The sequence below is a fragment of the Mustela putorius genome, unplaced genomic scaffold (genome assembly GCF_011764305.1).
Source record: "Mustela putorius furo isolate JIRA1106 unplaced genomic scaffold, ASM1176430v1.1 tig00003834_pilon_pilon_pilon, whole genome shotgun sequence".
NCBI lineage: Eukaryota > Metazoa > Chordata > Mammalia > Carnivora > Mustelidae > Mustela > Mustela putorius.
The window spans coordinates 12,837,278-13,413,993 of NW_025421987.1; the positions used below are offsets into that span (position 1 = coordinate 12,837,278).

The window sequence follows — 576,716 nt, forward strand, 5'->3', positions numbered from 1 at the left end:
TGATTCCTCACTGTAAACAACCTTTTAAGTTAATTGACCTACTTAATATCTATTACTCCTTTCTTCTAATGGAAGGCTTTTTGCTATGCTAGCCACAGACAATCCCAAAGATGCATGATATGACATAAAGATGTTACGTACTAACTGCTTTTATAGGTGGATATCACTTTGCTCCTTTAAAACAGAGAAAGATGGTTTTGCTTCTCATTGTGAAAAAAGAAATGGGAAGTGATCATTCAAATTACAGAAAGACAACTCACAAGGACCAAAACTACTTTATACATGCCAATTTGCCAACTACTTTATAGAAATGAATACATTTAACTTGTCACATAATACCATCCAACTTCTAGGAAATAACCAAATGTGTTATTTAAACTCAGTCTGTGCTTAGGGGAATACTTTATTTTATAAAAGCAGTTTTTATTGGGAAAAATAAGAAGTTGGAACTCCATGGCCCTGAGGTCCTACTGTATGCTTACTTCTTAGAGGCACACCACTTCTCTCAGTCGATGGAGAAAAAGTTCACATAGGGGAGCCATGAGTAGACTAGCATGTCTCTGGTAAGAAATGAGATATGATAGCTTGAAAATTGAGTTTTCTATTGAAAAGGTTGAGTTATTTAATTCTCAGTGATTCAGAGTACTGGTAAATGTTTTTACTTAGAATGCACATCCATGAAGGTTATGTTGTAAAAATGTCTGGAAAATGGGATCTGAACAATGCCATTTTTCTTCCATTACATACTAATAGAGCAAAGAAAAACAAATGTGTTTATATACTCTATGCTTTATTAAACTATCATGACTTCTGTTGTTGCCTATGGCATTTTTATGTGAAACTTTTCTTAACTCACACATAGGTAAGACCAGTAATGGTCTTATTTAGTCTTATTTAGTCTCCACTTATTTAGCTAACTTACTGAGTTAGTTAATTACAACACAAAAACTAAAATAACAATTTAAACTATAAAAAATGATGAAGAAAAATCTTCAGAGTATTTTCTTTTGTGAAATCTCTTTAGAAAAGAGAGAAACCCTGTGTACTTAGTCATTTGGTCTAGAAAAGATATATAATTCAAATTATGACTTCTCTTTCCCATTCTTATCTTTTTTTTTTTTTTAAGATTTTGTTTTTATTTATTTGACAGAGAGAGAGCGTAAGTAGGCAGAGTGGCAGGCAGAGGGAGAGAGAGAAACAGGCTCTCCGCCGAGCAGGAAGTCCAACGTGGGGCTCGATCCCAGGATCCTGCAATCATGACCTGAGCCAAAGGCAGCCGCTTAACTGACTGAGCCACCCAGGCACCCCTCATTTTTACTTTCTTGTTTTGTCCCAGTTCCTGACTTTAATAATGTCACCACTTTGTTTTGCTATCACCTCCGTTTATTTTTAAATCCAATTGTTTGTCAAGTTCTGTTGATTGTTCCTTTTCCAACCCCTTCATGATTCTCAAAGCCACCAGCCAAGCCAAAGCCCTCTTTAGCTGACACCTGGATTAGCTGACGCAAAAGGGTTTTGGGAATTCACTCCCGCTCGTTTCCTTTCCCTGTCCACACCGCACAGCATTTCCAGATGAATCTCCCTCAAAAGTTGTTTTTATCACTTAATTCTGCTTTAAAATAAATAAAGCCATCTATTGACAACATCATTTTATCTAAATGCTTCTTCTTGTTATTCAAAGTCTTCCGTAATCTGTTCCCACTCGATCTGATATCATAGTCTCTTCTAATCTATTTTTAATTAGTGTGGGTTTTCAATATATCATTCCTTAACATCAGCATAAAGCCCATAGTTTAAAGCAGTGGTCTGCCAACTATGGCCCATGGATCAAATCTGGCCTGTTGCCTGTTTTAATATGGCCTGTGGTTTAAGTATGATTTTTACATTTTTTTAAGTTTTTACTTAAATTCCTGTTAGTTAACATACAGTGTAGCATGAGTCTCAGGTGTACGGTAGCGTGATTCAGCACTTCCATACAACCAACACCTGGTACTCATCCCAACACTCCTTCATCTCCCCCACACCCTGGCCAATAACCATCATTTTGTTCTCTAGAGTTATGAGTCTGTTTCTTTGTTGCCTCTCTTTCCCCAACCTTTGCTTGTTTTGTTTCTTCGATTCCACATATGAATGAATTCATATGGTATTTGTCTTTCTCTGGCTGACTTATTTTGCTTAGTGCAATACTCTCTAGCTCCATCCATGTTGTTGCAAATGGCTGGTTTTTACACTTTGAAACAGTTGGGGGAAAAAAAATCAAAAGAAAAACGATCTTTTATCATATGTGAAACTATGTAAAATTCAAATTTCCATGTCCATAAATAAAGTTTTATTGGAACATAGCCATGCTCATTTGTTTATGTATTGTCTATGGCTGATTTCACACAACAACAGCAGAATTGAATAATTGCAACAGAGACCATATGGCCTACAAAGTCTAATATATTTGCTGTCTGGTCCTTTACAAAAATATTGTCAACCCCTGGCCTAAAGAATATCATGTCAGTTGATGGTAGACAATTACATGCTTATACATATTTCCCCCTATTCAAAACACTGTGTGCTAGTCATTCTTATATTCTACTTCATGAGTAATTTTATTTTATTTATTTTTTTTAAAGATTTTATTTATTTATTTGACAGAGATCACAGGTAGGTAGAGAGGCTGGCAGAGAGAGAGAGAAAAGCAGGCTCCCCGCCGAGCAGAGAGCCCGATGCGGGACTCGATCCCAGGATCCTGAGATCATGACCTGAGCCGAAGGCAGCGGCTTAACCCACTGAGCCACCCAGGCGCCCCTCATGAGTAATTTTAAACATGAATCTCTTTTCAGCAAACGTAGAAAAATGCTTTCCTCAAAATGCTACTTTGGGCTTAGTGGCAAATAAGCAAGACAAAAGGGAAAAGAGGAAACACACACATGGAACAAGAGGAAAATTCAGTGAAAGAAAGAGGTAAGTAAGTGGGGTAAGAGGGAATAATTTGTATAGACATAGAGGAAAATAGGATCAGAATTGTTAAGGGAAAGTCAGAGTAATATGCCTACACCTCGCCAACCCCTGCCATGGTGCCTTTTCTCCCTATTACAAAGAAAAAGCTCTACTCATTAGCTCTTATTTATTTTAATTATATTATCTCAATTAAGCCTCAAAACAACCCTAATTAAGGAAATGACATTACCCTAAGTTACAGATGAGATGTGTAAGTCCTAGAGATGTTGACCAAATTGTAGACCAGTAATTGTAACTCAGGTATGGTACTAACACCCATTGTTCTAACACCGCACTGACTTTCATTATTTTTCAGTTTTGTGCTCCTTATTCAAGAGTGTATATTTAGTTCTTTAGAAAAATCATGCATTTTTAAAATTACTGTGGAATACTGTCAAATTGAAACTCAGCTTGCCTCTTACACTTAATAACCTCAAAACCTTCTTGTAAAATCCAGGTGTTGATTTTTACCTAAGAGTCTCTTGTCAGAAAGAGTAATCGAGATTTTGTTGACACAGAGAAATAAACTAGACTGGTAGGTTTCCAGGCTATTGACTAGTGATTAAATATCTTTCTAATAGTGAAGATTTATTGACCTCTTAATATGTTTCAGTCATTCATTTCTCACAATAATCCTAAAGGGAAGGTAGTATTATTATCCCTATTTGAATCAGATAACTGTGTGACAGAAAGGTTTTAAGTAAGTTACCCAAAGTTACACAGCTCGGCAGAAGCCAAGATATGAATTTAAGTCATCTGATTCCAGAGCCATAAGACTTACCATTATGCCAGCCTGAGAAAAAATCTTTAGAGGAGTTAAATACGTAGGACTCATGAGGACCTAAATGTGTGAGACTTATATTAGTGGATTCCTTTTTCAAAAGAAAATGAATCATCTTTCCTTGATAAGGCAAGAATTTGAATATAAAATAAGCTCATTGAAATATACACAACACTGTTTTTGAAGACAAAGCAACACAGCATCCTGACTAAAAAACACACACGCACACACACATACACACCTTATTAGCAGTCACAGTTGTAAGATGTTGTCCCGTGGTCAGGAAGATCCCATTCGGCATTCCGCTGACCATTATGCTTACCAACTTAGCAGTAAATAGAAACTCCTACTATGAGAAACTGCATGCTTGGACTGTAATAAGAGGAGTCGCTTTGGGTTCAAGAAGTGTCTCTCCTTCAGGTAACTCTCCAAACCAGTTTTCCTCATCATCAGATCTTGATACTGTTAACATAAAATGTTTGCTATCATTAGTGGGCTGTGAATGGTGCATAATGAAGGATCTGCCGCGGGAAGCCACAGTTCATGTAGTCCCCAAACACTGATGAGCACAGAGATTGAGCTATCTGTTCAACCTTATTACTGTTTTTAAGTTGATTTCAAGATATAAGAGGTCTCTAGAATGAAGTGGAGGAATCTCACTGCTGCTGACATATACCCTTTTGTCGGTAAATTACCTTGGATATTTTATCAACACAATGCACTGCATTTCATGGGAACTGTATTATTTAAAAAGATGAATGTTAAAACTATAATGTAATATTTAGACACTCTTTTCCTGGAGGTCAGTGTGAGGACATGGAGTAATTACACCATAACATGAGGCACTTAATTACAGAGGTGCATATTACCTCCACTACATAAAATAATTTTTATCACAGCAATTTCTCATTCCTAGGAAACACCTCCCCACCGTCCCCCCCCCACCACAGGATGTCTGACACCGGAATGCATCTCAATGTCCTGAAATCAGATGTAAGTGTGTGCATTCAGTGAGGTGACACCTGTCCCCAAATGCTGATTTTTAATTCTAAGGTCCATTTTACCTGGAAGGTCTCTTAGAATTGGGGGTGGAGAGTTGGGGGAGGGAGAGAAATGAAATAATCCAATATTGGTACGGTATAGAAATAATTTCTAAAATTTTAAAGAAGCCCCTCTGAGTGTTTTCCACAGTTGCTAAACATTGAGCATGTTTGTCTGGATCACGTGGAATGCTCACCACCTCCTCCTGACAACAGAAAGCATCAATGTTGGCAGCAACTGTAACGTCCTGTCGCTCTCGTGGCGGGAGCCAGCACCATGTGATGTAGTGAGAATTAAAAGTTCCCAACCTTCAACTCAGTTGATTGGAAAGTTTTCATTAGAAGTAGGTTCTACTGTGGCCCCATAACCTACATTTTAAAGCTCATTATCCTCTGTTTTAGCACTGATAAGCTGACAACTGTAAAACATTCATGAAAACACAATTGCAATCTTGATAAATGCCTCCACTGTGTGATCTGTTGCAACAATGATCTATGCATTACAATTATTTCTTAAAGTGCCAGAGATTCACAGATCCATATTGTTTACACACATGCATGCGCACACACACACATAAAGATATAGCTCTAGGCTTTAAAACTGAGTTTCAGATGATGCCTTTGTCTTTTGTTACCAGAGAATTTTGCTTTCCTTACTCCTGCAGATGTTTAACATGAACAACTTTCTCTTTCCATCCATCAGGCAGCCGTACTGGCTTGCAATGCAAATAACCCTAAGACAGTCCACCTTGAGAGTCAAGAAAATGTTAATCAGTATATGCACCACGGTACATTTACCAATCTGTAATGTATTATTTCCTCTTTTCACATATAAGGTGAAGAAATTAGTAATTGGTCTCGACTAAAAGGTTTCTTGTAATGTAACCACCAAAATGGTTGTATAAGTAAAAAATAGAAACAAATGAACCTTTATTTAAGATTCAAAGTTCAAAATTTAAAATGTCCTGTGTAGATTCGATAATAAAGTAAATGCTCTCCCTTTACCTTAATTTTTACTGTATTACGACATTACACATTTAAATATCAGGACTTCAGATTACAGAAAAAGCATCTGGAAATACTTTCCAAAATATACCCTTGAAGGCCTCTAGATGGCAAACTTTAGTAAATTTTTATGACTGGCCTGAATTCAGAGTGTCTTACCAATTCTGTCTAAACCACCTATTGAAATGATTTTCTGTTTAATAATCTACTCAGATGTATTTGTGCTCTTATGGAACAATGCATGAGAAACTGAATTATATATACTTTTTCTAAAATGTAAGCCTTTATTTTTGGAAAACCTAATTGTTACAAGATGGCATCCTAGTCTTTTTGGTGCACTGGATAGTCTGGGAAAGTTTTACCTGCTAAACTATTTCAGCTGGCTTCGAAAATCAACTATTCCTTTATAATTATAAAGATGAGTTACAGTTTTTATTATGGAAATTTCAGAGCTCTCAAAGAATAGTGACAAAGTCCTCTGAGAAATATAAAGTAGAAGATATGTGTAGGAGTCTTATTAGAACCCTTTCCAACCCAAGCACGTCCTTTACAAAACAAATATATAACACAATCAATTTCCAAAGCATGCATCTTTTTGTGATAAATCATTCATGCCTGTTTAATTCTATAATCATTGTCATTCCTTTAGTTAAGTTAAAAAATATATTTATTTTAATGCCAAATATATTCAAGAGTTGTGGGACGAATAGAAATAAAATTAGTAAGAGAGTTGATAATTAAACGGTATGCAAGCGGCATTGGAAAGGACAAGTCCACCTTACATATAATATTATCAGCAATAATGTTGACATCTAAAATCCAGTTATAGCTAGGATACATATGTTAAATCTTCACTGGGGCTTGAACTAATATCCTAAAGCTACCACTAGCTATGAGAAAATACATTACTTAGTGTGTTGAATATTGGAGAAACTCCTTTCTGAGAGATAGTTCCTCCTCCATACACATAGCAACTATGGAAAAAATATTTTAGCATGATGCAATATTGGCTGACAAAAACTGGGCATCTGACCTAACTGGCATAAACATTTGGCAAAAGCTGGGACAAAGTTCTTTTCAAATTTCAGTTTCTGGTTACCAGGATGGATCCCTGATCCAAGATGAACCAGTAAGAGTCTTTCTCCAAAAACTAAAAACTTTCTAGGAGAATAAGCCTCTCTCTAGTGTCTGAAGCTACACATTTAAAGATACAAGATTTATAAATTAGAGACAATCACTTTGGGTTTGGACTGGAGAGGTAGAAGAGGTTCAGTTGGGGAAAGACAGGGAGAGAGACAGGTAGATACAGTTTTGAGGGCATTAGGCCCCTGATTGCAGTTTTTTGTGAGGCTGAGATATCTTCTAATATTTCCAATCCATAAGACAGCCTGGAAGCCATCCATTAAGTTTGCATTTTACTTAAGCTTGCCCCAGTTGTATTTTGAACACTTGAAACTAACAGAAGCTTAAGTAATACTCTTTGTTCTTTTGTAGTTACAGTTTGAAGGTAAATTATCTCAGAGCTATATTAAATAGCTAAGTTTTAACTTCTTACTTATGCAACTATTACCTGAGAATGAACACACCTTGTAAAATATGACAAAAGCAAGATACACGGTCTTACGAAATCCAAGTGTATTAGTTGTTACTTACAGACAATAAATGAAATAATCCACTTAACTTAGGAGACAAAGAGAAGTTTGTCACCATAGAAATGTACAGAAAACCCAAGTAATTAAAGATGGTAAGATTTGGGGGTGCTTGGGTGGCTTAGTCAGTTAAGCATCAGCTGTTGATTTCAGCTCAGGTCAGGATCTCAGGGTCATGGGATTAAGCCCCACATCAGACTCCACGCTCAGCAGGGAGTCTGCTTAGGATTCTCTCTCTCCCTTTCCCTCCACACCCCCCAAGCAAGAAACAAATCTTTTTTTTAAAAAAAGATGGTAAGATTTCTTTCATTTACATTATAAGTATAAATGAGTTTTCCAGGGGGATACATACATGTACCATCCAAGAAAAACAAAGATTGAGAATTTTTATAGCTCTTATAGGATATTTTGAGCTAGATTGTGCATGTTTAACAGAGGTTGACCTCTGGCTTGAGTGCAGCTCTAGTATTCACAAGCTGGATGTCCTTTCAAAAAATCCTTAAACTCTGTCATACTTTTTTCAAGCAATAGGATGCCTCTTTCCAACACAAAATCTTAATATTTGCTCTGTAAATGCTTCTTTAGATGCTCATGGATTTTCTTAATTTTGGATGGTGAAAAATGCAGATGATTTCCACTAGGGGCTCCTAAAAGCCTGCAACATGGAGAACACCTACCTGAGAATTGGGTCAATTCACAGAAAGCAGTAGAGTGGGTGAATAGAGAGACAGTGCCCTAAAGATATCCCTCAAGTACATGGATCAAGTTGTACCTGAGTCAGTCCTGTTCTCTGACTTTACATTGATATGAGCTAATATGTTCTCATTTTCATCAAAACACCTTGTGTATGGTTTCCTTAGGAACCAATGGAGTCTTGAAAAAGAGAGTTAAATACCACTTTTCTGACTCACGTTTTTCAATGGAATCTTTTATTCTTCATAACTCTAAAGAGCAGAATCAGAGCTAGATGATAAGAGAGAAATGAATTGTCTTTTTAAAAAATCATTCTAATTATGTTGATGGCTAGATAGAATAATGCATGTAGAAGCATCGTAAAGATCCCTCAGAGTATATATGCAGACATTTGTATTTAGAAAAACCTTATTGACATAACAATGATTAATACAATAAGGTCTTCAAAATTTTCAAGAAACTAAAAGTAAAAAAGTGGTTAATACTTAAAACATGAACTCTCAAAGACAATTATGTCTTAACATAAGATTATTGGGTCCAATCTAAGAGATATTTCAAGTGAAAAATATAGAAAGAGTTTTTTTTAGGGAGCTGAAAGAGCTGTACTCTGAAAACTATGAAACACTGATGAAAAAAATTGAAGACAAAACACACAAAAAATGGAAAGATATTCCACGCTTATGGATTGGGAGAAGAAATATTGTTAAAATGTCTACATAACCCGAAACAATCTACACATTTAATGAAATCCTTATCAAAACACCACCAGCATTTTTCACAGAACTATAACAAATAATCCTGAAATCTGTATGGACCCACAAAAGACCCCAAAAAGCCAAGACAATCTTGAAAAGGAAAAACAAACCTGGAAGTATCACAAGTCCAGATTTCAAGTTACATTACAAAATTGCAGGAATCAAAAGAGTATGGTACTGACACAAAAATAGACAGATCAATGGAACAGAATAGAAAGCCAGAAACAAACCCACAATTATATGGTCAATTAATTTTCAACAAATGAAGCAAGAATATGCAATGGGAAAAAGTCCCTTCAACAAATGGCATTAGGAAAACTGGACAGCTACATGCAAAAGAATGAAACTGGACCACTTTCTTCTACTATACATACAAAAAGATAAACTGGAAAAGGATTGAGGACCTAAATGTGAGACCTGAAACAATAAAAATCCTAGAGGATAACATAGGCAGTAATTTCTCTTACAGCGGCTGTAGCAACATTTTTCTAGAGGTGTTTCCTGACGCAAGGGAAATAAAAGCAAAAATAAACTATGGAGACTTCGTGGGGCGCCTGGGTGGCTCAGTGGGTTAAGCCACTGCCTTCGGCTCAGGTCATGATCTCAGGGTCCTGGGATCAAGCCCCGCATCAGGCTCTCTGCTCAGCAGGGAGCCTGCTTCCTCCTCTCTCTCTGCCTGCCTCTCTGCCTACTTGTGATCTCTGTCTGTCAAATAAATAAATAAAAAAAATCTTAAAAAAAAAAAAAAACTATGGAGACTTCGTCAAGATAAAAACTTCTGCACAGCAAAGGAAACAATCAACAAAACTAAAAGACAACCTATTGAATAGGACAAGATATTTGTAAAGAACATTTCCAATAAAGGGTTAGTATCTCAGATACATAAAGAACTTACAAAACTCAACACCCAAAAAACACATAATCCAATTTAAAAATGGGCAGGAGAAAATGAACAGACATTTCTCCAAAGAAGACAAACAAAAGGCCAATAGACACATGAAAAGATGCTCAATATCACTCATCATCGGGGAAATGCAAATCAAAACTACAACAAGATATCACTACATTTGGCAGAATGGCTAAACTCAGAAACACAAGGAACAACAACTGTTGTTGAGGACTTGGTGGAAAAGAAACACTTGTACATTGTTGGTAGGAATACAAACCAGTGGAGACATTGTGGAAAACACTATGGTGGTTCCTCAAAAAGTTAAAAATAGAACTACCCTATGACTGAGTAATCACACTACTGGGTATTTACCCAAAACATACAAAAACACTAATTCTAAAGGATACATGTATTCCTATGTTTATTGCAGCATTATTTACAATAGCCAAATTGTAGAAGCAGCCCAAGTGTTCATTGATTGGTGAATAAATCATTTAACTATAAAAAGAATGAAAAAGAAATCTGGCCATTTGCAGTGACATGGATGGAGCAGAGAGTATAATGCTAAGTGAAATAAGTCAGTCAGAGAAAGACAAATATCACATGATTTCATTCATATGTAAAATTTAAGAAACAAATGAACAAACCTAAAAAGAGAGATGAGACAAACCAAGCAACAGACTCAACCATAGAGAACAAACTGATGGTTACCAGAGGGGACATGGGTGGGAGGTTGAGTGACTGAAATAAGGGAAGAGGATTAAAGAGTGGACTAATTGTGATGAGCACTGACTAAGATATAGAATTGTTGGATCACTATGTTGTATACCTGAAAGTAATATAACCCTGTCATATTAGGTATAGATATTCCAGTTAGGTATTCCAGTTAACGACACTAGATTTAAACTTTTTAAAAAATTAATTAAAAAATAAAACCAATGACCACAAACCTCAAGAAGAAAAAGAGAGGGGGAGTTTAATTATCGTAGGTGTCCAAAATGATGAATGGGATGAATGTGACAAATGAAAATAACAATGTAATAATGACATTAAGGGGAATATTTTTACTATTTTCCTTGGTTTCCCTTTCTCTGTAATATAATTTTGCTAAATTCTGAGTGCCAAGATACTGATAAATGGAACACTTGCAGAAAAGTGTAATTGAAAGATTACATAAGGACACTTAATTAAAAACTGGAGTAATGCAGATTTGAAAAGAGAAAACATGGGGAAAGACCAAAAAAAAAAAGACATGATGTCAAAAGACCTGAAGTTTTTGACCTGTCAGTTGCAAGATAATTGTCTTGGATTGGGGTGCCTGGGTGGCTCAGTGGGTTAAGCCGCTGCCTTCGGCTCAGGTCATGATCTCAGGGTCCTGGGATCGAGTCCCGCATCGGGCTCTCTGCTCAGCAGGGGGCCTGCTTCCTCCTCTCTCTCTGCCTGCCTCTCTGCCTACTTGTGATCTCTCTCTGTCAAATAAATAAATAAAATCTTTAAAAAAAAATAAATAAAAAAAAATAAAAGATAATTGTCTTGGATAAATTGCCTGGTATCTTTACGGCTTAGTTTCCTCATCCCTAAAATAAGACTAATGTAATAGATCATAGATCATAGTATGACTGTTTTCCCAGCAGCCTGTCCTAGACACTAGCCACTGTCCATATGGCAGCTATGACGCAACCTTGTGTCAGTGACCTTGGAAATTTCCAGCCTCCATACACAGAGCAAGGAGAAACCTAAGAAAGAGGCATATCACTCCAGGTTGGTAAGTGACAGTTTTAGTAAGCAAAGGAATTTACATTTAAGGCTTTTTTGGGGTGGCTGCAAGATGAGTAGATCTTCATACTCAACCCTCAGCATCCTAAAAGCTTACAGGGAGACCTTAACTAGGTTTAGTCACATGTAATCTCAACATCTTACTTCCTCAAGGCTGTATCTCTGAAACAACTCCTAGTGTAGATTGGGGGTCTACTTTTTCAGGTGGGGTCCTAGCAGCAATGAGATTGAACCACACTTACTTCTGAGTTACCTTTACCAGATCCATTACAGCTGATTGGGAAAGCCTTTGGCTTTTTGAGTTCCCTCTCTGTCTTGAGTCTTTCCCACAGTTCATACCTCTTCTAGGATTTGTCAGTTTCCTCCAGATCGGCAATGGATTACTCAACTTCATAAATGTCTTCTCCCACAACTGGTCTCAGCATGAATATCAGCATCTCATACCAAATGCTCAGAGATGGACTTCAAGAATCTTAGCTTTTATTCCCTGGTAAATATGACATGATCAGGACTTTCAAAGGCAGGCGCATGGATGGCCTGTCTCATTCCCAAATACCTAAAATTTGTCTTACCTACTCTATAGATTTACAAAGATCCATGTGCTCTGGGAGCTATACCAATGAGCCCTGTGAGAGTATATTCTCTAATTATAAACATTTTCTGAATTGGGGTTGCTCTGCTGGCTGGGGTTGCTGTTATTATGTTTTTGCTTTCCTTTGTATTTGGGGTCGGGGCATTTTGGCATATCTATCACCACAATATCTTCCTCTTCACTGTCCTATGGATTCCATCTCTTACTACGCCAATCAGGCTTTGCCACAGGTGTTTGAGCCAAACTGCCCACAGTAGAGGTCAGCCCACTGTAGCAACCATTCATTTCCCTTATTTGCCAGGGTGTGCTATGTGTATTTCTTCCAACAAGAGTATTAGACCAGCTGATGTTTGGGGGGGTGTCCCCATATTCACATAGTGGTCCACAAGCATCTGGCATACAGACCACTCCTCCACACACAGAGACTGAATGTCACTAGAATGTTCCCCTTCAGATCCCTTTCTCCCAAGAACCATTTATTCAGTCTCCTGGCTGGCTTACCAGTTGTTGATTTGCACTCTCAGAAATCTCCTGGTTGAAATTTGAACCTGGCCCCCATATAGGAGAGCAAGGAGAGACCCATGAAAGAGGCAGGCCATTTCAGATAGGTAGGTGACAGGTTTAATAAGCAAAGAAACTTACTTATGAGGATTTTCTCCAGCAGCTGAAAGATAAGCAAATCTCTACACCCACCAACCAGAATCTTCAAAGTTTATATAGAAATGTTAAGTGGGTGCAGTCACTTATACCATCCAGATGGTCTCAATAACATTGCTCTGTCAAGGCTGTGTCCTTGCAACAGCTCCCAGTGTGGGATGGTGGGTGTAACATATATTCCAAGGAAAGCGGAGGAGGTGGGGAGTCTCCTGTTACCCTGGTCCAGCTCGACCATCAACCTGTAGTTACATCCTCTTGACATCCCCTAACAAACTTCTAACTATATTTCGTTGTAAGAGGCACATGAACCTGATTCTGGTTTGTTCATGAGGCACTGCAAGGGATTTGTGAACCAGAGATCAGGTGGTCTTTAGTAGCCAGAGCTGGGATATGACAGCTAAGAAGCTACCACTGACCACAGATACTACCAAAGAAAGTTAGCCTGCTATAGAAAGAAGCCGGTAAACAGAGAGACAGTTGAGAAATAGGGTCATGTTAATTTGCTGCCTGAGTCCTTCCAAGTTCAGCTGTGTCCTATGGTACTAGCTGCTTGATCATTCAGCTTTTCCTTGGAATCATCTGCCAGTGCATTTCCCCTTTCTTACCTCATCTTCGAAATTGGCATCTATCCCTTGGTACCAAAGAATTCCTAATCTGATCAACTTTTCTAATTTCATAAGTGTTTCTTTTAGAGATAAAATAAGATATTAAACATAACAGGATTTGAAAACTTTAAGGTACTACCCAATGTAAGACAGTGTTACATTGGCCATTATCTATAACCAACCCCACATGTTTGAAGTGCTGTTGCATAAGAGAAGAATTTCTTTTTATAAGTAGTTTCAAATGAGAGTACCAGGGGAAATGGTTTGATAACATTTAAAGGAAGTTCAGCTCAATACAAGAAAAGTTTTAAAAACTAGAGTTTCTTCTAGTTTTCTTGTGTTCAACCCTAAAATTCTACGACACTAAATCTCCATGATTTTATTCCAAAGGCTGCACTCATTCTAGTCTATGGCCATATTTCTTTAACTCTATTTTTCTTTAGATAAAAAGCTGTCTTTTCATGTTTTCCATCACCTTTGTTTAATACACACACAAATATTAAATGTATTTTTAATTTTCTCTCTATATATGTATATAGTTTTTATTTTTTTTTCAAGATTTTATTTATTTGAGAGAAAGTGAGAGAGAGCATGAGAGGGGAGAAGGTCAGAGGGAGAAGTAGACTCCCCATGGAGCGAGGAGCCCCCTGAGGGACTCAATCCTGGTACTCGGGGATCATGACCTGAGCCAAAGGCAGTCACTTAACCAACTGAGCTACCCAGGCACCCTGTATACAGTTTTTAAACCAGTGATTCTCACTAAATAGTATAGTCAGTGATTATTGTTTTCTTCCCAGTGACCACTCCCCTTTCTTGAGGCAAGAATAAAGGATGATGATATAAGGGAACCATCCATCCCTGTTATATCCGAGTTTTCGCGTCCGAGAGACCACCAAGGAGCCAACACCGATGCAATCACCTGAGGGTTTATTCGACAAGCTTAAGCTTGGGCCCAAATATACCCGACACAGCGGAGTAGAGACTTGGACCCAGAGCTTAGTTAAGGCAGGGGTATTTATGGGTTCCTGTTACTAAAGCAGGGCGGGGGTTTCTGGAACCAAAGCAGGGTGGGGGGGTCTCTGGACCTAAAGCAGGGTGGGGCTTACTAAAGCAGGGTGCAGGTTCTTAGAACTAAAGTAAAGTAGGGGAAAGTTCAGCCCTTGGGCACAGGGGTCTGAGATGGCTGCCGGAGCTAAGATGGCTGTACTTATGCTAAGGCTAAACCTGAGGTGGGATGACCTTAATTTTTCTCAGCCTCCACAATCCCAATTCTTTGTCCATGTTTTTCAGAAGAATCTGAATCTTGGCCGGCCTGGGATTGTTCAGGACTAGAGAATGTGGCCGTAATTAAACTCATAATACCTTGAACTTCCTGCCCATAAAAATTACTTAAAGGAACAAGCACATAACCTAAGCTGGGTCAATTAGTGTGAAATCAGAAAGTTGTTCTGGACCAATTGAATGGGCCATCAGGAATTTTGCTGGGAATTCTAAGACTACTTTTCTCTTCCCTCTGTTGGAGGTATTTAGCTCTAGAATCTGCTGGCAGTTTTCACATACCACGACCTTGGAAACTATCATAGCCTAGGAGCTAAAAACAGAGAGGAGGAATAAATTAAAACTGTCCTTAATAACCAAATTGAGTCTATGGATTGAACCTAGTATTGAACCTATCATAGAGTTCAAATTTTATATTTCTTTGGGCATATAGATTGTGTTTTTTTTTTTTTTAAGATTTTATTTATTTGTCAGAGAGAGCGAGCGAGAGCGAGCACAGGCAGACAGAGTGTAAGGCAGAGTCAGAGGGAGAAGCAGGCTCCCTGCGGAGCAAGGAGCCCGATGTGGGACTGGATCCCAGGACGCTGGGATCATGACCTGAGCCGAAGGCAGCCGCTTAACCAACTGAGCCACCCAGGCGTCCCTAGATTGTTTTGACCTAAAGGACTTTGAGAAGAAGTAGGTGTCTGAAAAGAAGTAGGTGTCTGAAAAGGTCCAAAGCAGGGCACAGAGTTTTCCTTTTGTAAAAGATATTTACACTTATAAAGGAAATCTCCATTTGTAAAGGTTTCACCTTCTCTTCTACCAAGAAGAGGACTCCTAACAGCTCATATCATTAGAGAAGGTAAGACAAATCTGTCTAACAAACCTTACTAACAACCCGTATTTACCATACTTTTCCTGATCACCTTCCCAGAACTTGCCTCCCTGGCCCCAGGATCCCTAAACCTTTTTTCCTGTGTTTAGCCTAAGATGTGAAATGAACCCAAGTTCTAACCATATCCCTGGGCTACTCATCACTAGATGCCCCCATGTGTACATATGATAAATATCTGAGTAAACTTCTCTTAGTTTTTATCTTGTTTATCTGTCTTTTACCAGTGTGTGGGTTAAGGACAAGCCAGCCCAAGATGGACCACTTTGGCAGGAAGATTATTTTAAGTTAAAAAGCTCAAAGGGGTGCCTGGGTGGTTAGTTGGTTAAGAGTCTGGCTTGGGTTCAGGTCAAGATCTCAGGGTCCTGAGATAAACCCCTGAGATAGCACTGGGCTCCCTGCTCACTGGGGAGGCTGCTTCTCCCTCTGCCCAACAACCATCTCGTGTTTTCTCTCTCTGTCTCTCTCTCTCTCAGATACATAAATATAATCTTAAAAAAGAAAAAAAAAAAAAGGACTACAAACCCAGCAGATTCAGGAAAAGCTCTTTACCTCCCCCTATAACTGCCTAAAAAGAATTTAAATAGAGGACCTTCTCCAGAAAGAGAGCGATCACTAAAGATAACATTATGATATATACTAGGTATGGTTGTCAGGGAGGACCCTAGCAAGGCCCAAGTTCTCTGTGTTCCATTGTTTCTCAGTGGCCCAGCAAACATTTGCTTGCCAAATATTTACTATTTTTCATCTTCCTATGAACTGCATTTCTTCCCTTTGACATCCCAGACCACTATCCCCTTCTTCTTAGTTTGAAGTGACATATAAACCTCATTTTGCCCATTTTTGGAATTTCCATGTCTGCGTGGAGTCCCCATATGTACAAATTTAAATTTGGTTCTCTCCTGTGTATCTCATGTCAATTTGATTCTTAATTCAGCTAGAAGGAACTTAAAGGGGACAGAAATTCTTGCTCCACAACTTCTGTCTGATTCAAGTGCAGTTGGAGAACCTAAGATGGTAGAGCAAAAAGATTTTTTATTTCTCCCTTACATGGACAACACAGTCCCACTATCTCGGTACAAACTCTATACACCTGCACATTCTGACATTTTACTCAACTGACAACATTTACAAAATTCACCGAAGTAGAGTTTAAAGTTTTAAAATAAAATTTAAAAGTTTTGCATAAAATATTCATTCACATGTGCATGGACTACAAATTGCTTGGTAAACGTGACCAAGAAAACTAAAACCTCTAGAGCTCTAAATGAAATTATGTAATACTTCAGTGTTGTCAGGACCATATTTCTCCCCTCTTGCTCTGAACTTACGTGTTCTTCTCTGGAGAAACTGAAAATTAGTAATGGGAAATCTCACTAAAATAGGGTCCGTTGGTTAGGGAGGGGTAGCTCCCCAGCTCTACCACTCCTAGTCAGTTACAGACCTACCAGGAAGAGACACATTTGACCTCACAGGGGAGGAAGGGAAAGGCAGGGCTAGGTAGGAAGAGATAAATATGTGACTTTGTGATCAGGCTCACAGAAATCCCAAAAAGGTGGAGGTGTGAGGAAACCGGAGATTAGGGAACAAACTGGACCACCTGGCCCTTGGGATGTGGGTTGGGTGTCTTCTTATGAAAATCATCTCTGACCAACAAAGACTAACCAGACCCTAACAACGAATTTAGCCACTGAAGGTGTTATCACTAGTCCTTGCTCCATGATGATATCAATAGAGATGTTAAAAGGATTTAAGTTCCCTGGTTAGTTTTTATAGAAGACCAACCTTGCAAGTCCTCAGTGGCAACCATGTCTGGACCCCTCTCACTCTTGAGAAGTTTTTCTGTACCTTCACTAAATAAACATCCCTTTACTCACTCTCTGTTGTCCAGGAGATTCATTCTTCGACTCCGTGAGACAAGAACCTTACTTGCCTGCTTCACATGAACCTGACCTTGCACAAGGATCCTACTCTACTCCTCCCGCGGCAGAAAAAGATGCTTTCCTTCCTCCAACCCCAAAACAGCTCAGCCAAGGAGAGGGCACCACTTCAAACTCCCACTTTACACCAAGGGACTTTTAGTTTATAACAGCCTTCCCAGTGTATTCTTTCCTCCTCATAAAGCACACCTCTCTCCTTGCTCCCTGGACTTGCCTACAGTCTTGCCGCAGCTTGTTTGTCCTAGATTGCAATTCTCATTCAGTCCCGAGTAAACCCGTCTTTTGCTGATAAAACAACCGGCGGTTTTTATTTCTATTTTTTATTTTGTTTTTGGCAATTTTTATTTTTAAGGCTAACAAAACATATAGACAGAATCTACAGAGAATCTTTGCCCATCTGTAACTACACACATATACTGAATCCTTCCTGGATTGTGCTATCTTTTGTTTTCCCTGCAGGAACTACATGTGGATGGGTATTGGGGTGGAAAGGACTTTCTATTTTCCAATTTCCAGAGTTAGCCACATTCTAACAATATGCCTGTGTGAGCCAACAAAAGTGGAACTCCTCAAGGGGAGATGGAGAGGAGAAGGGAGTTGAGGGAAATTGGAAGGGGAGGTCAACCATGAGAGACGATGGACTCTGAAAAACAATCTGAGGGTTTTGAAGGGGCGGGGTGTGTGTGTGGGAGATTGGGGTACCAGCTGGTGGGTATTATAGAGGGCATGGATTGCATGGAGCACTGGGTGTGGTGCCAAAACAATAAATACTGTTACGCTGAAAAGAAATAAAAAAGTTGGGGCTCCTGGGTGGCTCAGTGGGTTAAAGCCTCTGCCTTCGGCTCAGGTCATGATCCCAGGGTCCTGGGATCGAGCCCCACATCGGGCTCTCTGCTCAGCAGAGACCCTGCTTCCTCCTCTCTCTCTGCCTGCCTCTCTGCCTACTTGTGATCTCTGTCTGTCAAATAAATAAATAAAATCTTTAAAAAAAAAAAAAAGAAATAAAAAGTTAAAAAAAGAAGTGGAACTCCTATAAGAAATGTTTATAAGAACAATTACAACAACATACAGAAGCTACAGTAATAGAAATGGATCTCATAGTCCACAGATGCAGGTGAAAAAAAAACAAAACAAAAACACAGAAACCTTTATTTTTCCATCACTTAATTTCTACCTGCACTCCTCATCCTCTCCCAAGACAGAAAACACCTTCGCTTGCTCTCTGCCTTCTATTACTGTCTCCCTTCTGCAGAGGGAGAAGGAGGTTATAGATGCTGAGTATAATTTGGAAATGGAAAAAATAAAATGCTGTTTCAAAATGTTTTCTACCACTCTGTTTTTATCTTAGTAAAGCCCTGAGAATTAATTGACTTCTGAATGAATCTGATTGCTATATGTAATGGAACTTTATCTTAACCTAATCTTAAAGCCTCACTTTACCAAAATAATACCCATTTATGGGTATACTTGAAAAAACAGGAGTTAAGAAAGCAGAATGTGTGGCCAGTGATGAAATCTCCAACATCAGTGATAAGAAGACGAGAAGCTGGCTCTTCACCCTGTGCTAACAGAAGGATTCAGAAGGGGAGAGAGAGAAAGAAAGGAATGGTTTTTTTTTGTTGTTTGTTTGTTTTTTAAAAGACAGTGTCTGATAACCAGAATTTGCATACAGTTTCCAGAAAACAGATCTGATAAAGCAAGAAGAGAAGATAATGAGCTAGGACATTTCTTCCTCTCCTGCAAGTCTGTGCAACATCATCAAAATTAAACATAACCTGGCCTGGCTACAAGTCAATTGGTAAAATAAATTATCAAAAATATAATTAAGCAAGCAGAGAGGCCTGGGCAAGCTTCTTAGGCTTTTTTTTTTTTTTTTTTTTTTTTTTTTTTTTTTTTTTTTTAAATCGCAAAGCTGTAGAAATTGAGCTTCCTGGGGTCATTCCATCAAAATCACTAACAAAGCCTACATCTGGCTTGACTCTGACCAAAGATCTCTCCTCAGAATCAATTAGGACAATTACAAACTAGTCGTGCACAAGGGCACATCTGTGGTTAATTGAGTAAAACACACTTAATCAACCTTTCTGAGTAATAAGCATGTAGGAAATCAAAATCCCTGGTGTCCGTTGGCTCTAAGTTCTGCTACTTAAAATCTGGCTCTTTAATGGATATAAAGAGGAAAATATTCGAAGGAGGAGAGTGAATGCCTCACGGTGGCTTTTCGGGCATACAGGAGGAGTCCTCTTCTTATCACCCCTAAATGCTTCCCAGTATCTCAGAAGACTATGTTGTCTTTGCCCCAGTGAGAGCACAAGCATGTAAACACCAAAACAACCAATTGAAAGCAGCGAGTCTGGAGGTTGCATTGGAGAATAAGCTAAACACGAACCATGTTCCAAAATTCTAGCTCTTAAAAATTTTTGTAAGGACCTTAATTTATTATCACTTCGCTGCTGGTGACATATTCTGAAATTTAAGTTCAAAAAAATACTAGAAGTTTATTAACTTAGCTCAGCACTCCCATTTTCAAGCTCTTCCAACAGCCAAGGCCCAGAGAGTGCCTGCTTTGGCAAGATAGCAGAAAACATAACTTGTGCCCGAATCCAGCATTCTCCAAATACAGCATTTTAGAGTCAATCTCCAATATCTTTTTTTTTTTTTTTTTTTTTTTTTTTTGCAGAGAGCTCTGCTATGGAAAGAATAGCTAGAAACCATTTCTACTGGGCATGGATGGAGGAGCCTTAAGAGCGAAGTATGAGAGAATGGGGGTAAACCATCAAAGTTCGTAGGTAACACGTTGCTAACCTTACCTGTTTGAAGACGGAGCCCCTTGCGTCTATGGAGAGACTATCCTCTAATTGTTACCTAACGCACTGGGCAAATAAGCAAGAACTATTTTAAAGAATCCAAACAGCTCACATTCTCCTCCTGCTGGGTACACTTCTAACAAGTTGGCATTAGCACACACCTTCCTCTGAATGGAAGAGAACAAAGGGAAAGAACAAAAGAGATATAAAACAGAAAACAAAAATGCCCTTGGGTTGTTCTGAACTCCAGGGGCTCAGACTAGGTGAACGGTGCTTCATCCGCACAGTGGGAAGTTCCCGAGCAGGCGGGTCCCATGCCCCAGAAAACGCCTCTGATGTGGATCTCCAATCAAACTCAGCAAAGACTTACAAAGAGAAGATCGAAAAAAAAAAAAAGTAGCGGGTTTTTGTGGGAAGAATATTACATTGCTTCGCCTTCTCCGGAATGGGTACTCCACTGGGTGGAGCGTTCTTTACCAGCAAAACAAGGCTCGAATTCTTTATGTTTTCATTGTGTCACCTTACAGGAGGCTACGATGCAAAATAATCAACAAAAAGGAGCCTCAGGTGACACAGATGCTAGCACCAATTGTTTAAGAGGGGAAAAAAACCTGATCACAAGCTTTGCATTAAAACGACTCTGACAAATGAAATCATCATAAGAAGAAAATAGAACTTTGATTGAATAATAATTCTGAGTAAATGTCAACCTCCTCCATATCCGCATTCATCTTTGGCATTCAAGATGGCTTTGGAATAAAATGAGAAGGACGTTGTTTCTTGTTTCACATGAATAGAGATTAAGTACTAACGATCCTTAGAGCAGCCAGGAGAATTCCGACAAGGTACGGATGGGCTCAGACTTTAGCAGGCGAACATACAGGCATGTGTGGCCCATAAACACACCATCATCTCCTTCACACATGTACTGGTTCTTCGGGTTTAATAACTCCGATAAGTGGACAGAGAGGCCAACAATTTAACAGAGTAAGAGAAGGGAAGATACTCACCTGAGTTGAAATGGAGTTACCCATTTTTTTTTTTCATGGCCTACATGGAGATGTCAGTGTCCTTAAAAATAGCAGATGCATAGAGCCGTTAGACAACCTTTTCAGAAATGTTCATGGCTGTGATCTCATGTTGAGAGGGTCATTTGTATAGCCTTCATATTTAAGATGTCTCTACAACTCTTTAGTTTCCTGACCTTTATATTCAACAGTGACACAGATGACAGTGACAGTATCAAATACAGCTGTCAAGTTTGATAGATAACCCACGGGTCCTTGTCAACCCTGGGTTCACATGGCCACGACCCTGCATTTACGGCTGCAGACACTCCGGGCAGGTCTTATCTCTGAGTTTGGACCCTGCCCTTGCAGGCTCAGTGTGGTTTCTCTGTTCTTCTTTCTGTCTGCCTGCTTCTAGAGAGCTCAGCCAAATCCTTCTCTTCTCTGAGCCTTTTTAGGTTTTGTTCCCTGCCGCTCTTAGTCTGCCCCCCTTTCTCATGCGATCCATAAGCTATTTCGGCATCGTGCTGTCTTCTCTCCCTTGCGCGTGACTTGCCTTTTGAAGCTCACTTCCAGCTGCACACTTTCCATGCTGGTTGGCAGGCTAAGCCCAGGGATTTCATTTTTAGTGATTGTTGTGGTAGATGTCCCTTCTGATGTAAATAGAGCTCCACTGTTCAGGAAAAAAAAAAAAAAAAAATGGTGCATTCCACTTACAGCCTCGGGAGGAAAGTTAGAAAGCTTCAAGGAGATTCATGAATTTGTCCCACTCTGGACGACTTCCCCAAGTACACCCAGAGTGAAAAGTTGGCATCCATGACCTGCTCCGTTGCCTCGTTTCTCACCGTGTCAAAGGGTGGCCCTAGCAAGGGGATACTGTTTAATAACTGCCTCATGAATTCACAAGCATTTTAGCACCCCCAAGCAAAGGTTAGCTCTCTGTCCTCTCCTAGTGCTATTAACAGTCATTCCTCACAAGGCTTACAGGGCAGCACGCACCTCCAAGGATTGTCCTTGGCATTGAGAGTGGCCATCGTGGTACAAGGCGATGATGTTACCTCAGTCTTCCAAAAGAAGACACCCTTCTATGTGTCTCTGCTGTGTGGGGATGGCTCTGAATTTCCGGCGAGTTATAGTGTATGCAGAATAGTTCTGAGTGTTGTAAAGATGTCCATAATTTTTTGAGCTGGAAGGGCTTTCCCAGAGGCCAAATTTATATTCTAATAACATAATGCTCATTTCTCAGCTCTCTAAGCAGGCCTTCAAGAAAAGATGATCCCGAAGCCAAATCTAGGGCTATTTATACAGGCAATGGCTCGAACACAGACCTCAACTGTCACCTGCAAGGCCATCCCCTCATGTACTGGCTCTGGTCATAATTAATTCTATTCGCATCCGTATCTATTTAGAAGTAACACAGTTTGGGCCTGCTAATAATTGAAAACACATCCATACAAAGTTCTGGGACATGTATCCAACTCTTCAAATTATTTCTTGTATTTCTCTCCTAACAAGAGAATACTGTTCCTCATGCAGGCAAAAACTTTCCATGCCTCACACCCAGTTCTTTAGCCCTGCACAGTAACTGATTGAAAGCAGCTCGTTCGGGGATTGCACGAGTGCTGGAGAGAGATGACGAGTCCTGCCAATTGCTACAGTCAGCATTTTGACTCTCCTCTTTACAGATGGTGATGGCAGACCTGCTGCGTGCCGAGACACATTACCAGTGCTTTATGGGAAGAGTCCTTGGCGATGTCCAAGGAGCCTCTTCTTGTTTAGAAATCCTTGGCAAGCATGTGGCAAAGTCCAATGGCTTTACTGTTTTCATCCAACTTCCCTGTCAGCTTCTAGTAAAGTTTAAAATGATCCTCAGCAACTTCTTGAGTTTTCCTTGGAGTAGAGAGCCTTGTGTCTAATGGTAGAAGGCTTTAAGAGGCTTGATCAATTATTACTACTAAGCATTCCTTCTCCAAAGGCCCTCACGGTGAAGGGGTAAAACACATCCCATTTCTGTCACTTGACCTCATAAGATTCTGCAGGGTACCAACTCCCGAGGAGCCCAGTAGAGGTGTATCAACATAGAGAAAAGCCAGAAATGGCTTTTCACATGCAGTAGGGGTGGAAGCTAGCTCCTTTAACCTGTAAGGATCTGTCAGAGCTGGTCTTTCCATGAAGAATGGAACTCTCTGAAAGGAAGGGAACTTGGGCAAGAAGTTTCAAGCTTAAGATTTTGGAGTTTGGAGATGAGCTTTGTCATGAATACATTTTACCTTCTTAGCTTCTAATTTTCTGCAATTTATTAAGATACGTTGTGTGACTTTCCCAGGAAATCTGTCACTGCCGCTCCTCTAGTCGACCAGTGTGGCTTACAATTTAGGATTTGCCTCCTTCTGAGTTCAAAAGAGCCATGTTGTTGAACAGATAAAACATTATATTTCATCACTTTTTACAGATGTACAGAACCATACGTCGTAGCTAAGAGGAACATAGCTTATCCAGGGAAAAACGAAGGAGATTCATTAAACAAGGGTGTTTGCTATTGTTGTTCTACACAGAAGAACAACAGCATTTCTTGAATACTTATGCTAGGCACAGGCCTAAGTGTTTTATATGTATTCACAACTCAACACTCATAACAAAATTTATGAGGTGCTGCTATTATTTTCCACTTTTATAGATGAAAAAACAAGTGTGGCATGAATCAGTAATTTGATTGATGTCAGATTATTAGTAAGTACAAAAACAAGATTAAGGCCAAGCAGTCTGGCTTTAGGGCATGCTACTTCAACCATTACTTCACACTGTCTATGGTCAACACTAATTATGGCTTTGTTTTTGCTATGGGTATTGCTTCATTAATATCGCCGGTCATCATAGGTGTGTCATTTATGTATTGTGGCAACAATGTGTAATAAACCACCCAAAACTTCAGTGGCCTATAAAAATGAGCATTTATTTGTCATGCATCGCTGGGGTTCAGCTGATGTAGGATGGGCTTGACAGGGCTTGGCTGGGCTCATTCATTCTTCTGCCGAGTGGTTCTAATTCCTATATCTCTCCACCAGGCTCTGCTTGCATCTTGGGTACCCACATTTCATTGGCCTAAGGCAAGTCACAGGGCAGGTTTAAGAGTCAGAGTATGAAGGCCATGTCAAAGGTATATGATCATAGGTATGGACACAGGGAGATGCAGAGTATTTGGTCGTTACGTCAGTCTACTATAATTCATAACAAGGAATGTGAATTTAAGATTCAATTCATTTTCCATTCATCTGTCCATTCAGTAAACTCCCTTGAGTTGCATACATAAGCACATCCTTCTGTCTTAGGCATGCCAAGGTAAAATCCAGAATTGTTTTTAGAAAGGCTTGTAATCTTATAGCCAAGTCAAATAATTACAATACACCGTAGTATTGCCATGGGTATTATGACAGCAAGGGCCAAAGCTCCAAAGAAGGGCTGTATTTAAACAAAGAAAAGGAAAGAGGGGAGGAGTGACTGTCCTATGATAGTGTTTGGGCTGAACCTTGAACACAGGTAGTTTATAAGAGACCAAGAATAAAACTTCCATTACATGCAGCAAGATGTCAAGAGATGAATATATAGAAATCAGATCATGAAGGGATTTACATGTCACCTGAAACAGCTCAAACTTTATCCTAAAGGCAACAGGAGACTATGAAAGATATTTAAATGATTATTAAGCTTTGCATAAACAGTAAAAGCGGTATCTGACAATTTTTGATGGATACTTCAGAAATTAATATACAAATAAGTAAGTGGTATCATACAGAGGAAACCTTTTATAATGTTTGTTCATTCTGAAGTCCACAAAGATGCTATCTTATTGATGTTCCAGAATGGGATCAGGTCCTGAATGGACTGGTTCACTGTTACTAATAAACAATATGTAAGATAAATAACCACCTTATTTATATGCACTGAGAAATACAACTTTCACACAAGCCATACCTATTTGAGTTAGTGCTGGCACGTTGACTCCCAGTAGCCAAACTATATGGCCATGCAATAAACATAATCAAGTTTATTTGTGAAATTGCAGCAACAGGACTGAAACGCAGAAAAGGAGGAAGATATGAAAATCAGATTTCTTGGTGAGCACAGGATCAAAACTGGTTGTTAGATGAATTTGTTTAACGGCAACAGGTGAGAATACCTGTTGTTCCATCTCACAATAGAGTTGAACTGTCCATTCAGATCACAAAGACCCGAGTGCCCCTGGCTCCAAATCTAAGGGTCAGCCTTGCTAGGGGACAAAAATAACTTGATGTCCAATGACCAGGGTCCTCTCTTCATTTCATGATGGTTACCATTTGCCCAAAGACATAGCTTTCCCTGCATTTCCATGGTTCACTGATACCTCTCTGTGTGGCACCTCTTTTCCTCTAAACATGTTAATACTTTAATCAGAAGCCATCTGGTCTGTCATAAGCCTGCTGATCTGTAATCTGATATTGATGTTCTCATTTATCTCCCAGAAAGCCAATTACTTCCTTCATTGTCAACATCCCTAGTGGGGTCCTTATTGTAGATTCTTAATACTAAAACAAAAACAAAAACCCCCCAAAACCCACAAAAAATACAAGGACACTAAAATGTGTACTCAACAACTATTACAAAAACATACTTATGCAGTCAAATTGAAAAAAAAAAAAAAACACAGGCGTTTTTGGTTATTTAATGACGGAGCTTCACTGGTGAGTTTTGACCTGCAATAAAAGCATATGAGTTTTCTCTAAGTTATTTAGATCAATATATTCATGAAAACATGCTTTTTATTCACTGGAAATTTTAACTTCAAGTAATGCATCTTTATAATTATATAGTAAAGGGCAAAAGATACCTCCAGGTAATCTTTGAAATAGGAGAAGAAACAATTTGTTTGTTCTGTGATTTCTCATTCTCTTTCCTATGCTCTTTATTACCATGAGCAAAATATTTGAATGAAACAGGATTTTTGTGAATGTTGAGAAACTCTCCTGACTTCTAAATAATACTTTGATTATTTTACATTTGTTTCCCTGGCAGTGAATGAAGATAAAGAAAATAAAATAGGCCATCTCCAAATTGCTCATTGATATTGGCTATTTATGACTTCAGCCATGTTGCTATGAGATAATTAAAGTAAGGTATTGCATGCACCTATGACTTCTTTACAAGATAGTCAGAAAATAGTTTACACTCCTTACAAATACTGCTACTTATGTGCGTCTTTTTCTATTTCTCTTTCTTCTTCTTCTTTTTATAAAGATTTATTTATTTGTTAGGGAGAGAGAGCACGAGAGGGAAGAGCAGGGGGAGAGGGAGAGAGAATCAAGCAGACTCAGCACTGAGCACAGAGCCTGATGTGGGCTCAATCTTATCACCCTAAGATCAGGACCTGAGCTCAAACCAAGAGTCATATGCTTAACTGACTGCACCACCTAGGTGCCCCTTTCTTCTTCTTCCCCGTATTATTGTTGTTCTTCTTCTTCTTTTTAAATATATGATTTAGGGATTGGAGAATTACTACACCTATCAGAGTGCTTTGTTTGAAAATGGCAGAAAACACAATTCACACAGGCTTAATTAGCCAACATAACTTACTGCTTTTGTGGCTGAGAAGTCTTCCAAGTAGTACTTGTTTGAACTACAGCTTAAAAGGTATTACTAGGACTTGTTTTATCCATTATCTATGTCTCAGTTCCTCTTTCTGGGAGTGTCTTTCACTCAGTGGCAGCTTCTCTCATATTCCAATTTGGATGACAGTGGATTCTAAGAAATCGTACTTCTGCTTTCCTATCCAGCAAAGAGAACATTTCTGCTACAACTTCCAAATATATGTCCAGAGACTCATTCTGATCAGAGCAGTTAAATCACAGATTCATCTCTAAATAAATCATGATGGCCAGGGCAACTATGTGCCACATCTATACCTAACAATAGAGTCAATTTCTTTTTTTTTTTTTAATTAATTCATTTATTTGAGAGAGGGAGCATTCATAAGAGCAGGGAGGGGGCAGAGAATCTTGAGCAGACTCAGCACTGAGGTCAGAGCCCACCAGGGTTCAATCTCACAACCTGGAGATAAAGACCTGACCTGAAACCAAGAGCAAGAGTTGGATGCTCAACTGACTGAGGCACCTAGGCACCCCTAGAGTCAGCTTCTTGAACCCCATGGTCTTCATGGGAGTAGGAGGAGATCGTCATTAAGATCAAAAAGAAAGGAAATAAATTTAGGAGTCAAGTAAATGACTTCACACTCTGGCTTTAACATCAATACACATGCTAAAATATCATTACTATCTGTAGTCATGTATTTGGGCAACAGGAATAGGGCACACAAAGAAAATAATTTCAATGAAAAAATAAAAGAAAAAATTCACTCATAAAAAGGATTAATGGGAATAATGAAAGAACGTCACTGAACTAGATTGAGGTTATTGGTATTTACCTACAACAGAACTCCGTAACCATTTCCAGGTGCCTTTGGGAGATCCCAAATTACCACTGCTAATCAATGCCTGTTCAAGCTCAGTTTAACTTTCCTTTTTATCTTCTAAGTAGCCACAAACCCGCTGTCCAGTTTTTCTTATTAATTTCTGTCATCCTCCTCTACAGCAGTAAAATGATGAATAATGAAAAGCCAGGAGGAACATCACCTAATCACTGGCAAGGAACAAATGGCTCATCGAACTTCCGGGTGTTGGGTTTGCGTCTACTTAGGAGATTTGGTCCAATAAAAACCAGAAAGCAGAGATACCTGGGTCGCTCAGTCCTTTAAGCTTCTGCCTTTGGCTCACTCAGGTCATGATCCCGGGGTCCTGGGATTGAGCCCCAGAGGAGGGCTCCCTGCTCGGCAGGGAGCCTGCTTCTCCCGCTGTCTGCCACTCCCCCTGCTTGTGCACTGGCTCTCTCCCTCCCCCACTGACTCTGACAAATAAATAAATAAAGTCTTTAAGGAAAAAAAAAAGAAACAAAAAGCAACTATCGCATGAAAACCAACATATTTCTCTGTTGTAATACTCTAGCTGTTTGTTGCTTGCTCCATATTTTACCTTGTTTTAAATTGCTTCTACTGGGAGATTTACACCTTAAATTTTTCCTAAAGAGCTACTGATTATCTTTAGGTAGTGACTAAATTAAAGTCTGAATCTCTGTCTTCAGGGCTATTTAAACCGATTATATCTTTATTTGTTTCTATTTGCCAGGCAGCATTTTTCCTACTTCAAGTGGCGCAGAAACCTTACTGGTTTCTACAAAAATAAGTGTTTCTGCATGTAATCTAAAAACAAGGTAAAGGGACTTGACAGATCTCCTCTTTATCCCCTTCCAAGATGGATTGCCATTTTCTAGGTACTACTAGCCCCGAGTGGTGGGAAAATTTCAAGATACTCACTTCATAGCATCTAGACGTTGCTGAACTAAACCATCAAGCTGTTCTGCGCATTAAATAAATTGTGTGTCGGCAATGAATATTTCTCTAGTCAAGGTTGCTGTTACAAGGATTTAAGATGCAGAAGGTCAGCAATAAAAGTAGAGCATACAGCCAATAGCCTTGGAGAAGAATTGATTCCATGTGGGTTTAGAAGCAGGTTTTACACAATCTTGTGAGTGCTTAATGAAGTATTAGGTGTTTTATTCTAATGAAAATCTGACTTCTATGTTAATCAACAAAGAAAAGATGTATTTGCATTAGAATCATACTTCTATACAATATAACTTGATTTACTTTCAAAAGCTTCTCTTCTAACTTTTGCCAGCTTATACATAATAAAGGAAAAATGTTGAGTTACTGTTAACTTTTTGAACTAGTAAGATGTTCTATTGATTAATCACAACATAAAACTCCTCAACCATAAATATTTGTTATAACTGTGGTTGACTTCAGAAGAGTTGTTGATATTAAAGAATGCCTAATTAACGGTGTATATTGGATGTATACTTGAGATAAAGAAAAAGGCAACTATGTACCTTTTCATAATTCATTGTCAAATTCTTGAATTTGGCCCCTCTGTGAGTCCTACTTAAATTGTCCCCAGTATTGCTAACTCGGAATAGAAGCCGCTCCCTGCTTCCGGACTGGTCTTTCCAACGTCAACACTTGTTGATGATTCAGGGTGTGCACAGTTCTCCCTTCGGGAGCAATGTACTTAGTCCCCAGTTTCTGAGAGTCTGGGTTGCTGACACTTTCCAGCTGAGTCTCTGCCCAAAATTTCCTGAAGCCAGTGGTTCTCAAACTTAAATTTGTACTAGAATCATAGAGAGACTTTAATGCACCAACAGCTATGCCCCCAGATTTCTGATTTAGTAGGTCTGTGGTGGGGGTTGATATTCTAACTTTTACTAAGCACCAAGGTGATGCCGATGCCGGTGTTCTGGGAACCATACTTTGAGAACCACAGCCTCAGCGGAAAAGAGCTGCCTCACCCAAAGTCACACCTTCCTCCATGCAAACAGCCCAGATCCCCGACTGGGAGTATAACAGTCACGCCTCCTTGCAAATGCAAATTGCTTTGCTTTTCGGTATTCTCCTCTGTCCAATCCTATGTCCATCCCCCCCAGCCCCCGTCTACTGTGAGACCCAAACTGACATACTTAAAATACCTATCTAACATTTTAGTGGCCCTTCCATGTTTCTAGAATGTCACCCAAGCTTATGTGTATCTTTTGCATTCTCACCATTTCTGGATTAATAAATATCTAGCCTCTGCTGGTTGTTGAACATTGGACTGCATGATAGTACTAGGATATGTGTGGGTAGCTTTCTCTCCCACTTTCCACATGAACAGTTTTGTCTGATTTCTCCCTACCTCCTGTTTCACTCTTTTCTAATGTTCTCAGAAGATGGACTTTTCATCACCTTCCCAATTGCACAAAGCAGATGCCAACATCATCCTCCACATCCCTCTCCCTTAATCCCCAAAGATCATCCAATATCAGGTTCTGATGAATCTGTCTAGAATATATCTCTCTAATTTTCCCACATCTCTGCTTCTCCACTCTCTATGCCCTAGTGCAGGGAAATACTATTTCTCACTTTGCTATCATTAAAGCCTTCCTGACTAGACCCAGGATTTTGTTACCTTCAACCTGCCCTCTCCCTTGGCAGTGTTTCTAAAACAAAACCTTTCATCTCTCCCTTTTAATGAACTCTGTCTGTTGTCTGCTACCATAAACACCCTCACGACCCACCCCCCCCCACACACATATACATACTGATCTTAGGATAAAGTTCAAAATCCTCAACTTGGCTTACAAGGCTGTTTCTGTATATATTCTGCTTCTACTCCCTGCCTGATTCTGTACGCTTTTGTACAGTACAAGGTACTCCCATTTATGCTAAACAACGTGAAGATCCTGAGCCCTTGCATAAGCCACTCATCCAGAAAAGTGTGTCTGAGTTCCCAAGGCTGTGAAAACAAGCAAACAAAAAACTGTATGGCAACAAATTTTAAAGCTTCCCAATCCTTGAGAATATATCCTCAGACCCTGAGAGGCTGGTCATGAATCCCAGGTTGAGAAATACTGTCACAGATTGCAGTACTCTACTATAAAAGCAAAAAAAAAAAAAAAAAAAAAAAGAGAGAGATAGAGTTTTACAGATAGAATAGACATTAAATAAAAGCAAATCCAACTCTCTTAGTTTCCAAATAAAGAAAATGACACTCAGAGATTTTAAACCACGTACAGTGGAAATTCAAGGGGTCAGAACTAGGTTGGGAGAAGGGTGGGAAAAATTGAAGGACATCAATAAAAGAAAATACCAAAGGACTTAAAAAAAAAAAAGTTGTGGGGTTTCACCACCAATTTTTAAAACCCGATAGAGATAAATTCAACGTGTATATTGTTATACCCGAGTTTTCGCATCCGAGAGATCACCAAGGAGCCAACACCGATGCAATCACATGAGGGTTTATTCAACAAGCTACACTTGTTATTCAACAGTATACCCGACACAGCGGAGTAGGGACTTGGACCCAGAGCTTAGTTAAGGCAGGGTATTTATGGGTTCCTGTTACTAAAGCAGGGTGGGGGTTTCTGGAACCAAAGCAGGGTGGGGGTTTCTGGAACTAAAGCAGGGTGGGGCTTCCTGTTACTAAAGCAGGGTAGGGGTCCTTAGAACTAAAGTAAAATAGGGGAAAGTTCAGCCCTTGGGCAAAGGGGTCTGTGATGGCTGCTGGAGCTAAGATGGCTGTACTTATGCTAAGGCTAAACCTGAGGTGGGTGGCCTTAATTTTTCTCGGCCTCCACATATATGAGGTACAGGGAACAGACAGGGAGGACAGAATCCCAAAAGGGTCTCCAAGACTGATTGTTCCTTTCAGAAGGCATAGTTGCCAATGCCTCCTGGTTAAAGGCCATGGAGACTTAGAATGAGAGGATTTGCTGACATCAGCATCTCTCTGAGCCTGTTAGGTATGGATGGCTGTAATAGTTCATGTCTCAGGAAGAAATGCATGTTCTATTATTAACTGGTATACATACATGATGCAAACAGGCCCGTGCATACAACTAAAAAATAAAAATTTCCACACAGCAACGTTCTCATGTTTTCTATATTATTTTGTTCTGTTCTAAATCATTAACAGAAGGGTTAATTGTGACCTCCTTTATTGTTTTCACAGTCTATTAACGGGTTGTAACCGGGAGTTTGAAAAATAATGTATACTTAATTTTTCATTATTTAGTCTGAATTTGAGGTCTTCTTTGTGCTCTTTCATCCATAAGAGCAATAGTATGTTATACTACCCCAGTGTTATGTTCCCTTCTTGGTAAATTGCATTTGGTCCCACAACAATCCTTATTTTTAAGATTAAGCCATGCAGTAGGAAGAAGAAGAGATAATGTCTCTTAGCTTTGGCTACCATAATAAAATACCACAGACTGGGTGGCTTAAATAACAAAAATGTATTTATTTAATTTTTTTTTGTAATTCTAGAGGCTGGAAGAGATCAGGGTGGTAGCAGGATCAGGTTCTGGTGGTGAGTGATTTCTTCCTGCATTCCACCAGCACCTTCTTGCTGTGTCCTCCCATGGCGGAGAGAGACAGAAAAGAAGCTCTCATCTGATGCTTCTTTTTATGAAGACACTAATCCCATCCTGAGGCCTCTTTCATGACCCCATCTGAACCTAATTACCTTTCTTTTTTGTTTGTTTCGTTTTGATTTTTTAAAGATTTTATTTATTTATTTGACAGAGAGAGAGACTACAAGTAGGCAGAGAGGCAGGCAGAGGGTGGGGGTGGGGAGCAGGCTTCCTGCTGAGCAGAGAGCCCGATGAGGGACTCCATCCCAGAACCCTGAGACCATGACCCAAGTTGAAGGCAGAGGCCCAATCCACTGAGCCACCCAGGCGCCCGTGAACCTAATTACCTTTCAAAGTCCTCATCTCCAAATACCATCCACATTGGGAGAGGGCTTCAACAGATGAGTTTTGGGTGGACACAATTCAATGGATTGCATAATGTGAAGTGACACTCTTCCAAAAAGTGTCTGTCTGGTTTAGGTGGAAAGGAGACATGGGGAAAGTGAAAGGTAGTCCTTTGATACAAAAATCCCATCAGCCTTGGGATCACAATTCTAAGATAGATTGTTAGAAATATCCATATTAAAGGTGAGTATTTATTCCTTATTTTTACAATTTTACAAAATTTCAAAGCTCTTTGAAGAAGCAGCCTGACAACACAACATAGTATGGTGGTATATCATAGTTAGGTAATGATTAGGTCATAAAATGGGGACATCTTCATTCTCCACAGTCTGGGAAAAGCGGGAAAGAAATCTAGAGGTTTAGGTGTGATATCTCAGTCGTTGTGTGATGGATAGCCCAAAGTCAGAGACTTCCATATCATACTACCAGAAATCTTTGCTAGGATTTCTGTCAGGATTAACTGAGGTGTTTGTTCCGGATAACAGAAGGAGATGACCAGGGGCTCCTGGGAGGCTTGGTTGGTTAAGCATCTGCCTGCAGCTCCGTCTTGACCTCAGGGTCCTGGGATCGACCCCCACACGGAGCCCTGCAACAAGGCCTGCGTCAGGCTCCCTGCTCCTGCTAGGTAGGGATCTGCTCCTCCCTGTTTTCTCTCCACTTGTGCGTGCCCACATGCACTCTCTTTCTGTCTCAACTAAATAAGTAAAATCTTTAAAAAAAAAAAAAAAAAGAAGAAGAAGGAGGAGGTGGTCATCATTCCAAGAATTTTCTTGTGCAGAGAAAGATGACATTAAGACACTTCACAGAAGATACAACAAAGACAGAAACCAAATCTGGAAACCAGGCAAGACAATCCACATCTCAACTGGAGTGACCCAGAAGCCAACAGATAAGGATAACATAACCGTATGTCTGTTCTCGAGGTGCTTAAATGTCATTCAGAGAAAAGAGTAAAATAGGGGAGATGGAGACAAAGCCTGCAAATCTGGATAGGTACCACAAAGATACTGAAAAAGGCAGAAAGAATTTGGTAAGCTGAAATAGACTGTGATATATTTAATTGCTAAGTTTGTGATTTAAAAAATGTGACACTATTCTACTTCACTTTTCTCTTTATGCTCACTCTCCATTAAAGTATTCTGACTTGTCATTATAACTTAAGAAAATTATAAGGTGATTCCTAAAAATATAACATAGGTTATCATAAGAAGCTTGGGTCAAAAACAATGTGATTTTATGCTAATACTTTTGGAACCACGTAGTTAACCCCTCATTTCCCTTTAATCCAAAGATAAAAACAGATTGATCTATGTGCCATGTGAATATCACAGGTGTCACACAAATTTTCACACAATTCTAATTTATAAAACTGGTGTTCTGGGGCACCTGGGTGTCTCAGTCGGTTAAGCATCTGCCTTCAGCTCAGGTCATGATCCCAGAGTCCCAGGAAAGAAACCCACATCAGATTCCCTATTCAGTGGGGGCCTGTTTCTCCCTCTTCCTCTGTCCCTCCCTCTGCTTGTGCTCTCTTTTTCTCTTTCCATGTCAAATAAATAAATAAAATCTTTAAAAAACAAAAATAAAAAAAAAAAAACCCTGGTATTCTTTGTACTGTTCTCTATAAAAAAATTACTCTATTGTTAAAAGTCTTTCAAAACATGTGAAAAGATAACTAAATAACAAAGGTTAAGTCCTAGGTCAATAGTGAGCCATTTCTGGATACATTTGGAACTCAGAATACAACAAACTCCATTTGATCATGAAGCACCATAACACTTTATCCGTCTTTGCAACCCTTAGCTATTTCTACATCATCATTGACTTACTTACACCTGCTATGCACTTACCTCTGCGATAAGTAGGTACTGAGGACACAAACTGACCAAGACAGAATTCCTGTCCCTCTAAGCCAATTGCCTAAATTGAAAAATAGAGGAAAATTAAACAGTTACAAACATGAATATTGCAATCTCTGGCATGTTTCATGTGTGAGGGGAGCGGGGAGCAGGATTTTGGGTGTGCAATCGGGCTGGGTAGGGAACATTATAAGGGGCATCTTCACGAAGTGGTGATAACTGGACTAAATTTTATGTTATGAAGAGGAATGTTGTGTTAAGGTTTTTTGTTTAGTTTTTGTTTTCTCTCTGTGTGTATGTGTGTGTGTGTGTGAGTGTGTTTAATGCGTGTGAGTGTGTTTAATGTTCCTTTTCAACACTGAAGAGACTTGATGGAAACAAGTGAAAATATTAAAATGGAGTAAATGGGTACCCCCCCCCCCAAATATGGAGATTTAACTTTGTGGGTTGAGTGCTATGACAAACAAGCTTGTAGAGATAACTTTCAAAATTCATGCGGTAGTTATTTATTTTGAGGAGACAGCAATAAACACCAATAAATAGGAACAAATACCAATGGCCCTAGGATGATCAGAATGACGACTTGAAGCTTGGGATAGAATAACAAGGAGTGACACCATGTACCAATTCAAATATTTTTTGTACTTTAAAATATTTAGACAGATGAAGATGGGTACCCAGGAAACTTTTTGATGATTCAAAAATGGTTCAAGTAATGTTGATGAAATATAATTATAAATGCATCAGACCTTGACCCAGGTTCAACCAATCAAATTCACTTTCTCAAGAATGTGAAGTCGGAACAGATTCTACTTGGCTTGGGGTGCTGGCCTCTGTAAATCACATAAAATTAGGACTGCGACGATCATATTTGCCAGGCAGCTTTGTTGGGCAATTACAGAAGAGTAACATCCAGAAAAAAGCAAAATAAAGGAGCCACATAGACCCAAAGAGAGGGAGTGAGGGGCCAGGATTTCTGGGTTGTCTTGATTGCCTTGGTTTCAGTACTGAGTTTTAGTCCCTTACAGGGTCTGGCTGCATTCCTCATGCTTGGATTTCCTGAGATATGTCAAGATTGCTCCTTGATCTGCCAGGTAATTATGATTGGATTTTGTTACATCTAAGCAAATAATACACTTGTGTCTTTAAAAATATAGAGAGAAGGTAGCCCAAGAAAAGGCAACAAATTGTTCAAAGCACAATATATGCAACCTCCCTATCATTTTTTGTTATTGACTCTGCTGAATGAAAAGCAATAGAATATAAATAAATTCAAATGCTGCCTTTATAGTCCCCTGGGGTATACAGTAGAACTAAAATCATATGTAATCTTAGTTGAATGAAATGGCTCCATAATTTTATCCATAATACTCAGTTCAGAGAAAAATTATTCATTTTCTCATTTCCATGTTTATTCTTTTGTTAAGTAGATTAAACTAAAATGCTCAAGTGATCCTGGAATTTCATTTAGGATTATGATTCTCTCCATCTGGAAAGAGGGTTGAAAGAAGAGTGGTTGATTAGTCATTTATTTCCAGTTACTTAAATATATTGAGTGTCTAACTGAATTTTCAATTATCCAGATATCGGATATATGTAAACCTTAAAAATAGAATAAGCAACTACCACTTGATAAGTCATAAATTAAGGTAGCAGTGGGCATAGAAAAATGTTGCAGAGACAAATGTGGCCTTCGTGACATCAACTAATTTTCTTTTGGAGTGGATATCCTCACAATCCTGTTATATTATTCAGGAACTTCATAGATGCTCTCCTTGCCACTGGTCCCCCTAAATTCCTTTACTTATTAACTCTTCAGAAATTTATTCACACAAAAGGTATTGATAGTTTCTCAGTGTAAGCCCTCCCAGGAGAACTGTCACTTTAAGGCTTTAATTAAACAGAACAATCTCTTAGTGCAGGATTTTTCAGAATGTAGTCAATGGAAAAGGGAATATTTGAGGAACGTGGAAGTTCCCTTGCTGCCCCTCACCATGCCACAGAGGTGACTGTCCACTCTATTTCTCTCCTTAGCAAATCAGGCTTTGTTTGGCAGGAAAAGTGTGAAGCAGAGATAGTTCTTACACTAATTCTGTCTTATCATTGTACTGTTATCTTTGCTATTCTCATTCATGAATCATTTTTTCCCCCCTTGAACGTTTATATACTCTCCCCAAAGGAGAGGAAAAAAAGTTGGCTTGGACTCAATGAAGGATTACACAGAGGCTATCAAGGAACTATGGCACTAGTGGCAATTTTTGTGCACACATATAAAATAAAATTATACAAACAATAACTGTCACATACATAAAAGGGAAGAGGCAACTTAGTCAACTCTTATTTCCTGCATGTTGGTCTCTTGCAAAGTTCCATGAAACCGTGCAGTACAGGCAGGTGCTTAAGGCAAATAATGCTGAAAGAGTGCTAAAGGAGTCACGGGTCACCTGTCCAGCAGATTGTATTAACTGTAGCAGCCCAGATACACTCCAGTCCATGACTGGGTCAGGCAAGAGCGGGCATTCCCCAAACAGAGACAGCTGAAGGGGCAGGCTAGGCCTTATTTATTTATGCATTTTTTACTTTATTTATTTTTTAAGGTTTTATTCCTTTGAGAGAATCAGCAAGTGAGAGAGAAAGAGAGAGAACACAAGCAGCAAGTGAGAGAGAACACAAGCAGACTCCTCACTAAGCAGAGAGCCCGTTGCGGGGCTTGAGGCCAGGACCCTGCAATCATGACCTGAGCTGAAGGCAGACGCTCAACTGACTGAGCCACCCAGGTGCCCCACAGGCCAGGCCTTAGACCAATACGTCACAGAGCTGCAAGTACAAGGGTTAGACCTGTGATCACAGCCGTTAAAAAACCCCACTGCGTCAGAGCTGAGGTGTCTCTTCCAAGCCTGATCTCTGTTTCAGCCAGAGTGTTAAGGGACAACAGAAAAATATCATATTGGCAACTCCTCTTGTTTTGTGACTATTCTCAATAAATACTTTCTCAGGACCTGTCTGTGAGAGGTATGACCACTCGCATTTGTTTTTATAAAACTATAACAAAAAACGTAATATCACGATTTAATACACGTACATCTGTATTGCTTTATCAAGCAATCTCTCAACAAATAACTTGTGTGCCAGAAACTGTGTTGCATACAACACATATATGCTATACGCTGGGACATATAAGGGCAAAGAGCAAGGTCGGGCTTTGGAATTAGGGTGACAGGGTGAGAATCCCAGTGTTGCTGGTGACTGACTGTATGACTGGAGCAAGTTATACTCTCCAAGCCATATTTCTTGTTCCATAAGGTAGAAGATATGCTTGCAAGGTTGTTATGGGGATTAATAAAAACATATGAATAGCCTCTAACATTATGATAGCCATGGTGTTCCGTCTTGGTCACTTTGCTTATATTATTACACTTTCCTCTGAAAAAGAATTCTGGTAATCAGGATGTGTAAATAAAGTCTGACTTTCAAAAGCATAAATAATCAGGCAACAAATTAAAATAGAAATATTGGATCAGATTAAAAAGTAATTCTTTAGAAAAACATGGGGGTGCTTTTATGGAAGTAGTCTGTTAAAGTGTGGATGCATAAAACTAAAACAGCATTTGCAAATAGTTTCTTCCAAAATTCACACTGCTAAGTGGTAATTATTAGGCCATTAATCAGTGGGAAATATATCTGTTCTTGGTAACAGAAAAAAGGGGGGTGCTTCTCACCAAAGCTCCTCACACACAATTCCATAGAACACATCTAAATAAGTCAGTAGTGTGGGTGGGTTGCTAGGGAATGCTGTAGCTTAAAGTACTCATGTTATAGCTTAGAAAACATGGGTCCATGTGGCAATTGAATTATAAAAATTAAGTGGTCAAAGCCATCCACAAGCACGTATTTTGGAGATATTGCATATTGTCACCGATTGAATAAAATATCCTACTTGTAAGTTGTAATAACCATGTGATTTCTGCTTGAAAGAGATGTTCATGGTAGAACCAAGCTTTCCATGTAACAGGAATAGTCTTGGTCATACTTTGCTAGGGTTGCAGTTTAAAGATCCTTAAATTTAAGCAAATAAGCCCAAAGCCTCCAGTCCAGGGCTCTGAAGGCATAGATCCCTCAGGGATGTTAAGTAGCAAATTAACTAAGCTGATTTATTCCTAAGGAATTTACTGTCTAGTATTCTCTTTCCTACCTTTTCCTGAAGAATATATTTTCTCAAATTATTGTCATAGAATGAAGTTAATTTGGAGGTTATTTATAGGAAGGCATAAAGAAAAAAAAATGTTTCTTAGAGAAAAAAAAAAAAAAAAAAGGCACCGCTTGCCTATTTTTATGAGCCCAACTTACTCCAAAACAGGACCAGACATTTTTAGCATCCTATGGGTACACTGTCAGTTACGTTAGATGTTTCTAACACAACTCAGACTAATAGCAAAAGTGCAATATTTACAGGTGCTTTGTGGAAAAAAGAAATAATTTAAGTAAGTGGAACACATCACCTTCAATTAAGCAAAGTATTTAGAAACATAAATAAATAATAATCAAACAGGCAAATAGATAAATCCCTAGCTTTTGATGCTTTAAATATATCATCCTTTCCATCTTCACAAGAATTCCACTTTACAGAAGAGGAAAGCGACACATCATGAGGCTTTCTTACCCTAGGAGCCGGTGCTGGAATGCCCGTCTCCTAGCTAGGGTCACACCCTCAAATCAATCAACATTGCAAAGGGTATAGTGGAAATCAAAGGACTATTGAAGAGATACATAAAATACACTCATGCAGTCTGATCATGGAAGAGAAAAGATGACTGAAATGTATTTCCTGTGACTGAGACAGAATAAAGAAAAATGCTACAGTAAGTGGCATCTACCTTGACTCGTGAAACACAGAACAGGACTGATGTAGAGGAGCATCTCTATGAAGGTGCATAGACCATACCCTGTAAAGGGATTGGGAATTATTGTCAAAGACAGTGGGTTTCACCTTGAGCCATTATCATCTATTCTGCTTTCTTCCTTACCTGAAGATAGTTAACTAACTTATTACTTTTCCCCAAATTAAAATTAAGTCCAGAGTGGGAATATATCTTTGAAATTAAGACCTGTAATAAAGAATGGATTTTATAGACCTTCTATAGTTTTGCCATCGTTTTTAGAGTACACAATTGAATCCGCTGAAGCCGTGGAAAAAATACACTCCGGGGAGCCATTCAGTGTTGGCTAAAAAAATACACTCTGTTTTAATGGGGGGTTTTTTTGTTGTTGATATTATCACTTGCTTCTAAAATGCTGTGATCAAGCCCTTGGAAATCCTGACTTCTCAGTTTCTTGCATGGATTCTATGGGAGTGCAGAATAATTTAAGCTTTTCATCGGAGTTAGAATCTTCTGTAGTTCATCAACCTTATCTGTCACGTATATGTCACTGAAATGAGAAAAACCTTAGAAGGCAGGAAAAAAATTAAAAACAAATTAATGTGGGAAGATGATATAAATCAAGTGGTGAAGCCAAGAGTGAATTATCAAAAGATCTTTCATCAGGAGTGAATACATTTTTCTTTCTCAAGAGGAACCCATTATGTGTTTTTGTTTGCACTATTATACATCAAGTGGCATATTAAAGAAATAGATTTATTAGGATTTAGAATGTGTTTTACTCTGATAGGAAAGAATAGTGGTCCTTCAAATTTAATTTGAAAAGGCTTAAACCATGAAAGTCTACATAGACCCTGTCTAGTAATGAATGCTAAGAAAAACAAATACTATTTTTATCTCAAAAGACATGAATGGATCCACTCCCAAAAGAAAAAAAAAATACCCTAACAATACCATTTTAGAATAAGCACTATTTATTCTATTTAAAATCTTCAGAGTTTATTTAGTCAGATATGGTAGTCTGGCATTTTTGTGGGAAATCATGAAAGGGGAAAGAAACAATAACAAGGGTTTTCTAAGCTTGTTTTTCCTCTGGGCGAGCTGATTGGCTTTACCAGTGGGTTCTGAAGGACACAGCTATGCAAAATAGAGATCTCAATAAGGGATGGAGATTGCCAGGCAATTTGGGAAAACATCAAAGGTAAGGAGAAATTCAGAGATAAAGAAAAATGTGCTTTTCCGGGGTAATCTTGTAACTTGCTCTATCATCATACCTATTCTTTTATTAGAGAAATGTAAATTTTAGCCATATTGGAGTCTTTCTGAAAAAGAATATGTATGAAGTGTGTGTGTGTGTGTGTGTGTTTGAGAGAGAGAGAGAAGGTTGTTGGGGAAGAAGTATGTAGATACTTGATTAGGCCTAAAATACTGGAAGCATCCAGAGAATGCTCTAATCAGACATTTGCAAATGTCTCACAAGTTAAGCAGAAAGGGTTTTTCCTTTGCAAGGAGGAGTAAACAGGCTAGAAAGAACGAGGTGCAGTGATGTAGGATTGGGGTGTCCGGATGGGATAGCAGATCAGAGACTGTTTTACTGTGAGGTCAGACCATTCTTGACCAGGGACCCTTCGGTCTGGTTGTACGCTGGCTCACGCTGAAAGTGAGTCAAAGCTCAGCTCAGGTCCCTGGGGGACGGAAAAATACTGAAGATCCTGAAGTTTCGCTAACCATCATTTTGTGTCGCGTGCTCAGCAGGGACAAGCAGTTCAACTAAACGTGTGTGAGGAAAAGAAGGAAAATTTGGGGGCCTCTGGGTCTGACCTCATTCCAGCTAAACAAGGGGGCATCTGTGAGGTGTACCGAAGTCATGTTCCATAGCATGGTTCTCCGCAGGACACTTTCCTGGAACAAAAAAGGGAGGGGGATTTTTTTTTTAACTTCCCCTGTGTTCCCAGATTACAGGGCTGGGGCAAAATTTCCACACTGTCAGTCTTGATGTCCCTCTCGGCTCAGTCTTTTTTCCTTGAACTTGCCCGTAAATAAGAAGGCTCTCCTGTATCCTCTCCTGCCAGAAAGATCCTGGAAGAATTGGTTTCCTCTACCAAAGTGCTAGGGCAAACATCAGGAAAGAAGAATGACCTTGCAAAGTCTTTAGGGAGGAAACCGTAATATCTGAACTGAGAAAGGCCTCCTAAAATGACCTCTAACAAGGTCAAAAGCTCCTGGAAGGGGCGTATCCCATCATAAAGTCTCCACAGCTGGTCAGAGGGTTACTGCTGGGATGTGCGGCTTGTTTCCAGAGCTCCAAGCATGGGAGACGTTAGAGGCAGCCTTAGAGCAGGTGGCAGAAGAAAAAGCAGCATACAAGGAGTTAAGCGGAGGTTTGAAGACTCTTCCAGGCACATGCTGGTGACTGGGTTTGGTCTGAACAGAAAGAACAAAAGGTCACATCTGACAGCCAATTCCATCAGGGTGAGAAAGTATATACCAGTGATTTTATTATGTCCCAGAGGCTCGGAGAGAGGAGGCATCTGAAATTAAGCGGGTGACGATTTTTTTTTCCCTCCTGGGAAATAAATGCTGCATAAACTTGAATAAAGTTCATAAACCTTGAACTCCTTGTGTTTCATTTTCTTAATCAAGAACGCTACTTACCACTTGATGACTAGTAAGTTTGTCCTATGAATTTATAGGCACCTAAGCTTGATATAAAATTTCTTCAAAGTAGGACGCCAGGGATTGTCATTGTCATATACACTGCCACCATCAAAAGCAGCAAAATGCATCATAAATTATATAATTAACTCTATAATGGGTGAAAAGAAAGCAGTTGTGGTCATAAGTAACAAAATGCTGATAACTCTCATTCAATTTCACTGTTTTGGAGCATTTAGACCTTTTATCACTATTGTGATAAATTACAAGTGGGAATGGAGTCTGTGTTTTCTGTAATTTTGCAATAATAATGCCATTTCTGACATACTTTGTCTCTGTCATTAGGTAATATGATTTGCTTCTTAATTACATTTCTGGGTGAAAGTAAAATAACAAAGAACCACACCAATGAATTCATCTCCTTATAATACATGTTACAGTGAGCCTCGGTTAATGCTAAAGAGATGGAGAGGAGAGAGACTCGGGAAACCAGATTAGATTTTCCCTTTCTCTTACGTGTCCTAGTTTACAGAATGTTATTATTCTGCATTCGATAAATTAAACGTAATTACATTATACTGTCATCTCCATTTCTCACAACGTTGAAGTGTTCACGGTAGCTTACCCAGAAGCCTTCAATGTGGGCGTACTGGGAGAGGGAATGAAAACCATTGTTCCAGTGCTGCTTTCTGTCTCCCATTATCAAAGTTTCATTGAACCGCTCTCCTCCAGGAGGGGAAGTCCGACCAAAACTAGACCACCAACTAATGGAGATCATCTAAAGAGGCTCCAGAAGTCTTCTGCACGGTAAAATTTGTAAAGATTTTGCATTATCCTTTATTCAGCAATATTGACGATATCATCTTAGCGGTCAGTGTCTTAACGCTTCCGCGACTTTGGACTGCTTACCGTGTAGACGCGGAGACAGGAGCAGCGCAGTGGTGAACGCCGGCGTCTGGGAAAAGACCCCCTTCCTCCTCCTCACTCCCCACGTGGAAGAGTCAGCTGAGAGCAATACTGCAGAGCAGGCTGACCTCAACTGACACTCCAAAAACATTTATTTAGCGCGGCACTCGATGTGAATAGAAATAAAGATAAATAAATACAGGGCCCAAGCCCTCCAGAGCTGACAATGTATTAATCCATTGGGAAGATTTGATAAGTTTATTCACACTAAACTGTTATTAGCTGACAAGTGTTAGTTCCATCAGGTGCGATTGCAACAGGTTTCTTAGCAACACGATTTCTCTTCCCTCCGTTGGTATGTAGCAGGGGGAGAGGCTGGGTGACTGGGTATTGCGTGGGAACAGCTTCAGAGAAAATCTGTCAGAGCATTATAAAGTTGCCCAACAGAGGCCCCAGAGAACCGGCTGTCATTTTATTTCATCCTGGACCTTTTATAGAATTGGCTCCCCGAAATTTCCCTTAGCAGATGCTCTGCCAACTAAAAGGGCAAGTGTGCAGAACTGACCTCGGAGCCAGAAGTCTCAGGAGACTCATTTTCTCATTAAGGATTTTATTCCCTTTAAAAGCACCATAATGTAGCTTGAAAAACTACTTTCCTTTAAGAGCTTGGTCCACAGCCCGCTGTACTTTTCTGGGTAATGGCCACAGACTTTCGGTTCAAGAGGCAGTAAGCCTAAAGGCCACCATATCAAGTGCTGGAAACATTGGGAATTTCAGGCTGGCAATAAAGTGACCTTCTGAGTGAATTTCACATTTCAGTGAATGGATTCTGATGTGTCCTAAAAAAAGCATTTTGGGGAAAAAGTCTAGGTGGCCTTTTTATGAGGGATATCTGGATTTCTGTCTGCCTATCTGTCTATAGATATTTTTATATCTATATACCCAAAATACTATATGTGTGTATATATACATATATAATTTCTTACATTCATTTGTACTTATTTAACAATAAAACAAAAAATGAAAGCCAAGAGCCAACCTGCTTACATAAAAAAGACACAAGATATTTGTTTTATTTGGTTTATAATTATAAAACAGAAAAAATACATAATCATAATAATTAAAACGAAAACTAAGGACCATAAGGCTTATAGATGTTTTCCTGAAAAAAATTATAATGACCTCTCCTATAATTTAGGTAGCCGTTGAATACATACGGGTTTAAAATATGTAAGATCTGTCCTGCAGGTTGAAGCTTTGGCCAGTTATCTCAGAATAAGACATTTCTTTGGGGGGCGCCTGGGTGGCTCAGTCAGTTCCCAGGGTCCCTAGCCCCCCCCCCCCCCCCCCCCCCGGCACCAGGCTTCTTGCTTAGCGTGGAGCCTGCTTTTTCCTCTGCCTCCTGCTCCACCTGCTTGTGTTCTCTCTCTCTGACAAATAAATAAAATCTTAAAAAAAAAAAAAAGAAAGAAAGACTTCTTTCCTCTTAACTTATAGATTCAATAAACTGGTGTTAGTAGTAGCCTGTCTTTCTACGCTCTAATACCAAAGTATAATTCATATAAATTAAGTAGGGAAGAAGAGTGGGGGGGGTCTTAGAATCTGTGTATTTTGAAACTTGTCATGAAATTTTTCACATAATTGCTACCATGTGATGTCCAGTAGAAGATACGAGGTGGCCCACTACTTAGGGTCTCCAAAGGAACAAAGGGTTGTAACTGAATATTTACCGTGCCCACCGTCTCAAGTTCAGAGAAATGAGATGAATCATCTCAGGAGCAGAACCCAGATGTTTGGAGGAACTTGAGGCTCTATAAACACTGTTGTGAATGGGGCTGGGCTGTGTGAGGGGTTGGGATGAGATTAGCAACTACTTCCAGGTCTTCTTGGAGCCCCACCACCATGGGATTAGAATCTAATGTGCAACATGGTGACTATAGTTGGTAACACTGCATTGTGTAAATTGAAATTTATTAAGAGAGTGCAACTTAAATGATCTCACCAAAAAAAAAAAAAAAAAGAAAGAAAGAAAGAAAACAGATAAATATATAAGGTGATGGATGTGTTATTTGATGAAGGGAATGCTTTCACATTATATACATGCATCACTTCATCACATCATATACTTTAAATGCCTTACAATTTTGCCTGCCAATTATCCACTTTATAGTGGATAATTATCCACTTATAGATAATAATTTTTTTTTAAAAGAAGATATTGTGGATTGTATCTGAATAGTAAAGTTATTCAGGGGAGAAAATGAAAGGATTTTGTTAGAAAAATTCTTCTGATACCTACCTCCTCAAGTTCTGAAGGTTTCACTCCATCTTAAAACTAACAGGTATTGGCGCCTAGGTGGTGCAGTGAGTTGTGTCTGTCTCTCTCATTGAGATCAGTTGAGAGTCTGAGTTTCTCTCTTCCTTTCCCTCTGATCCTCCCCCCCACACCCACTTGCTCTAAAACAAATAAGTCTTAAAATAATTAAGTGTTAATTAATCAGAACCAAACAAGGAAGGAGAGGTTTTGACCTTAATCAAGAGGTTCTATAAAACAATAACATATATCAAAATAAATAGTGTATGGTAGGCATTCAATATTTTTTTTTTTTTTTTAATAATAAGGGGCACCTGGGTGGGCTTGGTAGGTTAAGCCTCTGCCTTCGGCTCAGGTCATGTCCTGGGATCGAGTCCCACATCGGCTTCTCTGCTCAACAGGGAGCCTGCTTCCCACTTCTCTCTGACTGCCTCTCTGCCTACTTGTGATCTCTCTCTCTCTACCAAATAAATAAATAAAATCTATAAAATAAATAAATAAATTAATTAATTAATAATGATGATAATAAATAAAGTCTTTGAGGAACTTACCATGTGTTCAGCACTTGGCTAAACACTTACAATCTTGTGGTTCCAATTCTGAAACATGTATTTGACAACTCATTTGATGGCAACCTGACCTGGACGTTTATGTGGCTATTTCGAGTCTTTACTTAATGTGTATATCCATATGCTTTCCTACAGAATTGTCAATATTTTTGACTCTGCTATCTAAACTCATGGGGCATTGTGTAATATATTGTATATTGTCCATATAAACTTTCTGTGAAAAATAAAATCTTTTAAATTCTAAGCTACATCTAGTCACAAGGTTTCTAGACAAGGGTTGTAGACAATAAGTCCTTCCAATCATCTTTGACTCAGTATTACTGTTATATTTATTTTGTTGTTGAGAAACTGAAGCATAGAGAGGTTAACAGAGATTAACAGGTCACCTCTCTGTTAACTCTCTGTTAAGAAGTTAACAGAGAGATTAGTTTTTTTTTCTTTTTAGATTTTTATTTACTTATTTGACAGAGAGCGATCACAAGCAGGCAGAGAGGTAAGCAGAGAGAGAAGGAAGTAGGCTCTCTGCTGAGCAGAGAGCCAATGCGGGGCTTGATCCCAGGACCCTGGGATCATGACCTGAGCTGAAGGCAGAGGCTTTAACCCACTAAGCCACCAGGAGCCCCGAGAGATTAGTTTTTTTAAGGTCACACAGCAAGTTGGAGTTCTGACTTCAATATAGGCAGTTTGCCACCAAGACCCATGATTTCTACCCGCTATTTTATACGACTTTGTATTAGAAGCTTAGAGAAACCTCAAGACAACCGCTGAAAAGCAGGGACCCCAGAAATCAGGAGAACCACAGTCCCACCAAGGTCCAAGAGGCAACTGAGAGTCCCTGCTTCCTCTTTCCCTTCACCTCAACACTCCGTTGGGATTGCAAGGGTCTGAGCCCACTGACTACTGGAGGCCCGTCCTCTTACTTTTCCCTGACAGGAAAATACATTTTGGGTCATGGAGTGTTGTCAGTGTGGAATGTTCCTCATTCCCTACACATAAATGTCACAGTCTGAGGAGGCTGGTCTAGAGGTTTCCAGGGAAAAGGGAAACAGAAACAGCTTGCATGAGGCTATTCATCTTGGTAACATCTCACTGGAAAACTGTCTTCCACTTGTTTTTCATATTTAGGAAAATATTTAAAATAATAAAAAGGAAGGGGAGGTAGAGAGATGGAAAGCAAAGCTTTCAGCAACAAAGGAAAAGGAAGTCGCCCTTTGCAAGGCTACCCGGGAGAGGAGTCAGGAGTGCAAAGAGCCACGGAGGGCCCACAGGGGGGAAACTGGGGTGGGACGGGGGAGAAGACTTTAATGGCCAACAGATGAACGAGTTTTCCAGAGAGTTTTGTGATATCATGGTGTGGTATGTTCTGGAGCTAGAAGAGACTAAGGTGAGTATCAGGACAAGTAAGGAAAGGTTAATTGAGTCTGCTCGTCTCTGCGCTAAATGCTGGCCAAGTAGAATGGATTTCTTAATGCACTCTCTGGGGGGTGGTGGCCAATTTATTCTGGGACACCCGGGCCCTGACTATGGAATTCGGAAGGCAAGTTCTTAAAACCAAACAAAGATGGTATTGAAGTACATAACATTTCATTTTCCAGCGTGTTTTTTATTAAGGCATGGTGTTTGAAGGTAACCCTCAGAGAATGCTGAGGACAGTGACCGGTTGTGGTAGCCACATTGAGCCACAGAATTGTAACTCCACTTTGTCAAAATGAGATTCAAAGGTGATGTTAAAACAAGCTTGCTAACCTTGAGGTAATGTTGGAGTTAATTTATATGTGGACTTGGGGTGATTTGAGTCAGAGACTGAAAAATAACTTCAAAAAGATTTAAACTCTCCTCCTCGTTGCCCATATAAAATGCCCTTCTCCAAAGAACTCTGATGAGTTTCTAATAGCAAGTTCTTACAAGGCTGACAAATCAGCTAAATGGACTTTTTTAGTCACTGTAAAAATGAAGCATACTTGCAGAGATCAGAATGCCAGTTATTTTATCTAAAGTTTCTTTCAGAGAAATTACATTATAAAGTATCAAAACCCAGCCTAGAACGGACTATAGCAGATCAATGTTTCCATACCAGTGTTGCTACTGGCCAGAAATGCTTTTGAAAAGTCAAAAAGTATCCATTGTTTGATATCCAACCACATGTGTCACAAGTTTGAATAAGACAAATGTGATATGGTTTCAACATTTTCAGATAAACTCTGAGTCTTCATTTTACATTAGAGATACCTTGAAATACGTCGCAAGAAGAAGCTGGATGTTTCCTTGGTCCGGAATAGAAGGTAGGTGAAAAGTACAGGAAAAAAGTAGAGGAAAAAAAATTACAGAATAAGACTTCTTTTAAAAATAAATATTTCAGCATGTTTATCTCATTTGACTCTTTGATATCCTCAAATTATAGTAATAATAGTCTCTTCTTTTGTCTGCTTAGCATGTATTTTCCCTTTTTCTGGAAATTAACAACTATTTTTCTTTTCTTTTTCTTTTTCTTTTTTTTTTTGGTAAGATTTTATTTATTTATTTGACAGAGAGAGAGACACAGTGAGAGAGGGAACACAAGCAGGGGGAGTGGGAGAGGGAGAGGCAGGCTTCTTGCTGACCAGGAAGCCCGATGCAGGGCTCAATATGGGGTTTGATCCCAGGACCCCAGGGATCATGACCTGAGCTGAAGGCGGATGCTAAATGACCGAGCCATGCAGGCACCCCAGCAACTCTATTTTTCTTTACAAATTAATTCAGATAAACCCAGCCCCAGTCCATCCTGCTCTGAGGGATGGAAAGTAGCTTATACCCAGTCTAACAAATTTACTTTGAGTAGCTCAAGGACAGGCATGTGACTGTGGCTAAGTCTGGGAGTTAAGACCAAGACTTTTTTAGAAATAATTGGAAAGAGAAGCCGAGGGCTGCTGTATGGGGAGAGCCTGCCTGAGAATGAAATTAACACAGAGGACAAAAAAGCTAAGAGATGGATGGAAGTGGTGATTGCAAGAAGGGTGGGTATTGGGAGGAGACTGACGAAGGGCTGAGGGTACTCCAGGTATATAAAGCTCTTCCTAAAGCTGACTCTCTTCTTTTGGATTTTTTCTGTTATATAAACTAATAATAATCCTTCTTGTATTTATTGTTATTTTAAGCAAATTTATAATTGGCATCCTGATGCTCATTATTTAAAGATTCAAATGTACAGGAATTGAAATTGATATTTACAGGGAGAGAAAGTATAAACTTTTGAGTTAGTTGAGTCAAAGTGGAGTAAGAGAAAGCTAGAATTTGTCTACCCCAGGGAGATCATTGACATTTCCTATTATGCAGTAACAAAGTATGGTCAAATTATCTCTTGCTGTCTTTCAGGAGTCTGGTGATAAACTGTAGCTGGAATTTTAGGCTACTGGGTATAAAAATGTCAGGAAGGCCACTAAATCTTTTACTCCACGTTCTTAAAGAATATGACCAAATGTGGCATACCTGAAAGCAGGTTCGAGGAAAAAAAAATACTGTTCTTATTTGTTTGTTTGTTTTAAGTTGAAACATTCATAGAACTAAAACATTAAGCCCCAATTGTAATGTTTTTAGAAGTAAACAGAGACAAATATTTCTAGGGACATCATGCAGGAAAAGATTTCTAATGAGAGATTTTTTTTTTTTTAAAAGCACTAACAAAAAAAGAAAAAAAATACAATGGACTTTATCTGAATTAAAAGCTTCTGCTTATTGGGGTGCCTGGGAGATTCAGTAGGTTAAGCCTCTGCCTTTGGCTCAGGTCATGATCTCAGGGTCCTGGGATCAGGCCCTGCATTGAGCTCCCTGCTCAGTGGTGAGTCGGCTTCTCCCTTTCCCTCCGCCTGCCACTTCCCCTTCTTGTGCTGTTCTTCTCTCTTTCTTCCTGTCAAATAAATAAGTAAATTCATTAAAAAATGGTTTTGCTCATTAAAATATGCCATAAGAAATCGAAAAGGCTAGAACAATATTTGTAATTCCTATGTCTAACACAGTATTTAAATGCAAAATATTTAGTCTTACAATTCAAAAGAAAAACAATTAAATTTAAAAATGAGTAAAATATTGAAAGATACTTTACAAAAGAAAAAAGTCTAAGTGGATAATAAGAACATGGAAAGATACGCTGTATCATTAGTCATCAGGAAGGTGTGAATTAAAACCACAACAAGCTACCACATCACCTCAATTAGAAATAAATTGAAGGGAATGATACCAAATGGTAGCAAGAATGTATGGCCACTGGAATCTTCTCGAATTGCTAGGGAGATGGTAAAAAGTAGAACCACTTTGGAAATATGTTTGGCATTTCTTATAAAGCTAAACATTAACTTAGCTATGTCAAAACAATTCCTTTTCTAGATATTTACCAAGGAGAAATGAAAAAAAAAATCATACATCAAAACTTGAGTGTGAGGGTTTATAGCAGCTTTATTCAATTGTATCTCAAAACTAAAAACAGTTCGAGTATTCCTCAACAGGAATTTAGAAAAACAATTTGTGTTGTAGTCATATGCTGGAATGCTATTCAACAATAACAACAATAATCATAATAAATTCTAACAACTACTGACACATAAAACACAAGGAACGATTCTCAAAATATGCGGAGCAAGAAGAGTGACACAAAGGATTACCTACTTTATGTTTTCATCTCTACGCAGTTCAGGAACAGCGGGCGGCGATGAAGCCCCCGCTTAGCCGAGCCCTCACCCTGCCCCTTCCCTAACATTAGGCTCGACTATATCCGAGGGTTTTCTTCTGCCTTCCAAATTCAAATGCTCCTGCTGCACCCGTTCCACTCACTCTCCCAGCTTTCTTACCCTGGATAGGGTAAAGGAGAAGAGGAAACCAAGTTTTGGTTGATACATTCTACTTGACGGAAAGATTTTCAGATGTGTGGCAAGGAAGAGCCTTCGCTCTGTGCTGAGTTGACATGGTTTTTGAAGGGGGCAGCAGTGAACGCTGATACTCTTCCTATTTCTTTTCTTTTCTTTCCTTTTTTTTTTTTTTTTTTAAGATTTTATTTATTTATTTGTTAGAGAGATAGAGCAGAGGCAGGCAGAGTGGCAGGCAGAGGCAGAGGGAAAAGCAGGCTCCCTGTGGAACAGGGAGCCAGATGTGGAACTCGATCCCAGGATGCTGGGATCATGGCCTGAGCCCAAGGCAGCCGCTTAACCGACTGAGCCACCCAGGCGCCCCACTCTTACTATTTCTGACCTAGATACATTGGCAAGAGGGGAAGACTATGAGAATACTAACCTATGGTGGTAAAATCAGAGCAGTGGTTTCCTATGTTGGGCAGAAATTAACTCAAAGAGAGCTGAAGATAACTTTTTAGGGAGACGGGAGTGTTCCTCACCTTGACTGGAGTGTCAGATACATGGATGTACACATTTTAAAAGCTCATTAAATTATATACCTAAGATCTTTGCATTGCCTTATATCTGTTTTCCTTCAGGGAAAAAATGAAAATTTACATGCTTAACAATGTTTTTTGTTTGTTTGTTTTTAACTGTGAAAAAAATAAAAAGATCTTAAGGCCACAGGTTGCTTTGGCGGCTCGTAATCAGTAATGACAGCAAATCAAGTATTATAGGATTGAAAAAGCGGAATTCTGTGTGAATAATATAGGGTAAAGGAGAAGAGGAACAGGAAACAGGGTGTCAGACTGAAGCCAAGGAAACCAGAACTTGAATTCTCACTCCCATTCCTGTTTTCTTCTTGCTAGAGGAAATGGTAGAGGCCCATATTCACCTTTGTAATGGAAAAGGGCTTTCAACCTAAAATTTATACTCAGCAAACTTGTTAATGAAGTGGGTAGATGGTGCCTGGCTGGCTTAGTTGTTAAGCGTCTGCCTTCAGCTCAGGTCATGGTCCCAGGGTCCTGGGATTGAGTTTCCTGGGACTCCCTGCTCAGTGGGAAGCCAGCTTCTCTCTCTCCCTCTCCCACTCCCCCTGCTGTGTTACTTCTTTCGCCATCTCTCTTTCTGTCAAATAAATAAATAAATAAAATCTTTAAAAAAAGAATAAGGGATGCCTGGGTGGCTCAGTGGGTTAAGCATCCTGGGATCGAGTCCCACATTGGGCTCCTTGCTCAGTGGGTAGCCTGCTTCTCTCTCTGCCTCTGCCTGCCACTCTGCCTGCTTGTGCTCTCTCTCTGTCTCTGACAAATAAATAAATAAATAAAGTCTTTTAAAAAAATAAATTGGTAGAAGAAGACCATTTTCAAATGTAAAGGAACTCAAAGAATTTTACTATGCAGCGTTCTTAGGAAGCTCTTGGTGGATGTGCTTCAAGCAAACAAGGAAGTAAATGAAGAGATGAGAAGGCATCTCTCTTAAGATCAGGAAATCCCACATAGGATCAAGGAAGAGAACTAGGAGGTCTCAGAATAGCCACTGTGTACCACCCGTGGAAGGTGCCCAGTCCTGACTGAGCAGGATGGAGGAGTGTCGAAGAGGATTCTTCAAAAGTAAAAGGGGTGGGGCACCTGGGTGGCTCAGTGGATTAAAGCCTCTGCCTTGGGCTCAGGTCATGATCCCAGGGTCCTGGGATCGAGCCCCACATCGGGTTCTCTGCTCGGTAGGGAGCCTGCTTCCTTCTCTCTCTCTCTGCTTGCCTCTCTGCCTACTTATGATCTCTGTCAAAGAAATAAATAAAATTTAAAAAAAAAGAGTTGCTGACTTAAAAAAAAATGTAAAAGGGGCGTGAAAGGTGTGTGTGTGTGTTGAGGGTTGGGGTGGGTTGGGTCACAAGACACCACTAGATAGTACTTTACTCAATATAGGCAACCAAACAGTTTGGAAATCACCACAGACTCCCTAAGGAGATCTCTAATATGATCCCCCAGAGAACTAGCCCATTTATACTTTCCACACAAAAGATTGAATTGCAGTGGCTACCTTACAGAAGTGCCAGTGACATAAGACCTTTACCTTTGCCACTTCTGTCTTAAGCACTTGACCTTTTTCATCTCCTTCCCCTCCCCAAGTATGGGGGCTGGGGAGACAGCTCCAAGAGTGAAAGAGCAAAGCTATGACCCCTACCCCCTGCAAGTGTCTCAGCTTGCGGCAGGGGGAGAACTGAATCAGAGACGAGGCTGAAGATTTACGTTGGAATGGTCTGGACATATATCCAAGAGTGGCCACGATTAACTTTCTCATCCAAATGAACATGACTGGAGGATGATGGGGGAAGGAGCTCTGACGGCGCAGGTTTAAATTAAACTCAGCCATGGAGAAAAATGATCTCTTCCCCTGATTTTACGCTCTTGAGTTCAGACTGTACAATAATCTACTTAAAGCATCTCGTTCCTGCCTGTTACAATGATGAAAGATTTAGCTTTCTATTTGTCTGTGATCACCGCCTACATTTCATCCCTTGTGGCCAAATGGACTTCTACCACAGTACTGGATTCAGTGTATTTTCTGTTGCCATGATCATGACTATGTAAGGATTGTTTATTGTGAGTCTAAATAGACTACTATGATCACCTTTGCTACAAAAGTTTGCATTTTCCCTGAGTTATACCGTGCCTTAATTTTTCAAAACTCAATCAGAAAATCAGCAACTATGCGGCCTACCAACTGAGCCATCCAGGTGCCCAAGCTACAGAACTTTGTCTGTATAGCTCTCACATCTTCAACTCAGACAGTTAAAGGACCTAAATGCTAAATTCTAGATTGCATTTTTCTCTTTTGTGACATTTGGATGCAAGTCCATCTGTCATTGTCTGACTCTGCCGAGGCTGAAAAACCACTTTGGGAGCACCGCCAGCTCCTGCTCCTGGGCTGATTTCTAACAGATGTCCTCCCCCTGTGAATTCCCCCTCTTTACTTGAGCTTCCCTCCTTTGCACTAACAGAAGGAATCTTTTGGCCACTGAATGTGTCTGTGGAAAGCTATGTAACTCAGTAGATGGGACAATCTAGGTTACGGTTGTTTCTCTCCCCTGACATTCGGGCACAAAGTATCTCATTGAAGTTTACACATTCTGCTTCAAAGTTGCTTGCAAAAGGCCTGGCAATTTGATAGATTTAATGCAATGACATTCTAATCACAGGACCTTAGGACTGACATTAAGGCATTAGGATGTATAAAAGCTGTCACCATTGAACTCTTCACAAGTGGCAGTGCCAAAAAATTTTTACTTGGGATGAATAGTGTTCTAGTAAAGGGGCTGAAACATTCAGGAGTAACCACATTTTCTCCCTTTGGAATTATACTGTACCTGCAATCAGGATTCTGATCAGGACTGACATCAAATACCCATTTTTAGGAAGTTCTCATTAATATCCCCAGTGGTGGGCAAAAAGTTAAAATAACACATGTTTATTTCATAGGGCAAATAATTTTATCTGATAAATGCTGTGTTCTCACACAGCTTTTGTACAATAAGTACAAAGCTAAATAAAAAATGGAAACTATTTTGCAAGCTTTCCTCCAACTTAAAAAAATGAAAGAAAGATACCTTGGGACTTACTTTCGAGATACAGATTCTTGAAATTCTTTATTCTTTTATCAGCTCTGTTGCCCAACGGGAAATCTGTACAACAGGCATCATATGTCTTTAATAATGAAGCAAACTACTGTAGCTCAAGTCTTCGGAGCATCTAAAAAATCCAATTGTGTGTAGGAAATGCCAGAAGAGTTTGTTTTACTAGAGCTATAAATTCAGCAACATTCAAGGGGTAGGCTCATTTCAATCAAAGGCAGAGAGGCAAAACTGATGAAAACATTTTAAAAGATAATCCATATGGACTGAGTCTGAGGGAAATTTCCCATGAAGCAAATGCCTTCCATATAAGCCAGAGAGTTCTAGAATCCTCCCCTTACTTTTTTTGCTTAGAGTCTCAAACTCCACAGGACTTCACAAAACAATCAGTTTCATCCTTCTTGAAAAAGGAAAAGAAAAAGATGTGTATTTTAAAAGCTTCTGGGAAAATTTCTCCAAGTGAAATGTTTTCTCTTTGATCCAATTTACATCTGCATTTCAGATCAAAAACTGTAAAATTGAAGTTAGCAAATTAGATATTAAAGATTTTGCTTCTAATAACACTTTGTTACACCAGACAGCACATTATATGTCTTAGCTGGATCAAGAACAGTGACTAAAGGCTGCTATTAAACAAAGTAGAAACATTAAAGATAACCATAAAAATAATTGTGTTTAAGGCTTCGAGTAAACACTTTAGTCATCATTTCCATATGGTCTTCTTGGAGTTTCAAATTGATGTCATATTAAATATTATCCATTGAGAGCTAAATTCAATCCAAAGATGTTAATTCAAAGTATTGTAGATTTCAACAGTATTTAGGCCAATAGTTCATTTTTTTCTTTCTAAAATATTTACTCAGCTGAAAAAAGTGCAATTTTAGTGGAAGAAAAGGAACACTTTTACTAGATATTTTTGTGTGGGAAGATCAGGACACTATGAAAAAAATGGCGCTGATAACAGACCAGTTCTGTCATTAGCTGGGAACAGCTAACAAACCCCATTAAAACAGTGTGCATTCAGTAATCTGATAGATCATATGACATCTTGACTAATGTGGCTTCTAGCTCAAGATTCATTGCAGATCTAAAATTTACATGTCAGTTGGCAGCAAGCCTACTTCAGGGCAAAATCCAAATTAACTCAGTGTAAATATTACTCAAAACAATCCCTTCAATTTTAAGAGATTTAACAGAAAAATCCCTTTCACACACAAGTGAGCTCTTTATTTTGTAATTAGCAAATGGTAAGATTGTTTCTCCTGACTCCCATCTGTCCAAAAGTCTTTAAATAGCCCAAATGAAATAACTCAATGTCTTTGTTCCAGAACTTGGTATATTAGACAAATCCTTTACTAAAAACTCTTGTGTTCTTTCTTGGACATGGTTCTAAAAGGCATGCCTATTTGACTTTCTAATCTAGAACAGGTTCAAAGCAGAAAATTAGGAGGGGGCATGACTGTATTGGCGGGATGTCAAAGAACAGCAAGAAATGATACCTAACAGCCTGACAGAAAGGGGCAAGTCAGAATTGTAAAAGACACAAAATAATTATAAAAAGTAAATACCAAAAAGCAAACAAACAACAACAACAACAAAACCCCCAAGAATTTAAAAGGCATAGCATCTGGAGGCAAATGTCTCCTCAAATAGTTACTTCACCAGGTGCCATACAATTGATATGCACAACGATGACCCTGAGTCATCAAGAAAACATGAAATTATGCATCCCTCCCTGATAAGGCAGGAAGTATTTAACACATCATATGAATATTCCCATAAAAATACTTAGCTTATTAAAAAAATAACAAAAAGAAGAACGCATGAGTATTCTGGGTAGACTCTCATGAAATAGCTCATTCCCAGTCATGTCAGACCTCTGAGACCTAAGTATGTTACCACCAGAATGTAAGATTTTTAATATGACTGCCGCACGCTGACTGATAGCTCAGGTAATAAAACGTGAAACAGACCGTTTGTTTTTAACTTGAAAAGTATCCTACATAGATGTGGGCTATATCTACATAGTCTATAGTCTTTGTGACTATAATATTTAATGTCTCCAAATATTTCTTAAGGTGAATATTGAAAAAGTTTTTTCTACTTCTCTTTGGTTGGTCATTTAATGTTGTTTGAAATGATATTGTAATTAAAGCTCCATGTCTCAAGATGTTTTGTAATATAAGTAACACAAGAAAAGACAAAAAAACAACTTAATTCTGAAGACAGGCCTTTGTTTAGATCGCTGTATCTCCAACAATAGGACAAATGTTCATTCTGTTAATACAATGGTGCTGATTTCATTTCTCTGTGACTCCTCAGCTGTGCCCTTCCAGGGCCACTGACCACAAAACCAGCTTTTTTGGTGTTTACAAAACACCTCCAGTAGTACCAGCCTTCACAGGTCCAGAAATCAAGATGGGTGGCAGAACAGAGAATGTTTTCCAACCCACGACTTCTCTCACATAAAGACTCAGTAGACCTCTTTTCTGTCACTCCCAGGAGAACTTCCTCTAATGTCATGGTCATGAGTTAATCCTGGTACCTGAGCCCTGTGGCCAGCAGAAGGCTATTCGCAGATTGACTTCAGTCTGGGTGGTTGAACTAATCACTGGGAAATTTCCCTGAGAAAATCACCTTGCCTTCAGAGGAGTTAACCCTATCTGAAAATTGGGTTATGGAAAGGGTGGGGGAGAGACGGAATGTTAGGTGCAAACAAACACCGAGTGTTACATTAAAATGGACATTGTATGTGAAGAACTTTCTCTTTTCTTTGGATTTCTTCTTTAGTAGATTTTGTTATATGCAATAAAAAACAGTTTAATAATTTAAGTCTTTTTGGTCACAATGACTGGAAACCATTTGAATTTGTTTAAGCAAATGAGGAAATATTTTGGGTTATGGAAATGAATCTTTTGTTTTGTTTTGTTTTTCCAAAACAGTACCCTAGCACCATCCTCAGGAAAATGTTTTGAGGGGAGCAGACTTATTTGCTGGTTGCATGCTTGTCCTTTCCTGGCCATAGTGAGTGGTTGAAGAATGAGCACCGGACTCAGGCTCAGCCTACCATCATTCCCTCTATCCCTGGCTAGACTGTGATTCATCCAGGTGACACACACATGGTTCAGATTAGGACGTTTTCCTAAGAGCTTTGTGACTAGGGATTGTGGGAGTCGGGGAAGGGTGACTGAAACTGATTTCATTTCATCTTTAAAACTGTATGCCCAGGGGTGCTTGGTGGCTCAGTGGTTAAGCATCTGCCTTCAGCTCAGGTCATAATCTCAGGGTCCTGGGATCCCATGCCGGGGTTCCACGCTCAAGACAGGGTCTGTTAAGATTCTCTCTCCCTCTCTCTCTGCCGCTCCCACTTGTGTGTTCTCTCTCTCTCTCTCTCAATAAATAAGTCAGTACGTTATTAAAGATTTATTTTTAGAGAGATTTATTTTAGATTTATTTTAGAGAGGAGGAGGGGCAGAGGCAGGGAAAGAGAGAGACAATCCCAAGCAGACTCCCTGACGAGTGTGAAGCCTGACTCAGGGCTTGATCCCAGGACCCTGAGATCATGACCTGAGCCGAAACACAGAGTTACATACTTAGATGACTGAGCCGTTCAGGTGCCCCAGTGCTCCCTATTTCTATCATAATGACATGATAAAGTCTTCCTTATCATCTTTAACAAGCATCATTGAACAATTTTTGTTTCTTTAGCAAATTTTAGAACCTAATTCTAATTGTATCCAGCAACATTCCTTCCCATTTATTGTTGTAGGCGGTTTCCAGAAATTTTGTCTTCAGTAGATATCTGCTACATACTGCCAATTTGTTTCCTCAAATGTTGTGACTTATAATGTATTTGTCATAAATTGTAATGTGTCTATTATTAAAAAGATCACATAATGAATACTTCTGAAATACATATAGAATCACAGAAAAGTAGTAAAAGAAATCTGTTAAAGTGAAATGAGCATAGGGCGCCTGGGTGGCTCAGTGGGTTAAGCCGCTGCCTTCGGCTCAGGTCATGATCTCAGAGTCCTGGGATCGAGTCCCGCATCGGGCTCTCTGCTCGGCAGGGAGCCTGCTTCCCTCTCTCTCTCTCTCTGCCTGCCTCTCCATCTACTTGTGATTTCTCTCTATCAAATAAATAAATAAAATCTTTAAAAAAAAAAAAAAAGTGAAATGAGCATAGTCTTCGGAATCTAGCAAACCTGAATTCAAAAATCTGCTCTTCTTGCTTTCTAACTATATAATTTTTGGGCAATTGCCTGAGCTTCAGTCACTTCAATTACAAAAAATAGCATATTAATGCCTAGCCAGTGTCTTGTTAAAAACCCCAACATTTAATAAATATCTTTTTCTTTTTCTCAGGAAAATAAAGATCTAGTCTGTTCTTACGTTAACCACAATTGTTAGATCTAGGGAACTCACATTACCTGCATCTCTGTACATCATTACCTTAATTTAACTATGAAACTTCAAAATTTCTTTAAAATGTAATTTTTGATAATTTTTTGATAATTTTTGATAATCTTGAGACTTATAAGCATTGTTATATCTTAACCAAATTAATTGTGAGTAATTTATATCTCCAGAGAAAGATGAGTGTTTTCAAAATTATCACTTAGAGAATAAATACATAATATTTGTCACCATGGAATTTCTAACTTCTTGATATTATTCTATTATTCTTTGAACCATTCATAAGGCTGACTTTATTGGCCTGGTATCATCAAGCCAAGTCTAAGGTGAGAAACTGCATGAGGTTTTGGTATTTCTGAGAAAGCCATCTCCAATCTTTATATTCTCTGCTTCTTTTAGTAATACTTTGTTGCAATAAATTTATATCTTTGGGGATTTAAGGGTACGTTTAGAAAAATGGAAAAATCTACCTGTGTGGATCACTGGCTTTGTGAAGTTCCCAATTATATACTCGAAATGTATACAATCATATAAATTTCATCTGTTAATGAATTTTTGTAATAAAATCATGAATCTGTATGATTTATCAGCGTTCTTCTATCGATAGCTATATTTTGTAGATTTTTTTTCAAGTTAATTTGCAAGCTAGATAAGAAATATTCATTAGTATATATTCTTGAAGTTTGAATTATTTTTAAGTATTTAATGAATCATTTCAGTGAGTTCACTTTAATTCAAAGAGAATACTTTATTGCTTGGCCTTAAATTTTAAATTTATATGTATGCTCACTTCGGGAAAGCACCTTAATTATTTAAAGCTTTCCTTAACATATGCAGATATAAAACAATAGTTTTTTTGAAAGCCGAAATATTTTTACATCAGAAGAGACCAGAAAAAAAAAATGGTTAAGAGTAGAAACACTGCTGTTTTTCATTTCCTTACATGCTTTGTCAGCTAAAGGTTACTTTTCAGGTCAAGAAAACTTGTATGTTAATCCCTTCAGATGAGAGAATCAAGGAACCATGTTGGGACCTTGGTTTTCTTAAGTAAAAGAATATTGTAATACTCAGAATGGTAGAGAAGGACAAATATAATGTTCCATTTAATTTGAAGTTTCTTATCTATATATTTTGGTTGGGTATAAGCATCAGTACTCCACAAATACACACACATCCACACAACCTGACACACATCCTTATTTTTTTCTTATTTTCCCTGAAATTTTTGCTAAACAGGGGAGCAAAGCTTTCAAGTCCTAAATCCCTTTGTAATGCTTATACTGCCACACATACTCTGGAAAACTTCTAGGCACATTTATTCTAGGGGAAAACAGATCAGATATTGCACAAAAGTAGAGATGCAAGGGGAAGAAACTTGAGAAGTAAAAGGTGTTAGAGGAAATTGAACGAGATCAGAGTGTGAGGGTTGATTTGAGGTGAAATGAGCAATTTGATTCCATTTTCACTTGATCTATATTATTCCCTAGGAAGGATACACAGACATACCCATGCACGTGCAGACACACAGAGCTCACTCAAATTAGAGAAACTGTCACTGGCAGTTAGCTGTTTTTTTTCAGACAGTGGGCAGAAGTATTAAAGCTATAAAATATTTGTGGTTTTTTTTCTCTAGATGTATTCTTGAATATGAGGAACTCCCTGAGGTTAAGCATTGTGGCTATTCTCTTACTGTATCTCAAATAGATAAGGGGAGGTGGTAGTTTTTGGCATAAATTCAGGATTGGAGTTTGGCTGTGTTAGTATCGTGGGAGATCTGCGAGGGAGTGGAGAGTCTAAGGACTAAGAGTATAATGACTAAGTGTTTCTGGTAAAGGCAAAAACAGCTAGCAGTCGTTGAGAAATTATTGGTACCAGGAATGTAGGTATGAGAGATATGGAAGGAAGACAGACTGTGGTCATACCAAGGCATGCTGGATTGCAAAATTTCAGGGGAGAAACAGCAGCTCCTCATGTCAGATCTTAGAGAAAGGAAGCAATGACAAAGGAATCAATATTTCAAAAATTTCTGAGGGTGATAGATAATTGAAGAATGGCCGCTATCAAGAGGGGTAGAGGGTGGCATGAAATTCAGGAAGAAGGGACTCTGCACAAGGGTAAAAGAATAAATGTTGGCAAATTTTAAGGCTTTGTATCATAATGAAAAAAGATTTGACCCCTGTTTGGCAGTCAGGAAGGGCCTTCTGTACAACATAATGGGTATGCATTCCTTTGGCTGAGAACAGTATCTGGTGAGGCCATTTCCCTGTTATTTGCTAGCCTCCTACATACGGGGTTGACATTGATACATTACCTTTTAATGAATAAATTCATTGAACAGTCAAGGTGGCAGAGCTAGGTAAACACACCAAACATTTTATTACTCATTAGAGATATTTGGTCATTTGTAAGGTTGGCATATTGCTGTGTTTTCACTTCCATTTTCTTCAACTAAGTCATAATGCTCAATTGTTTTTTCCTTAAAACGTCTCTTCTATTTATACATTCCTCTCCATACCCTTTTTCCGGCAGTCATTCAGAGTTGGAAACCTGTAACTATTTTCTCCACCTGTCACCTCTCTCCCCTTTCAATCATTTTAACGCATTAGTCTGATTACTCTTTGCAGGGGAGTGATGTCATTAACTAATTCCACTGCTCCAAAACATACACAATATTGATTCTCCACTGCATACCGTATTCAGTTCTTTTAAGTCCTTTATAGGTCTGTACCTTCAGCCTTGTCCCCACCGTACCCCACCATGCATAGTCTGTTCCACTTGGGCTAATACTCTCTGTCCTCTGATGCACAATAATTCAGGATCACATCTGTCTTTGCGAGTGTTGCTTCACCTGACCTTGCTTTTCTCATCGATGGGTCCAAATTCTGCCCTGCTTTGTGGCCAAATTAGAATGCAGCTTCAAGAAAAAAAAAATTTTTTTTTAAATATCCAGCCTATCATAATTTTCCCCTTCTCTCAGTTTTAGACATACAGCCATTCTCTTATTTTGTAACTCTAACTAGATTTTGAGCTATTTGAAGGAAAGTGTCATAGACTTCTTGTCCCTGCCAGAGCACCCAGGAACATGACATTGGTGGTCTAGGGTGAATCACACCCACCTGTCATGCTCTCGGCATGCCATTAGAAGCACAATACATTTCTCGGATGATTGCCTTGACAGTTTTTAAAGAATTTCATCAAATGTAGACTGCATAGTATAATACTTTTTATGTCACTCGGTTCTTCTTCATATCAGAATTTGTCCAAAGTACGCTAAAGTCAGCTCGTAATCAAGTCACCACTAAAACTATCAAGGCCAAAGCACAAAAGGACTTTGATTATAGGTGGACATTAATTCTCAAAGAGCAAGCTTTGACTATTCGATTCCCAAGTTTCCATTAAAAGATACCCTGTGACCTCAGCCTCAAGTCCTAGAAGTCAATTGGATTTGTACTTCATAACCTAGGAAGGCCAGATGCTAGTCTACTCAGTTCTGTGGCAGAGAGATATTCATAAGCGTCTGAAGGTCAATCACGAGGAAAAACTCAAGCTCAATAAAAGAAATAAAAAAATGAATAATTTAAAGTGAGGCATAACACACCATTTCATTGCAGTTAATTCTATTTTCCACCTCTTTACTGTAAGACAGTCCAAACATAAGAAGTTCTAATTCTTTTCATACCCTGGAAAAGGTTTTTATGAAGAATTAAGTGTGAAAGTGACTCAGGTTCAAAAATAATGAAATTATTCCTATGCCTCAAATTTGTATTGTAGAAAATCCAGACAAACTAAATTTCTCCATTCAGGTCAGAAAATAGTATCTTTCAGGATAGACAACAACCCTGCAAAAATGTTATGTGGCTTTTGTCCTGGTTATTGCTGCCCATTTCCCGCCATTGTCTTCAGAAAGTTAAAGTCATCCGAGTAAACATTCTTGTTTCCTCACCTGCAAAACGAGAGAGCTAAATCCAATTAGCCCTCCTAGTTTGCGCCACTGTGAAATGAACATGACTGTCATCTCAGTATATCAGAGTCAGTGACCTGCATTACACGAGCCTTTTGTAGGCAAAATATTGAAGGGAATAAATAATACAGTTAGGTGAGAATTCTCTCTTCTATTGGAAAGATTATTTGTTCACACAAAAGTTAATTGGGCATATTCTCTTGTCATTGTGCAATACATTGCGTTGTGGATTGAGGAAGGAAGGAAGGCAGGCAGCCAGCCATAGCCTTTTAGGAATTGAGCTTCAAGTTTTCATAATACAGAGGTTCCCGACTTACAATGGTTCAACTTACAAGTTTGCAACCTTACGGTAGTGTGAAAGCAATACACATTCAGTAGAAATCTTAATTTTGATTTTCCAGGCTAGCAATATGTGGTCCAATCCTCTCTTGTGACTCCGGGCAATGGCAGTGAGCTGCAGCAACCCACCAGCCCTGGGATCATGAGGGTAAACCCAACTGTGGGTTAATGGAAGTGTTCTGAGCACACTAAAAGGTAGGCTAGGCTAAGCTATGATGTGGGGAGGTTAGATGTATTAAATGCATTTTTGACTTCCGAGGTTTTCACCTTACAATGTGTTTATCAGGACATAACCCCGTCATAAGTTGGGGGAAGATCTGTAATATTTAACCATAAACAAGACAAAAATACATGAAATGCTCATAGCAATCAACTACAACAATTAAAAAGTGGTATCACTAGGAAATGTTAAATGCTATGGGTTCAGGGAAATCTGTGGGTCAAGAAATCATATTCATTTCAGCTGTCGTGCTGAAAACCCCTACATCCCATATGCTAGATGCTTTTCCTACATTATTTTCTTTAAGGAAATTCAAGGTGGGTTTTGAGCAAGAAAACATTGGTACAAGAGGAGGATGAACTCAGAAGTCGGATGGGACAGCAGAAGCATGCACAGGTCAGCAGGTGCAAACTGAAGGCTAAAAGTAGGGGATATGGAAAACGATCTATCGGTGTAGACAGAAGTCTGAATATCCACATCCCTTCGTAGCTGCCAAATTATTGTTTTCCCGAGTCCCCTTCCCCAGTTCGTCAAAACTTTAAAGATACTCTTTTGGGCGTTTCAAAAGCAGTGTATAGTGAGTATTCTTTCCTTGTAACTTAACACATCACTAGCAAGTACCACATTAAAAGCATTTTTAAACCAGATTTTGATAGCTGTGAACCGCTGGGCATCCCAGTTGTGAACTTGGAAAAGGTCTGGTGCATATGCTTGCACGTCTTCAGGCATAATTTGTTTCTCAGCCTTTTCTTATTGATGCCCACTCTCTTGGTCAGCTGCCTCAGCATGCCTATCTTTTCTTCTTCCGTGTGCTATGTCAAATTTCTTCATCCATAGGCGAAAGAGCTTTTGGGGACAGAGTAGTTAAATTAAAAAAAAAATACCATCATAACTTTGGCGATTATGCAGAGTTCTGAGGTTGATTGTGACTCTACTTACACCTTTCTTGAATATATCAGTGTTCCAGTTTTTCATTCTTGATACATGTACTTCGAATGTAAGATAAGTTCTTGATTAACCACCATATAGGACATGCGTCTGTATGTAAAAGAATTAATTTATTTCTTCTCATTTGCTCAAAGCTTCACCCCAGTTAGGTTTTCTCTTATAATCAAATGTTTTCTTTTTTCCAGGTGGTTCCAAAGCAAGAATGGCAAATTCATGGCTAGCACTGAAGTGTGCACATCTCCACCGTACTCACAACATAGCTATGGCTCATCCCCAGTTCCTACTTCATCAAACACCATATTCAAATGAAAAGAATTAGGTGGAAGGAAAGATACTTGCAATTTGTTTCTTCCAGCTCATGGACAAAAAGACACAAAGCTAACAGGTATTCTTAAAAACAAACAAAAAAGGGTAAAATCTCCCTTATCACACAACAATAAGTTTTTTTAAAAATATCTGGGAAAATCTATTTGATAGAAAAGAAACAAAAAATGAAGTTACATTGAATAATGTCAGAAACGAATCCCATAGGAAAAAGCTTTCCGAGAAAAAAGCAGAAGATCCAACAGTCTGACATAATTCTCTGAAAAAAAGATAAACACATGCAGGGCTTGAACAGGTACCCTAGAGTTGTATGAATATAATTATGTATTTGAACTTGAAGATGAAGTATTTGACATTGGCGAACACTCACTGAGTACGTGTAAAGACAAATCCTTTTTTTTCAAGAAAGAATTGCTTGCCACTCCTTAATACACTGATGTTCCCTATCACCCCGTCCTATAGTCAACATATGTTCTCAGTTCTTTCGCACTGGTTTCACATGTCTCATTCAGACTTCCTTTTTTCCTAACGCTAGAAGATCGTTTTCTTGCTTACCCTCCTGCTGTATCACTATCCCTCTAGAAATACTCCTGTTCCCTTTTCCCAATCCAAATCACAGGTAGCTAAGAACTGAAATAGAAACAAAATTCATAAAAATTCAGCCTATCCATGGGTCACAATCATGTGATCTGACCCACTGGGTGAGGGTAAACCAATACCGAACAATTGCTTTAGGTATGTTTTACCAGCTCCTATGATGAGTATTATAAACCATTCTAGCTCATCTTAAGTTCTCAGCTTGACACTGATGAAGAGAAGCGCTAATGAAGCCTCCACCTGTTTCAATCTTTTTCACCTAAAAGTCTTACTTGATACCTCCTTCTTTTTTGTCTCTCAAGACACATTACCCTCACTCATGTCCAAGTCACATCAATCTGATCTCAACTCTGGCCTTGGCCGCTTCTTCTGAACCTACATCTTCAGTTTTTATCTCTCCACTAGCTCCTTCTCTGCAGTAAAATATATACTCTCTTCTTGTAAGAAAAGAGATTATGCTTTTCTTCTCCAGGTGCATTACCAAGCTCTCCTTTCTCTGACCAACATCTGTATGACTTACATTTGCTAGTCATCCACATCTACTTCCCACTTCTCAAATTTTTCTAATCTCTTTCTCCTGCTACCTCCCAGCACATTATTAACAGTTTTAAAGAATCACCATGGAGTTTCTAAATGGGAGAGCTAATAATGGCTTCTTACTTAGGACTTGTCTTGTTTCTCTGCAACATCTTTCTTCTTACCATTGCCTTTTTGTCATTGTCGCTGTTAGTTCTGTTCTAACAACTCACTTTCCTTGGCTACATGATTTTGCCTTTCCTGGATTCATTATGTCTCTTGGGATGCTACCATCTACCATTTTCTTGGTTTGTTATTTTCTACATCTCAGATATGTGTGAGGTCTTGGAAAGATCTGCATTTAGCAATTTTTTTTTTCTCCTAACTTCATTTGTCACCTCTCTGTGGATGGCATTCAAATTTATAGCTCTGTTTCCTAAATGTCCTGAAATGGGGATTGAAATTTTAATAGCTTGCTGGATACTTCCACAGGGGTTAGCTTCAGGATCTAAAACTTAAGAGGTTCAAAATCGATATCCTAATTTTTCCTCAACTTCTCCACCACTTGTTTCTATGTCACTTATTTGTGTTATCATTCTTCCTCTTTGAATTTTTAAAGTCATCACTGATGTTTTCTTTTCTTCTCAGCTGTTACTCGCGAGGCTATTTCAGGACTTCAACTGAATACCAAGCCAGATAGTCCTTCCTTTGTAAGGTTCCAATATATCAGAATTTTGGTCATCATGTTTCAGTTAAATAATACCTGTTCTAAATGAAGTTCAATTTTCAGTCACCACAGTATATTAATTATGTAATTGCATTAAGTCTGAAGTTTCTGATAGCTCTTCAGCCTAGAAACCATCATGTAAATCACATCTCTGCATCAGGGATTAGTGGCCTGTAACATCACTTCTTTCAAAGGATGCTGATCGTCGGTCCTTGTGCGTCTGATTTTCTGTTCGTGCACAAATTACATGTAATTGTGTTTACTTCTGTTTCCCATGATAAACCCCTAGTCTATTTTACAAAAATGGACAGTTAGAAAAGGGACTTAGCTAGAAAAGAAGAAAGTACAGTAAAGAAATGGTAAGTGATAATGATGGAAAGAAAATGAGAATCAAGTGTAGATGATGTTTTAGAAAAACATCGCTGGTGGCTTATTGACTTAAATGAGGCAAGTGGTTGTGATGAAAAGGATAAAGGTGTCCCAGAGGAAGTGATGCTGGCAACAAACAAACAAACAAAACAAACAAAATAAAACAACAAAAAAGCCACAACCCTACACTCAAGGAATTCTCAGAGATATTTCATGGCACTGCAAGTTCAAAGCATAAAATGTTGGCAGCTGATCTAAACCTAGAAAGGAGTACAATTCAGCCAGGCATAGAAAAGATGTTCTCTCCATGCAGTTAAGTTATATGACAAAAAGGCAAGCACTGTTCAAACTACTCTTGATATGTTTTGTACAGAAAAATCAAACACACTTATTGTCAGTGTTTCAAATGTTTAAAATTACTGTGGACCACGTAAATATTAGTTTTGCTATTTTTTTCACTTCCCTTTACATTTATAACCTCGAGTAAAAGACGTTTCAATGCTTTGACAAATATGGCAAAAGGCTGTAAAACAATTACTTTTTTTTTCTTCTTGATTATGGGTGCCTTTGCATAGTTCCAGCTTGTACAGTCATCTTTATGATTCCTCATTAGTGTGCAAACCAAGGGCTGGGGATACTATCAATTCAGTTCCAACAGTTTTCACATGTGTCCTGTGCTGTATTTTGGTATTTTTGCTAAGGAACTTCCTTACTCTTCTCAGAGAAGCGTAGCAGCAGATGGTGCCGAGGGAGTTTTGCCAGAGCTTCTAGGCATTCTCCAGAGAATGACCTACTTCAGGGCTGTAGGCAGCTGCAGTAATCAGCAACAGCTTCCAACGGTATCTGGGCATCCTCCTGGGAGTCACTGGCTTTGGTGTTGCAGAGAGCCAAGTTTATTAGCAGTGCCTTTTCTGTAAGTCTGATGTTTCTGGAATTTCTGAAAGCCAGAAGTACGCTTTCTTACCATGGCTTTACCAGCCCTTTCATATTCTTAGATCACTTTGTATTTGTAATACCTGTGGTGATGTGTGTTTTCCTGACTGCCCCTGACTGATGCAATATTTCGGATCAGAAGAATATTCTAGGTAAAGAGCCACCTGAAGATGAGTCTTCGTATTGGTTGTCTAGCATAGGGACAATTGAAGGTAGTAGTGACTCCATCATTACTGGAAAATGAGATGGCGGTCCAGAAGACACAATGAAAAACTATTATTGAAATTATCACTGGGAGTTACCAAGAATGTAAAGCCTAGTGAAAGCAGGTATAGGGACTCCAAGTGACTTTTGGAAAATGATGACATGACACGGATGAGTAGAAGGACTGTGGGGAAGGTGCCTACTTCTGGGCACATTAAGAAAACAAATTCTCAGCATTTTAGATTCACAGGTCAAAACATGATCAGGAAACTACCCTAAAATTATCTTTCATCTCTGATAATCTCAGGACTGATGAGTCCAAACATCAGATGGAAAGTTCGAGGCTGCAGGTTGCAGAGTTACGGTGCAAGTTCAACTTCCTTCTTCACCAGCTCTCTTCAGCAAAAAGTAGAGCATTGATCTGGATGCACCCAGGATGCACCCAGAAAAAAAAAAAAAAGAGAGAAACCATCTGAGTATTTAAGATGGAGGGAATTAAAAGTAAGAATTTGGTCACAGTGCTGATGAAGGAGGACTCGAATGTATGTGGGGTGACCAATTCATGTTCCTACCTGTGCAGTTCGTATCAAAACTACTCTGGCTTCAGGCCATCCCCGTGTCTGGAGCAGCAACTGCAATTGACTTTACAACCAGCCTTCCAGCTTTTACAACCAGCCACCAGCATTTATTCCCAACAAAGGGTACTTCAGAGCATCTTTCCAAAGAACAGCTCTATGTGCCCCATAACATAATGGGGGGTTCGGCTAGTGTTCTGTCACTAGCCAAATTCACATGAGTGATCAAGTCCTACCTTGCAGTGAGATCACGGGCAAAAGCCCCTTCTGAGTCAAAATTTTCCAATAAATAGAAAGAAGAGATTGATGCCAGTTGGTAGATTTCACATTCTTTTAGTCTTGTAATATTCTTTTCAAAAAAGCTCTGTGTGGCATTACAAACAAATAAAAATGGAGTTGTTCTGAATGAGAGATTATGGTTTATGTGGACTTAATCAGCAGCCCCAAACTCTGCCCCAGCCCTCTGACCACCAAGTGGTTCTTGTGGGGATCCCCCATAGCACATTTTGAAAACCCCTAGAGTAGTAGATTTTAAGGTCCATTCAGCTCTAAAGATTATTATTTTCTCTTACTTTTTAAATAATCCTAATGACCATATCATAAGAAAAATAGAAACTAATCTTCTTTGCTTAGACACTGAAGACCTTTATAAGCTGGTTCTAGATTATCATTCCTTCATTATTCTTTATCTTTTTCTTCATAGACTCTGAATTAGTAACTCACATTGAATGAATTAATGTATTTAGAGGACACTCAATGTACCTTCCTACTTCTAATATACTAATATGCCTTCTCTCTGTGTACCGACAGCCTCATTCAGGTGCTTTCTTAAATCTTATATATACAAGGCCTAGCTCTTGATTTTTTTTCATCAAGTGGATGATTTACTTTCATTGATAAGTGAATCATTTATGTTTTTAGCTGCATGTAACAGAAAATCTTAAATATATTAGTAAATACATAAAGGCTTATTTTTCTTTTACAAATAAGTGAATCTAGAGTAAAGACAGTCCACGGCTATATGGTTGTCTATAATCATCAAGAATCTAGCATCTTCTAACATTCTCTTCTGCCATCTAGCATGTAAAGGTGTCTTATAATAAGCTAAGAGGGATGTAGACCTCCAGCCATTTTATCCAAACACCAAGCAGCCAAGGAGAAGGTAATGGTTGTTATTAGTAAACACCCTAATTTTCTATTTTCCATTTTAAGGAGTTTTCCTGGAAGTTCTACACAACTTCTTTCTTTGCTTGGAATTTAGTCACATGGTTGAAAAAATGATGTCTTTTGGCACCTGAATAATGATTCTATTATTATGGAAGACAGAAGAATGGACATTGGATAGAAAACTTGTAGACTCTGCCACAACAAATCTATTTGCTCCTTTGAGACTACAGTCAGCATACTAAATTGTGAAATTCTATTACTTATTTATCTTTACATTCCTGGCACCTGGCACAGTATCTCAATACATGGATGAATAATAATGAATGAATAACGACCTTATCTTTTTTTGAACTGACATTTGGCTAGCCAGCCAGAATGTCAAGAAGGGGCCCACATCATACTTGTGCTAGGACTCTGAGCAGTACCAGAAATAACGGGCCAAGAGGGACAAGAATGATTTGTATTTGGGAATGCTTCTGCAAAAGAAAGAAACTAAAGCTGAATATTACTAACTTCATTTCCCTAATTGCCTGTCAATAAATACATATTATTTTACCCAAGTTTAATTTTTAGTTTTGTCCAATATTGAGTTTATCTTTTTATATTACCTTCAGGTTTCTAACATAGTACATTTTAATATATATATGAATGGAAGTTTGATAAAGTACATATAAGAATTTATTGTTTTTGTCACATAAGAATAGTCATCATTTTTCATATATATTTTAATATGCTTCACATATTATAATTAGATTTGACATCCTGCTGCCATAATATTGGGTAGAAATCTTCATGAATCTAGAAAATCCAGGTTTTAGACTAATGAAATATCAAGGGAAACTCCTATACTTCTCATTAACTCTAAGTGGTTCCTCAGCAACTAGTCACAAAACACAGAAACACATAGCTACAGACTATGCAATCAGAACAACAAAAGACATATTTAAAAAATGTATTCATCTACCTATCTATCAATCATCTATCCCCTATCTAATCTATGATTTTCTGTACATCTTCTATTTTCTGCCTTACTCCAAAAATGATTTAGGTGTCTTACAAATGTATACTACGATAAGTGCTATAAAAATGAAATTTATATATACGGGTAACAATGATCGGAGCAAAGGAAAATTAGGGGTAAATCATTTCAGGAATTAGTAATTTAATGACATGCATACCATGAAATTTTACTGACTTTCCAGAAAAAGTCAGCCATCAATCTGGTTCTAGTATTTCTCAAAACCTGGAGAAACTGGTTCCAGAGAACTGGGAGATCAGGAGAGGCATACCTCCGAGATATCACAGGCGTAGTTCCAGACCACTGCAATACAGCTTATATCTCAACAACGTGAATCAAATGAATTTTCTGGTTTCCCAGTCTATGTAAATGTGACATTCACATGATACTGTAGTCCATGAAGTGTGTAATATCACTGTTTCAAAAAAATGTACATACCTTAATTAAAAAATACTTTATTTCTAAAAAATGCTAACCACTGAAAGGCTTTCAGTGAGTTGTAATCTCTTTGCTATTGGAGGGTCTTGCCTCCAAGATGAGAGCTGCTGACTGATCAGGGTGGTGGCTTCTGAAGGCTGGGGTGGCTGTGGCAATTTCTTGAAATAAGAGAACAATGAAGATTGTCACATCAATTGACTCTTCCTTTCACAAATGATTTCTCTGTAGCATGCAATGGTGCTTGACAGCATTTTACCTACAGACCTTCTTTCAAAATTGGAGTCAGTCCTCTTACACCCTGCTGCTGCTCTTATCAACAAAGTTTATGTACTATTCTAAATCTTTTGTTGTCATTTCAACAATCTTCACAGTATCTTTCCTGGGCATAGATTCCATCTGAAAAAACCACTTTGCTCATCCGTAAGAGGCAACTCGTCATCTGTTTAAGTTTTATCGTAAGATTTCAGCAATGTTGTTCCATTCTCAGGCTCCACTTCTAATTCCAGTTCTCCTGCTATTTCCACTACTTCTGCAGTTACATCCTCCACTGAAGACCTGAACCCCTCAAAGTCATCCACGAGGGTTGGAATCAACTTTTTCCAAACTCCTGTTCATGTGGATATTTTGACCCCTTCCCATAAGTCATGAATGTTCTTAATGACATCTAGAATAGTGAATCTTTTCCAGAAGGTTTTCAACCGACTTTGCCCAGATCCTTTAGAAGAATCGCTTTCTATGCCAGCGATAGCCTTACAAAAATGTTCTTCTTCAAAAGTAACACCTGTAAGTTGAAATTACTCCTTGATCCATGGGCTGCAGAGTGAACGTTGTACCTAGCAGCCATGACAACAACATTAATCTCGCACATCTCCATCAGAGCTCTTGGGTAAGGAGGAGCATTGTCAACGAGCAGTCATAATTTGAATGGTATCATTTCTTCTTAGCAGTAGGCCTCAACAGTAGAAGAAAAACACTCAGTAAATCATGTTGTAAAGAGATGTGCTGTCATCCAGGCTTTGTGTTCCATTTATAGAGCCCAGGCAGAGTAGATACAGCATAATTCTTGAGGGTGCTAGGATTTTGGGGATGGTAAATGAGCACCAACTTCAACTTCAAATCACCAGCTTCATTTAGCTGTGAACTAGAGAATCAACCTGTCATTTGAAGCTTTGAAGCCAGATGTGGATGTCTCTCAAGGTATGTGAATCCTGGATAACATCGTCTTCCATTGTAAGACTGTTTCATCTATGTGGAAAATCTGTTGTTTAGTGTAGCCACCCACACTAATTATCTTCGCTAGATCTTCTAGATAACTTCCTGCAGTTTTTACATCAGCAGTCACTGCTTCACCTTGTACTTTTATGTAATAAAGATGGCTTCTTTCCTTAAATCTCATGAACCTGTCTCTGCTAGATTCAGACTTTTCTTCTGCCACTTCCTCATCTCTTTCAGCCTTCACAGAACTGAAGAGAGTTAGGTCTTTGCCCTGAATTAGGCTTTGATTTAAGGGAATGTTGTGCCTGGTTTGATTTTCCACCCAGACCACTAAAACTCTCCATCTCAGCAATATTAGTCTTTCTCTGTCTTATCATTCATGTATTTCTTGGAGTAGCACATTTAATTTCTTTTGAGAACTTTTGCTCTTCATTCACGGCTTAGCTAACTGGTACAAGAGGCTTAGGTTTCAGCCTATCTCAGCTTTCAATATACTTTCCGTACCAAACTTAATCATTTCTAGCTTTTGACTTAAAGAGAGCGACATGTGACTCTTTCTTTCACTTGAACACTTAGAGGCCATTGTAGGGTTATTATTTGACCTAATCTTAATATTACTGTGTCTCAGGGAATAGGGAGACCCAAGGAAACCGAGAGAAATGGAGAAACAGCAGGTCAGTGGAACAGTCAGAACACACACACAATGGTTATTAAGTTAGCTATCCTACAAGGGTGCAGTTCATGGCACCCCAAAACAATTTATTAGTAACATCAAAGATCACTGATCACAAATCACCATAATAAATATAATGATAATGAAAGAGTTTGAAATATCATAAAAATTACCAAAATGTGACACAGAGACATGAATTAAACAAAGGTGATTGGAAAAATTGCACCAATAGACTTGCTCAACTCAGGGCTGTCACAAACCTTCAATCTGTGAAAACAACAACAACAACAAGGAAAAAAAAAAAAAAAACCCACTATACCCAGGAAGTGCAACAAAAGGATGTATGTCTGTATTGGAGGATTCCGTTAAATATCTATCAGGAGAATTCTGAATCTAGGGAAATAGGATTGTTCACCCATGGTTAAATTATGAGATCAAGAAATGATTTCAATAGGAACATTGGCTCCTAGATAAGGTGACTTTGAAGTGAAATGAATACACACACACACACACACACACACTCACAGACGATTTTGAAACGGGAGCTTTTGGTCATAGAAGCACAGAAAAAGAAGAGACAGGTATCTTCAAGTTAGTGTATCCAAATGGTGCTTAAACAAATACAGTGGCATTTTTTCCCCAAGATACTTATTGATGTTCCTTGAGGATAAGAACTGAGTTAAACAAGGTTAAGTAACTTTGGGAAACAGTTAATCAAACAAAGTTAGTCTAGTTTCCTTGTTATAGGAATTCACAGGGTATTTAATATTTAATTTGCATATGAGCTTATAAGGGGGAATTAAGTCTATAAGATTTTTTAGACTTAGTTGACAATTACAGCAGGTGCTATGCTGTTTTCATTGCACTGTTTCCCCTTCCTGGACATAGAAAGATCCAGCCTCCTTTGTAGTTAGGTCAGGATAACATGACTGAATTCTAACCAGATGGGACAAAGGGGTATAAACTACTTCCAAACCTGGACTTATTCTTATAATTCTTTAGTTTTCTCTCCTTTTATTGTGACTTTGGAGGCCACATATTCCAGATAGTGTAGCTACAAGATGGAAGGCTACCTGTCCTACCCTGAAATGGGATGGAAACCAAAAAATGCACTTTCCTTTCGTCTAGTCATTAAGATTATAGGGTTAATGTGGAATTTCGGCCTAACTTTGCCTAGCATGAGGATTATAGTCAAGCTCTTAATTTTGGAAGAACACTTAAAGCATTTTATTTATTAACATGAAATGGTTGTTGTCAGATAGATGGTTGAAAGCCATATGCCCAAGTAGTTGAATGAGTGATTTTGCCTATAGGATTGCTAATAACTTATTTGTGGAAGAGGTTGTGCCACAGATCCCGAGTACTGGTTTTACAATGTTGTATTTGCTCAGTCGGAGGCCACAACCCAAATACTAAGTATAATGTCTCAGAGGAAATAATCCCATACAGACCAACAAGACACAAGTTTTAGACATTTAACGCCATGTAGTCATGATTTTAGACTTTTGCTTTGTCTGTGGGTCAGGAAAGAAGATGGTGAGAGGACAATTGGTCATCACCGTTTCTGTCACTTTAGAGAACTGCAGTCAGGCTCTGAAGCTCCTACGCTTCCTCTCTTTTCAGTCTTGGTCTGTTTCCCTGGGACACTGGATGTGATCTGTTGTAGCACTATCTTCCTCTCTAAAGGAGAATTGTCTTTTTAGGCATCTGTCTTCTTTGATGCAATTTTTTTGTAGATTCTTAACTAAGCTACATCTCATTTGAATCTCACTCTTTCCCCCAGTGTTTCTTTTGTTTCAGACTCCCACTTTGGGTATCACAGTGTATTCAGATGTCATGCTTCTTCTCCAACTCTGGGCTGTGACAGTCCTTAGACGTCCCTACCGGATCAGGTATCTCTAGGTGATTATTCTTAAATATCAACTTGGCTAGATTAAAATACTAGGTTATTTTGTTAACATAGTAGTCAACATCTGCAAGGAGTTGACTTTAAGTGAAGATTACCCTTGGTAATACGGTGGGCCTTCATCCAATCAGTTGAAGATCTTAAGAGCAAAATCTGAGGTTTTCCATAAAAGAAGGAATTCTGATTCAAGACCACAGGGTCAATTCTTGTCCAAGTTTTAAATTCACCAGCCTGCCAGTACCCCTAACCAGAGGCACCAATTCCTTAAAACGAAATTCTTTTTAATATGTCGTATATATTATATGCAGAGATATACACACACATGAAATCTAATATATACATATACATTTGTACAAAATCTTCTATGTATAATCTCCTGATATCTAATCAATATACACACAAGCCCTCAAATTTTTTATGATTTTTTTCATGGTAAGACTAGTGTTACAGGTTTGGAAGACTTATTTTTGTCTTTCTCCTCAGTGTTCCAAATTATGTTAAGACCACATGCTACCAGTGTGACTCACTGATGATGCTAAGCACAGTTCCCTGGCTGAGGTCATTTTCCAAGTTTTCCCACTACCATTTATTTTTCCCCTTGCCTCACTCTACTCTTTAGAAGGTGATCACTGAGTGATCACGTGATCACTCAGCGCAGTCTATGCGCAAGGGAGAGAGTTAGGGTGGGGAGTGTCAAGCCCTACCTATCTTCCAGAGGGGTAAAAACTATTTAGCATTCTTCTGTGTAGGAGATTTGTCTCTTCTCCCCCATTGATTTATTTATTCAAGCATTTATTTATATCAGTATGAACTCACGGGTATTTATTTTATACTTTATGCAGTAATACATTATTTATTTTGTTGTTCAGATTGTTTTAGGTGTAGCTGTTGGGTACCTTTCAGTTGGCTCCTGTGTCCCTTGGATATGCTCCCATTCTTTTGAGGGGGCACTTCTTACTTTCTGGCAGTACAAGAAGCCCCCGGCTCATCTCGTAGACTCCCTGCTCTGGCTGTAGAATCAGCCATCTCTCCAAGGAGTCCGAGTTCCTTTTATTGGAGAATAGCATTAGAAAGCAGGATCTGGGAGCTGGAGTCAATTCATGACAAAAATAATTCCTGAAACTTGAATATGATCAGATATAAAGTGTGGGGCATTACACACCCCAGTGTGATTTCACGGGCCATCCCCTTCCCTCAGCAAAGATGCTCAGATCCAGTTGAAGACAAACTAACAAATGGGAGGGCCAGATTTTGGCCTCTGATTTTGAAATGGCCAAGGATCTGCTGTGGAAGACAGCAGAGTGTGGTAGGATGAGGAGGAACGTTACCTCAAACAGAGGTAATTATAATCATTTGGCAGAGTTTAAGAGACTCAGTGATAATGTATAAAGTCCCACCATAGGGCACAGAGTAAGAGGAAAGCACTCAGAACATGGTAGCCAATATGGTATATGTTAGGGGGAAAAATAAATAAATAAATAAATAAATATCTTGTGCAGAATTAGGCATTCTACAGCAGCTTTGATATAACTGAGTGATAAAGGGGATAGAAGTTGACTTTCCATGTTGGGGGGAGTTCCATATCACATGACTGGCTTTAATCAATAGTTGACAACAAGGCTAGAGGCATTTGTGAAATGAAATCACATGTAGTGTTTTTCATTATTTACATTACTGGAGTGAATGGAAAGTGATACTATAAACTCAGGTAAAAAGAATCCCTAGTGGACATACATAAAGAAGTAATAAAGGTATTTCATTTCCCTCCTCTTCTTTTTCTAAAGGAAAAATAAAAGACTCACAGCCAAGTAGTTTGAGGTGAGAAATTCTCTAAAGGGACTGAAACATATTCTGCCTTTCATTCTGAGATTTGAAAGCTCTTTAAATCCAAATAAAATCACGTGTTCAGATTTGATGCTCATTATATGGCGAGAAAAGTGCCTAAATTGAGTAGTATCACATATAGAGATCAAACAATTCATTAGTTCAAGATAAATATTGGAATCAGTGGACTTTGTGGGTTTTCAGTTTACTTACAAATTCTATATACAGGATGGCTTTTTTCGTGCATTTACAGCTTTATGTTTCCTGTATGACCTTAGACAAGCACACACAATTGGAACAGATCCCACTTAATTTATATCCTTGTGTGGTAGAGTAATTCAGGGTGATAGCCTTTTTGCTAGTTTTTTTGCTATGCACTAATTGTAAGTAACAACAACTGTGGGAATTGCAGACCAATGGTTGATACTGCTCCCCCTTCTTGAAAAAATTACTATTTAGTTGTGCAAACATTTATTTAATGAATATGTGTATGCCTGACAAGAGTACAGACTTTCAATCCAAAAAATGATGGGCCAAATTGTTTCTAACCTTGACCTCTCTTTTGTAATTCTTAAGTTGCCTCTGTAATTCATGCCTTCTGTCAGTAGTGTGGGCAGAACGGGAAGAGGAGAGAAACACAGACCCTTAGCACCTGGTTGCCACATCTCACTGGAGGGTACCTGTGGCTATGTCACCGTATATATGGTTTACCTTGCCCTGTTGGTTGCCATAAAGGGGTTGTTAAGTTTCATTCACGAGGCTGAGTTATGTAAGTGTCAAGTTTGAGAATAGCTGACCCACTAAGGAGGCAGAACATGACTGCAGGGGAATGGAATTTACTGGAATGTCCTCGTGTACTCAGAGAAAAAGCTAAAATAAGCAAAGGAAAGCAACAGTGGAGGAGGACTGACATTTTGGTCACCTGCATTAGTGGAGGAAATGCAAAATCCCTTTCTCTATAAGGCAGCCCCCACATCCGTGCCTAGGTGGGGGAGGGGGCGGATAACTTAGCACAGAAGCTGTGAAAGACAGACAGGTGATGGTGACTGTGTGTCCCTGACAATGAATTTGGAAGATGTCTCCTCTGACTCACCATCCATTTGGCATTGATCAAACAACAGCATTTACCAAACTAATGCTCCGCTCACCCCGCCCCCTTTGCCTTATTGACCTAAGTGAGAAGTAAGAGTCAGTGGGTGCTTTCTAAAATGAGGCACGGGAAGGGCGAGCTAGAAGTGGAACTCGGGCCTTCTGACCCATGCTATCACAGTGCTCTGTTCAAGTTCAGTGCAGGCTTCTAGGTGAAGGGGTCTGCACTGAGTATGTGAGGGCCGGATACCTCTCTCCGGTCCAGCTCAAATCACAAGAAACACTGTTAGTCATAAGGAAACTTCTGAATGACATACCCTGCAGTGTCAGCGTGTCTATCACAAAATACATTTTTTCATGTAAATAAACATTACATTCTCTGCACAGTTTTTGCCCAGAGTTAAAATCCAGATGTAATGTTTTAAATTACAGAAAGACAGAAACACTTAGAGCTACTGTATCTTAATTTCTCACACTACCAATTAAGAAATTCTGCCCTAAAGTATGAATGTTTCTCTGCAATTCTCTACAAATCACCATTAATAAGATAATAGAGCAGAAAAATTAGTAGGGAGTTCATTTGATTTTTTTTTTCCCCCTGAAGGTTGGCTTTAGTGGGAAAATTTATCTACATTTTAATTCTAACGCATCGTGCATGATAAATGAACTCGGCTGCATAAAGGACATGACATCGCTAGGTTTAGATTTCTATTTTCTTTCAACAAAATATTCCACCTAGCAAAGTTCCTAGCTCAGTGCCTGTCTCCCTAAAAGGAAATATATAGATTAATGAAACCCAAGACTCAAAGACCCCCAGTTCAGGACACGAGTCAAAAGAGGCAAAAAGAAATCGTCTCAGAGGTTTGAGGCCAGCCAGAAAGCTGCTTTCCTGCTTTGGTTTTTATCAGGTATGTCTGCCCTGGCTTGTTTTAGACAGGAAGAGCAACAGGAAACCTATTTTATGTTGCTTTCATCATGGGATTCAATGGCTGCGGGACCAGAGACAGTGAAAAGATATTTGCCCCGAAGCCGCAGCTGAACACGAGAGGAAAACATATTACCCTTCATCGCTTCCCCGAGATCTGTCTGCACTCTCTTCTGTATTATTTGAAGAATAGGCTCCTTATTCAGACAACCTCCCGTATGATCCCACATAGCCATGGCTATAACCCTGATGGTTGACAAATGTTGAATTGATATTGCTAAGGGGAGTGCTCGAGTCAGAGGAAAAAATACATGCATTCTTTCACAGTTGCCACAAGAATAGTCAATTTATTGTCACTGGTTCTTTTTTGAACTTGAGGAACATGGTGGCTAAATCCCTCATTTCATGTTAGAGATGAATGCATCAGCTAAGAGCAGGGAAACGTCAGAAACATTCAATGTACAGAAAAAGAATTATAGGAAAGGAGTTGACCCTCAGAGTTCAAGTGTTAAAAAGTGGGAAACGTTCTTGGAAAAATGTTTACAGTTCAGTTTTTGATTATTAAAGATAGGCACTTTCCACGTAAGCTGATATTAAACTAAAACATGAAGCATCATTAACATTAGGGGTAAATTCTGTTTTGGAAAATAATTACTAGCATTCACTGATATTTAAAAAAAAAAACCAACAGGGGAAAGAAATCTGTAATCGTCTATGTTTTCTAGAACACAGAAGATCAGAATGGTAAAAATACTTATTCTAAATCAGTCAACAAAGATAGAGATATAGGACTCTCATTTTTGATATGAGTGATAACCACATCAGAGAAAAAAACATTATAAGGCACATGGAGTAAAATTGTGCATCTCTCTGTTGTGATTGTTGAAAATGTTTAACCAGTTCAAAGAAAGAACTTCTCACTAGAGCACATGATGAGGAGAATGTTATTGATACAAAAATGAAGACCTATAGAGAAATACAGTACAATACTAGAATGTTCTAGAAAGGCTGTTTGCTCTGATAGGAAAAAAACAAAAAACAAAAAAACAAAAAACCAACAACAAAAAACTACATTCTACTTTGGACTCTTAATATTTTGGTTGCATGTATTTTTATAATTTCTACCTAGCAATATCCTTTTATTATTCCCTTTGGGGGGGGCATTTGGCAAAGGCAACTTACATTACATTGTTAAATTTGAACTTTAGATCGTAAAAATCTAAACATTATATTAGTAATACTGATCAATACAACAGAAGTCACAAGGGAAAGAAGATGGGTTCTAGATCTGAAGTAATTTCTTGTTATTTTCAAAGAGCTATTATAGAAAATTCCCACATCTCTTCATACAAATGAAATGCCAAAGTAAGAAATGATGAACAAGAACATAAAACATCATGGCTGTATGCTGTAATGTTGTTGTTGTTTTTAAAAAAGATTTTATTTATTTTTTTGCCAAAGAGTGAGAGACCACAAGCAGGGAGCGTGGCAGGCAGAGGGAGAAGCAGACTCCCCGCAGAGCAGGGAGCCTGATGTAGGACTCGATCCCAGGACCCTGAGGCCAACACAAATCCCAGACTCAGGATCTGAGCCAAAGGCAGATGCTTAACCAGCTGAGCCACCCAGGTGCCCCTGTATGTTGAATGGTTATCAGTAAAGAGTACAGTACACAGATCATGGCAGTGCTAAGATACTCAGAACATTTGGTAACAAGCAACACAGAGGCTTCCAGTAACATTTCCTAGTAGGTATCATCATCAGCTAGCAATCCTGATTCTGTCAGGAAATCGAACTATTACTCTACTTTGAAGTTAAAGTAAACACCATGTTTCAGGCCTAAGTTATAAGAAGAATGGTAAATATATAATAGATTTAGCTATAAAAGTCTCTTTTGCTAACCCTTTCCAGTACTGAATAAGTTTTTAATGTTAAGACTTCCAAGTACTGCTTATTAGTCATGAATAATCAGGCTAAAAACAAACAAAAAAGAAGCCATCACTATTTATGTATTAATGTAAAGGAGAAAATAAGATCTTAAAAAAGTGAGAGATACTTTGTTTTATAAATGCATCACAATTTCTCAGTTATGAATGAATTATGTGTCACTGATTTTAGACCCGTGGCCTACTATTTAATGAATTGACTGGCAATTTCATGACTGAGTATCCCACTGAGGTGAGATAGTTAATTCAACGTCTGAAAGTGTTCAGGTTTACAGCTGCAGAGTAGCTTGGATACCTGAGTTAGTCAATATAATCTTACATTACAAAATAGTACCTAAAGAAAAACTATTATTAACCCCTGTGTTTGGCCCATTGTGCATGCGTGCATATATGTGGGGAGGGTATGAGAGGTAAGAGAAGCATTTTAACATTCATTCTAAATCAATCCCAATGGTAGTCCAGCAAAGTAAATATTAGCAAAGGCAATTTTGCAGTTTTTAAATTTTTTTTTTATTTTTTACTGATTAACAATAAAAGACATTTTCTGAAATGTTACAATTCCCAATTCAGGTCTTCAGAAAGACGGAGATATCAGCATCCACCAAGATACTAAATGAAGCAGAGGTCACAAGATAAAACTTACAGGCAAAATGAAGCATGGACAAGTGTATAATGGTCTTATGTTATCTCTGATCCAACTCTTGATTTTATATCATTACTACGTTACTACATACTTATTACAGTATTTCTAAACACAATGTGGAAAAAAAAACATAGTAACAACCTTGGTGCTTTATATATTAAACCAAGATATACTTAGAACAAATAAAGTCCCCCGATAGTCTTCTTAAAAAAATACTGTCTACATTCAACAGAAATAATCACCCACGACACACGATTCATAGGTGAACGTTAAGGATCAAATATTGGCCTAGAAAGAAAAGTCGTTTAAAGGCATCACACAGAACACTTCATCTGAGACTCCTCGCTGCTCGGATGCCTAGAAAAATAGAATCTAGGATCCTTGATTTTTCAAACACAGGCGCCCCCTCTAGCCAAAGTCTGACGTCCATTTGCATAAGCCAATATTCCATTTCCGACGTCTGATGGGTGTGTCGTCTGGACACCGACAGCCGTGCTCGGCCGGCGGACACAGGACCAGCGCTGCGACAGGGCGGACAGGGAAGCAGGGCGCACGCGGCTTCTGGGGAAGCTGCGACTCCGTCTCTTCAGTGGGGCATATCCGCATTCTGAAGGACGAGGCCCACTCGGCTGGGAATGTACACCTGCGCCAACACAATCATGTCAGTGCCACTGAAGGAAATACCGAACACGGTGACATTAGGTCAAAGGGACACGCTGCCCTCTCGGGTCTCTTTCCACGGGGGCGGACTCCCCGAGACGCTTCCGCGGTTCAGCAGTCCCGGCACCTGAGCGAGACGCCTTCGAAGCAGCCCCCACTAGAGGGCGCCACACGCTTTACAAAACCCGACGTCCCGCCGACGCGCGGGCTCCGAAGGACACGCGCTGCTGACGAGGCACTCTCCGGTGGTACAGGAAGGCTGCCCTGAGGTTACCATGTTATTCCACTCAGGTGAATAAAAGTAATTTACAGAACACCGCTCGACACCAAGACTCTTATTTGTCATCCCGTTTTGTCTCCTGTCATTTTTAAGAAATAAACTTGAAAGGTAATATAAGGGATCCTAAGGGTATTTAGGCCCCTCCCCAACTTAAACCAGCCCCAAAGCTCGCCCCTGCATTGAAAACGCAGTACGCATCCTCTCCAAGCCCTGCAGGGTCCTGACTCGGCTCCTGCCTGCGAGACAGTCCATCTCCCGTCTCAGCTCCCGGTGGCACGAGTCTCCCCTCCCCCCACACCAGGCTCCTCCCACGGGGGGGCGGGGTTTCCTCCCTTCGCTGGGTCCCTGCTCAGAATACTCTTGATCTTGCTAGTTCCTTATCTCTTGCATTTTAGAAAGTTCCAGCTCCACAGCGGGGTGTCTTTTGACAACGTTAGATAGCATAGCTTTTCCACTTCCGTTTTCTATGACTGATGCATTTTTGTTTGTTTCCTTTGTCTTCTTTTTTCTTTGTGTTTTTTTTTTGTTTGTTTGTTTTTGTTTTTGTTTTAAATCTGGGCAACCTAGGCTGTGTTGCTTTGCCTCTCTGGGTCCCTGATCTCCCTTCTGTATGGTGAGGACGCCACACGATAATCGCAGCTAATAGCTACTAAGCGCTCAGTCTGTGCCCTCCATCAGGGAGGATCTCCACGTCTTTCTGGTCCTAGTTCATTCAATCCTCAGGACAACCCTGTGAGGCAGCACTGCGATTACCTCCATCTTTCCGATGAGGGAATGGAGGCAAGGGGCAGCTAAATAATTTTCCCAAGGTCACACACTTAGTAAATGGCAGAGATGAGAGGTGAACCCAAGTTCTTAGGTCAAAGGGATTTTTATTTCCTTCTGAACATCTAACACAATTTGCGATTTTTTTTTCAAGTTTATGATATGTCCTCCCCAGCAGACTATGAATTTTATAAGGGTAGAAGCCCAAAGTCTTCACATTTCTAACTCTTCATAGGTGCCAGTGGACAAAGTAGGTGCCATTGATGACAAAATAAAATAATGAACAATGAATAAAAGAATAAATAAAAGTGGGCCCAATGTGTGCATATATCACAAGATATTCTTTGGTAGACATATCTGAAATACTTTTTACCAAATTGAGAAGTGAACTGAACTGCTTGATATTTATCTATGTGCTATTTTACATATATTTACTGTTAAGAAACAGTAAAAATAATATTAGACTGTGGGCATCATTGTGACAATATCTCTCCATTTTTGACACTTTGAATATTTTATTATTTCAGACATTTTATCTTTAAGTAAAAGTCTGGCTGATAGGTAAAAGAAAGAAAGAAAAAAAGCTTTTTTGAATGTAAAAAAAAAAGCTTTTTTGAATGTAAGATGCAAAGCAGGCACGGCTTAAGAAAAAAAAAAATAAAGGAACAGAACAGCTGGTTTTCACTGAATGAAACTATTGGATGTCCAATACATCTCGACTCTTCAAATGAACACAATGTTTTCCCTTAAGGTTTTTGTCATAAAGAACTCTTATAATTCTAAAAAAAAAAAAAAATCAGATATACTAATCTAGTTGGTTAGTTTTGAACAATAAAGATTAAAGTGGTTGTAAAGTGATGGCATTTTAAAAAGAAAGTTATATTATGAATGTAGTAACTAGAGAAGAGTTTTTCTAATCTTCAATTAATAGTGATTTTCAAAAATGATCATCATCATAATTTCACAAATGCTAACAGTCACTGGGTAGCTCAATGTCTCACAGTTCGATTTGCGTCTAGTACTTCCAAAAGATAAATAGTATGCCCTTGCCATCATTACGTGTGGGGAAACCCTTTATGTCAATGCCATAACCTGTTTCCCTCTATTTTTCCTATTATTTACAGGTTCAACCAATTCTCTCTCCATTCTCATCAAAACAGGCAGGAGTCAGGAGACAGTGTTCTGCCCTTTCAAAGGAGTTTGCCATATACTTACTCTGTTCTGTGTGTATAGTTTGGGGAATCACAAAAACTAGGTTTAACTAATCACTGGGGCAGCAGGTTATAATAGAATGATTCTGAATTCTTGTGAGCACTTTAGAACTGAAGATCAATCTAAATTTTTCAGTAGTACCAATGACTAGATAAAAGAATTTCAGTTCCCTTTACATTAAAAACATTTCTCTAATTTTAGGTATGGTCTTATATGCATATAAAAGGATTCTGGTAAGTTCAAGGCTCTGCAGACAGATCTAATAAAACAAACAAGTTGGACCTAAACAAATACTGACAGATCTCTGCTCAGTGTGGCACAGTGATCTGGCAGGACAGGTCACATCAATCTTCTGTTTGAATCCTACAGAGTTCTGGCACCTACTCTGTTTGATTCATAACCTCATAACTATTTCATTAATGAAATACAAATGAAAACTATAAACCTATAATTTAGAAAGACTCTTCCTTTCTGTGATCTCTTGGTATTTTAGCCAACCCAAATGTAAGAGTATAACAAAAGGAAGGACGAGAAGTTCAAGGCTTGCAATATATGCGTTGAGTTTCCTCTTTTGGCATTCAATGGTTCAAAAATGCTCCAAGAACTCTTACTAAATGATGCTGGTCACTTTATGTAAGGAGTTTTATGAGGCCAATTCCAGTCACACTTAGAGACCTCTTAATACTATCTGCTCAAAAAACCTTCAGTTTATAATTGTAGAGTATCATTAGAGTAGAATATTGTGTAATTATATTTTTCACTGCAGTGTTAATTACTAGAATGTGTTTATGTTGCTCTTGAGCCCTTGCAGTATAGGCAACATGAAAGAATTTCCCCAAGCAAGTGATTTTTCTTAACTCTGGCTATTTATGGAATTTTGAGTTTTTTTCTTTATTAGGGTTCTGAGTCTGTAAATCAATTTTCTTAGTGGTTAGGAAATGACTACCAATTATACTAAAGGATTTAAGATAATCAGAACTAATCCTTGTGATGAGACAATCACAGACACGAACAGGTTGGGGGCTCTATAATTTAGGGCTAAGTATTGGCTCTGTAACACTCATTTTATAATTTGAATTCTAAAAATAGTTTTGATTCATACAGCAAGTGAAAAGAAATATGAACATAATTTGAGTAGGTTTAAACATGAAAATGTTTAAGCATATTTAAATATAAACAATTTATATTTAAGTGTATGTACAGAAAAAGTGTTTAGTACGTTACAGGTAATATATGCTGATCGACATATATGCCATGCCCATGTGTTAGCCATTGAGCCCTAAAGACTTTGGGGTTAGGAGCACATTAAGAACATATAAGACAATGTAATGTATGGTCATGAATTTAGTATTTTCTAGCTAAATTTATAGTCAGCACTTCAGAAGGAATCAGAATGCCACAGTATAATCCAATTCACTTTTTAAGAGAGGCAAAATGCATGCTAATATACCTAGTTATTTTGACTACCCTAATGACTTAATCACTATGTTGAACTAACATGACTAAAAAAACCCAGAAACAAAAAAACCCACAGCACACAATAATCTATTATATTATGGCATCCAGGCAAAGTTTTATGTTCTTCGAGGATAACTGAGTTGCAAAAATTAATTATACAATTTTTGAAGACAGGGTGTCAAAAATTTGAAAACAGAAAATTTTAAAATAACTTTTAAGTAGAAAATCCCTTAATTTTTAAATTTCCTTAGAAATTGCTAAATTTAGCAATAGCACATAATTGAAGGGTGATAACATCATTTGATGAACAGGGCATTAGACTTTTCATAGTCTTCATACACACATTTGTCATAAAAGAATTACAAATTATTTTGAAAAATAAGTTTGATATATAAAATAATTCTAATTTTCACATATGTGTTTTAGTTCATAAAGTATTTTCTGAGAAAAAATAAATCTTATTCTAATTCATTATTTCATGTTAGGCTAAGAGAAAAGTGATACTAATATTTCTTTTTTTTTTTTTTTAAAGATTTTATTTATTTATTTGACAGAGAGAGATCACAAGTAGGCAGAGAGGCAGGCAGAGAGAGAGAGGGGAGAAAGCAGGCTCCCTGCTGAGCAGAGAGCCCGATGCGGGACTCGATCCCAGGACCCTGAGATCATGACCTGAGCCGAAGGCAGCGGCTTAACCCACTGAGCCACCCAGGCACCCGATACTAATATTTCTATATAGAAATCTATATTATCTGATTTAGAAATATTAAAAAAGAATAAGCTTTAAGAATTGTTTGACTTTTTTTCTTATCTGAAAAACCTAAACATGTTCATGATTTGGGATAGAGCAAAACACATTATCCCAACTGCTAAATTGTATTTCCACTACAATAAAGATACACCTATGCCAAATTCCGTATTTAAACCGAAAGTCTGCTTCTGAATTCCCAAATTTAGAATAAGAATAAACAGATCTACTTCTTCTTCTTCTTCTTTTTTTTTTTTTTTAAATCGCATCAACAGATCTACTTCTTAGTGATGAGGAGCCCAACTGGGAAAGTAATAAATGCTGAAATTATTGCCTTATTCATATTTCACTCTTGAGACTACTTGAGTTACCATAAAGGAAACTAATTCTCATTACAGGTGCTATAATCTGTTCTTCCATTTGTGCCAGGGAATTTGAGTTTATGAACTAGAGAAGGGAAAGTAAGCCTCCCTGCTTCCAGTGCACTGACCAACATGTAAGTAACATATAGGTTCATATAAGTTCCTCTATCAGAGACACAAATAGAGGATTGTCTGGATGGCTCACACGTTAAGCGGCTGCCTTTGTCTCAGGTCATGATCCGAGGATTCTGGGATCGAGCCCCGCATCAGGCTCCCTGCTCAGCTGGAAGGCTGGTTCTCCCTCTCCCATTCCCCCTGCTTGTGTTCCCTCTCTCACTGTGTCTCTCTTTGTCAAATAAACAAAATCTTTAAAAAACAAAACAAAACCAAGATGTAGGGAAATGAGTGTGCTAAAGGGTAGTTTCTGATAATTGCCAGTAAAAGGAGAATGGAGAAATTCTTTCCCATCGCTTCTTGGCATTTGCGGGCGACTCTGACCTTAGCAAAGGTGTGTCAACGGTAGCGCACACCCGGTTCTCGCCGGGCTTCCCAGCGTCAACTGGTGGAGTTCATAATAGGGAAGGTGCTGGAATGCTACCTGCATCAGCAGCTTGCGTGGCTATTTTAAGATTCCTTCAAGCACTATTTGTTACTATCTTTGAAAGCAGATTTGACACTTATTCAGCAAATCCTTTGGATTATTGAGCTTGCAAATTAAGCTTTGGTAAATACTGTGTCCTTATTAAGATGGGCATAAATTTTATGGAGAAGGAAAGAAGCCTTTCTTCTCCCCTTTATTCCAGCCATGTGGGAGGCAAGAGTGATCTCTCGCTGGTGGCGGAATGAGACCTAGAGCGCCTGCAGTCATTTCAAGAACCCTGATCAGATCCCAGCACATATGACCTAGTTTAATAGAGTCCCATTATAATGAGGCATTCTTAGAACAGGTTTGTTTTTTAATGTGGTTTTTTTTTTCCCCTCTGGCTCTTCAAAGGATAACTCTGGCAAGAAGGAACATGTTTTATCGGCCTTTCCGGTCTATTTGGGCTCTCTTATTCCTATATTAAAACCAGTGATCATTTCACCTGGAGCCTGAAGACATTTAAATGAGTGTTTCCTGAAGCACCTTAAGTTACTGAAACAAGATGCTGCCGTTGGGAAGACAGAGCTAATCATCACCTTTTTGACCCAGTTGGATCAGAAGTCTAATACAGGCAGGGGCTAAGCTATGTTCTGTCTCTCATGTGCTTGCAGCGTGGTATTCCTCTACCTGTTACCAACGCTCATGTGCTGCTCTCCACTGCCCCTGCTAATTTCTATCTGTGCATTCCTTATTTGCAAGATAAATTCAATTAGTACTTGCAAAATAATCTCCTGACTGTTGCTGCCACTGTGAGTTGGCTTGTTCTAATTATGATAGAATCTTCTTTTTTTTTTTTTTTTAAAGATTTTATTTATTTATTTGACAGAGAGAAATCACAAGTAGATGGAGAAGCAGGCAGAGAGAGAGAGAGAGAGAGGGAAGCAGGCTCCCCGCTGAGCAGAAAGCCCGATGCGGGACTCGATCCCAGGACCCTGAGATCATGACCTGAGCCGAAGGCAGCGGCTTAACCCACTGAGCCACCCAGGCGCCCAGAATCTTCTTATTTTTACAAGAACTGAAAGCATAGCAAGATATTTTCTGCCCATCCCCATAGAGGGTGAGCCCTTGGCGTAAGATTATTAACTTCCCCCAAATTAGAAGAAGTTTTTCTTAACTATGTGTCCTCAAAGCACCTAGTATCCTGATGTGCTTAACATACCTAAAAAAGAACTGAATAGCCATAACAATACCTTTAAAGTACATGTGAAATAGCTTTTTGCGGTTTCCAAAAAAACCTGGCCAAGTTAATGAGTTCATGCGTCATAAGAATCTGTTGCTGTGGAGAGTATCCTATACTAATCCTCATTATAGACGATGGAAAATGCAGTGCAGAAAAGGTGAGAACTCAGTTTCCTAGAGCTAGTCAATGGCAGACGGGGGCTCGATCCCAGGTTCGCTGCCACAACATTCTGTGGTCTTTTCAATGCTCTACCAGGCCTCTCTACCTAACAGAGAATCCTCACTGGACACATGAAGCTTTAGGAAGTTTGCTACATAAAAATGTTGCCTGACTCTTCCAAATTCCTTTCCATTCCTTGCAAGCTGAATGGTCTCCTTAATCTCTCAGGGGTTATTGCAGAACTTTAAGATAATTTTTTTAAAAAGATTTTATGTTTTCATTTAGAGAAACAGAGCACACAAGCAGGGAGAGGGAGAGATAGAGAGTGGGAGCTGGACTGAGCATGGAACTGGACACAGGGTTCAATTTCAGGACCCGAGATCATGACCTGAGCCAGAATCAAGAGTCAATGCTTAACTGACTGAGATACCCAGGTGTCTCCTAAGATAATTTTTAAAATTCATTTCAGGGGGCGCCTGGGTGGCTCAGTTCGGAGAGTGTCTGACTCTTGATTTCAGCTCAGGTCATGATCTCAGAGTTGCGAGACTTAGCCCGGTTCGGGCTCCCCACTCAGTGCAGAGTTAGCTTGAGATTCTCTCTACCCTGTCTCTGCCCCTCACCCCTACTTGTGTGTTCTCTTTCTCTCTCAAACAATATTAAAAAAATAAGATTCATTTTAGAAACTATTCTTATCAACTTTACATGGCAAACCTGAATGTTCCGACAAACTACAACAATTATTCTTTGTGGATAAAATCTGATAGCCCTCTTAATCATTTTATTTTTTTAAAAGATTTTATTTATTTATTTGACAGAGATTAACAAGTAGGCAGAGAGGCAGGCAGGGAGAGAGAGAGGAGTGGGGGAAGCAGGCTCCCTGCTGAACAGAGAGCCTGATGTGGGGCTTGATCCCAGGACCCTGGGATCATGACCTGAGCCAAAGGCAGAAGGTTTAACCCACTGAGCCACCCAGGCCACCCTCTTAATAATGCATATGTATTTACATCTGTATCTAAAGCTACATAAACATATGTCATTATTATCACCACGTATATACACACACATACTGTTAGAATAACCCTCACGTCTCCTGTGGCCATGACACTTTCCTCAGAGCCTATAATCCACAACTCAATCCTGCTTATCTCTGCTCTTCTCACTTATTTTATGCCACTGTCTTGGGAAAGCTGATTCCATAGGCAATAGGGTGATTTACAAAGTGATACACTTGCACCACTTTAAAGGTGGGAATATGGTAGAAAAATGGGGGAACCAGGTGTCCCTTACAGATTCTCCCCTTTGACTTACACTTACATTTTTGGAAAAGAGAGAATTTAACAGCTGTGATAAAACTATCTATACATTTATTAGATACATTCTGACCTCATAAAAGTGAACCAAATCTTCATCTAAGACCTCCCATGATGAAAAAAATGTGCATGGGAAGCGGAGTGATGGAAGAGGAAGAGGATGAGAAAATGAGAGTGTGAATGAGAGGGAGGGAGGGCCAGCGGGGGCGGGTATAGGACTAGTCAGGAAAAGGAAAAAAAAATAACGTAGATAAATGGATCTGAGCTTACTATCTGGACATAAAGTAAACAAGACTTCCTCTAAATCTGGAGAGTTTCTAGATCCTACAGTTTTAAAAGAATTGAAGCCTTGGGTGCCTGGGTGGCTCAGTTGGTTAAGGCCTTTGCCTTCGGCTCAGGTCATGATCTCAGGGTCCTGGGATGGAGCCCTGCATCGGGCTGTCTGCTCAGCAGGGAGCCTGCTTCCTCCTCTCTCTCTGCCTGCCTCTCTGCCTACCTGTGATCTCTGTCAGATAAATAAATAAAAAAACCTTAAAAAAAAAAGAAGAATTTTAAAAAAAGAATTGAAGCCTTGTAGTTTAAAGCAATATCCTTTTGTACGTATTAACACAGAGTAAAAATTAGTTATATGATTTAATGTTTTTCTCAGTGATATGAGGAAATCAGAAAATTCTGTAAGTAGAATGAATTCAGTCTTTGACTGCAGGAAAGAATAGCAATAGATTTTTATAGACCCTCTTAAGGTGTTTTAAATTAAACTTCATTAGACAGTCAATAATGTAGAAATCTGCTGGATGTAAAAGATTATACAGAAAGCAAGAACAGAAGGGAAGTAAAGTGTTGCATAAAAATAGAAAAATATGCCTTCTCCTTATTTTTTAAGGAATATTTTTTATTCCTAGTGATAGACAAACTTTCCCAATTGTCCACCAAATACCTGTTACTATCAGTTTTCCAAAAGCAAATTCAGCCCAGCACCACACACACCGCCTCTGAATATTTCAGCTCACTTCTTTTCTATCAACCCCACCCCGTTTGTTTTTTTGTTTCGTTTCGTTTTTTTACATGCCACTTACACAAAGTTGTTTCTTTGGACAAAAACGCCGCTTTAAAAATAAAGGATTAAATTAATATGCAATGAATAGATCTTAAAGACCTTACTTACCAAAAGAGAACAGGGACGCTCATTATGTTTAAAATCTTCAGAAAAAAAATCAGTATTGTGGTCCAATCTCTGATGTCCTCCATATTCAGCTGCATCTGTATCCAGCACAATTTTGAATGTATAGCTCTTAAGGAATCAAAACGGTTCAGGAGTGAAATGAGACATTATAAAATATCTTCTGAGATAGTAACTTAAAAGGGAGTATTCTGAACACTGTTAAATCCTGATTTGTGTTATACACCCATTTCTTTTCGAATATTTCAGAGATACTCATGTTTGAAAGGGGGTATTAGAGACTCTGGTCCACATACTCATGGGTCCTTGTTATCCTATCACAGATTATCACATGATCATCCAACCTAGGACCGACTATACCTATTAACAGAGAATTTACTTTTCTCTTACTACAACCCATTCTGTTCATTAGAAATTCACCTCTGTAGTGAGCAGAAATTTGACTTCTTGGGACTTTTCAACCTGGAAAAGCTATAAAGGAAAATTCAAAATATAGTAACCTTTCATATATTTAATAATAGTTATGCTATCTCCCAGTGTCCTCTACATCTATTACTAAATATATGCTAAAAGTAATCCCGAGACCTTTAAGAATTTCTCATTTGAAATGGCTTTTTACTCCTTCCCCAACTCCAACTTCATTCGAGTTTTCTAGATCCTGGTTATCAAAGTGAGGAACACAGAAGTGAACCAAGTGTCCATGTATGTCTGAAGTGTGCAGACCTAAGCAGGTCTCCTTCTGCTACTAACAAACAAGATCATGAAAACATACTGTCTATTCATGTTACACACAGATTCATGTTGCATTCATAAGGTCTGCTATAATTTACCATCCAGTTTTTTGGGTGAATTATGAGATATATTTTATTACTGTATTTACAATAAAATAAAAGCTATGGCTATTATGTTCAAGTTTATTATGGTCTAAATGTCTAGACATGACAATACAAAATTCCTTAAGTAAACATACATCAGTAGAAATGGAAATCTTAACTTTCTTCTAGCCTAAGGAGGGATACAAAGAGATTAAGTGCTTTGTGTTTTCTTTCTCTGGTATACAAACCCTTAATTCAGAAGTGCTTGTATATTTTCATTAAAAAGTATCACGTTAAAAGTAGATGTGGTGACCAACAATAACCATCATTTTCATGCCCAGGTAACCTCTCTCTGGGTAACAGATACAGTCAAACTTGCTAAAGGAACTTTTGGTGTGTGGGGGGGATGGCTCCATTTCATTCAATCTAGGTCCGTCTGCTTTGACTCAAATTCAAACTGATAATCAGAATGTTAGTGTTTAACAAGAAAGAGACAGAGAGAAAGATTGATTGAGATTCAAAAGATGACTACTGGACACAGGCAGATTCTAAAGTCACTCAGTATAGCTGAAAATGACTTGAGCATTTGAAATCATTTAATGGCAAAACACAGGTAGTGAAAATAAATAACTGGGGACACCGTAAAGAAACGAAGCCTTGTGGAATGAAGGGAACTAGTACAACTAAAGTTTAGCTTTTGTTCTTCATCCTAGTTCATTAAGTGCTTGTACAAATCTTCAAAAAGCAAAAACAAGAACAAAAATGAGGACAATTTAGAGACTGATGTCCTTGAATACTTTAAAAACTTCTGAAATAGAGTATCAATTATTAAATTAATAGTTAAGATCACAGATAATTGGTAGTAGTGTCTGAAGAAAGCAAATATCTCATCAAAATTTCCCAACCTTTGGGTTGATATTCACTGGCAGCTGTGTTATTAAAAAGATTTCACTGAATGAGTAATTGTGTTATTACAAAGGACTGGGAATCTATATTTGCATTAGGCATTGTCTGAAGACTAAGTTATGTTATTATACACATCTGATCCTGTATTTTAAATTATGTTCATCTGTTTTGATTAATAAAATGCAGATTCATTTCAAAAATCACAAGATTTAGAGTAAGGTTTTGTCTATATATTTTTTCAATCAAGAATACTGAAAGAACAATTGTTATAAAAGAATCCATTTGTTTTTGACACTGAAAGGGATCCTCACACTTAAAATGGTTGGAATCTACTCACTTAATACATATAATTTGTAGTCATAAAGCAAAAGCTTAAAGAGCCATAACGAAAATTTTTAAAACATCAGTTTGGACCTATTTCTCTGATCTATAATTTAAAGAATAAATTCAGCTGTGGACACTTTTGGAATTACTTAGCCCTGTGTCTACATTACCTAGGAAATACAATATAAAAGCAACTCTTGAGTTCCAGAAATTATAATAACTTAAAGCACTAGATTAAAAGTAATGATTATGGTGCATCACCACTTCTTCATATCAGGGAGATCATATGATAGTTGTCTTTCTCTGCTTGACTTATTTCACTAAGCATGATACGCTCTAGTTCCATCCATGTTGTCGCAAATGGCAACATGGGGGCTTAAGTGGGTAGGAGAAGAATAAATGAAACAAGATGGGATTGGGAGGGAGACAAACTGTAAGTGACTCTTAATCTCACAAAACAAACTGAGGGTTGCTGGGGGGAGGAGGTTTGGGAGAAGGGGATGGGATTATGGACACTGGGGAGGGTATGTGCTTTGGTGAGTGCTGTGAAGTGTGTAAACCTGGTGATTCACAGACCTGTACCCCTGGGGATAAAAATATATGTTTATAAAAAATAAAAAATTTAAAAAAAAAGTAATGATTATGGAAGAGCGTTATAATTGTGAATTACTGCCATATATTATTTGAGCATTAGAAAACCCATCTTTTAGGGACACTGCTTAGAACAAACAATTTTAAAATGGTTATTTGAGCACCTGGACTGATTTACTGATTTCCGATCTCTCATTCAAGCATTCCCTTATTCCTTCTTTTTCATGTGCACACACACACACACACACACAGGGCACCCAAACAGCACCAAAATCCCTGTAAACCCCCATCTTTCACTAAAGAATATCTCTCTGAAAATACAACTCTGAACCAATTTACACTTATTTCAAATTATTCTTTTAAATATGGTTTCCAATTCTGTAGCAGGTAGAATAAATCTAGCAAGATACCTTAAAAGGCTTTCTTTCATTCATAGCTACCTCCCCACACTTAACAGAATGTCTTTTCATAAAAGGTTCTCAATACATCTTTGAAACATTTAGGACAATTCTGATTCACCAAGGAAGGTCTAATTCCATATCTTATATTTTTGTATTAGAGGAAAGTAAAGTAAGTTATCTTTACTCCCCCACTCACTTACTAAGTACACAAAATGTATAAGGCACTGTGGAAGATAAAAAAAATGACTAAGATATGGTCTTAGTTTACTTACAACTTACAGCTGTAAGGAGAGATAACACATGCACCTGAATGTCTATAAATAAAGCAGAAAGGAATATGCAGTGGGAGAGAGAGTCAAGGAGGAAAGGTAGGATTGACTGTCTATAAAGAGTTTTGAAGGCTGGGCTAGGCTGTTAAGATTTTTTGGTAATTAAGTACAGAATGTTGAAGATTGGTGAGAAAGAGTAGGACAACCAAGAAAATTAACCTGGAGATTAGGGGTAGAATGAGATGGACAAAGAAAAGACCAGGTCAGAGAGAACAGCCGGGAGTCTTAGAAGTCCACAGACAGTAGTATGGCTAACCTCGGACATTATGAATGGAGAGGCACAGATACATCCATGAGATTTTTGGATGGAAAAGTAAGGACACCAATGCACAATGTGGGGAGACAGAAGAAGGGGAGAGTATGTCTGCCTAAAGACACGTAACTGGTTTAGGGGTGGAGCTGGGATGTACACACCAGTCCAATGTAATCTAATGATCCTACTCTCTATACCTGGGTACCTAGTTTACACGGAATCAGGCAAAATCTTCTCATAAACAGTTTCTCGTTTAATTCTGAAGTTGAGATTCTTACGATAAAGAGGCCAGAATGAATACAACATGAGAGAAATAAAAATTTAAAAAGCAGATAAAGTGATATTCATCTAAATGACTGATCTCGTTAAATTTAAAAAATTGATGTTAAAAGGCTGAATTCTTAACATTCCTTATGGAGTCTGAATATCTGACATTTATTGTATTTGTTCAAGACCGACTCTTGTTCATTAGGTTCATTTGGTCATTTTATTGGTGAATACAAAATATTGGACCAAAAAGTTTACCTCACTCAATTTGGGAAAATACAGTAGGAAAAAAAATGATAGAATGATGGAATTATTTTATGAAGATTTTTCTATAAAAGAGATCAAATAGGTCCTTATCCATTCGAATGTCATTTAAAAATATTATGATTTCTTCTCATTTTAAATTCAAGAGCTTCCTAAGTATTTGATATATCAACAGGTTGAAATAGATAAGAAGTTTTAAGCATTATTGCATAATCTATGTCCTTAAATTTGAACCAAGAAAGAGCCATGTTCTGAAGACCTGCACTAATAAGATTAGAGAAGAGTGAGGGCATGAAGACTCTTAAATTCAATGGCTCTTCAAATACTTCAAAAGCTGCTGTGTTTGCTCAGCCACTTGATAAAGTGTCTGTTCAAAGTATAAGGATTTTGATGTAAGAAGTACTATCATTTATATCATTCTGCACTAAACTCACTTCACTCCCGCTGATCAAGCTAAGGAAATTTATTGTAAGGTACAACCCCTGAGGTTTCAAACTGAGTGACAATGAAAGGGGTTCTCTAGGCACAGGGTGACCATAAAGATGGCAAAGACGGTAAGTTACCATCTATCTTTACATCTAAGCCACCATCAATTTTAAGATGAATTATTTTATATATCCTCTTTAAATAAATAGAAAAAAAAATCACTACCATGCCATTCATTGTACGACACATCCCAATTGAAGGTAAGCTTAAATGTGAAAAAAATGTACATCTTAGAATATATGCATTTATTATGTTATTTTCAGATCTGATTCTTTAATCAACCCACTCATATTACCATGATTGAAGACTTCTGGGAGCTCAATGACCCCAGAAGAAAGAATCTATATCAAAGGCAGGAAATATTCCATATGAAACTTTAAGGAATTGTGGACAAACTTCTGGTAGAGTAAGAACAAGTTCTGGAAAGCAAAGGAAATTTTCTATTTTTAACAATGTTAAAAACAACTTCCAGCAATGTTCTAACAAAGTCCTTCTCTTTTTATGTTTCATGAGTTGAATTTTACTTATTGCCAGATACTATCCACAAAATCTTCAGTTATAACTATATACCATAAATATAAATATAGGGAGATTATGCCTAGGCAATACACCAGGCCATACATTAAGCCTTTTAGTTGCTCTCTCTGGCCTTTTTCCAAATGCAAAAGTAGCAAATTCTTGTGATGTGTTGCTGTATATTGTATGAATCGGCATGTGTGTTGGTATGTGTGCATGCATGTCTGATTTAGGCATTCCTACATTTACTTCTCTTATCTACAATACACATTAACTCGGGGTGCCTGGGTGGCTCAGTGGGTTAAAGCCTCTGCCTTCAGCTCAGGTCATGATCCCAGGGTCCTGGGATGGAGCCCTGCGCTGGGCTCTCTGCTCAGTAGGGAGCCTGCTTCCTCCTCTCTCTCTGCCTGCCTCTCCGCCTACTTGTGATCTCTGTCTGTCCAATAAATAAATAAAATCCTTAAAAAAAATAAAAAAATACACATTAACTTAAAAATTCATCATTGAAAAGCAATTCTGATAACTATTTTTTCAAAACCATTTTAGGGCAATGTGGCATTTATGACTATGCTACTTTCAGTAGAAAATATCCATTAAAATAAAAAAGAAAATATCCATTTAAATTTTTTTTCTTCTTAACGTTAGCTTTAAAACATCCCTAAATGTTATATTTCTAAAGCAAAATTAAAACAGAGAGTAATATGAAAATAAATAAGGGAATTTATTATTGAATATAACCAAAGAGCATTTTAAGATATAATAAACGCCAAACACCACAACTTCTCCATAAGGGAGTAATTTTTTTCTTTTTTTACTCTTATTAGTTCACATTAATATTTTGGTGTTTTTGTAAAAAGCTACATTCGCATTCAAGTTTGTGAGTACTGTCTTAATTAAAAGTTTAAATGACAACCACATGTTTTAATTAAGTACAAAACAGAAGTATATTTCTATATTCTAGGATGTGCTTGGTTCACCAACAATAGGTTTCTTCAATTAACTACAATTCCTTCAAGTTTATTTCCTTGGCTGTAAATTTTTTGAAACTGTATAATGCAGAACAGCAATAAAACAAACTCAAAGGATGAGGGGCTCAAGTATTATCTACCATGTTAATTAATGAATTGCTATGCTTTTTGAAATAAATTTTCATGCAAATTATTAGTTTATGCTTAGGCATGCTTAATGATATATAACAGTAAATAGCAAACTAAATGATAATACCAAGTCCTGAGTACCACATACTTCTCTATGCAAACAGGAAAATTATTCTAAATACTTTACAGAATACTTTGACTAACCCAACTAGGTTCTTTTCTTTGTCCTAGAAGATTATATAACTTGAAATAAAAAAAAAACATTGTTTCTCAATAATTCAAGAAAGAATAATAATGAAAAATATGCTCACAGTTAAAGTATAATAATGAAAAAATATGCCCACACTTCTAGCCTAACCATCCTCTAAAACTGTTGCTTTTTGTCTGTGCCATTAATGATTACATAAAGAACTTGTAAATTCAATTATTTGATGAAGCATTAGCAATTATTTAGAATTGAAAAAGAAAAAAATAAGGTTTTTATTCACCTTATAACCATATACTTTGTCATCTAAATGAGTTTTGACCATGCAGATTCAACATTTTTTATGGACACATTGTGCTTTTGAGCTCAAAATAATTTTGACTTAGACTATAAAGAAATAGCTTTTCCCTAACTTACTCTAATACAGTCTTCAGTGGAATCCAATGAAACATACATAAATGGGTAAGATAATTGGAAACTTCAAAGTCCTTGAAAAATAATGACGATTATAAGCAGTAAGTAGGTATCATCTGAGCTATGTCTTACAGACAGACTAGGGTAGGAGAAATAGCCTACAACAGGAAAATATGGTGGGGACATCCATGCGCTTTGGAGTCCAACAAATGCATTCTAATACCGATTTTGGCAATTGCTGTGTGTCTCGGAAAGTTACTGAACTTCCTGGCAGCTCAGTTTCTCATTGTTAAAACAGAGGTGCCCATATCAGACGGTTGCTGTAAAGATTAACTAAAGCAATGTATTTTGAGTGCTTAGCACTGTGTCTAGTATGGAGAAATTACAATAGTAAAACAAATGCTTGTCAGTTTTCAGTAGTTAAAGTGAATAACTGATTGGTATGAGCCCTGGAGATAGACATTTTATGTATTTGTTAGTTGAAGTGGATGACTGATTACTTAGTTACTAAAGTCAGCAGAAAAAAAAAAACCCTGCATTATCAACCTCATCAGTTAGGGTTGTTTTTTTTTTTTTTTTTTTTTTTTTTTTTTTTTGTATTTTATTTATTTATTTGACAGAGATCACAAGTAGGCAGAGAGGCAGGCAGAGAGAAAAAGAGGAGGAGGAAGCAGGCTCTCTCCTGAGCAGAGAGCACGATGTTGGGCTCCATCTCAGAACCCTGAGATCGTGACCTGAGCCAAAGGCAGAAGCTTAACCTACTGAGCCACCGAGGTGTCCCATCAGTTAGCTTTTTTATACAGATGATTGAACTTAAGCAAAGAACATCAAAACCCATACATATACGTGTGTGTGTGTATATAAAAATATATAAAAAATAGTTCGGCAGGGCCAGGATATAGGTCTAGGAGTAATATGTTCTACCCCTCTCTCCCCATCTGCTATAGAAAGACTGCAAATTTTGAGAACACTGAAATCTTAAACATTTGAAAGCTGATTATCTTAGTGTTGTTAGTAAACATTTATCTGAAGTCATAACTTGTATGTATAGTTAATGTATATTCCTTTTTTATTTTTTATAAGTTTCACGGCAAATAGAAAATCATAATACTCTAGGACCCACTCAGTGTTTCAGAAAACTGAGAATGGGCTGAGCTAGCTTCCCATGAAAAATTATACAGAAAAGCCTGCAATCGGGTGTGCGCATGCGCAGGCACACATACCCGCCCATGCGTGCTGCGTCGCTCCCGGTTATTCCCGAGCTGTTCTGGGAACCCGGCCCATAACTATCGTAACTCTACCTAGATTAATTATTGTAAAGGAAAAGATTCAAAATAAACATTTCCCTGTAGGGTCTAAAAAAAAAAAAAAAAATGAGTGCGAGAGCTTTAACCACATATGTGACTGCTAATAAATATATTTTCCAGGGGTATAATAAATCTAACATAGTAGTTGGCAATCATCTTTAAAACAATCATATTGGTTTAATCTTACTGAGTTGGTGGAAGAAATAATACAAGCAAGAAGTAAAGTGGCTAAGTTATTTCTGCAAAGTGCATGCCTGTCCTATTCAAAATGAAATCCACAAAAGTTCTGGCCATGATACCCAGACGTGGAAATGACTTATATAATCCAAGCTTTCTGGAAGGTTTTGAACCAAATTATATGCAGATTTAATTATTTATTTTATAGTTATTTCACAAATGTTTTATTTAGACCGTCGAATTATTACTAAAATTCCAAGGGACGAGACTATTATGGTCATGAGAGAGTTAACTGAATACCGTGACAGGATTCTATGTATTCTTTAGGTAAATTGTCCAAGGCAGCCAGCAGACAAAATGTCACCAGAGATGAATTCTCTATATTCTAAATTAAGGTAAGAAAAGGAAATATACAGTTATACACTTCTAATATATATCTACATGGAGGTTCATCTTCCTAAACCTGTCCAAGACAGATCTATTGTGTGTAGCTAAAACAAATTAGAACTCCTGTGCTGTAAGGCTATCCCCATAATATGGATCCAGCATATAGGTCCTAACTTCCACTGCTAAAGGAAGAACATGAGCAACAGCTTATCAAGAAAGCTGATGAAAGCAGAACTCTTATCTTTCACTTCTTTGTAAAGTGTTCTTTCCTCTGTTTTATGGGATGTTTCATCCCTAAACCCTTTTATCCTCTGATGTCCTTCAGATCTACACTTTCCCAGTCAGCACTTGAAGCTGAAATATACTTAGGTTTAATCTTGGTTTAATAAAAATTTTGAGTAGTCCTCTTTTTCCTTAAAAAGTTACTTTACCCTTAAAAAGTCTGCTTGTTCTTTATTTGTGTATGAGGAGGAGACAGAGAGAGAGAGGGGAGGGGCAGAGAGAGGAGAGAGGGAATCTTAAGCAGGTGCCACACCCAGTGTGGATCCCAACCCTCCATCTCCTGAGCCTGAGATCATGACCTGAGCCCAAATCGAGTCAGATGTTTAACTGACTGAGCCACCCACACACCCCTAAAAAATTTATTTTTAAAATGAATATATTTGTTCAAAAAATATTCCATTTAAACTGATGTGTTTATAAGTGTGTTGGAAACTAGGACAGTATAACACTGCAGAGAAATGACATTTAGTCAGAGGCACCATTAACTCTTACAAAGAAACACAAAGGAAATATAAAATTACAAATAATTAGCGAGGCATGCTTTACCTACTTTAATGGCATCTCAACAGGGCAACAAAAAAGTGAATTATCTGGTGCTCACGTGGAAAAACTACACTGAAATTAGAGGCAGCAGATTTAAATCACATTTATTCACTTACCAGAAATATGATCCTGTGAAAGTTATAAATCTTTCTAGTGCTCATATTAAGTTGAGGATAAGAATACATGCCTGACTCTTAATCTCACAAAACAAACTGAGGGTTGCTGGGGGGAGGGGGTTTGGGAGAAGGGGGTGGGATTATGGACATTGGGGAGGGTATGTGCTTTGGTGAGTGCTGTGAAGTGTGTAAACCTGGTGATTCACAGACCTGTACCCCTGGGGATAAAAATATATGTTTATAAAAAATTAAAAAAAAAAAGAATACTTGCCTGATCCCCATCACTGAGATGATGTGATGATAAGAAGAGTCAGTGTAAATAAAACACTCACACAATGTAAAGTGTTAGGCAGGTTTGATTTTTGATACTAATTTGGAAACCATGTCCTAAAATATATCTTCTAAACCAAGCGATTTTATCTAATTTCAATGGGCTGAACCAGGTCATGCTAGAGTTCTGCTGCCTCTCAAAAATCCATGATTCCATGCTGCTGGGTATTACCTAATGGTCATTATCCCAAAGTTACAGTCGGTGACTAGCACACACATCGACGTAGGAGGGATGATTAGGGACCATCCACGAAAGGTTGACGTTATGAGCATATGTGAGTTCTTCAGGGGAAGAGTAGAAGGAAGGAAAGAGAATAAATAACTAGATTTGGACCTGAGGGAAAAAGATAGGTCGAAGCAGGTGCAGAGGAGAGGGAACTCAAGTGCTGCAGCAGATGGAGCAAGGGAGTAAAAGCAGAGAGGTGAGCCAGTAACACAAGGGCGTGGGAAGGATTTAGCCAGGAGCAGAAGAAATTCCAAGACTGTGACAGGACAGTGATCACCTTGTGGTGGTGACCTGGGGAATAAGAACCAAACAAGGTAGGGCAGGAGTACATACTTAATAGGTGATAGGATCAGTACCTACTCCTCCCATCTTTCCCTTCCTTTCTTTTATTACCAAATTTCCAAGGCATTTTTAGAGCTGATAATGATGAGCACAGCAGGTAACAGTGCTGAGTTTAAGGTCTGAGTGGGACACTGATGCTAATTAAGCCTTTCATATGCATTAACTCCCTTAATTCTGACAATAATTCTACAAGTAGGTGTTTTAAAGATGAGCAAACTAAGAAAGAGTGAGGTTACTTTTATAACACAAGTGCGAGAGAGGGAACTTGAACGCTTAAACCGTCCTGTTCTATCTGAAGAGCCCATGCATTAAACCACTATCCTAATAATAAGAACAAATTTCTCAACATTTACACATATAAGAACTGGAAATACTTAGAACTAGTGAGCCTCTGGGAAACAAAAATGTTAGTAAGAAAACAAACTGAAGAAAACAATGTTTCATAATCTGAAAAGAATGCTATCATCAGAAAAACTTATTTTTCTTGTGTTCCTTAGCTGGAAAGAAAGGAAGAGTGTTGAAAGGGAAGGCACTCAAGTGAAAATAATGGACTATCTCCAAATAGAAATGGATGGAGGAAAAAAATTACAGTAATTTTTGTAATTTTACAGACAAAATAATTTTCTGTTTTAATGTTCCTGTAATGAAACACTTACTGTGTGCCAGTAGAAGCTAATATGATTGTATTTCATTAAGTTATACATTAATTAAATAATTTTTCTCAATCACATCTAAAGAATACTTTCCTAATTCACAATTAATACCATATAGCAACCAAAAAGAATCAATTAATTCCACAAATAAACTTCACAGACATAATAGGAATTAATTAGGTAGTTTTCCACCATTAGGCCAAGAAATACTACATTAGTAGGATTAGAAATGAGTCTTACACATGGTGATAACTGAAAACACTGTTTCCAAGAACACAGTTGTTCATAGCTCTACTTTTTCCACTTTACTCTGGAGAAACAAACTCTCCCTTTGGTTGCAGCATCCATATATTTTTCCTGGGAGTCCTTCAATAATTACAGTGAACCAGTAATTATATCATGGCTTCATTTTAAGAATCTTCTGGAGTATCCACGTACTATTTTCACATATAAGTAAAACACTACTACTCAGTTTGACCTTGTGAGATTCTGAATTAGAACAGCTTAACAGAAACTAATGAAAATGAAAATACCTCACTTACAGGAGATCTAAACAGCTTTAAGGATGGCAGAAGATATTTACTAAAATAAATAAATAAATAAATAAATAAATAAATAAATAAATGGCTAATTTCTACTGAGATCCAGAAGGAAAAAGCAATTTAACATTCACTACTAGAAATTTATTTTAGACACAGAATGCTCTGTTTAAAGACCACTGGCATCAGATATAAAGAAAGGTGATGACTACAATTACAGTTTGTTTTTTTTTTTAATAGTTGAGAGTGATGTGTTTTGGACTGATTAAATAAAGAACTATTTTAAAAGAAAGGTTAGATATGGAATTTTTCAGGCCAATATTTTCTTCTTCCATATAAGCAATACTGTTTGCTAGGAAAGGAAAAAGTTTACTAAATGAGATAATAAGTGTAAAGTGCTTGTAGACTGCAAGGCATATGACAAGTTTCTAATGGATGATAGAGCTTCTTATTAAAGTATGTTCATCAAGTATTCTGACAATATATTTTATTGTATTAATTTTGAGTTGTACAAAATCATGATGCATCCTATTATTTTATCAATTTCTCCTTTCTACCATTTAATTAAATATCTACTTGAAGGGAAAGACAATAAATTCTAGTAATCTTTGTACTTCAATTATTTAATTTTAAACAACTCCAGGTGTTCTGTTCCCATTAGGTAGCTGTATCCTCTATCTATGCACCTCATCCATCCATCCGTGTGTTCAACCATTCATCTATCCAACACTCAGCCATCCATCCACTTCTGACCGCCCTTCCTTCTATTCATCACCATCCATCCAATAGAAACTTAGCTTTATGTGTGGTACCTAATACATTTTAACTAAACATATAACTGCTAATGTGCAGGTAGACTCTAAGTCTTACGCATACCTCAGAGTCAATTTCCACATACCAGTACCTCTTTTTACAGATTGGTAAAAATAATCAACCCGGGCACAAATATTTTCCCCCTTATTAGCAAAGCCACTGTTACGTAAGTGTATATTGTTTTTAACGGTTACAGTAATGTTTCTGATTTCTCTTTTCTCAAAGAAGGTCAAGATCTGGAGGACAGAAATCTTGAATGAGCTATTGTTAGTTGAATTTCTGGAGCCTAGGAGACCATTACCACACAACTGAGCTATGAAGCAAAAAAACCCCAGAAATGCTGTTGAATATCTCAGAATACTGAGACCCTGAAATAGTACTCCTATATTTAAGAAAAAAAAAAAAAAAGAAAGAAAGAAAGAAAAAAAAAGAAAAAGAAAAAAAGTAAAGAAAAAAGAACCCACCTAAAACCATTTGTGTTTTAAGGGCCTGCTCATTATTCATTACCACCTATAGTCTTATGAATATATATTAAGCCAATCTAAAACTGTTATAGGAGTTGCAATATTTTAATCATGCAAAATGTTTTTCTTACTTTATGATTCATCTTAAATTCCTGGGTAGAAGAATGATGCTAAATCATAGGCTCTTTATTGCCAGTGGAGGGGGGGGATACGCATCTGTTATTATCATTAAATCATAGGGATTGTTGGACAATGTTTAACAATAAAAAATGATAAAAAAAAAGACCTCTAGATAATGTTTAAACGTATTACTGTCATCATGAAACTAAAGAAGGCGAACCTAGCAATTAATGCACATCTATTTTGAAGCTATAAAAACAAAGTAGGACCTATATTAAATATGAAATTGTTAGTAGGGTCATCTCTTTGACATAAAGAATAGCATCATTAAATCGTAGCATAGAGTAAAAGCCCACATATACACACAAGAAAAAGAAACATGCTTGCATCTGCTCAAAGTGATTGTTGTAGATGTTCTATGAGAAAACCTTGTATTTTTTTAAGCTTTTTTTTTTTTTTTTTAAGCCAAAACATATATAACCTGGAAAACTAGAAAGTTGAGATGCTCTATTTTTCTTGGTCTAGAAATCAACCTTTATATATAAATTCTTGATGGAACATGGCATTTAGCTAAACTTAAGCCCTCTGTTTTTATTTGTTGCATAAAGCATAGATTCTAATAAACACAGAGTGTTACATAACCATGCTTCAAAGGCTTCTGGAAACTAAGCAACTCATAGCAACCTCTCTGCCTTCAGCAATCATACTCCAGTGAATCATCCAAGTGACCTTATTTGCTCATTAGAAACTCTGTGTACACGTTGCAAATGTCAGAGTCTGAATTTACATTTTAAAAAGTACATCTTGCGGCAGTTTAATGAAAATATTTCAAAGATCTCAGGTCAAATTCAACTATTTACTCATCTGTTCCCTTAGCTTTAAATATTTTCTGGCTGGGATTCACGTAGTTTTCACAAGCCATCCTTTATGATCACTCTCCTCTTAACATTTCAGTATTGTAACAGTTTGAAACACCATTTGGAAAGGGGGCTGCTGTTACACTATTATTTCCGCCCCCATCTCAGCATGATGACAAATAATTTAAGAAACATTTGATTTTAGTGTTGTTTACGCTCTCAGAACAGTATGAATCTGCACATACCAAGACACACACCTTACGAATGAGGCGTGAAGGCAGTTAGTTGAAGAGAGAGAAGCTCGCCTGTGCCATGAATTTGTGTATTTGCTATACAGGATTTACAATTCCTTTTCCCATACTACCTACTGCCCTGGAACTACACATTAAGTTTTTCTGTGTGTAACAGAAATGTCATCATCAGCAATATCACTACCAACCACACAGAGGCAGCCATGAGCAGAGGCGGCACAAAGCGCAGGAGCTTTGCAGTACCTTGCTCAACCTCTGCAGCTGTGAGCTGGAGGAAGATAGGTAGTGACATAAAGGCCTTGGTTTACTGATCTGTCCCATGAAGCTAACACAAACTACCTTACAGGGCCGCTGGGAATATGAAACTAGATACTTATTTAAAATGGCCCGAAAACAGAAGGTCCTCAAAAAGAGGTGCCCTAACACCCACTTTCCTTGGCACTACTCAAAATGTGGTATCATCATTTATGTTCTTCAAAATGGATTAGAAGGAATGGTTTGTCCTTGGGGGCTTAGCAGTTTTCCTTTTGATTCAAGGCTGATTTGGTAATCGTTCTAAGTGAAGAAATACAATGGAAGAAAGAAAGTAATGATTCGGATAATATAAAGGGCATTATGTTTTTTTCTTTCTTTTTCTATGGCCAAACAATATGAAATTTTAGGCAAATATAACATATTAAGAGAGTGTGTTTTTCTTCCTAGGTATGAAATGTATGACCTGTCTACTTGTCTGTAGGTTTAGATCTGAGTTCTGCATCCACATTGCTATTTACTAATTAGAGAATGTTGGTGTTTATGTTGAAGATCAGCAACTAAAAAGACCAACATGAGACAGTATATAAGCAAAGGGTTTTTGCTGTGTGTGTGTGTGTGTGTGTGTGTGTTTAATTTTCTAGAATACAGCTGCAGATTCTTATGGCAGAAACAATACTATGTCTTTCAGCAGTCACCATTAAGACCACATTCCAAAACCTTAGTGATACGAATCGGACTTCTCTTTTAGCTTTCCAAAATCTATCATCTTATTTTGAAGTGATAGTTAAAAGCATCCTTAAAGTGTTTCTTCTACTTAGCCTGGCATTATCCCCCAAATAGTTCACCTTACAACAGTTTCTTAGGGAAGATAGTCACCACGTATTCTCCACAGATTTGAGTGAAAGTTGATGTCTTGCTATTTGATATACAGGATATATGGGTTCAAAAAATGGAACAGCTCAAGAATGCAGACATGTTACCTGTTCACAGGTTTATATTTCATAGTGACAGAAGAAGTTCAAATGACTTCTTCAGAAACTTTAAATTTGTTCTGTCACCAAATCCTGCTTTCCAGGGAATTAAAAATTTGATGAATTTCTTGACTTGATTAATATATCCAATCTTGCCACTGTGGATTCTTCACAGTGAAAATCTGTATTCAATTCACTGGCTTAGTAGTTGGAAATACCAATGGCACAGAACACTTCAGCAAAGTCAGAAAATACAGCACAGAAATCCTAATTTTTTGTACTTTCCCTATCTGAAATGGTTCTATAATACCAAGCTACAATGTCGTGTAAAGGTATAAGAATAAAGTCGGAAAGATGAAAGACCAAAAAGAAATGAGACTTGTAAAACGCTAAGGATAATAAAAAGAACTCTTAAAGCTAAGCTTGGAACACTAAGAGCCAAAAGCTATCATAGGTGTATCTGCTGCTTATGGAAGATGGTACAATCGTAATAATAACAGAGAGCTGTTGTCTTCCTCATTAACAGGTGAGAGGCAAAAAGCAATATATATATATTTTTTTTCATGCAGGAGTCTGCTTCTCCTTCTCACTCTGCCTGCCGCTCCCCTTGCTTGTGCTTGCTCTCTCTCTAAAATAAATAAATAAATAAAATCTTAAAAAAAAAAAAGGCTAAGGGAGCTATGACATCATACTATTACACATCCCCAAAAAACTAAAGATTTTTATTTGGTTGCAAATGTAATATGAATAGAAAATGTGATGACTGTCAGGAAAGCTAGTTTCCCTTAGATTAAATTAACAAGAGACAAGTATCAAGATAAAGGGAGGTAATGGGGTACTCTACGTCATACTTGCCAGGCTCTATCTGGAATACTGTGCTGTTAGTTCTGGAGACATGCCACAAGAGGGATGTACACCATGCCATGTGTATTTTGATGAGGGACAAGAGGGAAGTCTTGGGAGCAGTAGGTATTGTGAGGAGCATGTTAAAGGCCCTCTGACTTGAGTGGCAGCTTGTAGAACAGCTCTTGGGGACAGAGTACAGAATTAATGTATTTATTTTCATATGTTTAAGGCAATATTAAAAAAAAAAAAAAAAGAAAAACCCTGAATTGCTTACCTTGTGACATAGTGAGATTCCTAGGACTGGAATGTGCTCTATTGATGGTTAGTTATGATGTGTGGCGGAACTGATAAATGGTATTTCTGCACTGAACTGCGTCACTAGAGTATAGAACATCACAAAATCCAGAAGGTTTTAAGATCAATATTGGAGTAAAAGCTGGCGTTATGAACCTGTAGCTAATTAGGTGTGGTTTAAGGTATGTTGGGGATCCTCTCCTGCTACTTTCCCCTCCAAAACAACAACAAAAAAGTCTTCGTTATAAAAATATTATTACATTAGATAACCAGTCCATGAGGTCTTGCATATTTCTTCAGTTTCAAGAAGATCACTATTAAAATGTAAATGTCCTTAAAGAAAGCAGTAACATATGGGAATTGGTTAAAGCTTGTTGACAGACAAGAACGAGAGAGGTGGCAAGAGTAAATAAGATCTAAGTGAGCACAAGCCTGTAGAAAACAAATCTGTAGGGAAAGAACCAAGAATATTTTCTTTGAGGTTTCCCTAGAGATCCAGGAGATGATCAAGGCTCAAGTTCCACTTATATGAAGATACGACCCAATTTTCCCAGGTGTCTACATCATTAGAGCTTTCAATGAGTACAGTTTCTGAAAGGGTCACTAACGTAAAGCATTCAGTGTTTACTATAGAGAATTTCTGTATAAATTTCAGATTTCTAGAGAATTTCAGATACCGATAAATACCTAGATAAACCACCAAATTTCAGGAAACTCAATTTGTGTCAAGGTTTTTATCAAAACCCAACTAGCCGGGTACCTGGCTGGCTCAACTGTTAGAGCATCTGACTCTTGATAGCAGAATCATGGGTTCAAGCCCTGTGTTTAGTGTAGAGATCACTTTAGGAAAACAAAACAAAACACACAAAATACCAAACTAGACTTCCATGTACAGTGTAATATTATGTCACTAAATAAAATTAACTTTTGGGTAGATTCTACTTCATTAAATATGCTATTATTTATGTTATCACTTAATAATATTTGTTAAAGTTACAGAGATCACATCGTTACACAGGAGATCAATGTAGCTTGAGTCAAGATTTTTATTCTAAACATCACATTTGAAATTCTATGTATTTACATTTATCAAAATCCTAAATAAAACAATATTTTCATGTGTGTGTGTGTGTATGTGTGTGTATATATGTTTATTAATTTATTTTTTTAAAGTAAACTCTACACCCAACATGGGGCTGGAACTCACAACTCTGAGATTAAGAGTCACATGCTCTAAGAAGTGAGCCACCCAGCTGCCCCTAAACTTGTATTTTCTATTTCCCCAACTGGTTACTACTCTACTCCTCCTTGCTTTCTTGGTTTGGTATCCTAAGTAATAACATCACTAACATTCTTCCCCTTGCTCAGAATGAAAACTTATATTTTCTCTTCTCTATCCCAAGTTCAAACAATTGCTGAGTTCTTTCACTCTAAGAAAATGTTCTTTCTAGCCTATTGTCATCCCTTTAGCTCAAGCCCTAATTAGCTTTTACATATACTGTAATTTTTCATAATTAATATCTGTACTTCCAATCTCCTTCTTCAAGAAAGCTCTCCATGGGTCCATGAGAACTCTTCCTAAAGTACACATTCTTATCAGGTAGCTCCTTAACTTAGAAACCTTCAGTGACTCAATATAAGAACTATGGAAAAAAGTCTAAACTAATTAATATAGCACTGAAATCTTCTATTATGTGATCTTGATCTGTCTTTTCAGCTTTATCTCTTATTCCTTTTTAGGGTCATCATTCTCCAATTAATACATTGTGCTATTCATTATGTAAGAATGTTCTATACTCTCCAATAGCTGAGATGGCCTTCCTCAATTTGTCTACTATAATTTTATCCACTTGCCAAGGTCCAGGCTTAGAGTCTTTTCCTTAAGTCAGTCACTCTATCCATCAATTTCTCTTTCTTTATTTCTTGCTTTTACTGATCTCCTTTCTTCCATGGAACATTCCTGTCCCCTTCTCATTTACTGCATTATGACTTGCATCCTAGTTTGGTTTTATATATCTCTTCTCTCCTACCGACTTAGCATCAAGGATAGTGCTTAACAAAGAACTACAGTAGTCCCCAAGTACTAAAAATGTATTTTGGTTTGATTATAAAAAAAGTATATATTGATTGCATGTTGATTACATTTTCAGGTATGTGAGGAGGGAGTCTAAGGGCATTACTTCAGCAGTTTGGAGCTGGGAGGGGTCATGTATGAGTTGCTACACATCTAGCATTTATTTCTATTTCTTTATAAAAATGGTGCGTACATTTGCTTCCCCAAACAGTGCAGCTCTTTGGTGCAGGCAATCCCATCACACTAAAGGAACATTCTTCCTGTCAACAACAGGGGGACACTGGGACCATTAGTCACAGCTGCAGCCATCTCTCCTAAATGCCCCGATGGCATGTGGAACTGTGATCTTCTGGGCAGGAAGAGAGGAGGGAACCATCTCTCACCACACTCACTGGTAGCACAGGGGACTGGTGGGTGCCTCAGGCTACTTCACTGGACAGCACTGGCCCTTTCTTCTTTACTCTTAGAGAGACTGTCCGGGTAACCACTTCCCCAGGAGTCCACCTCCCGAGTCCACTTTCCACTTCCTAGAAACTCCAGGGTAATTCCCTTGATTCAACCAGTCATGGCAATACACTCCTCCTTCCTAGAAATTTCTTTGGGGATGTGTGACTGAATTCTGGTCAACAGAAGATGAAAGAAAATTTGCTAAAGTGACCTCATTCTTAAAAAGAGAAAAAAGGTCTATTTGGCTTTTCTTGTGTTACATTTGGAACCATGGCTGTTGTCTTGTGACTACAGCAGTGCCATCCTTTGGGCGTGGGTGCACCTGGAGGGTTGAAAGCAGAAAGACAGAACGAACCAGGAAACTTGATGATACTATCACGGGTCCTGGGGTCACCCTACCTCAGGACTTTTGATTGTGTGGCAAAATACATCTTCTTTACCATCTGATTGAACTGAACAGGAGGTTTCCTTTACTATAGCTAGAGATACCCTGATGCCTCAGCCTTCCCCTTGGCATCTGGCAATGTTCAGGGTGGCAGATACTGATCACTGTGAGGGCTTCGGGGGAGAAGAACATTATTTCGGTGGTCTGTTTAAAAATTTGTGTTAGGTTGTTGCTAGGTCCTGAATCTGTCATTTTTTTTTTTTCATGGATCTGGTAAGTCATAATCTACCTAAAATACCTTGTACTTTTCCTTTTTCAACAATGATGAAACTTACAATTAGTAATGTTTTTCTTTTTCACTAGTTTAAAAGCTCCATAAAGGCAGTGACTACATCTGCCAGGAGAATTCCTGTATTTACAGCACCAAGCAGAGGGCTGGCACACTGGTGTTCAGTGAGTAGGTGCTCAGCAAATATCTGAGAAACAAATAAATGAATGAGTAAATGAATAAACAGAATATCGAAAACATTCTCCCTATCATTTCTTTTGCTCACACTCCCAAAGTCCTGATTCCTTACCAGTTTAAGCTTTCTGAAGTGAGCTATGTCCTGCATTTGCGGAGGCAGGACAGAGAAAAGGGAAGGAAGCTATCTTTATAGCTATTGTCTGCTTTCTCAGTGGATAAAGGAAAAAGAGACAATTTTTAAAGATAACTTACAAAATATTTCATAAAGAAAAACTATAATCATTTCCTGAATTGCATATTGGATCAAAATATCATGTAAAAATGTTCAGAATTATTTTATAACCAGAACGAGCTGAGGATAACCAAGCAGAGCAAAGATTTGCCAATCACTCTTTCAAGTCCCTCATTTTTCAAAAGAGTAACTGAGAGCTACTGTCACCAAGATCTGCATTAGTCTTTCTTATTCTCTATGATGTAATAAATAATTGAATGCAGACAGATACATTCACCAGCAACAAAAAGGATATTTTCCTGGCAGTGTTGTTCCAACTCGGTAATCAGTGTAGCTCTTGCTTGGATGAAAGTTGAAAATAAAAAGAAGACCTGCTCTCTCAAAAGCAATGATCTTATTGGCTTCATGCTTTTCACTCACATAGGCCTGCAAGAATTAACACATATATTCCATTATTACGTTGTGGGTGCTGATAGAAGCAAATTATTTATTAAAAAGTTGGTTTTGTCTTTATTAATAGACTTCTTAGTCATTAAGCCAACAAACGAAAATGTATTGTATTTTTTGAATGTCTTGCAATTTTGCCACGCATCAAACTCTGCACTAACAAAAGTCACAAAAACTGCTTAAAGAGTATAAAAATCTCAGTAGTTATTGACAACTTCAAATAAAGCACAGAGGATCAGCACTGTGGCTTAGGTTTTAAGTACTTATATCACCTATAAAGTGTGCGTGTGTGTGTGTGTGTGTGTGTGGGCGCATACTGGATATTTACAAGTGAATTTTCTTTAAGACTTTTAGTCCCCAGATTAATGAGGTAAGGTATATAAAATTACATTTTAAAATAAAATGTAACATTGTTATTGTACTGGGATTTCTGAAGTTGTATTTACCTTAAAAACTTTACATTATTGCACACCTTTGTCAGATTCAATGGCAACCTAATGTTCTTTACAATTTATCTTTTTTTCTAATAAAAGAGAAAGTCTAAAAAGAAATTATATTTACCAAGTCTCCCATTTTATACACCATGTTTTATTGTAGGCAGCGAGAAGCCTTCGCTTTTTCAACACCACCCTCTGGCAGCTCCCATTTTGAAAGGACTGATTTCCCTGCGTATCAGCAGCACTACTCTTAGTAACTTAGCCATGTGAACAAGGCTCTAGAGTAAACAGCATGCCTTTTGGTATTCAACATTGTTCCTGCTGAAAAGGAGCATCATTTTGCTCTCTCTTCTGGAAACTGCATTACTAATAAACGTGATTAGGGCATTCATGTCATGTAGCCAATCTTGGTGAATACATAAGTACCTTTGTTCAATCTTTACAAAAAAAAAAAAAAAAGTCATAGACACCAAAGTCAAAAAACATCAACAGTAATTTCAAATAGTACCAGTAAAAAGTAAATGGATTATAAGTAACACATACTATATGCTAATTTTAGCAAGGGGAAAAAGCCTGTATAAAATTTGCACCTGTTAATTACATTTTCTAAAACTTATTGAAAACTGAGACTTTAATTCCAGAGGAGAGTCAGACTCATGAAAAATACAAAACAGCATGCAGGTATAATGGCATCTATTGAGATGACAAGTTAGAGACCAGTAAAGGAAGGGAGAAAAAAAAAGGAATAAAGAGATCTACATGTTGTCAAAATAGTCTCTTTATGACAGCAAAATTATTTATATAAAGAAAACAGTCAAAACAATTAAGATGTTTCCACAGCAATTTCCAAAATGGACTCCATGCGGAGCTTTTGTCATTTATTTTAACCAATTGAAATAAAAATTACTGAATTTAACCAACAACAAACTAAACAGGAAAGTAAGCAGGGCATTGTGTTTAAGATTTTCATTATCTATTGGAGAGACTTCAGTGACATGTTTTGACAACCCGAAGTATGTTCCAGGGCACTACACACTGAATAATAAAGTGGTTTTTAAAAGATCCGCATATGGATTTAAATCGATTGCCATTCCAAGCATGTACAACATTGGAGACTAAAACATAACATTTAGAATAAAGAGCTTACCTGTGGAGCTGAAAGCCAACCACATCTTTCTTCCAATTTATTCATATCCCTGTCAAAGTTATTTAGGAACTTATAGCGAAGGAGGTCATCGTCAGTTAAATGAAACTGCCTTCTGGCATAATGATAACTCTCATTATTTCCTTTCCTTGGGAAGTCCAACCATTCAGGATGCCCAAATTCATTACCTGTTTTTTAAAAAAAACACAAAAAACAAATATAAACCTCACCCAGTAATATCAGCATTTCTTGCTAAGGTGACTCAATAATTATATGTCTTAAAGTCCTTAAAATCAGTTTAGGTTATAATTTACCACAGCTGTGTCCTGTGAACGATTTACAGCCATGGTTCAAAAACGGCACAGTGTAGCACAGAGAGGGCTGACCACATCTGGACTCAGGATTCCAGCCATACAGCCCTTGATATATGCCTCTTTTTCCACAAACTGAGAACACTTACCTCTACCATACTTATGTCATCTCTGAAACAATCTCTAATATCTCTGATTAATTTCCAAAATCTCTCTTTCCATCATTTCTGTAATCTGTACAATGCTTTACAATTACCCAAGGCTTTGAATGTACATTGTGTTTTGATCCTCTGTGGGCCTCTTCATTATATCCATCTTGCAGAGGAGAAATCCAAAGCTGTGGACAGTTTTGCCCAAGCTCACACAGATAATAAGTGCAAAAGTAACCATTAAAATTGAGTTCTTTTGATTAAAATCCAAAGATTTTAATGAGGTTCCTTCTACCTCATCCACACATTAGGCAGGTATGTTTTAAACTTCAGGTGCCATAGAAACCCAAGTCATCACTCTTATTCATATTCCTTATTTCTTTCTCAGATCTTCATGTTTCTATTAGAATCGTCATCTTTAATTTCAAATGTGTCTGCATGCATGTGCACATATATGGGTTCAGCTAGGACATCTGATTTGGAACCATATTGTTTATCATTGTAATGATGAGAACCAGAAACTCCATATACTGGAATATTGTTTATCATTGTACTGATGTTTATCAATTAAATATTGTTTAGCGTTGTAATGATGAGAACCAGAAACTCCATACACTGGAAAAACAAAATAAAATAGTAACACATAAATATTTTTCATTCTCAAAATTAAATTTAGATATTGGTTGTCTACTAGATTGGCTCCTATTGTTTTCCCCAAGGTGGATTTCTACTTTACAGTTTCTTGTTTTCCTCTTAAAAATTAAATACAGCTTTCTAAAATTTACTTTCATTTGCCACTTTGATGTTATAATTTTCTAAGTCATGAACTTCTCCTTTGTGTCAGAAAGTATTATAGCCAAAACAGGAATGTCCTACATTCAAAAAACTAATATATTAATATTTTAATAAATAAAAACTAGTACACTAGCATGTAATTCAAAATGATTTATTGTAGCACTGCTTTAAACAGTAAACTTTGCTAAGAAACATTGGAATTTGCATTTAACTTTTTGGGACCACAGCCATCAAAGTAAAAATAGCATCCAAACAAATACGTCTGCAGCAGCTTCCTAAGAATCAAGCATCTACAAACATTTTGCTAAATTCTGGTATTTGTCAACAGAATATCCCTTACAATTTTACCTGTGATGTGACAGAAGAGGGAACCAGATTTCTGACTCTCTGGGCCTCCAGTTACTTTAGGATGCTTCAAGGGACACTGGCAATTTCCCACTGCCATACTTCGGAGCTCTGCTTAGGTCTGGAGCCTGTCATGGCGTAGCCAAGGCACAGCCCACTCTAACATCCGTTCAACTGGCAAACCCAGGCACCTTTGGAATTGCAGGAGAACAGAGAAAGGGACTGCCTACCTGAGGAAAACCATATGTCTAAGCACCAGTGAAATTTCAACTAGTAGAGAACTTTAGAAAGACTAGAAATGACTTAAGTTGGCTAAAGTATAGTAGCCTACAGCTAAATCCAGGCTTTCTATAAGCATGATACTGTTGTTCTGGGATGGCCATCAACTCTGGATTGACTACGGTATTACCAAGCAACCCCTTCAGCTTTCTGGGGGAGATTGTTCGATCACTGTCATCCTGATTACCATAGCAGAGGCGACAGCATATGCTTCATGTCTGTTTATTACAGGCTGGGCACATGCACTGCACATGAATTAACATCTTCAACAACACTAGAGAAGGCACTATTATTATCCCAAGTTTATAAGAAAGGAAGCTGAGCCACAGACATTTATTAAGTACTGGGATCTTTGAATGCAGAGAGTCTGGTTTTAGTATGCTGATGGTTAGGACTCCATCATATTGTCAGAAATAAATACCATGGAAATACAGTGCCAAGAATGACCAACCTCTCCTATGTGGACAGAGACTCCAAGCTGATGGAATGACATGTACGGATGGATTGGAGTGAGGATGTGAGATGTAGTTAGGACTTTGGTTTAGCCACAAAACAGAGTTAGTGGTGAGGGGAAGAGGAGGGACAGACAAGATGAGGTTAGATTAGGATAGGCCTCATAAAATGAGGAGCGTAATTACATTGCAGGCAGTAGGGAGCTAAAGGTTATTTTCTAAGTAGGGGGATGAGAAGTTCAAATGCATTTATTATTAAACTACCTCTACAGTGTGAAAAAAAGACACAGAGTATTGGGGATAGCTACACAGTAGAACAGCTATCACAGAATCCAAAGTATATAAGGTAAGATGCAGTGAGAATGAGGAAAAGAATGATTCAAATGGCATTTCTTCTATACTGCTGGTGGGAATATAAATTGATACAGCCACTGTGAAGAACACTATGGAGGTTCCTCAAAAAATTAAAAGCAGAATTACTATATAATCCAATAATTCCACTACCGGGTATTTATTCAAAGAAAACAAAAACACTAATTCCAAAAGATATGTGCACCCCAATGTTTACTGCAGCATTATTTGTAATAGCCAAGATAAGGAAGCAACCTAAGTGTCTACTGATGGATGAATAGATAATGAAGATGTGGTGTATGTATGTATGTGTGTACGCGTGTATGTCTGTATATATATATTACACAGCCATTAAAAAGGACGAGGTTGTACCATTTGCAAAAACATGGATGGACCCAAGGGGTATTATGCTAAGTGAAACAGGGCCAAATGAGAAAGACACATACAAGAGGATTTCACTCATATGTGGAATGTAAAAAAAGATAAGCAACAAAAAGCAGAATCAGAAATACAGAGAACAAGCTGATGGTTGCTGTGGCAGGATGAGCAAGATAGGTGAAGGGAATGGGAGATACAGGCTTCCAGTTATAAAACGAATAAATCACAGGAATAAAAGGCACAGCATAAGGAACAAAGTCAATGATACTGTAATAGTGTTGCACAGTACCAGACGGTAGCCAAGCTTGTGGTGAGTGGGGCATAATGTATACGTTTGTCAATCACCATGTTGAACACCTGAAACTACTGTAACACAGCATGTCAACTATACTCAAACAAAATGAAGCAAACAAACAAACAAACAACAAATGACATTTCTGAGGAGGATAATAACGGATAATAACAGAATTTGATGCTGCCTGATGAATGTAGGTTGTAAAAGCGGAAACTCTGAGTGCAGTTTTAAAGTTTCAAGCTCAGGTGACTGAGTAGTGCCACACGAACCACACTAGTGAACAATGGTGACAGAGGAAGTGTGTGGGAGGGAGATAATGAGTTTTCTGGCATACTAAATTTAAGACCTGAAGAATACACAGGCACTCATGGATATATAGTAACACTGATAAACATAAGGGACTGAAATTTAGGAGAGAACTGGGGGTGAGGACCAAGAGTAATTTGTTAAGGCCTCAGTAAGAGACAGTAGTTACATCCACAAAAGGACAAAGGCTTATGGACAGCATCCTGAGGAACTGCAGGCAGAAGATTAATTAGAAAAGACCATGGAACAATGGTTAGCAAAGTAAGAGGGACATCAAGAAAAAATGTATCAAAGACTAAGAAGAGTTTCAAAAAGGATGGTCAGTGACAAATGCTACAAACACACACACACACAAACACACAAACTAAAAACTCAGACCTTGCTACCTTACCACCAATTTGGTATAGGAATGAAATGCTTTAGAGGAGTGCTTTGCAATCTATGGAATGCTCCAGAGAAAACATATAGATTCCAAGGAAGCTTGTTAAAAATGTTCATCACCTTTGGGGGAAGTCCCAGGCACTGATATACATTTTTTTCAACCTCCCTATACTGAATGAAAGCAGGATAACCAAAGGCCACTCTCTGAAGGAGAACAGAGTAGAGATTTGAACGTTCTTTCTATGTCTAATACGTCTAAGGAAAAGACAGTTATGTTACATGATGCCCATGGACACAGTGAGACTCGGGTTTTATCTGAGTGAGCCAGTTATGAGTGAATTTAGGCAATTTAATTTCTCCAGTGCTCAGTTTACTTGTCTGTAAAATAGGATAATATGTTTCATAAAAGTTCTTTTAAGATTCAAACATGCGGGCGCCTGGGTGGCTCAGTGGGTTAGGCCGCTGCCTTCGGCTCAGGTCATGATCTCAGGGTCCTGGGATCGAGTCCCGCATGGGGCTCTCTGCTCAGCGGGGAGCCTGCTTCCTTCTCTCTCTCTCTGCCCGCCTCTCTGCCTACTTGTGATCTCTGTCTGTCAAATAAATAAATAAAATCTTAAAAAAAAAAAAAAAGATTCAAACATGCTGGGCGCCTGAGTGGCTCAGTTGGTTGAGCGACTGCCTTCGGCTCAGGTCATGATCCCGGACTTCCAGGATTGAGTCCCGCATCGGGCTCCCAGCTCCTTAGGAAGTCTGCTTCTCCCTCTGACCTTCTCCTCTCTTATGCTCTCTCTCACTCATTCTCTCTCAAATTAATAAATAAAATCTTAAAAAAAAAATTCAAACATGCTAAGTGAGGCACTGGGCACAGGGTCTGTCAGCTATTGGCTTTCAATGTACAGAAGCTTTTATGTTACACATGTCCACTTATTACAGATGTTGTTCAGGAAAGAATTACATAAAGGGCGACAGATGAGAGCTATAATAAAGCTAAAATCAGAGTGGGGACCTGACCAGCCCTACTCTGTAGTAGGCATACAAGCAAGCAGGACGAATTCAATAGGCAACTAGTCAGTTGGCTCCTTTTGATTCAGTTTTCATGGTCCAACCTTATTCCTTTAAGTATGAAGTTGTAAAAGGATGCATTTATTCATATATTTAATAATACAAACCAATTTCCCTAAGCCCAGTGTGAATGACTTTTGAGTTATCTTCTATTTTAGATTTTTAAAAGGCAGAATTGGATGTGAAAATAATTTTGCCACAAGGATGGGGCAAATCAAATTGCCATGTTAGGAATCCCCTCTCCAGTTTCTTTCTTCCTTATTCCTACATGTTCACCTTGCAAAACCTCTGAACAAGTTCTCATGGGTTATTTATGGTGTATATATATTAATAGTATATATATTTACATATATTATATGTAGCATATATATTTATATGGTATATTTATTATCACATATACTATATATGCTTAGAGTATATATAGTATACAGCTGATTATATTCTACCTAAAACGAACATTTTAGGAACCTTCTAAAATCAGAGTTCTTCTTTGGCTGAAACACTAATGACAGGTGAGGTTCTCCATCTCCTGATTTCTTCTCCCCACCCTTTTTGATAACTATGCATAGTTATATGCTGTTTTGAATTTTAATGTAAGCATTTTCCACATCAATAAGTATATATATCTCTCCATGATGGTACTTCCTTATGTGCATACAACACAATTATATTTAACCATTTTCCTCATGTTAGTCATTTTTGCTTCTTCTATTATTTTAGTGCAATAAAACATGAGCAATCTTACAAATCCACCTCTGGATTTTTTTTTGTTTAATATTTCCCTAAGAAAAGAATATGCAGCTGCTGAGAAGGTAAGGAGATATGATTCTCAGAGAAAGCATTTTCCAAGTTTTGAACATTACTAATCATTTGAAGACATAGGCACAAGTTAACAAATTCTCACTGGAAGTAATGCTCAACACTCACACAAAATTATATTCCTTAATGCATATGTTTAATATGCTACTTTAAGAGCATTTTTCATCATTTAAAGGTTTCATTTTATTGCATTCTAAGACTAGTCCATTTTAAACATTTATCTTTTTGATAGCATATCTAAAAATTAGCAACAATTAATAAAAATAATTATTACATGAGATCAAATTAAATACTTGGAAAAATAAAAGACAAAGATGAAAGCAGGACAAATGTTTGGTGTCATAATACAATTTAGGATTTTTTAATGTATTTTAACTTTCACCTCATTTATCGTTGATAAGTATAAAGTCACTACTTTAAAAAACATTCCAATAAGCACATTTATATATTATGGAATATGCAATTGAATTTCTAAGTTATAAAAAAGAGCTATTTAAAAAAAATTCAAGATATGATGAAGACCCTATTCTATTAGAGAATCATTTATTAATCTCTATTAGAGACTAATTTAGATGTTCTGAAAATCTTTTCCTGGAGAGGCTTTGTTTAAACTGAAAGAAACAGAAGTTGCATACAACAAAGAAATAGATAGAAAAATTACATTAGTGATCGCAGAGAAAACATTGTACAGGGTGGCTTTTGAATGTTATCTCTGTTGTAAATGAGCTGACAAGGGGCAAATTAAGTTTAATGTAGACAAACGCAACATTAAATTTCATATTTGGTTCAAAACTGTAAACACAAGCATAAAATAAATGGAAGCAAATCACAGAAAGACTTTCAAAGTGACCTTGGAATAATAGTGAACCGTTCTCAGACTGAACAGAGAAAACTGGAAAATGCCTGTTAGTATCTTACATCAGCTCACAGCTCACAAACCTAATGAAGAAAAATACTATCATTAAAACAAGTTAAGAATGTTCTTCTCAGCTATGGTCCACAAATTACTTAGGAATGTGGCAGCACTTGAGACAGTACAGTGAAATATGGCCACCCAAATAAGCTTATAACTAAAGGCTGTTCTATAAAGATGGATACGAAATCTAAATTTATTCAGGTGATGGCCAAAAAGGTAATTGATTTGTTTTAGTACAGATAACTTGCCGGAATAAGAAACACATAATACAAATGAGTATTTTAATTTAACAAAATAAATATATGTATATGTATTTCTAAATTATAGGTATATGTGAGTATACATCCATGCATAATATATGTATGTCTTCCTCAAAGAATGCAACAGGCATTTCTAACTTGGAGCTCATGCATTGCTGGTGATTTCCTGATATTTCATGCAAAACATTGTATGCACGTTCACCTGTGTGTTTTTCTGAGGCATGAGAGAGTTTTCCTTCACATTCTCTGGGAGCCTGAGTCTTAAAAAGGGTAAGAATCACTCACTGTATTAGAATGTTGGTAACTAAAGGAATGGGTCACAGGTAAGAGTTTCTAAGCTACATAAAAAAGGGGAAAAAAATGTGAAAACCTAAATGGAGGGAAGCATTTTTCAAACCGTGGGCTAGTTTATTCAACAGATAAGAAGCTTAGAAAAGTCACATTTAAACTAACTCTAGCACAGGGAGGCAAAGACTATGACATCTGGGAACAATATTTCCAAGTTAAAAATATGCATTACAAGTAACCTGGCACTAACCATCAAAGGATGATATTTCTGCTTGTTAAAATATGATTATGATCACTGATGTAATACATAGAATGTTACTTATTTCAAAATGATGGGAAGACAGTAATTTTTTTGAGCTGTCACCTGGGATATTTTGTAAGAAAATTCATAGTTCATGCCATGATTCACTGCATTCACTGTAATAACAGAACTGGGTGCTTCCAGAAATAAGACAGAAAGCTCTGGCTAATAAGTAATTTTTAAAAAATTTTTATAATTTAAAAAAAATTTATAAACATATAATGTATTATTATAATAAGTAACTTTAAAACCCAAACAGGGAAGCAAGTAACTAACATTGCTATAGTTAATTAATGATTCCAGAAAATTCTACCAAGTTCCTTCTCTCCTTTCCATTTCCTCTGTAAACAGCACCATTCATGTCTGGTTAATTGGGTAAAACCTCTCGGCACAAAATTCCTATTGGGATTGCTTTTCCTGTAATTAATTTTTTGCTGTTTGATGTAAAGGTCCAAACTATAAATTGACAAGAAGCCAGCTGGTCCAGTGATGGAATTCGAGACAATACAACTAATGAAAAAAGCCCCAGCTCTATTAGCTGAGCATTCTGATTAGCAGGTTTGTGTGTTTTGTTTCTCTAAACTGTAATGCATACTAATTTTACCTAGGAATTAATTAAAGCCTATCACAACCTCCATGCTGTGAATGTTATGTAACTCTTTGTTGATACTGAGTTTATGCATATATGAGAATAAGGTATAGTCCTCTTAAGAATGTAAAACACTTTAATTCTCCTCTTCAACTGTACTAAAAAGTAACTCTTAAGAGGAAGAATCTATTTTCAGTTTTCTTCTAGCTCTTTAGTGGATATTCAACTCTCCAAAGGGTGGGGCACAACATAAAATATTTTTCCAAATCAGGGACTGTGATATTCCCTTTTAGAAAAATAAACCTGCTATCTCCTGGCCCATTTTTGATAGTGATCAATGTGGTTCTGGGCAGTGATCACACCTAATATTTTTTTTCTTCCATAGTATGCTCCACTGTACTATATCTAGAACAGATATCCCTTAATATTTGTTAAAGTTGTATTATTACAATTATTAAATTGTAATAATTATTAAATTATTAAAGATCTTTTTTTTTTAAGATTTTATTTATTTATTTGACAGAGAGAGATCACAAGCAGGCAGAGAGGCAGGCAGAGAGAGAAGAAGGGAAGCAGGCCCCCTGCTGAGCAGAGAGCCCCATGCGGGACTTGATCCCAGGACCCCGAGATCATGACCTGAGCCGAAGGCAGTGGCTTAACCCACTGAGCCACCCAGGCGCCCCAAATTATTAAAGATCTAATCATCTCTTTCCAGGTACAGAAACAAAATAAAAGAATCAGATCCAGAAGATGACATAAAGGTGGCACACAAACCAACCCTGGGGACTTTTGGCAACTCATTGTTGATATCAAGTTTATCTATATATACACTTGAAATACACACATGTGGTGTATATGGTACAGTCCTAAAGAGAACATTAAAAACAAACAAATGTCAATGCCTGTTCCTCTTAATATCCTCAAGACTTCCGAAATCAAACGGTTTGGTCTGGAGGTCTCTGGGTTTTCCTGTGGAGCCCCTCTTATGAGCATTCTTCCTTTAAAAGGTACAGGTCAGTGATTATATCCTGAGTCCCAGGACTTGCTATATTGGTCATATGCTCAACTATAACACAAGATTATAGTTTCAAAAGTATTAAAGTATATCCTGTGTATCAGATAACATGCTTAATGTAGGTCAGCACGATCCCTGTCCTCATAGATCTCATAATCTAATTAAGAGATTTAGAGGAGACATTAAACAAGTATAAAAATACATATTTTCTTTGGAAAGGGTCTGGATGAGAGGGCTCAAAAAAAGATTCAAAGGATAAGAGTAAAAACAACAAAGGGTAGTAGGAGAGGAAAGGAGAGAATAGTGGCAAATCTCTCCGCATTCCTGCCTTCCTCCCACAAAAGAATACGGGGGGTGCCTGGGTGGCTCAGTCAGTTCAATGTGTGTCTTTGACTCAGGTCATGATCTTAGGGCTCTAGGATCCAGCCCCCTATCAGGCTCTGTGCTCAGTGGGGAGCCTGCTGCTTCCCCTTCCTCTGCTCCTTCTCCCAGCTCATGCTCTCCCCTCAACCCCCCCAGATGAATAAATAAAATCTTAAAAAACAAACAAATAAAGAAGAAGAAGAAAATGTGAAGTGCAGAGATGGTGGCCGAGGTAGAGAGGGCAGGCCTGGAACTCCATCACTGTACAGGGTTGGGGAGAGAGGGTGTTGGTCTTAGAAACTCAATCTTGGAATTCTATAAATTACTGTGCTGTGAAGTGTGTAAACCTGGTGATTCACAGACCTGTACCCCTGGGGATAAAAATATATGTTTATAAAAAATAAAAAATTATTAAAAAAAAAAAAGAAACGAAAAGTAACTTGCATACTAAGCATGTGCGTGGCTTTTAGAAACATCCAGGGTAACTGATGCCAAGGGACTGGATGAAATTGCCTGGGAAGAGCATGCAGAAAAGAGAGTATAATGGGTAAAGCCCGAGGAACACTCACGTGGCGAGGTGGGGCAGAGGAGGCCTGGAAAAAAGCCTGAGGTGGAAGGGTCCGAGAGAGAGATGAGGAAAGCCATGGTGGGCGGGAAACCGAAGACAGACCCCAGGGAAAGACGGGTTCCGAGAAGAAACAATGGTCAACAGTAATAGGAGCTAGTAGTTGAACTTAAACCTGAAGTCCTATAATAACTACACTGAGTAATAAGAACATTCGTGAATGGAAAGGGAGCAACAACAGTCACGTCTGGGGTAAAACCAAAGAACTGAAAACTGTTGTGAGGACGGAGTGCTTTACTTTTTCTCTTTGTTTATTTTAGGATATTCTGACAGGTAGTATTTAACTAAATACCTGGGAGTGAATGGTCTGTCTTAACTATATAAGGCTTTGTATTCATAAATTTTGAACTCTGAGGCGTTTTATGGTATATAATATGTACCGTATCTTAAGACATTAAGGAAAAAAAAAAACTAATATACTATTAGGTTTCCTTAAAATTTTTACAGCAAATCTACAAACTAATATTTTGAATAAAATACATGATAAATTCCAGTCCTTCATCGCCAGATAAAGAGGATGGTGGCTTGAGTCAAATACTGTACACCTGCTCTCCTATCCCACCTGGTATCACCGTCCATGTCCCTGATCCCTGAGAGCTGAAAGGGGCCAGCAACGGCACTGAAGGTTAGAGCCACTGCAGCAAGGCTGGCTGAGCCCCTCCATCTGTTCTGCTCTCCCCAGTCTTCCCCTGGATAAATTATGCATAAAAAGTCTTGAAGCAAAGGCCAAATGAGCTCTGGGCACTTTGGAAAGAAAACATTTCCAACTTGAACGACGCTTGGACCATGGCCAAACCCATCAATCCCTTCACTTATCTACATGATTAGAATTGCTTTAAGTGGTGAGTTCCTGTCATCAAGAACAGGGTAGTAGACGAAGTAAATATGTAGGTCAAGTGTTTTGATAAGAAGTTTGTCAAAATAAAACAACTGTAAAACATTCTTAACCATCAATGTCCATAAGTACAAAGTAAGAATAACTTCATATTGCATATGTGTGGTAGAATAAATGAGAACACACTTATAAACCAGTCTTACTTGAAATGCTAAAGAATTAGCATTATTATATTGAAGGGTAATGATATATAATGATCTTCTCATAATGTTTTATTTAAATCAAGACTATGGGAGAACATTTTAAATAAATGAGATCATAAAACTATATTAAAATAATAGAAGCAACAGTAATTTCTTTTTTTTTTTTTTTGAAGAGTTTATTTATTTGTCAGAGAGAGAGCACAAGCAGGCAGAGGCAGAGAGAGAAGCAGGCTCCCTGCTGAGCAAGGAGCCCAATTCAGGACTCGATCCCAGGACTCCAGGGTCATGACCTGAGCGGAAGGCAGCGGCTTAACTGACTAAGCCACCCAGGCGTCCCAAGCAACAGTAATTTCTTGAGAGCCCTCTATGTACATGGACTCAGAGCTAGAATTTTATAAGTTATTTCAAATGATAATCACAATAACCTTTCAATTTGGGAGGGGACATTATTCCTGTTTTCAGACAACAGATCGGGAAGCTAATGTGACTTTCCAAGGTGATGCAGGTGTAAGACATCAAAGTCAGTATTCAAACTTAAGGTTTGTCTGTATTCTTTCTACGGTATCCAGAACTCAGCATTTGATTTGAGCAACATTAGCTGGAAACCTGTTACGAATGTACCGACATTAGGGAAGATAATAAAAAAGCTATAAAAAGGTGTGTAAAGATATATTTCCAATTTCACTACCGAGTATACAAATAAAGTATATTTATCACGGGCCTGTGCTCCCTTTGTGCCTTGCATGTTCTGCTATTTTGATGTTATTATCCCATGTTACAGCTGTTTGGTCTCCATGAGGCCTTTTTAAAATCCTACTGGAAAGCTTTGGTGCTTGTGTTTCCACTTATATTCAGGTGTAATCCCCCCCCCCCTTATTAAAGTAATCCTTACATAGTGTGATTTTTGTGTTTGCTGTTTTTGCATCTTTATTAGATTAAGGATAGACACACTATGTTTTTATCTCCTATCCTTATTACCTAATTTATGCGCAGGCATAGAGCACACATTTGAGGACCAATGAAACATGTGTTGAAAGAAGAAAATGAAGGAAATCATGTCTCCTTCCTATAGGAGGCCATATACTACTTAGGGAAAGTTCTAGCTTACTTTCCCCAGTTCAAAGGGGGAGGACTCAAAGAAAGTGTTTAACAAATGCTTCCTTACTAACCGCAAAATGAGGGCCATAAAAAACACAGAGGAGGGGCGCCAGGGTGGCTCAGTCAATTAAGCGTCTGCCTTTGGCTCAGGTCATGATCGCAGGGTCCAGAGATTGAGCCCAGTGTCAGTCTCCCTCTCGCTCTCTCTCTCTCTCCCCTCTCAAATAAATAAACACAAATTTAAAAAACAAAACACTACAGACAGAAGTGCTAAGGGGTGGAAAGGGGTACATACAGAGAAGCCCATCCCTCGTGGGGGGAAGGAGGGGTGTAAATCAGAAGAGAGAAGACACATCACTTAGGTTCTCTCTCCCTGAGGCTCCCTACAGTGTTTTCCTACTCTGAAAGCCACAGCAATGAGGCTGAATTTCAAATGGCTCATGTTGCTAATTATACTTTGACCTACATGGGATTTTTGTGGCACTGTTCTGGTTTAAAACAAATAATAAAGTATAATCAAACCAAGTAAAAATGAACAAAACACACAGAACTAAATGAAGAAAACCTGACATTTTGGGACAAAAATAATTTCTTATAAACAATATATTATTTCCTTAAGAAAATTCACAGCAACCGTCGTGGACTCTGCCATTTGGTCTGAAACCATCTTGATACTGCATGAAGCAGAAGATGTTCCCGACATTAGGGAAGATAATAAAAAAGCTATAAAAAGGTGTGTGAAGATGTATTTCCAATTTCAAAATGTTCTTTAAGGGGGAGAAGAAGGGGAGAAGAAGAAGGAAGAGATGGTGAAGGTAAAAATGAGGTTATTTAATATAATCCTAACTGAATTCATATTTATCTCAAGCAAATTACAAATGCCTTAGAAAGTGATTTGTTAATGCACATTGTTGTAAAAAGAGTGAAAGTTTTGCAAGTGAACAGGGCCCTAGCTGAAAGACCCAACACCTTTTTAGGCAGTAGAAAACAAGTTAAGAAAACAGGAATTGTGAAAAGTAATATACTGGATGACTACAAAATTGATTATACACATGTGATTTTGTGGCTCTTCTAACTTTTGGTTTAGGCCCCCAAATTTAGTAATTGAGTCAAATTATGCCATTTTCCCCTAAAATTTGTCTATAACTAGGATATGCAACCACTAAGTCAGGGTTAGTTCCTTTTGGCTACATCAAACATACATAGTAATAGAGATGAGCAAATCTCCCTAATGAATTATTGAGAGCTAAGCAGAGACACTGAAAGGGGAAGCATATAACCACAGGAAATAAGACTGGAAAGAAACTGTTCACTTAAGTCCTCTGTATGGAATAAGTGACATCAGTTTAATTCAATCCTGATATCATTCCAGGCTAGATGAGCCTAAGAACCTCAGGCTCTTTCAAGGCACAGTCTGCTACAGCCTTCCAAGGTTTCAATCTCCCACAGCCTTTCTTCTGTAGTCAGCAATTCCAACCCCCTTGTAGAGAGACTTAACTACCTGCTTATAACTTAATCAAAGGACCAGTATCAGTTTGCCTTTGGAAGATGTTTCCATTGCTCCAAGTTCCTGCCAACAGCTAGTTAGCCTCCTCTGCTTCCCTGCTGTCAGCTCTTGCTTCCTCTCAGGCCACTGGTGCCAAATAAATGAGAAAAAAGTTCCCAAGCAGCATGACCGCTTGCAGGAAACACTGTGAACTTCTTCCCTCAATAAAAAGAAAAGTTCTTAGTATTTGCACTACTTGCTTCAGGTGTCCCCATTTGCTCTGGGTAACACTGATTTTGAATTGTAAAAAATATAATGACAAGGTTATGAATCAGCCTGTCAACTGTCTTTGAAGGCTATTAAAAGAGAGGGTTCAAAATCATGTAAACAATTTCAATGTCTTAAAAGTAATGATGTTTAAATTATCATACACAAATGTCCCAGAGAGGTTTGATACAATGTAAACTACCACCACCACTCCTTCCATATACACCAGAACGTTTTCCATTGGTCTAAATCATTCTCTGCGCTTGCAGACAAGCTAAAATTCTAAACGAGGGAAACAAGTTTGGTAAAGAAAAGAACACAGAAACAAAACAATACCATTAGTAATGTTATCAGTTTTGTGTTTAACTTTTGTCATATCCAATAACTTCATTAAGCTATTCCATGTAGAAATACTTATCACTATTATTTGTCCCTGGATAAGGAAAGTTTTCTTTGCTCTCCTTTGAGCTTTATCTCCCAATATACAGATCTTGCTTCAATCAAAAAGATGACCCAAGTAATATGAACATGGCTGATGTTTCCTGCCTATACATCTTTCTAGTTAGTCCTCGGCTTGTAATACTTGTTCTTGCCTCCAGAAATCATGTCTATTCTTCAACAACCAGCTTAAATATCACCTCCTATGTCAGAAATACATCCCTCCTTCAGTCCAAGAAACCCTTTTCTTTTTGTTTTGTTTTGTTCAAGCTAGATAAACTGCTTTCAAGAAAAGGCACATTTTCTAGCTTCCATTTATGGCTCTGTGTCTAAGTTTTGTCCAGTGATACACCAGCAGAATTGTTATGAGAAGATGGTTTTAAAAGAGCTGATTCAAGGGGAGAGATATTCACTTTTTGTTCCTTTCCTTCTTCCTTGTGTGGGAAGGATGTTTTGGTACTACATAGGAAGGGCAGTATTTCAGTTTTGTGAGATGTTTGTAGATACAGACATACAATTAGGTGAATTTCACATAACTGTACCAAAAAGCCTAACAGTGTGACAGATATCTAAGTTAACCTCCATTTTTAAGTTAGAAGGTATTTGTATAGCATGGAGAGAAACAATATAAAATATGCTATTTTCAAAGAATGTATTAAACTCAATTTGAAACAAATATATTGTATTAAATTTTATATAGCATAAAGAAAGCTATTCAGAAATAAGTGCTGTAGTTTGCCTAAAGGGGAGAGAAATATCCAAGAGACTCTAATTATACTAAACAGAAGATTAAAATAAACATTCAGAATTATGGCACAATAATTATCTGGGTCCTCCACAAACTGTCAAAGTTTTCTCCAAACTTCTTGAAGCTTTACAAAGTATCATTTAATGGGGAAAAAAAAAGAATCATTAAATGTGTCAGATATTTGGGGGGAAAAAAGAAACTTTTAACATTCCAAGTGACAGATGTCAAGACTCATGAATATTTAAATATTCATAAGTTAGCAGACATTCTAAACAACCATCTAGGAATATATACATATTTGCTTTAATGCTATTCCTGGGATCCATTACAAAAAGTTTACAGGAATAGTGGGAGCACAGAGTGGTAACATAACTAAGAAGGTAAACTCTACTAACTGGCTTACAGAACTATACATTCTATTGCTCAGTTTTATCCTTTCAAATAAGTTTCTTTCTATAAATTAGGCCATCCAATAAATAAAGAAATTCTCTTTAGGAAATAGAAAAAAATATGTGTCATTGAGAAGGGGAAGCATGAGATATGGATATAAAAGATATGAATTTTAGGAGGCAGTTTCTACTTACAATATAAAACCTCAAGCCTTGTAACTTTCCCTTACTTGTAATATAGTTAGAACTTGGGTTTATTACACACTTGTCATATGTGAGACAGCACTGCAAGCTCTTAACATCATTAAATATTTTAATTCTTACAAGTGCCCGGTAAAATAGGTCTCATTATAATCCCTATTTTTGAGATGATGAATGAGATACAGAAACGTTAAGTAATGGGCCAAAGATGGCACAACCAGGAAGTAGAGTAGCTAAGATCAGAATCTCGTCAGACTGTCTCCAAACCTGAACTCTTTTTTCTTTTTTTTAAAAAAAGACTTTATTTATTTCAGAGAGAGAGAGCATGAGCGAGAAGGAGGGATAGAAGAGGAGGGAGAAGAAGACTCCTCACTGAGCAGGGAGCCCCACACGGGGCTTGATAACAGGACTGTGGGATCATGATCTGAGCGGAGGGCAGATACTAAACTGACTGAGCCACCTAGATGCTCCCCAAACCTGAACTCTTAACCATTATGTTATATGGCCTCAAAATGAACATTATATAAAGGATACTGACTTTGCAGGTTTCACTATTTGAGATCATGTATGTGAAAATGATTTAAAATTTTACAAGTCTAAACAAATGCAATATACATAGCAAATCATGGGGGAATGCATAAAGGGAAAAGGACATGAATAATAAAGATACGGTCATTGGCTACTGGTTGAATGTTAAGCACAAGGAAAAGGAAGGAACAACTGAAATGGGTCTTAGAGCTCAACCACCAGCTACTGGAAAAAAACGGTATACTAATAGTAATAATAATTTTAGAAAGGCTTCATAATTTGTAGGGAGGATGGTTTCAGTTTTGGATTTTGTGACTTTGAAGAGCCGCAAAACACCACACAGAGATCTCAGGGAGGTAGCTTCAAAATGTATGTTTGTAGTTTAGAGCAAAACGTTGGATCTTGAAATGCTTTAAGTAGATAATTTTAGAATTATCTACTTAAAGAGATGTCCAAAGCCTCAAAGTAGATGAGCTTTCTGAGAAATAAAGAATAGGGCCAATGTAGCAAGAGAAACAAGATGAGAAGGGGTGTGTGGCAAGAGACAGGGGAGGCACATTGTTAGAGGCAGGGAAAGAAAATAAGGGAAGTCAACCGAAGCAGGTGAAGGAGAGAGTACAGGGAGTGGGTGCAGAGACCTGCAAGCCAATGACAACCTTGGAAACCAGAGTTTCCCTGTCATTGAAAAGGCAGCAGGATACCTGCAAGGGTCTGACTGTTGAATATGAGAAAGCAGTTAGCACACCTAACTACATAATGAAGTAGAGGGAAAACAGGTGAGATATTAGCTTCTCATGTTAGTGACCTATTTCTCCATTTGTAAAATGTGCATTTTAAAGCTGTGTTTTAAAATTTTCTGATATTTTCTCAGATTCATTTCTTAGTTATTGTAATTATTAAAAAAATTAAAATACCCTCCATTTGCATCGACATGGAAGGAGCTGGAGGGGATTATGCTAAGTGAAGTTAAGTCCAGCAGAGAAAGACCATTATCATATGGTTTCACTCATATGTGGAACATAAGCACTAGCATGGAGGACTGCAGGGGAAGGGAGGGAAATCCAAAGGGGGAGAAATCAGAGAGGGAGATGAACCATGAGAGACTATGGATCCTGAGAAACAATCTGGGGGTTTTGGAGAGGAGGGAGGGGAGGGGAGGCAATAACAGGGTGATGGGTATTGAGGAGGGCACGTGCTATGATGAGCACTGGGTGTTATAGGCAACTAATGAATCATTGAACACTACATCAAAAACTAATGATGTACTACTATACAGTGGCTAACTGAACATAATAAAAAATAATTAAAACAAATGTGTATCAAAGTCACGGTAAAAAGAACAATGTCCAGTCCAATGCTTACTGTTGTTACTGCGTGTTTAGCCACACTGTAAATGGAAACATTCACTGTTTAACTGCAATTTAAAAACAAAAGCAACTCAGGTGTCACTAATGTATATCCCAATTTGTGGAGGAAATGCTGCTTGGTATAAAATATCTTGTGCTAAGGGTCAGAAAAGAGCAAATTTGCTGCTAATTTTTAAAATGCAAAAAGATTTTTTTCTACGAGTAAGTCATAATAATTACACTTGCCTTTTATAGTTAAACCTTTCCAAGACAAAATGAGGTATCACTTATGAAAATATCGCTGACTCACAGGAAAACAAGTATTTTGTATATCCAAGCTTACGTAGGTAGAAAATGATAGTAGGAAACAAAACTTTTTATACAAATGGATTTCAATGTTAAATGCTAATGTGTATAATGATGAGAGTATTTTCTTCTCTAAGAAAGTAAATCATTTTCACAATATACACATAACAATATAGAGATACTAGAACTGTTGCCAATTTAAACACGTGACCTTGAAGTCAACTGATTAAATAGGAATGCCTATCTTTGTCTTTTACTTAAAAAAGGATGGGTGTCTCCAAGAAGGAAAATTAGAATTTAAGAATTTCCTCTTTATCTTAAACTGTCTTGGCCTTTGATATTATATTTGCTCAGGCAACTCCTGGCCTCGTTCAGTCAGGGGCAGCATATACTGGCAAGGGAAGGAGAAAAAAGCCAAGAAGAATAAAAGATTTAAGTTGGAAGTAAGCTGGCAGTCACAAAAGTCACTACCCCCCAACTTTCAAAAACATTGAAAACTGATTTTTAAACTGAAACCTGTTCATTTTTAGCTACTTGAGAAATATTTTCCAAGGGAATAAGAACTCATCAATACCTATTGGGAAAAACAAGAGGTCAAAGTCTTTGTTTTATTTTACACAGTAGAACATTTAGGTCCATGGGAATGGCTGAGCCAGGATTAAAAGCTTACCTGTCTATTCCAAAACTAGAATCTACACATCAAGCCAGAAAACAGAAATGATTTTCTTTGAGATGCTATTTTAAGAAACAGAACCTAAAGGGCAGTGCTTGAGTAGGAGGCCCAGAAGGGACAATGAAAAAAACACAGTGTTTCCTGCTTTTCAACCTTCGTGTCATTGTGGCCCCATCACCTCCCCACCAACCCTCACCCCACCTACACCACACTCAGGAGCCTTTTTAGACATTTTTTTCCTAATTGCTTCCACCTCATGAAATTTAAATACTCCAGACCTACTGCATATGTGTTTATATGCTGCAATGCTCTGGAGGACAAAAACAATCATAATACCTAAGATAATTATTACTTTTTGTTCTTCCTTTTCCACCCCCTTCAGTGATATCAACCCCACAAGAATGCATGAAAAAGGTCTGTTTATGAAACCAGGAAGCTAGGTAAGCTGCTGGAAAAGGGTACACATATTCTCCTTGTATAGAAGGCACACGCTGTCTGCGTCGGGTAGTCAAAGAATTGTTTGATTACACATCTTCAAAGAACATATAAAGGGATCCTACCTCGTCCATTTGATTCCCATCAAGACCTCTTTAAGAGCTGTCGGAAAGAGCTGTTGTCTGGCTCCAAAATACTGAAATTGACTAACAAATAGAGTAGTAGCTTTCCAACTTCGTAAGCAAAAGAATTGGTTTGACTATTATTTATTCTGCTAATATTTATTTGGTCTCATTTATAGGAGAACCCATATATACACAAAATTTAAGTCTCCTACTTAAAAGATGGAGAGATATTACTATAGTTCACACAGCTTTCAGAAGACTCTTGCTTTAATTAATAAAATGTCTTTCAAAAAGCCAATAAATGGATTTTTAAAACTGTACCAGGGTTATAAATGTTTCTTTGCTCAACATACAATAATTAAGTTCTCATGCCACACTATTACTTTAAAGTCTAAAGCTAGGGATAAAATAAGCTGATCCCTAAAAAATATTTTTAGGGGTGCCTGCGTAGCTCAGTGGGTTAAGCTTCTGCCTTTGGCTCAGGTCATGATCTCAGGGTCCTGGGATCGAGCCCTGCTCAGCAGGGAGCCTGCTTCCCCACCCCCTCTGCCTGCCTCTCTGCCTACTTGTGATCTCTCTCTCTGTCAAATACATAAATTAAATATTTTAAAAAGATATTTTTAAGTGCACAGCACTTTCACATTATAATAAAGAAGAGGGAAAGAAAAGAAAATATAAGATATGGGGTGAAATTTTAACCATGTAATTTAATATTTTTCATTAAACTGTAGATAATTTATTGGAATGATAATCCAAGATAGCTGGATGTTTTGTTTGTGGAAAGGTGTTATTAAGGCTGACTAGTGTGGTGGGAAGGTGAGACCACAAAAATAACTCAGTATGACAACATCAAAATAAATTTACTTACCCACATTATTAGTTTGTTACTAGGTATAACAAGAAACTTTAACTCATGACCTATACATAACCAAGTACGATGTATATATGACTGAAGTATTGAAAAGGAGTGGATTATCTAGATTTTCAAACTTTTATTTTTCTCATCTCATCTCTTCATCACAAAATGGTCATGTCAGCATATTTCAAAATAGGACTTTTCAATGACAGTGGTTTTGTGTGTGCTGGTGAGGCTCAAACACCTATCATTTGTTTTTATTAAAAGTAATTCAAGAGTCTGTTCGACAATAGGATGCAAACAAAGTTGCAAAGGTGTTTCTGGCTTTTTTTCTCCCAAGCTATAAAATTCTTCTCTAAAAAGTGAATGTTGACCTACATTTTTAAGAATAATCATATAAGGACGACTGGGTGGCTCAGTTGGTTAAGCAAATGCCTTCGGCTCAGGTCACGGTCCTGGAGTCCTGGGATTGAGTCCCGCATCAGGCTCCCAGCTCTATGGGGAGTCTGCTTCTCTCTCTGACCTTCTCGCCTCTCATGCTCTCTCTCACTGTCTCTCTCTCAAATAAATAAACAAAATCTTTTAAAAAAAAGAATAATCATATAAGCTTTTTAGTCAATTATCAACAGATTTATTAAATGTATTTATAAAGGGATGATGACTATTGTAGGCATTTCTACAACATAGCCAAAAACTGTATTTATGCTTTAAAGTTATATTATTATTCTCTTCCATTTTTAATTTATTCTTCTAAAGGTACAACCTCTTTAAAACAACTCAAATATATGAAAATGTTCTTATGAAAGATGAATCAGGTGATAATTCTTGACTATACACAGAATTCTTTAAAATAGCATATTTCACTTATACCTGAAATTATACATTTTAAAAACTCAAAATTAAAGAAAATTTTTCCAAATGTTAGTTACTGTATCATGTGAGTTGTACCTGTACTACCTTATATTTTTAAAACTACTTAAATCTAGTACCTTGATCATTTTTGAGTTATGAAATAAAATGCACAGTTGATTCAAACTTGCTCATTCAAAGAAACACATCTTTTTTATGATCCATATAGGACCAAAAAAAACAAAAAACCAAAAAAAACCCAAATGAACCAGTATTCAGTATTCAAGTGTTTGATTACATGGGATATAAATATGGAGTAAAAATAACTTACCTAAATAAGATAATGTTATTCTTATCCTGTATTACATAACTTAGGCAGAGTTAACCATTAAATATCTCTTTCACTTCAGTTAATAATCAGAAGGATCTGGCATCTATGTAGCCCTGAAAAATGGCAACTTTATTTTCCTTATAATCTTCAGAAAAATCTTACTTAAAAAAATGAAGAAAATGATTTTGAAGCCATGTGCAAGGGATAGATCCAATTTATAAAGTGAGGTGAACAGTATGGAAAGAATTTAGACCTACAATTTTAAACCAATTTTAAAGAATTCTGTTAGCAGAATATCTTGCAGTGCTATATTTAGTTTGAGGTGACTGCCCCCTCAAATCTATTGTTCACATTTTTAGTTGAGTAACATATCTAAACTGTGGATCTGACTCTGTCAATCTCCTATAAAACCCTCAATAGCTCTCTATGACCTGGCCTCTGCTTCCATCTATAGCCTTCTCTCTCATCATTCATGCTCTAAATTGATGGGTCCCTCATTCTGTTTCACCTTCTTAGCTTTGTCTAGGTACCCCTCCAGTAAGGGATCAGGATAGAGAGGAAAGGGATACTTCAAACCCAACTTGCTACAGTAAGCCTCCCTCGACAGTCCCAATCTATTCCTTTCCTGAGTATCGGTTCCGTGTTCTTCTAGAATGTGCTCTGTGTGGTCTGTGAAGGAGACATGTGTCACCTAACACACTTGCATCTGTCTGCTTTGTCTGTCTCTTTTCTGAGTATGGACTCCGTGAGCCAATGGCTAGGTCTTCTCTTGTTTATTCAGGTCCTTGGCCGATGCCTGACCCAGCAGTAATCCAGCAGTAGAAAGAAGCAAGCAAAGAGGACTAACGAGTGATTTGTAAGACTGGCTCAAACTCGGGAAACAAGTCACTTGATTTGTGTCACAGATGACCTCATATATAAAATTCACTTTGCTGTTTTCCTCTTTGATTCATCTCTTTTTGGTGGATGTCTCTAGTTGGAGATTTGTTAATATCACTGCTAATCTTAGCATTCATTTCAGGTGAAATAATAATATTGGCTTCTATGGGATGAAGTGTTTTGGAGGCAGACAGAGCTAGATTCAAGTTATGACTTCTGTATTAAGATTTAACCTTTCATCCTCCGCATGTGTAAAATGAAGGTAATTGTTCCTACTTCTCACGGTTGGAACTCAGTTTAAATGAGATATGATAGGTAAAACATTTAGCATACTGCCTCACTCAGTGTAAATATTCAGTATGGAGCTATTTTAAGAACAGCATACTCAAAGACACTCAAAGATGCTGATTTGACAACAGCCTGCCAGATTAAGGCAAGTCACCCATATGATCTACATTCCCCAAGCCCTCAAGGAAAATATATTCCCAAAGAGAAACTTACGTTTCTCTAGTGAAAAAGTTAAAAGAAAAATGACTATGCTTTCCAAGGAACTTAGAAAATATAAATTACTCTCCTCTACTATTAAATGAGATTATTGTGTATAGTTCATCTTCTTGCTTTGTTTTGGGAGTGAGCTGGGGCAAGGTAAGACTCAGATAATGATTTAAAGTTTTAGAGGCAGAGGAATTCATCTTCTAAATTCTTGTCTCCTGTTGGCAAGGAGATCAGGAGAAAGGTTGCCAGAACAGATTATTTGTGTTTCAAGCCTTCACAACCACATTTTAAAAGATGACAACCATATAGCTCACCACCTCTGGCAGTGTGGAATCAGTCATATTTTGCTTCCTATGGTCATAAGGATCTTTACAATCTTGAATAATACCAGAAGAATCAGCATGTACTCTTTGAGCCCAGAAGAATCAGCATGTATTCTTTGAGCTAAAACAAAAACAAAAACAAAAACAAAAACCTCTCTGATCAATTCTTTTTGGAAGGAAGATCTATCTGTGGGTTTCTTGATAACCTCTAGAAGACTTGGAAAGTTCTAGGAGACTGTGAGCCAAATAAGGAAACTTGCTATATAGTAAAACTGGAAGAGAATTAGTGAAAGTAGGAAATAATTCAAGAGCCTAACCTCACAGAAGAAACACTATGAAGCATGAAGTAAATACACACCAAGTGATGGGTTGGGGTGAGTGGGATACTCTTCCTTCACTGGCATCTCATTTAGGAAAATTCCACTAATAAGATGAGGTTAATGCTCAAATTAGGATTGGATTGGGATTAGACTGGGAGGAGGCTTAGCTGAAGATAAGACTAAATCAGGACTTCAGGGGCTAGGTATAATGCTCATTATATATTAATTTATCCTCACTCACATCTCCTAGCATAAAATCCTATTTTTCCCTCCTTGCGAATACAAACAGTTTGAAAGAGGATCCTGGACCTAGCTGACTTTCTGCATTTAGGAGAAGCTTATGTGAGACACAGAAGCTCGTGATGTGATGCTTTGGCATTCTTCCAAAATGCTAGGTAATAAAGTAATAAAAAGGTTTGATGAAATTTCTGTATTCCTAAACATTTCCAAGAATTGTTAAAGTAAAGAGTACTCCAAACTCAACCATCTACAACTCAACAATGGAGCTGCTGAGCTTTCTGCGGGTCTCCTAATCCAGGGCTATGAAAAGAGTGAGTCTGTTCAGTGGTGTGCATATGTTTATGCATGTGTGTATGTGAGCACATATATCTGCATATATTCAGTGTGTGTGTATGTATGCATGTGTGTTGGCCTAAGAGCGCAGAATTCAGATGTTAATTTTATTTTATTATTTTTAAAATATCTTACTCATTTATTTGACACAGAGAGAGAGATCACAAGCAGGCAGAGACAGGCGGGGAGGCGGGGAAGCAGGCTCCCTGCTGAGCAGAGAGCCCGATGCGGGGCTCGATCCCAGGACCCTGAAATCATGACCTGAGCTGAAGGCAGAAGCTTAACCTACTGAGCCACTCAGATGCCCCTAATTTTATTTTTTTTAAAAGATTTTATTTATTTATTTGTGAGAGAGTGAGCACACTCACAAGCAGGGGGAGCGGCAGGCAGAGGGAGAAGCAGGCTCCCTGCTGAGCAAGGAGCCCCACACAGGACTGGATCCCAGGAACCTGGGATCGTGACCTGAGCTGAAGGCAGCCGCTTAACCCACTGAGCCACCCAGGCATCCCCAGATGTTAATTTTAGAAAAAAAAAAAACAAAAAAAACCATGCTCTCTTCACTGGGGCTTCCTCTAAGATCCAGTCCCACTTTACCATTTTGTTAGATTAGGAGACATGCTCTGTGGCCTCCAAGCTGAAATCCCTACCTGTGATGACCTCAGCCTGAAGAGAGAGCTGAAGAGAAAAACCAGTGCCTTCCTGTACACAGGACTTTTCTTTCTTTCTGATGACATGATGATGTACTTGCACTAGGAGAAAGATCAACGTCCCCAATGGAAGGTTTGGGTTTAAAAATTTGAAACACATGAGGGATCATATGGCACAGGTTAGCATATCCTGCACTGAAAAAGTTTCACTTTACCAACAAGTCTTTATAATGAAAATAAACGAGTGAACTAACATTAATAATTATTATCTCCACTTTTCTGGGAGGGTTTATATGAATAAACCCAAGAGAAAAGTTCTTGCTTCCGGTGTAAGAGGCTTAGCGGCAGCGGACCAGACAGCAGCGCACCTGGCTTAGGTGAGGAGCTGCGGTGGTGGGTCCCGGGCCACTGCTCTCGTTCATCGGAACTGCAGCAGGAGGTCAGCCCCGCTGGACAGGAGTTCAGGACGAGCCGTTAACACCACACACACTGGCCGCCATAGACAACCAGCCATAGACAACCACACACATCCCGCAAGAAGAAATTCAGGAACCACACAAGCATCCTACCCTGAGACCAAGCCTGAAAGAATGAAGGACAGAGAGTTAGCGTCCGTGGCTTCTTTCTTCCTCTCAATATTCAGATCTTTAGGAGACCCTTCGCCTGCTGTAAAGGTGTGGTGCGTTCGATGTGGTCAATGTGAGCGGGCTGGAGAAAAATGTGGATGGAGTCGCATCAGAAACCCTCCCCACTAGGTTCACACGTGGTTTCTCAAAAGTGACTCTGCTCCCAGGTTCTGATCCTCAGCAAGGACTAGAGAGTTCTTTGGTGAAGAGTAACCTGGCAGAAAGAACACACCCAGTACTGAGGAGGGCATTTAAGTCGCCTGGGGGAGAAGGAGAGGCGATTCCATCTCCTAACTTCCAGTGACTGTCTGTTCCACAGTATGGATCTGTCTCTGGCTTTTCTTTCTTTCTTCCTTCCTCCCTTCCTTCCTTCCTTCCCTCCTCTTTCTCTTTCTTTCCTCCCTCCCTCCCCCCCTGCCTTCCTTCTTTCTTTCTTTCTTTTTTTTTTTTTTTTTTTGCATTTCCTTCTTTTTTTCCCTCCGTCAGTGGAGTGGATCTTTACATTGTATCTCCACGTATTAAAATTGCTTGCTGAGATTTTTAAAGACTACCATTGCTAGAACCTTTAGAACCTTGCACTCTGGGACTCTGACTCAAATGGTTGGTGTGGGGCTTAGGCTTCAGTATTTAAGGCTCCCCAGCTAACTGTGGCAGCACTTCCTTAACTCCTAGCATAATAATGTCAAATGCATGGTAAGTTCTTATTCTGTACCATCTAAAATTGGTTATCAGTATGCTGTGAATCAAACCAGAGCCATTACTTTTAAGTCCATGCCATTTAAAATAGATGCTATTTGTGTCTCTGAGCATTTTAACAGGCTTCATGCCATTCACAACTGCTCATATTGAGAAGTTTGCAGTTTTTCACAGCTCAGCTTTATAGACATCTACCAGTCCTGTTACATTCGGTAAACTTGCCTCAACAAGCTAAGAGAAAATGCCAAAAATTAGCACTCCTACTGTTCAGGAGAGTGTATTTTGTCTTCCTATAACTGCTTCAATTCTAGCACTTAGCAGGAAGGCATTTAAATTTTTATTGTATTCCTATCCACTAGAAAAAAGAAGGATTTACAAGTTTGACACTAAACAATCCTACATGGAAGATTTGAAGTAAGATCACACATTTTACACTGAAGCATAATGTAGCTATCACTCTATGCAGACTGACACTCAGGACACAATCCATTCAACTTTCTCTGTGACTTTAGGGAGGACGTAACATATTCACTAAAGAATGTCCCACAGAATTCCAAATGTCAAAATACAATATAATCATATTGAGAAAATCCTTCAAATTTAGTAATAGAAATTTCATTACACTGCTGAGAGAGAAAATTGCCAGTTTGTAATTATGCCTCTTTCTCCACAGGTATCACTCATTACAGAAACGAGAATAACATCATGGTAATGAGATTCCTAAACAAGAAAGTAGTAAAAGCACATCTGCACAGATCAGATGACCCACATTATGGACACAATGTAGTCTGCTCTCTATTGTCATGGTTTTGGTTTGTTCATAAGTAGAGCAAACGATATAAGACAAGTAGAAAAGACTGCTGGTTTAAATTTTATGTATTGATAAAAATACATCTGAAAAAGCTTCTCGATACCAACCAACTTGGAAAACTCCAAGAGCATCCCCAATCCTGCTTGCTCTGTTTGCTTCTAGGAAGTCCAAGTCTAGCCTTCTGGTCATTCATTCACAGTTTGCACCCATGATACACAAGAATGTGTCCCATCTGTCTTTCTCTTCCCCCTACCTCTTCCTCTTGTGCCTTCTATGATTTCTGTTCCATGACCAGAGAACTTTCCTGTATCTTTTACATTGTCTTGGAATTCTCTTTCCTTCCTAGCCTTAAGAACCCCCTGAGAATCTTTAAAAAATTCCAAAGCCCAAGCTATCACCAACACTAATGCAATCACAATTTCTAATATTTTTTTTTAAAACTCCACAGGTTATTACAATGTGCAATTTTAAGAACCAGTGATTTATTGGTTCTTTATTATAGGAGGTTTTTTCCTAATACTTTTCAAAACTTGTCCCTCTTTTTGACAGATGCCTGATAAAATTCTTACTTTTGATAAGCCATGCCTCCTAGAAAAAAAGTCACACAACCACAGGCTTATTTAATTTACAGTCTTGATTACAATTCTGAGAAGATCATTCAATATTACCTAGATATCTTACTATGGCTCCCTAGTATTTTCATACCTGGAGTGATCTATTTCATGCTTCTACTTTTTTCTCAAACATTAGTTATTGCCTCTGCTTGCAGATGATGACCTCACTTGAGAGTATGAAACTATCAAACCTGAGCTTCTTTGCCTTCAAATAACTCCACTTACAACCAACCTATACCTGTATCCAGAAATTGACATGGAAACAATGAGTTTAATTTGAATGAATGAATGAATGAGCAAATGAATCAGTGAGTCCCACTGATTCCAGATTATTTCTGACATTTCAGTTTATGTATTAACATCTGATGTCATGGGGAATATGTGTTTTATGATTATGACATGAGTTTTCAGTTTTCTAGACTATTGTGCTACAATATATTAGTGAAACGTTACCAGTTTTGTTGATTTAACTCTGCTAGTTCAGTATTTTTTAAATGAGAAACTTGAATCATTTATGTTTTGAGATACACCCAGAGAGTTATATGCAGCATTAATATTTCAAATTGAATGAAGGTGTACTCATTTAGAAAGTGTTCTTCTATAACACTATCCCCAAGACGAAGAAGAAAATGACAACCGAGGAAGCAAGGCTTCTGTTGCAAGAATAATTCTTACTTTAGTTCAAAGGCTTTCTGAACAAGTGGAGTATGAACATGACAGTACTGAAAGTGATGCATTCACTCTGTATTTGAATCTCTATCTATATATGATAAAACTCAAGTAGATGAAGTCAAATCAGAGGGGAAAACAAAACAACTTCCTTTGAAACAAAACTGGCAGCAAGCTTTTAATAAAAAGAACTCCTCCCCACCAAAACCCAAAAAGTTATTGAAAAACATTTTCTTAATGTTATGAGGTAAGAAACCCGAGTACCTGAAAGTGAAGAAAATTATTTGGGGTTAATTGTTTGGTGTAACTTTCTCCATACCATTGCCTAGTCTGGAACAGGGTTACAAAGAGCCCTCTGAAAAGCCACATTTTGCACAAAATTCAACCTGAAACTCAGGGATGGCAACATTTTAGTGCAGTTTATTTTATTTATTTATTTTTAAAGATTTTATGTATTTATTTGACAGAGAGAAATCACAAGTAGATGGAGAGGCAGGCAGAGAGAGAGAGGGAAGCAGGCTCCCCGCTGAGCAGAGAGCCCGATGCGGGACTCGATCCCAGGACCCCAAGATCATGACCTGAGCCGAAGGCAGCGGCTTAACCCACTGAGCCACCCAGGCGCCCCTAGTGCAGTTTATTTTTGAAACTTATATTTAAAGAACGATTAAATGATATTTCATTTTCAAAATTATGATTAAATTTTCTTCATTTTGTTTGGATACCTGATTCTTAAAACCCATTCCGCTTTGTCTGCCAGTATTTTAAATCTGCAAGATATGTGCTTAGCTTAATGGTGATTTTAATTTATACTCTACTTGATACTGCAAAACGTTTATATACATTTATATTTAAAATTAGTGAAATATATTGTTTCTTCTCTCTTTGTAGAATTCTAAACAGTCTTTAATAAAAATACTGTAGTAGTCTTCTCTTATCTGTGGGGATATTCTCCAAGAACCCCAGTGGATGCCTGAAAGCACAGATAGTCCCAAACCCTACGTATACTATATTTTTTCTATACATACACACACACACATATATACATACACACAAACTAATGATAAATTTTAAATCACAAATTAGGTATGGTAAGAGATTAACAACAATAATGATAAAATAGAACAGTTCTAACAATATACCTAATAAAAGTTAATGTAAAAGTGTTTCTCTCCCTCTCTTTCTCTCTCTTTCTCTCCATAAGTCTTATTGTATTGTATTGCATTGTATTGTTATTGTATTTTATTATTATTATAATTATTATTATTATTGTATTGTGCTCACCCTTTTTCCTCCTATGATGGTGTGAGATGATAAAATGCCTACAAGAGGTGAGGTGACTCATTTAGCCAATGTGACAAAGCCTTAGGCTACTCCTGATTCTGAGGATAGGTCAGAAAGAGGATCATTGGTGTCCAGATGGAAGTTGACTGGGCGGTAAACTGAAACCGCAGAAAGCAGAACCTACAGGGGGGAACCCTGTATCACTATTGACTTCGTTCCTAGTACTGTGATCACTGGGCATAGTAGCCCACCTGCTTGCCTGACCACACCCCTTTATAGCAGTTCCTGATGAGTCACATGATGAGGTCATGTGACTACTCCCTCCACTTCAGATGAACTGGATTAGGAAACAGTAGTACTTCCAATATAAGCAAATAGCTACTGGAAACCTGGACAAAATATATCCCTATCCTCATTTTCTTCTCCTCTGAATGGCTTTAGGATTTTATTTACATGTTATTAACATATATTTAGTGAGGATATCCTATGTGTATGGCAGATATTTTTTATTTTATATTTATTTTTAGCCATCTATTAAATATTCTTAAATAGCCAGTGGTTACAAAGGGTAGCAAGACATATCCCCATAGATTATCAATGATCCTATGTCTTCTTTTTCTAATATGTATTCATTTAATTACATTATAAATACAGAAAAAAAGTAAACCACAAAGCCATTCAGTCATCAACACTGGGTCTTTCTTACTGAAGAATTCATGATACTTTAAAGTGATGCTAACCACTTTTTTTTTTTTTTTTAAGATTTTACCTATGTATTTGACAGAGAGAGAGAGAGAGAGAGCGAGAGCACTAGCAGGGGCTAGGCAGGCAGAGGGAGAGGGTGGAGCAGGGAGCCTGATTCAGGATTTGATCCCAGGACCCTTACATCATGACCTGAGCTGAAAGCAGATTCTTAACTGACAGAGCCAACCAGGAACCCCAACAACCACATTTTTTCATTTAACTTTCTAATCAAGGAATGATCACTAAATTCATTACCATAGACCCAATTTTTTAATTTATTTGAAGTCTAATATTTCCAAATGACTTCAATCTCACTCCAGTACATCAGTCTTATTCCTACTTGACTTTGATTTCATAGCAAGGCCTCCTTGTGCCTTTCTATTCTACATCTGTCTAACTGAAGTTGCTTAAAAGTTCCACCAACAATGTCCTAACCCAGTTTCCTACATATTTATATGACATTTTCTGCTTATCTCTATCACTGTATCTAGTGCATGCACTAGTATAAAGATAATTGTCTGCTTACTTGTCTGTAATCCCTTTTGGGTTCTGAGACCTTGAGGGCAAGAACTATTTTTCACCTAAGAATATCTGCCACTTAGCAATGCTTGGTACACAGTGGATTCATATAAATGTCTGGAGCATGAAGGAATTTTACAAATTGTGTTAAAACACATTCTAGAATGTGTTATGCATGTTAAATTAGTAGTTTAAATTGATATGTATCTCAAATTTACTAACTTTTAGAATTGAACTTACTTTAAATCAATCTGCCTTCTTTATCTCTGTTTCTGTGTATATAGGAATTCTCTGTACAGGTATGCCGGAAAAACATTAAGTTTTATCTACTGCCCGCAAAGACCAATACACAGATACCATATAGTAGATACATAATAAATGTTAACCGATCAATATATATCCTAGAAGTCATTCTAGAAATGAAAACTAGCTGAGGTAACCCTCAGACTCCTTCATACATGAAAGCTAAGTAAGCTGTTTTGGCAGTAACATTCAGTAAATGTCACTATGAATTAAAAACAAAAGAATTAATATTTACTCTTAGACTTACTACAGATACGGTTTAATTTACCCCATATATCAACTTGGAAAATGTTCCTTGATTTCTAACAAAGAATTATTGCATTTACTCATGTTTTAAAGAGGAAATGAATGAAACATTTTAAGACATTTTTAGTTTAAGCATTGTACCATTAGGCAAGATTCTGAAGAAATACTCTTAGATGGAACAGGAACAACAGTATCCAGGACCTATTTATTTAATGGAATAATTAACAATATTAAAAAGTTAACCATAATTTTAATTTTAATTCAACTAACTTAATTTAAATAAAAGTTAATAACGAGCTATGTGCCTAGCAATATTCTGAGTCTTGCATCCATATTAAATCACTTCACCCTCAAAACGGTCCCCTGTGGCAGGTGGTACTTCATTTTATCCCTGAGCAAACGAAGGCCCAGAAGGAATGCATCCCAGCCAAGTCACGCAGCTAGAACTCTTGGATTTCCCCTCAGAGTGTATTTTTAATCGCTTTGCTCTACCTTTTCCTAAAAGATATTCATTAATTATACTGTGGTGGCTAATCTACATATTGATATAAAAAAATTTTTTTTTAATTTTCTCAAATTGGAAATCAGAAGGAAAAGACCACCAACCAGCTGCAGTATTTTCTAGCTGTACAACATTACCCATGCCCCTTTACCTTCGCGAGTTGCAGTTTTGGCAAAATGTGACTTGGGACATTGACCTACCATACCTTAGTACACCTCTAACTTTTTCCCAAGGTTTCTTTTAAACGAAGACATGATATTAAAAAAAAAAAAAGTGAAGATTAAGTTAGATGATGCATATGAAAGTGCTTTAGAAAATACAGAATGCCATGTTAATATAAATTTACTTTCGTTCATATTTATTATTTTAACTCTCTTATGATCAATGATAAAAATATAAACATAATTTAGCCATCCCTGCTCCCCTCTACTGTATTTGATTCTTTCAGATGATTACATGATAGAAGAATAAGAAATATAAATGTATTTATTCATAGCCAGTTAAAATAGTCTAGCAAATAAAAAATTCACAGCAAATATTCCTCTCCTTTAATCAGAGAGAAAAAAAATTCTTGAAATTCAAAATTAGGACAATATAAGACAAAAAATAAGCAAAACAAAACAAAACAGCCAAACTGGCATCATTCTGAGGAAATTAGTGTTGATCCTAATAATTTGTTATGAATAGAACACATATCTAAGTGCCTAATGAATGTATGTAAACATGTTTTAATAAACTATACGAATGTGTTTTCTTCTCTTAACTTCTTCTTCTACTAAATAAAAATAAAAATAAAATTCCAAAATAAAATAAAATTCCAAAAAGTGAACAAGTTTAAAAATGCCTAAAACGTGAACAAACAACCATGTTGCTCTTCAGTCAATCTCAAAAAATTTCCTAAATTGATCTTTTTAAATATTAATTTCTTACATACCACTTGAAAAAAAATTACTCTGCTTATAACTATACCTGGTGATTACAGCTAATGAACTACTGCTAAAAATATTACAAGGTTGTATTTTTTATAAATATAAGTATATATTTATTTATTTAACTATTTATTACATACATATACATCTACCTGATATCCTTTTTTTAGAAAAAGTGAAAGCCTTGTGATGTGCTAGATATTGTGCCAGTTGCTACTAGTTCCTGGATATATAATAGTGACTAAGATACAGATGGCCCCTATTTTCACTGAGTCTTAAATTTACCAAAAGAGTAATATATTTAATAGTTTTTTAAATGTAATTTTGTTAAGTGCCCTGAAAGGTAAGTATAGGGTAATATAAAAATGTATAACAGGGAAAACTAGCATAGCATGAGGATTTAGGAAAAGCTTCCCCAAGGAAATGAGATTTGCAGATGAAGGATTTGCTCAGGTATGGGAGGGTGTGTTTGAGTGGAATGATTCAGAGAAAAGAGAACTGTAAATGTATAGAGCTCAGAATGGAAGGAGGTTAGTACATTCAATGAACTGAAAGAAGGCTTGCTTGGCTGGAGCAGAGCGATCAACACGGAGACCCACAGGAGACCATTAATGTGAGACTTACAGGTCAGCTGGAGGACACTAGTCATTGAAGCCATTAGGCAGGACAGTGACATGATCAGGAAATAGAAAAAAATATATATAAAGTCATGATAGCTCACAGGGAAATATTAAACTTCATAAAACAACACCAATAATCAGAAATTTTAGAGCTATTTGGAGATTACTGATTTTAATACCTGTAGAGAAATGCTAAGACTTAGATAATAAGACAGAGGAAATTAAAAAAAAAAAGGTGTTAATACTGGTGTTAAGCATTAGGAGCCATTTGTTTTAAGGACAGAATAGAACTTCAAAGCTCTCTTAGTCCTATAGCAAAAAATAATCTCAAGGTTATATTTGATACCACAAATATATTCACTTTATAGACCTTATAGATAAGTTAGAAATAATTATGTTTATTTATTGTTACTATTTGTTGTTACTATGGGAAGAGTTTCCAAAACAGAAGAGATGCTCAGCTTGCCCTAGGTAGAATATATGCAGTTGACTATTAATATAAATACTTCAAAAAGTTTATGAAGCTACTGAGATTTGTTAATATCCTAGCTGTCCATGACCCATTTTTACCCTCATGGAATATATACCAAGACTCAGGAAATAATTCTTAGCATGAATTTGCATCAGACTTTTCTTATTTAAAAATTATCAATATTTAACTAGAGCTGTTAAATCTCTGTCATGTATTGATAGTCTGATGCTTGCCTGCAGGTTCTGTTACGTGCTATAGGCTAGAACTGTCTTCAACAAAGGATGACAGTCCCAGGGAAAGGACTTTATTACGTAGTTCGAACTACCCATCCTCTCCATTCATTAGTTATAGGCTTCTAAATTGACGTTGCCTACACAACGTCCAGACTAAAGCAGTAAATTGAGTCAAGATTACTAGAATTCTTTTTTTTAAGGATTTTTTTTTTCTTTTTAGTAATTTTTTTTTTTTTTTTTTTTTAAGTAGGCTCCATGCCCAGGGTGGGGCTTAAACTCACGACCCTGAGAAACAAGAGTTGCATGCTCTACTCACTGGGCCAGCCAGGTGCTCCAAGATCACTAGAATTTTGAATGCAGTGTGTTTTAATTAATGACATAGGACTGACTGCAGGAACTCGGAGGTTTTATTTTGGTTCTCTGTTTGGAAAACTGTTATAGTTTCCACACATAAACAGAAGTGCAATCTGTTGTTTGTTTGTTTGTTTTTTTAAGTGATCTTCAACTGTAATAACTTCATGAACTGCATTTGTAAATGAAATAAAAGATTTAAAAAAAAATCTCTCACTAAACCCCCACTTCTTCTTACTTTACATGGTGACATATTTATATAGGTTCATAGACCCTATCTTTTTATTAGGATATAATCGAATAAACTGATTGTACAAATAAGGCCTTACTGGAAAAGCTATATTTGTGAACAATATTTATTGGGTCAGGGAGGACCAGTTGCTTTTAAAGAACTGAGGCCAACTTTTATTTATGAATTTAACAACTACAAAGTCCACTCAGGGAACCTGGCCTGTGACCTGACTGGCTGAGTACAGTCTCCCTCCTTGGGAAGGTCACTTCTGGACAACTCAGGAATATTAACAGATTTTGTTGATCAAAATTTGTTTTGAGAGGAACACACCCAAAGGTACAGGCCATACAGGTGAAATATGGTGTATAGTTTATATGGCTGGGCTTCCTAACCTTGTTAGCAAGTAACAGAGATACTTACTTACTTACTTACTTATTTATCTACAGAGACTTTTAAAAGTCCAATCTGAGGTTCCTTAAAAAAACTTCCAGATAGAAATGAATTAATTTGAAACTCTAAGGTTTTTACTATAGAAAAATAAGTCAGCCTTTCATATATACTTCCCAGCCTTTCTATCTCTCTCTAGTGTGAAAACTGGTGAAATCTAAAACTCAAATGCTCAAATAACAGTTTTAGACCAAATAGAACAGAAAATATTATTAGTTGACTTCTGTATTTCATTATTCAAGATCCTTCGGATAATAAAGACCTTTGACTATTCATAGTTTTCCTATTTTTTTAAAAAGATTTTATTTATTTATTTCACAAAGAGAGAGAGAGAGAGCACAAGTTGGTAGAGAGGCAGGCAGAGAGAGAGGGAGAAGTAGGCTTCCCGCTGAGGAGAGAGCCCAGCAGGACTCTGAGATGATGACCTGAGCAGAAAGCAGAGCCTTAACCCACTGAGCCATCCAGGCACCCCCATAGTTTTCCTCTTAAAAAAAAAAAAAAATATATATATATATATATATATATATATATAGTCTATTACAATATCCTTTGCCTTGGTTTTTCACATTTATAATATAAACATACTGATATACAATTACCTCAAAAACCAATAAACTTAGCTTGATATGTTATGGCATGACAATTTTATCTTTCTTATGTTTAATGTGCAAGCACTAAAATAATAAAGTAAACTCCAATGTTTAAATTCAGAATAATTATAAGTTTTAAAAATAGCTCATCCCACTTGTTGACAAAAAAATTAACTAAGATGACAGCTATTAGACTACTCTTGCACCATACATTAGTATAACAATGATATCATAGTAATTTAATTTGTGCAGTTTATAGATGACAGTGTATGAAAGAAACAAAGTTGTAATCTTCTGTTTTAAATCTGAGCAGTAATTCAAACTATTCTAGATGATTTATGTCATATGTAATATTAGTTAACATTCTGAACATAGATGGGGTATGTGTTCAATTCATACTTACCCATAAAGTTGAGATAGCCTTCCCCACCGAGGGCATGAGTAATGAGTCGAATCATTTTATGAAGCTGTATTCCACGATCGATAACTGGAGTAAACGGGGTCAGAACACTCATGTTGGTATACATTTCAGCATCCATCAGCCAAAATGCCAGTGTCTTATCTCCAACGAGTGCCTATGGAAATAAAAGTCACTGAGATAAATGCAAAGTATAAGTACTAAGCACTTGTGATGTATACCAGAATAACACATGATTACACGGGATGGGAAACAATGTAGGAGAGGTGTTTGAATTAGTATTAATTTCATGTGTTTTCTAATAGTTGCTTTCTATGCAGAAGGTGAATGGGTAAAATGAGGTGAGCTGGTCAGAGATCAACACCATCTATTTCAGGACGGATTTTTATTTTTAAAGAGCTTGGTGAAAACTCAGCATAAGCCACCTGCATATTTCTTATACCTGAGCTGATGCTTCATGTTCTCTGAAAACTGGAATAAATATTTATTATAATGTTGAGAATACGAAATAAATTTTTAAAATAGTTTGCATTACCATGACTTTGTTTGTTTTGAAAGAATAGAAGACTATCTTAAAAATCATTTATATGTATATGTATTTATATTTATGTATATGTATTTATATATATAAAATATGTACATAAATATAGTAAAATGGACCCTTGTCCCCATCAGCAGAGGGTTGACAGCTTTTCCTTAAAATCTAAAATTTGCTTTCTCCTTCAATTTGACATCTAATCTAAAATTAGTTTGTTTTTATATGAAAACATAACAGTTGATAAATAGGTCAGGTAATTCCGAAACATCCTGAGTAGCAGAAGGGAGGCTTCTTAACAATCTGAACTATTTATGGTTAACAAATGGCTAACTAATGCAAAATATTTTTCATTGACAAAAAATAATAGATAGTGAAGCATATATGAGATAAAACCATAACCTCCTTACCGTATTATAATAATTTTCATTTTTAGAAAAAAATATTTTTCCTTACAAATGTGTTATAATCTCTAAGCGATTTTGATTAAAATGACTTTTTAAAATGCTGTTAGAAGAATATCTACTCATTCTGTGGGTTTTGTCCTTATTTTTAAGGACCAAGAAAGAATTAGCTCAGAATATGGTTCCTGGCATAAGAATTTTCAGAGTTTGATTAGATGGTAATTGTCATCTATATTACTTGCAGTCAAACTATTTCTCTTTATCAAAGTTGACTCTTTGTTCTCCGACTTATAGATAAATATTTTAAATCTAAACTTATAAAGTGAATGTGTGCAGTTATGAACTGAACTGTGCCCTCCCCAAATTCATGTTGAAGTTTTAACCTCCAGTGTGGTTATATTTAAAGAGAGGGCAGATGTAATTGAGACTGACTGAGAGTGAGGCTATAACCTAGTAGGAGTGGAGTCCTTATATGAAGAAGAGGAGAGAGATTAGGAATGACTGTGCACAAAAAAAGACAATGTGAGAACAGGAAGAGGATGGCCTTTTACAAGCCTAAGGAAGGGGCTTCAGGAGAAAATGAACCTGCTGACACCTTAATCTTGGACTACCAACCTCCAGAATTATGAGAAATAAATTCCTGTTGTGTAGACCACCCTGTCTGTGGAATTCTGTTATGGCAGCCCTAATGGACTAATAACTTGCACCAATACAATGCAGCTTCAATCCGACATGTAACTTTGGTGCTATATAACGAGATTCAATAATAAGCTACATTGTTAAAAAAGTTTGAAGACAATGTATATATACTTGTTAAATAGCTACTAGGCAGTACTGGTTCTTTTCCTTTTTCCTTTTCTAAATTTTTTTTTTTATTTGACAGAGAGAGAGTGAGAGAACACAAGCAGGGGGAGAGGCAGGCAGAGGCAGAAGCACACTCTCCACTCAGCAGGGAGCCCGTTGCGGGGCTTGATCCCAGGAGTCTAGGATCATGACCTGAGCCGAAGGCAGATGCTTCACAGACTCAGCCACCCAGGTGACTCAGCAATAATGTTCTTAAACTATCTGTCCTTTTCCCTTGTTTGGAATTGTTTAATTATACACTTACCTATAACTGTGTTTATTTCTTCAATCTATGATTCTATTAAAATTATTTTTGTAACTTCTGCTTAGATTTCTACCCTGATGCATATTTTTCTGTATTATTCATTATAAACATACATCTTTATAATTTCATCAGATTTAAGAGTCAATGTATTTTTGCTTTTTTTACAAGATTTTATTTATTTATTTGAGAGAAAGAGATGGAGAGAGAGAGACAGCACGAGTTGGGAAAGAGGGAGGAGCAGGTTCCCCGCTGAGCAGGGAGCCTGACGTGGGGCTCCATCCCAGGACCTGGGATCATGACCTGAGCCGAAGGCAGATGCTTAACCACTAAGCCAACCAGGCACTGTGTTTTTGCTTTTAGAAAGAACTAGGAAACCTGAATCTTTATATACACTCTGACAATTGGTAATAAAAGGCAAAATTACCTAAATCTTAAAATATGAAATAATTCTTGATAAGTCTATAATTTTCTATACATTTTGGGATAAAAATATGAAAATAATCTGTTTCATTTTCAATTTGTTTAATCAATTCATTTATTCTTTTATTCATTTATATAGAAGTAAACATATCTAGAGAGCTCAAAATCTATTATAATTGCTAGAAATGTGCAATGTAAAGAAATTATACAAGTATTTTAGTTTTCATATTTTTATGTATTTGGTAAGAGTTCCTCCATACTTAAATTCAAATTATCCATTTTTGATTTTTTTAGCTTTTGGGTCTCATTTTTTGTAGGTATTTAGTTGATCTGCTTTATGGCCAATTTAAGTTGAAAAGAAAGCTGCGCCCTGATTTGGAAGATAAGAAATTTAATATAGGTTTATATCTGAGTTAGAAAACTTTCTGTAAAGGCTACCCAGTATATATTTTAGGCATTGTGGGCCACTTTCTCAGTTTCCACTACTTAAATCTGCCATTTTGGCTCAAAGGCAGCCACAGATAATACATACGCAGTTAAATATGGCTGTGTCCAATTACCTTTACAAAAACAGGCAGCAGGCAGAACTTGGTCCATGGGCCTTAGTAGCTAACCTCTGGTCTACTTACACTTTCTTACTAACTAAAGAGGACACCTGAAAATGTACTTCTCTACCTTAAATGGTCAATTTCTGCAAAAATAACAGACTTATTGTTTGAGCTTCAATTTTCTTCATAAACATACTACAAATAATTTCTTTTTTTTAAAGATTTTATTTATTTATTCATTTTAGGGAGAGAGGAGAGAAACAATGTGAGTCAGGGATGGAGCAGAGAGAGGGAGAGAGAGACTCTCAAGCAGACTCCATGCTGAGCACAGAGCCAGATGTGGGGCTTGATCTCAGGACCCTGATCATGACCTGAGCTGAAATCAAGAGTCAGACGCTTAACTGAGTGAGTCACCCAGGAGCCCCATGCAAACAATTTTAAAAATTTCTATTCTCTCCTTTTTAATGTATGAAGAGCATATTTTTTGTTGCTTATGCTTATGAGGATTAATAGGGATTTAAAAAACTAAATGGCCTTTGTTCCTGCATTTACTTAGGCTTATTGAACAACCACTAGGAGCAGTCACAGTGCTAAGGCTGGAAATCTAAAGGTAATAGAAACAAATGTTCTGCCCAAATGTGAGGAAAGGAAGGAGGATGAGGGAACTATTTCCCCCTATACAGCTAGATGAGGTCTTGAGGGAGAATATGATATCTGAGGCAGGGTCGTAGGACTTTATAGAAGCTTCCCAGGTGCTCTAGACATTTGCTGGTGTGTGGGGGAAACTGCAAGATTGGAACAAGATTGACCTATTCAGGAATGGGTAGGAATGTAATCATACTGAAGAGTAAAATGCTTGGAGAGTTGAGCAGAGAATGAAAGTGGAAACTGTGCCTTAGGCCAGAATATGAGTGGCCTTGAATGAGAAGATTCAATCAAAAGATCTGTGTTGATGAAATGAACTCTGCTCTTTGGAAAATACCTCAGGTTACATTAGAAAGGAAGGGCCAAACCTAACCAAACAGGGGTCAGGGTGATTACTTAGCAAGAGATTTGAGTGATTAGGGGGTGGGGGTCAGGGGTATGGGAATGATGAAAGCTTGTCAGAAGGCATAAAAGAAACCCTCTAGAAGGATATCTAAAATGGAAATTAAAATTAACCTGGATCAGCACCAACATTTCTCTTGTTACAACAAAGGAAAACATGTAAGAGAACACTTGCAAGTGTCATTTTCAATTTTTAATTACAGTTTGGCAGAGTAAAAATAGTACTGCATTTTGAAGCTGGAATTTACAGATTTGCAAAATAATTTTAAAAATGTTTTTCAAGTATGAGTTTTGACGTAAAGATAGATACAAGTTATATGAACTGTATTAAACTATAGAAATTTGTATTAAGATGTTTGTATTAGATATGTTAATAAATACAGAGAGAGACACAATTAATTTATACACATTAATTTCATTTACCTGATCATGGCTCTCTGCATAAGCAATGCACTTTTCCAGGTAGCGTCTGTTTGTGAGTGTGTACACAATATTGCCCATATTCCAATCTTCATCTTTAAACTCTTTAAGTAGCTAAATGCAAGAGAGAAAATAATTTGAATAAACCATTACTGTTCTTACCTTAAGTCACTATCTGAGGACATCCATCATATCAATCCTTGACATATAGATACAAGGGTAACCGTGCCGCAAAGTATCTTTGGTTAAACTTTTACTAAAATCACAGCTTTTATACAGACTGACCAAATGACGCTGATGTGGTATGTGGGGGTGTGTGCATTGGCCTTTGTGCAGATGATGTGATATTACATTTTAGGATTTTTTTTCAACCTTTTTTTTCCTCTGCTACCTCTTGATTAAGACCACAGTGAAGTGTTATTGTGCACATATCTTTCTGTCACTTTCACAAGAAGAGATATACTTGCTACATTTTTAGGTTGAATAAAGAAAATTTTAGGAGGAATAATGCTTTGTTCCATTCTTTAAAAAAATGATAACTAAAAAAAAAAAACAAACCTGTTACTTCAAAGTTTAAAGGTTAATTATAATGAAATAATTACCATCTTTACAGACCACATATTTCTTTCTCCACTTTAGTTATCACTCAGTCTACGTCTGGCTTCTTCTCCCTTTTGATGCAAATGACCTTGCCAAGATTGTGGATGACTGTCTCTTAGGTAATAATTTCTCTTTCTCAGGCAAGTATTTCTTGTACATGTTGAGAGTGCTGACTCTATCCCTTCCCGTGAAGCACTTTCCTTCTCAGCCTACCAGTGTGAAACTCTTGATTGTTTTGTTTTCCAGCATCCTGCAGTGTCTGTTCCTCTGTCTAGCCTATAAAGCTGGTGCTCTTGGAAGTTATTCCTAAAAATAGCCTCTTTCTTCTACTCAGTAGATTCTTTGAGCATGCATTCATTCTTCTGTCCAAAGTGTCAATTGCACTCTGATAGGCAGCATTCTAAGATGGTCCCCATGATTCCTGTTCCTCCATATTCAGATCTCTGTGCAATCCTTTACCTCAAGTGGGGGTGGGACCTTGGAATAGGATGGATGTCCTCTGAAGAAACCATAAATAGCAACTGAGAAATTAGATTTGTGGTCATTTTTTACACAGCAACTAATGCAAAACTAGGGCAAATTCTGGTACAAGACATGGGGTTCAGGCCTCCTTGAATCTTCCTTTGTTGATTTTTGGCCTATGGAATTCAGATGTGCTTAGCCGTCTCTCATAATTTCAGTGTGAATCGTTAAGACACCAGACAGCAGATTGTGTTAGGCAGAATAGTGACGACCCAAAGATGTTCACATCCTAATGCCCAGAGCCTGTGAACATGGTGTCTTACATGCAAAAGGACTTTAGAGATATGATAAAGTTAAATACATTGAAATGGAAAGATTATCCTGAATAACTTGGATGGGTCCAATGTAATTATAGGGATCTTTCTCAAAAAGGGGAGTTGTCAGTTCTCCTGAGTTGTCAGAGTAAGAGAGAAATCTGAAGATGCTACCTTGTTGGGTTTGGAGATGGAAGAAGGGGCCACAAGCCAAGGAGTATAGGTGGCTTTCCAAAACCTAGAAGCCTTCAGAAAAGGCAAGGGAACTAGAGCCTCCAGAATAAAGGAGGCCTTGTCAAGGCCTTAATTTTAGTCTAGTAAGACCCATTTTAGATTTGTGACCTACAGAACTATGAGAACTACATAACAATAAAGTTGTGTTGTTTTAAGACACTTTTGTGGTAATTAGATACAGCAACAATCTGGCACTAAAGTACAGACCCACACAAATATGCCCACTTGATTTTTGAATAATGTGCAAAGAAAATTCTATGGAAGAATAGACTTTTCAACAAATAATGCTGGAAAAGTCGAAAATCAGCAGAAAGAAAGAAAGAAGGAAGGAAAAGAAACTTGAACTAAGAAACTAAGTTTTAAATATTAATTGCACAAAAATTAATTAAAAATGGACCATGGACTTAAATATAAAAGTATAAAATGTTTGACAGAAAATATTAGACTCGACACCAGAAAGGTCTCTGTCAGAAAACAATGATAAATTGGATTTTATCAAATTTAATATAGACAAAGAACTTTTGCTCTGTCAAAGTTCACATGAATAGGATAAAATGAGAAGCAGCAGACTGGGAGAAAACCAACCATATATATAATAGAAGAGTTTAATTTAAATTATATAAAGAACTCTCAAAATTCCACAGCAAACAAATGATCCAATTAGAAAATGGCCAAAAGATATGAATAGACATTTCATCAAGGAGGATACAGAGAAGGCAAATAAAAACATGAAAAGATGTTCATCATCATAAGCCACTAAGGAAATGCAAATTTTAAAACCATAGTTAGATATCACTACATACCTATTACAGAATGACTAAAATAGGTGCAAGAATATGCAGAAACTGGATCTTTGCAACATTGCTGGTGGGAATGTAAATGGTACAGTTGCTCTGGACAAGTCTGGCAGTTTCTTTAAAAAATTAAATATCCAATTCCTCAAATAAATATCCAACTACTATATGATCCAATAACTGCACTTTTGTGCATTTATATTAGATAAATTAAAATTTATGGCCACACAAAATCTGCACACACATGTTTAAAGCAGCTTTATTTATAATAGCCCCAAACTAGAAACAATATTGACATCTATAATGGGTATATGACTAAGCAAACCATGGTATATCCATACCCTGAAATACCATTCAGGAAAAAAAAGAAAAAAAAAGGAATAAACTACTGATACATGCAACCAGAGAATCTATATGAAATGAATCTATATGAATCTCCAGGGAATTCCGCTGAGTGAAAAATGGCAATCTCAAGAGATGACATAGTATATGATTTCAGTTATATCACATTCTTGAAATGAAAAGAAAATTACAGAAATGGAGATCAGATTAGTGGGTGCCACAGGTTAAAAAGTGATTGGGACAACATGAAAGAACTTTATGTGATGGAATATTCTGTACCTTAACTACATCGAATGTCAGTATCCTAGCTGTGAGAATGTACTCTAACTTTGCAAGACGTTACCACTGGGGAACACTGGTTTAGACTGCACCAGATCTCACTGCATTACAACTGTTCTTAAAACTGCATGGGAATCTGCAATTATCTTCATACAAAAAGTTTAATTGAGGAACTTTATATAATAAAAAAATATAAGGTACTTAAAATATTTGGTGCAATTAATGTATAAATGAATGAATTCAACTAAATACTTACATCAATTTAATATAAAAAGGTGATAAAAGGGGGGCGCCTGGGTGGCTCAGTGAGTTAAAGCCTCTGCTTTCGGCTCAGGTGATGATCCTAGGGTCCTGGGATTGAGCCCCGAATTGGGTTCTCTGCTCAGCAGGGAGCCTGCTCCCTCCTCTCTCTGCCTGTCTCTCTGCCTACGTGTGATCTCCGTTAAATAAATAAATAAATACTTTAAAAAAAAGTGATAAAAGGTAGGTAGGTAACAAAAACGACCAAATAAAATGAAAAGAGATGCTGCAAATCTGCCATATTTTACATTGGAAAATGTTTGTTCAGTAAGTGATTAAATATGATATTCCAAACTACTAACTTTGAACTAACAGAAGTAGAAAGTGGTAAATAATTTGCTTTTGAACAACAAAAATATGAATGAAATCTAGCATTCTAATATAACTTAGACCCTCTGGGTAGATCATGACGAATACCACATACATTCTGAGTAAAGCTACCATTTGGATTAATACTCTTGTATGCTTTACTGACAATTGGGGAAACAGTAGTCATTAATGGAATTATCTTTTTAAATGCACAAATTACATAAGTAGGGTAAATCACTGAGTTTTATAAAATATTATTTTAACTGTCTCTTGTCTTACTAACCACTTTGGTGATGCAAAGATTTTTAAATAATTACATAAAACAGAAGATGACATTTGCCTTTAGAGAATTCATGATCTAAGAAGACACAGTGGTCATATTCTAAACACAGGACAATATATTTTTCCATTCTTATGAGGTACTGACTAGGATAGTACCTTGAGCATTACCTTATTTTTCATAAGGTAAATTAATTCTTTCTTTTAAAGCAGTCATCATTGTTCAGAAAAGGAAATATCCCACTGTGGGCTATAATTCTAGGTTTCTATACACCTTGAAATATTCTTGAATCCGCACAAAAACTGGTGAAGGCTTTCCAGTAGGAGGTGAAAAAAGGAAGATTTGCACTCGTGAGGGAAGTTTGTGTGGAAGATTAGAAATCCTTAAAAATGGTGGTAAAGACCCTTAAACCAAATGTTAAAGACCCTTACACCAAAGTGAGAAAACTGAAGGTAACAGTATTTTTATAAAATGACAGATATAAAGCAACTTTCCCAGGTGCTGAAGCTAGAATACATACTTGTTTCTTTGATTTCTGAGTCATCTCTAGAAAACATTTGCTTTTTTAACTTGACAATGTCTAAGGAATCATTATAAATGGAGAAGCAGAAATTATGTTGGTAAAGATTTAATGTCACAGCTGTGCACTGCACAAATTGCCTAGGGGCACAGGAACGAAAGTTAAGGATTACAGGATTACAATACCCACTTCCTTCAGAGTGGGCTCCATGGTTTTTCCATCCAAAGTTCAGTGGGTCTATCACTGTGATGTAAAGGCACCAGTTCACCTCTGTACCAAAGGGTTTATCAGAAGGCTATGATTTTTCGAGACAGAGCTGACTTCTTACACTTATTAAGCCTATGCTTTTGGACATAGACACTCAGAAATGCTATAGGTCAAATCTAAGTCTACATAAAAGAACATTGGTCTTTTAGACAAATGTTAAATAAAACAAAATATAATCCAAGGTACTAAAATGTCATTAAATTTAATAAAATTATATTAATTATGTGCAAGGTGTCATGTACAGTTATTCATCCCCAGTGCTTGACACATGGTAAGGATTTCTAAATGTTAAATAAAGGAATGGATAAATCCAAATCTGTTGAGGAAAAAACATGCTATGAAGCAAGTCTCGGGAATTAAGGAGTTACTTCTACGCTGATGATCTGGAAGCAGAAATGGATGCCTTGATGACATTTAATGTGTTTTAAATATAGAGCTCTGAAGTTTCATAAAACTGGATAATGTAAAATTCCAAATACACAGCTAACATTATATTAATATCTTCCTCTTGTCTGAATAACTCAAGTATGAATAAACTAGAATTTTTAGAAGTCTGTGAAGTATCTTATTAAAAAGCACAAGAATCAACATGCTAATGAGAAAAGTTAATACTTCAATTATAATAATTATAATATTTTAACTAATGACCACAAATTAAGAAATAAATGAAAGAAATAATAAATAAATCAACATAATACATAGGATTTACACGGGAAAAAATTGCATGAAATCTTACCTGGATCCATTTATCTGGAATTGCCATGGCTAATCGATAGTCAAAGCCAACCCCTCCCTGGGAAATCGGAGAACAGAGAGCAGGCATGCCTGATACGTCCTGAAATAAAATATATCAGCATTATCAATTCACATTGTCAGATTCTGAGTATTTTTTTTATACAGTAAATTCTGGGCTAATAAATAAAAACAGTAAATGGGAGCACATATTTTTGGAGTGTTCTGGCACTCCAAGTAAAAGTAGTTACAACTCTGACAGTATATCTCATTTCCCACTAACCTTTTGTGTAATGCTTTTCAAAGCAAGACAACTTCAATCTCAAGAGGCGAATTTTTTTTCTTCTCCTTAGTATCACAAAGTGAACACACAAAAAAATAAGACGATTACTGCTAAAACATAGTTTCTTAGACTTACTTTTGAGCTAATATATGAACACTTTGCTATTGCTTTCATCAAACACAAAAATCCATGTGGCATGTATCTGTTATACTTATTCTGTTTGCATACAGTCCTGTCATGGAGGGCATTCTGGGAGCACCTAGCTTCTGATGAGATAGAAAGACGACTTAGTACATTAAGAATGAAGCAATATGATGGCTTTCACTATAGTCAGCAACACTTGAAATGGGTCTTAAGGTTATCTGATGGATTCTCTTCATCTAGAAGATACAGAAACTGAAGCTCACTCAGGTGAAGGAATCTCTAAAGATACAGTTCTCAACAGTAGAGTCAGGACTCAAATGTCAGGCCCTTCCACAGAGTATCTTCCTTCTCTGTCATGCCACTCCTAGATTACTGATAATTGAATAAACAAGGAAAAAAAAAAAGATGGTACGAGGACCCAGACGTAGCGAAATATATTATAACAGCAACTGTGAACCACATATTAGCAATATGAGCCACATATTAGCAATTCTAACTCTACAATATCTTTCAAAGAAATCCTTTTCTCTTGCTCCATTTCTACAGCCACCGTCTTATTTAATCTTCATAACTCCTTGCTTAGACCATTATGCTTCCAAATGGAATTCCCCATCTCCAGTTTCCCTTCACTCTAATTGCTGCCAAATTAACCTCTTTTTCTTTAAAGATCGGTTTATTTATTTTAGAGAGAGGAAGAGCAAGAACACAAGTTGGGGGACAGAGAGAAAGAAGCAAACTCCCCTGAGCATGCAGCTCAACACAGGGCTGGATCTCACGACCCCGAGATCATGACCTGAGCCGAAATCAAGAGTTGGGTGCTTAACCAACTGAGCCACCCAGGCTCCCTCTAAAGTAACATCTTTTGAGACAGTGCCCTAACACTGCCCATCCATAGCTTCCAATAGCCAATTACCAAAACCTCAAATTTTGTAGCGAAAGATTCAATTCAACAATCGTACTTTAAGTATGGACAGTATAATTTCCTATTTGATTATTTGCCTCCTTCCTCTCTGTTAGAATGTACAATCCATGGGACAAGGGTCTTGTGGTTGTTGCTGTTGTTGTGGTTCACTGATAGACACCACAAATTCAGAGTAGGACAAGAGCATCTGGCATAAAGCAGGAGCTCAATACAATTTTATGAGTGAATGAATAAAGGTGATGTCAGGAATTCAAAGGTAAATAAGACATAATATTTGGCCTTCAGGATTTATAAACTGAAACCTAAATAAACATATACACACTTATCAGTAAATGATAATGTGAAGCAGTTCTTATAATTGTTAACTAAACCACACAGAAAGCCCAATGGAAAGACCTATAGCTTTCCACCACGATTTCTACTATTATATTTCAAGTACTAAATACATCATTCACTTTGAAATATTTACTCTTCCCTGTGCTTGTTACAAACTCTTCTATGTTCTATCACATACTCTGAGCTCTCTGAAACTTAACTCAAATGCTTCTTCATTTATACCACCATCCTGAAACTCTTCACACAGAAAGACTGGTAAAAAAGAAACATATGATCTCTTCAGAATTCTAAAACAATTTTTTTAATTGTTTTCTAATGAAAGAGAGATACAGTTAACTATATTGCATAGTGGAATGTATCTGTAAGAAAATGAGATATTTGTCAATATCCTATTTCTACATCATACTTCATAGTTTATAACAAACTCAGACAAAAAAGTAAAAAGTATGAATGTGTAACAGAAAAAAAATGAAAACAAGTTATATCTTGTAATAGGTCATATTTTCACTATCAGGGTGGGTATTTAGTTCTGTTCCTTATAAACATCAGCTGAATATGCATTAAATTCTAGGCACTTGTATTAGGCACTGGACTTGTAGACAAAATGCCTTCCCCAGAAGAGTTTCCATGAGACTGAGTTTTCCTGGGCTGGTGATAGGCTGGTATTAATGATCAAGGTAATTTTTCTCAAGAAACACTAAGGTGCATTCTATATTTGTTCTAAAGGTAGTTTTAGGAAATACTTTGTTAGGAAATAGAATATGCTAAGAAAAATATTTGGACACTGATTGGCCTTGACTCCTAAATCTGAATAAGCTACTCCATTAAGGCATATAAGATATTTGTAGCTCTTTTTTTGAAAGAAAGGAGTTAATGATTATCCTCTTAAAATCTGAAGAAGGATAGTCATAGGTAAACATAAAGGCTGCTAAAATAAATATACTTCAAGTATAAAAAAGTCAATACCTACCAACATAGCACATAAAAATGACCACGTATTCCAAATAAAGTTGAAGCAGTTTTATTTTTTAATATCTAAGGATATCTTATGACTATTCCAAAAGGAGGAGAAAACCTCAACAGAAAAATACTTTTAATTAATATAGCAAAGAGAACCATGGGAAATGGTAGACACATTCTAGGGAAAAAAAAGTCTTCAATTTTAGTAACTGTCATTGTAAATAAATTTAAATTTCTACAATAGGACTTTATATAAATTATATTATTTATTTGTTATACCACATTCCTTTCGTAAAAAAAAAAAGTTCATGAGGATCAATTTCACATTTTGAAGAGACTCCCACTAGACAGAAAAGTGATGTACTGAAATTGAAGTAGTTTTCAATTTAAGTAGAATAAATTGAAGACACATCTTGTTAAAAAAAATCTAAAACCAAGTAATATAAAGTAGCCTAAAGTCTCCAAGTTTCATTGGTAGAAACACTGATAATCAGACAAGGGCTCCCTAGATGATGAAAGTATTTTACCTGAAATGAATGGAAAGATCAATGGAACAATTTTAAGTTTCATGTATTAAATAATTGCTTCTTTTTTTCCAGTACCCACTTCTGATTTATACTGTCATTAATTGTTTGTAGTAACTTTTCATTTATACTGCCTCTGCTTTGAATTGTCATAAATATAACTGACAACATTTTTTGATGTTTGACAGATAAACTCATATGAAAGACAAAATAAAAGTTTAAAATACACTCTGACATTAAAAGATACTCAGTACATAAACTGATTAGCACAGGTATTAGCAAGATTTGTAAAATAGGACCAAATGTAGTCAGGTAGATAGTAAAAAATAATACAGGTTTATCAAAATGTTATTATAATTGTTTTTAAAAAAATCTGCATAAGAATTTATTCCAGAAATTTAGGGTCCATTGCTCTGTTCCTAGACTATTTAGAAGACAAAATGTCTAAAGAAAGGAACTGTTTTCTATTCAAAGATAAACAAGGCAATCATTCCATCTAGTTGAAGATTCAGTTTTGAGAAAAGATGGATACAAAAAGTCTATACAAATAATAAATACCACAGAAAGGGGACTGTCACTACTGCATCTCATTCCCATGAACTAAATGCCAACGGTGTGCAAATACACCTGAACTCTGACTCTTTTAACGATATTCTTGCTATTTTCATATGCCAACTACTACGCTTTGTACAGAACAGTTCTAACATAGTAAATTCAATTTTAATAATAATTTCTTGTAAGAGGACTCAGAAAACCAGTGGGATTTTAGAACTAAATCTAAATTAGCATAAACATTTAACAAACTTCTTAATTTATCACATTTATCACCAAGAGGGGAATTCTCAATTATGCATATACCGAATTATATCATTACAGCGCAGCTTTGGGACAGTTAATCATGAACCTTCAGTAATCATGAATAACTAGTGAACATTTGGCAATCCAAGAGCAATAACGTAAACAAGGAAGGTAATCGCATCAGAACAAGAGAGACTTCAGAGAAGCTTGCAGGCAGTGATCCATGCCATCTCTAATGATTAAACCAGAAAAGGAAAAAAATAAATAAATAAACAGACACGCATTAATATTCATTTCTTTTCTCTGTTGAAGGTCTCAGGGCGGAAGGACCTGTCCACTGATTAGGATATTTTACTTTCTAACCACTGGCATTTTCTTTTGTAACAATGGAAGGATGACAAGTAATTAGTGCATACTATCTCCTAATAAGAAAACACTGTATTCCAAATAATGTTCCACCCACACCAGATAGCTGCACTATAGTCAGGGTATCATTTCAGTTATACAATTACTGACAACATGAGATTAATCATTCAAATATTGTATGCTGACAAAATGTTCTATATTAAAGGGGGTCAGAGGGTAGAGATCATTATGGCTTTACCTCAGCTACTGTTATAGAATCTGGATACAATGTGTGAATCAAATGATTTGCCAACATGAGATAAATCAAGGCATCTTCATCTACTTGAAGTCCAAAATATTCATGGTAATCACCTGAAAAACCTTGACCTAGAGAACAGAAAATCAATATAGATACATTATGTTAATGTGCAAGGCTTCTTAGCACAAATGCCCCCACCAATTAGTTTATTGAGATCAGTTTTGTTTCCATAGCAAAGTGTAATGGGCTTCAATGCCATGTAATATTATCATTAGCAAATATATGTTCTATTTTAGTAAGGTACTCCATGGTAAATATTTGGAATTCAGATAATCCTGAAATTTAATTTTCATTTTTCAAAAGCAAACAAAGAAAGCACTTTAATTGAAAAAACTAATTTTAACATAACTTTAAATCAAAAAAAAAAAAAAAGAGAGAGAGAGAGAGAAATGACACCAAATTCTAGATTTCAATTTTCAGATACATTTTTTTCTCATGTCAAGAGATGTTCATATTAGGAGTGCCTGCGTGGCTCAGTGGGTTAAACCTCTGCCTTTGGTTCAGGTCATGATCCCAGGATCCTGGAATAGAGCCTTGGGTAGGGCTCTCTGCTCAGCAGGGAGCCTGCTTCCCCCTCTCTGCCTGCCTCTCTGCCTACTTGTGATCTCTGTCAAATAAATACATAAAGTCTTTAAAAAAGAGAGAGAGAGATGTTAATGTTAGCTAGTTCCTATTAGATCCTTTTGAGGTAAAGAAAAGCAAATATGAAAACCATCATAACATTGAGACATAGTGTTTATATTACTTAATGTATGTGATTCAATTTATGCAATACAGATTTCCCATGATGACAAAAAGATTTTAACATCCTCCATCTTTCTTCTACCTTCTCTTCTCCCACATCCTAACCTTGGTTGCTTATAGTACATAGCACTTATGGAGGTTGTACTACTTACTTTCAATTCCTTGAATTGTTTAATCATTTTTAATAAAACCAAGTTAGTGTCCAACATATGCCTTTTCCCTCTGCTTCCCTATATCAAGTTTTTCATTTTGATTCAATTTTTTTTCAGTTTCCCATCACTAAATGATATTTTCAAATATAATAAAGGAAGTTTTATTCCTTAACCTCTTTCAGTTTAATACCTGAATGACAATTCAATTAAATTCTTGAGACAAATTTCGTTTTCCCAAGAATTTTTTAAACATTGCTGTTTGGCAGTCAAAAAGTATGAGTTCAGCCACTGTTTTCATTCACATAGGTAAATTTCTTTTTCTTTCTGTCACCTGCTGAACTTCCCTTTGTCATTCAATTTCATAAATTGAACACTTTGTGTCTTGATGTTAATTGCTTTATCTCATTTTTTTTCCAATTAATTTCCCTAAGTCCACAATTCCTTGGAAAATATCAAGCCCTCAGCAGAGAGAAGTTCTACACGAGTATGCAGGTGCTGTAATCTAGGAGAGGCTCTTTCTTGACCTTTGCCATGCTTTCCTTCTTCATTCCCTAAATTAGCTTCTCTCCAAACTGGAGGATATCAGCGACACCTGTCATGTTTTATAGATACAACGTCTTTCCTTGGAAAATACATAAATTCATGGGGGTAGCACCATGACTAAGAGCAGATAGCAGGATGCTCTGAATATAGCTTCTTTCCTTGGTAGCCACTTTTCAAGATTTACAGTTTAAAGTCTCCTTTTCGAATTGGTTGTTGCTGGTAAATATTTGGCCATTAAAAAATAGTAATTATTCACCATATGATCTACTAAGAAATTAGGATTCCATGATCCCACTTCTTTGAACAATTTTTAAACTGAAGATCTTTGATCAGTATTTTAAATTACAAATTAATTTATACTTTTAATTGTGAACATCGGTATTTAAAATATACATAATTTTCATCAGTGTTTAATACGCAAAGGGACTAACACATTCACAAAGGTTCTCTCTCTCTCTTTTTTTTTGGTTATTTATTTCTCATTGCAATTGCTGTCATGTTCATATTGTATGGGAGCTGTGATAAATGGTTGGCTTAAAAACATTTTATTTCTTTGGCTAGGACTTCCAGTATTGTGTTGAATAAAAGTGGTGAGAGCAGACATCCTTGTCCACTTCCTGATCTTAGAGGAAAAGCTCTCAGTTTTTCATCATTTTCACTATTTGCAGATGACATGATGTTTACTATATATAGAAAATCCTAATGAATCTTCCAAAAACTATAGAACCTATACATGGATTTAGTAAACTCACAAGATACAAAATTAATATACAGGAATCTAATGAGCTTCTATATACTAATATGAAGTAATAAAGGAGAAATTAAAAAAAAATCCATTTACTGATGCACCAACAAGAATAAAATACCTAGGAATGAACTTGACCACGGAGGTGAAATACCTGTACTCTTAAAACTATAAAACACTGATGGAAAAAATTAAAGATGATACAAGCAAATGGAAAGCTTTCCCATACTGATGGAGTGGGAGAATGAGTATTGTGAAAATGCCTACACTACCCAAAGCAATCTACAGATTCAATGAAATTCCTATCAAAATATCAACAGCAGTTTTCACAGAACTAGAACCTATAACCCTAAATCTGCACAAAACCATGAAATAGCCCATATTTACCCAAAGAATACAAAACACTAATTCAAAAAAATATATATACCCTTTATGTTTATTGCAGCATTATTTATTATAATAACCACGATATGGAAGCAACCTAAGTGTCCACCCAGAGATGAATGAATAAAAAGTTGTGATTATATATATGCATGTGTGTGTTACACATATATATAATGGAATATTATTCAGCCATAAAAAGAATGAAATCTTGCCTGTGCAACAACATGGATGGATCTAAAGAGTATAATGCTAAGTGAAATAAGCTAGTCGGAGAAAGACAAATACCATATGACTTCATTCATATGTGGAAGTTAAGAAATAAATAAAATGAACAAAGGAAAAAGAGACAAAAAATCGGGCTCTTAAATATACAGAAAAAACTGATGGTTGCGGGGGGCGGGGGTGGGTGGGTTTGGGGAGGGGTGAAACAGGTGAAGGGGATTAAGTGTACACTTATTCTGATGAGACTGAGTAATGTGCAGAATTGTGGAATCTTTAGTTTGTATATTTGCAACTAATTTAACATTGCATGTTATATTTGAATAGAACAGAATGAAAAAAATAAAACATTTTGAAAGGAAAGCTACATATTAAGGATAGCATATTATTAAGTAGATACATTTCAAAGAAAAGCATTATTGTTCATTTACTTATAAGATATATTTTCCAACCTCTTACCAAAAGGGATCAGAAATCACTAGAGAAAGGACATACACAATGAAACCAATAAAAATCAAGCCAACAATAATAGTCATTGCAATTCTGTTAACTGAACCCTAAATCTGGTTTTAAATTCCAGTAAAAAAAAATGAAATCATTAGTTCCATCTGTAATATATGAGGCTACCTACCCATTCCATGGTGATGATAGAGCATGGATGTAACACCATCAAAACGAAATCCATCAAAGCCATATTCTTCTAACCACCATCTTATGTTTGACAGAAGGAATCTTAAAACTTCCCAGCTAAAACATTAGAAAAAAATATATTTAAATGCATTATTTATAGTGGTTTCTTTGATTGTTATATGTTGTTTGCTTAGAGTATTAATTATAAATATCTTAGGAATTATGATGTTCAAAGAAATATACAAAAAGCAGAAAACTATTATCACATTTGTTTGATGAAATTCGTTCTAAGAGATTACTAAGTTTTTTGGTTGCAAAATCACTTAATATCTAAGAAAAATGGAGAAAAAGTGTGTAAGTTGGGTCCAGAATACAGGGACCCTCCAGGTCAATGCTGTATCCTTAGCAATCACACAGTGATTATGACATAGTATTGTTTATAGCAACAGCAATAAAAAAAATCTGTTAATGATCTCTAAATTTTCATCAAGATTTTTCATGTAACATAACCATAGTTACAAAGCTTCTCCTCCTGGAAAATATAATTTCATTATGATTAGAAAAACTGTCTCCAATGTTTGCTTAAAATATTTCCTCATTCTACAATTTCAAACATACACTTAGAATAAAAAATTAAAAACAAAAGGACTTAAAGTCAATCACACAACGGATATTACATTTACCAGATTATTGTGCTTTGGTGAGGGTAAAGAAAAAGAATCCTAATTACTAAAACACACATGAGTAATATAGTAACAAGTTTTACAAGTTAGAGTCATACATCCATAAAAAACAGAGGGAAAACAAAGAACTGTTATAACTCAATTAAAGACGCCACACGAAACAAGACTATTTCGGACAATTGAAAAGAAGGCATCATCAATTAGTATTTTCTTTAGTCATACAGTTTTGGTTGAGTTCTCTCTCTTATTATAACTCCGGTTTTAAGACTTTAATACCTCATTTAGTTTAATGGCAAAGCAGTTATAGTGAACATAAATCTTTAACCCAGTTAAAATTTATGTTTTTTTTTTTTTTTAAAACCTTCCATATATTAAAGAGCAATCTGACATAAGTGGATATTAAGTCATCACAATCAACTTCAGAAGAGTAAATCCAAACTTTGGGGAAAGATGAGTTGTTAGTAATTAACTGCTTTAAATAAGTTATTTTGCGTTTTGCAAACTTACTGAAATTAAAAAAAAAAAAAAAAAAGGACATGAAACAAATAGAAATACAAGCAATCCAGAACATCTGAAAGGTAGTAAGGAACTCTTACATTGCTAGGTCCAAGCCATGAGGAAGGCAGAATTTGCTAATGTTTCCATGAATGCATATTCATTTAGGGGTTAAGAAAAACAAACTAACAAACAGAAACCAACTCTGCTTAACAAAAAGAAATTAATTAAAACAAAGAGGCATTCTACAACCAAATCTAATCAAAATTACTCTATTTTGTGTAGTACTTTCTAGTATTGATACATTTTTTGAAGTTTTATTTAGAGCCATTTTGGTTCACAGCAAAATAGAAAGGAAGCACGTCCACACTTTTTTCTAACAAAGTTGGCTATAGGAGTACTCCAGAAAGAAGATATGAAGAAAATTCCATATTAATAATCCTTTGTAAACAATGTTTTTGAGAAGGACATACTTTTGTAATTTGGCTATTCAACTGGTAATACATATTTTATTTCTGAAAGGAACTGGAAAGATATTTTTAGTCAAAAATACCCCAGATAGGAACAAAACCTATTTAAGTACTATATATGTTGGGAAGATGTATGAAGATATGAATATGTAAGAGATTACAAACTGTCCCTGGGCCTAATGTGGCATGTACTACTGCTTTGTTTAACTTGCAGAGGACTTCAAATTCTCACTTTGAATGCCTGCAGATAGTACATGGACCTCCTAAACTCTTCCCAGTCCCTGCCACTCTCCATTTTCCAATACCAGCCCTATATTTGTTTATACCACCAGCTTGGGCTTGTAGACAGTTGCTATCAATTTCTAATACAAATATTATGGACTGCATGTTTCCTAGGCAGACTAGACACAGGTTGCACTATAAAACTGTGTCCTGATATCTACAAAGATTTTTTAAAAAGAGCCAGTGATACTGCAATCCAATAAAAACCAAAAAAGGGGATGCTGTGAATTTAATAACAAAAGAAAGCATTGCACAATATCATTTAGTTGACTATGGGCAGCATTATTAATGGCCTGTTCATTCATATTACTGCAACCTTTAATCTATTCTCTTCTTGAGCAAAAGAAGTATAATGTATTTAAAAAAAAAGACAGTTAGCTGTGACCATATGACTAGACAGATTCTTAGTATGGATAAACAGAAAAGGAATTCCCTGTGATAATCTGAAAAGAAACAATGATAATGGCGCATCTAAATTAAAAAAAAAAATCTAATGGGTTAAAAAATACTAAATTCTACATATTAGAGCTTAAAATGCTCTTAACCTGAAACAATGTCTGAACAACATCAACAATCCTGGGGTGCAGAAATCACCACAAGGTTAAACTGAGAGGAATCAATCAAATTTGTAGCGCTTTCAAAATAATTTATTTTATAATGTTTTATAAATCATGGATGAAGCATAAACTAGATGTGTTATCTGTAAAGACAGAAAGGAGATATACAAAATTTCATAGGAGACCAAACTATCTAGAACAAAAACAGTAAAGAAATAAAATCTAGAAAGTTTTATTTTTTATAACAAAATCTCAGGAAATACATTATAGAAAAAAAATCAGACCTAAAATTTTAAGTTGGTAGTAGCAAATGAAAAGCAAAAGTTAAAAAATATTAAATCTTTGGTTATATACATTTTCTAAAACTAGACTATTAAGAGGAGTTAAATAATAACAACAATTAGTCTTATAAGAGTAATGTTTTATAAATAATTAGTTTTTGTTGGTTAAGAAAAAATTCATGCAGGAAATAGAGGAAAGACAGTCTCGTAAATATGTTTTCAAAATCTCTGTGATCCCAATTTTGTGTCTCTTATCATCTTACATGACAAATCTAGACAGACTAATTCACTCTTGGTAAATTCAGTTTCCTGATTAAACTGACTCTAGAACACAGATTGTACAAAATCAAAACTTTAGAGATCTGACAAGACAGAGAACAAGGAAGACTGAGATCTGAGTCTGTGAAATAACCAGACCTTTCATGGACAGGATCCAGAACTCAAAGATGAAAAATAGTAGGTCATAAGAGTATTTATATTACCATTGAAATGAAGATGTAGCATTCCCCTCCCTTTCTTCTTCTTCTTTTTTTTTTTTTTTTAAGATTTTATTTATTTGACAGAGAGAGGGATCACAAGTAGGCAGAGAGGCAGGTAGAGAGAGAGAGGAGGAAGCAGGCTCTCGGCCGAGCAGAGAGCCTGATGTGGGGCTCGATCTGAGAACCCTGAGATCATGACCTGAGCTGAAGGCAGAGGCTTTAACCCACTGAGTCACCTAGGCACCCCCCTTTCCTTTCTTTTAACACTAGGAAAACATCCAACTGAACACAGACAGTGTATTTAAATGTATAGTGTATTCAACTGTATTTATATAATTAAAAATGTAATTATCACAGATCACTGAACTTACATTACAAGAGGAAAGCTATGCCAGGGTTCCTCTAGAACCTCCCCCGTCAGTGATTCAAGTTCACAGTGATTCAGTGATTCACATTCAGTGACTCGGAGGACAGATGGGATTCAGCATATAGTTGTGATCATGATTATCACTTATTATAGCAAAAGGATAAAAAGCAAAATAAACAAAAAGAAAAGCACACAGATGGAGCAAAGTTCAGAGGAGTCTAGACACAAGCTTCTAAGAGTCCTCTCCTGATGAAGTCACACTTAATCCTTCCAACAACAAACTGTCACAACACTTGTGAAATGTCTACCAGAGAAACTCATTAGAAACTCAGTTCCTAGTGATTTTACAGGAGGTTGGTGACTGGGTATCCTCTGCCTTGACATATCAAAACCTAGATTCCCAGAAGGAAAGTGGGTGTTCAGAAAGGAGATATACAATATTTCATAGGAGACCAAACTATCTAGAACAAAAACAGACATATTGCTTGTATGAAGTGTTTAAGTCCAGTGAACCACTGTTTTCAGTTCTGGGAATGATGAGAACCCTCTCCAAATCCAAGTCCCCAATGGCTAGCCTGAAGCCAATCTTGCAGGCAGGCATTTCTAAGAATAGCAGTCTTAATTGTGCTATATTAACTCTTTTCTGCAGGAAGCATAGCCTAACATTTATTCTATAATTATAAAATACTTATTATAGGTTCGTAGAGAAAACTACTTCTAAAGTAATTTTCTCTCATGTACTCAGATTTCAAAACCAAGTGGAAGAATCTACACATTAAAAATCTAAATGTGGGGGCACCTGAGTTGCTCAGTCAGTTAAGCCTCCAGCTCATAGTTTTGTTTGGGTCATGGCCTCAGGGTCATGGAACTGAGCCTGTCAGCTTGCACTCAGCAGGGAATCTGCTTGAGATTCTCTCTCTCCCTCTCTGCCTGCCACTTCTTGCTTGCTCTCTCTCTCTAAAATAAATAAATAATTTTTAAAAACCCCAAATATGTAAGGAGTCCAGGTTGAGGCATTCTGCTCTACATGCTACCTTTCAGCATCACAGGGACAATGAAATCATTAAGCCAGTACATGAATGAACTTGTTCACTGAATCTAAGTTTTTTTTTAAAGATTTTATTTATTTATTTGTTAGAGAGAGAGGGATCTCACAAGCAGGGGGAGTAGCAGGCATAGGGAGAAGCAGGCTCCCCGCTAAGCAAGGAGCCTAATAGGGATTCGATTCCAGGACCCTGGGATCAGGACCTGAGCTGAAGGCAGACATGCAACTGATGGAGCCACCCAGGCATCCCTAAGATTTGTTTTTAAAGAGACCAACAGAACAAGCTTAAGGAATAGGTACCAGTGGAAACACAGATTTTTTTTTTTTTTTAAGATATTTGAGAGAGAGAGAGAGAGAGAAAGCTCAAGCAGGGGGAGTGGCAGACAGAGGGAGAGGGGGAGGGAGAGGGCAGGCTCCCAGCTGAGCAGGGAGCCCAATGTGGGGCTCAATCCCAGAACCCCGTACAGAAGCAGAAGGCAGATGCTTAACTGACTGAGCTACCCAGGTGCCCTGGAAACAGATTTCTGAAAGATGTCTATTACTATTTCTACTATCATAATTTTTTAGTCCTGTACCTGTAAATTCCATTTTTCCTTCTTTTTTGGGGCAGGGCTGAAAAAAAGAAGGGTTATAATGTATTCCAAATTATGATTGAAATAGAAATATTACTCAGCACACCCTTTAGTAATAAATAAACAGAATCATCTCAACTGTCTGGTTTGCCTTGATCAAAGTGTGAAAATGTCTGTCAAAGGGTACAATAAAAAAGGCAATTTACTTTTTCTACCTTAAAATGTCATCAGACAGCCTATCACACAGTTGATACATCCAGTTGATTAGAGTCCCATAAAAATATATAGCAGAATTTAGAAGCACAATTTTACTCTGGTGAGTTCCAGCAGACAAGGTAGGGCTTTGATTTCAAGATTTCTCCATTGACACAAGGGTTTTAAAGCCTATTCTTAGAAACCAAAGGGCAGCTTAGTTTCCAAACAACTGGAAGAGATATAGATGCTAAATTTTAGAAGGTGATGCCAAAATAATATACTTTGGGGCCCAGGATGAATGTGTATGAGAAGTAACCTATTTTATTATTAGCTTTATATCTTAAACTAATTAACACATAAGTTGTTAGAAGCTAATACTACATGATCTATATTGCCAAGTTAACTGATTACATTACTCATATTTTTTTAGTAAGCAAAACAGAATTGCTACAATCCAGAAAAAGATAATAAAATGCAGCTGACTTTCCTGTGAATCATAAACAGGTATCTGATATAAAAACTGAATATATGGCTGAAGAATATATATATTTAAGAATTTCTGGCAATCAAAATAATCAGGATTCTAATTGGTTTAGCTGTCTGAAATATTCAACCTGTAATCAAGTAATGAAGATTTATTAAGGAAATTTTGTTACACAGATAATTCCAATATTAAGATCTCTAGAAAATATCCCTAAAATTTAAAAAAAAAAACCTGTAGATTGTCTCACATTCTGCCAACGAACTTTATAATGAAATAAAATATAGTCAAATTTTTTTGGTGAACAAGTATAATCAGAATTAACAACATTTATTGGACGAAGTTACATTTTGTAATTTAAATGTATTTGCCAAAATGTTGTTTTTAATTGTGGTCCTGAATAACTTCTGGGATTTTCAAAGTAAGCAACTTTGTCCATTGGATGTTATTAAAACTACTAGTATTGTATAATTAATAGGAAACATTATTAAAGAGTCACTAAATGTAAAAATCTAAAGAAAATTATAAATCCTTCTTAATTATTCCACAATCTTGAAGCTGAATGGCTATCAAAGAGCACATCTGAACACCGTGAAAGGAAACTACATGTTTTGATCCAGGTATTTCAACTCAGGCAGTAGGTCGACCTTGAGCAAGAAAACGCTTTAAGACTTTTTCTTTCATGAAGAAGGTATGGCATGTCAAATAAAAGGACAGAATCCTAAATTATGATAAAAATAACATGAGAAGGAAAATACTCTGTTGAAATTACTGCCATTGAAAAGCAGGTAATATCTACCTATTCCATTTTTTAAAAATTATAAAAAAGTCCTCTATCAATTTAAATGTAACTAAATTAACCACTAAAGAAAAAAATGCTGCATTTTTGCTTGTACTTTATCAACAGAAATTATACTTTGTCAGTCAATAGGAAATGATTAAGAAATTGATCAATATAATCCAGTGATCATACCTAATACTAGACAGTAGTATCACCGATCATAAAATATATCTGGGTTTTCAGACACTGAGAATTATACTGAGGCTATTGTATATATTAATTTCAAATAAAATTAGGTAGCAAGTAGCACAAAATGTTAGTGAGACAGACTGTTAATTTGACTACTAAAAATATGTAATAATATAAATTTCAGAACATAGATGGTTATTCTGAAATATGATTTTGAAGTTTTCTTTGCAATATCACATTATTTTCTGGATTTTAACCCACAAAACTTTATTTTAGATAAATTAATATGCTGTCTAATCACATTATATCCACTGAGCCCTGGTTATCTACATTCATTATTACAATAAAACATTTTCTTTCCCTGAAGGCCTAAACTGTATTTAGCTTATTAAATATTGCATAAAAATTACCTCTATTTGTAGTATCTGTAAATCCAATCAGGGATTCTCTGGGAAATAAGTACAAAAAGATAGCATATTGTACCTTTATATGCTAAATCCTTCCAATTATACTTTTGCTTAAAAAAAATACTTGAGAAATTTTCAAGTCTCTTTTTTCTCTAATTTGACTGATTTCTTAACAAGCTTGGTTGTCTGCTCAAGTAAGACAGGAAAAGGCACACTTGAAAGGCGTGTTTGTGTGCGTGTGCGTGTGTGTGTGTGTGTTTGCATGTTAAGGGAATAGTAAGAGACCAGAGGAACCATCAGTGAGAACAAAAATGAAAGCATTCAGCCTGATATAAAAGAGACAAATATAAATCAAATAATAACTCACTCTGATAATGGTTACCCTGGGTATTTAAGAAATTAATACATCATTTGTTTTTAAATTGGTTCTTATTTCTCTGTTTCCTCACAAAAACTGTTATCAAAAGTGAATTTTCAAAGCATTAATGCTTATAAAATATCTTACTAACGTTTGGAGGGAACTTAGATCTTTCTCAAAGTAGACGACCCAAAAAGTTGAGTAGGCCAAGGTACAGAAAGTAGAAAGCCAAACTAGGTCACCCTCTCTGGTGAAAGTATAGGTGAGGTATTCTGTGAAATTATTAGACCCCTTATCTGAACAAAACATTGTTTTTCTCCATAATAAATCGCTGTAAATTAACTAATTATACTTAAATATATATATATAGACATGGGCATCTAGATAGCGCACATATCCATGTCTTTCAAACAAGGTTAAAAATCCGCTCTTATAGAATGAACCTAATTACCGCTCCAGATCAAAACAAGTCACAGTGCTTTGAATATATATAGATATTTATCATTGACAAATACCAAACCAAAATCAGCTTTTAAAAGCTTATTTTTTTCGAAGATTTTATTTATTTGAGAGAGAGAGAGAGAGAGCACAAACGAGCTCCCCCACCACCACCAAACGGGGGCAGGCAGGGGCAGAGGGAGAAGCAGGCTCCCCACTGAGCAGGAAGCCCAAAGCAGGGCTCCATTCCAGGACCTCGGGATCATGACCCAAGCAGGCAGGCAGAAGCTTAACAGACTGAGCCACTCAGGCACACCCCAAAACATAATTCTTTTTAAAAATTTAAAAATTTATTTTATTTATATATATTTAATTACTTTTATTAATATATAATGTATTATTTGCCCCAGGCATACAGGTCTGTGAATCATCAGGCTTACACAATTCACAGCACTCACCATAGCACATACCAATGTCCATGACGAGTGTCCATAACCCAGCCACCCTATCCCTTCCCATGCCATCCTCCAGAAACCCAAAGTTTGTTTCCTGAGGTTAAGAGTCTCTTATGGTTTGACTTCCTCTCAATCCCATCTTCTGAAAACCATAATTCTTAAGTATAATTTTATACTGCCACATGTGGCATGAATATATTAATTCTTGTTTTTGGCAATTTCCTTGGTACACCAATTTTTTTTAAAGACTATGTAAGTCCCACATATCCATTGCTCTTATATGTAATCAAATTAATTGCATGAACTTGAGCAAGGTATTTAGCCTCTCCAGGACTCAGTTTTCTTTACAATAAGATGTTGAAAATTTCAGCATCCTCTTGAAGGGGATTAAATGAGAAAATGGGATAATCATGTTATTAGCAGTTTGATATACAGTATGAAATTGACTAAGGAGAACTATTAGATAATAAACAGATTTTAAATGTGTATTTGTTTAAATAATAGGTTAAATACATTGGAATAAGACAATGTGCTCTAGTACTGTGTTCTAGTACAATGTGTTCTGGTATTTTTATATTGAAAATAAATCTTCACAAAGATAAGCATGTTTGGGTAATACCAAAATAAAACAAGCCTAATTTTTTTTGACTCAGGATTTTTTTTTCTGGAGTAGTGTAGTATTTATTTATTTATATATTCATCATTTATTTCTTGAGTACCTACTTTGTGCCAGGCACAGTGCTAAGTGGTGGGGATACAGTAATGAATACGAAATACACAATACCCCAATACCCATTTTCATGGACTTCGGGGTCTAATGGGAGAGACAGACACTTTATAAACAATATGATAAATACATTTAATTTTTTTCTTAAGATTTCATTAATTAATTAATTAATTAATTAGACAGACAGAGATCATAAGTAGGCAGAGAGAGAAGGAGGGAAGCAGGCTCCATGCTGAGCAGAGAGCACGATGTGGGGCTCAATCCCAGGCCCCTGGAATTATAACATGAGCTCAAGGCAGAGGAGGCTTTAACCCACTGAGCCACCCAGGTGCCCTAATACATTTAATTATAATAGTGACTAATAATATTAACGATTCTATAGGATAAATGAGACAATATATCATACATTCAAATTTATAAGAAGTAATTTACTTCAGAAAAGCTCCCAATCCATACTGACAGACATAGCAGGAATGTTTTTATTACTTACTGTCATTTCTCTAGTGTAGTATTTAACATAGGGCCGCCTTTAAAAACTGATTCTAATATATGGTCAACACAATCAGATTTCGTAGAAAGGTATCAAATTAACCATCAAATAAACAGGCGAGGGTAAGAAAAGTAAGATGAATATTTTTATGTGATCACTTTGTGACTGTCCTCCCCACATAAAGATCAATTATTCTTCCCTGTTTTAGTCATTTTTTTTTCTTGAATTTTTTCCTCTAAAGAGAATACCTTTGGAATAGCATTCTTTCTAGCAATATACATCCCAGGGAAATCCCCACTACATGTCATAGCCTCTTTACCTATCAAATCTCACTCTGTTGTTCTTTTTTTTCTTTTCTTTCCCCCATTTTATTTTATTTTGTTTGATTTCTTTTCAGTGTTCCAGCATTCACTGTTTATGCACCACACCCAGTGCTCCATGCAATACGTGCCCTCCTTAATATCCACCATCAGGCTCACCCAACCCTCCACCCCACTCCTCTCCAAAACCCTCACTTAGTCCTCAGAGTCCACAGACTCTCATGGTTTGTCTCCCCCTCCAATTTCCCCCAACTCAATTCTCTCCATCTCCCCATGTCCTCCATGTTATTTGTTATGCTCCACAAGTAAGTGAAACCATTTGATACTTGACTCTCTCTGCTTGACTTATTTCACTCAGCATAATCTCTTCCAGCCCCGTCCATGTTGATACAAAAGTTGGGTATTCATCCTTTCTGATGGAGGCATAATACTCCATTGTATATATAGACCATATCTTCTTTATCCATTCGTCCACAGAAGAGCATCTTGGCTCTTTCCACAGTTTGGCTATTGTGGCCATTGCTACTATGAACATTGGGGTACAGATGGTCCTTCTTTTCACTACATCTGTATCTTTGGGGTAAATACCCAGTAGTGCAATTGCAGGCTCATAGGGAAGCTCTATTTTTAATTTCTTAAGGAATCTCCACACTGTTTTCCAATGTGGCTGCACCAACTTGCATTCCCACCAACAGTGTAAGAGGGTTCCCTCTTCTCTACATCCTCTCCAACACACGTTGCTTACAGTCTTGTAATTTTGGCCATTCTAACTGGTGTAAGGTGGTATCTCAATGTGGTTTTGATTTGAATCTCTCACTCTGTTCTTTTTTTTTTTTTAAGATTTTATTTATTTATTTGACAGAGAGCGAAATCACAAGTAGGCAGAGAGGCAGGCAGAGAGAGAGAGAGAGAGAGGGGAAGCAGGCTCCCCGCTGAGCAGAGAGCCCGATTCGGGCTCAATCCCAGGACCCTGAGATCATGACCTGAGCCGAAGGCAGAGGCCTAACCCTCTGCGCCACCTAGGCGCCCCTCTCACTCTGTTCTTGACTCCTGTATCAATTCTTGTCTCTTTCAACACAGACTCTGATCTTTCTGTCAATCTTGAGTAACCATTCTTTCCCTCCTTTCCTCTTTGTGGCTCCTTCATCCCTGAACTAGCTTTCCATATGATTGCTTCTTCTCTTTCCTTTCCTTTTCCTTCTTTAATCATTCTCTCTTGTTGGCCTCTTTTCCTTTTAAATCCTTATTGAAGAAATGAAAGTGAAAGCCCCTCACACTAAATGAGCTATTGCTTGAAATCCATTAAGTATATATAAATATACATATTTATACATGAATTTGAAAATTTACAGATATTAGGTACCCTGGTTTGATGCATTTTATGAGAAAATTATGCCTTACTCCACTTAATGAAAATTAATGAAACATTTGTATTCACAAAGAAACAGCAGTAAATTAGGAGTCAAGAAAACTGTATTCAAGCCAATTTGGCAAAAATGAGTATAAACACATAATCTCTCTGAATCTTAATGTGATTATTTTTAAAACAGAATACTCCATTATTTGTTCTCCTAATTTCATAAACTTTTTGTTAAAGTAAAATGTTAATTTAAGACTAAAAAATTTCTGAGTTTTAGGATATAGGCCAAATTATTTGAATCATTTCACTATACACTAACACATTCCAGACCTAAAGATTAATCACATCAAATACTGTGCTTTAGACAATAACACAATTCTGGATGACCTGTAAAAATAAAAAATTACATTCAAAAACAAAACTAAAACTACCCAGCCTACACCCCCTAAAGAATCAGATATAAGAATCATTTGCTATTTCTCTCCTATCCAAATGCTACTCATTATTCAAATCCTGGCAAACGCTTCACAGAATCTGACAATTCCTTACATCAGTGCTGCATAAAAGATAATAGGAGATAAACTGGTTCATGCAAATAACAAACCTCGTCTTCCCAACTTAACCATAAATGTCTATGTGGTAGGAACCATGGGCTATATTTTTCAAAAAATTAATCTTAAACAAATTGACCTCAACTGAATTAATAATGTACAAGGAAAACTAAAAAACCTCAAATAATTAACATTTATTTTTAAAAATCCAACATTAACTCTAAAGCACTAAAACAACAACAACAACAAAAACCAAATTAAACTAATACATTTACTTAAGAAATCCCATTTTCAGAGTCAATGGAAAATAGGAAATGGAAAGAAAAAACAATAAACTCTACTTCACAGGAATAAATGCAACTTAAACAATGATTATGATACTTTGGACAACTACAAAAGACGTTCTGTAATTAGTATGCTGCAGGCTTTTAACAAGATGTTTTCACAATGAAAACAAACTAAGAATTATTTAGTTGGGGGGCACCTGGGTGGCTCAGTGGGTTAAGCCTCTGCCTTTGGCTCAGGTCATGATCTCAGGGTCCAGGGATCTAGCCCTGCATCCAGCTCTCCACTCAGCAGGGAGCCTGCTTCCCCATCTCTCTCTCTCTCTGCCTACTTGTGATCTCTCTCTCTCTCTGTGTCAAATAAATAAATAAAATCTTTTTTTTAAAAAAAGGAATTATTTAGTTGGAACCCCCAAATAAAGGATTATCCTCTTTCTTTGTCCCCCACAGTTTACAAATCCTTGTTTAGGGAACTTTTACAAGATGTTTACCACTGTGAAGAGTAAAGTTATTAAATTCTTCACTAATCATATTTCCTTATCAATGCATACATCTATTAGAAATTTTAATACACATGTGCATTTTATACCCCATTAAAACAAAACAAAACAAAACAAAAGTATGTCCAGCCTCCAGCTAGAGTAAGTTCGGATTGGCCTGTATGTAGAGCCTACACTGGAATAAGAATACTTATGATTAAATATTGAAAATTTCCCCAAATGTTATATAAATCTCTGGTGACGAGAACAAAAGGAAGAAACCACAAAAACATCAGTATCCTTAAGGAATCATCAGTTTCTTTTTGTTTGGTCCCGTTATAAATTTTGCATTTGCACATTGCTGCCTAGATTTTCAAAGGATTCTGCAATGATTAATTTAACAATCTACCCATATTGCTGTAATATAGCCAAGGACTTTTACCTATATATAATTCATAATATCCATACCAAGGACAGATTAGTGGGCAAAATTACACTTCCAACATCCAGGACTGCTATTAATGCAGAAATGGGCAAGTGTTGCCAAAATACTACAGCTTAAAAACAGACTTCTCAAACTTGGACGCTTGGTACCCCCAAAGATGTATATAAAGATCCATCTTCTTAAGGGTCAATTTGACCTGATTAATTTGTAAGTAAACAAAATGAATTTTTAAAAATTCTCATAATTATATATATATTTTTAAATCTTTTTAGATTTAATTAATTTATTTGACACAGAGAAAGAGAGAGTATAAGCAAGCCGTACAGCAAGGGAAAGTGAGGCAAAGAAGCAGGCTCTCCACTGAGCAGGGAGCCCGATATGGGGCTTGATCCTGGGACCCCGGGATCATGACCTGAGCTGAAGGTGGAAGCTTAATGACCGAACCACCCAGGTGTCTCTACAAATATATATTGAATACTTACTAAATGCTAGGCCTTACACTAAATGCTTTTTCTGAAGTGTTCCCACGTGGAATTCCCACAGTATTCTGAGGTATGCAGTATAACTGGGGTTAGTAATTTTTTTTAAGGGCCAGATATAAACATTTTAGGTCTTGTCGGCTATGTATGGTCTCAGTCTGTTATAACTCAGCTCTGCTGGATGAGAGGGGTCATAGGCAATATGTAAAGGAATGGGTGTGCCTGCATTTCACCAAAACTTTACATACAAAAACAGGCAACAGATTTGGACAGATTAGGCCCACAGACCATAATCTGCTTCCTTCTGCAATTAAAAGTCACATTTTACCAGTGTCAGTATGTAACTTACCCATATCCACACAGCTGACTGGTGATGAAGTAATACTTTAAACTCAGGTCTCTTTCACTGCAGAACCAAAGCAGCTGGACTACTATGGCTATCTTAAGAGTAAAATAAACACAAATATATTCTAGAGTAAAAGGCAAAGTGACATGTTTGTAAAAGATGAAACAACAGAGTAGAATAAACTTCGTACTTGAAATGGATGCAGTCCCTGGGGAATAAAAACTTTGCTCCTCAGACTATCAGGGTATCTGGTGAAAGGTCTGAGGATTAGCCTGTGCTTACAAATGAGTTTGTTTTTTTTTTAATTTTTTATTTTTTGTAAACATATATTTTTAGCCATGGGGGCTTAAGTGGGTAGGACAAATGAGCTTTTTTAAAAAAGTCCCCAAATTGGGGCACCTGGTTGTCTCAGTGGGTTAAAGTCCCTGCCTTCGGCTCAGGTCATGATCCCAGATCCCGGGATCGAGCCCCACATCGGGCTCTCTGCTCAGCCGGGAGCCTGCTTCCTCCTCTTTCTCTGCCTGCCTCTTCTGTGTCTGTCAAATGAATAAATAAATAATCTAAAAAAAAAAGTCCCAAAATTATTTTAAAGTTTCATGGTATGTTTTAAGGTTCCTTTTCCTATATAATGGCACATGATGAACTACTAAAACCACCCACTTGGAAATATATATGAAATATTATACTATATGATATACATAGTGACAGTTATGGTATTAGAATTACTGTTATTAACGCCCAGGCCTTTTGCACCTCTGCAGTGTGATGCCAGGTAGAGAATAATGACACACAGTTGGGCCAAGATCCTGCCCCTCCAGAGCGACACTGCCCTAATGAATTTAAGTCCCATCTCATCCGAATACTCACCAGTCTGTAGAGCTGGTTACAAGGTCCAGTACGATCTGGCAATGGTCTAATACCATGACTTTTTTCCCCCAACTAAGCCCCGGTTCCAGCAGCCTTCTTTCTGTTCCTCAAGCACAATCAACTCATCTACATCATAGGGACTTCACACCTTTGCCTGGAATTCTCTGCCCCTGTGCTGGACCCCAGCTCAAATGTCAAGTAGGTTTCACTGAATAGGACAATGGAGGGGCGCCTGGGTGGTTCAGTGGGTTAAAGCCTCTGCCTTCAGTCATGATGCCAGGACCCTGGGATCAGGCACCGCATCGGGCTCTCTGCTCAGCAGGGAGCGTGCTTCCTCCTCTCTCTCTGCCTGCCTCTCTGCCTACTTGCAATCTCTGTCAAATAAATAAATAAAATCTTTTAAAAATAAATAAATAAGTAAATAGGACACTGGAGAGGCCTTCTTTGGACACCAGGCCACTCTACCAACCACAGCATCCTCATTCTCCTTTATGTTCTGCTTACTACTTATGTGATACTATGATCTTTTTTCCGGTTTATTGAGTTTTTTGTTGCCGTTGTTCTTGTTGTTCCTTTTCTACATAGCAATTATGCAACACTGTGTGGTTTTAAAAATTAATTTATCATTCATTTTTAACGTAATAAATTGGTGCTCCTGAAGTAGAGGTGTCCTGTTAAAACTGCTATATCCTTGAGGCTAGCAGAGCACCTAGCACTTAGGGGCCATAGCGTAAATACATATGAAATGAAGGAATAAATGAGAGAGGTGAGGAAGCCCAGACAGAGACATCAGAACTCACAGCCCATTGTGTACATTGCACCATGTGGTCCCTCCCGCTTACTTACTTAGCTTTGAAGAACCATCCATAGGAAAGAAGGAAAAAAAAGTGTCTAGGCCTCAGGAAAATCATGCAATTCATTCTATGTTTTAATTCTGTAATTAAATTACTCAAAATTGCAGCTTTGTTTTAATTCATTAACTTTTTTGATAGAATTTGAATCCTTTCTTACTATTACTTTTGTATCTGTTATCATTTTTAGTTTATTTTAGGACAGCACAGAGAGGACAGATAAATGGGGATCCCATAGAAGAAACTGTGTCTTAAGCAAGGTATGTTATAATGCTGTTCAATTTTTTAAAAGATTTTTTTATCTATTTATTTGAGAGAGAATGAGAGCGAGAATGAGAGAGAGAGAGAGCAGTGGGAGAAGCAGAGGGAGAGGGACAAGCAGACCCTGTGCTGAGTGTGGGGCCCAAGGTGGGGTCTGACAGCCATGACTGTGAGATCATGACCTGAGCCAAAATCAAGAGTCCATTGCTTAACCAACTGAAACTGCCAGGCATCCCTAATGCTGTTCATTTATTAGTTTTGTATTGGCCCCTCAAGTTCCTTAGAACTAAATCTGCTACTTTTACCAAAATTAATTCTTGTTGCTAAAAATCGCTCAATTGGATCCTTGTTGAATATCAGCATGTCATTATAACTACCAATGGTTTTCTGGATCAGTGGTGAATGTTCCCATACCAAACCATTTATTTGCACCAAGAGGGAATCTACAACCTGTGCCCTATGGTTTTCTCCTCTGTAATCACTGGTGATGAGCTATGCCACATAATATTACTTTTGCATAATATGGAAGTAAAATAAGTGCAGGCAAACTGTATCTACCGTGCTTCCTCCCCTGAATATTATTCTTGAGAGAAATTTTATTAAGAAATATAAATTCTGAATGTTACTCTCTGATTAAATCAGGCATTTAGGAAAGCTCTTCATTTAGGCTATAACATCTTTTTCCCGTTTAGAAGAGCTGTCCCAAACTACATTTTCAATACTTTTTTTTCAACATCATGCACTGAAAGTCATTGAATAGGTTTCTGATATTTGCTTTTTCATTGACATATAGAACTGTCACTGTGAACAGTTTCCACTGCAATAGTCAATGATCCCCAGACAATAAGCAATATGAGATAACTGGCAGTCATGATATACTTTGTTAACTCCTGAGGATGATTTCCTTTCCCTGTTGGCTGCCGGCAGCTTATTTACTGGGGAAACAAAGAAAGCACAGAAAACTACCCTAAGTTTCCTAAAGATCTACAATGGAGCAAATGCTTTACCCATTTAATTATATTTAATTTTTGGGCGCCTGGGTGGCTCAGTCGTTAAGCTCAGGTCATGATCCCGGGATCCTGGAATCAAGCCCTGCATCAGCTTCCTGCTCTGTGGGAGGCCTGCTTCTCCCTCTCACTCCCCCTGCTTGTGTTCCCTCTCTCACTATCTATCAAAAAAATAAATAAAATATTCTAAAAATAATTATATTTAATTTTCTCATTGTATTTATAGTAGCAATTGTTATACCCTAATTATAGATGAGGAAACTAAAAGAAGAGATGTTAAGTGGTTTTACCAAAATCACCTGGGCAGACAGGTGGAAAAGTGGGACACTAGTCCACATCTATCCGACTATCCTCCTTCCAAAACAATGCTCAAAGACAAAAAGTCATAATGTCGGACTTTATTCTCAGACACAGCAAAATATATTAATGATTACAACCCACAGGTTTGCCTGTCTCTCAAATTATTTTGTTATTTTGCTTCCTAGGTTTTTTGTTTCATTTTTATTTTTTGCTTTCTCTTGTCCTTTTGCATGTTATTCATTACTGGTGAAATTAATAACATTTTAGGTCTATTACAGGGAGTTCATGGAGTTTACCACAATGTGCCACTTCACTAGTCATCACAACTTGCCTTTCTAGAGCCCTCTTGCTCACTTATGCTTTCTTCTAACTTACTAATTACCGTCACCATGTATTTCATTGTTGATACTGCTGGTTGTTAATGGTCAAACATACTTTAGAAATAATTATAATATGACAGGAGTTTAATACAGATGTCAGAAATTGTAAACATAAAAATTTCTCACAACAGAGTCTCAAATAGCTCCAATTTGGCACTCCGACTTGTCACTGGCATAAAAATGTGATTCAAATTCATTCACAACCAGTTGCATGAGGGACAAATGAGGCAAACAGAGGGGGAAAAAAAAAGAGGATGTAAAAATTAATAACAATATAAATGTAAGCAGAGGATAAAAGAGGCATGTAGGCAAAAGGAAATGTCATGAAAATATGGCCTCACACAGAAATTAGTATTGCTCTGAAGTGTAAATTCTTACAATAATTTTCTGATTTTTTCCAACTATTACGATGTCCCATGTTACATGTGTACCCCATTGGTTCAAAATACCCCTTCTCTATCACTAGAGCAACAGCACTGTTAAGCCAGCCAAGGCAAGTCTGAACATGATGTTTCCTTTCCACATCTTCCCGTCACCATTCGGGGATACAATTCTTTGACCTTTGTTTGATACAGCAAATTAATCAAAGAATAATTTGAAAGACACTTTGTTTTATAGATACTTGTTAGTCTTTAGAAATGGTTTATTTTATGAAAAGTGTGTCTCTTTTAAAGATGAAATAGAGGAATATCTAGTTGAAGACAAATACATTTTTATGAGTAAAATATTTGTTGTGTTTATAAGATAAAAAGCCTACATTTGTTCCTCCTAATTCATAACACTTCATAAGGAAAGGCTTCTTTGAAGGTTTATGATCTTATTAAAACAAGAAAGAAAAAGCAATTTTGATAAATTAGAGGCATAATATAATTTCCTAATGTGGCTTTTAAGCGACAGAAGTTTGAAAGTAGCCCAGCCACCTCTGAAAGGCTATTATCACAATGGCTGGCTGAAGCAAAAAATATAATCGGTCTCTGAAACTCCAAGTGTTGTTGATAACACCAGTGATTGCAGGTGGCTCCCCTTGAAAAGAAACGTACCACTTTCCTCTCCAGTGGTGACCGCTGTGTTCCCCAGTGGGTCAGAGGTGACCAGGGTGCTTTCAAGTTCAGTTTTGTAATTCTGAAGAACTGGACTGTGAGTACAGACAAGTTTCCAATTTAGCCTTTTGAAAACATAAACGTGGTCTGCTTTTCCTCTTTTAACATATTCCATCCATTCACTAAGTAAAGGAAGAGATTTCATCTAGTGACCTTATGGAATTAAATTCAAATAAAATGACTGATTTTAATATTTTGACTAGATATACATTGAAGTGTTTTTTTTTTTTTTAAAGTAACCTTTACAATATTCTCCATGGAGGTTAAATGAGGTTAAAAAAAATTGTCACTAAAGAGTGCTTTTTCCCATTACCTTGCTTACAAATTATTTAGAAATCTAGAAGACAGAACAGTACCAATTCTTAATACACAATTAACATTTTGACACAATTACAGTTTTGAAGTATAAAGTAAGTCATAAACAACAAGATATAATGCATCCCTATACTGGATAATGGCTAAGACATTCTGACTAAAATATAATATGATATAGTCAGAACTCATCTGGTATATGACAATTAGTTCAGAATTCAAGATTTAAGAGGGACATATACAAATGTACATTTGCTAAATAAATAAGAATTCAAAACCCTGTATTGCAACAGGAAAAACAACTAGGGGTGGGGAGACAGAAATCCATGCACTGGAAATAGAAGGAACCCCAAAGTATAATGTTCAAAAACACACTATATAGAAAAGTGAATGGATCTGTTCCGTGAACTTCCATGGGTTACAAACGGGTAGACAGATTTTTAACCCAATAAAACAAAACATTTTCAAATTGACAGACCTGTCCAAATATGGACTGGGCTACCTCATGAGATAAGTTTTACACTATTGAAGACATGTAAGAGCAAGCAGAATCAGGGCTACTGAACAAAGGACTATAGATTAAAACTATGATACAGAGGACTCTTTAAAATCTTATGTCTATGAATGATCAGCTATGAGGATTGTTTATAATGAGACAGCTCCCAGACTGAGAAAGAGAGCCTCTCAGAGTAAAAAAAATACAAGTATATAATGAATAACATTAGCTAGCCACAGAAATAAAGGTAACTAAGATGTAGTTTATAAATCCCCCCTCCTTTTTTTTTTGATGGGGAGTTAGGGCATACCCCAAAAATAATCAAGGTGACAAGTGTGACTTGTCAAAACCAGGATGCAGTGAAGAATGTGAGAAAAATCTCAAGAAGATTAATGTACTGAGGAAAGAGCAATGATCTGCATTATGCCTAGTAAAAGCAAACACTTTACTAATCTTACTAATACGCATTAGCCAGTACTAACCCAGCAGTGGTGGGAACAAAGGGACACTAGTTAGCGAACACAACTTTCCAGTTATACAGGAGTAATAGCCCTTGATAGGTAAGAATGGTTCATAAGAAATTTACTTTACTGAGATCATCTATCCTTTAAACCATGTAACTATTATAGTGTTATTTCTATGCTGTTTTAAAAATCCTTAGAATCACTTATTTGGATTCAAAAATTCTTTGGAGCAGAACAAAGGTTAACTTGCTTATTGAAAACAAGGATCCCAATAACTTTTTAAGTTATATACTTCATCTACTATTATTAGATCATTAATTTTTTACATCTTTCTCTTATGAGTTCTGTATTTCCTCTATAGCTCATTCTCATCTGGTGGAGGGGATCTGAACTTAAAACTTAACTATCAGCTTTGAATCCTAATGATTTTAAATGGCATTAGTGTTCTAAGACTGCATGCACACCAGATGTCCTGATTTCACTAAGTTTAATCACAAGTTGCTTAAAAAAAAAAAAAAGTTTTATTTATTTATTTATCAGGGAGAAAAAGAGAGAGCCTGCACAAGCAGACAGAGTGGCAGGCAGAGGCAGAGAGAGAAGCTCAGCCTCTGCTCAGCAAGGAGCCAGATGAGGGACTTGATCCCAGGACCCTGGGATCATGAGAGATCCCATGAGAGAGAGAGATCATTGTGAGAGAGAGGAGGAAGCAGGCTCCCTCCCCACCGAGCAGAGAGCCCAATGTGGGGCTTGATCCCAGGACCCTGGGATCATGACCTGAGCCAAAGGCAGCAGCTTAACTGACTGAGCCACCTAGGCATTCCCACAAATTGATTTTTTTTTAAAGATTTTATTTATGTATTTGACAGACAGAGATCACAAGTAGGCAGAGAGACAAGCAGAGAGAGAGAGGAGAAAGCAGGCTCCCCGCTTAGCAGAGAGCCCGATGCGGGGCTCGATCCCAGGACCCTGAAATCATGAACCGAGCCGAAGACAGAGGCTCAACCCACTGAGCCACCCAGGCGCCCCCCCACAAATTGATTTTTATATAAAAATCTATTTGGGGGCACCTGGGTGGTTCAGTGGGTTAAGCCTCTGCCTTCGCCTCAGGTCCTGATCCCAGGGTCCAGGGATCGAGCCCCACATCAGGCTCTCTTCTCGGCAGGGAGACTGCTTCCTTCTCTCTCTCTGCCTGCCTCTCTGCTGCTTGTGATCTCTGTCAAAAAAATGAATAAAATCTTTAAAAAATTATAAAAAAAAACCTATTTGAAAAGTTATTACATATGTTAATATGTTTTTTTAAAATAAAGACTACTAACAAGTCCCTATGAGAGGTAACAGTTAAATAACTATTAACATTTTCCTATATTTTTCTCCCAGCCACTCTGTTCATTTGCAAAGAGGCTTTTAATTTTTTTTTTTCAAATTCTATTTAAATTCCAGATAGTTAACATGTCAGGCTTTTAAATTATTTATTTTTTTTTTAGAGATTTTATTTTTATTTATTTGAGAGAGAGAGACAGTGAGAGAGAGCATGAGCGAGAAGAAGGTCAGAGGGAGAAGCAGACTCCCCATGGAGCTGGGAGCCCGATGTGGAACTTGATCCTGGGACTCCACGATCATGACCTGAGCCGAAGGCAGTCGTCCAACCAACTGAGCCACCCAGGCGTCCCGGCTTTTAAATTTTTTAATTAAACTCCTGCTTTTGAGATATAGATTATCATACAGTTATAAGAAATAATAAAGAGAGATCATGTATGGGCTTTACCTGGTTTCCCTAAATGGTAACATTTGGAAAGATAACATACAGTATCACAGCCAAGGTATTGGCATTGATATAATCAAGATACAGAACAATTACATTGCTAGAAGTAGCCCTCTGAGGCCCTTTTATGGTCCCAACATTTTCCTTCTGCCTTCCCATCACTATCCTTGACCCCTGGCAACACTAATTCATCCTCCATTTCTTTATTTTGTCACTACAAGAGTGACATATATGGAACCAAATACCATGTATGTGCCCTTTGGGACAGTTTCTTCTCCACTTAGCCTAATCCTCTGGAAATTAATCCAAATTGGTGTATATACCATTCAGAGTTCCTTTTTTTTTTTTAATTTTTTTTTCAATTTTTTATTTTTTATAAACATATATTTTTATCCCCAGGGGTACAGGTCTGTGAATCACCAGGTTTACACACTTCACAGCTCAGAGTTCCTTTTTATTGCTAAATCATATTCCATGGTATGAAGGTACAACAATTTGTTTAACCAATCATCCACTGAAGCAGACTTGGGTTGTTTCTGGGTAATGGCATTATGAAAAAGCTGCTATAAACACTGATGAAGATGCTTTTGTGTGAGGAAAAAAAAATTAATTTCTTTGGTATAAATATCCCAAAGTGCAATTATTGGGTTGTATGGTAGATGCATATTTACTTTTACAACTACCACACTGTTTCACAGAGTGATTGTAAGATGTTACATTTCCCCCAAGATTAAACATCTCCCCGCATGCTCACCAGCACTGGTGTCATCACTATTTTTCATCTTAGGCATTTGGATAGGTATGTGGTAATATCTCATTATAGTTTTTAGTGGCTAATGACACCGAATGCTTTCTCATCTCTGTGTGTGTATACACACACACACACACACACACCCACACACACACACACACACACCGTTCATGTCCTCTATTTTCCATCTTTTGTTTGTTTTGTGGGTTTTTTTGGTTTGTTTTACTGTGGAGTTTTGAGACATCTTTATACATTCTAGATTTGAGATATCTGTGGGCATATGGTTTGCAAACACTTTCTGCCACTCTGTAGCTTTTCTTTTCATCATCTTAACCAGATCTTGTATTGTAATTTTGACAATTTGCTAATTTTTCCTTGTATTGATTATGCTTGTGGTATCAAGTTTAAGACCTCTTTGACTACCTCTACATTCTGAAGATTTTTCTCTCATTTTTTTTGTTTCCCTAAATGTTGTCCAGTTTTATGTTTTACATGTTAGTTCATGATCTATTTTGAAATAACTTTTATATAAAGTATAAAATTTAGGTAGAGGCTAATTTTTTGCCCACTGATGTCCAATTGCTCCAGCATCATTTGTTGAAAAGTCTATCCTTCCCCCCATTGAGGTGCTTTTGTAATTTTGTCAAAGATTACTTGGGCATCTTCATACAGGTCAATTTCTGGATTCTCTATTCTGTTCCTTGAATCTCTGTCCATCCCTCCACTGCAACTACACAGTCTTGGTTACTGTAACTATATGGTAAGTCTTAAAATTGGGAAGATTGATTCCTCCCATTTCATTCCTCTTTTACAAGATTTCTTTAGAGTAGCTAAAACCTTTTAGCTTCTTATATAATTTTAGAATAATCTGCCTTTTTGTATAATTTTAGAATTATCTTCTTTATATTGATAAAAAATCTTGATGAGATTTTGATAGGAATGATCTTAAACTTTTTTATTTGAGAAGAAATGACATCCTTGTTATGTTGACTCTTCTAACCTATGACCACACAGGCATTCCATTTCCCATCTTTTTATTTCATTTCACTGGTGTTTTATAGTTTTCAGCATACAGTCCTGTATATATTTTAATAGATTTATACCTAAATATTTCTTTTATAAGGAAAAGAGATGGAAAATAGGAGGGAGGAAGAAAGAGAAGGAATGACAAAGGAAGGGGGTAGGAAAGAAGGGAGAGGAATTAAAAATGATACCATATAAATTTTAATTATCATAGATTCATTGCTAGTGTATAGCAACAACTGATTTTAGTGTATTTTTCTTGGATCTTGCAACATTGCTAAACTTCTTAGATATTGGGGGATTTTTATTTGTCTGTATTCCTTGAGATTTTCTACATATCATCTGTAAATAGGTATAATTTTATCTCTTCTATTCCAATCCATCTTCTCTTCCATTCCTTTCCCTTTCTTTTTTTCATTGGTTAGTTCTTCCAATACTATGTTACATAAGCACAGTGAGAGCAGACTCAGTGAGCATGCTAGAGTATTTTTAAATGTAAGTACTGAGAAATTGTTTTCCAAAAGGATTGTAGAAAAGTATATACCATGAAAAGTACTGCACAGAAGTTAACCCTACTCCTAGAGAGGGTGGACTAGTTCATTTCAGAAGATCCCTACAACTCCATAGTCCATTAATTCCAGTGACACCATTGAGGATTATTTATCATATTAATTTTTAAACATGACTGTATTAGTCTAGGTGCTCTAGAGAAACAGAACCAACAGAATGTATGTGGACACAGATGAGGACACTTATTATAGGAACTGGCTCATGCAGTTGGGGAGGCAGATAAAGTCCCACAAAGCCTTCTGCCAGCTGGAGAACCAGGAAAGCCAATGACATAATTCAGTTCAAGGGGAGATGATGGTGTAACTCCCAGTCCCAAGCTGAGTGTCAGAGAACCATGGTGCTACTGCTATGACTTCTGGGGCCCAAAGGCCCAAGAACCTGGAATTTCAATGTCCAAGGGTAGGAAAAGTGAGATGTCCCAACTCATAGAGAGAAAGAATTTGCCCTTTCTTCACCTTTTTGGTTTACTCAGGTGCTAACAGTGTTGGATGATACCTGGGCCACACCGGTGGGCAGGCCTCTTTACTCAGTTTACTGAACTGAATGTTAATCTCGTCCAGAGACACCCTCATAGACACACCCCAAATTTATGTTTACCAGCTATCTGGACATCCTGTAGCTGAGTTAAGTGGATACAAAAACTTAATCATCAAAATGACAGAGAATCACTAACTTTGAATATCAACGACAAGTTTCTTTTGCCTCTGACATTCTCAGTTAGCACCTGTTTCTCTCACTTGGTTCGCTTGGACATTATTACCTCCCTTCTTTCCCATAGCTCAGAAATTTCATTGGTGACATCTCTTACACTGATATTCCTTCGTATGAACAGTTTAGGGATGAGTTTATGCCAAGCTACACTTTATAACTATGGGATAAGTCCTAGAGAAAGTAAAATTACTTACATGCCTACTGGAAAAGTTATGACTAGAGCTAGAGATATTTGTGTTCCATTATTGATTTTTACCTTTGAGTAAATCTACTCATCAGGCACTTTCTGGGCCTGAGAAACTGCTACATACCCAGAAACACTTGACCTAATACATCCTTGAAAATGTCTGAACTTATATATGAGACACTTTTCAAACACTGATTCTTTCTCGCAAAATAATAAGATAGGTAAACAATTATTGTAATTTTGCAACCTATTTAAAGAAAGAGTAATTTTTAACTCACTTATTTTTCAAAAGAAATCTTCTAAGTGATAAAGTCATTAATAGTGCTGATATTGACAAATTGGTGTTGACACACTGGCCATACAAAAATCAGCTTAAATAATCTATATTTTACGCCGATATTTAGCATTATGGCTGAACTATAACTGTGATATTCATTCTATGGAAAATATATCCTTACCATTATCAAAACCTGTATTAACTTGACTCAAATTTATCTTGTAAATAGATCTGTACATACATATATATTTTAAAAATCTATAACTTTGCCACTTAAACTCAGAATGAACATAGTATTTTATGGTCTTCTGCTAAATTTGACCATGTTGAAATCAGAATAAAGAGAAATGAGAATAATACATTTGACAGATATTAAATGTACAATTACAGGCTATTATGTTAATTAAATAAAACTGACAATTATTCTGTATTTACGTGCATATTTCTGTATTTTTATATTTATATAAATATAAAATGTCTACATTTAAAATTTTTATATTTATATTATTTATAAATAAGATAATTATGGCAGTTAATTATATGCCATGATAGATATGATAATGAGATGTAGGTTGGAACTTATAAATAATTTAACACTTAACATATATTTCATGGAAGGTGGGTAAGATAAGTACTTGATAAAAATCGTGATTTTATGTGGAATGGAGAAAAACTGTACAGCAAATAATTATATACATAATGTTTGAAAATTATCCTCTAGGTCAGAGGCGTTCACATTTAAAAATTCTTTGGGGACCTAATTAAAATAGAGAGTTATCACTTTAAAAAAATGTGATCAAGAGATTTAATTTTAACTTTGCATGTTTATTTTGACATTTTTAAATGCATTTTAATGTGAGGAAGCAAAGCATCATTTTACACTTAAAATAGTTTTTCTATTTACTTTTTAGCAGTAGGTCTTTTTAGTAGGTCTCTTAGAGTAAAACCTTTCCATCATAAGTAAAACAGTTAAGTATTAAAATGTCATGCCACAAAGATATACACAAACTTATAAACTAAAATATCTCTATAGTTAGGAGGAAGTGGACTTTTTAAATCAGTTGATACATTAAAAATATCTCATGACTTCCTATTTGTTAAAAAAAAGTACTGCTTTCATAAATTACTCAGTGCACACATGAATTAAAATCAAATGATATAAGATATATCAATTAAAAAATCTGTACTATATGGCAACATGGTAAGATGAAAATATTGGGAGAAGGGGGTGGGATTATGGACATTGGGGAGGGTATGTGCTTTGGTGAGTGCTGTGAAGTATGTAAACCTGGTGATTCACAGACCTGTACCCCTGGGGATAAAAATATATGTTTATAAAAAATAAAAAATTAATTTAAAAAAATACTCAAAAATCTGTAACTTTGAATGATACATTTCTCAAGAAATGTATTGAGTACTACTCTCTCAGGATCCATATTTTTATTTTAGGTATAATTCTAATGGCTAATAAGAATGTGGATTGGATATGAACTGGGGAGGGTATGTGCTATGGTGAGTGCTGTAAAGTGTGTAAGCCTAACGATTCACAAACCTGTACCCCTGGGACAAATAATACAATATATGTTTATTTAAAAAAAAAAAAAAAGACTCTCTCTCTCTCTCCCTCTCCCTCTGTTCCTATCCCCAACATGCGCACTCTCTCTCTCAAATAAAGCTTTAAGATTAAAAAAAAAAAAATTTGCATTAGAGAGTAAACATATGATGTGGAAAAGAAATCAAAAGGTAGGTCACTGAGGGGACCTGGTTGGCTCAGTCAGTAGAGCATGCAACTCCTGATCTCAGGGTTGTGAGTGTGAGCCCCATGCTGGCCATGGTGCCATTTAACAAACAAACAAACAAAAAACCCCAACCAAACAAACAAATAAAAAGGCAGGCCACTGGAATGATCTGTTGTCCAGTAGGAAAGACTAACATGGGGAGTTTTCAATGTTATACATTATTAGGCCTACAAATACAGTATTTAAGAAGGGGAATTCCAGATTAAATCTGTTGGAATGAAGGGGAAGGAAAGCATTTAAGGAGGCAGGGACCGAGATGGTAATGGGGAGGTTTTTATGAAAATTTCCTACAAGGCGAGATAGTTATTGAAATATAAGGTCTTGAAATAAAAGATATTCCAGAAAGAACAGTAGAGGAAATAGAGCATTTCAAAGGAGAAGGAATGGCATGGGTAAAGACATGGTTTTTGGCATGGTTTTGGTGTGTGAGAGGAACTCCACATTTTAGTATTTGTAGAATTTAGAGAGGCAGAAAGAGATCAGATATTAATAAGAGCTCCCAGGTTTTGAAGAACCTAGAATTCATCCTATGGTACAATTACCTTAAAAATGTGATCCTTCCCCCTCTAGGTCTTCCGTGAGATACCTCAGCACCCAGTGGATATGAATTGAGGTGCTGAGGGAGTAGACAATTGAAGAAATACTCTACCTTGATGGCACAAGACGCAGATAGGAATAATGCATTGCAACTCTTGTCTGTTCTTAAGATTTGTGTGCTTCTTCCCAGAGACTGGCTAAGGACATACAAACAGTATGGGAGAAGAAACACAGCCATATCCCTATTATAAATGCCTTTTAAAAATAACGCCATCTTTTTAATATGTGTGTTTTCTTAAAATATAGAATTAAGTTCTTCATTATATCATAAAGCTGTAATGAATGTATCCAGGGACTCGTAGTTTTTTCCACGTAGAAACAATATAAGGAGTTAGGATTCTGTTGACACATCCCAGGTACTAACCCCAACATATGCACTCATGCACACACACATCTGTATACATTCTTATACAATGCGTGCGTACACACACACACACACACAGACACACCAGGCTTTCTTGACATACATAGCTGCAAACTGGAAAACATCCTTGTGTTGTCTACTACTAACTGCAATTCTAACCACCTAGTGAACAATGGCATTTTTTGTGCTCAGGACCCTCCAGGCATTCTAAGGAATCCCTCCTTCAGTGGGACTAGAATAATAAGGATAATATCTGAGAAATACTTGGGATCATATTTGATATGGATAAACTGGCACATAAAACCCTGTTTTCTATGTCTTTAAGTCCCATATTTCTATCTCATAGTGATTAAACAAGTATCAGGCTGTTACATCATGTTTAAGGAGGAGGCAGCCTCAAGTGTGAGAGACTCTACAACAGACATTAGATCTCCATATTTGCACAGTACACTCTAGACACATCCATGTTGTTGTAAATGACAAGATTTCATTCTTTTTTATGACTGAATAATATTCCACCACATATATAACACATCATCCTTATCCGTTCCTCTATCGATGGACACGGGCTGCTTCCATAATTTGGCTATTGTAAATAATGCTGCAATAAACATAAGGGTGCATATTCTTTGGGTAAGCACCCAGTAGTGTCACTAATTCAGAATTTTAGCCTGACTATTCCACCAAAAACCATTTTTAGTCCAAATAAGTGCCTATCAGTCCCAAAAAGCAGTCTTGGGCCCTGCCAACACAGCTGGCATCCCTGGACACTCCCTCCTGTTTCACCTGCAGACCCTTCCCTGTGTTCCTAGTTACCTTCTGTTTTGTCTTCCTAACCTTTGTGTGTGAGAGTAACTCAGAGCTCAGGGTTGTACCATATTTCTCCTCACCCTCATTCTTTAAGTGCTTCTGATATAATCTCACAATGTGAAATAACTTCTTTGTAAAGATTCATTTACTTCAGCTGGGGAGGGGGGAGATGGAGAATGTGGGGAGGGGTAGAGGGAGAGAATCTTCAAGCTGACTCCCTGCTTAGCATGGGGCCAAGTTGGGGCTCGATATCACAATCCATGAGATCATGACCTGAGCCAAAACCAAGAGCCCATTGCTCAACCAACTGAGCCACCCGAGCACCCCTTGCAATAACTTCTATTAATATAGATAACTTCTAGTAATTGCCAGGTCACTGATTCTACCTCTGCCCTATACCTCTCTTCCTCCAACCTTAACCTATAGTAGGCAGAATTATCTTTTCAATACAGTTACACCATTCCCACGATCCAAACATTTTAACGGGTTCCCATCAAACAGAGAATAAGTTGACTAAAATAGAAGAAAATCCAAACTCCTTATAAGGGCCTATAAGGCTTTCCACGATCTGGCAACTGTCAAACTCTCTGGATTTTCCTAAAATTCGCTCTTGCTTACCATTCTACATCTCTCTTGCCTTCTCTTGAATGCACCCAAGCCCATTTACTCCCCAAACAGGGACTCCACAGTTGCTTTTCTTTTCACAGTTTACAGTGGATTTTACACTGAACCCTCACATTTGGGTCTCTGTTTAAATATCACCTCTTCCAAAATGTTTACCTTGACTACACCGAAAGACAGTTGCCATGTAACATGCCACTGACCTAGCTGGTTTTGGTTTTCTTCATGGTACCTGCTACTACCTGGCAATTTGCTTTGTATATCTGCCTTCCCCACATCAGGGCTCTGAGGACTGGTGTCTTACTGGTTTTTTAATGCTTCATTCCCAGAGTTTAGGAATGTTGGGTACATAGAAAGTACTCATACATTTTTTTTGTTAAATAAACAAGTTAGTTAAATCAGAGCTTGTGTACACCAAAAATATTTTTGATAAGTGATTCTCAGCAACATATTACTTAATCATCAGTATCTGTCCATCAGGCCTCTGACCCCTAACACTTATTTACTCATTTTAAAAAGCTAAGACCCTGAGAAGTTCACTTTATGTACATATTAAATACACATACACACACACACTTATGTTCGCTAAAGACATTTTACAGACTTTCTAACATAAAAAATGTATTCCGTATACATTTTTAAAACAAAACTTCCTTTGCTTTAAAACAAATCCAGCAATGTATATTCTTGCCCTATTTTCTATCAATTTTAGGTACGTGGAGATTATGAGTTGTAGTTACTTGAAAGAAACCAAAATATTAATTTGATGACTAACCTGTATAAACATTTGGATTTTAGATGTGTCTACACACACACACACACACACACACACATACACACACATAAATCATGAGAAAACACAAGAAAACAACCCAGTGCATATTCAAATGAGCAATGTCTATGCTATATCTATATGGTTAGTACAGTACCTGTATGTCTGATGCAATATTCATATGCTATATCTATATGGCAAGGCAATTCATAAAGACACACAAGAATCACCTTCTGCTTTCTGCGGGATGTTAATGCATCCTACGCAAAGAGTGGATAAAAGGACCAAACCTCCCTCAGGTCTGTTCCCACTGTTTCTAAAGTACTTAGGTTTATGCTCAAATGGCCTCCAAGGTTCACATTTCTTAAGGCAAATTTGTAGCCAGAGCCATTTTTTTTTTTTAATGCTGAAATTATCAGCACAGTAGGAAAACAAACCAAACAGAGGGAAGACAAAAAGGAGGACCAAAGAGAAGACCACAGCTAATCTGACACGTACCCAAATTCTCCCTTGCCTTAGAATCTTGCCCTCCCTTGTATTATTATTTAAAAAAAAAAAAAAAGTGGAGGGAGACAGAGGAGAGAGGAACAAAGACCAGGAGGGAGGGCAGGAGAGGAAAGAAAGAAGGGAAAGGAGGAAGAATTGACCCTTTCCTGAGGAAAGAACAATCTTTTATTCCTGCCTTGATGGGAAAAATTTCTAAGTCTTTACCAATTCAGAGATTACTACTTTAGACACAAAGGTTAGTTTCTCTTCAAACGTATCTGGCTCTGAATGAAGTTTTAATTTTTGCATTGGCTATGATATTTTAATACTTACACTTTAATTTCTTTTAGCAACTGGGGCCTATGAAGACTTTTAAAAAAGAACACAGAAATAATTTCCCTTCAGCTCATTCCAGAAATTGACAAGCATGAATTAAAAAATTAAGTCCTTAAAGTTTTTTTTATTTTTGGATATCTTCTTTTAAATATCATAAAGCTGAAATTGCCAAATGTACAGCTGAGATCTATATGAGAGTGAGAGAGAGGGAGAGAGAACACAGAAAAGAAGTGGGAGAATAAAGGCGGGTAGACAGACTTTTGATGGGCTGGTAGGGGAAGACTGATACATAGTATTTTCTTTAAATAAGTATAAATCCTAAAGCAGGCTGTGCTATTATTCTCCACTTGGGGAAATAATAGTAAAGAAGTTTCATTTCTCTAAAATGTATACTATATATAAAGAGTCCTATATGTTGATGAGGTTTGGGAGTTGTGGAGAAGAGATGGAAATGAAAAGAGCTCAGTGAAGTAAATAATTAAAAATGATGAAAAGCACCCATCAGGAAGGAGCCCACAGCTTGGACACAGAATAACTTGAATGCCAAAGTCAGTCTATCCTAATTCCTTCCCCTAATGGACTACATGTTACTGTCACTCTACCTTCATCGGTGAAAGGATAGTGAAAATTTTTATTTTACTTCATGGATGCAAATTTCAACAGGACATTCTTTACAAAAATATAAAGCCACCATTAACAACGTTTATAATATGGAATTTTCACATGTACACTGATACTGTGGGATATCTCCTAAATATGAGATTATAAAAAAAATAGGTAAGTGATAACCATTTTGAGATACAGAATGAGAATATAATCACAAATTTTAACCACAGATTATCATAAATAAAGGAAGGATGAAAAGAGGAAGCCATGAGCAAGCACTCCAGGGAAATTTAGACTGGTGAAGTTAAGAAGGGGCTTTTACTCCGTGGACTGGAAAATGAACAGGAGATGGTCATACAGGGGAAATACTGCAGGCAGAGGGAGAAGCATGAACTGAGGTCCCAGTGGATGAAAAGCACCAAAGGGGTAAGAGATTAATAAGTGAGATAAAGAATATGTTTGGATGAGATGAGATTCAGGTCCTTCAAAAACTTCTTAAGCCATATTAAGATTTTTTTTAATCTTTTGAAAGTGCACTGAAGTACTCTGAGGTCAAAGAAATTTGAGAAATGAAGTATTATTGTATAGCACTTACTTGGAGGTTCGAAATGCACATTAACTAATTAACCATTCCAAGAATTTCAACTATAAAGAAATGGGTTGAACTTGATTCAATTCAGGGTTTTCCAAATTTATTCGAGCATTGAACATTCTTCATATGACACACATTGATATCCTGCTGAACGTTCCTCCTTGGTGGATGATTTCCCAAAGTAGTTATATTAGAACAAAGAGCAGTGACAAATCTAGATGCTATTGTTACTTTATGAATTAACTGAAATACCATTTGTTACATCTGGGAATAAAAGGAGCTAAAATATTCAAAAAGTAGTACTTTGTAGAGAAAATGGGTTTCATTGCTACTCAGTTGGACAAACATTTGACAGTCTACTCTGGTAGTTTCTGAGGGATTGTGCCTATCAATAGGGTTCTAAGATGTATAATACCTATATTCTAATTTGGGAGGCTTTGAAAGCATAAACACATTCATTTATTTATCCATCCAACAAATTTGTGTCTAAATGAGTCAAGCACTCTTCTAGCCTTGAGGGCTAATGAGAGAAACAAGACAAACATTGTCTTTGCCTTGTTGAGTTTACATTCATGCTTGGTGCAGAGAAGAAAATCTAAATAATAATATAATCCAGTAACTGATATCATAAAACACATATTCACAGGTAAGGGAGCAAAGAGTGAAGGCAGATCATCAAATAAGAGCATTTAACTCAGGGTGGGGGATAGGAAAGACAATCCTGATTTGAGAAATAATTTAAACATGGTATAAAGAGGGACTGTAATTGCTAAATGGATATATGTTCACAGTTCGCATGACACATAAATTTGAGCTCAATAACAGTATGACAGTCTGGCTGTGGAGCAAACCATAGAAGCTTTAAGATACAAAACGAATTCTCATATTCCAGGAACTATGCTAAGAATTATCCATATTTTTAATATTTAAAATCTTCCAACAGCTCTATGGGGTGGGCTCCTTTTTAATCACCACTTTAGAGAAGGATGTGGACACTAGAATATTTAAAATTATGTATGTGGTTTGCATTATATTTCTTTGGGGCAGTATTATTCTATATGTGCCTCAGCAGGACTGCTGGGTTTCTAGTTTGCATTCTTAATTAATGTACGCCTCCCCTAAGCTTTCCCATCATTCCCACTGCCCCTGCCAGCCAGCAGCCTGGCAGCCTAGAAGGCACCCTCCCTGCTTCTCTCACCACCCCTCTGGCCTGAAAGTGTTTGCTATGTTTACCCACTTTATTTTACTTTACTTTATTTATTTACTTTATGTATTATTTATTTTTTATTATTTATTATTTACTTTATTTTACTTTACTTTATTTATCCACTTTACTGTTTTGTTTGTTTGTTTTTTAAAGAAACCACAATTTAGATGCAAGTTCTTAGCAAAAGTTTATATATATATATATATATATATATATATATATAAAAGAAACAAAGGTTTCATATATTTATACACACACACACACACACACACACACACACACACACACACACATATATATATATATACACATACTCCTGATGTTTTTTCTTTCTGACAAAGTGTTGTTCAGAGTTGCCTTACAATAAGCTAGCACGGGCTTCCCTTGACCTACAGTTTGTCCTTCTTGCTTCTGCCATGAGTATATATATATATATCTCAATATGTAGATTTCCTCAATAAATGTACTGTTTTACTGAGACTGTCTTAAAAGGCACTTACTTCTTCTGTTGCTCTTTAAAATCAAGGAGACGTTAACATAATTCTGAGTGATAATATCATACAATGAGTTTAAGTTTATAAAATTCTCATTGCTAATCCAAGGAAAAAATAATTGCAATGTCATATTTAATCTATAAAAGTATCATTGTCCATATCATATTTGAGTCACTACTTAATTTACTACTACTCTTGGAAGTTTGGTAGAATCTGATATTGCCACGACTCAGGGCACATCCTAGGTTACAGAGATAGCTCCAGGGGCCCAGTGATGATATCCATCTCAAATGTCTATTCCTTTGGTCTGTATGATAATTTCAAAATTTTAAATTAATGGCTATTAGTTTGCAACCTCAGGAGCCTCCTAGGTGTGATCTGAAACTGGAATACGTGAAAGGTGGGGAGAGCCCAAGAAAGAGGCAGGCCACTCCAAATTGGGAGGTGGCAGTTTTAATAAGGAGGGAACTTACTCACATACAGGGCTTGTCTTGGGCAGCTACAAGATGAGTGGATCTCCATACCTGTCCCCCAGAATCTTGAAAGTTTGTATATGGGCCTTAACTGTGTTCAGGTACATATACTGTCTAGGTAGTCTCAGCACCACCTCACTACCTCAAGGCTTTGTCCATGGAACAGCTTCCACTACGGAAACGGGAGGCAGAATGTATATTCCAAGGACAGGAGCGGGGTGAGGAGCCTGAGTCCAGCTTTGCATGTCAACACATGGTTAAAACCTCTTGCTTACCTCTTCAAACGACCCAAGACATTTAAAAATGGAGAGATTTCAAATAAAGTGTGGACTTCTGACTTGTGACTTTTCTCACATGGAAACAGGCAGGCGCTGTGAGCAGCAGCCCCTTTCGACTAAACCTCTTTGCTCCAGCTGCCAACAGCACCAGGTGGCCTGCTTCCCTCAGTTACCTGCCTGGTCCGTGAGCTTAGCCCTGCTTACCTTCCTTAGTAAAAATCTGAAAGGACAACTCCAAACTTTCCTTAACACTCTATGCTCTAGTTTACCATGCATTTTCAGTTTTTATTTAAAATAGTCTGAACAACTGCCCTATGGCACATAAATAATATCATTATGAGTTCTTTTTTTTTTTTTAAGATTTTATTTATTTATTTGTCAGAGAAAGTGGGAGCCCAAGCAGGGGGAGCAGTAGGCAGAGGGAGAAGCAGAGTCCCTGCTGAGCAAGGAGCCTGATGGAGGACTTGATCCCAGGACCCTGAGAGCATGCATGACCTGAGCAGAAGGAAGGCAAACGCTTAACCATCTGAGGCATCCAGGAGTCCTTCATTATAAGTTCTTTACACATGAAACAATTTGAAGTGTTAAGTTACTTAGTTCACCATCCAAGTAACCTAATTCCAAACCACCTATTTTATATTATACCAGATCTTCACTATACACACACACACACACACACACACACACACGTATATGTATGTATGTATGTATGTATGTTTTGTTTTTTGGCCGGCAGTATCTTTTGTAGCTTCCTTCCCTGAATTCAGTTGGAAAGAACAGGCAACGCGACCAAATCAATACTGTGCAGTGTCACCTTCATGGAAAACAAATTCGATAATAAAAAGCTTATAAGAGAGAGAAAGCTTGAGATCGCTTTAGTTTAAATAAAATATATTCTATAAACAATGAATTATTAACTTCACTTCATATTTAATATATAAACAACACATATAACATTAAAATTAAAAACTAAATAATATCTATGTAGAATGTCACACAGTGGTATAAGCACAATGGAGAAAAATTAGACGAGAGTAGGAGAGAGGGACCGAGAGGAGTCATTTTCTAACAGGCAGTCATAGACGGAAGTTCAATAATGCCTCCAAATTGAATGCCCCTTATCAATGGTGACCACTGAAATCGTCATGATCACCATCGCTCCATAAAGACCAGAAGAACACACCTGGACACCTAGTCCGCCGCATTTGCTCTCTTTAACACAGTACCAAGTTATAGAAAAGTCGGTTATTATGCTGTTTTGTTTCCTGAAGCACTGAGAGAAAATGTTAACTCTTACTGTTCCTGAGTTTTACTGATGCTTTCAGCTGACAGAATTTTGAAAGGCTACACAGGTGAAGGTCTAATCTTTGGAAGATACATTAACCTGGAAGGAGACAATGAAATAAATCCTGAGGCTGAGGGTTTCTTTTACTAACAATGAAAGAAAAAGAAGACAGACTGAAGACTTGAGGTAAAACCAAACAGGGATATCTCACACATCACAAAATGTGGAGGGGAAATTCGGGAGTTAGAGAAAAAGAGGCCTGATGGCTAATCTATATGAATAGGGGAAAAGCCTTCAAAAAGAATAATCCTTCTATTACTTATAAATGTGTGCTTCCAAAATTATGAAATACTCATATTTTCTGAAAATAACTGGCTCAGTACAACATGGATTATTTATCTACCCTTTAATGTTAAGGAAATCTTTCGGCTAGGAAGCTATGAAATATTACTTTGTAACTTCAAAACTGCTAGTCCATACCCTAGAAAACAGACATGCTTAAACAAGTCATCTTGTTATCCACAGATGGAAAATAGATTTTTTTCCACTTTTTACTTACTTGTTTAAAAAGGTCATTAATAAAACCAGCTATTATTCTTATAGACTCCACGTCATTTCCACACTCAAATGAATAATCATTGAACGGGGACCTTCAGACCATTTTCACTAACATGGACCACTGTCTTAACCTAAAGAAGCTACTATTAGAGCGATGCACAGTGTTTTCAAATTTAAGGCAAATTACCAAGTAGAACTGTCCTACTGTTTGGATTTGAGAATGAGTGCTACAGATGAGTAAGACCAAAACACTCAAGATATTTTCACAATATCCCCGTGCACCTAAATTTTAGACTTGAGGGGAACAAACGGGGCAGATAATGCCAGGAACAAAGTTCACACAAAGACTGTAAATCCTCACCCCTGTGCTATACTCTGCATCAACAGAAACCTTTCTGCTAGGCTGAATAATCTTATAAAACCTGTGACTGAGTTATATTTCTACTATTCACACTCAAATCCAGAAAGATTAGATTGATAGAGCAACTTTCTTAATCTCTTTTACAAAAGAGAATTAGTCTGTCTGAATTTTGAATCTAACTCTCCTTCTTTGAAATTGTAGATTTAGTCATTTTCCTTAATCAAGCTGAAATAAGGTTCTGGCTTATACAACAAACAAATACAAAAAAAAAAAAAAGAAAAGAAACAAATACTATGAAAGAAGAAAACAATTAAGACTTTTTATGGAATATCTAGCATTCACTGAAGCTACTAACAATCTAACTGTGAGATTGTAATATTCTTAATGAAGAACAGGCTATTATTTGCTTGTTTTTAATTGTCTGTCTTTGGAATGGTTAGCTGTTTGCTAAATCTACCTTCAAAACTGTCTTTTGATCATTCATCATTTGCTCTACAAAAATCATCTTTTTTACTTTTCATGAATTTATAAAGCAAATAGGACAGATATATGTCTGTCTAAAGTGATGATGTATTACCCTCAATTAAAAAATATGAAATGTTCGAAAATCAATCCAAGAAATTAAAAACATATATTATATTTTAGGGTTTGTCCTACATTTAAATATATTGAAAATATCACATCTCTGAAGACATGACACTTGGTAGGTGTTTAACATTTGTTAAACAAGTCAATAGAAAAAATGATTTATTCAAAAAAATGAATTTTTCAGAAAAAGTAGTTTATTTTTTAAAAATCTATGATTTTAACCTAAGAATAGTTTATTTTTAAAAAGTCTATGATGTTAACCTTAATCTAACTAAAAATGGTCTAATTCAGTGATTTGTAAACTTTTTTTTTTAAAGATTTTATTTATTCATTTGTCAGAGAGAGAAATCGAGCGAGAGCAAGCACAGGCAGACAGAGTGGAAGGCAGAGTCAGAGGGAGAAACAGACTCCCTGCGGAGCAAGGAGCCTGATGTGGGACTCGATCCTAGGACGCTGAGATCATGACCTTAGCCGAAGGCAGCCGCTTAACCAACTGAGCCACCCAGGTGTCCCTTTGATTGTGTACCCTATCAGTGAAAACTTTTCAACACATTCTTCCCTATACACCTATTTATTAACTGTATATATGTGACCCTTTAGTAATAGATTAAGTGCACTGTTAACTTATACACACAAAGAAACTAATTTTATTTAATTTTTTAAAAAGTTTTTTAAAGATTTTATTTGTTAGAGAAAGAGAGAGAGAGGCTGAATGAGAGAGAGCACAATAGGAAGGAGGGTCAAAGCGAGAAGCAGACTCCTGCTGAGCAGGGAGCCCGATATAGGGCTTGATCCTGAAACTGCAGGATTATGACCTGAGCTGAAGACAAACACTTCACTGACTGAGCCACCTAGGTACCCTAAAACTAATTTTGGAAATAAAGATAAAATAATTAAGGGTCTGGTTAAAGTTAAAAGTCACTTTGATATGTGATTTTAATGCCATAACAGCTCACTAAAATATATGACTATGAATGAGAAGATCAATGACTACGATTATTACATTATGAAAATTTTTTCAACTGCTTCCATCAACTCCTACCGTCTTTGCTGAAATCTTGTCTATTTCCGTTTTCCCAGAAGTTAGGTTAGTTTTGCTGAGTAACCGCAAGAGGATTCATTTATATTTATAACCAATGGGCTTAAGATATACTAAAACTGAAACCAACTTAAAAGTTTGGTAAACACTACCTGCAAGATTTATGTGTATGCAAAGAAATTTTATGACTGAAATTGTGGCAATAAAATCACAACGATGATAATTTTTTCTTGGTATTTTCCCCATGGTAGAAATTTCCTTAAAGACCATTACTTCAAGTTAATTTTTAAGATATCGCCTATACCCTGAAGGGAATGACTTTTCAATCTGTTTTTTTCCAAAATTTCTGATAAGCATATGCTCAGGAGTTAACCAAGCATAAAGGCTTTGTAATACATCCTAGGACATATGAGTCTTCAAGTTTTCCAGATAATATCAAACTGTTTTCAAAAGTAGTTGTACACATTTACCTTTACTAGTTTATTTTTGCTATTATCTATTTGTTATTGTGGTCATTTTTTTTAAGAGAGCACGCGGAAGTCAAAGTGGGACGGTGGGGAGGGCAGCAAGGGGGGGTAGAAGGGGCAGAGGGAGAGAGAGAGAGAGAGAGAGACTCCTAAGCAGACTCCACACTGAGTGTAGAGCCTGACTGGGGGCTCGATCTCACGACCCTGAGATCATGACCTAGGATGAAATCAAGAGTCAGACACTTAACCGACTGAGCCACCCAGGGGCCCCATGGTCATTTTTGCTGTGGGGAAAAAAGTGAAATTATTTCACCCAATGACATGGCTTTTTGGTTTTTGCTTTTAAGAGACCACAAAGAACTACATGATTTTAAAATAATAATTTTAGAAGTTTCTATTCATATCCTAGATGCTTAGTTTTTAGACATCTTGCTAATCATGATGGTGCCATACACTCCTTAGCTAATGTATCAGTGCACAATAATCCTTAAGTTAAGACTGATCATTAATAACTGATCTGATCATGATAAAATGTCATATATAAATATGCTAAATTTTTTTTTTAGAATATTAGCAACTATGTTCATGAGGGTTTATCCCAGAAATGCAAGACTGGCCTAACATTCAAAAATCAATAAATGGATTTTGCTATATTGACAAGCTAAAAAAAGAAACAAAACATATGACATCATAGTCTTAAGATATCCACTATAACAAGGAAGGCCCTCATGAATTTCCTTCCACATTCTAACATATAGAAAAGGCCGAACCATGATTAAAAATCCAATTATTTTAGTGTCCATGCTAAGAAGTATTTCATTCTATTCACGATTATGACGTTAAAAAACAAACTGGATTTACTTTTATTTCTAGAAGGAACTCTAGTAACTCAAGATAACAATAGAGTATCTTCCTACCTAACAGTTGTTTCACCATGGATCCATGCTAATGGAATATAATTATGCTACCTCTGTATCCAAATGTAATAAGGTTCAGGGAAAATATGAGCATTAGCTCTACTATGTTACCACCTTTGGCCTTCAATATATTATCTCTAAAAGAAATAGTCAACAAAGATAATGTACTCATTTGAAGCTTTAGCAATAGTTAAGGCATAGTAATTGTTTAAGATCAACAAATCTGCAGTTGTCTTGTTATTTTATCAAGTGTATTTACATAGTGTCAGATGAATATGCAAAACAGAATTTAAAACTGAGACCTCTAAATTTGATCCATTATTTCTTAACTTCAGAAACTTCAGGAACTTATAGGTGACAGATTTGTCATAAAGTTCTCTTTACCAACTAAAGTAAGGACAACCCAATCTCTGTTATGAACTGTAATTAGTAATTTAGCAGAGCTAGAAGGCAGTTCAGCCGAGTAGACAGAAAATTAAAACATGGGCAGCTCCTGATTGGAAATTTATTCATAGCAGGTAATGAAACAGCGCAGTCAGGATCTCTGGTATTACTCAGAGTGAGAGATTTAATTCTGATAACTCTGATGATGGCACTTGAATCAGAGATTATAAACGGTGACAGGTTGTGACATATAGATAGGATGAAATGAGCATCAGCAACATATCTTACAGAAGCTGATTCTATATAAGATTAATTTTTTCAAATAGTAAATAAAATAATTTCAAAAATTATTACAAGTTTTCAAAGAAGAGGCTTAGGTCTTACATAAACCATGTACCACTTTTATATATACTTTTCCATGGAGGATAATATTAATCAACAAATCAAAAATAAGGGCTGGAAAAGAACTTACATTTTAAAATATGTAGCTTCTGACTTTATCTGGATAAGGAACAAACCCAAAATTACAGGCAGAGTAGCTATTTTATGGGGAGAATATTAGTGAAGGCTAGGTTTTCATGTGTTATTTGTGTGTTTAATGAGTTTATGTTCATTAAATGCACTCATGTACAAAGAATATTATATTTATTAAGAATTATAATTTTTTTTAAATTTTGGATAACATGTGCCTTTTTATACTCTCTATCAACGGTGACTTTACTTTTATAATGAAAAGCATATTTTTTCAAAACTTGCTTATTTTAGACAAAACTCTACCATAGAAATATGGCTTTAAAAAAAAAAGTATTTCCTCATAGACAGGTATTTCAATATTTTTTTGAATTTGTGAAATGGCATATTCATTGTGTTTGGTCAAAACTTGTTAGGTGTAGGGATTTATTTATTTATTCCTAAAGATTTTATTTATTTCCTTGACAGAGAGAGAGAGAGCACAAGTAGGCAGTGTGGCAGGCAGAGGGAGAGGGAGAAGCAGGCTGTCCACTGAGAAGGAAGTCGGATGCTGGGCTCGATCCCAGGATCCTGGGATCATGACCTGAGCCGAAGGCAGATGCTTAACTAACTGAGCCACAGGCACCCCAAGATGTGGGGATTTAAAAACATAGCATAAAAATTCTTTAATGCTCCTGCCTTTGAATGAAACGGTCTACATCCCCTGTCCTTAAAATTTTAACTTTGACCAATAGGGGACAGTAGGAATGATGCTCTGTCACTTTATTGACCCAGACCATAAGAAATGGAAGCCTTCATGTCCTGTTATTTAGAATGTTCACTGTTGTCAGAAAGCCCAAGTAGGCTGTGAAGTGGGCTCCAAGAAGAGGAGCTGAGTCCCTCTTGCCCACAGCCATGGCTGAGCTCCTAGATGACAGTGAGCACCAACTGTCAGTCATGTGAGTGAACCATCTTGAAAGTGGATCCTGCAAGCTCCACCCCTTAACTCAGCCACTCCCACTGACACAACATGAAGAAAGGAAGAGCTGTCCTCCAGAGCTGTGCCCAAACTGCAGATCTAGAAGCAAAATAAACAACTGCTATCTGAAGTCACGAAATCTAGAGCTAGTTTGTCAAGCTGCAAAGAGCAATGTTATTTTACATATTTTACAGAACATATAATGTTATCTTACATATACATATTTTACATATGCTATAACTAATCAGAATAGAATAAAATGCAAAAGAAAAGCCTGATAAGTTTCATCAACTTCATATAAATTTTGTGAAAAAAGCTTTTAATAAATTGCATGAAGTATTGAGAAAATAATTTGGAGTCCTAGAATCTTTAGTATTTCATACATTGAGAAACCTAAGTATTAAAAATTATTTGTTTAAATTTAGTGATTTAAATTATTTAATTTGGCTTTGTAGGGTTTTATCTATATTATATAATGATGTCATAACCAACTAGTCTAAACTGATACAGAAAATCCCGATCCTATTAAATTGGAAAATACAGAGACCACATAGAACAACATATAGAATAATAAAATGGACTTTAAATGGAACTATATTTACAAAGGACTAAGCCTGTATGATATAATGCAACCAAAAAAATTAGTCATTCTAAAAATAAAAATCCAACAACCATGTTATATATTATTTGCCAAAAGCAAGCCCCTGGGAAAGATTAATAGTTAATTCCATAACAAAAGAAAACAAGTATTAAATAAAATGTTAAATATGCCTTAGCTTCTACAATAGAAATGTTTCTTAAAACAATTGTGTATAATCCCTTTTCTTTAGAAAATTGGGTAACTTTTAATGGACTGTGAGAGCTCAAAGTAGATAAAAACACATTATAATAAATATTTTAATAAAATAAATAATCATTTGTAACATAAAAATCCACCCACTTAAAGTTTTTTTTAAAAACACAGTTCTACAGAATAACCATGTCATAACACAAAAATTTAATCACTTAATGCATGTCTTTCCTAAGGTACAGTTCTACAGTATAGAGTCAACTCTTATTCATCTAAATATGAACCAGAGAGTTCAATTAATTGTATACTTGCCCACAATCTATGTTTACAAGATTTTCTCAAGAGTGGAGTTATACCACAGAATTAGCACAGGTTTAGGCCTTTTTACTTCTTATAAATCTGTAGTAGGAAAAGCAATGTTCAAAAAGGTGACAGAAATACAAAATACCTTTACAAAGGGAATTGTATTAGCCCCCAAACTCTGCCTCCTCTTATAATGAAAAACCTGAGGACCAGAATGATTAATCGATTTGTTCCAGAATGAAACTAGGCCTGGAACCCTGCCACCTGCTTCTACCTCTTGTCTTTTCTCATATGTTATGCTGCTTCGTCTGGCCTGAGTGATTTCTACGCGGTTATGAAATATAAAACAATGTTTAATATTCAGGAAAAAGCAAAGCAAAACACTATCCTCCACATGAAAGTAACCTAATTTATGTTAAAAAATTAGAAATCTTAATTTTGTCAGAGGTCTTGCTAAAGCATTTTTCTATACTGTTCGTTTTCCAGATACATGTATGTTTCTGTATAATGCAACAACTAAAAGAAAACTCACTAAATTTCTTCAAAAATTTTTATAAAAAATTAGTTACACATTGATACTCTGCTACTTTTAATATTCCCAACAGCATGTTTTCATTATATTTTCACTTATAATCAATAATGGATACAAACTGATAGTATTTTTGACTTTTTGAAATATTTTTGCCATATTGTGCTATTTAATAACCTAAAATATCCTTCTATTTAAATGGTAAAAGAAGTCAGAGATGGGTTTAACCCATTAAGTCTTAGTTTACCTTTATGTAATGTGGTCGTAACAACAGGACTTACCATGTATAAGTAGAGTTGCTATGCAGAATAAATAAAATATGTAGCTAATATATCTAAAACACTTAGCATCATCCCTAACATATTACATACTAATAAATGTTAGTTGTTATTGAAGTTATTTTAATTTAGCTGTGATCAAAAACATGGCAATATTATTAAGACAGCAAAATGTGACGTACAATTTTTAAAAACTGCCTACTTAAAATAATGTGCATATTTCTATTAAAAGGGGATTTGCTATAGTTAATTCAACCTCATAAATTCACCTTAATCCTTTTAAATGGCGATGTAACTAATATATTTTAAATGACCTAAGACTGGTAAAACTGATTTTTAATGCAACTTACCACAAATGCATGTGCTATTCAAAACAAGGTAAATGCTGTAAGTGTGTTAAAGATTTCTTATAAAATTGTAAATAATCGACATAAGATATTGTATACCAACGAAAGACCACACACACACAATAAATTTAGTAATGCTCCTTGAAATGTTTTTTAAACAAAGACATTTCCATATGATATGTACTTACTTGGAGTAGGCAAACAATCGACTGTCCCAAAGATCATGATTCCCTCTAGGTCCAGAATGAAAGTAACAGGAATCTGTCCCATCAAACATGTTCAATCCATCTTCTGAATTTTTTGAAGCATGGCTGTGTACCACATCTAAGAGGACTGTAATACCCATTGAGTGAGCCGTGTCAACTAATTCTTTTAGCTCCTCAGGAGTTCCATAACGGCTAAACATAAAGAATAAAGCAAAACCAAAATCATTTCATATTTAAAGCAAACAATTAATCATCTATTGTGTATCAATTGTTTTACCAGAACAGTACTGGATACTTTAAATATGCAAATTCAATATGAAATATGCAAATTCAATATGTTATATTACTAATATATAACTCAAAGTGGTAATATTTTCTATTAAACAAAATTTAAAGGCATTCAATAAAATACAATAATAATTTAAATCTAGTTATTAGATGTAGGTTTACATCCCAAAGAAAATTCACATCTTGAGTAAGTAGCAGTAAATTTCATTTCTCTATACTCAGAGCTTCTGATTTCTTTCTCCCTGCCTACCTAGCCTGGAGAGCATTGTCATCCCCCTTCATATACTTGGCCATTCCCGTGAATGTGTATGCTTGGGGTTGGAGGCTCTTGGAGTATTTCTTTGAATATCCTTTGTGCTTGAGTGAAGCCATCCCTCCCGCACTTACTTATTCCCAAACTGGAATGACCTCACCTCAGGGGCCAGAAGGCCAAGAGACTGTGCCATGTCTGTCACTACCCAAGAAGAAAACATGGGCATAGGCACGTGTGTTTGTGTTAATAGCAGTTTTCTTGTCTGCATGAAATAGAAAACAAATCATTCCTAAGAGGGAAGGTTTTTCTTAACCCATGTAAAATCTCAATACTGGCCTTCCATAGCATCAACTTTGCTTTTAAATAAGTAATCACCCAATCCCCCTTGTGATTATTTATTGTCTCACTTCCTCATCTGAGTGCAGGGACTGTGACTCTCTGGTTTCCCATGATACAGCACAGTGCTTGCTACATAGCAGGTCTCCTGGTAGCCAACCCACTGAGCAGTAAGACTTAGCTTTAAAAAATGCAAGTGTGATCATTTCATCTTTACTTAAAATCATACTTGCACTTCATTGTCCTTAGGATGAAGACTGTGGGTCTTATCATAACCTACTGCACTGCTTAATTTGGCTCCTTCAAATAACTTTAGATTTACGACACTTCACCCCTTTCTCTCCCTACTGCAACCATCCAGCTTTTTTTCCTACTCAATGAGCAGCATGTTCAGAGAATAAATAGCCTTAAAATTTCATTCATTCATTTGTTTTTTCAACAAATACTTATTAAGCTATCTACCATGTGTCATGGAATTTTCTATACTCTGGGATTCAGCAGTGAACCAAATAAATATCATTGCCCTTATGGAATTTACATTCTATTTGGAGGACTACAAATAAATAAGCAAAACATGGGGGGATGTCAGATAGCAATAACTTTGCTAAGGAAAAATGAAGTCAAGTCACTGGTAGAAAAGGCGGGTCTGCTATTTCAAACAGGGTTATCAAGTGAAAGTTCCATGAAGAATGCAATGTTCAAATGAACACCTGAAAGAAGAAGGGAATAAGGCATGTGAATGTCTAAAAGATAGAATGTTCAGAAAGAAAGGGCACTGGGGAAATAAGCTAGGAACACCTGAAAGGAAAGCAAATAGGCTAGTGTGGCCAGAGTGGAATGATCAATAAGGGGATGAGCCCAGAGTGTCAGCCAAGACCCAGATCACAGGAGGTCTTATGGCCCAAAATAAAAGACCTTTGAGTTAACCTGAAAGAGATAGGAATCACTAGAAAGTTCTGAGCAAGAGAGTGACATGATCTTTTATTTTAAAGTGGTGATCAGACATGTGTATGGAGGGAGGGAGAGAAGGCTAGGAAAGGGGTAGAAGAACAAGAGAAAACAGTGACTGGTCAAAAGGCCATTGAGGGTGCCTGGGTGGCTCGGTTGTTAAGTGTCTGCCTTTGGCTGAGGTCATGATCCAGGGTCCTCGGATCAAGCCCTGCACTGGGCTCCTAGGTTGGCAGGAAGCCTGCTTTCCCTCTCCTACTACCCCTTGCTTGTGTTCCTGCTCTCTTTGTCTCTCTCTCTGTCAAATAAATAGATAAAATCTTTTAAAAAGAATTAAAAAATAAAAGACTACTGAAATAACCCAGGTTATAGATAATGGCAATCTGGACCAGGATAGGGGCAGCTGAAGAAGCCAGATTTGGGAAACATTTTGAAGTTCCAAGGTGGTTAGGTTTTATGATAGCTAGTGTATAGGAATAGACAAAAAGGGAGGAGTCCAGTACAGTGGAAAGTGTGTTTAAACCATAAGAGTGGATGACATTTGATGAAACACCCCAATATAAATCATACACAAACAGAACAGAATGGAACCAAGGGCTAAGCCCTGGAGGTCCAATATTTAGTGATCAAAAAAAGCAAAGGAAATTAAAAAAAAAAAAAGAAGAAGAAGAAGAAGAAGAAGAAAGAAATAAAAAGCAGCAAGAGAGATAGGAAAATCCCAAACAGGAGGACAATAGTTTTCCTGAAAGCCAAGTAAAGAAAAATGTCCTAACAAATTACAAGTAACTAATTGTGCCAAACGCTGCTGACAGTTCAAGTAAGTTAATAACTGATCAGCAGACTTAACAGTGTGGAGGTCATCAGTACACTTGACAAAAGCAATTTCAATGAAGAGGTGAAGAGCCTACTTGGAATGAGTTCAAGAAAGAAGAGGAATGAGATTTAGAGATTGTAAATATAGGTAATTTATTCAAGGGGAATGACTATAAAGAAAAACAGATAAAAGGATCAGTATCTTTTCTCTATGCCTGGAATGCTATCTCCTATTCCTACTTCACCACTCCTCCCAGTTCACTCTTAATTATGTTCTAGATCTTAGTTCCAACATCAGTTCAGATCTAATCTAAACTGATTAGATCCCTCATCCTAGGCTATTATAGCACTCTGTCATTTTCTTCTTTGCTTTTATCATGGGTAGAAATCAACACGTATGAATACTGGATTAACATTGTATGCCACAACAGTGTGAGTTCCATGAGGTGGAGACAATGTTGGACTTATTCAACTTGTGGTCATTTAGTTCAGTACTTCTTCAGTTACATAGGACTCCTTGGTGTCTTTCTGCCCAGACAGTCACATTCCTTGGATTTAAGCCTGGAAAGGACGATCTTTCTGCAGTAGTATGTCCTACTAAAAGCCTTCTCAGTTATATTCCTACATAATCAATCTCTTTTTAGAAAAGGACATGAGCTCTGGAATAATGACTTCCATGAGACATGATTTTCTAAGTAAGTCTTGGGCCTCCAAATGCATTACCATTTCAACAGGTTAATTGGATATTCTTCACCAGAAATCATTTCATGAAAAGCAGTGTTGAATCATGGCCAGCCTCTAAGGCTTGATGGGGTAAAAATTCTTTTTTTTTTTCCTCAAGTAAAAATGGTTGTAATTGGGAGTTTCATTCTACCTTGAAGCTGCAAAGAAGCTCGTGATCTGGTAACCAAAACTGGCATAGTAAGCATGTTCCATAATTGCCATCATCTGAATGCAGTTGTAACCTATACAAGCAAAGGTCACACAGAGATTAAAAGCAACATTAAAAAAAAAAATGAAAAAAAAATTCAGCATCCTTGTTCTGAAGACATTAAATTTTACATATAATCATTTACATATAAATGATTTATCACTTTGAAAAGTTCTACTACTTCAACATCTTTTGCTTGTCTGACCTTCTAACACAAAATCGGACAGTTAGTTCTTGAGAGTTGTACTCTAACTAGCTATTTGAAATGTCTTCATTTTAACGAGTAATAAATGATATGCAAATACACTCTTAATTTGACTTTAGAATATTAAAGATGGCAATCTACATATGCTAAACTTCAGTTGCACTTGTAATATTCATAGTGAAGATTATGAAAGCTAAATAAAAGTAACCAGTTGCATGCCATAAACTTTTTATTTTACCCTTTTCTTTGTATTTCAATTACTTCTACCACATGACAAAAGATCTACCAGTAAATTCATTCTTCCACAAGGTAGCTCTTACAAAGCTAGCATTAATTCTTCTACTTTCTGCAATTTCAACACCTAATCAAGTACTGCGAAGTTGTATGTATGCACACATGGGCACACATAAAGCATTTACCAATATGCTTTTAATATAAGCAAATAAAGAAGTAACTTTGATCTTTAAAAAAAAATAACTAAGAAAGCATTTTTTCCTTCAAATTTGGTAAAATTTGGTAAAACTTCCAAATATGATTTGACTACTTTGAAAGTTACATTTCTGTAACCTAGAAAATACTCTGTTCTCAAAGTCCAGTTCATGTCAGTGATAGCTTCTCGTGTATATATTTCATCAATGGATTAATACTGGAACAATTGCAAAGGCACATTCAGATTTAGAGATTCAAGTTTAAAGAACAGCATAAACTACGGTTCATAATCTGCTGTTGGCTTTTTCATTATAAAAACAATCTATCACATTTCTATCATGATAGAAATATGTACATAAACTCCTGCTCAGAAAACATAAATCAATTACATATTTTAACAAAATAGAGTTTGTAGTCTATTTCTCTATTATGAAATAAATACTATTCTTATGATCAAGCACCAATTTATGGTTTTGATTATTAATTTTATGGCATTACTCATTCTTAGATTCATTTATGTTCAGAGTTCTGAACTATTCAACTGAAACACAACAATGAACAAGAGAATTCTTGTTCTGTCAAACCTTCTGCAAGATCTGGGTCATAAACAATGTATTACAGAATGAAGTGTTAGAACATCTCAAATACAACAATTTATATATAACACCTAATAAATATAATTAATATTAAGTTCTTCATATATTTAATTAATTTTGATTTCTGAAATCTGACCTCACCATCACAGACAATTAAGATCCTTGTATAACTAAGAACTTTAACAGTGAGTTGCAAACCTTTCTTCTAGCCAAAGTTTGGACTGCCTACCAGAAGCAGAATAATTAAATGTACTTTATCTTCCTTCCTAGCTGTTGGAGCAGGTGCTAATATGCTGTGAAATGATAAAAAAGCATTACCAATAAAAAGAAAAATAACAAATTTAAAGCATTCTGAATTATTGATATAGTTAATAGTGCAATACACTATTAACTCTCCTGGTTGGTCCCATGAAGACAAGGATCTGTGTCATTACAGTTCAACATAAAAATATCTAGAACAGTGTGTCTTAGAAAAAAGATGCATCATAAATATTTGTCAAATAAGTCATCCAGACCAGAGATATATGTATATACTTTGATACAAAATGAGTTCCAGTAACCTTAAAAAAAGTAAGATTTTTTTTTTTCCCTAACAGACTAAAATGAACAGGCTATAATCAATGACCACTTAAATTGATAAAAGTTCTCTCCTGTAGAAAAGTAATTATGCTTACATATTTATCTACAATTTGGAAGCCATCAGTTCACATTACTTAAAATTGAAATTGGAATAATATCTTGAATTCTTATGCTCTATCTTATTCCATTTCTCTTTTCTATGCTATCACTATTACAGGGCAATTTGAGAAGCCTAAAATAAAATGCATTTCTATTACATATTTAATCTCTTAACACAAAAAAGAGACACTTGTAATTAGCTTTTCTAATAAGAGAACAGACTCATTAAAATTTTATCTGAATAAAAATCACAATTATTACTTACCAAGGTCTTTGATTCTTGGTAGTACATTGCATGTAAAATGTTTATAAGAAGCTATTTTTCCTTCATAGGAAGAAATTCCCACATGAGATTCATAAATTCTTAGACCTCTTGGCTTCTTTGGTTTGGAATGCTTAAACTACAGAATATAAAATTAAATTAGATCAGAAATACAGGTATGATACTAACTGATTAAGCATGTTAAATGAAATGGTGAATCAACTAAAATAGTTTGGAACTGCTTTTGCATATAAGAGGCATTTGGCTACATCCATTAAATTTTCTCTTGAAAAGAAATCCCTTTTTAGGATCATGTTAATGGATCTGTTTTATAAGAGCAATCATGAAATGGCTTATGCCTTATCATTGAATCTTAGAGAAAACACAAGAGCTTAAAATGCACACATAGTTATTAAAGGCAAAGCATTTATCAACAAGCTCCAATAATGTAGAAGACAAAAAAATGAGTCCAAAGATACATATAAACCTTGACAATAATATGGCCTTAAAAATAACTTGAAATAATACATTCATGAGGTATCTTCCCTAGCCCTTGTTTCTAAGGACACTGATCCTGCTTCCAACCAATGACAATGAGAAATATTCTTCATCACTGAAGAATCTGCGATGAATCAGAAATTGTGACTAAAAAAAAAAGAAAAAGCAGTATCCCTTCCAGGTCACTATATAGAGATTTCTATCTCCTTCCTAACCTCAGAAACACAAGATAAAACAAGAACTCACATCTCCATTTTATTGGTTACAGATGATGGACTCTGATATATGTATAGTATACCGGGTACACTATGATGTAAAAATATAAAACTGGCAGTGAAGAGAGAGGTTGAACATTACTATAAAATTTATACAAGTAAAAATTAATTTTCCTAGAAATGTTGAAACAAGCATTTATTTAAAGATTTGTTGTTCTCACTTTATATGAGTGTTCTGGATCCCAGTGTATCCAATCATAATTCACATTATCACCTTCACGAGTCACATACTTCGCCCATGGTGAAATACGATATAAGATCTCTCCACTTTTACTCCTAATAACTACCTAAAAAGAGAACGAGATGTTATTGCTTTAAAATACTTTGAAAACGCTAAGATAACACCTAAGAGTTTATGAGCACTGCTACCTTATAGAAGAGGAGGAATGGTCATAAGACTCTAAACCACCATACAAATCTGTACCCGTAAAGATGTTTAAATTCGCGGCACCGGGGTGGCTCAGTGGGTTAAGCCTCTGCCTTCAGCTCAGGTCACGATCTTGGGGTCCTGGGATCGAGTCCTATATCGGGCTCTCTGCTCAGCAGGCGGCCTGCTTCACCCTCTCTCTCTCTCTGCCTACTTGCAATCTCTCTCTCTCTGTCAAATAAATAAAATCTCTAAAAAAAGATATTTAAATTCCATGGATTTTACTTTCTTATCTGTTATAGTATATGACCCTTAAAGTCACTTCCAGAGGAAATATTTTATGATTCTCTGGCAACTTCCATCATTGTGAATCAACCATTAGAATCGTTAATTAAAGCAGACAGTAGGTAGTAGAAAGACAAGAATATATTTTGTGAAATATATTCTTCATCACTGAAGAAACTATTGTGAATAAGTCAACAGAAGGACATAACCCTACTATGTGTTAAAAAAAAAAAAGTAATGAGCTATAGTGCCATCTCTTTCATCATGTTTTCATAGCAATTACAACATTTTCAAGAAGCTAAAGGAGGAAAATGAGTTTTGATTAGCATTAGTATTGTGCACACACAAATATACGTACACGCACAGATACCACTCTGCAAATATTTCCCACCTCTTTTCAACTTCTTCTATATCTTATTCCAAGTATGCTTTACCATATAAAACCAAGGATTTCCCACTTTAGCCATCCATTCCTACATTTGTCAATATTATCACTACTGTTATCAATAATAAAAAAAAATAAACGCAAATCCACCCTTATAGACTTAATGCTGAATAAAAGATTTTGAATTTATCAACATGGCTAAATAACAATGTGAACCACATGAGCAGTGCTTCCAAGAGATTGAAATGGTAGCTTTTTTCTTGTTTCCTTTTTTAATTAAACCTTCTAAACATAGGTATAGAATGATCAAAATTGTTCAGATTAGAAGCTATATTATGCCCTTAGCATTGAGAGAGAATATGGCTTCAGTCTCCTCGAATAGAGAAAAGCTCTGGTGTGCATAATTCTTGGTAATTAAATATTTGTGTAATGTTTACAGTTTAGAAAAGACTTTCATCATTATGCCTTACTTGATTCTAGAGAATCTTTACTACTCGAATATCAAGTGATACTGAGTTGCCAAAAGTCCTGAATAGCAGAGCCAAAAGTTAAACACAGAGACTCTGATACTTACTTTCTTTGCTCTTAACAGGCAACCACAGCACTTTCTGCAGACACCAAAAAATGACAAATTATCATTTATGATGGAAGAGCAGGTGAGTGGTGAAAAGGAATGACTAACTCACATGAACAAAATTCTTTCTCCTTCATTAGGCCTTCAAGTTATTGAAGTCACTGACTGCTAAGTATTGCTAGGATTCAAATAATTATCATAAAAAGATGAATGAATTGGATTCATCCATTTCACTAGTATTCTTCCTAAAAGATATGTCTGCCTCTGAGGCACATGAATTTCTGGTATAATATACAATAGTAATATGCTTAAGAAAAGGTCCTTTGTCTCACTCATCAACTGAGAATAGGCCATGGGGAAATAAAATATAGTAATCAGTTTTCAGTAAATAACACTCTGCTTAATCCAACTATCTATCTTTTTTCTCCTTTGCAAAATGGTTCTACAGTCCCTCCAAGGAGGGACTCTCTCATATACTCATAATTATTTGTAAAGGTGCCTGTTGGCAGAGAGAATATTTGAAACTTTAAGTAGAGGACATCAAGAATCTCCTCATGCTGACTGTAATTTACACATTCCTTAGAACATTAATTTGCTTGTTTTACACATGTCTATAGAGGCTACTGTGCTATGGGTGCTGGAAGGATGTCCATATCAATTTGCTTGTTTTACACACGTCTATAGAGGCTACTCTACTAATTAATATTAATTTGCTTGTTTTACACATGTCTATAGAGGCTACTGTGCTATGGGTGTTGGAAGGACGTCCATCAGTGTATCATATTCCTACATATTTTTCTGGGTATGCCATGAATACAAGGCCTTGACAGTTACTCACAGAAGCCATTTCTCAGAGTTGTGTTTGTAGCATGCAATCCTGAGGAATAAGATAATGTCTCCTCTGAATATACTGAACAGGCTTGCTTACTGCTTTCCATAAAAGAATGAATTCCCCAAGATGAATATTCTGCAGCTATGAGGCAAACTAACTGTATGAGTAGCTTCTACCAGGACCCGTTGGAGTCACGGCATGGGATTTGGAAGACAAGGAAAACCAATGCAAAGATGATGCTCATGCTGCTTACTGTGTGGTGACTGGTAAGATCATTTGTCTCTGACCCAGGAGTTGTGTGCATTCTGCCAGACTGCATGAAACAGTCTCAAGCTAAGTTATAAGCTCGTAGGTAGGGTACAATCATACTCTACACCTGACAAAAGATTATCTAATCATTCACTGAATGACTTCAATATTCTTGTTTTCAAAAGTTCCCTTTCTTACTTCCTAGTTATTCCTTAGTATTGTTTGTTAGAAGAGTAACTTTGAAATTCCCTTCTGTTCCTTCTGTAACAGAATTAACATTTTCAAGAATGTTTCTAAAGTCTAAAGAATATTTCTAAAGTCTAGGTCCTCCAGTGATATAGAAAAGCAAAACTTCTCACCAAATCTGGAACACTTATCTGTGATCATTACATAAATGATAAATAAATTTCTCTGTTCTTTAGGCCCCTAAATTTTAGAAGTTTCTTTATTACACTAGTTCAATTTTCCTGAGCACTCAACTACAGAAGCCACCTCAGATTGTTTTTGATTTGCTGTCCTTATTTGGTAACCAGCTAAGAGTATTATAATAAATCTAAGTAAATCTAAATTGTGAGATGTTCCAGTGAATGGGGAATATAATCTTTCTTGACTAAACTCTGCTCACAGTTTTTGGGGGAGAGGGCTATTCCTAAAATTTGGATCTCCTGAGTTCAGATTCAGATGAAAGTTTTTTTAGATCACGAGATAAGACTTTACATCAAAATAGCACATGCTACAAAACAAATTGAAAAGAGATAGCTTGATAGATCTTTCAATGATAATAAGTCTAACAGATGATGAAGAAGAAAGAATTCACTTGATACTACTAAATTCAAAGTCTTATACACTCTTAGTATAAAATAGTATAAAAGCTCTGAGTAGCAATTTGGCAATATGCATGAAAAAAGTAATTCTCAATGACTTAGCAATTCTACTTATAGAACTTTGCCATGGAAATGATCAGAGATGTGTCCAAAGAATTATATCCTTGTCTACTGAACTTAGTGTTACTTTTATCAGCAAAAAGTGAATGACTCAATAATATGTATAATGGTATGTATAATGACTCAAAAAAACCTATAGTATTGAATTATATTGAAAGTTGTAAGAACATTCTTTCATGTCATGAAGAAGAATATATTGCATCTCCTAATGTAAATGCAAACGAAAATATTTAAACACATAGAAAAAAATACTTAAATGATTGGCTATGGATAGATTATTGTAACCTTTATTTCCTGGTTGTATGCATATACATATCACTTCATTTCATTTATATAACTGAGTGGGGATCCTACTGCAGGGCTTGATCCCAGGACCCTGAGATCATGGCCTGAGACGAAATCAGAGTTGTACAATTAACCAACAGAGCCATGAAGGCACCCCTTCATTTGTATAACTTTTGATCAGAAACAAATAAGTATTTTAGTAAGGACCACAAATACATTAATTATGTAATTGCATACACATTTGTGGAGCTATTCTATTCAAGTTGCATGCATTATGTACTTTAAATATATTGACAGTGTTAAAAATAAAACTTCAAAAGTGTATCAAATTATTTTAAAGGAATATCCTAATGAATACAATATCATGATGAACTTTTTATAGGGAAAATGGATACTTTGTAAAATTATAACATCTCATAACATGGTAAAAATATTATCAGGCTCCTTTTTAAAACAAATTATCTCTTTGACATGGGAAGTTACTATCAAAAGACAATAAACAAACAAGTATATAAAAGAAACCTCTACATGTACAAAAATCAAATTGACTTATGAGCTATATGAATTCAAATTTTATTTAGAAAATGTCACTTAGAACTCAAATAAACAATATAAGAAACAGTTTGGTAAAATAGTGAAGACCTTAAAAAACTGTGTGTGTGCATGTGTGTGTGTGTGTGTGTGTGTGCGCGCCCATGTATTCATTCATTCTGTAATGCCTTTTGAAATGCTTCTTGCCAAAGAATATTGTTCCAATGGACTGGAAAATTATGACACAATATGCACATCAGGTGGTCAACAATCTCATATAAAAACTGTGGATGTGTTCAGCTGGTTAGAAGTATTAGCATACTCTGGAAAATGGTATTGAATTTAAGTCTGGGTTTCATGAGTGAATGTGTAGAAGACCAAGAGAAAAGGAACAGATATGGAATACTAAAATTCAATTTCTTAAATATATTACCAAAAATACAGTCATAAAAATAACTATTTAGTGGCATGCAGGTTAAAGTAAATAACCAAGCAAAGTTATTTCTAATTTATAAAGCAATGTTATCTCCACTTTTAAACTACCTCTAAGTTATATAACATCTAAGTAATTTATATTATAAGGAGAAAATATATAAATATATTGATTTAGTACATATTATATACTAATATATACCAACACACACAAATATATGTTTGTATATATATCAATATATATACAAATAAATATACATAAACATATATAAGACAATGGGTACAGATATACCAAGTACAATACTGAATATGAATATTCTTTGTGCATTTAAAGTGTGACTGAATACATATATGTATATATAAATATATATATTTACAGAGAAAGAGAAGTATACATACAGAGAAAATATACTGTAATTTGTTCTTAAGTAGTTTTAGAAGTGTGGGGGATGGGTGGGGGATGGGCTGGATGGGTAATAGGTACTGAAAAGGGCACTTGTGACAAGCTCTGGGTGTTGTATCACTGACTTCTACTCCAGAAATCAAATCCACACTGTAAGTTAACTAAAATTTAAATTAAAAAAAAATGTGCATGGGGCAAAACTAAGAAGATAAATTTTTAGAAAAAGTAATCAATGTTCATAATAAAGTAGGAAAATAAGTGATATTCTAGAGAATGTGATGATTCTATCAGTGAGTAGAATCCTAAAAAAATAAATGTTTTTAATATTTACAAATAACATAGTATAAATATTATTTTTTTAATTTTTTTAAAGACTTATTTACCTGAGAGAGAGAGAGAGAGAGAGAGAGAGATAGAAAGAGAATTCTAAGCAGACTACGCTGAGCATGGAGGCAGACGCTGGACTCGATCTCATGAACCTGAGATCATGACCTGAGCCAAAATCAAGGGTCAGTCACCCTGCCTCCATCAGAAAGAATGAATACCCAACTTTTGTAGCAACATGGACAGGACTGGAAGAGATTATGCTGAGTGAAGTAAGTCAAGCAGAGAGAGTCAATTATCATATGGTTTCACTTATTTGTGGAGCATAACAAATAGCATGGAGGACAAGGGGAGATGGAGAGGAGAAGGGAGTTGAGGGAAATTGGAAGGGGAGGTGAACCATGAGAGCCTATGGACTCTGAAAAACAATCTGAGGGTTTTGTAGGGGTGGGGAGGTGGGAGATTGGGGGAACCAGGTGGTAGGTATTAGAGAGGGCATGGATTGCATGGAGCACTGGGCGTGGTGCAAAAACAATGAATACTGTTACGCCAAAAAGAAAAAATTTAAAAAAAAAAAAAGAAAGAAAGACAAAAAAAACAACAACCCACAAATAAATAAATAAAATCTTTTTATTTAATAATAATAAAAAAAAAGTCAGTCACCCAACCAACTGAGACACCCAGGAACCCAAACATTATTTTAAATGCATAGATATAATTATTAACACACAAAATAGCAAAATATAATTTTAAAGATGCTCTTAAACCTCATTTTAATTCAACTGAAGTTTTACACATAATCTTTGTTTTAAAAAATGATATACAAGTATACTTTTCCCCCATAGTTTTGTTTGTTCTTCCAACTTGGATCAGTTTCAAGATTCACTAACATTATGTAAGAATGAATCACTATGCTCTTTTGGGAGTCTCAAAAATGGCCTCTCAAAATATAGTCATATCATATGCTTTAGAATCTGTAATTGATGCTTTATGTAACAAAGATAGGTCTTGTAGATATGATAAAGTAATCTTAAAATGGAGAGATTAGATAATCTAGATTACAAGAGGGAAAAATCACATTTATCCTTATTAGAGGAAATGAAGGATGTTTACACATCGATAGAAGAGGAAAAAGCAATGTGACCAAGGAGGCAGAGTGATGCAGATATAAGCCAAAGAATTCCGGCAGCAGCCAGAAACTGGAAGGGTCAAAGAACAGAGTCTCCTACTCCAGAGGGAATGTGTTCATTCCAACACCTTGATTTGAGCCCAGATACCAGTTTTGAACTTCTGGCTTCCAAAACTGTGGGAGAACAAATTCTATTATTTAAAGCCAACAAATTTGTGCAGCAGCCATAAGAAACTAAAATAGGAAGAAAAAATTGCAGGCAATCATTTTTTAAGAATAATATGGAAAGTACTTAAATTTAGTTAAACATTGTCCATGCTGGAAAGAGTTAAAGTTATTTTACTGAATAGTCTAAATAACATATTTTATCTCTTATGAACTTCCTACTCCCCAAAAGAAGACATCTACCAATGCATTTCAGTAACATTCACTAAACAAGTCTCCTTGACAATTCCCAGAAAAAGCAAACTCCTTCAGAATACATGTTGCTGATCTTCAGAACTGATAGGAGAGCTTACAAAAAAAGTGAATTTGTAATATGCAGTTTTATTGTTAGTCTACCCCCAGGTAATTATATTCAGAGATTGAAAAAAAGGAACAACTCTATATGATGCAAGCAAAAGCTCTGAATTCACCATATGCAAAAGCTAAGCAGTTATTTTTTTCTACCCTATATCTGATATATCTGCTTCATTAAATAGAGACGAGACTATTTCAATAGGTAATCAGTTAGCAAAAATAATAATAACAATGTTTACTGAGGAAATTTCATTCTGGATATCTTAATCAGGGATATCAGAAACACTATCTGATATTAAAAGATATTTCATTGTAAAGTTTGAGTTTATGTCTCAATTAACTGAGGGGAAAAAACCCAAACACCAATAAAAGTATCAAGGCAGTTTTCTAAATAACAACAAGCCCATAATACGTAAATGAGCACTTTGTTAAAATTATATTTCATTGTTAAAATTATATAAATTAGGTTTATGTATGAACTATAACTGGGATTACCATTGTTTACATATTGAGGCTGCTATGGGTACCAAATAAATATAACTCTGTTATTTGAATTTTTTAAAATAATTTTAATTTTATCTGGATAATAAAGCTCACACATTTTAGAGATCTCCTTTTTGATCTCATAATTTAGACCATAAAATTGTTAACTCAAAAAACCTTATATAAGTAGTGTACATATAAAATCATCATAAAAATTATCACATCTTGAAAGACACATACAGATTGAAAGTGAGGGGATGGAATAGCACTGATCATGCAAAAGGAAGTGAAAAGAAAGCCAGGGTAACAATACTTACATCAGACAAAATAGACTTTAAAACAAAGACTGTGACAAGAGACAAAGAAGGACACTGTAGAATACTTATATAAATACTTATGCACCCAACATGAGAGCATCCAAATACATAAAAGAGTTACTAAAAAATATGAAAGAATTGATTGTAATACAGTAATTGTAGGGGACTTCCACACCCCACTTAGATCAAAGGACAGATAATCTAGATAGAAAATCAATAAGGAAACAGTGGATTTGACTGACACACTAGATCAGATAGATTTAATAGAAATATTCTGAACATTCCATCCTAACACAATAGAATACACATTCTTTCAAGTGCAAACAAAACATTCTCCAGAACAGATCACATATTAGACCACAAACAAATCTCAACAAATTCAAAAAGACTGAAGTCATACCATGCATCTTTTCTGACCACAACACTATGAAGCTAGAAGTCAACCACAAGAAAAATATGTAAAGAACACAAATACATGAAGATTAAATAACATGTTACTAAACAATGAATGGATCAACCAAGAAATCAAAGAAGAAATCAAAACATATATGGAGATAAAAGAAAATGAAAAACAGTGGACCAAAATCTTTGGGATGTTGCAAAAGTTATTCTAAGAGAGAAGCTTATAGTGATACAGGCATACAACAAGAAGCAAGAAAAATTTCAAACAAATAACCTTACATCTAAACGAGCTAGGAAAAGAACAAATAAAACCTCAAACCAGCAGAATGCAGAAAATAATAAAGATTAGAGCAGAAATCAGTAACATGGAAATTAAAAAAAAAAATAGAACAGATCGATGAAACCAGGAGTTGGTTCCTTGGAAAGATCAACAAAATTAATAAACCTCTAGCCAGACTAATCAAAATAAATAAATAAATAAATAAACAAATAAATAAGAGTGACAGACAGAAACGGGGCTCAAATAAAATCAGACACAAAAGAGGAAAAGAAATAAGCAACACCACAGAAATACAAAGGAGTTTAGGAGAATACTATGAAAAATTATGTGCCAGCAGACTGGAAGAAACAGATAAACTTCTAGAAACATATAACCTATCAAAACTGGAGCAGGAAGAAATAGAAAATTTGAACAGACCCATTACCAGTGATTAAATTGAATCCCTAATCAAAAAACTCCCAACACAAATGTGTAGAACTAGAGGGTTTCACAGATGATTTTTACCAAACACTTAAAGAGAAGTTAATACCTAATCTTCTCTAGCATTTCCAAAACATAGAAAAGGAAGGAAAAAAATCCAAAATCATTCTATAAGGTCAGCATTTTCCTGATACCAAAACCAGATAAAGACATCATAAGCAGTGTCTGGGTTGCTCAGTCAAATGGACATCCAACTCTTGGTTTCGGCTCAAGTCATGATCTCAGAGTTGTGAGATCAAGCCCCATGTCAGGTTCCGTGCTTAGTACAGAGTTTACTTGAGAATCTCTGCCTCTCCCTCTGCCCCTCTCCTCACTTGCCCTCTCTCTCTTTCACCTTCAAATAAGTAAATAAATAAATAAAATCTGAAAAAAGTACAACATCCATTCATGATAAAAACCCCCAACAATGTAGGTTTAGATGGAACATACACCAACATAATAAAGGCCATATATGAAAAACCTACAACTAATATCATACTCAAAGGGGGAAAAAGTAGAGCTTTTCCCCTAAGTCAGGGAACAAGACAAGAATGTCCATTATCACAACTATCATTTAACATCGTACTGGAGGTCCTCGCCATTGCATTCAGACAAAAGAAAGAAAGGCATCCAAATAAGTGAAGAAGTGTAACTTTCATTATCAGCAGATGACATTATATCATATTGAGAGAACCCTATGGACTCCACCAAAAATCCTGTTAAAACTGATAAATGAATTCAGTAAAGCCACAGAAACTTCAATCTATAAAAATATAGATTGAAGAAATATAGATCTTCAATCTATAGAAATCTGTTGCATTTCTGTACATTAATAATGAAGCAACATAAAGAGAAATTAAAAAATAATCACTTTTACGATTGCATCAAAAAGAGTAAGATACCTACTGGGATTGGGAGGGAGACAAACCATAAGTGACTCTTAATCTCACAAAACAAACTGAGGGTTGCCGGGGGGAGGGGGTTTGGGAGAAGGGGGTGGGATTATGGACATTGGGGAGGGTATGTGATTTGGTGAGTGCTGTGAAGTGTGTAAACCTGGTGATTCACAGACCTGTACCCCTGGGGATAAAAATATATGTTTATAAAAAATAAAAAATTAAAAATCAAATAAAAAAAAAATAAAAAAAAAAAGAGTAAGATACCTAGGAATAAGCCTAATCGAAGAGGTCAAAGACCTGTACACTGAAAACCATAAAATACTGACAAAAGGAATTGAAGAGGACACAAACAAATAGAAAGCTGTTCCATGCTCATGTACTAGAAGAACAAATATAGTTAAAATATCTATACTATCCAAAGAAATCTACACATTTAAGGCAATCCCATCAAAATACCAAAAGCATTTTTCAAAGAACTGGAATTAAAAATTCTAAAATTCGTATGGATCCACAAAAGATCCAGAATAGTCAAAGAAAGTAATCCTGAAAAAGAAAAACAGAACTGGAGGTATCACAATTCCAAACTTCAAGTTATACTCCAGAGTGGCAGTAATCAAAATACTATGGTACTTGCACAAAAATACACACATAGGTCAATGGAACAGAACAGAAAGTCCAGAAATAAACCCATACTTATATGGCCAATTAATCTTCCAAAAAGCAGAAAGGAATGCACAGTGGGGAAAAGACAGTCTCTTCAACAAATGATGTTGAGAAAACTGGACTGCTACATGCAAAAGAATGAAACCCAACCATTTCTTATACCAAACACACAAATAAATTCAAAATGCATTAAAGACCTAAATGTGAAACCTAAAACCATAAAACTCCTAAAAGAGAACACAGGCTGTAACTTCTCTGACATCAGGTGTAGCAACATTTTTCTAGATATGTGTCGTGAAGCAAGGGACACAAAAGCAAAAATAAACAATTGGGACTATACCAAAATAAAAAGCTGCACAGCAAAGGAAACAATCAACCAAACTAAAAGACAACCTACTGAATGGGAGAAGACATCACAAATGACATATCCAATAAAGGGTTATTATCCAAAATAGGTAAAGAACTTACAGCACTCAATACCCAAAATATGAATTATCCAATTAAAAAATGGACAGAAGTCATGAATAGATATTCATCTGAAGAAGACATGTAGATGGCCAACAGACACAGGAAAAGGTACTCATCATCACTCATCATCAGGAAAATGCCAATGAAAACTATAACGTGATTATCACCTCACACCTGTCAGAATGGCTAAAATGAAAAACAAGAAACAACAATAAGTGTTGGCAAGGATATGGAGAAAAAGGAACCTTTTTGAGTGTTGGTGGGAATGCAACTGATATAGCCACTCTGAAAACCAGCCACTGATACAGCCACTCTGTATCACAAACTGATACAGCCTGTATCACTCTGTATCACAAACTGAAAACAGTATGATATACTCTGTATCACAAACTGAAAACAGTATGGAGGTTCCCCCAAAAGTTAAAAATAGTGGTTATTTACCTGACAAATACAAATACACTAATTCACAGTGATAAATGCACCCTGTGTTTATTTTAGCATTATTTACAATAGCCAGATAGGAAGCAGCTAATGTCCATCATCTGATGAATGGATAAAGAAATAATGTGTAGGCAGGGGCACCTGGATGGCTCAGTTGGTTAAACATCTGCCTTCGGCCCCATGTCTGGCTCCCAACCAAGGAATGAGTCCGCTTCTCCCTCTTTACCTCTCCCTGCTCATGCTTTCTCTCAAGTGAATGAATAAAATCTTAAAAAAATTAAAAAAAGAAGTAATATTGTATTGTAATACTGTATTGTATATATACACACATATGTATATGTGTATATGTGTATATATTTGTGTGTGTATATAATGTATACATACACACATTGGAATACTATTCTGCCATAAAAAAGGAATGAATCTTTCCATTTACAATGACATGGATGGAGCTAGAGAGTATGATGCTAGGCAAAATAATCAAAGATAAATATCATATGATTTCACTCACATATGGAATTTAAGAAACAAAACAAATGAACAAAGGAAAAAAAGAAAAGAGATAAACAAAAAAAAAAAAACAGACTCTTAACTATGGAGAACAAACTGATGGCTACCAGAGGGGAGGTGGGTTGGGGGATGGGTTAAAAAGGTGAAGGTGATTAAGAATACTTATCTTCGTGATCACTGAGTAATGTGCAGACTGCTGAATCACTATGTTGTAAAACTGAAACTAATATAACACAGTATTGGTCAACGACACCAGAACTAAAATTAAAAGAAAAAAAAAAACTGAAATAAATGATCACATTCTGAGATGTCCTTTATATCCACAATATTCAGATGCTGAGGTAAATGGAAAAGAGATTAAGTGATTAGATTAAGCCCATTAACTCTTATGTTATCAGTACTAGACACTACACAAAAGAAAAGATGATATCCTTCCTAGTAGCTTAACTAAGATATAAATCAGTTGAGCTTTGAAAGCAATAACCTATTGATAAATGGTCACTGACTCCCATTATTTTAGCTTTGTATGACTTTTTAATTTGAAAATATGGCATCACAATTCAGGCGCTTTTTGTTTTTGGATTTTAGGGATTTTTTTCTTTTTTTGGTCTTTCATAAGAAATATTTCCAATGTTGAATCCAGTAAGAATGGTATGAGTAGAAATAGTTAAAGTATTTCTCTCAAAAAATGAAACTACGATAGGAAAAAAGTCTTTAAAAGAAAAGATTAAGCATGCTACCTATGAAAAATAAATCTGTAATGTGACACAAAGGAGTATCAGATCAAATTATACCGAACTTTGACATCAAGGACAGCAATGTACAGAACAAAAAGATTATATTTGAGGCATAACACTCATAGCTACTTTGCGTCTGATTTAACACCAATTGTAGAATTACAGAGATATAAACATTCATTTCTGTAATACTTACACATGGGAGAGAAGAGACTTCAGAATATTGTAAAAAAGAAATAAATGAAGATCAGTAGTTGCTTCTTCTAAAAGCAAGTCCTTATTTAGAATGATTTTTACAGAGACAGACGTTCCTGTACTTGTAAAAAGGAGTATTACTTCCAAAGGTTTCCATCCCAGTTCCCCAGCCTTTTAGTCCTGTTAAGAAGTATTACAACTATAATATTTTTTTCTGTCTCTGTCTTTTGACTGAGGCAAATCTTTAAAGAAATAAAGAAACAACTAAGTAGAACTGATAAAGTGTTTGCTTCATTTCAAGTACATTACCTGAACAAAAACCTTATAAAGTGAGGTCACTATAAAAAGACAAAATCCAAAGGGATTATGCGAGATTTAGGAAGCAGGCATTGAAAACGATACCCCTGAGCAAGTGAGAATAACTACTCCTAAGTGAAAAGAATAGGAACAATGCTGAAATGTTGTAATCGGGTAAAGATTGATTAAGTGTCTTAGCCTAGAAAACAAATGAATTACACATGGTATAAAAATATAGGATTTAAACTTCCAAGATATTGAAAGATCAATACAGTAATAAAAGAAAAAAGCTATGAAAAGGGGAAAAAATCAGTGAGTTTTCATTACTGAAAAAGTGTGCTTCAAAGAGACTCATCCATGTGCAGTGAAGGCTAGAATTCTATTAAGTAAACAGAGTTATAATCTGGTATAATGCCAATAGAAAAATATCTGAGAAGTATTTTCAGAAGTGCTAGGATAGGGGGGTACTATCATAAGATGAGTTAAAGTTCTCTTTAAAAATATTTTATGAAGTATAATTACAAAAGTCTATATGGTGATAAATCAAACCATTTGAAGAAAAGAGTATGATTCTTAAGCAATCACGTGAAGTGCTTTTGCAACGAGGTAAGCTATAAAGTGTAGGGGAAAAAAAGAAATAATTCAGCCCCTAAAAGGTATGCAGAGAAATTACAGAGACTAGATTTGAAATACGTAATTGTAAAAACTGTAAGATTTGAGAAAACATACAATATATATTTAATATATATTGAGACTAATATCTCCAAGACTGTAATTAATGACTACTAAGTAAACAGTTCATGATGAAAAGAATTCTTCCTGAATATTTAATATTCTTTCTATATTAAGATTTTGTAATATAGATTACAACACTAACACTCTTTTCTCTCTTTTCATCCATAAAAGACATGTATTTTCCTAGGTATAAATGGTATTAGGGGAAGATCTACAAAGTATGTATAAATATTGAAATAAGTATACCCATCAAGAAATGAAACAGTGATTACACAGATGGTTTAATATGGAATAGAGACTATATGTGAAATGTTAAAATCAGATAGGCATTTGGATAATTTCTTGTCAGCTGATTTCATAACATTTTCTAAAGTTTATATTTTAATGCTAGGTAGTTAACACACTGTAATATTAGTTTCAGGTGCACACTGTAGTGATTCAACTATTCCATACATCACCCGGTGCTCATGATGACACATGCCCTCTTTCATCCCCGTCACCTATTTTACCCATCCCCGCCCCCCCACCTCTCCTCTGGCAGCCATCAGTTTGTTCTCTACAATTAAGAGCCTGTAGCAACCAGGCTCTGGTTTCTCGGTTTCTCTCTCTTTTTCTGTTTGCTCATTTGTCTAGTTTCTTAAATTCCACATATGAATGAAGTCATATTTGTTTCTCTCTAATTTATTTCGCTTAGATCACACTCTTTAGCTCCATTCATATTGTTGCAAATGGAAAGATTCATTCTTTCTTATATCTGAGTAATATTCCAATATTCCAACATATATATATATGTATATGTATACATATATGTATATGTGTATATATATGTCTATGTATACATATATGTGTATATGTGTATGTATACATATATATGTATATGTATATGTATATATATGTTGTTGGATTTCCTTATCCATATCCTGGCTCTTGTAAATAATGCTGCAATAAACATGGGTGTGCATTTATGACTTTGAATTAGTGTTTTTTGTATTCACTGGGTCAATACTCAGTACTGTGATTGCTAGCTCATAGGGTAGTTCTATATCCAACTTTTTGGGGAACCTCCATAGTGTTTTCCAGTATGGCTCTATCAGTTTGCAGTCCTACCAATACTGCAAGAGGGTCCCTTTTTCTCCACACCCTTGTCAACACCTGTTGTTTCCTATTTTTTATTTTAGCCATTCTGACAGGTATGAGGTGATATATTGTAGTTTTCGTTGTCATTTTCCTGATGATGAGTGATGATGAGCACCTTTTCGTGTGTCTGTGGGTCATTTACATGCATTCTTTTGCATGTAGCTGTCCAAGTTTCTCAACACCATTTGTTGAAAAGCCTATCTTTTCCCCATTGAATATTCTTTTTTTGTTTGTGGAAGATTAACTGGCCATATAACTGTGGGATCACTTCTGGATTTTCTATTCTGTTCTACTGATAAATGTGTGTGTTGTTGTGCCAATACCAGTGTTTTGATTACTACTGCTTTGTAATATAACTTGAAGTCCAGACTTGTTATACCTTCACCTTTGCTTTCTTTGTTCAAGACTACTTTGGCTGTTCTGGATCTTTTGTGGCTCCATACACATTTTAGGATTTTTCATTCTAGTTCTATGAAAAATGTTGTTGACATTTCGATAGGGATTGCCTTAAATCTGTAGATTCCTTTGGGTAGTATGCACACTTTAATGAAATTCATTTTTTTCCACCCATGAGCATGGAATATCTTTTCATTTGTGTCATCTTCAATTCCTTTCATCAATTTATAGTTTTCAGAGTACAGGTCTTTCACCTCCTTTGTTAAATTTATTCCTAGATATTTGACTATTTTTGGTATAAATGCAAATGGGATTATCTTCTTAATTTCTCTTTCTGATGCTTCTTTATTGGTATATAGAAATAAGGGGTGCCTGGGTGGCTCAGTGGGTGAAGCCTCTGCCTTTGGCTCAGGTCATGTTTCTTAGGGTCCTGGGATGGAGCCCTACATCAGGCTCTCTGCTCAGCAGGGAGCCAGCTTTCCCCCTCTCTCTCTGTCTGCCACTCTGCCTACTTGTGATCTCTCTCTCTGTGTCAAATAAATAAATAAATAAATAATCTTAAAAAAAATAAAGAGCCCTACATCAGGCTCTCTGCTCAGCAGGGAGCCAGCTTTCCCCCTCTCTCTCTGTCTGCCACTCTGCCTACTTGTGATCTCTCTCTCTGTGTCAAATAAATAAATAAATAAATAATCTTAAAAAAAATAAAGAAATGAAACCAGTTTCTTTAGATTGATTTTTATATTATACGATCTTACTGGAGTTTTTTGGTAGAGTCTTTGGAGGGTTTTACATATAGTATCATGTCATCTGCAGATAATGAAAGTTTTACTTCTTCCCTACTGATTTGGATGACTTTTGTTTCTTTTTGTTGTTTGATTGCTGTGAGTAGCACTTCTAGTACTATGTTGAGTACAGTGTTGAAAGTGGAGATCCTTATCTTGTTCTTGACCTTAAAGGAAAAGCTCTCGGTTTTTTTTCCTACTAAGGTTGATGTTAGTTACGGATTTTCTTAATATGACATTTGGTGTCACATCATGTGGTGAGGTATATTCCCTAAACCTACTTGTGGAGGGTTTTTAACACGAATGGATATTTTCCTTTGTTGAAAGCTTTTTCTGTGTCTATTGAAATGATCATATGGTTTTTATCCTCTTATTAACGTGATATATCACAGTGATGTGCATTTATAGCATTTTTGTAGGTCATATTATACGGCAAAGTATTGAAGTGATTCTTTTGTTAATAGACTGGAGGTGGCAACAGTGATGATGGAAAGAAGTAGTGGTAAATAATAGGAGTCTTCACAATAGAGATATTTCCTTTAAGCCTCACCAGTTCAGGTATATTTAAATTATTAAACGTAGATACTCCCATCTTATGTAGAAAAGAAAGGCACAGGACAGCAAACAAGCTTTAATCTCCAAGTCCTCTAGAGAAAAAAAAAAAAAATTAAACCTCCGGAGAAGCAGAAACTCTGGGAAACTTCTCTGACATTGCAGTCCATAAAGCAGAGGTTAGATAATTGCCCACTTGACTTTTGAGTGAGACTCAGAGCATATGCGTGTGGTAAGATGCAGTGACCAGTAGTTGACTTTTTAAAAATGTATCTATCTATACCTGTCCATGAGGCTCTGTTTTTCCAATCAGAGCACTCTGACTCACTTTGAGAAATTTATAGCTATTAGCCTAGGTAAAGAGAAATGGATTGAAGAGTAAAAACACACACACACACACACACACACAGAGCAAAAAACCACTTTAAGGGGCACATGGGTGGCTCAGTGGGTTAAAGCCTCTGCCTTCAGCTCAGGCTATGATCTCAGGGTCCTGGGATCAAGCCCTGCACTGGGCTCTCTGCTCAGCAGGGAGCCTGCATCCTCCTCTCTCTCTGACTGCCTCCCTGCCTACTTATGATCTCTGTCTGTCAAGTAAATAAAAAAAAAAAAAAAAAAAAAGTAAAAAACCCCACACTTTATATTGAAGAGGATTAAACATTAATGTTGACATTTAATATACATTTAACTGTGCTACTCAGTAAAATAACTTAGTTTAAATGCAAATATTTAAATGATAAAAAGATTATATAGTATGCACTTTACCATGAGAAAAAGGTTATGTCCTGTAGGTGTACCTCTATTCACTTATATTTGAAGGCCTACTTTGCCAAAGTGCAAATACTTCTATTAAATATAACTCAAAATAATACCCACCTTAACAGTATAAAATGCAATTTTCTCCCTTTTTCTGGCATAGCATTAAAAGATCAAATCCTAAATAAAAGCTCTATTAAAAAAAAACTGATGCCTACATAATTTAGAGGACAAAAGCACGAACTACTTTTATTAAAAAATAAATATATATTCCTAAGGAAAAATGAAAGTATTCAATTCTCCAGACTTCATAATCCTATTTAAAATCTAGCCTTCTCAGACTGAAGGACAAAAAAAGTTTATAAGATAAATGTAAGATATATCACAGGACATGGATATATGGAAAAGGATGTCTGCTAATACATTTAAAGTATTTCTAGAATTAACGTTGACATCAAGAAAGCAATCAGGCAACAGGTAATTATGGATAGTCCAATTTTCTAGATACCAGTGATCTAATTCTATAAGCACTAAAGCTAGAGGAAGAAAATAATATTTTTTAAAGTTATCTTTCTGAAATGTATTATACACTCCCTTGTGGCTTTAACAGAGGGAATTAAACACTTGTTGAAATTGATTTGTATATGCTGAACTGTGACATGTTTGAAATATGAACATTTTCCCCCTGAATTCAGTAAACTGAACATTAGACTTTTATATGCATCTTTGGCAGCAGTATTCAACCCTGGATGTGCAATGCGGACTACCTGAGGAACATTTTAAAATAAAGAGCTCTATTTATAGCCAGTACCAACACTACCTATCACCCTTGATTCTGATTCTATGGTCTGTAGGTCTCATGCCTTAGCAAATAAAAGCCAGATGTGAGAAAGCAAAAAGTCAAGTCCATTTAAAAATGGAAGGAAGGACACAGGAAGGGCAGGAGGGAAGGAGGGAAAGAGGGAGGAAGGAAGGAAAGAAAACTCACACCACAGTTAGAGGGAATGGATTCTCTAAACCTGGAAGCTAATGAATACTTTATAGATGATTTTAAAAAGTATTTTGCAAAGAAATTTGTCTCAGTCTCTACTTTGAATTTGACATTTATTTCTTATTCAGTAATAATTTACAATTTTTTTTATTTTTCATTCTAATCTCCTTACCAACTTATTACTGTCATTTTATAAACTGAATCTCACTTCAGTCACTGAAGGCATCCATGCTGGCTCAAAAATTATTCATTTGTGGTCTTGAGTATGTCTGTGAATGTCTTCACATCATTTACTTTTCTTATGTTTTCTCCAGGACCTGGGAATGCCTTCAGAAAATGGTATGGTGAACCTTTGCAAGTTTCTGATCTTAACTGATCGTTGTTTAAAATACTTCACAATTTCTCTACCAAGTATCACACAAATCCTTTTTGCAAAATAATATTTATTATTGCTACTTTCAATGCCACTACTAAAACTGGATGATTTTTCTTTCCAATATTATGTCTTAGGAGCTCCATTTATAATTTTTATTTAAAAGTTGTAGCAGATATCGGCTCCTCAGTCAGTCAAACCACTTTCTGACATTCTCTTCCGTTACAGAGGATGTAAAGCTTAAAATCACACTTTCACACTTCCTTGCAGCTAGGTTTCTGCACCTAAGAGATGCACCTAGGTAAGAAAGAAACTAGTGCATGAGGTAAATCATATGGAGATTAGTCTTTCTTGCCTAAGAATACTGATGCTTAAACTAATAAAATGCTATTATCTCCATAGGCATAGATAGTGGAAAACTCAAGGATAATTGACATGCCACAATTAATTAACTTACACATTCATTATTTCCATTTGTACCTCCCTATACATAATTATGTATATTTTCAGAATTAGCTTGTTGATGAGACACAATCACAAAAAATATTGTTTGGCATGGAGAAAGTTCTTTTCTCCTTGCATTTGGTTTCAAAGTTGAAATTTCAAAATTTAAATTTTATATCTGAGTTGATATGGTCCTCTCATGAAAAGAAAACAGATGTTGGCAATATATAGAAATATTTAGCAGGGCAGAGAGAGGATGAAGAGGTAGGGATAATCTGTACCTAAATTGGGATATGAAGCAGTACTCTTCTCATAAAAAATAAGAGGAAGATACACTGACCTAAGATAGGATAGGACTTTAAAAGAACACACCAAATTTGGAATATGATATACAGTAGAAATCAAAGTAAGTTTGAGAAAAGATGAAAAGTTAGAAGTAGAGCTTGGAAACTGGAGTCCTAAAGAATTGGAGGAGAATGGACTAAACTTCAAGATTAGATGGACAAAACCAGAAAACTTCTAAGATGTGTCAAAAAAGTGTCATCACTAAGACCAAGAGTGTACTTATGTTCAATCCTGGTCCTAAAATTAAAGCTGCCTGGGGCCCTCTGGCCAACCTAGTAGTCTAAGTTTTGGCAAGCATCCTTAATAAGGACATCAATTAACAAAAACTTTCGTATATTTATAGATTGTTCATTCTTTCCCAGAAAGAACCGAGCACTTCCGCACATCACCAGGCTCTCTTGTACTATCCAGGGCACCAAGGAACCAGATGCCCTCGTACAACCTCCAAAAACTGCCGAAACATCTGTAGCTGGCACCATTGAGACAGGATGTAATTAAGAATTGTCACACTACCACACTCCCTTAACTGATGACCCATCCTAAATTCCTTTAAAAATCTCTGGGCCAGGCAGAAACCATAAAGTTGGCTTTTGGATAGGAGTCTGCCTTCTCCTCAGGTGGCTGGCCTCCTAAATAAAGTTCTTATTCCCTTCCGATCAAAATTCATTTCTTGAATACTGACCTTTTGGTTTTGGTAACAAGATGACCAAAAAGCTTTGGAAAGAAAAAGAAAACACCTAAAAGATTAATTTATTCAGATGTTAAAATTACTTCTGATATAAATCATTAATTTAAAAATGAGTTCATGTCTCAGGAACAAACGGAAAGCTGAGAAACAACTGTTTATGACATAGTTTACAGTTGTTACTCAAAAAAAAAGACCATGTTTATAGGAGAGCTTATAATTGCTTCAATCACCAAGCAAATATCTCGTAAAGAGCCAACAGTAAAATTACCTATTTGCCAGAAATATGTTTTAAGATTTACAGGTAAGTGAGCTGTTACTTTTATTTCTGACTTACAGATTCATTTGAAAGAATGGTGAAAATATTCACGTGAACAAAGATTTGCAAAAAACACCACTTTAATTACCAGTATAAGACATTATGAATTATTATTTCATTACTACCATTATCACAAAGCTCTCAACATGACTATTTGTAAATGTGACTTCTTAAGTCAATGACATAGAATTAATTGGCCATCATAAACTAACAATATTTAGCATAATGATAGAGTAAATCCAATTTAATTAAAATATGCAAATGTCAATGACATTGTTATTTACAAAAGTAACAAACAAAAGGCATTACCTGTATATTCTTTGACTTATATAATTTAATTAAATTCTAATGTGTACATGAAATAAGACCTATACTGACAGTTTTATTCAATGGCAGTTCACAACTATGTTTTATAAGTTCACATATATATTCACATATATTATTGCATGAGCTCCTGTAGGTTGAAGTAAAGTTTTCAACCTCTTAGAAATGCTGATTAAATAATTAAGTTCTGAAAGTAATTTATGAAAATTAAACAAATGAAAACTACCAAGTTGATATTAGACATGCAACTTTTTAAAGTAAAAGAACCTACTTTGACTCTTGCAAATGTTTTCTTTTTATATTTTATGTAAGCAGTCTTCTTGTGATATGGTAATGGTTAACTGAAAATCTCTAAATGTGAATCCCTTTATATTCCTTACGCAAGGTAAAAAGGAGCACAAAACAAAATCTAAGACCATATCCAGCAAGACACTCAGTGTTGAACAATTTACAGGTAAAGTCAGGGCACTTGCTAAGCTGCTGATGTAGGCAGCAAAGAGAGCAGAAAAAGAAAATATTCTCCTAAACAACGGTGGCGAAGGTCAAGTCCTGATTTTAACACCTCAAGAAAGCATAAAATTATAAAATTATAAAATTAGACTAGCTATTAAAACAGATTTGTGTGACATACATTAAGTGTATTAATAAGCTTTTCTTTCTTTTATAATAGTTTGTTAGGCCAAGGTAGAATGCTGTTAGTTTCTAGCTTGTAGGTATCACTTCATTAATATAAGTATTGATTCAAGTCAGTAAAATACTAATGTATTTTTTGAGATTTGCATGATATACTGAATGGGGAGAGGGGCAGTAAATTGGGAGATAAGAGTAGGAAATTGGAAACCAGTAAGTATAGAATAATCACAGTTTTATGATAATAAAAAGCATACACACACACACACACACACACACACACACACACACAGAAGCAGAGTGACAAAGAGAAAGACTGTATATAAATACCTAGAAATAGATCAGGAAGAAAACTCACAAAACGGTGGATGGTAGGAGGGAAGTCCAGGGTGTTAATTATGAGAAGAGCTACTTTGCTGTTTTATTTCTCTATTTCTTAATTGTTTTAAATTTTGTTTTTAACATACATTATAAGTTATGTTTAATAATTCTGCTTTGATAAAAAAGTAAAACTGACTCTCTTGAAGTAAAGATGAAAGAAAGCATTTCAAATAAGAAAATATAGTTTCCTGCATTCAAACACATCAAATGGCCTGTAGGTCTCAAGCCTAAAGAAATAAATATGTGCACGTGAACAAACCAAAGTTTAGCTTTTTTACTAATACTATAAATCCAAAAGGAAAACTATTCCAAAGAAAATATTTTTACAACTGTTGGCTCAGAGAATTTTGTAAACTGAAAATCTATAAAGAATAATTTAATTGCAATCAAATGCCATGCCTTGACTTTCCAAAAGAGGGAGATATAACTCCATTGCCACAAATATATCGATTTGATATATACATGATCTATTCAAACACACAACTTATTGAGCTACCTAAATAAAATAATTTTAAGAAAGAACTTTAAGTTATGTGTTTATTTAAGCATTATGATTTTAATTGCCTAAAGAGCACAGTTAAATCTATGAAAAATATCATGATCCACAACAATAAAATGGAACCTGTTCTCTTTTATGAAATTCTCAATTGTAGCATAAAAATATGACAGAAATCTTATACTGTTTATAATTTGAAAAAACACAGATTCAGAGACCAAAGAAGTCATGGTTACTAAAAATTATGGGTTCTTATTATTATTTGAAAATAAGATTTGGTGTCATTCAGAAGAACTAGAAACAGAATGCTATCTGTTTCCTGCAGTGATTATTAAAAACATGAATATCAAATACTGTACCTGGGGGCTTCCTACTGAAAACAATGTTCACAGAATTTACTTTATAAATTAAATCAAATCTTAAAAAAATGTACTGCATCTTTAGAAAAACAAAAAGAATATAACCTAGTTTCTAAACTATGGAAATACCAACCAAAGAATTAAAAAGCTTATCAAAGTAAAAGAAATACTTAAGTTATAACCAAGAGGACACAATAATGATGAAAGAAGGGATATTAGTATCAAAACCCAGATATTAATTCAACTTGATAACAGCAATGGTGTCATACTCTGGAAAACTATATTCTAAAAAGAATGTGAAATTGTTCCAGGTTAAATACATATACATATACATTTAAATATGAAATGCAAGTAGGCAAAAACATTTGAAAACAGGGCACCTATTTATTCAAAATGCTATTTACATATTTATTTATTTTATACACTTTCTATGTTAATTACAGTTAAAAATAGATGGTTTGTTCCTCTTAATCAGCATGTGGCCAAATCACCCAGTTTACACACATTTAAAATAAGGTTTGAGCTAGTTGATTACTATAGTTTTCCCAACTTCAACATGTAAGTCAGTATATTGCAGAGGAGAGACGAGAAGATTAACATTTCAGTTTGATTATTGTTTCAGCCACTTATGATGCTAGACAAGAAACTTAATCTAGCTAACATCCAAATTCTTCAGCTAAAACTGGGAATAATTATAGTATCTATACCTCACAGGACTGTTAAATAAGGGTTATAAACCAAAAACAAGCTATTAAAACAAACAAAATGCTTAAAATGCACTTTTAACATACTGGATGCTCAAAATAATACTTTTAAAATGCCAACTAAAATGCTCTAATGATTTAAACTCATCAAAGAAGAATAGTATCCATGGAAGACTATTCATGGTCCGGAAATATACTGCAAATAAAAAAAACTATACTGATAATATTTTCTTATTTAAACCTGAAGCAACTATAGATGATTTATTTTTTGAGGAGCATGAGCTGGTATTCTGTAGGCTCAGATCTTACTAACATGAAGAGTTGCATGAATCTTGGGCAAGTTAAAACTTCCTTGAAATTCAATTTTCTTAACTACATCAGCGATATTTGACAAAGATGATCTCAAAGGTTCCTTCTTTTTTGCAAACTCTAGGATTGCTCATTACAAAGAGAAAATACCGGGTGTATGTGCAAAACTATATATATACAGAGAGAGAACAAGATAGGAAAAATAATAAAAACAGCATATGTAAGTTCTGAGGTTATATGAAATAGATCCTTAATCACAGTGTTATTTCATTAAGGAAGGGACTTCTAAGCCATTTTGAAGGAAGAAATGGATCCAGAAAGGCAAAAACACAGAAAACTGGCCATTCCAGGAAGTGAATAAAATAAAATAGATATTCAGATATTGGAAATAAATTCAGTAAGAATAACAAAACCTGATAGTAGAAGATTATACAAACCTCCAAATAAGAAACTGGCAAGCTAAACACAAGAAAGTTTAAAACAAGAGTAGTTAATTAATTAATGAAGAAAATGCAAATGCCATCCTGAGGAGTTTAGGACTGAGTAACAGCTTAAAAATTACCAACTCCTAAGCCACTGACAGTACAATAAAATAATAATGACAAACCGTTAGATTATTTTTACCCTTTAAAGGTATCTTCACAAAGTCATCAGGTGGGACATATAAAACATAAATATACTGAGCAATAAACTGCAGAACCAAGATATAAAATCAAATAGCTAATTACTAATGGTTCAATAATAACCCAAAGTACTTGACCCCTTGCCCAGCGTTACTTCTAGAAGGCCAGTAGTTTAAAGCTTGCCATCCACCAAAATCATCAAAATCTGTTTAAAACTACACAACTCTCTTCCTCCGTGATGGTGATACAAAAGCTACCTTTGAAAGCTACTGTCTACCGTGGTGGGAAGGGAAAGCCACTTGAGTAATTTAGACAACAGGCAATAAAGGCCCAAGCTACAAGTGAAGAGAATATTCAAGAAATCCTACAGAGGTAAAATTAGCTAAATTTCTTGACTGACTGAATATGATGGTAATAGAAGACAAGAGATAAAAGAAGTGTAGGGTTCAGGTTAAGCCTCTGCCCTCGGCTCAGGTCATGATCTCAGGGTCCTGGGATCCAGGCCCACATCAGGCTTTCTGCTCATCGAAGAGCCTGCTTCCCCCCCCCCCACCCTCCCTCTCTGCCTGCCTCTCTGCCTACTTGTGTTCTCTCTCTGTCAAATAAATAAATAAAAATCTTTAAAAAAAATATTAAAGAAGTGTGTATTTACAGTTCTGGGGGACTCAGGATAGCAGCCCCTTGGAAAATAATATGGCAGTTGAAAGGTTATACTGCTTTACAACCAAAAACCCAGCTTTCTTCCTTATATTTAATGTCCACTGTATACTTGAATCTCATCAGATTTACCTCACTTAGGGTTTGATTCATACATGTAACTGAACGATATGCATTTTTGCAATACGATCAGCGTTTTTTTGTTAATATTAAGCAACTTGAAAACTGCATGTAGCCATCTGTACCCCAATGTTCATAGTAGCAAAGGCCACAGTAGCCAAACTGTGGAAAGAACCAAGATGCCCTTCAACAGATGAATGGATAAAGAAGGTATGGTTATATATACAATGGACTATTATGCCTCCATCAGAAAGGATGAATACCCAACTTTTGCATCAACATGGATGGGACTGGAAGAGATCATGCTGAGTGAAAGAAGTCAAGCAGAGAGAGTCAAGTATCATATGGTTTCACTTACTTGTGGAGCATAAGAAATAATATGGAGGACATTGGGAGATGGAGAAAAGTGAACTGGGGAAAACTGGAGGGGGAGACAAACCATGAAGAGACTGTGGACTCTGAGAAACAAACTGAGGGTTTTGGAGAGGAGGGGAGTGGGGAGTTGGGTGAGCCTGGTGGTGGGTATTATGGAGGACACATATTTCATGGAGCACTGGGTATGGTGCACAAACAATGAATTTTGGAGCACTGAAATAAAATCAAATGAAATGAAAAAAAAACTGCATGTGGTATATGAGTGTTTATGCACAAATATACTTTGTTTATGTGTAGGTTTACCTTGTCTCATCCCCTACTCTACCTCAGAAGAACACAAGCACTGTCAAAACCCAGAGCTAAAAAGTTAAACTGTATTAATTTCATTATTTACTTTTCTACAAAAAATGTTATTTTTAGCTAATTAGGCCAGCAAAACAGAACTGTATAACTGTATAAGTCTAAATTATAAAAACCCTTATTTTCAAGCATTTGAAAATTTCAAATCAAGCATTTGAAATTTCAAAGTTTAATCTAACTTAGATGAGTATCCTTCAAGTAAGTAAGGCCCTCTCTTCATAAACAAGTACAGATCATTTAAAAACAATATAAATTAATCAGTTTAGCAAGTAAAGCAAATATTTGCTTGATAATATACAATATAAATGTGAACTACTCTTCAATAACGTTGGATCCTTTTGCAGATGCATCTTTCTTTTAGGATACATTCCCATTACCCATTAGCCTAAGAAATTTGTTATATTTATATACTACTTATGAATTATGATAAATTAAGACAAACTTTATGTTTTTTAGGCAAATTTCAGTAATAATATATTTGGACAATTGTATAAAACATAAAATAATTGTACTAAATGTTAAGTCAATATATAGTTGAACTATACTTCTTCAGGAGTTCAAAGCAGAAACTGCCACATTTGTTCTTGTGACTTGTTAGAGGTCACTGAAAAGACTATGGGAATTGTCTTCACTGAAATATGAAAGGCTCTCTTGGTTATCGGATGGACAAAAACGTGTGTGCAATATGAGAACAGTATCCAAATTCATTCCAGTGCTCACAGTTTAATACATTTCCTATGATATGCTTTTTCACATTGATTAGATCTTATTGATCATTCACATCCAGTCCTTGTATTTGATTAGTTTCAAAACAAGTAGCTTTTCTCATTTCCAATAGTTCCTTTCTTCATTAAGGATTCTCTATCCATTTTCACTGTGGTAGCTTCATTTTGGTCTCACAGTCTCCTTGATCTCTCCCATAACATTTCATTAAGATTTCTTTTAAAATTGTACAGAGATTTTATGCATAGTTCCAAGATTCTTAAAATGTAAACTTTGAATTAAGAAAAGGAACGCTCAAAAGCACATAAAACTCTTTACATGAATAAGCACTGGGCAAAGCACATGATTTTTTAAACACTCTTGTGAATTTTCAGACATTGGTGGAGTGATCCCATGAACACACCAGCTGAGTCTCAGGAAGCATCTTGTAAGGAGGAACACAATGATGATTTACAGACTCCTCAGATACTGCCTTATTTTATAATTTATAAAATATTTGGCCTGCACTCATAAAATCTGCAAAGATGTGATTACTGAAAGCATAATAAGCATGGCTCTAAGCACTTGTATGCAAAAAAATATATAGTTGAGATTACAGAGAATTAAGTTAGTTCCAAGCACTGCTGAAAATACGTTTACCCTCCCAATAATTCCATGGGATACTATTATGAATCCCAGTCTAGGGGAAGGAACTGAGATACAAGAATGATTAACCAAAGGTCACACCAATAGCAGGTGCTAGAAACAGCAAGCAAAACAGTTATTTGGGCTGGAGTCCATATTTATATACATTATTGTTTTTCCACTACACAAGGGAACACAGAGAAACATTCCCTATGAAATATAAGGTTGTACTGTCATGGACATAAAGTCAAAGCCATCTAACAGGCAGAGTGCCCAGGAGTAATGTCACATGGTATTGGCATTCGTATATATTTAGATATTCAGGTGAGACAGGGTACACTGTTTTGAAGAGTGTTATTGGGCAGAATACTCAAAAGAGACAATTTGTTCTGTGGGTGTATTATGAGAGGACAAAATTTAAATAAAGAAATATGTATCCTGAGATAATAAAAACAATCACCATATTTCTTATTTATTATGAATATGAAAAAAATGGGAAACTGAAATCTACTTGAATACTGTTTATTTGAAAAGTTTTTAAAATACTAGTTATATTTTTTAAATGCAAACTGGGGAATACCCAAGATGCTCAGATATGTATCTTGCTTAAAGCTATAAATGGCATATAATAAACTTTATATTCCAAAGTCTTTTATCTAATTCTCTATTTGAAATAATTTGTCATGACACCTAGTTAACAAGACAGTAAATAGACTCTTCGTAAATACTGAGTTAGTTGTTCCAACTTCTTCCCTGATGCTTTGCCTTCAACAAAACTGCTGTAGCAGGACTCCTGGGCTGGCTTAACATAAAGTAACAATATGAGTTCATGTATCCTTTGTATAAAGGGAGAAGGGATGGAGAAGGAAGGTCTCCGCGGGGCACTAAAAGAGCATACTTGGGCAGTAAGAAAAAGAAAAAGGCATTTAATAGACTTTCCCTTGAGTTTCTCTGCTCAACAAAATAAAATACAAACTCTTGTTCAAGATCCCCTTTATTGTACCTTGCCCATATTCTTCAAAATTAGAATTGAAACTGTGGTATACAACGGTTTCAATTCTAATCCAAAAAGAACCCACTATATTCTTTTTCAAGGGACCTTAAGACCTACAAATGAACATATAAACAAAAATCCCAAAGAAAGAAAAGAAAAGGAAAGAAGACTGGAGGACACAATTCTGTTTCTTAAAGCATCATCAACTAGAGGCACAGGCTCTGCAAGAACACAGCCCTTTGAGCCGTCCTGTGTGGTCCCCACACCAGCAGCGCTGGCATCACTGAGGAACTTGTAAATGCAAATTCTCAAGTTCATCCCAGACCTATTGAATCGGACACCCTGGGCAGTGTCTTTCAACAAGCCTACCAGGTGACTGTGATCCACACTGAAGTCTGAGGACCAGTGCTTTAGGGGGACTGTTACACATGCTATTGTGAACACGGAGTGGGTGACATGCATGCGCAGAGTGACGAGTGTATGAGTAGGGACAGTATTTGCAGTAGGATCACCACAGCGGATGGCTGAGGTGAGAAGAGGGCGAGACCACTAGGGCAGAGGAGGGTGAAGGAACTGAGAGGCCAGAATGCTGGCAGGTCTCCTATGAGGATATTGAAATCACCAAAATCATTTTCCTTTAAGATATCCTCTCAAGGGGGTGCCTGGGTGGCTCAGGGGGTTAGGCCACTGCCTTTGGCTCAGGTCATGATCTCAGAGTCCTGGGATCAAGTCCCGCATCAGGCTCTCTGCTCAGCAGGGAGCCTGCTTCCTCCTCTCTCTCTCTGCCTGCCTCTCTGCCTACTTGTGATCTCTCTCTGTCAAATAACTAAATAAAATCTTTAAAAAAAAAAAAAGATATCCTCTCAAGGGTACAACTGAAACATTTTGAGGTGCTTCTGCCCTCCCCATATTTGATGATTTTCCCTAAAATATGATTTAGTAAAGACAAATTTGAAAATATAATTCTTATTTTAGTAAGATTCCATTTACCAGTTTTCCAGCTTTAGAAAGCAGTCTTCTTTCTAAAACCCTTCTAATATTATGTAAAATATTTTAAAAAGTCATTTCATTAATTATTATAATTTTACAGATAAATGTTGGCTTGTACCTTTTCCTTCTTATCCGATGCTCCTACATATTTATTTTTAAAAGTGAAGAATTAAATATGTATTTAAAAATGCTCATCACTAATACAAAAAATAAATGAGTAGAGCCAATACCTATTTACCTTTATTAAGAAGGGAAGGAAAATCATTCTTCTTAATTTAAATCTTAGGTATCTTAAATGCACCAAACCAGCTGTCCTAAGAATTCTGTTATATAGGCAATCATTTTACATGCTCAATTTTGCTATTAAGGAAAACCAGGTTAGAGCCTGGTTTCTGTCCATTTGCAAATTCTACTCAGTATGCTTTTACATTCCACACTGCTATATTTACATGTAGTGTTTTCATTAAAATCCTACTCTTATTCATGCAGAAGTTGTTGTCAAATTAAAAACAGCATAAAAAATAAAAAAATAAAAACAGCTTGAAAAGTGAGACTAGCATTTCATAATAATTTGGATATCTCTCAAAAAGTGGCAAAACTAGGGCACTCGGGTGGTTCAGTCATTAAGCATCTGCCTTCAGATCAGGTCATGATCCCAGGGTCCTAGGATTGAGCCCTGCATCAGGCTTCCTGCTCCGTGGGAAGCCTGCTTCTCCCTCTCCCACTCCCCCTGCTTGTGCTCCCTCTCTCATTGTGTCTCTGCCAAATAAATAAACAAATAACCAAAAACCCCCCAAAATTGGCAAAATTTTAAGCCTCATGTAATATTATCTAACAAATTCCAGATTGCTTTAGGATTTTACTTTCACTTTATTTGTGTAATGTTGGCATTCACGATGATCTAAAGTATATCATTATAACTGTACATTAATAATACTATTTATAGGGGCACCTGGGTGGCTCAGTGGGTTAAAGCCTCTGCCTTCAGCTCAGGTCGTGATCCCAGGGTCCTGGGATCAAGTTCCACATCAGGCTCTCTGCTCAGCGGGGAGCCTGCTTCCTCCTCTCTCTCTCTGACTGCTGCTCTGCCTACTTGTGATCTCTGTCTGTCAAATAAATAAATAAAATCTTTAAATAATAATAATAATACTATTTATATCTTTGAGTACATATTGTCATCTGTCTCTTCTAAATTCTTATAAATTCTTGTTCTTATTAAGAACACCACTCTTTCTAAGTTATAATGACTGAACTCATAAAAGTTTTAAAACTTTTTAAGTTTTAAAGGATATATTATTTATAGCTGATCTGAGAAGTATATAAAAATAAAAGTTTCTAGCACAAGGTTAATACTTCCATTTTCCTTAAAAGTTCCTTTTAAATGGCTATGACATTTCAAAAGCGATCCTCCATTTTTTCTTGAAGACAGAACATGCTGAATTTTAGTTGGACAAATGGCCCCCAAGCTAAAACCACATTTCCCAATATTCCTTGCAGTGAGGACGGCCAATGAAACTAAGAATCTGGTCAAAATGTTGTGTATAGAAATACTGTGTTCACATCTTTAAAAGGGAATGCCTTGACTTTGTTTTCCTCTTTCTGTAGGAAGCACATAGGGCAGGTGCTGTTTATCATGTGGGTAACATACCTGGCAACTGTAGGCCAGTGGAAGGTAACAAGGAAACTGGTCTGAACATACACATGGAGTAGACACAGACTATCCATAGAGCACCTACCGACCTGAACTTTTACTTCAGAGAGACAAAAACCATCTACCTTGAGTAAGACACTGTTATTTTTTGGTACTTGACAAAGCAAAATAACCAATATCTTACTTAATATGGTGACTGTGAAAGATGCCTATGTCCCACTGAAACAACCTTAATAAAGTTGACTAAGTATAGTCCCAGGCCAGCAAAACACATTACAAAACAACAGCAACAACAACAACAAAACAAGAATAGCATGGTGGACCCCCACCTTTCACACTCACCATACCTTGCTCACACTCACCATACCTCACAGCTTGTTTGTTTTTTTGAACCACATTCATTGTGGATTCCTCCAACCATCCTCTGTCTAGCTGCACAAGCTTTATAAACAATTGGGTTTCTTTCATCCTCTGTCCTTAGCTTTTCTGTGTGGATACTTTAGTCTTTTCCTTTTTCGACTTTATAATGACACCAATGTTCTTCCAGGTACCATGTATGGTCTCACCCAACCACTAGGTCCTTGCTTTCTGAACCTAGCCCCTTCATCAGTGCCCAAGCTGACAGGTCTAGCCAGAGAGGTAGGACAGGAATGTACGGTCACACTAGGCATAGGGACTAGTCTTAATTTTATTTTATTTTATTTTATTTTTAAGATTTTATTTATTTATTTGACAGATAGAGATCACAGAGAAGCAGGCAAAGAGAGAGAGAAAGGGAAACAGGCTCCCTGCTGAGCAGAGAGCCCGACGCGGGGCTTGATCCCAGGACCCTGAGACCATGACCTGAGCCGAAGGCAGAGGCTTAACCCACTGAGCCACCCAGGCGCCCCGGGACTAGTCTTAATTTTAAAAGTGCAAAGTAAAATCACCTTACTTTAGAATGTTCTGACTTACTGAGCTATAAAACTACACACATATCTACCAATGCATGCCCACATATTTATCAACATATTTACACACATATCTACCAACACAAACATATATACAAGTATGTGTACAAACTACATACTGACTAGCAATATCATAAGATCAAACTGTTTCAATCTGTGTGCTTAGTTTCCCTTGAGGATCTTCACTGTAAGCTGCCCTCACATAGTAGTTATGATTCCAACAAATACCTAACTTGAAATACACATACATACGTGTGTGTGTGTGTGTTACTTATGACATATGTCCCATTGAATGTTCCTAACAATCAAAAATATATCAGATTGTTTTGTGTGCGTGTGTGTGTGTGTGTTCTCGCAAATTTAGTACTGTCATTGCATTGCCACTTGCTCATAGGAAAACATGTATTCTAAAAACATAACAGAGGGGCGCCTGGGTGGCTCAGTGGGTTAAGCTGCTGCCTTCGGCTCAGGTCGTGATCTCGGGGTCCTGGGATCGAGTCCCGCATCGGGCTCTCTGCTCAGCAGGGAGCCTGCTTCCCTCTCTCTCTCTCTGCCTGCCTCTCACCGACTTGTGATTTCTCTCTGTCAAATAAATAAATAAAATCTTTAAAAAAAAAAAAAATAAAAACATAACAGAATTTGCAAAGGTTTATCATTTAAGCCACGGGTCATACTTGTTAGAGTTTTTAAGTAGAGTTACCAAGAAATCACAGGAATTGTATTTAAACTAATAAATTATAACAACATAGCATAATGGTTAAGAACACAACCTTGAAAGCCAGACTTCCTGGGTTTCAATCCCACCTCTTCTATCAGCTATCAGCTAGGTAGGTGACTTTGAGGAAGTTATATAATCTCTTTGTGCCTCACTCTCCTTTTCTGAAAAATGGGAGTAATGATAATAGAACATTCCTAATAGGGCTTCATTGAGAATGAAATGAATTAGTATGTATAGTGTGTTTAAAATAGTACCTGGCACATAGTTAAGTTCTATAAAATAAACAAAGGAATCTTTTTATAAAGAAACAAGTTGATTATATTTATAGCCTACATTAGGCTATAAATTCTGTCTATTCAATCATTGCATGTTTTAAACTATGAAATAATTATTTTATATACTGAATTCTTAAAAGAAGGAAGAGAAAAAACAGAGGAGAAATGAAAAAAAAAATCAACAGGTTTATGGGTTGTTTTTTTTTCCTTGTGCTTGTCTCTGAAGGTGACCTTTTGGGGAAAACGTATGTTATTTGTTCTCTGAGCTGTGTATGATTAGTTTCTTCATCATACACAGACAAATTAGAAAGGCTGCTGTGGTGCCCAGAAATCATCCGTTAAACAAAGTCAAAATTAATGATAAAATTGAGTTCCCTTTGTGTTTGATTTTCATCTATCTGCACTCAATTATAAACGAGCTACCAAAGAACGCTACCCATTAGCTGTTAATTCATAATGACTTCAGAAAGCAATCCCTATACTGCCAGTGATATCTCACTAACGACCTCCTAGTCTGCAGGGCTTTAGCTTGAAAACAAAAAGGGAAAACAAAACTACATACTCCAAGTCACTCCTTACCCCAATGCTTACCATAAGCAAGCTGTAATAAGATTGCATCTATCTATCTCAAAAGGATTTGAGCCATTTTTTTCTTTCATCATAATTTACTGTAGCTTAAGCAAAAACAGACCCAGATATAGTAACAGAGCATTCCATATTTCTATTTCATTGTGCCAAGAGTAACTACTCCTCAAGGTTAGAGAAAGTTTTCAATAAGGAAAATGGCTAAAACAGATGATAAGTGTCTCGCCCATAGAAAAATAACAAACAATTACTAATTTGGGATAGAATAAGAGTGACATCATCCCATAATTGGACTTGTCTTTCTTCATAGTACTCATCTAAATATTCTGACCTCTGGCACATTCCACAGTAAATCCATTGCACAGCCTCCTAACTAACGGTTCTGAACTATAAGGAATAAGATTTATGTCCCATTTATTTACTCATAGGTGATGTAAAGGAATATGAAAACAAATTTGGGTCTTGGTTGGAAGTAATTTCAAGATCTATTCACAGATTTATATTCATTTAATTTATATTCTTAACTTCCAAAAACAGGGGGAAAAACTTATAATTTAAAAAATACGTAATATAATATTTAAAAATAAAATGAAAAAGAAAAATCAACAGTTACAATGAAAATAGAAGGCGAAAAGGGCTGGAGGGCAAGGAAGCGAGATAATGGTATAGGGCTCTGGAGTTGGATGGTTATTGCAATTGTACATTTCACTTAATTTTAAGTTTTCTGACAGACAAGAGAAAAGGAATAATCATGAGATAAAAATAAGCATTTCAAATCTTCAGGAGAAAGAAAAACTTTTACTCTAATATTGAGCTCTCTAAACAGTAACTCACAAGGATCTTTCTACTAACACAGAAAATGCTAAAGACTCATTAAAACAAGCTATGATTTCCAGATTCTAATATTTGTTTATTTGTTTTTAACCCTGGTTTCAATAGGATTCCCATAGATAACAGTACATAGGTCAAAGATGCCTAAACTCAAAGAATAGAATTTAAAGTTACTGACATACAACTTTATAATCACTTTCTGTATAATGTGCATATGCAAAAATATTTCCAACAACAGCAAATGGACTTACCTGATGGTCTCTATCCATTTCATCTATTTAGTCAATAAACATCTATTGAGTAGCTTCTATCAGATATTGTTAGGTCCCAGGGACACAAGGATGACCAAGATACTGACCATATCCTTAAAAAATTTAGCCTAAAACTACATATCATCACAGTGAACTAGGAGGGAACAGGTTCCAGAAAGGTTTGTGGCAGAAGGGATATTTAGTAAATGGAAAGAAGAGTTTGTCGTTACGGAAAACTTGACCAAAAATAAATAGCACATGAACTCTGTATCAAAGACTAGGAGTTTGTGAGCCTGCAGCAAGGGGAAGCTGTTCTGTGTAGAAGGGACACTGCCTTTGCATTTGCTAAAACACGATTAGAATGACATTTGAACAACTGCCAAGTACTCTGGTGTGGACTGTATGCCTCATTGTTATGGACTGAATATTTGTGTTCCCCCTTGCTCCAAATTCATATGTTGAAATGCTAACAGCGCCCCCCCCCATGTCATGGTATTGGCAGGGAGTACAGGAGATAATGAGGATTCCAGGAGGTCAAGAGGCCAGAGCACTCAGGAATGGAATTAGTGTATTTTTAAGAGTCTAAGAGCTTGCTTCCTCTCTCTGCTCTTCACCATATGAGAAGTTGCCAATGAGAAGTTGACAGTCTTTAAACCAAAGAGAGCCATCACCAGAATTCTACTAAGCTGGCATCTTAGTCTCAGACTTCTAGCTTCCAGAACTTTACTAAATTTCTATTGTCCATAAGGCACTCCACCTACAATACTTTGTTATAGCAGCCCAAAAGGACTGAAATCTGAAAAAGTTAAAAAAAAAGTTGGAGAGGAATGCAGAGGCCAGGGCATGGAGGGCTTTGTATGTCAAGTTAAGAGTGTAGAATCTAAACTAGAGGCCAGTGTTGTTCAATTCTTTCAAAATAGAAAAAAATATTTAAACACAGTCATACATGGGAGCCCAGAATAAAACAGGGCAAGGATCTCCTTATTTCAAGTGAGTGCTGGGGAATCCAAAAACTTACCAGATCAGCTTCTTGACACACAGTGTGAAAATCCTGGCTATAATCAAATCAGGGGTTGGGAGAGTTCATCACAAAGGTTTAAAGCAGATACATAACATGAGCAGATTTCAAATTTTAGAATGATTAACTGTGGAGCTATAATAGGAAAGTGGACTGGGGCATTTCAGGAGTAGAATTTAGTGATTCATCACATATATATAACACCCAGTGCTCAACACAAGTGCCTTTCTTAATTCCCATCACCCATTTAGCCTACCACCTCCCCGCCCATTTCCCCTTCCAGAAACTCTTAGTTTGTTCTCTACAGTTATTAGAGTCTCTTACGATTTGCTTTCCTCTCTCTTTTTTCTCCCCTTCCCCTATGTTCATCTAAACAAATTTGAATCTAGATATCCATAATACATAAACCTTAATCCTACACAAAATGTAAAATAATAAAATCTCAAGCCATTGCTGAAAGAATTTCTATAGTAATGTGCCTAGGAAAAGAAAGTGTTAATAAGTTAACTACAAAAACAATGATTTATGACAAGTTTGAGTTGGCAGGTGGTTTTTCCAATACCATAACTAGAAATGATCCCTCAGAAACTGCAGAAGACTGAGACCCTACCATAGGCCTTGGATACAGTAAAATCCATTTGTGCATTTATATGAAATACTGACATAAATATACGGTTCAAATGATCTATAATGATAAATAAGATTTACGTTGCTTCACTCACAGGTCTTAAGTTTGAAAGTACCATCATCCAGTTATTTGTACTATTTTCTTTTATTTTATTAAGATAGTGAGAGTAGGAGAGGATAGAAACCAATGAATGGGAAGTGAAAATATGGCAAGAGCACAAGTACATGATAGAAGGTTCTTTTCAGGACTCTCTACCTACAAGAGAAGAAGAACATTCAGGCTCCATTAACAGTAGCTAACTTCTGTTAATTGAAAATGAGACTACTTTTATATGCTTTAGAAGAGAGAGTATGAATATTTGTGAGGAGAACCATGAGATTATTAAGGGTCAAAGTCCTAAGGAATAAAAGGAAGAAAACATAGGTTAAAGAATAAGCTGGTCATTATAAAAATTACTGAGGTTTTAAGAAATGAAGGATTTTTTTAAAAAGTAGAATTAAAAAAAAAAAAGTTTAGCAATTATGTTGTCCTGCACATTTTCATAGTAAAATTTCCTCAATGAGATTCACTATTTTTTTTTAATTCTCCCTATATATGATATCCTTCTAAGTCAAACTGGCCACTGTCTCCTATGTGGAATTGTTAATTCCTGTTCAATCTTGCTTGACTTTATATTCTTTTATTCCCTAATTGACCCCTGACAACCTATTCATTAATCTACATCTCTTAACTCCCACAAGACCAAGCTTAAAATGCATCTCTTCCCATAATCATTCCCTGACGAACTATTAAACCTATGACCTTTATTCTTCTCCATCTGTCTACTTCCCCAAGAGTCTGTCCCTAATTCCTTGTTCTTTCTCCACTCCCCCCCATCTTCTCTCTTGGGTTCCTTCTTGCCCCCATCAATACGTAGTCAAAAGTAAAGAGAACTAAATCACTAACAAATTTTAAAAAGGGAAAAAAACCCATATTCCATTTACTTATTCCTCACTTTCCTGTCACAACCTCCTGAAAAATATAAATTTCTTCCTCTACTTTCTTCCCAGCCACAGAATGCTCAAGCAATTCATTTGTTTATGGGGAGTTTTCTCCAAATGGACAATAAATTCAAAATGCAGGCATTTTATCATTTATTTCTTCACATACATCTGGGAAGACAGTACAATATGTCAAGTGCAGAAAATATAAAATTAAATATATGTTAACTGAGATATTAAGAAAGAAAAAGAGCAAAATTTGATAAAGAAATTAATGTTAAGCAAACTCAAAGTAGAAAAAACCACTCCCCAAATTTTCTACCTCACCCACCCTCTCTAGCAGAGTTACTCTTTAGATAGGCAAATAGATTCCTTTGGAAATGTACACATTTATTTTGTGTTTTCTATCAACATTTTAGAGAACTTCAGAAAAAAAAAAAGAACAGAAAAATGAATCAATTAACAAACCCTTTATTCTCATCTACAGAGGAAGACCATTTGCTGGTATGCTATCTAGGTTTATTAACATTTGTATTGTATTTTGCAAACACAAAGAATTATAATCTCTGTGGTAAGGGAAGGAGCATCTAATTCTAACTACGCATTTTCTCACAAATTAGATGTTTCAGGGTCTTAAAGGTTGATTAAGTTGAACCAGGTAACAAATGAAGTGAGTAGAGGATTTTCTGTGGGTCATACAGAAGAAAATCTTTATCACATATAATAATATGTAAAGATATCACAAGCAAGAAATAATCAGTTTGGCTAAAATCTTATAATCATGGCATACGATGAGAATATAATGACCTGAGGCCCCAGAAAGTTTAAAATATTCTTCTATGCAGTAGATGTACTTTTTTCTTCCTCCACTTAAAGAAGGGTGTTAAGAAGTATGAATTAAAAATGACGAGCCTAACAAATATCTGTTGAAATAACAGCAAAGCAATACAAACAGTATTGACAGAAAAGGAGTCAGTAAGAGACCAGAAATTTCAACAAATGTTTGGAAGACAGAAAGTAGCTGAAGTAAGAAGGAACTAAGATGGCACAAATTAAAACTGGATTTTGCCGATGAAGAACCTGAAGAGAACTGGTCAATTTGCTTCACAGCACCACGAGGAGACTTGGCATCCGTAGGCTCCTAATACTGCGGAAGGTGGTCAGTGAAACAAGGGGACTAAGTTAAACAAGGGGACTGTGGACTCTGGAGCACACCTTCTCCCTAGCCTATACAGATAAAATGTATATCTCTCCAGAACACCACCTCTTACCCCTCAAACAGGAGATGAGAAGTTGATGCTCAAAAAACAATGAACTAGGAAGGCTCCAATGACAATGGGAATATTAGATGACAGAGGTGACTCACAGGATTGAAAGTATTGGGATTAAGTGTCTTAATGTCACCTCTCACAGTGGAACCCTCCTCTACTTTCCCTGTCCTTATCCATGAATTCCAGTAGCCAGGTATAAAGTCCTCCTGTCCACACCCCTTCCACCCATATCCTGTATGGGACAGGAAGATTCATCTAGAAAGATCTCAAAGAAAAAGCTTCAGTTATTGTGACCAATTTAAAAGCTCTCACTTTCTGACGACCCAATAGTGAAACTCACCAGAATAAGGCCCTGTATACATGCCCATGATTTTCATACTTTTTCCTACCTCATTCTAAAATAAGACCAAATAGCCATGAATCACAAGGCCTTTGAAAACAGCATGCAGAATGAAAAACAGAGACTAAAAGAAACAGAAGAAAATAAAATCTGAGAAAAAGAAAATGAGAGGAGGAGGTCAGGAGTAAGCAGCAAATTTGATGAAAGAAAATAAAACATCTATAATAATTTTCAAAAAGATAAAAGTATCTTTGGGCATTTAACAATGACAGAATGTATGCAAAAGGAGAGAACAAAAGCATGCTATTGGAAATGTTAGGGGAAAAAAGGGGGTGCTGGGTGGCTCAGTGGTTAAGTGTCTGCCATCAGTTCAGGTCATGATCCCAGAGTCCTGCGATAGAGCTCCACCACAGCTGCTTCTCCCTCTCCCTCTGCCTGCCACTCCCCCTGCTTGTGATCTTTCTCTCTGTCAAATAAATAAATAAAATCTTTTAAAAAATGTAAAAAAAATGTTAAAAATGTGATTATTAAAGTGGAAAACAAAGTTATTTCTTAAAGCAGAACAGAAAGTCAAAATGATTGGCAACTTGAGAGAAAAAGATAAGAAAACTTAAGAGATTCCATATCCAGATATTAGAAATTTCCAAAACAGTGAACAAAGAATCTGGGTACAAGAAAATTGGCAGCGAAATAAGTCAAGAAAATATTTCAGAAATGAAGGATTAAGTGCTTATGAGATTTACCTTCTTCTTCTTCTTGTCCCCCCATCTCTCCCCCAAAGTTTTAGGAGCTATATGCCAGCAATGGAAGAAGACCAAGTACAAATGTCTCACTGTATCAGAGAAATAATTCACATAATGTGACATTTACCCTTTCAAAGTATCCCATGGATTTTAGTATGGTTCAGAAGGTTGCATGGTATGCAAACATCATCATGATCTAATTCCAGAATGTTTTCATCACATTAAAAGGAAACCCTATACTCATAGGCAGTCATTCCCCATACCCTCCCAGCTCTTCGCAACCACTAATCTACTTTCTTGTCTCTATGGATTTGCCTAGTCTGGATGCTCATAAAAATAAAACCATACAAAACTTGGTTTTTATGACCGACTTCTTTCACTGAGCCCAGGTTTTCAAGGTTCATCCATAATGTATCATGTATCAGTACTTCACCTGTTTATATGGCCAAATAGTATTCCACTGTATGGGTTTCCCACATTTTGTCTATAGATACATTGATGGACATTGGGGCTGTTTCTACTTTTTGGCTATTATGAATAATGCTATGAACATTCATGTACAAATGAGATTTACCATCTTAAGCAAATATTCTGATACTAATTTTTTCAATATGCCCCCCCCAAATTACTCAATGGCAACCTTCTGCCTCGCAATCTCATTCCAGATTTCAATTAGTAGTTTTACTTTACTTAACAAATCTGTTATTTTATCCCCTAAAACCCAAACTCTTTTTATAAATTACCTATCTCCTTTCTATTCTCAGGGAAGGTCACTTCCAAACTCTCCTTCTCAACTCCCTAAAAATTGGGGATAATGGTTTCCACACAAAAAAGTAAAGACAAATATGGTATAAAATGAGTTGCTAAACCCGAGACTCCAGTTTTATTTCCTCTCTATGACTTTTCCCCCCTCTTTTCTCTGCGAACCCTAAGCCTATAGGAGGATATTGTAACTAACGTAAGAGTGTCGACTTAGCTGTCAGACAAGACTTAATTCAAGTCCACAGATGAGTGTATTCATGCACGAAATAAAAAATATAATCACAATACCTTCTCTCATATTATTGCCATCAGAATAAAATTAAATACGAATGTAAAGCAATCTCTACTTTTTTTTTTTTTTTACTGTGTCTTAGAATCTAAGAAAATTGCAAATGTAGGTATTGGGTTCTGCGTCTCTTTTCTACCTATTGATTGTATAACATTGCAATATAATTAGAAAAGCAATGTGGTCTGATCTGAACTATGCTCCCCTCCAAACTCACATGTTGGAGCCCTAACTCCCACTGTGATAGTACTGAAAGATAGAGCATTTGGGAGATAATTAGGTTTAAATGAGGTCATGGTATGGGGTCCTGATGATGGGATTAGAGCCATGTGAGGACACAGCAAGAAAGCAGTCATATGCAAGCCAGGAAAAGAGCTTTCACCAGAACCCAACTAAGCTGACTAGTCTTGAATTTCTCACCTCCAGAACTGTGAGAAAATAAATTTGTTACTTAAGTGACCCACTGTATAGAATTTTGTTATAACATCCCAAGATGACTGACACATGAATCCCCTAAAACTTTTAAAGTTCTGGAATCAAGAAACCTCTGTTCTAGTCCATTTAGTTACTCATTGGCAAGGAAAAGTTAAAATACACAAACATTGTAAAGACTAAAAAGAAGACAATTCCCACTGCCTTGGAAGTCATTTGGGTATTAATCAGAATGAGAAAAGAAAATGGGAATCAGAAGAAAAGAAAAAGAATTCTTCACTGTTTGCCTCCAACCCACCTTACAGGTTTACTCTCCCCAATCTCTTACTTTTCTTGACCTGAGGTCTTTACTGACCTCCTGAGCTACATTTTATGAGTTAGGACAGATTTACTTCTTACCTAGATCTCTGCCCCAGGATGCTGACCCACATGGACCATATTCCCTAGAAAACTGGGTTCTCTTTGGCTTTGGCCCAGGTACAGCCCCAGTAAGTGGTCAGAGAAAAAAAGAAGAGTGGGAGATGAGATTATTTGTTTCCTTATTTCCCTGGTTCCTTCCCTGCAAGGTTGACATAAATTAACTAGGTCTCTCACCAAAGCTCAGCGATTCATTCGAGATGGCCAACTCTTCCTCCCTCTGAGTTCCAGCAATTGATCCCTGTTCCCTGTGGTCTATGCAAGGTAACAATTTGAGGCTACTAGGCCCCCTCACCCACCCTCCTTTGAACTCTTTAATGGATCCCCTGCATGCTCAACTTTGAAAACAGACTTTTGGAAAAACAAACAAATGAACAAACAAAAAACATTGTTCAAACTGCCCTATTTCTATGTGTATGTGTGTGGGTGTGGGTGTGTGTGCCATTTGCTTCCTTTTGGGACATCAATCAACACACACATCTTTATTCATGTAGTACTCTCATGAATTCTTCTTCCCTCCAACTCTCTGGTCACCTTCTAAACATGTTACCAAGTGTGCTTGAATGTTGCTGCCCCTCTGTTATCTCCCTTGTTACCATGTGAACAAATGAACTGTCCACTGATATTTTGCTCTAACAGCACTTTATTTTAAAAGCACACATGGTCCACATATATATCACAATTCAGTACAAGCATCACAGATCAAGGACAGCACCTGATATACAGCACTCAATAATTATGTTAAATTTCTATGAAACAACTTGAGAAGGTTTTTTTTTTTTAATATAACAATGCTATTAAAGATGTGTATTTTAAAATAATGAATAACGACAACAAAAATACCTTTAGATACATTAGTTTGGCTAAGCATCCAGGGAGAAAAAGTATTAAAGCTTGAATAAATATGTCTCCTTTTCCTTCAGGAATGTAGTCTTCTTTCTTTAAATTTCTATAGTATTGAAAGATTTTTTTTTATAATTTTTTTATTTTTTATAAACATATATTTTTATCCCCAGGGGTACAGTATTGAAAGTTTAATTCACCTTACTATAATATTTTTTTAAATATGTTCTATTTGGTAAACTCACACAAAAAGGAGACATTTATATGACCACATTAGCAGTGAGGCATTTTCTTCCACAAATTATTTCATTAAAAATGTTTTACAGAGAAAACAAAGCTATTATCTCAATGGTAGGTAACATTTCTTTTTTTGTCAGTGGTTACCAGATAATTCATAAGAGAAATATCCTTAAGTGAGTTAAAGGGGTCAATCCCTTGTGAACTGAAATAAATTTTGAAGTTCAATTTAAAACAAGATTTTTAATTACCGAGATAGACTACCTAGGGATAACTTCAAATTGAAAGGCCAAAAATCTCAAGTTAGTTGTTTTTTTTTTTTAATAGAGAATTTAACCCCTCCCTCAAAAGAATCTGATACATCATTTCCCATAAATGAAAAATTAATGATATCACCACCATATTAACAGCATCTAAATGTTTCCTCAACATTTGAAATATCTAAACACTATGAATAATATTTTGGGCCTAAATTTCTAGTTATTTAACCTAAAAGAAATTTTTAGAGGATAATAATGAAAAATGATTATGCAATAGTTTACTTGATACTAAACACTCACTTTATGTTAGACATTGATTTTCAAAGCCAAGTGAAAGGTAAAAGCTACATTTTTTTAAATCATAGGATCATTTCATCTCATCTAAGTCAAATAAATTTTTAACAGAAACATAACATAGTGTACAAAACATCTTAATTTGTTTAGGCTGCTACAGCAAATCCTACAGACTGGGTGGCTTACACCCAACAGAAAACTAACTCTCGCAGTTCTGGAAATTGGAAGTTAGAGATCAGGATACCAACCTGGTTGGGGAAGGGCCCACTTCAGATTCTTCTTGTATCTTCACGTGATGGAAGGACTAGGGATCTCTCTGGAGCCCCTTTTATAAAGGCACTAATCCCATTCAGAGGGCTATATCTTCATGAATTAAGCACCTCCAAACCCCCTCCCACTAGCACCATCACATCAAGCATTAGGACTTTAACACACTTTTTTTTTGGAGAATACAAATATTCAGACCATAGCAGAAAGTATAAAGGATTTGGAGTTGGATGGGAGAGGCAAATGTTTACCATTATTCCCAGTATATATTAATAATCATTCATTCCTTGTAATCACTTTACCCCTCTATAAAAACAACTTGTGAAAATTCAGTCACCATTTAACATAAGAAGTTGGTAAGGAGTCAGAGCTCATAAATTTTTTGAATTTACAATGACAAAAAAATTTTAAAGGGTAAAAAAAAAATTTTTTTAATTAGTAAGTTTAGTTCTTAAAAACAAAAAACAAAACAGATCAAATGGCCATAAGGCCTAAAGTGACACTGAAAACAGTAAGAGGAGGCACCTAGAGGGCTAAATATTTAAACATCTGCCTTTATCTCAGGTCATGACCCAGGGTCCTGGATCCAGTGGCACATCAAGCTCCCTGCTCAGCAGAGAGCCTGCTTCTCCCTCTCCCACTCTCCCTGCTTGTGTAGTGCACCCCCCCACCCCTGTCCCTGTCTTAAATAAATAAATAAAATCTTTAAAAACAAACAAAACAAAAAAGAAAGAAAGCAGTATGAGAACAGTTGCCTTGCCTCACAGGTTCCTAAAATCAGGTCACATAAACAACAGAAGAATCAAGTTCTTTGGCTTATTCAATCAAAGAGTGGATCTAAAAATGGCATTAATAGTTGATAAATACTTCTCGAGTGTCTACTCTGTGCCAAGCACTGCTCTAAGAACTGAGAATAGATAATATTAGTAAACAAAACTGGATAGGCCCCTGATCTCGTGGAGTTTATACTAACTTGGAAAGGGATTACTTATATTAAACATTAAATCCCTCTTATTGTATACTGTAGCTACTTATTTGTCATTTTCATTATAAATTAAGATCCCTGGCTGCCATCCCATGTCAAAATGTCTCTTTATTCCAGATAATATGCTCTTCTGGTAACTATATTATTTGTGGCAGTATTTCAGTCATTCTCTGATGTATGTAAAATTTCATTATTTGTAAAACAAAACAAGCAACCTGCAAAACAACCATACAAATACAATACATTTTGATTTTATTTTAAGTAACTCAGTTAAAAATGTTATATAACAAATACCAATGAAAATAATAATCCAGTCACGGGATTCATCATGATAAATGCTTTGAATGTAATCATTCTGTTCAAAAGAGGGAAAGAAAAAAGGAGACATGGAAATATTACATAATTTTATGAGCACTAGATAAAATCAAGTAAATGTTAAAGGATTTAGATAACCTTTCACATAATCAAATGCCTGAAATCTATAAACCAGGCTGTTGGACCCATCCTTCAAGCCTCCCTTGAGGAGACAAGAGAGGCTGCTATATGAGCTCTGTAAACCCCGAACACAGAAACATATGGTTAGCCAAAGCAGAGGGCATGTGAAGCACACTCAGCCTTCCTCTGACAGGCAGGCCCCGAGGTAATCCAAGTAGGCTTAATTTAACACGAGACTCGTAATGTTAAAGACCAGAAAGAAGAATAACCAGGAAAATCATGTCCCTAAAATGCATGGTTCTCCAACGCACAATAGCCCCTTCATGTAACTCACCACAAAATCAATTTTTTTAAAGATTTTATTTATTTGAGAGAGAGAAACAGAGAGAGCACACACAGGGGGTGTGCAGAGTGGCAGAGGGAGGAGAAGCAGGCTCCCCAGTGAGCAGGGAGTCAGACATGGGGCTCCATCCCAGGGTCTTGGGATCATGACCTGAGCTGAGGGCAGACACTTAACTGACTGAGCCACCAGGTGCCCCCACAAAACCAATTTTATCGAGACACTCTTAATAGGTAAAAATTCTCTCCACATTCGCTGATTTGAAGATAGGTTTCATTTTTCTATTAAACTGTGTGTTTTTCAATCTAGACTTCTGCAGTTACTCAATCTCTCCTTACATAAAGTTTCCAAAGTTACTAATACAATAAGTTCAGTACCTTACCAAACAGTCCCAATATAACACAATTTAGTAATGATGTCTCTTAAATTTTTCTGTTTAAACATTTTGACTATTTCCCCCATAGTTATCATGCATCAGTTTATATTGTAATATTTTAAATCAAGCTTGAAAATGAAACAAAAAGAAAACAAGTTCATATCAAAACAGGAAGGTAGAAAGTACCTTTAATTTGGACCCATGAGGTACAAGTAGAGAATTATTCTTCTTTGGTGGGATATAAAGCTCCCACTTTCCATAATCCAGTTTTTTATATGGGTACGAAAATGGATTCCAATCATCTAAAAAAATAAAGAAGATTAGTTAACAATAGCATGGTATGACTAATACTTGATGAATTTCAAGTAAAGCATAATATGCTGCTTTCTTGTACAGAATCAAATTGCCTAAAAAACGTTAAGTTTTCTAGGGTGTTAAGTAAAATACTCTAGCCATTTAGAAAAAATCAGGTTATTTTATATTTATTTTTAAGAAATATATTTGAAAGTTTGCCTTTTGCAACTTAAAATTAAAAATTACAACATTTTCAATTGTCCTTCCAATTCCAATATGTCTATCAATAAACAGATTGTAAAAGAAAATAATGGGCCCTTTTGTAGAAAACACCATCAACAACTGGAGTGAATACGAAAAAACAGAAATGTATTCTTGGTGATTAGATAAGATATATCTCATGGCAGAAAAAATGATGAAAAATAATTAAAACCATATTTCATTTATCCAAATCTACAAGTGTATGATAGAATTGAGTCAAAAACCTAAAGAAATGCCACAAGCAAGAAAGGTAGAAGGTTATAAATGCCAGGAAGCGAAGGAATGGTAGATCACAGATCTCAGAAGAAAGTCAAAATGAATAGACCCATTCACACAGGAAAACAAAATCAGTAAGTAAAGGACACACTGCTTAATAAGCAGTGCTGTGACAACTGGCTATCCTTATGAAAGAAGGAAAGAAAGAAAAGAAAGAGAGAGGGGTGCCTGGGTGGCTCAGTCAGTTAAGCCTCTGCTCAGCAGGGAGCCTGCTTCCCCCCCACCGCCTGCCTCTCTGCCTACTTATGATCTCTCTCTGTCAAATAAATAAATAAAACCTTTTAAAAAAAATTAAAAAAAAAAGAAAAGAAAGAGAGAGAGAGGGAGAGAGAGAGGAAGGAGGGAGGAAGGAAGAAAGAAATCTCTACCCAATACCATGCCTAAGAATCATCTGAGCACAGACTGATGCTTAAATATGATAGGCAAAACTGTAAAATGTTTATAAGAAAATACAGGGAAATATAATCACCCCAGGTATAAAAAGTATTTTTTCAACAAGATACAGGGCACCTGGGTGGCTCAGTTGGTTAAGCAACTGCCTTCAGCTCAGGTCATGATCCTGGAGTCCCAGGATCAAGTCCCACATCGGGCTCCCTGTTCAGCGGGGCATCTGCTTCTCCCTCTCCATCTGCCCCTCACCCCACTCATGCGCTCTCTCTCTCTCTCATTCTCTCTGTCTCTCAAATAAATAAAACTCTTAAAATAAATAAATAAACAAGATACAAACATAAAAACTAGGAACAAGCCTGATAAATTTGACCAGTAAAATTATCAATTTATCTTCACAGATAGATTGATGGATAGACAGAATGAAAAGACAAACTACCAATTGTGAGAATACACTTAAAATGAATATACCAAGAAAGAACATCCAAAATATATGAAAAATGGCCAAAAAATGAGAAAAAGAAAAAACAACAATAAAAAAACAACAAAGACTTCAGTGGAGGACACACGAATGGCCAAGGAGCATGTAATAATGCCCAAACTCACTATGATTAGGGAAACACAAATTAAAAGAACAGTGAGACTCCATTTACCACCCACTGGATTAGCAAAACTTAAGAGCCTGAAAATATCAGGTAGTCAGCAAGGATTATAAAATAACACTGCAACTGAGAGTATAAATTAGTAAAACAACTTGGCATTGTATAGCAAAGTTGAGATACATTCCCTGGAAAGCCCAACAATCCTAGCCCTAGGTAATAGCCTGGAGAAATTCTGACAAATGTGCACAAGACAGCATCCGCAAATGCTCAGTGAAGAACTGTTTGTAATAGCAAAAAATGGAAGTGATCAAAATGTAAGTCAGAAACAAAATGAGTAAATAGGTTTTGGTATAATTAAACAATGGAGTGCTATACAATAGTATAAACTAAAGAACTAATATATATATGCAAATAGCTAAAGCATGAATGTTAATTTTAAAAGGGTATGAAAGAATATCATTTATACAAAGTTCAAACATATGCAAAAGAGTATTATACAGCACTTATGGATATATAGGCACATAGTAAAAATATTAGAAGAAAAATGAGAATGTTAAACACCAAATTCCATGGGTGATTTCCACTGGATAAAGGAAAATTAACATAGGACATTTCAATAATATCTGTAATATATCTTAAGCTAGGTGGTGTATGGAAAGATGCTTATTACATTATTTGTTACTGTTTAAGCCTAAACTATCTCATAGTTCTACAAATAACTGGGCAGCACTATGATGCCATGCACTGTATGGCACTGACATTAGAGTCTTAGCAGATGAAGTAAGAAAAGCATCAGAAGGCTTTTATGCCATGATTTCTTTTTTTCCACACCAACTCTTTCACCCCATCAGTACTGAGGATCTTTATCTCCAGACACTCTGAATGTTGGGGACGGAGTGAGGGTAAGAGACAATATTTAAATAAAGAAATAAAGATCTTTCTAAACATTTCCCTACTCCTCACATGAAGACAATCTGAAAATGTCTGAAGTGGTTTATATTAAAAAACAACAGGCTCTGTGTCCTTATATGTTCCTGCTCCTAAAATCTCAAAAATATCTGACCTACATACAGGGTAACATACCTTTACCAAAGCAAAGAATTGAGGGCATAATTAGAAAGAAAAAAAATCTTGAAATAACAATATTTAGATACTGTAACACTTCATACGTTTACTATATTTTTTAAGCTAATCAGTTAAGACAATTAAACTTAAGACAAGTGACAGATCTTTTCCTGCTTAGTTAGATCTGAAAATAAAGGGTACAGTTCATTAGTTCATTCATTCATTCAATAAATATGAACTCAATGCTTAATATAGGCCCTGCTCAATGCCAAACTCAAAATTAGTGTTCAGAAAGACAGTCATATCTCCTCAAGAAAAGGTTAAATTGAGTCAGAGTGCACCAAAATGAATAAATTTATAATACAGATTCACTAAAAATTTAACTATAAATAAGATTTTATTACTTTGCAAGTGAATCTTCAACTATATGGGTTATTTACATATTCAGACTTATTTAAAAGCTGTTTTCAGTAATGGAAAAATAAATGTGCTTTTGAATATTACTGATTGAATATCAGTTTAACTAGTTCCTCAACTTGCAGTCACTTGAGTTTTAAGGTCAATTTAAACAAGTATTAATATTTATATAAAGAAAATACTCTTACTGAATCACATTTTCCTTTTATAAAATCTTAAGAGTTCTAAATCCCCTAAAGCATATGTTGATTATTTATAATTCCACATTATGAATTTTTTTCCTTTTATTATTACCCCTCCTACTCATGGAAACTCAGGTGTTTACTTTTACTGCAGTTACATTTTTCTTCCTAAACACCACCCCTGAAAGCAAAATTTAAAACCTCTTCACATATACGCCTCAAGAAAATCCATTCTACCAACCACCACAAGTGACGTAGAATACATCTAAAGATTTCATATGAGAAAGGGAGAGGAATTTACAAGGTATACATGCATGAAACAAATTAAGATTTTTGCATTAAACAATTGTCACCCCATGCAAATCCCTCTTCAGCCACATCACTACCAGTCTGTCATCTCCTCGACTCTTTTTCAGTTACTGTTAGCCCTGAATTTTCCTCACTCAACTTCCTTTATTAAGTAATGTTGCTTTTTTCTATTGGACACATGGACACCAATAAAAATTCCCACTTCCACAGTACAGCATGCATATGTAAAACTGTTTCTTGTAAAATGGGTTTTCCAAAATGATTCATAAGATGAGATTTTCTCCAGGGTATAAATATATCTAAGGCCCAGAAACAGAATAATTAAAAAAAATGGATTTGGACCTGTTCTTATAAACTTAACATTAAACACTTAGTTAAGAAAGAAGGAACAAAATTAAGGTACATCTAGGCATAACTGCAGAAACCACTTGTGAAAGTACACAGTTAAAAATAAATAAACAAATGTTTAACATCAAATGACCAGTATAAAAATTTTGTTTTTTTAAAGATTTTATTTATTTATTTGAGACAGAGAGTGAGAAAGAGAGAAAGCACAAGCAAAAGGGGAGGGGCTGAGGAAGAGGGAGAGCAAACACCCCACCAAGCAGGGAGCCTGGCCTGGGGCTCCATCCCAGGACCCTGGGATCATTACCTGAGTGGAAGGCAGATGCTTAACCAACTGAGCCACACAGTCGCCCCATAAATAAAATTGAGTATTTTATTTGTAAATAGAATAGAATTAGCTTCATAAAAATACGAGAGGCAAAATAAGAAGTTGAAAGACAAAATTTAGGGAAATTTTTGTCTTGTGAAATAAGTCATGAGACTTTATTCTTAAACATAACTGAAAATAATAACAATAACAATAATGATAAATGATTCTGGGCCATACTAGAGTAGATCTGAAGAGATACTTTTGGAACCAGATTACCCAAACATTTTTCATTTTAACCTTGTATGACTTACATTCTGAGTACACAAGATAGCATTAACTTTATTTAAGTACTTAATGCAAATAGTTAATATCCGTATGTAGGCCTCAGGATAACACCAAAAATAGCACCATCACCACATGGAACAATTGTTCGTGTCTCTATCCAGTACAGAACTAACACTGAGAGTTCTACAGTTCAGTGGTTCTCAAACTTCAGCTCATACCAGAATCACCTGAGCTTATTAAAACAGATTGCTGCTACCCCACCCTCAGAGTCTGGTTCAATAGATCTCAAGTGTGGACTAATAATTTGTATTTCTAAAAAGTTCTCAGGTGGTGTTGATGCCACTGGCCTAGGGACCACACTAAAAACAACTGCTGGCTCAATAGGTATGTTCAGGCATTCTCTACTCCTAGCTTTGTGAGTGATTTTCTAAATTAAATTAGATTTATGGACTACCAAATAATGCCCTAAATCAACTGGTCAAGGAAATTCTGAAATAAGAAATATCTTTAATAATCTTTCAAGGTCAACATTACTCACATGAAATTCAGGATTTAGAATTTGGGAAGAATAGGGTTATAAAGCCCAGAGGATGACAAGTGAGATAAAGATAATAGAACAGATATAATGTATAAAGGAGCTGGAATGTATTAATGTAAGGGAACAAAATTTGACAAATTTGAACATAAAAAGATAACATATATTAAGACCATTATTCAATGTACTTATTAATATCTATAATAATATTTTCTAAAATATTATCAGCAAGTAATCACTTGGTTAAAATGTTTGAGCCACTGATCACTGCCTGATTGTGAATAGAAATTTGAAGCCATTTATTTAGAAAATATGAAAGTTTTAAAATGTTAACATATTACCTTATTTCCCTTTCTATGCCTCATTTCTTACCATAATGTAGACATCGCCAGGTTCAAGAGTTAGGAATACCCAAAACAATGTGTTTACTTATACTAATTTTGGTCAAGTTTCAAGATCATGTTTGCTGCTAGCATAAATTATTTTATTATAACATTTTATAAGACATTCAGTATTTATCAAGTTATGGTGACCTGACACATTTTTAAAGCAAACATGTTAATAGGTATGTTATTAACAGGCTAAAATATATCATCATATTTGGTAATGCAAAAGATTCTATTTGTCCATAGACTCAAGACCAGCAGACAAAATTCAAATCGAGATATGGAAAAGAAACAATGTGTATGCACAGTTTAATATGAACTGCAAACACACATTCGATATAGGCCATCAAACATTAACTTAAGGTCACTGCATCAGGAGAACAAACTCTATATTTATCTCAAACCCAACAACCTTTCTTTTTCTAATGTAATAATCCTCACATAAAATTCTTAAATGTCAACCTCCTTCAAATATTCCCAAACTCTTTAACTCACAGTAAAGTATTTCTCTTCATCAGCTCTTAGCCACCTCATTTCTGTAGAGTTCCTGAGTTTCATATAAAATTCCCTTATGTATTGCTGAAATCGGTCCAACTTACTATGTAGAGTCTTACACCTCTGATGTGGATGCTTGTGCGCTGAAGAACATGGTCCACACTTGGGCCAACCCCTGCAGACTTCCCCAGCAGGGACACAGATTCCTGGTGAAGGCAGCAGATAAGGCTAACAATGTAAGGCTACTACTGGCCTGTGTGGCACATTTCAGTCACTTTCTATCTGCATGGATGTCCCTTATGTTATAACAGTTGTTAAATATTTGGAATATCACCTCCTCAAAGCAACTAAATACCCTTCTTCATAATTCTGTGTTATTTAATTGTTTCAAGCTTCATATCATGTGCCATTTATAGACATCTAAACAAAGTTAGCTTGCCAAATGGAAGTTTGGGGGACTTCTCTCATATCGAGAAAGCATTTGCTCTGTTCCCGAGAAATCATAATGTTCAGAACTGAAATCTCCTATGTCATTATCCCTACCTACGGATTATGGGAGGACCACACAAACCAATTGGGTGGAAGGCAGTAGTTTTTTCTGAGATATATCCTTGTGATTTTTTGACATCCTTTTTTTTCTCCTCCAGATAATTCTTTCCTTTAATTGGATGCCTGGGAACTATCATTCTTCGACTTCGGCTGGCAGCTGGTACCCTGGGGATAATCTTATTGAGACCTCCAGCATTATTTCTTGGGGGAAATTCTCTCAACACACGTTAGTGAAGGCTACCTGTGCTTTTCAAGAACATTCTGATAAAATCAGAATGCCTCTAACTTCAGGACCAAGTGAATACTAATATCTTGATATTATAAAGAACAATGTTCAGTCCTGTGAAATATAGCTTTCTGGAAATTAGAAAACGAATCAAATAATCTAGAGCTTCGCTTACTGAACTGTTTTTGAAGGCATGCATGGAAGAAAAGGGCTCCATGATCAAAACACATGTAGCAAATGTGACTTAATTAGAATTAACCATGTTTCTTTATTACAGGAATAGTATTTATAGTATGGTATTTTTTATGAAAGGAGATAACAAATGAATAGATGTAGTTTTGTGATTTTAAGTAGCATGAAAATACAACCCCCCAAAATGAATAGAAATGATTGTGTATATAGGGGAGGAATAACATAGATTAGTAGTTTAGGATTGTACCTTGTTATATTTTGACTTTAGAACTAATCAATTCATACAATTAGGAACAATTCATACAATTAAAAAGCTGATTGTCAGAAATGGAGAAATAAGAAAAAAAAATCCCTTAAAATAGAACTGAAATAAATGAGCCTATGTGATGATATTTCGAGCCTATGGTAATTAGATCATGACGGTAGAGCCCTCATCAATGGGGTTAGTGCCCTTACAAAGGAGACCCCAGCTAGATCTCTGATCCTTTCCACCATGTTAGGAGACAGAAAAAAGACTGCTGTCTATGAACCAGGAAATGGATCCTCACCAAACACCGAATCTGCTGGTGCGTTGATCTTGGACTCCCTAGCATCCAGAACTATAAGAAATAAATTTCTGTTGTTTATAAGCCACCCGGTCTCTAACATTGTTATAGCAGGCCAACAGACTATAAAACAAAGTTTATCTCTATTTCTACACATACCAAGAAATTTCCACAATAAAAATTTAAAAACTAATGTGAAGTCTTTGTATAAAATATTTGGCCAAATCTCTTTGTTAACAATTATAAAAAAGTTTTCGAAGAGTAAAAGATTTTAATTTATGGTTCTAAATACAGGTTAACAAACTACTTTCTAGATAGGCGGTGCTAGTTCATACTTCCAACAGCAGCATATAAGCATGCTCAATTATCCATATCCTCATCAACGCTGGGAATTATAATTTTAATAAGGCATGCCAGCTCGCTCAACCAGGGATCACTAAGAGAATGAGGCCGTAAGGCCCCAAAGACCCACTGTATACAATAAATTAATTTCTCTTCAGTACATCTAGAATAGTATTCATCATGGCCATACTTGGGAGAATTTAGAAAACAGACGTTAAATAATTATCTGCGTTCTGTGGGTCAGATGAAGAACTAACATGAGAAAAGTTGCCTCTAATTATTGTCCTAGGTATAACAGATAGCTTTTGATACACAGTGTTTGCACTTCTTTTTGAAACGGGCTATAATTATAACTTTTGATTATTCTCTTTTCTCCTGTTGTTATTTGGGAAGAGTTGGGTGGTGGGTATTGTATTTTTTTCAAACTTTTTCATTTATTTCTAGTTTTATTAAAAGAAATTAAAATGTGGTCTATCTTATGGCCTAATTTGGTGGTCATCAATCCAGTTATTTATTTATCAATCTATCTATTTTTAATAGTATAAACCATTCAGTTATCTCAAAATAGATTTTATGGAACTCCAGCATGAAAACTACAAAAACAAGTGAAAGCAAGGTTGCTCTGCCTGAAGTGGCCCTTCCTAGCTGGCCACTCCTCACGATTTATTGTTCTATCCAGAGCCTGCTACTCAAAACACAGTCCTAAAAAGTGTTCTGATACATGATCTACCTTTGTAGATATTTCACAGCCTTGAAAAATATGTAATTTGTTTTAAATTCTCCATTTATTTTTAATTTAATTGATTCAGCACAAGTTAAGAGTATACTAAATTCTATCATGGCAACTGGGTCTGAAAATCTATCCAATTTCTAGCAATTCTTGCCATCTATACTTGACCAAAAGAAAGTATTATTTGGAACATAAGGATAATGGCATTTATCTTTGCTGTGACTTCTGTTATTGATTTCTAGGCCATTTTGCCTTTGTTTTTGGTCTAGATTTGACCATCCTTTTATTTTATAATCTTTAAGTGACAGTAAAGCAGGAGGAAATTAATAGTTAAAGCTAGGAAGTGATATATTTGCTTAGAAAGAACAAAGAAAAGACAAAATAGGAAAGGGAAAGCATGGGAGAAAGGTATAATGCAATACAATAAATCATCAGGGGCAGCAACATCATCCTGTGGGCCAAGAATGGCCCTTGATTATGTTTTAACCAACCGTATATTGAGCTGTATCCTTCCATGTCTGGAAATATCTGGAGCTAAGTAGGGAGGCTCTCTTAGAGCCCACACTCCAGCTTACACTTTTATGCTATGTAACTATGGATCGAAACTTAACCCATTTCTAACTTTCCTGGCTTCAGCACAGATTTGAGTTTAGAAACTCTTCTCTACACAACACTATCTTTCAACTTAAGCTGTTCTACCTGAACTGGCCCCTGGGGTGGATGTATGTCAGAGGTCTACAGCAATCAGGAAAGCAATTATACAAGGCTCCCTCCTAACCCTACAGCCACTTAAAAAAGTATACCAATGAAAGTGAAATAGTATTTTCTAATATGTCTAGCGAAGTGACAACTCAGGTGTCTGTAAAATGGAAAATTTTCTATGTCAAAGAACACTATCAAGAAAGTGAAGACAATTTACAAAATGGGAGAAAATATTTCTAAATCATGAATCTGATAAGAGGCTTAAGTCTAGAATACACAAAGAACATTTACAACTTAATAATAAAAGGACAACCAAATTTTTAAAATGAGCAAAGGATCTAAATAGGACTTTCTTCAAGGAAGATGTAAAATAGCCAATAACCACATGAAAAGATGTTCAACCTCATTAGTCAGTAGGAAAATGCAAATCAAAACCACAATGAGCTATCATTTACAATGAGATGACAACAGTCAAAAACATCAATAATACTTATTGGTGACACTGTGGGTAAATTGGAAACCTCACTTACTGCTGATGGAAAGGTAAAACTGTGCAGCCACTTGGAAAACAGTCTGAAAGTTCCTCAAAAAGCTAAAGATATAGTCAAAGTAACTATTTGACTCAACAATTCCATTCCTAGTTATATACCCAAGAAAAAATAAAAACATATGTCCACAGAAAAACTTGCATATGAATGTTCATAGAAGCATTACTCATGACAGTCAAAGGTAAACACATGCATGTCCATTAATTAATAAATGGATAAAGAAAAATTTGCATATCCATACAGTAGAATATTACTCGGCCCTAAAAAAGCATGAAGTACTGATACATGCTACAACATGGAACCTTGAAAACAATACACCAAGCATATGAAGCCAATCATAAAAGACCACATATAATTACATTTATATGAAATATCCAGAATAGGCAAATTTATATTAGTTTTGGTTGCCTAGGGCTAGGGGAGGGATGGAAGGATTACAAGGTGATAGTTGTAGGGTACAAGTTTTCTTTTGGGGTGATGAAAATTTTCTAAAATTGATTGTAACTATGGCTGTACAACACTATTTTTAAAATGCTAAAAACCATGGAATTGTATTCTTTAAATAGTTAAGTTGTATAGTAAGTGAATTCTATCTCAATAAAGCTGTTAAAAAATAAAAATAAATATTTTAAAGGGCAGATAGCCTTTATCTGTTCATTCCTATTGAGCTTTTTGCCATACACTAAAATCAGATTGTATCAGAGATAACCATAAAGGAAAAGACCATGTAGGGAGACATATATAAAAATTTAATGCTGAGAAGATAGCTTGGTCAATAAGGAGAATAAAGAGTCAAGCTGGATACCTTAAGACTTCTTTGAAGAGAAAATGATTAAATGTTTCAAGACTTTGCAAAGGTAGAACAACTTAACTGTATTAGAAGATGGGGGGAGGGGCGCCTGGGTGGCTCAGTGGGTTAAAGCCCCTGCCTTCAGCTCAGGTCATGATCCCAGGGTCTTGGGATCGAGCCCGCATCAGGCTCTCTGCTTAGCAAGGAGCCTGCTTCCCTGTCCTCCTCTCTCTCTGTCTACTTGTGATCTCTCTCTGTCAAATAAATAAATAAAATCTTTTAAAAAAAGAAGAAGAAGAAGAAGATGGGGGAAACAGGCTTTTAAGAAAAAAAAAAAAAAAAGATATCTTCTTCTGGAGCCCAGACTAGCAATAGATTTATGCGTGATTACCAACATAAACATAGCTGCTGCTGATGATGTTAGAACTTACGCTGGACTGTGGAAGAGTCCTATAAAGAAAGGAAATCTATAAAACTATCACAAAACCCACTCTCTTAAAAAAATGGTTTAAGCAGAGGCTGTCTCATATGATACAGGAGTGAAGAGTTTTATTGTGATAGAAGTAGTAATAAAAGTCATTACATTAACAAAAGCTAGGATGACTTGGTGACACTGATGGCAGCAACAGTAGTTATGGATTATCCTCAGAGCTTGACATTCAATATCTAACTCAATTATCTCAAAAGTCCTACAAAGTAATACAGATTTCATTTGATGGATGAGGAAACAAGCTCAAAGAGGAAGAACAATAAAGCCAAAGTTCCACAGCTATTAAGTGACAGAGCCAGGATTTGAATCCATGATGGTTTGACTCCTGCTTCTGTCTATACGTACCCTTCTGCTGCACAACATACATAAACTGTCTGGACCCAGTCCAGCATCTCTCTACATTAGAAATGTACATAACACATATTGGGCTCTTAACTAGATTTATGTCTGCACTGCAAATAAAGGCTATTCTTCTGGTATCTTGTGTTTTAGGAAATAAATTCTGCATGTGGATTTTTTCATTAATAAAAGGCTTACTGTAAATGTTTGCAAGCCTTAAAACCGTTAGGCAGGTCTGTGGCAGTTACACTCGAGAAAGAGCTGCATTAGTCTGTTAAATGCGGGGCACTCTGGACCGCAGTGTCCAACCAAGTCACCATTCCCAGCCAAGCAACGGATAGAGCATGGGACTCAGGATACTCCCTAGACATTCAGCCTTAACTGTCAACAATAATCCCGTCATCACCCTTAGTGTATAGCCATATGGCTGACAACCACAAAAGTAAAAGAGAGTGACAGCAAGACAGAGAAAGAGAGGCAGAGGGAGGGGAGGAGAACGAGACTGAGAGAGAGGAAACGAGAGAGGGGAAAAGAGAGAGAACAACAAAAAATGAACCCTTCTACTGAGTAGCATCTGCGCATACACAGATAGGTAAAGACATATACGCCCTTTCTCAGAGCAGAAAGCTTCCTTCTCAAGTTCACGGAGAAAACTAGAGCCACCAGGCAAGAACTCCTTCAGTTTTCTGCTATCAAACCTACAAACAGATACCAACAGCCATCTTTACCTCCTTCCCTTTAGTCTGTAGAAGAGGGTTTTTTTTTTTTTTTCCTCTCTCTCTCTCTTGTTCAAGGCTAACTTCTTGATTCCACTATTCCATTTTGTCAGTTTTTAATAAATTGTTCATGTTCTGAGGTTTTCAAACATTCTCTTTCTATAGACTTGTTACTCAGCAATCAAATCCAACCAATTGACATACTTGCTAATTCTCGAGTAACATCAACGACAATGAAGAAAACCCTCTCTTTTGGTGCAAGTCACTCTCTTTCTCCTATCACTGACAGCGCAATTTTTTGGCTATTATCTCTACTTCCTCTACTTCTTCATCCCCCTAAAATGTTCCTGAAATACTCTGGCAAAGTTCATCAGTGAAGACCTCCTGCTTTCCAATCCCAATTGTTTCTTTTCAGACCAACTTACAAGAGCTCTCAGTGACTTTTGAAACGCCTGGTCACTCCTGTTTGGGGGTCAGTGAGACCCACCATAGGTTCTCTTACATCACAACAGCAAAGATAGGGAAGGAAAAGAATGCATTTGAAAGCGATTTCAACATTCAAATTGGTAAGAACCAGTGTTTGGTTATTAGAGGTGACAGTGATAATTTCTTGCATGGGTGGTTACTGGAACAGGACAAAGAAAATGGAAGTAAGAGAAAAAAGAATTCAAAAGGGCTAGAAATGGTCAACACAATCTATGACTGCAATTAAGTACTACACAAAAGATGCCTAATTTGAGGGAATGAAGGGCTTAATGGAGGAACACATGCGCACGAGGGTACTATTATTTCTCTACTTTTTTCTTACTAGAAAAGAAATGTGTATTCTGTATAGAATAAAAGGCAAAAAAATATAATTAAAGAAAGCACTCATAAACCCAACTCCTCCTCCTTAATACCTTAGTCTAAAGTTTTTCTTTTTAGTATACATGTGTTTATATGCACATGCATATGTGTTTCCACCATATGAATTATATATAAGGTATGTATATATACATACTCTCTTAACTTACAGTTTTGCAACCTTATTCATATACTAATAGTGTTATCTCTGCCAGTACATATCTATTTATGACCAGAGTCCCCCAACATGGCTGCTTTTAAAACACATTTATTTATTTGTTTGTTTACTTATTTATTTATTTATGAGAGAGAGAGAGAGAGAGAAAAGAGAGAGAGCAAGCCACTGAGCCTGGAGGTGGGGAGGGTTAGAAGAAGAACAGAGAATCCCAAGAGGTTCCACATCCAGGCCACAGACAGACATGCACCTTGATCCCATGACCCCAATACTATGACCTGAGCAGAAATGAAGAGTCGGATACTTAACCAACAAAGCTTCTTTTAAGAGTTAGAAATCAACAGACCCCATCCCACATCTTTGAGTCAGATCCAGGAATGGGACTGCGCTTTTATAAAGCTCCCTAATTTTTTGTTGTACACACATACGTTTGGTAACTAATGATCTACAATATCATTCTAGAAATCTGATCAAGAATTAAGGAAGGGATTGTCTTTAGTTTTCCACTATATTTAAGGAAGGAAAGATGTGAAAAACTTTGTATGCCAAGAGAAAGGAAGCAGCAGAGGGAGAATATGATGGGAGAAAAAGAGGTAAACAGATCTACCACACTAGAGAAGAAAAGAAAGAGGGATTCAATGTATGGATTCATGACATCAATTTTTTTTTACTATCTGTTAAAACCATGTGGGCAGGATGAATGATCTCTTTAGGGAAATGGTTTGGATGTAGAAATTTTCCTTTCTGCTGGCTTCTACTTTCTCTGAAAAGTAAGAACAAGTCTTGCGCTAAGGGAGAATGAGGAGGCAGTGAAATGAGGGATTCGGAAGAGGCGGTGAAACTAAATAGCTCCTATGGAGGATGTAAGGAAGACCAGGCTGGGAGGTGTGCAAATGTTTTCTGTGGAGTGTTTACGGCCACAGCCCACAGAAGCAGCGGTATATATGGCTGTGTGGTTTTTCCTCATGGGGCCTAGAAGCTGTAGAGGAGCAGAGATATTGGACAATTTGATGCAGATTTATAGGGCAAGTGTGGTAGAAGGTTCAAGAAGAAAAAATTTTCAGGAAGACAGGGTTTGGAGAGGTTGGAACAGACATTAAAGAAACCAAGTCATGTCAGAGGCATCATGGATCTAGAGGTCTCGCTCAGTCTGGAATAATTTGCATCATGGAGTCTGGAACATGGAATTGCTGCTATAGCAATCTTTGTACTTTCTTTTTCTTTGCACTTTTTAGACAATGAGTTTTGATAATGCTTTGCAACAATTGCCCTATCCCTCATCAGCAGCCTCATCCCCCACCAAAAAAATCTTGATTTCTATCTCATCATTTTCCCTAAGTATATCTAGACCTCTACAAACCAGAGCCCCCCCCCCACAGCAAATGCATAAATACATGAGTGAGAAATAAATGCTACTGTTGTTACATATGAAGTTTGGGATAGTGTGTTACACAGCGTTACTATGGCCACAGCTGACTTATGCACCACTTAAGAGTGAACATTACCCTTCTGAACATCTCACGAGTAGCCTAAATCTATATCTATTACAGCACATATTACATGTATCTGTGTTGATTTGTTTTTTTTACTTTAAGCTTTCTAAAGTTCAAGATCAAGTTTTATCTATCTTTGTACAGCAACACCTAGTATAGTACCACTCACATAATAAGTACTCAACAACTTTTTAATGAAAGAATAAATTTCAACTTTTTATACCAAACTGAATTCATAAGATAACTGGGCAACTGGAAATTCAGTAAAGAACAGAACAACAACAACAAAAATCACTTCTTAGTTTTGCAAGTGTACATAGTAAACAATATCTCTTTAATAAGATTTCATTATATACTAAGATTATAAAAAATTATCTCTATATTTAGTAATAAAAACGATTAAGCACAAAAATCTAGATAATTCTTTTTCATTAATCTTTTCAATTAATATGTATCAGTAACTAAATTATGTAGACTTAACTTAAAAGCAAAATTATATTAATTAAAGGAAACATGACTGTATTTACTTGTATTTTAAAGGAGATCTTGATTTTCTCTTTTATGTACTAAATTCTAAAGCTATTATGTGTAATTTATATAATATAAAACCATTTCAGAAGAATACCTTCTTATGAGTGGTAGTATTAATAATGTATTAATTATATGTAATATATACATAAAGGGAAAAAAGTTACAAAACTCTGTTTTAAAAGTGTGTGTATATATATTACATGTAATACAATATACAAATACATAATTAGTATAATTTATATAATTATTATGACCCAAGGGACACCTGGGTGGCTCAGAGAGTACAGCATGCGACTCTCGACCTAGGGGCCATGAGTTCAAGCCCCAACAGTGGGCATAGAGCTTACTTTAAAAAAAAAAAAAAATCTCCACTCAAAGCTGATTTTCTAAAATGTTCAAAAAGCTGTTAATCTACAGATTTGCAAAATGCCTAATTATCCCTATCTACATACAAGTAGCATCTAAAATAGACCTCTATGTGTGATTTCTACATTTATAACGCACATAGCACATAATTCATTAGGCGATGCTCCTTCTTTTCTGAAATCCCAAATCCAAGAAAATTGAATCACTTTTAAATGAACCAATGTGTTTATTAGATCTGTGGGGTGTAAGAAAACTTCAATTGCTGCTCTGTGTCATGCTGATATAGGCATAAACTCTCAGGTTAAACTTCTCTCTTTGTAGTACAAGTTTCAATTTGGATTTTAAAAAGCTTGAGGCCATCAATTTTCACATCTTTCCCCACTCCCATTTCAGAAATCAGAGAGCCAATTTCAGGAAAATACTGGCAAGTTATATGGAGGTTTAACATGTTCAAGAATAAATCTGACTTCCATTAAGGCAATTCCATTAAAATAAAGCACATTGAAACCACTTACAATTACCAGGTTTTCTGGCTTCTAATTTAACAGCCATTTATCTAAAGTCAAACAAAGTGAATAAGCATGTTTTTCTTAACTACTGGACTGAACAGATTCAGAAACTCTAAAATTTGAAAAAAAATCATTAAAATGTTTCCATCACTTTTAACCACCTCCTAACAGAGGCTGCATGGCTCTGCCTTCTTATCCTGTTACACTCTGTCCCATCACTGGAGGGTTAGTCAACTAAGCTCCAGGCTCTCTTCATCTTCTCTTGATCACTGGCCATTTGCTCATTGCACAAATCTGATGTTCTGGAGAGAGAGAACTATCTTCTTTCTCTATATCTGCCCCTGGTCTCTACTGAACACAGTAAGGAGATATTCTCAGTTATGGACACTGCTGACCTACCTGAGACTATGTAGACTCAAGTTCTCTGATACTCAACACCAATGAGAGTCATATGTGCCTCCCTTCAGTTCTAAGTCGATGTGCATGTATTCTCTCTAAATTCCTCTTATTAAGGTTCCCAAAGAAATGAATGAAGTGGATCTCAGGTGTAGAGCTATCAATCAAGTAGACAATAAGAGCTAGATACAGAAAAAGCAACTAAAGAGTAATAAAGCAGATATCTCTCTAGCTCTAGTAGAGGAACGGCACATAGCAGAGAATTGATGTGTGCATTAAATAGTTACCAAAACTACTCATTATTTTATAGTTATATTTAATATGCATTTTAAACTACAATAGTGATATTATTCATCTTGAGGTATGTACTAAAAATTTGCTAATTCATTTTCTTTTTTATCATTACTACTTATCCTAACTGAATACCTCCAAAATATTCCATAAGAGTAGCCCAATAACAATTTTAAACAATGCCACTGTTTTTATGATTATCTGTGATTAAATCTGAGATTCATCTATGAGAATCATTTGTGATTCTCTGTTGTCCTGTTTTCCTATAGTAGACACTATAATAGTTTTAAGTGTGATTAAGTCTGACAAAATAACTCAACTGACCACCTCCCCAAGACCCTTTCCTTCCCCTAAGATAGTATATTCAAAAGTCATGGGGTTCTTTAATACCTACTTCACACACACACACACACACACACACACTCCAAAACATTCATACATACTTCATACATATATACACATATTTATAAATGTATTTATTTTTTATTTGTAGAAACAGAAAGTTATGTGTGTGTGTTGTGTATGCTTGTGTATGTTTTAAAATAAATGACCTAATATTGAAATGTTATATGTTCTCTAATGTTCCCTTGCCTTTCGTTTGCCCATCATATTCAATTCATTATCAGGTTGTATCATCCAACAAACAAAATTTCTGGAAGCTTCCTTCCAGATTAGTTTCAAAATCACCTTGAAAGGTGACATTCATGCAACAGGAACAATCCAGTGAAACTATATGTGGTAGATATAGTCAAATAAATTTAGATTTGAAAAGTGGTAGCCAAGGTTTAAAACAAATCTAATCTTAATGATACGAAGTTTGATTCTTCAAATACTTTGAAAAAAATGAAATTAAATATATGAGTTCTCTTTCAAGTCAGTCCACTTTGAATTTTTCTGTCTCACAACTCAAAGGTAAAAAATGTAAACCATTTAATTACTTACATATACATTATATTATATTATATTATATTGTATATGTATATAATCGCACACACACACACACACATGCACACACACACACACACACACACAGATGTCTTAAAGTTTAGATATAAAATATCCCAAAAGTATAAATCAGCTTCTAGAGATATAAACATGAGTATCAGATGTATATCACAGGAATTATATGTAATTCAAAGGCACAAAATTGGGATGCTATTGGTCAACAGAGCTTTAACAGAATATATATAGAATACTTACAGATAAATCTTTAGTTATTATTTACTAGATATGTGACTTTTGGGAGATTATATAACCTCTTGATTTTGAATTTCCAAGTCTGTAAAATAATAGAAACAACTCTCTGTTACAGAAACTCCGTACCACTACAAAGAAAAGCTGCAAATGGAACGCACCTTACTGAAAGCTTGTGGACCTCAACCCTTCTCTAGCTCAGTGGTTTCAGCATGCAGACAAAATGGCTTGAATGAAATCCTGACTCTGGCACAAGTTAGTAGCTGTGAGTTCTAGAGTCTAAGTCTCAGGGTTTTCCTCTGGATTGCAAGGACAGTAATAGTATCTACCTCAATGGGCATTGGGAAGATATCGTGCAAGTCTATAGTAAGCACTTATTGCACAGTTAAGTGCTCACTACATTTTCAATATTATGAAGATAATATAATAATACTGTATACATCTCTCTTCCTTAAAAAGTCCTTTCCTCTTGGGGCGCCTGGATGGCTCAGTGGGTTAAAGCCTCTGCCTTTGGCTCAGGTCAGGAACTCCGGGTCCTGGGATCGAGCCCTGCATTGGGCTCTCTGCTCAGTGGGCAGTCTGCTTCCCCCTCTCTCTGCCAGCCTCTATGCCTACTTGTGCTTTCTCTCTCTGTCAAATAAATAAATAAAATCTTTAAAAAAAAAAAAAAAAAGCCCTCTTCTCTTCTTGTGTTATGATAGAACACCCTTCTCATTTTCTTCGTACTATTTCTTCTTTCATGCCTCACCACTTCATTATCCTTAGACCCCTAAATTGAGCTTTCCATGGCTCTATCTTCAACTCTCTAGTAATATTGTTCCAATGACTTCTAAACAAAATACTGAAACATGTGGTAAAGGGATGAATCCAAATTCATCCCATAAGAAAGGAATTAACCTGGAGAAACTTAAGAGTCGATTTTACCAGGTGTCATCTACTTATTCCATAGGAATGGTTTCAATTTGGAACAATACCACCACCAATGAGCCTCGCAGGAGAGTCCACAGCTTCAAAAAGTAATCCAGCAAGGGCGCGTTTTGACCATCTAGACAACAATGTGCACATTCCCCTTTAAACCGGAAAATGCCAGACAAAGGCAAAACGGAATTAGTGAAGAAGTATTGATCATGAATGTACAAGATGTCAGGCACCGTGCTAGGAGCTCTCACGAGCACATTTTAATCTGATCTTGCTTGCTCTATAGCTCTGTACAGAGCAGGCTCTTCTTGCCTGGCTGATGATGAAGGTGTGAAACAAAATAAAGTCTAGATGAAGATAACCTAGAAGCTCACAACAATGAACTCCCATTTTCTGAATGCATCACATGGCCATGCTTTCTTACTAAGCCTCTGAGAGTGAATGAATCTCAATCTTCATTGAGAAAAGATTAACAGCTATATAATGCTGCAATTACCTTCTGGGTAATGATGGTATATTTATTTATAGGAGACTGCAGTTTGTGATTACCTCACCCTGTGGAGAGGAGGGAAAAGGAGAACAAATATGGACTATTTTCTATAGAAGCTTTCCCTTTATAAAGGAAATGAAAGTTACAGTGAATAGACTTATCTTTTGACGGAGTCTATTTTGATTTAATATGTACAATTAATCTGAGATACTTTTGTGTGAGTCAGCATGACCTAGCTATTAAAAAAAGTTTTAATTCCCCAAGAAGAATAAGGTTAAAAAGTGTCTAAGTAGATTTGAGACAAAGCCCCTCTTCTGACTTTGTAACCTTTAGAAAAAAGTTAAACTATACGACCCCCAGGCCTGATGACAGATGAGTTGCACCATCCCCTGTCTCTTCAAGCAGGAAACTGGCTTTCCTCAAGCAGGAAACTGGCATGGCTCCAACACAGCCCAAACCTCAGAGTCTGCTCAGAATCAGGGGGTATATAACCTCCTGAACTAGGGGATGCATTTCCAGGCCTGGGAGGTGTGGTTAATGTTAGTAGTTGCCTATACAACCTTCTTTATTTAACTTAATTTTCTTAATGCCTTAGACTAAGAATGTCCAATAAGGTAAGATCACAGAATGAGCTTGGAAACTCTAATTTCCTCTAATTAACCTAAAACTGATCCTTTAATATCAGAGTTCACGAATCTGACATATATAGATATGTATAAATGTGTATTTATGTACACACACACACACACACACATGCTCATTTGCTTTTCTGCTTTGGTAACTTCATTCTTCATGTATTTCCACTTCTAGAAAAGTATTAACCAAAGAACAGTATTATCAATGAGAAACCAACCCATCACATGATAACAACAAAACACTAGGAAATATAATTTATATTATATTAAGGAGGTGTGCTGATGAGGTATTAGGAGAGTTCAGGACATAGACCCCCTTTTGGTCTCCCTTTTTAGTTTGGTTTGATAAGTTTGGTTACTTTCTCCATCAGCAGAAAAGTAAACCATACTTTGATCCAATATACAAAGTTATAACATCCTTTCAGAAACTTTCTTTATATGTTCACTGTAATAGTTCAATTAAAATGTACCTTTTTGGGGCTAAACCTTATAAAAAATCCCTATTAAAGGCAAGTCCTGAATACAAGTTAAATACAAATAACTATAAATTTAATTTAAGATTTTAAACCTATTTCTAACTTAAAGAAAGGTTAAAGCAATCTACTTTTAATTAAATATATCTATGGCAACTTAATTCCAAATCTTAAGGTTCTGCAACCCAATTTCTCATGATAAAAATATTACTAAAACTCATCTGCATTGAATGACAATCTTCCATTCCTCTCGGCTCTCTGAATCCATTATCTCCCTCATGGGAATGAATGCTTTGCTATGACTGATGATGAATAAGATATATAGGACAAATGATGCACTTTTTCATTTAAAAGACTAAAAAGGAAATTCACTTTAGTCTCCTTTCTGCCTAGTTTCATTAAAATCTAAATACAGCTATTCTAAGAGATTTTTTTCTAGCTCACTTCAGTTTGACAAAAAATGTCTCATGTATCATTTAAATCAATTACAGATTCTCTAGAAATATACCTCAAAAGTTTCATTTTCATACTTTTGGTTTAAAAATAAACACACAAAATATCACCAAAATAAATAAGGAATAAAGTAAGTCCTTAAAAAAACAGTATCTTGAAAGAGTTATTATTACTAAATTATATTTTAAGAGTTGTTTCAACTTTGGAAAGTACTTAGGAAGTATCTTTGCCTAATTCTTTATTTCCTAAAATAGCTCTATGAAGTGTTATCTTTGATCTTTTATTTATTTTGACCAAAATGTCATATAGTGATGCCTACAATAGTTAGAATAATATCTAAATCCCTGTTTAATTTTATGACTAGATGACCTTAGGCAATTATTGGTAGTTAAAAGGAGACCACCCATTTCCCCTGCTAGATGAAAAGGTTATTTCCCCTCTTTTGCATCAGTGAATTTCCATGACTTAGCACAGTGTCTGGCACACAGAAAGTGCCCAATAAGTATTGCTGCTCAAGGGAAAGGGAAAGTAGGGAGGGACGAAGGTGAAATTGTTAAATTTAAATTTCAGATCCTAACTTCAAGGACTCTTTTTTTTTCTTTTTTAATAATAAACCTGCTTTAAAATAAAATCACTATATACACCAATGCAACTGTATATTTAGTGAACTGGAATATTATTTGAGAGACACTACAACTTTAACAGAGTAAGCACCTGACTTTAAGATTATATTCTATAATTTCAGGGGGAAAAAGAGAAAAGAAAAACTTGGATTTTACTTGCTCTGATTTTAGATGTACTGGTAATTGTGTATACAGTGGTTTATGCTATTTTAGAAGCCTTTGATAAATTGCTACAAAGTTAATTGCTTGTTTTAAGTAGATTAAGAAATAAAGTTCCATCTCCTTCCCCCTAAGAACCCAGGCCCTTTTGAAAACCTGAAACTCTTCTGCTTCTTAATATTGTTCAGGATTGTTAAGATTAAAGATATATCCAAGGAAAAGAAGGAAGGGAGGGGTTGGGGTAAGAATGAAAGAGGGAGGGAGGTTGGGGGTGGAGAAAGGGAAAAAAGGGGTGATAGGGTGGGTGCAATCAAGGCAGGAAGGAAGGGGGGAAAGAAACCAATGCACCAAGAATGCTTTCTTCTTCTTTGAATGAAAAGGTACATCATACACTGATATAGTTATCTAAAGAAGTCCTAATCACTTAGAAGAAAATAAAGGCCGAAGTGCCTCCTCCAGTGATTTGAGTTCCCTCTAAGTCATGTTAAGAGAAATCCCGGTAGCTATCCTGGTTATTTTCCATTTCTCCATCCTAGGAACTACCTTAAGATCCTTCTGAATTCCTAAGTCCTGCTCCAGGCCCCGGAGGCTGGCATCAGTAGATGGCAATTCCAGGTCTCCCTTGTACTCCAGTGCCAAGTTGGGACTGGCCAATGGTGGATGCTGGCATAAGAGAAATGAAGGTATTTAACACCTACTCCATCTCTGCTTCCTTCTGTCAGTGGCTGCCTTTCTCTCTGGCCACAGATCCTGTAATCAGACTCCTCATTTACGACTCCAGCTCTAACTATGTTTCAGTAACATAGTTCCCTAGTTCCCATTCCCTGCTTTCTCATACCTACACCCTAAGAGGCAACAGCTTCCAATTCTAGTCCTCCCCAGCCTTTGTTAAAAAGCCCTTTATTAAACTCACCGCAGTGAAACCCCTGAACCACCGACTAATACAGAGGACAAAATCTTGTGACTCTCAACCAGAACTCCCAACCAAAAATCATCAGAAGCAAGTGTGTGAACAATTTGCCTAGACACAACAGCCTTGTTCATTGGAGCCAAGCACATTTACCAGTCAACTGAGATAGCAAGAAAAAAGAAAGCAAACTAGAATAGCCTGGGTTAAAAACATCCACTAGCATATCAATGGTACAAATCCTCAAAAAAGGAGGGCAATACATCATAAACATTAAACTCTACCCTAAGATTGTGATTCAGAAGACTTGTTATTTATCCTGAAATCTTCACATTACCAACACCGGGTTAGTCTGCTTCAAGTGACATGTGGAAAAGTTGTTTTAGACTTAACAAAGCATGATGAAGATGAAACCGTTCTCTAATAGAGGAAACATCAAAATCCTGTTTAAAGTAAAACATAACTAATTTTCTATAATATAAAGGAAGAGTATAACACTATCTCCCACTGCTGAGTTTTCTAGAACTTTGAATAAAATAACTGAAATTTTGAAGTTCCTGGGGGCTCAGTCAGTTAAGCATATGCCTTTGCCTCAGGTCATGATCCCAGGGTTCTGGGATCAAGCCCCACATCGGGCTCCATGCTTAGCAGGAAGTCTGTTTCTCCCTCAGCCCCTCCTGCTGCTTGTGTGCTCTCTCTCTCAAATAAATAAATAAAATCCTTAAAAAATAACTGAAATTCTATAATGTGTATCTCTTTAGCACAAAAAAAGACTTAAACATTCACAAAGTTAGTAAGTTTAACTTCTAAAAAAATTATTGAAAATACCTTAACAGAGGTAGGGCCACTGGGCTGAATCATTCCATGGGTGCTTTAAAATATCTAAAATAGAATGTGAAAGATATCCTGTATATGTCCATAACTCAGCATGCTTAATGAAAGGGAAATACTATCCAGCCATGAGAGGCCAGAGTGGAAATCAAGCTACCTATTCCCAAGAAAGAGCCTTAAGACAGGAAACTGGTTACACCGGTAGGGTAGGAGAACTAAGAATTCAAATAAAGATGAGCAACAACAGGAAGCTGGTAATACCCCTGAGAGAGAAGCAGGATTACTGGAACTCAGAAGCCAGGGCCACCCAACAGAAGTTGGCAAGAAGGCAAGCCTACCTGGCAGGAGCTGAGCTGAGAGAGAGAAAAGCAACACAAGAACTATAAGACAGGACTTCTGCATGAGAAATGGGTAGACTCACTTTAGACATAGGGGTAGGCAAGGGAGTAGGGGGAAATTCCCTGGCCTCTCCCTCTCCCTCTTCCCTCCCTTAAGTAATTCATTAGGACCTCCCACTAAGCCAGCTCGATAGTGGTGGAGGCTAAGGGAGCTGGGGAAATGAGGTGCAGAGCAAAGCAGGGTGGGTGAAAAGATCTTAGGGCAAATAATGGTAAGAACATCAATAACTAAGATGACCCAGGAGAACTGAAAGTGTCTATTCATATAAAATCTTGTACACAAATATTCATAAAAGCATTATTCATCATAGACAAAAAGTAGAAACAACCCAAATGTCCTGCCACTGAAGAATGGATAAACAAAATGTGGTGTAGATTATTATTCAGCCACCAAAAAAAAAAAAAAAAAAAAGGAATAAAGGACTGTTCCATGCCACACCCTAAATGAACCCTGAAAACAACATATGATAAGTGAAAGAAACTGGAAAGATGAGCCATATATTGTATGATTCCATTTATAGGAAGATCCACAGAGACAGAAAATAGATTAAAAGTAGCCAGAGAATGGCGGGAGAAGACATTTGGGACCAACGCTACCAGTTGGATGTTTCTGTTTAGAATGATGGAAATATTCTGGAATCAGTGATAACAGTGGTACACCACAGTAAGTATACTAAAAACCACTGAAGTGTCTACTTTGAAATGGTAAACTTTATGATATGTGAATTATAGCTCTTTTAAAATGTTAAAAAGATAATGACAGAAAATAAATAACTGCGAATAAAAAACTGAGACCTAACGAAAAGTACTGTAGTATCCAAACAGCATTAATTTTTAACAGGATGTTTATGAAAAAGCAACACGAGACTAGAAAATTATCATTTATGTCACACAGTTCAAAATCTACCTTCTAGCATTAAGGTTTCTAACAGCAATTTCCTAAAATCCTGGGAGGTAAGGATGTTTCCCTATAAAAATAATCCCATTACACATTATAACAAATCTCTCTGATCCAGCACAACTGGGGCAGAGTTGCTACGTATATTGAAAATACTGGTTAAAGCAGAGAATGACAAAATATGTATTGGCATATGTAGACACACACATGCACACTCAAAAACAGTAAAAAAATTTGTTTTTACTTAAAATATAAATACAAATATTCACCCCTATTCTGTTAAAAGATTAAAGCCATTTCTCCTTAGGTCTTCTGATTAGGATCTTATCATATCTTTCTTATACGAACGCACGCCTACCATGCAACATTTATATTTCCAATTCCCTTTGAGTGATAACGGAACAAAAGTGGAGAGGTGCACACAAAGTAATCTGCATGTGAAATTGTTAGATTTATATCATTTTCTCACAGTTCACTTGTGCATACTTAATTCAAAATCATTTTTTTCCCAACTTGTCCTTACTGAGATTTTCCCAATACTTAGTAATTTTCTTTGCTGTCACACCTAGGGTTCATCACTTTATAGAATGTTATATTGCAGAATTATAATGAGAAGAATTGGCATTCACAGGATCTGAAGGGGTGGGAAACCCGCTCACTAATAAGCATTGAATGTAACTGGCAGGAACCAAACTGCGTCCATGTGGTGAACTACCGCCTACAACCCATGTGTACTCAGTATCCCGTGGAAAGCTGTCAGTATCATTTACAGTGAGCCTGTCAAGCAGAAGTAAATTCACCGCATATGGTAAGTAGACATCAGCTAAGTAAACCTCCACTGTACGTCCACTCCACTGAAAACAAATAATCTATCAGTAAAAACATATAAAAGGGGTGAGAGCAGCAACATCAGGTGGGAAAGTTAGAGGAACGTCGTGAAAACTTTCTACAAAATGCCTAGATTGATTAGTTATTTTAAGTTGACATACATCAGAGAGGCCATTTCTCAGTATCAGTGTTGGTTTGATTAATAGTCCTAAGGCCTCTACCTCTACCTTGTAGTTGCCACCTCTTTGCTAAAATAAACAAGAGTCCTCAGACCATCCCAGAAAGTTGCTTTTTAGAAACATCCCAATCTCCAAAAAGCCAAACTTATGAGAACCCACATAACAAAAATGCATTTACAGAGGACCCACGTAAAGTTCAAAGTGTCTAACTCACAAAAAAACTCCTTGAAGTTCCTTCCACTTGAATGCAGAGGTGAGTAGAGATTCCAGGAAAAAAAACCCAAAAAAACAAAAACAAAAAACCCTCAACAATCAAAGTAGAGAGCTCTACTGCACTACCCTACCGAACCAGCTCCCTTCTGATTACACACACACACACACACACACACACTCACACTCTAGAATATCAAAGAATCTAGAAAGTTTATACCTTATATTATGAGTGTGCATTTTTTGCCATGGGGGTCATTTATACTATTATTCCCAAATTTTCATAATCTTCAGAATCTTCCATTAAAGAAGATTCTGCTTCCATGCCCTATTGACATAAGGCTTGGCCAAATTACTTAATGAAATGGAAGTACAAATCATATTTGTCACTTCTAAGCTGAAGCTTTCAAAAGCTGTGAGAGGCTTCCTCCATTACTCTTTCTCTCTGTCAGGAGATCAGCATGTCCCACACAGGGGCTGCTCCATCACCCTTGATCCTGGGAAGAATTTGACCCTTAGGATTGAGGGACAGCTGATTAATTGTAGCCTTTGCCGTTGCAAACCATTATGTTAGAGTTTTTTGTAACATGCCATACCACAGTGAAAGCCAACACAGCTGTGATAGATTTATCGGAAGAAAGAGAATACAAAGGAAGTTGACATCAGAACTATATACCTTCCAACCATAAAAGACTTCTAAACCAACAAATAATCCCTAATTTTCAGATCAGTGTTTCTCCAACTATCTGTGCTGATGGATCAGTTACCTTTTTTTCCAATCTATTATAGACTAAATCTTATATAAAATGTAATAAAATGAATTATTAGAAAATCAAAAGAAAAAAAAAAGCTTTCAAAATTTAAGCCCCAATTTTTATATTATCATTAGATTCACCAGAAAAAAACCCTACCCTGTCAAACTGCTATTCAAGTTTCTAAATGCTTACAATCCCAATTTCTGCCAATACATCACTGGTAAAATCACAGTGCATGGAACCACACAGATCCACAGAGCACACTTTCAGCAGCACTGTTTCAGGGCATGTGGAATCAAGAAATACAAAAGCTTTAATGATGATGTAAACTTCTGGGCAATTGTTAACTGAAAACAAAATTATAGACTAATTTGTCCAGGAAGCAGGTAAAATTCTCCTTTTAAAGGAAGTAAGAAAGAAATCTTTCCTACTCTGCAAAAATATCTGTGGTTCCTTTTTTCTATAGGCATAAAAATCAGGGTGTTATTTTTTCCTTTTTTTTTTCCTTTTTTTTTTTAAGTCCATCAGTGATAGACATTTAGGTTATTTGAAAAGTGCCTAGCTCCCAGACTTAGTAATTTTAAATGAAATGTTTTCACTTATAGCGAATAGAACCCAATTATTTTATATTGACATATGTAGTTTACAGCCTTTTTCTCAACTTATTATCATCTAGCTACTGGAAAGCACCCAGTTTTCTTCAATTATTTAGCAACTTGCAATAAACATGGTTTAGTTCCAAAACTCCAAGATATTTTAAATCACATTTAATTTTGTAAAGAATGAATCTTCGCTCTACTGAAGATGATTCAAAGTTTTAGAAATTCATCTCGAACCTTTAAGTAGTTTCTGGCTTGCCCAGAAATACTTTTGGGGTGGTAAGATTCCAGTCCTGATGAATGTCATTAATTATACCTCCACTGCTCTCCTGGGTTGCTACGGCAGCTGCTAGCTGCTTAAAAAGCTAGTTTTTAAAAAATGACTGAAAGGAAAAGAAATGATGGTTTCATTTTCTCTCAAATAAAGAAAATATGTGTAATATATTTAAAGTGAAGCTGCTTTCCAAGTTTTAAAAATGTGAATGGCAAAAGCTAGATCCACTTTGGTTTGGACAACACAGAGACTACATCATTGAACTTGTGCAAGGGTCAACTGCCTTTTGAAATTAATAGTAATTTCTTTAATAAGGAAAAAAATACAAATGAGTGAATTTTTTCAATCCTGTCAATTAACATTTCTTTAGCACCAAATAAGGTATAAAATATTTTCAAATCTGCGATCTAGTTAGTATCTACAGCAACCTAGTAGGCAAGTAAGACAAATACCATCACTTTATCCCCACTGAGCTGAAGGAAGAACTGTTTTCGACAGCTCGACTAAGATTTCAAACTTTTTTTTTTTACACACCAATTCATGCCAATTTCTTTCTTAAGGATCATTTGTATTTGACTACTCTGAGTAGTTGTACCTAAAATATCTTCAAGTTGGTTGGCAAAAAAATAAAATAGAACAAGTATTTACCAGCAATATTATGAATAAGCCCAGGGAAAGAATATAGAGTGCAATCCATTTCTAAAATGATTAGGAGACGGGGCGCCTAGGTGGCTCAGCGCATTAAGCCTCTGCCTTTGGCTCAGGTCATGATTTCCAGGTCCTAGAATGGAGCCCCACCTGGGGCTCTCTGCTCAGCAGGGAGCCCGCTTCCTCTTCTCTGTCTCTGCCTGCCTCTCTGCCTACTTGTGATCTCTATCTGTCAAATAAATAAATAAAATCTTTAAAATGATTAGGACACAAATATGACAGTATGCTAAAGGGTTTTTATTACAGGTATAATTTTTCATAATACAGAAATAAAGTTTAGACTTTCTTTCATTTTAAATTCTTCTGAAAAAATACCACAAATATCTAATCGTTTAGGTAAAAACTAAATTGAGAAAATTTTCATTTTCATGTAAATAATAGTAATAGTTAATTTAACGATTAGTAGAAATAAAGTTTTGTTGCTGGTGTCTGAAGATCTGTTTTATATTATCTTCAGGGTTTGAGAGAAGAGGCAGGCACAAAAGCAATGTTTTAAATTATATTACACTTTGATAATAAAAATATAAATAAAATCATGTTATTTTTTAAATCTCGGTCAATGGGTAAAGAAGCAATTGTTTTGATTAATTGAAAGTGGTATTTCAAGTACATATACAGAAAGTTAAGCTTACTGTGTTACAGGAATAGAATGTTAAAAACTGATCAATGTTCTAGTTGGAGCTTAATTCTACAGCCTTTTAAGTTTATTGTTGTGTCAACCTGTCAGCTGATAAATATAAGTATAGTCATGAGTACAGTTAAATATTTTTACATGTTTTTTAAAACATCTTAATATGATCAGCAAAACTCCCAAGAACACTTTAATTAATCTTCATATGCACTTTGTAATGAAAAAAAGATATGTAATTATTTAGCTAATAAATAGCCATTTTCTTTTCCTTTTGGTTTAGTACAAATTTATACATTAAAAGACTTAACAAGAAAATTAACTAACCTATTTTGACCCTGAGAAAAAGTTCAACAAAGAAAAATGACTTTTTTCTTGCTCAACTCTTCTTTAAAAAGAAAAGGAAAGGAAAGAAAATGTAAGTAGGGAAAAACAAAATATAGAATTCCTTGTGTTAAAGGCACAGTTAGTTCCGTTATTTAAGGGTATATTTTCAGCTATGTTGTCATCATCATCAAATTCTGTGCTCTACAGAGTCATATCAAATTAATGATCACTACTCACAGGTACATTTTTTTTTTCCAAAGACATATTCTTTTAAATGCATTATTAACCCAAAAGTTTGGCTCTACTCTCAATTTTCAAACTTTTCAAAGTGAAAGCTCCTTAGTGAGGAAAAATTGAGATCTAATGTATACAGAGACCCTGAGACCCTGTAACTTTGGGCAGAAAAGCTCTTCTTTCATCTAGATAAGAAGGTAGTTTAGTGGGGCGCCTGAGTGGCTCAGTCAGTTAAGCACCTGTTTAGGCTCAGGTCTTGATCTTGGGTCCCTGGGATGGAGCCCAGCAAGGGGTTCTCTCCTAAGCAGGGAGTCTGCTTCTGCCTCTGCCCTCCCCCACTCATGCTTGTACTCTCTCTCTATCTGAAGTAAATAAATAAAATCTTAAAGAAAAAATAGATTAGTCATTTAAATTTTCCCAGCGTACTGCCTGTTCCTAACTATTTTCTATCACAATTTCTTAGTTTTATCTTAGTTTTTTCCATCTCTCCAGTAAAAGTAAGGGCTCATTGATTAAATCTGATGTTCTTCATGTTCTTGGACACTAAACAAATACTGGTTGATGAAAATAATTCACCAAATGCTATCCCAAGTATATATAGAGATTTTAAATTATGTTATACACCTTCACAAAGGGTAGCATTTTTGTTTTTGTTTTGTTTTTTTAAAGATTTTATTTATTTATTTGACAGAGAAAGATCACAAGTAGGCAGAGAGGCAGGCAGAGAGAGAAAGAGAGAGGGAAGCAGGCTCCCTCTGAGCAGGACCCTGATCTGAAGCCGAAGGCAGTGGCTTAACCCACTGAGCCACCCAGGTGCCCAAAGGTAGTGTTTTTTAAAAATCAAATTGAATTGGAATAAAAACATCAAGTTAACAGAGGACATTTTTACATTAAAATACGTAGTAGAAAATTTTTAGTTTTCTGTTTACAAAAAAATTTCTGATTATCATATTTGAATTAATAAGCATTAAATCCTAAATAAAATTTTAAATGCAGTTCTCCAAATGGACATACGGCCCAACTATATTTACGAGGCACAATTTCTAATAAATCAGTATTAGTCCTTATGACAGTTCCCAAATCTAATTTTCATATAGTTCCCTTCCCATATTTTTATATTTCTAAAACTTATTTAGTAGATTTAATCATAAATATGTTGGAGGGGGTACCTAATGACAGCACCAAATTTTAACTGAGGTTCTTATAGTAGTTTTGGTACCTCTATGTAAAAATTAACTTGCACATTCTGAGTCAATACTTCTCAGTCTTACAAATGGCTGTAAAAAGAAGTAATAAAATAGAATGCCAAAAGTGCCTTAATGATAGGTGGAATGTCTAAATGGTCTTTTAACAAAAAACTACTAGTCCAAGCAGCTGTACAGAGAAGATGCAGAAATATTAAGGTTTGCGTATAAGAAAAAATTACTAATGACTATTTTAATAATAATTTAAGTAAGAAGTCTCTTATCCCCATAATTTTGTTTAATTCATAATTATCATCAGGTAACCAAAACTAATCTAAGTCAGCAGATCATATGGCTTTCTCAAAACTTTCCTCTCAAGAAAAACAGGTCTTATCCAATTTGGAGGACTACAAGTCCTTAGACCTATGTTTTCCAATAAAGAAGCCAGTAGACACCTGTGGCCTTTGAGCATTTGAATTAAGGTTAGTACAACTGAGAAACTGAATTTTAAATTTTATTTAATTTTAATTACTTTACTAAATTTAAATCTTAATGTATTCAACTCAGTTACTAGAACTTTCAATTATGTTTGAAAAAACCTGGGTTTGTATTCTTAAGCTAAAAATTTACTAAATCTAAATATAGATCAAGTATTTCCAATTAAAAAATATGAGTTAAAAGAATATAAAACAAGATGGGATTGGAAGGGAGACAAACCATAAGTGACTCTTAATCTCACAAAACAAACTGAGGGTTGCTGGGGGGAGGGGGTTTGGGAGAAGGGGGTGGGATTATGGACATTGGGGAGGGTATGTGCTTTGGTGAGTGCTGTGAAGTGTGTAAACCTGGTGATTCACAGACCTGTACCCCTGGGGATAAAAATATATGTTCATAAAAAATAAAAAATTAATTAAAAAAAAGAATATAAAAAAACAAAAATACCCAATGAATTTGATATTGATTATATAAATATTAAAATATTCTGGTATATTGGGTTACATAAAATTTTTCATTATGAAAATTTATTCAACTGTCCTTTTACTTTTTTTAATATAGCCACTAAAAGTTCTGAGTTACATAAGTGCTTACATTATATTTCTATTAGACAGTACTGCTTTAGACAACCTGTATAAAATCAAAACTTTTTAAAGTCAGCTTCCTTAACGTATAATTTACATGCAATAAAATGCAGTCTTTTACGAGTATAGGTCTATAAATTTTGACAAATGTATGCAGTCATGTAACAACCAAGCACAATTAGGACATGAAATATTTTCATCACCCCAAGAAGATCCTTCACACTCTTCTGTAATCCACTCACAACTTAACTCCTACCTCCAAACCCTGACAACTCTGTCTTCTGCCCCTGTAGCTTTGCCAATTCTAGAATGACATATGAATGGAATAATACAGCATGTAGACTTCTGAATCTGATAAAATCAAATTTTAAATACTACAGTACTCTCACAGCACTAAAGGATGATTATCATTCTGGTATTTTCTTGCATTATGAACATTTTGCCAAGGCCCAGTTTTCATTATTCTGCATCCAAAATTGAACCTTCCTCCCTGTCACTATTACAGTAATTTATTTATACCACTAGACTACAACTGACCAAATTATATTATAGTCGTTTACATGCAGGTCCTACCTCACTAGACCGTAGTAACTTAGAAGCCTGCTGTCTAGACCTACTATGCTTTCCATAGGATTAAGTGCCTAATGAAATTAATAGTGCAAATAACAAGGCTAAAAAGATATTTGTTTAAAAAAAAACTGAGATTGTATTATAAAAAAAGGAAAAGAAAACAAAAGAATTGAGTCATGAAGAAGTTAATCCTCTAGATTAGATGTCCTCACTTTCACTGAGGTCTCAAAAAAGGATATTAGGCTCTGAAGGATCCAAGAACTACAGTGCCAGCCAACCAGGTGCAAATGCTAGTGGAGATTTAACTTAAACCAGTATTTTTACCCAGATTGCTATTGATTTTGTCAGGGCTTGCTAACAACGTTGAATAAATTTGAAGCAATCTGCCTAGCACTAGTTTTCTCATAAACTCCGTTACTTCTGGTACATGATTTTACAGAACATAAAAGTTTTTCAGGAACACCTGTATTACATTACAGCAGGAACACCAGTACCACGTGAAGGTAAAGACAACAAATCCTATGGCTCCATCTGAAAAGTCAGATATTTGTAATCATTAATTTTCATATAAATATATGAAGCATAACAAATCTATGTTTTAAGTAAACAAATGAAATAGTACACCTAACTTTAAATCTTTCAAACACTTACTGAAGTCTCCAGTAAGAAAAACTCCTTCTGCTCCTGGGGCCCATTCTTTGCAGTATAAACCACCATCGGCACATCTGTGGACACCGAAGGATTCATAACCTCTGGAAAATTTATCAATACCACCTTCGTTCTCTCCAATGTTGTTCAAGGTCTCATTAAACCGCTTATACCTTTGAAAAAGTGCAAAAGAAGGAAGTTAGAAAATAAAATCGTCTTCTAGGAAAGCTACTGTAGTTAAGTCAATGCTTTATTTACTCTTATTCAGAAAAAGAAAAGAAAAAAGATATTAAAGAGGAATAATGTGAATAATTTCACATATAAGGTAGCAGTTACCTCACAGGATAAAATAATTCCTATCTCAAACTGAACCAATCTAATTTTTTTTTTGGTAATTTCATGCATTTTGATGTAAGAGAGAAAATATGATTTTCTATATTCCATGAAATTTTAAAAATCAGCATTATAGCAATTTCTATGTCAAAATAGTATGATGAAGGAGCATCCCTGCATGTTTCTCTTCCAACCCCTAAGAAAGTAAAAGAAAAATAGTCAAAAGCCAGTAAGATAAATAAAATTACCTTACAACAGAGTTTGGCACACTTTTCCTGTTAGAAGGTAGATGGTAAATTGGTCTGTTTCACAATTACTCAGCTATTTCTCAAAAGCATGAAAACTGCTGCAGACATCATGTAAATGAATGGGTATGGTTAATGCCAATAACATGTCATTTACAAAACAGTTACTGGCCAAATTTGTCCTATGGGCTGTAGTTTCCCTAGTTCTGCCCTTTAGCATAGCAACTATGCATGGAAAAAAATGTGCTACATCATGTCAAACTATAAAAGCTAGTGTCCATGAGAAGAAACCAAACATTCCTTCCCAAGGAGGTCTAAGAGTAACACATGGTTGTTTCTCACCCTTACCCAGATCTGGAGTCCATACAGCCAATCAATAAAATAAAATAAAATAAAATAAATAAAATAAAATAAAATAAAAATGCTACTAATGTCACTAGACAGGGAGAAGCAAAAACAAAACAGGTAAAACTAAAGTGAGGCAGATGGTAGGTGCTTTCTGTCAAAAATGAAGGTTCCAGAACGATGAACTGAGCAATGCTAATATATGCTTCCTTGCACTTCTCCAGATCCTGAGGGGTGAGCAATAAAAGTCCCAGAAAGATGACATGAATCCAAGTAGGGGATATATAAGGAATATCCAAAACTTGAGAAGCTGACTAATGAAGAACATTCCCACTAAGCCAAACAGAAAACAAATCTTTCCAAAGATTTAGAAATTCTTACAAATATTTCACATTTTATTTCAACTTACTTAAAAATGAATTCAATAGGGGGTGCCTGGGTGGCTCAGTCTGTTAAGTGTCTACCTCAGGCTCAAGTCATGATCCCAGAGTCCTGGGATCAATTCCCCTGGGCAAGCTCCCTGCTCAGGGGGAGTCTGCTTCTCCCTTTCACTCTGCCATTACCCCCTACTTATGCATGTTCTCTCTGTCAAATAAATAAATAAAATCTTTTTTTTTAAAGATTTAATTTATAATAAATAAAAAAATAAAATAAATAAATAAATTAAATAAATAAAATAATAAATAAATATAATAAATAAATAAATAAAATAAATAAATAAATTAAATCTTTAAAAAAAAAAGATTTTATTTATTTATTTGACAGAGAGAGACACAGTGAGAGAGGGAACACAAGCAGGGGGAGTGGGAGAGGGAGAAGCAGGCTCCTCGCAGAACAGGGAGACTGATGTGGGGCTCAATCCCAGGACTCTGAGATCATGACCCGAGCCTAAGGCAGACACTTAACTGACTGAGCCACCTGGGCACCCCTAAATAAATAAAATCTTAAAAAATATGAACTCAGTAAAAGTAAGAGGTGAGAGATTATACAACAAAACAATAGAATGAGAGGTAAAATGAGACCCCTAGACCTAAAAGAAGCAAGAGGAGCAACAAAATATATCACTGGAAAATAATAAAATAGAATTAGCAAGAAACAAAATACACATATGGTAAAATAGCAAATTATTAGACAAATAAATAATTGGAAATTTATATAATAGAGAAGAAAAAGACTAAGAAATAGACTATATTAGGGAAGCTAAGAGGTACGTAAAATTGACAAAAATGATCTAAAATAAGGATAGCTGCTGACTCTGAAGAACAAAACCAAATAAAATGGATATAAAAAATATAAAGCTGGAAAATTCTTCTCTCAGAATTAAATCAAAATATTTGGGGATCCTGGGTAGCGTAGTCGGTTAAACATACAACTCAGGTCATGATCACCCCATCCTGGAATCTAGCCCCATGTGGGGCACCATGCTCAGTGGGGAGTCAGCCCCACACCCCAAGTCATACTCTCTCTCTAATAAATAAGATCTTGAAGGAAAAATAAAAGAACTAAAGCCACATATTAAAAAAGAGCATACTATGTTTTAAGAAAATTTTGGAAAACAAACATAAACATGCACATGGCCTCCCAATTTAGGCTACTAAAATTAAAAGGATAGAGAAAGAACTCGTTAGAAAACCAGTCATAGAAAAGCAGTAAGATGGAGGTTTTTTTTTGTTTTGTTTGTTCCAAAGGAACATAACACTAAAGACCAAAAGATAAAGCTAAGCCCACACATTTCTGAGAAGGAAAGGCGATAATCTAATGGTATTTTATTTTTCTTAAAGATTTTATTTAATTATTTGACAGACAGAGATCACAAGTAGGCAGAGAGGCAGGCAGAGAAAGAGGGGAAAGCTGGCAGAGAAGTTGAGCAGAGAGCCCGATGTGGGGCTCGATCCGTGGACCCTGAAATCATGACCTGAGCCGAAGGCAGAGGCTTTAACCCACTGAGCCACCCAGGCGCCCCTAACGGTATTTTATAAGGCAATTTCCCCCTCAAACCTAAGGAATTCTTTAAATATTGTCAAATTAAAAAATAAATTTAAGTTTATGACACTAATGAACTACAGCTGAAGGGAAAAAAAAAAAACTAGATGATTAAAAGATTAAAAACACATACACGGAGGAATTAACAGTCATGGGAGCAGTGTTGCTGAACCCTGATCTTTAAATATAGAACCATTGCTAGACAATGGTGAAAATTAGAATGTGATAACAAAGAAATAACCTCAAGGGATGAAGTAAGTTTTATTATAAAAGAAATTATATGAGTGAAAGGAAAATGGAAGAAAATATAGTAGTTGTCCCCACTGTAAAAGAATAACTGATCACTGACTAAAATTTAAGATTGTCATCATTATACTTTTTAATTCCTTTATTTTATTCAAGTATAAGTAAGATATAGTGTTATATCAGCTTAAGGCATATGATATAGTCATTCAACAATTGTATGCATTATTCAGTGCCCATCATGATAAGTGTACTTTTAAATCCCTTCAAATTATCTTATCCATTGCCCCACCAAACTTCTCTCTGGCAACCACCAGTTTTTCTATTTAAGAGTCTATTGTTTGTCTCTTTTTTTCTTTGTTCATTTGTTTTATTTCTTAAATTCCCCATAGGATGGAAATCATACAGCATTTGTGTTTCCCTGACTGACTTATTTCATTAAGCATTGTAGGTCCATCCACATTGTTACAAATGGCAAGATCGCATTCTTTTTTACAGCTGAGTAATATTCCATTGTGTATGTGTGTGTATGACATATGTATATATACACACAAATACACACACATATACACACATACACACACACACACATACACATTCATACACATACCACTCCTGTATCCTCTGTATCCATTCAACTATCAATGGACATTTGGATTGGTTCCATATCTTGACTATTGTAAGTAATGCTGCAATAAACATAGGGATACATATATCTTTTTGAATTAATGTTTTCATTTCCTTTGGGTAAATGGCCCATAGTACAATTACTGGATTATACAATAATTCTATTTTTAATTTTTGGCGGAGTCTCCATACTGTTTTCCACAGTGGCTATACCAGCTTGCATTCCCACCAACAGTGCATGAGTTGTGTAAGTTCTTCATATATTTGGTTATTATGCACCCTTATCAGATACATCATTTGAAATTATCTTCTTCCACTCAGGAGGGCTGCCTTCTTGTTTTGTTGACGACTTTATTTGTTATGCAAAAGGTTTTTATTTTGGGGTAGTCCCAATAGTTTAATTATGCCTTTGTTACCTTGCCGGAGAGGCCATATCTAGAAAAACATTTCTATGGGCAATGTCAAAAAAATTACTGCCTATGTTTTCTTCCAGAAATGTAATGGTTTCAGGTCTCATATGTAAGTCTTTAATCCATTTTAAGTTTATTTCTGTATATGGTGTAAGAAAGTAGTCCAATTTCATTCTTTTGTATGTAGCTGTCCAGTTTTCCCAATGCCAGTTGTTGAAGAGACTGTCTTTTTCCTACTATATATTCTTGTCTTCCTTGTTGTAGATTAATTGACAATAAAAGTGTAGATTGATTCTTGGCTCTGTATTGTTCCATGAATCTGCATCTAATTTTATGTCAGTACCATACTATTTTGATTACTACAGCTTTGTAGTGATTGTGATACCTCCAGGTTTGTTTTCCTTTTTCAAGATTGGTTTGGCTATTTGGGGTCTTTTGTGGTCTATACAAATTTTAGGATTATTTGCTCTAGTTCTGTGAATAACATTGTTGGTATTTTGATAGGGATTACAATAAATCTGTAAATTGCTTTGGATAATATGGACATTTTAACAATACTGGTTCTCCAATCCATCATCATGGAACAGCTTTCCATTTCTTTGTGTCATCTTCAATTTCTTTCATCAATGTTTTAAGGTTTTCAGAGTACAGTTTTTCCCCTCCTTGCTTAAGTTATTCCTAGATGTTTATTCTTTTTGGTACAACCGTAAATGGCTTAATGTTGGATGTGCACTCCAGAAAACAACATTTTTTAGTATAAAGGAAGATGTATATAAATTTCAGACATTTCTTTCATTTCACTTCAGTTTCTTTGTTTCAAATAAATTGAAGCTAATTTAACACATATTTGTCTCAAGTTTCATTATATTATTTCTATCTATCAAGACATTTCTCTATTCTCCTACCTGTTTGAAAGCATATAAAACATCAGTAATTATGTTCCCCAAATATTAGTGACAATTTTTTTCATGAGGTTTCTTTTTACTTTTTCCCTTGCATTGTTCCAATCATTTATAACAAATAAGTACCATTTAAATAAAAATAATTTTTTCTGAAACTATATAATTTTTATATCATTACAACATCTACATAATCCAATACAATATCCTATAGGAATTTTATTGAGTGCGTAAAGCTATGTTTGTAAAATTTGGGGAATTTAAATTATTTGAAATAGATTAATGGAACAAAATTGAATCACCAAAAGAGTCTCAAGCATATGTAGAAATTAAATATCTGATTAAAGAGCATTTTAAACCAGTAAAGAAAGGATCTCTCATCTAATAAAATATAGAAACTTTTAAGTTAATTATCAAAAACTGGACCCCTAAAATCAAAATAACATCAAGAGAGATCACAGACATAGACATTAAATTCAAAATAAATAAAGGGGCACCTGGCTGACTCAGTCAGTTAAGTGTCTGAGTCGATTTTTACTCAGGTCATGATCTCAGGGTTATAAGACTGAGCCCTGCATCAGGCTCCATGCTCAGCAGGGAATTTGCTTGAGATTCTCTCTCTCCTCTCTCTCTGCCCCTCCCCTGTGTATCTGTACACTCTCTCTCTCAAATAAATAAATCTTTTAAAAAAATAAATAAATAAAATCAATAGTTCACAAAAAAATACAAATGTTCAAAAATATATAAAAAGATGTTCAAATTCATATGTAACTAAAGAAGTACAAATCCTAAACTTGGAAATTTTACTTTCTACCAAAAAAAAAAAATCAGTAAACATGATAGTGTGAACATAGTATAGGCAGAGAAAAAGACACTCTCAAGACCGTTTGGTATGATAGAAACTAAAGAAAAATTTGGCAACACCTATGAAAATTTCAAAATCATTAAGTAATTCCATTTCTAGAAATTAATGCCTTGGATATGTAGAACAAAGAAGCAACGACATCTCTGGTGTACAGTGATAATCATTATGGGACTATTTATGACACTGAGCGATGGAAAATAACCTACCTACCAGATCAACAATTGGGAGAGTAGTTGTATAAACTGTGGAATATCCAAACAATAAATTACATAAGAGTCATTAAGAAGGATGAGGTAGAGAGAAAGAGACTGATATGCAAAGATACTCAAAATGGATTACTTTTAGAGAAAGAAGTTATAGAACAGTATTCTGGAAAGTAACTATTTGGATAAAGAAAATATAGATATGGCTGTAAATGGCATGCACATCCACTTTCATGGGGCCCTCTTCCTGGGCTCCAAGGGTGGGGCTCCAATGGCCTGAAGTGGGCAGGGCCCTAAGGCTTCTTAACACCACCACACCACAGTTACAACATTTGCTTCAGTGACACATGTCTGTGAATGTCAGTGACACATCTCAATATGTCACATAATCAGATCAATGGAGTGAAGTGGCCTACAGGAGTGGTAGGTGTGGGTGGACTATTTCATATATGACCCCCTTTTGTATTGTTAATTGAAAGATATTTGACACAATGTTACATTAGTTCCAGGTGTACAACTTCATCACTAAACAGATCTAAGTTTACTATGTATTTGTTTACTATGCTATCTATGCTTAACTGTAAATGTAGCTATCATGTGTCACCATAAAACGCTATTGCAATACTATTGACTCTACTGGTGATGCTGTACCTTTTTTTCCCGTGGCTTATTCATTCCCTAATTGGAAGCCTATACTTCTCACTCCTCTTCACCCATTTTGACCATCCTACTACCCCACTCTCCATTGGTAATCACCTGTTTGTTCTCTGTATTTATGTATCTATTCCTGCTTTATTTTTTTTAAAGGTTTTATTTATTTCACAGAGAGAGAGATCACAAGTAGGCTGAGAGGCAGGCAGAGAGAGAGGAGGAAGCAGGCTCCCCACCAAGCAGAGAGTCCGATGCGGGGCTCGATGCCAGGACCCTGAGATCACGACCTGAGCCGAAGGCAGAGGCTTAACCCACTGAGCCACCCGGGTACCCCTATCTATTTCTGCTTTTTATTTGTTCACTTATTTTTTTAGATTTTACATATAAAGGAAATCATATGTTATTTGTCTTTCTCTGACTTTTATCACATGCTATACCCTCTAGGTCTATGCATGTTGTCACAAATGGCAAGATCTGAGCTTATCATTCTTTTTCATTACTGAGTAATACTCCATTCTGTATGTGTATATACACCACTTTTTCCTTATTTATTTATCTATTGATGGACAATTAGGTTGCTTCCACACCTTAGCTATTATAAATAACACAGCAGTAAACACAGGGTGTATACATTTTTTTGAATCAATCTTGTTGTTTTCTTTGCATAAATATCCAGTAATGGATATTTGAATCGAATATTGAATTGTATGGTATCTCTATTTTTAATTTTTTGAGGAGACTCCATACTGTTTTCCATAGTGGCTGCACCAATTTACATTCCCACCAACAGTACACAAGGCTTCCTTTTTCTCTACATCCTTGTCAACACTTGTTACTTTTCTTTGTGACACTAGCCATTCTGACAGCTGTAAGATGATATCTCATGGTTTTGATTTGCATTTCCCTGATGATTAGTGACGTGGAGCATCTTTACATAGTCTGTTGGCTATCTGTATGTCTTCTTTAGAAAAATGTCCATTTGGGTCCTCTGCCCATTTTTAATCAGATTATTTGGGGGGTTTTGATGTTGAATTGCCCCTCTGTATTATACATATACCCAAAACATACAAAAACACACACATACATGCACACACATACACATGTGCATGCACATACATCCATGGTTTTATAAATATAAAAATTATATTTGATCCATGATCTGAAACAAATTAGCTTTTAACAAAATGGCATGACTCCAATCTCAATGACAGCCCTAACTCCAGGGGACACAAACTGAACCACTCACAGAAACCAGATAGGTAATGCATATATGAGGAGCTGTCCCACATCAAAAAACACAAAAGTGTGAGCCTGATGAGAAAAGAAGTTGGCCTTAGAGTACAGAAAACAATGCAGAAAGGAACCCTGGTGAGACGGCGAATACAAACCCCACTGAAAAACAAAAGCTTCTATTTAATAGCTACAGCCCATTGTTACCCAGTGTGATTTGCCAGATCAAATAGCTAATTAAGAAAACCAAAAAAAAATCCAAGATTTTTTTCTATGAACTCTTCCTGATTTAAATAGTTATTATTTGAAAAATGTTTCAAAAATCTTTAAAATACTGACCTGGACAAAAAAAAAAAAAAAAATTCTGCAGATATAATGAGATTCAGATGCAAACCCTCTCATATTCTCAAAGTCCTACGAGAAAATGTATTTTTTGGTTTTTTGTTTTGTTTTTACTTCTTGCAAGTATCATTCAGCTGTAAGTCTTGGGTGTATGAAAACTCTAACCCATATTAAACAACATAGTGACAACATTCCATAAAAGTATCAAACAGTAAGGAACAATCAACAAAATTAATTGGACTTAGGGTGAAAAGAATACAAACACATGTATACATAATGCAAAGAAAAGTACTGATTTAAAAAGATACAATTCTGGGATGTTAAACCAAATGCGGTAATAATGTTATTGTTAAAGTGAGTCTAATATCTTAGAAGTGCACTTCGGATTTAAGGTGTAAGTTTTAAAAAAATCATTCATAAGAACTTTCATGAAATATGTACAAATGTCCCATTTACTAAAATTTCAACAGAAACAGGATTATAACATTATATTATTTTAACTAAATATCTTGACTTCCCTCAAGGTCAGCCCTATAGCTTCTGATACAGAAATACACATTCCACTTTGAAATCACTGTGGCTCAAAAAAGAAAATGCCTGAGGATACAGCAAGCTCATCATGCCTGTGCCCTCTCCTACTACAGTCATCTCTCTTAATATTTTGCTATGAATTTATAGGATATTTTAAAACTAGGTCAAATTCTTAGTAACCAAAGAACATAAAATAAAGTTAGTATAGCAACCAGCATTTTGTACAGATATAAAATGCTATAAATACCATCAGATTTGATCTCTACATTGATGTTTTTAATCCTTTTTACAAAGGAAGAAACAGAGGCACAGATAAATATGTTAAGTTGTCCAAGGTCAAGAAGGTAAGGAGCAATAGATAAAGCATCATGCATCACAAAAGGTATATTTTAAGTGAATCAAGAGACAAAAATCTCAAATTAAATGTCACATTTTCTTTTTAAAGATAGTCCTTAAAGTTTCATTCATAAAGCTACTAATCTTTTAATTAAGAGTATCAGCTTAGTCCTTAGAAATAAAGTGCAGGTTATGTCCTAACTGTGTTACATACTATATGTGGCTTTGAACAAGTCACTTAACCTCCCTTTTGCTTAATTTCTTACCCTATTAAGTGGGAGAAACATTATAGGTTCTGAGGAATCAATGAAATCACACTGGGAGCCATCCCCACAGTAGCCAGCAAGTGCTCCGTAATTGTTGGCCACAACTTTTCTCCACTTTAGTGAGTGGCAATGCTGTAGGATACTTTTTAATTTATCTTTTTTTATTTATAGCACTTATTTAGATTTAATATATATGTTAATTATTAGCAAACATTAGGGGTTTTCTCCTCAAATTCCAAAAGTGTTTAAGAATCTTTACAATTTTTTTTTCTCCCTGTGGAAGAAATTACAATAAAGGCATGCTAACTCACAGCACATACTAAGTACTTCATATTGACTCGAATGCATGGATTATGGAAAGTTTTTGGGGAAAATTATATAGACTGGATTGACCGGGGTGGGGGGGAATAGTTATTTTACAGAAGTAGCAAGAGATAAATTTAGGGAGGTGGGGGAGAAACAACCTGAAATCTTTGCTCTCCTGGAAGGTAATTCATCCTAGATCAGTACTGTATTTCTGATTTTAAGCAGAGTTGTGAACATAGGGAGATAAGTCAGGAAAGATGGATCATACCTTATCTGGAAATGTCTAGGATATAGAATGCTTTCTCAAGTGTTTCTAAGTGGTCCTAAAACCTAAGGGACCCATGGGGAAAATTCCTTCCCTGCCAGCTTAATTTTCAAGATTTTATATTGTCATTTGCTTCCTCAAGGAGAATTATATTATGAGGCAAGAAAAAACACAGAAGGAAAAGCTCAACAGGAATTCTTAAGAGCTAAAAATTGGGAAAATAAGGTTAAAAGAGGGGGTTATGGGATTTTTGAAAGAAAAAAAATAGCTTCAGCCTTTAAAAAGACTTCAAAGTTTCTCATACAAACTTTCTTCTCAGGTGAAAACTACCCAGAATATGCAGAATTATCCATGCATTAAAATGTCAAATGAAGAAGATTTAGGCATTTGAGACTTTCAAGTGGACAGTTTATGTCTCTTAATTAAGGATAAGTATTCTTCAACAATAAAAACTGTAATATATTTATTATAGAATAAAAATATTTATTGTGTGCTAACAATTCAGTTACATAAAATAAAATCCTTTCCTTTAGAAGTTCGGTAGTCTAGTGGAAGAGTGTTCAACTCATGACAGGAGACAGCTGGGATAAGCAAGCATTAACTGGGGAGTAAACAGAAGGTACTACTGGGAGGAGAAGAGGTTAGAGAAGGCTTTAGGGAGTAGTTGGCATTTACGCTATCTCTTGAAGGATAAGCAGTATATTTTGAAAGCTAGAGAAAGGACAGAGAAGGAAAATACATATGTAAAAACCAGGAGATTCTTGTTGACATGATAACTAGCTTTGTGTAGCCAGAGCAAGAGAATGGGTAGGGATCTACAAGCGAACTAGGATGGAAAAGATAGTTTTCAGCAAGACAATAAAATAAAAAATAAAAACCCTAAAGACTTTAAAAGGGAGATAATGGATATGATCAAAGACAAGTTTTAAAAGGAGAAATTTGAACAAAGAATTTTGGTAGGCAGAGTCCATAGATTAATGAAATCTTTATTAAAATTGAACATAATAATAAAAATAAATTAAATAGACTCAATACGAAAAGCACAGGGATTTGTAGACTCTATTGTTATACAAGATTGATGAGAAGAATTTTAAAATTGGTATCATACTACATGTGGTTTCTTATTTTTGAATGTTGTTCCTTATTTTTAAATGTTTAAATGTCATTAATAAACAAATATATAAATATCCAAGCTTCCATTTAAAATCTCAGTCACTCTTCTAATCTCTATCCATTTTAGTGTATTCTCAACTTCATCTACCAGGAAACACCAGAGATGGGGACTATTTAAGTAAAGTTAATGAACAAGGAGTGGTAAAATCCACCCATTTATTCCATATGTATTAGTGAACATCTACTATATATCTAGTGCTCTGCCCATCACTGCAAACAGAGATGAAAGACATTACAAAGTGGCTTAAAGACGCTGTTTATAATTTCTTGAAGATAGTAAAGCAAAAAGGGAAAGCATTACATAAGGCATTTGTAAAGGCTTCTACCAGAAAACAGAAGTAGCTAAAATATAAATTCCACAGACAGGGAAAATTATCTGTTTTGCATACTGAGAGAACCAAACACCTAAAATATTAACACATATTAACTACTCAATGAAAATCTTTTAGTGGGCACTTACTATGTTCACATTGTAGCTAAGCAATGGTGATACAATGGTTAGATTTAGGCTTAAAGTTAGAACTATTATGTTGGGATTTGAATCCCAATCCTACCTCTTACCAGCTATAACTAAGACCAAAATTCCTAATCTATGAATAGTAACAGAACCAACTCCATAAAGTTGCTTTGGTAATAAAATGATAATATATCTAAAATTGCTCAGCATGATAACTTTGTATGAAATAAACAAACACCATTATGACAATAAAAGTATTAAAAATAATTGCTGCATTTGAGATCAACATAAAAAAAATCAATAGCCTTTTAAAATGTAAGAGAGTTACAATGCAGTATGACTGTCCCACACTCCCTAATTCACTCAGTCCCACTGGCCCTCCAGGCTTCGTGCACTCCTTTGACTGGACTTAACGGAGGTTGTGGCTTACAGGCAACTACCAGTGGACATCAAATCCAGTGGACATGATAAAAAATTTAAAAAATTAAAAAATTTAAAAAAAATAAAAAAAAAATAAATCCTATAACATGGATGTGTGGAGGAATAAAGGCATAAAGCCTCCATGGGACAAATCTTGACCAGTATGATACAGAAAATGGGAAGGAATCCTCGGAGAAATTCTTCCCCCTGCCTCCTGAAGGTCCTGTGTGACCAAACAACCAGTTTTGTAAGGAAATACATGGTCTCACATAAGAAGCTGATTCATCAACTTGGTGCTATATCAAGATCAAACATATGGAACCACAAAAGTAAATAGCAAACCTGGGGATATGATGACCTGTCGGAGGCAGGCCCCTGGCCAGGGCGGCCTCTGCCATTAAAAGATGGCACCTGGCTAGTTGCCAGGTTAGGATTGCCTCGTGAGACTAAGCGGAACGCCCACAGAGGAAGTAAACAGCACTGGTTGCTAGCGAAGTTGTTCGTTTAGGTGCACAGCCTGATTCGCTCCCTCCTGTACCCTGCTCACTGATTGGTCATGTAAACGTATATAAGTGTGTAGACTTGCAAAAATAAAGAGAGAAAAAATACATCTGAACTGGGGCTTCTTGTCGTCTTTGTGGGTGGAGGGCGATACCCAATAAAAACATTGAGGGCTGCCAGGAGCCAAAACACATCCTCCTCAGTAGTCGGTGCTATTCAAGATGAATGCAAACCATTCTGTGCTTTAGAACTGATCAAAAGTGAGTGGAAGGCAATTAATTCTCATCATCTCATTTCTATTCAAACATAGCATTGTGCAGGGATGCGGTTTTTATTCACGTAGTTTGTCTCATTATTATAATCCTTACCAATGCCTTTATTCATGAGAATTGGGACTTGATGTTAATTAAAATATTTATTTCACACATGGAATTAGCCTAAGACTAAATGGTATGGACCACCTACTATATGCCAGGCCTGCTGGCATACCAGAAAGAAAAGAGTTTAGAAATAGAAGATTGTGTTCAATTGCTAGGCCCATTAGCAAACTGCCCTTGGGTTTTTTACTTAATGATCTTAGAGTTTCAGCATGCCCATTAATAAAGCAGAAAGATAATACCATTGATGTCAGGGTTGTACTTATATACAGTTCATCTTTGAACAACATGGGTTTCAACTGTGCAGGTCTACTTATACTGATCCCCCCCCCCAAATATAGTATAGTACTATATTTACTCTTCTTTTTGATTTTCTTAATAACATTTATTTCACTAGCTTAGTATATTGTAAGAATATAGTACCTAATACATACAATATGCAAGATACATGTTAGTAGACTGTTTATATCATTGGTAAGGCTTTCAGTCAACTGTAGACTATTAGTAGTTATATTTTAGAGCATCAAAAGTTAGGGGTGTGTGGGTAGCTCAGTCACTGGGCATCTGCCTTCAGCTCAGGTCACAATCCCAGAGTCCTAGGGTAGAGCCTTGAGCCTAGGCTCTATCATCAGGCTCCCAGCTCGGTGGGGAGCCTGCTTCTCCCTCTCCCACACCTCCTGCTTGTGTTCCCTTTCTCTCTGTATCTCTGTCAAATAAATAAAGAAAATCTTTAAAAAAAAAAAGTTATAAGCTGATTTTTGACTGTGAAGGGAGTTGGTGCCTCTAACCCCTGCATTGTTCAAGGATCCACTGTATAAGTAATTGATTTATAAATTTATTAAAAAGAAATTATTTTATGGCATTTCTCATATTTTTTTAAGAAAAAAGAAATTAAGGAATTTCTAACTAGAAAAAGAAATCAATAAAATTTTGAAAAAATGAAATACTCCCATCATGCTAATTATAGTACAATAGTAAAATCTAAATATTAATTCAATTATAAGCAAGCATTAAGTGCATGATTAATTTTAACCTTTTAAAAAACATTATTCATTTTGTAACATATCTAATACACAAATGCAGAGCCAACCCAATAAATACATCCTCAGATCACACTTAAGAACAAATAGTTGACCTCTTATTTTCTAATGTTACAGAATAAAATCTATTTAAATAAGTTTTACTCTTACTTGACCTAAAATTAAGTGTAATTTGACTACTTTGAGTTTCAAATTAATGAAATAGATGTAGAAATTATGGTTATATAGAAATCATTAAATATTCCTTTTTAGGGATGGGAAGAATGAGGTCATTTCAAAACTGTTAAAAATTAACTTTTAAAAGTTTGTTGCTACAATTTAAAAATGTCCTGAAAGTAAATAGTGGTTGTTATTTATTAAATGTTCTTTCCTAATTCTGGTTCTGGGCCATAGAGGTGAAGAGTTGGGGGCAAGTTATTGCTGAGATCCTCTCAGTTCTAAATGCTACAAAACCAAAACCATGAAATGCTCTTACTCAATTAATGAAAAACGAGAAATCTGCTGCTTAGTGGTATTACTTTGCTTTATACAACTCCCTTTTTATTTTAATAATAAGGTACTTATCTCTAGAATCCTACCTTTAGGGTAATGGAAATGATATTTAATAACACAACTTAAAGAACCTACAATATAGCCATTAACAAACATATTTTCGCTTCTTAACAGATTAATTAATTAGAATAAATTAACAAAATGTAGCTAGAAATTAATTTTAATCACTGGGCCTTGTCTCTTGGTTGCAAACAAATTAATAATATATTGCCCTTGCATTTTACCAAGGTATGATTAATGGTCAATATTAAAATTTCTGGGGTCTTCTGACAATGTGAAAACCTGACTGCCTAACTAGAAAAAAAATATCATGTGAATGCAATAAATCAGAATTACTGAAGGTAAGCCCTGTGAGACGGCCCATCTGGTCAGGCCTGGAAGTGTCAAGTATTGTCCCAAGCACTTCGAGCAGCCAGCCTCTTTATCAGACACTCTCTTTCCAGTCACGCTCCTGGTTCACGTCTTTGCTACATGCTCTGCTGATTACCTTGGAAAAGGGCAATGCTGTAACTGTTCAACTGACCTTTCAGTTTATTTTCTCTCGTGTAATATGAAACATGAGCTAACACAGTCTTAGTCTACTGATTTCTAGGAAGAAATCTAACTTAATGTTTCAACAGCTCTTGGTTCAAATAACACTCTGTTCTGTGGTCAGGTTTCTCTTTTTGGAAAAATTACATGGCAAAGACCACAGGTTTGGGTTAGAGAGGGGCTTCTGGTGATGATGGAGACCACAATCTACACAATAAGCTATGCTCTGAGAACATGGGCCAATTAATCTGCTGGGAAGCAATTCCAATCTCCCAAATCACCACCAGAATCTTCTTAATGTGATTCACTATATCAAAAGATTAAAATCAATGATGGTTATGTCTTTTCATCTCTTAATATGAATGTCAATGTTACTCAAACACTGTCAAAAATTCTTTATTTACTGGGGCGCCTGGGTGGCTCAGTGGGTTAAAACCTCTGCCATTGGCTCAGGTCATGATCCCAGGATCCTGGGATTGATCCCCAGGTCTGGCTCTCTACTCAGCGGAGAGCCTGCCTCCCTCTCTCTCTACCTGCCTCTGCCTACTTGTGATCTCTGTCTATCAAATAAATAATTAAAATATTTTAAAAAATTATTTACTTACTAAAACAGAGATGGAGGTTAAGAAGTCAAAAGACACAAATTCTAGACTGAGTCTAGGACATTAGCCAGGTGAATGTAAGACAACCACCCAAAGCTTTAGCTTCCTCAGGTAACACTGAAGAAGCTAAAACAAAAAGTCCCATCCAGGTCTAAGAACCTGTTCAAATTTGGGTCCTAATTCCAAACAGAAAGGAAAAAAGAAATGCACTTTAATGCAAAGGTTATTTTGGACGTTTCCCACATATACCAAAAAGGATCTATTTTACCATGCACAAGTGATATAATTTTAAATGTTTATTTTTCTTTAAAAAAGCAGCATACAAACCATCTATTACATGTAAATTACACAGCAAATAAAACAAAAAAAACAGTCAATAGTAAAAAATTATAATAAATTATAAGTATCACAAATCATAAATGATAATGACTACCTTCATGGAGTATTTACTACACTCTAGGCACTATTAAGTAGTAACTTATTTAAACCCTCACAATAACCCAGTGTGAAGTGTACTACTGTCATTCTCATGAGGCAGATAAAGAAACAAGACATTAAATAATTTTGCCAATATCACACAGCTATTAAGTGGGTGAAGGTGGAATATAAATCCAAGATTTTCTTTTCAGAGTATCTGAGCTTAACCATTAGCCATAATACTACCCAATACATTTTGCAGTTTACAGTTTCCAAGCTGATCAGGACTTTGTACTAAGTTTAAATTTTTTTTTGCTTAATGTTTGCTAAATAATTTTAATAAGCTAAACTTCTGAAGGAAAAAAAAAGCCCTTTTGTTATAAGTAAGAGTGATAAAAATGGTAAAAAAAAATAAAATAAAATCATCAGAAAACTCACTTAAAAAAATAAAACTTGTCATATTTACACTGACTAAATAAATCCACAAAGCTTTTATTTTTTAAAGCCTCTTTCCAAAAAAAGAGCAGAAATTACACTGGTGCTGGATTCTAACTACCCAGAAAATTTTATTTGGGGAGTGGATGTATCTGTCACAATGAACCTGAATTAATTTACTGAGGCAAAATATGTAAACAGAAACTATTTATACCTCTGATATATGTTTCAAATTGGATGGTTATTATATCAATTGTAAGATAAAAACTACCAAGCACTATTCTTTTTTTTACCTAGAAAATTGCCAAAGCCTTTCAGAAAGCTAAAAATATTGGCACTTGGCAAATCAACAAACCCAATTACACTCCTGAATTGATTAAATATAGCCAGATAGCCAAGAACTTTATCCTTGTGAATGTTTTTAATATTAGAAACATGATAAATGAATCAGTTTTCACTTTGACAATGGCATAGGACACACTCTCCTAATATATATCAAAGACTCTAAGGAGATATATATATCTCCAACAAAAAAATCCACATCTTTTGGACTAAATAGCCATGAAATATCAAAGGTCTATCAAATACCCTGACAGTTCTTTGCCTTTACTAAGGGAGACAAAGGTTTCAAAATTCTGTCAGCTACAAAACCAAAAGATCAAAGAGCTTTCATAGTCACTTCCAACATGTCGGCAAGACCTCTTTTAAGTTAAAAAAAAAAAAAAAATCTAAGTTTCTTTCTGCCCATTTATCTGTATATATATAAATATATTATGTGTATCACACATGCTTATATATACATTATATATTATGCATATATATTATGTGTATATCATACACACACATTCACAAATTTCTTTTTTTTATATCCAATGACCCAAAACAGACTGAACAGAATAGGTCTGAAACCATGGTACAGTTTGGCAAGTAGGGTGATCTGCTGTATTGTTTACATGTCCCAGTTAATTATTTTTCCCAAATTGCATATTTTATTCTTTTAAATATTTCCAAATTGAGATTGAGATGAAAGTATTTAAGTTTTATTGAGCTATGTTAACTCTGTAGGTTTTATAATGAAGTATGGATATAAAAGAACATTTATAAATTTCAGTCACCATACTATCAAAAGTCTCTGCATCAAATTAAACTACTATAACCATGACCATAATGCTATAACCAGATCTGCAAAAAAAAAAAAAAAAAACAAAAAAAAACCAACAACAACATTAAATTCCATTGAAGTGCAAGCAAATCTCTTTGCTAATGATGCCACCCTGAAGCTTAATTTGGTAGCTTATTCAACATCAGTAAAATGGAAAAATGGAAACTTCTAATTCACCTAGGACTCTTTTTGCTTATGGGCCACTGTTTTCTTAATTTGGTGTTCCCAAAAATGCTCTGGCCAGATCACATACGGGTACTTACAATATAATTAATGCGGCCTACTCATAATAAAAACTACTGGAGTTGTGAACTCACATAGATTCCTCATTGTTCACAGGCCAACCATTCCCAAGACACGCTTCACATGGGCCAAACTGTCCCAATGGTATAATCATACAGTTGTATAAATTTCCCTGCTGATATTTTTCTCCACCAGATTATGGGTACCATAAAACTAAGAATCATCTTTTGTTTAATTTTACAACCTCAACATCTGGGAAGCATCCATTAAAAAACAGGGACTGAACAAATGGCTTCCTCAGTATGTTTCACCACGGGGCATTTACACAATCACAGACAATGTCTTAGTAGCCTAGGGAGATTTCAATAATAATTGTTAATTATTACTGAGCAATCACCATGGTAAGTACCTAGCATTGTGCTAAGTTCTCCACAAACAATATTTTATTTAATTCTCTCAATTCTATGTGTTAGGAATTCTATATTACAAAAAATGAGGAAGAACCCAAGGATCAGAGACTTAAAAACTTGACCAAGATAACTCAGCATGTTATTGTGAGAACCAGAATTTTTTACTATGCTTTTAATTTTAGTTCCAGTGTGGTTAACATACAGTGTTACAGTGACTCAACAATTGATTGTATTACTCAGTGCTCATCATGGAAAGGGTTCTCTTTATTCCCAATCACCTACTTCACTCATCCTCCCACACACCTCCCCCCTCCCTGCTAACCATCAGCTTGCTCTCTCCAGTTGAGTCTGTTTCTTAGTTCCTCTTTTCCCTTTTCTTGTTTGTTTTGTTCCTTAAGTTCCACAAATGAATGAAATCATATGGCATTTGTATCAGAACCAGGATTTATTTAATTGTATGTTAAGGTATCTGAAAAACAGTCATGACTGTAGGGATGTATGGGTGGCTCAGTTGGTTAAGAGTCTGTTTTTAGTCCAGGTCATGATCCCAAGGTCCTGGTATCAAGTCCCACATCGGGGCTTCTTGCTCAGCAGGGAGTCTGCTTTTCCCCTGCCAGCTGCTCCCCCTGCTTGTGCACACACTCTCTCTCTGACAAATAAATAAATAAATCTTTTTTAAAAACAGCCATTATTATAATATGGTAGTCTCCCTCTATACACAGTTCTACTAGTTTCAGTTAACTATTGTCAACCATGGTCCAGAAGTAGATGATGCTCTGACTTCAGAAAGTCAGTAGTAGCTTAACATTATGTTACAGTGCCTTTGTCATCACCTCACTTCATCTCATCATATAGGCATTTTATAATATATCATACAAGAAGAAGGGTGAGTTTGGTACAATAAATATTTTAAGAGACCACATTCCCATGACTTTTATAAAAGTATAGTGTTATAATTGTTCTATTTTATCATTAGCTATTGTTGTTAATCTCTTACTGTGCCTAACTGATAAATGAAACTTTGTCGTGGGTATGTATGTATAGGAAAAAACATAATATATATAGAGTTTGGTACTATTCTCAGTTTTAGGCATCCACTGGGGTTCTTGGAACATATCCCCAACAGATAAACATGGACAACTGCAATGATGTATAACACTGGTTAATCTTCTGGCCATACATTCAATTCAACTTCAAATTCTCTACAAGAATTTCCAAAGTTCTTATGGAATAATTCAGCCATTATGGATTTTTGAGCACACCCCCACCAAGAAAATTACAGGTATGTGTAAGAGCCTATTTAGCCAGAGCGATTTCATCTCGGTTAAACAGTGATTTTGTTGTTTATGCAGTAAAACTTAAACTGACCCTGCCCGCCACCCCCCCCCCCCCACCGAGGAACTTACCTAGAAGCAAGTCGGGGGAAACCAGTAAAATATGGTCGACCAGTCCCTGATAACAAAGCCCAAATACAAGGGCGGGTCAGGTTAGGTGGAAATAACAGAGCCGGAATGCAAGGATGAGTCAGGCCAGATGGAGACATCCAATCACCATCTCCCTAAAGAATGTGGGCCCTGCCTTCTGGGTGCCTTTTAGGCACCAATTCTGACCAAGGTGATAGGCTAGTTCAAATAGCTACTACAGGGTGAATTGTAATTCAATTGGCCACCCGTGTGTGACCTAGCATGACTATGCAACTTTCTCTGTGTGTTACAATCTCATTGGACCCCTGTGTGTGACTAGGTTCAACCACAAGGCCTTTGCTCTATAAAAGTTAGTCTGTAAGGCAGGGAGGGGTCCCTCTCTCTGTGAGAGGCGGCCCGACCAGTCGGTTTGATTCTCAATGCTTGGCGGGAAATAAAGCTTTGCTTGACCTTCGCTTTGTATTAGTATCGCTCCTTTGATCACGGACCCTAACAGTATGGTTTTATTGAAGATATGTGCTACATCTCACACAAAATAAAAGTTTTGAAGCTGTATTTACTGACATAAAAAGATGTTCATATTACATTGTTATGTGAAAAATAATAAAGGTTAAAAGACCTTTTGTAATATACAGAATCTTTTGCTAAATTATAAATGCATAGAAAAGTATCTCAAGATTATACATCAAAATGTTAACCATGATCTCAGAATAATGAAGTTATGAATAACTTCACAGTATTAGCATCTTTATTTTTTCTATTTTTTCTTACTATAAAAATGCAAAGAAAACAGAATCTGAAGTAAAGTAAGAAAGGACGTAAAATATAATTATGATTTTAAAGTCTATTACCTAAAAAATAATTTAAAAGTTCTAAGGTAGAGCATATTTTTTTCTAATTGTCTAATTTAACAAAAGTTTGAAAGACTACTTGTTGAAAAGCAAAGACAACCAAATAATGAAAACTTATATCTCTTTAGCTCTTCTACTATACAAATCATTATAATAGAAGGTATAACTCTCCTAAGTCAATAATATGATCTGCTATCACAGATCACTCTGCTGAAACGGAACGCACAAGGTCCTTTAAAGCCTTGAAGAGAATTGATTCTGCCTATACACATTTCTCCACCCCCTTTACCCACTCATTAATTCTCCTACTTCCAATCTCCAATACCTAATCAGCTATTGTGGTTCAGGTGCTCCTGAAGAAAATATCTCTTTGAGCTAAAAAGAACAAACGAAAAAAGTTTAGTGCCTGTCTTCAAGAAAATTCAGTATTATTCGCTTACAGCATCATTTCCTGAAGGATAAAACCTTCCACAACCTTCCTGATAGTTCCTTACTCACTCTCCAAATGTCAACTTCACTCCACAGCAGAAAACGACATACATCTTCCCTAATAAATTAAATTAATGATTTTTTTAAAAGAACATTGCAATATCAAGAGTGCCATGTTTAAATGAAACCTACCACCTGTAGAACAGTAGAATGAACCATTCAGTTTTTTCACCATGTATTTTTTTCTTTAAAAACAGGGCAATACATCTTAAATTACTTCACTGCTTGTTGCACAGACAGTTCCAGTGATAGATCTATTTTATTATTGTTTGCTTCAATACCTATTTCCCTCCTTTCTTCTTACTTCCAGCAACATTCTCAAAACCACGCTTACAAACAATAAATACGAAAAGCAGTGGCACTGAAGCATGACATACTCATTCTCTTCTAAGACTGGTTACCACCAGAGCACAAAAAGTCCAGCTCTGCACCCTCAAGAGTAACATTATTTCTATTTTAAAACCCCAGAGAAGACGGAGGCAGCCATGTAATTATGTATCCGCAGCCACTCTCTCGGCCCTGCCTCCTGCTTTATAGACCGTGTGCAGGAGTATGAAAAGCATTAGTCATTCAGTCTCACAAATCAACTCCAAAATCAAAGCCTGAGCTTCAGTTGTGTGTTTGCTTGTTTTGCTTTCTTTGTTTTATTTCTCATCCCTGGAAAACACTAGGTTTCAAATTCCTTCCCACTAAGTGGCTACTAGGATGAACACCTAAACAATAATTGCACCCCATCAAGAACCCGCCAGCTCAACTGCTGAGAAAAGTATGTTTGACATTTTTCTCCATAAGACTCCTTTCTTGGTTCCTGTCCTGGTTCTGGGAACATGGCTATAATTGAGAGAAGTCCAAAGGCAAGGAAAGATTCATCTTACAGGAAATACACATGTATAAATCTAAAATATTTTATACAACTCACTTTAAAGGAAACTAGATTTGTTTCCAAATTCACACTAAAAACAGTATTTGCCAGCATTTTCTTATTAACATTCTAAATTTAAAAGATCAAAATGCTTCCAAGTATGATAAGTAAATTATGATACTGTTCACTAATTATTTCCTACAGTTCTGTGGTATCAAGATGGGACTCAAAATTATCATCTTTAACCAACATCTCCCACTCGCCAAGATCTTTTTAGTCAATAAGAAGAATCACAGACAGATTTGCATGACAGAGAAAAAGTTTTCTCTTGTTCAAGGAAGGAAAAAAAAAATCTAACAGTCTCAACCAACTACAAAATAGGCATTCCAAAGTTTGATGTCCAGTTTCCACAGCACCTCTACAGAATCCCAAACCGCTTAGGTTAGCAAATAGTGCTTTAATGTGTATACATAAAAATGTGGTGTCTCCCCCGCCCCGGGGGGGGGGGGTGTGGAATCTCATTCATCAGAAGCAAAAATTAATTTTTCTGAAAGTAAAAAATACAAATTTAAAACATGAAAAACAAGAAAATATCTTCATACCCAAATACTAATACCAATTTTAGATATTTATATCACAAAAGCCAATGAATGCATTTTAACTTACATAAAATTCCCAAAACATGTGTTTCTTTAAGTGCTGTCCCTTCTACATCCAAATCGACTGGGATGCTTATCACAATCAAGATTTTTGAGGTGCTTGCCACAATGCCTGCTACTAGACATGATTTCTGGAGACTGAAGCCCAAAAATAGCCTTATAAACAAAACTTTTCCACATCACTACTATGCACATCAATCTGTTTTAAATGCTTACCGATGGGTAGGTAGATAGCTTTTTTTTTTTTTTAAAGATTTTGTTTATTTATTTGACAGAGAGAAATTACAAGTAGGCAGAGAAGTAGGCAGAGAGAGAGGAGGAAGCAGGCTCCTTGCTGAGCAGAGAGCCCAATGTGGGGCTCGGTGTGGGGCTCAATCCCAGGACCCCAAGATCATGACTCGAGCCATAAGAGAGGCTTTAAGGTGTCCCAGTAAATAGCTTCTTAAATAAGGTTACTAAACCTGATAAGCAAGAAGATTTTTTTTTTTTTCCTCTTTAAAAGAGTAAGATGAAACATATCAACAACCCAGTGTTACTCAATGTCTCAATTTAGGTAAAATCCAAATACATTCTTTTCCATAAGATCATATTTCTCCTCTCAGAGTAATAGTCTCTAACAATATATCCCCCCTTCAGGTTATTTTTTGGTACTAAAAATGTCTTTGAGACTCTCCTGAGACACATCAGAATTGAGATTACATATGAGAAATATACCATCTCTAAAGTAGGACTTTAGTTTCTTTTTAAAAACAAAGAAATGTTCAGTTCTGGACAAGAAGAGGCAGAGATCACTCAACGGGTTATATATAGAAGTTGCTAAGCAACCCTGGGCTTTATATGAATCGTGTTTCGAGTCTGTACCAACAGAGGGATTACTCCAAATGCCCCAGCAATACTTCCCAGAGTATTCAAGAAAAATTCTTTGGTAGGGCTCCCCAGTATTATTTGCAGTTACTCTTGGGCACCAAACAAAGTGATGTTGCCCAGTGAAGACATGTGGGCTTACTTCGGTGACTTAAGTGAGCGGTGACAAGAGAAAAGGGTTATTAGTGAGGGGTTTCTGGTCCCTTCTCCTCTTTCCCCTAAGGCTGAAATAATGCCAATGGTGATATCCAACTCAATCAAATGACCAAATTAAGGCAGTTCAATGGACTAGATACTTGGTATTTTTTTAATGAAAATGTAAACCTTTTTAACTCCTAGGCAAAATTCTGTTCAAACAGGAATCCTGTAAATGTCCTACATTCTCTTCCCTTGATGCAATATGTGTTACATCTACGGAAAAGAGGCTAACAGATCATATCTTTATTTGAAAACAAAAATCACAGATTACTAATCTATCATGAGAACAGAAAATAAATCAATAATCATGTGTTTGAGTGTTAGAGGATCTTTAAGCCAATAGTTGGGAACTTGATCAAGCATTTCCAGAACAACAAACTACTTTTTATGAAGTATTATCAATTCAGACATGTTAACTTTCTATACTTAAATGTTTGTAAATAAGTAATTTTTAATCCCCTGCCATTGAGCAATCACCACATAATATAATGCCAAACACATCAACGCAATTCTTCCTATGATAAGAAATTTTAACAACAATTTTCAAGCTAAAATACAAAAGAGAATATGAATGTCATTATAAAGTAAGACTCTCAGCAAAAATTGGAAAAAAAGTAGGCAGTATATTTTTAAGCTTCTTTTGGAAGATAAATGCATGCTGAATAAATTGAAGTGACATTTGGTTTCTCATAATTCCAGCCTGTCCTGATGGCCTCCAAAGTAACAGATTCTTAAATGTAGCCTTTTTTCACTAAAACTGACACCTAGCCAGAATTGTCAAGAAAAAGATTATTTTTAAAGATGCTCATATTATGATTATTTAGAATCATATAAGCTAATTATATAGTTGAATTATTGATTAACCTCCCAATTACTATAGAGCTACCAGTAAAAATTAGTTACTTGGCAGTACCTATTTTGTGTACAGATTGGTTGTTAAGTCATAAACATAAAACACTGAAAATGAACCAAAAGATATAGTACTGAGGGAGAAAAAAAGGATAATATGAAAACTTTCCGAATTTAAAAGGTCTCACTGAGCAAGAATCTGCTATATATATATACACATACACACACACACACACACACACACACATACATACATACATATATTAAAGAAATGAAAACATCTGTCATCCTAAAGATAGCTAAATGTGTTGAAAGTGATTTGAACTTTGTAAAAAAAAAATACAAAAATTTAGTGCTAATGAAGTAGGAACTCTATAGGTAGGGATAAGGAAGAACTACCATAATGCTAGAGAAATTGATTTATTCCAGTTTTATGCTTTCTAATTACCCTGGCTATAGACCTACTTCAATATAGATGCATAATGAAAATAATATGAAACCACCTCATCCAATTTTTCCTCTAAATAGCAGAAACAGGCAGGTCTGAACAGGAAGGAAACTAGAAACAGTAAATCTGGCTAGCAGTAAATCACCAATCTAGTCTGGAGATGACATGTTTAGTTTGACTATATATTGCAACAGAATGTACATCTGAAATACACCCTAATTATTACTTGGCCATGGGGGCGGGGGGTGGCAGGGAAAGGAAAGAAAAAGAAGTAAGTGTCTCTGGCAAAGAAAAAAAAAAGGCACAATTAGAAAAGCACTACTATGAACTTAAGTCTAAATTCTAATATCAAATCAAATTATTACTGATGCCCTCCTATACAAAAGGATATATATAGTAACAGAAGAGCTGATTAAATATTTACCATTAAAAAGATTAGGAATTCTTCAAAGAGTTCAAAGTATACCAGGGATTTTCCCTTTGCCCCTCCAAATTCACGGTCTAACCTTTTCAAATTTGCCCTCTCACCTCAAGAATAATATATGTGGTTTACATCAAAGGGAACTCATGCCATTCTTTGCAGGCAACTGCTCTCAATTTGAAAAGCAGCTCCCGGCCTCCTCATTAACATCAAGTGACTATGAGATTTGAATTGTCCATGTTGAACTAGGTATTATCAGATTCACCAAACCTTCCATTATGGACTGCAGAATGGAATTCCATTTCAAAATGGAAGCGGTTTCTACAAGTAAACTAAACCACACAAAACAAGAGGCTCTGACTCCGAAAGCACTTGTTCCTACTACATTGTTGCCTCTCCCTCAACCTGCATATCTGACCTGAGGATAAGATCCCAACAGCCAAGAAACAGAAGGAAAAAGCTTGAGCTTGGATAATGAATGCATCTGTGTAAGTTAGGAGTATACTATAATTCCATTCAGCAGGAACCTTCCCAGAGAGCAAAACCAGGCTATACATCTGGTTTTCTACTTTGAATGGAATGAGAAGTGACTGGAAATGCCGTCTGACACTAACTTATAGGCTAGTAACTACAAGGTCTAGCCAGCAAGGCAGAATTTGGAAACAAATTTAAGAATCAGTGACAGACAAGTATGTTGATTGACTTCTAGGAATAAGTACAGAGTATGATGACATCAGTTGCCAGTCAACCATTCTCCTCAGCCTATGCCACCCATGTTCACATACAAAGTGGCTAGGGTGGTCTTCCACCTTCACCAAGTCTAATCTGGCTACTATCTCTGCCAAGTATGCAGCCAGTGAAAGAGCAGGCTGTCCCCAAGAAAACCCAGGAATATTACCATTTTCTGGGCTGATCAACTACTTGGTAGTGGATTGATTACACTGGACCTATCACAGCAAGGAGGAACTCAAGGAGGAGCAGTATTTTGTCCTTAAAAGGATAAATATATTCTGGGTAGAGCTCTGTCTTTGATTCTTCTACCAGCATTACTGTTCAGGGATTTATCTTATACTTTATCAGTTATCATGTTATGAAACAACAGTGCTTCTGACAACAGGATATATAATATAGATAATGAGCTAATTCTTGGGCAATTCACTGGTATTACAATATGCTCTATCATCTAGAAATAGCTGGCTTTATAAAATAGCAGAATGGCCTGCTGAAGGCTCAATTATTACATTTGATAGGCAATAGTCTGAGAGGTTGAGCTACTGTCCTAGGAGACTCAGTGTATGTTTCAAACTAGCAGCCAATGTACAGCAATATCTGTCCATAAACAGAATATAGGTCCATGAACCAAATGGAAGATGTGGGTGTAGCCCCTCTCATTATCATATCTGATAACAGATACAGGAAAAATTTTGCTTCACACCAACTTTAGGCTTGGTGCATGTGGCGTCCCAGTTCCCAATGAAGAGGAATTCTTCCAACAAGAAATATGGTCACATTTTTGATTAACGGAAAGCTAAGACTACTCTCTAGCCATCTTGCACTCCATTTGTCATTGAACCATGGGAAGACAAGGAGGAAGATGTTGTAGTTTCACAATGGAGGCCAAAAGGACTATGTTAAAATCAGGAGATATACTGGGATGCCCCACAGTCCCAATAAGGTGTAACCCAATAAAAACAAAACTACCAAGGACTCAGATCCTGTGGAAATGAACCTTGAAAGCGTTCCCCATAAAGTTTCACCTTGCAAAGAACCCCATCCAGCTAAGGTGGAAGATGATTAAAATGGCCTATAGCAATTATGTTTTATAGTACTCAGTCATTTTTTTCTCTATTTTTTTTTCCTCTGTGTTATCTTATATAAAGAATACTAGCCAATGCCTTCTATTTCAGTGAGGGTTGGACGAGTCTGACATCACAGATGGTAGCGTAGATGATGATACTTTGTGCACTGTCTACCTCAGGATCACAAAACATTTCACCTTGAAAAAGGTTAAGAGTATAGGCTGAGAGGCAAAAGGGGCAAACTGTCCAGACATCTTTCATTGGCTCCTCCAGACCTATTTTCTATTTTTCTATTATTCTGTCCACTGTTCTCTTTATCAATATCATGACCTATATGGACCATATTAACAGATTTCTGGCAGCCAATAGGGTTTGGCCACTAGGGAGATCCAGGAAGAAAGAAGAGTAGGGGTCGGGGTGGGGGGTGTGATATCAGGATACATATACTCCCAGCTCCCTCCATGCCATTGAGCTCACCATGTCTCCTTCTAGATTGTATTAAGTTCCCCTTCACTTATTCCCTCAGACTACCCACGGGAGCAAGTCGGCTAAGCCCTTGGTCACTGCGTTATCCACTTAGGTTTCCTACTACCATATCTTTATAAATATTCACTTTATAAATAAATCAGCCTTAGATTATACTGCTTTGATTGACATTTATTTCCTATGGAAGCCCTGAAAAAATGCTGAAACCCTTTTATAACATTTTATTTAACTTTTTATAACATTTTATAAATTTTGAATAAAGATTAATTTCTGTATCCAATCCTACAGGAAATAATGGGAAAAACAAAACAAAGCAATAGCAAACAAAAAAAAACCTTTAGACATATTGATTGTAACACCATGAAGATAGCTGTCTACTTGGTCTTTATTGTTGTAGCCCAGACCTAACACAAAGCCTCATACTTACATTGAAATATAGCTGTTAAATCAGTGAATATATAGAATGCATGAGAACTGCATGAACCCAGGTCAGTAAGTAAAATGAAATAGAAGCCTACTATTAATGGAGATAATTAACACTCACAAATGACATTAGACAACAATATAGTATCTTTTATATCAGGCAAATATATACAGCAAGCCCATTTCCTTCTAAAATGAGCAAAATCCCACATTCAACTATAAAAATGATAAATAAATGTAATCACTTTATTAAATTCTTTCCTCTTATTCATAACAAAAACCTTAGAGTTATCCTTGATTCCTTTCTTTTTCTCATATCGAATCCATCAGGAGGTCCTTTTTTTTTTTAATTTTATTCATTTATTTGACAGAGAGAGAGATCACAAGTAGGCAGAGTCAGGCAGAGAGAGAGGGGGAAGCAGGCTCCCTGCTGAGCAGAGAGCCTGATGTGGGGCTGGATCCCAGGACCCTGAGATCATGACCTGAGTCGAAGGCAGCCCAGGCGTCCCCAGGAGGTCCTTTTGATTCAAATTTCATAACAGATCCATAATCCAATCACACTCTAATACCTCCACTGCTAAGCTACTAGTCCAAACCACCATTGTCTTTCTCACCTACATTATGTAATAGTCTTCCCTCTCACATCCTTGTCTCCTGAAATCTATTCTCCATTTCCTAAAACCTATTACCCAGATGTCTGACTGAACATTATTTCTGGGTATGTCTGCGAAAATCTTTCCAGAGATTAGGATTTGAACCAGTAGACTGAGTAAACAAGATTGCTCTCCTCAAAGTGAGTGGGAATCACCCAATCCACTTCAGTCCTGAACAGAAAAAAAAGGTGAGGAAGTAACAAAATCTCTCTGCAACACCTTCTCCTACTCTCAAACTAGGATTTATAACATCTGTACTTGCGGTTCTCAGGCCTTCAGAGTCAGACTGAAATTTATACCATCGATTCTCCTGGTTTTAGGCCTTTGGACTGTCACTGGAACTGTGACACTGGCTTTCCTGGGCCTCCAGCTTGCACACAGCAGATCCTGGGACTTTTCAGTACACATAGTCACATAAGCAAATTCCACTTAATAAACTTGTGTTTATTTGTTGGCTTAAAGAGAGAGAGTACTAGTCTATTTCCCTGAAGAACCCTAATACAGTAATCATTTTAACCATAAAATCATGTCATTTCTCTGGTCAAAACTCTCCAGTGGCTCCCTATCTCAGCCACAGTAAGAACCAACCAATCTTTACAGTAATTTATGAGTACTTGCATAACTGAGCCTTACTCAATTTATCTTTCTATGCCATTTCTTACTGCTCTGTTCCTAGCTTACTATGTCCCAAACAGATTTCCTAAATACTTCAGGCAAACCCCTAAGGACTGTTCTGTCTGGAACTTTCTTCCACCCAATATCTACATAAGTAATTCCCCTTCACATTTGCACAAGTGCCATATGCTCAACAGTACCCACCTTAAAAAAAAAAAAAAAAAAAAAGCCTATTTAAAACTGCTATCCCATTACTGTGTTATTTCTTCTTTTCTATGTTTTCTTTTTGCCATAGCATTTATCATCCAATATTTACTATATTTACTGCATATCACCCAGTCTCCTGCTTCTGTAAAGTAAGCTTCTCAAATGTACAGATTTTAGTCTGTTTTATTCACTCATATTCCAATGCCTGTAATTGTACCTAGCCAATAGTAGACACTAAATAAATTGCTGAAATGAATTCTGCTCCTTTACATGAACAAAGGGTGGGAATTGGACAAATTTGCCTTTCTTACCTAGTCATCTGTCATTTGTTTAAAAGTATTAGGTATAATCAATTAAAACAAAACAAAACAAAACAAAACAAAAAAACCCTGAGGATGGTGGGGTGCATGGGTGGCTCAGCTGGGCTCTCTGCTCAGCAGGGTGTCCGCTTCTCCCTCTGCACATTGTCTCTCTCTCTCAAATAAATAAAATAATAAAAACAAGAAAACTTTGAGGTTGGAAACTCTAGTTTATTCCTAAAGCTTTCCAATTTAACTTATTTTTCCATAGAAATCATTCAATAATAGAATTTTATTTTTAAAGATGACATTGATTTTTATATGAGTGTGTGCATGTGTAAAATAAATACACTAAATTCCAGAAATTTATTTCCCAGTTAACAATAAAAAAAATCCCTATTCGAAGTTCAAATGAATGTGGAATTCTTTATCTTTTCTGTATTTAATTAACACCAGTCATTTGGGGAAAGGAAAAAAACTTTATAGACTCAGAAGTGTTGAACCAATATTTGAACACTGTATTAAGTTAAATTTTGCAGGGTTACCAGTTTAAAGCACGGAGTTTCTCATCTACCATGTGGCCTATGTGAGTACTACCCTAAGGCATCTAGCCTGCTCGCTACTCCCTACTAATCATATTTAAAAAGTATGATGCCTTTACTGTAAGTGGCCCAGGGTGGTGTTTTCTAGATATCTAAATGATTAAAATCTGTATTAGTCTGGGTTCTTCAGAGATACAGAACCAGGAGGAGATATATAAGTATTTATTAAAGAGATTTATCATAGGATATTGATTCATGTGGTATAGAGACTGAGAAGCCACAAGATCTGCAGTGGACAAGCTAGAGAACCAGGAGGGCCAATGGTTTAGTGCTTCCAATTGAAGTCCGAAGGCCTGAGAACCAAAAGAGCTGATGGCATAGTTCCAAACAGAGCTCAAAGGCTTGAGAACCAGAGAGCTCATGATGTAAGTTCTGGTCCAAGTTCAAATACAAAAACAGGAGAAGCCCTACGTTTCAGCTCAAAGACAGGCAGAGAGAAAGAGTTCTCCCTTACTCCATGTCTTTTTGTTCTATACAGGACTTGGCCCACTCACATTGGGGACGGCAGTCAGCTTTACTCAGTCTACTAATTCAAATGTTAATTTCATCTAGAATTCCCCTTACAGACACCTTTAGAGTAATATTTAGATGAATATATGGGAATCCTGTGGTCTAGTTAAGTTGACAAATAAAATTAACCATCAGAAGATCACTATGGACCATATTACGACAGAGATCAAGAACAATATCAGTGCCCTATTCTAAAAATATGAAGGTTTTTCAGCTCTCCCTGCAAACTGAAGGCCATCTGTCTCTGACTATCCTTACTAATTGGCATAGAGGGAAAAAAAAAATCACCAGATCAATTGCTGCATACCAGGTACCAAGGACTGTACTGACACTATATTTTAGAAAGCAAAGCAACTGGAGTCACACCAATTAGGTTTACTTTATTTAGTCCACAGTTGTTCTTTGAGATCATCCATCAAATCAGCAAATCAAAAGGGAATGTTATATGAATCTTGTATCTTTGTTATATTGTTCAAGTCTCTGAGAGTGGCCACACTTGCAACAATATTTCCAAGGATGTAATACTGCTTAGGATTTTTCTTTTTTGTTAATGAGGGGCAGTTCTAGAGGCTTCCACTTGATCCTTCCTAAAGAGTCCTCATTCCACAAGAAGTCAGTGTGAAAACTGTCAATTTCCAAGTCTGTTACTACTATGCACTCAGGACACTGGAAATTAACTACAGCATCAGTCTGCCCAGCCACTTGGACCCATAGTGACGAAGATCAAGTGACCTACAGAAGCTTCAAGTCTAACTGATATGCCACTGTGGCATTTACAGCCTTAGGATCACTCCAGATTCTGTTTTTATAAATTCTCAAAAGTCTGGGCTTCTTCTTGGTAAACAGCAGGTCTCCTTGGGAAAGGCTTGAAAGATTTAAAACATATGCATGGTGGTATTTTATGTCCTTTCTCAAGGGAAATCAGCCTCTCCTTTAATCAAATGACTGCAAGAGAAGCAGTTCTCCCTATTTCAGTTAACACAAGTCAAGTTTCTACTCAACGTACATAGAATTTCCCCAGTTTTATAGATCAGGTAAAAATTTGGTAATCTACCAATATATCATATTCCAAAGGACACTGTGATCTATTACTCATACCACACAACCTTACATTTCAAAACAATGATTGCCACTCTACACTTGAAGACTATTACAGCAATTACAATTACCTAATCAAGTGTTTTGCTACCAGATCCCATAACCCCCACTAAAATCAATGAGTTCAGTTCAAAGGCAACGTATCTCAATAGCATTTCCAAGCCTGTAGCTACTTCTGCAAAGGTCTGCTCCTCTCACCATTACATTTTAAAATTATAAATCAAAGGTGTGACTTCATGAAGGACAGAGTGACATGGTAGATAAAGCTGTACATGATAAACCTATTCTCCCATTCCCATCTTCCCAAGCCTCTCTTCCTCTTCACAGCCTAGGAATGTTCAGGCATCTCAACTTCATTAAATGTTACCTGTTGTTCAGCTCAAGTTCCAGTCAAATAAGCAAGCAAACTGTTGGAGTCATTAAATTAAATCCAGATTCTTGTTAAGAACACTCAATATGGATAAATCTGGCTCAATCTGAATATTAGAATATTCAGAATTAGAAAATGAATATTATGAATACTCATATTAGTATGTTCCATCCTCCTTAGTCTACTTTTCTTAGAATTCAACTCAGTACACTATCTCCAGGTTGCTGTTAACACAGATTAGCTTTCTACCTAAAATGCTAACGTCATTGTGAAAGCCTAGGATCTGACTCAGTTATGGGCCTGAAGGAACTGACAGGCATACAGGTAAATCTTAAGAATAGTATTCTATTCTCTATAGAAGCAAAAATTGTCTCTATACCTCTGGCTTATTCATATTGATTTTAATACTTAAGAAATATTTTGAATCAGTATTTTTTTTTCCATTTACACAACCACCACCTCAATCTAAACTACTATAATCACCTACCTAGAATGCTGGAATTTCCTCCTAACCCTTTGAAGATGTAATTATTACATACCATTAGGCCAAGGAGACTAGAATTAAAACATAAAGGCATTAAAAGGTTATAAACAGACTATTTCCAAAAAAATAAAAAATCATTCTAGTAAACATAAGGGTAAGCGGTGATGAGTAGAAACAGGAAGTCAAGTTCCAAACTGGATCAGACATGATGGTGGGTTGGACTAGAGTGTTAACACTAGAAATTAAAACAAGGGTAAGATTCAATAGGATAGAGGTGAACTGGTAGGAGAAGGGGGAGAGAGGAAAGAAAGGAATCAATAATGGTAGATTTCTACTGAGTAGATACATGGTACCATTTACTTAAAAGAGAGAGATGGTCTTCACCAAATATGCATCTAAAGACCAGAGAAAAGATTTGGGTATAGATATAAATTTTGAAGTAAATCAGGATATATATTTAAGCAGTACTACTCAAACATGTGATGCATGGACCAATGCTGAGCTGCCAACTATGATCACTGGTCCATAATGAGATAGGTAGAGAATATGAGAATAAGCATCTGGAAACTTTTATAGCAACTGTACAAAGTATTTTTATATATTTTATTGTAATAAAAACTAGGGCTTTTCTTTTAAATTTATTTTTTTCTAATACTTTTGTTGAATTTTATAAAAGTATGTCTCTATTAGATTATATATATATTTAAAAATATATAATAGACTGATCTTTCTCCATAGGTTGGAAAGCCCTGATTTAAAGCTATGGTAGTAACTGCAATCCCTTAAGGAAAGAAATCTACAGAAAAATTTTAACGTTTAGGGATTGGGGGTGATTATGTATTATGTCTTTGTTACCTTCATCAGCTTATAGCATCATAAAAATTGTATGCCCTGGAATGTAATTCCTAAGATCACCTTACCACCTATATCTCCTTATCACTATCAATAATACTTACTGAGCACTATTACCTCTTGTCAGTCTTTACACGGATTATTTCATTTAATCCTCACTAAATCTCAGCAAACCTACTATCATTATCCTCATGTTATAGATTCAAAACTTAAGGGTTAGGGACATTAAATAACTTGCCCATGAGTCACTTAACTAATAAGTCAGGGGACTGGGATTAGAACACAGACCAAATGATACTGCAAAACACACATATTGTCAATGTACCAATCAGCCAGTTTCTGTATTTTAAATAAAATATTTCATGAAGCTCAGAAAAAACTTCTGGGTATGTGTCTTCCAGAACTAGGAATTTATTTACATCTTGGTTATCAGGAAAGTTTGGTATATTGGCATCTATCACTGGATTATTCTTAGTACTTCCCATTAGGCAATAATTACTCAAGAAAAAAAGATAAAGACACACGTTCAAGAACCTAACATACAACCTGGTAAATACTGAGTGAATTAATGCCTATTTCAGGAGAGTTTGGATCTAAGAAACTAACTCTTCTTGATAGAAAAATAGTTTAATCTATCCATAAACTTAGGCAACACAATAATGTGATCACACTGGTTCTCTAGCTAACTTGATTTTATTGAGAGTATTTTCATTACTGACTTGAATCTTTTCCATTAGGCTTCCCATATGGGTTAAGGCAATTTTACCTTGCCTTGTCATCCCTTGAGGACTGACTCATATATTCTACTCCTTTGGAATATATTTGTGCTAGTTTTCTTATTTTCATTTTTTAAACATAAACACCTCTTAAACTTTATGTAAGTCAGGCAAGGCTTTTTCTAAATTTCAAGAATACCATTGTATAGCCCATAATAAACAATTAAAATTAAAATTAACCATTATCTATTACAGTGCTTTTATTTAAGCTATACTTTTCCATTTTTGTCTAACTCACACCTGAATTTTTTTCTTAGCTCCAAGAAAATGTGATCCTAAATAATATTAACAATGTAACAGTTTACTTATTTCAGTCTTCCCTTTGTAGTACAAAACTCCCACTAGATAACCACTTCTACAGAGCAGTTTGCTAAGATATATTTTCTTGCATTAATTTTCCCCAGCAGATTATAACACAAACATTTCCTTCTCTGAATTTGTGGGCATAGATTATTTTGAATACATATACAACCAAGATTATACTGGATAATTTTTAAGAAAAGTCAGGTGGAAAAATAAATGTTTTTCTAATTGAAAGTCTGAATCATGATTCATTTGTGATGAAAACCCGAAATGTTCATTCTGTTCCACACACAAAAAACTCTGAAAGATATCAGGAATGTGAGCTGAAGTAATGCTATTTCCACAGGAATGATCACTAAAATATCTCTGTTGGTTTTAATATGAGATATTTTAGCACACTGTAAACATTATGGGGGTGAGTTTAAACCCTTATAGAGAGAAATTCCACCATCGAGGATGAATTACTCTAAGTGGCAACAACACAGGCTCCTTAATTATAGAATAGAGATAAAAGCACACAATCAACTTTAACTGAAAGATCTGTAAGGATCTGGCAGCAATGTATTTTTATGCATTACTAGCACCACAGGAAAAATAAAAGGAAAAAAAGAAAACTTTGGATTCTTGTAAGAAATGAAAGACTATGATTTCATTGAAAACATAGGTAAATATGTTGGAGCAATTAAGGCAAAAAGAGAAAAGAAAAGAAAAATTAACAACTTGGAGGGGAAGTGGTCAGCAAATGACATCAACAACTTCATACACTCTTTGACCTTGCCATTCAAAGTGTGGTCCAGCAGCATCACCTGTGAACTTGTTCAAAATGCAAATTTGCAAGCCCCTACCCAAGCCTCCTGATCTGTAGTTTAACAGAATTTATCACAGGTGATCCAGAGGCACTACTGGCTACTTGCATAGTTAGGGAGAGAAAGCAAAATTTCATAATGGCTTTAGTTATCTCATACTGCCTATTTTCAATTCCAGGCCTTATCTTGGGGCCTTTGGTTTGTTACTGCAGAAATTTCCCTTCCTTATAGCTCAGTCTAGTATGTTTACTAGGAAAAGAGTAATCAAAACTTAGATGGTCTCCAAAATATAACAACAATAGTGTAGATCATGATTGTTTTGTTTTGGGGTTTTTTGGTATTGCGTTGGCTTTTTTTTTTCTTTAGGATTTTCTTTATTTATTTGAGAGAGGGGGAGTGTATATGAACAAGCAGAGGGTAGGGGCAGAGGGAGAGGGAGCCAGATGCTGAATTCAGTCCCAGGATCCTAGGATCATGACCTGAGCCAAAGGCAGACACAACTGAGCCACCCAGGCTTGTGTTGGCTTTTTTTTTTTTTAAGATTTTATTTATTTATTTGACACAGAAAGAGAGAGAGAGAGAGAGAGAGAGAGAGATCACAAGTAGGCAGAGAGGCAGGCAGAGAGGAAGAGAAGCAGACTCCCTGCTGAGTAGAGAACACCATGTGGGGCTCGATCCCAGGACCCTAAGATCATGACCTGAGCCGAAGGCAGAGGCCTTAACCCACTGAGCCACCCAGGTGCCCCTATGTGTTGGCTTTTCTTAAGGGTAAGCATTACATAAAGGTGGACACAGTTTAAAAACAAAAACGCTCCCTCGCTGAAAGTCCATAAATTCTCAAATGGATGATCTTCAATTAGCCTGCAAATATAGTCATTTAAATGTATATAACATATAACAGTACAATATTAAGCTATTATCAGCTATTATCACTTTACCTTTAATCAGCTGATCAGCCAGAAAATCAACTAAAGTTCACAGAAAAGAGATGGAACCAATGGAAAGCAAAGAGGAGGAAAGGAAACAGAATAAAGGGTTCAGTTACCATAAAGATATGTCTATTACCTAATGAATGTCTCTGAAATTAGCAATTAACTTTTATTACGATTATAGAGAAATTATGTGGTAGGGTCTCCACTCTTCCTAAACATCTACTCAAGAAATAAATACTTCCCTATCTAATACATTCAAAAATATACACCAATTTTACTACATCACTCCTACATGGAAACATCCAAATCAAACACAAAGAAATCTAATATAAATTATTTGCATCCCTTCCTTCTTTATAAGTTAAATGTACCTACAGATTTCTAATGACAAGGCAAGGAGGAAAGTGGAAAGAAATGGCTTAAGGTCTTAACAAAAACATTAAAATGAATGCTTAATTATTGGTATGATATCCACTTGTATCTGTTTAGTCCAGAGTTAGCACCATTTTTTATTGTTATGTTTCATAAGAAAACTAAAATGCTCTAAGTGCTCTTAAACTATCCTTTCCTTTCAGATCTTATTTTTCTCCAAAAAAAAATTTCATTATAATTATTTCAACTTGAGGAAATAAAAATAGCTTACTTATTCCTTCCCAGGCTACCTGATGAATGAATTATGTCTGCCTATAACCAGATCTCTGCCTCACTCCCCATGAACCCTGGAACTTTTAAGAGTCCCAGTCTTACCAATTTGAAGGTAAAAAATGTGGGAGACTTACAATATTCCTTTTTTGCCTTTTATAGTACTTAAAGTTAACGGCCCCCAAAATCTACTGTTCCTTAATTTCAATCATGTAGCCTTCATTATTAAAAGTTATTATTAAATGGTCTCTAGTCTCATGGCTGCCTTAGAAAATGACAGTGAGTTTCTGCTGTACTGTCTCAGAGTGTGGCAGGACACACACGCAAGCATGAACATACACTGTTTAAAATCTAAAAATTCACTTTACCCACAAAATCCATCACAAACATTAAGAGCTAGATAGTCTCAGGGACTTATGCACTCCATGCCTGTATCCCTCTTAAAATTCGGATGCTGAAATCCTAACCGCAGTGTGATGGTAGAGGAAGGGGTGGGTATTTGAGAGGTGATTAGGATGACAGTGGAGCCTTCATGAATGGTTGTGCCCTTACACAGATTGGAGAGAGCTTACTCCTTTTCTCCCTCTCCTCTCTGTCAAGTGAGGATACAGGGGGAAGACAGAAATCTGCAAATCAGGAAGAGTGCCTTTACCAGACACTGCAATCTGCCAAAAAGCCTTAATCTGAGACTTCTCATGTCCACAACTGTGGGAAATACATTTCCTGTTGTTTAAGCCACTTTGGTGCTCTGTTATAGCAGTCTAAATGGACTAAAACAGGTCAATCAGCCAAACCTGTCAGTAACTAAACGGAGGTGTGGGCCACTAGTTCTTCAGCCAAGAGATCCTTTCTCTCTTTCCTATACACACACAAACACACACACACACACACACACACAGTTGGGATAGTGAAGTGGGGTAGAGGGAGGGAGAGAAAATGAATGCATGCCAACCTACTGGGATTTAGAAAGTTAAGGGAAAAAAAAAAAAAAAAAGAAAGAGCACCCAATCTGTTCATGGCTATTTGCAGTTCATCCACATTTTTACTATTTCCAAGGTTACAAATGAACCTTAATTAAAAAATAAAATAAAATAAAACAACATCATTAACAAATAGCAATTAATTCATAATACATCCATATGAAAATATCTCTTTGGTATTATAAAATATTAAGTGCTTAAAATTTTAATATTTATCATTGTATTTTCAGCCAGAGCTTTCCATTAATACAAATGGTTGTTAATAATATAAAATAATGAGTAGTGTCATAAGCTTGAGAAATATTTCGTTCAACAAGAAAAAAAATTTTTTTTTTTTGGCCAAAAAGAAAAAGTACTCAGACCTGGAGTGAATCACGATGTGACAGAGCCTCCGTTGTATTTTAAAGTGTAAATTCTGTTTTAAGCTTTTCCACTCTACTTGAGAAAGAGCAACGACAAAATTCCCAAATGTCAACACAGATGGAAGTTGAGAGGAACAGCAATGAAATTTAAAATGCAAACTATAACCCAAAAAAAGAAGTACTCTTCCTTTCTCCTTTTTAACACTATGATGACTATCCCCAAAGAAAAGAAAATCCCCATTTTCTGCCATGTTTCTCCACAGATATCAGCACCACGACGAACAGGAAAACATTTATTCCGAATCAGATGAGACATGATATAAAAGTCATTTATACACACAAACACACATATAATATGTACACATATAAAAATATATAATACATATTTATATCATAGTCAGAATTCAAATTTTAGTACTGAGATCTCTCTCTATAATATATTCCCTGCAACCACTTGAAAAAACTTGATTTCATATTAGATATTTGAAAATATACTTTGGTATAAGGCAGAGTGGCGAGTGGCTAATGATAACAAAGGCTTTCTTTTGGATGCCTCTGTTTACCAGACTGTCCTCATTATAAACCTAAATCCCTCTACAGTATATCATTATTACCGAATTCAGACCCAAAATCACCTTCAAGAGCCTCAACTTACAATGCTGCTTTACCTCAAGCTAAAATCAAGCCAAAATTATGATCATTCCGATGGCAATCTAGATAATTTGTTTCACTCACTTTTAAGAGACCACCTTAAAAAGGAATTTGCTACCTACTAAATGAACTTGAATAAGCCCCTTTTTTAAAAATCAGTGAAACAGCCTCTTATTCTAGTGTTAGTCTAGTGTTGTCTAGTGTTCAAGCACATTTTGTGGCCAACTTTAGAAGTTCAGGTGAAAAGCTAAAATTCTATTCATTATGAAAACAAAGTCTAGTTTACAATCTAACACAGATTTGAAAGAAAAAATAAAAACTAGACATGTCTTCTTCTTAGTAATAAAAATGTCATTTCTGTAAATCAAAGTAACATCAACAAATAGAAGGCTTAGGCATCCCAGAATTTGCCATTAAAAAAAAAAAAAAAAGACATTCCTAGGAAATCTATATAAAATTTTAACAGTGAAGGTGAATGAAGCCAGCAAGGATAGAAATTACTAGTGGCCTGGCTGGAAAAGCATGTTGGGCCTGAGGCAAAAGAAGTTTTTTAAATAGGAGAATGTTCTGAAATAGAAAGCATGTTAAATAGAATTGCCCGAGGACAGTTAGGAAATGAAAAATTACACTAACTGCATTGGGAACAGCAACCTGATAAAAGCACAATGCACAAATTACAATCTTCTTCATGAGTAGTATTAAACACGAGAAAGGTTAAGCTATATGTGAGAGAGGTTTTGCCCACCACAGGCCACTACATGATAGAAGAATTACTTTCAAGCGTTTCTAGGGACCCTCCAACAACAATAGGAATAAATATTTCTATATTTCTAATAATGCAGAACAAGCGGGACCAGACTCCCAGCCAATATCTACTTGCAAACACCCCCTGAATAAAAACCTCTATTCTAAGCTCTCTGGAAAACAAGTAAAAGACAATAATGTGTTCCCTAAATATACCCTTCTCTTCTTAAATTCAAGACACACACCCGGCATCCCTGGGATGCACAGTGAGTCAGCATGAACTGAGAAGCTCTAACGTGAAGTATACAATACTAAAGAGAGAAGGAAAACAGCATTCCATTGGAAGAATTTGGCACTTCATGACCACGAATACTTTGATTAAACAGTAATGTTTTTATTATTACAAGGATAACTATTTTTTTATTTTTTTATTACAATGGTAACTATTAAGTATGAAAAGTGAGCAGAAGTAAAATAAATAAAAAGTATAAATACAGAAGAAACTCTGTATATAGACTATACCATATAGTCAAAATAAGAAAAGCAAGTCACAGGGGCGCCTGGCAAAGCCTCTGCCTTCGGCTCAGGTCATGATCTCAGGGTCCTGGGGTCAAGCCCCGCATTGGGCTCTCTGCTCCTAGGGAGCCTGCTTCCTCCTCTCTCTCTGCCTGCCTCTCTGCCTACTTGTGATCTCTGTCTGTTAAATAAATAAATAAATGAATCTTTAAAAAAAAAAAAAAAGAAAGAAAGAAAGAAAGAAAGAAAAGCAAGTCACAAAGAAAAGGTCGTAACAGAACACTCTTAGGACAACAAAATTAAGTACAGCTGTCATTGGCTGAGTCAAAGTAAGGCTGGCACATCTTGGAAGGTCTAGGACCATGACAGCACAGAGGAGCTACCTAATCTCACTTTATCAAGAAAGGCCATACTTACTTTGGCTGTTTAGTTTCATTTTGTGTTTGTTTTGCTTTAGTGGATAGATGTAAGGCATTCATCATATGAAAATATGACATAAATGAGACTCACCTAAATGAAAAGGTGACTGTGGACAAGTCAACTGACTTGGGGAAGACATGACCACCTAGTCAGCTCCAATTAAGTAAGTATGGCATATCTCCACGTTACATTTACAACATCACCCATTTATATTTCTCTTCAAGTATAATTAAAAACGAGTCAGCAATGACTGACTGCTGGCAAAATTAGAATCATCATGGGAATACTTTCCTCTGTAATCAAGAATACAAAGCTGACTGAAACTCTCCCTCCTTAATCTTTCTCTTCATTGTCTTTATAAGCTATACCAACTCTTCCTATAAAAACTCTTCTTCTAAATATGTAATATTTTGAATATATTGGGTTAAATAATATATACTATAAAATTAATTTTATCCATTTCTTTGTATCTTTTCCCATTAGCTACTAGAAAACTTGAAATTACATATGTGGCTGATATTATATTTCTATTGGGTAGTGCTAATCTAAGTGAGACACTTAGAGTGGGGTCAGGAGGAGGCACTCAGCGTTCATGTGCACTTCTGAGACCTTCTTGACTAGGTGACAATCATCAAAATATCTCCCTGACTCATTCAGGAATGGGTGACCTTAGCTTACTTAGGAATTGCTTCATTGCCTCTAAAAAGAATCCACAATCTCTTCCAAATGGGTTTATCTGTTAAAAAAATATGCTAATAGGTCATCAAATATAATTTATGAACTATTTTAGAGGCTTCAGTTCTTACACAATGTGGCAATTCTTACACAAGCATATTTTGCAACTGAACCATTTTTGCAAGTCAACTTTCACTTTAAAGCAACAAAAACTGTGTAGAAGTCATATGATAGCTTCATTATAGTTTTAATGAAGATTAATATTATAGCTATCGTATTCTTCAACTCCTTCCAAAAAAGTCTCAGGCTTTGTCCACACTCCTCAAGACTCAGTCCTTCTTTTATGAAATAAAGTATCTTAAGAATTTCAGGCAATTCAAATGAACTTCTTTGTGGTACAAACTCCCCTTCCTTAACAGAACTGGATATGCTTTCATCTTCCTTATACTGAATTTTATGCACAAATATCTACTATAATTGCATTTATTCGTTCATCTCCCCAATTAAAGCTCCTGTCCGAGAGGAAGCCTACTTTACTCATAATTGTCCTATTGTCCATTCACAGAGAAATGCCTGGGAATATGAGGATGTCAAAAATAGGTCTGTTAAACAAACAAATTAATTAAACAGCCTATGACTCAGATGCACACATATACCCTGGAACACCAGTGTGGGGAATGGTTTTCTATACGTAGTCATTTTCTATATCTTATCCAAAAGACATATATGCAACACTGAAACTCACAATGCAGACGAAAGAAAAAATAACTTTGATAATGATAAAATAAAACTCCCTTTACCTACTGTAAGTAGAAAAATCATTGTGACCATTATAAAATTAAATAATCTGGTTAACTATATGAGTATATACAGATTATTTATTTTCAAAAAAGTTAGAATATATAACTTAAATATTTATAGAATAAAATTTGGCCCATTACTGAGTTTTAAATTGAGGTTGGGGTCATGCTGTGCCTTGCTAATCAAAATATCTGTGAAACAGCAGCACCAGCATCACCTGGGAGCTTCTGAGAAATCCATATCTCAGACTCAGTGCACATAAAATGATGTGTACATAATTTGTACATAAATTGTAATTATTATTATTGTGATGATTAACTTATTATCAGTAGAGTTGGCAGAAGTCTCTTTTAGATATTCAGAGCATCATATTTATCACAGTGAGTAATTAGAATTAAAAAATCCTCAAAAGTTCCACTTTACTTTTCTGTTTAAAGATGGGTAAATTTTTAGCTATCTTCCTCATAAATTTTATAAATTTTATCAAATAAATGTGCTAAGAACTTTCATCTCTCAACACCCAAGCAATTTTTGTCGGGAAATTGACATGCTCTGATTTCTATTATATTAATAGCACAATGAATCTAACAAACATCAAAGTAAATATTAAGATTGAAATAAACCAAAGGCTAATTTTAGTTAGATAAAAAGTAGCTAATCTTAAGGAATATTAACATTACTTTAGCTAAAATTAAACACATTCATTCCTACAAGCAAAAGTATAAAAAATTTTTTTGAAGGTTTGCTTGTTATTTAAGCCAAGGAAACAGACAAAATGAATGAAACTTTGTTTTTAAAAGCAATATTTTCTATAATATAGAACTGAACAATATGTGATACTGACAAACAGGTGGGTTCTAAGGCATGAAATAAGAAAAATCTTAAAAAGCCAAATTAAAATTCAACCTGCACATGTTTATAATATAAATCAAGTAATGCTATGGCATAAGAAAAACATGAAAATTAAATATTGAAAAAACTGTAACACAAGATGACAATTGTCATCATTCATATATTTCAGTGATACTTAACTAAACACCAACTTATTTTTGGCCAGGTGGCTTCCTAATACAAGTATGTCAGTTTATGATCCTTAAAAAGAATCAAATATACATAGGCAATAAAATAAACCTCAAGTGAAACCTCAAATCTTACATAAAAATTTACTGAAAATGGGTCAAAGGCTTACATGTAAAATGTAAGCCAATAAAACTTCCAGGAGAAACATTAGAGAAAATCTTCAGATCCTAGAGCTAGGCAAAGAGCTCTCAGCACAATCCGTACGACAACAACAAAAATCAATAAATTGGGCTTCATCAAAATTAAAAACTTTTCTGTTAAAGACCCTCTTAGGAGATGAAAAGGCAAGTATTTGCAAAACAAATATCTGGCAAGAACTTCTATCTAGAATATGTTTTTAAAAGTCTCAAAACTCAAAGGTTAAAAAAAAAAAAAAGACCCAATTAGAAAATGGGCAAAAGGCATGAAAAGACATTTCACCAAAGAGGATCTAGAGTTGGCAAGTATGCTACTTTAAAAGATTTTCAACATAATTAGCTATTAGAAAAATGCTAATTAAAACCACAATGATCTATCACTATCCATGTATCAAAATGGTTAACTTTTTAAAAAGTGACAATACCAAATGTTGACAAGAATGCAGATAAACTGGATCTTGCATATATTTCTGACTGGCATGCAAAATGGCAAAGACATTATGGAGAAGTTTGGCAATTTCTTATAAAACTGAACATTTTCTCGCCATATGACCCTGCATTCACACTCATAAGAATTTTTCCCAGAAAAGTAAAACCCATATGTAAATATGAATATCTCAACTTTATTGCAATATTTTTAATTAGCCAATAAATAGAAATAATCCACATGTCTTTCAACAGGTAAACAGATACATTGTGGTACATATATACAGTAGAATACTATTCAGTGACAAAAAGGAACAAACTATTCATCTATGCAACTGGGATAGATCTCAAGGGAAAGTCAATAACCAAAGATTGTATACTGTAGCATTTAATTTTCATATCATTCTAAAAATGAAAAAAACATGTTATAGCAATGGAAAACAAACCACAGGTTGCCAAAGGTTAGAGATGGGGGAAAGGAATAGTGTGAGTATAAAAGAATGAGGGAGCTCCTTTAAGTCCATGGATGTAATAATTCCATATCATCATTACAGTGGTAGTTACGTCAATATACACTTTCAATAAAATTGCAAAAAAGTGGACACACACAAATAAATGCATGTATTATAAAAATCCATGAAATGTGAAGAAGATCTGTAGATTGTGACAATGTTCACTTCCTGGTTTTGAGACTGCAGTATAGTTAGGCAAGAATATTGCCATGGGGGCAAGTTTGAGAAAGGGAGCCTTCTCTGAACTATTTTGCAACTTCCTATGAATCTATAATTATTTCAAAATATTTCTTCTTTAAATCCAGTCTAATATAATCTGCAGGTCTCCAAATTCATGCTATTTTTAAATGTCCTCTAACCTTTTTTTTTTTTGGCTCATTGTTTATTGTTTCTTTTTAAAGACTTCTACGTCTAAAGGTACTCTGAACCTGCTGCAACAAAACTTCAGCTAATTTAATACTCTATGTACTTCCTGCTTATGTGTTGTATTTGTGAGTAGAGGTTTACCTACTACTGCAGGGATAGCATAGAGTTTTCAATAAAGGGCACCTTAGGGAAGTGAAGCGAAAAGAGTTTCATTACACTCTTATCGCTAGCAAGCACAATTTTAAACAACCAACATAACATGCCAACTGAAGCGGTCAAGAGGATGGAAGACTCCCATGCGTAAACAACAATAAAAATGTACAAATAACAGATATTTAACACAGAAAGATCACAGCTAGGAAAAAAAAAAAAACATGGAAATAATAAATATGAACTCATTTGTGAACTTCCAAAATCCTGGGATAATAACCAATCCTTTGGGAAAACACTGGAAAACTATTAAAAACCAATAGTAAATCAGACATTAGTTACTCATGATCTAAATAATAGTACAGAACGATCATGGCTAGTAGGTCCATAATCTCTTAGGAGAGAAAATCTATATGACCCAGACACAGCAACGATCTTCTCTGACACCAAAGAGGAACTGCACTCTTCCATAAGTTGCTCTTTAATCCTATTATCAAAGACAAAACACTAAACTTACCTATGATGATAAAATCCTTTATTTATATAAAAAGTCTGTGCTAGGTATATTGTGAGAATGACAGTCACACATCTCAAGCTCTCAAAAGAAAAGGACAGGAAGGTATACTGGTAAAGCCTCATAAATGTGCAGGTTGTCAGATAACAAAAGACAATTTGTGTTTAAAGATTGAACGTAAATTAACTGACATCTTTAATTTAGTTCTTCTTTCCAACCTTACAAATACGATATAATTTAAAGATAAATCAGATCATTTTTTAATGAACCCAAGAATACATGAAAAGTTATTAGTAACCGACAAACGCATTTCCTCTCAAAATATTCTCATTATTTTTTAAGAGTAACAATCTGTGAAATTAAAAAGAAAAGACAGTGGTGCTCCCAAGTCTTGGAGCCAGGTAGCTGAGGAGACCCAATCAGTTCATTTTGGACCAGAGCAGTCAAAGTCTCTATATTTCTCTAAGAAAATAATCCAGAAAAAACACAGATCAGGTTTAGGAAAGTGAAAGCCATGACTCAAGAGATTGGTGATATTGAGGGATGTGGCTGTAGACATCTCTTGAGAGAAATGAAAATACCTGGGTTCTGCTCAGAAGGTTTTATACACAGATGTGATATTAGAGAACTACAACATATAGTCTCACTAAAGGTTTTCATCTTATGCAGAAGCAGTGTCAGCTTTTGGAGCAAAGGGAAGAGCTCTGGGATGCTCTCACCATACATAGGTGAGGCCAAAGGACTTTTCTCTGAAAGGTGTACGTAACAAAAAGCCTTAACCATCCAGGCTCACTTTCAGTTAAGAATGACCATGGGACAGTTTTAGTCAATAATTTGTAAACTGAAAGACCTAGATGGAGTTTACAGGTACACATGCTTCGCTAAAATGGACAGAGTAAGCTGGAATGAACACGCTCCTGCTAGGGAAACAGATGTGGGGCCTAGATGTGCCCGGCCGTCTTCTAAGCGTAAGAAGAAAGACCACAAGCAAAGGATGGTAGAACAGAAAGATAAAGGATGGCTCAGCGCTAAAGCCCAAACCATTCACGTTCTCTTTCTTTGTCAGAAATGCAAAGTTGTACTTTGTATCAGTCCGTGGGCTTTTCTGTTAGTTGAGGGCACACTGGGTTTTCTGTTACAAAGACCTACATGATAATTGACTTTATTATGCTTTTGTAACAGAGAACATACCTATATTATGCAGTGATTCATAATTAAATATAACCTGTGGCTGTTGTTAATAATTTATGAAAATGAAAATAATTTAGATATGATATTGAATAACATGATTTCATTGGTAAAAGAAATATTTAATTCTTACTTGCTAAATATTTGGAAAACGTCAAGGTTACCTACACAAGAAGTGTACCTGTATACTTGGTTTCTAATCATCATATTTTATTTATTTATTTTTAAAGATTTTATTTACTTATTTGTCAGAGAGAGAGAGCACAAGCTGGGAAAGCATCAGACAGAGGGAGAAGCAGACTCCCCTGCTGAGCAAGGACCTGTCGTGGGACTCGATCCCAGGAATCAGGGATCGTGACCTGAGCCAAAGGCAGATAGTTAACAGACTGAGCCACCCAGGACAATCCCTTTGATTATCCTACTTTAGATTACAGACCTAAAGTACATACCCAGAGACTGTGACTCACTGTAATTTATGTTCAATGGATCTACTAAAACACACATGAATATTCCATCTTTCTCTTTTATACAACTCATTGCAAAATCAAGCATATTGAAAATAACTGAAATCATCAAATAAAGAGAGAGAAAAGACAAGGCAAGATACAGGATTTAAATTTTATTCTTACTAATAGATTATATGTTCGGACTCAGCTGGATAATTCTTTTATTTTCAAACTTTAAAGCTGCTGCTATATATTTTTTCTTATTTTCAAAGTTATTCCTGTTTATCAGTAAACTTGATATGACCAGTCCTCCAACCATCCAGAGTTCAGGAGGAAGAAAATCCCTGTAGCTGTTTGATGTCCAAGAATATGAACAGTTAGCAGTTAGATAAAAGATGAGAAAAGACCGAAAAGGAAGATAAAAAGAAGAGTATGAGTTTCTGCAGGCTAGCATTTACCTCTCTCTCTCTAAAGGGAGTTTTGTGCGCAATTTAGCAGAACTCATCTTGCCTTCAGCTTATAGTAAACAGACAATTGCCTTCTCATTTCCTCTCCAAATTAAGGATCAAAGTTTAAACATATTCTTTTCCCTGTATACTAGACTATGATTAACATTACCACCTCCTCACCTAATTCACACAATAGCTCTACTAGGAAAAAAGAAAGAATCCCTAAAGTAAAGATGTCATCCAACAAAATGGAAGAATTGTGGAGAATTTCTGGTCATGTTACGAATCTGATAGTTGATTTCAAGACACAGTATCGAAGAAGCTAACAATGATAAAATCTTTTGAAAACAATATCCTAGTGAATATTTATGATGGAAGGCTATTTTGCTTATAATATTATCATCATCAAATAACTATTATTTATTTACTGAGGATCTTCAATATATCCCTAGTCCTCAAGACACTCCTAGAAGGTAGGTACCATCCCACTCTTTTCAGAAATGGAAATTAAGGTTCACAGAGGTTGATTAATTTGCCCTCAGATCCAAAACTACTAGCACACATGAGAGCTCAAGTTCAAAGTTCATCTTGCTCTTACATCACACACATCTTGCTCTTATATATACACATCAATATTTTTATACATTTTCCCATTTTACATGTTAGGAAACTAAACTCAGAATCTAAACTGTTCTAATCATTTAAACATCAAAACACTAGTTTTACGAGTTGGTCTCTATAGCTTAACATCAAGTAAGATGCAATATAGCTATATAATAAATTAATGAATGTAGATTGTATAGTAACAGATGTTTAATGCGGTTTTACCTTTCATTAATGTACTATACTCTAAATACAAAACAGATTATGCCGCTTTGGGATGTTAAACACAAAAGAACCCTGGATTCAAAACAGTGGTAAGCATCTACTGAGGGGCAGACATCACAAGAAAAGAACGTACTCTTTACTGAAAAATAAACTTACTTTAGAATGAACTGATAGTAGCAATTCTCTTCAATGAAAACACTTTCATGTTTTCCTTTAATATCTACAAATGTATAATTGAAGTTTAATACATGCTTTCAAATAATAGCAGCATGATATTCTTATCAGTCTAAAACTATAGCACATTTCACAGGGACTATATTAACACCTTGCTGACTAACTAGGGCCAGCTTGGTGGGAGCCGAACTGAATCCTCTAAGAAGTTATCACATAAAGAGTCATTTCTCAGGAGGTGGTACAGCAGGCACCAGAGCCTAAACTAAACCATAATGCTCCATCAAGTCATTTTAAGGCACTTTGAAAATGAAAAGAGGTCAGAGCCTCTTGCCCATCACTGTAGAAAATTCAGGAGTAACTGGAGTTAGTACAGATCGCAGCTGCAAAGGGCAAATAAATCTACTAGTACAGAAGAGTGGGCAAGATACATCTTGTAATCTTTAGATTTTTCCCTGCCTTCTAGAATCACTGACATTTGACTTTCCTCAGAGCCAACAACTTGGCCAGGCACTGAGAAAAAAGTGCACCATGCAGCTATGATATAAAATTTCTGTGCTGTGAGAATCAATTTTTGGTGTGGCTGCTGACACACCAACTCCAAAGTGCTTTCCCACTCTGATTAGCTACCATATAAAAGCTATTTTCGTTTCCAATAGAGATGTTCACTGTAATTGTAACACTTGGTATGCTTGGGATCACAAAAAACAGTCCTCCCATTCTTGAGCACACTATTTGACATCAGGCTCTCTCAAACTGAACATCCCTTCGGGCAACTAAACCTTTAGACTCTGTGAGAATATCTAATTAATAATGATTTTCTTGATTTTTCTCTAGTTATCTTTAGCTCTTTACTCGAACATATATTTCCTTCCCTAGACTATTATACATAATCCTCTGGTAACTACTGCTTCTACTCTGTTGAGCCTAGCATTCCCCACATTTTTAGCTCAAGGTAAGTTGATCTGAGATTTATTGCTATGAAAAATAAGTAGACTCAGAACAAGAACACATTCATGAGAATGCTACTCTGTTTCCTATAAGCCAGGTATGGTTCTATGGACTGAGAAGACAAGAATAAACATACTACACAGAGAAAGCACCCACCCATGGGAGCAAGCGATCTAGCCAGGGATACAAAAGGGCAGAAAGACAACTACCTGACAGTGGATGAACACCCTTAGGATGGGGATGTTCAAGGTGGCAGATAAGAAGTGAGGCTCTTCAGCCAGCCTGGAAGAAGGTATAAGGATGAGGAGAAATCAGGGAAGGTATATCTCTCTAAGCTGTTTCCAGAAGCCTGTTTAGGAAATTTAAGATAGCAGCAAAGTCTGCATAAAACAGAACGAACAGCATGTACAGAAGCACAGCGGGAAGCATGTCTAGACCAAAACACGTGACTTCCAACACAGAATAATATTCCGGCACACTGCCAACTGATATCCTTTAAACATCTGTCAAAGATCTATTTAATGGGGTAGAGGAAAATTATATTAATAAAAATATATAAAAGGGTTCACTTATTAATTCATTTCCACTGAGCTGAAGGAGTCACTTCTGATAAAAATCAAAAATGTTTCTGGTTCTTAAACTTGCCTTTTATTCATGATTTTTCTAGACCCCTACCTTCTTGTGAGCTCAAACGAAGAAATGAAAATCTTCAATATTGAAAAGGAGTGCACGCATAAAGTGGATACAATTCCAATTTATACTGGTGATATTTTATTGTCTCTTACAGAACGGTTCTCACACATCTGAGCTGTCTCTCAAGACCCTTTGGTTAGATGGTATAGAGTGAGAAGGAAGGTCCAATAATGAGGCTAAAAAGGTAGACAGAAACCACATAGTACAGAATCTTGCACATCATGAGAAGTAGTCTGTATTATACCTTAAAAGCCATGCAGAATTGCTGAGGAAATGTAAAAAGGGGGAGCAATTATGAGGCTGTTTTCGTAAACCAGGCTACAGATGCTAACAACATGAGTAGGATGAGAGCAGTAGGAATATAAAGTGGCGTGTGGTTGAAAAACAGGAGCTATAATTGACTCTACCTGGAGATAAGAAGAAAGAAGAGGTGAAAAGTAAGGATAAATGTTAAGTTTTTAGGTTCGAGCAGTTGGTAGATAGGCCACCACACAGGGAGACAGGGTATAAAGGAACAAACAGGTTTGGGATGAAAAACCCTAAATTTGGTTTACACATGTTGAGTTTTGCACTTCTAGGACATCAAAATGAAGGTATTTATAAATATGACCGAGACCAGGAGATTTGGGTTTGAAGATAGATGTGGGCAGCCTCAGTACATAAATGGAATCCATGGGATGGAGAAGAATGCCTAGGGAAAGTATATAAGTAGAAATACATAAAAGGACATAGGGAAGAGCCTTGAGAATCTCTTATGTTAAATGGTCAGAGACAGAGGAAAAGCCATCAGAGGTAATAAAAGAAAAGCAAAACATTTCAATGGCTTCAAGGATCCAATAAGTGATCCAAAATGTCCAATGCTAGAGAAAAAGAAAGAAAGATGTATCCATTAAATTACTAAGAAGTCATTGTCTGTGAACTTGTTGAAAATAGTTCTAGAAAGAAAGATTAATCCCAACTGCAGTACTACTAGCCATGTGAATTTAAGCAACTAACCAAATCTCAGCTTCTCCATCTGTAACTCATGAAAAATAAAAACCTTCCTACCTCATGGTTTTGTCATCAGGATTAAATTAAAATCTAAAAATATTAATAAACTTTAAACACAAAGTATAGACAAGTGCAACTGCAACTGTGCTGTTCTCTAAGCTGTACACAAATGTCAATTCTCTGTTTCACACACATGCCCAGACGTCACATTTGACTTACACTAGCCAAAATAACATTGTCTACAGAAGTGACTCACTCTTAGGCAAAAGCTGTAAGAAATGGTGTATGGTTTAACATGTTCTGTATTCCCTACAGCTAACATTATGGCAGCATGTTTCAAAACGAAGCTTTCATCATCCTAAATCCTTGAGTGATGACCATGAGGAGAGCCTGACACACATTGGCATGTAATATAAGGACAAGTAATCTTATTGTTTTAAAACACTAAGATTTTAAAATTATGATCACAGCAACTAATAGAAAATATAATAGGTTAAGAAAAAAAAAAGGACAGCCAAAAGGAAAATCCCATCTGAGAAGGTAACCATCATTGGGACTATCAAACGCAATAATGTACTAATTTTTATTTTACGTCACAGAGTAATTCATTAATCCTAACACTTGTTTTGACATTCTTACAGTTACAGAAAAGGTAAACAAGAACAACAAATGTACATAATAGAATTGTTAATGAAGATACTTCAGTTGGGAAAGAATGAGACAGTCTATCAATGACAAGAAATGACCTCTCCCATCCCATTCTTAAATACCATTACTTGGGACCTAAATTTTCTTCAGTCCTTGGTAAGCACTACTTTGGGCCTGAATGACTGGGTGTATATTCGTGTCAGGCCAAGGACACAATGTCCCACTGGGTTAGTAGAAACAAACAGAAAATAGAAAATAACCAGGACCAAACTTTATGAGGGAAGAATCCTTTTATTCTTCACATGTTAACAATAGAAGTTGCTACTGCAAAATCCCAAATTACTATTTGATATGCCTAAATGGAACATGTGTGCTGGAAATGGCAATTACTCAGAACCAAGGCCAGAAGTAGAATCCAGATCAGAGTGAGATACCAGGGGCCACTGGATTAGCCTTTTCATCAAAAACACTAGATTCCCTTCACTTCCTTATTCTGGGCTTTGTCCCTCTCATTAATTTTGACAAATCATAAAAGAGGATCCTAACTGCTTCAATCCCAATGGCATTGAAGTGAATTACAAGAAAGAAACACTTAACAAGGGTTGTTCTTCAGCTGTGATCTTTTTTTGTTTTAAAGAAGGTAGGGAAACAAACGCCCCACAAGTCTTCTTTTAGAAATGTCTTTTGTTATTTACAAAGCATAGAAATAAATTAGGATCATCATTAATAAACACATCAAAAAAATATGACCACCACCATTTGCTCAAAATTTTTAACTATTTCTACAACAAATCCAATTTTTAGCCATGAAGATTATGCGGTCACTTTGAAAATGTAAGTTGTAAATACTGAAAGCAATTTCATAAGGATGTGTAAGGGCCCAATCACCTGACCAACTGAGCAACAGCTCAAGGTGACTACTTCGAGGAGAGCGCATTCATTAGGATATACAAGCTCTGCAATGAGATGTTACGGGGAACTTTGTGTCTTCCACTTCTTTTGTTCACAGGGAATCCTTAATAAACAGTTGCTGGATTAAATGCAGGTAGTAAATGACAATGCCAAGTTATGAACTTCTTTTTTTTTTTTTTTTCCAAATTCCAAATCAACCCTGTTCCAGTACCCCCAATACTGCCTCTTGCCAATAACTAAACAGCCATTTTCTGGGGCGCCTGGGTGGCTCAGTCAGTTCAGTGTCTGCCTTCCACTCGGATCGAGCACATGGGGCTTGCTTCTCCCTCTCCTGCTCCCCCTGCTTGTGCTCTCTGTCAAATAAATAAACAAAATCTTAATAAATAAATAAATAATAAACGGCAATTTTCTATTAGTTGCAAATGCGACTATGCATATTTTGTTGCCATGGTAGTTGTCCTCCTGGAGTCACTTGGCTAAAAGGTCAGAAAACCATTAAATCACAATGCGCTTATCTCACAAATACAACTACCATCACTGGTCTGACAACTGTTTCCCTATTAAAAACGATACCTTTGAAGTTAAGCTGACGACTGTTACAATGATTATCCCAGCAACTTTATGGTGCTAAACCTGAGTTCCTATAGCATGAGGACGGGACCAACTAACCCTAAAGCTCCTAAATCGCTCTCTGGAAGTGTGGCTCCAAAGGCCTTTCTGCCTCTTCGGGATGGCCATGCCAAACACAGACAAATGGTGCTGACAAACGTCGCTCTACGTTTACTCATCAAAGCTGGCCCGCGGGAAATCAAGCGGCCAAAATACGCTAATCTCCTCTGAGAGAGTAACAAGGATATAGTAACAAGGAAAGAACACAAGCTGCCAGAAAGAATCGTGTTGGACATAAAAATCGCAGTATTTGCAATGAAATACACGGAGAAGGCAAACGCGCGATTACACACGCCGAGTGCGACGCACACGCTAATTCACAGGGCAACTCCGGGAACGCAAAGGTCAGAAAACCTGCCGCGGCTTTGCCTCGCTCGGTCGAGCGCCTGAGGAAACTAGTGCTGGGAGTCAAAGCACGTACCCAATGGCGCAAAACCACGGAGTCGAACGGCAGGGAGAGGGGAGGAGGAAAGTTTATTCAGGGCCGCCACGCCCCGCCCGGGTGCCAGAGTTATCAAACCACTCTCTGAAAGCCACTGGACCCAGGAAACCGGGTCAACCCGCCGCCCACCCGAAGAAGTTGCGACCCTCCGAGCTCGGGGGCGGGCCAGCGAGCGGCGGGGCGGGGCCCAAGAGGCGGGACCGCTAAGGGGCGGGGCCTGCGCGCGGCGGAACCGAGGGGCGGCCCGAGCCCGCAGCTCGCGCCTGAAAGGCAGCCTGTCCGCTGAGAAGAGAGGGGGGATGGGGGGAGAGAACGCTGAGGTGGCGTCAGGCGGTACCTGCGCTGGAAGTCCCCGGCGAAGGGCTTCAGGTACGGGTCGATCTCCAGAAGTCGAGCTAGTTCCGGCACATCCGCCAGGGCTGCAGCCAGCGCCGCCTCAGAGCTGTCGGCCGGAGCCTCGGAAGCCGCCATCTTCTGCTGCAGCCCGAGTAGCTGAGCCCGAGAAGGTCGATTGGAACCAGAGCGGGAACTGGAGCTCTAGCGGGGAGGAAGGCGGCGAAGGCGGAGCCGGAGGACGCTGAGGGGAGCTTTGGCGGCCCAGGGCCCTTTATAGCCCGAGTGAACGGCCGTTCGTCTTTCCCGCCCCCCCCCACCCCCCGGCGTCGGGGCGGAGCGGGACCCAGGGTGATTCCCGGACGCACCTCCCGAGCAGGGGGTGAGGCGCCCAGGGCCTCCGCCCACTCACGCGGCTAGCACCTGGAGGCCGGGAGACTTGCCCCTTCCTCCGCAACCTCCCCCTGGCTGGGCCAAGGCCGTCCTGGCAGGCGGGTCCAGGCCGCCGCCGGAGCTCAGCCTTGCCCTCCCTTCCCCTGACCCGTACTTGGCTCCAGAGCTAGCCCTCAGCTTTTCTTCTGTAAGCAGCTCCTGGTGGCATCCTTTTCACAGGGATGTCTGGTTTTCTTGCAGGGGACCTTCTCAAAGTTCTGGGAATTCGTTAGCGCAGTGTTGCAGACAGCAAATAAATTCACTGTGAGAGGAAGTTAGGTATGGCTCTAGGAATACCTTTGAGACTGTTCACACCGTTGTCTCCCCAGAAACTCCTGTAGGGTTATCTTGTCGCATGAGTTAACTAAAGAAAGTCAGGATCCTGGAAAGATCCTAGGGACACTGTGATGTTCTGGTACTATTCTCTGGGTTGCCAGCGGCAGAGAATTGAAACCGTGGCAAGAATTTTGCCCATTTCCCATACCTCAAAGAGAAACAAAAGAAAGGGGGGTCAAACACACACACACACACACACCTTTTTGCTCTTGTTTATAATTGTAACAACTTTTTCGACGATTAAACTGAACTCTCCTTGGTAAAACAAATGGTATAGGAAGAACATTAAACTGGATTTCAAATGCACCACTTACTAAGGAAGTGCTAATGCAAGAAATCGTTCTTCCTCTTAGCTTAAGAAGGGGGAACCCTATGTAAACTTCCCCAATTGGAACTTCCTTATGTTCTTTCATTCCCATTAACTGGCTTCTAGCCTAATGATTCTTTTTGGAGAGTACAGAATTGTATGTACATGGAGAGAATTGGACCCACCAACCCAGGAGTTTCCAAATTGCTTTGAACCTAGGAACTGGAGAATCTCTGAGTCTCTTCCCCAGTTAAGATTTGGATATGAAGAATTCTAGGGGCTACAGAGGGAAGACTTGATTAGCATTGGCCTTGAATTTTAAAACATTCAAAACATTTTTTTGTGAAAGGGTTAATAAAGGACTTGAGCAATACCTAGCAAAAGAGGATCTCTGAGTGAAAGTGGAGGACTTGGATAACGTTCAGAAAGGCGTATCTTAGTTTTCATGAAGACAACATGCAAATGTCAGTAAAATATAAGACATAATAAAACAGCACTTGAAACCCAGAAGCAAGTTACCCAATAGACCCACAAATCTGTATCTCTTAACCTAAACTTTTCTCAGAAATCCAGGTTTGTATCACTACCTACAGAAATCTCCATTTAGCTGGCTAGAAGACCTAAACTATCTCCAAAATACACCCCGAATGAGTCTTCCCATCCTTTGTGCTGTCACTCATACAAGCAGTCTCTCATTTGGACTAATACATCTAACTAGTTTCCCTCTTCTTTTTTTTTTATTTTTAATTTTTTTTTTTTAAAGATTATTTATTTATTTATTTGTCAGTGATGGAGAGAGAGCGAGCAAGCACAGGCAGACAGAGAGGCAGGCAGAGGCAGAGGGAGAAGCAGGCTCCCTGCCAAGCAAGGAGCCCGATGTGGGACTCGATCCCAGGACGCTGGGATCATGACCTGAGCCGAAGGCAGCTGCTTAACCAACTGAGCCACCCAGGCGTCCCTTTTTTTTTTATTTTTAATTTAAAGATTTATTTGTCAAAGAGAGAGAGGGTGCACAAGCAGGGGGAGTGGGAGAGGGAGAAGCAGGCTCCCCACCGAGCAGGGAGCCTGATGTGGGGCTTGACACCAGGACCCTGAGATCATGACCTGAGCCGAAGGCAGATGCTTAACCAACTGAGCACCAGGTGCCCCAACTAGTTTCCCTCTTACACTTTCTCCTCTCTAATCCTTTGTTGGTGTTTTCAAGTTTAATGTGCATCTAAATCCCTTGAGGATGTCACTAAAAGTACTTAGTCTCATTCAGTTCTGGATGGTACCTCAGATTCTGCAATTTTAACAAGCTCAGAGGTGATGCAGCTGCTACTGGTTAGGGGCAGTTTGAATAGTAAGGCTCTACCCAAGGAGTAAATCATACAACTTAAATGACATGCTTGTTCACTCAGAGTTAAATATAGACTTCTTATCATTCCCTAACAACTCTTGTATCATCTGGACCCTGACTATATGTTTCCACCACTTTTCTCATCACCTTTTCTCATCTCATCAGGTTTTACTATTCTTTAGAAATACTGACTTTCCTGGGGCTCACGGAACTTTGTAGCCTTTGAGACTTTCTTTGTGCCCTTCTCTGTTGGGAATTCTCGTCATGACTCAGCTCTACAGGGCTGGTTCTTCCCAGCATTCTTTGAGATCTCAGCATAAATGTCAACTCATCTTGAGAAGCCTCTGCTTTCACTACTTAAATAAGATTCTTCAGAATCTATTATAACACTTTCTCTCCTATGCAGCAATTAACAAAATTAGGTGTTTCTATCTCTCTCTTTTTCCTTTTCTCTTATGTACTGATCTCTCCCATTAGAATGTAAACTCCAAGAGAGCAGGGACCTATTCTCTCTTCACTATTGAGCAAGTGTTTAATGAAGTCCCATGTGACAGCCAGTTCAGTTTTCTAGGTATTGGGCTAAAAGGTAAACAAGACAAGTCCCAGTTGTCATAAAGCTTACATGGAGGAGGTGGAGGGCGAAAGAATGTCAACTAACATATAAGAAATGCTTCTCAAAATCCATAAATGTCCCGTTGTAATGAATAAATGCAGAGAATTAAAATTAAATTAATACATCTGCTTTAGTTATGGTGGTAAAGGAGGGGCTCTCAGAACTGACATTTAAGCTAAGTGTAATGACAAGGAATAAGCCATGAGAGAAAGAGCATTGCAAATAAAGAGTTTGCAATGGGGAATGAGTGGATTAGTCACAGAAAAAAGAATTCTGGTGTACCTGCTCTATAGTAAAAAGAATACCAAGAAGTAGGGTGTGAGAGCTAGGCAGCTGTTTGATCATATAGGAGTTCTAGTTTAAGTATGACAGGACAATATTGAAGGTTTTTTTTTTTTTTTAAGATTTTATTTATTTATTTGACAGAGAGAGATCACAAGCAGGCAGAGAGGCAGGCAGAGAGAGAGGAGGAAGCAGGCTCCTGGCTGAGCAGAGAGCCCGATGAGGGGCTTGATCCCAGGACCCTGGGATCATGACCTGAGCCGAAGGCAGCAGCTTAACACACTGAGCCACCCAGGCGCCCCAACAATATTGAAGGGTTTTGAGCAGAAGACTGATTAGGTTTGATTTACATTTAAAAAATATTTACATTAAAAAAAAATATCTTCCCTATGGAAAAAGGAATACAAGAATGCAAGCAGAGAGACTATTAGACTATTAGGATGCCACTACACTGCCCAATTGGATATATATTCCTTTAAATTCTTCCATTAAAATGTTCTAAAACTGGATGAGGCAAAGGCTACACAATTCTCTAAGTTACCAAAAATCACTGAATTATACATTTGAAGCAGGTAAATTTTATGGTGTAAAGCTAGTTTAAAATTTTCTCCTATATAGACTGTAAGAATCTCAGTCTCCAAACTGATACCCACTTATTTCTGGATTAAATTGAGCAGAGACAGTAGCCAGCTAGCCTTCCCTCTACACCTGCCAAGCCTCTCAGAGGACCTTGGAGGTCCCGGTTGTCATTTTATCTTCAGACTTGCTCACCCTCTAACCTCTCTACTTAGATGGCCAAGTAGAGGGTGTTCAATGTGATGGTAATTGTTACTGCCTGGAAGTCAGTCTGAGGCAAACAACTTTTTTTCAGAGACCGTACTTAATGGTTTTCAGATGATAATGATTTTCAATTACTTTTGTCGCCAGTTGGATGAGAATCAGCGACCTAAAGGTGAAAGGCTCTAACTTTTGTGACACATACTTTGAACATCTTGTCCTCTCCATTAGAACTTAAACAATTTTCTTTGGTCTCAGACTTACCCAATCAAATGGCAGTTTTCATTTAACTTGGAGTTACAGGCTTCCTTAATGCCTTTATGTTATCTCTAGTGATTATATATGTGAAATTTTCAGTACTTCTGAATTGCTTATTGGAAAATTTTACAAACTTTTTAGGCATAAAATCTTGTAAGAAAGGATCAGATAGCTGAGCTTATCATAATGGACTTATTCTGAAAGACTGTAGTGCTTTACAATAAAAGCTAATAGTAATACACTGCTTGCCACAGTCAAGGCACTGTTTTAACCATTTGTGTGGTGTGGTGCATATGTGTAAAATCCTTAGTTAACCCTATGATAAAGATACATAAAGATGAAGAAAATCGCTTAAGATAATACAGCAAGTAGGAGTCAGTCAGGATTTGAATCTAAGTACACCTTTTACAGTCTATGATTTTAAGAGCTATTTTATCCTACCTCTCAGAAAGATGAATATAGAGACAAATATGTAGGAGAGTTCTATTTTTTTCTTAGGACTTCAAGACAAAAATTAGACAAAACTTAAAACACTGTATCTGTCAACCTTACCTGAATGAAACCCAGATCCCTGGCAAACTTAACTGGTCCACAAGAAAATGGAGAGCCAGGAAGTGCACAAAAAATAAAAAGACTTTTTACATATAAAAATTTAAGTCACAAAGCCCATGGATTAAAGACTCATGCAACAATAATCACCTATTATGATGGTTTGAGTGGTGGCTCCCCAAAAGATGTGCCCAGTCCGAATCCCTAAGACCTGTGAACGTTATCTTATTTATGAAAGAGGTCTTTGCAGACACAATTAAGGATCTTGAAATGAGGAGATCATCCCACATTATCTAGATTATCTGGATCCTAAATCCAATGACAGTGTCCTTAGAAGAGATATGCAGCAGATGGAGGAGTAAAGTGACTATGAAGGCAAAGATTGGAGTGCTACAAACTAAGTCAAAGAATGTCAGTAGGCACCAGAAACTGGAAGAGGCAAAGAATGGATTCTCCCTAAAGCTTCCAGGTGATATGTGGCGCTGCTGACACCTTGATTTTAGACAACTGATCCTCAAAACTACTAGAGAATATATTTCTGTTATTTAAATCATATGAGAGAAGAACTGCTTTAGGGCATTAATTGGCATATTTTTATACCGTCTATTTGACAAAAAGAATTCGAGGTGGCTAATAAAAATACTTGGGGGACAGAGGCACCTATGTATCTCATTCAGTTAAGAGTTTTTCTTCAGCTCATGTCATGATCCCAAGGTCCTAGGATCAAGCCCCACATTAGGCTCCCTGCTCAGAGGTGAATCTGCTTCTCCATCTCCCTCTGCCACTTGGCCCATTCTGTGCACGTGCGCTCTCTTGTGTGCGCGCTCTGTCTCTCTCTCTCTTTCTCAAATAAATAGATAAAATCTTTAAAAAGTACTTTGAATAAGTAAAACAATACATGAGAAAGGCAAAAAAAAAAATCTTAAGATAGAGAAAATATATGGCATTTGGGTTCAGAACTTAGTTCTCTGGTGCCCAGTAGCAAAAACAAAGAGGAGAGATATTAAAATTCTATAATTCTATAAGCTTTAAATTGTCCCTTTGAGTTCGAAATGGCTCTACAAAATGAGATGTCACCTCATACCTATCAGAATGGCTAAAATTAACAACACAGGAAACAACAACTGTTGGTGAGAATGTAGGGAAAGGGGAACTCTTACACCATTGATGGGAAGGCAAACTGGTATGGCCATTCTGGAAAACAGTATGGAGTTTCTTCAAAGAGTTAAAAATAGAACTACCCTACAATCCAGCAATTGCAGTACTAGGTATTTGCCCAGAGGACACAAAAATACTGATTTGAAGGGACACATGCACCCTGATGTTTATAGCAGCATTATTGACAATAACCAAATTACTGAAGGAGCCCAAACATCCATCGGCTGATGAATGAATAAAGAAGAGATGAGATAGATATAGATATAGATAATGGAATATTACTCAACCATCAAAAAGAATGAAAAATTGCCATTTACAATGACATGGATGGAGCTAGAGTGTTCTATGCTAAGTGAAGTAAGTCAGAGAAAGACAAATACTGTATGATTTTATTCATGTGGAATTTAAGAAACAAAATCGATGGACATAGAGGAAGGGAAAGAAAAATGAAACAAGATAAAAACAGAAGGAAGCAAACCATAAGAGACTCTTTAACTACAGGCAACAAACTGAGGGCTGCTGGAGGGGAGGTTGGTGGACGGATGGGGTAACTGGGTGATGGGGATTAAGGAGCACACTTCATGAAATGAGCACCTGCTATTATATACAACTGATGAGTAACTACATTCTACTCCTGAAACAAATAATAATACACTATATGTTAATTAAATTTAAATAAAAAATTAAAAAGAGTGAAATCTTGCCATTTGCAATGATGTGGTTAGAGCTAGACTGTATTATGCTAAGTGAAATCAGTCAATGAGAGAAAGATAGATACTTATATGTGGAATTAAAAAACAAAACAAAACAAATGAACATGGGAGTGCAGGGAGAAAAGAAGGAGGAAAACCAGAAAACAGACTCTTAACTATGGAGAACAAACTGAGGTTTGCTGGAGTGGAGGTGATTAGGGAGATGGGTTAAATGGGTGATGGGTGTTAAGGAATACACTTGTGGTAAGTCCTGGGTACTATATGTAAGTGATGAATCATAAGGTTCTATTACTGAAGCTAATACTACAGCATACGTTAACTAACTGAAATTTAAATGAAAACTTGAGAGTAAAAAAAAAAAAAAAAAAAAAAAAAATGGCTCCATAAGTGAGAGGTATTGAGGAACATTTTGAACAACGTACTCCAAAGCCAATTTTATTTTTATTTTTTAAAGATTTTATTGATTTATTTGAGAGAGAGATAAACAGCATGAGGGGAGATAAGGGGAGAGGAAGAAACAGACTCCTCACTGAGCAGGGAGCACAATGTGGGGCTTGATCCCAGGGCCCTGAGATCACCTGTGCTGAAGGCAGACATTTAACCAATAGAGTCACCCAAGCACCCCTCAGAAGCCAATTTTAGATATACACAATGTCCTTTTCAAATAGTTTATCTTATGGATAGCAGTATGATAAGGCAAGGACACAGACTTAGGAACCAGACTACCTGAGTTTGGATCTTAACTCATTAACTACGATCACAGGAAGTCAATTTCTTTGTCCTTCATTTTCCATTTCTGTGGGAATGATAGTAGTACGAATTTTCATATTGAGGGTATAAATGACAATATATATAAGATACTTAAAATTCTATGTGACATATAATAATGACTTAAGAAATGATTATATTTCTGCAAAGGCAATACTATAGCAAAGAACAGTAATGTCTTTCATATACAATGCTTTCCAATAGCTGAGATTAGTACAAAAGTAAGAAAGTATTAAGATCTTGAGGATAGTTAACACACCTCCAGGGGACGGGGGGATTGGATATGCCAGTGAAACCTGAGTAGGAATATGATGAGCATGACGTTTTCTAAAGGAATCCTCTAATCAGTAACCAGTATGATCCATAGACCAATGCTGGTAAACAAATGCCTGTGACCAACCCACTAACAGAAAAATACAGAAATTGAGAAAAAATGTTTAGAAACTTCAATATCAACGAAAAAATATAATCATAAGAAATTGGACCTTTTTTTGGTATTTTAAATTTTTTCTTTCTTTAGGAAAGTATTTTACTCTAAGAAGCTATCAATCTATGATTGGTTATAAGAAAAAAAAAAAGGAAAAAACCTCTTCTTTGATAAGCCTGTACCACGTTTAACCAGAACTATTTTCAGAAAATTCTTTATCTGTGCATGTGTTCCCATGAGTACATAGTGGACACTCTAAAATCCTCATGAAACAAAATAAAACAAAAAATTATGTTGACTCTGAACATTTTAATGAAATTGCACTTTAATTTGACATGTTCAAGGTCAAAGCTAAATTATTCAAGAAGAGCCAATCTATTCAAATTACATTGTAAGATAACCATGCCAAGTTACTCAGAGACAAAAGACAAACTGTAAAGTATGAGAAAGTTGACTAGAATAGGACCCTGTTTATATTCTTTGGGTAGAAATGTCTTTAGAGTTGCATAGTTTGAGCCAACTGAATAAAGAAATAGGCAATGGATGATTCAAAGACTATAAAAATGTCCATGTACTAAAGTGAAATAATCTGTTTTTTTTTTTTTTTAAAGATTTTGTTTATTCATTTGAGAGAGGTACAGAGACAGAGATGGAGGGAGAGAGCACAAACAGGGGGAGAGGCAGAAGGAGAGGGAGAAGCAGACTCCCCACTGAGCTGAGAGCCTGACATAGGGCTTGATCCCAGGACCTGGAGATCATAACCTGAGCCGAAGACAGACACCTAATCGTCTGAGCCACCCAGGCGCTCCAATCTGGGAGAGATAGACAGCATGAGGGGAGAGAAAGGGAGAGGAAGAAACAGACTCCTCACTGAGAGGCGAATACAATGTGGGGCTTGATCCCAGGGCCCCCTGGGAACCCAGCCACATTGTATTCTTCTGCAGGACATGAAGTTCTAACATTAATATGATAAATTTTCATATTTTTTACTTTAAACAGACTAAATTCTAGTTTCAGCTCTACCATTTATATTCCATATGACCTTGGACAAGTCACTTTCAGAACCTCAGTTTCATTTTCTATAATATAGTAAAGCATGTCATTAGGAAAATAAGACATTCAAATATTATATCAAGACCATGACAAGAAGGGTAGCAGATCAAGGCAACTCAATTAATTTAGAGGGGAGGAAGCGGAGTTGTGCTACTGTGGTTGTATCTAATAAAAGTCACAGCAGGTAATCTTCCCCAACTCTGCCTTCACTCCAGTAGGACTTGGTATAATGCTGTAATTGCCCCACTTAAAAGACAAAGAGCTCTGATAATATTGAGGTGAGTTAAAATTATGATGGATTAAAATGCTTTAGAATATTGCTTCTGTAAAAATTAATGACAATCATCTTCAAAATGAACTTTTGAAACATTACATTTCTAAATTCCATATCACCTATATTGTGTTTTTTACTCAAGATAATTCTCTTTGAAACTGCATTATTGAAGAGAAAAAGAAGCTAACCTAAATTTCAGAAACTATTGTCTGACTGAATACTATAAGGCTAAAAACAAAAAGAGCTATATATAAACACTATATTCTAGTTGGTAAATTTATATTTCACAGCAGTATGGACTAAGAATCCTAAGGCTACTCTGCATGTATACCACAATTGGTTGAGCAAATAAGTAAGTAAGTTGTAGATAACTGGAGCCAGGTTTCATGCTGTAGGAGATAGAAGTTACAAATAAGCAATGGGGGAAGGATAGAATAAACCTTGTGGTCCTGAATTTAGATTCAGAGAGAGTGATATGAGCTCTCCTACCCCCTTATACATACTCAAAAGAGATAAATATATTTTTAAAAATGTATATGCCTGGGTTTACATAACACTTAAATTTCTTAGTTCTGTCTGCTGAGAGAATACGGAAACAGTGACATCACAGTAACAACAAGCATACCCAGAACTGAGATCTTAGTTTCTAAATACCATTCTCCAACAAAAAGAACCAGGGCTCCTTGAAGAAATGGCTGATTCTAGGACTGGGTAAAAATAATGCAAGATAAACCTGAAGTATTTAATAATGCCAGAAAGAGAGTGAAAGAGAAGAAGAAAAAGAGGAGGAAGAGGAAGAAGAAGAAGGAGGAGGAGAAGGAGGAGGAGGAGGAAGAAGGGGGAAAGGGGAGGGGGGAGGGGAGAGAGGAGAAAGAGGGGGGAGTGGTAAGGGGGGAGGAGGAGGAGGAAGAGGAAAAAGTAGAAGAGGGAGAAGAAAGAGGAGAAGGAGAAGAGGAAGAGCATGAGGAAGAGGAAGAAGAATAGGAAGAAGGAACAGAGGAAGAAGAAGGAGATGAAAAAGAACAAGAAAAGAAGGATGAGGAAACAGAGATGACTATGGGGCACGTCAAAGGGACATAGGAACCAACCAGAAAGAGTCCCAAATACTCAACGCAGGAATCATTTGAGCAACAAAATAAATAATAGTTGTATTGGACTCTTAGTAGTATAGGCAAACCTTTTTATTGTACTTTATTGTACTTTACAGATACTGCATGTTTTGCAAATTGAAAGTCTATGGCAACAAGTTTATTAGCAACATCTTTCCAACAGCATTTGCTCACTGTGCGTCTGTGTGTCACATTTTGGTAATTCTCACAATATTTCAAACTTTCTTATTATTATTATATTTGTTACGGTGATCTGTGTGATCAGTGATTTTGATGTTACAATTGTAATGGTTTAGGGGTGCCATGAACCACACTCCTATAAAATGGTGAACTTAATAGATAAGTGCGTATGTTCTGACTTCTCCACTGACTGACCATTCTTTATCTGTCTCTCTCTCTGGGTCTCCCTATTTCTTGAGATACAACAATATTGAAATCAGGCCAATGAATAACTCTACAATGGCCTCTAAGTGATCAAGTGAACAGAAGAGCCACATGTCTCTCACTTTAAATCAAAAGCTAGAAATGATTAAGCCTAGTGAGGAAGACATGTCAAAATCTGAGCTAAGCCAAAAGCTAGGCTTCTTGCCTATTTACGAATGCAATTCATAGCCAATTTATGAATAGGCAATTTATGAATGCAAAGGAAAAGTTTTTGAAGGAAATTCCCAATAAATACATGAATAATAAGAATGTGAAACAAACAGCTTTATTGCTGATTTGGAGAATGTTTCAGTGGTCTGGATAGAAGATCAAACCAGTCAGTGTTCCCTTCAGCCAAAGCCTAATCTAGAGCAAGGCCCTAACTTTCTTTAATTTTATAAAGGCTGACAGAACAGAATCTGCAGAAATTAAGTTTGAAGCTACCTAAAGTAGTTTCCTGAAGTTCAAGGAAAGGAGCTATTTCCTTAACAGCAAAGTACAAGGTGAAGCAGCAAGTACTAATGTAGAAGCTTCAGCAAATCATCCAAAAGATCTAGCTAGAATAATTAATGAAGGTGGCTACCCTAAACAGTAGCCTTTTAGTGTAGATGAAATAGCCTTCTATTGGAAGAAGATGCCATCTTGGTCTTTTGTAGCTAGAGAAGTCAATGCCTGCTACAAAGGCTGACTCTTGTTAGGGTGCTAATGCAGCTAGTGTCTTAAAGTTGAAGCCAATGCTCATTTACCATTCTGAAAATCCTAGGGTTCTTAAGAATTCTGCTACATCTACTCTGTGACCTAAAAATGGGAAAACAAAGCTTAGATGACAGCACATCTCTTTACAACATGGTTTACTAAATATTTTAAGTCTACTGTTGAGACCTAATGCTCAGAAAAAAAGAAAAAAAAGAATCATCTCAAAACACTACTCCTTACTAACAATGCACCTAGTCACCTAATAACTCTGATGGAGGTATATGATGGGATGAATGTTGTTTTCATGACAGTCAACACAGTATCCAACCTGCAACCCAAGGACCAAGGAGTAATTTTGACTTTTGAATCTTAGTATTTAAGAAGTGCATTTTTTAAAAAAGACTTTATTTTGTTTTATTATTTGAGAGAGAGAGGGTGCAGAGGGAAAGGGAGAAACAGGCTCTTTGCCCAATGCAGGGCTTAATCCCAGGACCCTGGGATCATTACCTGAGCTGAAGGCAGATACTTAATTGACTGAATCACCAGGTAACCCAAGAAGTGTATTTTTATAAGGCCTTAGTTGTCAGAGATAGTGATTCTTCTGATGGATCTGGGAAAAAGTTCGAAAATTTCTGGAAAGGATTCACCCTTCTAGATGCAATTAATAACATTTGTGACTCAGTGAAAGAGACCAAAATATTAACTTTAGAAGAAGTTCATTCCAATCTCCATGGATGACTTTGAGGGTTTCAAGTCTTCAGTGAAGAAAGTTACTGCAAATGTGGTTGAAATTGCAAGAGAACTAGAATTTGAATTGGAGCCTGAAGATTGCTGAACTGCTGCAATCTTTTGATAAAACTTAAGCAGATGAGGAGTTGTTTCTTACAGATGAGCAAAGAAATTGGTTTCTTCAGATGGAATCTACTTCTGGCGAAGTTGCTTTGAAGATTATTGAAATGACAAAGGATTAGGAATAGCACATGAACTTAGTAGATATAACAGTGGGGGGCTCAATTTTAGAGGATTGAGTCCAATTTTAAAGTAAGTTCTATTGTGGACAAAAAACAACATCACATGCTATAGAGAAATTGTTCATGAAAGAAAGAGTCAATTAACGCAGCAAAATTTATTGTTGTCTTATTTTAAGAAATTGCCATGGTCACCCACAATCATAAGTAACCACCACTCTGATTAGTCAGTAACCATTAACCTCAAAGCAAAACCCTCCTGCAGCGAAAAGATTATAACTTGATGAAAACTTGTATGATGGTTAACATTTTTAGCAGTATTTTTTAAATGTCATGTACATTTTGTAAATATAGTGCTATTGTACACCTAATAGCCTACAGTATAATATAAGCATAACTTTTATATACACTGAGAAATGAAAAAAATTCACTGGACTCATTTTATTGCAATATTGCTTTATTTAGATGGTCTGGAACTGAACCAGCAATATCTCTGGGCTATGCTTGTAATAGTATTTACAACTCAAAAAACAAAGTAAATATTTACAAGTACCTTCTAATATACATAACTGATTGACAAAGTAATGAGGCAGAAGGGAAAAATCTTCCTTCAGAAAAATTCTAAATAAATTATTCTCCCTCCAGGAGGCAGGTTTTAATTCTCTTCCATTGGAATGTGTGCTAGACATTAGTTATTTGCTTCCAAATAGTAGAATATGGAAACAGAAAATGGGAACTTTACAGTAGAGAAGCCTGTCAGATTCCACCTTCACCAAGTGAACAAAATTAATGCCACTGGTGATAAGACATGTTGTGATATAACCCTCGATATACTGTGGTGAGAAGCACATTTCACTACTGAGGTATTCTTCAAAAAAAATTGAGAATTTCTGATTACAAGTAAATATCAGACAACCAATTCAAAGATGTTTATAAAATAGCTGATCAATATTCTTAAAAATTATGAAAGATATGAAGAGGAGAGAAAGACTGTGACACTATCCCCAGTTGAAAAAGGCTAAGGATACATGATGACTAAAAGTTAAGTGATACCCTAGCTCTTCTGATTTAAAATTGTACTATAGAACTATAGTAACCAAAACAGCATGGTACTGGGTCAAAGACAGATACATAGATCAGTGGAACAGAGTAGACAGCCCAGAAATAAACCCATGCTTATGTGATCAGTTAATCTATGAAAAGGAAGACAAGATGATACAAAGAGGAAAAGACATTCTCTTCAATAAATGGTACTGGAAAAACTGGACAGCTACATGCAGAAGACTGAAACTGGACCATTTTCTTGCATCATATGTGAAAATAAACTCAAAATGAATTAATGAAAGACGATAATGTAATACCTGAAACTATAAAACTTCTAGAATAAAACATAGGCAATACGTTCTTTGACATTGGTCTTGGCACTGTTTTTTGGATATGTCTTCTCAGGCTAGGAAAAAAAAAAAAGAAACAAAAAGACACACAAATGGGACTACATCAATCTGAAAAACTCTTGCACATCGACAGAAACCATCAACAAAACAAAAGGCACACTACTAAATGGGAGAAGACACTTGTGAATGATATATCTGTTAAGAAGTTGTTACCTAAAATATAAAAATAATTCATACAATTCAATAAAAACACAACAAAAACAAAGAACCTGATTGAAGAGACACTTTTCTAAAGACATATAGATGGCCAATAGAGATAGGAAAGGATGCTAAACATCAGTGCAAATCAAAACCAAAATGAGATACTATCTCACACATGTCAGAATGGCTATTATCAAAAAGATAAGAAATAGTAGCTGTTGATGAGGATATGGAGAGAAGGAAACCCTTGTGCACTATTGATGGGAATGTAAATTGGTGCAGCCAATATGGAAAACAGTATAGAGATTTGTCAAGTAATTATAGCAATCCAGCAATTCCACTTCTGGGTATTTATCTGAAAAAAGAAAATGAAAACACTAATTTGAAAAGATATATGTACCTCTTCGTTCACTGCAGCGTTATTTATAATAACCAAAATATGGAAGTAACTTGTGCCTATTGATAGATGAATGGATAAAAGCATTGTAATGTGTGTGTGTGTGTGTATTCATGATATAAATATATATATAATATATGATATATATGATGGGTATAAAAATATCATCACTATCTTTTATACCTAAAATTAATGTAATATTGCATGTTAATTTAATTTAATTTAAAAATAAAATAAGGGCACCCAAATGGTTCAGTCATTTAAGCATCTGAGTCTTGGTTTTGGCTCAGGTTGTGATCTCATGGTGGTGAGATCATGCCCAGTGTGGGGCTCCGATATGAGTTTGGAGTCTGCTTAAGACTTGTTCTCCCTGTCCCTCATCCTCTCCTCCCGTCACTCTCTGTCTCTCTCTCTCTCCCTCAAATAAATAAGTAAATAAATCTTCAAAAAAATAAAGATTAATGGAAAGAAAAATATATATAGTTCTGACAAAGTATTGGATGGGAAACTATATACATACAGACAGACATATATATGCACATACATACAGTTAAAATGATGTTCTGGAATGGATCTTGGAATTAAATAAAGGTGAAATATTAATAAAATCTGTGGTTTAGTTAATAGCATCGTACCAGTGTTAAGATCTTAGTTTTAATACATGTGTTTGTGTAAAATGTTAGCATTGAGAAAGTTTGGTGAAGGCATATGGGAATTATTTATACTATCTTTGCAATTTTTCTATAAACCTGAAGTTATTCCAAAATAGTTTTTTTATTATTATTATTTCTTTTTGGTGTACCAGAATTCATTGTTTATGTACCACACCCAGTGTTCCATGCAATATGTGCCCTCCATAATACCTACCACCAGGCTCACCCGACTTCCTACCCCCTACCCCTTCAAAACCCTCAGATTGTTTTTCAGAGTCCATAGTCTGGTTCATCTCCCCTTCCAATTTCCCCCAACTCTCTTCTCCTCTCCATCTCCCCATGTCCTCCATGTTATTTCTTATGCTCCACAAATAAGTGAAACCATATGATAATTAACTCTTTCTGCTTGACTTATTTCACTCAGCATAATCCCTTCCAGTCCTGTCTGGTCATCATCCATTCCTGATTAGAACATTTCAGAGTATAGGGATAGAGGGAACATTCCTCAACTTCATAAAATCTATCTATGAAAAACCCACAGCAAATATCATCCTCAATGGGAAAAAGCTGACAGTCTTCCCTTTGAGATCAGGAACACGACAAGGATGCCCACTCTCACCACTCTTGTTAACATAGTATTAGAAGTCCTAGCAACAATAATCAGACAACAAAGAGAAATAAAAAGTACTCAAATTGGCAATTAAGAAGTCAAACTCTCTCTCTTCGAAGATGACCTGATACTTTATATGGAAAACCCAAAAGACTCCACCCCCAAACTACTAGAACTCAAACAACAATTCAGTAATGTGGCAGGATACAAAGTCAATGTACAGAAATCAATTGCTTTCTTATACACTAACAATGAAAATATGGAAAGGGAAATTAGAAAATTGATTCCATTTACTATAGTACCAAGAACCATAAGATACCTGGGAAAAACCTAACCAAAGAGGTAAAGGATCTGTACTTGAGGAACTACAGAACACTCATGAAAGAAATTGAAGAAGACACAAAATAATTCTTCTTAAACCTATAATATCTATATTACTAAATTCTTAATATTTGTTGATTTTGGAAAGAAAACATATGCAGTTTTCAAAAACTATTGTTATACATATTGCACAATTATTTTAATTTTTTTCTAAAAGAAAAATACTGCAATATTAATTTTACCCTATTCTCTAATAGTATTGAGTGCTTACACAAACCTTAATATTAAATTAAAATAAATGATATTTTAAGAATGTCCTAATAAAAAACTCCTGACTCTTTTAGTGAATTAAATGTAATGGATTTTCTGAGCTTCTGTTAACTCTGAGTTTACAAGGCTGCTGCTTAGTTATCTGGTGGCATAGTGTTCTGAGAAATTTAAAGGAACTGCTACAAGTGCCTCATTAATCCTTACAAAGTTGAGATAATCTGATTCATTAAAAGAACAATGTGGGCCTGGTACTGAACTAGAAATTTTTAATTACCATTTTGTACTTTGCTGATAACTTGATCTTCAGTGTGGGGGGGGGGAGAGTAATGGTCTCTAGGTGATGCATCAGAAAGTTTAAAGCACAGGGGGCCTGGGTGGCTCAATAGGTTAAATGTCAGCCTTCAGCTGGGATTGTGCCTGAGATCCTGGGATCTGGTCCCACACAGAGCTCCTTGCTTGTTGGGGAGCCCACTTCTCCCTCTCCCCTAAACTCTTGCTGCTCATGCTCTTGCTCTTGCTATCTTTTCTCTCAAATAAATAAATAAAAATCTTAAAAAAAAATTTAAACACAAAGCTGCAGGAAATACAGGAAATCTCAGGTAAATGACCCAGATTTTAAGAATTCATTTTTCCCCACTTTGAGGTCATTTTCCTTAGGCTATTTGATTCTTAAAACAATTTTAATAGACTCCCTTTTTTTAATACAAAATTTTAATAACACTGAATCACTTAAGGTATCGAATTTTGAAGTTTCTTTCTAATTTAATTCTTCCACAATCTGCTCCCATCTATTTTAAAAAACGTTATGTATTTATATTAGAGAGAGACAGCAAGTAGGGGGAAGGGGGAGAAGGAGAGAGAGAAAGTCCCAGAGAGACTCCATGCTTAGCCCAGAACCCAATCTCAGGACTCTGAAATCACTGCAAGCCAAACAAGAGCTAGAAATTTAACCAACTGAGCCATCCAGGTGTCCCTATAACTGAGCCATCCAGATGCCCCATAATAATGCCTTTTAAACTTGAAAAGACTCACAGTGTTCAAAGATATCACAGTGAAACCAAGGCTATTTACTTAATGTTGGTTTTAATACTAAAGATTTTTTTAAACATTCTGTCTTTACACAAAATTTATAATCTAGATTAAATTTACCTATATCCAAAAATTTTTTGAGAACTTTTTCAGAGATAATTAATCTGGCAGATGTCTCTGTATTACCTGTATTCATGAGGACTTCCTAAATTAACTCTCATGTGGGACGATAACATTTCCTAAGCCAATGATACTAAATTATTTCGTGAGAGAGTTTATCATTTCACCTGGCTCAGTATTCTCCTAGTTATACCACAATTTTAATCTAGAAAAAGAAGAGTATTTGACAGGTAAATGTTGAAATTTTTCCTTAGAGGGATGAGGTCAGAAAATTCTTTAAGATCTAAGAATAGTTACAATATAAAAAGATTGTAGTGGCTGGATTTGAGGCACACATTTTTATAAAGTCATCACTACCTATTAAATGACAGACACTCTTGCAGTATCTAGGGTTTTTTTCTTTTTCCTTTTTTTTTTTTTTAAGTGAACAGTATTTAGAATTGAATTTGGTGCTCATTAAAATCGATACTTCCCCAGAGTAGGATAATGTAGTTTAAATTAAAAAGATATACATATGTATGTGTATGTAGAAAGAAACTTTGATTCAATATATACCATAAGCTGGATTTTCTGCAGAAGAACTATATATAGATTTCTTCATCTTCCCATGGACCATCTCCATTATTAAGATCATCTGGGACTTCAGTTTCAAATCAGAGTAAAAAGGACTAGATTTGCCTTCCTGCAGGAAACAACAACAATATCAAATCAAGGAGCTGGGCATAATGCAACTGAAGAGAGTGATCCCTGAGATAGAAAACATCTGCAGTAACTCCTACAAATGTCCTAGCCTACTGTCATGAGAAAATTTCCAAGCTATGGTTCAGAAAAGAACACAGGCAGAATCTGGCCTGAGGAAATGGAGGTCTAGAGACAAAAAGCCGCCTTGAGTTGATAGGACAATACCACAAAGGAGGGACCAGAACAGACAAATAACCCCGAGTCATGTAGAAGGTCTAAGGTAACTATTCCCCAGAGTACTGGTCAGTATTTGCATTTGAGCAGACTACCAGAGGCAGTGAAGGCCATTCATAAGAATTAAAGCAAAGAGTGTACAGCATCACATTGACCAGGAAAAGTACCTGTTCCATAGATCCATAAAAGAAAAACTCATAATTCATGTAGCACTGGGTAGAGTATTCAAAGAAGTCGTGGCTTAGTAGTGAGGGAAAATTAGCCCTATGCTTGGTACTTTTCTGGAACTACCTAACAAGTCATACAAGCAAGACCACAAAGGATCTATTTCCAAGTAACTGCATACAAGAATGAAGCTTAAAAATATTTATAGGAAAAGGAAAACTCAGAAAATAAAATCCACAAGGTCTGACATCCAACCAAAGATTTAGAGACATGCAAGGAAGCAGACAGATATGATCCATACTGAGAAGAATAATCAATCAATCAAAGCTGACTTAAGACTAACATAAATATTTTAATTAGCAGGCCCAAGGAATAAACAGTTATTTTGCCTTGAATACATGTATCTAAAGTGTTAACTAGAAACAATAAAGATGTGAGAAAGACCCACATCAAACTTGTAGAGATGAAAACTACAGTGTCTGAAATGAGAATTTAGGCTATTGAAGAAAGCAATAGAAACTATCCAAAATTTAAAACATAAAATATGGGGACTCAATCAGGTGAGCATCCAACTCTTGATTTCAGATCATGTCATGGTCTCAGGGTCATGGGATCTTGGCCCCTGTGTTGGGCTCTGTGCTGAATGTGGAACCTGATTAAGATTCTCTCTTCCTCTGCAAACCAACCCCCCAACACACACCAACACTTATACACACACGTGCTCTCTCAAATAAATAAATAAATAAATACACAAATAAGAAAATGTGGTTTTAAAAAAGAACATAAATCATACCAATGAGCTCTGGAACAACTTCAAGAAACCTTTCAAATATGCGATTGGATTCCTAAAGTAGTGAAAAAAGAAGGAACAAAAAAAAATTTGAAGAAACAATGGCCAATTAAAAAAAATTCATAAAAATTAAGCACCCACATTCCAAGAAGCAAAATGATCTTTAAACACAAAAAAAGTGAAGAAAATTACATAAACACATTTCATAATAAAATTACTTAAAACGAGCTGTAAGAGGAAAAATCTTAAAAATAGCCAAAGGAAAAAAGATATGTATATAAATGAAAATAAGGAAGACAGCAGATTTCTCACTGGAAAAACTCAAAGAGTGGGGGATATCTTAAAAATGTAAAAGAAAAGACTGACAGCCTAGAGTTTAATACTCAATGCATTTATTTTTCAAAAATAAATGCAAAAAAAAAACTTAGCTCAGACATAAAAGCTGAAAAAATAATTTTGAGGAGACTTATACTATAATGAAATTGAAGGAAATTTGTTCAGACAGATGAAAAATGATACCAGATGAGAACATACATCTAAAAGAATGAGGAGCACCAGGAAAGTTCACTACATGGATTAAAAAAAATAAGGGATTTTTCCTCAAAAGACAATTCATCATTTGAGCAAAATTATTGTGTATTTTATAATATGCATGAGTAAAATAAAGGAAAAAATAGTAAAAAACTAGGAAGTAGAAATGGAAGTAAACTATGGTCCTCTTACATGTACATATAGTGATATAAAAATCACTTAAAGTGGAATGTGGTAAGTTAAAAATGTATACTATAAATCTCAATGCAATCAATAAAAAAAAAGAGGCATAGCTAATGATCCAACAAAGAAGATAAAATGAAATCACTAAAAAGTATTGAGTCCAAAAGAAGGCTGAAAATGCAGGAATATGGGACCAAAGAATGGAAAGAACAAAAAGAAGAGATAATATAATTTAATATAGCACTGATCATATTAAATATAATCAGTCCAGACATTCCAATGAAAAAGAGATTGTCAGATTAGAAGAATTAACTCAATGTTGCCTATAATAAATTCACTTTAAATATAAATATACAAAAGAGATGCTATATTAATACTATTCAGAATGAAGCTTCAACATCAGACCAAGTACATCACAATACAATATCAGACCAAGTACATTTCAGGGCACATGATATTACCAGGAATAAAGAAGATTATTTTATAATGATAAAGGGATCTATTTAACAAAAAGACATAATAATTCTAAATCTCTGTGAATCTTATAATAGAGTTTTGAAATAAATAAAGCAAAAACTGATAGAACTCGAAGAAGAAATAGACATATACAGTATTATAGGTAGAGATTTCAATACCTTTCTCTCGGTATATGATAAAATAAATAGACAAAATCAATAATAATATAGAATATTTGAACATACTAACCTAATGGGCATTGCTATAATACTCAATCCAACTTACGTGAATGCACCCTTTTCCAATACACCTGGAAAATTTACCAAGATAGATTATTATGGATAATAAAACAAGTCTCAATTACTTTAAAGGATTAAAATTATAAAGAGTGTGTTCTTTGAATATAATCAAATGAGAAAACAAGAGTAACATATCTGGAAAATCCCCAAATATTTGGTAATAACACACTTCTAAATAACACATGAACTAAAGATGAAATAATAGAATAGGAAAACATTTTATAATAAATAACAATGAAAACACAGTGTAACAGGGTCTTGGGATACCACTAGAGCAGTACTTAGGAGGAAATGTATAGCACTGAACACTTGTTGGAGAAGAAAGTTCTCGAATCAGTGATCTCAGGTTCTGCTTTAAGAAATTAGAAAAAGAAGAGCTAGCTAAACCAAAGTAAGTAGAAGAAATTAAAACAGAAACCAATGAGATAGAAAACAAAATCAACAGAGGAAACCAAAGAAACCAAAACCAAATTTGTTGAAAAGATGGATAAAATTGGTAATCCTATAACCAGTTTGATTAAAGGGAGGGAAGGGAAAAGGAAGAGAGGGAGAATAGATACAAGTTACTAATATGCCAACATCAAGAATGGAAACAGGAACATCACTATGGATTCTGCAGATATTAAAAAGACATTAAAGGGTTACTATGAGAAACTTTATGCCTATAAATTCCATAATTGAAATAAAATAGAAAAAGTTCTTGAAGGAAACAAACCACTAAAACTTATTCAAGAAGAAATAGATGATCTATAAATATATATGCATGTATATGAATACACAGATAAATACACACACATATTTGTATATATATAACATTGAATTTGTATTAAATAAATTTCCCATGAAGAAAACCCAGATGGTGTCACTGATTAATTCTATCTACCCTTTAAGGAAGAAATAAAACCAATTCAACACAAACTCTTCCAGAAAATTGAAGAGTGAGGAATACTTCCCAACTCATTCTATAAAGTCATCATTACCATTATAACAAAATCAGACAAAGACATTACCAAAAAAGAAAACTACATGCCAATATCCTTAATAAGCCTATATGTAAAAAATAGTTTTTAGAAAATTAATAGATAAATTTCAACCATACATAAAAGGGATATATCATGAGCAAATAAGGTTTACCTAAGAAATACAAGATTGATTTAACATTTATAAATTAATCAATATATTTTGCCATATGAAAAATCTAAAATGAAAAATCACATGATCATTTGTGTAAGCACAAGAAAAGAATTAGACAATATCCAGTATCCATTTCTGATAAGAAAAGCTCTTCCTCAACCTGATAAAGGTCATCTACAACAGTCCTTCTGCTAACATACTTAATGGTGAAAGACTAAATGGTTTCTTTCTAAAACCAGGGACAACAGAAGATGTCCACTCTCATCACTTCCATTCAATATTGTATTGAAAGTTCTAGACAGTGTATTTTGGAAGATAAATATGTTATCTAAATTAGAAAGAAAGAGAAAAAGTACTTATTTGAAAATTATGATTGTCTTTATGGAAACTCACCAAAATACCTACTGGAATTAGTAAGTGAGTTCAGTGAAGTTACAGAATATGAGATCAAAATATGAAAATCAATTGTTTCTGTACACTAGCAATTAATGAGAGGTAGTTGAAATTTTTAAGATTCCAACTGCAAGATTATTAAAAAAATATAAAGTACTTTAGGGTAGCTCAGTCTCTTAAGTGTCTGCCTTTGGTTCATGGCATGATTTTGGGGTCCTGGGATCAAGACTTGTGATTAGGCTCCCTGCTTAGCAAAGAGTCTACTTCTCTCTCTCCCTCTACCCCTCTTTCCAACTCGTGCTCTCACTCTCTCTCAAACAAAGAAATATAAAAATAAAATAAAAATAAAATCTGAAGTACTTCAGAATAAAACTGGCAAAAGATGTTCAAAATTCTGTACACTGAAAGCTACAAAATATTGCTTCAGCAAATTCAAGAACACTTAAATAAATGTAGAGATACAACATGTTAAATGATAGGAAGAACCAATACTGTTAAGATGGTAGTTCTCCCCACACTAATTTATAGAATCAAAGCAACCCCAGTGAAAATCCTGGTAGACTTTTTTTTCTTTTCTTGTCTTTTAGAAATTGCTAAATTGATTCTGAAAAGTTCATAGAGAAATGCAAAGTATTTGGACTAAGCAAAACAACCATTAAAAAGAAGAATAGGGGCACCTGGGTGGCTCAGTGGGTTAAGCCGCTGCCTTCGGCTCTGGTCATGATCTCAGAGTCCTGGGATAGAGCCCTGCATCGGGCTCTCTGCTCAGCAGGGAGCCTGCTTCCTCCTCTCTCTCTGCCTGCCTCTCTGCCTACTTGTGATCTCTCTCTGTCAAATAAATAAATAAAATCTTAAAAAAAAAAAAAAAGAAGAAGAAATGCTACCTGATTTACAATACGTATTATAAAGCTGTAGTATAAAAGCAATATGGTCTTGGGGCAAAGAGAGATAAATGGACTGCTGGTTCAGAATTCAAAGTCCAGTAATTGACCCATACCAAGTGATCATTTGATTTTTGACAAAGGTTTTTCTTTTCTTTTCTTTTTTAAGATCTTATTTATTTGTTTGAGAGAGAGAGAATGAGAAAGAGAGAACATGGAAGGGGGGAAGGTCAGAGGGAGAAGCAGACCCCCGCTAAGCAGGGAGCCTGATGTGGCACTCAATTCCAAGACTCAAGCTGAAGGCAGTCACCCAACCAATTGAGCCACCCAGGTGCCCCAATTTTTAACAAAGGTTTTAAGTAAATTTGATGCAGAAGGGGTAAACTTTGATACTGAGTAACTGGATTTTTATATGTATTCCATATGATCCATAACATTAATTAAATACAAATTTCATCAAAGAGAATCATAAAACTTAGTGTCAAAACTAAAATCATTAAAAGTGTAGAATAAAACATAGGAGAAACCCTTTGACTTTAGTTTAGGCAAAGATTCCTTTGATTCAAAGGAAAAGCATGGTCCGTTAGTAAATATATTGATAAATTTAACTCAATAACATCAAATTTTTCTGTTCTTTGAAAGATGCTCTTAAAAAAATGAAATGATAAGACACATATGAGAAAAATATTTGCAAAGCATTTACCTGAGAAAGGAGTATAACCGGAGTACACAGAACTTACAAAACAATGATAAGATCGTTTGACTTCTGAACACATTCTCAGCTCTACAGCCTCCTGGACAGTTCAGAATGTTATGGAATCAACAGACCAACTCGGCTGCAGTAATAAAGTCCTGTAGGGAAACCGCACTGCGACATTAAGTGAAAGCATGAGGCATGCTGGAACCAGGAAGTAACATTGGAAATGGCAGAGAGAAGCAATGCGGATCACAGGGAACTGGGGAAACTGATCTAGTTAGATTGTGCGCATAACTTTGACCAGTCTAGCAACGCTGATCAAAGTACGGGGTCTACAGGTTGCTGTACCAGGACTGGAGGTTACAGTATGTAGTTCTACTAGGGTATTGAGGTCTTTGTTCAGAGAATTTCTTTTTAAGGGCCTTATTCCTAAAGGAAACTAAAGTAGTATACATAAATTTGTACTCATGGTTGAGGGCTTAAGACAAACGCAGCCTTAGAGGGCAGATGCAGAAGAGCCAAAAAGGGAGACAAAGTGGTCAGAGGTGTTAAAAAAAAAAAAAAAGTAAAAGAAAAACAAGAATATTTACAGATAACAAGAGAAGAAAAGTTTCAAAACAGACTTCATTAAAAATTATAGTGACATCAAGAAGGGAACATTAAGAATCAGTGATTAGATGATTATTTGTGACCTGTAAGAATGTAGTACTAGTACCGTAGAATGTAGTAGAGTGGTGGGATAGGAAATTAATGCTGTGGAGACAAACTAGTTCTGGAATCAGATTGTTCAGGTTTAAATACTGATTTCATCCTTTAAAAACGTTGCAACTTGGGCCAAATTGCTTAGTCCTTCTGCCCTGATCAGAAGAGGATAATATACTAATTACTACATCTTAGGTTATAAAGAGAAAGTAAAAAGCTTTTCGCATAGTAAGTGTTCAGTAAAATTAGCTATTGAAGCCACTTATTGATTTGAGAAGTTTGTCTCCAAAAGGCAGAAGATAAATAGATTTCTCCTTTTTTGGGTTGCACTAGTTATGGAGAAAATTAAAGTTCTATGTTACTATAATAAGAGATAGCTCATCTTCGATCAGAATTTTTTTTTTTTTAACTAAGATTAGAACTCCATCAGCTTTCCTTACTTTCTGCCCTTTGTGTCTGAATTAGGAGAAATATTTCTCAGTAGTCCCCACTTGTAAGATGGCCCATCTGTTGTTCCCTCCTGCCATTCCCAACCCTATACACTTTCTTCCTCCATATTATTTGTTATGCCACTGATTCTCCTCATTTCTGACCACTAACATGATGTCATACAATGGAAGGGTGTAAGAAGGCTATATTTGACACTCTAACAAGAGCATAATTTGAATATACCTTTTTTTTTTTAAAAGATTTTATTTATTTGTCAGAGAGAGAGAGAGAGCACAAGCAGGCAGAGTGGCAGGCAGAGGCAAAGAGAGAAGCAGACTCCCTGCTGAGCAAGGAGCCCGAAGCGGGACTCTATCCCAGTACCCTGAGATCATGACCTGAGCTGAAGGCAGCAGCTTAACCAACTGAGCCACCCAGGTGTCCCTGAATATACCTTTTTGATCTCCTTTGTCACATCTTTCTTTGTTACCTGATCCTTAAATGTTGGAGTCCCTCTGCAATTATTCCCCCCTCTTCCAGGTCCCCCCCCCCCGGTTTTCTTTTTCTTTTTAGAAATGTTACCACCACATACCCAGTTACTCAAGACAAAATTGGGACTCATGCAGTCATCCTTGATGGCTTGTTTATCTTTACTGTGTAGATCTTAAGAGTCTATCTCCAAATTGCTCTCTGGTTTATCTATTTTTCTCCAGCTCTGATGCCAACCACCCTGCTCTGATTCACACCATCACAGTCCACCTGGACTTACTGCAGTGCTCTTTGAAGTGGTCTCCTGCATCCAATTGATTCCTTCTCTAAACTATTTCTTTAATCTCAGATACAATTTTTTTAAAAATTGAAGAATAAAATGAACTAATTCTTGCTTAACACCCTTTAACAGCTTTTTAATGGTTTTAGAATAAAGTCCAAATTTTCTGAATGACTTACAGGACATCACATAGTGTGGATAGTCCTCCTATTATCTTCAACCTTATCCCTTACATGCTTCCGTCTTTATATTATATTCACATTTAGTTTCTTTTAGCTCTAATAAGGTAGTAGCTCTCTGGTCTATGGGGCCTCAAAGAGATGTACTTCTCCTAGCCTGGGTAACTCACTTTCCACTTACACCAAGTTAATATGCACCTGTATTTGAAGTCTTTCTTTTCTTTTTTTTTTTTTTTTTTAAGATTTATTTATTTATTTGACAGACAGAAATCACAAGGAGGCAGAGAGGCAAGCAGAGAGAGGGGAGGAAGTAGGATCCCCCATGGGGGGCTTAATCCCAGGACTCTGGGATCATGACCCTAGCCGAAGGCAGAGGCTTTAACCCACTGAGCCACCCAGGCGCCCCCTGTCTTTGAAGTCTTAAGCAAGTTGTCATCTCTTTGGCTTTTGCCAAACACTAGACTGGGTCCTGCACATCTCTTTTATAACACTCATTACACATACAGTTACTTATTTAATATCTATATTTTCTTTTATACTATAAGCTCCATAAAGCCAAAGGCCAAATCTATTTTATTGCTGTATCTCTAAAACCTAGCTCAGGCCAGGCTAATAACAGATGTTTAAAAATACTAAATGAATGAATGACTTTTTTCCAGAATTCATTGTGTGACAATAAATTATATTACATTTATAAACTATATTATAGGTTTTTCCTTGAGATGAAGCAAATGCTTTCCCTAAGCCTAGGTTGGTTCTTGGCATTAATGGCTTAAAGTTCTAACTATACACTTTAGATAGATAAACGGTCCATTTGCCCCAAAATATCTTACCTGGTAACCTATCATAGCTCTCTTCCTTACTATTTGTGCTGAAACTGCCCTGCTTCCATCCACACTCACTTGGAATCCCTAATTATGGGATGAAATACTAATTGCTTTTCAAATGGTCAGTGTTAAATCCATATCTTTTTTTTTTTTTTTTTAACTGGAGGCAGAATCCCACTTTCCTTTCTCTGGCCAGTTGAAAGGATTATCAGATTTGCTAATTGCTAAATGCTATCCTTTAGGATGTGAGAGAAAGAACACATAGCTATTACTGGGGGCTGTAAGCTTAACCCAGAACAGTAGGATACCCTCTGACCTTTCTGTTTTGGAATGTTAAGAAAATTGGCCATCAGAAAGAAGGATGGCACTGACAAATAACTTTTCTTCCCTCGCTATTTTGTAGAACTAGTCCAAATGCCTTTAAAATGGATATGTATTTTGGAGTAATCCTTTTAATATGGAATAACAGAGTAGCGCCCAGACATTGCTCCCTTGTGCCAGCTTTCCCTGATATCTATGTCACTGGCCAACTGAAGGCAGAATAAATGAAATTAACTCTACAGGAATAAATGGTGCCAAGTTCCATGACATAGATTGGAAGGAACCCAAGCTCAGGCTTTAAACTGCATCTTAAAATCAAGGCCAAATCAGCAGAATTACTTGCATATAAATATGATTTGAAAACAGAAAAATGAAAGAGGCAGGTAAGTAAAATTTAATGTGCTCAGTGGTTGACCCTGGATGTACTACAAGGGAAAAAGGCCCATCATTGTACATCAGTTTACCGCATTTTATTAATTCTATGGTACACCCCTTCTCTATATTTCTCATCCATGAAATGGGGATATATCTTTCAATTGCTGATGTGTCAAATTTAAATGGAAATATGTTTTCTTTCTTCGTGATGCATATAACGATGTTCCTTATAAACAATAACCACTTAGAATGATTGACTGAAATAAAGTATTTGCTCATAAATATATACTGGTAACTTATGTTCATCTCCATATTTTCAATTCATGTCATAATTGACCATTTCATATTTATGTCTGACAGAATTGCTACATAAGTCATAGCCCGGGAAAGAGAATGAGAAACTTATGTAACAGATATATTTGAAACTTATGTAACAGATATATTTGATAGAGGGTTATAACATGACAAAACTTCCACAGAGAGCAACCACCCAGAGATAAATTCTTGAATTTGAATGGATCGGTAAAGACCCTGTTCCAGAGAAACAAGTCATTAGAGATATATATATAGAGAGGAAGGAGGGTGAAGGGTGAAGGTGGAGAGAAAGGGTGAGGTGAACAAGCACATAATATGCAGATATGTAGAAGTCCCAGTATAATTTTCTTCTATTTAAGGAAGACAAGAAAATCTCTGAAAGTTGGGCAGTAAGACTTCATCTTTTTGGTTTTTTTCCTTACTTAAGAGTTTCTTTTTTAAAGTCTACCTTGAGTGATAACATAATTAGTTGAGCTGGCAAATGCCAAATGAAAATGAAAAAATCTAACACATGCTGCATATGAATGTCTTCAGAGGAAATTCTTGTGGATTTTTTTTTCTTGTCAAGCAGTATATATCTGTGAACTGTACCTAAAGAAAGATGACTACCAAACTGGTGGCATCAAAAATAATCAAAATATGCTCAGCTGTGCTCAAGAATAGCAAAGAAAGATAGAAGAGCTTGATGTTAAAAACAAAACAAAGCAAAGCAAAGCAAAACAAAACAATAAACATCCAATCCTTTAGTGCACATAAAACAAGAATTAATCACAAAGAAACCTCATCATTGTCTTCTCACAAATGATCTTTACAATTCAGTGCACAATTTTACAAGTCACTATTAAAAGTTACTTTCAGGGGGTGCCTGGGTGGCTCAGTCGTTAAGATTTGCCTTCTGCTCAGGTCATGATCTCAGGAATCAAGCCCTGTATTGGACTCCCTGCTCTGTTTCTTCCTCTCCCACTCCCCTTGCTTGTGTTCCCTGTCTCGCTGGCTGTATCTCTCTCTGTCAAATAAATAAATAAAGTCTTAAAAAAACAAGTTATTTTCAGTAAGGAATGGCTTACCCCAGTGGACTCTTGATTATTTTGTGTGTTCTTCCAGGAAAAATACGAAGATTTTTTTTTAATGTGAAGATTTTAAAAATATTGCATGCTCTTGCATGTTACAAAGCTCCTGAGTAAGTCAGAATTAGGTGCAAACAGCTGCTGCTGCTTCTCCCTCTCTCCTTCCCCCTTTTCCCCCACCACAGCAGATTAAGAACTGACCATAAGCTTTATTTGTTGTTTTTGTTAAGTATAATTAACACACATAGTTTTATTACTCTCAGGTGCACAGCATATTGGTTGAAGAATTCTATACATTATTCAATGCTCACCATAAGTGTAGTCACCACCTTTCATCGTACAACCTTATTACAATATTACTGACTAATTTCCCTATGCTGTACTTTTTATCTCTATGACTTATTTATTTTATTACTGGAAGTTTGTATCTCTTAATCCCCTTCATCTATTTCACTCCTTCACCTCCCACGAACTTACCCTCTGATAACCATGAGTTTGTTCTATGTATTCATGGCTGACTTTGTTTGTTTTCTTTTTGAGATTCCACATATAAGTGAAATTACATGGTGTTTGTCTTTCTCTGTCCAACTTATTTCACTTGGTCTAATACCATCCAGGTCCATCCATGTTGTCACAAATGGCAAGGTCTCATTCTTTTTTTTCTTCTTTCTTTTTTAAAATTTTATTTACTCATGAGTACGGGGATGCAGAGTGAGAAACAGACTCTCTCCTGAGTAGGGAGCTTGATGCAGGACTTGGTCCCAGGACCTGGGATTGACCTGAGCCAAAGGAAGACGTTTAACCGACTGAGACACCCAGGTGCCTACATCTCATTCTGTTTATGGCTGAGTAATATTCCATTGTATATATACCTACCACTTCTTCCCTACTTTTTTATCTATTGATGGATACTTGGGGTGCTTCCATATCTTTGCTATTGTAAATAGTGCTGTGATAAACATAAGGATGCATATATCTTTTCAAATTAGTCTTCTTATTTTCTTTGGATGAATACCCAATAGTAGAATTACTGGATCATATGCTATTTCTAGTTTTAAAATATTTTGAGGAAACTCTGTACTGTTTTCCACAGCAGTTATACCAATTTACATTCCCACCAGTAGTGCCACAAGGGTTCCTTTTTCTCCACATCCTCACCAACAGTTGTTATTCTTTTCTTCCTTTCTTTCTCTCCTCTCTTGTCTTTCCTCTCCTCTGTTTTCTCTCTCTCTCCTGCTCTCTTTTTCTTTCTTTCCTTCTTTCTTTCTTTCTGATTCTAGCCATTCTGACAGAGATAAGGTAATATCTTGTGGTTTTGACTTGTATTTCCCTGGTGATTAGTGATGTTGACTATGTGTCTATTCATGTGTCTACAGATTATTTGGAGTTTTGGTGTTGAGTTGCACAAGTTCTTTATATATGTTGTATATTAACCCCTTATTGGATATATCATTTGCAAATATCTCCTCTCATTCAGCATATTGCTTCTTCTTTTTTTCTTTTTTTTTTTTTTTTAAGATTTTACTTATTTATTTGAGTGAGGGATATAAAGAGAGAAGAAGTGAGGGGAGATACAGAGGGACAGGGAGAGGAAGAGAAAGAAGCAGACTCCCCACTGAGCCAGGAGCCCAATACAGGGCTCATCTCAATACCCTGGGATCATGACCTGAGCTGAAGGTAGGTACTTAACCAGCTGAGCCACCCAGGCTCCCTGATTGCTTTTTTGATTTTGTTGATGCTTTCCTGTACTGTGTAAAACCTTTTTATGTTGGTGTAATCCCAATGGTTTATTTTTGCTTATGTTTCTGTTACCTGAGAAAAGATATCTAGAAAAACGTTGCTAAGGCTTGTGCCAAAGAGATTACTGTCCATGTTTTCTTTTATGAATTTTATGGCTTCAGGTCTCACATTTAGTCTTTAATCCATTTTGAGTTTATTTTTGAGTATGGTGTGTGAAAACCCAATTTCATTCTTCAGCAGGTAGCTGTCCAGTTATCCTAGCACCACTTATTAAAGGTCTCTTTAATAGAGCCTCTTCCCCATTACATATTCTTGCCTCCTTTGTCACAGATTAATTGACCATTAAGCACGAGTGTATTGCTGGGCTCTCCATTCTGCTCCATTGATCTTTGTGTCTGTATTTGTGCCAGTATCACACTGTTTGATTGCTAAAGTTTTAAAACCGGGTTTGTGATACTTCCAGCTTTGTTTTCTTTTTCAAGATTGCTTGGGCTATCCAGAGTCTTTTGTGTTTCCAGATAAATTTTAATAGAATTTGTTATAATTCTTTGTTAATTTTATAATATAATTCTTTAATATAATTTGTTATAATTATATAATTATAATTATATAATTTGTTATAATTCTATAATATTTAATGTAATTTATTATAATTCTTGTTACAATGTTATAAGTCTTTTGTGTTTCCAGATAAATTTTAACAGAATTTGTTATAATTCTAGAATTTGTTATAATTCTATTATAATTCTATAATAATTTAATAGAATTTGTTATAATTCTATAATTGTTATAATTCTTTGTATAATCTATAATTATATTATAATTTATAATTATAATATAATTATAATTTTATAATTTGTTATAATTCATTGTTATAAAACCCCACAACAAACCAAAACTCCTGTTGATCTTGCTCAAATAAGCTTTAGAAAGAGACTGTGAATTGGGGGGATGGGGAACTGGGTGATAGGTATTAAAGAGGGCACGTGTTGTGTTGAGCACTTGGTGTTATACACAACTGAGGAGTTCTTGAACATTACATCAAAAACCTAACTAATTGAAAAGACAGAGAGACTGGAACAGTGTGGTAGGGGTGTGTGGCACCAAAAAAAAAAAAAAAAGTGATGTTGTTCCTTATCCCTAATGTTCCAGCCTTGGTTTTAATGTTTAACACTGTCAAGATATGGTCCTGGACTTCACAAGTGCATGTGGTAGATGATTGCTTTGCTGGTCCTGACTCTTCCTGGACTTTGGGTCTGCTGCTTCCCTGCAGTTTATTTGCTTTTTACTAATTATGTTTCAAAAGAATAGGGTCACCCTGTGGAAACAGCACTTTGCGATCAAGATAGCAGAATTCAAATTTTGTATATAGTTTTAATTTTTGTCCTTGAAAGAAAGAGCTTCTCCTCACAAATCCAGTTTTAATTTTTGTCCTTGAAAGAAAGAGCTTCTCCTCACAAATCCATTTTCCAGAATGTTTTAGATGAGAAATGGAGAAGAGGGGGAATTTCTTCTCATTGGCTTATTTCCCCTCCTAAGTAACCTTTGCTGGACATGGAACCTTTAATTTTATGTTGCCTCAATTTTCCCCAGTGAAATGAAGTTTAGCAATACTAGGAAGTAAAACATTTGCTGTAATCGGCATTAGCCAACCAATACAAGATTGTTACCTTGTCTTTTCTTTAAAATCAAAATGCTTTTCATCCGTAATAGTTAGGTACATATATATATATATGTTCTCCTTTCCTCATCTCTGTCAATGAGATAATATCAAATAAGTTTAAATATCCCCTATGCAGGAGGAAATTTTAAATTTCAAATGTTAGCATTAATAAAGAGATTAAATGTTAAATTTTGTAGTTTGATATTTTTATCCTAACCAAAACTTAGTATGAATGCTAAACAAAAAAAATCACGTGTGACTGATTATTATTAGAAATAAGCAAGATCATACATACTTTCAGCTTTTCTTGCACACATTAATTTTAATGGGAATTATTAGTAAAAAAATCTTAGCTCAAAATAGAATTCATATGACATCACTTTTCAACTTGCTAAAGCTAACAATGCGGTCAAGTTTACCCTCAGTCAACTTTTGGAAGTTTTACTTGGCTGTTCTGGAAACTAAACTAGACTTTTTACCACCTACGCATTGGCTTCCTGGATTTGTTGAGTTAATGTGTCGTTGGACCTATTCCTCAAGCTGTTATTTTTCCATTTTTGAAGAGTAATGCTCTTGGCCAGCTCTGTATGATATAGACTAATGATTGGACTCTCCATCCTTTAACTGCTTTATCTGTAACACAGCCCTTAATCGGCAAAGTCTGCTTTTGACAATTGAAAACATAAACATAACAGATAGGATAATGATGCACACAAATCAATTAAATTGATTGGAGCTTGCAATGTTGATGCATCATTTAGTTTTGCAGACAGGTATCTTTAATCAGACAGTACAAGAGCTACCTTTGGTTCACAGACAACTTTTTTAGAGCACTGAAACTCGAATACACTTTAGCATTATGTTCATTTTAGTACTCAGTGGTGATGCTTGGACTTAAAGAGTGCTAATATTCAGTTGTAATTTTGTCAGTAATTTTAAAGCGCTTTGTGAATTTTGCTTTTGAAAAGAGGAAAGAAATATATCAGAGCCGTCACAAATCTCTTATACCCAGATACCCTATTCCCCCTCCAATCCACAGATCTTTTATTAAATTCCACTATGCCTCTGTAGGAAATGTGAATAGTCATTGAAACTGGTTCAATGCCAGGATTTGAAAGCTGATACTTTGAAGAATGTACCCAGTGTATCCAGTGTATATTAAATGAACACCAAACTCCCTGGCAATGAGAGGAATAATATGAGACGATGACACAGTTAAATTTAGAAACAGAATTCAAAATAGCCCCTGGGCTTTCATTTCAAGGTCATTCACAGACACATTCTCATAATCTTGTGGAATTCCATCCCAGCTGGGTTCCATTTCACATGTGGTGTAGTCTTTTAGTTTTCAGTCTATTAAGATTTTTGAATATATACAAGAAAGAAAACCAATATTTATTAAATAGTTACTGTAGTCCTGAGATTGTGCTAGATACTTCCTTTTATATCTAGTGATTATAATAAGAATAATAGCTGATGTTTTTTGGACAACTACTGGGGGAAAGACAGTGTCCTGAGCAATTTCTTTTTCTTTTTTCTTACCTAAAGCTCATGACTTTTACAAATGAAGAAATGGATATTTACAAAGGTTTAATAACTGATTCAAAGTGGCTTCTACTTTTATTAAATGGCACAGCAAGATTCAAACCTCAGTCTCTTTGTCTCCACAGACCATATTCTCAAAGGAATGTCCATACAAAGGTTTTGGAATCAGGCTGTGTTGTAAATGTCTTCATTTGTGAATTGCTCATAATAATAACAATACCTACACCAGAGGATTATTGTGAGAATAAAATTAGTGAATATGGGTTGTATAATGGTAATGCCTGGCACATGGTAAGCATTCAAGAAAAGTTACCTATTAGTATTTATATTTAATGATAAAAATATTTATTACATTGTTATATTGTTCTAAGAGATAGTAATCTTTTCTTCATATTTTTATCTTACCATAAATGTAAAGCACTAAAAAAATTTTAAAAATATTCTCCTTTTATTCTAATTTCCCAATACTCTAAAATAGCCAAGTTTGAAATGTTTATGCTAAGTATTATTTAATAAATGAAACATTTTGGGTTTCTGTGACCTATTATGTAAAATCAGCATGTCACAGATAACGATATTTCAAAAAAGACATCCAGTAAAAGCTTTGTTACTTGATCTTCAAACCACTATTTCATTTTCAAAATGTTCATCATCCCAGAGAAAATAAGAAATTGAACAGGAGACACTATGTGAAACTAACTGTGCTATTAGCTGTTCCCACCACACAGATAATGTCCTGAGATTTGGACACTGATGTATTTTTTAAACCATCCCTAAAATCCTTTTCTCTCATATCCTTCATGGACTGGGAAGATTGTCCCTGTATTGGAGACTTTGGTCTATTCCTCAATTTATTTGTTACACATTATCTAGTAGGAGTCAGTCGAAAGGTATTTGGGCAAAACAGCTATCTTTAAAATGGATGAGTTTTCAGCAATGCCTTGATGAAAAGAGCTTTAAAGGCTAAAATCAGTCTCCGTTTAAAACAGTGATAACAGTATTTACCTGTTATTCCCTTCTTTAGACCTTTGTTTCCCAGTGAGGCAGATTGCTTGCCAAGAGCTGACCACTCCTGTTGAAGTGTTTTTGTAGCTGCCATCACTCAGCCTCTCAAAATAGCAGTTTTATCCAAGCTTACAATTAGCAGAAGGCATTTGAAGTGCACTGAAGCCTTAGCAAGGGGCCTCAGCGGGAGGTGGGTCTTGAGAAGCCTCCTTTTGCTCTAGTAGGTCAGAAAAAGTGTCCTCTTAATATTACTTTTTAGTCATGGTGGTATTTTAAAGAGGTCAACACTTAAATGAGCTATTCAATCAATACTAGTTGCCTTTACAACAGTCAGGTTGGTGTTGTAAGTAGTGTGGAAATCATTAGTGCTCTTACCAACTCTTTCTGCTTTGGCTGCCTAGTGGGATTTTCTTTCCTGATTTCCTCTTTACTTGGCTTCCTCAGGTGAGTGCATGTGACTTGTTCTGGCCAAAGGAGTCAGGAACAGAAGTAACACGGACCACTTCCGGGCCAGAGCATTTAATTGACAGTGAAACCCTCCTAAATTGTCTTTCCTGCTGCCGCAGCATTCCAAGTAGTGGCTACACCGTACGTACATCAACCTGGTCTCTGAAAGACAACGGAGAGCAAAATCCTCAGTTGATCTGTACTGGTTGTACAGAGCGAGCAAAAAAATAAACGTGTGTTGTGTTAACCACTAAGCTATTTAGGGTTATTTGTTACGACAGCATAGCTAAGCCTATCCTGATAGAAGAGCGAAAAGAATTACAAATAAAAATTTGTGGCCCTTCAAAGGGCAAACTGGATAAAGCAAGCTGGTATTTTTAGAATGTTACATTTTTAGCTTTTAATGTTATGCTTATTGCAAGAGTCTGCCAGTTTTGTTTCATAGGAACTTACATCCTAAAATTGAATCCACGATTTATGAAGTCAATATCTAAAACCTTCATAGTCACTATGAGACAAACAATCACAAAGAATTTTTATACTATCTTGAACTTTATTGTAAATATACGTGTGATTATACACACACACACACACACACACACACTTTACTTAGAGTGAAGAACTAGAATGAATTGTCTTATAAATCAATTATTCCTTATACTCACTCAAAATAATACTTCTTTGGATTATTCATTTTTCTTGATAGCTTGTATTGTGAAAATCAAAGTGAAAAAATGAAACATAATTATAGACAGGGGCACCTGGATGTCTCCAGTTGGCTAAGCCTCTGCCTTTAGCTCGAGCCATGATCTCCAGGTCCTGCCTCTCCCTCTGTTCTTCCTCCCTGCTCATGCTTACTCTCTCTCTTTCTCAAATAAATAAAACCTTAAAAAAAATAATTACAGACAAATAGCTATTTGTCTATGCAATGTTTTACTGCACAGGATCACCAGGTATTATTGCTCTCCTTGCTTTGATCAGAAGAACTTCTTTCAAGCTTCTTTATTTCTTGCAGTAACCCAGTTCTGTACCATTATCCATGAATATCTAAATCTTGCATGAATTATTTTGCATTTTTACTATATACCATCTCCTAAGGTTGACAGATCACCTATGTTTAGAACTCATTATGAAAGGAAGTGCTTAGGGGCACCTGGGTGGTTCAGTGGGTTAAAGCCTCTGCCTTCGGCTCAGGTCATGATCCCAGGGTCCTGGGATCGAGCCCCGCATCGGGCTGTCCGCTCCGCGGAGAGCCTGCTTCCTCCTCTCTCTCTCTCTGCCTGCCTCTCTGCCTACTTGTGATCTCTTGTCTGTCAAATAAATAAATAAAATCTTTAAAAAAAAAAAAAAGAAAAGAAAAGAAAGTGCTTAAAAAATGTTTCTTAATTTCATTTTCTAAACATTTTCCAACACTGAAGTTAGTAAAAAAGTCACGGTTCAGCCTATTAATACCACCCATATTTTAACTTATTTCAGTATTATTTCTCTTTATTTCAGGTTTTGCCAGCCTAACAACACCAATAATTTTAGCTCATTCTATTATGGCACCACTTCTTTTAAAAAAATAAAAGATTTTATTTATTTATTTGAGAGAGAAAGAGAGCATGCACCCTGGGGGGAAAGGGGAGAGGGAGAAGCAGACTCCCTACTGAGCAGGAAGCCCACTGCTTGGGCTCCAATCCCTGGACCCAAAGATCATGACCTGTGCTGAAGGCAGACACCTAACCAAATACAGGTGCCCTCTATTATGGCATCACTCTTAATCTCCCATCCTTTTCATGATCCATTTTAGATACTTCTCTAATGTTGTGCTATCACACATTCAAACAATGACCAAATTTCAGAAATGATGGTTTATAATAATGTGTGATCATGTTAAGTTCAGAAAAGAACCTAAGATTGTTAATTTTAAAAGAACTCATATTTTTAAATTTTATAGTTTTATAAAGCTTATTGACTTAGGCAATATTTTCATAATAACCTAAACTAACAGTTTCCCTCAGAAAATATTCAAGTATTTAATTGTTCTTTTTCATCCATGCAATAGCATGCTATTTTTGTCTGCAAAATTGTGTAAAATCAAATTTCCTGAATTAATGGGCTTCAAAAATTACTATAGCTCATAACAAGGTACACACTATGAAGCAAACCATCTTTTGGTTTTTAAGAAATGAAATCACTCCATCTTGGATGAGTCAACATAAGATGTGTAAAATTAATTTATTGCACAATGCAAACTTGAAGTAAGGTATTAAAATTTGGTTCTTTCATGGGAGGATAGATAGTGATTTGCTTCAGAATATGTATCTGACTTTGATAAAAATTCTTCTGTTATGCAGCACAGATGAAAGAAAAAAAATATTTTTGTTTTAGATAATAACACTTGGTTGTGTAACTGAGCCTACAAGAATAAATGCAGATTTGAAAGGGTAGTACACATTTGTACACTAATGCATGTTCTTAAAACTCCACACCACAAGGTCAAATTAAAATATCAGTGACTATTTGCTGTTCAGTGTTATGTGACTAAACAGATTGGCAATTGCTAATATTTCTACAATGTGTTTCTATGCAAATTTAAAACATATGTTAATTACAACAAAAAGCTGTGTTAACACATTAGCTCATTTTTACTTTTGCCTATTGATTAACCAAAAAAACCCTCTTGCCTCTTTTATTTTTCAGTATAATTAAATAATCCATGTGTATAATAAATGACATCTAATATATATTTAGTTATGAACTACCTAGAATTTTGGAAAGTTGAAGCAACAAAGACAGTTCAAAATTATATAAAATAAAACTCTTTCAAACGCTTAGAGTAGGATGAGTTTTACTTTATTTACACAGCATATGCCAAATGGAACCAAAGGAGGCAACACAGAAAGGTCCAAGGTCATCAGTCATGTGTTACAACATTACCATGGCCAATCTACAAGATAGAGAATCTAGGTACAAATAGTCATGAGCAAAAACATCGATTCACCTATTTTGAAACAATTTTGAGGTAGTTTATTACAAAAGCATAGGCATGGGGAATGTTAAACCACTAGTCCAGAATTAAAATAAACAAATTAAATTGTAAAAGGTGAGGATGGGTGAAATTAAACAGAAAAACCTGTTAAGTAACTTCCACTTAATTCTTTATGCAAATAAAAAGCCTTGGATATCAATCAAAAGATTGACAAATGAATATTTATATATGTTAAATTAAAGCATATGGTTATTTATGTATATGTAATTTTTTATAATTTCCATATTTTCCAGAAATTTAAGTTAACCAACCGATTAGATTCCAATTGTTTAAGGTAAGAGAGACTCTAGTGCATTAAGAAATGATGATAGAACAATTGAATACTATGCAGCCATCAAAAACCTTGAAACCTTGCCATTTGCAATGACATGAATGGAATTAGAGAGTATTATGCTAAGTGAAATAAATCAACCAGAGAAAGACAATTATCATATGATCTCACTATGAGAAATTTTATATGAGGAATTTAAGAGGCAGTGTGGGGGCTCGTGAGGGTAGGGAGGGAAAAAAATGAAACAAGATGGGACCGGGGAGGAGGCAAACCATAAGAGACCTTTTTTTTTTTTTTTAAGATTTTATTTATTTATTTGACAGAGAGAGATCACAAGTGGGCAGAGAGGCAGGCAGAGAGAGAGGAGGAAGCAGGCTCCCTGCGGAGCAGAGAGCCTGACCCGGGGCTTGATCCCAGGACCTGAGACCATGACCAGAGCTGAAGGCAGAGGCTTAACCCACTGAGCCACCCAGGCTCCCCCCATAAAAGACTCTTAATCTCAGGAAACAAACTGAGGGTTGCTGGGGGTGGAGAACTAGGGATACAGTGGCTGGGTTAAGGACATTGGGGAGGGTATGTGCTATGGTGAGTTCTGTGAATTGTGTAAGACTGATGATTCACAGACCTGTACCCTTGAAGTGCAACTATTACATTATATGTTAATTTAAAAAAAAGAAGAAAGAAATGATGATAGAGGAAAATAGTAGCAGTTGCACATAATTAATTCTGAACAGAGATGGATTTGCCATGGACGTGCTAAAGCCTAAGCTTCAAAAGCCCTGAACTTGGATGAAGCTCTTCTCCAGCCTTATACCTAATTTTGTATTCATAATTTTAAATTCCTTTTTCTTAAACAAGGCTCCCAAATTTACATATACCTGAGGTTCCATAAAGCTTGGGTTGGTTCCTGGCTTTAAAATTTTGGCAGTTAAAGAAAAAATGTAGTTGATCACACAATATTTATAACAAGTAAATTTCCATTTTATCAAGAATAATAAACATTCTTTCCCATTGATATGCTCATAGAAAAATTTACCATCAAATACTTCCTGTAAAGGCACTGAAAAAAATAGAATAAAGATATAGTCCCTTGGCAACCCTGTCACAAATGGCAGTATGTCATAGAAAAATGCAACATTATTTTACCTACAGTGTTTCTTTATATAAGAAGCAAAGTCATGCTATTAAAGCATATTTCACATACTGTTCATTCTTCAGGATGGCACAAAGGAACCCTGGAGTCAAGTTTGCTGGGAATGTTTGTTATGGGGTGGGGGGTGAAGAAGAGTAATAGCAAACTCAAGAGGTAGGACAGGAAATAAAATAGAAAGAGATGACCTAAAAGAATAAGCACATTGTGTATAGAAAGGATATTATCCAGTCACAGTAAAGTAGAAATATGAACCATCCTGTGGGACTGCAAGATTCAACAAGTTGTGTAGAATCTTCTGTTACCATCATGTATAAAATGAGAGCAATGAAATCAAAGCATTAAGGGTCATGTGGAAACTGGATGTTTCCACAGTTCCCTGACAAGATGATATAAACATAAATGGTCATGAGAATATTTAACAATAGTAATGGCTGTCTATTAAAAATTGCTTTCTCAAAGAAATTGCCTTCTCAAAACTAAATTATATTAAAAAAACTATTTCATTGGACCAATTCTTTTTTTTTTTTTAAGATTTTATTTACTTATTTGACAGACAGAGATCACAAGTAGGCAGAGAGGCAGGCAGAGAGAGATGGGGAAGGAGGAAGCAGGCTGCCTGCCTAGCAGAGAACCCAATGCGGGGCTCGATCCCAGGACCCTAGGCAAAGGCAGAGGCTTTAACCCATTGAGCCACCCAGGTGCCCTGCACTGGAGCAATTCTTTTATACTATATTAAAGAGAACAATAACTATTTCAAACACAGTATGAATATTGTTTCCCAACAGTAATTATCCAAATCAGGATTTATTCATTACTATATTATTGATCCCTTAAGGGTGTCTGACATAGACCAGATTCTCAATAAATATTTTTAGTAAATTGAAAAAGCACTCAAGCCACTATAGGAAGTTGAAATATAGTTTTTTTATGAAGGGTGTAATAAGTATAAATACATTTAACTGCACACGGTAATTATTTAAAAAGGACTTGGTGTGTAATAAACTACATATATAACAAAAATCACAATTCTATATTATAAATTTGATATATTACAAACTATTAGTTAATCATAGTAAACATAAATTACACACAACCAATAATTTGCTTAGAGAATGCTGTGAGTGGAAGGTGATTCTGATTGTTTACATCACTTTAAAAAACTACCCAAGGAAGTTCATAATCTGGCTTCATTTTCTCATAGAGCAAGTGGAAATACTTAAAATTATTCACTAGACTCTGAGAAGCACTAAGATTTGGGACAATCTTTTATAGAACTAACAATGGAGGTATCTGAATTTAAGAGCTTTATCAAAGGCTTTACTTGGGAGGCTCTAGAGAAGTGTTTCTTAATGATGTTAACTTTCTTTTTCTTTGTACCCCTATACTCCCAAGGAATAGCTATGAAGGGTTAAAGAACTCAGAGAAGAACTAAGACTAAAACCATTTCTTCAGAAGTGTGTGTAGAGAACAGATATATAATGGCACAGTCATACTCATCGGTTCTGGCAGCAATTGGTGTTTATGTGTTTATTACATGGTAGTGTTTATTTAAGCATTCCCTGAGAGAGGCAGTTTCTGACCTCCGTCCTTAAATTGAGTCTTTGTCTAGTGCCAGAAGCTTGAGACTCTGCCTTAGACCTTATGGAATAAATAAAAGGTAGGGCCATTTAGATCATTTTGAATGAATTGGTGAAGAAATTCAGAGACTTTTAGTTAGGATAATTATTTCCTATTGGAGTTTTTATACAGTAAAGATTTACTATTTCATCCACCCTTTTCTCCTGCAGACGAGACAACCCTTAGATGATAAACCAAGAGCAGGAAGATAGAAAGGTTCTTTTGCATTTTTATAGCCTTTTTCTAATTAAAACAATTAATACATCACTACATGTGTCTGAGTGGTAAAAACTCATTAATAAATTATCGCCTGTGTCAACCATTTGAACCTTTGAATTTAGTTACTCATTACTAAATTTACAGTTTATTATAGTGATTCTTATGTGCATATGAGTTGATTTACTATCCTTTTCTAATATTGAGTTATGGAGCACAACATAATCTTTAAGTTATATAAATAGAATGTATTTATTCTTGCCTATCCAATTAAAACTTCGGAAAAGATCTTATGGAAATTTTAATCTCCATTACTTTAAAAAAATTAGAGATGTTTGGGAACAAAAATCAGCAATAACAAGAAGATTTTCTATATTTGAGATAAAATATTTTTGTTTTAAAACAGAGATAGAAGCACTGGAAGTGCATCTTTCTGTATATAATTGGGAGATAATTGTTGAATCTTAAAGGGCAAGATCAAGCTCTTAAAGAGACTTACCAACTAAAGAATAGTGCTGCTTAGTTTAAGGAAAAAGACATAAAAACACAAAAGCAACTACAGATGGGGCAGGGAGCACACACTGGAAATAATCTAAGGGCTAAAAGTAGGCACTTCCCTGAAGCAAATACAGAATTAATCAAAAGACTGACATCTAATTATAGGAAAGTCTTGGGATAACAAATATAGAGGCCTAAGGAAAATAAGAAAATTAACATTTAATCTGAAAGGGTTAAACCTGGGCACGATTATCTTAGAAATTGAAATGGAAATGTTCCTTCCTGGCTGTAATGAATCAGCCCTAAAGTCTGAAGCTGTTCAGGACCAAGGACAAAAGCAATTCAATACAGCCACATAGATTTTCTCATCTCACTTGTCTGAGAATCATATATAATCATATAGCTGGAAATGACTTTAGAAATTATCCATCCCAACTCCTTTACAGATAAGAAAACTGAGGCACAAAGTTATTACTAACTTCTCCCGTCGCTCTGTTAATAAGGGGTAAAATTCAGTTTAGAATCTATCTGCTTATACCTGGTACAGTGTTCTCTGAGTCATACAAATATAGAGAATCACACATATGCATATTGAAAAGTAATTTAAAATGAATGTATCAATTATTTTGAAACAATTTGAGACAAAAACTTTTGGGATTTCCCTTGCTAATAGATTGAGTACCTACCTAAACTCATTAGAATTTCCCTGTAGGTCTCAGTTCTCTTCTTGAAATTCACAGTTGTAATTGTTTAAAAGGTATTTTTTTTTTAATATTCAGCCCAAAACTGCTTCCCAGGACTTCAACTCATTGATAACCTTAACTCATGAATAACCTTGAAAGTCTCTAAGTTCTGGGAGTCAATAAAACCAGAGACTAATTATATCATCTCCGGCAAAATAGATATGCTAGCTAATAGTTTTTAGCTTTAGTTTCCTTATCTGTAAAATGGGAATAGCAGCGTATGTATTGTGCCTGAATGTGAAATATAATCAGAGTTTTCTACATGTTAGTTCATTCCACCCACTCCTCTTTTTCCTTCTTTTCTCTTTTCATTGAAGACGGAAATGGCTGAAACAATTAATGAACAATGTCAGTATGTAATTAAGCATTAAATTGCCACTATATCTAAATATACATGTTGATTTGTGGGACAGATTATAGTATGCATGTTGTGCATTTAACTTAGAACTCAGTACTTTTCAAAAATATAATAATGTTCCTCTGTGATACTTGGATGTTCATTTTTTTTTTCTTTCTCTCTTTATGGACATGTCTGTTAACTACTCCCACTCTCTCTTTTCTAGATCCAATCAATTACCAAATCTTATTGATTATATCCCAGCGTTGTTACACATTTGGCCCCCTATGTTCTCTTCCACTTACATCTTTAGTTCAGGCCCTTCTTAACTCTTTCCTGGATTATAGCATTCCATTCCCAACTGGTCTGTTTGGCACAAGTTATGTCATTCTTTAGTCTGTCCTATGGACTCCAGCTGGCTTAGTCTTCCTAAGCAGAATTATGAAAAAAAAAAATTGCCTGGCTCAAATACTCTCAATAATTTCATATTTTTTCATGTTCTTGAATGAAGTCCAAGCACCTTTTCTTGGAAATTAATATTGTCTAGATGAAGCTTCATCCTGACCTACTCCTGTCTTACTCTCCACTGTCCTGCTTAACAAACCCTAAGGTCCTGCCAATGTGATGTTTGTTGCTTTCCTTTTGCACTTTACAGCTCTTGTCTTTGAGCAAAGCTTACCTATCATTTCAAATTGTCCTTCCACTCTCTAGAATTTCGGCCATCTTTAAATGCTCACACCAGGTATTACCTAAATCTCTTTTATTTGTGCTCCCACAGCTCCTTGTAGCCATTTTGAAACATTTACAATCTTTTGCTCTGTTTATATGAACATGTTACTCTCCCCAGCTCTATTATAAACCACTTTAAAGCTATTGTTACATCCAGCACCTAAGTTAGCTGAGCTTTAATCATGTAGATAATAGAATATATCTTTTGACAATTCAAGAGGTCACTGTGAGTTGGAAGAGCAGAGCTTGCTTCATGAAGGAAGACAGTCTTCGAGTTTGGGCTGAAGAGAGTACTTTTCATGACAAAAGTTTGTATAATGGAAGACAATTGCCCTGAATAAAGATTTGTGTTGAGAATAAGCTGGAAATAAATTCACATACTTATAAAGATGTCTTACTGTAGAAATCTTGAAAAACAGAAGAGTTCAAAAAGGTAAAGGATGATAAAGTCAAAACATTACATTAGAAGTCAGACCAGTCACAGTTTAATTTCTGATAGGTTATGAGACTTTAATAATGATTATTATGGGCCTCAGTTGCTATTCTGTGAAATTAATAGATAATATGCAATGGTTTCTAGTCTCTTCTAGCTTTAAGATTTTCAATTTTTTTAGCCTATGAAGAAATAATGGGCTACATTATGGTTTTGGGCAATTAATGGCATATAAAATCTGTGGGTAAGAAAGATAGGAAAAAGATCAATGAGGATTAAAAAACTTTATAAATATAATATTTTAGTTACTTGATTATTTTACGTAAGTAATAATATATAATAACTTTGTAGATATCTGAAATCATATAAATAAATTGTAACAGGTTAGTGAGTATATAACCTAATTTTTGTCAGTTTACCATTTACTCTTTGAATGTTGGAAATCTTTCATTTGAACCATAATAGTCTGGAGGGGTCAAAACTGTTATGCAAACCAACACTCAAATTATCCCAGACAAATGAGGTTCTATCTTTGATTTAAATACCTCAAGGCAAATGGCACAGTCTTTTCATGGCTCAAATAGATCCAATTACCTCTAATGACCCTGATACGCTTTATTGGGTGATCCAGGTGATTTTGCCAAAGCCTAGAGTAAAATTTTATGTCAATTTGTGAAAACTCCTGGACAAAATGAATAAAAACTATGAGACCTTTTCCCACAAAACTGTTTTTTTTTTTTTTTTTGTTATTTGAATATTATTGAGCACTTACTGTGTGAAAGAGATGTGCTAAGCCCCACTGAGAAGGCAAAGATGAGTAAGATAGTCTTTGATATGAGAGAGCTCACACTTTGTTAAGATGCATAAAACATGCAAAATAGATGGAGCTTCTGAAGGACTGACACATGGGAGGTATTCAGTAAATGACTTGACAAATCACACAGTGTGGAAGTTAGTCTATGATATGTACTATCAGAGAGATACAAAAAACAATGGGAACTCAGTGTTTTAGGATTATCAGAAAAATTTTATCAGGAAAGTTGTATTTGGTCCTTGAAGTTATGTTCTTTCTAGAAGTAAGTGTTGGACAATGAGCAGCATTATAGATAATAAGAGAGGAATATTCCAGAAAAAAGTAAAAAGGAAAGATAGCCTGGAGTAAATTTTGGAAATAGGCAATGGCTTAATTTGACTGTCGGATGGGGGAGTAATGAAAATGAATTTAAAAAGATAAATGGCTAAAATGTTCTTCATTCTGTAGGCAATTTGGGAATCATTGAAGATTTTTAAGCTGGGAAGTACTGCATAAGACCTTGCTGTCTCTTCTAGCCACTACACTTTAACATACATAGGGTGATTCTTAAGTAGCATCTATAAAGGTTAGAATTTCATGTTCTGAAAACACAAAACAAAAGCAAAAGCAAAACAAAACAAAACAAAAAATCAGCCTTTTTATTTCTTACTACTTTGGATAGGATTGTTAATAATCAAATGGATTGGTGGCTCCTGGGTGGCTCAGTTGGGTAATCCTGGAACTCTTGTTTTTGGCTCAGGTCATGATCTCATGGGGCAAGAGATGCAGTCAGGGGTAGGGCTCTGTGCTCAGCCAGGACTCTGCTTGAAGATTCTCTCTCTCTCTGCCCCTCCCCCCCATTCATGCATGCTCTTTCTCTCTCTCTCAAATAAATAAATCTTGAAAAAATTTTAAATGGATTGTTTATTGATGTTCTCATTCAGCCTTGAAAAGGCTGTGCATAGTGATTGTTATGGACATCCCATTCCAGTATATTTGAGTTTCTATTGACATTAGATTTATTACAATTAAAAAAAGAAAGCAGGCTTATGTAACAGAATTTTATAATAGAACATTATATAAATTATATTAGAAAGTATTTTTTCTTAACACGAATAATGTTAGGATTTCTATTATTGGCCTCTTCTTGGCCTAAATTTATGCTAGGAAAAAGATGTTATTTCCAGTTATCAAAAAAGAAAAGTACGGGGCGCCTGGGTGGCTCAGTGGGTTAAGCCTCTGCCTTCGGCTCAGGTCATGATCCCAGGGTCCTGGGATCGAGCCCCGCATCGGGCTCTCTGCTCAGCGGGAAGCCTGCTTCCTCCTCTCTCTCTCTGCCTGCCTCTCTGCCTACTGCCTACTTGTGATCTCTCTCTCTGTCAAATAAATAAATAAAATCTTAAAATTATTAAAAAAAAAAAAAGAAAAAGAAAAGTACATTTTCAAACAACAGCATCTATCATTAAATTATTTAATGTTTCAAATGATGTTAGATGTCATATTCATTTGGTTCTGGTAGATACAATCTAAATGCATGCATACATTAACAATCCAATCACATGTTAAATGTGTATTTAACCTAAACTCTTACTATAAACTGACATAAAATAGGGCTAAAATTTCAACTTCAAGTTGTTATTATAAGTGGATTATTTTACTTTACTGATCAAGAATTCATTCCTCAAGCTCTACAAATACATTTATGAAATTTAAAGTAATGAATACTTATTATAAAATATAATGGGAAAATTATGGAATATTATTGTTCTCAATTTGTTAGTCCTTCCAAGTTATAGAATTATATACTGAAGTCTTTTGTGAAGTAACTTTTTATTATCTCCTACCAGGATAGGTAAAGTATATTTACTCACCACACTAATGTTGGGCTTAGTCCTGGGACCTACTTTTGCCAGTGGAATGTCAGCAGCCATAACATGAACAGTGACTTTGAATGTACCAGTGTGCTTAAGCTTGAGCTCTTGGTTTTTTATCCACCATGAGAAAAATATGCCCCAAGTAACATCTAGTCCTAGATCAATGAAGACAGGTGAAGAAGACAATTCTAACCTGGAGCCTGGAGTCAAATCAAGCCTGAGTTCTGAGAGTCCAGCTGAGATTGGTAGATCTGCAGTCAATCCACAGACTGATTTCACTGAACAGTGAAAAAAAAAAAAAAAAAGTTTGTTTTTATAAGTCACAGATTTTGGGGGTTGCTTATTATCCAGCTTAAGTATAGGTGTCATTGACTAATACATGCATTATTTTGTGCCATTTTGATAGCTATGTTTCCTAAGTAATGGTAAAATATAAATGGGGTGTTAGGAACATGAGATTTGTTGTAATAAGTTAAATGTAAGCCTAGTATCTCAAAATAAATTTGTCTCAGTAAAGGTAATAAGAATACATTCTCTAGAATAAAATAAAATAATTAAAAATAATTAAAAATACATTCTCTAGAAATCATTTTTTTAAAAAAAATTATTTAGAGAGAGAGAAAAAGCGTGAGCAGGGGAGGGGCAGAAGGAAAGGGAGTGAGAGAATCCCAAGCAGACTCTGTGTAGAGTGCAGAACCAGAAGGGGGCTTGATCTCATGATGCTGAAATCACCACCCAAGATCAAAACCCAAGCCGAAACCAAGACTCAGCCACTCAACTGACTGAGCCACCCAGGCACCATTTTTATTCTCATTGGGCCCATAAGAAAGTTGAAACTAAGAAAAACATTAGGCTACACAGTGTTTATATATAGGGAGACTGTAAATCATTTGAAAGTTTCTACCTTTCAGGCTGACATTTTATACATTTCCCCTTCTTAAATTAAAGCACAGCATGAAAAATTGCTTATCTATTTAGATCATTCATCGCCTGTGCATTGTAATCTCTTTATAATTTAGTTATTAGGTATCATGATGCAAAGCATAAATTACCTTTGTTCTATTGGGGACTTGGGATAAGTGGCCAAAAGATGGAATGATATATACAAATTTTGATAACTTTAAAACTGTGTACAAATATTTGGCAGGAAAAAGTTCCAATGTTATATGAGCATATCCTTAGGAATTATAGACCCAATTGAATAGATTCCTCAGTTTTAATGGATGGCCTACACAATTCAAATAAACTCATCTAATTTTTTTCATCAGGAATATGTATGTGAATATGAAACTATATAATTATAGAGGGAATATTTTTATTTCAGATGTCAAAGACATCTTGTCAAAAGCCAAGAACTATGAGTAAGTGGATGAAAATACTTTACTTCATAACCAAGTTGGCCTATTTTATTTGGCTTACTTTTTCAAAGAGGCAGTTTCCTTTTATAGGTAAGATAGTAATTGTTAAACAATTAAAATATTATTTTATAATAAGATCAGAAGAAGTAAAAGACATTAGGACCATTTCCTTTCAATGAGACTAAAACCATTTTCTGCATATTTACCTATCAGTACATAATAAGCTCATCAAGTAGATGGTTTACTGTTATGCATCTGTAATTCAAATTTCTCAGTATCAGGAAGAAATCTTTTGAAAATATTTTGAATATGTTCTTAGTGAAAGATTTTTGTTTATTAAGATTTCCACTTTAAAGTTGAGGTTATGATACAGAACTGATTTGATAAAGGCTATATTTAGTTAGTTGGTTAATTTTTGGATGGAAAAGGAAATCATTATAGCTAGACATTTCACTTTTTAAAACATACGCAGTTTTCTTGGATTTTGAACATCATGGTTACTTGTTTTTTCCTTTTTGCAAAAATCGTAATAAGCTACCTCCATCCACCCTCCAATTAAGCACAGATATTTATTTAGTTTTGTAATCAGTTACACATTTTTTTTTTTAAAGTAAAGCTTTCAGTACCTAAAACAACATAATTAGGGATGAGGAAGACAAACTTAACTAATGAACATAGAGTTGAAAAATAGGATTCTGAAAAATTAAATGAACTCTTGCTTTGCATGTCAGTGAAAACCTTTTGTTATTTTCTGGCAGGTATCTCGATAGACAGAAGCTTTCCCATGTATTGACAGAACTGTGCAAAACCCAATTAGTTCTTCAGCTTTACCAACGTCTGTTCTTTCCTGAGAAGTAATTCCAAACAATTCTTAAGTGAGCAGAAAGTTACTCACATTATAAAAAGTTCAAGAATAGTTTAGCTTAGTTTTATTTTAGGCTTTGTAAAGGCAGGCAGAACTGTCACAAATACCAGCTTTAGACAAAATCTACAGTACATTAGGTATGGTGCTTCACCCACATTAAAAAGATCAGTAATAGCCACTTTAATGGAGAGGAACTACATGTACAGAAAGTCAACAGAAGAAAGCAGATCAGAAATTAAATTTTAGAAACATAAAATTTTAAATTTTATGAACATGTGTACCTTTCAGATTGTATGTAAATTTGGAATTTAATTTATATAGTTGCTGGATTGTTCTGTATTGCTTCAAGTGTAATAGTCATACCCTGATTATGATGTAAACTCCTTGAAGGAGGTCTTAAGTTTTAAAGTCTCTCTGTATTACTTAACAGAGAGCCAAGCTTAGTCCTGAACACCCAATAAATAATTATCGATAAATTGATTGAGGTCATAATTCAAATTTGATAGAACAGTGCAATGTTAGATTGTTAAATTGCAAACAACACAGCTGTTAGGAATTCTAGTGGAGGTGACATGTTAGGTCACCTCAACACTATTTATTTTTAATTTTAAGATTGCTCTAACTTAATTGGTATGGACTAAAATTTGTAAGACAATTTTCACTCTAGTTAAAAAACATTTCTTTCCATGTAAATGCGGGCTGTGTATTTCTTTTTATTATCTTTTCCTCTTCCTTTGGTTGTGTGCAAAAAAGGAAAGATACATAAGAATTGATTTCATCTCTTTCAGACACACATTACAATATGATGAAGGGATAAGACTATCGTTTTAATGATCTTTTTATCTTCACCCTTTAACTAAGGTTTGGGAAGAAAGAACTATTGACATTCCCTAAAGAATTATGGGAACCCAAGCTTTCTCTTCCACTGATCCCACATAGGAAAGAATTAAGTTAAAGAAAGCCATAATGGCACATAGTTTTCATTACTATGTAACATCTCTCTTTTCTCTTTTTTTTTTTTTAAATATTTTTATTTATTTTATTGATAGACAGAGAGAGATCACAAGTAGGCAGAGAGGCAGGCAGAGAGAGAGGGGGAAGCAGGCTCCCCGCTGAGCAGAGAGCCCGATGTGGGGTTCGATCCCAGAACCCTGAGATCATGACCTGAGCTGAAGGCAGAGGCTTAAACCACTGAGCCACCCAGGTGCCCCTCTTTTCTCTTTTTTAAAAGATTTTATTTTATTTATTTGAGAGAGAGACATCTATAGAGAGGGAAAGCATGAGCATGGGGAGGGGCAGAGGGAGAGAGAGAGAAGAAGACTTCCCACCAAACAGTGAGCCTGATGCAGGGAGCCTGATGCAGTGAGTCCAATTCAGGGAGCCCAATTCAGGGCTTGATCTCAGCACCCTGGGATCATGACCTGAGCTGAAGGCAGATGCTTATCTGACTGAGCCACCCAGGTGCCCCTACTCTGTGACATTTCAAAGTTAGAGAAGAGAGGTGATGTAGAGGGGATTTCTTCTCACAGGCTCAGATCTTATCACAAAGTTCCAAACAGAGATGTGAAGCAATACCGTCTCGTCTAAGGACCACATTGTATTCATAGGAAAATTCTAGTAGACTGTTGACTTTGTGGTTCTTTATATTTAAGTGTCATAGCTTTGTCTTAGGCATAAGTAATTGAATTTGGCTATAACCCAGTCTGTGTCAGATTATTTCACTGAAGTTGAGTGGGTTTTAAACTCTGTGCTCCTCTCCTTGGGTTGGGTGGTGGGAGCTGCACTGCTTTATTGAGATGAAGAAGAGGACCTAAGACATGCTTCTAGGCTGTGAATTATTTTTACACAACCTTGTGATAAGATCTTTACAAAAGGAATAATGATCTTTATTTAATGGGATGGCTAAGAGTATTACTGGAGAAGAGTTCCTTGGTGATTGTGTTGTTGGTTATTTCTGACTCTAATTCAGGGGATATTGCTTTGAGAAAACTACTGCTAATAATCCATAGACTGTTAGTGACATTTTCTGTATCACTAATCATGGAGAAGCTGCCATGATTTCAATGTACACATCTTCCTTGACTTATGATAGGGTTATGTCCCGATAAAACCCTAATAAATGTTGTAAGTTGAAAATATCATTAGTTAAAAATGTATTTAATATACCTAACCTACTGAACATCATAGCTTAGCCTTACCTACCTTCAGTGTGCTCAGATCACTTAGATTAGGGGCTCCTAGGTGGCTCATATTGGGTAAAGCCTCTGTCTTCAGCTTGGGTCATGATCTCGGGTCCTGGGATAGAGCCCCTCATTGGGCTCTTTGCTCAGCAGGGAGCCTGCTTTCCCCTCTCTTCCTCTTCCTGCCTCTCTACTTGTGATCTCTGTCTGTAAAATAAATAAATAAAATCTTAAAAAAAAAAAAAAAGAACATTGAACATTAGTCTGAAGTTGGACAAAGTCATCTAACACAAAGCCTATTTTAGAATTAAATGTTGACTATCTCCTGTGATTTTTTGAAAATGAAAAGTGAAAGTGAAAGTGAAAAAAGGAGTAGTAGCGTATGGGCCCAGAATGGTTGTAAGTTTATTGGTTCTTGACCCTTGTGGTCCCATGGCTGACAAAGCTGCAGCTGACTACCATTGCACAGCATCAGGAGAGAGGATCAGACTGCATAGTGCTAGCCTGGGAAAAGATCAAAATTCAAAATTAAAAGTATGGTTTCTACTGAATGTGTATCTTTTTCACACTATCATAAAGTTGAAAAATCATAAGTCAAACCATTGTAAATTGGGGACCATCTGTATAGTAAGTGGCATATAACTTACATTCTTGTTTATATGTGAATTTCACATGTTTTATCTTTTGGCTTATTGGACATAGGTCAGTGAAAAAATAAGCATAGTTAGCACTAGGGGAGCTTTCCACACTTTATGTCTTTAAACTCAATGAATCATTCTAACATGCAAACTGGCATTGCACTATTTATACTGTCTAATCAGGATATAATTTCACAACATGGAGTTTGCAGCACAACCATAGCATTGCAATTTAGCACACATTTTGCTAATGTGCTTTGTATCCCATTAAAGTCTCATCTTCGCAGCCCAGTGCCATATGTTACTGGTCTAGAGTAAACCTCTTAAGCAAGAGGAAATAAAAAGGAGTAAAATCACAGTGTGACATATGCTGTTGGTTACCTACCAACAACTAGTCCTCCCTTCTTCCCTAATCAAACCCTAATTTTGTTCAAGTTTGGGAAAAATGTGCTCAGTGAAGATGAGCTCACTTCTAGCCCAGGTATGAGATATGAAGGATATTGGCCATAATATCATTCCCCTTTCAACCAGGGACTCACTTGAAATTTCTATGTAACTGAACCGTGGCCAATAGGACACGAAAGTCTGTTGTAAGGCTTTTGGAAAAAGTATTTTTCCGGATAAAAGAAATCTGTGTAAGGAGAAAACACCTCAATTCCCTTTCCTTTCCAGCCTTTGAATGTTGTTATAAGGATTTAATGTGTAGAGTTGCTGCTGCCTAAGGGCTTGGGATGAGGGAGATTGAGGACATGCAGAGCATGGCAAAGCGGAATGTTAGAAAGAGTTTAGCTACTTAAAGGCATTGTTAAGCTGCTGAGCCAATTCTTAGATTTGCTTCTCTCTGGGTTTTTTCCTGAATGTCATAATAAATGTCCTTATTGTTTAAGCCACATTTAGCAGGGTCTTCTGTTACTTACAGACAAAAGCATTCCAACTGATAAAAGAAGTTAGTTAAAAGAATGCAGTTCATACCAGTGTGGTTGCTTTTCTCATAGGCAAAGCCGAGGCAAAGAGAAGAAAGGGCATTACTGGTTTACTAATGAGCTTTTTGTAGGTCTCATACTTTAGAGCTTGATATGTATTTCCCCCATAGAAATGGTGTAAATGGTGTCCAGGTTCCCAAGGTAAACCCAGAAGGCCTATTTAATCCAATAATACCACAAAATCTGTATAGTCTAGGAGAATTGAATCACCTTGAAATACAATGTTTCCTTTGGGATGAAAATGAATTCAGGAAAAAAAAAAGTGAATTCAGAGATCTCGCTTGGCGAACAGAAGATCATCACCCCAACAGCAATAAAACTGAGGACTTCACTTCCTTAAGGATCAGGCAGTGAGAACAGTTATTAACCCATATCCCAAAGGACAATGGTAACACTTGTTGCCTGAGCGTCAGTCTGAAAGGGGTCGAAGGCTAGCCATTAAAGGAGCAGGATAGAAGCTTGGCAAGGGGGAGGGTTAAATGCTTCCTTTCCCCACTACCCCTAGTTTCAGGAATTTACCTGTTTCTATTTCTACCCTTCCACCTGCTGTTTCTAATAAAACAATTATCTTCCTTTCTTTTCCCTGGAGTATTCAGAACTTGTGGCTCATTCAGGCAGAATAAAGAGTGTCATGTTAATATTGCAATGGGTTTTGCAAACACTGAATACTGGATCCTAGATATAAGTGGTGAGATATTGTCCACTACCTAAGGTATCTTTATATAAGTATAGATGGGGTAGGGTATTTAACTTTGGATCAAATGGCAAGGCATCCTACCTATATTAAATTAATTTGTGTTTTGTTCAAACCAGTGAACTGGGGAAATGGGAGAAGTCTGTTGCATGCTTCTCCTTAAAACTCAAGAAGTTTGCCAGGTTTTGTGTTCTAAGTTCTGAACCACCCATGCTAGTGGAGTTCTTGACCATCCTTATGTGTGAAGGCCCAAGAGCTGACGTGGTCAGGACCCCAAGAGACAACTCCCACTCTTATCTTTGTTGGTTTGTGTTCTCTTTAAGCCTTAACTTATAGAGGAGAAGGCAGACAAACTGAGGAGGAGATAGGCTTTCCAGGAGTTTTCTAGGAAACTTAGGACATAAATGAGGATATAGAGGGCTTTTGTCAAATGACAGAAATCTGAGGTCTATTCCCATCCTGATCTTGATGGGGTGGTACTGAGGATGGGGCAGGTGGATTAGTTTTTGTGATAGCATTAAAAATGATAATAATTAGAATATATATAGTTGATCACACACAAATAACATATCTAACATATAAATAGTTACGTGTCTGGGGATTTGTCTTTGAAAGATACTGTTTTTCTAATTTTCACCAAGTCCTGTGATTATGAGCATGATTTCTAGTATACTGCTTAAAATCTCCTTTATGAAAAACCTAATACCATAAGGATATCTTATGCACATAACTCCTTTGAGGATTACTAGAGATTTTTAACTGATAATAACCACAAGAACTAGGAAGTAGGGATTAGGCAAGTGGTTCCTTTTTTGTTATTTTAACATTATTTTCCTTCACTTAGATCTAAACTTCTATTTCTATGTCTCAGTCTGTTCAGGCTTCTGTAACACAAATACTGAGTGGCTTATAAACAACAGAAATTTATTTCTCACAGTTTTGGAGACTGGAAGTCTGAGATCAGGGAGCCAGCATGGTCAGGTTTTGGTGAGAGCCCTCCTCTGGGTTGCAGACTGCCAACTTCTTGTTGTATCTTCACATTATGAAGAATAGAGAGAGGAAAGAAATGATCTCATGACTCTTTTAAGGGAACCTATCCTAATCATGAGGGTTTTAATGTCATGACCTCCCTTAACCTTAATCACCTTCCAAAGGCTTCACCTCCCACTGCCATCACAGTGGTGGGTAAAGTTTCAACATATGAATTTTGTGGGACACAAACACTCACTATATTGTACCCTTAACTCCAGGAGCCACTAAGGAAAGAGACATGAATTAACTCCTTGGAGTTTTGAGAACTGATGAAAAAGATCAGTCTTACCATTATATCTTACATAATTACACTTTATGCAATAAGCTCAAGAAATACATGAGAAAAAATACATTAGAAAATATTAGGCTGGGGAAGTCCCCAGTGAGGCTTCTCCAGGATCTATTTTCTGGTAGGAAATATATCCGGATCCCAACAAGGGTCATCTGCCTATCCAAGGTGGAGCCTGACAGGCTGGAGATGTCCTCAGTGGGGCTTACCAAGTGTCATAGTGAAATAATCATCTACTGTTGTATAACAAATTACTTCAAACATAGTAGCTTAAAACAAATATGTTTCTCATTTCATAGTTTCTGTGAGTCAGGAGTCAGAGCAACTTTTAATGGGTCTTCTGCTTAGGGCTTCATAAGACTGTAATCAAAGTGTCTACTGGATGGCTGTGTTCTCATTTGGAGAAAAACTCACTGTGAAGCTCATTTAGCTTGTTGGCAGATTTGATTTGCTTATAGCTATATGACTGAGGCTGTCTTTGCTGGTTCTCCTCTGGAGGCCACCGTGGGTCCTATAAGGAGCACACTGTGAGAACCTACAGGTCACCCCTAGTTCCTTGTCTATGTCATTAGCATCATCTTGTATCATCATATTTCAACTACATAATCCTAAGCAGTCCGTACATAAATACAAACTAGGCCAGAAGGACGTTGGACATATAAGGCTTTGCCAGGGCCCATAAGGTCAGCCCTGCTTCTTTATTTCATTTTCATTTTTTTAATTTTTAAATTTTTTTTTAGATTTTATTTAAATTTGAGTTAGTTAATATATACTACATTATTAGTTTCAGGGTAGAATTTAGTGATTCATCAATTGTATATGACATGTAGTGTTCATTATACCAAGTGCCTTCCTTAATCCCCATCACCAATTAGCCCATCTCTCCACCACCTCCCCTCTAGCAACTCTCAGTTTGTTCCCTATAGTTGAAGAGCCTCTTGTGGTTTGCCTCCCTCTCTGTTTATCTTATTTTATTTTTCCTTCTCTTCCTCTATGTTCATCTGTTTTGTTTTTTAAATTTCACATATGAGTGAAATCATACAGTATTTGTCTTTCTCTGATTTATTTTGCTTAGCATAATGCCCTCTAGGTCCATTCACATTGTTGCAAATGGTAAGATTTCATTTTTTTTTTTTTAAAGACTTATTTGACTGAGAGAGAGCACAAGTAGGCAGAGCAGGAGACAGAGGGAGAAGGAGAAACAGGCTCTCCACGGAGCAGGGAGCCCGATGTGGAACTCAATTTCAGTACCCTGGGAACATGACCTGAGCCAAAGGAAGCTGCTTAACTGACTGAGCCACACAGGTACCCAGATTTCATTCTTTTTGATGGCTGAATAATATTCCATTGTATACATATACAGCCTCTTCTTTATCCGTTCATCAATTGATGGACATCTGGGCTTTTTCCATAGTTTGGCTATTGTGGACATTGCTGCTGTAAATGATATATTAGATGGTTTAGATCTATGTGTAAAGTTTGCTAGGTGCTCTATATTTGAGACCAAATTTTCTGTCACCATTTCTATAGTCTTAACTAGGAAAGTTGTAACCTTGCCTTGTTAAGGAATCCCAAAGAGTCCAGATCAAACACATCTTTCTTTTCCCTCCCAGTGAATTCCCCTTAGGGACACTGGGGTGTCAGTGGGCTCCCAGAGTTTAGTCAGGGCTACTCCCTCCATTAAATAGTTCTCCGTAGTTTCTAACCTCAGGGAGAAGTGGTTGAGATTTTGCCTCCTTCATTTACTAAGTGTTCCTTATGTAAATTGGTGTACCCACTTCTGAAGCTCTGATTACCAAGAGTTAGGTCCAACCCTGCTAAATCTAACGGAAGATTTTTTCTGTTTACAATGACTATGCCTTACATTTGTATAACCATTAACACAGAATAGAGCAAAATGGCTTCAAGATGACTTTTTTACCTCTGCCTAAGCAGCGAAGCAGTTGGTACTGTGCTCAGTAAAACAAATTAAAGCCCTGCCTCACCAGACATTTCAGGCACCCCATTACACTGGTATTTTATTATGCACATCTTCAAAGCAGTCTTTAAGTACTGAGTCTTTATCAATTGAATTCTTTATGGGAGGTTTTACTCTTCTCCATTATGCTACCAAATGCTGGCTAGATGCTACAGTTCTCTGTTATCCCATCTTCAGAAATCTTCATCTTCAGAAATCTTTGTTTGCTTTCTTTATGCATGTCAAAGGCTATAGATCAGTGTTTTACGGTCCTTTGTTGGGGAAAGTCCCAAATGAAAAAACCTGCCCCTCTGGTCAGAAACAAAGAGACCATGACATTTCTTATGCAGCATATTAACCAGTCATTCCAGGTGTTACAATTTAACTTTATCACATAGTCCCAGTGTGGTTGTACAAGCACATTGGACTTGAAATTTTTCTGGCGTTGTTAATGGCTAAGTGGAAAGAAGTAAGAAGTGGAAGTTGGGTAAATTTTTTTTCTGGTCTTTGCTATTTATACTTTGCTTTCTACTTATGTCTCTCCCTGAAAACCTGTAGACACCTAAATTTTGGGTGTCTATTTTTCTCTATTTAAATCTATGAACATATGAATGCTGTCATAACTTTTGAGTGCTGAAGTTAAATGAGTTTATTATTTCAGAATAAATCTTGACAATGTTATTATAGCAGAGGCAAAGACCCAGTAGCTTGAGGTGAAGAAAAAAGGTTAGAAAAGTAGGACACGTGTCTGAGTTTGGGATGCCATCCCTTTCCTTGTAGGAACTGTGCATTAGATCTGAATGGATACAGTTGTTAATTGTGATCTTCCTAGCTATTGTTAACACTCCTATTACTGGCTGAACTTGGGCATAAGAGACAGTCGCAGGAAGTATTAACTGAGTGGAGCAGAAAAGGAAATCAAGAGAGAAATCTCAAAGCCACAGCAGAGAAGAAAGGAGGGGATAAAGGTTCCTGTAGGCACTGCTCTTCACAGATGAGATAGCTCTTTTGATACAGCCATTTATAGATAAGAGTGCAACACAACCTCACTGCCTAAGACTGCCTAGGTGTTATTTGGCTGATATAGCTAATGCAACTTATAATGATCAGGGTTCCTAGTTACAGACAACAGAACTCTAGCTAATGATAGCAGAAAGTGATTTATAAAATGATAATGGTAGTCCTAAATCATTGGGAGAGTTGAAAAAGCATTCAATACTGAAGCTGAGACAACCCCCAAAACCATGCCATAGAAATGGAGTTAGTACCCTCTGCTAAAATCAGAAATTTTCTGAACCAGGAAGCCGCTCTTATAAGTACTTGCTTCAAAATAGCCACCTCTGCCAGAAACCATATCAGTAATACGGCAAGTCAGTAATATGGATCTCATACTACCTATTACTAAATTCTAAATTTGGAACTTATGCCAGTATGCCTGGATAGATAAACCTAAGTAATATCTTGGAGCTTAGCTACAAAGGAATCTGGAAAATATTTTTCTTTTTCTTATTCTCCCAGCTTTTATAAGCAGGGAATTGCAACAAGTATTGAACAAGGTGCACTGCTGTATTCTACCACTCTACTGAAGTTAGTAGAATAGCAAAGAATCCTTATTCAAAATGGAGGAAAGGATGACACAATTTAAGTAAAAGGATAACAACAAAACAAAAACAGGAATCTCCAAAGTGCTTTCCCACTTATTCACATCCTGTATACATCTCTCCCAAATGTAACCATTAGTGGTCAATAAGATCAACTGAATATGGTGCGTGACTTCTGAAGCTAGATAGTAAATGGTATTGCCATGTCTGCCTTGGTCTCTTGGACTTCTTGCTCTGGGAAAAGTCAACCTCCGTGTTGTGAAGTCACACAAACAGTCCTTTGGAAAAATCTAGAGAGGAACTCATTTGCCCACATCCACTTTTTCTAATGTGAATGAGCCACCATGGAGGTGGGCAACCAGTTTTAGTCAGACCTTCGGATAACTGTGGCACCAGCTGACACTGGACTCCAACTTCAAGAGTCTGAGCTAGAACACCCAACCCAATATTCTCTGAATTCCTGACATAAGTGGAGTGAGAAATACATTATTGATATATATTTTTTTAAAGATTATTTATTTATTTATTTGAGAGAGAGACAGTGAGAGAGAGCATGAGCGAGGAGAAGGTCAGAGGGAGAAGCAGAGCCTGGAGCATGGAGCCGGGAGCCTGATGCGGGACTCGATCCCGGGACTCCGGGATCATGACCTGAGCCGAAGGCAGTCGTCCAACCAACCGAGCCACCCAGGCGTCCCACATTATTGATATTTTAAACCACTTCATTTTGAAGTGATTAGTTACACAGCTGTACATAAGTAATTGAAGCCTTTTATATCGTAAGGCCAAGAAGGCCTCTCTAAAGGGATGATACTGGAAGACCTGAACAAAGAGTAACAAGCTATTTGATACATAAGAAGCTAAGTGTTTCAGGCAGAGGCAGTAGAAGACAGTGACTCTGAGATCGAGGAGAACTTGACTTTTAAAGGGAGTGTGTGCAGAGCATAATGAGTGGGATTAAAGGAGGATGAAATAGGGAGAGATAAGTGGAAGCCAAGTTCTTTAAACTGTTATGGGTCCTGGTGAGGAATTTTGATTTTTTTTCTAAGTGCAGTAGGAGTTATTAAAAAGTTCTAGTCATATTAGTGATGTGAGGTTAGAATGAAAGTAAAGGAGTTGAGTCTTCTTGAAGTACTTAATCAAGAAGTTTTGTTGAGACAGAGAAGATATAGGGTCAAGTGTTTTTTTTTTTTTTTTCCTGTTTACAAATAGGTACAGTTAAGGTCTGTTTGTATGCTGATGGAAATAGTTTTAGAGTGAGGGAAAAATTAATGGTGCAGAAGATTGAAGGAATAATTGCGGGACAATTGTCTTTAAATAAGCAAAAGGGAATGAATTAGGATGAACCCAAGAGGCTTTTTCTCAGCAAAAGCAGGCCTGATAATTGAGGACGTTGGCAGTTAGATTTTATGAATCTGTAAATGTGAGGTGATCTTTGTCTTATGGCATCTATTTTCTCAATAAAAATGTTTGGTTTAATTGAGAGTTAAAATTGGGGATGTGGGAGGTTTGAAGAAAGATGATATAGATATCTGTGTTACACGTATGAGTAAATGGAACTCTCATTTGGAATTTCTGCTGCTTCACACTTCTAGGGAAAAAATAGCAAAAATAACAAAAATAAGTTGATATGAGTTATTTAGTCCAAAAAAGCATGACTACAAGCAAGGGAGGATACATGGGAGAGGAGAGAATGAACTGAGAGGAAAGTTGATCTTATTTTATCCTTCTGAGAATTCTAGAATGGTAGACTTAGAGGGAAGCTTAGATCAGTAATATTTAGGCTGAATTACACCCTCTGAAATATTTGGGGGTGGAGGGTCTTTTCTATTTTATTTGGTTGGTCCAATCAACCAGGTATTTATATCTATAAAACGAACTGGTAATTTCTGTTTTTATCATCAGTGGATCCAGCATGATCATAACTAAAAACTTGGGAGTTTCACTCTGCCAAGATGCACCAATAATTATCTGGTGGGATTTATTCATTCACCAAAATTGAACTGAATTCTTACTGTGTTCACTGTAGTGTTACAGGTCTAGGTGACAGGAAACAACAGTGAGTTAATAGGATAAACAAACTCCTAGCCTGGGTTCTAGTCTGGCATTCATCCACCATGTAGATAATCAAGCATGTTTTCAATCTTCTAGCGACATAAAGCCCTCCCGCTACAAATTACACTTCTAAGGCCTACCTAGAGAAAGTATAATGCAGTGTTCAGAGTGTGGACTCTGAGACTGACAAGGTTTAAATCCTTAAGCTCTCCGTACCTTATTTCCTCCTCTCTACAGTGGGCACAGTGACAGAATACAGCTCATTCAGTTCTTGAGATAATTCAATGAATTTTTCATATAAAATGCTTAGTGCAGAGCCTGGCTATAATGATTGTTATATAAGTGGTTTCTATTAATTAATATGAATGTATCTCCTTTATAAAATTGGAAAGACTCAGACTTTTCAAATGAATTTTAATTTCAACCAGCTAATTTAGAAATGAAATGGTGAGATAGATTTTCCCCACTCACAGGATTACATAAGGACTTTTAAAGCAGGTGTGTCTGTATATATATCTATTTATTTGCATATTTTGCTGTCGTGTGGAAATTATATGTTCACGGGAGGAATCAGTCACTGGTTTTGATATTACTTTTATTCTGATAAAGTTTATTTTCATATCAAAAATTTGGAATTTTATTTTACAACTTAGTACTAAAATTTGTCTTAGTGTTGGAACTAAAAATTTCAAATCAAAATCTAAAAACTCCCACAATCAACCATTGAATAATTTAGTGTGTATATTGCTCTATAATGGCAAATCACATGAACATCAGGAAGGTTTCCCATTAATACCATCCTTCTAAATATAATAAATGCTTCAGTCATATTTATGCCTTTAAACCCTGCCTTTTCCCCATCCCCCATTGATGAAAAGGTACATGTTTCCATTTAAGCCTATACAGATCAATTATTTAGCTTTTTGCAGGTTTCTTTTAAGCATAATTACCTTGAGAAAGAAAGATGAGTTCATGAAAGCTTCTAAGGAATTTATGCAAAAAAAAAAAAAAAAAAAGGTGTCCAAGTTGCTTTTCATTTTTAGAGGGCTTTTTTTCTCTATATATTTAAAGACTACATTATGCAGTCATTCATTCTGTAAATTAAACCTTTTGATTCTGAGTAGCATTATGCAAAGCTAGCTTATTGTACCTACTTGCAAATACACTATATTAGTGAATGCTTTCTTTTTCTTTGCCCAAATTGCCAAAATGTGTCACAACAAAGGACATCTTTAATGTTACTAAAATAGAGAGTTTTGTGTACGCTATGATAAGCACAATATATGGTAGAGTCACTCAAGGTATCCAAAGAGATGTGAAACTATGAGATGGGGGGAAAAAATGAAAGCACCGTGAAAAAGTTAAAAGCACAATAATATGAATGTCATGGAAAAGTCACCTAGGGGCATCTAATCATTGAAGCACAACTACTAACATGAAGGAAGTTTGATGAAACTAGGCTTTGGGGAATTTTTCCCATTCCCACCCTTTACTTGCTCCAAAAGTAACTGTTTGTTCTTCAGATTCCCCAGGGTCTTCTAAGGTGGGCAAGAGATTTGTTGGAACAGATCCTCAGAAACAGAGCAGAGGAAGTGCAATAAAGCCTAGTTGCTTAGATATTCCAGACTATTTTGTCACTATTTTTGAACTGTGAGTGACATATTAACCCTCTCTCTTGTGCTCCCTGCATTCTATTAATTGTATTTAAATAATTATTTACATGGACATCACAAGAGCCCAGTGATAGGACAAGGTCTGAGGAGAAGAGATAGAATGTAGAAAGCTAAGATATTTTGGTATCTCATTGTCTAGTCTTTAACCACCATATTTAGTAAACAGAAAATTAAAAAAAAAAAAAAAGGACTTGAAAAGCCCTTTATGTTATTTGTGTGTAGAGAGGAAGTTTACACAGGACCAGTGAATCAGGGAGGAAACAAAAAAAGGGAGCTAAGTGTGGAAAAGAGAAAAAGCTGTATTTTATGTATTTAAGAAGAAAATGAGCTTTAATGATGTTCTCTAAAGTGTTGTCCATTTATATGTGCAGCGGTTGAGTCAATATACTCTCAAATACTTACACACTGTATGGACACAGAAAATATTTAAGAGAAAACACATAAGAAGCATTGTCAGATGGCTACTATTTAAAAAATGCACTTCTAGCTAAATAGCTGTTAACCATATTTTATGTCTAAGTATTATAAATTAATATAAATTACATTTAATATAAATCTCAATATACATTAAAAGAGAAAAGAGAATCATGAATTATTTGTCCATGGAGGCACGGAGGCTGAGGAACAATGTAACATTCAATAGTTTTTCATATATATGCATTACATACATGTGTTTTAATATATATGTACATGTTTATTTTTATCATAGTTTATTGTCCAGGGTGGTTTGTTCATTCGCTCTACATTATTTACATTTCTAAACTCTCCTGGATTCTCACATCACTTCTGTGACTCATTACTTCACCTCCTTTAACTCTCAGAGATACTGATGAGGTCTTGTTTTGAGAAGAGTGTGAGAGGAAGCTATGTAAATTCAGAATATGATTTACATTGCTTTTGGGAATAGTGTGATAGTGAAAGATTACAAATTCAGAAAGAAATCACTGATGGTTTTAGGATCTTCAGAATGTTCTGTGTTTTTTTCACTAACGGTGCATATGTGCGATTTCAGTATAGTTTAACAATGTTACTGTAAATGTTTGAAACTAATTTTGCCTTAAAATGTTTCTTTGTTTTGTGGTGGTTGTTGTTTTGTCTATAGAGAAACAAAAGCATTTGGGGATGAAAATAGATACTAGGTATGGTGTAACTTGGGTTTTAAAAGTGAGCTTGCGGTTCTTTACAGTAATACGCTTGTTCATGCTAACTTAAGGAAGATGTGCAAATTTATACCAAAAAAAAGAAATCTGTTTTCAATGAGGTCTATACAACTGACAGATAGAAAGCAAATGAAAGAGAAAAATTTTAGTCTCTGGGGCTTACCTTGGAGAGATTTTGATGCCCGCAGAGATTTTGATGCCCGCAGACCTGAGTATGGCTGAGCAACGCCACCAGTGGTCACCAGTAACCCCTCTCCCCAACTGCCCTTGGCCAGTCTTCTTTGGTCTCAAGTTGTATCTGTTTTACCTTAGAGTGCAGTACACAGTACAAGTATTACCATTTTAAGATAGGAAAACATTGCCCTAAGGAGCTAGGACTTCCTGGGTCTGAGAATTGCTTTGCATTTCTTTCTGTAAAGGAAGAGCCTTTGATTGTACTCCCTGCTGTACCTATGTCTATATTCTTATCTATATCTCTTCTACAGCTACTTCTTGAGGCCACATAATATTCCATACACAGTGCAAAATAATCAAAATCTGATTTTGATGAATCTATGCAGACAAGCAACATACAAAGTGAAAACACAATCTGTAACAAATAATGACTACTTTGTCTAATTTATACAATATTTCTATTTGTTATAAAGTGAATCTTGATTTTTAAAAAAATGCATTCCATCTTTCTTTCTTGTGCTGTAATCTAGGTAAGCTTAACATTGCATTGTCAAAAACCGACCTTTGTGCTTCAGCTCCAAAATATAATGTGAAGACAGTTTCAGATAAATAGGAACAATAGCTTTATTGCTTTGTTGGGCAAAGGAGTCTTCAGCAGGCTATGGCCTTCAAAAAACTGCAAGCTCTCCCAAGGAAGGGGTTGGGGGGTTTTACAGAGAAATACAGATCTAGCCAGTTTTGACAAGAATTGTGTATGTGCTGCCAGGCTCGTATATTAGTCATTTTCAGGGTTTTCAGAGAGAGAGAGAGAGACAGAGAGAGAGACAGAGAGAAATAAAAAGGTTCACTGAAACAAAAGGCTAAGAAGAGAGGAGAGAAGGTTCAGAGAAGAGAGGAAAAGGTTACTTTAAAATTGAGCTTCGCTTAAGCATTAGTGCAGCCATTTTGATTTTTATTCAGCTTTATGCTTTTAAGCGGTTTCACTTGCTCTTCTTCTAAATATGAAACTTTATTCTAGTCTGTGAGACTGGATTATCTGTTACTGTCAGTATTATTGATTTAAGAGATCCTCATCTTGGTATTTCTAAGGAAAAAGCCAAAATATCCTGGTACTTCTGTTTGTGAAGATTCAAAAGCAATGAAGCAAGCTATTTCCCCCGAATGCTGTTACTCTCGACAAAGGAGCTAACTGCTTAATTCCAGGGGTCTGTTATTATTTGTAAACTGGTTCTTAAATAAGGATACTTACAGATGCCTCTTGCTCCAGATGGTACCATTTAACTGCCTGTGTCACTCATGAGTGGTTTTCTGCTTTAGCTTTAAACAAATACTCAACACAGCAATTCTGTTATCAAGAATTCTCTCTTCAAATTGGAACAAAATCCAAAAGTGCTGCGTGAAGTGACAGCAAAAGCAATTTCCTTCAGTATTGGACACATGGGTTAAAAATAAACAGAGCATGAAGGTACTGGTTGGGATAGAAAAAAGAACTGTAGCCCAGTGGGAAGGGAGAAGATCTCTGGACTTACTCTGATCTGAGTGCAAATCCTGACTCTGCTACTTAATAGCCGGTTACCTTGACCCATCTCAAAAAGGTAAGGAGAAGTTCATCTCTTTCACAGGATTTGAGGACTATCTAAAATAATCAGTAATTTCCCACACTCTATATGATGGATGTTAAAAGATGTTACCAGAGGGAAAAAATATATGTTTTGTGACTCTCCAAGAAGATATATGTGTTATTGTATTTCCTTAAATTGTTTGGCCCTCAGCCAACAGTCTTGTTGGAAGAGTATTCATTCTGTGGAATACCTTTTGGGAAATGTTACTCCACTCATGAAAATGGGATTAAAATTTAAACTGTTAAGGGGCGCCTGGGTGGCTCAGTGGGTTAAGCTGCTGCCTTCGGCTTGGGTCATGATCTCAGGGTCCTGGGATCGAGTCCCGCATCGGGCTCTCTGCTCAGCAGGGAGCCTGCTTCCCTCTCTCTCTCTCTGCCTGCCTCTCCATCTATTTGTGATTTCTCTCTGTCAAATAAAAAAAAATTAAAAAAAATTTAAACTGTTAAAAATTTAGATGTAACAGTAGACTGTAATCTGGGATCTGTGTTTTACTAATTTGTGCTCTGAAGAAATTTCCTATCTGATTCTCCAAGTTAAACCATTATAAATAATGTTTTAAAATCAATTAATTAGTTATGAAACTTGGTACATTAAATGATTGAAAATAAACAAACAAAAAGTAGAATAAAACATCTTTTTGTGTCCACAGGCTTGGAGAACACCGGCTTTACTTCTGTTTTATGTTTAAAACATAACATGATATTACTTTAGAACTTTACTAACACAGCTTAAACTGAAGCTCTGTAAAAATTTTAATGTTATTTTTGCATTAATTTTAGTAAAACCTAAAATGTATATGAGTATTAGTGAAACAGCTTAAGTGCTGGATAAATCTTGGATTCAAATCCTAAAAGCCGCTTGTTCTGTGATCCCCTTAATTTATCTATTTCTCCAGCCTGTTTTCTCATATACAAAGTAGGTATGGTAATATCTTCTTCTAGATTATTTGGGAAGTACAAAGAAGGAAATCATCAGATGAAAGCAATTGACATGCAACTGTTACTTTTGAATATTAATAGAAAGTCATTTATTTCCCTGTTTAAATGAAGATGTTCACAGCACTGGGAATTAATAGACCACAAATTCCTGGTTTTTTAAAAAATTAGAAAAAGGGCACTTGGGTGGCTCAGTCAGTCAGTTAATGGCCAACTGTGGATTTTGGTTCAGGTGTTGCTCTCAGTGTCCTGGGATGGAGTCCTCGGGCTCTGGTTCTGCATTCTGTGGGGAGTCTGCTTGAGTATTCTCTCTCTCCTTCACCTTCTACCCCTCTTGCTGCATGCTCCCTCTCTCTGTAAAATAAATAAAAATCTTAAAAAAATCAGAAACAAATTTATCTTTATTAAAACAACTCTAATGTATATGATGATGCAGTTAAATTTCAATTTATGTTGCAAAGAATAAAACAAAATATCTAATTTATGCTATACATCTGTATCTATGAGAATCTTTCCTTAAATATTTCTTTCATATTTCTTCTCTCTGTCCTTTGGCATGCTCATGGTTACTTAGGTCTTGTAATGGAATTTAAATTTTAGTAGTTGTGCTTTTAAAATTGTAAACTATATCTTGCCTCTTTTTATTTTATGTTTTTGATGGTCTTAGGAATAATACCAAGTATATTAATCATCCTCTTTTAAAATTATTGTCTGCCTCTTGTAGTAACACTTTTTTCCACTTTCAGTTTCTGTTTCACCAGTGTGGTAATCACTGGCACACATGAAAATCATTGCAAAGACTGGTTCAGGTTGTAGGGGCCCCACTGATGTAAGGAGGGAAGAGGTTCATAGCTGATGGTTGTGTTTTAAGACCCATGAAGAGGTTGCCACTGCAGCTCAAGTATGTGTATATTAGCGACTGAAGGTCACCTAGAATAAACACCAGCATTCATCCTGGTGTCTCCAGAAACAGTGCCAGATTCCTTTCTTTCTAGGAATCTAAGGCTTTATCCTGGACACAAATACTGTGGCAAATCTGAGAGCAAGGAGCTGGTATGGCTGCTCAGTAGCTCCTTGATTAATTTACAACACCAATTGCTCCATATTTCAGTTTCTTAGACCAGAGTATTCTAGAGTTCTGAGGGGGACGCTTCAGAGCAAGTATGTATTTCTCCTACATTGTACTAATGGTTACTAGGTCTGTTAAATTTCCCCATCTGTCTCCAGCTGTTTTGTTCATTTAGAAGTTCTTTAACTTTCTGGTCAATACTATGAATTTATTCTAAATTTCTAATTGCTTCTTTCTCTCCAATAGCATGTATGTATGTATGTGTATATATATATATATGTATTTTTGTTTGTTTGTTTGTTTTTGCAGGGAGATAAGGAGAGGTAAAGTCCCCATCTGAAAATGGATACCTTTAAAAGATTTTTGTCTTTTTTTTTTTAAAGATTTTATTTATTTATTTGACAGAGAGAAATCACAAGTAGATGGAGAGGCAGGCAGAGAGAGAGAGAGGGAAGCAGGCTCCCTGCTGAGCAGAGAGCCCTATGCGGGCCTCGATCCCAGGACCCTGAGATCATGACCTGAGCTGAAGGCAGCGGCTTAACCCACTGAGCCACCCAGGCGCCCAGATTTTTGTCTTTTTAAGTTCACATTTTTCTTTGAGTCTATGTGTGGTCAGTGAGTCTATACATGGTCTTCTCATTCTCCTTTTTAAACATCTTTGACTATAACCAATGAAGAGTGTTATTTCTCAGTTTTTGGCTTGTTTAGTTCTTCAACAGAAGAAATTCTTCTTCAGAGTTGAATGTGCATTATTTATGTATTCATTTGTTCATTCATATTTGTTAAGGACATCATGGATACCAGATGATGAAGAAATATGGCAAAGCCTCACTAGCAGAGAGCTACACTCCTTTTCTGTAAACACAGAACAGGTTTTCTTTATTTTTGCCCATGAGAAGAGGAGATTTACCTTTCTGCTTACTTAAACTATTAGCATAGCATATGTTTAGTTTTTGTTTAAAAACTTGCTTATTATTCATTCTAACCTAGCAACTGAAAAGAAGAATATTTAAGATTAAATTTCAAGCTTCAAATATAACAGAAAATTAAACTGACATTTTAATTTTGCCATCAATATCATGTATGTTCTAGAGACATCCTAATAAATTGTTGCCATCCTGTAGGATAGAACTGATGGCCCTTAGTGCAAATGGCTGTTTTTAAATTAAATTACCAGAATTTATTTTTTATAGGTCTCCCAAGACCTGTAGAGTTAAAACGCGTTTTGCTTATATTGAAGAAGGAACTTCCTGATATTAAAATGGGATGAGTTTCCAAGATTGTTAATGGAAATCCTTCTCTTCAGAGTTTATGGAACAATGTATCCCCCTGTGTCTTTGGTAATTTAAATGTGATTATCCTTGAAGGCCAGAGACTAGACAAAGTAGCCTCCTAAGGCCCCTTTCAATCTCTTGACCTGTGTACAGCTTAGCCTCATCATCTCCAATAAGTGAAGTGTTTGTAAAATGCCAAATGCACATGAAATTACCCTGTGCATATGCAAATGAGTTTATAGGATAAGGGATAGCTTGTTGATTCTGGGGTTCTGTGCCTTTCAAACAGGGACATACATAACCCCAAGGGGACAGAGTATTATGCTAGGGTGTATCTGAAGCCGTGGGATGCACATGGTCCATCTTCCTGCCATGTCAATAATGCTAAAAATGTTAGAGACAAAAAATTTTAATTTTAATTTTATTTTTATTATAATAAATGTGGACATATTGTAGAGTAGAAACCACAAATTTTTACATTGATTCAAAAAATAAGACATAAGTCTTCAAAATAATTTCAGACAACTTTGGATTGTGCTCTCTCTCTCCCCCCACCCATTTCTGCCCCCCTGGGGGGCATTCCTTCACTCTCCTCTCCTATTCCTTGATGGCAGTGGTCTCAGCCCTCTTATGTAGGTGAGATGTATGGCTTATAATACTGGTTTCATTGCCCTCATGATTATCACAGCTTGAGTAACCATGTTTTTCTTAATGCTAGTGGTTAATGTATCTAGATTCAATAAAATTTTGCTTTGAGACTAGCAGATTAGAACTTGATCTTTTTATAATTTGATAAAAGGGCAGCCTCATGAGCATCTCTCTCTTTTTATATACATTAGCTATTTATTTTGAGAGATTCAGGCATTAACATCTGATTGAAAGTTAAATATCAAAATGCATGAAGCATGCAAAATCCTCCTTAGAACCTTTATAGGTTATGCTAGCTACGGTTGGTTGCTAGCCTGGCACTAGCAGAGCTCTTCTCCACTCTGATTGTACTCAGATTCTCTTTTTTGTGAATTTCCAAGTTATCATCTCAAGCCTTTCAAATCTGAATCTCTAGATGGTATTAAAATACCCTGAAAATCATGAAGAAGTTGGAGATAAACTACATGCATATTCAAATTACTCAAATGACAGTTTTATTTTTAGTTAATTTTCATTTATGAATGTCTCTCAATTTTCTATCAAAACCTAGATAGACAGAGCCATGAATTCCAGCAATTTCTTCCATTTCTGGCATCTGTTTTAGAGCTCTCTTCAAATAGAAAAATCTGTAAGTACAGCTCCACTGGCTGACCTGACACCTTTTTCTTCCCCTCACTAAACATCCCTCACTTTTAAGTCCAGAGCCAGGGCTGGAGACAAACTCTGAGTGGAGACTGTGCACATTATTTTTCTTGCTTATCCTGTGTCTCCCTTCTCTTCTTTCTAGAAGACTGTGGGGGAAAAATGTTTATTCTTTTTTTAGCTTTCCTTTTGTTCCTGTGGGAAACATCGGACTAATGGGAGGTAAGCCAGTTCTGGTATTTTTAAACTTTTGCCAGTAGTAAAACACTGAGACATGCACTGTGCTGCCCAGTTCATTTTTAAGCAACCCTCTTTCTACCTCTGTGATTTAGCAAAAATAATTTCATGGATGAAATTTAGATGACATTTGATTTGAAATCATGAATCAGGATCCTATTTTTCAAGTATTTGATAATCAAAATCGTCATCTAAGCCTTAGAGTTGGAAGGCATCCTTTAGGTCTAACCACAGCAGTTCTGGATGTCTTCTACAAAATTGTAATCTAAGGTCATTCAGGCTCTTGGACATCTTCAGTAAAAAGTGTCACTTTAAATACTTTCAGTGAAACTTTGTTGCGCAAAATAGACAATCACATTGGCAAATTTTAGTGTTAAAAAGTATGGTCTTAAAATAATTCCCAAATCTGCCATTGTATACTTTTGCATCTACTGCTTCTGGTAATGTCCTCTGGAATAAATGTTAAAGTCTTATCCTTCCTTCTCCACAGTGTACTTCAAATATTTGAAGGAATCATATCTTCTATAAATCTAGTGGTTTGTCAGAGTTGGCATATACGAGTTACAAGAGCTAATGTTTCAATTTTTAGGAAGTTGCAAACTGGTGGTTAAAACTGGCCATTATTAAAAATTAAATTATACAAACTTGAAGTTAAAGAAATTATATTTAAAAGATAATATATAACTCATCACTTCCTAATTAGTTTATTGTTGTCTATGATTCAGGTTGTTTGTATCAACAACTGCATGATAGAAATACTATATATTGTGTTATGCATATCTCTTCTCAATCCTGCATTCAGTGATACCATATTGGTAGCTTGAAATTGGCCATGACAGGAGTATTTTACCACAGAAATTAACAAATGCTAAAAAATAGGACTTTTCTCTCTCTTTTTCTAGAGACTTAGTTATCATAAATTTATACCACACTATGGCCTCATCTCTGATCCATCCTGAACATTTAATGTAGTTCCTTTTATCATCTATAACCCTTCAAAATTAACTTCTCTGTAATTTTATGAACAGCTCCACTCTTCCACATACCTCCTTCCAGATGTCCATTAGTTTCTATTAGTACCCAGATCCTAACACAAAATTCTAAATGCATTTTCTATGCAAAAAAAGCCAAAATTATAAGTTGCTCCACTTACAATACAGGATTTTTGAGGGGCTCCAATAATATAAACAGAAAGAACCATAAAACCAAAATGTGTTACAGAAATATAAAAAAAAATTAAACTTTACTAGTAACACAGGTCACACAAGTAATAAAGCTACTATAAGCTGCTTCAATGGTCAGAACAAATGTCAAGTATCATTCTTAGTCTTGGAGCCTCATTTTAATAATGACATGAATAAATTAAGTCCTTAGAAGGGTGTCTAGAATGGTAAGGAATCCGACTTTGATTTTGTTATTCTATCATAGGCTTAACTTTCTGTTGTGGTTTTTTTTTTTTTTTTATTATCAAACTGATAGTGATAGTTGTTTATATTGTGAGGTGGTTCACTAAAATTATTAAAGATTACCTCATAATTAGATAATATACCCATTGATAACTGAGAATGGGTTCTATAATAAGCGGACCTTCTACCATTTAAAAAAAACCTAGATATTATAAGTAAAACATTCTTAAAATTAGGTTAGTTTCCATCTTCATATTCTTAAAATAATCCTCTATAGGATTAGATATTATTATCCTCTATAGGAGGGCCAGTGGAAGCTGAAAGAGAAAAATGCAGATTTGGCAATCTCCACAGGGATAGTAGCTAAAGCCATAGAATATAAACAAACAAGCATAATAAAGAAATTAAACCACAAGGGAGTAAGTTTAAAGAAAATATTTTGTCAGAATCTTAGGATAAGATAAAAAGAAAAAAAATTCAAGAAGAGGGTCTATAATGTCAAATATTGGGAGTGAGAAGCAGAGTAACATGTATTTTTGAACAGTATTCCGCATAAGCTTCTTCATAAATATGCCATATAACTTTAATTAACATTTTGAATTGATTAGTTAGGCTTACTTTTAAAAAACTGTGTATTATTATAAATGGAAAAATCATTAATAGAAGGTAATTATAAAATAAATAGGAAACTACTAGTACCAAATAAGGGACTATTATGTATCACCGAAAACTGACTTTTAGACAACCAGTGGTTTAATACACAATATTTCAGAAATACAGGACACAATATTTATAGAAATTCTCTCTAGATACAATGAAGACTTATAGTAGTTGAGTTTTGAGGAAAATAATTAGATTCAGGAGACAATTGACAGCTTGTGAACAGACTGAATGTATCAGCTTGTCCTTCAAGTCAGTCGAGGATAGAGAATGAAGGATCTAACTATGAGTGACAAGAACTAAGTGTGTCCTGATACCTAAGCTGGAATTTGGATATTTATATTAGAACACTTGAGATATGGTAACTTTCACCGTTCAAACGTGTTGCCGAATTTTGCATTCTATACAGTGGTATCTCTAGGAACATTATTTTCCATCTTCACTGGGAGATGTTTTTTCCTAAAAAGACTAGAAATAAAAGCATCTTCCAACAAAGGACTAAACAGGTAAACATAAGGCCAAGCGATAGTTCTAGATTTGACATGATTATTGAAAGACAATGGTTTTCTCTATTTAATGTTAGGGGATGCAATTAGAGTGAAAGAAAATTTTCTAAAAAACACTTTATTCTCTTTTTAAGACCATGTTGCTTTCTGTGGGAAAATAACCTCTTTTTTTAGCTGTTTGTAATGTTGAAGAGAGAAGGGATCTTTTATGGCAAAGGATATGCTGGAATGTACATGTCCTTCCAAATGTTAAAAACTTATTTAGATTTGCAAAGAAATTATCTTTATACAATGAAAACCTCTCAGGAAGTCCAACTGCTTATTTGTTTGTTCTTTCAAGAGAAACAAATCATCATTAAAAAGGTTCAGCTTCAAATTAAGACCTTTTAGAAGCTTAGAGGGACTTGCTCACAAAAGTTCAAATCCCTTAGAAAATGGCTCATTGCTGCCTCAGAGAAAGAGAAAAATAGCTACTGATGAGATTCAAATCATTCTCTATCTTCTCTTTCATTAATTTTAAACATAATTCATAGGCCATTATGCTCTAGAAATCAAAATAATTATTCCTTATTGTAGCCTACCATTTTTCATCATTATACACACACAATGTCCAATTCACCCCACTCATTCAAAATGGCGCTTAAAGCAGGCAAAAAAGATTAACTCCAATACTTACATTTGGCTTTAATTCATAGCTTTCTAAAGAGTTTTACTAGTCTAAATATGTATTTACACAATAGAATATGATGAGTCATTTCTAAAATGTAAACATACTAGTTTAAAAAATTGCTTAAATATGTATTTCTGCCTGAGCTTCTCTCAGGATATTCCTGTGAGATTCACAGCAATAACTCCCTAATATTTGAATCACACCACTTCTCAGTACATTACAAATAATTAAAAAATAGTAGGCAAGAGGTAGAGGTACCTCTCAGAGTAGTCAAAATATTGTAGTCATCCACCTTTCTTGATGTTGGCTAGCCATAGGGGTCCTGTCCCTCATTTCAACTGGGATCACCTTCAATCTATTCTGAATAAGCTTTTTAGCAGGGTGTTGTTTAAAACCTCTAATAATCAAATACCTGGGAAGATGTTTCAGAGAATAATAGTGTTTACTTACTGTACAGAAACATCTAGCTAAGCAGAATGGCTTTTGTTCTTAACTAGAGGTATATTCCACTGTACCATCAGTATACTCTGTACTTTTGAAAAGTCTGCAGCCATTAAAAAACACTCCAAATCTTATTTTTTATTGCTAGTGGGGGTGCCCTTGTGGGTACCGGGAGCAATGTCATCTTATGTCTGAAGTTTGTATGTCTGCCTTAACATGCCATTGCCAGTTCCAATGTCAGTCCAAGATGAAGTGGAAATGAATTAGGATGGCAAGGTCCATCGGTATGGACATAGAATGAAAGGAAGCAGAGTAATAAAACTTATCTGGTTTTTAATCTGTGTGTTATTAATTATACCCATTTCTACCATAGGGTAGTCAGTCTAAACATTGCTCCAAGCAACCTATTTTGTAATTGCCACATGCTGTGTCTCTGTCTTGAGTGTTCTCTGGAATGTTCTATAGATACTTATTTGACTTACTTGAAGTTGGAAGACTCCCCAACTCCCATTCTCTCTCCTCTATCCCCACCTCCAACACCTTATAAAATAACATCAGACAGGGGTGCCTGGGTGGCTCAGTGGGTTAAAGCCTCTGCCTCCAACACCTTATAAAATAACATCAGACAGGGGTGCTTGGGTGGCTCAGTGGGTTAAAGCCTCTGCCTCCGGCTCAGGTCATGATCTCAGGGTCCTGGGATGGAGCCCTGCATCAGCAGGGAGCCTGCTTCCCCATTTCTCTCTCTCTGCCTGCCTCTCTGCCTACTCGTGATCTCTCTCTCTCTGTCACATAAATAAATAAATAAATGTTTAAAAAAATAACATCAGACACAGGCTGATTTTTCTGGGAAACGACTTTGAGATGCAGCCCTTTAATGGAGTAATTTATTGGAGAATGTACTCTAGATAAAAAGCCATTGAAGAAAGAATAAAGTGAGACACAGCAGAAGGAGAAGTTGAACTGAAAGACTCTCATAATAAAGGCCTCAGTGAGTCTCATGGAAGCTCTGGAGCTGGGCTTTCCCCTCAGGTCTGTCTTGAATCGGGGAAGGGAAAGACTAACAAATGCCGTGGTTAGGAGCTTGAGGATTCAGTGTTTAGAATTCTATAATCATCAGAACTACTATGTATCAGATGTCAAATTTCATCATGAATTACATCAGAAAATGTTTTTGCAGAAACATTTATATTGCTGCTTCTAGGACTTCAGGCCCCTGCCTCTGTGTCAGGAGGGTGGTAGAATTTGTTCTAAAAAACATTTATTGAGGGCTTAAGAACAAAATGTATGGTACAAATATAATCTCAATCCTGAAAGCCAATCATTATATTTTTCCTATTTTATAGATGAGGAAACTGATTCTAAGTGTGATCAAGTGAACTGCCAATGTTCACATAGTTAGCAGGCTTACATGCAAACCTATGTTTACTGCTCAATGTTTGCATTGTACTCCTTTACAGACTTTGGGGAGAGGATTTGAATGGGAGGCAGAGCGGATCTGTGTCAACAATCAAGGCAAAGGATCAAATAGTGTATTAGGGATCTCTAGAGAATCAGAACCAATAAGAGAAAGAGAGAGAGAGCAATGCTGAAGGCTGAGAAGTCTCACAGTTTGCAAACTAGAGGCCAAAGAAAGCCAGTGATATAATTTATTATGAGTCTGAAGATCTGAGAAACAGGAGAGATGATACTGTAAATCCCAGTCTGAGGGTAGGAGAAGATGAGATAAGATGTTCCAGCTCAGGGGCGCCTGGGTGGCTCAGTGGATTAAAGCCTCTGCCTTCGACTCGGGTCATGATCCCGGGATCCTGGGATCGAGCCCCACATCGGGCTCTCTGCTCAGCGGGGAGCCTGCTTCCTCCTCTCTCTCTGCCTGCCTCTCTGCCTACTTGTGATCTCTCTCTGTCAAATAAATAAAATTCTAAAAAAAAAAAAAAAAAAAAAAAGTTCCAGCTCAGGTAGTAAGACAGGAAAAGCAAGAACTTCTCATAGACTTCTCTATTATGTACCTTTCCATGGTCTTGTTTCAGTAGCTAGATATGGTTAGCCTCACAGAACTACCTAATTCTTTTGATCTTCCAACCAAAACCATGAGACATTGAGGGCAAGGAGACTCAATGAATTTTTTTTTTTCAAGATTTTATTTATTTATTTGACAGAGAAAGGGAGCATAAGCAGCACAAGTGACAGGCAGAGGGAGAGGGAGAAATAGGTTTCCTTGCTGAGCAAGAAACCTGATGTGGGGTTCGATCCAAGAACCCTGGGATCATGACCTGAGCTGAAGGCAGACTCTTAACTGACTGAGCCACCCAGGCACTCCTCAAAAAAAAAAAAAAAAAAAAAGCGTTTTAATGATTTACTTATTTATTTATTTGAGGAGGGAGGGGCAGAGGTAGAGAATCTTTAAGAGGACTCCCCCACTGAGCCCAGAGCCTGACATAGGGCTTAGTCCTATGACATCATGACCTGAGCCAGAATCAAGAGTTAGTTGCATCACTGACTGAGCCAACTTTGGGGGAATTTGTTATGCAGTCCTTGATAACTCAAAGTCTTATAAAAAATGAATGAATGAAAGAACAAAGGAGTCAATGATTGATTAGAACCAAAGCCTCTGTAAATGGAAGTAGATTCTATTACCTAGGATATCATTGTGTGTGTTATCACAAAAGTACATTACCCTTTCCACCCACTTGGTACCTTTTGTGAAGTTTTACACCCGTAATTTCCTATGGACACCAAGGTGCTATGGAAAGGTTTTAAATCCTTGTATATGTTGAGATAAAAGTGAGGGAAAAAAAAAAAAGATGTTGTTGACTTGTCCCCAAAGCTTAGATCAGGACAGCTTTCTTCTACCTCTTTTTTTCAGGGCAATATCATGCCCATTACTAAAAAAAGCAAAACAAACAAACAAAACCACAATAACAAAACAGAACAAAACCTTATTTCTACCAAATGTTGACTTTATTTAAAAACTGAGTTACGGGGGTTGCCTGAGTGGCTCAGTGGGTTAAAGCCTCTGCCTTCGGCTCGGGTCATGATCACAGTCAGGGTACTGGGATTGAGCCCAGCATCAGGCTCTCTGCTCAGCAGGGAGTCTGCTTCCCCCTCTCTCTGCTTGCCCCTCTGCCTACATTTGATCTCTCCCCCTGTCAAATAAAGAAATAAAATCTTAAAAAAAAAATGAGTTACAGAAACCTATCCTCAAGATAAGAAAAGACATGAAGAGTAAAACTTTTATACTATAGGAGAAAAGTAATGATAAGACAATAGCTAAAACAAATTCAAAGGATCTAATATACTAAAACAATCAAAATGTCATTGAAGGACTTCATATTAGCGTCCTGGGAATAAATACAAAGCTTGGAACAGAGGCAAAGTGATAGAGGGAGTTTACTTCAAAATAGAAGATCAGTTTAGCTGAGGACTTTGCATTTCAAACTGGTTGTTTGGTGTCCTAGTATCTTAGTGACTAGCATATGTAAATGATAGATATAAGGAAATCCTTAGGAGGGAAACAGATAGACTTTATAGATACTACTAAAAAAGCAATAATGAGGAATGATTTAACAAAATTCAAAGGTTTCAGACCATTTGAGAGCCTGAAACAGCAGATGGTAAATATAGTTCAATTCAGACAAACATAAAAAAGAAAAGATGCATAGCAATAGAGAACTACAAAAGAAGGCTGTGGAAACACATTTCAATGGACTAATCACCCAGTATGCCAAACAGAAAAAAATCCCAAAACTTTTAATTATCAGCTTGGTGCAAAGAAATGGTCTTCTAAGATGAAGACCAGAATAAAAAAGTTCTTCAGGTTTTTAGTCTTAACTGTTGAGGGAGGGTAAGGATGTAGGGAGGGGAAAAAATACTTAGAAGTGGGAAAACATACTCTATGAAACATGAGATTCTTAGTCACAAACTCCAGAGGATTTAATTTTCTCCATGGAAATAAAAGAGCATTTTGATATGTGAGTTAAGTTATTTTATAGGGTACATTTTAGCACCGTATGTAAGAGACTGTCTAAAAATAACCAGGAGAGCTTTTTTCCAAGTGGAAATGGATTATATAGTCTGTAAACTATCACTTGTTTACACTGATGGTCTTGGTGACAGAAGAGCATCCATATACATTTACATAGTCAAATAGGCTGGAACATTTCAAGGCATCTGTTTCCATGTGGTTCTGTATTTAGATAGGCACTTCTCATAGAGGAAGCTAAGTAGAACTTTAAAGCCTTCACTCCCGCTCTGTTAATAACAAAAATCTCTCATTAGGCTCTTCTAGGTTCTACATTTTACTCAGGGACAACAGAGTTGGCCATTCTAACTGCAGCATTTTCGATATGTTATTAACTTGACAGTCACATTTTTTTTTCTTTTTACCATCAGCAAATATTTTGGAGCAAAATGAGGCAGGCTCATGCAATCTTGTCTTTCTTCAGAGAACATTTTGACACTAACAGGCATGTTAATGAAGTGTTTCTGGATTAAGCTGTGATGTCATAGTGCTTTTGTGTGTGATGGTTTTGGACTGAACTTAAAATTAGCCTACAAGGAATATCTACATTGAGGAGGAAAATAGATAACACCATGTCTTGAGAATATGGAAGTTTTTAAGGTAGGAAAACATGGAATGAATGTCTATAGGAATATCTCTCTAGATATTCAAAAATACAATTGTCAACAAAATATTTTATAGATGTTTAAAATTGACTTCTGTCTAAAGTCCAGAGATCTTAATGTTGATGGTCTTTTTTTTTTTTTTAAGATTTTATTTATTTATTTGACAGACAGAAATCACAAGTAGGCAGAGAGGCAGGCAGAGAGAGAGAGGGGGAAGCAAGCTCCCAGCTGAGCAGAGAGCCCGACATGGGGCTCAATCCCAGGACCCTGGGATCATGACCTGAGCTGAAGGCAGAGGCTTTAACCCACTGAGCCACCCAGGCACCCAATGTTGATGGTCTTTAAAGAGAACTCCCCTAACTTGATTCTTTTTTATTTCTTTTGGTAAGAGTTTCATTGCCATTAGAATTATTTTCAAGTTAAGAAGATAAGAAGATTGACTCATTTTCTCACTATGTAAATGCTTTAATGGCCAAGTCTGTTCGGAATGTGGCCTCAAGACAGGAGAAAGAGCAAGTGCATACAGAGACATGATCATCAGAGAACAGGTGGTGAGTGAATAAAGAGTTCACACAGCTTCCCCGTGCTTGAACATGTCTGTGAACCACTCTGAGATACACTAGAACAGCTCCTGGATGGCTGTGCTATTGCACCTGAAGGTGGAAGACATTTTTAGCCCTTGAGGTGGTGTGTCATAGATGGCTATCTTATGTTTTTAGGGATCCACTCAATGAAGTAGCTGCTGTTCTTGTCTTGGACGTTCAGCATCTGCTCATCCACCTTCTTCATGGACATGTGGCCCCTGAATACTGCAGGTGCGGTCAGGTAGTGGCTGTAATGTTCTTGGCATCAAACACGTGCTGGGTGAGCTTGGCCACTGTCAGCGCCATGTACTGTTGGCTGCTCCAGCTGGTCAGTGGGGTGAAGCCGGGCATGCAGAATTGCAGTCAGGGGCAAAGGACCCTATTGATAGCCAGCTTGTATGGGTCAGCATTGAGCTGTCCAGGAAAAGGCAGGCATCTGGTGACCCCACTCATGGTGGCTGACACCAGGTGGTTGTCGTCCCCATGGGTGGGTGTGGTCAGTTTCAAAGTTCCAAAGCAGATGTCATAGGGGGCCTTGTTATCAATCCAATAGCTTTCAGTCTGGGTTATCTATGAGCCAGTGGGCTGAGAGCATGACATCATAGGGCTCCACCACCCTGTCCCACCAGTTGCTTGAGGGCGCCACACTGAATGTGTTCATGATCCCGTCTGGGCACACCTCCCCAATATTGCTGATGAAAAGGGTACCCATCCCAGGCTCAGTCACCCTACCTGGGGAGTGGGTCAGCTGGAAACCCTGCAGGCAGTCACAGATTTAACATTTTTTCCTCACAACTTCCAGCCCAGAGTTGATCAGCTCTTCACCCTCTGTGTAGTGCCCCTTGGCCCACTGTTCTGTGTAACTCTGACCGGAAGCCATGTTGTCTGAAGATTTGCCCAAAGGGTCCCAAGCACAGGGAGACCATAGTGCCCAGCTCCAGGTCCACAAGCACAGTGCAGGGCACGCAGTTGCCGCCGGCGGTGTTCTTGGAGTACTCGATCTGCTCCAGCTTCGGATCACTCTCACTGTGGTAAATGCTGGCAATGTCGATGCCATGCTTGTCGCTGATGACCTTCCGAATTTGGCGCGGATCTGGTTTCTGCACTGGCTGGCCTGGAGGGGCAAGATCTTCCTCGGGGCGACAGCCACAGTGGAGCTGGCGGAAGAACCACACAAGAGCCCAGGAGCTGGTGCGGGAGTGCTGAGTGACTTTTTAAACTTCAGAATGAACTTCCCTGCTATGACTGACTATATTTTCTAATTCGAAGAATTATAAGTTTTCACAATAAAAGAATAAGCTTTTAGTATACTTTGATTTTGAGCTTTATGCCTCATCCGTCTGCCACATAGGTGTATTCTAGTTGGCATCCTGATAATAGCCTGCACACTATGTGCAGGTTAAAATGTACTACTAATTAAATCAACTTAATACTTATACTAGGGAAACTGACCTAGATATGTTTTAAAATTTATACTTGTCTAATAAAAAAATAGAAATGGTCAATAACAAGAAATCTAATTTCAGGAACTTTAAAATCTATTTGGTATTACTAACTAGAAAATGTCCCTTTTATTTAGTTGGCGTGTTGGCACAAGTAAACCTTCCTTACTTTCTCCTCTAAAAAGACTGAAGATTATTTCACTAGAGGCAGGATCCCCATCATCCATTTAAAAAAAAAAAATTATCCTCTGTACCCAAAACAGGGTTTGTAGATAGATAGTAGGCCAGCAAATACTTATAGAAATGCAGAAGCTGTTATTTAGTACTTCCCTGTGGTTTTAAATAATATTACACAAATAATATTACAAAGGCAAAAATAATAGAATAAAATTTAAATGACCAAATATTTTAATTTGTTTAAAGTTATATGTATATTCCACTTCTGTGAGAGCTAAGAGAAGGTCACAGAAAAAAAAAATCAGAAGATGGATGCAGCTACCTTTTTGAAAAGATCAAGTGCCACTGAATTCCTAGAGTAACAGAAAGTTATATTTAGAAGTAGACTTAAGATATGACAGTTCATGACATGGTATTTATTAAGGAACACACTTCACATATAGGAGTTGACTTTTTGCTGTAGTATGCCTTGCCTTGCACCTCCTTTATACAGAACAAACAAAAAAATGCTTTTGTACATGACAGTGTGGCAGGGTTTTTCAATTTGATTCTCTGATGTAGTTGTAAAAAGGCTTTAAGTAGTTATCCACTGCATAAGTTGCCATTTCAATATTTATATAAGCCAAATATACCATAGGCATCAACAATGCATTGTGTTACTGAAAGCTTTTAATTTTTTGTTTGTTTGTTTGTGTGTTTGTTTCTTATTTGAACATACACCTAGTAATCATCCAATACTTTCCTCATGGACCACTATCGTTATGCTCCTGTTAGCTGATGGTAGAAATGCTAGCTGTCGAAAAGTATTTCTCCCATTCTTCCATTATAGCTTTGCTGCTGGGCATGTGGTTGCCCAGCTAGAAACCATATTTTTCAGACTCCCTTACAGCTAGCTGGATGTGGTCCTTTAGCTACATTTTCATTAATGGAATGTTACTAGAAGTGAAAGTGACACTTCTAGCTATGGGTCTTAAAGTACTGTGTATGTGACTTTTTTATACTTTCCCTTTCCCATGCGGTGCAGCAGGGTCACTTTTGGGATTCTAATAAGAAAAAGTTACATCTGTATTTTTAAATCTCTGTTTTATGAGTATCTTATTAAACCAGCTTAGGTGTCTCCCTAATACAGGTGGGCCCAGCCATAGTTTTAGCTCTCCTTGGTCCCAAATGAAACCAAACTATTAACTCATTACTTTAGATGCTGGCACTTTCCTTTGAAAATGAACCTCAGGGAGCACCTGGTGGCTCAGAGCGTTGGGCCTCTGCCTTCGGCTTAGGTCATGGTCTCAGGGTCCTGGGATTGAGCCCCACGTCGGGCTCTCTGCTCGGCGGGGACCCTACTTCCCCCCTTCTCTCTGCCTTCCTCTCTGCCTACTTGTGATCTCTCTCTCTCTGTCAAATAGATAAATGAAAAATCTTAAAAAAAAAAAAAAAGAAAGTGAACCTCAGAACATTTAATTTTAATCTACTGAAAGGTGAATTGTATTGGAGGAAATATATTCATTTTGGTAGTAATCATATAAAGACAAGTAGTAACTGTTGGATAGAATTTTAGGCCAAGTTGAAGTGAAAATATTTAGGAAGTGAAAATATAATGAAAATATTTAAGTGCTGTATACAAGCGAATTCCATTTAATAGGACACTGGGAATTCTAGCTCTACACAGTGCTGCTCTCTAACACTGATACTAAAAGAGAAAAGCCAAAAAGAGACTTGGTACTTTACATGATCTTTACTGCAAGTACCCTAGAGGCTCTAAATGACCTTCAGGCTTCAAAATCTTATCATTATCCAACAATTCCACTTTGCTTTGGGCAACTGTATGGACTATCGCTTCCCTGACTTTAAATGGACTGGTATAGAGTTCATTTAATGATGGATGTATTATTCAACAGGTGTGTATTAAATGAACGAGTGAATAGATATTTACTGAGAGCTTATTGTGAGTCAGGCACTATTCTATTAACCAGAGATTCAATGATGAACAAAAGAGACAAAGTTGTTGTCCTCATGGAGCTTGTATTTCAATCGACAGAGACAGAAAAATACATGAGTAAACAAATAAAAACATTCAGATATTGATAAATACTGTGGAAGAGATAAAAATGGGTGCTATAATAGGAAGTGACCCAGGATGAGGATTCTTTACATAGGATTTCCCCAAATTCTTCTCTGCTAAGCTCCTATGAAGCTGAGATCTAGACGGTAGTAGAGGCAGTCATTGGAGAACTAGGAGAAAAGTGTGGGCGAGGAGGATGATAGGTGCTAAGTCTTTGGTGGGGGATTCACTTCAGTTTTGGTGATATGCATATGGCATTTAACTAATTATTATATAATAATAAATAGCATTTGAGTGATATCAAAGTGCATATCAGAAGTATCAATAGTTTTACTGAGAGCCTAAATTAAAATACACAGAACTTTGTCTTCATTTTGTTTAGTATTGGATGTTGTGTGAATTAGGTATGCAGATTTTATAACTGCTGGCAAAGGGTTATCATCTTTTTTTTTTAAAGATTTTATTTATTTATTTGACAGAGAGAGGGATCATAATTAGGCAGAGAGGCAGGCAGAGAGAGAGAGAGGAGGAAGCAGGCTCCCTGCTGAGCAGAGAGCCCGATACGGGACTCGATCCCAGGACCCTGAGATCATGACCTGAGCCAAAGGCAGCAGCTTAACCCACTGAGCCACCCAGGCACCCAGGGTTATCATCTAAAATAAATTTAAACAAGGGGTCTTGTTCAGCATAATAGTTTATTTTCTTTACATTATTTTTCATGCAAAATTCATTATGAAGTATTATTTTGTGAGGTTTGACTGGTACAGTTAAGATGTAACTTCCTTTAACTACGTAAAACAAAAATAAATAAAAAATTTAGAAAGATTTATTTATTTAGTAGAGAGAGAATGACAGAGCAGGTGGAGGGGCAGACAGAGAGAAGGAAAAACAGATTACCCACCAAGCAGGGAGCCTGAAGCGGGGCTGGATCCCAGCACTGTGGGATCCTGACCTGAGCTGAAGATAACTGCCTGAGTCACCCAGGTGCCCAGTACATAAATAAAATTTAATAAAATCTCATTAACTGTTGTAACTTTATTTTTAATTGCACGTACAAAAAAAAAGGGCTGGAATGATCAAATAAACAATTGAAGAAATCTGAATTTAGATGAAATATCTAATAGATATAATTAAATAACAGAAAATAATTTAGCAAATGGAAGAAAATCTGAGGTCTCTCTTGAACAATGCATATCAGAAATTGTTGAAAAATCCTGGAAATACACAATCTATTTTTCTGTAAAAATCTCCAAAAATCTGAACTTTAGCACTTCTAAGCATAAACCTCTTAAAATATCATAAGAAATGCAATCAGTATCTTGTAGAAACTAAGAAGGACAATTTTACTGCTGAGTAGAGTATCTGTGACCTGGAAAACAATATAAGGATTTTTTTTTTTTAAATGACTCCCAGCAGTTCTTTTAATAAGTCCAGGTAAATTGGAAATCAAGAATGCAATATGGATCTCACTTTACCTCTATATCCTGTCTGGAATGCATGAAAAAATCAAAATAATATTTGCCATAATACAACATGAGCCAAGCTATGAAATTTAATGTTCCAAAGAAGATTCAGCATGCCTGAACAAGAATACAATGAAGAAAAAGTTACTATAATTATGAAACTTATGACCATTAAGTTATTTATGTTGTATATATTTGCTGCATCTTTTTGTAAACCTTTAAATAAGCAATCTAAGAAAATAATTTTCTGGGAAGTGACTGAGATAAGCACAGATAAGAAATTAAAATGAATTATTTGTCAGCTACTGTATAGTAACATTAGATTTAATTCTACTATTGAAATTGCCTGTGTATTGCAAACAGTTAGGAAACACTTTCTCAGATGATCAACATCTATTTCCAAAAGAGCAGTCATGGATAATACGCAAAGTTACAAATCACCATGGACTTCCTTTAGGAATCAATCCAAGAAGTATTCAAACAGATAACTTTTAATAAGTCAAGTTCCAGCTGTGAACTTCAAGACAATCATAAGAGATAAACATAAAGAGCCAGGCATAATACAAAATAAGTAAGTCCTCTAAAACTAGAAATCTGCAGAGTTCTAAATCCTCAGGAATCCATAGGATGTCCACAAATGCATTTAGAGGGCAAGATGTTCAGAGCTAATATAAAATCTGACTCATTATCTTACTGTAATTTAGTATTTCCACTTACAAGAATTCTAAATAGAGGGTAGCTAGAATAGCTGCATTAATCTAAACTTCTTTTCCATCAAAAGTTCATTACAAGCGCCCTTGGCTCTGTTCTCATTCCTTCATCCCTGCACATCTCTCCTGCATGACTTCAAAGAGAACTCTCCACACAGGAGATAGAAAAGGGAGGCTGGGGGATGAGACCAGGGCCACCTCTATTAAGAAAGAGGCTTAATTAAGTACATATTTGAAGAGTGCCTTTGACATGAAAAAGCAGTAAGAAAATTCAGTACTATTAACACTGAATGAGAAGTGCTTGGTCCTGGGAGCAAAGCCTTATAGAGATTAAGAAAAAAGTTTATATTCTCCTCCTCCAGGCAAGCATTTTTCAATGGGGTTCTTTATTGATTTGTCATCCTAAGAGACTCTGTAAATCTAGCATCTGCATATCGATTACTGGTTTGGATGGAGGAAGAGGAATAAAAGATACATCTTTCTTAAATCTGAATAAAACTACAGAACGCATGCTTCAAATGTGTACTCATTTCTTTATATTTTTTTTTTTTAATTTTTTATTTTTTATAAACATATATTTTTATCCCCAGGGGTACAGGTCTGTGAATCACCAGCTTTACACACTTCACAGCACTCACCAGATCACATACCCTCCCCAATGTCCATAATCCCACCCCCTTCTCCCAAACCCCCTCCCCCCGGCAACCATCAGTTTGTTTTGTGAGATTAAGAGTCACTTATGGTTTGTCTCCCTCCCAATCCCATCTTGTTTCATTTATTCTTCTTCTACCCACTTAAGCCTCCATGTTGCATCTCCACTTCCTCATATCAGGGAGATCATATGATAGTTGTCTTTCTCTGCTTGACTTATTTCGCTAAGCATGATACGCTCTAGTTCCATCCACGTCGTTGCAAATGGCAAGATTTCATTTCTTTTGATGGCTGCATAGTATTCCATTGTGTATATATACCACATCTTCTTGATCCATTCATCTGTTGATGGACATCTAGGTTCTTTCCATAGTTTGGCTATTGTGGACATTGCTGCTATAAACATTCGGGTGCATGTGTCCCTTTGGATCACTACATTTGTATCTTTAGGGTAAATACCCAATAGTGCAATTGCTGGGTCATAGGGCAGTTCTATTTTCAACATTTTGAGGAACCTCCATGCTGTTTTCCAGAGTGGCTGCACCAGCTTGCATTCCCACCAACAGTGTAGGAGGGTTCCCCTTTCTCCGCATCCTCGCCAGCATCTGTCATTTCCTGACTTGTTGATTTTAGCCATTCTGACTGGTGTGAGGTGATATCTCATTGTGGTTTTGATTTGTATTTCCCTGATGCCGAGTGATATGGAGCACTTTTTCATGTGTCTGTTCGCCATCTGGATGTCTTCTTTGCAGAAATGTCTGTTCATGTCTTCTGCCCATTTCTTGATTGGATTATTTGTTCTTTGGGTGTTGAGTTTGCTAAGTTCTTTATAGATTCTGGACACTAGTCCTTTATCTGATATGTCGTTTGCAAATATCTTCTCCCATTCTGTCAGTTGTCTTTTGATTTTGTTAACTGTTTCCTTTGCTGTGCAAAAGCTTTTGATCTTGATGAAATCCCAGTAGTTCATTTTTTCCCTTGCTTCCCTTGCCTTTTGCGTTGTTCCTAGGAAGATGTTGCTGCGGCAGAGGTCGAAGAGGTTGCTGCCCGTGTTCTCCTCAAGGATTTTGATGGATTCCTTTTGTACATTGAGGTCCTTCATCCATTTTGAGTCTATTTTTGTGTGTGGTGTAAGGAAATGGTCCAATTTCATTTTTCTGCATGTGGCTGTCCAATTTTCCCAGCACCATTTATTGAAGAGGCTGTCTTTTTTCCATTGGACATTCTTTCCTGCTTTGTCGAAGATTAGTTGACCATAGAGTTGAGGGTCTATTTCTGGGCTCTCTATTCTGTTCCATTGATCTATGTGTCTGTTTTTGTGCCAGTACCATGCTGTCTTGATGATGACAGCTTTGTAATAGAGCCTGAAGTCCGGAATTGTGATGCCACCAACGTTGGCTTTCTTTTTCAATATCCCTTTGGCTATTCGAGGTCTTTTCTGGTTCCATATAAATTTTAGAATTATTTGTTCCATTTCTTTGAAAAAGATGGATGGTACTTTGATAGGAATTGCATTAAATGTGTAGATTGCTTTAGGTAGCATAGACATTTTCACAATATTTATTCTTCCAATCCAGGAGCATGGAACATTTTTCCATTTCTTTGTGTCTTCCTCAATTTCTTTCATGAGTACTTTATAGTTTTCTGAGTATAGATTCTGTGTCTCTTTGGTTAGGTTTATTCCTAGGTATCTTATGGTTTTGGATGCAATTGTAAATGGGATTGACTCCTTAATATCTCTTTCTTCTGTCTTGCTGTTGGTGTAGAGAAATGCAACTGATTTCTGTGCATTGATTTTATATCCTGACACTTTACTGAATTCCTGTATAAGTTCTAGCAGTTTTGGAGTGGAGTCTTTTGGGTTTTCCACATATAGTATCATATCATCTGCGAAGAGTGATAATTTGACTTCTTCTTTGCCGATTTGGATGCCTTTAATTTCCTTTTGTTGTCTGATTGCTGAGGCTAGGACCTCTAGTACGATGTTGAATAGCAGTGGTGATAATGGACATCCCTGCCGTGTTCCTGACCTTAGCGGAAAAGCTTTCAGTTTTTCTCCATTGAGAATGATATTTGCGGTGGGTTTTTCATAGATGGCTTTGATGATATTGAGGTATGTGCCCTCTATCCCTACACTTTGAAGAGTTTTGATCAGGAAGGGATGTTGTACTTTGTCAAATGCTTTTTCAGCATCTATTGAGAGTATCATATGGTTCTTGTTCTTTCTTTTATTGATGTGTTGTATCACATTGACTGATTTGCGGATGTTGAACCAACCTTGCAGCCCTGGAATAAATCCCACTTGGTCGTGGTGAATAATCTTTTTAATGTACTGTTGAATCCTATTGGCTAGTATTTTGTTGAGTATTTTCGCATCTGTGTTCATCAAGGATATCGGTCTATAGCTCTCTTTTTTGGTGGGATCCTTGTCTGGTTTTGGGATCAAGGTGATGCTGGACTCATTTCTTTATAAAAGGACTTCTTATATGTGTAGAATTTGGAGAAGAACAGTTTGTATAATAAAGGATGAACTTTATTTTCATTTGTTACTTAACAGAAATTTAACTGGTATGTTATTATCAAAATGACCAATATTAACATTACAGCGCTTGAAAATTGGAAACACTGTTATTCCACAGAAATACAATTCTAAAGTAAGATGCCGGATCGAAATGCAAATTATCCAAGAAAAATAACTGGTTAGAAGGCTCTTAAACCTACAATGAAAGGATTGGGGAAAAAGAAGTGCAGAGTAGGAAGAGAATATTTGTGCAGAGATTGCCTTCAAGAGCTGGTTCTGGATTCTTAGTTCCACGACCCATTCCAAGGATGAGGAATGGGACTTCCGTTTCCTCTGCCTGAAACCCAGAAAGGGGAGCTTCACCAGAAGTTCTGGAGAGCTTGTATATGCCTTTATAATTTGGGGGACCCTTTGGTCTGCCATCTGACAAATGCTCTGACATTCTTCAGGGCAAGTTCATGGTTCTCTGAGATGGTGGGGTTGAGAGAAAGAAAAGGGTTCATTTGTGAAATAACTGCATTCTCACCTGTGGAAGGGCAAAAAAGATCACAAGATTTTTCTTTATTTTTTAAAAAAATATTTAATTTATTTATTTGACAGTCAGAGATCACAAGTAGGCAGAGAGGCAGGCAGAGAGAGAGAGAGAGAGAGATGGGGAAGCAGGCTCCCTGCTGAGTGGAGAGCCGGATGCAGGGTTCGATCCCAGGACCTGGGATCATGACCTGAGCCGAAGGCAGAAGCTTTAACCCACTGAGCCACCCAGGTGCCCCCAAATTTTTCTTTAGACCAGATGGAGATGACAAGGATGGAGCCATCCTAGAGCTGTTTTGAATTCTGTTGAGCTCTATTTCCAGGATAGACCACAGGACTCTTAACTGGTAGTCTCTGTACAAAGTAGATACCTGAGGAATTCGAGGTGAGGGAGAGGCAGGGATCTGAAGAAAAGTTATTGCATGGGCACCCACAGATATTGCAGACAGAGGAGGCTAGCCTCCAACAAGTCCACAGAAGTTTTAAATGTCTCCCAGGCCAAGTTCCTGCAATGCCATCTTATGATGCTACCTCTCCCAGTAAGAACTTCCCTTTCCCCCATTTGGCTTCCACTCCTGTTAATTTAGGAGTGGTATTTACAGGAACAGGTGAGTACAGGATGAGGTGAGTGAGACAGAAAGACTGGTTTCCTATATCCTCCCCACCCTCCCAAAACCAGGCTCTGGGTGAAGAGAGAAAGTAAGATAAGTCAAGGTGGGGGGTTTGGTTACTGGGGACTGAACAGTGTGATTTGTGACACAAGACCATTATGTTTGTGACATAAACAGACTATACAACCTGTAATTATCTAAAACTAACAAAAGTTTCATCCAGTATCAAGTGAAAACTACTCCCAATAGTAAAGAAAAAATAGTGGGATGAAAAGATACAGTTTTGTTTTCAGTTTGCCCCATGATTCAAACTGACTAAAAATGAGACATGTCTGTTATGTTGCTATGTAATCAAATTAATCACTATAGGACACAAAATTATTATTCTTTAAAGTTAAAATATGATTTTAAAAGCAGAAAGAGCAACAGTTGAATAAAAACCTCACCAAAGCCTCCAACTTTATCTTAAAATATTATAGATAAAAGAGTTCACTATTTATAATTATACTTAAGAAGACCAATTATTCAGTGACAAACCAAGAAGTAAAAGATAATTCATAGTAACTATCACATATACATAATAACTATTTTAAAACTCAATTTGTTAGAAACAAAGAATTACATGTTAGTCAAATTTAAGTTCTTCAGTGGAGACCTGTCAGCCATTATCTAATGGTTCAGATAGAAGATATGCAACCATTTGGTGGAAGGTTGGCAAGATGACCCCTTGTAAAAGACTTTCAGGGTTCTATTTGTTTGAGTCTTCAATGCAGACATTAATAAGCAGACATCTATCCATGGAAACCTAAATATTTACCAGTTCTGCCATGTTGTTCTGGTTGTGAACTTTCAGTCAACTGAAGTTACTCTGCCATGATCTATGAAACATCAACATTTTTGTGACTTGAATAGATTTCACTTATTGGAATCAGTTTGGGCAATAGTACTTTGATTCTATTAATTAGCTGCCTTGCTTAAGTATAAAACTGAGTTTCTATTTTTATGCTTTAGAGATCAAAGCCTAGGACAGAAGGGATGTTATTGACATAGTAGCAAAGAGACAAATAAGGCTGGAGCTGCAAAGAACAGTTTTTAAAAAGTGGTTCTGTGCAATCCTTGGTTAGTAAATAACATCTGTACAAACAGTTACTCATGCAACTTGTATTATTTTGTTTTTTGAAGTTATTTTCAGGATTGACCTAGAGCTTAGAAAAATGACTGACAAATGAATCAGTTTTGAATCTGTCAGTTTTAACTCACACTGTCGGGCTCAGACCTTCATCTTTCAACTGGATTTTGACAATACCTTCTTTTTCCCTTACTTCCCTTTTTTTAATGTTGCTCTCCTCTCATGGACCCTCCACTGTATTGGCAGATTTTTTAAAAAGGTTTTGTTTATTTTTAGAGAGAAAGGGAGTCTGAGAGCACAAGTGGGGGAGGGGCAGAGGCTGAGGGAGAATCTCAAGCAGACTCCCTGCTGACTGTGGAACCCAACCTGGGGCTGAGATCATGACCTGTGTGGAAACCAAGAATTGATTGCTTGCTTAACTGACTGAGCCACTCCCGTCCCCTGGCAGATTATTTTTTAATGAAAATCTGTTAACAATTATCCTTTATTCAAAGTAAATTTTGGGTCTTCCATTACCTAAAGGAGTGTTTCTCAGAATTTTTTTTTTTTAATGTCTAACGTACATATTAATATGGAACTAGCTCAGGAACAGTTAGCTTCAGTCTCATTAGTTATTTGCTCTGCTGTTTTTCTTCCCACTCACTCAAAAAAACATTAAAATGCAAGGGACTAAGAGAGAAATTAGAAGAATAAGCCTTTTTTATTAAAAGGTATAATTTGTGTCATCAATTACTGATATAATAACATATCAAGACACTATAGTTGAAAAAATCCACTGGGCTCTAGGATAAATCCAAACTACTCAGTTTGGTGTGCATGGTTCTAGTCAAACTAATTATCTGCTCCTTTCTCAGTCATATCTACCCCTGACAGGGAAATAATACAAATTATACTGGAGGTGAGAATTTTGTGGGACAGAAGAACATATAAGAATAGGCTAAAGAACAACAGACTTTTGGGACCTCACAGTTCAGCTAAAGTTAGTTCCACCCATGAATCTTCCATACATCTTCAGGTATCTTTTTAACTGGGCATTGTTATGTTATTGGCAGCCATTCAGTTTATAATCCTGATAATATAATAGAATTTAAAATATGATTCTAGGACATAATTGCTAAAGTTCTTAGTAACTCAGGAGATTAGAGCTTCATAATTTAAATTTCATAGTCCTGTACATTTTTTACTAGCATGTTAACTTTTAGAGTGGCAGAGAGTCACTATTAACTAGATTTCAGATATTAATATTACATTTAAATAACTTATATATTTTAAATAAAGTATTCATAATTCTATACCTATGAGATTCACAAAAATAAGATTAATTATTATATCTGTAGGTAGAGTAATTTATCAGATATGATAGTTGGTGAATTTCTGTCTCTAAGATCATTTATCTTTCAGTGTTCTGTTCTAAACTGAATGAGTGAAATTTTCCACTTTGATATCAAAAAACACTTTCTTAGCTAAGGATTCAGTGAAACTAAAATATCCTCAAATTTCTATGTTATAAAAAGAAAAAGTTCACATTTGTAAATTCCACATGCATCTTTTTAATACACATTTTCCGTTTTAGGTTTAATTTACTTTTTAAGCCATCATTTCACAATTATATGTTACTTTGAGTATACTTTTTTATGAAGTTTTCCATCTTCCTAATTAAATTATGGTTTCTTTAGAGAAAGGAATATACATTCTAGCTCTCTGTGTTCCAAATATATAGCTCAGTGCTTTGGGGATATTAAGGCAAATTTAATTTAGAGGAAACTAATTTTGAGAAGAAAACTTGTGAGATTTTTTTTTCAACATGACTCAACGTCATTACCAACAAATGTTTGGATGCAAGAACGATCTTTTATATGGAGTGTTTTGTGGCACTTTCCCTCAAAGAATTTATAATCTTTTTATAGAGGCAAGCTGCATAGCTGCATACCCAAGGCTCATTCATTGTATGTTTTCATTAAAGCACAGAGACAGGACCCGTGGGCAGGAAGAGTTGCACTGGGATTCTGAGGAACAATTGATTATATGTTTTTAAGGCTCATTCTTAAAACAATATGGACATGAAGAGTTGGAAGAATTCCACAGAAGGATGTGACCAATCTAGATAGTGTTGCCAGAGAAACTTTTAGGTATCTGGATGGAATTGAATCAATTCTTTGCAATTTCTGCGCTTGGAACTTTTTAAATTCTCTCAGGTAGGGCTTCCCTTGGCACATGTATATATGAACATACCACAGATAGCATTTTGAGAATTAGATCCCCCTTTATTTTTTTAATTGCATGACCATATTTTCTAATAGGAAGTCATGCACATTTTGTAATGTGAAGTGTTAAATTTACAAAGAGCTCCAATTAAGGATATGCGAATACTGCAATCAGACTTACTGCTACCTTTGCTTTGGCAGTGAAAAAGTCCAAAGACCAGACCAGGAGTTGGAGAAAAATAGTGCTAAAGGCCTTCATTTATAAAACTTAATGAAAGGTAAATTATTTCTATTGCAATGGGCAATATTTCAGCAGTCTTAGACCATCATAGCTAAGCCTTATAAGTGAGACAATAACAAAAGCTTCTGATTTCTGATTTTGGTTTCATTAAATCCCAAGACAGAGTAAGTTCTGAGAGCTCTCATTCAAAGTAGTGTATCACTTCGACTCCATCCCTAGTCTATTTTATTTCAAAGCCCATATTCTTTCCAGTTTATCATATTACAAATTAATCTGGTCATTTATGTATGCATGCGCATGTACACACACACACACGGGCACACAAATGTGTGCTTACACACAGAGATTTAACTTTTCTAATAGTTTTGGAAAACATTCAAGGCACAAAAGATTTCTCTTAGTTGATCAATACTATGTTAAAAATTACATAATGAAGATTCCTATCTTAATTGTTCCTGTTGAATCTTTGTATTTCTATAGTCATAAATAATATTTATTCATTTATGCATTCACTCATACACTCTGCTCAGTGCTGAGGATGACTAAGGACCTTTTTCTGTATTCTAGAAACTGACTTGGCAATTGGGAAAAATAAATATATAAACAACTATGTGGTACAGGTAATTAAGATGAAAGTAGGTTCTAGATTCAGTGAAGAAATAAGAGAGAGTGGTCAGTCATTAGATGTGAGTTATAGTCAACTGGAGTCTCTATTTTGTGTGTTTGCTGTACAGATAAGACAGTCTTGTTACAAGGTCCTTTTCATAACTACGGTTTACAAGGTCTTGGATGATATCTAGCACAGTTCTATCAAATGATAAATTTAGTGTTTTTTTTTAAATTAATTTTTTATTTTTTATAAACAAAACATAAGTGACTCTTAATCTCATAAATTTAGTTTTTTATCTTGTGCTTTTCTTTAGTCTATACATAATTCTGTCATAGACCTTGAAACATTTTGGTCTTTATTATTTGTTTTAAATGTTCTAACTTAACCAGAATAGTACCTCCTAAAGTCAGAGTTTTTTTTTTTTTTCTAGATTTTATTTATTTTTTGGTAGAAAGAGATTATAGGTAGGCAGAGAGGTAGGCAGAGAGAGAGAGGCGGGAAGCAGGCTCCCTGCTGAACAGAGACCCCACTGCGGGGCTAAATCCCAGGACCCTGGGATCACCAACTGAGCTGAAGACAGAAGCTTTAACCCACTGAGCCACCCAGGCACCCCAAAGTCAGAGTCTTTATTCTCTGTGTAGGTAAAGCCTAACATAAAATCAGAGTTATATAAGGCATCCAATAAATTTTCATAGATCAGATGAGATTAATGTCTTCATAAAACACATAGATTATATATGTACACATATATGTATATGAATATATATGCATACATACATAGTGATATGTATATATGTACATCTTTATTTGTGTGTGTTTAATACAGATTATATGTAAGGGAGAAAATTTACATAATTAAACAAAATTTAATCTGAATTTTATCCTAAAATTGATAATTATGAGAGATCAGGGACTAATAAGTCCATTTTGTATATTAAGAAACTAATGTTCAGAGAGACTGTCAGGACAAGTTCAGGTATAAAGCCAGAGCTAAAACACAGATTTACTGATTCCCAAATCAATGTTCTTCCATTTTACTATCCTAGTAAGTGCACTGACACAGGAAATAAAAATAATGACACCTATTTTTTCCTTTCACCCAAGGTTCTCAGCATGCCTTGCTAATTGTATATACGGTTAGAGAAAAGAAAGCTCAAATACCATCAGAATTTTGTCTAATTCACTCCACAGTCAGGGGCTGAGTCCAAAATACAGCCCTTCCTTCATTTTGATCAAAAGATCATATTGGCTATGCTAACCTATTAGTGTCTAGAGAAGCTGTGAGTTAAATTTTTGTGCTTCAAAGGATAAAAAGCATCATTTCTGTTTTGAGATGTTATTAAAAAAAATTCTGCATGTAGGAGGTTCATTCAGCACACACTTCTAACATACTTTTAAATCCATCTTAAAATAGAAGTCTGTCTAGTTTCTCTGAATCTCTTATAAATTGCTAATGTCAATGCTAAGAATATATTATTTAGTTGGAACTTTTAAAAGCAGCACAGTTTATAAGTTAAGAATTATTATTACACAAGACCTCATTTAGGTTAATGTAATGTAATGTTTAAGCACTTATATTTTCATCCTTATATTAGTCTTGGTAGGTCGTATCTATAAAAGATGCTTGGGATGCTATAGACATTCTTTAATTTCATCCTTTAGAGGAGGTGATGATTGCAATCAAGTATTTATAGATACCATCTCTGGCAATAAGTGTATATATGATAAAGTAATAATATATTAATATTAACAATATTAATATTAATTAGAAATATCGATTATAACTAAAATTATAGGGAAAAATTGCATCTTGAAAGTTTGGGTTAAACATGGTATGATACATGTTTATTTAAATAAATGTAAATTTTTGCTCTTTGAGTCTTTTACTTAAATCCTCTAACATATCTGAATTAATTCAACCATTATTTTTTTATTGTATAGGTACTTTGGGATAGGCAGACTTAAGATAGATTTTCTCTTCCCAGAAATTATCATTAGTGATCAAATACTTAACTCAATCCCCAGGTAGTCTAATTTGGTTATAATGGCAAAAATAATGAGGTTGTTGATTTCTGGTTCACATATTGACACTATTGTGTTGTTGCAACTATTAAACTGTGATACTTTTGGGGAGTCTCTTGTTGGTAAGTTGGGATTTACTGATCAAACTTCAGCAACACCTGGTAACATTCAGAGATGATTGCTCCCATGATGCAATCTTTTATCCTCTATAGGGCACATCCACCTCAATGCCAACCCCTACTTTGCAATATTTTCCCAATGTGAGCACAAGTAATTTAATATTAATATTCAATATTTAATAATCAATTTAAAAACCATAATTACTGAGAACCTTAATATAATGGTGCTGTGTTAATTGTGAGATTACAAAAATAAACATCATATGCCATGTTGTCAAGGAATTTTATTTTTTAAAAAAATTTATTATCTTAATTTTATTTTTTTCAGGATTCAAAGATTCATTGTTTATGCACCACACCCAGTGCTCCATGCAATACATGCCCTCATTAATATCTACTACCAGGCTCACTCATCCACTCCCCTCTCCTCCGAAACCCTCAGTTTACTTCTCAGAGTCCACAGTCTCTCATGCTTCGTCTCCCTTTCCAATTTATCCCAATTCACTTTTCCTTTCCTTCTCCTAATGTCCTCCATGTTATTCCTTATGCTCCACAAGTAAATGAAACCATATGATAATTGACTTTCTCTGCTTGACTTATTTCACTCAGCACAATCTCCTCCAGTCCTCCGTGTTGATACAAAAGTTGGGTATTCATCCTTTCTGATGGCTTTGAAATATCCCATTGTACATATATGGACAATATCTTCCTATCCATTTGTCTGTTGAAGGGCATCTTGGCTCTTTCCTCAAGATCAAGATACCTTGGAGTAAACCTAACCAAAGAAGTAAAGGATCTATATTTGAGGAACTACAGAACACTCATGAAAGAAATCGAAGAAGACACAAAAAGATGGAAGAACATTCTATGCTCATGGATCAGAAGAATAAACATTGTTAAAATATCTATACTGCCCAGAGCAATCTATACTTTCAATGCCATCCCAATCAAAATTCCACTGACATTTTTCCAAGTGCTGGAACAAATAATCCTAAAATTTGTTTGGAAACAGAAAAAAATCCTGTATTGCTAAGGAAATGTTGAAAAGAGAAACAAAGTTGGGGGCATCATGTTGCCTTGACCTCAAGCTTTACTACAAAGCTGTGATCACCAAGACAGCATGGTACTGGCACAAAAACAGATACATAGACGGTGGAACAGAGTAGAGAGCCCAGATACGGACCCTCAACTCTACAGTCAAATAATCTTCGACAAAGCAGGAAAAAATATACAGTGGAAAAAAGACAGTCTCTTCAATAAGTGGTGCTGGGAAAATTGAACAGCTATGTATATGAGAATGAAATTTGACCATTCTCTCACACCATACAGAAAGATAAACTCAAAATGGATGAAAGACCTCAATGTGAGGCAGGAATCTTTCAAGGGATTTTATGTTAATTAGAATAGAAAACATCTTTAGATCAACTATTATATAAGAAAGTGCCTGGCAAATAAATTGAGGATCATATAAGTATAAGAACAGCAATACTTTAAAAAAGCTGGATGTAAGATTGAGAGCCAGGATAATGTATTGGTTTTGAATCTTGCCTTTCTATATACTGCATTAGTTTAAATCTCAATTCAACTAGCTAAAAGTTGAATGACTTTGGGCAAGTTACTAGAACTTTCTCTTAGGTATATATTATGTATTACTTCTTCATAATTATATAACTAGTGATGATAATAACATATATGTACTTCAAAGGATTCTTGGCAGAATTAAATAAATTAATATATGGAACAGTGCCTAGAATATAGAAATGGTATATGAGCATCAGCTAGTAGTAGCAGTATACTGAATTAAGATCATAATGCATATGAAGTACTTAGCAGAGTGTATGTTTCCTAGTAACCAGTTGAAATTTTTAGTTTATCTTCATCATGATATATGCTGGGTTGCTATGTTATGTTTGGGCAAAATAAAATCAAACTCTCTCTCTATATATATATACACAACTATATATGATTACATTATATATACACACAGACTAACACTAGTTAGTATATAATTAATACTATGATACTTATAATAATATATTTTATATTAAATATGTATGTATTTATATATTTTATAATTTTAATAATATAATTAATTATTATATAATGAATACTAGTTAGTATATAATACTAACTTATATATATATAGTTAGTAAGTAAGGATTAATATATTTGTATAACTACATCTAATTGAAGGAGAAACCATATTATGCTGTGATGTGTTTAAGGGATAGGTTGTGAAAGTTATATGGAAAAGGGATAGTCTAGTATATTGATATTTGAGCAAATCACAGGGTGAGACACACAGAGTGAATGAAAAACATACTTGATATTACTTCTGTGTTCTGGCTCTGAAAAAGGTTGAATCTCAGTGTTAAACCTCAGTTTCCAAATGCTGGAAAAATAACTACATTTATTCCTAGTAAAATGACACGAGAGCTATTATGGTAGGATAAGTTCCAAAAAAAAAAAAAAAGAAAAAAATGCCCTAGACCCTAGAACTTCCTCTCTCTACCAAAATAGCAAACAAAATAAACACTGCATCTCAAGTAAGATTGCATGTATTTGTGTTTTCATCAAAGAGTTGAAAGATTCATGCCTGTTAACTTGCCAGTTTGTCTTGCAAAGAAATCAAAGGATTTTGGAGAATGACAGTGGATTATATATATATAACCACTGACAATGCTAGTTTCAGTTGCTATTCTAGGTAGGATTTCTTTACTGGAGCAAATCAGTACAGTATCTGGAAACTGGTATGCAAGTATGGATTTAGTAATGCTTTATTTTCTATCCCTGATATTAAGGACTACCAAAAGTGGGTTATTTCACCTGAAAGAGATAGCAGTACCCCTATACTTTCTGATTTGAGGACTATGTCAACTTTCCTTTCATGAACTAATCTGCAGGGATTTTCTTTATCCTGTTATTTCTTACAACATTGTGCTGATCTGCTTTTCTGTTATGTCACTATATTTATTGGATTTGGTGAGTAGGATTTAATAAATAATCAATATACATGGTAAGTCACATGCATACCAAAGGGTGAAAAATAACCTCAATGGAAACTGAGCAGATGGGAATTAGTTGTTAAGTGAAGTACTTCACACTGTGGTAGCAAAGGGAAGAATAGATCAAGGCAGACGTTGTGCAACATACACCTTTGACCCAGGCTTCAAAAGGTGGATGGTATTTTTATAGTTAGAGCTAGAGAAAGGAGAAAATTTTAAGTGGAGAGAAAAATATGTGGGTGAAGTGAAGTTAGAAAGTGAAGTAGCAGAAGAGCTGTTTTGGAAGCAGAGAACAATAACGGGGAAAAAAAAAGTACCTGGAAAGGCAAATTGTGGGTTGAGTTGCCAAGATAAGAATTTTGATGTTTATTTTTGATCATGAGATTTGCATTTGAACTAGAGAAAATGTTTCAATAGACCTGTTAATGTACAAGAGGATTCTGGACTGATACAAGGGGGTGGTTGAGACACGAGTGCTCTATTTTCTTTCCCTTTCCCCAATCCACTGGTCTTGGAAGTCTGAGGGGATGAGTATTATGGACCCCAAATTTAGAATGATACCTTTAACTGAACTATTTAATAAACATGGTAGATTTCTTTGCCTAGACTTTTAAAATCACAAGTAGTAGGAAAAAAAGACAAAATTCAAAATCACACTTGCATGAATGATAATGTCCATTGTTATGGAAATTAGTTTTGCCTTTTAGCTTTTATACTCTCTAAGTAACCAATCCTTTAGCAAGAGAATAGATTGAAAAGTATTGATTAGATATGTTATTTAGAAATGGTATGAAAAATAGGAAATTATTGATATTGCACTTGATGAAAAAACATTTCAATAAGTGGGCTAAACAGTAGATGTTACTGGTCGACTCTCAAGAACACTCACAGTTTAATAGATTTCTCACAGTTGCAACAGTGGAAGCAGAAGGAAGAGTGGCCGTGCTGGTGGTAGTAGGAATGCCATGGGTCCTATTCTTTGAGGAATTACATGCCAGTAACACTTCAAGCGATCATTCCAACTACAACCCTATGAACTAGAGACTATTGCCATCCCAATTTTACAGATGACGAATTTGTGACAAAGAGAGATCATTGACCGTGATCAAGGTCACACAGCTAGAAAGGGTTAAACAAAGCAAAACGTCCTTTGTGGTCTCAGAGGCTGCACCCATTTGCTATATAGTTGCCAAATAGTTGTACAGCTCCCCACTCATAAAAGCCTAATCAGCCTTAGGTGTAATTTCTCAAAATGGATTACAATTGTTTGTTTTTGTTTGTTTCAATGGATGAAAACAGCCTATATTTAACTATGTAATCTTTGCTTTATTAACATGTTTTTCGAACTCCATCCTTAATGAATAGTAAAGGTGACTGTGAAGTATTATCATTTATCCTTTTTCATTAGTCACAACAGTTACTAGTCTTTTTAAAATTTTTATGGCTTGTTTATTTTTACTTATTTATCGTTAATTGTTAATTTTTATTTGAGAGAGAGAGGAGAGAGAGAGTGAGCACGAGCAGGAGTGGGAGAGGCAGAGGGAGAAGCAGACTCCCTACTAAGCAGGGAGCCCCATTCAGGGCTCAATCCCAGGACCCATGACCTGAACCAAAAGCAGACACTTAACCAACTGAGCCACCCCAGGCACCCCTATTTTTATTTTTAAAAAATAAACTTGGGAAACCTGGATAGCTCAGTCAGTTAAGTGTCTGACTCTTGATTTCAGCTCAGGCCAGGATCTCAGGATCGTGGGGCCAAGCCCCACTCCTCGCTCAGCAGGGAGCCTACTTGAAAGTCTCTCTTCCTTATACTCTATCCTAACCCTGCTTCTTCTCTCTCTCAAATAAATAAATAAATCTTAAAAAAACTTTAAGACATAGTTTATGTACAATATTTATCAATTTTTAATGATGTATTTTGAAAAATGCATGTACATATTGAAAAATATAGATAGCCATATATTATATATAGTGTATTTCTACTACCTCAATAATTTAACTCACTAAGTAATAATTTAATTATTTAATAATTTAAATATTTTAAAATTTAAAATTAAAATGTTAAAAAAATTAAAAAATTAAATATTTAAAATTAAATTTAAATAATTTAATTATTTAATAATAATTTAACCTTATCACTAAATCATCTCTGAGATCTCTCACCTCTTTTGATTAGTGATAAGCTTTGTATCTTTAGTTTTTCCTTTTCTAGAATTTTATATAATCATTCTTTCACTTAGCATAATGTGTTAGCTATTATGTTGTATGCATCTGTAGCTTATTTGTTTATATAAAAGTATACTATAATTTATTTATCTATTCACATGTTGATGGACTTTTGGACTGTTTCCAGTGTTTGATTATTATAAATAAAGCTGCTTTGAACTTCAAAGTACAAGTTTAATCTCTCTCTCTCTCCCCTTTTTCATTTTAAAGTTCATAACTTATTTTGAAGGTCATACTTAATTTAAAATACTCTGAAGTTGTGATTTTTGGTTGATTTATTTCCAATGTTGATTTCTTTGAATTACACTAATGACTTTATTTTAAGATTCAAGTTTTTGGCTTCATCACCAATTATGTTAATTTTTTTTGTTCTTGATGCTTTATGTTGATACTACTACATTGTATTTTGTTTTTTAATTTTTTCATGTTCAAATATTTAAGCTCACTTGCAAATCCTATTTTAGTTCTGTCATGTAAGATAGCTAAGATTGGAGCCAATCTCTCTAGATCCTAATGCTGATAACTCAGATCTTGTTTGATAGATGTATAAGCTATGCCTAAAGACCAATGGTCCTGTGCCAGAAAGAAGGAGGACCAATTAGTAAATGAATAAATTATCCTTCTGTTTATAATTGAATTCCACAATCTAATTTTGTTTAAACAAAGCCGTACGCCTTTATCATGAACATAGCATATTAAAGTGATGACTGATCTTTGGCTCCTCCTGTGAACTGTAAGATTCTAATATATTTAGAAACTTAGATACAGTTTTATTTATTGCTCACTATAATAGCTGATAATCAAGGCATAACCCTCTTAAATAAGCAATTCACTTTCAAAATTAAAGCACATGCATAAGAATAATTTTTGAATTTTCTAATTATTGTTCTCTCCTACAGATAATGAAAGTCAAAAGTTTTTGTCAGCTATGATTTGTAGGCACAGTACTTATTGTATTCTGACTCCTGTATACTTTACTATATTCTCTCTACTTTTCTCAAATAGGACATTTCCTGAAGACAGCATTAATAATCACATGTTTTTAAGAAAAAGTAAAATGTAGGGACAATAATCTAGGTTTTATTACTGAGAAAATCTTTACCAGACTGGTGATTTTTAAAAACATTTAACATTCTGTAGATAATTAAAGATTTTCTTTCAGTACAATCACATCTCATAGTATTTCTCTTTATGTAAGTAAATTTGTATTTTAAGCTAAAAATACAACATAGTTCTGTCATATCATATCATATTTATTATTAAATGATTCAAATTTTAACTGCACTTTTAACATCAGAAACCAAACATATATTGCAGAAATCTAAGGTCATCTATAAAGTTCAGGAGGCTTTTTGGAATAGTAAAATGAGTATAAACTTTAAGGAAAATGTCAATTTTATTCTTAGCAATCACAGTAAAAAATGAAATAGTTAAGGATAGCACATTTTGAAAGTTGAAAAAAAGGAAAACAGAAAATATTGCTTTTTTTGGTGTAATGTTGACATTGGAATAGGTCTACGAAGTTGGTTGTATGTTAACTTTTTCTTCTTTCTTTTTTTAAATTTATTTTTTAATTTATTTTCAGCATAACAGTATTCATTATTTTTTTACCACACCCAGTGCTCCATACAATCCATGCCCTCTATAATACCCACCACCTGGTACTCCAACCTCCCACCCCCCGCCACTTCAAACCCCTCAGATTGTTTTTCAGAGTCCATAGTCTCTCATGGTTCACCTCCCCTTCCAATTTCCCCCAACTCCCTTCTCCTCTCTAACTCCCCATGTCCTCCATGCTATTTGTTATGCTCCACAAATAAGTGAAACCATATGATAATTGACTCTCTCTGCTTGACTTATTTCACTCAGCATAATCTCTTCTAGTCCCATCCATGTTGCTACAAAAGTTGGGTATTCATCCTTTCTGATGGAGGCATAATACTCCATAGTGTATATGGACCACATTTTCCTTATCCATTTGTCCGTTGAAGGGCATCTTGGGTCTTTCCACAGTTTGGTGACCATGGCCATTGCTGCTATAAACATTGGGGTACAGATGGCCCTTCTTTTCACTACATCTGTATCTTTGGGGTAAATACCCAGGAGTGCAATGGCAGGGTCATAGGGAAATTCTATTTTTAATTTCTTGAGGAATCTTCACACTGTTCTCCAAAGAGGCTGCACCAACTTGCATTCCCACCAACAGTGTAAGAGGGTTCCCCTTTCTCCACATCCCCTCCAACACATGTTGTTTCCTGTCTTGTTCATTTTGGCCATTCTAACTGGTGTAAGGTGATATCTCAATGTGGTTTTAATTTGAATCTTCCTGATGGCTAGTGATGATGAACAGTTTTTCATGTGTCTGATAGCCATTTGTATGTATTCATTGGAGAACTGTCTGTTCATATCTTCTGCCCATTTTTTGATATGATTGTCTGTTTTGTGTGTGTTGAGTTTGAGGAGTTCATTATAGATCCTGGATATCACCCTTTTGCCTGTACTGTCATTTGCAAATATCTTCTCCCATTCTGTGGGTTGCCTCTTTGTTTTTTTGACTATTTCCTTTGCTGTGCAGAAGCTTTTGATTTTGATGAAGTCCCAAAAGTTTATTTTTGCTTTTGTTTCCTTTGCCTTTGGAGACATATCTTGAAAGAAGTTGCTGTGGCTGATATCGAAGAGATTACTGCCTATGTTCTCCTCTAGGGTTCTGATGGATTCCTGTCTCATGTTGAGGTCTTTTATCCATTTTGAGTTTATCTTTGTGTATGGTGTAAGAGAATGGTCGAGTTTCATTCTTCTACATATAGCTGTCCAGTTTTCCCAGCACCACTTATTGAAGAGACTGTCTTTTTTCCACTGTATATTTTTTCCTATTTTGTCGAAGATTAATTGACCATAGAGTTGAGGGTCCATATCTGGGCTCTCTATTCTGTTCCACTGGTCTATGTGTCTATTTTTATGCCAGTGCCATGCTGTCTTGGTGATCACAGCTTTGTAATAAAGCTTGAAATCGGGTAACATGATGCCCCAGTTTTATTTTTGTTTTTCAACATTTCCTTAGCAATTCAGGGTCTCTTCTGATTCCATACAAATTTTTGGATTATTTGCTCCAGCTCTTTGAAGAATACCAGTGGAATTTTGATCGGAATGGCATTAAAAGTAGAGATTGCTCTAGGCAGTATAGACATTTTAAAAATACAGAAAGGGAAATTAGAGAATCGATTCCATTTACTATAGCACCAAGAACCATAAGATACCTGAGAATAAACCTAACCAAAGAGGTAAAGGATCTGTACTCGAGGAACTACAGAACACTCATGAAAGAAATTGAAGAAGACACAAAAAGATGGAAGACCATTCCATGCTCTTGGATTAGAAGAATAAACATTGTTAAAATGTCTATACTGCCTAGAGCAATCTTCTTTCTTTTTAAATTAGAAAAGAACTTATAATATTACAATATTCAAAAGTGGTTGCTTCACCCACAATATTTTGGTCAATTAATCCTTGAAAAAGCAAGGAAGAATACCCAATAGGAAAAAGAATGTCTCTTCAACAGATGGTGTTGGGAAACTGGACAGCTACATACAAAAGAATGAAACTGGACCATGGTCTCACACGACACAAAAATAAATTCAAAATGGATGACAGACCAAAATATGAGAAAGGAAACCATTAAAATCCTGGAGGAGAGCACAGGCATTAACTTCTTTGACACTGGCCACAGCAACTTCTTTCAGTATATATCTCCTGAGGCAAGGGAAACAAAAGCAAAAATAAACTATTGGGACTACATCAAAATAAAAAACATCTTCTGCAGAGCAAAGGAAACAATCAACAAAACTAAACTAAGCTAAACTCCCATTTTGTAGGCTGAATGGGAGTTTCTACAGAATGGGAGAAGATATTCACAAATGACATATCTGATAAAAGGTTAGTGTTCAAGATATACAAAGAACTTATCAAACTCCACACCCAAAATGTGAATAATCCAATTAAAAAATGGGCAGAAGACATGAATAGATATTTTTCCCAAAGAAGATGTACAGATGGCCAACAGACATATGAAAAGATGCTCAACATCACTTACCATCAGGGAAATGCAACTCAAAACTACAATGAGATATCACCTCACACCTGTCAGAATGGCTAAAATCAACAACACAAGAAACAACAGTTGTTGGCGAGGATGTGGAGAAAGCCGAATCCTCTTGTACAGTGGTGGGAATGCAAACTTGTGCAGCCCATCTGGAAAACAGCATGAAGTCCCCTCAGTAAATTGAAAAATACAATGACCATATAATCTAACCATTGTTCTACTAGGTATTTAACCAAAGAACACAAAGATACTAAATCGAAGGATTCCATGCACCTAGATGTTTATCACAGCATTATTTACAATAGCCAAACTATGGAAACAGCCCGTGTTCATTGTATGATGAATGGATAAAGAAAAGGTTTTAATGGAATATAATGGAATATTAGTCAGGCATAAAAATGAATGAAATCTTTTCATTTGTAACGATGTGGATGGAGCTAGAGGATATTCCGCTAAGTAAAATAAGTCAGAGAAAAACAAATACCGTATGATTTCACTCACATGTGGAATTCAAAAAACAAAACAAATAAGAAAAGGGGGCAAAAAAGAGAGAGGAAGGCAACCAGAAAGGAGGGAGTGAGGGGATGGGCTAAATAGGTGATGGGGATCAAGGAACGTGTTTGTTGTGAGCACCATGGAATAGTATGGAGGTGATGAATCACTAGATTGTACACCTGAAACTAGTATTACACTGTGCGTTAACTAACTGGAATATGAACAAAAACTTTTAAAAAACCCCAGTTGCTTCATCTCTGAATCTTTTGAGGATCACAGCTGAGCTAGAGATAGTTTTCATAAGTGCAAAGAAATCTGAGAATTATAGATGTGATCTTTAAGACAAGGTGGTCTGAGATAGTGAAAAGTGTTTTAGGTAGACAAGTGTTAATCCGAAAACATTTAAATTGATGAAAAATGCCAAATATAGGTCCCAAGTTTATGAAAAAAGAAAGCCACATATTCCTATTTCCAAAGGCATTTTGTGATTTCTGGGATAATTATTTAAAGCATACAACATCTAGTTTGGCTTCTCATTAAAGAATAAAAAATTGGGAGTGCCAGTGTGGCTCAATTGGTTAAGCACCTGCCTTCAATTTAGATCATGATCTCAGGGTCCTGAGTTGGAGCCCTGAGTTTGGGTCCCTAGTCAGCAGGAAGCTTGCTTCTCCCTCTGCCTCTCCCCCTGTTCACCCTCTCTCATAAAGAAATAAAATCCTTAAAAAAAATAAAAAAAATAAAGAATTCGATGTTCTTTGGCATAGATTTTACAAGAGCAGATGAATTTGGCATTATAACTTTGTTAGCCCCTCTGAGGTTTTCCATTTCATGGTTCCTGCTTGCCTCAACTATTTGTTTTTTGCTTGCTTTTTAATTTTTTTCAACACTCCTGTGAATCAAATGACGATCTTCCCATACACTGAAATTACTCAGCATGTATTTTTGGGTAGTTGTGACAGGTCTAAGGTGCACAGAGGTAGATGTGAAGGCAGTGGAGGGCGACGGGGAAATGGGAAATGAGGTGAGAAAGCATGGGAGCAATAGTGGCATTAGAGCCAGACTTCCCAGGTTTAAATCCATGCTGAACCCTTATGAGCAACTGGGGACGGTCCATGTAACCTCTTTCATGTTTCACTTTCTTGATCAGTCCACAGGAAGACACAAGGTGTGGGGAGGGGCGTGGAATACTTGAGAGGATTGCTTTGTGGTCTCATTAGGAGAATTATATCAGATATCATGTGAAGGTATCCTATAACTTGAGATGAAGTATCATATCTTTTTAGACTGTTTACTAGAAATACTTTATGATTGCAACTTGACTTTCCCTCTTCAGCTGAATCTTTACAATTCCCAGCAGCAACTAGAAGCCATAGAAGCCTGTGCAAGGAAGGGACCTTGCAGGTTTATTGGACCTTGACTGTGGGGGAAAGATCCATTTAACTGCATTTTAACTGCATTTGTCGTTTCCCTTCCTTTCCTCTTCCCTCCCCTTTCCTTCCCTTCTCCCTTCTCTTCAGGGCAACATACACAAGTCTTTAAGAAACATAAGAAGAGATGCCTGGGTGGCTCAAAAAAAAAAAAAAAAAAAGCACAAGAAGTTTCTCTTCTAAGGACTATTGCCTTCTTGATCATCTCCCCATCCAGTGTAATTCCTAAGAGATATAGGCAAGGGCCCTCAAAAAATTCCTCTTAAGAATTCTATGTCTAGGAATTTAAATATGACCTCCCAACAGTTAGATCTGAGGTTACTTTGAATGACCACTTGCTTTCTACCTTATTGATGATTTTTATTTGTTTTGCTTTGCTGTTGCCCTCTCCCTCAAGGTTGGGCATCCTTCTTCTTCTTCATTTTTTTTTTGTCCTTTTCTTAAATATCTTTGTTTCACTGCATAGAGCAATAGTCCTTCACTTGGCTGCATACCACCTGGGGAATTTTCAAAACTACTGAGGTGGGGTATTATTATTTAATTATTTGGGGTCATTTTACTTTATAGCAAAAGTTGAGAACCATTGTCTAAGATCTCCATGCTCTGGTTTTTTTTATTTATGTTTTTTTTTATTTTATTTTTTGTTTCATGTTTAAAGACCCATCAGGCTTCCTCCAGAGAACAGAAAAGTCTAAAAATCCAGAGAGGACTATGTATTTAAGACTCCACTAATTTGTATACTTTTTTGTTGAAAAATAAAAAGGTCGCTGGATTATTTTCACATAGTTGAAGACAACTGATATTAAATAATTCTTAAAATCAGTTTGGATATTGTGTATATCCTCTTAACCATTAGAAAGATTTAGAATTTGGTCTCTGAATTTATTACCTTTTTAAATTTTATTTAAACTAGATGGCTGACTTATCAAGCTAGAAATGTTTTGTCTTTTTTTTTTTAAGATTATTTAAAATTGTATCTTTTATAATTATTTGATTTGGGGAAAGTCAGTGGCAGATCACAGATGAATATGCAGTAGTGTAAACCTGGAAGAGAAGGTTAGAAGCTACGCTATGAAGTGGAATGGCTAGAAGATGAGGCAGACTGAATGGGAAAGTTGGTGTGTGGTGCTGAACCTAAATCCAAGGTAAACATTGAGCCCACCTGGAGGATGGAAACTGTTCTGAGTTCTGTAGAGGTCTTTTGAGGGAATGAATATATGGAGTCACCTTCTGGCACAGTGATGGGACCAAGATAAAGAGATATCTTTGGTTAGGTGTTCCTAGTAGCCCTAGAAGACCTGCAATGTGATGCTGAACTCAGTGTTTTAATCTGACTTTCTTCCAGTGAATGTGTAGGGCGGAGGGCATGCTCTTCTCTAGGGTGAGGCAAGGTTCTATAGGAGCTAAAACTGAAGCAAAGGGCTGTAGTCTTTTGTGAGTAATGTGATCAATTTAGGACGTTGTGGCTAATATTGTAAATAATGAAACTGCAAAGAATCGGTAGAAAATTCTATAGGTACCTATAGCTTCACAGAACTTAAAAAGATGAATCTAGACTCAATTTATATGTGTTGTGTCCAATTAAGTGTAGTTAAGATAGAAGGGACATATAAGGAAGGGAATTCTGATGATTATTTTGGTACTTTTTTTTTTTTACTTTTACTTTTTTATTTTTTATAAACATATATTTTTATCCCCAGGGGTACAGGTCTGTGAATCACCAGGTTTACACACTTCACAGCACTCACCAAAGCACATACCCTCCCCAATGTCCATAATCCCACCCCCTTCTCCCAAACCCCCTCCCCCCAGCAACCCTCAGTTTGTTTTGTGAGATTAAGAGTCACTTATGGTTTGTCTCCCTCCCAATCCCATCTTGTTTCATTGATTCTTCTCGTACCCTCTTAAGCCCCCATGTTGCATCACCACTTCCTCATATCAGGGAGATCATATGATAGTTGTCTTTCTCTGCTTGACTTATTTCGCTAAGCATGATACGCTCTAGTTCCATCCATGTTGTCGCGAATGGCAAGATTTCATTTCTTTTGATGGCTGCATAGTATTCCATTGTGTATATATACCACATCTTCTTGATCCATTCATCTGTAGAAGGACATCTAGGTTCTTTCCATAGTTTGGCTATTGTGGACATTGCGGCTATAAACATTCGGGTGCACGTGCCCCTTTGGATCACTACGTTTGTATCTTTAGGGTAAATACCCAATAGTGCAATTGCTGGGTCATAGGGCAGTTCTATTTTCAACATTTTGAGGAACCTCCATGCTGTTTTCCAGAGTGGCTGCACCAGCTTGCATTCCCACCAACAGTATAGGAGGGTTCCCCTTTCTCCGCATCCTCGCCAGCATCTGTCATTTCCTGACTTGTTGATTTTAGCCATTCTGACTGGTGTGAGGTGATATCGCATTGTGGTTTTGATTTGTATTTCCCTGATGCCGAGTGATATGGAGCACTTTTTCATGTGTCTGTTGGCCATCTGGATGTCTTCTTTGCAGAAATGTCTGTTCATGTCTTCTGCCCATTTCTTGATTGGATTATTTGTTCTTTGGGTGTGGAGTTTGCTAAGTTCTTTATAGATTCTGGACACTAGTCCTTTATCTGATATGTCGTTTTCAAATATCTTCTCCCATTCTGTCTGTTGTCTTTTGATTTTGTTAACTGTTTCCTTTGCTGTGCAAAAGCTTTTGATCTTGATGAAATCCCAATAGTTCATTTTTGCCCTTGCTTCCCTTGCCTTTGGCGTTGTTCCTAGGAAGATGTTGCTGCGGCTGAGGTCGAAGAGGTTGCTGCCTGTGTTCTCCTCAAGGATTTTGATGGATTCCTTTCGCACATTGAGGACCTTCATCCATTCTGAGTCTATTTTTGTGTGTGGTGTAAGGAAATGGTCCAATTTCATTTTTCTGCATGGGGCTGTCCAATTTTCCCAGCACCATTTATTGAAGAGGCTGTCTTTTTTCCATTGGACATTCTTTCCTGCTTTGTCGAAGATTAGTTGACCATAGAGTTGAGGGTCTATTTCTGGGCTCTCTATTCTGTTCCATTGATCTATGTGTCTGTTTTTGTGCCAGTACCATGCTGTCTTGATGATGACAGCTTTGTAATAGAGCTTGAAGTCTGGAATTGTGATGCCACCAACGTTGGCTTTCTTTTTCAATATCCCTTTGGCTATTCGAGGTCTTTTCTGGTTCCATATAAATTTTAGAATTATTTGTTCCATTTCTTTGAAAAAGATGGATGGTACTTTGATAGGAATTGCATTAAATGTGTAGATTGCTTTAGGTAGCATAGACATTTTCACAATATTTATTCTTCCAATCCAGGAGCATGGAATATTTTTCCATTTCTTTGTGTCTTCCTCAATTTCTTTCATGAGTACTTTATAGTTTTCTGAGTATAGATTCTGTGTCTCTTTGGTTAGGTTTATTCCTAGGTATCTTATGGTTTTGGGTGCAATTGTAAATGGGATTGACTCCTTAATTTCTCTTTCTTCTGTCTTGCTGTTGGTGTAGAGAAATGCAACTGATTTCTGTGCATTGATTTTATATCCTGACACTTTACTGAATTCCTGTATAAGTTCTAGCAGTTTTGGAGTGGAGTCTTTTGGGTTTTCCACATATAGTATCATATCATCTGCGAAGAGTGATAATTTGACTTCTTCTTTGCCAATTTGGATGCCTTTAATTTCCTTTTGTTCTCTGATTGCTGAGGCTAGGACCTCTAGTACTCTGTTGAATAGCAGTGGTGATAATGGACATCCCTGCCATGTTCCTGACCTTAGCGGAAAAGCTTTCAGTTTTTCTCCATTGAGAATGATATTTGCAGTGGGTTTTTCATAGATGGCTTTGATGATATTGAGGTATGTGCCCTCTATCTCTACACTTTGAAGAGTGTTGATCAGGAAGTGATGCTGTACTTTGTCAAATGCTTTTTCAGCATCTATTGAGAGTATCATATGGTTCTTGTTCTTTCTTTTATTGATGTGTTGTATCACATTGATTGATTTGTGGATGTTGAACCAACCTTGCAGCCCTGGAATAAATCCCACTTGGTCGTGGTGAATAATCTTTTTAATGTACTGTTGAATCCTGGGGCGCCTGGGTGGCTCAGTGGGTTAAGCCGCTGCCTTCGGCTCAGGTCATGATCTCAGGGTCCTGGGATCGAGTCCCACATTGGGTCTCTGCTCAGCGGGGAGCCTGCTTCCTCCTCTCTCTCTCTCTGCCTGCCTCTCTGCCTCCTTGTGATCTCTGCCTCTCAAATAAATAAATAAATTTTAAAAAAAATTAAAAAAAAAAGTACTGTTGAATCCTATTGGCTAGTATTTTGTTGAGTATTTTCGCATCTGTGTTCATCAAGGATATTGGTCTATAGCTCTCTTTTTTGGTGGGATCCTTGTCTGGTTTTGGGATCAAGGTGATGCTGGCCTCATAAAATGAGTTTGGAAGTTTTCCTTCCATTTCTATTTTTTGGAACAGTTTCAGGAGAATAGGAATTAGTTCTTCTTTAAATGTTTGGTAGAATTCCCCCGGGAAGCCGTCTGGCCCTGGGCTTTTGTTTGTTTGGAGATTTTTAATGACTGTTTCAATCTCCTTACTGGTTATGGGTCTGTTCAGGCTTTCTATTTCTTCCTGGTTCAGTTGTGGTAGTTTATATGTTTCTAGGAATGCATCCATTTCTTCCAGATTGTCAAATTTATTGCCGTAGAGTTGCTCATAGTATGTTCTTATAATAGTTTGTATTTCTTTGGTGTTAGTTGTGATCTCTCCTCTTTCATTCATGATTTTATTTATTTGGGTCCTTTCTCTTTTCTTTTTGATAAGTTGGGCCAGGGGTTTATCAATTTTATTAATTCTTTCAAAGAACCAGCTCCTACTTTCATTGATTTGTTCTATTTTTTTTTTTTTTTTGGTTTCTATTTCATTGATTTATGCTCTGATCTTTATGATTTCTCTTCTCCTGCTGGGCTTAGGGTTTCTTTCTTGTTCTTTCTCCAGCTCCTTTAGGTGTAGGGTTAGGTTGTGTACCTGAGACCTTTCTTGTTTCTTGAGAAAGGCTTGTACTGCTATATATTTTCCTCTCAGGACTGCCTTTGTTGTGTCCCACAGATTTTGAACCGTTGTATTTTCATTATCATTTGTTTCCATGATTTTTTTCAATTCTTCTTTAATTTCCCGGTTGACCCATTCATTCTTTAGAAGGATGCTGTTTAGTTTCCATGTATTTGGGTTCTTTTCAAACTTCCTTTTGTGGTTGAGTTCTAGCTGTAGAGCATTGTGGTCTGAAAATATGCAGGGAATGATCCCAATCTTTTGATACCGGTTGAGTCCTGATTTAGGACCGAGGATGTGATCTATTCTGGAGAATGTTCCATGTGCACTAGAGAAGAATGTGTATTCTGTTGCTTTGGGATGAAATATTCTGAATATATCTGTGATGTCCATCTGGTCCAGTGTGTCGTTTAAGGCCTTTACTTCCTTGCTGAACTTTTGCTTGGATGATCTGTCCATTTCAGTGAGGGGAGTGTTAAAGTCCCCTACTATTTTGTATTATTGTTGATGTGTTTCTTTGATTCTGTTACTAATTGGTTTATATAGTTGGCTGCTCCCACATTGGGGGCATAGATATTTAAAATTGTTAAATCTTCTTGTTGGACAGACCCTTTGAGTATGATATAGTGTCCTTCCTCATCTCTTATTATAGTTTTTGGCTTAAAATCTAATTGATCTGATATAAGGATTGCCACTCCTGCTTTCTTCTCATGTCCATTAGCATGGTAAATTCTTTTCCACCCCCTCACTTTAAATCTGGAGGTGTCTTCGGGCTTAAAATGAGTTTCTTGGAGGCAACATATAGATGGGTTTTGTTTTTTTATCCATTCTGATAGCCTGTGTCTTTTGACAGGGGCATTTAGCCCATTAACATTCAGGGTAACTATTGAGAGATATGAATTTAGGGCCATTGTATTGCCTGTAAGGTGACTGTTAGTGTATATGGTCTCTGTTCCTTTCTGACCTACCACTTGTAGGCTCTCTCTTTGCTTAGAGGACCCCTTTCAAGATTTCCTGTAAAGCTGGTTTGGTGTTTGCAAATTCTTTCAGTTTTTGTTTGTCCTGGAAGCTTTTAATCTCTCCTTCTATTTTCAATGATAGCCTAGCTGGATATAGTATTCTTGGCTGCATGTTTTTCTCGTTTAGTGCTCTGAAAATATCATGCCAGCTCTTTCTGGCCTGCCAGGTCTCTGTGGATAAGTCAGCTGCCAATCTAATATTTTTACCATTGTATGTTACAGACTTCTTTTCCCGGGCTGCTTTCAGGATTTTCTCTTTGTCACTGAGACTTGTAAATTTTACTATTAGGTGATGGGGTGTGGGCCTATTCTTATTGATTTTGAGGGGCGTTCTCTGAACCTCCTGAATTTTGATGCTCGTTCCCTTTGCCATATTGGGGAAATTCTCCCCAATAATTCTCTCCAGTATACCTTCTGCTCCCCTCTCTCTTTCTTCTTCTTCTGGAATCTCAATTATTTTAATGTTGTTTTGTCTTATGGTGTCACTTATCTCTCGAATTCTCCCCTCGTGGTCCAGTAGCTGTTTGTCCCTCTTTTGCTCAGCTTCTTTATTCTCTGTCATTTGGTCTTCTATATCACTAATTCTTTCTTCTGCCTCATTTATCCTAGCAGTGAGAGCCTCCATTTTTGATTGAACCTCATTAATAGCTTTTTTGATTTCAACTTGGTTAGATTTTAGTTCTTTTATTTCTCCAGAAAGGGCTTTTATATCTCTCGAGAGGGTTTCTCTCATATCTTCCATGCCTTTTTCGAGCCCGGCTATAACCCTGAGAATTGTCATTCTCAACTCTAGATCTGACATATTACCAATGTCTGTATTGATTAGGTCCCTAGCCTTTGGTACTGCCTCTTGTTCTTTTTTTTGTGTTGAATTTTTCCGTCTTGTCATTTTGTCCAGATAAGAGTATATGAAGGGGCAAGTAAAATACTAAAAGGGTGGCAACAACCCCAGGAAAATATGCTTTAACCAAATTAGAAGAGATCCAAAATCGTGAGGGGGGAGAAAGGGGATAAAAAGAAGTTCAAAAAGGAAGAAAGAAAGAAAAAGAAAAAAAAAGAATTTAAAAAAAAGAAAACACCTAAGAAAAATATAAAAAAGAAAAAATATATATATTAGATAAACTAGTAAAAAATCGTTAAAAAAGAAAAAGGTAACAGTTTAAAAAAAATTTTTACCCGAAGGCGAGAAAAAAAAACAAAAAATGAAAAAGAAAAAAATTAAATTAACTGCAAGACTAAAAAAAAATCACAGGGAAAAAGCCACGAGTTCCGTGCTTGGCTTTCTCCTCCTCTGGAATTCTGCTGCTCTCCTTGGTATTGAAACCGCACTCCTTGGTAGGTGAACTTGGTCTTGGCTGGATTTCTTGTTGATCTTCTGGGGGCGGGGCCTGTTGTAGTGATTCTCAAGTGTCTGCCCCAGGCGGAGTTACACAGCCCTTACATGGGGCCGGGGTGAGTATTCCGCTCGGGTTTGCTTTCAGGAGCTTTTGTTCCCTGATCGCTTTCCGTAGAGTTCCGGAGGACAGGAATACAAATGGCGGCCTCCTGGTCTCCGGCCCAGAGGAGCCGAGAGCCCAGGGCCGCACTCCTCAGTGCGCCCTCAGAGAACAGCGCCCAGTTACTCCCGTCTGCCTGACCTCCGGCCGCGCTCCGAGCTCACCGAGCCTGCGACCGGTTCAAGGTAACACCGAGCTGTGAGCTTACTGTTGGCTCTGTCTCTGTAGCCGGCTTTCCCGTTCCAATACCCGCAAGCTCTCCGACTCTCAGACACCCCTGATCCTTCTGTGACCCTGCGGGACCTGAGGCCACACTGACCCCGTGTGGGCTTTGCCCCGAGTAGCCTCTGGAGCGATGTCCCTCTGCGGAACAGACTTTTAAAAGTCCTGATTTTGTGCTCCGTTGCTCCGCTGCTTGCCGGGAACCGGCCCCAACCCCCGGGGTCTATCTTCCCGTCGCTTTGGATTCACTTCTCCGCCGGTCCTACCTTTCAGAAAGTGGTTGTTTTTCTGTTTCCAGAATTGCTGTTCTTCTTCTCTTCGATCTGCCGATGGATTTTCAGGTGTTTGCAATCTTTAGATAAGCTATCTAGCTGATCTCCGGCTAGCTGAAGTAGTCTCAGCCTGCTACTTCTCCGCCATCTTGACTCCTCCTCTCCTATTTTGGTACTTTTAGTTTTAGAATATCCCAGCAAACCCTAAAAATTGTAGGCAGGGTATTGGAAGACTAGGAAATTATTCCAGGGGTCTCATCTGGCAGTAAAGGAGAATAGAGGAGAAGTACAGTATTTTAAAACTTTCATATGGAGAGTACTGTGGAAATAGGGGATGGAAACTGAGTGTCTTAGGAAAGAATACAGTATATCTGTTTGGGAGAAAGAGTTTTCCTATTTTATTTTTTTAAAAGATTTTATTTATTTATTTGACACAGAGAGAGAGATCACAAGTAGGCAGAGAGGCAGGCAGAGAGAGGGAAGCAGGCTCCCTGCTGAGCAGAGAACCTGAAGTGGGGCTCGATCAGACCCTAAGACCATGACCTGAGCTGAAGGCAGAGGCTTTAACCCAATGATCACCCAGGTGCCCTCACCCCATTTTAATTTTTTAAGAAAGATTTTATTTACTTCTCAGAGAGAGAGAGAGAGTGCACAAGCAGTGGGAGTGGCAGGCAGAGGGAAAAGAAGGCTCCTTGCTGAGCATGGAGCCCAATGCAAGGCTCCATCCCAAGACCTTGGGATCATGACCTGAGCTGAAAGCAGATGCTTAATTGACTGAACCACCCCGGCATCCCAGTTTTCCGATTTGTAAATGTTAGTGAAGAATGAAGTCTGGTGAATGAAGAGTGAACAGAGAGAGTGAAGGTAGCCATTAATGGAAGGAAAAGTATGATAGGACTTGCAGACTCACAAAAGGAAAAGGAATAATAATACAACTTGGTCCAACCAGAAAAATTAAAAAAAAAAAAGAGCAATGTAAATAAATAATAACTAAAATGAAAAGTAAAATTGTTTAAGAGTGCCTGGGTGGCTCAGTCAGTTGACTGACTGACTCTTGTCATGATCTTGGGTCATGTTCTCCGGGATCATGGGATAGAACCTGAAGTCTGGTTATATGCTCAGCAGGGAGTCTGTTTGAGATTCTCTCCCTCTGCCCCTCCCCATGCTCACATGTGTGCATGCTCTCTCTCTCTCTCAAAATAAATAAATACCTTTTTAAAAAAGTAAAATTATTTAAGTCATTATATAACAAATGTAATATTTGTTACAAATTATAACAAATTATAGTAAATGTCTATTGAAAGAAAAATTGAGAATAGGCTTTTAAAAAATCCCAAATCTCCTAAATCTTAGTTAAATAGAGCTTATAAAAATCATTAAAACAAAGTAATAAATTATGCCAATGCAAAATGTACATCTTACTGCGCGTCATGTAAAATAAATTGAAAGCCACTGTTTTAGTTTACACTAAATAATAGTTTGCACTATTTCTAAGTGTAAAAATAGTTTACACTACTTTTAAGTGTAACCTGCGAGTTACCCACTTGGGTAGTTGGTTGGGTAGTTATTCTTACATTTGCTCAAACAAATATGTATTAAATTCTCAACACTTTCCAAGAATTGGGAGAAGTGTTTGAATTACAAGGAAAAAAAAAAAGAAAAACGTCACCTCTGATTTTAGGAAGCTAATGGTCTAATGGGAAAAATAAATAATAAGGAAGTTTAGGAAGCCAAAAATAATTGTATGTTATGATACAGGTTAAATGTGGGAAAGAATCAGTGTGCTTGCTGTACAATAAGTGGAGGTGACATAACACAGAAGGTGTGATCAGAGAAGGTTACTGTGTGGAAGTGATATTTAGTTGAGTTCAATTGAACTTCTGTTAGATACAAGATTCAAAATTTTTACATTGATATTTTACAGCCTGTTTCCTACTTCTTAGTCATGAACCTTTAATAAGATTTATAAAGAGTTATTTCATTTCCTTCTATAAAAGGAGGGTCTAATCTTTTCAGACTTATAATGGGCTCATCCACTTAATTATAATATTTGGAATTAAATCAGACTATTTTATTTGCCTTTAAGTTTAAAAATACATCTGAAAGTAAATTGAAGGAAAAGAACCTCTAAAATAATTTCTCTAAACCAGTCTTCTAAAAATAACATCAAAAAACCAAGTAATTAGCTAAATAGGCTTCATATTCAAAGAGAAATTACCAATTAACCTTCCTCTGGCCCCCTATCAGGAAAGACAGCTAGAGAGTTGAAAAGTGAGGGATTCCTACAGAGGGAGGATCTGAACCATTTTGAGGGATGTCCTTGCTGGAGGCAATACTTTCTTGAAAGAAAATCCCAGTCACTGATTCCACTTACGCTTAGGAACCTCTTAAGGGCTGTCAGGGAGAGTTCTGTTTGCTGAGAGAAAAACAAATAATCAAGACAAGGAGGGGGGTTGGTTGACAAAGCCTGCCCAGAGTTAGATCAGTTTCGTGTCAGTGGGCTTAGGTTTGGCCCTGGATATAACCAGGAAGATTGTGTTTTATTTTGGGCTCAACATTAATGAGATGTTAATGCAAACATTTCCTAAGCTGTATAACCTTAATTTGCTGATAAGGAGATGATGTAGTATTTGTGCTAGAATCAGAAGCCTTTAAGGAATTCGGATGCTGTGTGCCCTGTTACTGCTTCTCCTTGGTAGGTTATGCTGTCTTCCTGTCACATACAGAAACAGCACATATTAAAAACTCCTTACATGGAAAGAAAAAAAAAAATGGAAAGCAAAGAGCTGGGTGTTCTCATTTCATCACTCCAGAGACACTGTATCTATCCCTCTATTTTTGTATTTAATGAAGAAATTTAAAACTGTTTACTTAACAAATGTTTTTCTCTAGATGATGAACACTTTGAGAGATCTTGCTTATCTTTGTAATATTGGTGCCCAACAATGTCTGACCTCCTTAGAAATCGAAACAAAATCGAGAATGCAACCTTATTTAAAATGAATAAACCCACTCCAACTTGGGCTTTTGCTCCCACCTCTCTGACAAAACCACTTATGTTCTGTATTAACCTCTGTGATGCTAAGTTCAGTGGCCAATACATTACCTATTGGCAGAGTTTGGCACCATTGGCAATGCCTTCTGCCTGAAAACATTTTCTTTGGCTTCTAGGACAAGATACACCTTTGCCTTCCTTCCTAACCACCAGAGGGACTCAGGTGTCAGTTCGAGGATTCCTTTCCCATCATCACTCCCCCAGGATCTCATCTAGTGTCCCACAGTGAGGCATCCACATTTAATCTGTACTCCAGGGCCTCTACCTTGAACACCATTATCATTTAGCCAGTAGCTTTTATGTGGTAACTTAGTTGATGTCTCAGTTCACTCTATCCAGCATTAAAGCCTGATTTTTTCTCTCTCAAGCCTGTTTCTCTGCAAGTCTCTTCCACCTTCATAAATGACAACCCTATCATGCAGGGGCTCAGGTCTCAAATCTTCAGAGTCCTTCTTTGTCCTCTAGACCACATAGTTTGTTTACTAGAATATTCTTCCTCTCTACCTTTAACACATATTCAGAAACTGTTTTTCATCCTTTCCATTATAACTTTCCAGGCCAGTGTAATCTCTCATCTGGTTACCCTGTTTCCGCACTTGGCTTCTTGTAATCTGTTCTTCATCTGGTGACAGGGTTGATTCTGTTACGTTGATCCCATTTATGCCCCTTCTCTGACCAAGTGTCCCATAGCTTTCCATGTCACAGTAAACACCAACTTGCCTAAAATAGCTCCTGAAAGACTCTGTGACCTAAAACTCAACTTTCTCTCTGACCTTACTACATGTTGACAACATCCTCTCTTGCTCAATAAAGACTAGTCTCACTTCCAAAGGTTCCTCCTTCTAGCCAAATATACTCCTTGTTCCTGCCTGGAATACTCCCCAGCCCCAAACAGCCTCATGGCTTCTTTCTTATTTCCCTCTGATCTTTACTCAAATGCCACTTTAGCAGTGAGGACTTCCTTGAGAGTCCCCCCCCACCCCCAAAAGTAACCATTTCTTTTTTCTTGTTCTCCTTATCTCTACTTTCCTCAGTAGTACTTTTCACATTCTATAACTTTTACATGTTTTTTTCTTATTATCTGTATTTCTTTGCTAAAGTATAAACTCCATGGGGAAAGGATTTGTGTGTGTGTGTGTGTGTGTGTGTGTGCGCGTGTCTGTTTTTTGCCCTGTTTTTCTTCAACACATGGAGCATATTTGGTACACAGCAGGCATTCAATGAGTGGTCATTAAATGAGTGCATTTAGGTGTTGGAACATTTTATTTATTTAAATTACTGAAAAACTTTATGTTTTCTATCTATGCATTATGTAGCTCCAGCCTATATAGTCAAGTTCATCATTAATGATGAGTAGGATAATTAAGATCATTAATTGAAATGCTGGAAACCCAGGAATGACAGTGAAGAAAGTGAGTCTGGAATTTAGATGACTCTTTTTCCTTAGGGTATGGCAGAGGCTAGCAAAACTAGCTCAGTGAGGCCCAAGAGGCTGACATCGGCTCTGTAAGCATAGGTTCAGTGAGTTCAATATTCCAAGTGTTGATTCTCAGAGATGCTGATGCTGGCAGTTGATGCAAGGAGACAGAGGGAGATTGCAGAGGTGAATCAGGAGTTAGGTGGGACTCCCTGTTGGGGGGGAGGAGGGTAGAATTTAGGATACTGCAGTGTTTTCCTCTTACCTGTGGTCCATAAGACTACAGAGACTTCCTGAAGGAGACTGGCAAGAGCTAGGCATGGGTCGAGCTTTAGAATAGTGTGCTAAAGAAACAAAAAGGGCAATAGGTCAGAACAAAAGAGAAAAGGCTTAGTGTTATTCTGTTCTAGGGTCTGGGACTGTAGAGGATGAAGTGAGCAGAGAGGGCCGAAAGTGCTAAAACTTTGAGAATTTGAGCATTATCATTTTGGCTCTGGAGTTTAGAGCACACTAGTAAGACATATGGGAGAAAGATATAGATGTTTTGATCCCCAGTCAAGGCCATTACCCCTGTGTCAGGGAACAAGGCTTTATTCTAAGTCTCACCAGATGAAAGTGGGGGTTTGAGGGAGGAAATAACCCAGGTAAATGTGACCTATTTCCCTTGTAGTTAACTTAGTAGTATAAAATACTTATCAAGCATTTAATCTAGACCATACACTGTATATTAATTTCACTTAATCTTTACAGTATTACTAACCCTAGTTGGCATCTGGATTTAATAGGTAACTGTCAATGTTGTTCTCAAGGTCACAGTATGGAAGCACACAGGCTTGAAATCCAAACTCAAAGTTTAAATGACAAAGTCTGTGCTCTTTTCACTATTTCTAAGTTGTTCTCACTCCTAGCTTTCCATTAGAATATCCTGGGTGGCTTTTAAAAATAACATATCCAGACACTATACCCAGATATCTGAATGTAATTTGTCTAGTACAGATCCAGGTATGGATATGTTTCTTATTTTGGTAATCTTCCTCCATGATTCAAAGGTATAGTTGGGGTTAAAGACCATTTTTTTCTTTTTAAGAAATATTTAATTAATTGATTAGAGAGCACACACACAAATGAGGGGGGAAGGGGCAGAGGGAGAGGGGGAGAGAGAATCTCAAGGAAATTTTGTGCTCAGCTCAGAGGCTATTGCAGGACTCATCTCACAATCCTGAGATCATGATCTGAACGAAAATTGAGAGTTGATCACTTCACATTCTGAGCCACCTGGGCGCTGAGGACAATTGTTATACAATGTTGTGCATGTGTGTGTGTGTGTGTGGGGGGGGGAGTGTATGTGGAAAGGATAGAATTAAGATACTGTAGTGGTTTTAAAGTGTGGTCTAGGATCAACAGCATCGACCTCATCTGACAACATATTAGAAAAGTAAAAACATTGAATTAGAAGCTTTAGGGGCCGGACTCAACAATCTGCATTTTAAGAATGCATCTAAAATTGGAGAACAGTTGGCATAGAGTTTAAGGGTCTTGGCTTTGAGCCCAAGAAGTTCTAGGTTTTAACTGGCTTTCAACGTTTAATAGCTGTGCTCATTAAATCAAGTAACTTAACATCTCTAGGTTTCAATTTCCACAGATGTAAAAATAAAAAGGTAATGTTATTTATTCATCTGATATGTAACGTGATATTTAAGTAAATCACTTGGCCCATACCAATTGTTCAATTAATAGTAACTAATACTAAGGGGTAAGTATTTCAGAAAGAGTAATGTGTCAGAAACTGATCCTATAAATGGAAGCTTAAACAAGCCCATCTTTAAAGATCTGGGGAAAGCAATTGTGAGAATATAAAGCAGGTAATTGAGAGTTGCATGAGTGTATTATGCCTTAAAAGATTCTCAACCACTAATACTGAAAAATGGACAAAAATATCCAGCTTACTGAATACTTAAAGAGTTGTCTTTCTGAACAGAATTGAAAATACCTATTATGCATAATGTTGGATATGCAATGGTTATATAATAGTCACTAGCATTTCCAATTTTTTATTTGGTTGGATAAAGATACTGCTGACTTGCTTTTAGTGTCACTTGTTTAAATACTCTTTGAATGTTTAGATAATAGATTTAGTTGTGCAAAGTGCTGATGACAAATGGGTTAGACTTGAACTTTGGGCTTAAGTACACTTCCTTTTGACCCAGGGCTCATTCCCTCCCTATTCTCTCTTAGAGATTCAGAGTCTAAAAACAAGTAGCTTCCCAGAAGGAAGTCACATGCTGAAGGGATGAAAGAATTCCTGAGATCTTAAAGTAGATCTACCTGTTTACTCATGGAATATTTTTATAGTTCACTGACAAAAACCTGTGTGTGTGTGTGTGTGTGTAAGATATCCTTAAAAAATTATCTAAAATTATTATGGACAAATAATATGGGCAGGTATGCATTTGAGTGGTCAGAAAAGGGAAGAATAACAATTTTGCATTTAAACAGTTTTCAATAATAAATCACTTTGATATTTATAATATCTTGAGTTCTAAATCAGTACTCTAAATAAAGCAATTCTACATTTGTGGAAATACTTGTACCTTTCTTCTGAAAAATATTGGTCACTAATTTTCTCTCTCATATTTTTAAGAAAGAGATAGTCATAGTTTAATTCTATGGTTAACCTTAACTTATTAACAGATTATTCAAGATTTGTAATACTATTTACCATACTAATTAAAAAGTGAGGTTACCATAGTAACTAGTATATCTTGATACTCTGCTTATATAACCTCTGAGATTCAGAGTAGTTTTTCATCTGAATTCTTCTATTAGCTACACTGATTTCACATGCTCTCTTGCACTTTGGACTATAAAAGAAAATGCTTTCTTTACTGATTAATCAAGTTTGAGTATTTTTAGACAGTCTGTTTATAATATAGAACAAGTGCCTCTGAGGTTTGGGAAATTTTAAAGGTGGAAATAATTTAAAAGCACTTTCAAAAAGACTTTGGGAATAGTAAAGAGGTGGTAATAGAATATTTGTTTAAGTAACTGTGGACTTAGGGTTTCACTTTCAGAAAATACCTTGAAGTAAAAAGGATCAGTCATTTGATGAATATGTTGTTCCGAGGAATTCTTCTGTAGGAGAGATTGCATCTTGTTATTGGGGAACTATCTTATTAACTCAAAACATGTAAATAAAAAGAAATCTTGCTCCTAATAAGATTGGGTACAAATAATGTATGTGATTTTTTTTGCACTGAATGAGTTTTGGAAATTTAACACATTAACACATAAATTTAGGAGTTTTGGAAATTTAACACACTTTTCATATAGCTTGTTTTCTTCTCTTAAGTTTTTCCATATGTTGTTGCTCCTGCTTGGAATAATTTCAGCATTTCTTCACATCTCCATCCCTACTTTGTCTCTAATATTTCTTGGTTTACTCTATCTGTCCTTAAGATCTTAGTTGAAATGTCATATTCTTTGGAACTATCAGTCTGACTCTGTAAGACTCTGTTAAGGCTCTTCCTACATGCTCATGTAACACCTTTCGCAGTTAGTTTCATGCCGAATTGTAATGGCTGGTTCACTTCTTTGTCATCGGTTCCCTGAAGTGCCCTTCAGGAAAAGACTAAGGTCTTACTACATGCTGTGGGCTCAAAAACCCACTCAGTGCCTGGCCTATATATTAATATATTCATTATATCACATAGCTGTATTAGTTTCCTAGGATTGCTATCACAGAATGCCACAAACTGGATGATTTAAGACAACAGAAGTGTATTTTTAGCAGTTTTGAAATCCATAAGGCTCGAAACAAGATGCTGGCAGAACTGATTCCTACTGAAGTTTCAGAGGGTGAATTTGTTTTATACTTTTCTCCTAGCATTTGGCAGTTCCTGGCAATCATTGGCATCCCTTGGTTTGTTGACATATCATGTCAGTCTCTGTCTTGTCTTTACATGGTGTTTTCCCTTATGTAGGTGTGTGTTTCTTCTTTTCTCATAAGGACATCAGGACCACTGACTCAGGCAGGGCACATCTTAATTCACTGTGACCTTATCTTAATTGCATCTGCAAAGACCTTATTTCCAAATAAAGTCACAGTCACAGGTACTGGGAGTTAGGACTTTAAACGTATTTTTGAGGGAATACAATCGACCTATAACAGTAATCACCTAGTGCATTTTTACTTTATGGCCGGATTGATATAAAATGTAATCTTTTTTTATATATATAAAGATTTTATTTATTTATTTGACAGAGAGAGATCACAAGCAGGCAGAGAGGCAGGGGTGGGGGGGGGGGTCGGTAGCAGGCTCCCTGCTGAGCAGAGAGCCAGACAAGGGTCTCCATTCCAGGACCCTGAGATCATGACCTGAGCTGAAGGAGGAGGCTTAACCCGCTGAACCACCCAGGTGCCCCTAAAATGTAATCTTAATCTTGAGCAGACCAGTTACTAAGCTGGTAACAAGCTTATTATTTACTTATCAGGATTACATTCACAGAATGGAAAGTACTTGATTATATCAATGGTCTCAACATCTAGACTTGATAACCCCTTAACAGATTTTATTTATTGATAATAGACCCTTTGATACATTTGCCAAATGTAGGAACTAATTTGCTGTACAGGCTTGGCTTAAACAGTTCTAGAAAAAGTACATTCATGTGCAGTGACTTTAGAAAGTATTAAGCCCAAATAACTGTGCTCTATTCAGAGCTGTTAATTCTTAATGTGTAACTCAAAATCTTGTATTTCTAATTTGGGTCATCTTTATTTTATACCCACTGCAACGCAAGGGGAGAGGAGGCAATAGGAAAAGTTATTTCTTGACATTTAGCAATTAGCTGATTAACATGCAAATTTTATTCAAAGTAATATAAAATATGCATCTATTATTTTTGGTTCATCAGATTGGGTTATTTTTAATTTTAATAAGATGCAACAATAATTAAGCGATTTAAAATATATAATTTAATACTGAACTAGTTTCTCAGTGTTGTTGCACATGAGGTTCTAGGAACATGCTCAGTTACAAGGTCCAACAGACAGCAGGCAGAGGATGGAACCTGGAAACCCGCCCATGTTGGCAAGGACTAGAGAGGATTGCAGAATTCCAGGGAGAAGAAAGCAAAAACCCAAACTGGCACTAGGGAAAAGAGGGATTTCAGCGTGTGTCTGTGCGTATATGTGCTATGTGCCTGTGTGTATGCTGTGTATAGTCTTGGGTTAAGGGATTAATATGTTTTTGGATCCAATTGGTAGTGAATGTGTGCAGCTGGAAATGTGTACGAATGCTGCTGGGTCTGCACACTCAGTAGATAAATGAATGTTGTTGCTACTGGTAGATGTTGTATAACTTATCTTTTAAAGATAAATTACTCTCTCTAAATTACTAGGATTTTACTGTCTTAAGAAATTCTCACAGGGGTCTTCTTATTTTTATTATTCAGCTAAGCCAGCAGGGGGAAGTCACACATTACTTTTTGGTGGGCTTTTGAAACATTTCTTCAGACTTTTTTTTTTTTTAAAAGGTCTATCTTCTTGTTAGAAATGAATAATTAAGACAGAGTGGTTATACTTATGATTCTCACAAGCATACTAGTATCAATTCTTAAAGAGCAGTCTTTAAGTTTTTTATTTTTTCTAGTTAAAAAATGAAGCACCCCAATATTCCCAGTAAAAAGTAATTGCATTGTTGATGATATTTGTAATGCTTTCAAATTGCTAATTCCATTTAGGATATTAAAAAACTTAATTATTAAATTTGCATGATACTCCAAAAACTAAAAGGGAAGCTATTAGGCAATTTTAAGTTCTAAAAGTAAATGATTTTAATATCTGCTACTGTATTCTTCATCTACTTTTTTTCAGTTTAAAAATAATCTGAGGAAGAAGGGAAACATTTTAAATTTCAAAATTTAAACAAGAATAGCTCTTTGCCAACACAAAACAATATGGAGACTCTATGGTTATTGTTTCTGAGAAGATCTGATTGTATCATATTGTCTATATTCTGTAGAAAAACTAGTAATGGGATGGTCTAAGTGAATTTATTTTGCAATTTTGAGTGACATGGAAGGATAACACCATTATTCTTTGTATTTTAGTCTCTGTTCTTAGTTAATCATGCTCACTGTTCCATCATCAATTGTTACTCACTCATTATGTAAAACTTGAGCATCTTCATTTAATGTTATTGTATTGTTTCTGTTTACTACAGCTGGTTGCAATAGACTCAAATGACAATTTCACAGTTACACATAAAAGGTCACAAAAATAAACATTCAAAATAGAAACATCTTACTTTGCAAAAAGTATACAATTTAAATATGAGTAAGATGTCTAAAGTTATGAAAACTGGAATGAGTTTATCTCATTATATGTAAACTTATCTATTTGAAAGATGCCATGTATTTTTTAATACATTTTTTAAGGTAAATAGGCAACATTTATCTTTGAAATCATAACTCCTCAATCCTTATGATTCTTTATGTTGCTGATTACATACAAATGTTTAAAATATTACAGAGAAAGGTAATAGAAAATAATGATCACATATTTAACAAATATGAAAAAATATCTAAAAAGTAATTATGTAATAATACTCAGATCAAGAAATAGTACAAAAAATATTAAAACAGCTCTTGCTAGAAGAGCAAAACTATAACAATTTACATATTTCATACTTTGGAAACTTTTAAATTTTCTCCACACACACACACACACATACACACACACACAAATACTATACACGCTAAAGTGTAGAGGAAAAACTGCAGTGGGAGAGCAAGCAGAATGAAAAGATAACAAAGCAGATGTACCACCAAATCTGTATCTGTCAACACCAGGACTTCTTTGAAAGTGTTAATGCAAAAATACACCTAGCAACTAGCTCTCAGAAGAATATTCTTTTTTTTTTTTTAAAGATTTTATGTATTTATTTGACAGAGAGAGATCACAAGTAGGCAGAGAGGCAGGCAGAGAGAGAGGAGGAAACAAGTTCCCTGCTGAGCAGAGAGCCCGATGCGGGGGGGCGGGGGGGGGGCTCGATCCCAGGACCCTGGGATCATGATCTGAGCTGAAGGCAGAGGCTTTAACCCACTGAGCACACAGACATGAGTTGAATCACTCTTATATCCCATGATATATTTTTAGATAAGGGCCCCACATACAACCATAAACATGCTAGTCTCAGATCAAGTAATAACCCACAGGCTTTAACCCACTTTAACCCACAAACACCCCAGAAGAATATTCTTCACTGCTGTTGAATTGAAATCACAAATAGCTAATAGGAATTAAATAATCATTTTCTGTCATTGATAGAAATAACACTGAGTATGAGCCTTTCCTTTCACTACTGAGGCTAAAATTCTAGACATTCTATTCTGGAAGAAGTGGATTGTTCCTGAAGTTTTATGAATTTCAAACTATGTAAACAAAACAGTTATATGTTAAGTTCAGTGTAAACTAGACCTAGATTATTTTCATTCATTAAAAATAATGAAAAAACATCAATAACCTTTAGATATTGGCAAAAAGACATAGAATAAATGGTAATCTTAAGAACCAAGTGAAGCATTTAAATATACTGGCAAGTCTGGGGCAGAACTATTAGAGGGAAGTTACTTTAGTTAGATAACATTTTCTTTAGCAGTAAAGTCTATAGCTTTCCTATCTATTTCCTGATAAGCTCTTCTAAGCAGAACTACCATACAATAGGTACTAAATACATGTTTTTTGAATGAACAGGTTTCCTTTCAATTTATGTAGCACTTTAATTTGGAAATGTAATCATAGAAAATCACCCCATTTTTAGTTCTGCTGATTGGAGATTAGAGTTGATATTACAAAAACATGATAAGATCTATATCTATATCTATAGTAGACCAAATGCATTGATTATATACTAACTGAGACTCATCTAAATTTTCTATATTTTATGTTATTTGTAATATCTTTGTGTCAACATGCCTCATGGTAATTTAGGAACAATTACATAGTCCCTTTCCTTAATACTAAGGCTTTTGTCTTAAAATGTTCACTTACATTTAATATTACAGAAATTTACATGTTGAGTTTAAGTGGCCTGAAGTTCAAGTATGTAAGATAAAATGGAAATAATGCAACCCACTGGAATCATATTGTGCCAATATTCAGGCAGGGCACAGAGGAAAGACACAACAGGTTTTGAAACCAATCTAATTAATCACAGCCTAAGCTGAGAAATAGAGAGGGAAAGATTGCTGCTCATCAGGTCATGCTGTGCTGATGAAGGAAATAGATCTGGTCATTTGATTACAGGGCTATAGATACAAAATTGTGGAAACCCTTCCCAAGTAATAACTTCTAGTAATGTTGGGTATTTCTGCAGCTTGAGAGCATGAGTTGAATCACTCTTATATCCCATGATATATTTTTAGATAAGGGCCCCACATACAACCATAAACATGCTAGTCTCAGATCAAGTAATAATTTATGATACATAGAAAACAATACAGGAGAGACAGTTAAATAGTGTGAAATAGAAAAAACAGAGGACCAGAGTAGAAGTCTTGAGGTATACGGATCAGAGACACATAATACAATTTTAGGCTTCTGCCTTTCATTTTAGTGTCATGCTGACCTCTTAAAAACTTTTTTTGGTATCCGATACTCATCCAACTGTACTTCGGGGAGATAATTTAAGTGTCTAGAATGCTGGCTGAGGAAACATTTTGGAATTTGAATAAGGCCAGCACTCTTCTCCTGTCAGCTTCAATATGCTTTCTCCTTGAGTTCAGTGGTGCCATTTAAGGGAATCTCTGAATGACACAAGTGTTTGTTAATACTGTTTACCTGTATAATGAAGTGATGGTGGGTAATAGTGGTTTCTAAGAATTTTGAAATTTTTGACTTTGATTAAAATTTCTGGTCTCGTATTCTCCCACTGTGTGACTTTGGACACATTGTTAATTCTTTTTCCTCAGTTTCTTTATTAACACAATGGAGATATTAAAATCTACTTCTTATGACTGCTATATAGATAATGAAGTGATCTATGATAACTGCTTACTGGAGCACTTCACAGGTAGAGGATGCTTAATTGGCTAACAGCTATTTCTGTAGCATACAATTCTCTTCACTATTTAAAATCTTCATCATTTGAAAGTGGATGATCTCTTCAAACTTAGGTGATATTAAATACATTTTCATGCTTTCTGTCCTTAAAATATGATAGAAAATAAGTTACCACTAAAGAAAGACTGGTAATTCACAAACTTTTCAAACAGTCTTCAAAGTCTGACTATTTTGGGGCACCAAATTATATAAGCCAAGACAAGTACTTGTTCTGTATTTTAATGAGTGAAGCTGATATCATGGCTTTTTAATGTAATGTATTTTCATGGCTCCTGTCACCGTGAAAACCAAGCCTTCAAAGAAATACATTTAAAAAAGAAATGGATATGTGAATGCTTTTGGTCCCCCCTCTCTTCTAGCCATGACAGACTAAGTGAGCGATGAAAGGAGAGCTCATTATTTTGAAGAAATGACACCTTAAATTAAAATGGCAGTGTTCTCTTCCTTTCTTAGAAGTCCCTTTTATAGTGAGAGCCAAACACCTGTTATGACTTCAACAGTGTACCTTTAAATTTATAAGTTGAAATTGTTAACTCCCATTTCCATAGAATACAGTTGTGTTTAGAAACACCATCACTGCAGATATAATTAGTTAATATCAGGTCATACTAGAATAGAATGGGTCTCTAATCTAATATGACTAGTGTCCTTATAAAAAGGGGGAAATGTGAACACAGACACACACACACACAGGTAAAACACCATGTAAATGTGAAAGCAGGAATTGGGATGGTGCTACTATAAGCTAGGGAATGCCAAAAATTTCCAGCAAGTCACCAGAAGCTCAAAGAGGCATATGGAATAGGTCATCCCCATAGCTCTCAGAAGGAACCCTGCTGACACCTTGATCTTGGACTTATAGCCCCAGAACAGTGAAAGAGTAAAATTTCACTGTTTAAGCCACCCAGTTTGTGGCACTTTGTTATGGTAGCTCTAGCCAACTAGGACAATTCCAGACCATTTATTGAGATATGAGTTCTAGAGCATTGTGTGTAAATCTATTTTGGACTTCTATTGCTGTGAAACTAATGACTACAATTTAGCAACCTTTTTTTTTTTTTTTAAGATTTTATTTATTTAATTTGACAGACAGAGATCACAAGTAGGCAGACAGGCAGGCAGAGAGAGAGAGAGGAAGAAGCAGGCTCCCCGCCGAGCAGAGTGCCTGATGCGGGACTCGATCCCAGGACCCTGAGACCACGACCCGAGTCGAAGGTAGTGGCCCAACACACTGAGCCACCCAGGTGTCCTACAATTTAGCAACTTAAAACAACACACATTTGCCATCTGACAGTTTCTGTGAGCTGAGTCCGGGCACAGGTGAGCTAGAGTCTCTGCTCAGATTCTCACAAGAGTCAGTCAAGGTGTTAGCTGGGCTCTGTTCTCATCTGAAGGCTTGACTGGAGAAGAATCTACCACCAAGCCCATTCAGGTTATTTGCAGAATTCTTTTCCTTGTGCTTGAAGCACTGAAGTGTTCTCCCAACCCCCACTTTTTTTTTTTCTAACTATTGACTGGGGGCTATTCTCAGTTCCTAGAGGATCTCTGTTGCTCATTTTTAAGTACTCTCATCTATAGTCAGTTCACAACAGAACTGTTTGTTTTCTCAAGGCTAGCAGGCAAGTCTACTAAGACTGAATCTTATATAATGTTAAGATAATCATAAGAGTAATATCCCATTACCTTTGCCATATTTTATTGGCTAGATAAATTCATAGTTTTGACCCACATTCAAAAGGAGGTAATGGCCCAGGATAGGACTCATTGCAGGTTACCCTCCAGTGAATTGATCGAAATACCTAAAAATATATTTTTTAATTTTCAATTTTTAATTTAGTTTTTTAAAAAATATATTTTTAGTAATGAGAAAACACTATAAGCTTTGAAATACACACATACACATTCATCAATGGAAGCAGATCAGTTGTTCTGTTAGAAAATAGCATTAGAGGGGCACCTGGGTGGCTCAGTGGGTTAAGCCTCTGCCTTCAGCTCAGGTCATGATTTCAGGATCCTGGGATCAAGCCCTACATCAGGTTCTCTGCTCAGCGGGGAGCCTGCTTTCCCCTCTATCTCTGCCTGCCTCTCTGCCTACTTGTGATCTCTGTCAAATAAATAAAAAATTTTTTTTGAAAAGAAGAATAACATTAGAGCTTCCAACTCTATAAGTTCTGAAGGTAGAGATATTTTTACCTGAAGGTAAGCTATATTTACCTGGGAGACCAGCTTGTACAAGTCTAGCCAAGATATCCTGAAATGTCCATTGCCATTATTCCAAAGGCCCCTTTGGTTTTTCAATTTCTCTCAATTTATGATTAACTATATTACCATTTCTCATACACAGAAAAGATACACTTAAATACTTCTGGAGTGCACCTGAAGTAAAGAGAAAATGTTTATATTTATATGTTTACATTTATATGGGGAAGAAAAATAAAAACATTTTTAAATTATAAGGAGGAAAAATAAAATTGACCAGAATTATTGATATATTTTTAATTAATTAGTTCTGGGGATGCCTGGGTGGCTCAGTTGGTTAAGCAGCTGCCTTTGGCTCAGGTCATGATCCCAGCATCCTGGGATCGAGTCCCACATTGGGCTCCTTACTTTGCAGGGAGCCTGCTTCTTTCTCTGCCTCTGCCTACTGCTCTGCCTGTGCTCTCTCTCTCTCTCTAACAAATAAATTTATAAAAATTAGTTAATTAGTTCTTTCAATGAGAGCAACAACTAAATATAGTTAAATTTAGCAAAGATGCTATTATAGATGAATTTGGGGAATTTTAGTTAAACTGAATTGATAACATATTTTCAAAGTCCAACATTTATTTATTGTGAAAAATATTAGATATTGTGATTCAGTTATAATTTATACATATAGTACGAGTTAAATTGCATTCCAGATATTCCTATATTTTTCTAGGTACATGTTCAATAGGAAAAAAGGAAAATATTTCACAATTTAACTCAGTTATATGTGATTTGATTCTATGATAACATGAAGGACTATGTTCTCTCCCTTTTGTATCTTTAAATTTGCAAAGCTCTTTCTGAAGTTATGTATTGATTAGATTACATAAACACTCTACAGAGTGAAGTTAAAGTATACATATCATATAAGAGGGTTAGTCAGCAGGGACTGGTTTCTAAATTTTATGTCCCTGGACAGTCTTCAGGCAGCCAGCAGAAAAATGCATTTTGAAGCCATGGAGTCTTCAGTTTTTATCTCTGACATTACATTGAGATTCGACAGATGGAAGCCCAGCAGCAGACATGCAAAATGGTTGCCAAATGAGGCACATATACATAGCAGAGTGGTGCCCTACCCAGGTGGTCATCTTCTCCTTTCCAAACCTTTAACATGGTTCACTCCAAACTTGACTATGCTGTAGTGATATTGACACATCCTTCAGTCATTGGTGAATGTCAGTGGGCTCTTGGCTCTCTGCACTGGGAACTTTAGCACGCTCTCTGCTCTGTACATATGTCCAAGTTGGCAGCCAGTTGGCATGGCTGCTGATGCGTCTCTATCTGTCAGATCTCCTCATCACCTCTGGGACAGAGATAGACGATATGAGTATGTCAGCAAGAATGTTACTATTGGCTGTGGAAATATGTCCAGGGAAATAAAATCAGGAATTATCTTTATTATCTAAGCCAGAGATCTACTTATATTTTAGAATACAGGAAAAATTGAATTAAAATTGGAAAAACAATTGTGATAATTTTAGCCATGAATTTAAGTAGTCTTCAATAGTTAATGGATAAAACACACCTTGTGCAATTAAGCCAAAGAGAGTATACATCAAGTTTATGAAGGACTATAATGGTTTTTTTAATACAATATCAGACAGGGTATTTAAAAAAAATAAACAAAAAAAACCGAATAACCAATCTTAATTGATAAAGATTACAATAGTAGATTACATGAAACAGAATTATGCAGATGTCCTAAATGTACTGTGTAATCAATTTTCAGAGATTTTTAGAATGATGTTTCTGTTTCTACACTCCCATGCACATATGTCTGTATTTTCCATTTGTCCTACCCATTGCCCAGTTAATGAACAGCACCAAAATAATTTTGCTTGAAGTGTGTCAGGTAACCTTGAAATAATTGATTTAGCTGGTTCCATTTTTAAATTAACCTCGCCATCATCTTTTCATTTCAGTGATGTACCTTCAATTCATTTATCCGTTTATACCAACAAATATTTACTGAATTCACTATCACCTGTCTAACCTTTTAAGCAGTTCCTCTGATTATGTTCTTTAGTTAAATTTATGAAATCACTACCCACTCACTCAGTTATTCACTTGAGACAAAAACTTGAGAATCATCCCGGATTTTTCTTCTTCACTGATCTCTCGCATGCAATCTACTCTTAGTCTTCTTAATTCTATCTCGTATGTATCACAGATAAGTCATCCAATTTCCAATGCCAGCAGTATTCTTCCCTATGTATTCAAATGCTCATAAATAGGACTGTATAACCCAGACTTTGAAAAATATACCAATGTCACCCTCTTTCATGATAGTAAGGATGAATGTTTCACAAAGGGGATAGGTATTAAAACTTTTAATCATCCTGGAGAGATTAATTATGGAATGGCTGGGAAATAGAGACTGGGACAAATGTGGGAAGAAGTTTTCTATTTTTTTAATAGATATATAGATATATAATGTAGGAATTTAAAGATATGTCATAGTTATTTCATCCCTGATTACTTTTATTTCAGTAGAACATTCTCCACATGCACTGAGGAAAGACAACTTACCCCTTGCTTTTAAAAACATCTTTTTAAAAATTATTTTTAACATATAATGTATTTACTTGCCCCAGGGGTACAGGTCTATGAGTCATTAGGCTTACACATTTCACAGCATTAGCCATTGAACATAACCTCTCCCCTGTCCATAACCCAGCCAATCCAACTCTACTCCCCATCCCCTAACAACCCTCAGTCTGTTTCATGAGATTAAGAGTCTTTTATGGTTTGTCTCCATGCTGATCCCAACTTGTTTTATTTTTTACCTCCCTATCCCCTACGAACCCTGGCCCTGCCTCTCAAATTCCTCATATCAGAGATCGTATGATAATTGTCTTTCTCTGATTGACTTATTTTGCTCAGCATAATACCCTCTAGTTCCATCCATGTTGTTGCAAATGACAAGATTTTGTTTCTTTTGATGGCTGTATAGTATTCCATTGTATATCTCTACCACATCTTCTTTATCCAATCATCTGTGGTGGACATCTAGGTTCTTTCCATAGTTTGGCTATTGTGGACATTGCTACTATAAATACTCAGGTGCACATTCCCATTCAGATCACTACATTTGTATTTTTAGACTAAATACTCAGTAGTGCTATTGCTGGGTCATAAGGTAGCTCTATTTTCAACTTTTTGAGGAACCTCCATACTGTTCTCAAGAGTGGCTTCACCAGCTTGCATTCCCACCAACAGTATAGTAGGGTTCCCCTTCCTATGCATTCTTGCCAACATCTGTCATTTCCTGACTTATTAATTTTAGCCATTCTGACTGGTGTGTGGTGGTATCTCACTGTGGTTTTGATTTGTATTTCCCTGATTCTGAGAGATGTGGAGTACTTTTTCATGTGTCTGTTGGCCATCTGGATGTCTTCTTTGCAGAAATGTTTATGTCTTCTGCCCATTTCTTGATTAAATTATTTGTTCTTGCTGTGTTGAGTTTGAGTTGAGTGATAAGTTCTTTATAGATTTTGGATAGTAGTCCTTTATATGATATGTCATTTACAAATATCTTCTCTCATTCTGTCGGTTGTCTTTTGGTTTTGTTGACTATTTCCTTTCCTGTGCAAAAGTTTTTGATCTTGATGAAGTCCCAAGAGTTCATTTTTGCCCTTGCTTCCCTTGCCTTTGGTGATATGTCTAGGAAGAAATTGCTGTGGTTGAGGTTGAAGAGGTTACTGCCTTTGTTCTCCTCAAGGATTTTGATGGATTTCTGTCTCACATTGAGGTCTTTAATCCATTTTGAGTCTATTTTTGTGTGTTGTAAAGAAATGGCCCAGTTTCATTCTTCTGCATGTGGCTGTCCAATTTTCCCAACACACATTTGTTGAAGAGACTGTCTTTTTTCCATTGGACATCCTGTCCTGCTTTGTTGAAGATTAGCTGACTGTAGAGTTGAGGGTCTATTTCTGGGCTCTCTTTTCTGTTCCACTGACCTATGTGTCTGTTTTTGTGCCATTATCATACTGTCTTGATGATTACAGCTTTGTAATAGAGCTTAAAGTCTGGAATTGTGATGCCACCAACTTTGGCTTTCTTTTTCAACATTCCTCTGGCTATTCGAGGTCTTTTCTAGTTCCATATAAATTTTAGGATTATTTGTTCATTTCTTTGAAAAAAATGGATGGTATTTTGATAGGAATTGCAATAAATGTATAGATTGCTTTAGGTAGCATAGATATTTTCATGGTATTTGTTCTTTCAATACAGGAACATGGAACATTTTTCCATTTCTTTGTGTCTTCCTCAATTTCTTTCATGATTATAGTTTTCTGAGTATAGATTCTTTGCCTCTTTGGTTAGGTTTATTCCTAGGTATCTTATGGTTTTGGATGCAATTGTAAATGTGATCGACTCCTTAATTTCTCTTTCTTCTGTCTTGCTGTTGGTGTATAGAAATGCAACTGATTTTTGTGCATTGATTTTATATCCTGACACTTACTGAATTCCTGTATGAGTTCTAGCAGATTTGGAGTGGAGTCTTTTGAGTTTTCCACATAAAGTATCATATCATCTGCAAAGAGTGAGAGTTTGACTTCTTTGCTGATTCAGATGACTTTTATTTCTTTTTGTTTTCTGATTGGCAAGGTTAGGATTTCTAGTACTATGTTGAATAGCAATAGTGATAGTGGACATTCTTGCTATGTTCCTGACCTTAGGGGATAAACTCTCAGTTTTCCCCATTGAGAATGATATTCACTGAGGGTTTTTCATAGATAGCTTTGATGGTATTGAGGTATGTACCCTTTATGCCTACACTGAGTAGAGGTTCGATCAAGAAAGGATGCTGTATTTTGTCAAATGCTTTTCCAGCATCTACTGAGAGTATCATATGGTTCTTGTTCTTTCTTTTATTAATGTATTATATCACATTGATTGATCTGTGAATGTTGAGCCACACTTGCAGTCGAGGAATAAATCCCACTTGGTCGTGTTGAATAATCCTCTTAATGTAGTGTTGGATCCTACTGGCTAGACTTTTGGTGAGAATTTTCCATCTGTGTTCATCAAGTATAGTGGTCTGTAATTCTCCTTTTGGACAGGATCTTTGTCTGATTTTGGATCCAGGTAATGCTGGCCTCATAAAATGAGTTTGGAAGTTTTCCTTCCATTTCTATGTTTTAGAACAGTTTCAGGAGAACGGGCATTAATTCTTCTTTAAATGTTTCCCCTGCGAAGCCATCTGGCCCTGGGCTCTTGTTTGTTGGGAGATTTTTGATGACTGTTTCAATCTCCTTATTGGTTATGGGTCTGTTCAGGTTTTCTATTTCTTCCTGGTTCAGTTTTGGTAGTTTATATGTCTCTAGGAATGCATCCATTTTTTCCAGATTGTCCAATTTGCTGACGTAGAGTTGCTCATAATATATTTGTATAATTATTTGTGTTTCTTTGGTGTTGGTTGTGATTTCTCCTCTTTCATTCATGATTTCATTAATTTGGGTCCTTTCTCTTTTCTTTTTGATAAGTCTGGCCAGGGGTTTAACAATCTTATTAATTCTTTCAAAGAACCAGGTCCTGGTTTCATTGATTTGTTCTACTGTTCTTTTGGTTTCTATTTCATTGGATTCTGCTCTGATCTTTATTATTTCTCTTCTCCTACTGGGTGTAGGCTTTCTTTGCTGTTCTTTCTCCAGTTCCTTTAGGTGTAGTGTTAGGTTGCACACTTGAGGTCTTTCTTGTTTTTTTGAGAAAGGCTTGTATCGCTATATACTTTCCTCTCAGGACTGCCTTTGCTGTGTGTCACAGATTTTGGACAGTTGTGTCTTCATTTTCATTTGTTTCTATGAATTTTTTCAATTCTTCTTTAATTTCCTGGCTGACCCATTCATTCTTTTTTTTTTTTTTTTTTTTTTTTTAGTATTTTATTTATTTATTTGACAGGCAGAGGTCACAAGCAGGCAGAGAGGCAGGCAGAGAGAGAGGGGGGAGCAAACTCCCCACAGAGCCGAGAGCCCAATGCAGGGCTTAATCCCAGAACCCTGAGACCATGACCTGAGTCAAAGGCAGAAGCTTAACCCACTGAGCCACCCAGGCAGCAGACCCATTCATTCTTCAGTAGGATGTTCTTTAGCCTCCACGTATTTGAGTTCTTTCCTACTTTCCTCTTGTGATTGAGTTCTAGTTTCAGAGCATTGTGGTCTGAGAATATGCAGGGAATGATCCCAATCTGGTACCAGTTGAGACCTGATTTGTGACCTAGGATGTGATCTATTCTGGAGAATGTTCCATGTGCACTAGAGAAGAATGTGTATTCGGTTGTTTTGGGATGGAATGTTCTAAATATATCTTTGATGCCCATCTGGTCCAGTGTGTCATTTAAAGCCTTTATTTCCTTGTTGATATTTTGTTTAGATAATCTGCCCATTCAGTAAGGGTGGGTATTAAAGTTCCCTATTATTATTGTATTATTGTGTTTCTTTGATTTTGTTATAAATTAGTTTATATAATTGGCTGCTCCAATGTTAGGGGCATAGATATTTAAAATGGTTAGATCTTCTTGTTGGACAAACCTTTTGAGTATGGTATAGTGCCCTTCCTCATCTCTTATCATAGTCTTTGGCTTAAAATTAAATTTATCTCATATAAGAATTGCCACCCCAACTTTGTTTTGATGTCCATTAGCATGGTAAATTGTTTTCCACGCCCTCACTTTAAATTTAGAGGTATCTTTGGGTCTAAAATGAGTTTCTTGTAGACAGCATATCAATGGATTTTGCTTTTTAATCCATTCTGATCCCCTGTGTCTTTTGATTGGGGCACTTAGCCCATTTACATTCAGGGTAACTACCGAAAGATACGAATTGAGTGTCAATGTATTGCCTGTAAGGTGACTATTACTGCATATTGTCTCTATTCCTTTCTGGTCTACTACTTTTAGTTTCTCTCTGTACTTAGAGGACCCCATTCAATATTTCCTGTAGGGCTGGTTTGGTGTTTGCAAATCCTTTTAATTTTCATTTGTCTTGGAAGCTTTTTATCTCTACTTTTATTTTCAATGACAGCCTAGCTGGATATAGTATTCTTGGTTGCATATTTTTCTCATTTAGTGCTCTGACTACATAATTCCAGTCCTTTCTGACCTGCCAGGTCTTTATGAATAGGTCTGTTGCCAATCTCGTATTTCTATCATCATATATTACAGACCTCTTGTCCCGAGCTGCTTTCAGGATTTTCTCTTTGTCACTGAGACTTTTAAGTTTACTATTAGATGATGGGTGGGATGTAGACCTATTTATTATTGATTTTGAGGGGTGTTCTCTGTGCCTCCTGGATTTTGATGCTTGTTCCCTTCACCAAATTAGGGAAATTCTCTGCTATAATTTTCCCCAATATATCCTTTGCCCCCTCTCTCTTTCTTCTTTTTGTAGGATCTGAATTATTCTAATATTGTTTCATCTTATGGTATCACTTATCTCTCGAATTCTCTCCTTGTGGTCCAGTAATTGTTTGTGTCTCTTTTGCTCAGCTTCTTTATTCTGTGTCATTTGGTCTTCTATATCACTAATTCTCTCTTCTGCTTCATTTATCCTAGCAGTAAGAGTCTCCATTTTTAATTGCACCTCATTAATAGCTTTTTTGATTTCAACTTGGTTAGATTTTAGTTCTTTTATTTTTCCAAAAGGAATTCTCTAATATCTTCCATGCTTTTTCTGTGCCCAGCTAGTACCTTGATAATCATCATTCTGAACTCTAGTTCTGACATATTACTAATGTCCATATATAGTAAGTCCCTAGCCATCAGTACTGCCTCTTGTTCTTTTTTTGAGGTGATTTTTTCTGCCTTGTAATTTTATCCAGGTAAGACTAGATGAATGAGAGAACAAAATACTAAAAGGGTAGTAATGACCCCAGAAAAATATACACTAACCAAATTAGCAGAGACCCAAAATGGGGAGGAGAAGAAGGGGGGAAAAAGAAAAAAAATATATATGCATATTAGACTGGTCAATAGAATAGAGCCACACACTTGATTTAGGATGTATTTTGGTCTGTTAGAAGAAACAACGTCTCAAAATTTTAAAGAAAGAAAAACTTACATATATACAAAAATAAGAGTAAGCATGATGAAGAGATGGAATATTACTGTAAAGATGAAAATTTAAAAAGGTTCTAAAAATTGATAAAAAGTTGGTTGAAAAAAGAAAAAAGGGAGGAAAGATTGTGATCAGGCTGGAGACTAGAACAAAGCTATGCACTAGATTTAGGGTATATTTAGATCTATTAGAAGAAATTGTATCCCAAGATTTTAAAGAAAAAAAAATCTATATGTATACAAGAAACAAGGTTAAATACAATGAAGAGATAAAATAAATAAGAAAATATATAAGAAATATATATATTATGAAATATATATAAAATACTTAAAAATATAAGAAAATATATAAAATATTTTTCTTATAAAAATATAAGAAAATATATAGGAATGAAAACTTAAAAAGTTTTTTAAAAAAGATATTGATAAGATAAAATAGTTTAAAATGTTAAAATAGGAAAGAGGAAAAATTAAAAAAAATAGAATAAGGCAAAATAAAATTTAAAAACTTTGAAAGACTAAAGGATCATGGGACAAAAGCCTTGAATTCAATGTGTTGCTTTCCCCTAGGTCTGGAGTTCCGCAGTTCTCATTGATCAGTGAACTTGGTCTTAGCTGAATGTTCTTGCTGATCTCCTGGTAAAGGGGCCTCTTGCAATAATTCTCAAATGTCTTTGCCTGAGATAGAATTGCACTGCCCTTGCCAGGGGCCAGGCTAAGTAATCTGCTCAGGTTCACTCTCGGGAGCTTTTGTTTCCTGAATTCTTTCTGTACCGCTTTGGAGGGTGGGAATGGGAATGATGACCTCCCAATCTCCAGTCCCTTAGAAGCTGAGATTCAGGACCCCATTCTTAATGCACTCTCAGAGAAAAGCAGTCAATCCTTCTCATCTCTCGGTCTCTGGCTGCAGTCTGAGATCACCCAGCCTGTGACCAAGCATTTCTACCTCTGGTGCATGGTTGCATTTGGAGTCTTCCAACCCAGCAGAGTCCTGCAGTGTGCTCCTGTGCCACTCTTCCTGGAGGAGGAAGGAGAAGGTCTCCCTGGATCTTCTGCTTGTTGGATCTCTGCCCAAAGAGCAGTGGCCAGACTGTGCCTCTGATCAGGGTTTAAGGTAATCCCAAGCTGAGAGCCCACTGCTCAACTCTGTCCCGGCAGTCAGGCTCCTGGCTCCAATACCTGAGAACTCTGCCGCACTCAGTCACCTTTGGTTTTTCTGTGAACCCGTGGGTCCTGAGACCACACTATCCCCACAAGGGCTCCACCTTCCCAGTGGAACAGACTTTTAAGTGTTCTGATTTTGTGCTCCACTGCCCCACCTCTTGCTGGGAGCTGGCCCTTCCCCCTGCAGTCTATCTGAATAATAATACTAAATAATAATAATAGAATACTAAATAATAGCATAATAATCCTTTAGGGATCCTATAATACAATAAAGAAAGGGAGTACTTGAAGGACTGGATTTTGTATTTATCTAGGTAAATTCTGACTGGGGATCATGACATCAGTTCATTGGCTTGAGTCCTGTGTAATAGCGGTATAAGTTAGTGGTTACAAACATGGGATCTGCTGATAGTTTCTGTGGGTTTGAATTTGAATCCTCCTCTTCCTTAGCAAATAATTTAACTTCTTTAGGTCTCAGTTTCCTCTTGTAAAAAGAGAGATAATAATAATGATACCCATCTTGTGGTGGTGAAGTGAAGTTTAAATGAGATAACAGAAGCATTTAGAGTAAAAACCCATTGACAGAGAATAGTGATAAATTGATTGAAGAGATATGTCACCTATGATCTTAATCCAGATCAAATAACTGAAAGTGCGGCTTATACTGACTTACTTCTACATTCTTTCTTGCCTCCAGGTTTCCCTCTCTGACCCATCTTTCCCCATTGGTAACAGAATTGCCAGACTGTGCTCTTTAAAACAAGAATTGATTATGTAATTCCCCACATTAGCTTTCTTCAGGTACTCTTCATAGCTTTCAGGTTAGATCAACATTTCTCACCATAGCATGTAAGTAAGGTGACCATACAACTTATCATTTAAGAGTAGGAGTTAAACTATATACTATTAATAATTACTTTGGGACAATAGGCATAACTCAGGTTTATTGCAGGTAAAGCATATATGGTTATTATAGAAAAGAAATCTTTTTGTGATCTTGTTTTCAGCCTTACCAGTTACTTTCTGGTCTTTGGTCTGTCACCCAGATCCACCCACAGTCCCTAAAAGATCATGCTTCTCTATGTCTTTGAATATGGATAGTTACAATCTCCTATTCTTCCTTCCTTTCCCTTATCAGATTTATACTTGTCATTTTAAGCCACTGCTGAAATCAGGAAATCTCTTTAGATTCATCAATTCTGAGTCATTTGTGTGCCTGTATGTAATATGTGGGTTTATCTTTATTGTTATAATAATTATAAAAGACAGTTGCCAGCTATATAATATCTTCTATGCTGGGCACACTAGTACCAGGATAGGTACTTTGTATGTGTTTTCTCTAAACAACTCTGCGAAGTAAACATACATATTCTGTAGTTTTAAGATTAAAACAACAACAACAAAACAACAAACAAACACAAAACTAAAGCCCAGGGAGGTTAAGTGACTTGCTGAGGCCCACCCAGCTAGTAAATGGCAGAGATAATGTCCAAATTCACATTGATCTGTGTCTAAGCCCATCTTTTCACTGAATGGTCCTCTAATCAAAACAGTTATTACAAAGAATTGCAATGAACATACGTATTATCTGTCCATCTTTATCATAGATTTCTTGAGGGCAAATACTATTCCTTACTCTTTTTTTTTTTCATTTAAAATGTCCTGTACTTAGTGTAGTGCTGGCACAGAGTAAGCATAGAACAAGTGTTTGATAGATGAATGGATCTCTGGATCTTGAGCAATTCAATGACTTTGAACGGTAACCAGTTTCTTTCAGTTCAGTGGCATCCATCCCAAGTTTTTGCCTTTGGACACATTCCTCAACCTTAGAGCTCTGGTTTTCATATCTTGGTTGATCACCTAACAAGGTTTGAAGTCTGAATCCAGCACTGGATTAAAGTATTTGAAAAAAAAAAAAATCCAGCAAGCCTGCACATACAGCAAGGCACAAAGGCTTCCTAGGAGGATGGTGGGTCAGGGAAACAAAGCATTTACCACATTTTACAAGAGGAATTTTATGTGATGATTGCCACTATTGTTTTGTCTCAGAATTAACCAGAAACATCCTTTTTCAAAAACTTGTGGAGATCATTAAGGCAATGGCAATTGTGATAAGAACAGGAAGAAGAAGAAAGAGAGGCAATTTTGGAGCATAAGGTTACTGTGGAGGAGGCCAGGACTTAATGGGATTTTAAAGCAGGGGACTTTGGCTAGCTAGATGACAGCATGGCAAGACTGACAGTATGGTGGCACTGTGTGTCTGGTAATTTGAGGAAGAGAGGATTAGGTCATGAAAGAAGCAGTGGCACAGAAAAGTGTTTAGTAAGAAACACCATACATAACCCTTACTGTTCAATTTTGTTTCAGACTAGTCCTTACCTCCTGTGAAAACCCAGGGGCAAAGTGAATCTGCCATTTGACTCATATTCCTGTCAGCTTCAGGGTGACTGCTGCAGACACAGATGGGACATCTCACTACAGAAAGAAAATTGTGCAAGGGTACTTTATGACATGAGCAGCTGTGCCTGCCCATAGTTTGGAAGGGCCTGCACAAATCAGTCACCTTTAATGTTCTGGGTTTCAAAATGTTGAAATCTTACTGTTACACCTCAACATAATAGAGAAATCCTCCCAGTTTTTAGGTCAACTTCAGTTTTATCTATATTTACTTACATGTAGAAAAAGGCATTAAAAAATCAATGAGATACAGTCCAACCGTGAGAGCATCATAATTTAGATGGCTCAGAGGTGGTTTCAATAAATGAATGCTCAGAGTCCTGAAACCTGAATTCTATTCTCAACTCTGTCATTACTGGACATGTGCTTTTGGGTAAATCTCTTGGCTTTCTTAGGTTTCTAGTTCCTTATGTTTTAAATAAGGACACTGCGATAGGCGATGTGAAAGGTACTTTGCAGTTAAAAAATAATTTGTATTATTCTTAACAAAATTAGAAATGCTAAAGGAACATGGAATTTTGGAGTCAGCCAAATCTGATTTAAATCTTTAAACCACCACTGGGTGACCTTGGAAAAGTTATGTATTTTCTCTAGAGCTAGCTTTTCATCTGGAAAATGGGAATAATATTGCTGACCTTGCAGGCTTGCAGTGACCACCAAATGAGATTCAGTATGAAGCTGGCAGCATATCACCTGGTGCCTAGAAAATATTGATAAATGGGGGTCATAATGATCAGAAAACTTGTATAGGTCGAGGGAAATCTCATTTCCTACGGGAGGCATGTCAAATGGGACACTCAACTTACTGTTTGCATTCCTTACCCGTGAAGGTGTCCATGAATCGAAATTAGCACTGTGTGTGAGCCTCATGAGATTCAAGTGTTGCTAAGGCAACCACTAATTTCCAAATCAGGGTAAATAGTTTCACAGAATGTACAGTTTCCTTTAACAAATTGGATCCCAGGGAAGGGTACACCTTTTCTTCCCCTGCTGCTCTGTAGCCCAGCTAGACCTGTGCACCTGCAGCTCTCTGTGCCAGGGGCTGCTTTCATCTTCTGCCAATGACACTCTGAAGGGGAACAGCCAGTAACAGAGATCCCTGAGGTCTGTCAGCCTTACCCAGTCTTTACCTTTTATACTTTGTCAAGTTGTAGTCACATTTCTTGACTCACACAGTAGGGCACTGAAACAGCTCCTTGGCACATTCATGTAATAGACTTCTAAGCAAAGATGCCATGCAGTTTGCAGCCATCTCCTTGTGCCTTCTCTTCCCCACTCTGCAACCATGCTTATTTTCCCTACTCACTCATATGAATTCCTGCAGAGAATGAAACTATTATTAAGCTGGCATTGCCTCTCCTGCTACATTCTTGTGTGAAATTAGTCCTCTTCATTGTTGCAAATAATAGGCAACCACTTATATATCAATGAAATTTCACTGCACTGCTGTGGGATTATTTCAGTCCTCGATAAACGACACATTCCTGCCATTGTTTATGGGGAGTGATTTTAAGTCTTTATGGCTTAATTTTAAATGTTTTCTTTTGGGTGGGGTGGCCAATCTTCCCCGTGCACTTAGCATATTTTCTCCTTTAACCCCTTGGAATAATGGGTACTGTAACAGTGACTTCTTTTTTTTTTTTTGCAATAATTCATAGTGTTGGCTTCTGCTTTTGAATATGCCAGTAGCAAAGCATGAATACAAGGTAAGAATTCGTGTAAGTATGTTAATTGCCTTCCCTAAGAGTACGAAAGGAAATCTATGATTATTTAGTCTTTTCTGGTCAAGTCTTGAATTCAGAAAAAGCTTCACTAGCTTTTTCACAGCTCCATGAGGAAAAGGCTTGACCCATCACTTTAATTGAAGTTATGACAGCCACAATGTTAGACCTCTCATGTATACTGTCTCCCTAAGAACTTGAAATAACTCTGGATAGTGGGTAGCATTATGTCCATTTTACCAATATGGAAGCTGGTTGGAATTCTAAAATATTTTAAATTAAAAACACATTTAATTTGGAAAGCTCATGTATCTCTGCAGTATACCAAATTTACTGATATAATCCATAAAGTAAAGCATTTCTCCCCATGCTAGGAAAAGCAGAAGTAAAAAAGAAAAAGTATATTATACATAAAAGAGAAAAATGTATATATTTAGCTTAAAAAATAATGATAAAATGGACACACATGTATTCCCTACTCCCTTAAGGAAAAGAGCCTACCATCCTAATATGCCGGTCCTGAGTTTTCTGGCCCTCAGGTCTATGCTCTGTATCCCTAGAGGGAGGGACTTTGCAGGTTACGTTGTTGTTATTCCAGTTCCCTTTCACCTGTGTGTGAACCATGGCAGGAGATGGGAGGACAGGAGGAAGGAAGAAGCCAGGGCAAGTTCTGGCCCCAGCCTTGCCTTACGCACAGACCTCTGGTGGCTGCAAGTTTTCCACTGCTCTTAAATAGGCCCTTGTTGTTCCTGTCTAGTCTCTGGTAATACCACCTCCTCTTTTTCCCCTTTGGCCTAGACATGTAGTGGATTCCTGATTTCCCTAATTCCTGGCTTACCTCATTCTCTTGTATGTGGCTTCTCAGCTCTTCTATCACCTGTCAGTAATTTCTTATTCAATTTCCTATAAGAGAAATTCTTGAAATTGTTTCATTCTTTAAATGTTTTGATCCTCATTCCTTAAAAACGCTATGTGCTCCTCCTTGAACACACCTCTCACCCAACTCCAGAAGTAACCACTATTCTGATTCTTAAATTTAACATTCTCTTTATAACCTATGTATTCTTAAGCACTATATACTTTTTTACTTTTTCAGTTTTTCACTTTATATAAGTGGAATCACACAATGCATTCTCTTATATGACTGTCTTTTTTTCCCTTAACAATATGTTTTTGAGACCCATGCATACTATTTATGTATCAGATCACTAATTTTCTCTACAGCATAGTATTCTACAGTATGAAATAGCACAACTTGTGCATTCTATTGTTGAAGACTTTTGTCTATTTCCAGTTTTCACTCTTATAAACATGTTACTATGAACATGTTGGTATGTGTTTCCTGGTAATTATGTGTGAGAGTTTTTCTGCTACGTATAACATTTGGGGCTATAGACTACATGAATGTTCAGGATTACATGATAATACCAAACTGTTTCCCAAAGTGATTGTACCAAATTACTACTGGAAGTGAACAAGTGTTGCAGTTATTCCAAATCCTAGCCAGCTCTCAGTTTTCTTGAGTATTAGAGGTTCAAATGAAGGTAAAATCCATATAACATATCTAAGTAATCTATTTTACATACTTTCTTACAGTGGGATAGTCTTGTTGATACTTTTTGCCAGTCATGAAAGTAAATGTAAGGACTTCTATAGTGTCTATGCATAAAACTCTTGTTTATTTGTAGATTAGAAGACTCCCATAGATCAGTACAGTCAACTTTTCATGTTATGGAGGTTGGGTGATTTGTTAAAAGGAGCTAGTTAGAGGAAAAGAGGATGTAAATTTGTGGCTCTCTGTATTTCATGTTTGGCTGAGGCTCCCAAGATGAAGAGAGAAAATAAGATGCATACCATTCCAAACAGGTGCTAGACTGTTTACTCATAACTTGCTGAGGAGATACTCCAAAAATGTTTTACAATTTTTAGCCCAATGTCCATTTTAGGGAACAAAGTATTGACTTTGAAGAGAAAAAGGAAAACAGTTGTTTGGAAAAATTTGTTACATTCTGATAGTGTTCTCATGACCTAGAGGAGAAGGGAATAAAGTGTTTTTCTGTCACCTTGCGCTGAATCTGAGGTGCTTCAGTTGAGTGCCTTGGAGAGCTCTACTTGGGTTGCCTAAATCTTTAGGTGCAATGGACGGCACCAGCTCCGTTCCTAGAAAATCATAAAGGCAGAGATTGTGGCTGGGTAGTTGCTCTGTTCAGAGTGAAGAGATGTGCTGCATTGGAAGTCACCTGCCTCCAAGTGTTTGTCAATTCAGTACATCTATGGACTGAAAGTGGGCTTGAAAGATAGCTTTGTGCTAGAATCTTTGACTTCAAGGACTGAGAAGGATGGTTTGCCAGAAGTTGAGGAGGAAGATGTAAGCAACACCATGGAGAGAGTCATTGCTGTATTAGGTGAACAACACTTGGATATTCCCAGGATGTGTGGATAAGGAATGGGATGGTATTTTCAAAAAAAAAAAAAAACTACAAAAGAAGTTTACAAAGGAAAGATTCATCTTTGAACATATACCAAGACTAGAAAGCACCAGTTACAGATTTCTTACATGCCAGTAGATGAGTAAAGCAAGACCTTTCTGCCTCTTCCCCTTCCCAGTTTTTACAGGAGCTGAGGGATGGATGGTGGGAAGAGGAGGAAGAACACAGAATGGGGAAATAGAGATAAAGTCAACTGTGGGGTCCAGCATGAAGAATGCCAGTGCTGAGCAAGAGCACAACTTCAAAATTAAATGAATTTCTGAGTTTTGCTATTACAGGTACTGGACAACTTAATTACCTGAATGAAAATGTTTTGTGAATAAGAATGACAGAACTTTTGAAAGTGATGAGAAAAATCATAGGGAAAGAATGGCAGTTTGAGTATAAATGTTACCTTTTCTCTATCTGAAACTCCCTCTAAAACTTTAGTGAATATATATATATATGCTATATATTTATGTATAATAAATGTATGTACATATAATAAATATATGTATATATAATATATATATAATAAAATATAAGCATATACATATAAATATGCACCCGTGTATATTTATGTATTTTTTAAGGCATAAACCCATTGGGACAAAAGTATTAGAGTGAAGGCAAAGCAGATCCAGCAGTAAAAGTTTTTGAAGCTGGAAACCAGCAGGACAAGTGGTAACAGACAAGGCAGAACCCAGAAAGTTGAGTCCTCCACAATGGGAGGGTTGACAATCAATTTATTTTAATTAAAGAATTCCTAAAAGGCTCAGAAGTTTGACTAGCACTAGCAATACATAGAAATGTAGGTAAAGTTAGGTAGAGTAGAATTGTTGGATGTCTGTTTGAAAACCATTATAATCTCTAGATTCCCTTCAGCTTGTTCCATGCCCTTCCTCTGTTCCTCCATAGCCGTTGTATAGTATTCTGTATTTCCAAATAATATACTTATATTCTCCTTTGTGACTTCTCACTTTTAGGTAGTATTTTTTGATTTCCACCTATTTACTTTCCCATACATTTTTTTTTTTTAACCTGTGGCAGTTTTTCAGTCACTTTGGATGATTAATATATCATGTTTACATTATGGCTATGTGAATGCTAGAGGAGATTGCAATACTGATTTTTGTGCATTGATGAACAAAATACAACTGGGAACAGGGACATCTCAGCAAATGACAGATTAGTATGTCCACAGGTTGTCATCAAACCCTACGGTGTCTCCAGAATTTAAAAGCAAGTCTAGGAAGAAAGCAGATTGTTCCTTCAACTAATTGATATTAAGTTTCCATTTTCAGATGAAATGGTATATCCATATATAAGCTCAATTATTGAAAAATGAAGAAAATCCATTTACTTAGCGTGTAGTTTTATAGACTGGGATTTATATCTGCTATATACAGTAGGCAACTGGATATGTTACCCCAGGATATGATTGATAAAACTCTTCTGGAGGTATTAATTTGGAAGTCACCAGTATATCTGTAGTGGTTGAAAGCCTACCAGTAATCAGATTAACTTGGTAACATGCAGAGCAGGAGAAAAACAGATTAAAGGCAAAAATGTCTGAAGAACTCCAGGATTAAGACAGGTGGAAGAAGATGACCCTTTAAGGAACACTGAAGAAGCATTTTTAGAGTAGCTTTTTGAGGGAGTGGCTTATGTCTAAACGTCTAACATTGCTGGCCTTGAATTTCAATTCAAAAGATTTATTATCTAACATGTCTAGGTTTCATGAGAAATATTATATATTGCTACAATAAGATAGCTTTCTTGCCTTTCATCATTCATATAATTAAGCTAAATGACTCCTGCAATTCTTTGTTTTATATTAATTTTGACTTCAGTCAGAAAGGGGAATTTGACATGTATGGCATGGAGTACTGGGTATGGTACATAAACATGAATCTTGGGACACCAAAAAAATAAAATTAAACTAAAAAAATAATAATAAAGAAAAATAAAATAAAATAAAGAAAGGAAAATTTGAGTGTTGGTACATATAAACATATCATTGAACTTTTATTAAAACAAACAAAAGAATGTTTACCCCATTCCTCAAAAAACAAAAAGAAAAGAAAAGAAGAACAGGGAACAAACAAACACAAGAAACAGCCTTCAAATAACACATGTTAAATTATGGGCAAACAGTGTTTTATCATAAATAGCTATATTACAGAGGAGCCTGAAAAGTTAGAGCCTAGTAGCTTGGTAAGTCTTGAGTCTTTATTAGAGTTTCAATTGTCTTCAAGCAACCTGTAGTAATACATTTCCTCTGGTGTGCATGTCAGTATTTTGGGGTACTTTAGAGATATAGACTCTTATTTAGGATGAAGCTGAAGAGGCTGCCAGCGCTTCACGTGTCAGCCTTGGTGGAAACTGATGTTCACGTGTTCCTGTCAGTTGTCACCTGGGATGGATTTCAGTTGCCATTGTGAATATAAAAAGCTCACTATCCCATTACAAATTCCCATGAGTTATTTAGTCCTGTCTTTCTTTTTCTAAAGGTTAAACTCTTATCTTTCTGCTAAAAAGTTAGATAATTAACATTCTCACTTACAATGCTTCCATAACATCTGTAGATTATACACCGTTAATCAAGCTCCTCTGCAGGCATGATTGACTTTTGCAAAGAAACTTGGGGAATAAATCCTCTCTTTTTAGTAATAACTTTGTTGTTATTATGGCTAAAAAAATTCCCTATCTGAGAAACTCAATTTAGAGTAACAGTCTCTTGCTACTTAAAGCGGGTATTATAAAACCATATAACAGAAATAAGAGTAAATGATGTATTTTCGAATCTTTAAGAGTGCTGACATCCCTGCATTAAAAACTTTAGGATCTGTGATTTCCAAAGTATTGCATATTTATAAAATCATTTGCATGGACGTTTAAGTTCTCCATTTTCAAATGACAGAAGCAAACACTAAGCATATATACTTTATTAGCATTTTAACTTGAATTTAGATTTCTTTTGTATGGAAAAGATATACTAAAGAAATCAGATTTTAACATTTTAAAATTTCTGTGCCTGAATTATTTGTCTAAAGTACCTGCACAAGGCAAGTGCTGGACATTTATAGAAAATATGTCCTAGAAACGATTTGTTCATGGGAAAAATCTCTTTTATATCTGTGATGTTTCCTTGACATTTTCTTTCTGCTATAGGTTTCTTATAATACCTCCTTGATCTGTCTGAGGAGATAGATTGTGGGAATTTTTGGGAAGCTTTAGAAATCTATTAAACATAGAAATAAAACTCCTTCTTTTCTATCATAAGACCATGTTTTCCATTCTTTCCCTCATGTTTCCTTCTTTATTTTTACCTCTCCTAAGTAAGCCATAGGAAAAAAACCACACAAAGGTTTTTAAAGAAAAGAAACTCATGTAAAATTTGTTGTTGTTGGATAACAGAAAACACACATAAATTGGGTCAATAAAACTAAATGTCAGTGTATTATGACAAAAATATTAATGAAATATCTTGACCTAAATGGCTCTTCCTCTAAATTTTGAATATAATACAAATTTTCACAGAAAAAGGTTGACAACCTTGACATAGAGACATATATATTTTTTAATCTCAGAAGTAATCATAGAGATAATTTTTTAAGCAGTAGATTTTGGAGATAGAAATTACCATAAAAAGAAAACAGGGAGGCGCCAATAAATCATGATTAGGTGTACAGATAACATTATAGAATGTAGGTATCACCTAAAAATTAAGAATTAATGTCATCTTTGTATTAGACTAAGGTCTCAAAAGGGTAATATATAGAATATTTAGCCATCAAGTAACTTGGCTTTATAAAAAATTTGTTTGTGAAAGTCATTAAATTCATTGTTCACTTGAAGTTTGATCTCTAATCATATTGGACCATTTGTAATTACCGATACCTTCAAAAATCTTTATGAATTAGTTTATATTGACCCCCACTTCTTCCCTTCCTGGTGAATTTCTACTCATCCTTAAAGAGTCAAGAAAAGTGTTTTCTCCCGTGAAGATTTTATAACCCTTTTATTATGAAATAACCCTTTTCCTTGCTATGGTCTTTATTATTTGGAGCAGAGCTTAATTAATCACATTGCATCTTAACTTTATATTTGTGTGTTTTGTTTCTATACATTAAATGAGATTTCAGCAAGGGCAAGGGTCATATTTTGGCCGTCATATCCCCAGCAATGAGTTCAGTGCCTTGACACAAGCAGTCATAGTTTAAAAATGTATAAGAAGTACAGAAATTTATATTCCTAGTGGTAGAAACAAGAAGAGGCAGAGTTGATATCTTGAGCTTAGAAATGCTTATTTCTTCTGCTTTGAACCACTCTCATGATTTATTATTATTTCTTAATGAAAGAGTAAATAAAGAATAAAAATGACTAAGAGCAGAAATATAAATTACAGATTGATAAAACTATACAATTCAAACATGAGAAAAAAATGTGACAAATATTTTCTAAACTTTTGCTTAACTGCACCATTATTTAGAAAAAAAATGAGGGGAAAGGATCTTTAAAAATTAAGTATTTGGAAAAAGAAAGTATTTCTAGATTTACCTTACTTGACCTTTAACTAATAATCATAGTGGTATCAGAGTAAGTCTTGAGGATATCAAGTAGCAATTGTACCCAGAATAAATGATTGAGCACTCTTAAAAGGTGTTGGACTAAGAGCTCAGCAGATGTAGACACAAGTAATTCTGCTTGCATATTTATTCTCACACATTTGAATTTTAAGTGTATATTACTTTTATTCTTGAGTGTACTGAGAGCAAACTAGACCAAGGAAGTGGGAAGAAATTGTTCTTTTAATGAAAGTACTTGTATAAGCACACACAACTGAGTTCTAAACTTTCTCTCTCTTTCTCTCCCCAACTCACCTCTTCATTTCTTTCTATGTATATATTCTTGTTTAGAAAAGGATTTTTTAGGGGGGGGAGGTACATTTTTTTTTGCACTAATATATTCCCAGTCGTTAGAACAGTGGTTGACACATAGCAGGAACTCAATAAATAGTTGTAGATGGATATACCCTCCTATATTACCAAGGTAGGTTACACATAGAAACAGAAGACATGGTCCTTGTTTGGTAGCTGATATTACCTAGATGACTAGAAAACCTGTAATACATACCCTCTCACCAGTTTCTCTAAATACTCTTTCTGTTAAAATTAGAAGTATCTTCATTCTGTTCTCTGTCTACAATTTAATAAAAATAAACTGATTATAAAACTTCGTGAGTAGGGCAGTGTTGGTCTCTATCCCCAAAGTCCAGAGACCAAACTGATATGAACATTGGCCTATTTCTTTTAATAAATCAGTTTGAACATTGATTTCAAACTGTAATATAATAAAACATATTTTCTAGAAGATGTATTTCTAAATATTGTCTATATATTGTTAGAAATCAAGTGTTTATTGAGTTGTCTGCAGTTTTATGGCAAAGAAAATGCCTATCTTTAACAATAATGTATAAGATTTATGTGCAGCTAATACTTTTAACATTAAAGAATTAAAATTTTTAGAGCTCAGAAAGTCATTATTTCCAGAACCGTATGTTTCAAAATAATAGAATGAGATGTAGACCATTTAGGTGACTGAATAGGGACATTTAGATGATGAGCCCTCAGGAAAGAATTCATGACTCCTGACTCCCCCATTTAATGCTGGTTTCAGTACACCCCTATTGTTTAGTATATGCCATAATTTGATGAAATCCACATACACCCAAATGTAATAACTTAACTATTATTATAAGGTAGAATGAAAAGTCTTAAGGTAAGGCAAATCAGAGCAAGCAGCCATGTTTGTCTTAACGAAGGAAAATCATAGCCTCTGGATAAGGTGTATGTTGTGGAGAGCTTCATCATGTGGAAATTTTGAGAACTTCAATTTACCTGGACTCAAGATTTCACAAGCCCTTGGCATTACAATAGACCATGATCTTCCTTGAGTTGCCCCAATTTCTCTGGCTCTTCAATTGAATTTTTGTTAATTAAAAAAAAAAACAGTAATGGAATTTGTTTCTGAACAGAGAATTCTCCAGAATCTGTTTCTGAAAGTTATTTTATGCCACCTTCAGTGGACAAGAAGATTATGTTTGGGAGACTGATGTGAAGTGTTATCTTTGGAGGTTGGAGATAATAATTTGAAAAATGTTATTTGAATCAATAATTAAAATAATGATGATCTTTTGGAGAAACTATTTGAAACTGAATCATTGAGTTAGTCTTTCAACATTTCAAAATACCAACCAGAAAGGCAGACAATGGAACATATACAAATTAATATCTTGGTCAGGTGGAGAAGTTAAAAAAATCCTTTAATAGAACTGAAAGTGTAACTATTGATTTCTTAGGAGATAAGATTGCTAAAGGCTGAATTGCTTCTATGATTAAATCACAAGCTTCAGCTCTGGCATCAGTATTTCCTTCAGTCAAAATCACAGAGGATATCTGCAGATCCCTAGAGCTGTTTCTCTGAGTAAACTAGTAAAACATAAATATTTCCCTGAGGGGTTTTGATCCAGTGCTAGATTAGCTGCCTGAAGTTGATCATTTCAGTTTTTCTTGGAGAGATCTATAGAAGCTACTTACCTACTTGACTTGCCCTTCTGTATCTGAGAATTAAAATGGATAACAGTTGAAACCTCTGCATTTATATAGTGCACTGCAGGGCAAGATGGAAATGCACATTCCTAATATGTCAGCTTTTTATGTTTTTTACCTTCTGGGTTAGATATTATTGCTTTTGGTGATTGAAAATATTATATTCTAGAAAGGGAAGGAAGTTCTGTATTTAGAGCTCAGAATTCATCACCAGCCACTCTTTAATCTCATGAGTAAAATAAATCACCATTAAAAAAATAGTCCTGTGAAACAAATTACAGACACACATACATATATACACACAAACGTCAAATCCCCCAAACCCCAAATAAACCTTGTAATAATGACATGGTGGAAGAACAGGTAAGTTTTTAAATTATGTAAGTGTACTGGACAAATTAAACTTGGTGATATACAAACCCCAAATAATTTAATTTTCTCCCATCATTGCTTTAACCATGCTTCACTGATTATCCTTTTTTCAACCCATAATGACATCTTGGAAAATCCCATCACTTTCTTGTCACTTTCTGTTATTAAAAAGTCTTGTTCAATCTAAAACTTCAATTTCATCACCTTCTGTCCTCCCAAGGTTGACCAAGGAAAGTTTCATTTCCAGGACTTTGCCCCTTCACTCTTCTTTCTGGAGTTGATTATTCCATTGACAGTGGTGGTAGGAAGCATTGCAAAAATAGGCAATAATCTTTTAACCTCACTGGTACATTGTCCCTGTTGTGAATACTTACAAATATAACAATGCTCAATTGTGGATGCCTGTCCTTCTAGGCACAAGTGCAATTTTTTAGGAGCCATGAGAATGTCCTTCCCATCTCACAGTTCCAGAGGTAGGAAATTCACTGACTAGTTCCTCTACTTATTTTTCCCTTCTTCTCTCCACCTCCAAAAGGTTCAGCTCTGTTCTCACCTTACAGCCTCTCTTTTCTCTGTGTCCAGCTTTCACTGGTGGAGGACCAGGGTGATAACTCAAATCTGAGTACCTTTACTCATCTCTACTTGACTCATAGAAATCTGCTGAATTCTCATCACCTCAGACCATGGAAATGCAGGCTATTGTTCTCTTCACATTGTCTTTTTAAGATAATTATTATTATTATTACTATTATTATTATTTTGTCCGCTCATATAGATCCCAGAAAAAGACTAGTAAACTCATGGCCTAAACTGACATCCTTCCAGGAAACTATGATTCCAATCCCCCAGTCTGGAAAGAGTTACTCCTTACTTGGCCGTTGGGTAGGGTGATCATATATTTCACTGTCCATACCAAGTCACTCTTGAGAACAGAAAGGGGCTAGAAAGGGCCAGGATTTTCCTGGGCAAACACAGAGATATGTTCTCCTAATAATGGGAAGGTAGAGAACACTTTTGTTTGTAGGACTCCTTGGTGAGCTGAGTAAGGCATAACACTCTCTTCCTAGGATAAAGTTTGAAAACCAGGGAGATTCACCTCCCTTTCTTTCCCTAGTATTTGGTTTAATGAAGGTGATGGGGGAGGGAGAGGGGGATGGATAAGTCAGTGGATATTAATGGTACAAATAGCAAAGTGAGTTTGGTTACAAGCAAGGTGTTTGGCTCTTGGTTGTTTGTATTTCCATTTAGAATATTAGGTATTTGATGTCCCTTTGTTCTTAGATGCCAATCCTTCATGTCAGTTATAGGCAAGAGGACGCAGAGTATAACATCAACTTAAATATAGAAATTTAGTTGTAAAAATATTTCAGGAGTCATGGTTTTAGTATAGGATTAGTGAAATCTAATTATTTTCAACTAACCATATGTATTCATATGTTAGTAGAGACATTGTTATGCAACAGAGTAAGGGCTCTTCCTTAGTCATTTGGATACCTTACTTTAAGATTTGTTTGACCATTGAATGGGCTACCCAGAAAGGACTCCAGTACTCAAAGACTCTTGCCTTCTCAATGACTTCCATTATATAAACATATCATCTATCTCACGTATCATTGCTTTTCTGCTCTTTACTGGATAATCCTCTTTGGTCTACATATATCCCATAATACATTATCTCTCACCTTACCAAAAACTCAGTTTGTTTTGATTCAACCTCCTGTATCTGCTACTATTATTTTGCTTGCTCCTTTTCATTTCAAAACTTCTCAAAATAAATGTTTATGGTTTTGAACTTACTTTTCATTTTCTTCTCAACCTTCCAAGCTCAATTATTTTTCTTTCTACACTCAAATTTCTCTTGTCATGTTACTGGTTGCCAAATCTAGTGGTCACTTCTATGGCCTTATCTTGACCTCAGCAGAATTCAATAGTGTTGGCTTTCCCTTCTTGATATAGTCCTTTATTTGTAGTCTAAGGCATAAACACTAGTGCTTTTGTTTTTACTTCAATTGCAGTCTACTTCTTCAAGAAATTCTGTTCCAAATCTTCAAATTATAGAGTGATTCCAGGATCATTACTGAGCTGTCTTACTAAGTAATCTAGTTTTATAGCTGAAAATATAATCTCCTTATAGATGATTTTCAAACATATGTTTCTGCCCCTGATCCCTCCAGAATCTTGTAGCCATTGTCTTCTAAATATCTATCTGCATTCCTAGTCATCTTAAGCATTTTGTTTAAGACACAAGTCTTGATCAATTTCCCCTCTACTCTATATTCCTCAGATCAACTGTATAAAATCACAAATATCCAAGTAAAAATCTTAAGAGTCAACCTTGATTCTTTTTCTTCTCTCATATCCCGTGTCTGATTCACCAGCATAGTCCTATAACTATTATTCCAAAGTTTATAATAAATCTTCCACATAACCTTTATTGTGAGTGCTAACACTACAGTCCAGATAATACAGATAATCTTCAGCTAGATTCTATCCTCATATTTCTAATCATCCTAATAGGAGCTGAATCATATTTATAAGTAGAAAGTCCTAAACCATTCATTTTCTCTGACATCACAATAGAGATAATTTAGTGCTCTTTAGGATGACTTTTAATTTAACCTTTTATTTTCTATAAATCTCCAAAACATATTTCTTCTTTATTCTGGAGAGAAAGGCAAACAAATCCTACAAGCGGAACTCTAAAATTCTTTAGATCTCCCTATGTTTAGTCTTGAAATCCTTTAAAAATAATAGTCAACTCTCATTTATGTTCCATTATATTACTTATACTTTATCTTATTTATACCATTAAAAATCTCTTGCATGCAAAAATATTATGTGTTTACTTAGTAATTTTATTAACATGAGTTTTTACTTTGACTGAACTGGAAAGGAGTGTGGTAGGGGACAAAGCCTTTAAAACATAAATGCAAGATGTGAGCCAAAGGTGAGTATGTATGATGGACATGATGTTTCTTTCCTGAAATCTATTCTTTTGTCTCTAGGTAATTCCTTATGCAATTTTTGAGAAACCTAAAATTTCTTGGAGGAAATTGGCTTTATCTCTTGATCTGGGGTTAGGTCAAGGGGCTCAAACCTAAGTCCATTAATATAAACCCATCCCTTAGGCATAGATTTAGGATTCATGATTCAATATGAGCTAATGATACATGAGAAGCAGTTTGCTGAAAGATTTCTGGGACAGAAACTATGTCTTTAAGAAAATTTCCAAAAGTAACTGTTTCTATGGGCTTAGATTAGGAAGCAGGTAGCCTTAGGAGTTGATAGTGACCAACTTGTGTTAGGTAAATCAACCTTAGGGTGAAGCATCAATTCAAGGAGGTAAATCCATGATACAGAAAGAAATTGGTTCTTGATAAGTTCATCCTGCTGTGGAATTAAATCACTTCTGAGGCTTCTCAAACCTTCGAGCAGGAAAACCAGTGGAAATCATTTTATTGTTTAAGCCAGCTTTAGCTGTGTTTTCTGATGGTTCTATCTGAATACTCTTAAGGAGTACAGTGATTTAGAAGAAAGAGTGGTTGGTCAGTTCTGCTTCCTTCAGGGTTTCCCACAATTTGAAGGAGGAAAATTTTGCTATTAAGAGAAATAAAAACAGTAAAGAAATGGAGGAACTTGATAATTTATAATCTCTTTTGAGTTGGAATGTTTTTACCATAGCCTCAGTAGTGTGTAAAAAATAAACATCAAGAAATCTGTATTCATATGTTAGTAGAGACATTGTTATGCAACAGAGTAAGGGCTCTTCCTTAGTCATTTGGATACCTTACTTTAAGATTTGTTTGACCATTGAATGGGCTACCCAGAAAACTGATTACAAGATGAAAGCAAAACCTAGTCAAGAGGATGCTATTACCAAAGAAACAATAAATTGTAAAACTGAAGTTAAAAAGATAATTTAACAATATGATAAAAAGAACAAGATCATTGAAAGAACACCAGAATCAACTTTCCTACTTTATTGGTTGGTTTAGGGGTGAGATGTATCAAGATCCATTAAAGGCAAGCATTACTACAGCTTCCTTCACATAAACACTCTCCTCTAGTCTGTTTGAACTTCATATACTTTTGGGTAAGAAAATGAAATCATATTAATATTCATTTTTCTTCATTATGGTACACATTTTAATATTTGAGCCAGTCAGAACTCAAAAAAATTCCTTCAATAATAAAATTGGATCTTGCAATAAATATTTAGGCTTTTAAAATGTTTATCTCTAGTTCAACAGTCAAAAATTTAGGATTCAACACTTTGTATACCTAGTTTGGCTCTCTTGTAAAGTCCAACTTTAACTACAAAAGGGCAACAGTAAAAGGCATTTTTGAGAAAAAAAAATTCCTTTGGATTACTATTCCAAAATGTTGATACTGAACATATATAAACCAAAGGTTTCATGTGTCCTCCTGATGAAGTTCTAGAACATAAGTGAGGTTTGGTGGGGTGAGGTCTGGAGCCAATGACCAAGAAAGAATTCTTGAGACATCTTTGGTACAAAATGGTGGTTTATTAAAGCATGGGGACAGGACCCTTGGGCAGGAAGAGCTGCTGCCCTGGGGATGTGAGGAGTGGTCTATTATATACTTGTAAATTGGGGAGGAGATTAGGGATGAAGTAAGTCTCTAAGGAATTTTGGAAGCAAGGTTCCTAGGACCTTGAGGGGCTAGCTATTGTCTGGGGAAAAGGTTACTCATTACCAGTAATAAAACCCTCTCTGAGACCCTTTAGATGTGTATCAGTGGGCCATATGCTTGGGAATGATTGTAGACACTATCTTGGAAGTTTAGAGATAAAGTTTCCTAAAGGAATTGTTAAAGTAGACTTATAGAATCCTGGTTGGGGGTAGGGGGTTGGTCAGGCTGGGATTGTCCTTTGCCCTTAGCAAAGACTTAGGGTGGAGGTCACTCTGCCTGTGTAAGGGCTTGTCAGTAGGTAAGGAAATTTAATAATTATTCTTCTGTCTCTGTGTCCCGCATCATTCCCTTCCCTTCTCAGTGAGTGCTTCTCCTCATCTGCTAGGTACTTAGAAGTTTAAGCTTCTATGTCTCTTAATATGCTCTATGCAAAATGCTCCTCTGTGGTTATGGGTCTCTCATCCATGCTCTTTAGGACTGCGTTTTTGGTCCTGTTGATTATCACTTGCTTTGCAAGTTATAGTCCACGTAATGAAATAATGGCTTTTCTTGATTGGGTCTTGAAGCAAATGGGCTTCTTCTTCTTCTTCTTGAAGAAAAGAACAGATCTTTTCTATTTTTTCACCCTGTCTTCCAGCCAAGACTAAGGCACCACACTGCAGGTATATGTAGTCAGGGAAGTTTCATAAGGAAATTACTCATAGTGATGAGGGAGCAGGAGGCTGGCTGAGGACAAAGCAAAAGCTGGCACCTTGCACTCCCTCTCCACCCGCTCCCCTCCCCTTGCTAATGTGTGTGACATTCCTCAGGCACCCCTGACTGCCATAAGCAAGAAACAAATAGTTAACTTGCAGAAATCACAATCCTACAGGACAGGAGTCTCCCTTGGTTTACAAATGTCCTAGAGATCTACAAACAAAGAAGTTACCTTATCAATAGCACAATTTTCAGAGGCAAATAACTCAGTTCCTCTAGCCCTAAATAAAGTTAAATTTCTTCTAAACCTAAATCTCACTAACAAAGACGCTTGATAGCAGGATTGTGACATCCCACCAGGAATCTCCCAACTATCTTGATTTTAACGGCTGGCCAAAAGACAACATTGATCCAGCCCCAAGGCCTCTGGTATCCCAGCACCTTGTAGGCCCTCTTTAGCATATGAAAGCTCCGTTGAAACCTCCCTTCCCCTCACCTTCCCCCAACTGCAAGGTACATAACCTGCCATCCCTCACAACCTGGGGCAGCAGCTCTTCCTGCCCACGGGTCCTGTCCCTGTGCTTTAATAAACCACCATTTTGCACCAAAGATGTCTCAATAATTCTTTCTTGGTCATTGGCTCCAGACCTCAGCCCACCGAACCTCACCTAGGTTCTAGAACTTCATCAATAGGAGAGGAAAAATTAAAGTTCTAACCCATTGAACCTGCTATCCAAGTCAAATATCTCTTCTATGAATACCTTTAAATTAGGAGGATTGCCATGGTCCTCTCTCCTTTCCTGACCTTAGATTTATTTGTGTTCTTTATTTACCCTTCCAAGTTTCTCTGTCTGAAATTGGATCTTATTTCCCTCTGAAAATGCTCACTCTCCTAACAGTTTGCCTCTATACTGCTTATATTGTCCCCCAGTCCTACAGATACAGCAGGGCTCCCCAGGTTGGGTTGGGTGGCCATGTCTGTTGGCAACTTCCTAGTCTCCCAGGTCCCAGTCCCATGAAAGAGGGTTAACATATATCTTTCAACTTTGTTTCTTTTCTCCCTTCACACCATTGTTTTCATTGTTAGACAAACTGTTAGGAAATCTCATCTTAAAAATACACACTTTCTTTCCTTTTAAATACAACATAGTCTAAACCTATACCGAGGAAAGAATATTTCTTCTATTAGCAAAACTATGCACTGCCAGTGGGTCTGCAGTATTGTTCAATGGAACACTTGGGGTCTGGCATCAGCACAAAGAACTGCAGTAGCTTTTAATGGTTGCTTTCTCTGTTGGATGGGGAATGGCATGAGTCTCAAATTAATTTCTGGGATTTAGATTCTCCTCTGATCTGAAAGGGTGGGGTTGCAAATTCCTGTCACCACATCTATGTGGGTGTTCCTTTAAAGGCAAGCCAAAAGTTCATTAAATTTTAAAAATTTCTTTGCTTTTGTTTCAACTTTAAAAGGTTTTTGACCTTAGGCAAGATATAATGCCAAGCTTGGTTTTATAATTTAGCAAATGGCAATTATATAAGTTAGTAACTATTCAGGTATTAGGAAACATTTAATATATCTATCTCTAACTAAGTATTTACCAAATTTCGCTTTGTTTTGTAATTACATAATTAGCCAAGCATTAGGAAACGTTTTAAATAAGGCAGTGCTCTGCTAAGCACTGTAAAGGAATAAAAGCATATGAATACATACATGTTTTTCTGTCTTCCACTACATCCTTGAAAGAAGGGCCTTATTAATTATTGTATCTTCCATAACATGTACCAAAGTGCTTTGTTCAAAAAATTTGGAGATTTGCTACAAGTAGAGAGGATGAGAAAATTATTTACACAAAAGCTGTAAAATTTGCTGTTACTAAAGTACATATCATAATACACTGACCTTTCTCTCAGATGAATCAGAGAATTGTTCAGATCTTTGACTCCTGTAGTCTAATCATAGACCTCGACATTTTAACCAAGAACAGAGATTAGCATGGCTTTTTTTTTTTTTTTTTTTTTTAATTGTGGCTTGTTGGTTGTAATTGAGTTGCTGGGTCATTACTTGTGATCAATTAGAATTATCTCTTCCCAGGACTTACAGGTAAGGTTTATTTTCTTTAAAAGAAGCACTCATTTTTTTTTTTAGTGTTTTATCTCTTTTTCTTTGTCTGATATATTTTCCAGACTGTGAATGCTTAACAAATATTAAGTGATAATTCCTTACTGACCTAACTGGGTTTTGGGAGCTTTCAAAAATTTCAAAGGAGTGTTTTAAATGTTTTGTGATCTTTATGGTTTTAAAATAGAATTATGATGACCTTTCCAAACAGGAAAAGAGAGAGTTGCTCCAGTCTGAAAGCCAAGCAGTAAAAACTGTTATGATTGGTCTCTTTTGTCAAAGAGAAGAAGATTTTGTTAAATAATTGACACACTGTTAATTCCTATTTTTGTTATGCACTGGAGATGGTGTTGTAATAATGCACAAAATGGCCTCTGTGGTATGAAGTGGAGTGGAGGGTCAAATAAATGCTGCATAGAGAGCCAAACTGGATACTTAGGTTCTCCTCATATTCTCAGTGTGAATATTGACACCAGTTATGATGCTTACAAGCTTATGGTGCCTCATCACTGCCAAGACCACAGGGAAGTGGCCTTATAAATAACCCCATTTCCTATTGCTTTTGTAAAAAATTACCAAGAATATGGGATGAAAAACAACACAGACTTATTATCTAATGGTTCTGGAGGTCAGAAGTCCGAAATGATCTTACTGGGCAAAAATCGAAGGATCAGCAGAGCAGTATTCCTTCTGGTGGCTCTAGGAAAAAGTCCCGCTTCCTTGCTTTTTCTGCTTTCTAGCAGCCAGCTACCTTCTGTGGCTCATGATCCCATTCCACTATCTTCAAATCATCAGGGTAGCATCTTTGAATCAGTCTCCTGCTCTGACATTCTGCTTCACTCTTTTAAGGAAGTTTGTGATTGTATTGCACCCACCTGAACAATCCAGAACACTCTTCTAATCTCAAGTCCCTTAATATAATCACACCTGCAGAGGCAAAATTTCTTTCACCGTGTAAGGTAATAACACGCAGGTTTTGAGATTAGGATGTGAACGTCTTTGAGGGTGGGAGTTATTTTCCCTCACCACATGCTACAGATAAGTTTTTAAATGCTTTTAAAATTAATTTTAAATTATGGTGCCATTTTCAAAGTAGAAGGGTGGAAGATTATTTCAACATCAAAACCATAAAATTAAAAATTGGGCAAATATGATGATTATGTGGTGGGAAAAGTGGGGTTTTGTTTGCTCTGGGTTTTAATTATGCTGGTGCTGGGTATTTACTGAAGATTTTTGTGATCTTCAATTTTATTACCTGGATCATGAGCTTATAATGCCTAGGATTCTTTGGAAAGCCCTATGCTGTTTTTTTCTATCAACAGCACGGTAATTTCTTGACTTCTAATTCATTAGCTACCTAAACAGGAAGAGCTGAAGTTTTAATTGTTAATTCTGTCAGTGCATTGTTTGGTAAGTACAAGGGCTGGTTATTAAATACAACTAAAGATAGCATTTGGAAAGTCCTTGGTGTGGCCCTGAGAAGAAGGATGTGCAGATGTTCTATTGTGTGCTGTTACCTGCTAGGAGAAGACAGACAAGAGAAAAATAGTTTCATTTGGCTAATTCCACTACTTGCTAGAAAGTTTTGGCTCCAGAGGCTTCATCAGAAAGAAGTGCAAAGCTGAATGTTTAATATCAGAGAATATTAGGTCTATGATCTCATGGGCTGGTGACTGGACATTAATTAAATTAATGTCCTCAATTAAATAGATGCTGTTGAAAAAGTAAAACAAATGAGAGCCAATAGGTGTTTTAGTCAGTTAATAAATACATCAGAGTTACATCTAGAAGAAATGGATACAAATTTAATTCTATTTGATAAAATATTGTTAGTTTTAACCTTAAGACAGATTGGCAAGTACTACTGTCAAAATTTTTTTTTACGCCTAACTTTTCCCTCTTCATTTTGTTATATAAATATATGGATTTCATGTTCCCTGCATTCAGTTCAAGTTTATCTGCAGTCTTGATCTAATACTATAATTTAATTGTCACTAGATATGAAGAGCTATTACAATTTAGAAATATGCACCCTTTGAGTGGCCGCCTTGGATATTCTAGAAATTTATTTTTAAAAATGTTTTGGCTGGTCCTGATTTCTCAAGATAAAATAGGCTACAATTGGAGAAACTGTAAGTACTGCCATACTTCTAATTTTAGTAATGCATAAAATCATGTGTTTTAGGTTTGATTTGGTGCTTCTTGAAAGGGTTAGTATTAAGTGACACATTTTGATTTTGTTACCCCATTGGTTATATAAAATTACTATTTTTTTTAACATTGAATACATTTGTGTAAATGTGCCATCAAATAGCTAATAAGGTATAAAGAAATCATTTAGCCTTTCTTCAGAAAGATATCTAAGCTGGTGAACTATAAAATTTCGAGTTCTTCTGAGTGTCACTTGGAGTTCTGGGGGATGTCTCTCTTTTGAATTCAGAAATCATAAATTGAATATCTTGATATACTTGAGCAAGCGGGAAATGAGCACTGCTTTTGCAATTGACTCATAGATGTGATCCTAAGCAGGAGGGCAAGGATGAAGAGGGTAAGAATGAATAATAAATGCATTTGAAAATGAGATTTAACATGTAGAGAGTACCAAAATTTTTCCAGTACTGCAAAGATACAGTTTCTTTTTCTTTTAGCAAGCTTCTTAGAGAATTGAGTATGTGACTGATTATTTCATCCTTATTAATTATTCTATCTTAAAAATAGTCCTTAGAAATATTTCCTTTTGTAATAATATGCTCAAACGGCTCTTCATGTTACAAATATCATGTAGAAAACCAGATTACCCCTAATATTTATAGTTAGTATATTTTTAAAATTTTCACAGAAATTTGCTTTGTTAAACTCGACATTGGGTTAAGTTATTTCAATTGCAAACAAGTGGAAATGGAATCAGAAGTTTGCTTTCTGGGCTGGAAAATTTCCTCACAACTTCAGCTTCTTTTTTAGGCTTAAGTTTTCCTTTCATTTTTTTTTTCTCTTTAAGAATTCTGAAGAATTCCAGCCTCCCTACTGTTGCTTCTTACATAGATTCATGTTGAATATGTATTTCCCAGCATCTAGAGATGCTGATTCAGTGTAGTTGGTGACAGGTGTCTCAATGACAAAGGCAGGAGGCCTTTAAAATCTTCAGTTTGGGAGTGTCAGGATGAGTATGACATAGGCCCATGCTGACAATCTAAAATGAAGGCTCTTGGCATAATTGCTTTTCATTCAAAAGTTAAGAAATGCAGCTGCGTCCTCTTCACCTCCAATTCTTGCAATCTCTATGCACGGAATGGAGAATTGCCTCCCTCGTTCCTGAATTTCTGTTCCCTCCTTCTTTAAAGTAACTAAAGATCAATGAACTTGTGCTATTCTGGTTCTTACTAAACTTAGCCCAGCCCAAATAATCCATTTAGCTGGAAAATAATCTAATATACAGAGAAAGTCTGTGTTCTGATTTATAAAAGAGCAAATATCTCTTTTCCTTCCAGTGATGGGTTATAGGCACGCAGCACAACCCCAGGCAAAATAGAAAAAGAAAGGAGAAAGCAATGCCTTTACCCAGAAATGACTCCCAATATTTATTCAGATGACAGGAGGAATAAAGTAGCTGAAGTTTTATAGGAATCTATTAACTCTCGTGTATGAATTGTAGGTTAATTGAACACTAAGTATATGCTCATCCATGAATTGGTCTTAGCTGGTCATGGCAAACTGTGTGGATAAACACACACATGTTAATCATTTTTAGAAATAAAGCTGACTTAAGAAAAACAGTCATCTGCAATGGGTTGAAAATGAATGTATAATCGATGTAATTCCACATTTCTTCGCACTGATTCATTACTTACATATTTTCTGCCTGAAGTCACCTATACATATATACAACTCTTTGTAATTTGGTAAAGGACTTTTTGTCTCAGTGACTTCCTATGCAGCATTTTGAGTTGTTGAATAAAGCCTCTTCATACATGAACATCATTATAACCTCAGGGCTTCTAGGCAATTTGAATCAGTTTTACAGTCTATGGTTGGGTAGGGTAAAAGGAGCCACTGATGGCCATAGGAACAGCCTTGACAATTGTCAGCTTACCATCCACAAAGTGCAGTACCTCTGAATTAGATCACTGTCAAGAGCAAACCATAGGTAAATGGATACCAATTCTGATAATGAAGCACACTGAAATGGCCCAAGACCTTCTTACTAAATTTAAAGGAAAGCAGCATCAGAGTCAAATAGCTATTGCCCAGCCAACATTTTTCTTTTTGATTACGCTATATAGTAGGGTGGAGAGACAGGCAGTTTTAGGAATGTGTTGAAGCTAGCTAGCAGTGAGGTTAGCATACAAATTCATAACAAACCAAAAAATATCCTCATGCGGGAATCTGAAGAATAAAACACGACATAATTAGAAATACATAACGATTTAAGTCACTATTATCATCTACTACCCGTGGGTGGGTTCAAATTACTAGCTTCTTCTGAAGGAAAAGCTCTTACCTTTGAGCAGGATGTTATGTTTTGTGTTATAGGAAGCAAAAACTCTAGTGCAATTCTTGAATGTTATTTTCAGGTGGTTTTCTTTCCTTCCCTTCCATTTCCATTTCCTTTCTTTCCTTTTTTTTTTTTTTTTTTTTTAAGTTCTTTTATTTGTGGCTGGTAGCTATGATAAGTATTAAGACATATGACTATGAAAAACCCACAGATGGAACTGTTTATTTAAGTAGCACATCCACAGTTTGATAAAGTAGGTCCGGAAAAATAACATTGTGTTGACCTCTACAATTGTGACCTAAAAAGATTCTTGAAAAGGCCCTTGAAGATTTAGGGCAAGCTCTTCTCTTGATGAATATATTATCCTTTTTAAAGATAGTGATAATTATTATGTTCATTAAAGTGTGAAAATATCATTCAAAATGAACTAAGCCATAGATTGCTTAGTTTTCACAAGGTTTCTGTATGTATCAGAGGGCAAGGCTACAGGTTCTCCTTTTTCCTGTGTGGTTTTTTTTTTTTTTTTCTTTCCATGTACTCTTCAAAGTGTGGATCCCTTTGGACTTTGACATTTGAGGAATGCTTTTGTACCCCATGTTTTTTCAATGTACCAGCTGTGGAGTGATTAGTGCATCATTTTAGGACATTACATACTAATTGCTAAAATGATTAAGGCTCTTCCCTTTCCTGTACTCAATCTCTTAACCCATCATTTTCCACTTTCATAATGTAAATGCAGGGTATAGAAATCGTGATTCACTAACATGCTCATTTAGCTGAAGATCAAATTTTGCTTCTGAGAAATCTGCATTAGTTTTCCCTGATCTCTTGATGTTGAAAGGGTAAGTCCCCATTCTTGGCCAAATGGATGGAGAGAGAATGGGGAACAGAGGAAAAGGGGAGAGGGGAGAGGAGAGAGATTTGCTTATTGTAGGACTGACTTGGGGCTAATCTATCTCACTAGGAACTGCACTGAAATCTAAACACCTGAAGACATTGCTGGCTTTCTCCTCCATGAAGGATAAACTTCACAGCACCTGAACCCTAAGTAACAGTTTAGACCGTTGGAGACTAGACAATAACATTAAAAAAAAAGAAAAAAGAAAAAACTATTTGAGAGTCCATTTGGTTGCAAACAGTCTTTCTGCAAAAAATATTCTCAGAATCTGAATATCAGTGTGTATGTAACATCCCTCATAATACCATATTCATCTCCAGAGTTAAGAAAATGCTACCACAGGCTTGAGAGCAAAGAGAAAATTCTGACTGATAAAATGGTTAAATAGGGCTTGATAACAATTTATTTCTGACCTTTTAATGCCTTCTGTTCTTAATGATTTTCTGTCATTTCTGTCTAGTCCAGACTTGAAACTCAGTCTCAGAGGTGCTTAGCTTTATGTTGCCACTTAGCTTTCAACTTCCATTTTCAGCAGAGAAAGGTAAATCAGTAATTGTCACTTTGGCTTCTCAAGGTTTGTCAGGCACCCGAATGGGATTATGACATAGATCTGAAGGGTGTTTCATATGACTTTGACTTTAATTTTGATATGATCATAGAATAGTCTTAGGACTTCAGGAACTTTATCATCCTGTTAGCCTTACCTCTTCCTTGGCTTGGGTGTTTGTCTCAGTCCTTTCTGTCCCCCTGAACTGTGGAGAGGTGATTTTTTAAAAAAAGAAACAAATTCAGGGACATCTTCAGTGAGATGTCTCCTTAGTTGACAATTGTTTTTTTCTTAATGCCTTTCTTGTCTTTTGACTATTCTTTCTTTCTTCCTTCCTCCTCTCTCCCTCTCTTACTCTCTCTCCTTCCTTCCTTCCTTCTTCTTTTTCTTTTGTAATTTGTTTCTAAGGAGATAGCATTTCTCTAGTTTGGCTCACAATGGAACAGCTGTAGAGCTGGAGAAACCACCCTCTGGGAAGTTGGTGCATTATCCTTTGCTTCAAAAGATTTTGAGTCTGATTCTTATTTTATCAGTTGGTGCCTAGAGTAAGACGTCAATCCATCTAGAAGTCTTCTTTGGAAGAGGGGGGATATAGGAAAAAGGAGTCCCAAAGAAATTGTTTGTGAAGAGTTTCTGTCTTGAGAAGATAAAAACTTATGTTCTTAATACATTTATTCAGATATATTTGCCTACACATCTGTGGATATAGATTGGTGTGTGTGTGTGTGTGTGTGTGTGTGTATTAATCAAAACTTCTTCACTAGTAAGTGAAAGAACTTGAACTCAAACTGGCTCAAACCAGGAGGTCTTTAAGGATGATAGGACTCAGGAATCTGTGGATATATGAACTCAAACTGGCTTAAACCAGGAGGTCTTTAAGGATGATAGGACTCAGGAATCCCAGGATTTTGCTAATCATTTCTGGTTTTTCCCCTCACCCTTCCCACTTTTTTCTCTTCTTGCTTGTTTTTGCGTCTTTCTATGCGTTGCTCTTACCTTCCTGCCAATGCTTACGTTTCTTTGTGTGATTTGAAAGGTGCTAGTGGCAGCCCCAATCCACAAAGAAGAGATTTTTTTCCCCCCTCCTAGAATTCATAGAATATCTTATGGAGAAGTATTCTGATTGGGTCTATAAGGATTCCATGACCACCCCTTGGCTCAGTCCCTTAAAAAGGTTGGGATTCTGGATCAAGTGCTCATCTCTGCTGGCCAACCTGTGACCGACTCTCCTACTCTATTGGATGGGAAAAGGACAGCTCAGCAAAGGAAGACTGGTGTCCTGTTATCAGAAGTAGGGGTACAAGAAAGCATGCTAGGAAAACCGTGTTTACTAAAATACAGATCTATGTATATTGTTACATGTATAGCAAACCAAATAATTCGCATACCTAGAGGGATATTTTATTTTATTTATTTTTAAATCTTTTCATTATGTGCACATGTGATATTATTTGGTTTTTTTTTGCCTGTAATGCATTTGGTAGTTATATTTTATGGCCTAGATATGGGAAAATTGAACTAGTTATCATCTTTATTCAAATACAGAAACCACATTTATTAAAATCTACTATAGATAGTAAATGGCTCTAGGAAATACTATTTACTTTTTTATCCTAAAAAGCAGTAAGTACATTTTGCATTTTCATGATGGTTTCATATCTGTTGTCTTAGGAATTCTCAAATGGATATATTTATTTACTTATTTATTTATTTGTTTGTTTGTTTATTTAAAACTACTTGTTTTTTTATCACCCATGCTAAATTTTGCAATGTTTTTAAACAGTTGTTTATTTTAAAAAAATTCACATGGGATTTCAAAAGTATATATATATTTAACATCATATTATAGATAATGGAGAAGTACCTTAAGATTACTGTCCTGAGCAGTTATTGCCCTTGAGTCTTATTCCTAGACCTCATCGATACATTGTTAACACTTAGATCAATAAACAATTATTGTTCTTTGTGAGATGCTGAGAGTAGATTTGGGAGAGTTTGCAGGTAAAATGAATACTTTATACCAGGACTGCCAAATGTCAAACTAACAACTAAAATCTATTAGGTATCATCTGTCTGTCATCTATCTATTATCTATCTATCCATCATCTATCTATCATTATCATCATCTATCTAATCTGTGAGTCCAGAAAGATCTATATGTATCTACCAACCAAGTCATATAAAATATATTTGAATTTTTTTTTTCTTTCTACAGATTTCCACAGGAAGCAGAGCTGATATTACTGGCTCAGAGCCTCATGGTGAGTTACAGTTATAATGGGGACAGCAGGCTTCTATAACTCTGTTTAATAGAAAGCAGGGTACCAGCAGAGATTTTCTCACTCTGCATTTAAAATCCCCCCCAATAGCTATTATTACTTCTTAAAACCATTTGAGCATTAGTGCCAAATCAAGTGGAATAGTTTCATTTAAATAATTTAAGGGGCTGACTGATGTTCTCACATTGGCCATAATAAATAATATTATTAATTTCGAGAGAGAGAGAGGAGGATCAGAATATTGTGATTTGGGTTTTCTTTCAACTGAAAAGTATTTTGAAAAGGATTAAAGGAACAGATTTTCCTCCTCCGAGTTTGACTCTCTGTGTATCCCACCTCTGGTCCTTTCATAGAAACCCCACCCATTGTGTTTAGCCCCATTTACCTGCCCCTGCAGGGCAGCATCCTGTGGAGGGAAGTTTTAGTCTTCTGTGGAACAAGCTTATTGATCAGCAGGGTTTGCTCACTCAAGTGTAAGGACATTCTGATTCTTTCCCTTGGGTTTTCTTTTCCTTCCTGAGAAAACTCTTAGGATGAATTCTTTCACCCCTCTTATTATGTTTCCAATCAATCTTTCATTTGATATGATGTGGAAAAAAAAGGAAGAAAACACATCTTAAGACTTATGTCTGAGCAAAAAACCATCAACCTATAGTAGCTAGTCTCTCATTTGCTTACTTTACCTATATATTCTCTGCAGCATCAGGTAGTCATCATAACTCTATTTTTAAGGGTGAAATTTTGAGTTTTTAAAAATCTTTTCTGTGCTGATGATATTCTGACAAATTTTGAGTTCTTTTTTTTTGTGTGTGCTGCCATATATTCAAGTGCCACTATTTTTCTCAATATTCTGATCATAAAAATTATTTGAAAATACACAGTACCAGTTTTTGTCTTGAAGTTTGGGTTTAGGATGTCTTGGGTAGGGCTTAGCATCAATAACTTTAATATTTCTGGGTGATTTAAGTATGGGAAATACTGAATTATCTGCTATAATTTTCCAAGTTAATGACAGTTACATCACTTCATATTCCAAAATGATTATCGGCACTTGTTATTTCATTTTCTTCTTTCTAGTTATTTTGTGCTTCACATTTCATGGAACTCCTGCCATCATTCCCATTGAATCCTTTTATTTTAGAATTGAAGTTGCCTCTGGTCAGCTACGGTCTTCTTTAAGGTGAAATTGGAGGGTCTTTGTTCACTTGTGATGGACTCGAGGAGAGGAGAGGAAGAGCTAAAAGGACAATTGCTGCAATATGGCTGATCTAGCACTAAAGATGTGAACCAACCAGGAAGTAATACGCTTTGATAAATGCGTAATGAAAAATTTACTTGCAGAGGAAACAAGGCTGGAAATGGCTGGGAGCCAAGAACATCTGTGTTCCTGGTATCCCAAATGTGTGGAAGCAGCAGATGTAACTGAATATATAATAGAAACCCTGGCACAATTCCTAATAATGTGGTAGGGATCTCTGGATATTGCAGAAAGTTTTCCAAAACACCCCCACATGGAAAATATTGGGGGACTCCTAAGTAATACTATTAGCTATATTGAGGAGAGCTATTAAAGTGGCTCAAGACAATAAAGATAACTCATTTACATAAGAGAAAGGAAAGTTACCCATTGTACACAACTGATAACACAACTCAGGAAACACATTGTGTAAAAATATAATAATGCAATTACATTTAAGCATACGTATGGGAGGAGAAGTATAAGATTCTTCACATAGAATCTTTGCTTTAAGTAGTTCTTCATACTTTTTATGGGCTCAGCCAATACTTCTAAGAATGGCTGGATTGAGAGGGAATGAGAATGAGAAAAGAGAATAAAATGTGAAATGCAGACTAGGAAAAGGCAGATAATAGCAGCTGCTGTTTTGCTTATTCCATTACATTGAGATAATTTATTTTAAAGCTCTTACTAAATGAGTACCTGAGTAGGCCACAGTAATTGGCATACTTTTTGTATTGTATATGTGCTTGGTGTTGACAAATAGCACCTTTTTCTTAACTACCTTCTAGCTAGGACTGACCATGTGACACAATTCTGATCAATGAGATGTAAGTGGAATTATGTTGGGTCAGATTTTGTTTTCCTGATAAAAATGGATAGACCAGGTTGGCATGCACCTTGACCCTTTCTTCTTCCTGGTTGCAATGTAGACATGACGCTAGTAATACAACAGCCACACTGTGATTATTAGGTAACAACAATAAGGATGAAAGTAGGTTGTTGAAACATGACAAAGTAGAAGGACCTATATTGATTCCCTGATCGCCACTGTGCCAACATTGGATGGTTATCTCTAGATTTTTGGTTATGTGAGGAAAAAACCCAATTTGTTTAATCAACACTTGGTCAGGATTTCTGATACTTGCTGCTGAATACATTCCTAATGGATACAGTAGTTATAAATTATTAGTAATGCCAATACTGTACAAAATTTTAAAGTAAGTTTTCAGTACTCTTAGCCTTGCTTTTCTACATAATTTCCTTAGAGTCACTACTGTCAGTACTATCTGTTTTCAACCAACACATCAATTATTTAGGACTCTAGTGTCCCCATTCACTCTATCCATTATCGTTTCTTATTAAGATACACAAAGGGGCACCTATGTGGCTCAGTCAGTTAAGCATCCAACTCTTGATTTTGATTCAGGTCATGATCTCAGGGTTAGATTGAACCCCACATGGGGTCTGCACTGGTATAAAGCCTGCTTGGGATTCTCTCTCTCCCTCTCCCTCTGCCCTACCTCCCTTCATCCCCCTACATTTGGGCTTTCTCAAAAAAGTATTTACTAAAAAATATATTTCATTTAACAGTTACATATCATTAAAAGTGTGATTTCAATTCAAAGCATCCTGCATGTTTCATATGACATGAAAGTTTTGTCAAAAGTGAGAGTGTTGGGGCACCTGGGTGGCTCAGTGGGTTAAAGCCTCTGCTCAGGTCATGATCTCGGGGTCCTGGGATCGAGCCCTGCATCAGGCTCTCTGCTCAGTGGGGAACCTGCTTCCCCCTCTCTCTGCCTGCCTTTCTGCCTGCTTGTGATCTCTGTCAAATAAATAAATAAATAAAATATTAAAAAAAAATTAAAAAAAGTGAGAGTGTTAATTGTGGAGTTTTAATCATAAACTAGAAATGGGAGAACTTTGGCAGTAAATGGAGGGTGAATAGGAAAAAGTCTTTAGTAAGCCTTATCACATACAAATTTCTATTCTTGAGACAAATGTTGAATAAAGATTGTTACTTGGTTTAGATGGATCAGCTATATTAAAGTTTTTATTTTTTTTAATGTATCTTCCTTTGTCATTTATTCTAAATTTCTTTTCTTGTCATTGTATTCAGGGTCACAATCAAACTTCTTTAAAATTATTATTATACTACAATATTCCCTTCATTCAAATGCTTAGAGAAGTCACCAAATTTCCTAGATAAAACTAGGTTCCAGGTATTGGTTGAACTCATAAGGTTACAAGTCTGATTGAGTGAAGGAGGAAAGGAAGGGTGAGTGGAAATGTTATGGACTGCCACACCATTGCAGAAGAGTTCTGCAAGGCTGTTGGGGAGTCCTTCAGACAAAGTTAGCTATCAGAAGAGTCTCTCAGTATGAGGTTGCCTTGGTATTTCTATCAATTTAGTTACCACCTCTGAGCAGTCTTTGGAAAACATTAGGCTCAGTGATGGATTTCAGAGCTCAGCTGCTGTAGTTCTTGGTTATTTATACTCCTATGGATGGAGGTTGAAAAGGTACATTCTCATGGCTACCAAAGTAGGTTGTAAAATACCAACTTCTAAATGAAATCATTTAAGAAATTTTTCTTAGAATTTTGAAAAAACAGTATAATGTATTTATTTACTATGGAATAATCTTTCAAAAATATTCTCATGATGATTAACAAGAGTTTTAAGAAAGTGAAAGATTTTTCAAATCAATTGATTTCTCAACAATGCCTTTATTTCATTTTCTTTTAGAATCATTTCTGATTTTAAGCAAAACTATTTTTGAAAAGTTAGGAAAGAGAATATCTCAAGTTGTGATGATTCACTCTAGACAAAAATGTATTCACTCTAGACAAAAATTTATTAAGTGTTTATTGAACACCTTCTATGTATTGGGTATTTTTCTATTTGCTAAGGGTATAACACTGAATAGAAAAATGAAATATCTCAACTGTGGAGCTTATATTCATTATGGTGATCAAAGAATGGTTAGGTATTTTTTGGTCAGAATAGGCTATGCCTGTGATTTTTAAACTTCACCATACAACAAAATCACCTGGAGGACATGTTAAAACACAAATTACTGAGGCCCCGCCCCAGAGTTTCTGATTCAGTCAGTAGGTATAGAATAGAGCCAACTCACAGTACCGTGAAGTCCCAGAATATGAAAATGGATAAATGGAATATTTGGTGAACATTACTTCCTCTACCACAGGTGTGAAGGGTAGAGAATGAAGGATAAAATTGAATCACTATTAAACTGTATAAATATGGGCAAAGATACTTGGTCAAACAATTTAGTTATTATTAACATCAACTCAAATGAAGACAAGGAAGACATATTTTTTCAGTATTGTGGATAACATAGTAGGAGAAATAGATAAGATATTCATTAATATCTGAAATTACGGACCAAAACCAGATGACAAAATTTACTTGTAGTCACACATTCAGTTTTTTTTTTTTTTTTAAAGAATCATCAAATATAAGATTCAAAATTTATTCATTTACTCATTTAACAACTACTTATTTAGTAACTAGTGTGTGCTAAGCATGAATTTGTGTCAGGGATACATTTGTTATTTATTTGCTCCCTGGATTTATTGAGATATTTTTGATATAGCATATGTAAGTTTAAGGTATACAATATGCTGATTTGATACATGTATATATCATGAAATGATGATCACAGTAAGATTAGTTAACTCCAAACCTTCACATAATTACACTTTTTTTTTATAGTGACATAAGGTTTTTTTGTGGTAAATTTAAGGTTTATTCTCTTAACAATTTTCAAGTATATAATACAGTATTGTTACTTATAGTCACATTAGATCCCCAGACTGTATTCATCTTATTGGTAGAAATTTATACTTGTGTCTCCCCTTTCTCACCCCCCTCTAATAACAGGCAACCACATTCTACTCCCTATGAATTTGGCATTTTAGTTTCCAGATATAAATAAAAACACAATATTTGTCTTTCTATGTCTGACTTAATTCATTTAGCATAATGTTAAATTTTCTTTATCCATTTATCCGTCATTGAACGCTTAGATTATGTCTTGGCTATTGTAAATAATGCTACAATGATCAGAACAGTGCAGATTTATTTTGATTTCTTATTTCATTTCTGTAGATAAATAAACAGAAGTGAGATTACTGAATCATATATACGGTAGTTCTATTTATAGTTTTTTGAGGAACTCAATACTGTTTTCAATAGTGGTTGTATCAATTTACATTTTCACCAAAAGTGCACAGGTTGTTTTTTTTCTTTTTTTAAACCATAGCCTCACCAACACTAGTTGTCTCTTGCCTTTTTGATGATAGCCATTCCAACATGTGTGAGATAATTTCTCATTGTGTTTCATTTTTCTGATTCTGTATAACTCTGCTTAGTTTTTCCCCCCTCTTACATAATATCTTGAACACAAATTCTTGAGCTGGAAATATTTGTGAACTATCTTTCTTTCCCACTAGACTAGCTTCTTGAGGACAGTTCTGAACCATTTTAATATGGTCATTTATAATTTATTAAATGAAATAACACTAATTAGTATGAGGGAAATGTTAAAAAACAGATATTATGATTTTTTATAAGACTTACACATGGCAACAGAACATTATTTCACTAAACATGTAACCCTGTTTAGGGTAGGGAGGTTAGAAATTAACACAAGATTATTTTTGTTGTTGTTGTTTTTTTAAACAATCATCTGATTCTTTTTAAAATTGAAGTATAATTAATAACAGATATTAGTTTCAGGTGTTCAATATTGTCAGCCAAAAGTTCTATACATTACTCAGTGCTCATAATGACAAATGTACTTAATCTCTTTTATCTATTTTACCCACCCTCTCCCCACCTCTCCTCTGTCAACCCATTTTATTTTTTGTGTTTAAAAGTCTTTTTTCTTGTCTCTTTTTTCTTTTTGTTTAATTTGTTTCTTAAATTCCACATCTGAGTAAAATCATATGATATTGTCTTTATCTGTCTGACATACTTCATTTAGCATGATATATTTTAGGTCCATCCATATTGTTGCAAATGGCAAGATTTCATTCTTCCTTATGATTAATACTCCATTATATAGATCCATTCATCTATCAATGGACAAGATTTCCACATCTTGGCTATTGTAAATAATATTGTGATAAACATAGGGGTATATATATCTTTTTGAATCAGTGTTTTTGTTTCCTTCAGATAAATATCCAGTAGTGAAATTATTAGGTATGGTAATTCTATTTTTAATTTTTTGAGGAAACTCCATATTATTTTCCCCAGTGGTTGCACCAGCTTGTGTACCCACCAATAGTGTATGAGAGTTCCTTTTTCCTCTACATTCTCATCAACACTTGTCATTTTTTTGTCTTTTTGATTCTACCATTTTGATAGGTATAAGGTGATATCTCGCTATGTTTTTGACTTACATTTTTTAAAATTAAATTAAATTTTTAATTCTTTTATTAAATTCAATCAGCCAACATATAGTACATCATTAGTTTCAGATGTAGTGTTTAATAATTCATCATTTGGTATAACACCCAGTGCTTATCACACAACGTGCCCTCATTATATGCCTATCAGCCAGTGGTTTACATTTCCTTGTTGATTAGTGATGTTGAGCATCTCTTCATGTGTTTGTTGTCTGTCTGTATACCTTCTTTGGAAAAATGTCTATTCAGGTTTTCTTCTCATTTTTATTAGATTATTAGTATGATTATTTTGGTGTTGAATTGTATCAGTTTTATAATATATTTTGGACATTAACCCCTTAGTGGATATATCAATGGCAAACATTTTCTTCCATTCAGAATATTGCCTTTTTGTTTTGTTTTGTTTTTGATGGCTTCCTTCACTGTGTAAAAGCTTTATTTTGGTGTAGTCCTAATAGTTTACTTTTGCTTTTGTTTCTCTTGCCTCAGGAGACACATCTAGGATAATGTTGCTAAGGTCAATATCAAATAAATGACTGCCTATGCTTTCTTCTAGAAGTTTTATGGTTTCAGTATTCACATTTTGATCTTCAATCCATTTTGAGTTTATTTTTGTATATGGTGTAAGCAAGTGGTCCAGATTCATTCTTTTGCCTGTAGATGTCTAGTTTTTTTTTTTTTTAAGATTTTTTTTTTTTTTTTTTTTTTTTGACAGAACACAAGTAGGCAGAGAGGCAGGCAGAGAGAGAGGAGGAAGCAGGCTCCCTGCTGAGCAGAGAGCCCGATGTGGGACTCGATCCCAGGACCCTGAGATCATGACCTGAGCTGAAGGCAGTGGCTTAACCCACTGAGCCACCCAGGCACCCAAGATGTCTAGTTTTTAACACCATTTGTTGAAAAGACTGTCTTCCCCATTACATATTCTTGCCTCCTTTATCAGAGATTAATTGACCATATAAGTATGGGTTTATTTCTGGTCTCTCTACTCCATTCTGTTGATGTGTGTGTCTATTTTTGTGCCAGTACCATACTGTTTTGATTACTACAACTTTCTAGTTTATCTTAAACTAGATAGCCCTGTTCTTCTTTCTCAGAATTGGCTTGGCTATTTGGGATCCTTTGTGTTTCCATACAAATTTTAGTATTTGTATTTGTAGTATTATATGTCACTGTGGTTTTGAATTGTCTTTCCTTGATGATTTAGTGATGTTTAGCATCTTTTCATGTACCATTTGTATGTCTATTTGGTCCTCTGGCCACTTTTAAATCAGATTGTTTACTTAATTATTTTTTTTTTTTGCTATTGAGTTATTTGAGGTTTTTTAAAAATATATACATTTTGGATATTAACTCCTTTAGATAGATGTTTTGCAAGTATTTCCTACTGTGTGTAGGTTGCCTTTTGAATTTGCTGATTGTTTCTTCTTTGGTGCAGAAGCATTTTTAGTTTGATGTATTCCCATCTGTTTATTTTTGCTTTTGTTTCTTGCACTTTGGGTATCACATCTAAAAACTGTTCCCAAGACCAACGTCAAGGAACTTTTCCCCTATGTTTTATTCTAGTAGTTTTGCAGTTTCGGATCTTACATGTAAGTCTTCAATTCCTTATGAGTGAATTTTTGTGAATGGTATGAGATAGAGATTCAATTTTATTATTTTGCAGGCATGCATATTTTCCCAACACCATATATTAAATAAACTATTATTTCCCCAATGAGTATTCTTAGTTCCCTTATCAAATATTAGTTGACAGTAGACATGTGGGATTATTTCTGGGCTCTCTATTCTGTTCTTTTGGGAAATGAGCTTGTTTTTATGGCACTCCCATACTATTTTGATTACTATAGCTTTATCATACAGTTTGAAATGTAGTTTGAATACAGTTTGTGTTGCTTTCAATTTTGTTCTTTGTTCTAGTGTTTCATTGGCTCTTCTTGGTTTTCTGTTATTCCTTAGGATTGTTTGTTTTATTTCTGTGAAAAAGACTTTTGGGATTTTGATAGGGATTGCATGGAATTTATAGATAGCATCAGGTAGTATAAAATTTTAACAATTTTATCCTTCTAACCCATTAACATGGTATATCTTTTCATTTATTTGTATTTTTCAATTTCTTTAAGCAAAACTTTTAATTATTAGTGTATAGATCTTTACCTCCTTGGTTAAAGTTATTCCCAGGTACTATATTGTTTTTGATGCCATTGTAAATAGAATTGTTTTCCTCATTTCTTTCTCAGGTACTTTGTTGTTAGTAGATAGAAACACAACTGATTTTTGTATGTTGATTTTGTATTTGCAACTCTACTGAATTTATTGATTAATTCTAATAGTTTTTTGGTGGAGTCATTAGGATTTTCTATATATAAGATCCCATCATCTGTGAGACAGGCAATTTTATTTGTTATTTTCAGATTTAGGTGACATTTGTTTCTTTTTCTTGTCTAACTGCTCTAACCAGGATTTCCAATATTATGTTCAATAAGAGTGGTGAAACTGGACATCCTTGTTTTGTTTCTGATCTTAGAAGGAAGACTTTCTAACTTTTACCATTGAATATGATGTTAGGTATGGGTTTGCCATATATGACCTTTGTTATGTTGAGGTAAGTTCCCTCTATCCCCAGGTTGTTGAGAGTTTGTTTTTGTTGATGTTTGTTTTTTAAAGATTATTTATTTGTTTATTTGACAGAGAGAGAGATCATAAGTGGGCAGAGAGACAGGCAGAGAGAGGAGGAAGGAGGATCACTGCTGAGCAGAGAGCCAGATGTGGGGTTCTATCTCAGGATCCTGAGATCATGACCTAAGCTGAAGTCAGAGGCTTAACCCAATGAACCACCCAGGCACCCCAAGAATTTTTATAAAAAATGGATATTGAATTTTGTCAAAAGCTTTCTCTGAATATATTGAGATAATTTTAGATGTTTCAAATCTCTTATTCTATAATATGGAGTTTCACATTTGTTGATATGTATATGTTGAACCACCTCAGGGATAAATCTCCCTGATCATGGTGTATTATCCTTTTTAAATATGCTGAATTTGGCTTGCCAGTATTTTCTTGAGAAATTTTGTATCTATAATCATCATGGATATTGGCCTGTAATTTTTATTTTTTATTTTTTTAAATTATTTTTTATTTTTATTTTTTTAAAGATTTTATTTATTTACTTGAGAGAGAGACAGTGAGAGAGAGCATGAGCGAGGAGAAGGTCAGAGAGAGAAGCCGACTCCCCATGGAGCTGGGAGTCCGATGCGGGACTCGATCTTGGGACTACAGGATCATGACCTGAGCCGAAGGCAGTCGTCCAACCAACTGAGCCACCCAGGCGTCCCTGGCCTGTAATTTTTAAAATATACAGTCTTTATCTGACTTTGGTATCAGGGCAATGCTGATATGAGTATGAAAGTATTCTCTCCTTTTCAATTTTTGGAAAACTTTGAAAATCATTGATGCTTAATTCTTCTGTAAATGTTTGCTAGAGTTTACTAGTGAAACTGCCAAATCCTAGGTTTTCTTTATTGGGAGGTTTCTGATTACTGGTACAATTCTATTTACTTATTCTTTTCAAATTTTCTATTCCTTCATGATTCAGTCTTCGTAGGTTGTATGACTCTAAGGAATTTATCCATTTCTTATAGGTTACCCAATCGTTGGCATATCATTAAAGTAATAGTATCTTATGATTCTCTTAATTTCTTTCTTTCTTTCTTTCTTTCTTTCTTTCTTTCTTTCTTTCTTTCTTTCTTTCTTTCCTTCTTTCTTTTTCCTTCCTCCCTCCCTTCCTTCCTTCCTTCCTTCCTTTCTCTCTCTCTCTCTTTCTCTTTCTTTTGAAAGAGAGTATGTGTGAGTGGGGGTAGGGGAAGAGGGAGAGAGAATCTTAAGCAGGCTCCACACACACTTCAGAGTTCTGTGTGGGGCTCAATTTCACGACCCTGAGAGTAAAACCCGAGCTGAAATCAAGAGTTGGTTGCTTAACCAACAGAGCCAATCAGACGCTCCACTTCTTTTTATTTCTGTGATATCAGTTGTAATGTCTCCTAGTTCACATCTCTTTTATTTATTGGAGACTTTTCTCTTAAAGTTAATATGTTTCAAGTTTTGTCAATTATGTTTATCTTTTCAAAAACCAGGTTTTTTTTGAGGGGGGATGCCTGGCTGGCTCAGTCTGTAGAGTATACGATTCACGATCCTGGGGTCATGAGTTTAAGCCCCATGTTGGGCATAGAGCTTACACTAAACAAACACACACACATACACACACACAAACTGAACAACAACAAACAGCTCTTTTTTATGATATTTTTTATTGTTTTTCTGGTCTCTATTTCATTTATTTCTGCTCTGACCTTTGTTATTTCTGTTCTGATATCTTTGGGCTTAGTTTGTACTTCTTTTTGTATTTCTTGAGGTGTAAAGTTATGCTTTTTTTAATGTTTATTTTTTCTTAATGCAGGCATTTATCATTATATACATTCCTCTTAGAACTGTTTTTGCTGAATCCCATGTGTTTTGGTATGCTATGTTTCCATTTCATTTGCTTCAAGATATTTTTTGATGTTCTTTTTGATTTCTTCTTAAACACATTGGTTGTTCAAGAGTGTGTTGGCTAATTTCCATACCTATGTGAATTTTTCCAGCTTTCCTCCTGTAACTGATTTCTAGTTTTATACCATTGGTGTTTGAAAAGATGCTTGATATGATTTCAGTCTTCTTAAAATTGATAAGGTTAGTTTTGTGACCTAATATATGATCTATCCTGGGAATGTTTCATATGCACTTGAGAAGAATGTATATTTTGCTACTGGTGAGTGGAATAGGCTATACATGTTTGTTAGATACACTTGGTCTAAGCATAATTCATATTCAATATTTCAATATTGATTTTCTGTCTGGATGACCTATCCATTGTTGAAAGTGGGGTATTGTTGTCTGTTGTTATTATTATATTGTTGTCTGTTTCTCCCTTCAGAATTATTAGTATTTGCTTAACTTATGTAAATGCTTCAAGTTGGGTATATATGTATTCATAATTGTAATAGTCTCTTGATGAATTGACTCTTTTATCATTACATAATGATTTTCTTTGTCTCTTATTTTTTCTTTCCCTCCCTCCTTTCCTTCCTCCCTCACTCTCTCCCTCCCTCCCTCTTTCTTCTTCTTCCTTCCTTCTTCCTTCTTTCCTTCCTTCCCTTCCTCCCCCTCCTTTTTCTTTTCCTTCCATCTTTCTTTCCTTCCATCCATCTTTCTTTCTTTCTTTCTTTCCTCTTGTGTATAATATAGTGATTCAACACTTACATACAACACCTGATGCTCATCACAAGTGTACTCCCTAATCCCCATCACCTGTTTAACTCACCCTCCCCACCTCCCCACATCCTTTCTGGTAACCAACAGTTTGTTCTCTATAGTTAAGTTATAGTTAAGGCAGCATATAGTTGGGTCTTGTTTTTTAATTTATTCAACCATTTTATGCCTTTATCTTGGAAAATTTTATCTATTTATATTTAATTATTAATAGGTTAAGAAGTTACTAATGCCATCTTATTAATTGATTTCTATTTTTCCTTTTTTCCTTTCTTTCTTCCTCTTTCATTGTCTTCCTTTGTGAATTGATGATTCCCTATAGTATATACTTTGATTTCATTCTTTTTATCTTTTGCACATCTAATGTAGGTTTTTTTGAAAGTTATTGAATTTTCTTTCTTTATTTTTTTTTTTAAATTTCTTTTCAGCGTAACAGTATTCATTGTTTTTGCACCACGCCCAGTGCTCCATGCAATATTGTAGGTTTTTGCTTTGTGGTTACTCTGAGGCTTACATAGAACATCTTGTACATTTAATAATCTATTTAATGCTAATTAGAACTTTTCTCTGATCTCATATAAAAACTCTTCTTTTATTGTCCCCATATTTTATGTCTTTGATGTCACAATTACCTATTTTTATTGTGCATCCATTAACAAATTTTTGTAGCTGTAGTTATTTTTAATACTTTTCTCTCTCTCTTTTTTTTTTAAAGATTTTATTTATTCACTTAACAGTCAGAGATCACAAGTAGGCAGAGAGGCAGGCAGAGAGAGAGGGGAAGCAGGTTCCCTGCTGAGCAGAGAGCCTGATGCAGGGCTTGATCACCAGGACCCTGAGATCATGACCTAAGCCGAAGGCAGAGGCTTTAACCGTCTGAGCCACCCAGGCACCCCTACTTTTCTCTTTTAAAAACTGTTATACTAGGGGCACCTGGGTGGCTCAGATAGTTAAGCATCTGCCTTTGGCTCAAGTCATGATCCCAGGGTCCTGGGATTGAGCCCCACGTCAGGCTCCCTGCTCCCTCTCCTTTTACTCCTCTCCCTGCTTGTGCTCTCTTGGTCTCTCTGTCAAATAAATAAATAAAATCTTTAAAAAAATTTAACTGTTATTTTAGAGTTAAGTGATTAGCACACCATATGTTACAGTATTAGAGTGTTTCAAATTTGATTATGTGATTATCTTTACTAGTATGTTTTATATTTTCATGTTACTAATTAAGATCCTTTTATTTCAACTTGAAGAACTCCTTTATTTCTCGTGATGCAGGTCTAGTGGTGATGAATTTCCTTAGCTTTTGTTTGTTTGGTGAAAGTCTTTTTCTTTCTTTCTCACCTTGTCAGGAAAACAAGCTTGCTGGCTAAAATATTCTTACTTAGCCAGCTTTGTTTGTTTGTTTTAAAACTTCAACACTTTGATTATATCATCCCACTCTTTTCTGATTTATAAGGTTTTTTGTTGAGAAATATGTAGATGTCCTTATAGAGGTTTCTTCATTTGTAAAATTTTTTTTTCTTTTGCTGTTTTTAAAATTCTCTCTGTGCGGGGCGCCTGGGTGGATCAGTGGTTTAAGCCGCTGCCTTCGGCTCAGGTCATGATCTCGGGGTCCTGGGATCGAGTCCCACATCGGGCTCTCTGCTCGGCGGGGAGCCTGCTTCTCTCTCTCTCTCTCTCTGCCAGCCTCTCTACCTACCTGTAATCTCTCTCTGTCAAATAAATAAATAAAATCTTAAAAAAAAAAATTCTCTCTGTGCTTTTGATTTCAAACAGTTGTAATATGATGTGTTTTGGAGATCATTTTGGGTTGAAATTTTGGGGTGACTTATTAGCTTCTTGATCTTGGATGTCCAAACATTGGGAAGTTTTCAGTCATTATTTCTTAAAAATAAGCTTTCTGCCTGCTTCTTTCTTTCTTTCTTTCTTTCTTTCTTTCTTTCTTTCTTTCCTCTTCTCCTTCTGGGACTCTAATTATACCTAAATTTTTTTTCCCTTTAATGGTATACCATTATTCACATAGGCTTTCTTCATTCTTTCATTCTTTTTTTCTTTTTGAGCTACTGACTGGATGATTTCAAGTGACATGTCTGCAAGCTTACTAATTCCTACTTCTGCTTAGTTGGGTCTTTTGTTGAAACTCTCTATTAAATTCTTCAGTTCAGTAATTGTATTCTTCAACTCTGGAATTTCTGATTTATTATTATTATTGCTGTTATTATTGGTTTCCATTTCTTTGTTGAAATTGTCATTTTGTTCACGAATTGTTTTCCCAAGTTCATTTAGTTACCTAGTTATGTTTATCTAGTTAAGTTTATATGTTTATAATTATATATATATGTATGTAATTATACATTATCTAGTTATGTTTATAATTATATGTTTATAAAATTCACTGAATTTCTTTAAGAGGATTATCCTGAATTCTTTGTCAGGCTGTTTATTGATCTTCAGCTCTTTAGGATCAGTCAGGGAAATTTTGTTAGTTTCTTCTAGTGGTGTTGTTTTCTAGATTATTTATGACCCCTGTGGGCTTATATTGATGTCTGCACACTTGAGGAAGTGAGTACCTTTTCCAGTTTTTATAGACTCACTTCAGCAGGCAAAGCTCTTTACAGGTCAACCTGTCCAGAGATTCTGGGTGGACCATCTGGTGCTGTCTCTAGGCAGGTTGGTTGCTGAAGTCTTTCAGTAGAGAGCTTTGGTGCCTTGGTCAGCAAGTGGGCAGGCCTGAGGCTTAGGTGCATGGCTACCAACCTGTAGCCTGTATCTGCAGGGTTGGTCCTGGAGCCTGGGTTCACTGGGTGGACCTGTAATTGAGTTTATAGTGTTGGACCTTGGAACTGGATTGTAGGTACAGACCTGGATCCTGGGTTCACATGGACCAAAGAAGTGGGGGAATCTCTGGGATGGGCTTGGTGTTCAGTTACATGGGGGCCATTTTAGTCCTGAGATGGGGTAGGAACCTGATTTTACAACAGCTGGCATACAGGCTGGGTCCACAGATGTCAGCCTAGTGCTAGGGTGAGCCTTGAGGGTGTGGCTGTGAGTCAGTCATCCCATAACTTGGAGATTTGGAGGCCTACCAGGAAGTTAGTCCAGCACTAGGGCAGAACAGGAGACCAAATTTTGGGGAGCTGGTCTTGAGGCTGGGACTATGGGGACTGGCCTAGAACTGGATTGGGCTGCAAACCTGGTTTTGCAGGTCTGGTCTGGAGTTTAGGTTTGCAGGAACTGGCCTGGCAGTGGGGAGATGTGGTCCTGGGACAATGGGAACTGCCATGTTGCTGGGGTGGGTTGAAATCCTGGGTCTGTAATAGTAGGCCTGGCGGTGAACCTGGCCAGAAACCTCGGTTTGTCAACGTCTGCTGGAATCCTGGATTATTGGAATCTGTCAAAATCCTGGGGTCATGTGGCTATAGGAACTGACTGACACCAGGATAAGCAGAGGGCTAGATTTGTGGGAGCCTGCTGGTAGCCTGGGGCCATGAAAGCCAACTGGGGCCACAGCAGCCAGCAGGCACTGGAGTAAGCTTGGTATCTGGGTTTGTAGGAGCCTACAGTGAGTTACTTAGGTCCATAAGTGTTGACATGTTGTTGAGACAGCTCAGCTCTGGGGTTTGTGGAGAAGTCAGGGCACTTGCTCCACTCTCCTTCTCTTATAAGAAAGGTGTCTCTCTCTGTGTTGGGTTGCCCAGGCTTTGGAGAAAGCGAAGGTGGTAATGTGATTCCCTTTCCTACCCTCCTCAAGGTGTCTTTTCTTATTTATGTGCTTTGCTCAGGTGCAACAATACACCAAGTGGAGTCCTTAGCTCTTTTGGGTATATTTTCATGCACAAATCATTGCTCAAATTGATGTTTTGGGGTGGTAGGTGGGGACAAACACCAGAAATTCTTTTGCTGCCATTTTGCTTATGTCTTCAATAGGAGATTTAGATATGTTCTTATTTGCAAGAATTTTCCTTAGTCAAAGACACAATGGGGTCCAAGTATCACAAAGCCATTCAGCAGCTAATGTTCTTATAGGTCACATTAAAAACATATATGAGTATAGATAACAAATTTAGGATAATGGCTCTGCTGTTGGACCATAACACATATAGAACACTGTTTTCAATTCTGGATACCCCCAAAGAAGGGGGTGATACAACAGAAGAATACAGAGGTGCAATCAGGGTGGTAAGGGTTCTGAGAGGCATTGGAAAAACTGAAATGATTACTGTAAATTGGAGAATTTCTGCATTAAAAAGCAAAAAATTAAAAATGTATAACCATGACATAATAATAATTTTCAAATACTTGAAAAGGTTTCAAGTAGAAGAAATAAACTTCTTATTGTCTTCTCCAAAGGATAATATTAGAAGAGATTAAAAATAATGGGGAGGAAGATTACTGCAAATTGGAAAGCTTACTGCAAATTACTGATAGATGATAAAGAAATATTTTCTGAGACTTAAGCCACCTAAAAAGGAATGTGCTGAACCATCTTTTTAGATAACTGTCCCACTGGATAAACCTTTGCTGTAGGGAAAGAGAGTGAGTTTCATTTACCTTTGAAGACTCAAGACACTAAACATAGATTCTCCCTTATGAATATCCATTTAATGAACAAATTAATTTTATTATGCTCCAATATCCTCTGAATTTAAATTCCTGTACAGTTAGAATATATGCACACTATTTGTGAGATCCCTCCACCATTCTCTAGTTGCATTGCCTTACATGGGCATGTAGGACAAAGTGTCCGACTGGGCTAGGGAATAAGCACATTCTGACTACTCAGGAAAGAGAACTGCAGATACCCCACTCCTACTACGGCAAACTGGGACTAAAGACACTACAAGCTCAGAATGTTAAAGCAAGTCTGGGAGACATTTTATCTCTTAGAGGCCAGCACTCCCATATATCCATTATGGAGATTATGGCTCATGAAAGGATATAAAAAATGATTTTTTTTCTTCTAGTCTCCATTGGATGTGAAGCATAAGCTTAGGTTGCTACAGCTAGTCTCAGAAATTGATTCAAAGGGTTACTTATGCTTTCAGGACATAATCCTCTGAAACAGTTCTAGCATCAGTTTTTGCTATTGTGAGCTGTCTATTATTTGGTTTTCTGTCAACCAGACAAGATGTCAAGTCATGTTTCCTTGCTTCAAATTGCTGCGTATTATCTATCCCCTGGTGACCTTCTTTTCCACATGTTCATATTTAAGTAGGAATAGAGGTGAATACATAAAGTTGAATGCCTGAATTGTTTTTAAAAGGCCAATTCAGAATATTTTTAAAAGTATTTTAGTGTGTCAAATGTGAATTGACACACAGTATTTTGCTCACAGCAAGCTGAAAAATCTTCAGAATATGAACTTTTTATATGACTTAGTAACTAACAATTCAAAAAGATAAACCTGACTGTTTTGTAATGAATGTTTTTGGAAACACATTTGAAATCTATTCTTCACCCAACAAGCTTAGATTTGCATGTCTTGGGCATTATCTTTTCTCCACTTGGCAAGCATAGCTGCAGACAACATTTCCACTTGTCAAAGAGTTTCTTTGTTGGTAAAACTTTACTCACTTTTTAGTGAGAGAGTGATGTTTTTGAAAAGAAATCCTAAAAGGGTTTTAAGCTGCTTTGTTACAATGCTCGAGTTTATCATTAGTACCCATTATCTGGCATTTGGCAAGGTATTTGGCAAGGATGCATTTATGTTTAGGATAAATAATTTCATTTTGTTCAAATATAGTTTTGACAATTATTTAAGAATAGCCAATTCTCAATTTCTCAGAGTAATGTAGAAAAGCCCAGTCATGGATTAGTCACATAATGTATTAGCATATGTAGATTAGGCAGTTACAGTAATTAACATATGCATCTTTCAAAGTAGAAACTAATGTTCTGCAGTTTTGTTCCACTATAACTGGAAAGATCTCAAGCAGTTTATAACCATCAGTGTTATAATTGCAGCAAAATATATTTATATTCAAAAGAATATGAAAGCAGTGTCAAATAAAATAGAAAAAACAGTTCTTAAAAACACCATTGTTTATGTACTCTTTTTTATTTGCTTGTTTTGCACACAGCTGCTGGTAGGGTTTGGTGGGTGATAAAGTAAGTAGGAGGATGAGTAGAATCATCATTAACTCAGACACAGAGGTAGTTGTACAGTTCCTTGTGAATGAGAGAACAGGGAACCAGGAAATAAGATGGGTACCTAACGTGGGGACAGGTAAATTGAGTGGCCTGGGAGTGGATGGAAGGAGTAAGAGAATAACAAGGAAGGAAAGACAGTAAGAGTCACTGAGTATTATGTACAGATTCCTATACAGTACTGGATATTCTATGTTTATGAGCTTATTTCATACCAATGTCAACCCTTTAAAGTAGATAGCATTCTCTCCAATTTGTAGATAAGAAAACCGAGACTCAGAAAGATTAGAGAACTCACCACGACTCTTTGGACAACTTGGGTTAGTTTTGATACCTATGAGGAATCAAGACAGAAATGGTAAGTAGGCGGTTGATTATATAGTGAGGAATTAGGGGAAGAGGTAAGAGCTAGAGGTAGAAATTTGGGAGATACCAGATTATAGAGCCTAATTATGTCCTATGTCTTGATGAAATCACTGAAGGCAGAGTAGATATAGACAGAAGACCATGAACTATATAGTTCTTTCACTGAGTTCTAATGATGATTAAGCAATTCTGTGTAAGTGTGGCTGTGGTTTGATGGCATGAGGATCCTTATTATAAATATGTGGAAGATTCCATTTTTTAAAATGCCTCTACCTAAGTCCCTCCCCCTTTTCCCTGCTAAAGAGAGGAATACAAGGAAGGTGAATACCGTTATAGCCCACTTTGTGTTTGGGAGATGTGAGGATTGGTGATGAGCAGGAGACTCCAGTATGAGGTTTGGTGTCAAAGAATTGTTTTCACTGTGATGTGAGTAGGAACTAATTCTTAATGAAAAATTAAGGGACAAGGAAAAAAAAATGAGGGAACATAAAGGTGACACAAAATAGGGGATTATTATCAAGGCACAAATATAGTCAAAACTGAAAAAAGAGCTTACTAGATGAAATATTAAGAACATATAAATAACACAATTAGTAAGAAAATATTTGTAGCGTGTTGTGTGACTCAGTATGACAAAGAAAAATCAAGAAATAAGCTAGCTCTTCTCAGTATGATCTTATTACAGCTATGTCTCTCAGCCTGGTCTCTGCACTTGATCAAACAAGTTGAAAAAATAGGGAAGGAAATAAGTAACACAAACAAAATTGTGTCTTGTGAGATAAATTAATTATGGTATATCATTTCACATAATAGGACAGGTTTAAAGAAAAGGTACTTTCTAGGAGCCATTGAGCAAATTTGTAGCAAGTGTAGCATGAAGTACCCAATGTAACATATTCAATAGAGTTTTATTTGTCTAATTTCCTTGCTCTTGTTCATCTTTGAGGGTCTCCATTCTTAATTGTTACTCTTTTCCCCAGATACTTTACTCTGTGTCTAGTTTTTGCTCACATAGGCTCTCAGCTAATTTCTTCTAAGAAGTTGACTCTTAGGTTATTAGAAAGAGAAACTGAATAGAAAGGACTGGAGCAGAAGACAGAAATCACATATATTCAGTCCTGGCTCACATTAACTTTCTGTTCCTTGGTTTTTTTAACTAGAAAATAAGAGAGATGTATTAGACTCTCTAAGGTTAAATTAGATCTCCAGGGTCATGCCAGCTCTAAGATGATTTGACTGCATTCTTTGTGTTGTGAAATTTTACACAGTTTTTGCTTTTAGAGGTACAAGTGTTATGACTTCTGGTGGTAAAAGCTATAAGAAAAGGTTTCCTGAAAAAAGTACTGTGGAAAATATTGAGACTGTCAGAGAAATTCTGTAGGGATTCTACTGTGCAGGCCAACCATAACATATTGTCATCTTTTACTCTTTTTCTTTCTTAATTTTTCAGACTTGTCCATTCTGCTTCCTAAGGGCATCTCATTCATCCTTCCTTTCTTCCTGCTGCTACTGCCCTTGTTAAAATCCTCTGTCACTTAAACTACTATAAAATAGTTCCTTTTAGAATTCTTGTCCCCATTTTAAACTTTCTCCAATCTGTTTGGTATAAATAGAGAGTGATTTTCCTCAACTTGGGTCTTAATCATGACATTTTTCTACTCAAAAAGTTTTGATGCCTCCTCATTGTCTACTAAGTCCAAAATTCCTACGAAGACAATTAAGACCTTAAACAATATTTCTAACCTGTTCCATGATCCTGATTCTACTACTATCCTCATCTCTGAAAGTGATGTAGACTCAAAAATCACTGCTTTTGGTGATGGTGTTCTTACTATATAGATTAGTCCCCCTCTTTCCTCACTTTTTTCTGTCAAAATCTCACATTTATTTTTAATCTCAACCCAGCCACCTCCTCTGTGAAGTACTTTATAACTGGATTAATCTTTCACAACACTGTATTTTTACATATATTATAGAATAAGACTCGTTCTAACTTTTATTACTGTTTGTACTTTGTCTCCCAAAAGATTCTTTAAGCTCTGTGACTTGGAACCTAAGGGTATTATCCATCTCTGAATTCCCCCAAAGTGTCTTTTATCTACCCAGATAGACATTGTATATATACTTTCTGGATCAAATTCTCTTCAAGAATTAAAAAGTTGATGTAGGCAGAAATAGTCACTTGATTGGCAAGTGTTGTGATGTTAATGGTCTTGGGGAGAGTGAAATGATAAGCGGTTTAAGTGGAGCACAAGGGGTTACAAGAATGAACTAGCACATATGGTAATGAAGGAAGGTGGGACTAGCAGTGTAGAATCACAACTGATCAAGAAAACAGTCAGAGAATGACTCCAGAATCCCCTGGAGATAAATGAGGTTAAACAAAACCTCAGTTATAGAAGATGAGGGTATAGTCATCTTTCCTGTACAAAGAAACTTCTTAGATATATAGGGAAGACACTTATTTCAACTGGCTGGTTACTGGAGTTGAGAAGCTTTCAGTTTCTGAGTATGTTCAGGGATGTCTCCTACTGAAAGAGAGAAGATGAGATTCACTGGGGCTTCAGGAGAAAATAGTCTAGTATAAGGAGATGATGTCTTTCTGATAATGTAAGAAAAACTAAACAAAGCTGAAGAAATTCAAGTATCCTTCTACACAATTTAAGGAAAATAATGTGCTGAGTCATGTCCCAGGTTACTCATGTTTGAGGTTCTTCATGCTATTGGCAACATGAAGACTAACAGTCTTGTGTATGTCTTGTAAGTGTTAAACTTCCTCCCAACAATGTTTCTAGCATACTTCATGTTTAATGAGTATTTAGAAAGACAGAATTCCAGGGCAATTTGCTCTTATCTTGTACTACATCTATGGGGTACTGGCCTCTGAGCAGCTAGTCTTGTCATTCATTCAAGAAATGTTGATTACTGGGGTGCCTGGGTGGTTCAGTGGTTTAAGCCCCTGCCTTTGGCTCAGGTCACAATCTCTGTGTCCTGGAATAGAGCCCCGCATCTGGCTCTCTGCTCCGCAGGGAGCCTGCTTCCCCCTCCCTCTCTGCCTGCTTCTCTGTCTACTTGTGATCTGTCTGTCTCTGTCAAATAAATAAATAAAATCTTTAAAGAAGAGAAATATTGAGTGCCTATCATGTGTCAGATGAGCAAAACCAGATACAGTCCTGAGGAAGTGTAGAGTATAGTAGGAAAGACATACATTAGCCACACATTAAAAAACTAAATGTTTTTTAGTTTTAGTTTTAGTTTAGTCTTAGTTTTTTAGTGATAAATGTCAAGGAATATAGTGTCATGAGAATATGCTGATCTCATCTGATAATGATAATGCTGGCTTATCATTCAGTAACTTTATTGACTACTTGTGTTCTTAGGCAATTACTTAACCACTGGTTGCCTCAGTTTCCACTTTGGTAATATAGGAAAAATGCAACCTACTTCATAAGGTTCTTAAAATACATCTGGCCTATGATAAACATTGAGTACAGTTTAGATATTTATTATTATGATTATAATAATTATTGTTATTTATTATTTTAGTGAATCAGAGCCCTAGTCATGATATTTATTCCTTTTCAGTAATCGAAGAGATTCATTCTCTCATGCTCCTTTTGAGCAGATTCTGTAGTTTAGTGTCACACAAACCTGGAATGAGTAGCACAAAAATAGTGGAAGTTGATATATTAATTATATTCTAGTCATTTGTCATATAATAACAAAAGCAGGAGAATGATCTTCTTGGTTATCTGCTCTTACTCGCTCATTCATTCTTTCACCTACCCATATATCAAACATTTCTTGAGAAAATAAAGCAAGGTACAGGGGATTGAAAAGATAAATGAGCATCAATTTCTAACCTGTTTTCCAGTCTAGTAGGGCTGACAGACAAGTACACAAATAGTAACAGTGTAGTCAGAGAACTTATATAATTGAGAATTGTTCCCAGTACAGCTGAAGCACAACAGACCACCTCTTTTCAAGTTGGAGTGATGAGGGAAAGCAATCACAGGCAGATAGAAAGCCCTTATTCTTTTCCTTATCTTGTATATGGAGGTTATAAGAAACTAATATTTTCATGATCATTCTCATCCATGAGATATACACTAGGAAGCTTTCTTATGCTATTCTATTAATCACAGTATAATTTTATTCAAGAAATAAATAGAACAATGACCATACTTTCAACTTATTACTAAGTGTGCAATCCTATATAGTGAGTAATTCGTAAAAAGTTTATATCATACTATTCATTCAGTTTATAAGCAGACCTCTCTATCCCTGGTCTTATATGAAAAACAACAACAAAGTGATGATACTGTTATATTCTTGTTTTATAGTTTTACACATATTTCTATTAAGTTATGCTCTTGCTCCATATTTTATTCTTTTTTCCCCTTTTTCCTCTTTGCAGCTATTTCCACTATTAATTCTATCCTACTGTCAGATTCCAACAAAGATTAGAAGAATGTCCATTTCAAAAACACTCAGGTTTATGTCAGCTACATTTCAATTAAAATATATAATACAAAATAAAAACACCCCAGAATCACAAATCACAGAATTTGGGAAATAATAGCAAGAAGAAGCATGTTATAATAAGGGGTACTAGTGACAATTTTTGATCTACATTATAAGAAGGAAAAGGAAGGAAGAAACGTTATGAACAAAGAAGCATTTTAGAGCACAGAAAAAAATGATTTAAGAGTTTCTGATGCATATTTCCCCTTACATTCATTTTGTAAAGTTTCTTACTGTAGAAGTAAAGTGACAGAATAAAGCCAACATTTCTCAATTGATCAAAAAGTAGTTTTCACCAATGCAGATTTATTTCACAGGTAAATATTTTTGTATTTCAAGGGTAGTTGAGCAGAGTAATATATTGAGTGGTTTTAAAAGTTTCATTACATGGTAGGAGAGGACAGAAATAATTTTTCAAAAAATGAGGAAGAGCAAAGTAAAGTAGATGATAACATGGGAAAAAAAAAAATCAATGGTCGCCAAAAGAAAAATGTAAAATGTAAAATGTAAAAAACTAGTTACAAGGGGGGTAGTCTGTGGTTTACTAAACTTGGCATAGATGGAAAGGATAACTATGATAATATCTATTATTTCAAGAGGCAGAATGAAATGAAAAGTAGACAAAACAATGATGGCATCTGCCTTACTTTGCATTAAGAGACTACCAGTTAAGGTTACTATAAATGTCTATGGTAGCCATAGAACACCTTTCCTGGAAACATTCACAGAAGAGGAAGCACCACAGTATTTATTTACTGAGAGTCATGAAAAAGACTTTTGTATGAGAGGGCAGTGCTAAGGAGAAAATGTATGGATCAACATTACAAAACCAACCAAATCAAAAGGAAGAAAATAGAGATAAATGGAAAGGGGAAGAGAACAACAGAAATACACCTGAGAAAGCAGAAGATCTTTAGGGTTTAAGCAAGTAACTGCCAGGAGGATAAAGGGTATGAAACAACAAAGAAGAAGCAAATGAAAATTTTTGACCTGCTTTCCAGCTCAGCTCACCGCCATTCCTTGCTGGGACACCAGTCATGTACCTCAGAATTTGGCTCAGAGTCAACATTGAATAAAGCTCTATTGAATGAGTCTTGTTATGCAATTAATCTAGCATTTGGGGAAAATGTAAATATGGAGAGTGTAGGAAGACCTTCTAAAATGAAACAGAGTAATTCATTGGAGATGAAAAGAAAAAGGATTCTGAAAGGATAAACACTGAATGAATTGTTGTAAGCCCAAGGAAATAGAAATGGGAAAGTTGGGTAAAGGAGGATTTTTAATGATTATTATCATCAGTTTTATTTGATTTTTTTATAGGAATACATCACAGTTTTTTAATTAAAAAATTAAAGCTTTTTCAAAGCAAAAAATAGACCAAACTATTTAACATATTGCTTGAGTAATTGTCAAGTCAAGGTTAGGTAATGAATGAATGTATCCCTTACAATTACTTTCTCTTATGAAAGACAGAAGACAGTTGAGCATGAGACTAAATCAGATGAGTTATGAATTTTCTTCCAAGTATTATTTACTTTTTGTGAAGACAGTGGGTAGGAAACTTGAAGACTGTGTCCCCCACCTTTCCCAATTGCATCTCCATCCCAGTTATAACTGCATTTTTTTTTTATTAATTTTTTATTTTTTATAAACATATATTTTTATCCCCAGGGGTACAGGTCTGTGAATCACCAGGTTTACACACTTCACAGCACTCACCAAAGCACATACCCTCCCCAAATGTCCATAATCCCATCCCCTTCTCCCAAACCCCCTCCCCCCAGCAACCCTCAGTTTGTTTTGTGAGATTAAGAGTCACTTATGGTTTGTCTCCCTCCCAATCCCATCTTGTTTCATTTTTTCATTGAAAATCTTATGCAATAGTTGTTGAACTACAGATGACCAAATTCTATCAACAGATACTCTGATTCTCTTGCATGGGGTACGGGCTAAAGACCCACATTTTAAATAAGCATCTGCTAGGACAGGGGTTGGCAAACTTTTTTGTAAAGGAGCAGAGAGTAAATATCTTAGGCCTTGTGTATCAGCAGATCTGTTTTGTAATTCTTTGACTCTGGCCATGGTAAGAAAGCAACCACAGACAACATGTAAAATGGGCACAAACTGTTCCAATGAAACTTTTATTTTTTAACAAAAACAAGTGGCAGGGTGGATTTGGCCCAAAGGCAGGAGTTTTCCCACTCTTGCTCTAGAAGATTCTTTTCAAATGGTCATAAAAGACATTATGAGGACATACAACGTTAATAAACAATATTTTAGTTAAGTGAAACTCTCACGGTTGTTTTAAAAAACTCAGAGCAGTGAGAAATAGAAAGTATCTTCTCTCTTATCACAGAGGGAGTGTTACATCAGGAACTTGAAAACTTCATTGCATATTAAATATAGTAATAAAGGGGTTTAGTTTACTGTTGGCCCTGAGCTATTGCCACCACAGCCAGCTGTTCTGATAACGTGTCAATGGTGGAGTTCTGCACGACCAAAGGCCCCGGCAACATCAATGATAAAATGTCAGTGATGCTGTATGGAGAAATGTTCTTACAGTGAAAAATTGTGTAATGAGGTGTCTTTACAATGAAGTGGTCAAGCAAATAGCACCACAACAAATGCGGAAACATACATGTACATAACACAAATGCACACCAAGAAATGACTTGGCAAGTTGTCTGCCTAATTACTTTCAATATAACTGATATTGATAGAAAGCCTTTTTACTTTTTGAATCAGAGACTGCTAGCACATTTAAATGCCCAAAAGTTTTTCTTTTCTTTTCTTTTTTTTTTTTTTTTTCTGGGACACTGCAGGTGGCCCCTTTCATCTCTGGGATTCACACTCTGCAGTATGTTGCCGAGCAGGTGATCCTGGCATCTCGGAGTCAAGAGAGCTAGTTCAAACGCCTGCTTTGCGTTCCCCACCTCACCCACCTCCTTCCCAGTTGGAACAGTAAGTCCTCTGTGAAAGCTTCTGCAAATGATGACAAGAAGGAGAGTTCTCAGGGAAAGCAGCTGAGCTTTAATGCAAGTAAAACTGTTCCAAATGTAAAACACATTTGAAAATCTAAATGTGTGCCCCCTAAACCACATCAATGGAACCTTTAATGATCTTCAGAACCAGCCTTTTCTCTTCCAGTCAGTAGGAAGATTGTTTCAAATCTGTTTGTGCCTGAAGCACTTTTGATTGTGACAGTCTTCTCATTCATGGGCGAAACATGGCGTCCCACTGGAAGTGCCATCCAGGTTCACAGCAATACAGTATGATATGAAAGTATAAACAGAAGTCGGAACTGCATTTCTCCTCTGAGATAACAAGTGCAACTAGATTTTCAGACCACCTATTATGCCATAAAAAATAAAAGGGAAAGAAAAATAAGACCTACTTTATGTCAGCGGCTGATTTGTGGGAATGAAACTTACCAGGTCAATATGGAGCCTTTTATTTTAAAAGACTTCTATAGACAACATCTCTAGCCTTGCTCCTGGCCAGTTGTTAATTTTTTTCATATGATAAATGCAGAAATATTAATATCAAGCTGAGTTACCTTTCACTTTTTGTGGGTTGGTTAATCATAATTGATTAAATAATGGATTGTTTCACAACCTGACTTGGTTTTTCTCTTTTGCTTTGAGTCCCTGACCAAAAATAAGCGCTCAGCCATACCTAACGTTTGGGCTTCCCAACACACAGATTAAGATTTAAGATCCTTGTAACCCTGTTTTTCATAGTAATGAGCTGACTGGATAAAATAACACTGGTTTTCTATATAGATAGATATACTCCACCCTCATTATAGAACTATTTTCAAAAGCCAAGGATATTGAAAGTTATAACAGTAATGTCAGCCCTCATGATTAAATCATGAGGCACATGAGTTTTTCGTTTAAATTTGATGTTCTCATGATCTCAATATTTTTCATGCAAATCTTGTTATTTCTGCATCCTTTCACACTCCAGCTTAAATTGCTTGTCAATCGCCGTGCTTTTCTTGAGTGCAGCACTTCTGAGCTTCTCCAATACGATTTTATACATCTATTTATTCTATTTATATCTACTTCTTTAGTATATTTTCACTTAAAGAAGACATCGGTACAACATTCCAAATCACATTTAATGAAGTCTTTTGAATTAGAAGCAATGACTTTGGAGGCCAAAGGAGATGAGGCAAGAGGATTGGTTTGGCCAGGAGATTTTGGGGTGAGGGGGATTATAGGTTAAGAGAAGAAGCAGCCCTTTTTTATTTTAATATTTATCATTATAACTAAAGTACTTATACTAGGGGTTGATTAGAGCAAGGGCAAAGCTGCAGCCTAACAAAGAGAAACACCATAAATAGGGAGATCATGACAAAGTTAGGCAATAAAAAAGGACATTTAAAAAAGCCCTCACAAGATAACCCTTGAAATCTCAACTCTTTCAAAGGATCCCAATTTTTAAGAACCTATAGGCCTTCAATTTTAATTTTTAGCCACATGCTCTTTTTTTAGTAAATACTATTTTTGATTTCTATAATATTTTCTGGTACCATCATCTGCCTTGATCTTAGAAATCTAAGGGAAAAGGACCAGAGCCAAAAAAGCTTCAGTCCAATCAGTGTTCTTTCTCTTTCTGAATTTTATGAGACTTGAGCTATGGATATCTACAATTGCACAGGCAAGTTTTAGTCCCCTGGCACCAACAGTCCCCCCCACCTCGCCGGCACTGCATCTTAGTTTTTCAAATACGGGAATGTATGATTACTGTGTATCTTGTAAAATCGGCTACTGGGCTGGAATGTCACTAGTATAACAAGATATGCAATAATGTGCACTCATGTAGTTGAGGACACTTCTAATTGATTATACATTTATTTGCCACACCACTATTCTCCTTGGAATATTGCGTAAGAAAAAATCTTTTGATTTTTCATACTGTTTTGCTAATGAATACACTGCAAAACTTTATTTTTCAAATGTGTTCTCAAATGTGTAAACTACTTATTGCTTTTTCCATGCATTTTTATATTCCAGAGGATCCTCTAGTGACAGAACATTTTCAATCATTACTTCTCTTTGGTGGAATCAATTACCTCCTGATAGATTCCCTTTCCAAGTTTAAAATTGCATTTAAAAACTCATCTCTTTTCTGAATTCTAATTGGGTGTACTTTGAACTCTGGATTCTTCTAGTGAATATTTGTTTATAAATCTTTCTATGACTTAAAGGGCTTGATAACACATTTAGGGGTTGAATGTCATACATACAACAACCTATAATACATAATTTGGGGGAAATTAATTTCTTTTTTTTTTTTTTTTTTTTAAAGATTTTATTTATTTATTTGACAGACAGAGATCACAAGTAGGCAGAGAGGCAGGCAGAGAGAGAGAGAGAGAGAGGAGGAAGCAGGCTCCCTGCTGAGCAGAGAGCCCGATGTGGGGCTCGATCCCAGGACCCTGGGATCATGACCTGAGCCAAAGGCAGAGGCTTTAACCCACTGAGCCACCCAGGCGCCCCGGAAATTAATTTCTTAAACAAAGATTTAATTTGCTCTTAAAGGAAAGATGAGAAATATAGTTCTGACAAAGTAAGAAAGAAATAGTGATATATTTTTAGACATATTTGTTCTGCCTAAATGATTTGTCTAAAGTCACATTTGAGGAAATAAAAAATAGAATTGCTTATAATTGTCTCCCTGTTATACACAGAATCATATATAGTGGCTCACTTATATTCTTTATATATAAAGAAGCCCATCAGCTTTTCAGTGGTTATTATTTTACAAATTTATTAATCTGTAATATAACCAAGAGGTGAGATAGTAGGTAAAACACTGCCTCTTAATTATTATTCTATGATGTGTGAACATTTTATTGGCAAATATCATGTAAAGAACACTGTATATTCTTTTTTTTTTTAAACAACACTGTACATTCTGATACTTGTTTTTTATAACAACTTTGTGAGATGGGAAGTTTTAGATCTGTTGTTTAGATGAGGAATACGGTAACAGAATGAAAATGACCTGCTTGAACTTCCATAATTAATTAGTAGCCAAGTTGAGATTTGAACCTAGCTGTAGCTCACTCCAAAGCTATTCATAATCTTTCCAGTATGGCACTCTATCTCTCAAAGTGAACTGTAAAATGTTCTTGATTTAAAGCATGTGCAATTTTATCTATAGAAGGAACTTTCAGGACTTCACTTAGAACCACTTCTTTTATTTAAAAACGAATCTTGCTGCTTGCTTAACAGAGTATTTTAGTCCCTAACATGAGATATGGAATAGAAAGTAGATAGAGGAAAGACATTAATGCTAAATACAGAGCTGGCAACCTCTCTTATCTTAAGATCACACAGAAGACACACAGTGACATGCAATGCAAAGAATGCAAATCCTGATTCCCAACCTCAGCACTCTGGAGGATTTATACTATTCCAACAGTGGCAAAATCAAACTGCAGGAGACAAACTGTAGAAAATTTAATCCTAGCTTCTTCTGACTTTAGGTGGGTGCAAGACCATTCTCTTAATTCAAGGTGACAGAATTTCATCCCTAGTCTTTTTTAATTTGGATGGCTAGTGTCATTAAAAATCTGAATTTGATGAATTGGGGAGGGTATGTGCTTTGGTGAGTGCTGTGAAGTGTGTAAACCTGGTGATTCACAGACCTGTACCCCTGGGGATAAAAATATATGTTTATAAATAATAAAAAATTTAAAAAAAATCTGAATTTGAATTTGAATACCTTTAGATTTTTGAATGTTTGTTTTAATCACAGGCCCTATCATACACTACCATTTTACCCCAACCTACTGGAATCGCTTCTATCAATGTCTTGGCCCATGAAAATATTTGAATTTACAGCTTTTACCCTGACATGAGAGGTAAAGATAGAGTCCTTTTTCTACTTACTCTAGTAGTACTCAATGGCTCTTTTAAAGTACCCAATAGGGCTAGGATTAGGTTGAGATGATTTTACCTTAGGCATAAAATTTATGCAGGGATGCCATGCATGGATGGCAGGGACACCTGGGTGGCTCAGTCAGTTAAGCGGCTACTTTCAGCTCAGGTCATGATCCCAGAATCTTGTGATCAAGTCCCACATCTGGTTCCTTGCTCAGCAGAAAGCCTGCTTCTCTCTCTGCCTCTGCCTGCCACTCTGCCTGCTTATACTCTCTCTCTCTCTCTCTGACAAATAAATAAATAAAATCTTACAAAGAAACTTAAGATGGCAAAACTCAGTGATCCAAATAATTAAAGGGCATACAAATGCAATATTAAAAAAAAAAAACAAAATTAATTCAAAGTGTTTTTTTTCCCCAAATATTCATGATGAACAAAATAAAGATATCACCTTATCCTTAGTCTTGTACCCAATCTGCCTTCCACAGATTATTATGTTTTTGTAATAATAGACTCAAATCTAAGGCCCTCATTCTTACTTGTTTAGTTTCTGTTTTTTTCTGTCCTATACCCTATCTTTAAAAAAAAAAAAAAAAAAGAGAGAGAGAGAAGAATAGCAACTGATCCTGATTGGAAAAGAGGAACTCAAACAGTAAACTTATGTGGCTTTATTCAGCATAGTAGCCTATATTCAGTACAGCTTGAAGAAATCCTCTGTATAGTTAAAATTTTTGAAACAACAACAATAGCTAACAATTACTGAGCGTTTATGTGGGGGCCCTGTGCTAAGCACTTTATTTGAGTTATTTTGCTAATTCCCAATGACTACCTTATGTGATAGAGATTGTTATTATACCCAGTTTACATATGAACCTAAATCACTTGCCAAGTTAATACATGGTAGAGTTAAGGATTAAATTAGAATATCATAATTACAGAATACACATTTTTAAAGAGATAACTAAAACTGACTCTAAATCATAAATAGAAGGTTAAGTGATTTTTTAGCTTGAGAAGCAAGAAAAGTGTTAAAGTCTAGGAGAGTTTGTTACTTAAAACTGGCTATCATGGGATAATATTTGGAGATTTCTAGCCAGTTTCTTTTCTCTCATCATCCACCATTATTTTAGTTATGATGTCTTTCCAGCTCTTCCCTGGAACTAAGAGTGTGCATTGTCACGCGTAAGGACAGATATAGTCTAGGACAAAACAAAGTAATTTTTCTGTTTTAAATTTGTAGATTGATTTTTAAAATTCTCCAGCAGAGATTATGAACTTGAAAGACTCTCAATTTTTAATTGTTTTATTTGATCAAGAAATAGCCAATTTCATTTCTAAATCCTAGGCTCAAAATAATAAGAGCCACAGCACAGAAGACTCTGATCCAGTTATAGCATCAACTAGAGTGAGGAGAACTCCAGGATGATGTAAACACTCCCAAACAGGTAAGACTTTGACTAGCAGGAGTAAGAAGGAGATTCAGAGATGTGACTGGAGTTAGTTTTGGTGACTTTCTGTGTGCGGGGAAACAGCAAGTATTGCAGAGAAATCCCATGCTCAACATGATGCTTAATAGGTCAAGTAGCACTGACTATTTTACTACTATTTAGTAGGCATGAAAGCAGTGTCAGATGGTTTGGTATCTTACATCTAGCAGCTCTGGGGGGCAGCGGGGAAGAGCCAAGTCTATTAAAGTGGGTGCATTTGGAATAAGCAGGTTGTAGAGTGTGTGTACGGAAAAGGAAGAGGCCTTGGCCAGACCTCAGACATTCTTGGTAGGTGAATGGGGATGAGAAAGACTCAGCAGAGGTCAGAGGGAATTGAGAGGACCACAAGCTTGTTGCAGTGCTCTTTTGTACACCCCCTCCCCCACCAACCACCTTGCTCTCCCTCTGTGCCACAATGTTTTATCAACCTTCCCTGTGTCAGCGCCACCCAGGAAGAAGGCTTGGGAAAGAGGGAAGTGGGAATACTGTACTGACTGCATAATGATCTCAAAGAGATTGGGATTTAAGTTGGAAAGTAATCATGTCTACTCTTGAATTTGCAAAATGGAAATTTTCTTAATCTCCAGAAATGGGGAACAGTGAAATAAAATTACTCTCGAAGAATAATGGGAGGATATTATTGCATATCTGAGTGTTGTAATGGTAAATTTATAGCAGCTATTGAAAATAATTTGACAATCTTATGGTACTATAAGCTTCCGTTATCTAGAAAATTAATCTATGTGGAACTCTGTTCTCTCACTATGGAAGAAAGTTAGAGCATTATTTTGTATACAAAATATCAATTAAATTTTGTTACCTATCTAACAATAGAATCTGAATTGCAAATTTTAATATTCTAAGGACTTTAATGTAATTATCATGAGCATTTTATGTCTATTATATCTTGGGACTTAGAGGGTCCGGCTTATACCAAAATCTAATAAAAAAAAGAGTAGGGGGGCGCCTGGGTGGCTCAGTGGGTTAAGCCGCTGCCTTCGGCTCAGGTCATGATCTCAGGGTCCTGGGATCGAGTCCCGCATTGGGATCTCTGCTCAGCGGGGAGCCTGCTTCCCTCTCTCTCTCTCTGCCTGCCTCTCCGACTACTTGTGATTTCTCTCTGTCAAATAAATAAATAAAATCTTTAAAAAAAAAAAAAAAGAGTAGGGTATTTTTATGATCACGTATCAGCACTGATCTACCATTTTCTCCAGTGTGGTTCAGTTTATCCAATTAGGTTTGATGATTTTTGCTCATAAATCCATATTCATCTCCTATATTAAAAAATCCTATGATGTATGTTTTACTGGGGTTGGATATATTTCACAGTCTAAATTCAGTCTCTATTTAAATTGTAAGTAGCACACTGGAAATCCACAGAGGCAAAATGAAGAAACTGGAGTTAAAGACAGAGTTTGGCCGAAAAAAGAAAAGCCACTTGTTTTGTTTATTCTTCCAAACCTTAAACAATTAATGTTATGACACTGGACCCTCAGCTGCTTTGCTATAAACTTCTTTTGGCAATATGCTCAGATGAAGAGGAGCTTAATTTATTTAAGAGTATATGCTTCCGGGATTCATGATATCTACTAGAGAAAAATCAAACATTGTGATAAATCCCAGGGAGAAATGTGAAAATTTTAAGGAGCCCCAAAAAAATAGAAGCTCAAAGAATTTACTAAAGAGATTTCAGACATTAAGACTGAATTTTTGTTTACTGGGATATTTTTTCCCCAAAATGTTGAAGGACAGCTAAGTCTACAGTGATATGATATGAAAACAATAAATATTGGGAATCAGTAAAAACTTTCCTTTTTTTGGAAATCTAAGTAAGCTACCTTAGCAAACTTTACCTCCCTTAAAGTAAGGATACCCGTGTATTTCTTTTGATTATTGTTGGATAATATAAAAGTCTTTTAATTATTATTGGATAATGTAAAATGTTAAACTGTATGATTTCTTACTTTGAATTAACCATCATATTATTTCAACTCAAAGTAGCAAAAGAAAAACATCCCTCTTCTACCATGTATTTGGAAACATCACCTGTTATCTGATAGAATAATTATTGTTATTTTGGTTTCTAGATTAAAAGCAAATGGCAGGTAGAATGCAAGTAGGGATTGCTGGGAAGAAGGCCAGAGGAAATTGGAGTTAGAAATGTAAAATGTGTACGGGAGTTTGTCTAAGGAAAAGCAAAGCCACTGTGTTTGGAAAAGGTTGAAATCTCATTATTTTGCAAGAGGTACATTAACAACTGCAAAAGCTTCAGAAATTCCAGGTAATCAAGAGTCTTAGAAGCTCACTGAGCCAGCATGCTTCTTCCCATGAGTGCTGCCTCTATAAAGCAGATTTTTCATTTTCACATTAATAGCATGGTTGAGAAGCTCTTGATAGAGTAGCTTCTGGGGGAATGGAATTTGTCTGAAGAAGAAATAAGCCTGGAAAAGCTGGAGTAGCCATAACTAAAGGCTGAAATTTACTTCCCTACCAGCCCTTCTTGTCGGGAGAAGGTCTGTTTTTGAAATCATGGTGTGTTTTTGACAATTTAGGATTCCTGAAATTATTGGGAATCAGAAAGAAAAGTATTTTTAGAAGTAACTTGTAGGCAGGTTTTATTTCTTTAATTATATAAAATGTTTAAAGAGACAGAAAAAAGATGCTTGGCGTCTCCCTGGATTTCACTGAGCAGTTGTATTGATGATAAATCTGTAGCACCTTTCCCCTCTGTCTTCTATTACTCTGCTAGTTACTGACGGTAGCCTGAGGTAAAGTGATTGCTGTTCCCTCTCTCTCTTCATTTCCACCTGCTAACTGTGCTCCTTGATCACTGCTCTCCTACCTTCACACATTTTCTCCCTGATGTCCTCATTTCTTCATAGCACAATTTCAAGTGTAGATTTCCCTGGTGGAGAAATATCGCATGGTCTGAAAACGAAACAGAACAGAGTTCTATATTGATGTAGATGGCCCAAACAATACAGTGAGATTTTTTAAAAGGGAAAAAGCAAAACCTGAAAAGAAAAGAAAACCAAAAAACCAAGTAAATGGGAAATAAAGCCAAGAAGCCCTAAAATAAAGGGGCAACGTGATTTTCCTCACACTTACAACTCATGACAACCCTGGGCAATTTACTCCATAAACATGCAAAGGGAGGCTTGATTTAGATGACTGTTTGGTTTTACAAAGCTGAAAGCCGTTCTCTGGCACACTGAAAATTATTGAATTTGGTCACATTCCTTTTCTTACCCTGATACATTATGTTGAGGTAAGGGAGGAAGTCACCTTGGGTTTTATAATCACCAATACTATAGCTTTAATATATTATGTTTAATTGTATAAAGTTTGCAGAAATAAAATTAATACCATATATACTATTTTGTAGTTTTGTTATTTAAAAAATAAATCGTATTTAAATTTGTATGCACCTAGTTAATAAGCAAAAACATTATTAAAATCTAATTTCTAAAAAAATAGAATTCATTGCCTTGCCCTTTCTCACTGTCTGCCCTGCTCTCTATTAGTGTTATTCTCAACTCTTTCTAGCCTTTTCTTCTGTGTATTTATGTTTCTATTTCTAAGTAATGTTCTAATACTGCTCATTTTTGATTTGCATAGTTTAGGCCTCATCTGCTAACTTCCTGTTATGACAGATTTGTTGTTAGCTCTCTTAAAACTTCTGCTCTGCTTCCCTTCCTTATACCAATAACATCATGTCCCAACTTGAGGTTAGTTATATTTAATTTTTGTATTATCTTAAATAAATTCTATTCACTGTAGAGCTAAGGAGCGTACTATATTTCCTTTCTTACATGTTTGTTTCTCCAGAGTTAAAAATTTCCTTCTTGTTCCCATTTGTCCAGTTGTCTACCTCTCAGTTCTTTCCACACCCTGCAACAGCATGCAGTATAGTTTTCACGTGGTCAGATGTATCAGATTATTTTCCATTACATTTGTTCTCTCTAGCAGATTTTCCCCCAGAATGCATTATTATCTATTGCTTGAATATAGTCTCTAAATGTTCTAGGCCAGTTATGTCGTCATGATCCTGGAAATTCCTCTCACTAGATTTCTGTGGCTAGAGCTTTACTTGTTGATTTCATGTCTTCTCCATTGGTTGTCTTTGCATATTTTAAAAAATGGCTTTGATGCCAATTGAGTGGAACTTTTGTTTATTTATGAATGAATTTATTGAAAAGATTAATGGAATTATTCTACTGCATTGTGCTTTGGAAATACTATCTAAAGGCTCTAGGTACATGGAATAGTAACTGACCCTTGAGTTTCTTTTTATTGTCATTAACCAAGTTCAGTACCTTCATAAGGCACTCAATAAAATATTCTAGATAAAATAATAATTTGTGAATATAAACTTATTAATTTCTATAATAATCTTTAAATTATATTAGTGAGAAATTATATCTATTGGGTTTATCTGATTTGAGAAAGAACATTAAAGCATTGAAATTTTTTTTTTTTTCATGCTAAGGAAACAAACATGTATAGTAGGATGAAGTTACAATAGCATAAAGTACTTAATGTTTTAAAGAACGATTTTGTTGAATAAATTATGGTACCTGAAAGAAATGAGTTATGAGGAGGACAAAAATAATGTCACAGAAGAATAATCACTGAAATTTTCTAAATGAATTGAAAGATTTTTTTTATTGGGAAGGCACTGACATGAAGCTATATGTACACACATATATGTATACATATATTATGAGTAATACATATGCATATATAATATATATCATATACATGTATGCATATTATATATAATATATGTATGCATATATAAATATCACTTGAAAATGAAGGGAGATAACATTCAGTGCTATGTTTGCACTAAATTTACTTTTTAAAAAATTTTTTCACTTTTTTATATTGAAGTATAATTGATATATGATATTATATTTGTTTCAGGTATGAAACACAGTGATTTGATAATGCACTAAATTCTTTTACCGAAATTATTGCATTTAGTTCTCTGAGAAGCTTTAGGGTTTACCTGATGAAATACAGATTTTGAAGTTAACAGCCATGTTTTTTTTTTTAATTTTAAATTTTATTTATTTAACAGAGATCACAAGTAGGCAGGGAGGCAGGCAGAGAGAGAGAGGGGGAAGCAGGATCTCTGCTGAGCAGAGACCTAATGCGGGTCTCGATCCCAGGACCCTGAGACCATGACCTGAGCCGAAGGCAGAGGCTTAACCCACTGAGTCACCCAGGCGCCTCCAACCATGGTTTTGAGTCCTGGTCCTGAGAGTTAGAAAATATAGGTAAAGTGACTAGCACATACTACTTCTTCCATTAATGCAACTACTGTATGACTACAAGCTTCTTACTATTATGACAACTACATCTGCTACTACTATTACTACTACAGTTTATAGGCAAAGAAACTAAGAGCTTAGATACATTAATAAATTTAATCAAGATCATATTCCTGGTAAGGGGGAAAACAGGGAATTAAAAATGGATTTTTCTGACTGACTTTAAAACCTTCTCAGTACAATGCACACTCTTTATCAGAAGCAAACAAAGCTATCCCCATCATTTTAGACCTTTTGATTTGCAGAGTAATAAACACTCCACTGACCTCTGTAAAGGACAAGGTTGTTCAGAAGGACAATCTTTGCTGTGCTTAGAAAGCTAATCACGTACGATCGTATGATTTGGACCAGAAGGGTAGAAAATTTTTTGTTGGAATCTATAACAAAACATTTGTCTCTGATTTTCCAGTGATTAAGTGTAGGACCAATAAAAAATGATGAGTGTTTTTGTTTTTTGTTTATTTAAGTAAGATCTACAACCAGTGTGGGTCCAGTGTGGGGCTTGAACTCACAGCCCTAAGATCAAGACAGACCTGACCTGAGATCAAGAATGGGATGCTCAGGCACCCCTGAGTGTTTTTTAAATTGTATCCTGGACATTTTGTGTATTATCTTATGGGACTCTGGGTCATGATCAGATCTTGTTTGAGCAGGCTTCCTTATGATATCATGCTGGTGTACACAGGTTGGAAGTACCAGGTCACCTCATCACTGCCAAATGGGGGTACAAGCCCTAGTACTCTTGTTGACCATGTAGAGAGGATTGCCTCCTTACGGCTGCTTGGTGGAATTAAGTTCAGGGTCCTCCGTAGGCCTATACTGACCTCATCAGGACTGGAAGAGGGAGCATCTCCTTGCTTTTGCTCTCCATGTGACCCACATGAACATTGAAGGGTAGTTGGAGAGACTCGTTATTGTTGGAAAGTGGGGAAAATCCAGGCTTCCCACTGGGCTTCCTGGGATACCACTTTGGTAGGGAGAACAGATTACATTATCATAACCTGTTGGAAGTGGGAGTCCGGATCCCATGTGGTTTCCTTTGACACCATAAAGTGAGGAAGCTTTTTATCTCAAGGCAGACATGCAATTCCCAGCTCCAACGCCATCCTGACAAGAATGAGCACTTCACTGTTGCTGAGGGGGAATGAATTTTAAGCTTTCCACTTGGCCTTTGTTGATCAAAGTAGACATGGGGCCATGTTTTTTCCCCCCAGTTTTACTGAGATATAACTGACAACATTATGTGAATTTAGGGTACACAATGTGATACCCAATATATATGTATATATATTGTGAAATGATTGTAATAGTAAGATTTCCTTGATATATCCATTACTTTCCATAGTTACCATTTTGAGAGAGTGTGTGTGTGTGTGTGTGTGTGTGTGGTGAGAACATTTAAGATGTACTCTCTTAGCAAAGTTCAAGTATACATTATTGCTAACCAATACAATGCTCTACTTTAGATATCTAGAACTTACCTATCTTATAACTGAAAATTTGTACCCTTTGACCAACATCTCTCCATTTTCCCCAATTTCGACAGTTTTTCTTATGGTGCTTGACTGCAGTAGATCAGTTATCCTCTAAAAGTTTTTTGCCTTGCTGTGTTGTCCTTGGCTGGTCCTATGTCTAGTGATAGCAGGTTTTAGCTGGACATTTTTGGTTTACCCAGTGGTATTTCTGGACTGCTGCTTCTCCAGCATCTGGTCTGGAATATATGAGGCCAAAAGGAAACCTAGTAAATTCACTGCCATGTCACTTCTCAGGTCCTCAGCTGGTCTGCCTTTCTTTCTCCTCCCTTTACAGTCTTCTTATGTTTATTTTATGTATAATCTCCAGAGTTTTAGTATTTCTTAACAGGCACACCAGGGAGAAAGGTACCTACCCCATATCAGATGAGGTATTTAAAACTGGATGTCCTTCAAAAAAATTTTTTTTGAAGGTTTTATTTATTTATTTGACAGACAGAGATCACAAGTAGGCAGAGCGGCAGGCAGAGAGAGAGAGGGAAACAGGCTCCCTGCCAAGCAGAGAGCCTGATGTGGAGCTCGATCCCAGCACCCTGAAATCATGACCTGAGCCGAAGGCAGAGGCTTTAACCCACTGAGGCACCCAGTTGCCCTCCTTTACTGACTTTTAAATCCTATGTTTTTTACTGAAACTAATAATGAAATTGGGACACTTTACTCATAGAATTGTATAAAAACATGAACACAGATTTTTTTCTTAGACAATAATGTTAGTTTTGAATTTCATATATTACATATTTCTGTGTGATGCTTATGGTATGCTAAATAAAATTGTTGGGGAGTATGGGAAATAAAATGTTTGGAGGGATGGGGCTATTGAACCACGGTGTGGCCCCTTGACAAACAGCACTAACATCAGTTGGACATGTGTTAAAAATATAAATATCCACCCCACCTAAGACCTATGGATTAAAGAGCTCTGAGAGTGGGTCCCCTCAAGCTATTTTTAAACAAGCCCTCAGGTGATTTTTATTTGAGCTAAAGTTTGAGAACCACTGAGCTAAGGGAATACCTGAGGACTCCTGCAGTTTAGTATGGCCTGCTGGTGGGAGGATTCTCCAGAGCCCCACATTAGTATGCTGTGCTATACATGTATGGCCTTGTCCTGAGGCTTCTCCTTCAGCCTTTTCTTCTTCTTCCTTAATTCTGTGGGTAAGCAAGGGAAAAGAAAGTAGGCATATTTAATGCTGAAGTTACAAGTTGTCTGTATAGTCTTGGAGTGGATAAGAACTCAAATCATCTTCTACTTATTTCCATATGAGAAATATTAATATAGTCAGAGGCTGCCTTATATTCGGTCTCAGAAAAAGAGAAATGTTTAAGGTTCCTTGTGTAAAATTGCTTAAAATTCTATGACTAAAACTATTTTAAAGAAACTGGCATTTCCCCAAAAGAAAAAGCAACACATAAAAAGCTATCTTTTCCTTAATAATAGATGAGGAATAAATTGAAAACTAATAGACTCTCAGCCTCTACATGGAGGAAGATCCAAGATACATGAAGAGGCCATAGTGAGAGGAGATGCTGGTGGGGATTTATGGAGGAGTATGTCAAAACAAACTTGGGGCCCTGCAAGTTTGGGACTTACGGTAAGTAGGTAGGACCAATGTATTGTAATGCCATGGATGCCCGTCTATAAATTACAAATGGCTGATTCTGATTGAGCTGGTTGTTGCCGTCCATTATTACTAACGGCACTTAGGGAATTTAGCAATAATCCTGTAAGTTTGTAGGCAGAGGAGCATGTAGCTCTTAAATGAGACTGTTTTCTCAGTGTTAATGCAAAATACAGACAACGCATGGTAAGGGACATTCTTTAACTCAGTTGAGCGTTATTATTATTATTATTATTATTATCTCTTAAGAATATCACAGTTCCAGGTGTCTTTCGGCATGGCAGTTCATCATCATCTACCTTAAGGATTCTGTAATGTTTAAAATCTCTTGGCCCTCAGGGGCAGGTAGAATCACATCTCACTTGCTCCCCTAAAAGGCACAAAATCAAATTACACCAAAAGTCTCCTTAGAGTACAGCTCTTTGCCAATTACTTGAATTATTTTCAGCCACTTTGGCACATTTCCCCTCCAGACGAAATGGAAATCTTTTAGTCTGCACCAGTGAAGGATTTCATATTTCTTAGTGCTTCCACATATACAGTATAATGAGAATAAAAGCTTCTCTGCCTCACAGATCTTTCCTACGGTGCCATAATGCAGGGAAAATAACATCCATTTCTAACACATGAAGCCTACATATTTTCTAAGGAAGAAGAGAAAGACATTAACATTACACAAGAAAACTATTTGCTCTTTGCTTTAAATTTCCAAATTTGAGCACACCGGAGATTTCAGACTTCAAAACTACATACATCTGTGCTGAGATATGGACCCTCTAAGGTGCTTCATTATTGGCACTGAAAGCTGGTTTCATGAAACACCTGCTCTGAGTAAGCAATGTGATCAGAGAGTGTCAGCAGGGCAGACAGATTTTAAATGGAAGATTGTTACTTACCCAAAAGCCATTTGGAAGCTAAAAACAGCAATATCAGCAAACCAGTAACAATAACTTAAATATCCCCAAGTACATTATTAACACTTCCAGTCCTCTAAAGATCAGACGGCTTCTTCTAAAAGTTTTTTGTGTCTCAAGAGAACAAATCTTTTCCCACAACTTATCATTTTATAAAAATATTATTTTTCACTGATAGTCTTACTTATCTTTTATTATTCCCAGTTGCCTCTTTATTTTTCCTTCTGATTTGTTATTTCTTCTCCACCAGTGCCAACAACAGCGCACACTGAAATCACTCCCTATTGCTCAGTATTCTTCCCTGTTCTCAATAGCACAGCCCTTAGGATTGAATCCCTTGCCTAGAGCATTAAGAACTGGGGGAAAAAATCACTACTCATTGCTTTGCTTGCAGTTCTCATTTGGACTAGTGCTTGCAGAAATTGAACTGAACTTTCTTCACTGTTACTGCATCTGTAAGGTAATTGCCTAAACTTGTTGAGCCAATCGGAATTGCTGTTCTTGAGTTTTGCAAACGTGAAGAATCCGATGAAGCAATTTGTAAGCCGAATGTGGTACATCCCTCTTTCCCCACTCAAAGTCATATTGCTCTCTGTAGGATTTTGTATGACCCTTATGAAACACTATACTTCAGAATTCTATTTTAAAAGCTCCAAACATTAGTGTTTTTTTAAAAAAATCATTCTTATGTATGGTATCATTTTTGTTGCACAATTCTTATATTAAATGAAAAGAGCTCGAAACTCTTTAGCACTCTAATATTTTTGGATAACTCAAAGAAATAACATTTAATAAGAAAGAGCACACACACACACACACACACACAAAAAACATAACCCTATAAAATTAAAGGAGGTATAATATGTCACATGCTTGTGGCACTTTTTTTGCTACTACAAAATTTGTGTTCAATGTAGAGACATTCCAAAATGCCTCATTACTGCTGCTTTCTGAGTTAGAAAAATGAAATGTTCATATATATGTATATATGTATATATAGATATCTGGATATCTGCTTTGCTTCCAGATATATATGTATATATAGATATCCAGATATCTCTATATATGTATATATGTGTATATATACATATATGGAGAGAGATAGAGAAAGACAAAGTGAGAACTTCATGCCTTTAGAAAGCTCAGAGAATTTAGAGCTCTATATATTCTTTAGCTTAGAGGCATAGTAAATAAACAAATTATGTATTTCCTGGATCATAATCTTATGCCTGTTTGCAAAATTTGAAGTACATCTCTTCATAAGGCGAGGTATTGTTTCTGACCCAATTGAATCCTTACTGAATGCCTGAGGAACTGAATTATCCTTTCATATTTGATATCATACAGGTCATTGTCTCCTCAGAGAATTACTGAAAACCAGGCCAATTTTTAAGAATTTTAAAACTTTATCTCTCTCTCTCGTAGATCGGTCACTGGAAAGATAAAATAGTCATTTAAAAGTAACCATAATTCCGCAGATCTTATTACATGTATTTACTCTGCTGTCTGATTCCTTTTTTTTTTTTTTAAGCCTTGTTATTCACAAATCCTTGATTAATGTACTGACTTGGCCTGGAAAACCACTATAGTGAGACTTAAGGCAAATGTCTAAGGAATTTCAGTTGGCTTAAGACAGTGTAGGGGCACCTGGGTGGCTCAGTTGGTTAAGCAACTACCCTCAACTCAGGTCATGATCCCAGTGTCCTGGGATTGAGCCCCGAGTCATGCTTTTAACTCAACAGGGAGCCTACTTCTCCATCTCCCTCTGCCTGCTACTCTGTTTGCTTGTGCTCACTCTGTCTCTGTCAAATAAATAAATTTAAGGGGCGCCTGGGTGGCTCAGTGGGTTAAGCCGCTGCCTTCGGCTCAGGTCATGATCTTGGGGTCCTGGGATCGAGTCCCGCATTGGGATCTCTGCTCAGCGGGGAGCCTGCTTCCCTCTCTCTCTCTCTGCCTGCCTCTCCGACTACTTGTGATTTCTCTCTGTCAAATAAATAAATAAAATCTTTAAAAAATAATAATAAATAAATAAATTTAATCAAATTTAATGATTACATTTGCAAATAAGACAGGGTATGTTGCTATGCAAAGGCTATACATTTATAAATCATGTGAAACTTGAGAGTTCACAAGAATCAAAGTGGGATGGAAAATGGACAGAGCTTATTGTGGTACTATTAGGCTCTCTATCCACAAGAAGCAACTGAACCATTTCAGTGCAGAGTGGCAATTATAATGATTAATAAAAATTATAAATGATTGTGGAATACTGTACTCATGTGGATATGCTACATAGTAATAACTGATAGAACAATATTTGTGAGTCATCAGAATAGAGTTAAAACTGGGATTTCAATAGGAGCCATGCACTTGAAGGTGGCTATAATGGTTGTGTGGAAAATGGGAGGGGGGAAGAACAACGGAAGTTCATTACCTTAGATTAATCACTTTAATCATTAATACCTCCTTTGTAATGGCAGTATTCTAGGTGCTAAGAGGTTTGACACAACATAAGATAATATAGCCTTTATTTTCAATAAAATTGTAATATGATGAACACCAAACAGTAACAAAATTGTATTCAATTTATCAGCCATTTTTTAATCAACAAAACACATGCATATGTGTACAGATGTTAAACATGGATAATGAAAATATGTGGATGTCTGTAGGTAGATACATTATGAAGCAGGTGCCATCAGGTTGTGGAACCAAGTTTAAGAAGTCAGTGAAGGTTTCCATAAGAGATAAAAATTGTTTCCAAATATGATGGACAGAATAGGGGCTATTTTGAGGATATGAAACATTTTGAGAAAAATCTTAAAAGTATTTAACAGAGAAAAATTGGACAAGTATAAAACTGACACAACAGCCGGAAATTCATATAAGAATTGAGTTGTTTTAGGAAGGGCAGAAGAATTGGATAGATGTTTTGAAAATCTGGCAAGGAATTCTGATGTCAAAATTCAGGAAATTAAAAGTTTTCCAGAGATTTGAGGAAAAAGGAATGCAAACGTGTTTACAGAGGATAAAGCTGTCCATCGGAATGCCCCGAATATGAAGGGACAAAGCAGAAAAGTAATTAAGAATTAAAAAAAAATTGGTATAGATTTCTTCTACAAGATGACTTCATTTATAATTGGAAGATTCTCAGTTCTGGATATCTAAAGAGATTTTAACACTAATTAGATTGTTGCAGTGACAAGATCTTATTTTTTCACATAAACATACTTTTTCCTCCATTGACTACAAAAATATTTTCCTTTCACTTTATCACAGTAGCTCATTTTGATTATGCTCAGACCTCAGTGCATCACCTACACCTACCCAGCTAATCTGAGTAATTAAAGAAAAATGATGCATGATGCATTTATAGTTAAGTGAAATGAGTATAAATCTCACATAACAGCTGGATTCCTATACTTGGCAACATGGCACAGTTTGAGAAAAGCAATCATCTTCCTTTCCTGTTGGCAAAACACTTCACTGATCTCTCCAATTTGAGGCCTCTTCAGGATTTAGTGTCTTCTCACTTTGCAATGCACAGAACGCTACTTCCAGATGGACAGTCTTGTCATATGCTATTTTTATGCTACACTTTAGAATTTTAAAGTGGGAGCAGTTATTCACCAAACATGAAATGTATCGCTTATTGTACACATTTTCAAATCAGCATGCTCAACCAGCTGCTGATGAGCTTAATACACTCGGATGAAAGAAAGCATGGGTAAGCCAAATAGTCAGCACACATTTAAGTTCTTACATTGTGTGGTGCTGATGGGGATACAGGACAATTCAAAAGGGCAAGATTCCTACCCTTGAGAGGTTTCTAATCTAGCATGGAGATGAAAAGAAATCATATCCACTTGACAAGCACTTCAAAGCAGGATGTATCCTTTCCATAATACATTAATGTATTATGCATATCCAAGTGCAGAAGAAAGAGAGAGAAGGAGAGAGAGAAACAGGGAGAGAAAGTTGGAGAGAGTTAGTGAGGCAGAAGTCCTCCAGAAGCAGAGGAGTTTTAACTGAGTCTTGAAGGAGACTGTATGTCTGAATTTCAATAGGAAAACCTTTGTTTATAGTATGAAAAGAGATTAACAGAAAAAATGGAAATATTATTTAGAGCAACTACATAATTGATTTGGCTGTAGTATAAAAACGATATATAAAGAACTGAGGGATGACATTAGAGAAATGGACTGAGGATTAGGTGTTTCAAATTGATACAGAAGGACAATAGGGAAGCATTAGAGATGACAGAAGGCATGAAAATGGTCTGGAAAGACTGGTTTAGTAACTACAGAAATATGGTCATATTTGATATTAATTGTGTGGTCAATACATCACATGATCAGCAAACTAATTCAAGTATTAAAGGAATAAGAGCCCGATCTGTAAAAATGGATAGAATCTGATAACCTCTCCATCAAATTTTAATTCTCTGTATGGATTATCTTTTCATTAATAAGTTCAGTATTTTAGTACCTTTTCAGAGAAGTGCCTTAGGAAGTTAAGTCACTAAGAGATATCACTACATATTTAAGCAGGACTATGGGGTGTAAAAATGCTTGCTTAGTTGTGTGGGGTTAAAAGAAATGCCAAATTTTAGGAAGCATCTCAATTAAAATAGTCTTTCTCTATTTATTTGTTTCCATGTACATTGAACTCTGAATAATAATCAAATGGTGTTGACTTATAAATCAAGTTATTGTCCACACCTTGGGCATTAAATGATTTTTTTTTTTTCTGGAGACTAGTTTAAACCGAGTTTGAGAGATACCTCATCTTTCAGCTAAAGATAGTGCTTGATGGTTCTCAAGCATTCTCTACTTCATATCAGTGAGAAGTATAATAAACCATCAATACTCAGCTGGTTGAAGAAGTGATTCTGTGAGTCTAGGGGTGGACAGTGAGTGATAGTTAGGGTTGTATCACTTCAGGAAGTTTTGCAAGTATTTTTTTTAATATTTATTTATTTATTTGTTTGTTTGACAGACAGAAATCACAAGTAGGCAGAGTGGCAGGCAGAGAGAGAGGAGGAAGCAGGCTCCCCGCTGAGCAGAGAGCCCGATGCAGTGCGATGCTTGATCCCAGGACTCTGGGATCAGGACTTGAGCCAAAAACAGTGGCTTTAACCCATTGAGAAACCCAGGTCCCCCAAAGTTTTGCAAGTATTAATTTGGAATCCTGACTTACCCCTAAAACCACAATCATGAAAATCACTGACTTTGGAGTTCTTGAGGGGAGGTGATGAGAGGGCATTTCTTCATAAAAAATTGTGCGCAAATATATGAAAGTCAACCAAACGAGAAAAAACTAAGGCTATTTATTCTGAGCTTGCTCACAACAAGGAAGTTAACCATTACCACTTGCATTTTGGCATAGACTCAAAGTCAGGATAGGGACTGGAAAAGCTTCATAAGTGGAAAAAGGGAAGGCTTCAGGTGTGCCCTGATGTGGAGGCTGTTGGCATGGGGAAGCTGTAGACAAGTTTCTTAGAAGTAGATTGTCCTATCTGATTGGTTAGGGATAAATATTTAATTTTCTCTGGTTGGTGCTACCTTGGAAATGGGAACAAAAGGTAGGGAAGCCATCAGTTATTAATCAAGTCCTGGCCATATTGGGCTGACTCTTATAGAAGTTACTAGTTAGCTTCCTGGATTATCACTTGATAGCAATCTAACTTCCTGCAAGTCTGACCTATAATAGGCTGGCTTCCTGGGCTGTTTGTTGTAGATAAGGGAGTTGGTTTCCTGGGCATGTTGCTGCAGGTTGTGGGTCAGAGTTCTATTTTTATATGTGGTCTGGCCATAGTCCATTTGTATATTCAATTTTTCAGTTGTTATTGACATTTTCTGCCTAGAGATCTATCCTGTCACTTCATAATATTTATTGTATCTTATCCCTTAGTGCATATGCAAATGTGAACAGTGAAATGTGCACAGATAGCTAGATGGTTTTCTCTTAATGTTTGCATTTAAAATCATGCCACTTTATGTTGTTTAGTGAGAGTGTCTGTGGTTTTTCTAAAATTTGTTAATTTAAAAATCCTTTGGTTTTTATAGGCATATCAAGAAATCAAGTTGCCATTCATTTGAGAAGTCCAAATCAGTTTTGATAACAAACCCAGTCTTTCTAAAATTTACTACTCAGCTTCATCACATCTCATAACTGCAGACCGGATTGCAATAGTTGATACCCGTCGTAATCACTTGGCAAATTGGCTGCCTTACTCTCTGTGGTTCTGTGTATTCCTGCCTTGCCCTCTGCCTGTAAAACCTTCCTCCTTCATTTCTACCTATTTGACAGCATGAAGATTGCTTACAGTCGTCTCATTTTCTGAGCCAAAGAGAAGAAAGCAATTGTTACTAATTTTGACTGTATTTATGTGGACAATGAAATAGAATATTTGAAATCAGGATTGCTTTAAAAAATAAGGCAGTGCGGTATACCATTTTTGATGCTTTTGGTTGCAAGTAACAGAGGACAGTGTCCAAAGTTGCATATGCAATAAGAGGATTTATTATCTAAGGTAAGAAATCCAAAGGTATGATTTTAGATTTGGTAAGCTCAGTGGGTCACTACTTCCCCAGTGTGCCATCTCTCCATCTATGTCTTGTCATCCTTGGCATGTTGTTGACTCTCATCCTCAGCCTATTCCCCTCATGAACATAAGTTGCTTCAACAACCTTGTATTAGTTTCCCAGGACTCAGTGGTTTAAACAAGAGAAATCTGTTTTCTCATAGTTTTAGAGGCTAGAAATCTGAAATCAAGACCATTACAGGGTTGGTTCCTTCTGAGGGATGTGAGGGACAATCTGTTCCATGCTTCTGTCTTAGTTTCTGGTGATTTGCTGGCAGTCTTTGGTGTTTCTTAGATTGTAGATGCATCTTGTCAATGTCTGCGTTAATCATTACCTGGTATTGTCCCTGTGTCTCTGTTTTCACATGGCCATCTTCTTTTAAAGACAATAGTCATTGGATTGGGGGCCCACCCCACTTCAGTATGGCCTCATCTTACATAATTATATCTGCAATGACCATACTTCCAAATTAGGTTCTATTCTGAGACATGATAGGACTTCAATAAATATTTTTGGGGAAACACAGTTTATAACAAAGCCCTTGCATCCTATCTTTGTACGACAGTGTTCCAAGGCTGAAAGGACACATGCCTCTTCCTTATTTCTGAAGTATATACTTCCTCATGTGTCCCCATGACACACACAACAGACTTCCCCAAGCATCACAAGAAGAGTGATAAAGAAAAGTATCACCTGCTTTTGTTTAAACCAATCACAGTGAGGGAAATGGAATTACTACGATTGGCTTAAAGTAGAGACTGGCAAACTTTTTCTTGTAAAGAATTCGATAGGAAATATTTTAGGCTTTGTGGGACATATAATTTCTATCACAACAACTCATTGTAGGTCCAAAGTATTCATAGGCGGTAATGAGTGGGCATGGTAATGAGTGTGTCTCAATAAAACTTCCATTTTTTTTTTAATAGTGTTTGAATTTTATTCAATGGCCATCATTTGCCAATTCTCGCTTATACTCATATAAATACACTATCCAGAACCAAGTGACTGATCCTCACTTCCCGGGAGATCTTATTTTATTTTATTATTATTATTTTTTAATATTTTTATTTATTTATTTGACAGAGGGATACAGAGAGAGCACAAGTAGACAGAGCAGCAGGCAGAGGGAGAGGGAGAAGAGGGTACTTCGCCACACAGGGAGCCCAATGCTGGGCTCGATCCCAGGACCCTGAGTTCATGACCTGAACTGAAGGCTGATGCTCAACCAACTGAGCTACCAAGGTGCCCTTCCTGGGAAATTTAAACCTGAAACTTTTTTGTTTTGCTTTGTTCTATTTTTAAAAGAAGTTTGATATTTGTTGGAAGAGAACATAGAGTCAATATAAGCACAGCATTCTGCTTCTTTAATCTTGAGTTGCTTGCAGTACAGCTTGTCATAACTACTTACTTGGACATGCTGCCTTGCAAGACAGATTTTGTGGGCAAAAGAGCATAGCATGGGAATTAGGATGCCTGGGTTCAAATCCTTGCTTTGCAACTAGCCATATGCATAACCTTTATAAGTTACTAAGCCTTCTGCCTCAAATTCTCATCAGTAAAATCATGTTGATAATAACAGTATATACCTTATACCTAATATCTCATAGGGTTGTTAAATTATTTTATTACTAAAATAATAACTTAGGAATGATCAATTTCTTCAGCCATTGCTAGTGGTTGTGTTTGGAGTATATAATCTGTTTCTACATTGTAGAGGAATAAGAAGTACTTGAGGTGAAGAACTTTATACAGACTTGCTTTTCCCAACCATATCCAATCTTAGACTACCAGGGTTTAACATTCCCTTTAGGACTAATTAATTAATTCATATCACTACATATATGAATGAGTAATAGATATAAGGATGAGCTACCATATAAGAAATGATGAGACTCCCAAGTTCAATCAGTGGTAATCATGGTCACAGCTGGAGACAAACAGACCATAGTACAATGGATTCAGCCTATAGATTTAGATAATATTGGCTTCTATAATCCATACAGATCACCCTAGGATGGAAAGAGCAGCAGTTGTCCATATTGATGATGACATCTGGAGGAGGTGACTCATAGGGTTTGTGCCTGCTCTGCTTTGGTTGTTTTTTATTGTTCATATATAGAGGCAATTTAACTGATGTATAAGCATCATGCATGTGCATCAGTTGTAAGCCTTACCCTCCCAGTGATACTTGAACCATGCTTACTAGGTTTGTAGCACTATTGTTTACTCAGGGAGAGAGAAGTCCTTAGAATAACAAACTTGTCTTTTATTTATTTTCTTCTCCTTAGGACTCAAGTGAGTGATGCCTTTTTACAGAATATAAATTGAGTCACTACTTATTTCTATTTTTGAAGATATCATTAATATCTGCTAGGTATGACATGACTGAATAAGCCCTCCTACTGTTCTCTTCATATTCCATATTTATTTTCATTCTGATCAAAGCCAGGCTCCACTTTCCCTGCTGTTGATTTCGAAATTTTGGAAAGAGAAGAAATCTTTGCCATCACATCAAGACCAATGGACTCTGCAGAAGAGAAGCTGACCAAAGTCGTATTGCCATTAATATCAGATATTTAATGTTCTTTATTCTATAGAATTTATATTATGGAAAAATTCAAAGTATATACAAATATAAGAGAATAGTATAATGAATTGCCTATGTATCCATAACCTAGGTTCCACAATTTTCAATCCTTGCCTTATTTCACTTCTGCTAAACTTGGGCTGATCATGTTTCCTAGTTTAAATCAATAAATGACTGCTAATTACCTTACTTTCCACCACTCCCTCAAAAGTGTTCCAATTTGCTCAATGAATTCTATGGTCATCCGATCTACCTTATTAATTGGCCTCCCCAACTCCCTCCCATTGGGTTATTTTGTAGCAAATCCCAGGCCTCCTACCATCTCATCTTTAAGTATTTTTACATGAGTTCTTTCTTAATAAGAATTCTTAGCTTGCCATACATTTATTTTCTCAAAAACTGTATTAAAAATTTGATCAATAATAAAATATTTAAAAATACAAAATGCTTAAATCCATGCTAGATAATCTCCTTCACTTCTTCCTTTTTTATTTTTTAGCTGTTTTTTAATGCTCCAGATGGACCATTTTGACTAAATTGACTGATCAATGTCAACCTGCGTGACTCATAATTTGACCTCAGGGACTGCTTGGTTAATGGTTTGGCCAAATTCACTGGTAGCTTTGGCACCTGTGGGTGTACTTCAGTTGCTGAATGTCTGATAAAAGGGAAGTTGTTTAGGACTTTGGTAAGACAAAATAAATTAGGTGGGATAAATATTCCTTCTGTATGACTACTTATGAAATTAAATACATTTAAAAAACTTGTAGTTTTTGACACCTTTCAAAAAACTCTAGTAATTGTCATTTTTTCTATCACTGTATAAAATATTTACTGAGAATACCTGCACAACAATAAAATCAAAACATGTGTGAGGTTTTTATTGGCTGATTTGAGGCTCTTCTATAATGTGTTATTTTGGCATTGGGGAATGGATTTGTTTATGTGTGGCACAGTATTTTATGTAAGATAGTGACTTAAATATGCCAATTGTTACCTTTCTTTTTCATTTTCTTAAGTTTTAAGACAGATATAACAACAGCGAAATTGGAACAGAAGGACCAACATGACGAACTCTCAATAATTACTTTTATCTAAAGCAGACAGTATTTTTTTTTTTACACTATATTAAATTCAAAACTTTCTCTGCTCTTAGAATTTGCTTCCTAAGATTTCAGGTTGAGCCATTGCAAAGACTACAACCACATGGGAATATTCCATTCAATACAATCCAATAAGGTCCTAGTAAATTTCTAGCTGAGACATTTTGAGCAAAGTGTATGTCAGGTTTTGTGTGTAGTAACAAAAGTCCCAAGACCTTTCGACAAGTTCTGAAGCTTTTAGTTCATTTAGAAAGGACTAAAAGAAGACAACCAGTTTGTGCGTGCATGTGTGTGTGTGTATGTATGTGTGTGGTATGTTGTGTCTACTATTGCTATATGGAGAAAGCTTGTCTTTAGATTTCTCTTTATAACAGGGTATACATAAAAGATTAAAAAGTCATGAATCAAGAGAGCAGTGGGCAGTCTTAAGTTTTTTTATTAAAACCCAGGATTCTTATTCATTTTCTGTCACTAAAACATAACCCATGTAATTTAAGCATAAGCATCATTGGTCTTAGAATTGAAGATACTGGGATCTTGATCCAGTCTTGATCCATTTCCTGATTAGTTTCTCTCTCTCTCTTGCTCTATTTCTTTTAAGGTTCTTGGTTTCTCTTGAGGTCTCTGCCTTTGGGGCATAGCAGCTACAAAAGTCTGTGTTAGAAGTTACAACGCAATTCACTTTGCTTGGCTCTGTGTTTATGACATGATTGGTATCTGTGAGCAGGTAGGGAATTGGAAAAATGTTCCATCTCACTCTGAATGTGGCATGGTCTGATTACAGCACAGACTACGAGGCAGATTTCTTTGTTCTGATCCTAAGAACATCCTATTGCTCTTGTAGTGACACCAGGAATAGTTCTGTCTTTTTAACCTTTTCCAAAGATCAGATTATTCTGAGTTCTGGGCCTTGACGATAACTCTAGTGCGTTATCAGTTGTCAAGGCATGCTCTCTACAACCTTAATACATCCTGACAATCACTATACTGAATGACTCTCTGCCTTAACCTCTAAGAAACTTCCCATCCTTGCCAAATATTGCAAAAATTTGCAAGTTCATATGCAACTAATGAATAGAGGTTAACCCCAAAGCTTTTAGCTTAATTGTGCATGCAGTCAAGGTAGAAGAGTCAGAATCCTGCATCTTCCAACTGCAGTGACTTGTATTTTCTTATAGCTAAGCCTCAAACCTTTCTAGGCTGGCATGCATAAATAAAAAGATAAGGGAATTGAACTAGTGTCCTGAAAATAGAACTCTAAATACTTAGAAAAGAACCTTCTTCAAGAGTGGGCAGAAATCTGCTCATCTTCCACAAGCCTCAAGAACAAGGCAAAGGTCTACTAACTATAAAAAGATGGAGATAAGAACAGCTGGAAAAAGCTTAAATAGCACTTTTTTTCTCATTTACATCTTCTTCATGGTTCTGATTTCTCTCTAAGGAAACATTTCAGAAAGCAAATGAAGAAATGTACCTGGGAATTCATAATATGCTGAAAGAAATACAGAATGAAGATATTTTGAAAGTGAGGAAAAAATCTTTGTAGATGTCACTTTGTTTTTGAATGGTCACCCAGACTTAACTGATATTCTGTAGATAGGTCTAATGTTAATTTTGGAAGGGATTTTAAAATATCTGAACATTTGTTTTGGCAATGTCAGAGTGTCTTTTGAACTGGAAATACCTTTGTTAGTTTCAGAGGATCAGACAGAGTTTTATATGCAAAATGTCTTTCTAGAGAAACAAGCATTTCATTAGGCAGCTGCCTGGAAATGTTAAGAGATGCTAATTGCTTGGCAGACTTAGATGAGCAGGGAGCATAGAGGGACTCTCTTGTTACCCCAATTCATGGAAAGCAGAAAGTGACACCAAACTGAATCTAGGAAATGTATTTTCTACTTGGGATTCTACTTTCTTATTGCTTTAAACAAGTTCTATTTATGTATTTTTTTTTTCTACCAAGACTTTAGGTAAAATTCAAGGCACACTAAGACAATTTAATTTTTCAGTTACAGAGAATCTCAAATACAGTACTTGTGCTTAAAGGACTAGATGTCTCTCCCAAGAAGTTAGCATTCTTACAAGGAAAAAATATCCTCAAGTATATCATTATTCAATAGTAAACAAATAATATCACACTTAGAGGCAGATTTAATTATGACTCACTATGAGTCCCAAAAAACAAGTGACATAAGTATCTATTTTCATGTTATACTGAAGAACTGTTAGTAGGTCTTTACAGAAAACAAACAAAAATCTTCATCTATTGAATATTTCCACCTTAAACATCCATATTTTTACTTAAGACATTGCACCTCCCTCCCCCACTGTTCTTCAAAAATAAAACAGCATTCCAAACAAAAGTCTTATAACTAAATATGTTTAAAAAATTTCAGGAGTATTATAAATAATTTCAAGATTTATTTAGGTCTTAAAACACAGAATTTTTAACAATTATTTATGCCTTGTAATGAGGTCAAAGCACATTTATTGAGTGCTTATTTGACATCAGGAACTGTCTTAGTATTTAACGTATATTAACTAACAATCCTGTTTTTTTTTTATCAACTAATTAATCCATACAACAATTGTATCAGGAAGCTATTAGCACTATTATTGTCCTTATTTAATAAAGAAGGCAATAGGCACATAGAATTCAAGTAACTCACCCACAGCTATTCAATCGGTAAGTGGTGGAACAAGAATTGAACCCCCTTTAGTCTGGATCCAGCCCCTATATTGTAAACACCACCACCAGCTGTTCTCAAACTTCAGTTTACATTGGAATCATTGAAAGTTTGTTAAAATGCAGATTGCTAGGCCACAGTCCCAAAGTTATTGATTTAGTAGGAATGGATTAGGGCCAGAAAACTTGCATATTAACCAGTTCCCAGGTAATGTTGATGCTTTTGTTTCAGGGTCTACTCTTTGAGAACCCATATGCCATTCTATTGTATTTAATTAACTTAGAATCATCCTTTCTTCTATTGGACCAGACTGTTGTCTTTTTGAGAGCTGAGGGGGTGTGTGCTGTATTTGTCAGTTTTCCACAGCTGGTGTTTGCAAGTAGGTAGTAAGTATTCAATACCTGTTTGTTACAAGTATGAATGAATGCATGGATAAATCTCTAGATTCCCCTTGTAAAATGTGGAAAGGGCCTAGGAGTGATATTTAATTAAGCTGTCATCTTACAAATAATTTAGTATGAATTCATTAATTTGGAATTAACAAATTAACCACCTACAAAACCCTAGAAGGATATATGGCAGGGTTCTCTGATGCGAGTTATGAAGAATGTTTGGGAATAAGCTAAGTGGCAATGCTTGAAGGCAGTCTTGGGATAGTACTGTATTGTAGGACCCAGAAATGGAAACGTGAGTCTAACTCAAGCTTGGGTGCAAAAACAGTGGGAAAGGGTCACTGAACAGAGATGAAGTCATTTTTTTGTTCAACAACAAACATGGTGGGGAAAATCTGGAGTTTATGAACTCCTTTGAAAATGCTACAGAATGTGGTGGGAAAAAAACATGGCTTTAAAGGCAGACAGATATGGGTTCAAAATTCTAGTTCTGCTACTTACTTGTTGTATGCCACGTGGTAAAAATATAATTTGACCTGTATTTTCTCAATCACTTGACTCATAAAATTAATATGAAGATAAAGCAACTTAACAGGTAATAATCATACACCTGCAATGACTGGTACTCACCCAAAGTTTGTTTTCTTCTTTCTCCAGAATTTCTTTTCATGTTAAAAATTAATGCTACACTTTCCACTTTGGTGGAAAGCTGTTATTAAAAAAGTAAATATGTACATTTCTCTCTCATTATATACTATATAGAATAGACTTACACTTATTGGACTATTCACTAAATTTGCTTATGTTATTGTTGTATCTTTTCTACTTGACTAAACTGAAGGTACAAGATTGACTTCTTTAATTATTAGATTTCACCTTATTCTCTTAGACCAGTATCAAGGATAATTTAAAACTGGCTCTGCCTCGTTATCCAAATAAATAATATTTAAAATATCAGTGCTGTAACCTTTGTCCTTTATAATCTCAGATTACTATTAGAAAAGGCTTATTTTTTCAGCCTTTGAGGAAGACATGCTAAAGCAGAAACACGTGAAATGGTTAGAAGAAAGAATCATATGTTGTTAGAATTCAGCTTTTCAACACCCACTTCCGTGCTTTCTATCTGTTAGGTGTTGTTGCTTCATTGAATTACAAACAATAGAACTGACATATTCCTGTGCATATATAATAACCACACTAAAATTTTGTTGTTATAACACTGTAGGAGAGTTTTCACACCTTAGAAATCACTTACTCATATGTTTTAAGAAGACCATTTGGTGCAACTCCTAACTTAAAACTATGTTCCTTTTTAACCACTGTATTGAGCACTTCTCCCCTCATCCCTTGGTAATTAGGTTTTGACAGAAAATGAGAAGGAGGCTTCTAGATGTTCACACAGACTCTGTGATCATACTTACCCACCTTGGACTAGTTTATGTATTATGGTAATCTTTCTGTGCTTTCATGGTTGTCAAAACAACTTCCAGACACTCTCTAAGATTTAGAGCCTTTTAAAAAAAGCTCTATGCCCAACTTGGAGCTTGAACTCAAGATTCTGAGATCAAGTCACATGCTCAAGGGGAAGAAAAAAAAGGGGGGGGGAGAAAGAGGCAAATCAAGAAACAGATTCTTAATAAACTGATGGTTACTGGATGGGAAGGGAATGGGGCATGGGTGAACTAGGTGATGGGGATTATGGAAGGCAGTTGTGATGAGCACTGGGTGTTGTATGGATGTGTTGAGTTACTATATTGTATAGCTGAAGCTAATATTGCATTGTATATTAACTAGATAGAATTTAAATAAAAACTTAAAAAATAAAGAGTTGCACGCTCTA

The 576,716-nt window shown here is 36.2% G+C and overlaps 1 protein-coding gene and 1 pseudogene across 1 annotated transcript; both read right to left on the reverse strand.

Annotated features, from left to right (window-relative positions):
- Positions 1-81,252: 81,252 nt before the first annotated feature.
- On the reverse strand, positions 81,253-351,949 carry GBE1 (1,4-alpha-glucan branching enzyme 1). The gene is made up of 16 exons (XM_004770826.3): positions 351,570-351,949; positions 297,193-297,362; positions 264,252-264,367; positions 218,458-218,583; positions 217,527-217,662; positions 215,297-215,387; positions 211,767-211,976; positions 167,535-167,650; positions 164,057-164,184; positions 159,490-159,588; positions 154,056-154,166; positions 149,556-149,727; positions 113,640-113,824; positions 111,904-112,034; positions 91,349-91,466; positions 81,253-82,052 (listed from the first exon to the last, which is right to left on the reverse strand). Exons 1-16 carry the CDS (start codon positions 351,701-351,703, stop codon positions 81,996-81,998), a joined length of 2,100 nt encoding a protein of 699 aa, XP_004770883.1. The 5' UTR covers positions 351,704-351,949; the 3' UTR covers positions 81,253-81,995.
- Positions 351,950-430,360: 78,411 nt separating this feature from the next.
- Positions 430,361-431,479, reverse strand: LOC101671997 (annotated as a pseudogene).
- Positions 431,480-576,716: the final 145,237 nt, after the last annotated feature.

Bases quoted from the DNA above. Each gene is read 5' to 3' on its own strand.
- GBE1 (XM_004770826.3), bottom strand. From the start codon at position 351,703: ATGGCGGCTTCCGAGGCTCCGGCCGACAGCTCTGAGGCGGCGCTGGCT. The intron at 164,185-167,534 runs GTAGGTAGCCTC...TCTGTTCTCTAG, and splicing joins CTATCATCACCATGGAATGG to GTCAAGGTTTTTCAGGTGAT. The intron at 149,728-154,055 runs GTAAATGAAATT...TTATTTCCATAG, and splicing joins ATGCAGAGAGCCATGATCAG to GCACTCGTTGGAGATAAGAC.